The sequence below is a fragment of the Sceloporus occidentalis genome, unplaced genomic scaffold (genome assembly GCF_023333645.1).
Source record: "Sceloporus occidentalis isolate IW3139 unplaced genomic scaffold, rSceOcc1.0.p SCAF_26, whole genome shotgun sequence".
Classification (NCBI taxonomy): Eukaryota; Metazoa; Chordata; class Lepidosauria; order Squamata; family Phrynosomatidae; genus Sceloporus; species Sceloporus occidentalis.
In genome coordinates this window covers 1,976,459-2,553,174 of record NW_028317006.1, presented here as the reverse complement: position 1 = coordinate 2,553,174, position 576,716 = coordinate 1,976,459, and the positions used below count along the sequence as shown (strand labels likewise).

Below are 576,716 nucleotides of genomic sequence, written 5' to 3'. Positions count from 1 at the left end.
CAGATGCACAAATCTTTAAAAAGCATAATTGTGAAGTACTTTTGTAAAGTTCTTCATGATAAGATATTTTTTGTTATTATTAAAGGCCTGTCCCTTGCAGACATCAAAATGATTTATTACGGCACACAGTGGTGTGTTTCTTTTTTAATAATGTTAAACTGCTTTTAAAAAATGTCTTCCTCTTTCTTACAGTATTTATTTTATGTAGGGAAAAAACCCGATATTTAACTTAAGTATCATTCTAAAATGTTATTGCATGGGAAATTAATTTATCATAGTTTTTTTTTTAATTGGATATGATCAAATTCCCTGGAGTGTTTCTGTATACAGAATTCAGTGTAGCACATATCAAATATTGTGTTTGCTTATGTGGAAATAATTTTGGTTTTATGAACATTTTGTTGATCCGAACATGCTTTCTGTTGGCTCCAGGCGATACTTTCTTCTTTCCGCTGAAGTGCATTTGCACACAATACAAGCAGTATGGGCCTAAGATGTTCCAGTATACCATTATTTATACATTTTAAGAGCCAAGTGTATAATTTTTTAAAAAAAATAGTTTTTACTGAAAAATCATTTATTTTTTTCTGCAACGCACAGAAATCAAAAGTGGAAAGCTTATGCTTCAAATTCAATAAAACACAAAGATTGCAGAAATAAATAAAGCATGCTGCATTATTTGAAATAAATTAAATAGAAATGTCAGGCATGGGATAGATTTCAGTCTTCTCATATAAAGAGATGGGTCAGTGGTTAGGCCACTCATGCATAAACCACAAATCTCAATGTCAGTAAAAATGTAAAAAAATGTAAACATGTTTTCCTTTCCCTGGAATACAAGGATGTGTAGTGTAACTTGTCAACAAAGAACTCGGCCAATCAAAAAGAACAAGGTTCACCAAAGAAAGATCTAAAAATAGCTATCAGAGTCCTTTAACCTTAACAACTTCATTATTTTAACCTTTTTAATGTAAAACGAGTACCTAGCACTTTTAATGTGTTACATGTTAATTAAAATGATAATTTTAAATACCTTTCACAAAATTCTTACAACATAGACTTATTTTTTTCTTCCTTTTATAGTAATTTCCCACATAGGGCAGTACTTAAAATTGGGCATGGCACTTTAAGGCCAACATCCAATAAATTCCGTACATGTGGCTACCTGCAGGGTACATACAACTGCCTCATATGCCCTTACACGCTTGCAGTATGTAGCTATGTGTACCCAGCAGCCATACACCAGCTCTGCGACTCAAGCAACAGTAAAGGTAAGTGATCCATGCCATTTGGCAGACAATTGCTTTTGAGTATTTTTCAGAAAGGTAATTTAAAGTCTACTGTCTTTCCACGGTTGAGCCCAGGGTTAGTGGACCCTGGCTGCAGTATTTCTGGGTGCATACACACACTAAGCTCATCCCTGAAACTCTAGCAAAATACATTGACACTCGCTCATGCTAACACCATACAATAGCACACCATCACATATCTAGATACATTACAGATATTAATGCTAACACTAAAAACTGACACCTACACTTATACTAAAACCATACACTAACAGCGAATAGTAACGTGTACACACGCTATACTCACAAATACTAACACCATACAATCTCACACACATGCAAACACATACTTGCACCATATACTAACAAATGCGCTATGTCATCATACGGTAGCACACACTTGTTCTACTGCCCTATGCTTACTACAACACTATACCCTCAATTATGAATGGCTACATACAAAACTATCTCATAGAAAAGATAAGATAAGTTAAAATACCAAATAAGACTGTACATGCTTAAATACATTTAAATATTATTGTTAGCCAAAATATATTGATCCATATAAGCACAACCAAAATAATTATTATGTGCACTATCATCTTACATGCATAGCATAAATAGCTATGAGGAGAGAGAGAGGGTGTGATAAAAAATATTTAAATACTGAACAAAGTGCAGGAGGAAAGTGTTTTTTAATACGGGAAATGTTATAACAAGAGGTCATAATCTAAAACTAGAAGGGAGGAAGCATTACTGGAAATGTCTGTGCCAGTGGTTGCACAAATAACCACCTTCAAACAATGGTTATTGCTGACATGGCCCATAAAACAAATGGTGTGGGGCCCCTATGGTAAGCTTTGATCCAGGGCAGCTGTCCCCTTTGTCCCACATTAAAGATGTCCCAATATGCATGGGTTACTTGAGAATTACAGTATACAATTAATATCATGGAAACGTATAAGTAGATGCTGTACATTTGAAGAGTTATTATACACATCTTTCTTTGGTCTATTTGGAGTTCTGGTTTATCTTTGCCAAACGATTGTGTTGAAAGTCTTAGTCTTTGGAATACAACTATGACAGGACCTCCCTAGGCAACCCCTGCAACCCCTTGTCCCTGCCTCCTTCCATGAGTTAAACATTGTTGTTCTTCTCTCCTCAGGCCGGTCCAAGTAGGAAACTGCAATGAGTGGTAAGATGGTACGGGCGATTAGACTGGGTATGTTTGCTTGTATGTATGGGAGTATAAATGTCTATGTATAAGTGTATGTGAGCATGAATGTGAACATATAAGTATGCATGAGTATGAATGTATATGCAAAGGCACCTCTGAAAACCCACCTTTTTCAAGAAGCATACAACCATTCTTCCTGACACTCAGCCAGCATCCTATTCAAGACATCTGAATGACCAACATCCTAACTTTATCAACTCATCCCTGTCATCTTCCACTGTTTCACTTCCCCCTTAACCACTGACTAGATCATAAGCTCCCAAGAGCAGGATTTCCTTCTGCACCAATTTGTTAATGTATGTAATTCATTTTTTTTCTGACTCGGTTGTAACAGTACTATGGTCTCTGCTGGCTCTGTATAAATAAAGGTAATGTGTAAGTGTATTTGAGCATGAATGTGTATGTACAAGTGTATGTGTATGTGAAATTGAATGTACGAGCACGTATGTGTAGGTGGGGTAAGATGGAGTTTGATCATGGATGGGTATTTGTGGGTGAGCATCAATGTGTATATAAAAGTGGTGCGAGGGATTGTGTGTGCGTTAGAATGAATGTGTATGTGTGTTTTAGTGAGTATGAGTAAGTGTATGTGTAAGCATGTTAACATTTGTTTGTGTTTACATGTGTGTGCTATAGTGTATGTTGGAGGGGTGCCAGGGGGCAGTGATGGCACAAATAAGCGGTTTGTGGGCACTGACAAGCTCGGAGCAAAGATGTCTAGACAGGCTGTTTGAAGGTGAGAATGGCATTGATAAGCTGCTTGGATGCAAAAGTGGTGCTCGCAAGCTGATTATGGGCAGATGATGCACTGTGGGACATGTTGCTTGGTGAAGTTGAGAGACCCTGGGGCAATTTTCGCACATTAAGTTTCTAGCTATGCCCCTGATCTGTTGTATCACGTAACCACACACAAGGGTTTAGTTGAAAGTTAAGGCCATACACTGTCTTAGTTACATTTGTTTTCCGTCTTTTGTACCTACAAAATGACCATGTAACATATCATCTGGTAAGTTTAGTTTCTGGGAAGCAACACGTATTTTGTACATATGAAAAAAAAACATTTGAAGAAGGGATATGTTGGGCTTGCAGGTTTAAATTTATTAAAACATCCCGCTAGCTATGTGACATAAGATCAAATTGGAAGTAATTCTTCTGGATACTTTATACCCTAGGAACCTAAGCAATTAAGTTCTGGTGCTACCATATGTTTTCAGAATACAGTGCGCAGAATGAAGGATTGTAGCTAGACTTCCTCATGTACCGACATCTGTATAGGTAATCTCAGTGCCTGTGAGTTTACAACAGTACTTCTTGAGATTAACCTTTAACTCAATATATCCAAGCAAAATTTTCCATTATCTGACCTTTTTTCCAAGTCACCAATCGGTTGTGAGCTTGTACAATAGTGATAATGATAGTTAATTAGAAAATGGATAGTATATTCTGATATTTGTGTAAGAGCATACATGTCTTTTAACTCGTTTTATAGGTATTTATCTAAATGAGGACAACATATGTTTTGTGATGAATTAGATACATAAGCCTTGCCATCAGGGCCGGCCCAAGGCAAAATGCCGCCTGGGGCGAATTTTAAAATGCCGCCCCCCCCCCTTATTTACCCTTCCTCGCCGCCCCCCATTATCTACCCTTGCCCCCCCCCTTGTACTTACCTTTAAGCAGTCCTGCGGCGAGTCTCCCTGTTTGGTCTCGGTGCTGGCTTGTAATGCTGAGCGCCGGAAATCTTCCGGCACTCAGCATTACAAGCCGGCACCGAGACCGAACAGGAAGACTCGCGGCAGAGGAGAGAGAGAGAGGGGCGCCGAGCGGGTACTGACAGCTTGGTAAGCTCGGCGCCCCTTTCTCTCTCTTTCGCTTTAAAAAAAAAAAAAAAAAAAAAAAAAAAAAAAAAAGGAGCTTGGGGCGGCATAGTGCCGCCCCTTCAAAAGTGCCGCCTGGAGCGGTTGCCCCACTCAGCTCCATTGTCGGGCCGGCCCTGCTTGCCATCATATCACTGCTTAAAGCTTTCAAAATAATTTTAAGGTCCGTGATTTGAAGCACATGAATGTGGGAGCACTACTAAAGATAGTAAAGTAATTTAGGTTGAAAAAAGACCAAAGCCCATCAAGTTCAACCCTTCTACCTATCATTCCTTCTTTTAATCCAAAATAATAAACCTCCTAAGCAATTTTTCAAACTTTGTATTGGTAGAACTACCTTTCCTTAATCTCATACCTTTACTGCCCTTACTGTAAAGAATTCCTTCCCTTGCTGTCTATGAAATCTTCCCTCTTCCAGGCTCAGAGAATGACCTCTTGCTCTTTTTTTTTATACATTTTTGTTAATGAACAGGTCACTGGGGCGCTCTTTTTATATTGGCCCTGCACATATTTATGCAATGTTATAATATCCCCTTTAAGATGCTGTAATGCATTTACCTTCTGTGCTGCCCTGGGCCCCAACTGGGGCAGCACCCTCAACCACCCCCTCCTTGACAGAGTCTGCACCTGCATATGGCATCATGCAGACTATGGGGCTAAGGGCACAGCCTCCATAGTGTAAATGGGCCAGTTGAGGAGATCAAAGATCTCCCCTGGAACCGGCCCATTGAGGGGCCTGATCACCCATGAGGGGAATCTGCCCTTCTAAGGCCCCAGGCCTAGTGAGCTTAGGCCAGAATATGTAACTGCTAAGATTGGATTTTTCTAGTGTATAGAATAGCAACTTTTCTGTCTCTTTATAACTATAATCTTCCGATCCCCTTATTAATTTTGTAGCCCTCCTTAGCACTTTTGCAAAAAATGATATATTTTCCATTGTAGCTTATAAAATTATATACAAGATACATTATCTGAATATTAGAGGGACTTAAATTATATTGATTTTCTCTGTTTTGACAAGATACTATATAACAGATGATTGAAGTAAAATTACTTCAGGATAAAAATGCAGAGGGAACACTGATGCTTAAAAAACTCATGCATTTATGGAGTTGTCTGAAAATCATTTCAATGGAAATGTTTAGTAGGGACATGGTAGTTGGTACAACCTTACAGTTCGAAGGACTAAAAGGTGTGATATCTTCTTACTAAAGTCAATTATATAAAAGTATGATGTTTTCACATGGACAGAGGTGTCATTTAGTGAAGCAGGAGCAAAGTACTGTGGCTCAGAGACATTAAGAGAGTGCATAAAAGTAGACTTGAGTCAATGTATTTCACTGTTAACATAAAATGTGAATGGTCTGAAACATATTGATTCCTTGGGTGCCTACTCTGAAGCTAATAGATGTTGCTCCCTCTAAATTATCTCCCATGAGCTGCATATGATTTGCTATAGTATTTAACAACCGCTTAACCCCTATGCATGTACTATTATGCACACAAAAACAGTGACACGACTGTAGAATGCAGGTTTTGTAGAACCTGGCTTAGCTGGGTCTGGCAGGGATACGTTCGTGGATATTAAGGCTGGTCAGTCTTGGGCCAGCAGAGTACAGTTAGAGGGCTATTGGGGATATTTGTTGTGTTCACATAAATTAAATCAAAATATGTATTAAAATATATGATAGACAAACAGACTGATGCACATCATTTATCTAAATATCATTTCTTTATCGCAAATTCATAAGATCCATTTCTTTTCCCATAATCAAATCTGACACCATTTTTGGATATCACAGCCCCTAATTCTAAAGATGCATTATTTGTTACTACTTCTCTATTGTCAGTACCTGTCCCAAATTAGTTTGCCTTTCAGGTGTACCCATACAATGTGACAGCTTCCAGAGGGATGTCAGGCAAATGTTATGCAAGTCAAGTTGGCAGCCTCTTGCAAAACGATGTACATGGTCAGATAAAGGCATATTAGTTAGCTGTATGCGTATGAAAATTCTTAGCAACAGGCAAATGTGAATAATGCTGAATACAGGAACATATCTCTAAGTAAAATGGAGTTTTTTGGGGGACTACGTAGAACGACGGCACCAAGAATTTTCAATAGCAGGAAACTTTAAAAGATTGATAATAACTCAGTTCACAGAATATAATCGTTTTAAATTGTTTTCAGACTCTTCAGCATTAGTAAAAACCCACTTAGTACAACAGAGGTTTTCACACAAAAACTGAATATATTTACTGTTCGACAACATGTACATTTTAAGATTTTTATTTTTTTTGCATTTTTTCTGTTACATTATTTTTTTCTGCTTTTCTCCTTTGGCTAGAGGAAGAAACACACAAGGGATAAAGCCAGTGGCATATCTTGGCTAGCTGCCGTACACTTGACCCAGGGCAGCACCCCCAGCTGCTATTCACCACTTACCTCAGACGTGCTGTGTTTTAAAGACGCTCAAGGAATTATTTTCACTACGGCAGCTCATTTGGTTTTGTTTACCATGGGATTTGTGTTTTCCATAATTTATTATGAGATGTAAGATTTACTTTCAAAAGCAACTCACACACAACTTTGCTGCTAGGCTAAATAAATAGCAAGTAAATTAGAGTCTAGTGACTGAGGTCAGCGGACTATTGTCAATGTCAATTGGAACTATAAAGGCCACAGTATTGTAGAGAATTGTATCACATGTGCCTAGTGTTCTATGGTTATCCATCTGTAATTTTTGTTGTGATACAAATATACTGTGTTGCCCCAGGGACGCTGTGATCTGTATCAATATATATAGCAAAACGTATTACCTAAACAATATCCTGTCCTGTTGTCTCCCTTTTCCTTCAATCTATAGTTACAATGGCTGCCTGGACCGATCAAAAAAGTAACAAAAAGAAAGGTATAGTCATCAGGATAATGAGAATAAGAAGTTTAGTATATACAGTTGTGCTCAAAGGTTTGCATACCCTAGCAGAAATTGTGAAATGTTGGCATTGATTTTGAAAATATAACTGATCATGTAAAAAAAAACAAAAAAACCCTGTTTTTTATTTAAGGCCAGTGATCATATGAAGCCACATGGTTCCTTTTTAAATCATAATGATAACAGCTGTCCATGAGTGGTGGTCTGGCTATTGCACCTCTTCCCGAGTTTTGTCTAAAGGCTGTCCTGTACCCCCATAATGATAACAGATATCACCCAAATGGCCCAGATCAGAAGTCTACATACCCTTGAATGTTTGGCCTTGTTACAGACATATAAGGTAACACAGGTTAATGTCAATTAAAGGTAAATTTCCCACACCTGTGGCTTTTTAAATTGCAATTAGTGTCTGTGTAGAAATAGTCAATGAGTTTGTTAGCCCACACGTGGATGCACAGAGCAGGCTAAATACTGAGCCATGGGGAGCAGAAAAGAACTGTCTTTAGACCTGCGTAACAAGGTAATGGAACTTTTAATGAAGATGGAAAATTATATAAAAAGATCTCCAAAGCCATGAAAATGCCAGTCAGTACTGTTCAATCACTTATTAAGAAGTGGAAAATTCAGGGATGCATGGGATGCTCTTGGACTTTCCAGCATGACAGTGACCCTAAGAACCAGACCCAAGTTGACCCTCCGATGATTACAGCAGAAAAAACGTGAAGGTTCTGGAGTCGTCATCACAGTGGAGACACTCTAGGGAGATCTCAAACTTGCAGTACATGCAAGATGACCAAAGACTTAGTATGAAATGAAGAATGGGCAGACTGCTTGCTGTCATTGATGCTAAAGGGGCCAATGCACAATGTTGAACTAAGGGTATGCAGACTTTTGAACAGGGATTATTTCATTTTGTTTCGTTGGTGCCATGCTTTGTTTTATGATTGTGCCATTCTGTTATAACCTACAGTTGAACATGAATCCCATAAGAAAATTAAAGAAATGTGTTTTTCCTGCTCACTCATGTTTTCTTTAAAAATGCTACATATATTACCGATTCTCCAAGGGTATGCAAACTTTTAATCACAACTGTAAGCAAAGAGTATAATAGTACACTGTAAAATATGCTCCTTAACTGACAAATTTTCAACTCTGCTACATTATTTTTCCGACTATCCTAATGCATGAGGTTTGTTTCATTATTTCAAGAGCAAGTATTCATAGTGGCTCAAGGCTAAAAACATTGAGAAGATGAGATGATAGAAAAGAATTGATAGATAAAGACAGATCTGTAGGAAGAGGGAAAACGCATCCACACACTAAAAGAGCTAAAGTGCTGTGTATGTGAAAACTGTGTTTTATAATATCCAACCCTCTTGATAGTTACAGTCTAAATGTCCCATCTCTATGTAAGAGCCATGTCGTTACTCCTGTAACCCAAAAAACTTTCTCTTCTTCACCTTCTAAAATAATTATGTGAGATAAAACATATTAAACAAAGAACAAAAAAATACCAAACCTATAAACAGATAAATTAAATAAAGATGTAATCCATGTGGACCAACATCTCCTACAATAAAGAATCTCATTGTTTTTCCTCAGGTTATATGCCATAGTGAGTCACGCCAAAATACACTCCTAAAACCTCCGATGTTTTAAATGTATCTTTTGGTGGTTGTGGTAAAACAGGTTAATTATTCTTTAAATATTGACCATACTTATGCACAAATTTAAGCCAAAAATTTCTTTTTTTAACATTAGATTTCATTACAAGTATGACCACCTAAATATATGATTCTGCTAGCTGCAGTACTCCCACGTTTCTGACTTTATTTAACTGGTTGGTCTGAAATGTTGCTGTCATGAATCATAAAATCAGTAATTTTTTAATTTCATAAACCTCTGTTTTTCCTTAAAGTGACACGGCTGCCATTACATGCACTTTAATGCATCATTTTAGTGAACCCAATAAACAAGAGTAAGCTTTTCAAGCATAAAGGAGAGTTTGTATTTTTTACATTTTTTTTGTGATATAAGACAATGTTTTTCATCTCACTTTATAATTTCAATGAACATTGTACATCTGTTGAGATACCCTTTGATTGTGGATCTTCACTCTGACACTTTCCCAAGCAGACATATGCTTCCTAATTTTGCTGAAACAGCTTAATAATAATGTGGCACACATTAGCATCAGTAGATACATTTTATTTTCCCCTATTAAGAGAAATTTAAAGCACTTCCATAAGTAAATCCTAAATAACGATAACCGGTCTACCGGTCTACCTATTTTCTAAGGGCTCTGAGTCTGAACATGTCCAGAATGCTAACCGTTTTTTCGTTTCCCAAACAACCCCCCAATGAAAATAGAAATAATAATAATGTTAAAAATAATGGACATGCATGTGCATATTCAATAACTACCAAAAACAAAAGAATTTTTCACAGAAACCAAATTATCCTCGTTTTGTTGTTTGGTGGCAAATCCTAAATCATTTCAAAGACATAGCGCACCTTTAAGGGACTTTGTGCTGTATATTTCTATACAATTTAAGATCTCAGTGGTGTCGCAAAATTTGCTTTATTTGAAAACAATTTAAAAATGATTGGTGTGCACCTGACAAAGGGTATTTAAAACACTCTGGAGTATGATTTCTGTTGGATCTCAGCCTTGACTAGAAAAATGGATAATAAATTCTTGTGGCACAATTATAACTAAGCATTTGAAAAGCCCCCGAGAGCAACATACTCAGCAAAATATTAAACCAGATATAGGTAAACAATTAGAGCAAGGAATGGAGTTTGTAGATATTAATATTTTACTGCTTGGCTTTAATTTTTTTCTATACAATGTTAGAATAGTGCGGAAGGAACAGAAGGTCTGTGCTGGTGACTGTAATTTATGTATGTTGGTCAAAGTTTGTAAGTGTTTGAATTTGCAGTCACAAGAATATGAACATGTGTGTGAATGAATGTGTCATTGAAGTCTATTGAAGTTGAGTGGACAGTCAATTTAAGGCTTGACTGCCCTAACCCGAATTTCATCTGAATCAAAGGGCAGGAAACCAAATTTGTTGTCCAAAACTGGATGGACCAAAAACAAAACTAAAAACTAGTCCAAATCATTTTTAATCCATTTACACAAGTCTAGTTGGGAGTACATTTCAGTATGATTCAATATACTGTATATACTTCTTGGAACAGATATCATGTTCTCAATGAACCTAATGAATATAGTGGACACAGAGACCATGCATGCAACGGTTGGTCCTGTATTGCACCCAATTATGTTTATTATAATCAGGATGAGAAAAAGGTCAGGACCCAAGTAGCCGTGGCTCATAAAAGTTTACTGATCTACCTAATGTGCTATAATGCTTGCTATAAATCTCTGTCGACATATCCCATCCTGGAGCTTAAACAGTGAATCAGGTTACTAAATACCATATAAACATGTCTAACCCTGATTATGGTTAGTTTGGTCTAGTGTTAATCTTATTTTTATAATAAAAAAAACACTAAAGATTTTACAGTATGTGCATATACTATGATTGTCGGCACAGTAAGGATCAGGTTGTGAAGGTGCATGTGGCTTTTGTGGTCCTGTTAAAACCAAAACCAATGTCCTCAAATCAAAAAAGTAAAATATATCACCCTAATCTCCACTCTTGCAACTAGATATCTTTTTCATCACAGGGTGTAACATTTATGAAAATAGTGTATCTTGTTTTTTGATGTATTTGAAAACAAAATGGACAAAACAAATTAAGGACAAGGTACCTTGCCATTTTAACCAACAGTAGTTAATATATCGGATCAAATTATTTAAGTCTGTGCTGAGTATACTGGTGTGAGGATCTAACAGACGCCAATTATTCTGGCTGTACCTGTCTGTATGATCATTCACTGCCCTGTATGTAGGAAAAGAGGCCAAGCAAAATTATTATAATAATACGGCAAACAATGGCAATAGGAAAAAACTAACATTTTTTGCGAGGTTTTTGTAACTTCTCATAAACAGCGCTGAGACATTTCTGTGTAGAAGAGGTTTACAAAGTGAGTGTAATATAACATATATATATATATACATATATATATATATATATATAATAGTCATTATTATTATTTACGTAGCTCTTAAGTCTATGCTGAATAATTTAACTGGTGGCAATTTATTTCTTTTAGGGTACTTTATATCCTAAATGTCAATAAAGAGAAAAAAACAAAATATAGTTGACCACTAATAATATTTCACTGAATGTGACTGGGTTAGGGGGCCGCTCCAAGAATGATTTTGTAAGCAAGATGTACTTAGGTGGTACTTACTGCAACACACAGATGCAATGGTGCATGGTTAGGGAAATTAGTTACTCTGAGTTTTTGCCTGGAAGAGGTTTGAGAAACACTTCCCTGGGGCACCTGGAATCCAGGATTTAGCTCTAAAACTAAGTTAAGACCCCTTAAGTTCATGATGCATAGGGCCCAAAATCAGGGCCGGCCCGACAATGGAGCCGAGTAGGGCAACCGCTCCAGGCGGCACTTTTGAAGGGGCGGCACTTTGCCGCCCCAAGCCCTTTTTTTTTTTTTTAAAAGCGAAAGAGAGAGAAAGGGGCGCCGAGTGGTTTTCGCTTACCAAGCTGTTAGTACCCGCTCGGCGCCCCTCTCTCTCCTCTGCGGCGAGTCTTCCTGTTCGGTCTCGGTGCCGGCTTGTAATGCTGAGTGCCGGAAGATTTCCGGCGCTCAGCATTACAAGCCGGCACCGAGACCGAACAGGGAGACTCGCCGCAGGACTGCTGAAAGGTAAGTACAAGGGAGGGGGGGGAGGAAGAGTAGATAGGGGGGGCGGCATTTTAAAATTCGCCCCAGGCGGCATTTTGCCTTGGGCCAGCCCTGCCCAAAATACATATTGGTTAGTTTACATTGAAGGCAGCAGAAAGGGGATTTATAGCCCCCTAAACCAATGAAAAATTGTTTATTAGGCCAGTTTAATATATGTATATTGAACCAATGTATTTCAGACTTAGAGGGTGAATATTGTGTCGGTGTTTGTTCTAACATTAAAAATGTTCCATTATGATGTAAAAAGCGATTACCATGACTAGCTGTGGAAATTGAAGGTTTCAGGCAGTATTCGACTGTACATCTGTTTGCTACATTTGCCATGGGAAATTAGTCTGCAACAATCCAATGCAGTACATAGCTGTAATTGTAACATACGGCTGTGTAATTGAGCCAGCATGCTTCCTCAGAGCAGCCTCAATGGCCCCTCCTGCTTAGGAGGAAATCACAAATCATGTGGGCCCATAATCTCTTAATACTAAAATTGGGGTTGAGTCTGAATGAGTGATGGGTGAGTTCTAGTGTAATGAAAAGCATCAGTGGAATAAAAATCTTATCGCCCCAAACAGGGGCTTAAGGTGGGTGTTGGGGGGCCCTGAGGCCTTGTGGTTTATAGCATCTCCATAATATAACTGACTTCTGATCTCACACATGCAAAATTATATATTCAGAGACATAGGCTTTCAGATACATAATAGGATAGACACAAGGAGAGGGAAGACACTGAAAACAGCTTGTTGCCTCTGGCTATAGAAACTGGATAAAGATCCACCCTTTATAATGAAACAAGAATATTATTATTATTTTAAATCCATGGCACTCGCCGCACACACGTTACTATGCATTGAATAAGCCCCAGTGTAATGTCCTATACATTATAAATGCATCTGCTCATCTAACTAGCTATGCTATGATAGCTTTAGCTATGATGACTCGTTATTAAGCTTCTATTATATGTGCTTCAATGGTCTAGTTTTAACTTTTTGTTACATTTATTCATCTACTCTAGGGCCTTCAGAAAAGGGTCTTCTGCAGATTTACATCCTAAAGCATGGATATTATTAATATTATTTTACCTGTGGGTCATGTTATGTAATAAACTTTGCAGTGCAGCGAGCAAGCTAGCTTTTTATCTGTAAGAGGGTTAGAGCTTCTAGGCAGATTTATAGATACTAAATATTTAACATAGAAATACAGATAAGCAAAGTGTTACCATTGTAGCAAGGCATCTCTTCCCAACCTCTCTGATATTTTAGTCGAGATTAGGCTGAGGATACTTATGTCTTCTCCAGGGTTGCAGAGTTCCAAGTGTCATCAGATTTAGATACAGTAATTAGATCTTTCTATCAACCAGCTTTTTATTCCTCGGTAGTCAGGTTATTTTGGATTGTGTACATTTCATTTTAAGAATAACTAATAAACTTGTGAAGGTTTAACCGTTTCTTCCTGCCAAGTTTCATTATGATTGCTGGGCATTGTCAATCATCCACCAAATGTAGCAAAAATATTTCCATGCATAAAAAATAGCTTTCCAAGAAAAAAAAATAAAATAATTTCACTCCTGTAAGGCTGTCATTAGTAAGGGTGCGTGACATTTCTTGCCTCCTGAAAAGTCAAAAAATCCTGGAATCCATGAAATAAACTTCTTAAAAAATACTTGTTTTGCCTTTCTTTTTTTGTTTACAATAGTTAGGATGGTTAAAAATATGCTAAAAGAATTCCAACAGTAGCCACTTTCAGGGGTCATTTCCTTCCTCCATTTTTCCCAAAGAAGGACCAGTAAAGTGAAAATGTTCACGATGTAAAAATACCCAATCTCATCCTAAATATATATATATATATATATATATATATATATATATATATATATATTGCATGTAAAGGCTTCCAGACACTGTTGTATTTTGATTATTATTACATATGTAACCCAGTTTATAGCAACAACCGGGTCACACTTTCCAAGCGCCCAAAGACTGTAAACTCTCTATTAGCATTTTCCCTGGTATATTGAGGTTTCTTGACCAGAGAAGACTGGAACTTCTTTGGAGATTCTTAGGCTGTGCCATAAAGGACAAACCTCATGGCACAAAGAAGAGTCTTACACTACTCTCTTGTTTCAGGTAGGCCAAGCTGCTCCTGATTGAGCCCTTCAGACCCAATAAGTGACAGAGAAGTTGTAGGGAACACTACACTGAGTGTTTGTAGATATAAATGGTGAAAGAGAGGTTCCTGATTGCAAAGCAACCTTGAAAGCTACAATACTATTTCTTATTTTTAAGTTCATCTGACTATTAGCAAATCCACTTTCTTACAGTGGAATTGTAGTAATCTGCTGTGATTGTGATATTATTATGCTCTATATTGCATTGTGCATTCATATGTTTTTTTTCTAAATTGCTATTTCGCCTTAACTGTTATTATCCCCTGTCCTGGCTGCGTCCCGCAAGGGTAGGCCCCGGGTAGCCGGAGCTCAGAAGTTCCCATGTATGTCAGGGGTGTGTGGATCCATTAACTTGTTAAGCAGTGGATGCATTTAAATATGTAGATTTCTTCAATATCTCATTCCAGCAGAGGGTTAGGATCTGCCTGACAAGCACCAAATGGAGGTAACCACAGATCATACCACCCCCTAGTAGAGGCCAACAGAATAAGGTGTTTTATTAATATAGCTTTCATTTTTAAATTACAAATAAATAAGAATAAAACTGTTTGTGGAACATCTAACAGTCTATAATATATATATATATATATATATATATATATATATATATATATATATATATATATATATATATCCCTTTAAGCTAGTGTGGATTGTGTCAAAACATTCTGAGAATAAAATGGTACAAGACTCAGATGCTCTAGATTCATCATGTTCTAATTTGTAATAACCAGAGACAACTATATTATAGTTCCTCTAAATTTAATGGGAAGTAGACAGATCTTGTACACATTCATACTTTCTGTTCATTACTAAGAGCAGGGAAAAATACTGCTAGATCAAGAGGTCATGTTCTGAAGATTAAGGGTGGCAGGTGAAATGCAGAAATGACTGTATAACTAGAATAGTAGAACATCATCCACATGTTTGAAGTTAATAAAGCTTAAAGGAACTTATCACCTTTTTCCTGTTTAATTTAATATAACATAGCAAGTAATGTTTCACGACACATTCTAAGGAAGAACTCAAGGGTTCCTTGCAGGCACTTTATAAGTGTTTTATAAAAGCGCTCTGTTGCTAGCAGATGTAACCATGTATGCTAATTTGTGTTCAAATTCCAAATGCTGCTAGGTTTTACCGGTTTGTGTATGGGCTTCTTGGGCAACTATTTAACTACTAAAACCAATGGCATCTCTAGTGTGTACGAGATCTAAAGTTTAGACGTACCTGACTTCAGTAATTAAATGTTATTATCTAACAAAGTCGACTTTTGACTCATAGGGAAATTACATATAATTTGAATGCAAGTTTAATTAGAGCAGTCGCAGACAGTTTATGAAATACGAACCTAATATGGACCATTAAGATTATACCAGGCCTATTAACAGTTATAGGATATTTCATGCGTCATAAAATCTATTTTATGTCTTCATGTGTTATATTTAGTTTTCTGCACTTTATAATTCTTAAGTAATGGGATGTTTTATTAGACTGAGACTTTTATCAAATTGTGACAAACAAGAGAGACGTCTTGCTTATCACAGGTTCCTTTTTGCAAGAATAAATGTTAATTTAGGCCATTTTGTATAGATTGATTTAACACGTATCTTTATAACATATTTGTTGTATTTGTTTTACACTCAGTAAATAGATCCTGACATCCTTTTTAAGGTTTGTTTTTACCCATCCCATTCAAAATTAAACTAAATTGCGCACATAAAATGCAGATATTTTTAGGTAATCTTGAAAATATGCTTACTTTTCATTTTACTTGATGCAAAGTTTACATATTTTTATTTAAATTATACAAAATGCTGATATTTTACGGTAATCTTGTCAATATGCTTACTTTTCATTTTACTTGATGCAAAGTTTATATATTTTTATTTAAATTATACAAAATTGTATACAAGAATACATAGTTATCTGAAAAATGAATGAGGCTTCTGATTCCATAGATACACTTATTGCCTCCATTCTATTCTGAATTGCTAAAGCTGGGATTTGAAACTTGTGGGATTTTGACAGTCCCCTAAAGGTAAGTATTTTTCTGTAACAATGCTGTTTGGGACTGATTATACTATATTTGCTCTATTATAAGACAACCCTGATTATAAGAACCACCCCCAAAACGTCTTATAAGAGAGAAAGAGAAGCAGTTCTGCACCTCTCTTTCTCTGTGAATCTGTCTGCATTATTCTCGCTTCTTGGAGTACCTACGAAAAAGGCAGAGCGACGGCGGGCACCACAGGAACAGCCTCTCTCCCGTTCCTCCAGTTGGGGAGAAGGTGTTGGCGGAGGCTCCTCCCTTTTGCTTAAGTACCTGGAGAGTGGAACCGATATTAGGGAAAAGCAGACTAAGAAAGAAGACAGAAGAACAAGAAGAGGCAAGAGAAGAATCAGAGCTGCGGAAAAGGAGGTAGGACACAAAAGAGGTCCGAGGAGAAGGTTGTGAGACATTGAGGAAAAACATGAGAGAGGGAGTGTGAGAAGCCCCTAGGCTTATTTGGTGGTGCCACAGCTCTTAAAAGATGACCTTAGTTATAAGAAGAGGTCATTTTCTCAAATGATTTTTCCTGAACAAACGTGTGTCATAATATTCTATATTTTGTTTGCAATGCAAGTACTCAAATTGTAAAATAATCTTGTGTTTTTTTGGGTTTGTGTAGTAGAATCCAACATGTAGGATAAGATGTAATTTTATTGGGATATAGGATAAAATGTAATTTAATCATGGTCACAACTAAATAGATAGGCGCCCTTTCTCTATGCGTCCTTTCTTCATAACCAAGCTTAATATAAGTATATTAAAGTACAAATTATCTAAAACTAGGGATTAGCTCTGTGATTAAAATATCTGAAATTTAATTGAAAACATTTTGAATAACAATATTATAGAAAAAAATACTCCTACATTGAGTAGTCTGCCCATCTGTTGTTTGAAATTGAACTTGTCAATCATAATAATTAAGAGAACTAATTGTGTTTTTAGTTGTCAGTGTAATTAAAATCCTAACCACCAATAATAATTAACCAAGGCAAAACTATTTAAATCATGTGCAGAACATGTTCTTTCTACACACCTCTCCATTAAGTAAAAACGGATCCTTCCAAAGATGTTTGATTGAAGTCTGAATTCAAAGAATATTAAGATATGCAGTAAAAAAAAACTATTTAAACCTATAATTGATGAATTAAGCCAGCATGACATATCATTTTTAAATAACCATCAATTGGTAAGATTTGGAAGAAGATTTAACATGCTTTTTTTTAACGAATCAGCAAAATGTTGTTATATCTTGCAACAGTTAATGCCGTACTCTAGCTACTTCAAATGCTTTTAATAATGTACATCAGGAGTGTAATGGTATAAGAAGCAATTGTGTAACTTACTAAATTAATTTTAAGCTTGAATGCAAAGTTCAAAGGTGCAATGCTAGCTGGTAATGAGCATTTCACACACAGGAGTCTGAAGATACTATTACTACTAAAATTTAAGATCTAATTTTAACATGCGGGCATAGATCTCTCTACTGCATTTTCACTTAAATGATATAGGTTTTACATAGTCCACATAGGATTCAGAGATCTGTCCATTCAGAGATGTATAAGAGGCACATGGTATATTCACATGCAAGGTGATATTGCATATACCTGCTCATAAATGATCAGAAAAAATACACTAGCAGCAGATATTAGTACCAGCATCACTGGATCAACTTGTGCACCAAGAACACAGGTACCCCAGAACTTTAGCTGGGATCTTGAGTCTCTGGGTCAGTGCTGATTCCTGGGTCTATAGGCCATTTTTCTCTAGCTCTGCTCCCTCCTTTAACCAGTCCCCCAGATTACACAGCCTACTCTGGAAAGTTTCCAGGTATAAAGTATGCCCAGGATCTGCTACCCTCCCCATACCAGAGAAGCCCCAGGGGTTGGTTCCAGAATGGGAGCTTCCAGAGGTAGGCTACACAGAGTTCTCTGTTTTCTAGTGGCTTTGAGGATTGGAAAGAGAATGGGCATAGTTCATGGTTAGACCACCAAAAAACAGGTCCTTCTCTTGAAAGCAGCATGCAACCTGATTTTCACTAAGTGGGGTCATACTCTCTGAACCTATAAATGAAGTGCTACCTAAGCTTTTGTGTACTAGGCATCATAATATCAGGGTTCTAACGCTGTACTATTGGAAGAAATCCTTAAGAAGGCCGACAATGGGGGAAAAAAAACATTTTGGATATTTATTTTTTGTCTTACAGCATATTTGTCTTGTCCTCTTCTACTTTGATAAAACTATCATCTTGTCAAATCAAAGAATTGTAAGAGCTGTTGAGCAAAAACTTTTCAAGAACCCTTCTCAAAATAAAATTCTATGCATGCTTATTATATACTATAATTATTCCTCTCTTAGCCAATACAATGTTTTTTATCCTGTTGTAAGCACATTAGTATTTTTCTGGCTGACATTTAAATCCACTAATTAATGATTGCATCCAACTTATCAAGGCTTATTTATTCAAAACAGAATAGAACATTAACATTTTAAGAGGATGATGCCTACACTTTTGGAAATTACAATATCTTCTGTACTCATACAAGTCTTGTAGAAATTAGAATTCTGCATTTTTTATAAACAAAATGGTAATATAATAGCATTATATTGTCTCATTTCCATTTTTTTTATTTGTGACATCCTGTTTTCACAGATAATCCACTCAATCTAATTTATTTTTACTTTAATAAATGAAAGGTACTCTCCCACATCAAGTGCACTTTCTAGCATGTTAAACAAATTTAGGTTTCTCTGATGGTTCAATCCCATATAACAGTATACAGGAACTTTTAAGAAACTTTTTTCTAAATATATATATATATATAAAACCATCAGCGATCATGCCTATGAATAAACCCTAAGATTAGTGGAGAACGTGTTAGGGATTAACTTCATGTTTTCATTCTGGGCGATATACCCTTGTTTATGTATGCTATGCAGTGGATCATAAACCTGCAAATTATATTAAAAAAAATATTTTTGTATATTAGAGAGTTTGTACCTTCATATGCTGGCTCGTGCAGAGATCTCCTGCCTTCCTGTTGCTTGTGTTCCACGCAGTCCATCAGTGCCAGCTTTTGTGTCCCATGACAGTTAAATGATTTTATAAGATTTAAAATGTATTTCTGGGAAAGAACTTTGCCCTTCAATAGTATTAGAAAAGTTTCTAATACTATACAGCTGTGTAAACAAGAAAGTACACCCTCTTTAAATTATATGATTTCCGTGTCAGGACATAAGTCACCTGTTCCTTAGCAGGTGTAAAATCATTACCATATCATGATTAAAACAAAAAAGCCAAAATGTAAAAGCCATGTGTGTATAATCTTACTGCTTCCATAGGAATTAAGATGCTAAGTAGCAGACAGGTGCTGCTACTCTAATGCCCTTGATTAATTGATCATCAGCATGTGTGACCACCTCTATAAAAGCTGAGGTTTTAGCAGTTTGCTGGTTTGGAGCATTCAGATGTGTGTTAACATAATGCCAAAGAGGGAAGACATCAGCAATCGTCTTAGAGAAGCTATTGTTGCTGCCCATCAATCTGTGACAGGTTATAAAACCATTTTCATACAATGTAATGTCCATTATTCTACAGTGAGAAAGATTATTCAAAAGTGGAAAACATTCAAGACAGTTGCCAATCTTCCCAGGAGTGGATTTCTTAGCAAATTCACTTCAAGGTAAGACAGTGTAAAGCCCAGAAAAATTATATATAAAAAAACCTAAGAGTTATATCTCAGACTCTACAGGCCTCAGTTAGCATGTTAAATGTTCATGGCAGCATGGCTTAGGTTTGCAAAGTTGCATCTGAACCAAAAACAAGACCTCTGGAACAATGCCCTTTGGACAGACAAAGCCCATAATGCACACCACCATGTTTGTCGAAAACCAAACACAACATACCAGCTCAAACAACCCATACCGACTGTCAAGCACTATGGTGGAGGGGTGATTATTTGGGTTTGTTTTGCAGCCACAGGAGCCAATGAAATGACCATGATATTCTAAAGTCAAATGTGAGGCCATCTGTCCAACAGCTTAAGCTTGACCGAAATTGGGTCATGCAATAGGACAGCGATCCCAAGCACACCAGCAAATCTACAACAGAATGGCTGAAAAAGAAAAGAATCAAGGTGATGCAATGGCAAAGTACAAAGTCCAGACCTCAACCGATTAAAATGCTGTGGCGGGACCTTAAAAGGGCTGTGCATAAACAAATGCCAGCAAACCTTAATAAAGTAAAACAACGTTGTAAAGAAGAGTGGGCCAAATTTCCTCCACAACAACGTGAGAGACAAGTTAAAGGGGGTTCCACAAGCTATTGAATCACAAAGTGTAGTTAGTTTTTCACGCATGGTTTCTTCATTTTGGCTTTATTTTTGTTGAATAAATCATAGCTGTACTTGCCCATACCAAATATTCCCCTGTTACTTTCCTCATACGAAAATGTATCACACTACCCACTAACTTCAAGCATGCCTAATTGTGTTTAGGGTTCTTGCCGAAAGATCCTGGCAGAAAAATTTCTACTAAAGTATTCATAGTAATTCATGTTTACATAAAACTATCTTGGACAAACATTGTTATTGTAAATCTAAAATATGAAATCTGAAATGCTTTTGATAATATTTAAATGCTTCAAACAGTGTGAAAAATGAAAAACATAAAATTATTTAGTTACAAATGGAAACATGAAGTCATTATAAATAATTAGAAAAATGTTTGCAAGTGGTTTTCAAAATAAATGTCTTAAACTGTTATTCAATTGAAAAAGAATATGACATTAATAATATGCAGCTGCTTAGGCATTAAAAAAGCATCATGAAACTAAACAATATAGCAATTTCAAAATAGAAATACAAGGCATTGTATGCATTAGAGAGAGTTATTATGCATATTACAGAAAATAAAATTAATTGACACCAATTGTATCCCACTTGAGTGCTGTCTGAATAATTATGTAAATTAGGTACAGACACAGTTGATAACTGTATATTTAAATTGTGAATATGTACATATGAATTTCCTGTGAAAATAAAATAATCAAAGGCTCCATAGACATAATAATTTATGAGCGAAAGTTAATTTCACCAGATGGTTAAACCCTAGAAACTTTGATACATCAGATGCCTAAATGTCCAACACTATCTTTTTGTAAACTGAGATTGCCTAGGTTTTAGGAGACAAATGTTTTTATTTTATACTTTTGTTCACATCTCTAACAATCATCATTTTTATAAGAACACGCAGCTGCTTTATGCAAGAGAAACTTATTCTTATGTCTTTGTGAAATTAGTGTAATTTTTATCAGATCGCACGCGATTATAGGATGCACCCTTAAAGTTTGGTGCTATTTTAAAGAAGAATTTTTAACACTTTTGGTATCTATTATGCAGTTAGTCAGCATATGCTATACACATACAAAAACTTGGAAAACCAATAGCCATTTTAAAGTCCCTCTTAATTCATAATGCACCTTACTTATAGATATGCCACTCTGCCCCCCTGATATGCCACTCTGCCTCCCTGATATGCCACTCTGCCCCCCAGATATGCCACTCTGCCCCCCAGATATGCCACTCTGCTCCCTAGATATGCCTTTCTGCCCCCCCCAACTTACCAATGTATCCCCAGACTCCCTGGTGTCTAGCAGGGGCAGCCGGACATCTGAGCAATGCACGTAGACAACCTCTGCTGCCACTCACCCCTTTCCGCCGGGCTGTCTATGCTGGTCATAGAAGCCCCGGTGGAAGTCCTGGCAACAAAGGAGGTTGTCTACACGCATCGCACAGACGTTCACCAGCTGCCAGAGAGGAGGATACAGGTCCCCTGCAGCGCAGCGGGGGATCCTCATCGCTGGTGGCTGGTGGACTGTTCATGTCACAACATGATAAATTAATGAATCAATGTGTACTTCACAACAATGTAATATACAGATAAATGTGGCTGCTTTTGAATAAGCATGTATGGTACAAAACATCAAGCGCATAGCCTGGTCCTGCTAGGTTTCCTTTTGGTTTGAGATTGTATTGTCCAAGGACATGAATGAAAACCTGTTTACTTTTTATGGACATTGTATCATCTCTTTTTTCTGGAGTTTGAACTGGCATTTTTTAAATGTATTTTCAATGGCTAAACTATATCAAACAAGAAGACCCCTCACATGATATGATATCATATTATACTGGGCTGGTATGTAATATAAAAAAGTGTCCTAAACCCTTTGTTCTATCACATAATGTCTGCTTCGTACATTAACTCTATATTTTTGCTTGTATCAGAAAAGTTACTCACCTCTTAACTTTCAACACCAATATTAATAGTTGCAACAAGTCAATGCAAAAGGCATCATCCTGTTTCCTCCTGCTTACCGGCCATAGTGGTTGCTGGTAACCAGTAACCAATGATCAAAGGGTGTTCTGGCTTCTAGGGGATGTGTGGAGAGAAGTTCCCAGGCTTTTTGATAACATTTCTTTGCTGGGCAGACTTGATACTTTGCATTGCTGATGCTTGCACTGGTTCAGCTGCACAAAAAACGGTAAGTAGGAGGCACAGAGGGTAGTGGAAGCAAAAATTCACTAAAGATATTAAATATTAGGTTCTTTACTGTGACTTCTAATTAGAAACACTACTTAGATTGTGATCAATCTGTTTGTTTTTATTAATAAACTGAAAAAAATAAATTCCATTTGTCATTTCTACTTGTTTTATCCAACAATTTTCAATTCAATAATATCGTCCCAACCTACTCACCATAACAATTTAACATAATTTGCCTATTGTATTATTCCAGTTTCTAACCTTATCACCCTCCTACGATCAACTGTTTGCTATCATTCCATTTAAGACATGTTTCATCTAGCTCCACTTATGTTATTTCACTACTTTTTCTTTCTCAATATCATGTTTAATTCTTTGTCCATCTATTATCATAGTGTTTCCCTTACTTCTATTTTATCTTATCTTCTATTTTATCACCTTTTCTCCATTCAATCTTCTCCAATTTCATCTCTTTAATATTACCTAAATCTAATTTTTCCACTCCATATCTTTATATCATCTGCTAACTAAATTTTCTTTGTTAAGCATGTAGAAAAAAATGTAATTTCTTTGAGAAATTGTAGATTATTCAAAAAGCCATTCGAGATGTGCTAAAGCCAACTGGAGAAAGAATACATAAAAAAGTATTGTGTGTATTAAATGTATTAAATGTATTTAAAAATATATTATTTTGTCATTGTTATTTTAAAACAACTCTTTTATGTGAAAGCAGTTTAAATAAGTAAACAACTGGAACAAAAGTGTGATGTTTATTCTAGAGAAATGTTTTACTATGTCTCAGCAGAATCCATTATTCTTTCGAATTTATACTTATTGTGACTTTGCTTCGTGTTGAGTCAGTAAGCTATAAGGTACAAGAATATGCTACATCAGAAGACATGTTAGAACATAAAAGCATTTATTGTGGTTTTTAAGCATGATCATTCCCCCTAAATTTAAAATATTTCTCCACTGAATTTGTATTATTGAAAAAAAATATGCTTCACACTTATCATTCTAGACAATGTTTACCTACAAGTTCCTTCAAATGCAAATTAGGTTATTGTTCCTTTACTTCTATTCTCGGTTTACTGTGTTATTTTGAGCAGAACAAAAAGTGTGAACAAAAACATTTTATATGCTTCTTTTTAAAAATTGTTTGGTAGCAATGCATTTTTTATTTATTTTATCATACGTATGTTTTATAAATAATTGTTTTTCCTTTGCTAGAAAATTAAGCACCCTTAAAATTGTCCACAAAAACCAGTAATTTTCTGTTTTAAGTGAATGAAATGCACAAATGGAGATGGTGCTCCTAAAGCTACATGAACAGAAACAATTATTATTATTTATTTATTGATTTATATAATGCCATCATATTCTGCAGTGGTGTACAAATGTATTCAAGCTACAAATGTTCCTTGTAGCTTAATAACAGTACTAACAGCATTTGTTGTCATTATGCTGATTCAGGGTCACATGCATTGACTCTGCTTTTTCTTTCTTCTATAATTGAATTCACATACCATAGCTTTTGCTTTTCTGGTTTTAAATACAATTTTGCATTTAAATATAGAAATTTTGATTGTGGGGTTTAAAATATAGAAAAGGTATCTAGTCCATATCAGGGGAATATTAACATAACCCTTCCCCTACCCTCTATTTATTAATATAAACTTTTTGTATTGGTCAGTTGTTGTGGAATCAACTCTGAAAATGTATTTTGTTTGGTTTGTAGAGGACATTGTTCTGCACTGTATAAGTATGTTGTACCTATCAGCATGGGCATAGGAACCCATAAAAATCTGGGGGGGACAGCATTTTTTTCCCCCATCAGATCCCCACTTTCTCGCACTATCTACCCCCTATCCCCCCTCTCACACTTTCTTACTATCTACCCCCCTCCCCACCCTCCCTTCTCACACTATCTACCCTCTCCCTACCCCCCTTCTCACTAGCTACCCTCTCCCTACCCTCCCTTCTCACTAGCTACCCTCTCCCTACCACCCCCTTCACACTAGCTACCCTCTCCCTACCCCCCTTCTCACTAGCTACCCTCTCCCTACCCCCTCTTCTCACTAGCTACCCTCTCCCTACCCCCCTTCTCACTAGCTACCCTCTCCCTACCCCCCCTTCTCACTGTCTACCCCAGGGGTGTCCAAGTTTTTTCTGCAGTGGGCCACTTCATCAGAATTGTATACGTGCGCGGGCCGCACTCATTTTTCACTGTGAGAAAATATGGCCTTTAATAAAATATGCGGATTAAAATAAAGTAAATGACAAAAAACTTTTACTTTTCCTCTCACTGATTTCTGGTCCTAGAAAGTTTTGTGACTACAAATTCAGGACTCAGGATAATTAAAAATGAAATAGTTCTATTTATTCTAGGGATGCACCAAAATGAAAATTCTGGACCAAAACATTCACGGTTCTCTTAGCCAAAACCGAAAATGACCCCCCACCTTTAAAAATAATAATAAAAACTCACATTTTTAATAAAAGTAGGTAACACACCACAATTGGACAAAAAAAAATAGCAATATGACTTGGCATGATAGGAGTGTGATTGCTAACAGCAATCACACTCCTATCATACCCAGGCAGCCAGTACATGCTGGTACAGGGTGGCTGTAAGTGATGTGCAGACCCCATACTGCTGGCAGCATCAATACACAAGGGGGGCAGCTAGCTATGTTTCAGCATGTACTGGCTGACTTGGCATGATAGGAGTGTGATTGCTAACAGCAATCACAGTCCCATCATGCCTAGATTCCAGCACTTACACATCCAACCAGTAAATGCTGGAACAAGGCGGAGTCACGGGAAGTGACGTCACATCACGTAACTCCATTGGGCGGAGCAAGAGAGGAGACACTGTAAGGGAGCAGCGAGAAGGCAGCCCTGCGGGATTACCAGGACCCGCAGGTACAGTGCCTGACTGCCCGCTCCCACCCGCAACCCCAGCAAGACCGCCCGCGCCCGCAAGTTTTTTGGTACACAGAAGAAGCAGGACATTATTTTGGGTAACCCAGTATGTAGCATTCATCCCAAAATGTGCCTGACATGTGAAAAGGTAAAGAACCCCCTTCCAAATGCCGTGTTCCCATAGAGTGATGTGCTTTCAGTAGTTTGAGGTTATTGGGATGTTTAGTAGTTTATGTACTATCTTTTACACACTTGTGGTCAGTGTGTTGGGTCTGCAGCACCAAGGTATTATACCTGTTTAAGTTGTGTTATTATACGAGATATCTGGCATTTCAAGCACTGAATATCACTCTCTCTCTTTTCCGTTTAGTAGTTTTACCCCTTAAGGCATGAGGTGCACCTTCCTGGTTCAACTGTGGTTTGTGCTTATGTTATTACCCATGATGTAAGCTTTCAGGAAATATACTTTTGTTTATTTATTTTGACTTTTTATACATCTTTGTCCATGGAAATTATTACTTGTACCTTTAAAAAAAAGAGAAAGAAGAGGTGCTTCTTTTACCAAAAATATACTAAAATCTACACATATCGAATAACAATAAAAAAACATTTAATTGAACCAATCTCATGCATGTCGGTAGTTTTATAAGATAAAATAGTATGATAATGTGTAAAATGTTTTGAATTTTTTTTGCATTTAATACTTTTGTCCCACAATGTAAATATCATACCATGTCAGATACCAATGAAAAGCTTAACCTTCGCTGAAAACAAATAGTTTCTGAATTACAAACTTTACCAAGATATCGCAATTAATTAAAAGAATGAAGACATTTTCCAGGGGGAAAATTGGGCAACACACCCGGCACTCCAAAGGTTAAAAAACTATGTTACAGGGATGTAACTTTATGAGTAATGTATAACAAACTTTTATAGGTCTTTCTCTTTAGATAAATAGGGAAATTAAACAGCTGTAGTTATCAGCATGTTTCCTGGTACCCCAAGCAAGATAAGTTAAAAAAAAACCTGTCTATTAATGAGGTTCTATTTCAAACATTTTTATTTATCTGGAAAAAGACAGTTTCATTCAATAAACATTCAGAAACAAATAAAAAACTTTACAATCAGCAAAAAATTGAGGAACAAACATTTATAGTAATTTAAAGTGTGCAATAATGCCCCCCATAACATTAATATTATATATGATTGTATATCACAGTTTACATTACTTTTTCTAAAAATATAGTAAATGTGTACAGTTTACATAGCAGTATAGTTGTTATATTGTATTGACTAATCCCAATTGTTATACTGTTTTACAATGTATCCTTCTTGTTAAATGTGTTTGAGTGTGGGGATTTGAACATTACAATCAAAAAAACAGTCATTGCTCTACCAGTCTTGTTCTTTACGACATTTTCTTCTCCAGTTTCTTTCTTTGGTGTATTATTAATGAAAAGCTTAATGACAGATTTCAGCAAGTAAAAAAAAAATCACAAAAAAACATATGGCTGAAAAAGTAGTCACAATACAGGAAAGGTAAGCTTGGTGTAATGCTGCAGATGTAAATCAAATTAATTATCTTAAGGAACTCATAAATGACCTGTTTTTCTGCTCTTGTCTGCAGACTGCTAATGTGTTATAATGCTGGCAGGTAAATCACGTTGCTTCATAAAATTTTTTTTTTGCTAAATTGCACCTCCAGAAATAACTTCATTTATCAAACATCAAAACTTTGGCATGAAAATTGGTCTCTCATCTTTATAGCTAATCATATTGACATTAATATACCAGATCTCATGTACTCTAATTGTTATGCAGATTGTTTGGTGTTATCCTGCAAATATTACCAAAGATTTTCTTCATGGCATGTGATTTTTTATAGTCTTCCATCAATGGGTCTATTATATGAAATGTTGCTATTATTGATATGGTAACCCAAGTATGTATGGGCATCCAGGGTAATTTTTTCCAGGACAGATTAAAGCCAATTTTAAAGTAACACTTTATTTCAGAATTTACATCAAGAAAACATCACTGGCAAAAATAAATACATACATTAAGTGCATGACATTAGGAACAACGTGTGCATCTCCAAGGGAAATGCCAAAGAGTAGCAAGTTCAGTCTTCCACACATTAGCAGATGTTAGTGTTGTTAGGTCCATAGTGTATTTACCTTTGGTGCTGCCCAAGACATGACTTAGGGCAGTGCCCCCTCTGCAGCCACCATCTTCACTACCTTGTCATATCCCATTGCTCTATCTAAATGCATTCTATGGAAGCACAGCCTCAATAAAGTAAATGGGCCAGTTAGGGAGATTAGAAATCTCTCCTGTAACTGGGCCATTAAGTGGCGGCATGCAAGGACCCCCCCCCCCCCCCCCAGAACTGGTACCCTTGCTATAGGCCTAGGCCAGGATACATCACTGTGTTAGATAAGAGTTTAAATTCAGATAAGGAATGCTCAAAAAAACCTTTGGCTTCTTAAGACACTGGCTGCAGTAGGGACTCAGTTCATGAACTCAACTAATAAGATATTCACTTACCTCATCAGAATACCAGGATTATCATGTTCCTTCTAGGCTTTCCATGTCATTCTTGTATCCATTGTATTGTCTTCTTCATGTCCAGTCTCACCTTACAGCCAGATGGAATGTTAATTACTATAGGACCTGTACAAACTTTATATAGGCATTATGTCCTTTTAAAATTATTTCTGACACAACACACAACAAATCAGACATTGTGGGATATATTCATTATTCAAGAGGGAGTTTGAAGGGGTGTTGTACAAGTGGCACAGATTTACCTGCTTAGGTAGTTACAGTTGCCCCTGTATATAAACACTACTATTCAAAAATTTTAACTGTTTTTATGGAAACAGTGGCGTCGCTACAGGGGGGCAAGGGGGGGCAATTGCCCCCCCCCAGGTTAATCCTTGCCCCCCCTGTTGCCCCCCTGCCGAATTTGGAAAAAAGTCGCCAAGCGACTTTAAATCCCGTCTTTTTTTTTTTTTTTTAATGCGGAGGAGAGAGAGGGGCGCCTAGCAACTGCTCGGCGCCCCCAAATTCTCCTCCACGAGGCCTCTACCTCTGTCGCGGTGCCGGCATTTCATCCTGAGCGACGAAATATGACGTCATATTTCGGCGCTCAGCAGTGAAGCAGCGGCCACCGCAGCAGAGAACGAAGACAGAAGCCTTGTGCTCCCGTCGCTGGACTTAAAGGTGAGAGAACTACAAAGGGGGAGGGTAGATAGTGAGTAGGGAGAGGAGTTAGTAAGTGATAAGGGAGGGAGAGGGGGTTAGAAAGTGATAAGGGAGGGAGAGGGGGTTAGAAAGGGATAAGGGAGGGGGAGGGGGTTAGAAAGTAATAAGGGAGGGAGGGAGAGGGGGTTAGAAAGTGATAAGAGAGGGAGAGGGGGTTAGAAAGTGATAAGGGAGGGAGAGGGGGGTTAGAAAGTGATAAGGGAGGGAGGGAGAGGGGGTTAGAAAGTGATAAGGGAGGGAGAGGGGGTTAGAAAGTGATAAGGGAGGGAGAGGGGGTTAGAAAGTAATAAGGCAGGGGCGTCCAACATGCAGCCCGCGAAACCTCGAGGTGCGGCCCACGTAAGATCGCCAGCCAGTGCAACCGATCTTACGCGGGCCGCATCTCGAGCATGTACTGGCTGACTTGGCATGATAGGAGTGTGATTGCTAACAGCAATCAAAGTCCCATCATGCCTAGGTTCCAGCACTTACACATCCAACCAGTAAATGCTGGAACCTAGGCATGATGGGACTGTGATTGCTGTTAGCATGTACATGCTGAAACCTAGCTAGCTGCCCCCCTTGTGTATTGATGCTGCCAGCAGTATGGGGTCTGCACATCACTTACAGCCACCCTGTACCAGCATGTACTGGCTGACTTGGCATGAGTGCTATCAGCAATCACAGTCCCATCATGCCTAGGTTCCAGCATATTTACTGGTTGGATGTGTAAGTGTTGGAACCTAGGCATGATGGGACTTTGATTGCTGTTAGCAATCACACTCCTATCATGCCAAGTCAGCCAGTACATGCTGAAACCTAGCTAGCTGCCCCCCTGCAGCATGGGGTCTACACATCACTTACAGCCACCCTGTACCAGCATGTACTGGCTGACTTGGCATGATAGGAGTGTGATTGCTAACAGCAACCACAGCAAGCACAGTCCCATCATGCCTAGGTACCAGCATTTACTGGTTGCCTGGGTATGATAGGAGTGTGATTGCAGTGTGGACGCCAGGGCTGGCTTTGGGGTATGCAACCTGTGATCTATGCGTGTAATTTAGGGGGTTTTAAATATACCTTTTAATGACGTGTTTTTTTGTGAATTCCAATTGATCTATACCTGCAAAGCTGGGGTTGTGTGTTATTCTGTAGATCCATATCTGCTATGCTATGTTTCCATACATTATTCATGTATACCTGCAAATACAGGGTTAATATGTCTTATTCAGTTGATTAATACCTGCAATGCTGTTTCCATGTATTTATTTGATCTATACCTGCAATGCTACGTTTCATATACTATTGTATACCTGCAAATACAGGATTTGTATGTCTGATTCTGTTTATTTGAGATCACAAGTGAATTTCAGTTGATCTATACATGGAAAGCTTGGTTTGTGTGTTAATGTGTTGATCTATACCTGCTATCGGCAACTGGGGCTAATGTTAATATATATGGGCAGCAGGGGCATCAATACACAAGGGGCAAAAACACTAAGGGGGGTATAAACGACAATGCAGTGTGAAAAATCCATCCTGATGTAGACGTCTGTGACGTAGATTGTGTCCTGCTGTTTGTGTGTTTTTGGTTATCAGTGTAGCAGGGCCTGTCCTCAGTGTGTGTGTATAGGTGTTGGTGTGGCAGAGCCTGTCCTGGTGTGTGTTTGGGTGTTGGTGTGGCAGAGCCTGTCCTGGTGTGTGTGTTCGGTTGTCAGTGTGTCAGAGCCTGTCCTGGTGTGTGTGTGTTTGGATGTGGGTGTGGCAGAGCCTGTCCTGATGTGTGTGGGTGTCTGTGTGGCAGAGCCTGTCCTGGTGTGTGTGTGTGTCTGGGTGTCGGTGTGACAGAGCCTGTCCTGGTGTGTGTGTCTGGGTGTCGGTGTGACAGAGCCTGTCCTGGTGTGTGTGTCTGGGTGTCGGTGTGACAGAGCCTGTCCTGGTGTGTGTGTGTCTGTGTCACAGAGCCTGTCCTGGTGTGTGTGTAACCTATTCATTACCAATATATAATATATACCTTGTTATGCAGCATAATACTAGAAACTAGACTTGTGCATTAGGATTTGTACAAAGCTCCAAAAATGGGGCCAGACCCCCCATGAAGAAAAAAGCTCATTTGAAATTCATAAGTCCATATTCACTTACATTCTCTCACACTCACATTCTCGTTCACTTGACCACTTCAGCTTCTGCGGATCACTTCCGCTTTTGCCGACCACTTCTACATCGTCTTCCATATCTTTATTCTCCCTTCTCTTTTTTCCACTCAATCTTCAATCTGCTCTCTGCTTTGTTCATCTGCATCTCTGCGGACATAAATCAGTGGGAACTTCCACCAAAACTGTTAGCGGTGACAATTGGAGGTTCGGGGAAGAGGACATCACTGAAAGCGCCAACTGAGGGCAACATGGGGGCTCTTGCAGTGATGTCCTCTCCCCTGATTGGATGATTGGGGATAGCACGTCACCGCAAGCGCCGCCATATTGTTGGCGCTTTTGGTGACATCCTCTTCCCCAATTGGAAGATCAGTAAGAAGTGCCTCTATTTTGCCGTTAGTTGCCTCCAGGTTATGTCCCTGGAGATGCGGATGAAGAAAGAAGATTGAAGAGAAGGGAGAAGATAGAAGATGAAGATGCGGAAGAGGAAGTGGTCAGCAGAGATGGTAGGTAAACATTTAGAGAGTGTGAGAGAGAGTGAACGAGAATGAGAGTGTGAGGGAGTGAATACAATGCATTTTGTTTCCGAATCAAAAATTCCAATGGATTTTTGACCAAACTGAATGGACAGGGAACAAAATTTGTTGCTCGAAAACAAATAGGCCAAAAACGAACTAAAAGATTTAATCTGACTCGTTTTTGGGTCATTTGCACAAGTCTACTAGAAACTACTGATACACAGAAGTCCAAGATAGTCCACACTGTGTTTCTGATCCATTTCAAAAAACAAACATTTGAACAGTAGTGTATATCCTGCCACCTTACTGGCTATTTTAAAAATGACTAGTTATTTTAAAATAAGATATATAAGAGCATGTACAATTGCCACCCTTAAGTGCTCATTATCTATAAGTGAAAATGTGTTTACTCTTTCCCCTTATGGAATAAACCCCTTTCAAGCACTAATTTAAAAAAGCACATAAAAGCAAAATAATTATTTCAGTCTTTCTCTCAGAATAATGGGCACACTGCTTTACCATGTAATTTTTAGATTGATTGAAAATATAAAAGAGAGGAATCTTTTGATCTTACGCAAAACACTGACTGCTAGCACATGACACTGGGTTGCTGCCTGTTGGTGACAGGAGAAATTATTTATATTTAGCCTGTAAAGTGTCCAAATGAGACGTGGAATCAAACAGCCACCAGCGAGTGCTAAAGGGCTGAAGACTAGAATTGCAGCAATGGATGGCATTAATATTTTAAAGCTTGCTGGAAGCAGAATAGAATTAAAATCATTGTCTGTTAAAATTGTAATGATACCAATTAGACTTGTGCACAAGGTCCAAAATCATTTTAGACCAATTTTTTGTTTTGGTTTTACAAATTCATATTAAAATTTAGTTTCCATACCTTTCGTTGCGGATGGAATTGGGGAGGCTTTTTTTTAAATTCAGAAATGAAATTTGAGGGCCAAAAATATCTTTCTTGCTGTCCCCAGTCCTATCTGTGCCCCTGCACCCTCTGGCTGCCTTTAACTGCTCGCTAACCTTCTCCAGTGATTTCTTGGCAGATGCAGAGACCATGCTGACAGGGAGTAGGGAGGGCGTCAGTATGTGAGACAGTGTCCCACTGCATGGGAAAAGCACAGTTGAAGAGAAGCAACATGTAGTACACATACACAGTTCCTGCAATAGAAGCTGCTCTAAATTATATTATATATTATATTATTGTAGAGGTAAATTAATGCACAGCTTCCCTACATACATTGAAATGGTTACTTGTCATTTGGATATTATGTTCCTTCTGAGATTTTTACTTTTATTTAATGTCATAAAGTTTTCTTGTAAGGAAGACTTACTTTGCTGAGAGGGTGGTGCAAATTAGACTTGTGCATTCAGATTTAAAAAAATTGCAAATTTACCAAATTTGGTAAATTCTGCGATTCGTATAAAATCCCGAAAACGAGGCCTGACCCCCATTAATCGGACAAAAACAAAGCAAAAAGCTCATAATTTTCGTCCACACCTGAGGGCAAAATAATGGCGCTTGCAGTGACGTCATCTCCCAGATTGGAGGATCAGCGAGAGACATGCAGTGCCGCCATTTTGGCCGAAGTTGCCACTGGGTTATGTCCTTGTCTCTCCAAAGAAATATGATAGCAGATTAAGGATTGAAGATTGAAGATAGAATAGTGAAAGGGATGATAGGAGATGTGGAGGAAGGATGCGGAAGTGGTCCATAGAGAAGGTAGGAAGTGTGATTAAACAAGTGATCTAAAGTGAAAGAGAGGTAGAGAGCCAGTGGGTACCAAGTTATGTTCCAGATTCAAAAATTCCCCTGAATTTTTGTCCTAAATTAAAGAGAAGGGAATGAAATGTATTTTTGGCCTATTTGCACGTGTTTAATGCATATGTGGAACAACGTCCCAGCAGAAGAACCTTGAGATCCACAGGACCCCTGAGATCTTTATTTTTCTTTTCCTCATCTTTGCACATATCTTATATAAGTTGGTGTTTTGGTTCAGATTTTTAAAGATATTTTTAAAAGTTTAATTTTAAAGTAATTTTTTCAGTATAGATATCTCAGGCATTGCAATCGTTAACTGTAGATTGTTTGTGCTCTGAATCCTTTACACATGTACCCACTTCGGTCCTTAATCACATTTTCTGGGGATGCTGCCAACAATGCTAATCATAGCTTGTTTAAGCTTGTATGACCCCAAAGCAACATTTTGCAATTGTCCCAGAAAATATGTAAGAGGCAGAGATAACTCATCTATGGTAGTTAAACGAATTTAACAAAATTTTATCGTTTTTTTCAATTCGTTTTCATTAGTTTCGTCTGGGATCGCCCTCGGTTTTGGAGATATGCACGAAAGAATCAATTTTCGTTAAATAAATACGTTTGTATGAATTTGAATGCATACGTCTAATACCAAGTATCTTTTTGTAGGAGATGTAGCCTATGGTCCAAAAACACACACCGCTACATTCCATGCTTAAGATAAATTTTACCTAACAAAAAGCTATGTGGTTTCTTGTTTAAATGTTAAGCGTAGTTTATGCTGGCGCAAGAATCTTTCAATGCAAATAAACCAACAAAGATGAATTCATTATTAGTTTTATGAAAATAAAAATGTATTTACTCACACTCATGAACCATTACGGTATATTTAGTATTCATGATTTGATGTGTTGGTTCCTGGTATTTGTACTAGGTTTAAAGATGGCTTTTAAACACCAATGCCCTACATAGATAGCTCTCCTGTTTTAAAATTATGTGCAGGAAGAGTTAAGGGACATATTCCTTTATATTATTATGATTATTTAGATAGCGCCAGCAGCCAAATCTTCACTCATCACTGGAATTTTCTTTCACTAGGGTTTTTTTTAATCTTGGTTAAAAATATAATTTGATGAATAATTCCATCATATTTACCCGTCCTTTAAGAAATGTAAAAATAACTGCCCTGATTTATATTAGAAAAACACATTTATCAAGTTTAGAAATATGACAAAGCTCCTCACAAAATCATATGTAATTTATGGAAAGAGTTTAGAAATATTAATGTTCTTTCTAAATTTTGTTAAAATCAGGGCCTTTGAGAATGATTTGGTTTGGGGTATGGTCCATCCATTAAAGGCATCCATTAAAGGCATGTATGTTTTTACTTCCTGAAAATAAGCATTTTATAGCTTACTGGGGCACAATTTTTGCTCTTAATAAGCATTTGATCTCATGAAGTGGGCCAGTTATTTACAACTAGAATTCCCACATCAGTCCTGCTTATGATTGTTCATCTGGAACACAAAGGCAATGTCTATTCTATACAATAAAGCATAATACATTATCCACACTGTTTATGTTGGCACATACAAATTATTTTCACTTTTACATAGTCTCATGTTGCTAAGCCCTGAAAAATCAGCAGATACTTTGAAAATTTACCTGGTGTTAACAATCATTTTTTTTTCATTGTAACTTTTTTGAGGAAGCAGGCACTCAATTGTAAATATTTTATAAAATATCTTTACTGTCCCCAATTGTACCAGCAGTACAGGATCTGCTGGAGGTGTAGAAATAATAATTATAATAATATTATCATAATAACAGTATCTCAAGATATTTTAAGTTCACATCTGGTCATTTGGTGTTAGATGACCCATCATTACCTATGATTATTACAATTATCACATCCTTATTTATTCAATCAGTTGTCAAAACTTAGTAACTTCTATCTAGTTCTATGAATAGTTCTTATAGAATTATCTATAAGAAGTTACATAAAGCGTTAGGAGCCTGCTTAAACGTTAATTCCTACTGTACATGAGGTATGAATCAAAGGAACAACATCAATGGTTAAATATGGAAAAGAAACAATTTTATATATATATATATATATATATATATATTATATCATAATTTTTATTAGATTTAACAAATTACATCTACTACTTTGAAAAATGGACATGATTTTTTAATAAACTGCACACAATATAGTATGGCAGGTCCTCCCTCCCTGCACGCAATACCATATGGCAATTCTTGTCTATGCACATCACACAATCTGCCAGTTCCCTGCTTGTCTCCGGACCCTCTATTAACCAGGTGAGGAGACAATTGCACCTCCATGGCCTATTCAAGTTTATGGGGGCAAACCATATCAATGGATGATGCATTACAGCCTCCAACAACTGAGCCTCTTGTGCATGGTTGTATAAATATACTTTCCTGTGCAGACAGCGACCACTTGCTATTAGCATGTAATGGATTACTTTTTTATTTGTATTTGGTGTTGATTTTTTTCTTTTGCGCAAAGCATCATTTTTTCTTAAGTTATATTTTTCAGTGGGCTGAGGATGAGGAGGCAAGGATGTTGTTTGAAAAAAATGGATAGTAAAATACTTTTCCCCCACATGTTGTGACACGAATGTCAAAGGGTGTTTAGATCTGGCAGACAGAGAGATGGGAAGGGATAGGCAGGGCTTTAGATTTTTATTTATTACTTTTTTCAATCACTACCCCCTCTATTCCACAAGACAAGGATAGAAGGAGGGGGGAGGTGAGGTCTAATTTCCCCCCATTTTTTCACATATTTTATCTCCCCTCACCCCAATTGGCAGAGTTTTGTGGGTCAGGGGCAATAGATGCTTCCAAAGACCATTTAATTCATTAAAAAAAAGCAAACTTCAACTTTACTCTCTTTTTGCTCATTATAGCTAAAAGCACATTTCATCTTCCTGTGGATTTCCATTGCCCAATTTCTTTTTTTATTTTTTTTTAAAGTGTGATGTGATCTAAAATGTATCAGTTAAGAAGGCATCAATTACCTTTATGAAGTACCCCCAAACTGATGTGGCAACAGCTGCTTCATCAGTCATAACCACTGAAGAAGGTTATCAATAAATGACAAACAATGAAAAAGTCTAATAACAATAATAATGATTTGTGGTACTGAAACAGGGTAGTAGAAGTTGATGACAGATAAGTATGTGAAGAAATAATTAGTTTGTCTATTTCCTTTCAACTGTAATTAAAATGTCAAATATATTAACACCTTGGCATTACTAAATATGCTTAGTGAATGTTTTTTCCCTCATGTTCTTATTGCTGGGAACGAAAAAGGTAGTAAATAATAATGTGTATTTTAATAATGGTTAATAATGTTTTATTATTTTATTCTAACTAGTCACCAGACGTGGCTTCTAGAAGCAACACAACTCACTAAATTACCTCTCGGTAGCCTCCTGACATTCAGGAAAAGAACCAAGTCATCTAGGTGTGCAAGGTCAGTCCACAGACACACACTCCCCAAGTAAGTGAACCCAATTCACACTTATAAGAACGTCTGTTATCAAAAATCTAGGCTTGGGCCTAAATCATTTAGTCCTCTAATTTTAATGCATGGTATATTTTTTTACATTTGCTATTTTTTGTTGTTGTAAAACACCGGTTTTATAGAAACGCCAGCATAGTCTGCTACCCAGTAAAAACGGTGATTATTTATCATTAAGCATAGCACAATGTCATTAAAATATTCTATTTATTTGGCATCTCTAATATGACATTATGTGGCCCGTAAATGATCCCTAGTATTTTTAATCTGAGTTTAAAAGAAAAATATGGTTAAATTATTTGCTAATGCCATTTCTTTGCCTCATTTCTCTCACCTTACTAAAGCACTGCTATTTAAAGCTGTTTAAAGCTAATTATATCCTAATATGATTTAGAGCCAGTGCTTAGAAACATTTCATATCTTTTACGTTAAGATCACATATCCCAAATCTAATCCAATCTTCATATCTAATAGAAACCCTGCATTTTCAGGTGCTTAGTCATATAAATATATGCCCTATTGGGAAATATTAGAAAAACAGAAAGAGAAACGTAGGTGTATAAGATACCGTATTTGCTCGATTATAAGACGAGGTTTTTTTCAGAGCAAATGCTCTGAAAAATACCCCTCGTCTTCTAATCGGGGTCGTCTTCTAATCAGACCTCAAATAGAGTCTGATTAGGAGACTAAGATCCAGATCCCCCGCACCGCTGCAGGGGACCTGGATCCTCCTGTCTCACCCCCCCCCCCATCATACACACACTTACCGGTGCTTCCTGCTGTATTGCCGGGGCAGCGGGTTGACGTCTACGCGATCCGCGTAGACAACGTCCGCTGCAGCCGGAAGGAGGTGTGGCTAGCAGCGGGGGTTGTCTGCGTCCGTCGCGCAAACCTTCCCCGACTGTCAGAGATCAGAGTTCCCCGCACCGGTGCGGGGAACTCTGATCTCTGACAGCCGGGGAAAGTATACGCGACAGACGGATACAAACCCCCGCTGCCAACTCCACCTCCTTCCGGCTGCAGCAGAAGGCGACGTCAACCCGCTGCCCCGGCTGGAAGCACCGGTAAGAGAGGGCTGAGAGGGGAGGGGAGGGGAGAGTGTGTGTGTGTGTGTGTGTTAGTTAAATGGGGGTATAGTGTGTGTGTGTGTGTGTGTGTGTTAAATGGGGGCATAGGGCATTTCTGGAGTGGCGTTAAGGGGGCATTTAATAGAGCACTCTGCCTCCTGAAATGCCTTATACACCTATATGCCACTCTGCCCCATAATATGCCTTTTAACCCCCTAAATGCCAGAGTGGCATATAGGGGTATAAGGCATTTCTGGAGGCAGAGTGCTCTATACAATGCCTTTTAACTCCCTTAATGCCACTCTGCCTCCTGGAATGCCTTATACCTCCCTATATGCCACTCTGCCCCATAATATGCATTTTAACCCCCTAAATGCCAGAATGGGATATAGGGGTATAAGGCATTTCTGGAGGCAGAGTGGCATATAGGGGTATAAGGCATTTCTGGAGGCAGAGTGGCACATAGGGGGTCAAAAGGCATACCATGGGGCACAGTGGCATATAGAGGGTTAAAAGGCATATCATGGGCCACAGTGCCATATTGGAGTGGCAAGCCTGGGGGCAGATGTGCGTAACTGGGGGACAGGTTGGAAAATACAAGAAATAAAAACAAAAAAAATATTTTTCTCAATCATAGCTTTTATTAAAAAAAATAGTTTACATGAATTAACATTTACTGGTAAAACTTTTTTCCTTTAGGGTCGTCTTATATTCAGGCTTTTTCTTTTTTTCCTAAGTTAATATTCAGATTTTGGGGGGTCGTCTTATAATCAGGGTCGTCTTATAATCGAGCAAATACGGTATATATTTATAATACAGTGGCCTAGAGGGCAGCATAACAGGCTCATCAGGCCCTGTTGGCTGGTTAAAAGGGAAACCACTGATCTTCCCAACTGGCCTATTAACCTTGGAGATCTGTGCTGAGCTGGCACAGTCCTCCATGGTTTTCTTCAGTGCCCCACATCCTTTAACCCCTTCAGGACCGGCGTTCTCGTACTGCGTCTTCCCTAGAAGACTGATTCGCTTCAAAGAGATCACGGGCACTGAATTGAGGGGGAGTGGCTGCTACGAATCGTTGGGGACACCAATCGGTCAGTAGCACCCGCCCCTCACGATCCCAGCGTCCATAGCGACGCTGGATCGCGCAACATGACGTACCTGGTACATTCCGGTCTGTGGGTGACACCCAACCAGGAAGTACCAGGAACGTCACTGGTACGGAAGGGGTTAAAAGTGGAGCATCATAGCCTGAGGACCAGCAGTAAGGACGGGGCGGCAGGTGGCGATGAAAGATGAAATATGTTACGCCACTTGAGAGCTTTACAGAAATTATTGTGTGTTTGTTAGAGTTATGGGGAGTGTTATTTACCTATGTTTTTAAGGAATTAAGATTTACACACCCACCCCTGAAAAAATATATAAGTGAATTAAAATTTGGGATTTATTTATAGCCTACATATATTTAGGTGTAATTAAGTGAATTTAAATCTTGGGTTTAATTATAGCTTTTAAAGATTATGAACTTGAATTCTGCACACTGCAAAAAAGTAAGACATGCAGAAGCAGCACTTCTGGCTTGCCTTGAGAATTCCAGGAGTACGTTTTATCCTTTTCAAGCCATAGCTATTTCTTTTTCTATAGGGTTGTTATATCATTATGTTGCTTAAAAAATATTTTTCCCTCCCTGCTGTGAATTTTTTTTTACTAAGGTTAATTGTCCCTGAGTCATAAGATGATCTTTTTAGAGTGAGAGTGAAGTAGCTGTGTGCCAGAAGCTTCTACTCAACTAGAACAATGTTTTGCTACACTGTAGAAAAGTTAGTCATCAGAAATCTTATAAAAGTTACTCAGAAAAGATGCTTTTCCCAGCGTGGAACCCAATTTATATATTCATATGTATCTCCTCTGCAGAAAAAAGACCGTAGCTAATACCAGATGCTGGCACAACCAGAATATGTCAAAAGGCTGGTACATTGGGTCACCTCTTACAAAAAAAAAAACTACTAAGTTGTCTACTTTACTGCACGTTGGACGCCCCTGACCTAGGCATCAGGACAAAATTCTCAGTCGCCATGGCAACCTGGCGCCTGGGATTTGTCGAGTCCTGTCATAAGATATATTTACACCATGCCGGGTGTTTCTGGGTTGTGGGTTTGTATTACCGTAAGACCGCAAATGCTCTGGAAAAATACCCCTCATCTTCTAATCGGGGTCGTCTTCTAATCAGACCTCAAATAGAGGTCTGATTATGAGACTAAGATCCAGATCCCCCGCACCGCTGCAGGGGACCTGGATCCTCCTGTCTCCCCCCCACACACTTACCGGTGCTTCCTGCTGTATTGCCGGGGCAGCGGGTTGACGTCTTCGCGATCCGCGTAGACAACGTCCGCTGCAGCCGGAAGGAGGTGTGGCTAGCAGCGGGGGTTGTCTGCGTCCGATCTCTGACAGCCGGGGAAGGTATCCTCCTTCCAGCTGCAGCGGAAGGAGACGTCAACCCACTGCCCCGGCAATACAGCAGGAAATTGGAAGCACCGGTAAGTGTGTGTGTGCGTGTGTGTGTTAAATGGGGGCATAGGGCATTTCTGGAATGCCTTATACCCCTATATGCCACTCTGGCACTTAGGGGGTTAAAAGGCATATTATGGGGCAGAGTGGCATATAGGGAGGTATAAGGCATTTCAGGAGGCAGAGTGGCGTTAAGGGGGCATTTAATAGAGCACTCTGCCTCCTGAAATGCCTTATACCTCCCTATATGCCACTCTGCCCCATAATATGCCTTTTAACCCCCAAAATGCCAGAGTGGCATATAGGGGTATAAGGCATTTCTGGAGGCAGAGTGCTCTATACAATGCCTTTTAACTCCCTTAATGCCACTCTGCCTCCTGGAATGCCTTATACCTCCCTATATGCCACTCTGCCCCATAATATGCATTTTAACCCCCTAAATGCCAGAATGGGATATAGGGGTATAAGGCATTTCTGTAGGCAGAGTGGCACATAGGGGGTCAAAAGGCATACCATGGGGCACAGTGGCATATAGAGGGTTAAAAGGCATATCATGGGCCACAGTGCCATATTGGTGTGGCAAGCCTGGGGGCAGATGTGCGTAACTGGGGGACAGGTTGGAAAATACAAGGAAATAAAAAAAAAATATTTTTCTCAATCATAGCTTTTATTTCAAAAAATAGTTTACATGAATTAACATTTACTGGTAAAACTTTTTTCCTTTAGGGTCATCTTATATTCAGGCTTTTTCTTTTTTTCCTAAGTTAATATTCAGATTTTGGGGGGTCGTCTTATAGTCAGGGTCGTCTTATAATCGAGCAAATACGGTAATTATTATTAATATACTTTATAAAGCGCTGACAGATTACGCAGCGCTGTACAAAGATGAAAATGTTACAGATAACGACAAGTACAATACAGCAATTGGCATACAGATACAAGAGGAATGAAGGGCCCTGTTCCTGAAGGAATCCCTTACAATCTAGGTGATTGCAATGCATATAAAACTAGAATATAGCACCTAGCAATATAAAGATTATAATACACACATTTTGTAGCATGTGCCTTAAGGCCTCTCTCTGTTTACTTTTTCTGTTCACTAATTCAGGATTAGATGTTTTTTGAATGTGCAATTGATTCCAAAAATTTGTTAAATTAATTAGTTAAAGGCTCTATGATCTTCCAATAGAGCTTGTGTTGGGTTTTTAAAACGCCACTTCCTAGCCTTAACAGCCTACCAACTATGGAAAGCCAACATGAGTTGCTGCCGAGTACTGCCTGGACTAAGTGTATGAGCATTTGGGTATTGCCTCAATTTAAAAGTACTTTAGTTGCTGAGTATTGCTAAGGTAAAGATTTTCTAGCTTCTGAGTAAAGTCTAAGGTAATAGTGTGCTTTATTTGAGGAGTACTAGCTGAAGGGGTTCTAGCTGCTGAGTACTGCTTGAAGTAAAGGTATTTCTAGCTGCTGAGTAACCCCTGAAGTAAAGGTGTTCCTAGCTTCTAAATATTTTGCTGGAGAACACTGGAGAGATATATTGGGGAGAGTTCAGTGGAGGGCTAATAAACTGTTAAATGGTTTGCAGAATAATGATTATCAAGAAAGTCTAAGGGACCTTAATAGCGTGGAGTAAAGAAGAGAGGTGATATGTGATAGAAACATTTAAATACTTAACTGAGAGGAACAGCTTTCCATCAAAAGTTCTAGAGGCTAATAAAACATATATATGAGATAGACGTAAAGTTATCCTGAATCCAAGACTAGACCAAGGACTGGTCTTAGATTCAGGATAACTTTATGAAACCAAACCCCCACAGGTACCTCATTAATGGTGTCTAGAGAATGTTTTCAATTGATTGAGTGTCTCTTTTGGGTCAAGATGCAAAGTAGTCCACTGATTCAGCTTGGTAAGCAATATAGCTATGAAGAATTAGACAGGGCTCGCCAAACTTGGGGTACTTTGACATATGACTAGCTAAAAAATGTATGGCCATATAGTGTGACCAAATCCCCGATATTTATACCTTAGGTGTTTTTTTGAATGGTATTCGCTGGGTATGAGCTGCATTCTGGCATACCTGGGGAATCTCTGGGTTTGACCCGAGATTGCCGGGGGAGCACTGCTTCTCCGGTTCTCTGGGTCAAGACCCGAATCCTCCGGGTTAAGGGAGCGGAGTCTTGACACGCCCTGCTCCCCGCCTATTTTTTCTTTAAATGGGGGCGGTTCCCGCTGCTGTTGTCGGGAGCTCCCCTGATGTCAGAGGGAATTCCCATTAACGGCAGTGTGGCCGCGTCCCGCAAGGGAAGTTCCCAGGTATGCTTATCGGTCATTATTCTAGCACCAAACTGACAATCTGAATGCTGTATGCATTTTAAGCTTTTTAGGCTGTGCTCCCCCATATTTTGTATATATTTTTTTATGCTGTGCATATTTGCCGGTTCTGTGCATACTTTTGATTTGAGCAGCCCCCGTTGCCACACAGGTGCATTGTTAATGGTGTTCAGAGAAGCTTTAAGTTGCTTGAGAGTATCTTTTTAGTTAAAATGCAAAGCAGCCCCGCTGATTTAGCACCTTTAGTAAGCAATATAGCCATGAAAAATTAGATAGGACTCGCCAAACCTGAGGAAGTTTGACATAGTGGGACTAAGCAATCTATGGTCAAATACTGTGACGGAATCCCCAGTATTTATGCCTTAGCTATTTTTTTTTTATTGTATTCAATGTGTATGCGCTGAATTCTCGCTTTGTTATGTGTTAAACCGACAATAAGCCACCCAAGTGCAGTAATGTTATTTTATTATATCTTTGTTAAAGATTTGTTTTTGGATCTTTTATTTTGTGAAACTTTTTATCCATTGACAACACAGAAACTGGAGATAGGAAGTGAGAGAAAGGGGAAAGTCTTGATTTTTCATCCTTCTTCCTGTAATATATTGTTGAATAAAATCTCTCCTCCCTTTCGAGTCTGGTACAACCTTCTGAAACACAGTATTCCTTTCTTCTTTTACTTCAGAGTTAACATTTCAAACCTTTGATGTGGCCCTGAAGACCTGATTTTAGGTCATTGTTAATCTAGCTAAGGACATTTTATTGTATCATCACATGGGCTTTAATAAAACGTGTGCAAAAAGTTAGTTTACCATTATTACTGGAAAAATATTTAAAAAATATTAACACTGGTAAAAAATATAAATTCTTTTCTTGCAAATTGCAAATTTTGGAATAATTTCCCTCACAATTTCTCAATTATTTTTTTTTTTTTTACCACAGACAGTAAAGAGCAAGTTTGCATGAAAAATCTGTTAAACTATATATAAATTTTTACACTTAAGTTCATCAAATCTTTGAGGCTCTACAGAGAGAATTTGTAAAACATTAGAAATATTTTAACACAGAAGATCATGAAACTAATGAACTAGATATTAGGCAAACAAGTTAAAAACAGACAAGTTAATATTAGTATTAATAGTAGTATTATTTGTAATAACTTTTTTATATATTTATATTTTTTATATATTTATATTTTTTATATATTAATATATATATATATATATTCATATATTTTAAATGTCAGCTGAATAATCATGACATGCACAGTCATACTTCAACTGAATTCCTGTTGGCCAAACATGATTTCAAAGAAAATATGTGCGCAGCAAAATGGACTTTTTAATTCTGATTTCAGAAAGGATAATTAAGAAATTCAGGTTCCGGGCAGCTTAAAAATTCAGAATTAAAGGTAAATGATGTTTACTGCAGTTTAATACCTCCACAGTAGTGCATTCGCCAATTATAAAATGAAACTGTTTGAAATACAAGCTATTTCAGGTCATCTAGGTACCGATCTGTATTCTTTTCATTGCTCGGGGAGATAAAAAGTTTAAAATACAGTTTGATTTATATAATTTAATAAAATTTTATTAGCTCAGCATTATATACTCAGTCTGTGTATACACTTTATGGTTGGTGCATAGGCAATAATAATAAACACCTGTATAATGCTTAAAAAAGAAACTCAAGAACAATTGCTTGTCATTACGGAACATAGTTTTGGGACTGCTGCCAACTTCATAGACAATAGAAATTGTATCAAAGAATATTGTATTAGTAATGACTATAAAATTATAGATGCTAGTTTCAGTGAGATGTTGCCAATATATGTGAAAATCAATATACAGTATTTTACCACCTAAGAGATCCAGTCTATTTGAGGACTATGTCCCTCGTAGATTGTTCTTTCTTTTTAAACCATACCCCCCAAGGAGTTTGCAGTTTTACGCATCATATATTGTACACAGCCAAACCCCCCCCCCGACATATATTAATTGACTTGTCTTTGTTTGGCTGAGTATTTTGGTGTTTAAGGCAAAAACTAGAAGACCTGCATACTTCTTGCATGCTGTTTATTTTTTGAATGTGATTAACTGGGGTTGTAGTGTTAATAGAGTTCACAGATTTAAAAACAGACAGTCTAGGCTATTTCACCGGGGTAATTCTACCATTTTTATGCAACAATTTCTCTATTAACCTCTTCGAAAAGGTGAAAACATTTTTGCAAACCCTTTGTAATTTTGATTAGGAATCCTCATGCAGGACAGGTCCCAAAAAGAATCTAATATGTGTTCAGAAACATCCCCAAGTGCAGTACAGCTATGTATGGATAGTTTCACCAGAGATTAAACTGCCAAAACATTCTCTTGTACACTAAACTACACAATACAATATGTTTATGCAATAATGCTTCTTTGAATAGTGACATAAATTTCTTTTAGTGAGGGTTAAATACTTTGGATCCCTGCATCCTTGATCACAATAGGTGTGAAAGGGTCCATCAGGATCCCATGCTTCATGCAGTATCAACAGCTAACATTTCTTAGCTTGAAACCACTTTGTGCAGAGATTGCCCACATGTATTACAATACTGTTTGTATGGTTAAGTTTGCATATTCTTGCCTTGTGGGGAGAAGAGCATCTACTTAGAAGACACTCTACCCCTTAACTCTCAACTATCCTTCCATGTAAAACATTTATCTAAGATTATGAAGAAGAGTCTGCATGGTAGACATTCCGGTAAATCAGGGCTGGGTTAAGATCATCATGGGCCTGGTGCTGAGGATTTTGGTGGATACTGGAAAAAGATGACATAAGTGCTAGGCAGATAGTATAGGATAAAATCTTATACTCCAAATCCCTTACATATCAGTACACTGAAAGAAAAAAAAGTCATAATACATGAGTAAATAACACAAAACCTTGCAGCATGGCATCTACAGGCTGGCTGCTTTCACTATAGGTGGCCGTAGGAGATGGTTGTGTGGCTTCATCGAATCACGCAGCTTCGGCTCACGGCCCACTGGGAAATCGCCTGGTTTCTCGGTGTGCCAGTTTGGCCCTAACTGGGCCTATTTTCAAGTAGGGGCTTGGAGCTGGAGCACCATCAGCCCCTACATTAATCCTGCCCTGCGTTAAATGCTTCATATGCAACAACAGCACAAGCCTTGTTATGGACATCTGGGCCCATGTATGCACACTATGCTTAACCCTATTTAAGATGGGGTTGTGGGTTATCAGATTGAGAGTTGTCAAAGTAGTACCTTATATGTATCCAGTTTAATTAGCAAGTGCTTAGAGTGTAGTTATTTATGTTCCAAGCAAAGGAACAACTCAACTCTACTACATATATTAAATCTAATAAATTATATGTATTATATCATAAGTCTGTCCCTAAAAATGATTTGTTGGCGGAAGGTCTAGCCAGCTGTCAACAGCACTCCATACGACAGATACATTGTTGTTATGAACCCAAGTCATGAATGATAAAACGTAACAGGTTGGTTGGTATACATATCCATTTAATCATTTTAATACACTCTGATCATTAGCCCCCGTTCCTCCTAATGTCTCTCACTTGTTAACTGAAACATTAGCCTCTCTGGCATTCTGGCCAGAAGACAACTAATCTCGCTATCTATTGATCTTTATATAGAAAATGAGATATACTTGGTTGTCATGAAAGTAATGTGTTTACTGAAAACCAATGTTACAGAGCAATCAGAAAACTGCCTTGGTCAAGGATATTATGTAATGCTGTATTTTATAAAATATGAATCCTGTTTTAATTTGAAGAAAAGAAAAAAATGTGTGATGGCGCGGAGTTTGAAATAATTTCTACAGATTACATCTCGGTGTATTGTCTTTCAACTGTACCACTGTAAATAGGAAGGTTTTATCAACATTACTTATGTGTTATAAAGCATGCTTCCTTCTACATACTGTAACAGGGAGCATATGTATATCTCCTCAACTCTTGCAGGGATAGATAGATAAATGTAACCCACCAGAAATGGTAGAGGCAAATACAGCAAGGACATTCAAACATACATGGGATTGGCATTGACCTTGGAAACAAATAAAATTGGTCTTTATTAATACAACTCCTGTGTCAGAAGTGTCTTTACAACAAGGAAATGTGTGTGCAAGGCGTTACCAGGACAAAAGGTACGAGTACTTTTGCATACCTGCCAACTGCCCAGATTTTCCTGCGGCAGTCACAGGATTAGGGAGTGTGTCCTGGTACTTCTATGTCCTGTGAAATCAGCAGGGGCTGGGCTAATTGAGGAGATCACGGCTCTCCCGCTAACTGGCCCAAAATTAAAGGAACGTAAAGATCTATGTCTGCAGACCTCTGCTTGAGGGCTCTCTGTTGCTGTGGGCTAGTGCTTGTTGCTGAGCGCTGGGAAATGTCATATGCTGGCGCTCTGTGGGGAAGCCACGCACACAGTGTGGTAGTCTAAAGCAGAGGTCTTCAGAAACAGACCTTCTACCAGAGAAGAAGACAAAGAAGAAAGCAGAGGGAGAAAGGTAAGAGGAGGAGGAGCGAGAAAGGTAAGAAGAGGAGGAGGAGGGAGAAAGGTAAGAAGAGGAGGAGGAGGGAGAAAGGTAAGAAGAGGAGGAGGAGGGAGAAAGGTAAGAAGAAGAAGAGGAGGAGGAGGAGGAGGAGGAGGGAGAAATGTAAGAAGAGGAGGGGGGAGAAAGGTAAGCGGAGGGAGATATGTGTGTATATGTGTGTGCAGGCAGGCATGTGTATACGGTTAGTATATACAGTATGTGTGTAAGGGTAGGCGAGAGTTTATGAGCAGTGTAGGTGTGTGTGAGCGCAACAGTCTATTCATACTATTGTTGTTTGGGGTCTAAAAGAAAATAAACACATGTATAACCCAAGGGAACTATTTAGTTTTTTTTGTAATTTTGTTTGGAATGTATAATTTATTATTATTATTGTTTTAAATAGCACCATCAAATTCCATAGCGCTGTACAATGGGAGTACAGGTCATAACAAGTAGTATGTAACATAACAATTTGATTTACAGAAACAGGTGAGGAGGGCTACATACTGCATATGTTTGTTTTCTTGGTAATCAGAAATTATTGGGTGTCTACATATAATCTATTTGTGTATCTATTATGTGTATATTATATTAAGAGAGCTAACCCAGGATTTGATTGTTAAGCAACAATCAATTTATTTTAACACAGAGTCTTTCTTGGGCTGGGCCCTCCTTCTGTAATGGCACATTAGCCTACCGCGTATGGACAGATGCCTGCAGGGTTCAATCCCAGGGAACACAGAAACCTAGAACCTTACCCTTGCTACCTACTACCCTAAAACTAAAGTGTCCTGTGCATTGGCAAGTCCTAGGGACACAATGGTAACTAAGTTTGTGGATTTGGTGATATAATCTGTACCTTAATAAACAGGCGGAGCTAAATTATACTAATTAGGTGGGATGGGTAGAGTGGGCGGAGCTTTGGGGTAGTGGGTGTGGTAAATTTTCAAGTTAGTAATTGACAGCTGCTCTGTAAAGTGTCCCTGGATTTTTTTTCAAATGTTGGCAAACTTGCTTTTGTCACAATACATACCTACCAAGTTTGCTGTATCCTTCAGGACTGTTTTTATTAGTCAACAGCTTATTATGAAAAGAAAAAAGCAAGGCCTAGGGGATTGACCCAAACAAGAAAAAAATATTTCCTTAAAATGTCTTAAATGTCTTTCTACTCCTTGTTGTTTCTAGGAGGACTATGGCATTTTGCTATAATTTTCATGCCATGCCATTTCTTTTAGAAGAGCTAGGTTTATTTATATTTACTATAAACATATTAGTGGAAATCTAACAAATTAATTAACCTCAAATGGTTCAAAGGTATGATTTATTTGATATGTTTTTAATGGCAGTTTGATTGAAAATGGTCACTGGTTTTGCGTATCAAGAGAGAAAAATGCACCGCTTGGGTACCTTTTGTATGTCAGTCAATGACAGATAAATCATGCTTTGTTTATTAAGTATGACAGATGTCTCGCAGGAGCTAATTAGTCTGTATGAGTCGGGTCCCTTTGTGCAAGTACTTCCAGGTCGATTAAAGTTTTGCCCCTTTTAAATAAACAGAGACTTGGCATCACTCAAGAAAAGGTGAGCCCTCATAATAAAGTAATATTGATTGAGTGATAAATATTGAAAGTTAGTGTTTAGTCATTTGAGATAACCTTTGCTGTTTGTGTTAATATTTGTGATGTGTCAATATGAATCTGGTTCGGAACAAAATACAATAACTGTTATAAAATGCACATGCAAACGATTTACTAGACCTGTGCGCGTGGACCAAAAATGATTTGAACCAATTTTTGTTTAGTTTCTGGTCCATTCTCTGTGTGTCTCTCTCTGTCTGTGTCTCTTTCTCTGTCTCTCACTCTGTCTCTCTGTCTGTCTCTCTTTGTCTCTCTCTCTGTCTGTCTCTCTCTGTCTCTACCAACCTGTTCGCCAACCACTTTCTTGTCCCCATCTCCTTTTCTGCAGCTCTGTTTCTTGTGTTGCCTCATCATATTATTTGCTTTTTCTTTCTAAAAATCTAGTTATTATAAATGAGAATGCCCTGCTGCTGCCCCTCCCCGAGCTTCCCCTCTCGTCTCCTTATTGAAACACATAAGTTGGCAGAAAATAACCATTCAACCTCAGTAGGTTCAGTCTCCATGAATAGTATTTAAGGGGGGAGGGCATTATGCAAAGCAGGTTTTTGTTCCAACAAAGTAGCATTAACTTAATAAAAGCTAACTGAATAACCAATCATAGCCAAAAATCCATCAGGAAAACGGCATAAAATGAAAAGTTTATATATCTCATGGTCATAGGGCAGAGACACTGCTTTGTTTCTTGTATGAACCACTGTGACTGCAGGTGTCTAACTGTGGATAACTCTGAGACTTGTCCTTTCTTTACAAGTAGGGAGCCATGACAGCATGTGACAACAAATATTCTTATTGGAGGATCATATCACATGACAGGAAGTTAGAAGCTCCCTCTGCCACCACTGACCATAGTGTGCAAATGGTAGATCAGCCCCATACACGAAGTGGGCATTCTCTTGGCTCCAACAATGTGTTTGTGCTGTAAAGTGCAGGCAAATATATAAATTACCCAACAGCTGGTATTCAGCAAACAAAGCCCCCTTAAAGAGACAATTTTAAAAGAAGCACTATAAAATGCATTCTAACAAAAAGAAAGAAAGCATACCTTACATAGGAGCTTCAGCAAGAGGGGCTCCACAACAATGTAAATGGACTACGCAGCTATCATATGCATTAACGTGTATATCACAGGTGAAGTCTCCCTTTAACCCCTTCGTGACAAAGGCTGATTTTACTTTTTGTACCCTTCGTGACAATGGCCTTTTTAACATTTCTGCGCTGCTCGTGTTTAGCTGTAATTTTCTTCTTTCCCGTTTACTGAACCCACACACATTAGATATTGTTTTTTTCAGGACAAGAAGGGCTTTCTGTAGATGACATTGTTTTGATTGTATCATATTATTTACTACTAAAAAAAGTATAAAATATGGTGAATAATTTAGAAAAAAATGACTGTTTCTAACTTTTAGTTGAAAAATCTTTTACTCATCTATAAAAGGTAATGAAAAAACCTGCTAAATGGATTCTACTATTTGTCCTGAGTTTAGAAATACCCAATGTTTTTATGTTTTTTTGCTTTTTTCTACCCATTATGGGGCAATAAGTACAGGTAGCGTTTTGCTATTTCAAAGCCATTTTTTCCAAATCTGGTAATTCTTCCCCCCATGTGCCATTTCGGGTATCTTTGAACCTGGCCAATGCAATTTACCCCATCAAATCATATATTTTTGAAAACTAGACACCACAGGGTATTTTAAATGCTGGTATTTTAACTCTTTGCATGCACACATTTTACCACCAGCATGTTTTCAAAGTTTGCAGTAGTATTTTTGTGTGTGTATTTTTCCCACACACACCTACTTTATGTATGAATTTACAGCTCCTGGTATATGCCGCTGTCACACGACACCCCATAATGTGTTCAGCAACATCTCCTGAGTGCAGTGATATCCCACATGCATGGGTTTGTCATTTTTGTGGGAACTAAAAGGCCACATTTGGTACGTGTGCATTTTTCTAATTGGAAATTATATGTGTGGCCATCCTTCCCCCGGTGTTAATTGGGACGTTGTTGAACCTGGCCAATTAAATTTACCCCATCAAATCATACCTTTTTTAAAAGTAGACACCCCACGGGCATTTAATATGCCAGTATTTTAACTCTTTCCATGCGAGAATTGTTTTAAGCTAATATGCTAATTTTAGGACTTGCTCACAAAAATATATTTTTTATATATATATATATTTTTTTTGTCTTTTTAAAAAAAAAATTTTAATATTTTTTTTCAACTTGGAGGTTCCCCTGATAGTGACATCAGTGGGAAATGATTTTTACATTTTACTAGTTTTTTACTATTTTTTTTCTAATTATTATTAATTTTATTTTATTTTTTAATTTATTTTTACTAATCACACTGTGATTAGAAAGCTGGGTTCCATTGACTTGCATGGTGAATGCAGTACCTGTATTCAACCTGCAAGTGGAGCCAAAGTTCTCTAGATGGTCTGGACCATCTAGCGAACTTTTAAAATTTGTTGGTTCCTGTTACAGGGCAGCGGCCATCTTGCTTGATGGCGAAGATCATCGGCAGCTGCGGCTGTGACCGCTCTCCGGAGCGGTCACAGCCCATCGAAAGGTAAGTGTTTGGTGTCGCTGGATGCCTCCTGATCGAGGCATTCCAGCGACACCATTTAAGTTTAGGAGGCGATCGTCGATCGCCTCCTAAACGCTTTTAAAACGGGCGTCCGCCGCCATACAAAGTATGGCGGATGTTGACGCCCCTTCGTTCCGATCGCGGCGTTGCTGAATGCCTCGAGGTCGAGGCATTCAGCAACGTTTTTTGGGTGCAGAAAGCGAAAACAGATCGCTTTCTGCACCCGTTTAAAGACGTGCCGGTCCTGGCACGTCAATTGTCGTAAAGCACATGCTTTTCCGTGTCGTGCCAGAACCGGCAATTGTCGTTAAGGGGTTAATGAAAGTAGTTTGAATATTGTGTGTGTGTCTTCTGTTTAATATAAGCAAACAGGATTTGACTTCCCATTTCTCTTTGTTGGTCGGAAACTAGACTTCATCTTCTCATAGCAACAGTGGTATCTACGTAAAAAATCCTTGTTATTATTTCAGCCTGTTAAACACCATTATAGACTTGAAATATGTTAAAAAATAAAGTCTTACATTACCACTACCAAAGTGTTTTGTGTGCTTCCTTTCGCTGTTTATGACAACTGCAAATCCAAATTAAATGTAAAAGAATCCATATTTAAATAGATAGAAATACCAAGGGATTGGTGTGGGTAAGGTGCCAACAAAAAAGTATAGGCTTTCCTTGTCAGCACTTACGGATCTCTTATTAGTATTCAACCCTGGAGGTTTGCTCCCATATCAGGTCTTGTATTTAGAAGCTAACAAGGATGGATTGTCTGGCACGAATGAAAATGGATCAAGCACAACCATTACAGAATTACAATGATTCCATGTTATGATATCCTATTGAGGTGAGTACCCAAATGATATAGGATGAACCTAGACTACAAAATGAATTAATTCATTATGTGAATGATGACTGATTGATTGGTTGATTATTTAAATTTCATAATTATGCATATTCTATAACACTGGCAAATGTAGGGCTCTTAAAGACTGGTTTAAATGACCAGGCTAAAGAGGAATAATAATAAATATAATTATCTTTGATGACCTGTTTAATTAGGAATACTGCAGAGTGCAATTTTAACAAACGCTGCGAGCTGATGAATCCATGCAAGTAAATTTAAATGCTTGTCATAGTATCTACATTTTGGCTTGTCATAAAAACATAACTCCTATACCTCCTATGCTGATCAGAGAGGTTAAAGAAACAGTTGTGTCATTTTGGTTGACAGGACTGTCCCAGCAAATTAGGAACTGTTCCCAGTTATGAGTAAAAATTAAACAAACAGTGCTAATAAGCGCTACAAAAATCAGTAAAGTGGCCCCCTTCTCTACCTTCTTCATATGATTTCCTTTGAGACCATTCACAAGCCACCTATGTGACCCATCTTTTGGAAAAGCCAGAGGATATTTCCAAAACTGCAGGGTTGTTTTCTGTGCCTACAAACGTGAGCAGAGATTGTGCCTGAGATTGTAAGAGCCTCTCCTATTGCTTGTCACTGCATGTGCTATTTTATATTAACATACTGCTTAATAAGCAGTTATTTATGTCTTTTTGAGATACCACCATAACTGCTAAGAAGAATATTGATGGGAAGTACATATACTTTCACCCTATCTAGATGTGCACTACAACTTTTCTTTATATCTTTATATATGACCTATTATTTATCTCGATCCCATCCATAAAACTAGTAATAGTTGTAGATCTACAAAATTAACTTTTACATTAATTACACCTTTTTTTCATTCTAGGGGTGGGCTGGCACCTGCATTCGGGCAGCTGTAAAATCACAAAGCTTCATTACAACTCCACCTTGGCCAACTTTAGTAGGGTGACGTGATGGTCATGCCTCTGGTCACGCTCACATCTCCCAGCTCTTGTCACACTCCCTGAAACACGGGTGTCATCATTTTTTTTTTTGGAGGGGGGTGACCATAGGCAGCATTTCCACAACAATTGGATGCATTATTTTATAGGTTTTCTGTGTAGTCCCTTTTGGTAAATGCACAGTGGCCAGAATTGAATATAGTATACATCATGTGTGTTTCCTGTCCATAATGTTTGCTGCTATAGTACTGACGCATTTTGCTGGGCTTGCACACCGTGTAACACCCTTTTTCATTCCCCATGCAGACATAAACGAAAAAGCATAATCAATAGTTTTTTACGTATGTATGGCTTAGGGATTTAAAGTTATAGTTGCAAGGGTTATACTTTAATTAAAATCAATAATTAGCATTCTGGTTTATTATTCAGTTTATTTTTTCAGGTTGGAAAACAAGATTTTAAAGTGCTGTTTTAATGAAACCTAGCACTTAAATAAAAAGTCAAAACTGGCTATTTTCATTTATACCCTGTAGACAATCGGTTCTATATATTCCAGTTTTCGTAAATGTGAAATTCAGTGACACATAATGCATTTAATAGTTCAGATTGAAATTCCCCTATTTAGACAAATGGTGTAATGCGTTTCAATTTCAAACTCCTTATAACCTGTCTTTTAGTTTAAATGTTTGATTTTATAGATTGATGTGCTTTGAAAGGAGTCAACAAATTTGGTTTGGATCTAAGAGCCAGTCCCAAAAATTAGCAGCCAGCTTTTTTTTTTTATTCCCCAATCATGTTCTTATTTTCATATATTATCCAAACTGGTGTCCAGGGTTTGTCAAGCCTTGCCATACACTAACATGCAGTTACACACTCTAACACCATACAGCAGGGGTGTCCAAGTTTTTTCTGCAGTGGGCCACTTCATCAGAAATGTATGTGTGCGTGGGCCGCACTCATTTTTCACTGAGAGAAAATGTGGCCTTTTAGCTTTAGAATGCATACTAATACAGGGTTAATTTGGCAAAATGCCGAAACAAAAAAAAACCCCACCGAAAATAATCATCCGCAGGGGCCCTGCTATTTCCCTCTGTGTTGCTCAGCAGCATCTCTTGCTCCGTCGAGGGGAAGCAGGAACCCAGCAGAGTCATGTGAATGCGCGTCACCTCACGTAACTCCACTCCATACACTTATACACACACACTATATGCTGACATAAACATTCAAGCTAATGCCATACTGTAACATAAACAACACCATACAAATAACTAGCACCACACTCATACACATACACAAACACTGGCTAACACTATACATATAAAAAAATACACACTGTACTCACATACACACTGAATCTGGCACTACAGTACAATAGACATACTCATGCCACCCACTACACCAGATAAATTATGGCAGCCCTGCAAAACCCTTGGCACCAGGAAGAGGGGGTTTGTCGAGCCATGCATTATGATTTACAGTACGTTTGTTGAAAAATTAGAAGAAACCTGATAGTAAACACCAAATAATGTTTTAAAGTGATGATAAATGTAGTCTGTGATGCATACATATCTTCTGGTTTATAGAATTGAGCAAACACTATTCCAATAGTGCAAAAATGGAAGAAAATACAAATTTTACTCTCATAGAAAGGTATGTAAAAGAAACAAAAAAAAACAGCATTTCATCCCATGCTTGCCATCTAGTTTTAGACTATGACCTCTTATTCTAACATTTATAACGAGTATTTAAATATATTTAAAATGCACTTAAATGTATCTGTTTAAGTAGTTACATCTCCTCTAGCCCTTTCTCAAAGCTATATATTCCAAATGGGGTCTCCAGAACTGTATACAAAACTCTAGGGGAGGCCTAACCAGAGCTCTGTAAAGTGGCAGAGCACTCAGCTTGCTTTTTCTGGTGCTTTATTGCTTCCCATTGGAAATGATTACTTGTAAGTCTCTCTCTTCCCTTGTCAATGACAGAATAGTGTCCCCAATGTTATATTCTGCCTAAGTGCATTATTCTACATTTATCAATAATAAACTGCAACTGTCACACTCTCGACCATTATTCTTATTTAATTAAATAATTTGGCATTTCTTCTACTCCACCCGGAAGGTCTACCCTGTTGCAGACCTTTGTATCATCTGCAAAAATACATACTTTACCATTAAGACCTTCTTAAAAAGTATGAGTCTGAATACTGATCCCTGAGGTACCCCACCAGTAACAAGTTCTTCCTTCTTATTTACACCATTAACTACTATCTCCTGTTACTCATAGTACTGTGAGAGGCTTCACAAAAAGAAAAGTTGTGGAGTGTTCTTGGATACTTTCAAGGGAAAGACACATTTAATTTTCAGCTCTAGTTGTGGTCAAAGCCATATTTACACTGTAATATTTTGTAGGTATTAATAACACAGATTTCATTGACCTTTACAAAAATGTTAATTTAACATGGGCGGTCCCTAAACACATTGAAAACAATGCATTTTGAGCCCGTACATGTACGGGCTTTGTCATTAAGGGGTTAAGACAATATATCGTGGACATAACTGGAGAACTTCTAGCAGGGGTGCATTGAGTCACCAGACCAAGATGCTGCTACAGTTTAAAAAATCATTTTTCCAAAAAGCACCAGGGTATGTTTGGGGCAGGGTGCTGCTGTAGCCAGACCCATGCACCAGGGAGCAACCTCCAAAATGTCTTACCTTGCACATCGGGTGGCATGCAGAGAGGTAGTGCATGACTCGCTAGGAAGGGCTAGATGTGCATAAGTTATGGCTAGCCCCTAGTTTATTGAGGAGAGCACATACCAGGGCTTCTAGTGACATTATATGCATTCCTGGTTGAGATACTATATATTCTCTTAGCATCAGGCCCGGACTGGGACAAAAAATAGGCCCGGGCATTTAAGCCCAAGCAGCCCATTTTTATTTATTTATTGTTAAAGCCCACCCTTCATGTACCATCTTTGCATTTACTCATTCACACAAATCATTAACACATTCATTAATGCAGTCTCACAAATCATTCAAGCAATTCATCCACACATGAATTCATTAATTGTCATACGCATTCACACAATTCATCCACACATTTATTCATTCTCATACGCATTCACACTACCCCCTCTCCCCATCTTATCTGCCCCTTCTCACTATGTTCCCCCTTTCCACTATGTACCCCCTCTCACTATCTATCCCCTCTCCCCATTTCTCACTATCTAACCCCCCTCTGCCCCTTCTCACTGCACCCCCCGCCCTCACCCTACTTACCTTGTTGCCTATAATCGGGCCAATACGGTATAATTGTTAACATGGATGTCTGTGTGTGTGTGTTTGTGTGTGAGCATGGATGTCTTATTGTGTGTGTGAGCATGGATGTCTGTGAGTGTGTGAGAGCATGGATGTCTGTGAGTGTGTGAGAGCATAGATGTCTAATTTAATGTGAGTGTGTGAGAGCATGGATGTCTAATTGTGTGTGTGTTAGAGCATGGATGTGTAATTGTGTGTATGCATGTGAGTATGGATGTGTAATTGTGTGTGCAAGTGAGTATGGATATATAATTGTGTGTGTGTGTGCAAGTGGGTATGGATATCTAATTGTGTGTGTGTGTGCAAGTGAGTATGGATATCTAATTGTGTGTGTGAGCATGGATATCTAATTGTGTGTGTGTGTGTGTGTGTGAGCATGGATATCTAATTGTGTATGTGTGTGAGCATGGATGTCTAATTGTGTGTGTGTGTGAGCATGGATGTCTAATTGTGTGTGTGTGTGAGCATGGATGTCTAATTGTGTGTGTGTGTGAGCATGGATGTCTAATTGTGTGTGTGTGTGTGTGTGTGAGAGAGAGCATGGATGTCTAGTTGTGTGTATGTGTGTGTGAGATATTGGTTTTCAAGATCTATTTGTGTTTATGAATTTTGACTGTATTATTAAATCTCCAAACACACCAGATCACATAAATACTGTATATTATGTTTTATTGTTGCTATCTGGAATATCACATTGGGTACACTTACTGTCGGTCATTCATTTTTCAAGAAATAAACTAAACAGAGTATATGATACAACTTAACACCTGCATCAACTAAAAATCCTTACAGAAATAGTATATCCAAAAATGGCACTTTCATCATGTCACTGTTTGTATTTTAAATTAAAGTTGAAAATAGACTATTTTTGGATTCAGTAGAATTACTTTTATCAAACTTGCGTTTTAGTAGACAATATTGGAAAATATTTAAACGCGTTATGAAAAAGTTTCTCTAAGCATAAAATCATTAAGCTCCATGGAAGGGTGACGGAAAGGATAACATCAAAACAGATGGCAGTGTATTACAGGAGAAAGAAATTGATATCCCTTTTTTCCCCAACCAATTGTTCTAGATTTAGCAACTGACATTAAAAAAAGAGATAAGATCCTATTGCTTCACACTAGTTTCCATCCACCATAATTGGATAGAAGTGATACAGCTGGCACAGGAATATCTTGTTCTCTTTTTTGTGAATGTACAAACATTAACAGTATTTAAACTACATTCTCATTTGTACTTTGTCACTTGGCTTAATACAAAACTTTAACAGCTACATTTAGTATAAGGAATATAATCTAGATCACTTTTGAATGGCCAAAATCTCTCAAATATACATTTTAAGCACAGTATCAATAGCAGAGAACATGCTAGGGTAGGATACACAAGGTGTAATGGGTTTCTGAGATTTATATAGGGCTGAGGAGGAAATAATTCAAGGAGTGACATCACTTTGTTCTGGATGTACGTCCATGGTCATCTTGTGTGTGGTGCTGTAGTATGATGAGCAGCAGGAGAAGAGAGCAGGACCAGTGGGAGGAAGCAGCTAGAGAAGGATCCCTTGAGCGATATGGGACACTGGACGGTGAAGGTTCCCCATGGTAGGCTGGGAGCAGGGACCTCACGGTGCTGGCCTCCCGTCAGTGGACCAGAATTTAGGTGGCACTTTAAGATTAAACCAGTGTAATAAATATGTATTTTTACTTGAGTGCATGTTCCTTTCTGTAAATTGTTACCCTCAAAAAATCCCTAATAGTACACAAAAACTGTTGTCAGCGAGTTTGCTACTTTAATGTGATTAACCACCCTCCCCAATGTTGCTAAAGTTATGAAAATGCTTACATGGAGAAGCAGGGGTATTAAGTGTTTTAAGTGGTTTAAATCTTCTCTTAAGTGGAGATAACTACAATTGGAATATTTGCAGTTAGATATATAATCCAAACAATTGTATTGTTATTGAATAGGGAAATAGCAACATGGCTCTGATTTAATTAAGGCATTTTCTTAGCTTATTATTTTTTTCCCCAGTAGGGTGTCAAACCTACAGAACTTTTTTAAATTGCTGTGGGGGCTATTGATTAGTGCCATTGAACAGGGTCACCTGTGTTCTTTGGTGTTAAATTAAAGCATACCGTCTGTGTAGCACATATATAGATTTATGTAGCATTTAACTCAAGACTGCAATTAAACGCTAAAACTTTGTAAACAAAATTCATCCTAAACCCAATTTACCTTAAAAACACTGTCTTGTATTAAGGAAAACTGGGCTTATCTGGTGTATTGCTGTGAAATTGAATATCTCTCATCAATATACCTTTTTTGACTATGATATTTTGTCGATCCTTGTATTCTTTAAAACAGCCTCTGCAACTTTAGTTAATGTTTTTTCTTGTAAAAATAAACATAACATACCACATTTTTGAAAATATTTCAGATGCTTTCTTACAGAAGTAAGAAACCCCAATATATTTAATACCTATCAATTTGCCTGCTGCTAGCCAATAAGTAAAACTAAAAATACAATGCTGGTTGTTCATAGCTCAAGTAAAGTTAGAAAGCCTTCCAGCAGAAGTGGTAGATGTTAATACAGTAAAGGCATTTAAGCAAGCATGGGATAGACATAAGGCCAAGCTAGATATAGGATACGGGCAGGTACTAAAGGAAAGTACTCAGAGGCTGGGCAGACTGGATGGGCCTACTGGTTCTTATCTGCCATCACTTTCTATAAAACACAAAAAAGAAATATAAGCATTGGTAACATTTTACTGTGTACCATGGTATAATGACGTTCCATACAACACAAAATTCCAGTAGGTCTGTAATGCCTATAGCAGGCCTAGTCTCGAGGATTATCTTCTCCTGTCAATCATTTAGTGGTCTTTATGCTTCAGTATATATCAATCACTCTAGGATGATAAATCCACACTTATTATTCAAACAAACGCCTCTCTAAAATGCCTAAAGTTCTGAGGAAGGATCATAAAAGTATTAGCTTATCCTGACATTAAATCCTTGCAGAAATATTTGGTGTTTATTATAGAATTTCAGTTCTACACAGAAGAACCATACTATAAATGCTGACTTAAGATTCTAGGGTCCATTTTTTTTTATACGACTCATGAAATATGCTGTTCTATATGTAGCTGACAGAATGTATAGAGTGTATAGTACAGCCTCTCATGTCGATAGCAGCAAATAATAGCCTAGTCAGGTCTTGCTGACTAATTGAACTACCCAATATTGTTAAAAAAATATATATATGATGTATTAGCAATCATAGGCAGAAAAGAGGTGTACAATTGGCAAAATGAGATGAAACCAAATTGGCCATTCACAGACAAGAGTGCAGGTAAAATAGAGGAAGGGGCTACCATAATGCTCTGCCCTATGCCAAATCTGGCATGTGCCTGAGGCAAATGTTTGTATGAACCTCTGGAATATTACAGGTTCTTTTTTATTATTATTACAGTCCCCGAAGTTCATAGTTCCTGCTTTATTTCATAATATTGTACCTTTAAGTATAAATTTCATAAGGGGTTTGGAGGATGCCAGTGAAACTGAAGTAAGTTTGGTTTATTCATTACAGTGGAAATTTGCAAAAGAGATGTTTTTCACTATGCATTAGAACCCTTTAGTTGCCACCATCAGTTCATGTAGAAAGGTCCCAGACGGGGCTGTAGGGTTAATGATTTTACAACATATTCTGTACATTTAGTGTTCTCTGTGCTCATTGTAGATTTGTAGACCATGGAATGAAATCTCTACGAGCGCTACAAATCTGGCATATCAGCATATGGTGCATATTAATGCCAGATTGTTTTATCTTTTTATAGAATGCACATGGTGTTGTTCACTGTAATATTTGTACACATATTGATTCATAACGGCAGGTACAGATGTTATTTATTTACAGTAAGTATTATGTTACTTTTCCACTTCTTCTACCGAGTGTCAGGTAAAGTATGATTTTTTAACAATGTGTCTATTAACATTACAAAGCAATGTTTGGTGTCTATTTGTTGTGTCATAATTAAACACCACTTTTTAAAATGTTTACTATTTAATGTCGCAGTTTTTGATGAGAAAACTGCAAAAAAAATGTTGCTATTTGTGAAAAAATGTGTACTGCACTAGAAGTTAATGAAATCAACATGCTATTTATTATGCGTACATTTGCAGATATGCCCATAAATATTCAAACTGTTCATACTTCTCCCTGTTCAGTCAGTTCCATGCCCGGCACGTTTATTTAACATCCATTCAGTAATGCTAACCTTTTGTTTTTTATGAACTGTAACCACCTATTTTTAGTTATTATGTTTGATATCTTTAACTTTCTTGTATTGATTTTGATGAAGGTGAACAGGAGTCTACTGTGGCAAAAACATATGCATAGCCATTCTGTATACTAGATTGAAGTCTTGAAACCTAAAACTGATATCTCGTTGTTTGCAGGAGGGTTAACATCACAACTTGCCACTTTCACTATATATTATAAGGTTAAGTATCTGAGCATAACAATAATAATAATAATAATAAATAGGATTTATTCTCTAAAGCCAGTGTTTTCAGGTGAGGTTTGATTTTAAGCTTGCGAGCAGGGCTCTCTCCACCTAATGTATCGGTTTGTCACAGTGTCAATTCTAATGACTATTCTAGTCATACCCCTTGAATATATGTATTGTATGAAGCGCTACGTAAATTGTTTGCGCTATATAAATAAAAGATACTAATAATTTTGACTCACTGGGTTTATTATGAATGGCCAACCCCACTGACCTTTCCCTGTTAGAAGTGCTGAATTGACCCTGGATATTGCATAGTGCTATCTCCATCAGCCAATCTTAAGAACTTATAATCATGAACAGTACCAGGAAAGCGACAATTGATCAATGCATTTTTATACTCACAAGCATTAGTTCACCAGTTTTCACACACATGTGCAGCGGTCTCTTACTTTTCCCACTAGTGGTACTGCGGGTTTGCACTGTGAGATATGTGTCCAGTTCTTGGTTTTTCCTACCTTTACTACAGGTGCTGTGGCTAAGATGACTTGGAAAGGTCCTTTCCACCTGAGGTGGTTAAAGTCCTTCTATTGATTCTTGATGTAAACCCACAAACCTATGTTGATCCAACATTTTGCTCAATTTGGTCAAATAGCTTTCAAGCCTGTCACTTTCTTAAATAAATTCAGAGGGCATGCTACAAAGTATTTCAAAAGGTGAAAAGCCATGCTATGTTAAAGACATCATTCTAATAGCATCAAGTATCAAGGGTTATTCTACCCAGTTCTTACGTGCTCCATCTTCCACTGGCTTTGTGATAGCTGATTTTATGGTACTGTTCATTCTTTCGACCATACCAGATGCTTTGGGTTTGTATAAAGTATGCAACTGCTTTTCAATGTTTAAGATGTGGCAAACGGCTTTAAGCAAATCGTTATAAAAATGGCTGCCTCAGTCATTGGATCTTAGGTTTATGCATTCAGATTTGGCACCAAGGGCGATCCTGATAAAATAACCAAAATGAATGGCAAAATCACCAAAATATCATTTTTCCCCCCCCCACATGTTTGCCTGATATGCTATAGGTGAGCCATTCTCCCTCTCACATCTGTTCTGGGACTGTTGACAGTAATAACAAAATGTTACTTTTTCTTAAACAAGCTATGATTAGTATTCTTGGCAGCATTCCCAGAAAATGTGGCCAATGTTCAAAGTGGGTACACTTTAAGTATTCAAAGTCCAATAAATCTAACAGGTGTTGCTTATTAAGTATAAACAAATGCAAACTGACCAGGAAACAATCAAGGACAGGGTGCAAAATGTTACACACAGCAAAAAAAGAGGCTATAGTTAAATATTATAATGCCAGACATTTCTATACTGAAAAAATCCTATAACTCTAAAACTAAACTTATATTATAAGGTATTTTATAATATCTTTAAAAATCGTAACCAAAACACCAACTTGTAATAGAGAGGTGCAAAGATAAGGAAAGGGAAAGTCACTTCTGCTAGGAGGCTGTGCCAGATACCTACTACCCCCTCGAAGTAAATCTTTGATTAAATAAGACTTTGTTACATTAAATAAAATCTCTTCTTCTGCTGGGAGATTGTTCCACTTTTCCACCAAGCCCTCAATAAAGTAAATCTTCCTTACTTTAAGTAATTTACATTAAATAAAAGCTCAAATCTCAGGAGGAGCACAATTAATATTCAAAGGACAATTAACCATTCCAGTGCTTGTAAGTAGGCTGTTTATTCATTTACTTCTACAGACAAGCAAGAATATTATTATTTGGAGAAGCTTGTATCGCAGGCACTGTGTGCACTACACACTCCCTTCCTTTTCCTCCTGTCGTTTTTTCTATATGCAGCAGGACATTGCCCCCCCCCCCTTGCTCCCTGTCAGCATGGTCTCTGCATCTGTGGAGAGATAAGAAGTGCGGGGGAGCAGATACATGGTAGGCAGAGGGTCCAGGGGTCTGAAAGTTTTTTAGCAACATATTGCATTTCCAAATAAAAAAAAAGAAATCACCCCGAATTTTGTCCAAACTGAAAGAGCAGGAAATGAAATGCATTCTTCAAAAACAAAATGCATAATAAGAACTTTTCATTCTTCTGTAAATTAGTATGTCTTTGTTATTAGTCGGTTGTATTATTAAAGGGAAAAAAAAAAACAGAAAGCTTACAACAGACTAAAGAAATGTAAACATAAAAAAGTTAAGTTAAAGAAATGTTACTTTTCAAAATGTGTCATGATTGTTTTTTTGTTTCTGTATTTTTTTTTTACCAGTAATCAGACTCTTTTTGTTCTAGATTTCAAAGCAGCTCATTTTGTCTGGCCGTGATGCTTGAATCTGGAGTGTCTTAATCCTGCCTGGTAATGAGTGTTTGTCCTCTGCTCCTGTCAGGTGCTTAGCTCTGTGCAACAGCCTCAGTACAACTATGCCCAAGTGACCCCTGAAACTTGGTGGCACTCAAGCAACGGAAAGCCACTGGTTCTTAGCATCATACCAATTCAGCTTCTGTACACCAGCCTTAAAATTATCCATATTACACAAACAAAAGCAGGGATAAAAGTGCTATTTCTAACAAATAATGAAACCAAAGCTTGTACTAGCCTTGTCTCTACTTTTTAAAATAAGCACTTTTTTTCTGACATTAAAATCTGAGCAATGTATTACAGATGATATTGTTTATCTTGGTATTGTAGCACTATAGAGTGATTTGCTTATTCGTTGACTGAATCTACATGATATTGCTGTTTTCAGCTCCAGCTTGGGTATGATTATTACACTGATTTTTTTCCTGGATATACACTGTTCTAGAAAAAGCTAGTCCTAATGCATACATGTTGCTTAAGTGGTTACACTGAAAAACATTGGTTATTTACCAATGGAAAACTGCAGTTGCCCATGTAATAGTAATGGTTTGTAGTTGGCGGGCAGAAGGTTCAGAGGGCAGATCACCCTGTTGGGTGGTAAGGCCCCATGATGTGTTGCTGCTCATTAGGCAAGATGGCAGGTCAGAGATGCCCTTTGTAACTGGCTTTGCTACACTATGAAGATCTTTGCCTAGCCTTCACACCCTCCATAGTATCATTAACCTCAGTGCCTGTCCTGTCAAAGGTTGTTGGGTACTGCTCTGGGTCAGATCTGGGGCAGTGTTAACTCTCCAGAAAATGCATCATTGTAGCTGGTGCCTTCCCTTTACTGTTCAAACAATACTTCTTTCCTCTTTACATTCTAGTGTTTAGCTGAGCTCAAAAACAACAGGGTTTGTCAAAGTTTAGATAAAATCATCAGAACAACATGCACTTATAGACATATGGAGTAATATGGTCCTATATATGCGTTTTGTTTATTAGTCCTCATATGTCTGATGCTATTATAACATTAAAACCATTGGCATGCTTAACATTTTTATGGAAGTGTCAAAAGAAATGTAAAATATGAAATCCATTCACAGCTGTTGGCACAAGAATTAATGGTGACAATAGCAATAATATGTTTAGCAAAGTGTGTTGCCCTGGGCTGTGCACCACAAATGTATAGAAAGTATGCAAATTCATGCTAACACTGTGCAAACAAATTTGTAAATGTCAAGCCACCAGGGAGGGGAATCTATCACTTTTGGAATAGTAAATGTGGGCAGTGGATGGTTTTTCATTCAAATTGGTTTTTTTTATGGTTATGGTCTCTATGCCCTAGATAAGCAACTCAGCAGGACCCGTAGACTAATCTTGTAGTTCTGAGCTCCCTGCATTCCTGATAAAGAGCAGAAGAACAAGTAATAGAATAGTAATTTAAGCAACATTTGCCAGACAATCTCACCTAGCAATGGTGTATAGAAATATGCAACGCACTTTTTTCCCCAATGTGATAAATTATCAGAAAAGAAGTACAACTGGAACTTGCATCGCAAAGAAAGTAAACCTAGTCAAACCCAACTTCAGAATATATAAAACATGCATACAGCTCAACATTTAAGTTGCACATCTTGTTTTAGATACTATGGTTAGCAGTGGCGACTCTAGGAACAAAATATAGGGGGGGCACATAAGATACAACAGTCAAAACTGGGGGGGCACTAATATTTTCAATTCAAATGATGGCAGGAGATGATTCATCAGTAAAGCTCCCCTTCCCTGATATGTCTTTTGTGAAGTTTGTCGCCCTTGGAACAACTGCAATTTTCATTTTTCACCATTGAATATTCACCTACTTTAAATACGTCACTAATGAAGACCAATGAACAGACCCTGAGTCTTTGTGTGTGTTACTAATCTAATACTAAGTACTATGTACCAATTTTACACAGCCAGCCACTTCCTACTTCAAAATGAAAATGAGATATCTAGTAAGAGCCATATCCAATGAAGGGGGGTATTATGTACCCACTGGGACAGCGTTGCCTTCTTAGCAGTAACTGAGAGCATAAGAAGCAGAGCTTGCTTTTTTGCCATGGTGTACCTAGGTGCCTCCTGCGGAAAGCAGACAAATAAGGCCCAAAGACGTGTAAGATTAAATGTAAGTTTCAAAGTTTGAGTAGCATATTGATGTATCTGACACCAAAAGCGTTGTATCAGAGGGTAAGCTCATAGTAAAAAATACGCAGAGGCACAATAGCGCTTAGGGCAGGCACCTGGGAAGCTCAATTCAGTTTAACTAAGACATTTTTACAAAACTACACACTAGTAACCAAAATCTTTCACCAGGCCTGTTATATGCGTATCAAGCATTGCAATGTTTAAAACATGTTTATAAGTTGTATGTTATATTTCAAAGCTACGGAAATACCAGTATTAATGGACGTCCAGACCTAGCTTTGCATCTACCACATTATTTAGCATCAGTGACGCTAAAGTCAGTTGAATACAAATAGAAATGTGACATTTTAGACACCTTTGACCTGTGCTCATTGAAAGTGCCACTCCAGCCAAAAAAAAAATACTATGCCTTTTATGGAGCCTGCTGCATTACTCTACACAGGTTTGTTTTGAGAATGAAAAGCAGACCTGGAAATATTGGGACACCAACAAAAGTGTTAAAATACTGAGGAACAGACAGAATCTTAACTCAATGGCATCCATGTGTACTGGATAAAGATGAGATCAGTGCGAGGCAGATAGTATGAGGTGGGATTGGGAGTAATCAGTCCACTAAAAACAACTGTCAATCAACAAGGGAAGCCTGAAACAACAATTTAGTACGACTAATCCTTGAAATAAATATTATAGAGTAAATAACACAATACCGTAACTTTTCCTCTCACTGATTTCTGGGCCTAGAAAGTTTCGTCCTCTGAAGTGGTTTTGTCTCTGGATAAGTAAAAATGAAATAGTTCCTACTGTAAGTTAAGTGCCAGGAAACATGCGCAAATGCACATATCAGGACAGGCTCTGCCACACCGACACCCAAAAACACAAACCCGGACAGGCTGTGCCACACTGACACATACACACACATACACAACAGGACAGGCTCTGTCACACCAACACCCAAACACACACACCAGGACAGGCTCTACCACACAGACACCTACAACAGAATGGATTTTCCACATTTCTTTTTCATTGATCCCCACTTCTCTGTTTTTGCCCCTTTAGTATTGATTAATGTGGTGCCCCCACACCCTTGTATAAAGGCCAAAGGCCTCCAGCCAGTGCTATATGTATTTATGCCCCCAGCCTGCCCCTCCCTTTAGTATTGATTTATGTGATAGCCCCAGTTGCCTACTTGTGTATTGATGTCCCTGCCAGCCACCCTTTAGTATTGATTATGTGATGCCACCCCCTTGTATTTGTGCCATCCAGCCAGCCCCACATTGTTTATTTATGCCCCAATTATGTTTTGAATTATGTGATGCCCCTCCCAACCCCCCATTATGTTTTAATTCTCCCACACACTTGTATGTTGGCTCCATTGTATAGTTGTGCCCCCACACAATTGTGTTTATGCCCCTAGCTAGCCAGGAACCCCTTTAGTATTCCTTTATATATGATGCCCCACCCAGCCCTCTCTTGTTTACTGTTACCCCCACTGCCTTGCGCCCCTATGCCCCCCAGCCAGCCCCCTTTAGTATGTTATTTAGATTTAATATATGTCCACTCCACATTGATTAAAGTCCCACAGAGCAACAATTTTATTAATACCGTATAATCCGTATTTATTCTTCGTTTCCCGGCTAACTTCTTTGCTCAGCCTCCTGTCTGCTCTGCACTCAGAACTCACTGTACACGAGGAGCTCCGATGACCGCGCGAGCCGGCCCCCGCAAGCGTCACGTCTCGTCTTCAAGGGGGCGGGATGAAGAGCCTCAGCGTAGCAGCTGTCAGAGGCATCGCCGCGCCCGCACGGCATCATGATCCACCGGTCCCCAGATCAGCCGGTCCACCGGGAAATCTCCCAGCTTCCCGGTAGGCAGTCGGCAGTTAGAAATTCGGCGGGGGGGCAACAGGGGGGGCAAGGAATAACCTAGCGACGCCACTGATGGTTAGAGATACCTTTAGGGGAAGATGACACTTCGTTACTTACATATATTAGTAAAGCCCTTAGAAGTGTATATCCACAATTCAACTTATTAACACATTTTGTCTGTCTCTATACACATTACTGTGATGTTTAGGGATTTTGAGCCAGGTGACACTTATACCCAGCAAATGTTTTGAGCTCCTAGAAGAGAGGGACTGATGGACTTAAACATATATTTCAATGAGCTGATTCCCTGAAAGTTCTAAATGTACAAAACATACATTATTATAAAAGTTCTCCGGTGATACAGAGAGTGATTAAAGACAAGTGGAATTTGAAGGCATATTATATACAAAAAAAAACCATGAAAAGTATATAAATAATTTCTAAAATGTATTAGTATTACTATTATTACTATTATATTTAATATATTTATTCCTAAAATAATTTATAGAAAAGTATATAAGCATATTATTCTGAAGATGTTATATACAAACAATTCTAGAGCAAGGGTTGACTATTTTACTGTGTAATGTTACTACGTTTTACCCTTAAAAAAAAATAATCTATTGAGTTTTAAATTAAATATACACTACCGGTGTGTTTTCACACATTTTCTGTACTGTGATTGTAGCAACAGATTGTGTGGTCTACGAGAATATACAGTCTGAAAACAATACTTTTTGTTCATTTATACCCTTATGGCAGGAGTTTTTTTTATATATAAAATCATATATTTGCTTTACCATTATTTTTATTTTTATTTTTGAGTGGTGTTTTTTGAAAGACAAATTAGTTTATTTAGAAATCGTTTTTACATGCATAGTGCAGTGTTTAGTATATGGAATTAATCAAATAAAAAATAGAGTAGAATAAAAATATCTGGAAAAATATGTTTTACTTCTACGTACGGTTGTCTTCTACATTAGCTGAAAATACCTGCAATTTAGGTTCACAACATCTCCAAAAAACAATAAAACTTAACTTAACTTTTTTTTTAGTTATATTACTAGTAGGATGGGGTACATGGTACTTATGTACATTTTCCTTTTTTGTTTTTTACTTTCTAAATTTTTTGTGTCCTTTTTTTTCTTTCTAACTGGACCTGATGACTTCTGTAACCAGTAGGTATCACATATAATACCACGATGTCATCCCTGGAATTTATGTATTTATTTGAAATGTTATTGTATGTTTATTGCTTTTACTATTATTTTGTTTCTCTATTTTGAAAAAAAAACAACATTTTGTTACCCATTTGTTTGTAAGAGAAAAAAAACTCGATAGACTCTTAGTAGATACATTTGGTAATACAATTAATATTGATTAATTTAAAGAGATACACCAGTGCACAATGTTTTCCGAAGAACTAATGCATGTTAGAGTACTTTAATATAAACTAATTAAACCTGTAAAAAAAACTTTTTTTATTCGAGATTATATACAAACATGGGAAATATAAAAAATAAATGTGCAGGGAAACGCTTTGCTAATATAATAAGTAAATTGTGACATGTAGATTGGACATTAACATTTTCCAATTCATTGATTAACAGGCAGTAAACATGAGGTCCAGCAGGGATCGACCATCCTAGTCGGCTTCAAACCCGGTCCTCCAGCAGTTATTAAACATATAAAAAATAAAAATAAAGTTTTAAAATAAAATAACTCTCTGTCATCGTCCGGGGATGTGGGAAGGTCTGAATGGGGAGATTTATCCCATGGCTCCAGTCATGTAAGTAGCTTAGCCTAAGACAAAGTCATGTATCAGGCAAGCAAGAACTAGTAGATAGATACCCTTCCAAGGTTTGCCTCTAAATCAATAAAGGGGCTGTTGTGTATGAGTCTAGCAGAATAACACGAATAGTACTGGAATGTGGTTTTTATCATGAACTTAAGTCTGTTACCCAACTTGTCAATAAATGAAGAACTTTTGGGTTCTTGGCTCTCTATCTAAGTTCGCCTTCAACCAGTCAATCGCCAAAACATATAGTGATTTAGTCTTTAATTGAGCTATTGTCAGAGACAATGGCTGGATCCATTAATGCAAGTCTTGTTTGCCGCAGCTAGGAATATTTTGAGCTGCAGCTTATTACCTTTCAGGCAACAGTATAGATCCGCATTGGCACTATGGCATTCTTCTGTTTCATTGTAAAAAGTTGTGAGAGTAAAAAGAATGCATAATGTGTGATTGTACTGTACAGGGCAGTTTGGATCAACTTGCAGGATGCATATGTTACATCAAGGATGTCAAAGCTGGCAGATAATATGTATGCATCATTAATCAGTATATAGATGCCGTGGAGTGTGTCTTCCTTCTGGCATTACATATTAGTTTGTCAAGTGAGTAGTCCCAGTCCCCAGGAGTACAAATCCACATTTGGATTGTCAGGTAGCTTCTGACTTATATATGAACATAGGGATAGATAAGCTAAAGGTATTTGTTTCTAACCTCATCAAAAGTCTGTATCCTCTCATTTGCAAACTCCAGGAAGTATTTAATCTTTTTCCTGCGATCATCATTAATCTTACATATGAATTGCTTGCGTGTTATTGTAGGCGTAGGCCTTGACTTCTGACATATGAGTAGAACACACACAGAGTACTGCTTATTATGTCTGAGGACTTCCTAATCCTAATGTTGGCTATTGCAAGCTGTACATATGAATTAGGTAACTACACAAAACAAAGCAAATGCTAAATATGACAGTTTATAAGTGCAGAATGCAATTTAGATAAGTACACAATATGTAGTTCAATCTTTCTCTTAAGATTTGTGTTGCTGTCTGTTTCTTTTAATCATTATCTCTTCTCTCCCAAGCAGATATTCTGTTTTCCAAGCTTTAATATGCATCATGTCTGCAATTGCTGGCAGGGAGATGCTCTTGCTCATGGTGGAAGGAACTTAAGCAACTGCATGTCCTGTATGTGTGGGTTCTCTTTGAAATTGTAAAATGTTCTGAACACAGTTGAGCACTTATAAATTCAGTCTAAATAATTCATGGAAAAACACACAAATAAAAAGTAAAAACCACAAACAAAATAAGTAATATATGCAAGCCAGACACTATCAAAGAAATAGTAAGAAAGTAACACTTAGCCTGTGCTGGCTAACTATCAGCATATGACATAGGATAATATTAATAATAACAATGATACAAAAAATTGTATATATAATATTTTAGCTAAAATCCTTATTTTTATTTGCTATTTTATAAATGATATACGGACATTCTGGCCATCATATGTATTGTAATTCATGTAATATCTGAGTGTCACCTTTAAATCAACTGTTGCATTCATAGAGGGATTCCCTTTTCCTGGCAGCCAACTCCAGTCCACCCTCCCCACCCATGCATGTATACACAAAAAGTGCTCACTGAAGCAGTGGAGGTGGAATTTTTACCAAGTACGGTTTTTGCCTTTGTTAGCGGGCTATTTTCTATATTGTTGAAGATTATTTTTCCCACTATATAAAAGTTACACAAAGATTTTATTATAATGTGCAGTATTCTGGAATGACTGGTTTTAAATGCTGATATAATAGAATCTTGTGTAGTTTGCAAGCAGCCATAAGGAATATACATATTTTATTTCTGTGTGTTTGTTTTCCTTGTGCAATACACATTTTTTCACCTTTATTTCATATTTTAACTTGTTGGGAAGTACACTGATTGAGTTTGCTGCATTGTGTTAGGAAAGGGGCCTAACTACTAGTGTGTACAGGCATTAGTGATTGTATGTTAGTGTGTATTTGTGTGCGTAAGTCTCATGACTGTACATTAGTTTGAGTGTATATATGCTAGTGTAAGTGTGTGATTGCTTTAATATTCATATGTCGGGCCCCCTCAGTTTGTTCATCTGACAAAATCCAGCCCTTCATAGTGAATTTGGACAGCACTGTTTTACATCCATAAAAATATCTTGTCCATCTTAAGAAGAGGGATGCTGTAAAGGTTGTTACAGTATCCAGTTGGAGCAGTTATAAATAAAACTGGTTTTGTGTTCTGTTTCTCTATCTTGCTGTTGTAATCTCCCAATATTATTAGATTGCACTCTTGACCTTGGCAGGGCACGGCTGTATCCTGTAATTCATCACAGATGGACACTTTGTCCATATTTGTTATCCTAGAACTCTCAACTAACACTTTCAGAGTCTTTTTTTGTTGTTATTATCTTCCAGTCTGGTTATTTGTTTGAAACCAAAAGCCTTCAAAATTTCTTATATGTTTGTCCTTCGAGAGCACTTTGAAGCTTTTTGGCAAGAAAAAGAGAGTGAAGGAAATCACACTACGGCCTGTGGCTCTTTGATTTAATACCAGAGGAAAAATAAAAAGAATTGTTTACATCGCTAAAGGGAAGACATGCAGAGAACACAGAAAATGCAAAGCGATGTATTAATAAAGGATCAACAATACACCTTTTGCTAACATCAACGTCATTGAAACAACATTACAAGAGGTTATTGGCATTGTAAGCTAAGTATTCATACATATAATAGTGTGGAACCTTTTATTCTCCTCATTATGCCATTCAAAAATAGTATTTAAGTAATAGGATGAAAAACAGCTGCAGGTCGCAGTGGATTTTGGCTGGTGCACATGCATGATCAAGCATATTGAGTTGGTGGCATGCCTCATAGTCTCTCAGAGTACCTGTTCTTAATGGACAATGGAATGCCAGTGCCTATTCACGACTGGTGGGCTATGGGCAAAAAGTAGTGGGCTCACATATACATCCATGCTAACACACAAACACTTATACACTCTGACTCTAATGTACATACAGGCATACATGCATACTCCCTCCCGTACCTTCTTTTCCCTCACTCACCCCCTGACCTCCACCGTAGCTTTCCCTCCGGTGTTTCACCGTATGACAATGGTGATGTCTTTCATACTTTAAAATTGTATAAGTATTTGTTTGTTTGTTCTGAAATTACTTTAATATGAATCTTTATCCACATTCATGTTTCCACAAATATTGCATTGTAACATTTAACCACTTCACAACTACGGATTGTAGGGGGACACGTCCTTGAGGACCAAGAAGATATCCTTATGTATTTATTTTGCAATGGCGGGGCTAAATTCTGGTCAGATTGAATGTTACAGCAGTCTAAATGAGGGTCGTTACGTTAAACAGGGATTTAAATGCCTGAATGGAAGTTCATGGACTTTCTGCAGTGACTTCACTGGGGAATCCCCTTGATGTATCAGGGACTCTCAGGGTCTGTAGAGACTCCAATTGGGTTTCCTGCCACTGTATCTCAATGACAGCCCCATGGTGTGATAGCTGCATGACAGTGCTGTTAAATGGTACCTAATCAGAGGGCTCCATATAGGATTTCCTGATTACTGTACCGAGGACCACCACAGTGGAACCCTCTGCTGTACAGGTGAAACTTACAGGGTGTGATGCCTTCTCTTTAGATCTGATGCTGTGTCATGTGCTGCTCTCAGTATATATATATATATATATCATGGCTGTGATGTCAGGCACACTGAAAAGGTCTTGAGAGAGGTCACATGATGTGAGAATGTTGGGTAAGGGTGTGACGAAAGAGCAGAAACTGGTGATTTCATGACGGTTACTATGTTTCCTCTACAAAGCTTCTAAATTGTGAATAAAGAGTTACAAAGGATTTCCGGAATCATTTTTGCATGTTTATAGCACAGGGGAACTGCCTGATTTCTGTACCGGGGAACACTTTTGGTGATGTCACCAGAGGTTCTCCTGTGCTTATAGAAATCCCTGGGATCACAAACCCCTTAGTTGATCTCTATACATTGTGCACTACTCTGTGATAAGAAAGGAAAATAAATGTGAAAAAAATACAAATAATAAAAAAAGTCTGTGTGGGTATATATAATGTCTATTGAGTCCCACCATGCTAAATTTGAAAAAAGTGATGCACAACTTTAATATTGACTTATGTTAGAAAAAATAGATGATAAGCCTTGGCATATAGGGTGGTTTGCAGTTAATAAACATATGTTGGGTATTTTTCCCACTTGGTTCTAGCTATGTACAATTTATATACATGTAAAATTGTGAAAAAGGGCTTTTAAATGTTTTTACATTTTTTAAAATGTATTCATAGAAAATGTCTAACGTGTTAATATGGTTTCAAAAAATGGCCCTACTAGTGCTGAAAAAAAACAATATATACTGAGAAACTAACTGAGAAAGAAGCAAATAACAATTGAACAAAGTAGTAAAAACATGAAAATTGTTCTTGTCCTGTTGTGTTAAAACCCCTGTTCCTGAGAGCGTTAACGTTCTTTCCTGCTATTTTCTTATCAATATGATTCAATATGATTTTTCTGAACTTGGTTCACTTTAGCTCAAAATGGAGACTTTAGAGGTCTGAAAGATTCTGCAGATCAGGGCTAGGAGAATAAAAAGTGATGTCACTCAGTAAAATCGAGAAAGGAATATATTTAGATATGTACTTGTATTCTGTTTGCATTATTAAGTACAATAATGCAGAGCATCATGAAACAAAAACAAAGCCCAGGTGCCAGGTCACTATGGCGATAGAAATCACTTAATGATGCCTAGGATTTAGCAGGATAAGGGGTAGCACTGGCCAGACTGCCATCTCGAACCCCCTCTGCTTGGCTACAGGGGCGCAGTAAAGTGGGTGCACCCAGCTGGGTCATGTAAAAAGCATTATGTGACCCTGAGCTTGAAGACAGACAGTGGAGTGACATGTCTCTGAGAGGTGGGGGGGTGGAGTAGTCGATGTCTTTGTGTGTAACCTGTAGTGTCAGTCAATGTCTGTGTGTGTATACATATAGTGCAAGAGTGTGTGTGGGTGTGAATGGATATTGCCAGAATCTATTGTAATGCCAGGTTCAGTGTGTATGTGTATAGTGTGTGTGTATTTTAGATACTGTATGTATATATATATATATATATATATATATATCGTGTTAGTGTGTGTGTTGGATGCATGTGTATAAGAGAGTGGTGTTAATGTGTATAAGCTTATGGTATCTGTGTTATCGTATGACGTTAGCACAGGGCTCGACAAATCCCAGGCGCCTAGGTGTTTGTCAGCCTGTTACATCCACAAAAAATTGCCCCCGCGTCACCACACGGAGGCACTGCTGCTGCTTTCTGGCCAGGAGTCAAAATAATAAACATAGGTGCGTTAACCCCTTCATTCCCCTATAGACGTACCGGGACGTCCAAAAAACGCCTATTAAGAATCCCCTATGGACCTCCCGGTACGTCCAGCCCTTCGTGCAGCTTCACGGGAGACCAGGCTGTCATTTGACAGCCTGGACTCCCCACTGACAGCAGAAGCCGGCATTGCCGGCTTTCTGCTGTCCAATCTCCTGTAACAGCTTCCGGAAGGTCATCGGAGGACAGGATATCCCCTGTGAGGACCTGCATAGAGATCACAGTGTGATCGGTGCAGGGGGATCGCGGGGAGGGGAGTGAGAAACCATGTCTCTCACTCCCCCTCCCGTCCTGAAAAAGAAAAGCAGAAAAAAAAAAGTTAATTCATTAAAAAAATAATATTAAATAAATCATTAAAATAATAATATAAATAATACTAAAAAAAAATTATAATGTGAGCTGTGATGTCATTGTGACATCACTGGCATGTTCAGGAGGTCCCTAAGAGGACCTCTAACCATTTCTGTGTTAAAAAAATATATAAAAAAAAAAATATATATAAAAAAAGATAATAAAAAAAATACTAAAAAACCTTACTTCCCATAGCCCTAGCATAACATCTAGCCAGTATAACCCTCCTGCCCCCGTTCACAACCCCCAAACCCGTTAAGCCATAGGCATAAAAAGTATACAAAATTGTACACCTTATAGTATGCTCCCTGGTGCTGGGAAAGTCTGGAAAATCTATATAAATTAGGTATTTCTGAAATCAGGACACCTGAATTGATAGACTTGGAGGGTATTTTCCATCACTTTACCTAATTTTGTGAGGATTCAGAGGGAAAATGTAAAAAAAAATTAGTTTATTTTTCTAATCTTCGCTAGTTTTTACTAAATTTCTCATTCTAAATTTTCAGCTAATTATCCAACTATGGTATCAAACAAAAGCTCAATCTCTCCTTGAAAAAACAATATATAGTTTACATGGGTACACTATTCACAGGAAAGGAGAATAATCGCTAAACCAACATACCCCAAAAATGGCAAAATTGCTCCGGGCTTTGAGGTACCAAAAACCCCTGGGATTGAAGGGGTTAACAAGGACAATGACTCAAAACACCAACATGTAAATATATACAATAAACACACCAAGCTTGCCAAGTAATCCAGGTACCATAACCAAATACTACTTAAGGAAGGGACATACCCAGATGCCCCCACCCTGACCTGAGGTTCCCAGCACTGACAGCCAAGAACCTCCCACCAGATTTTACCAACCATTCACTTACCACCACATTAACCCCCTGGATACCTGGCAAGCTGCCGCCCCACTGCCTGTGACAAAACAACACAAACCAACAAACAAAAGAAAAGGGAGGGAGTGTGGGACACGCAACCAGGTAAGCTAACCACAAGAATGGTTCCTGAGTCCGGGAAAGCAGCCACTTATATAATCGTCTCCTAACTCCACCCCGAAATTCCCGCCAAAAAAGCCTACCCCTCCTCCGCACAACAGTCAGGGCCCACTATAGCCCATGCTGCCCCCCCCGTGGGCATCAATCTGTTAGCGCTTCAGCCCTAATGGTTCAATATCTGCATGTACTGTGGCCAAGCTTGTCATTTGATACGACTGATAAGACTGCCCTCCTGTCACTCAGCGAAATATATATTTAATGTATATAATATGTATAAAAACATTACTTAAAAAAGAAAATTGGCAAAACAAAACCTGGTACCTACATTTTTTTCCGCTGGCTTCTAGATCCAAACCAAATTTGTTGACCCCTGGATGTAACCTCTAAGCATCTCAGGTCATTTTGTAATAAATGCCCCATAAGCATTACTTCTGTGCACTATATAACAACACATTTTTTATACTTTTTGTCCTGGAGGGGCACATTGGATTACTAACTCTGCTGGCAGACCAAAGGTTAAGCCTTTATTTTCTCTGTCAATTATTTTGGTTCACGAACCAAAAACTAAATCTAGGCCTTGTTTTGGCACCCCTGCTAGTCAAGATTTCAATTTAAATTACAAGCCCCCGGTTCACTGCACATGCCTCCTTGACTGCACATCTCTAGTTAACAGCTTTTTCTGCTAGATCTCTGTCAATAAGTAAGATTTCAGCAGGGTTTTGAATCTTGAAACGAAATTTACAGTGGAATCATGCATGGCTAAGCAGGGATGGACGTGTAAAGACACGGAGTAGTAGAAATGCACTGTGTAGTATGATTTTTGGTTTTACATTTATATATATATTTTAAGTATAATTGCATAGGAAAAAAGTAATATTTGCAATATTATTTACCCAAAGTGTTAAATAGGCTCAGCTGCATTTGCCTCCCGAATAAAAAAAGAAAAGAAGCATTTTAAGAAGCCTTTGCTCTGGCTCGGTCTTTTCCTTGTGGCATGTTTTTATTTGCTCAAGACAACATTGGTTTGTCCAGTTCTAACACAATAGAAAGAATGTATGTGGTGTAAATAGTGAGGAGTCATATATGGGTTGTGTCTTGGCTAGAAAGTTTAGATGGACTAATCAAAAGCTTTACCAATGGCCACCAGAAAACTAGTAATTGACAAGACAGATAGCTGTTATAATTTAAATACAGTTTGTTTGTTACAGAATGTAAGATTGCAATGAGAAGGCCACTACATCCACTCACAAAAATTTCATAATTAAAAAAAAAACATTTACGTAAGTGGCAATAAAGAAACATTGTGTGTTCAGAAATGTAATGTTATATCATGCATACAGTTAATAAAAGTTTATGTAGACATCTGTACAACACTTACTGTCAGGAGGGGGGGTGCGGAGCGTGACGCAGGCACCACTACACAAAGTCCAGAAACACAGTACAAAAAGGGGCAAATCCAAGAGAATAGTCGGGGTCACGGTCCAAAGGTCAAGGCAGGCAGCAGACAGCATAAACAGGAGACGAAAGCCAAAAGTTCAGGATACCAGGGACTCAAGTAGTATGGAGGTAATAAGCAACACTAAGCTTAACAAAGAAGCACTGGTGTAGAGGTTTGTGGGGATTATATAGGGGCAGGTCATGAGAATGACGCCCCCTAGCACCTGATCCCCTCCCACACTAAGTGTCTGCTCCCCTCCCTCTGATACACCTGAGTGGAGGGAGACAGAGCAGGATCTACCTCCTCCCCTCCCTCTGGTGTCTGTTGGAGAGGGAGGTTACATCAACGGGGCTAAGCCCCGCCCCCTCCTCTTCGGGAACACGGCGCGTGCGAGGCACTGTGTGCACGCTGGCCGCGAGGTCGGGAGTGCGGCCTGCCACGAGGCAGTGCCGTGCCGTGATCGGGAGGTCCGCGGGCAGGAGTAGACCTCCTGCCCGATGGTTCACCGCAACGAGGGACCCGAGACTCTACGTGGCGCACGGTCCTGGGACCGTGCGGCCACGTCGCAAGGAGGCCGGCCGACGGGTCTGAAACTTACAGATGTCACAGCCAGCTAGTGAAGGTACTGGTTGTAATGAGTACATTATCCACATTATCAAAGAAGTAGATTCACAAGCATCATTTAATTGGATTATAGATGGGTTTTCCTATTTCCACAAAATTAAGTTTTCTAGCGAAAAGATATGTTGCAAAGGCTTTAATAATTAGGAATGTATATTTTTTGTAGTCTAGCATTAACATTTTTTGATTATATATAACGGGAATAGCAAACGGCTCTCCAGGCATGGGCATAGGAACCCCTAAAAATCTGGGGGGGACAGCATCCCCCATCAGATCCCCACTTTCTCCCCATCTCTCACACTATCTACCCCCTCTCCCCCCTCTCACACTTTCTTACTATCTACCCCCTCCCTACCTTCCCTTCTCACACTATCTACCCCCTCCCTACCCTCCTTTCTCACACTATCTACCCTCTCCCTTCCCCCCTTCTCACTAGCTACCCTCTCCCTATCACCCCCTTCTCACTAGCTACCCTCTCCCTTCCATCCCCTTCTCACTAGCTACCCTCTCCCTACCCCCTTCTCACTAGCACACATACCACAATTGGACAAAAAAAATTAGCAATATGACTTGGCATGATCCGTGAATGAATGAGTATATGAATGAATGAGTGTGTGTGTGATAGCATGGATGTGTAAGTGCTGGAACCTAGGCATGATGGGACTGTTAGCAATCACACTCCTATCATGCCAAGTCAGCCAGTACATGCCAGTACAGGGTGGCTGTAAGTGATGTGCAGACCCCATACTGCTGGCAGCATCAACAGACAAGGGGGGAATCTAGCTAGGATTCAGCATGTACTGGCTGACTTGGCATGATAGGAGTGTGATTGCTAACAGTCCCATCATGCCCAGGTTCCAGCACCTATACATCCATGCTATCACACACACACTCATTCATTCATATACTCATTCATTCACAGATGAATTCCCTAAATCACACATACTCATTCAAACACCCTCCCCAGCCCCTTACCTGCACTGCAGCTCCTCGATGCCGCTCACAGACTTCAGCAGGGGGCGCGGCCTCCCTCTGCGTTCTCTGGTACTGCACAGAGGAAGCAGGATGTGATGTCACGTGACCTCTGCTGGGTTCTGCTTCCTCTGTGCCGTACAGAAGACCCTCCCACAGGTAAGTAGCAGGGCTCTTGTTGTAGCAGGGCTCGAGGTACGCGGGCCGCACCTCAAGGTCTCACGGGCCGCATTTGGGGGGGGATTTCTTCATTCTCGGTCCCCTAGATGCTTTAATCTAAGTCCCGGGCAGGGGCAGGGGCGCCGAGCGGTTGCTCGTGAAGTTCTCAGCAACCGCTCGCCGCCCCTTACTCTGCGTGACTCCGTCGCAGTGCCGGCATCTCATGTTGAGCGCCGGACGATTCCGGCGCTCAACATGAAATGCCGGCACCGCGGCAGAGCGAGAAGACGGATGCCTCCCGCTCCCACCGCAGGACTCCGGCAACAAGGTAAGTGGGGGGGTGTAGTTTGAAGGGGCAGAGGGGGGGTGTAGTTTGAAGGGGCAGAGGGGGGTGTAGTTTGAAGGGGCAAAGGGGGGTGTAGTTTGAAGGGGCAGGGGTTATTTTTAAGGGGCAGGGGGGGTAGTTTGAAGGGGCAGAGGGGAGGGGTAGTTTGAGGGGGGGTAGTTTGAAGGGGCAGAGAGGGGGGTAGTGAGGGGGGGCACCAGAGGAGTAGTCCGCACAGGGCGCCACAACGCCTAAGGCCGACTCTGTCTGTCTCCCCCATTTCCTACACCCATGTCTCCAGGTGTGGTTGAACTGCAACTACCATGATCCTCAGGAAATCTGTGAGCAAGTGATATTAACCTTGTGGGAGTTGTAGTTACAAAATATAATCTGATATTAACAATATCCAATAATAAATACATTGCACAAAAAAGTGTTATGCATGTGAACATTGATGTCCATGTATAAGTGCGTGTGTTAGTGAGTTTGAGTGTGTTGGCATGTGACAAGCTGGAGCAAATATGGCACAGACAGGCTGTTTGGGGGCCCTGATAAGCTGTTTGGGGGCAAAGGTAGCACTCACAAGTTGCTTGGGGCAAAGGAGGTACTCACAAGCAGTTTCAGGGCAAAGGTGGCACTGTGGGACATGTTGCTTGGTGAAGTTGGGGGCCCTGGGGCAATTTACGTACTGGGGCCCTGCGGTTTCTAGTTACCCCCCCGTGTTTAACTGTACATTAACTTATTAATGAAATAATAGAACACCACCTACTTTCCTTCGAAAGTATTTTTAGACAATTAAATGGCAAAGTATCTCTTTTTGGTATGTTCGTACATAAGAAAATTATTTTTTTTATTACTAGAAAGAAACTTTGATTTGGCATTAGGTCCACAACACACACAAACATGAATTACTTCAAATAAGAAGTGTTCTACTCTGGAAGAAATGGAAACATTTAACAATAGTCTTTTTTAACTTTATTAGTCTCAGCATTGTTTTTTATATACAACCATAAAATATATATATATATGCCAGACACGGCAACTAGCAACTTTTTGTATTGCATCCCGTATCTGTTTTCTGTTGAAAAGTAGCATTGCTTCCTAAGGAATACAATGCAACAAGTAGAATTTGAATCAAATGGTGCGTCTGAAAGCAATACTGAGCTATGGCTGTCCCCGAAGTTGTGCTTTTGCTTGGCAGTGTTTGCACACTCTAAGAAATTGATGTAATTTAGTAAAGAAACAATGGTTCTAAAAAAACACCTATCTGTAAGCTCATTATTTCCTTCACAAAACTGCCATACAAACAAAACTATCCGGTATAAAACAGGAGCCTTTACAATAACTGAACAATTAAAATATGATCATACAAATGACTTTGTTTATATTTTTGCATGGGCTGTTTTCCCTTGGCTCTTTGCTACAATGGAGTTAATGGTTTCAAAATATACCTTTCACCACTATGTTCTTGTCAATTGAGGGACAGCAAACCACACCATTAGCCTAAAAGATGTATCCATTGCTTCAGATACGCCATTATCATTGCTGATGTGATTTCTGCAGTGCAATGTGCTTATCTCTTGTAGCCAATTGACTTGGCTAAGGGTCTGTATTATACAGCTGACAGAAACCTCATTGTACCTATGTGCCTTCAGGCAAAACATCTTTATACACTAGATACCACCAAAAAGCACACACCCAACTCATGTGTTAGTTGCAGCCCATTTGACGCATGATAACCAATGTTGTGCATATCAACAAACAGCCTTCAGGTTTTCTCTAACCTATTCTTCACAGAATAAAATATTTCTAGATGGTAGATTTATTTGCGGTGGTGTTAACATTTATTTCAAATAGTATGTAAATTATCTCTTTGGCTGTCCGTTTTTTTAATGTAATCAGTGAGGTGTATATATAATATATATTCTCACTGGCCACTTTATTAGGTACACCTTGCTAGTATCAGGTTGGACCCCCTTTTATCTTCAGAACTGCCTTCTTTCTTTGTGGCTACTTTCTACAAGGTGCTGGAAACATCAGAATATGGGTACATTTTGGTCATAAAGGGATGACATGGTCAGCAAGGTAGGCTGTCGTGTTTAAAGGATGCTCAATTGGTACTAAGGGGTCCAAAGTGTGCCAAAAAAAAATCCCCCACACCATTACACCACTACCACCAGCCTGAACCATTGATACAAGGCAGGATGGATCCATGTTTTCATGTTTTTTATGCCAAAGTCTAACCCTTTCATCTGAATGTCACAGCTGAAATTGAGACTCATCAGGCCAGGCAATGTTCTTCTAGTTTTCGATTGTCCAATTTTGGTGAGCCTGTGTGAATTGTAGCCTCAGCTTCCTGTTCTTAGCTGACAGGAGTGGCCCCCGGTGTGGTCTGCTGCTGCTGTAGGCCATCTGCTTTAAGGTTTGATTTGTTGTGCGTTCAGAGATGGTATTCTGCATACCTTGGTTGCAACAAGTGGCTATTTGAGTTACTGTTGCCTTTCTCTTATCTCAAACCAGTCTGCCCATTCTCCTCTGACATCAACAAGGCATTTTTTTCCAAACTGTTGCTCGCTGGACCATTCTCTATAAACCCTATAGATGGTTGTGCGTGAAAATCCCAGTAGATCAGTAGTTTCTGAAATACCCAGACCAGCCTGTCTGCACAAACAACCATGCCAAAGTCATTTAAATCCCATTTCTTCCCCATTCTGATGCTCGGTTTGAACAGCAATTTGTCTTGACCACGTCTACATGCCTAAATGCATTGAGTTGCTGCCATTGAACAGGTGTACATAATAAAGTGCCTAGTGAGTGTGTGTGTGTGTATATATATATATATATATATATATATATATATATATAGTGCTTAGGGCTAGCCTTGTAGTGGTATAAATGTAAAAAATTTGCATTGTAGTAGTAACAGTTAAGTAATACCTTTTTTATTGTAGTGCTATTAAATATATCAGTATTGGTCCAGGCATTGATAAAGGTTGGGTGATAATCCCAAAAGTTTATACTAAAAATTAAATATCAGTAAAAAAAAAGATATATTTTCACAGACTGCAATGCTTTTTTTGCATTCAATTATGGCACAGTTATTTAGAACAAATGACAAATAAACCTACTATTCACACATTTAGTCTCAACCATTTGCAACTACGACCAATTCTTGAGTTACGAGGGCTGAAACAAAATGTCCAGCAATGGTAGAAGATACCCTGATCTCAAAGCCCTCAGAAAAAAGTTGTAAAACATGCCTATTGTTCCAAAAGTTAAGGATTTTCTGATATTCATTGCAAGATCTCAGCTGACTTCATAAGACTCCAGACTCTCAAAATTGAAAAAAATATGATAAATCATTTTGATATGTTTCAGCATTATTTACACACATTACCTATATCATAAGGTCAGTGAGACAAAATCCCATAACGCAAGAAATCAGACACATAAAGGAAGATGTTTAATGTTCCCAGAATACATTCAAATTACACTAAACCCAGGCAAGTGCAGTCTGCACATTGGAAAACCATATTTCTGCTCTTAACTCTCAATATATAGGGAGGAAGGCTTTTCAAGGTCTGTTAGGGATAATGTTGCTCATTCCGGTAGTCATTTCTGAATAAGTCAGTAGGAAATACTGTAAGAGACCAGAACAGCATGCATTATTTCTAAGAGAATTGTTTCTAAGTACACCCTCTTTGAATTGTATGGTTTACGTACCAGAACATAACAACCATCTGTTGCTTTGAAGGTCAAAAAATAGGTAAATACAACCTCAGATCAACAACAAATGTATTCAACAAAAATAAAGCCAAAAATGGAGGAGCCATGTGTGAAAAACTAAGTACACCTTATGATTCAATAGCTTGTAGAATCACCTTTATCAGCAATAAATTGAAGTTCATAAATCACTCGCATTGTTGCAGAGGAATTTTGGCCCACTCTTCTTTACTATGTTGCTTCAGTTCATTAAGGTTTGCGGGCATTTGTTTATGCACAGCTATCTTAAGGCCCTGCCACAACATTTTAATCGGTTAAGTCTTTTCTTTTTTGGCCATTCTGTTGTAGTGTGCTTCGGATCATTGTCTTGTTGCATGACCCAATTTTCGACTCAATGACTCCAAGGTTCCCAGGTCTTATGGCGGCAAAACAAGCCCAAATAATAACCCCTCCACCACCGTGCTTGACAGTTGGTATGCTGTGTTTGATTTTTGACAAACGTGCCTCTGTGCATTATGGCCAAACATATCCACTTTGGTCTCATCTGTCCAAAGGATTGTGGTTTGTTCAGATACAACTTTGCAAACCTACACCATTCTGCCATCTTCTTTTTAGACAGCAAAGGCATTCTCCTGGCAACCCTTCCAAACAAACCATACTTGTTCAGTCTTTTTCTAATTGTACTGTCATGAACATTTAACATGTTAACTGAGGCCTATTAAGTCTGAGCTGTAACTTTTGTGTTTTTTTGGTTGTTTTTGCATATTTCTGTGGCATTTGCACGGTCTGATTTTGTGAGGGGTCCGCTCCTGGGAAGAATGGCAATGGTCTTGAATGGTTTGCTCTTTTGAATAATTGGAAATTATTCTAGTCTTGATGCCCGAATAATTATAATTTTAAGAAAGACAGGAGGCGAGTATTTTGCATTACTTCCTTTACTGTCACCAACAGCAGCAAAGAAAGAGTTAATAAATGAATACAAACAACCAATAGAAAACAGCATAAGGCAGGTATATAAACCCTGAGCGATCCCCCTTCTTCCTCTTTCATCAACTGCGAACCAGGAACCAAGAACAGCCGAAACCAGACATCAACGCAGAACCGCACCGGAACTTGAACCGAGACAGGGATCCGGAATCAGGGACCCTCCAAACAGGATAACACATCCCTCAACCGATCAGCCGAACAGAGACATCCAGAGACAGGATTCATGCTGAAAAGAGAAGAGAAACATAACAGCAAACCACATCGCAGCCCAAGGAGCAACAATCTGCACATTAAAAGGTGTACTAAATCACTGAAGGAAACTGAAAAGGCAAAGGACAGGACTGAACCTAAACTCGACCAATACTCACCCAAGGATAGAGCTACCAGGGGGGGCAGAGGAGGGAAAATACTCGCCTCCTGTCTTTATTAAAATTATAATTATTTGGGCATCAAGACTAGAATAATTTCCAATTTTAAGGCAAGACAGGAGGCTTCCTATTTTGAAGTTTTAACGCCTGATACCAGAGCAACCGCAGCTGAAGACACGGGACGAAAATAAAAGGCCCAAAAGGTAGATGCCCGAGACCAATCTGCCGCACGCAGAATGTCCCCTAAAGCACCCCCAGCCCGGAGAGCGCCGGAAGCTGCAGCCCCTCTAACTGAATGGACCCCAAAGGAGGGCTCAACTCCAGCCAAGGATAGAAGCCAGCGAACCCATCTGGCCAACGTTGGAGAAGAAACTGCTCGAAACGGTTTCACGTAGGAAATAAGAAGCTGGGAAACCGAAGGAGGGCGAACAGACGCAGTGCGGGAGAGGTAAGTGCGGACGCACCTGGCCACACAAAGTTAAGGATCCTCCAAGAGGTAAGGATAAGAAACAGAGGAGGATAAAGACTTAGTCCTCCAATGGACCCGAAAGAAGATACCCTCGGGAGAGAACGAAACGTGATGGGCGTGTAACGCCCGAACATCAGACACCCTGCGAAACGATAAGAGACACAAAAGAGTGGTGAGTTTAGCAGACAACTGCTGAAGAGAAAGGGAATCTGTGACAGGGCCAGGCTAGCTGGCTCATGTGTCATATGAAGTTTAGCCGGGTCACGGAGCGCTTTTGTGTCCGGTTCCGTATACCGTGACCCGGTAATATATTATATTGTGTGTTGATGTGGATTCAGCCCCAGCCTTCAAAGAGACGATCCTATAATCTGGCTGGGGCTCTTAATCAGCCAGCACAGCCCTGTCTGCCCAGACGGCACCCGCACTACAGGGGGGATAACACAGGTGGGGGAACCCATTGTATTCTGTAATCCCTTCACCTGATACATCCCCTGTATACTGATGGGATTTGTGATGGGATGTGAGTGATGGGATTGGGGGTTGGGTTCGGTACACATGGCATTGAGATTGTATATAACTTCTGTGTGTTTGTAATAAAGAGAGTTCTTCTTGGTTTACTACGAATGGTGGTCTGGATGATCCGTGGATAGCTGAGTGCTATCCGTATGAGGGACTGACTGGTGATTCCTCAGCCCTCAAACAGGGGTACCCAGCCTTGGGTACGGTGACCCTGTAACATTGGTTGGCAGCGGTGGGAAGAATCCCACGACTTGGGTGAAATCCAAACCACCAACTGGGATTGCAGACGAGAGACACCGAGAGAGCTCTTGGAGGTTTGTTGCAAAGGAAAGGCTACTCTGATTGCGGTCTGCAGAGAGATGGACCGGCACCAGGATGGCCCAGAGGAGAGCCTCGGACTGAGTGCTCTACAAAAGAACATTCTATGGCACCTATCCCTGTACCCAGGAGGGGCTACATCGGAGCAAGTGATGACGGTGATTGAAATGTGTCACCGGGAACTGAGCCAGAGTGGGTCTGTATCTCCCAGACTAGGGGAACAGACCCCCAAAATATCATACCAGGATATCCAACCCTTCCGAGAACCCGAGGATGAGACAGACCGGGTTACAGCCGAGGTGTGTGAGCTGGAACACCAGCAGAGGCAGTTAGAGTCTGCGCCCGCAGACTGGAGGGATGATTTCTCCCATCCCCACTTTGAAACGTACTGGGCACAGTACTGGACAATGTGGGATCTACGAGTTCCACTCCTGGGGGAGAACCCGTTGCTGGAGTGGGAAGACGAATTGAGGGGTCTCATATATGCAGAGCTCGACCTCCAGAGCCGCTACCAGGGATTCTCCCAGCAGTTAGCAGGTGAAGACCACAGCGACCCTCTGATGCTGTATAGCCCCGTCGACCCAGGACTGGTATATGATGCCTTCCAATTTGACTCGTCCTTCGGAAGCCCCTGCCAGTACCGCAGGGATACAATCTGGGACAACCGTGCAGAAGTCCTGGTTTATGCTATTCCCCCCGAGCTGGAGGCTGTTATGGATTGCCTGGTCCAAGAGGAATGGCAGCTCGAGAGGGACTATAAAGAATTGCTGCGGAGAGTGGAGCTCCAGGAGTTCCAAGGAGACTGGGAGCATGGTACTACAACTTGCGGGAGTGGGACCGAGGTCCTCTTCACCTACTCCTCGGCCCCTGCCCTGGCGAGAAGAACCGAGGTCCTTGCCAGCAAAAAGAAGCGGAGGAGGAAGCCAAAAGCTCCGACCCAAGTCCTCACCAACAACCCTGGCTGCTCTACCCCGGCAGAAGAGATGACTGTCCCCACCGCCCGAGTAAGTGGCACAATCCCCCTCACCAAACCCTTATCTATGCCCGTAGAAGCCAGGGCCCCAGATTGTCCCCCTGATTTCCTGCGTGTCCTGGAAGAAGCCCGGGTCACTGCCCCAGAGGTTCCCTATGAAGTCCCCGGTGACCCAGTAGAGGCACCGTTCCCTAACCTAGCGAGGACGCCAGAGGGGCTGCCGAGTTCCCTGGGTCCTCTCAGTAGCCTGGTGCAGGCCCTGGTTCCTATCCCTGTGTTCTCCGAAGTGATCCCTGGTTCCCGAAGTGTCCTCCTAGAAGCCCAGGTCACTGTCCCAGAGTGTTCCTCTGACTCTCCCCGTGCCCAGGCAGAGGCACCTGTCCCAGAGAGGAAGATCGAGGGTCTGCTTAACCCTCCCGGTGGTCCAGTATTGGCACCTGTCCCTGCCCCGGAGTATTCCCCTGGGTCCCCTGAGTACCCCGCAGAGCTGTTTAGCTCACCCAATAACCCTGTAAGGGCACCTGTTCCTGTCCCAGAGTGTCCCCTAGGTCACTCCAGTGTCCCGTAGAGGCCTCGCTTACTACCTCTACGTGTTTCCCTGGTTCCCCAAGTGCCCCCGGCCCGATCAGCAGGGTTTTCCTTCCATGCAACCACCCTGGCCTGGCAGCTGCCCCAGACTCAGTTCCCAAGACTAGGGAGCAAGAGTCTCCACGTGCCCCTGTTACCCCGGTGAGGGGGATAGCCATGTGCCCCCGGCTGAGCTGGGACCGTCCTCCAATTCACAGAGGACTACTGACTATCCTTTTGGGCAACCAGGGCCCTGGCCCACCTTCAATGGATGATTCTGACAAAGGGGGCCATGAACTAAGGCCTGCACCTTTGAACTTTGTCCACTCGGACAGCCTGCAGCAGACCCGTGTGGATCTGCCTGGTCTGCCGGACCGTTGGTCAAGGGGGAGATCTGTGACAGGGCCAGGCTAGCTGGCTCATGTGTCATATGAAGTTTAGCCGGGTCACGGAGCGCTTTTGTGTCCGGTTCCGTATACCGTGACCCGGTAATATATTATATTGTGTGTTGATGTGGATTCAGCCCCAGCCTTCAAAGAGACGATCCTATAATCTGGCTGGGGCTCTTAATCAGCCAGCACAGCCCTGTCTGCCCAGACGGCACCCGCACTACAGGGGGGATAACACAGGTGGGGGAACCCATTGTATTCTGTAATCCCTTCACCTGATACATCCCCTGTATACTGATGGGATGTGAGTGATGGGATTGGGGGTTGGGTTCGGTACACATGGCATTGAGATTGTATATAAGTTCTGTGTGTTTGTAATAAAGAGAGTTCTTCTTGGTTTACTACGAATGGTGGTCTGGATGATCCGTGGATAGCTGAGTGCTATCCGTATGAGGGACTGACTGGTGATTCCTCAGCCCTCAAACAGGGGTACCCAGCCTTGGGTACGGTGACCCTGTAACAGAATCATTATCCAGCCAGTTCCGGAAAAAATCCCGAACCACCGCCACATCCCATAAAGAGTCATAGTGAGGGGCCGGAGGCAGGGATAGACGAATACCACATAAAAGGTGGCCCTACCTACCGGCTCACCTGAGAAACCAATATGACCGAACGAGATGGCCGACCGAAAGACATTGATTGTGCGGTACGATTTACCTGCGGCGATTAATTCAGCCAAAAAGTTTAGAATGCAATCTAGAGAGGCCGAATGGGGATCCACACGCCGTCCCAGGCACCAAGAAGCCCAGCCTCGCCAAGCCGACCCGTAAGACTTTCGGGTACCTGGAGCCCTAGATTCGCGGAGCAGGGACTGAGCTGTCTCCGATAGACCTGAGCCTGAGCAGGGTCCCCCGAGATCGTCCAAGCCACGAGTATCAGACGACCCTCCAGAACAAGAGGGTGAAATTGACCCTCCGGGCCGACGAGGAGAGATGGAAGGGATGGGAGAGCCAAGGGGTCGTGGGTCGACATTTCCAGCAGGGCTGGGAACCACGGTTGCGAGTGCCAAAGGGGGGTCACTAGAACCAGAGAGCCCCCGGCTCGACGAAGATGGTGTACGACTCGCGGGGTGAGGGTGAAAGGCAGGAATGCGTAGGCGCCGGAACGCGGCCAAAGTTGCGTAATCGCGTCTGTCGCCTGGGCCTCCGGATCCGGGAGCCAGCTGAAGAAAGCCGCCGTCTGGCGGTTCATTCGGAATGCGAAAAGGTCCAGATGAAACGGGCCCCTCACTAGCTGGAGCTCCTGAAAGACCTGCCCGTGAAGCCGCCAATCGCTCGCGTCCCTCCAGTGTCTGGAGAACCAGTCTGCCAGAAGGTTTCCTCGATCCCGGAAGATACTCCGCCTGCAAGGTGATATTGCGAGCCAGACAGAAGTCGAAAATCTCCTTCGTCACCTCGGTAATTTGCTTGGAGCGCGCGCCCTTCAACCGGTTCATTTACCGGACCGCTGAGACATTGTCCATACGGAGAAAGAGGCAACAATTCGAACGATTCCTGGCCATGATTTTTATCGCAAAAGAGCCCGCAATCAGCTCCAGACAATTGATGTGGAGAGATCGCTCCTCTTGGGACCAGAGGCCTCCAGTCGCTTCCGAGTCAGAAGCCGCGACCCAGCTGAGCAGGCTGGCATCGGACTCGAGAATGAAATCCGGCTGGGAGCCGAATATCGCCCGACCGTTCCATGCTTCCATGTGACGAAGCCACCATTGAAGTTCCTGGCGAACCTCGAGGGTCAGCTGGACCGACTGATCGTAAGACGGGAGCATGCGAAGGTGACGAGCCTTGAGGCGTTGCAGGGCACGATAATGCAAGGGAGCCAGGAAAATCGCCTGGATAGACGCTGATAGGAGACCCACCACACGGACGAGGAGCCGAAGGGAACAGGAGTCTCTGCGGAAGAGAGAGCGGATCTCTTTCCGAATGGCCACAATTTTGGGTTTGGGGAGTCAAAGAACGGCCTCCCTGGAACAAAGCCTAGCTGGTGTAGGGTTTGGACTGCAAAGTCTGTGTGAATAAGAAGGGTCTCCCTGCGATTGGAGAAGAGGAGGATGTCGTCGAGGTAGACGATACACCTGATGCCCCTGGAGCGGAAAAGTGCCATCACTGGTTTGAGCAGCTTGGTAAAGCACCAAGGGGCCGAACTGAGGCTGAAAGGGAGAGCCTTGAACTGCCAAACGCTTCTGCCGCAGCAGAATTGAAGGAAACGTCTGTGATCTGGGTGAATCAGAAAAGCGTCCGTGAGGTCCAGCCTGGTGAACCAGTCGCCCTCTGCCATGAGATCCCGAAGGAGATGGATGCCCTCCATTTTGAAGTGACGGTAGACCATGAAAGCGTTGAGGGCCCGAAGATTAATTACCGGACGAAACTCTTCGGATCGCTTGCAAACCAGAAAGATCGAGCTGAGGAAACCGATTGGTCCCTGTGCCCGTTGGATAGCCCCCTTGTCGCACAAGGCACGAAGCTCCTTTTCCACCATGGCCTGATCGGCCGCGGACCTGCAGCACAGAGGCGGTCTGCGGGACTGCAGGGGGGACAAACAAAGTCGATCTGAAAACCCTGGACCGTCTGAAAACCCTGGACCGTCTGAGGTAATCCACACCCAATTGTGGAAAAAAAGGGATATCCTGCCCCCAACCCGAGGAGGGGAAGAAGGGTAAAAGGAAATTTGACTTACCGATCCCAGAGCATCCTCTGGAATAGCCGGAAGCGCCTTTGCCTCTAGGACCACCGCGTTGGATGAAGGGCCTCTGCTGGGAAGGGTTCCTGTAGGACGATTGGCCCTAGAAAAATGAACGGGAGCCTTGGAACGAAGAACGGCCCCGTGGTTGTCCAGCCCTGCCGGAAAAACGAGGTCTAGCTTGAAAAACCTTCCGCATGGACAACTTGGCCTTGTTCCAGGAAGTCATGAGGGACACATGCCGGTTCAACTCCTTAACAAAGGCGTCCCCGAAGAGCAAGCCGTTAGCGGCCGCGCCTAAATCCTTGGTGCCGAGCTCAGCTAGACGGGGGTCCATACGTAGCAAGGCTGCTTTGCGACTTTCCGTCGCGATGGCGACATTGGCATTTCCTAAGAGACACACCACACAAAGTGCCCAGTCTCTAATGGTCTTAGGGTCCAGGGGAGTGGCCTGGAGAAAAGCCCTGTCCGCCAAAGATAGGATCTGTGTAACTGGGCCGACCAGATCCAGAAGTTTGTCTTGGGCTGATTTTAAGCCCTGTTCCAGGCCCTTCCTAGGGTCTCCCTTATTTGCAGCCAGTAGGGCAACCACATTGGGGTCGAAGTCGGGGGTAACCGCAACCTTGTCAGGAATGCAAGGGCGGGGGCATTCGGCCCTGAGTTTGTTGCGAACTTCCCTAGGAAGGGGTTTAGGCAACCATTTATGGCTATATAGGGCAATATTCTCTGGCGGAGCCCATTCGGTTGCCCTGGGATGGCGCATGGTGGTGGGGTCAAAAAGGGAGGATCCGGTAGGATCCAGGACCGGCAGGTTTGTGGACGTGGACGCCATGTGTTGCGAGACGGATGCGCCTGAGGTGTGCTGGAGGTTGGTCAGGTGGGGCTCATCCACCAAGTACTCACTGATGAAACGTGAGTCTAAATCTCTGGACGAGGCCAGATTCAGTGAGGCATCAGATTCATTGGAAGAATCAGCCCACCACTCATCCACAATAGATAACGGCTCCTGCAGCGTACTGTCCTCGCCAGCGCTGGGCGCTTGGCGGGGGCCTTGCCTTTACCAGCGGACACGCTGCTGCCCTTCCACGGGCGTTTAACATTGGCATTATCCTCGTCTGATTTGTCAGATTCTGAGGGAACAGTAACCAGCTTAGGGGACGCAGGTGTTGGCCCTTGAGTTAAATTGGCTGCCATTTTTGACATAAATGCATCCATGGAACTAGAGAATTTAGTCTCCAACCAGGCCATAAAGTCATCCTGAGAAGGAAGGTTATCCTGAGACATTGTATGGCACAAAATATTAAATCCGACCAGCAAACAAGGGGCTCACCCAGGCCTATATACTTCACAGGGGCTCAGCCTGGAGATGGCAGTAATATATATAAATATAAATGTACACAGATAATTTCAAATTTGTAATATAGACCAGCAGGGCTCACCCTGACTCCTCCAAGGTAATGCAGAAGGCAAAATGGTAAATCTGAAACAACTGCACAGATCCGAGATGATATAAGCGCTGCACGCCGGCAGAAACACAGAAACAAAATAAGGCTGATACAGGGAAAACGAGATGGCGTCTAGATCTCGCGGTTAACAAAGAAAACGCGAGATCCGAGCGCCAAACCCAAGATGGCCTCGCCGAGACCTCGCTGCGAGGCCAAGATGGCCGCCGGAGGGATACAAGGACTCTGACCTCCCGCGAAACGCGGGAGTACTGGCGAGACGCAAGACGGCAGCCGGCAAAGATGAAAAACGGCGCTGCCACGACAGGTAGGGGTAGAGAAGCAAGTAACCCCCGAAGGGGAGGAGGAACGGACACCGGACACGAGCGGGGCAAGGGTCAGTCCTCTGAGCAAGAGGATAAGAACATAACGATAGACAGGAATAATAAAAAAGAAAAAACTAACCAATAATAATAATAACAATAAGAACCAAAGAGTTAATAAAGGGACAATACGGAAAAAATAAATAAATAGTGCAATAATAAGATCAGCAGCAAATATAATAATGCAGGTGAAACACCGCAAAGTAAATTAGGGAGAAGGAAAAACTCCCAATATATAATTGACTGACCTTGTTAGCCGTTGGTGAGCAGCAAAGAAAGAGGAAGAAGGGGGATCGCTCAAGGTTTATATACCTGCCTTATGCTGTTTTCTATTGGTTGTTTGTATTCGTTTATTAACTCTTTCTTTGCTGCTGTTGGTGACAGTAAAGGAAGTAATGAAAAATAGAAAGCCTCCTGTCTTGCCTTAAAATGTTTCTCACTGTAGAATGTAGTCATTTGGAAATGGCCTTATAAACCTTACCAGATTGATGGACAGTAACAATTGCTTCTCTAAGATCATTGCTGATGTCATACATACCTGAATACTCCAGACCAGCAAACTGCTACAACTTCGTCTTTTATTGAGATGGTCATGCTTGGTGATAATCAGTTAATCAAGGGCATTTAATTAGCAGCATCTGTCTGCTACTTAGCTTTTTAATTCCTATGGGAACAGTAAATGTATAGTTAGTTTATCACACATAGCTTCTCCATTTTGGCTTTATTTTTATTTTTTTTAAATCATGACACGGTGTAATATGTGGTTGTATTTACCTAATTTTTAGACCTGCTAAATGATTATTATGTTATTATGTTCTGATATGCAAAACCATATAAGAGAGGTGTACTTAGCACACAACTGTATGTAAAGATTAAGTTAAGTGTGTGGTCCTAATGACCATGAATTTTGTGCATTTGTTCCTCACTGTCATACAGTAACAAAGTTACAATGACACTTTGAAATGATGGTCCTAGAATTGCATGTATGTTACAAAAGTATTTTGCAAACAGTAACTAGCTATTGTATTTCCTGGAATATAAGATTAACACATGTTATAATCAGATAAATCTTATATTCTTAAAAATATGGCTGAATTATGTGGCAATATAAAGCTTGATTTGTGTTAATCTGTTTGTGTTTGTATAGTAAACAGTCAAACATACACACATATATATATATATATATATATATATATATATATATATACACAACAGACTGATTTAACACGTCATTAAGCTGATACCAACAAAACTAACACCGGTGCCTTTATCGCTTTTGCGTTTCTTTGACCAGTCACCTGTTTTTGTACTAGGATAATAGGCACACATGACCATGTAATTGGTCAAGTCCAATTAGTGTATCTGTCTTAAATTTTTGGAACTGTAAAAGACACAACCAAATAAATGCTAGTGATATGTAACTTCCTACTTGAATTACTACTGTTTGATGGCTTGAGCTCCGTAATCACTGTTTATGTTTATTTTATTTTCTTTTAAATCATTTTTAGTTTATTTTCATGCCTACCTTTTTTATTTTGCAAGAGGGAGGAAAAATGTTAGAACTAGAGGTCATAATAAGCTAGAGGGTCTTAGGTGTAATGTAAGGAAAGTTTACTTTACAGAGGGGCAGCCCCCAAGCAGAAGTGGTAGAGGCTAATACAGTGAGGTAATTTAAAAATACACGTGGCTATCCTGGGTCTAAGGTGAGACCAAGGTCTGATTAACGATTGAGTCTTGGCAGGGTCATATGGGCTACACAGTTCTTATTTGCCATCAGATTGTATGTTTCTGTTTAATAAAGCATACTTTTACTGCAGCAATTTTCTTATGATTGATTACTATTTCTCTTCTGCATGTTACATTAACACACACATATACATACAGTATCGAATATAAGCACCTGATGTACCACTTTTTATTCATATTTGAAGTAATGTCTTACTATAATTGTTCTTGAGATTTCTATGTTCTGTTTGGACTTTGCTAACCAGATTAACCTTTTCTTGCAAGGGGATCAATGTGTTTCCAAACCCTGTGGCAATGAATGAGCTAGGTCACAGCTTTAAATGTGTTTTCTTGTACAAGAGAAAGAACAGCCATTGCCAGAGGCCCCTTTGCAAATGATTTATTTACCTTTATTCTTTTTCTTAGTGGACTATGTATCTTGCTTTTTTTTGTTTACAACAAAATGTTTAGATATAATTAAGAATCTTTAATATATCTGACATGATTGTCATGATATTGATAGTATAGGTTTATCTTAGCACCTTGTTTCTGGTAAATCCCTCCGTATAAATTTTGCAATTAATTGTAGAAAACTCAATGATGTAGAGACATCATAGTTTGACCTCATGGGTCATTTAATAGTTGTAATAAGGGTGAAAATAGGATTTGAAGTGATACTTATAATAACTGTTCAATGTCTACACTGTAGCAGATTAATTGGTACCATCATTCCATGTGTGATCTAAGCGTATAGAAAAGAATCGTTCATTTGTCAGCAATTTTTTTTTTTATAATGTATAACTTCTACAAACACCCCTTTCTGTATAATGTATTACGGATGGAGCTTGTGGATAATAGAAGCACACAATTGTCTTAAATGGTTTTGTATGCTGTAGAATTAACATTACCCTTTACCGGAACTAAGGGGCCCAAACCTTGAAAAACAGTCCCAGACTATTATCCTTCCTCCACCAAAGTTTGCAGTAGGCACTATGCATTCCATTAGGTAGCCTTCTCCTGGCATCAAACCCAGGCGGTGAAGCTTGATTGATCACCATAGAGAACACATTTCCACTGCTCCAGAGTCCAGTGACTTTACACCACTACAAATGACGCTTGGCATTGCGCATAATAATCTTCGGCTTGTGTGCAGCTGCCCAGAACCTTTTCATGAAGCTTCCGACACACAGTGCTTGTGCTGATGTTACTTCCAGAGGCAATTTGGAACTCTGTAGTATTTTTACGCACTACACTCTTCAGCATCCCTGCTCTACGAGTGTGCTTGATCTAGTGCTTTGTGGCTGAGCTGTTGCTACTACTAGAAAGTTCCGCTTCCCAATAATCGGGACCAGGGCAGATATACCAGGGCAGAAAGTTCACGAACTGACTTGTGGCAAAAGTAGCATCTTATGACACGGAGCTCTTCTGTATGACCCATTCTTCTGCCATTGTGTTTATGGAGATGGCTGCCTATGTGCTTGATTTCATTAATTTGTTAGCAATGAGTGTGGCTGGAACACCTAAACTCAATAATGAGGGGTGTCCTCATATAGTGGTCATATAGTGTATCTATTAGAACAAGTAATTTACTATACTGTTAAATTAATAGAAAACACTACCATGCATTTGCATTTTTTCTAAATACTGCAAAAGCATTCCCATATATATAGAAATATAGAAAAACTTTAAACATAAATCCCCTAGATTTGTGTGAATCTTAAGGAATAAAGTGGGATTGTTTCACTGCGGGGGTGTTTTCCAAATGGTGCAATTAATAACAAGTATTACAAAGTTTGCATGTGGGTTGTGTTCAGCTTTGTGAGACAATAATCTAATATATGCTCTGCAACAACACATTTTATTTGTCTTAAAAGGAGGGAAAACAAAATAAATATCTTTGTCTGATGAATAGGTCATGCGTGAAGAAAGAAAAACAAATACGAGAAATGTAATTGATTAAACTGCACAATTCCAAATTGAGATCCACAAAAAAATCTCAGTTTGGTAGTTAACACAAATTTTTTAATTTTTTTATTCCTTGAATATATTAGTGAAATGTGTGCAAGGGGCAGAGAGTATTTGTCTGCTGGTGAAATTAAATTCACTATTACTTATGAAGAGTAGAAAATAGCTGAAGATTAACCAACCGTAAAAAAAAAAACCAGTAAGAACAAATGTGTAATTATATTTCAAAAAAGTTTCCTACAGAGGATGAAAATGAATGCTTTATGGGATTCTTGATGGTATTTTGTTAACAAATTTTTAACTAAATTGCTTGTATTAAAAATCAAACTTCAGGAGCACCTCATATTGGTGTCGCACATCAGATATGGAATAATACTAGTGTGTTTTGGCACGTCTATATAAAAAGCATCTTTAGTCTATGCATCTTTAATGTTATTTTGGCCATCCATATAAACGTCTTGGTTGGCTTACACGGTTTCTCACCATCTGTCCTCAAGTATCCCACTACAGATGAGCGCAGTTGGATCAATTAGTGGTTGGCCTTCAGACCTGTGCTAATTAAATAAATTTCTGTGCTTATGTGAGGAAAAGAAAGAAGATATGCACTGTTGGGGGTCTTGTGGATCAAAAATGGCAAACACGGGATGCAATGGTCTTAATCGACTGCTTAGATTAATTTTCAGCCGGTTAACACCTGCCAAATATAGCACTGTGAAAACACACAGCCACAGGGCATTTCTGTGAATACCCTCTCTTTGACCAGGTATCTATAGCTTGGACGAGAGAACAGAGAGAGGGGATGTGATAGAAGCATTTTAATACATAAAGGGATTTAACAAAGCAAAAGAGGTAAGTTTATTTCAAAGGAGGAGGAATGTTAATATAAGAGTTTATAATCTAAAACTAGAGGGTCATAGGCTCAGATGTTATATACATTTGTGCTACTTTATTAAGAGGTTGGCAGATAGAACAGATTCTAAGTAGATGTGGTAAAGGCTAATACAAGGAAAGAATTTAAACATGCATGGGAATAGGCATATGACTATATGGCAAGACCAAGGAATGATTTGAGGTTATGTCTTTACATGAAGAAAAATAGGCAGACTAGATGTGAAAGAATGGTTCTTGTCCGCATCAAATTCTATGTCCCTGTGTAATATATTATTATTATTTTTTTTTTAGTTATCTATAAGTTTATGAATTCATTTTTTTAGCTTAGTTTATTTTGGAGAATAGCCTTTCTTTTCATTGGTACCCCTGCATGATTTTCTTTCCTCTTTATTTTGTATTTCTTTGCCAGTGCCACCCAAGTAATCTTACCATTGCCTCTAAGAACCGTTAAAACGGATTCTGAGAATGAATTACTGTGCACAGTATCCCTGCAACAGTAGCGTTGATTACTTTGGTACCACACATTTTTAAGCTTTGTCACACATGGATAAATAGTGGACCTTAAGTGGCCGGTCACAGAGTGCTTGTTGACCCATTGCAGTGGAAATGCAGACTAACATGCCAGAAATAGCTCTACTAAACAATTAGTTTGAACATTTTAATGCAACATTTTAAATCAGGCTAAAACATTGCTGCCCCAAACTTACATTATAATAGTATTCTTAATGAAATACATTAATACCTACCATAGCCTAATTAAAAGTACACAGTGACCTTAAACAGAGTTACAAGTGTCCCGATATAGATGATAAGGAAGCCTCCAGGAAGATAAGGGGGTAAGGAGAAGGAATGAGAGAGTGAGAGGGTGAAGGAGTGAGAAAAATGGTAAGGGAGTTAGAGAGGAAGTGAATATGTATGCATGCATGTATGTTACAATGAATGTGCATGTATGTGTTAAAGGGAGTGGGAGCATGACTGTGTATGTGTAAGTGTTTGTTTGTTAGCATGAGTGTGTATGTGTAATTGTGTACTAGCATGAATGTGTCTATTAGCATGAGTGTATGTGTAAGTGTGAGCATGAGTGTGTATGTGTAAATGCGTGTGTGCGTTAGTATGAGTATATATGTGTAAGAATATGTGCGTTAACATGCGTTTCTGAATGGGTGTTCGAGTGTGTCTCTTAGTGTACGTATGTTTATAGCATGACCTGCTTCCCAGGCCAAAAGGTGCCTTCCCTCCCCTGATCATCAGAATAGCTATAAGAGAGTATTATCTGCCCATCATAAATGCTAAAAAAATTCAAAAACATTGAGCAGACTGTAAAATTAAAGTCAACATACAGACTTGGTTCAGATATGCTTTTTTCAGTGAGCTGCTCTGGTCCCTGTCCTTGTGGCTAAGTTTATTCTGAGCAGAAATTACTAAAATTGAAATCTAGATGGTACAGATGAAATTGAGAGGGTGTCTTAGTTTTGTTCTCTGCTGCAGGGAAGGAATAGCGCATCAAATCAACAAGGCAGAGAGAGAAATTAATCCTTTATTTAGGTAATGGTAATAAAGGGAGTGGTACATTCTATTGATGGTCCATACTGCATTATTAATGTAAGGCAATAGATGTGAACTTGAATAGGTTCTACATTGTAAACCTTCAAATTCTTTTTTCACTGCACAAAACTGCAATTTATTAGACACTTACAGCATGATATTTCAGAGGAAGGTGATGAAAGAAGCCTGCAGGAAGAAAATATTCTAAATAATTTTTTACTTGGATCGACTAGCAGAGGGTAATCTTTCTCTAAAGCAGGTCAGCGAATAGCACACAAATGATGCCACCCAACTCATATTGAAGTGTTGTGAACTGATTTATTGTGCCCAATGGCTATTTGTTTTTTGGTGAGATTCTATTCTATTAAACTGATCAAAGTTACAACTAGGTATAACTAAGTATGCCACTGTTCTGCCCTCTAAAGTACTAGAACCTCATTTTCATTCTTTCAGTGCTGCTAAAAACCATAAAGAACTTGATGCTTATATCAACTTATATTGAGTACACTGGTGGGAACTAGCCCCAAACTTGTTGTTTCGCTTATATTAGTTGGCTTTCCTAGCATTACATGGATTTATATGCACATGGTTTGTTGGACCTGCAAATTGGACCTTTAACTACAGCACTATTCATGGTGTAGGTTTTTTCATTTATTCTCCAGAGCGCAATATGTAAACTTTTCTTACAGTGAAAAGGATACATTGTTAAAAACCCATGCCATATTATTTAAATAACATTTTACATAATGTGGAAAATATCTAACCCATGCATTTTAGGTAATGTTTCCCATCACATTTTGCATGGAAAAAAGGATTTGCTTTAGAGAAACGAAAAATTGAAATTAAAATCTTCTTATACAACATTTGCAGAAACCACAGAGCATGTCATATAAGAAAATCTCCCCTAGCAGACCACTAAAGAAAAAGTGTATATTGCATACAATGTTTCTTGCAATGCTTATCAGGCATTTTGTTTTATATAAAGAGCAATTTAGGGGCTAAATGTTGAATGTACAACAGTCACCATATACAACCAATAGAATAATCCTAATATTTGTTCTATAACAATTGCTTTCCATGTATATCCCACTGTGTCTTATATACATACAGTAGACTGGGTGCTTGACATATCAAATATCCAATAATTCCTATATGATATAATTCGAGCAGTGCGTTTTAAATGCACTTATATGGACAAAAAGTATAGATTACATTTGTACAAGGATAACATGATCTACAACACAGTGTGCAACCGTTCTACTGATATGACATTCTTAACATTTGATAAGATGCCCACTAGTTATAGTGACCTATTTCATGGATTGGGATATTTAATGGTGGAATTAGAGTTTCACCAATCCACCACTCTCTAACACCTTACACACACATACACATACAATCTAACAATTTAACACTATGCTTACACACACACACACACACATACATACATACAACTCACTATGCTTACACACACACACACACACACATACATACAACTCACTATGCTTACACACACACACACATACAAAAAACTCACACTTTCTAACACCTTACACACACACACAATCTAACAAATTACACGTACATACGTGCACACACACCTATCTAGACCTATGGTAGGGCCGACCCTAGTTCTGGGCCATTTGCCGGGCTTGCCTACCAGACTCAAAGCAACCCTTCCTTGCCCTCCCTTACATGTACAAACATATCTGCATATTGTACGCCTTTTCATGTAATCTGGAGTGGTGTCTCCCAACCTGGATTACAAGAGCAGACCAGCATCCAACAAGGATGTCAGTACGACAACTTGTCAATCTGTTTGATCAATCAGGTGCAACTGGTCACTTATTTGCCTTTAATATTGAGTTTATGCCAGGTACCTGCCATGGCACTTGCTGATGAATGGAATCATTTTGGGTCTAGGAAGCCATCAGCCTACAAGCTCAGTGCATGAATAAACGTTCAAAACCTTAAATACATCTTGAACAGACTTACAAATTCCCTTTGCCAACCACATTTGGAGGCTTTTATGCTAATGTCAGTAGAGAAAGAAGCTATGATAGAACTAAACAATAACGCCATTATTGATGTTATGGCTTCCAAAAGCAGCTTGCTGCAAGGGATGTTACTGGATTAAAACTACTATATGGCAGTACAACACAATACTGGAACATCTCCAAAACTATTATGCTGTTTGTTTATGAGCCATTCTTAGTTTATGACGTGCCAAAGATATATGTTTTTGCACTGTTGCAATACAGCTTAGAAAAATATTTTGAACATTAAAGGGTTATAAATTAGTTATTGTTTCAGAAAATGTTTTGTAAATGTTTACCTCTAACGAATAATTTTGCATTGTTTTGCAGACTGTTTAGCAAATCACTTTGCACATTTTTAGCGCTAACTTTTTTTAGAAAAGCTACACGTTTATTTGTGTGTTTATTATCTACTATGAAAGTGATTTGTGTGTTTTAAATAACTTTCAGTTATTTATTTAAATATACTTGAAAATTGTTCATTTCATACATACAATATTATTTAGCATTATTCGGACTATACCAGTGTTGTCTCAGTTTGCCCAACCCATTGCATGACATGTCATGGGCCACATTTATATTACATAGTTACATAGGCTAAAAAAAAGACACGCCTCTGATTTACCCATGTTTTTCTCTGGAATTCCCTACCTCATTCTGTCAGACTCTTCTGTACATATTCTAACTTTAAACACTCACTAAAAACCTTTTCGTAGAAGCATACAATCCGTCCTCATACACACAACCTCCATTCTGAAGAAATCATTTGTTCTTCCCACCTTCAAGATCTCCAAGCCACTGACTTTTCACCTCATCTTCACCACAATCAAATCATCCTTGACTAAACAGACCTTCTGTCATTCCCACTCAAGTTCCTAATAGATTGTAAGCCCTTAAGGGCAGGGCCCCGTTCTCCATCCGTTTTGTGCAATGTCATTTTTAATTTTGTTGATAGTCTTCATTTCCTTTTTTTAACAGCTCTATGGAATCTGCTGGTTCTCCTGAACCTCAGTAGACTCAGTACTGGAATACAGAACAGTCTTACTGTGAGTTCTGCATTCTAAAGTAGTACATGTACTATTATCCATTTCTGTGCATTAATGTCAGAATTTTAATCCAGGGAAAATGGTATTTTAGAATACTACCGCTTAAAAATAGCATTTTTTTTTATCGTAATGTACATCTTTCTCCTTGAGGAAGAAAATGCTCCGACATGAGTTATGCTTTTAGTTTTTGTAGACAAACTTTCATATAAATCCTACTTCCATCCATAGCCACGGGTTGATCTCTCCCAGGATCTATATTTCTCACATGACCCAGATTTTTAGAGGAAGCAGAGAAATTGAGCTCAATGTCCAAACAGACCACAACAGTCTATAAATTTACATTGTCTCTACCAAATTTCACAAGGGCAGCTTGGTTTAATCTTATCTCTCTGGACAGTTATTGTGCTGTTGGCGTAATTACAGTAATAAAACAATGTGACACAACCGCTGGGTACTGTCACAGGATCATTGCTGTTGACTTAAGTAGCAAGGTGATAATTTTACAAACGCCTCTTCTCCATTAACCGCAATAGATATTCTAACCTCAAAGTATATAAACATTTTCTGAGTGTTAAGGCAGATTTTACTGAAGTTTTCTTTCTTTAGCTCTGATTTTCCTAAGCAGGAGAAAAAAAAATTCAAATGAAACCCAATTCCATTTTGTAAACCTTGGAAATATTACAGATACTTCACAACAGTCATTGCTGATTCGTCTTGTGCTATGTATGCTTATGTAACGTTGCCACTTGCCCACCTTTCCTGAAAAATGAGGAGGCAAAGTAGTGGCTGCAGTGGAGGTCTGCACAGATCTCCATTGCGTTTTCACCTTCCTAGGCCAGTCAGGGAAGACCAGAGGATCTCCCCAACCGCCCATTGCTCTCCACTGCCTGTAAAAGCAGGGTAACGGGGCATCTACCGGTACACAGCAAGACAGTGCCTGGGAATCAGGGCTTTCCTGCAAAAACTGGAAGCGTTGGGAGGTATGCATAGGAAATAGATTGTCAATAGTCGTTTGTACACAGGAGTGCCTGGAATGTACATAAAACCCTGAGTGGTACATTGTGTGTTGTTACTTAGATGAAACTGACATCTAAATAAAAATATCCGTTAATATTTTTATAAAATAAGAATAATTTTGAATGAAACATCTGTGCTCTGAATTAGATTAAAACAAGTGACCCTTAATCTTAGTTGAGCAAATTTTTTTCCCTTGCATCCTGTGTTATTGCTGGCATGTTACTCATGTTTCTTTTTTTGATCTGTGGTGAAGAATTTAAACATATATTATTTTTCTGTTGCACTTTTTTTCAATTGCATTTGGAATTAGTTAAATAAAGAGCCATCAAGTGCTTACAAAACACCAATGAATTTCAAATACCCTTTGATATGTCCTTCTTTATGTGCTTGAGAGACCTAATCACCCTTCATGGGTGAGATCACACCTCTAGCCTATTTGTCGGATGATCGAGTCATTCTTCTATTTGTCAGGACTTGCTTTTAGAAAAAAAAAAGGCAAAGTTTTACCCAAATGCTGAAACAAAGTTTGAGACTATAGCCGTGGTGGAGCACAATTGTTTTTAGGAGAGGTTCTTTGATGTATTCTGAATGCATTTTTTTGTTCTCTTAAACGGATTATGTATTTAATAATATAGTGTGGTTTTATCCAACTGTGGATTTTGATATCTCTTAATATACGAACTAAGTAAATTAAACTACATTGATATTTTCATACCGCATATTCTTGTTACCCGCACCAATCAACTAGAGCTGACTGAAATATTAAAAAAAAGCAGTTTCCCCCCACTAACATTGACACTGTAACCCCCTAAAAAGTTATGTTTGAGGAGATGTGGACAAAAAATAGAAGATAACAGATTAACAGATTAATGATTGAAGATGGAAGAGAAGAGAAAAAGATGCAGAAGTGGTTGACAGAGAGGGTAGGGGAACATTTAGAGAGCTTGAGAGAGTGAGTGACTGAATGTGGGCCCACACATTTCAGACGAAAATTTGGAGCTATTGATTTCGGCCGATTCATTGGGAGCGGAATCGACAAATTTACAAAAATTCCGTAAATTTGAAATCTGTACAAATCCAAATGTACAAGTCTAATAATAATGATGAATAAGTACACAAAACAGAGAGAGAGAATTCAGTGCATACCCAGCAAAAGGCAAAGGTATTGGAGATTTAGGCACACTATATGGTCATATAGTCTGTCAGTACCATATTTGTCCCCAAACAGCTTGTCACTGCCATATTTGCCCTTCAGCAACTTGTCAGTAACACTTTTGTCCCAAAACAGCTTGCTGTTGCCATATTTGTACACAAACAGCTGGTTAGTGCCATATGTGTGCACAAACAGCTGGTTAGTACCATATTTGTGCACAAACAGCTTGTTAGCACCATATTTGTGTACAAACAGCTTGACATCGTAATATTTGCCTCCAAACAGCTTGTCAGTACCATCTTTGTGCTCACACAGCTTGTTAGTGTCATTTTTGCACCCAAACAGTATTACACTGAATGTGTTAGTGACATCAGGAGCTCCAACCTGTCGAGGGCGAGCATGAAGTCAATGACGATTCAGTTAGTCCTCTCCCTGCCCAGTGCCCCTCCGCTATTCAGAGTGCACCTGCCTTGGTCCAGCTAAGTTTTTTCCTCAACCCTTGGAAGTTAAGAATATAGCTTTATTAACTGAGACAGGAAATAGTTATATATAGTTATGTGAAAACTTTTGTTTTTTCCTCATTTTCTCCGACAATGTAAGTTGCAAATTCCAAGACACCGAACTATTCACTTTTTTCTATTGTAGTTGTTTTAGATTGGTGAATTTTAAATGTCATATTTATTACACACATTTTTAAGACATTTAATTTTTTCTTTATTTTGAAATTTGATTTATGCATATATTTTGTGGTATGTGAAGAGCTCCCTTCTTCGGGCATAGTTAAACAAATGAAGCTGAAGCAAAAGACCTATACATGTGATAGGATATTAGTGGAGCAAGGAACTGTTAATTAACAGAGCTGTGAAATCATGCGAAACCACGATCAGAAAATACATTGGAAGTGAAATGTTCAAATAAAGAAAACTGAAATTTACATTATGAATGCTATTTGGATTGTACCCATCTGCTTTAAATGTTCTGTCGCACATAAACGTTCTGTGAATGTTCATAACATCCAATAAACGATCATACATTTTAATGACAATGTAAGCTACCTTCACAAATGTTTTTAGAAAAGAGACAAGCCAGAAATACACATGCAGCTCTAAGTATACTGACGCACTTGTTTGGAGATGTTCCTTATTTCCATTAAGTGATTAGATAACTACTTCATTAGAAGAACTATAATTGTGCTTGAAAGCAAGGACGTATATAAAAACGTCCATGGGTCAATTATGTATACTTTTGAACAAGTAACACATCATGTACTTTTAGTATTGCACTCGAACCAAAGTCATTAACCCTTAGCTTGCACAAATGCTGCCTGGAAAATCATCCAATCCCTAGATGCTTACCCAGTTTTTATAAATAGACCAGATGAGACAGTTGTTGATGTCCATTCTAAAACTATTGTCTGCTCATGAGAGTCTCAAACGTTTTCAATAAAATCTGGGCTTCTGAAGATTTGGACGCAGAGATTTTAGAGAAGCATATGAGATGAGAGACGTAAGAGAAGAGTTTAGAGCATAGTATGTTTCTCTATTTTCCTGTAACATCATTGTATCAAGTTTTGAAGAATGCTTTGAACCTCTCAAATGTTACCTTATAGTAGTTGAATAAAGGAAAATGATGCACGATTCACCGTAATGATTAACCCACAAAGTTAATGTTAATGTCTGCAATCCTCACCACCAAGTGTAATGTAGCAACTATATAATTTGGCCGAAAAAGCAGTAAACATGTACTGTTTTTCCAAGTAGTCATCTTGAAACACTAAGTAATAATCTTTAAACATGTTAATATTATATTCATTTTGTTCTACTCAGTGATGAATTACGATTGACTTAGAGCAACACCCAATTGAAGCTCCTTCCATTCAAGCCGCTCACAAACCTACCAGTAATTCTCAGATCTAATGGTGTGTGGTGTTTGCAGCAGAAGGAAACATATGAAGGAGGAGTACAGATCTTTGTTTCCTGAAGGCGAGATCTAGGGGCTGACTGCTTTCCCTCTGAAAGTGCCACCGTAAAACGAAGTCTAAGGTGCTTAAGCCTTAATATTCCTCTACCCCATTATTGTGATATTGGTTGTCCAGCTCATTCTAGGTCGTAACCCAGTATGGCAAAATATATACTGTAATTTGAGTAAATTAAATCATTGAACAATTTAGAAAAATATAACTTTATAAAGCCACAGTGGGTTGTAATTTTACTTCCGTTATTTTAACATAGAAAGTCATCTTTACTGTTTTAAGCAATAGCACTGATATAGTCTTACATTTAAAACACAGTAAACCACAATAACTATTACTGATTTGATTTTGTTTTTATTGTTTGTACATTGCATATTTACGTCTAAATTTTATTTATAAGTTTGCAGCTTTCCTTACCCGTAAAAGGCCATATCATATCAGTCTTTTACCATTGGGATTAGAAAAATGAAATTTTTTTTGCATCTTGACATCTTTCAACAGCTCTTGCAGATTATTTCACCCGGCAAGTTTTAATATTTGATGACACGCTGAATAATTAAACCAGATAGTGTTTTTTCTTACTTAGGCTTGAGCGTTTCATAAAAATTCAAGTGAATGACAGCAAATGCCACAGAGTATCAAAATATGAGCCCCTACACTAAAACAACCAGATTTTTAAAATGAAATCTGTGGGCATTTTATTGCTTTATCTTTCCAACAAGTTACAAGCAAAGGAGCAGGGGATACATACTAAAAAAATAAATGTATCCATATTAATACAATATGTCTGTGATCAGGGCCGGCCCGACAATGGAGCCGAGTGGGGCAACCGCTCCAGGCGGCACTTTTGAAGGGGCGGCACTTTGCCGCCCGAGCCCTTTTTTTTTTTTTTTAAAAAGCGAAAGAGAGAGAAAGGGGCGCCGAATGGTTTTGTTTACCAAGCTGTCAGTACCCGCTCGGCGCCCCTCTCTTCCTCCTCTGCGGCGAGTCTTCCTGTTCGGTCTCGGTGCCGGCTTGTAATGCTGAGTTCCGGCGCTCAGCATTACAAGCCGGCACCGAGACCGAACAGGGAGACTCGCCGCAGGACTGCTGAAAGGTAAGTACAAGGGGGGGGGGAGAGGAAGGGTAGATAATGGGGGGGGGGTGGCAGGGACGGAGGGAGAGGAAGGGTAGATAAGGGGGGGGGCGGCATTTTAAAATTCGCCCCAGGCGGCATTTTGCCTTGGGCCGGCCCTGTCTGTGATATAAACATAACTTTAAAGCAGGCACATCTGGTCACACTACACGATATATCTTGTTAAACAAAATAAAATTCATGGGTTAAATTAGCCTAATTATGAAAAACATATATAGTAAAGGTGCACTCTCGCACTGTTTTCATGTTAAATTCATATTGCACTCGGATTGGCTTCACTTCACAGCATGGTTTTTGGGCTAGAAAATAAGACTTCCAACTCATTTAACTCTTCCCCTGGCTACCTATTCTTCAGTACACTCAATAGCACCACTATTCTATTCAATGGGAGCTGTGTTAACATCAATAGGAGTAGTAACCTTACCTGGGAACTCTCCTGGTAAAGTACTGCTTCTCTGGGTCAACACCCGAATTCTCCGGGTCAACACCTGAATCCTCCGGGTCACGGGAGCAGGGTCTTGACAAGCCCTGCTACAAAGAAATGTATTGCTGATGGGAAATTCAAATTGACAAAATGCAACCCAAAAGTGATCTAACAATCATCTTTAAATAATAGAGAAGTTCTGTTCAGTCCAAAAAAATAGTTCATTGTCTAACTTACATGCATGACTGAGGTAACGTCAACTACGGCTCGCCCGCTTTCCCAAAAAAGACATGCCAGTCAAGCAAAATCTTTACTTTAGCTAAGGAAATACAATCGTGTCAAAAATAAAGTACACCCTCTTTGAATTCTATGGTTTAACATATGAGGACATAACCACTATCATCTGTTCCTTAGTAGGAGTAAAAATTAGGTAAATACAACCTCAGATGAACAACAACACATGACATATTTCACCGTGTCCTGGTTTATTCTACAAAATTAAGCCAAAATGGAGAAGCCATACTGTACACCCTTACTGCTTCCATAGGAGGTAGGTTGCTAAGTAGCAGACAAGTGCTGCTAATCAAATACCCTTGATTTAACTGATCATCAGCAAGTATATATGTATATGGCCGCAGTCTAAAATACAATTCCTCTAAACCCAAACAGGAATACATATTACATAACGAATTATTCCCATAAACCTAATTTTAAACAACATCACATACCTAGCTGGTGTAAGCATAACTGGTTGGTTTCTGTCTTACTTAAAATTTCTTTTACTGAGGGGTAACAGCCTCCCAGAAGTAACTTAAGGTCTACAGAACCATCCAAATTTTAGCTTGAACTGAGAGTATTTTTTTATGGATATGTTTAACATTGCGATGGTTAACGAAATTCTTTTTTCCTTTTTGCCATGTAATAAAAATAAGTAAATACAATTATTACATCAAAAATGTGCGAGGGCTGCAACAAGCCAGCATTTCATGTAATTATAGTCATCTGTACTATGGCAGCATGTATGAACAAATTTTTTTTGCATTTAGCTATACCACTCGTTTTAGATGCTCACAGGTTGTATTCAATCTCAAGTTGTAGAATTGCAATAAGCTGCTTTCCAGATGGGTTTAAATTGCATTGATTTCATGCTTTGAGTTGACAAACATATTCAGCCTTTTGCTTCCAGTTTTATGTTTTTTTTGGAATTGTGGTTTTTGAACAAAACTTTTGGAAAGCTGAACAGAACATTCTGACTACACATAAGGAACAAAAAGTGTCCCACAGCCAGAAACAGTTGCTGTTCTACAGAATGCTACATTGAAAAACCTAGAGGATTACCCTGACCCGTGAAATCCCTTAAAATAAATAATAATAAATTACTCATATTATACTAGATATTAGAGCAACAACTTACAAGATTAATGTCTTGTTAAAAATAAAATGCTGTGTTTGCTTGAGTAGAAATGGAAGGGTGAAACCTTTTTAATAAAAAAAAGATTTCTATAAGCTACTGTAGTCAAGATAGGTGTGCGGTTGCTATAACATTCAGACATTGTATTTGGAACAAAGTTGTGGTTTACTGACTTGTGTTTTAAAGGTAAACTGAGTTTGTGTGATTTTGAAAAGAATAGACGTTTACCCTTTCCTAAACAATGGCATTCCAAACAGCAGAATGTTAAAATTACAAATTGTCTGCTTTTAGTGCAAGCTGTTAATGGTGAAGTTCTAATGTAAAGCTGAACACCATTACACCATTGTATGAGTAAACACTTTTAGGGTAAAAATAAAGGAATGATGTACAAACTATCCTTATTCAGAAATGCAATATAAGGCCATATCTTTCAACAGCAGAAATAAAGGAAATATTGTTCCAAAATGTTTTTATTTCCAAAAGTGCTGCAACTAGCTTTGGCTTTTCATGTAATTATTATCTTATTTTTGCATTTATTTTGACTGGACAGATTAATTATTTAGATCTGTAACCATAGGGTGTGGACAGCTGGTTACAATTTTCCAGATGTAGAGGGTTATATTGGATATGCAGTGGCGTCGCTACAGGGGGGCAAGGGGGGGAAATTGGGTGGGAGATTTCCCGGTGGACCGGCTGATCTGGGGACCGGTGGATCGTGATGCCGTGCGGGCGCGGCGATGCCTCTGACAGCTGCTACGCTGAGGCTCTTCATCCCGCCCCCTTGAAGACGAGACGTGACGCTTGCGGGGGCCGGCTCGCGCGGTCATCGGAGCTCCTCGTGTACAGTGAGTTCTGAGTGCAGAGCAGACAGGAGGCTGAGCAAAGAAGTTAGCCGGGAAACGAAGAATAAATACGGATTATACGGTATTAATAAAATTGTTGCTCTGTGGGACTTTAATCAATGTGGAGTGGACATATATTAAATCTAAATAACATACTAAAGGGGGCTGGCTGGGGGGCATAGGGGCGCAAGGCAGTGGGGGTAACAGTAAACAAGAGAGGGCTGGGTGGGGCATCATATATAAAGGAATACTAAAGGGGTTCCTGGCTAGCTAGGGGCATAAACACAATTGTGTGGGGGCACAACTACACAGTGGAGCCAACATACAAGTGTGTGGGAGAATTAAAACATAATGGGGGGTTGGGAGGGGCATCACATAATTCAAAACATAATTGGGGCATAAATAAACAATGTGGGGCTGGCTGGATGGCACAAATACAAGGGGGTGGCATCACATAATCAATACTAAAGGGTGGCTGGCAGGGACATCAATACACAAGTAGGCAACTGGGGCTATCACATAAATCAATACTAAAGGGAGGGGCAGGCTGGGGGCATAAATACATATAGCACTGGCTGGAGGCCTTTGGCCTTTATACAAGGGTGTGGGGGCACCACATTAATCAATACTAAAGGGGCAAAAACAGAGAAGTGGGGATCAATGAAAAAGAAATGTGGAAAATCCATTCTGTTGTAGGTGTCTGTGTGGTAGAGCCTGTCCTGGTGTGTGTGTTTGGGTGTTGGTGTGACAGAGCCTGTCCTGTTGTGTATGTGTGTGTATGTGTCAGTGTGGCACAGCCTGTCCGGGTTTGTGTTTTTGGGTGTCGGTGTGGCAGAGCCTGTCCTGATATGTGCATTTGCGCATGTTTCCTGGCACTTAACTTACAGTAGGAACTATTTCATTTTTACTTATCCAGAGACAAAACCACTTCAGAGGACGAAACTTTCTAGGCCCAGAAATCAGTGAGAGGAAAAGTTACGGTATTGTGTTATTTACTCTATAATATTTATTTCAAGGATTAGTCGTACTAAATTGTTGTTTCAGGCTTCCCTTGTTGATTGACAGTTGTTTTTAGTGGACTGATTACTCCCAATCCCACCTCATACTATCTGCCTCATACTGATCTCATCTTTATCCAGTACACATGGATGCCATTGAGTTAAGATTCTGTCTGTTCCTCAGTATTTTAACACTTTTGTTGGTGTCCCAATATTTCCAGGTCTGCTTTTCATTCTCAAAACAAACCTGTGTAGAGTAATGCAGCAGGCTCCATAAAAGGCATAGTATTTTTTTTTTGGCTGGAGTGGCACTTTCAATGAGCACAGGTCAAAGGTGTCTAAAATGTCACATTTCTATTTGTATTCAACTGACTTTAGCGTCACTGATGCTAAATAATGTGGTAGATGCAAAGCTAGGTCTGGACGTCCATTAATACCGGTATTTCCGTAGCTTTGAAATATAAAATACAACTTATAAACATGTTTTAAACATTGCAATGCTTGATACGCATATAACAGGCCTGGTGAAAGATTTTGGTTACTAGTGTGTAGTTTTGTAAAAATGTCTTAGTTAAACTGAATTGAGCTTCCCAGGTGCCTGCCCTAAGCGCTATTGTGCCTCTGCGTGTTTTTTACTATGAGCTTACCCTCTGATACAACGCTTCTCAAACTTTGAAACTTACATTTAATCTTACACGTCTTTGGGCCTTATTTGTCTGCTTTCCGCAGGAGGCACCTAGGTACACCATGGCAAAAAAGCAAGCTCTGCTTCTTATGCTCTCAGTTACTGCTAAGAAGGCAACGCTGTCCCAGTGGGTACATAATACCCCCCTTCATTGGATATGGCTCTTACTAGATATCTCATTTTCATTTTGAAGTAGGAAGTGGCTGGCTGTGTAAAATTGGTACATAGTACTTAGATTAGATTAGTAACACACACAAAGACTCAGGGTCTGTTCATTGGTCTTCATTAGTGACGTATTTAAAGTAGGTGAATATTCAATGGTGAAAATTGTAGTTGTTCCAAGGGCGACAAACTTCACAAAAGACATATCAGGGAAGGGGAGCTTTACTGATGAATCATCTCCTGCCATCATTTGAATTATTAGGGTTTTGTACCAGATGCATGATTTAATGGTGGAAAATATTAGTGCCCCCCCAGTTTTGACTGTTGTATCTTATGTGCCCCCCCTATATTTTGTTCCTAGAGTTGCCACTGTGGATATGGGATGTGAGACATGCAGATTTTTTTTGCCAAGCAGTAATGACAGTACTTAAGAACTGCTCAAGAACCAGGGGAGAAAAGGGATGGAACATGTTAACACTGGAATGCTTAACTATAGTAAATACAGGGCTGAACCAATTGAAAATCAGCTAGACAATATGAATGGCGCAAGGAACATGAATGGAATATACAACACAACAAAGCAAATAATTTAACCATTAAAGGTTCATGAACAATGTCTCTTTAACACTGAAGTGCAACTCTATGCCAGCGACCTGAGTATTGTTCCTTCACAAGCTCCTTGTTCATAAACAACCTGGAATGATATAAAATTATTATACCACTGTAATTCTGCAACTTGTGAATTGGTAAGTAACTGAGGGTCTTTAGTTAATGAGGACTTCCCACTAGTGTTTTATATCTAATATCACATTAAACAAAAATGTTTTGTAATGTTTTGTAATGTATGTGTTTTAGTGTCACAGTTGCACCAGGGTTCAAACCAGTGATCTGGCTGTGAGAGCCAGTGCCTTGTTTCGTTATTCCGTCCTTGTTCCGTTATTGTTCTTGCACCTGCAGGGGCGTACCTAGAGTATTTGGCACCTGGGGAGGATCCTGTATGTGGCACCCTCCACACACACTTTAAAACAGCATAACTACTATCATTATATACTGAGGCAGACATCACAATTGAACAGCATAACCAGTATCACTATAGATTGAGCCAGATATTGATGGTGAGACACATATACTTTTTACATATTGCTAACCAAACCAGATAAAGTGATGCCCACATACTGCAGGGCAGAATTTCATCTGGGCTGGTCATCAATATGAAAAGCTTATACATGTCCTGGAAAACATGGCCGATGTGGTCACCCTGAGACAGACATTATATAGTGATAGTTATGCTGTTCCACCATCAACTAGATTGCAAGAACGTAACAGCGCTATATACATTCATATAATGCAATGTCTGGCTCAGTATAAAGTGATGGGAATTATAATCTACTTTAGAGGATAACTGCCATCACCCTCTACTGAGCCAGGCACTGATGGAGTACAGCATAACTCCCACCACTATACACTGAGCAAAACATTGACAATAGTGCAGTATAACTCCCATCACTCTCACACGCTTACTAACATGCTCTCTCCCTCTCTCTTAATGTCTTCCTACCTTTTCTCTGTCACTGTCACTTTTCCTCCTCCTCTTCGTTCTTCCTCTTGGCTCTTCTACTTTTGTGTCCTTCCAGTGCAGTGAGCTCGGAAAGGCGGTGGGAATGGCTTCAGTGTTCTGTGCTGGGATATGACATCAAATCCAGACTCACAGCATTAGTTGCCACGCGCATTGCAAGGGAGCAGGATCGGAGGTCTGCATTAACCTCAGTCAAGGGACCTCCCGCTCCCTTGACTGATTTTATGCCGGTTAGGAGATTTTTTTATCTCCCCAACCGAGCCTGCTCCTCTAGAGGTGGATATTTTAGTCCCTCTCTAGAGGGGTGCGCACCCGGTGATGGTCTGGTGGAACCCCCTTGATGAGTGGCCGCCCCCATGCCCCCCCTATATACACTACTACACACCTGTATAAGAGCATATGTATCCGGCGTTCCAGCTTTCAGACTCAAAGTTCTAGTTGCCTCCACACTTGCTTATGCACTCTATCACCAGGGCCCAGCTTCATATTATCAACATTATATGTAGCTCTGTTATCTCAGCCCCATCTACTAGACAAAAACCATGAGCCACCTTCCCTGGTAGCTTTACCAAGGGGCAAAGTTAGGCACATGTATGGGTAGGACTGACCATAAACAGCTTTTTGTGGGTGGAAGTGGGAGGCAGGGAGCGGATAAACTCTGCTTACCTATCTGGAAAAAGACTGTCCTAGAGACCTAGAGAAGCAGGACTTCACAGAGATATGCTTAGCGAAGTAATGAAGCTCAATAGTTATGGTATCCTCTTTGGGGCCTAGGTGATCTTAATCCAACACTGAGTAAAAGTTTATGGAGAAAAGGACTGCATTAGCATTACCATAAAGAGTCAGCCCAGTGTGGCTTTTAAGCAAGGAAAGTCATTCAAATTATCACATGTAAGTAGATAAAGGTAGTTTATACAAAATTAAATAAAATCCCTTTTTTCTTAAGAGCTAAACTACATTATGGTATACAGTACTGCATATAATGCTGAAAGAAAAATATTTATTTTCCACAAGACCTCTCCTTTAAGTACACAATTACTTATCATTTTGATGTTTTCATAGAAGGATATCTTCATTCATCCTCATTGTACAGTATTCTTTATTTGCAGCCATCATTCTAAATTACGAAACACATAACATTTCATTTCATGCACTTTATAACATTTATTTTTTTTATCCTTTTCTGTGAAAATGAATCATATCACTCAAAACAGGTTTGTTGCTCCAGCTGCAGTCAGACTAATTTAATTCATAAATGTCTTTGTTCCATTTAACACACAGTAAAAGCTGAACACATTTAATAAGTATTCATTCTTCAACATCAAGTGACTAATATTGGCTTAGGCTGGCATTAAAACCTTCCATGGACTTCTGTATAGACATCTACCAGAGGTGATGTCATTATTAGGGTGTATCATGATATGCCTACTTGGGCACATATGTGTATGATGAATGGGTAATTGCTAGTAGTTGCCCAAATCAAGCCATTAATTGGCAGTTGTGACATATGTTGAACTGTTTGGACTGTCCTGACCAAACTGTTAGCTGGTGCTAATATTACCATATTCAATTACGCATATGTATTACAGGTTTTTATATTAATGGTGTTGGGTAATCTCTATTAACCCCTTCAATCCCAGGGGTTTTTGTTACCTCAAAGCCCAGAGCAATTTTGCCATTTTTGGGGTATGTCGGTTTAGTGATGATTCTCTTTTCCTGTGAATAGTGTACCCATATAAACTATATATTGTTTTTTCAAGGAGAGATAGAGCTTTCGTTTGATACCATAGTTGGATGATTAGCTGAAAATTTAGAATGAGAAATTTAGTAAAAACTAGCGAAGATTAGAAAAATAAACTAATTGTTTTTAAAATTTTCCCTCTGAATCCTCACAAAATTAGGTAAAGTGATGGAAAATCCCCTCCAAGTTTATCAATTCAGGTGTCCTGATTTCAGAAATACCTAATATATATAGATTTTCCAGACTTTCCCAGCACCAGGGAGCATACTATAAGGTGTACAATTTTGTATAATTTTTATGCCTATGGCTTAACGGGTTTGGGGGTTGTGAACGGGGGCAGGAGGGTTATACTGGCTAGATGTTATGCTAGGGCAATGGAAAGTAAGGTTTTTTAATAATTTTTTTATTATCTTTTTTTTATATATTTTTTAAAAAAAATTTAAATTTTAATTTTTTTATTTTTATTTTTTATTTTTTATATATTATTTTTACACAGAAATGGTTAGAGGTCCTCCTATGGACCTCCTGAACATGCCAGTGATGTCACAATGACATCACAGCTCACATTATAAAAAAAAAATTTGTATTATATATATTATTATTTTAATGATTTATTTAATATTATTTTTTAAATGAATTAACTTTTTTTTCCCCAGCTTTTTCAGATGGTTTTCTCACTCCCCTCCCCGCGATCCCCCTGCACCGATCACACTGTGATCTCTATGCAGGTCCTCACAGACCTGCATAGAGATCGCAGCGTCTCTGTGCCTCATCGGAGGGCAGGATGACCGATGACCTTCCGGGTTACGTCAGCAGCGTTTGCAACTGCGCGATCGGGCACTTTCAACCGTAACAGCTTACCGGCTTTCATGCCGGAAGCTGTTACGGGAGATCGGGCAGCAGAAAGCCGCCGATGCCGGCTTCTGCTGCCAGGGGGGAGTGTCCCTGACGCTGCACGAAGGGCTAGACGTACCGGGACGTCCATAGGGGTTTCTTTGTGGGCGTTTTTTGGATGTCCCGGTACGTCTATAGGGGAATGAAGGGGTTAATATTGTAAGCATAGGAATATAGGCTTCTGTTGCTTTCATTTTATGTAGAGCAAGATCTCTCCTGCAGGTGATAGATAGCATCAAGCTATCGAGCTCAAAGTAGGACATTGAGAAGGGATATTAAGAATTTGATGTAAACCAATTCTGCATCTGTTGATTCAAAGTCCAGGTTTTAGAATAAGACTGCTTGGAGAAGTAACCGGGTGATATTAGTACCAATTAGAGCGTAATGCTGATGATTGCTTGCAGAGCATTTGTAATTATAAACAAAGTATATCATTTTCCAACAGAACATAAGAAAAGCAAACAGAATCGAAACTCATATGCCCGGAACAATGTATAGATGGAAGTAATTTACTAATTTCCCTACTTGAAATATACTTTTTCATCTATTTCAGTCCATATTAAATCAGAGTATCTTTAAGTATTATAAATTCTATAGCACTACTGGCCCTATGATTAAAAAAAAAAAAGATGGATGATGGGCAATCTGTACATTTTTATTTTTTTTTGTGTTTCCATTCACAGTAGCCACAGTAGTCATCAATCCCGGCAGACAGGCATTATGCTAGCCCTAGCAAAATTGCAGTCTAATGCTAGCATTGCCTTCATTACACACATTAGTGTATGTTTTGTCCCCAAAAATTGCTAGAACAATGAAAACTGTTATTATCTGACTATCTGCGGGATCCCTGGAATTGAAATTAGCATTATTTGACGAATGATAACTGCTGATCTAAACACTGCTAAGATCTATTGTAGATGCGATTGTTGTATTTAAGGGTACATAATTCTGTTTTGTTTTGTTCTCATCTGAATGCTTATTACCAATTATTTTTGTGAAAGGAGACAATTGTCATTGTAAAACCAAAAGAATGGCTTCCCAGAGTATAAAAGATCTGTTGAAAGCTTGCAGTAATATGAATAGAGAGAGAGAAAAAGAAGGGGAAAAAACTCTTATCTGCCAAACTTTTTGCTTGTGTTATTAGTATTAGGTCAGCAGTGGGCAAAGAGATAATAAGATCTGCCAACCAACATAGATATACCTCGGAAAAATTGCTGGCTTGTAAGTCACCAGCAATGTCATATCATAAGTGATGCTGAAGAAGAATAAAATACAGAATGAAGCTACTTGAAAGGTAATGCTCCCTGCTGCCATATACAGCTACTTACTTATGGAGAGATCTGACTACTCAGGTTTTACAGCCTGGAGGTTTTCTTAACTCAGCATCAATTTGTGAAACACCCAGCCAAGCTCAGCTTGAAATCTCGGTAAGAACCAAATCTACACTTCAGATCAGCAGCTACATAATGCAGATGTTGCATGCCTAGCCCACGCTACAGTATGATGATATGTTTTATGTTTAAACATAACTTATATATTTCCTCTCTATAAGGTCCCTAGAGCTCTGAGTATGTTTGACTTGGATCCTACCTAAATCAGACCTCACTATAATTTGGTTGAGCTAACTTTGTGCTGATTTTTTAAAAATATATACGGATGCATTGCATGAAGTGGGAGTTTGAAAGAGGCCTTTATTCACTTTTTCAAAAACAAAATTAGTATAATTAATTATATTTAAAAAAAATAAGAAGTAGACTATATAAAAAAATAGGGTTTATTCTGTTACTAATGGCCATGTCTACTATGCATTTATTTTTGATCCATAGGAAGGGTGAAGTCTGGCTTCATTTTTTTATTTAACTAATAAATGGAGCTTGAATTCCATATGTACAGATAAGCAGGTATGTTAAATTTTTTTGAGAATCAAGTTATAATTAATGGAACTTTTTAAATTCGAAAGTCCTTGATTTGATCTGATGAACACATTATTAATACTGATGTCGATCCCTTACGTGTTGATTCATTAAATTACAGGCTGACACATTTTCTCTTTTTTTATGCAGCTCGAACAAGTTGCATGAAAAGAAATATTTAGGGGAATTAAGACCTAAAACAGTGGACAGTTACCAGTTCAGTTCAGCTATAAGCCAAGTTAAGAGAAGTACATCCATATATATCATTATTATCATTGTTATTATTATTATTACCTTTTAAGCGTCAACAAATTGCTGTACAGTTTAACTGGGGCAGTTAAGACATATGACAAATATACATTAATACATACAGATATATCAGAGGTTGATAAGCCTGCCCGTGCGCTGCCATCTAGCCTTAATATACTTGTACACAAAGTTCCTGGCAGCAATGGTGGGCCTTGTCAGCCTCCGTTCATGAGGTTACAAACTAAAGATAACCAGGATAACTTGAGTTGCACCTGGGTAGTAAACCGAGCTACTGTCTCAATGCAGGGTCCTCTGATTAAGTTTTAGTGTTAGACGAAATTTAGATATTACTATCTAAAATCAACGGGAGGAAATGAGGTCTCGCATGGGGGGTGCCATTTGGTCCATGACCTGCTCCAGACAGTCAGAAAACACAAGCCTGTGTATGCGAAGGCTGGCATAAAAGGAATTTCTTAAGCAGATCCATGATAGGTTGCCCATTGAATATATCAGGTCCCGGGGACAGATTGTATCAGTTTCTTATTGTGTGTGACATTAAATTATCCCACTGATTCTAACAGCGTCACGGAATCTGCTGGTGCTTTATAAATAAATATAATTTAAAAAGTACTTATTTAAGCACAGGGTGTCTGGTATGTAGAGATAGCCTGTGCTTCCATGCTCCTTAAGCTCATGGAGCATCACAGAGCAACTGGAAGGAGAGGTGTCCTGCAAGTTACAGCTGGAGCTCAGGTGCAAAGAGTAGCTTTTTTTACTCACACAAAATTTGTCTGTTAATGAGTTACAAGAATACCTGGAGGCCAAATTCTGTTAAATTGCATTGTTTCAGCCTTATTTTTTTTAGAAAATAAACAAATTATTCTCTTGATTTCCAAGTATCTAATATACCACATGTAGACTTATTTCAGCAGGAAATACTTACCAGGCAACAATTTACCATGAAATCACTCAAAAACAAACAAAACATTAACATCAATTCATTGTTAGATAAATGACAACCCACCGGCGTGTTTGTCTGTGATTGCCAAGGCAGGATGCTTCAAAATCACAAAGATAAGAGGATGAGCAGCACTTAATTATTGCATCTTTACTGCAAATAACTTTGTGATTGGTATCTTTTAATGATCTCAAATTAATCTTGAGTTGTTTAAAAACATTCCACTCTTAATAACTAATTTGGAAAGCCGTTTTCCACAGTTGATGTCATGTTTTTAATATCTAGAGCTGGGATGTTCTCTGAGATGTTCTCTGAAGATAGCAAATATTAATTTATGAATGCGAATATTTCTTGATTTGTAAATTTACGCTCTGGGACATTGTGTACAGTACAAAATGAATATGTCCCTGTTTTTATTGACATCTTTTTCCCCCACATGTTTTTAATTAAATAATTAAACTCCTGGATGATCCAGCAGAGTGTAAGGGCCTAGGGATCTTGTGTAAAGGGGCTAACCAATTTTAAACAGTGGCTGCATTGGTTATCGAGCCTTGATTATCAAGGGGACCGGATGTTGTACAAACTCCATCCTCCATTAGCCGAGCACGAAGAAGCAAATGGGGTTTGACAGTGATGTCTCAGGCACTGATCCAGGACCAGTTCATAATAACAGAGAGAAAAAAAAGGTACTAGCTTTGCTATTGCCTCTGACTGCCACAATTAAGTGGAAATAGGGAATCATAGGGTAATATCATAGCCCTTCATTCTTGATCTTACTACTCATGACCAGCCAGCAGAAAGAGGGGTAGGTTATTGGAGATCCCAACCTACCCTAAAGTACTTAAAGTAATAATTTGTCTGGTCAGGGCCAGCCCTACCATGGAGCAGAGTGGGGCACTTTGCCGCCCCAAGCGCCTTTTTTTTGTTTTTTAAAGCAGAGGAGAGAGAGGGTCGCAGAGTGGTTTTCGCTTATCAAGTTGTCAGTTCCTGCTCGGCGCCCCTCTCTCTCCTCTGCGAGCCCTCTAGCTCGGTCTCGGTGCCGGCTTGTAGCGTCGGAATATGACATCATTTCCGGCGCTCAGCAGTAAATCAGCGTACACCGCGGCAGAACAGGGAGACTCGCCGCAGGACTGCTGGAAGGTAAGTGAAGTACAAAGGAGGGGAGATAGGGTAGATAATAGGGAGGCAAGGAGAGGAAGGGTAGATAATAAGGAGGGAGAGGAAGGGTAGATAATGACCCCTAGCGTCGGCAGGAGGGGGGATGCCATTTTAAACTTTTTCCCGGGCGGAATTATATCTTGGGCCCTGTGTCTGGTGTAATTTCGATGATCAATACAGAAAAAAAAGTTTTCTTATATAATACTTTTTGGCATACACTTTGTTCAACCACAGTGCTGACCAACATATACAATACATTGTAATCTACTCTCAGTCCTTTCACTAAGTGAGAAAAATTTTACATTTAAGAGAGAAGAAATAGAAAGTCATTCAGCATGGTACTGCTAACCTGTGATTGCAATTTTTGAAACCTAACCCCATTAACCTTTAATTATGAAGGTAAAATGCCTCAAGGCTGTAAACGCAATGTCTTTGTATTTCCCCCACATTAGAGAGTGATATTTACAAGGTCAATATGGCCAATACCTGATGGCTTACTTTAGAGCACCGCGTGTGATGCTGTACTTTTAATGAGTTACTTACTTTAACTTCTTGTCTTGTAAAAGCATCCTGAATGATAAATGATTCCGTGGAAATGCTCAGCGTGATTACTTATGCAGTAATGTACTTGTGCAGTACGTTAGTCATGACCTGTCCTTTTCATTTTATTTACAAAAAAAGAAGACAAGCCACTTTATTATGCAAAGAGAGAGCAACAAAAATTAATCTGATGTACAGATCTTGACAAATGTAGTGAAAGGTGCTCTTGGTTCATCTGAGAACTGATGTCAGGCATCGGAGTTTCTACCCAAAGTTCTAAAATATATGTAGTGATAGGATATGTTGAAAAAATGTATTTGTCTGAATTATAGGAAAGCATGTGTAACCAGAAGATATATCCCAGTAAAATAATACAGATTTGTCATAATTTATTTTATGTCATGTAATATAGAATATTTTATGGGTTCAGAAATGATCATTCTAATATATTTAAAGGGCCATAGTAACTATGTGGAAAAAATTATTTTGGTACATTACAAAAATGTTTTTTTTGTAACATTTTCTTCCCTGTTTATCTGTGTATGCGGTTTTATCCATCATCTATTAATTAAAAACCTCTTCCCTCGCTTATGAATTTATTTGTGTTGTTTGGTTAAATAAACCTCAATTCACAAACTGTCAGTACATTTTCACCCTCTTCCCCTGATACACAGCCGCTGCGCCCAACGATTGGTACATTCACCTCGCCATATGATACTGTGATGTGCTGATCCAGGCTAGCGGAAAAGATTATCTGAGAAAAAAGTCACTGGAACAGATGGAAAACTAACATTTTTTGGATGTACTCCAAAACACATTCACAAGTGCCTGCTGTGTCTTCCCTTTGGGCCAGTACAAGAGAACAACTTTACTCCAACTAGCCTATTATGGGATTCTGCAAGTGTTGCCCCTGAGATGTGCGATGATAAAACATATCACTAATTGCAGTAACATGTGTAAGAAGGAATAGGAGAAGGTAAATCATTTCCACTTCATTTAGCTTCGTTTTAATTATTTTCGGCCTATAGATCATTTGGTTTTCAACATATAATTAGAAGCGGAAATTGAATATTGAGTAATTATGGTGTTTTTTACCAGCTGTATAGTGTTAAACCAAGAGCTCAAGTGTATTGTATAATGTAAAGAAAGGATAATACAAATGTTTGAAATGGATACTATCCACCGTATATATTGTAAGAAGACACTTGGAAGCTTCAAGACTGGCAGTTATGTGCATGTGTCGCTTTTTGATATACATCTCATGGAACTATGTTCAGTTTTTACCCCTGAATATCCTTAGCACTCCAGTGTATTAATTCCAATATCAGTATGCTTTTCAGGATGTGTATATTTGCATGTTCTGACAGCGCAGTCCTACGGATTCAGCTAATTGGTAAGCAATATAGCCATGGAAAATTAGATGATAGTACTTACCAAAATTGGATATTTTGACACAGTGACGGGCTAAACAATATATGACCATATAGTGCGACGGAATCCCCAATATTTATGCCTCATATAGGTGCTTTTAAATATTGTTTGCTGGGCATGCCCTTTCTTCTAGCTTTGTTCTGTGAATCATTGCCTGAATGGTTAATTGTAGTCCTAGAGAACAGGCTGAAAGGATGATGCCCTGATAGGAAAAATACTATTTAGTATGAGTAACTTTATTATTTATTAACTTAATTGCCTTTATTTTTACCCAATAATTAATTGATTAGCACTGATAGGTAGGCCTGGCCTTGAGAGGAAGACTTAGGAGCAGTAGGATGGATAACCTACCCATCAGATTAATACAGCATTTCTCTCGTCGTTAAACTTACTCACAATGGCTGCACCTAGGTTCTGAAACAAAAAATTGCAAAGAACTTTCCTACCTCACTTTTGACATTGTCATACAGTGTAAGACATTGTATACATCCATTTGGGTTCTACGGTAATCAAGCTGGTTTCAAGATTTGTCTGCCTGGCTCCTAACCTTTCCATAAATATGTCCAACCTTGTCAAGTTGCATTGTTACTCGTAGCTACCCATGAACTGTGGGCAACAGTGGAAAGAATACAGACAACAAATCATGTTTTGTACTTTATTTTGAGAAGAGACCTACATAAACTATGTCAGGATACATATTTAATTACATTTTCATCAATCAGTAGATGGGTCAATAAACATAACACTGAAGAGTATGACAGCATGAATAAGAAGACAACAGAGACATATCATAAATGAATATTTACAGCAGTTATGTCAGATGTGTATGTGTTTTATATATATTTATATATATAGGTAAAAAAGTCTTTTTTTTTCTTTTAACAAAAGTCAAGGAAAGTGTACACCAATTAAATGCAGCAGTAAGCTATGTCCTTAAGGTGGAGAGAAAGAACCTTTGGGATGAATGACAAACACGCAGAAGTAATATTTTTCAGCAGTAGTTAAATGGGAAGGAGATGTCTACAATGATGGCTTTGGTGGTGTTATCAACCAGATGGTTTTCTTTTACATATTACGTACATTTTGTTCATTGTTGTTTAGCAGAACAGGGAGTTTTCTGACCTTTCTTTGAAGTAACAGCAATACCAGCTTTGCCAAATTTCAAAATACAAAGTTCACATCTTTTTCATTGCAACGTTCTATACAGATGAATCGTTTTTAGTGTCTAGTAAAGCTCTATGGTTAGAAACAAAACATAAGGCTTAAAATTATGTTAAAATGTAAGTTGTGAAAGTTGTGATATATACTAAGCAGATAGGAGGCAAAGTTAACATAAATTAGATCATGTGTGTGTAGAATTTGTCTACTTTAGCAGTAAGCAATGCAGAAACCAGTGGTACATTTTTGATTGAGAAACATCTTAATGATGAAGGGGATGTCCTGTGGAACATCTTATAGGAAAGAGCAGAAATTTAAGGCGATTTGAGAGAGGATCCATAAGTTTCCATAAGAACTGGATTTATTGCTCCAGATTCTTTTGCTTCATGCATAGTTACACTAGCATTAGCTTGTATTTTTAAACTGCCTTTTGTGAATATAACTTGAGCAGAGTGAGTAGATCGATTTAAAGTCAAAGTTTGGTCATTTTTCAACCAATCTTGGGCATAGTTCAATGACAGGCCCTAGAACAGACATTTCTTGGCATTTTGATCTTTGAGATCTCTCTGAGCATATTTAGGGCTAATCACAATAGGAAGTCAAGAAATTTAGTGTTGTCTATCATTTGCATCATTAGAAACTATAGGGGTTCTCTCGTTCTCAGCCAAGATTCTCAGCTGTAAGTCTCATATCAATGTCCCATTCTTTAAAATAATGTCATCATAATTCTAGCATTTAATGAAGATAATTAAGTGTTTAATCTAGATTAGTACAAACACAAGGAAATCAGACCACACTGGTTGCCATGATTAAAGTTGAAGTTAAAATTAATGACATGTAACAAGTAAAACAAACCACTGGTAAAAATCCAGGAACTACAGAGCTGTTTAACAGAATGGCCAATCTGTATAACACAGGAAAAAGGCAGTTTTCTTGATAAATATGTTTTGATTTTTACGCATGGTCTCTTTTCCATATGTTTTACAAAGCAGTATTATTTGCCAGTGTGTTTTTTTTTTTTTTTTTCAGAATGTCTTCTCTTCAGCTCTTTCTATTTCATTTGATTTCTGCCAGAATAGAAGGGTATAATAGTATCCTGGGGTGGGTTTGATTTTGAGGGATCAGTTCAACCCATAAAAGAGCCACAAACAAGAATGTGACCCTGCGTAGGTACAAAACCATTTAAAAACACATTGTAATGATCAATCGATGTATTCTGTAGGTTTGACAGAACACCTTGATATTAATTAGTGAAGGATGGCAACAGCTTATGTATTTGCAATAAAATTCTTAATAATCCTGCCTCTTGTGCTGATACAAAAGTGTATTCCTGCATGCTAGATACTATTTGTGATTTGTTCCTCATTGATCAGCTTTTTAAAACGTTCCAACTTTATTTTAACTGGCGCAGAAGCTAATAAAAGTAGCACTCAGCGCATAGACAGTTTTAAAGCTCTACTCAATATCAGGTTTACATTTGTTACAGTTCTACTTTAATTTAGAAACCTCTTTTAAATCTTTGGAGAAAGCAAAAGTAAAATGCTAACAATATGTTCACATAAAAGGAAACATTAAGCAATACTGATGCTTTGTGTGGTACAGTACAGTCTGGGGTCTCTCTGCTAGAATAAGCCACTTCTATCTGACATGGTCTGATAATCTGAAGGACATGGCGAGATGAGCAATAAACACATTTCAAAACAGTGGCACGACAATTCTCAACTACAATAATAAAAGAGTTTAAATTCAAATATCGACGTTTCAGACTTTTTAAGTGTGTTATTGATGGCTTTTGGGTATTACATTACACAGATTTATGGATGAAAAATGTCATGTAATAGTGTCTTAGAACATCACTACATGTCTACTTATTGCATAGCCAAGCCAACTATAGCTCACATCATCCAAATATCCTCTTCGTTGTAGTGACAAATTAATCCAGACTACGAGTTAGGATGATCTAACCTATCTCCTAGAACAAAGTGTATAATTCCTAAACCTAAGGTTAAAATGTTGTTTTATTGTAAGAAATTTGGACAAAGCTGCACCATTACAGGGTGTTTTGTTCACTACACATATTGTCGGTAAAGGTCAAAACCCAACAGATTAACGCAACCAACAACACAACAGAAGTTCCACTAACCTTTGTAGGTCACTATTAATATTGGGAGAGAAAAATGTCCACAAATCTAGGGCAATGTTGTAAATTTAGAGCATTCAACAGAAGGTGGCCATTTTGTTTACAGAGATCACTAAAGATTAGTGCCCTAAAAGTCTATCCTGGGTGAAAACTGAACAAAACATGGATGATTAAATGGGTTTCCTTGCTGGATTGTGGACCCATTCATCGGTGCCTTTTATCTGGGCAACAGAGATGAAGATAGAGCCACATGAGCTTTCATTTAAGCCTTCAGATCTCCCATCTCCTGTGAATCCCACCTTACAGAGTCACTGAGCCTGCGCCTTTCTAACAGCAACAAAAATCTGGAAAAGCAAAAGGTATTTCTAGATACTGTCAGGCTCAATAAATAGCTTAGTCTTTCGTGTGGGCTGTGATGACGCTGTAATTATGTCTTCAAAATAGCTTCAGTATGCATGCAAATTTAAGTAAACAGAGTGATCATAATTGGAGCCTTTGGAATCTATGTATGTTGTTATTTTTCATGATCTGTCACAGCTTTCTGGTTCCCAGCATGGTTTCAGGGACACACAGAAGAGCAGATTTATATTTAAGAACAAATGCATAAAAAATGGAAATGTGAAAACAAAATGCATGTTGCATGGAAGAAAACACCAATTATTTTCCTTTTTGGCTATGCATAATGGGATTAATAGTGCAATGCATCTGGAGAACCACCTAGTTCTGTCTGTTTATCCTTGTTCTATAATGATTATTGTTTCTCAGGAATCTTATGGAAAAAATGGAACTTATAATAACTAGATATTAAAATTAATGAACTGGGATAAACAGCTGATCTGCCAGGTTGGTATGAGAAAGACAGGGCTCATATTATGTGCTGCTTATTATATATCTGGTATGTTACATCTGGTATGGCCTTGTTTATAGGAAACCATTTCAGAATTATGAAATTGCAAATAGCATCATAACCTCAAAGCAATAACTTCTGCTGTCCATGGTACTGAAACTCAGTACTGCTAATATTAGCTGGGTATATTTACCTGCTATATGACCCTCTCCTGCAAACTGTTATAAAGAGAGGTGCAGAATGTTGGAATACTTTGGAATCCTATTTTATTATTTTTGCTGTTGCATGCATCTAATTGGGATTTATTCAGAAGAATGAAAGATTTAGCCAAGTTAGAAATGTAGAATTTAGTTGCAGATAAGAACCATATGATCCATCTAGTCTACCCATGTTTTACCTGATGTAAAAACTCAGATCTCTTAATCAGTTTAGATTCAGAACAGCCAAATGCTAAGTTTGGATTTAGAAAGTTGAAAGACCATGTATGCTATCACACAATAGTCTTAACTACATCTTCACAACCATAAGATTCACATAAGAGTTTGCATAAAGTCTATATTACTTATAATTCCGGTGATAAGTATATGTCAATTAAGCACTGTCATTATCTCAAATTAAATGCCTTATTGGAGGAGATAGGAAAGATACGGTATAAGCATGTCTAAAACAAATTCTGTTCACACTTATGAAATGTGCTTACTATATATTGCAAGAGACTTATTTCTTCTAACCGCACTATGCATTTTAACTAATATAGTAGAGATTTATATGAAATACATGTTCCTACATACAAAAAAAAACCATAAAAAAATTCCTCTGTATTAGCAATATTTACATTAAAGAACAAAACGTAAACAGAGATACTCAATTTTCACAACGTTATTTTTTATAACGTGTATATACATGTGTATCTGCCAAGTTTTTATAAGTGCTTTTCATTCTTTAGAAGCATGCTGTGCTTAAAAACAGGTAACAAACAATGTTTAGAAGTAAATATATGTTAAATATGTGTGCCATTAGTATCAGAATGCAATGGGTTGCTATTTTTGGTGGTGAATGGTGAGTGGGGGAAATGTACTTCTCTATACTTGACTGTGAAAGTAAAAAAACCCCCAAAAAACAAACATGCTTTTGCAGGTAGAAGAGATATTTTTTTTCGGTAAATCTACATGCAAAACCACCTATTCTGCAGCTCCCTCTAGGGAAACAAGTAAATGAAGATTTCATGAGACCATAGTTATATATTTATTTATTTTTTGAGTGGTCCTTATATGATTGTTTCACCTACCAATAAATATGACAAGGTATAAAATAAAATGAAATACACACACATCATAAAAAGCTTAGATATATCCAATTTTTATGGCATAAATAATGCAATGGAGAATTTTACTTGCTTAATATAACTGGTAATATCAATACAATACTGATTGCTTCTGAAATGAGATTTCCAAGTTTTATATCTTACAATTAATTGCCTGGAACCAGTTGACATGACTCCAAACAAATGTACCTTTGTCTTGAATGGGAGTATTGCTCTTATTTTATATAATCATTTATTGATACCTCCCAATTAACTAACTAACGTCTTAGAATAAATGAACAAATGGTATAATTAATAGGATGTTGGTTTCGGGGCTTGCAGTTTGGCAATGGATAAAAAAAGGCAATCTGACGACTGTTTAGCTCTAGTTTTATTACACTGCTGTTCAACTGACAGATGTTCACTTTAGTTTACAATCCAAGAAACAACACATTGTGGAAGCTGTCTCATAAGCTCGTTTCCAGCACTGTCAAAAAAAACAAACTATAAAGTCAGACTGTACAGTATTTCAGTTATCATGGGAAAGACTGATCTCATCACACTTTTTTAGTTAAAGATAATCACTAATGACATAAAGAGCAAGGCTAGCTGGCTGGGGTTGCGTTACTTGGAGCAGTGCAAGCACCAAAGAGTTGGAGAATTATAAGAAGAAGGTAAAGTCACCACTTCCCCACACAAAGACCAACATTGGAAGGCGAAAACCAGGAAGGACCAGCAGAACACAGGTGGAGGGCTAGACCTAAAGCTCAGAAAATAGGGTTGTGCTGCACTCCTTTATACAGCGTTGAAAGGTCTAACCAAGTTGGCTTAGTCTACAGGACAAATCCAGAAAGCTCTCATGTATACAGTATCTACACTCCCTGTAAATGTTAAAAGCAAGATGTTTATTTAATAAATATGCTTGCAATAAAGGCTACTCAATTATTAGAGGCTAAAACTAAGAGCTGTCTCTCTAATCTTTTTACAGGCATTTAGTTGCAAAGGCTTTGTGATGGTCATGTGAATAAATACCTCTTAGGCACCAATGCTTTCCACAAGTCTTGTCAAAGACACTTGGCATCCTTGCATGGATACTTGGCCTATCACTATTTGCAATACACTTTTAATTTCTCATGTTATATTTTCATTAGTTGTGTTGCACGATATATTCCAAAAAATAAGTTATGGTCAAATACTTAACAAAATCCTTAGACAAATGCATAGTTGTATATACTTTGGAATTAAAGTAAGAATCAATTCTCTATATTAATACCAATAGGGATGTCCCAGATGTTTACCCTCTATAAAACAGCACCCACTGTTTTAAAATAAAACATTTACAATTTACTGAGGCATGCTTGTGTCTCTACTAATGTACATGGAAACGTTAGAGAATCTCAACATTTCCAAAGTCAAGTCAAAAGAACTGTGTAATCCCCAAAATTTTATTTTTTCAAGATAAAGAATCAAATGCATTTAACTGCATGCAAACTGGACCATGTATTCTTTTAAGTATTGCTGTTAGAAAATGAGTCATCTCTCTCATTTAACTTCTGTCCTGGCTGCTTCAACTGAAAGAAAGAAACATTAGTACGTAAAATTCTTTCACATGCAGATAGTAGTCATTCAATCGCATGTATCCTAGGAAACATTAGTATTCAGATAGCTTAGAAGTGATTGGCTATTGCAACTCTCATTGGCTAGAATGGGCTTTCAGTAAGCATGGGCAAAAGGCATTCTGAGGTATGCTCCCTTCTCTCAGTAGAGGCAACTAGGGAGGAGTTAAATAAGACAGAAGTCTAATTTCATAACTCCAATAACTAAAGAATGGCTGAACCAATTTGCACCCAGTAAAATGCACTAGAGTCAATGTAAAATGGATCTTAAGATACATTACACATGAAAATAAGACTGAAGTGCTCATTTAAAGGGTCAAAACAATGTGTTTTAGAAATGTTTAAAGAACATAAACAGGGGAAATTATCAATATATGAAATATTACTTAAAATAGTGTGGTCTATGTGCCTTTCATTACATTTCTTTTCATGAGTGTGTGTTAGTCACTAAACTGTGAGTTGATGTACCAGAGGTGATGCAAACCCTTTCAGCTTACAGCATTGTATTAAGAAAGGCGAATGCCAGTGAATTTCTCGGGCAAGAAGGGCTGACATGCTCTCTTTACATTCAGTATGCTTTATACAGGGCCAGTTTAGCCTTCCTTGGTTAAGTTGGTTAATTGTATAAATAAGCCTTTTTGTGCCATGATTCAAACATTAAGACGGAATACTTAATGCCTGGGGGTGGGGGCTGTGATTACTGGTTTCCCGGGGGATAATAATAGCAATAATAATAATAAATAAGTCTGTCATTCTGTGATTTAAGACTGTAGGTTCACTGTACCTGAGAGAAACGGCAATTATAAAGTTAAAACCCTATTTACAACAGTCTGCCTTTTATTTATCCCTCATCCAGCTATACAGAACGGTGAAACAGCAGGGTACTATATATTACAATTATAACTGCTTAATGATAGAAGTAGGTACTATGGTACTACTGTTTACTATGCATTTTCATTTTCCAACTCAGCCAATTCACAAAGAGTTTGCCAGACTTTTTTTTTGTTTTCTTCCCTGGATTTTTTCACCACCCCTAGAGAAGTTGTCGGCCATAGCTACCGTCATCTTGGCACAGAGCCTATATCTGCAGCTGTTGAGGTCATAGAGAGCCCTGCTCACTACCTAGCCCTCTGTATATATATATATATATATATATATATATATACAGAAAACGAGAAGGGTGGAGATAAGCAGCTTTTGAACTAGGATTTACTGTGCCTGTAGACACAGAGTATCATATGCATTACAATCAGGCTCGTCGTGAGAGCCACGGCATAAAGGTTAAATCGGGTGTCAGTATTGTTTGACAGTGCAGAAATTACTTGGAGAGAGAATGCTCGTTCTGAGGTCTTATTACAAACAGCCGATTCCACCCAGCTTACAGGAAATGAATTTTTTTGGCTGCTTTGTGTAGAATGAATCTGTGCCAATCTCTTTTTTTTTTAAATCCATAACTGTTAGTGGTCTTTGGGATTCGGCTAACGTTAATGGTAGCACTGTTAGGATAAAAAGATTTGTCACTTCTGGGCAGGCCCGGACTGGCCATCGGGCACACCGGGCATTTGCCCAGTGGGCCGGGCCACGGCAGGGCCGGATAGATTTAGGGGCTGATGGAGCTGCAGCTCCAGGCCCCTACCTTAAAATAGGCCCAGTCAGGACCGGACTGACTGGGCCTATGCGGTCTCATTAACGCAGGGCATAAGGGGCACCTGCCCCATAAGCCCGCCGCAACTGCGAACGGGTCCACCACCCTAAAGGGGCCGGGAAGCCCCCACCAGGGCCAGCCTTATGGGTGTGCGGCCGCACAGGGTTTAAATTAAAATATCGGGGGGGTTTTTGTTGTTTTTTTTAAAACTTTATTTAACATCCTTCATGTTAAATAAAGTTTTTGTTAACTTTTTTTAACATGGAGGATGTTAAATAAAGTAAAAAACCCCCCGATGTTTTAATTTAAGCCCTGTGTGGCCGCACACCCCTAAGGCCGGCCCTGGTGGGGGCTTCCTGGCCCCTTAGAGTGGCGGACCCGGTCGCAGTTGCGGCGGGCTTAAGGGGCCCTGCGTTAATGCGGCCGTAGAGGGCCTACGGGCCTATTTTAAGGTAGGGGCCTGGAGCTGCAGCTTCATCAGCCCCTAAGTCAATCCGGCCCTGCTGCGGGCCCGGTCGCAGTTGCTGCTTGCTCCGGCAACAAGGTACGTAGGTGAGGGAGGGGGGTTCAGTGAGAAGGGGCAGAGGGGGGTTAGATAGTGAGAAATGGGGAGAGGGGGTACATATTGAGAAGTGGGGAAGGGGGTACATAGTGAAAAGGGGGTACATAGTGAGAAGGGGCAGATAAGATGGGGAAAGGGGGTTGTGTGAATGCGTATGAGAATGAATGAATAAATGTGTGGATGAATTGTGTGAATGCGTATGACAATTAATGAATTCATGTGTGGATGAATTGCTTGAATGATTTGTGAGACTGCATTAATGAATGTGTTAATGATTTGTGTGAATGAGTGAGTAAATGCAAAGATGGTACATGAAGGGTGGGCTTTAACAATAAATAAATAAATAAATAAATAAAAATGGGCTGTTCAGGCTTAAATGCCCGGGCCTATTTTTTGTCCCAGTCCGGGCCTGCTTCTGGGCAACTGTGTGTTAAACAGGAATGATGCCCTGCCCTACTGAGACAGCTATGCACTTTGCGTTTTCTGCTTTCAGAGTCAAACAGATGAGATTGTTGTGAGTTGGGATATATGTGTGCTCCTAAGAGAAAAGGGATTTTTTGCCCCCTGAAAGTAAAATTTCACTGGTTCGTTGCTAATATGTAAAAGTGACTAGCGAACCAAGTGAGAGATTTCCCCCTGTTGGTAAACTTAATCATCACTATTTCCCTGTAAATATTCAATGCAGTTAACTAATGCTTAAAGCTATCAGTAAACATTCAATGGCTTTTGATCATTTTCCCATACATCAGACAATAATCGCCTAGGTGGTTCACAAGCAAAAAATACATAGTGATAATACATGTAGTGGACTTTCTATTGATCATGTTGAATTACAAGCATTTAAAACAGCGTTGATAAAATCTAGAATACAGTAAATGGTTAGCGCCAAGGGTGGTTTTACTGAGACAGCCAGAATTAAATGTAAATAAAATGCCGAAATGTAGAACAGAAAAAGCCTGGCAAACAGGGACCAACTCTGCCCTGCTTGCTTTTCAAGGCAATTATTAACATGGGAGGCATACTGTTTTCCCATGTTCATTCCCATCACAGCATGTGAATGAGTCAACAAAAAACATCACACATTATTACCATCATTAACATAAATTACATAGAAAACAGACAGGAATTGAGAACTTTCAATTAAATAGTAATGATCAGGATGAACACACTTTGATAGCTGCAGCCCACCCAATATCTACTAGATATTACCACCACTTTGTATCAGATGATAATCAGGTTATTTGTCTTTAAAGGCTTTAGCTTTTATAACTGGATCCATGCTAAATGTGTACAATAGTTACAAAACTGAACTCATTTTTGGGAACTTCACTTAGGGGCAGTTGTCTCTTTTTCTGCATTACGTTTGTCATTGATGGTATCATCCATTTATTCCTATGACTGCTCGATTTTGCAGGAAGGATAACCGTGACCTTTTCTGACCTCTTCTTAATGGCTTTGTCATTGTTATGCCACAGAAACACAAGCTTATCACAGCATTTACACAAAGCATATGTTGAAGGTTTCAGGTCCATTTTTTTATCACCCTGACCTTTTTTCATCAGCTACTCTGTCTTTGTGACTAAGCTCCACATCTAGTATACTAGATATCATAAACAAAGGTTGTCTCATCTGGACAGCATAATATATGAAATAAAATCCGAAAACACTCTTTTTTTTTTATTCCCGCCATCACCTGTCCTTTTTGGCATGAATGGTGTCATTGAGAGTTTAAAAAAAAAAAGATGATGAAGAAGTGTACTAGTATGGGCTAAGAATATTGTAGAAATAAGCCAAAACGTTATCAACAAATACCTTTACCAATAGTTTTTTTTTCCTAGTCTTGCCATTCTTGGCAATTCCAAAGGTAAATTCCAACGCTCACTGCACCACGCATTAAGTTCTTCCCCTTGACTTAATGACTTTCATGCTCCACATCTTTCGTTATCCAGATCAAGATGCACACTTTCCACTTGGGAGCACTTTTCCTGCATATGTTTTGGGATGAGAAAACTCCAGCAAGGACCATATATCCAAATGTCTCTCTTAAAACCAGCCCCTACCAGACATGAAAGCGTTCTTTGCACAAAAGGCAGATGCATCGGTCCATTTTTCTGACATGGTAGTCGTCTTTCATAAGCTTAGTGGTGTGATCAGCCATTTCAAAACCCAAAGTCAATGGTTTAAATGAGACAAAATTGGACTAAATTAACAATATTATTACCAACAAAGCATGAAAACCTGGCTTAACATATACTATTTAATCATGTAGATGCAATGGTCCCAAAGCTCAATTAGATGTCTAGATATTGTAATGAGTTGCTTAGTATGGGGGATTTTTTATGACATGATTATATTCCTCATTAAAATGTCCTCTTGGATGCTTACATAAATAATAAGGACATTTACTTTTATTTTTATAGGTTGTTTCATTTATGAAAATAAATCTGTCCCTTAGATTATCAGGATACTCTGATAATTATTAATTTAACATGACTGGGAAATCACTGAAGTATGACATTCCCATTTATTTCAGACCTGAGACACACTACATTAAACCAAGACATCCCAATCTAAAACACTAAAAGTAGAAAGGACGTTAAAAAAATTGATCCATCTTCTATTAAATATTTGCCCTCACAATACTGATACATTTGCGTACTTGTGTTAAAGGTTGTTGACTTGTAATACTGCTTAAAGGTACTTGGTGCTCAAAAATATAACACTGAAGAAAAACATCACAGCGTCTACTGTGTTCCCTTGGACTGATCAAAAATAACAATATTTTTTCAAAAACGTTAAAAATAAAAACCAAAAAATTAGTTGCCCTAAGCAAAGATATTCTTACCCGTAGGTGCCAATTCAATTTCCAGAAATCATATATTCTCTAAATATAGGAGTTAACAAATTATAAAATTGTCTGTAAATTTAGAAGTACTGCAGTAGTTAAATGTATATCTTTCACAAAACCCCCCAAAAATGGCTGATTTGTTCTTCCTTCATCACTCCAGAATTCTATGCATTTTGCAGATTCTTCTCTGCGTGCACAAAGGGGTCACCATGCTACCAGTGTCACTGACAATGCATCTTGTTGCAGTAATCTGCCCTTGTTTATGTAACAAGGCTTTATGCTCCAATCTGTTTAAGCATCCTCTTAAGGCTTGATGCCGTCATGGAGTTTTAGATTGTCTTTATGCATTTAGTCGAGTAGTGATATTTGCACACTGTGAGAACAGGAGCAAACAATTGCCACGTTTGTAGTGGTATGTTTCCAAAAGTTCCCAAAACATATTCTTAAATCGGTGGCAGCTTCTTCCTCATTGGTTGTATTGGTGGAAGATAAAGTTAAAGAAAAAATGCTGCCTTTACAGGTTTATCTCCGTGTTGTTATATGTTGCAGGCACTTGAGTTTGTCTTTTTATTTCTTTTTTTTTTTTTTCCTTATGAAGACTTTTTTTTTGGGGGGGGGAAAGCAGGGAAGGAAAGAAGAGGGTAAATAGGGTTGGATATTTTGTAACTGGCCTTTGCTAGCCTAGGATGTCCAAGTAGATGGGTGAAGCCTTTCCCAAAGCTTGAAGAATCTTGTGGATCTCTTTTATATTTAGTCTCAGCTGTGGTTCTCTTTGCCAGCATCCCAACATCATGTCATAAACTTCCTTCGGAGCCACTCTGGGTCTTTCCAAGACACGGCCTTGTGTGATGCATTCAATTACCTGTGGAAGAGACAAAAAATAGTAAGGTAAAGATATGGTAAAGGCAACCTTAGTCACCTTATATTATTTAATAATCTAAAATAAAGCTGCCAAATATAATACAATTTAAAGCAATGAGAAATGTTGCCATGAAAGTAAAATTACACTTGAATCCTCAAGTGTACGCATGCAGATTTTGATGTAATACTTGCAATTGACCACAGTGATACACAATGTTCCAGTTTTGTTACATTTATAACAGAAATCCTAAAAGTCTGAATGTCATGCTCATTCTCTTTGCACAAAAACTATTTATAACTCATCGGACTTAGACAACTAAACTTCCCACTTTGTGCTCCCCACCAACCCCCCCCCCGGGTACTCAAGTCTGAGTTTCCTCTGAGGTAATACCGCCACTACCTACTAGCCAACAAAATGTCAACTAAAACAATCACTCCAGCTTAACTTTAGTTTGTAGCAATTTATATAAAGATTAAAAGTAATGTACTCTTTTCAGCGCACCATTTCCCTTATGTTTGAGCTTGTTATTGCTGTTGGTTGAGGTAGTTGGCAGGCCATATTTTCCAGTATTATACCCATGTCATGAGCAATGGAGCTGACTACTTTGGATGTCTGCAGTCTGTGTGCTTTCATTGCAGGCTTGTGTTTGTTTATGGCTCAAAGCTCTGTACCACTACATGTCTGCAGGTGATCCCGTTCACCGGTCAAGAAGCAGACAGTAGATTTAATCAAAACAGACATTGCGTTTTTTCAGCTCCTTGCACTGCAAAAGTAGGCTGTCAGTTTTATGCTCTAACGGCGACCATTTCATGTTGAGGTGGTTAAAACATCTTAATCTGCCACCATAGCAAAGGTCTTGTTAGATTTTTAACATTATGTATGAAATAACTTGAAATACTCCATCTCATAATATTTAATATTCTAAAAGACAAAATGTGACAAGTTTCTTATAAAAAAAAGTGGCCTAGTGGCTTCACTATACAGCTAATAAGCTTCAACTGAATGATCATTGGCAAAAATTGGAAGAATCTGTTTTTTACCAAATTAATTTCTTCTACGCTTCCCATACATAATGCTATTTCCAATAAATAGTGTATACAAAAACAACAATCCAAGTATTGTGCTTTACCTCGGTATTTGACAGTTGAAACCATGGTTGTTTTCCATATGTGAATATCTCCCACAGAATAACACCAAAACTCCATACGTCACTATCTGTTGTGAACTTTCTGTACATAATACTCTCAGGAGGCATCCATCGAATTGGCAACATCGTATGACCCCCAACCTGCAAATAAACAAAACCAAATAAGCTTCCATTTCTTGGTCTGTCATCAAACATAAACTAGTATAAGCTAACAAAAGGGAATTACTCAGTTATACATCCCACAGACTGCAGGACAGCACCTTACCTTTGTCGGACAGTAATATGTGACATGGCTGATGCAGTCATCTTGTGTCCCACTCCTACCACCGTGTTAAGCCAGAGATCCACCCCAAGCTTAGCAGATTCTACTCCATTATATTTATTGGCTAACATATTGCTATATAAATCTTAACACAAAATGTCTTTGTGAGCATTGTCTAACTTATTTGTTTTGTCTCCTAAGGCACCTTTATGACAAGAATCTTGTAGAAAAGTCTAGTGGGACTCTATTTTACTCCTTAATGACCATATGACAAACTATTACATCCTAAAATAAGTTGGCCAAACAACCACTAGGACATTATTGTATGTCCTAAAGATTTTGCACCATCAGGGACGTTTCCCCACTGATACCCCGAGGACTAGGCTAGATAACTGGGTGCAAGTGCAAGTTCTACTTCAAATTAGCTTGAAACGGCCCTGTATTCCTAATGTCAGTACCTGTGCTTTTCTGAATATTTTAAAAATAATTAACAAATTACTGTAGTATGTCAATGAGTATTTTGTTCATACTCTTCTTTACTTGCCAGTAAATCTTCTGGATCAACAGTAAGGTTGAACTTGATGAACCTTTCCATAGAATAGTCAGAGTTATAGACTGGAAAGCATACAGGATGGAATTATTAATGTAGTTTTACATCATCTATGAGTTTTTCAGACATGCTCAGGGTCATCCCCAGACCATATGGCAATCGGACAACAATACGCATTTTTCTACTTTCCAAACTAAAATGTGCTAAATTTCAATGGTTCAGAAAAAAAGATTATTCCCTATTTAGAACTCAAATGCTTCTAATGCTCACCTGGCACCAAAAGAGGTTTGGGGTTTGTTTTATTACAGTTATTTCTCCAGCCTGGTTTAAACTGTTCATACTTGATCCATGCTATTTTTAACTTCAGTTATTTGATATACTCAAAACCCATACTGCTTTCCCGAGTACGATTAGATTCAGGCTTATTGAAGTATAGCTCAGCCTCTATCCTGTAACCCAGCCTTGGAGCCTAGACTACATTAAATCTGTCATAAAACAACCCTGCAGCTTAAGCCATGACAATAAAAATAATAAAAAAAATAATAAATACATAGAGAAGCATTCTGAGTAAATTGTGTTACAAGCTTTTGCTGGCTGAAATAAAGGGAGACTACAAGAAGACATGGAAAATGTCAAAATCTGTGAAGGTTAACCTTTTTTTTTTAATTATGGTAAAATCTAATTATACAAGTTTACAGTAATTTCATGGAGCTGTAATTGTTATTCATGTATTTGTTTTGCATTAATAATATGGGTATTGTAAATGTAGGTTCTAAGTAGATTTTTATTAGAACGCTAGAACTGTAATTATGCTCCCTCCTATGGCTCTGATCTTAAGAGACGTTACATTAATTAAAAATGGAATGTTTTTTTTAGGGCTTGTAAATAAGTGCCATGTGTTTTCTGCAGTAATGTATGTGTGATTGTTTATAATTCTACTAATATTTGCATGAAGAGTAATAATAATAATAATAAAAAATATTATTATTATTATATAGTGTTATTATATTCTACAGCACTATACAGTATATATATATATATCACTTAAAATAATCCGATACATTGGCTTTGATTTTTATGTCACCATCATGCATTTATATTGTCCTGATATCCATGTTTTAACAGCTAAAGCATTTTAATAATCATTATATGTTGTCCCCTAAACACCAGTTCTTAAATATACCTGTATTTTTAAAAATATTCTACAGAAATGTGTCTTTTCTGGTCATTGACAACTTCACTGCACACTTCAAGAATCCATCAAATCAAAGAGCTTTTTAGTTCATGCAGTAGTAGTCATGTACTGCGTAATGTTAAATACTTTGAAATCCAGTCAGTAGATATTTCAGTTAATAGCCACACTTTCTAATGCTTAGTTTATCGACTGCATCCCTAGCAGAAAGGGCTAATTGGCTGTATTAATCTTACCTGTTTAATGTAAATGAACCCGGATCTCAAAAAAATTATAGCACAATCCAGAAGTAAATTGGAAAAACTAAGATAATTACAAATCCACGCACAAACCCAAAGAATATAACAATGTAGTGTAATTTTCCAGATTAATAAACTCTTATACTAAGCGTGCAAGTGGAAGTATGTGTTTTCCAGTGTATAATATTTTATATATATATATATATATATTACGTTTATTGAGTCATTAAAATCTCCCTTACCTACAATTCAAAACATACATCTTCAATGCATCAGATAATATATGCCAACAGCTATGCTGTGCACATATGGTAATTACATTTAAAATATTTTAATTTGTGCATTAGAAGTATATTAACTTTACACTTCAGCTGGCAATCACAATGCTAAAACCAGCTCAAAATAAAGTATGAAGAATAATTTCAGTGAAAACATTTGTAGAAAATATTGTATTAAATAATGAAATCATTTCAATAATTTGTGTTGTTTTTCATATAGTATATATATTGTGATTTTAAACATACCCTTTGCTGATTAATTCCAAATAGTGCTGCAGCAAAGGAGCCTGCAGTGTATTGGTGACCTGTCAGGGACCAAGGCATAAGGCTAGATATGCATGGGTCAGGGCTAGCCCTGGTTTTATTCCGTTAGGCAGATCAACACATGGATAGATATGAAGATAATTTGAAAATTGACAATATTTAAATTGTTCTATATATATATATAAAACTAAGTACTCAGTTGGTAAGGATAGCTTAAATTAATGACAAATTCTGTTTAAATTAATCTTAAATTGTGAAGTAATTAATGTATCTGATTTTAGCTATAGGTTAATCCCAAATTTGACCCAGAAGGTCTCCTTTGAATTAAGAAGATTATTCATTTCCTGTGTGGTGTATAACAAATTCCTACATTAAGAGTAGAGGGTTTTTTTTGCACTTTGTGCAAATTGAACAAAAAACCCCGCATTGTTTTGGGACTTTTGGTCATTTTACAGAAATACGGACATATGTAAAGCTAGATTTGGTACTTCTGCTGATTACTCCCTGTTGGCCTCATCGTTACATCTCCAACAATTCAAGACACAACAATTGGGCATCATACTGTAACACAATCTGAATAGATGAATCCATTTTTTATTTGTTTATTTTACTAGTCTCTGAGTTTAGCAGACACCCTTTACAACATTACACACCCTATATCACTCCTCTTATGGCCAAATACTATCGTAACCACCCACAACTTGGCTATTTAACTTGTATGACTCTGTTAATATGCACACCAACATATCAATGCATTTAAGTACGTGTGGCAGTAACATACTACTGCAGTGTTTCAGTTTCCCCCTTACGATCAGAATCCCTAATGAACATGGGTCGGTCTTTGCAGATCTTCATATGTCTGCTATGGCTCATTGGAGATAGTGGTGTCATCTGATCTGTCGACTAATGTGCTAATCTACGACATTTCCATTACTCTCATTGTAACGCTGCGTTATCAGTAATAAATAATACTTTCCCACTAATTCCATGCACATATTCTTTAGTAGTGAAGACTTAAGTTTACTAAACTCTAGAATATATTCAGATAAGGTTCATGTTGTAACAAAACTGGAACCTTCCAATAATACTTAAAAAGACTATAAGATTAGACTAATGGCAAGAAATCAGTGCCACAACATTGAAAACTAAAACTGAGCATGGGTGTGGGACCCTAATCAACGGTGATCATTGTTAAATAATGAAATCAGGACTGACATTAGCTCTTTGCTCGGTGACATACAATGTGATTGGACCACTGCGTCTGATGATACCCAATTCTCTCTGCAGTTCTGAAGGCGGTATTTTAGAGATCATTATTTCTACAGTTTCAATCTAGTGAAAATTGTTATGGCTCTTTTAATTATCATAAGGGTGCATTAATCAAACCCTCTCTTGCCTCTTCTCCAAAATGAATTTCATTTTCCAAAGGGCAAGCAAATCAATTTTACCAGTTGCAGTAGCAGACATGATGTGTGTGTCTAAGACTCTGTGGATAACACACAGATTGGGGTGAGAGCTAAATGTAAATGGGTAAAACATATAAAAGAATTAAGATCATGATAATGTGTCGTTCTCGTAATCAATATTCCTATTATTGCATGCACTCTGGATGTAGGGTGATATGGCATCTTCCAGAATATGCAGATATCCAAAATCTATAATAAAGCAAAACAAAAAATAAGATTCTAAAGACATTAGCTACTGTCCTCTTTATTTAATGTTTCCAACCTGCAACCTGTGAGTTACAGCTGAGACAAATGATAATGAGCTAAATTCAGACAACCAAGCATTTTCCCAGTAGATTAATCTCTATTACTTTAGAACAAGGGTAAAAACAGCATATAACTTTCCAGCCATTATTGAACATCAATTCTTAAAGGCTTGATACAAATCTGGAAGCTGTAGCCAATCCTTGGCGGACCACCAGACAAAGGAGGGCACAGGGGCATCGCAAGTAAATGCCAAGTGAGGTATTCTGTACTGTCACTATTGTGACAAGATGACTGGTTTATCTTATTGTAATTTGCTAAATTATTAACCTTACTAAAGAAAAACCTTAGTAGTTCTAACTCTAAAAGTAAAAATCTTTACTAACTTTCTCTTAGTTTTTCAAACCATTACATTGACAAATAATAATGACCTTCTGTTCCAAAAAATATAATCAGATAATGGTTGATCTTTTTAAGACAAACATTTGTTACTTTTGTAGGAGTTGACAAATATTGTTAATGATATCCCCTTTAAGAAGGTTATCTGAACGTCTGCATAATATACATTCTACTTTCAGAGTGAAAGGAACTAGAAAAAAATAATTTGGGCATCATCAAAAACCTACTGGAAACAATTAGCACTATTTAACCGAAAATACCTACAGAGGCACCCAGGAGACAGAAAGCCTTAAAAAACAAAGTTTTTAGTGTGGTCGCTGTTCTGCAGCGTAATACAGAGTTGACTGAGCAGAGAAAATGATAAAGGGGTCTCAAGGGGAAAATCTAAAGCAAGAATGAAACTCAATGTGAAATCATTTGGCTGAGTCAAGTTTCATTATCCCATTGGGACTATTGCAGCTACTTCAGCTTTGAAGCATTAACAATCCGGCACAAGCCACTTTTACTAATATCATTTTAGAATCACCCGGTGACAATGGTAATGGAGAGAACAGTCACTGCTGTAATTACTAATCACTTAAATATCCTGCAATACTGTATCAAACATATGGAGTCCTTTAAAACATATTCAAACATAAAGTATCATAAAGTATGAGATTATTCTTTACAGATGTCAGATCCTTCTGTATAGTGTATGTTGACATCTTTTACACAGAACATTAAAGGGGGACTTCCGCCACTTTTTATCACTAGTATCAGATTATAAAAAATTGGGTTTTAACTATATATATATATATATATATATATATATATATATATTATTTTTGTCAATTATAATTATATGATTTGAGTGCTACCTCCTGCTCAAAAATAACACTGGGTCGTTTCAAGATAAACTGTTCATAATATATTAAAAAATATTGTTGGCCGATCACTCAGTGTCACATTACTTACTTCCCTACACTAAACTTAAAACACATATGCACACATGAAAATTCAGCTGGACTGCGGAGGACTCCCTTCAACTCTTACCAGCCACTCATAAAAAGTCAACATAGGATGAATCTGGTGGGAACACCAATTATGAAGTATTTCCTAAATCCATTCCCCGTCTTTGCCATCATTAGTGGTCCCTTTCTCCTCCCACTGAACCTGTTTAGTCTTTGTAAAAGGAAACAAAAGTTGCTGGTACAATACATAACGTACACCTCTAAGCACACATTAGAATGATTTCCCAAAATTTGTGATGTGGGGGATAGTTTAAGTATAATTAACACTAGAAACTGATAAAGGAGCTCACAAAGACTATGTACAGTTGATGATCTGTTACAATCTTTGAATAGTATAATTTCCAGCAATGGTTTACTAATCAATTTTTATATTTGACCTTATGGACACTACATACTGTTGTTTGTTTTATGTCATTGTATTTGACATATAATATAGCCTTACTCTGTAGTAGTCTGTACTGTAGACATCACGTGACATGCCAAAGTCTCCAATCTTGACAAGCAGGTTCACCCCCACTAAGCAGTTTCTGGTAGCCAGGTCTCGATGAACAAAATGTTGAGATGCAAGATAAACCATTCCTGAAGCAATTTGTGTAGCAATGTGCAGCATCTGAGACAAGCCCAGGTCACCTTTAGTCTGACGTGGCTGGCCATCTACGAGGATCATGGCGTCAGGTCCATGTGCTCTGAAGAAAGAAAAATCATTTGTCTTGTTTATTGAAAAGCTTAGCAAAAGAAATAGACAACAAAGTCAACATTGTTTCATTCTCCATTATGGACATTATCACTACAAAGGATTGTGTTTGTTTATTTTTATTTGATTTTGCTTTCTTAACCAACAACATGCCATATAAAAAGTAAATTATTTTGTGTCTTCTGTTAATCTTTCATTCTGTCAGTCATGTATACACAGGCTGGTATAGCTTGTTTTTCTAATGTTAACCTATCTACAAAGTGTAGAATAAAGTTGTGGAACTCATGGAGAGGAGATTTTATAAAATAAGAGTTTTGACGATTAATAGGTACTTTTGCCTTGCCATGCAAAATAATATTTCATGGTAAAGACCTGGTAACCACCAAACTGCCTTAGTTGCTTTTTTGTTTGTTTGTTTGTTTGTTTTTACGGTAGAGTAAGCATTAGTCCTGCTCCGTTATTTTGCCATAAATGCAAAAAAAAATAGCAAAAGTAGTAGAAACTAAATTATTTTCTTAAAAGTCCCCACCCACTTTTGAAAATGTAGTTTTAGATATATGTAGATTGCAGACACAGCCAATGTAGATTGTGTCTCATCAGCAGCTCCTCTCCAAATGAAGCCTATGTATTTAAATATAAATGTGAAACACACAAGCATTCTGACAGGGAAGGCATAGTGGTTGGCTTAGCAGCTGATGGGCAGCCCAGCCAAGTCAATGAAAAAAAAGATATTTTAGTGATCGCTTGTAAAAATGATTTCACCCACAGAATGTAACTATATTTCGCGTATGCTTTAACCGCATAAAGGAAACAAACATATATATGCACACAGTAAATCACAGTTTAAACTTTTGACCCTGGGTGTTCGTTTTACCTTTCTAATATGTGTAAATTCACTTTAGACATTCATAAACCATTTTAGGCATTCTGAATATAGGTACAACTATTTGCACAAACATGTAATCGATTATTATTACATTACTTTACACTGATCAAAACGGGAGATTGAGTATTCCAGTGTTGTACAAAAATAAGGCCAAGAGCCAGAAATTCCCAATTTATTAAAATTCAGCCTTTGATATACTTTCTCTCTGTGCTCCTAAACTTTGATGAAACTCTTTGGAATTCAAACCACTGTCCCTCACTCCTCTCCTATGTCCCTTTTTCTAGCAGCTTAGACTGTTTGGGGGTATTAGTGTATCTCAGCGATTACAGCCCTAAGAGGTAATGTGTATTTAAACAGAATAAAGTGTGTTTAGAAACTAAATTCTGTAACACAAATAATGGCTTTATTATAAACATAGCTCACAAATTTTAATAAAGTCTTGCCCCAAGCAAACCAAAAGTGTCCATACAAATCTATGGAGGTATACATTTTATTTGTATTTATTTCCAGTGTTTGGTTGTGATCTTATCCTGTACAAAATTCCAATTGAGATTTGCTTATTTGTATTTGGTTTTATTATCTTTCTCCAATTTCATACACATTAGCCTTTCCCGCTTCTCATTTAATTAGTAAACAACTCAAAATGTTTGCTGCCCACATAACTTAATTACCGCTGATCCTTCAAAGGTTTCGGTAAGAGAAGGGAATGCAAAAAATCACGACGAAATGTAAACACAAAATGAGTTGCATGAATAGATTGGGTGAATTACAATATTCATCTGAAGTGCTTAGTAAATATAGTTGATTTCGGAAATGACTACATAAATATGTCTGCCCTTGAGACCAATGTGCAGTTTAGAGACAATGGCTTGTAGTACATCATTTGTTTGAAGAGAAAAAGTCAGTTGCTTTGTTTTTTGCATAATTATATTATGTATTACACGATATGTGTAAGAATGTGTGAGAATACAAACAAGTGCTTATTAAAGCTTTGTTTTTTCACTTTTAAGCATGCCTAGCAAATTTGGACCTGTACTGATCGTGTCATTGAAAAACGGTTGCAAATAAAGCTATGTAAGGTCTGTTAAACAAGAATTGTCACATCTATCACATGTCCAGCACATCTGCCTCCACCAACATTTTTTTACCTTTATTTATTAATACTTTTTATTTATTAAGCACCAACAAATTACTCAGCTCTGTACAATTTAAATTAGGTACTTTATACACATAACAATTATACATTAACACATACAGACACATCAGGTGTAAGCCTGTGAGCTTGCCATAAAGCCTTATGGTACTTTTATACAATGTTTCTGGCTCTGAGGGCCCTGCTTGTGAGCTGACACTCTAATGTGAATATGTCTATGATATCTCTCATAATCTGTCAAGACTATAAATGAATCCCATTATAAGCATATATAGAAAGTCCTGATTTACAAAACTTACAAACTTTATCAAACTCAGTAGACAATCAGAATTTCTTTTGGCGCTTGCATTCATGTAGTCAGCGTGTAATTACTGTAACATTGAAGGGTATTCTCTTCTAGTGTCTACTGTATAATCCACTTTTATCTATAATTATTAGCACAGTTTTGCATTTATTTTCCACACAAATTGGGAGACTAAGCCATGCCTTAGGCCTAAAGAATGATATATTGCAGTTAGCTATGATGCTGTAGACTAGAGGACTGCATTGTAGACTTGCGGGCGCGGGCGGTCTTGCTGGTGTTGCGGGCGGGAGCGGGCGGTCAGACACTGTACCTACGGGTCCCGGTAATCCTGCGCAGTCCCGCAAGGCTGCCTTCGAGTTGCTCCGTCACAGCGTCTCTTCTCTTCTCCTCCCATGAACACAGCGGAGTCACGTGATGTGACGTCACTTCCCGTGACTCCGCCTTGTTCCTGGGCGGAGCAAGAGAAGAGACGCTGTGAGGGAGCAACTCGAAGGCAGCCTTGTGGGACTGCGCGGGAAATCTGCAGTTCAGGTAAGGAGGTGGGCGTGATTGGGCACGCATGTTGCGGGAGTAGAACACCCACATTGCGGGAGCGGGCCGGATTGGACAAAAAATCAGCAGGAGCGGGCGGAAGCGTGTCCCGCGCAGGGCTCTACTGTAGACCATACAATCTTTTCAAGGCAATGAGAGGTTACTTTGCAATTATAAGGAAAAGGGTTATGTTAAATGTGGGGGCTGAAGGGATAGAAAACCAAGGTAAGAAACAGTAGATCATGTAATGGTTACAGGAACCTTGTATTCTTAAGACGTTCTGCATTAACTTCAGCCTTTGCTGGAGAGATACACTCTATGGTTTCCAGGATAACTGAAGTTATGAAAACTCTACAATCATGAAGCCCAAATTACTCCTTCCTTTAGGTAGTCTACAAAAAATGTTTGAATCTTATTAATAGCAGTAATTGTATTCTACTAGATAATGTAGAAACACAGTGTTTTTCCAGAAACCACACAAAATCTCACCAGCTTAATGCTATCACATTACCAATTTGCTTAAAGATATCCCAAGGGTTTTTTTTTTTAAATCTCCTAACAAGATGCAGAAAGAGTGTTTAAAAAAAAAATACAAATTCAGACATATTACAAAAGATATCCCTCATCATAAATCAAACAGCAATTCCTTTACGATACCCTGTCAGCACTTTTTTTATGCCTTTCACCCATCATAAACCCATTTCTCTGGGAATGAGCAGATTGAAATTGCACTGAATATACTGTACTGTACATTTACCACATGAAACAAACCACCGCTGTCAGCGATAACAAAAGATATTGGCTGGGACAATGTTCAGCAGATGTGGCACAGTAAAACAATCAGATGATTACTCAAAGGTAAAACAATGGTTGAAAAAAAAGTGTAAAACTAGAAAAAATAATAATTACTTTATTTTTCATTTCTAAATTTTATTTTATTTTTTAAAAAATGGGTTCATAATCTTAGTTTGCAGGAGGTTTAAATGTTGTGGTCTTTTGGAGACTTGATATTTTTGTCAAACCTTTTCAAATAGCATTTTAATACAAATAATATTGATGCCTTAAAATACATTTAAAAGTCACAAGCTACACAATGAGTGGCCTTCTGAAAGTTACTCTCTAGAATGGTTTTAAAGAATGGGCCAGTTAGGGTGGTAATGCCAGAGCGTCTCATGCCAGCAGATATGCTTGTGTAAAGTTAGATGTTACATACAATCATTCCCCATGTTTATCTTTGAAAGGTATGAAGAAAATATTTTTTTCTGAACAGTTAGATCAAAAACGGTGAGACCTACAACAAAGCTTTATTTTTTTTCATCTTTTACAGGAGGATTCTTTTGTATGCTGATTCAAATTTCATACATTAAAGATATTCGTAGAATACCTACATCGACATCCCATGGCGTGAAAAGGTGTGAAAATCCTTAAGAATCTTTATAAATATGGAGATTTAATCTGTCACATGGAAATCATAACTTTGAAGAAATTCAGAAATACATGTTTTATTTCAGGTGCTAGAATTTTTATATACTAGGACAGAAAATGATTGGCTCTAAATTATGTGGCTCTGTCTTGGGGTGATTCTTAACTGTAAAATCTCCTGCAGAGTGTGCTATTGGAATTGTCTGATTTCATCCAAGAGAGAAAGCTATTGAGGAGACAGGGTACAGTATTTGTCGATTTGCACATTTTACATAGTATTTTCTAGGAATTCATGGAAAAAATTACTTTACTATGACAACTACATTTGAGATAAAATTTTATCAACTCCTCGGTACTCGTTTTACTTTATGCAGCATGATGCCTGGAGCTTTACATGTCCCCTTGCTGGACACATAGTGTTTGTTATTTTCTCCAGTTAGTAGAGTTCTGTTGGGGTCTGTAAGCCATATGACTGTCCCTAGTTTTAGTGACACCTTTACTGGAGATGGAACATGGCAATGGAGTCCACATTTTTTTGGTCTTCTCTAGAAAAGATTCTTTCCCTGAACTAGAAACAATTCCTTAAAGGTTAATAAAAATTTATATCTCAGAGCAAAAAGTGAGTGCTGTGGCATACAGTATATAATATGGCATATACTGCTTCACAGCTGTTAGAGCAGAGAGAATTTAAAGCTAACTGGATCTCTGTGAATAAGATGCTGGGTGAAAAGTAACACCTGCAGTGGTTGTTAAAATAAATATTCCTGTGTTTGTAAATGTGGACCAGGAGAAGGCGTCTTCCAACAATACAAAGAAATTTGTTGGCAGAGGTAAAATCCTTTATTATAGGGAGTAGATACCCTGTAACCAATTATAACCTGGGTCACAGAGGAAGCCTTTCAATGTTGAAATTTATCTTTTGTTCATTGGTGTACCTGGGAACTCCCCCGGTTTGACCTGGAGTCTCCAGGTGCAGGCCTGCTTCCCTAGAACCCTGGGTCAATTTCTACAGGCAGGAGAGCAACGTTTAGCCATACCTGTTGCCTCAGGCACTTTCCTATCAATCCCCACCAACTAAAGGCTAGTCCTGCCCCTAAACACAATGGTCCCCGCCCCTTCATTAAGCCACTCCTCTAAATAGGAAGAGTTCTGGGTAGCCTGAGAGTAATTAGTAATTTAACGACATAAGAGTTTTCTTCATCTTTGAAGTACATGCCTAAGTCACCAAGCTTAGGCCATCTCCACAAACTCTTCATGCTGGGTTACTTAATTAATATCCCAATGTAAGTGCCTTACAAACCCTTAAATACCCCAATGCCCTAAATAAAATTAAAAAAAACCTGTTAATAAGATGTATGACTTCATAACATACAACAAGCAATGTGGACTTTATGAACAAACATATACAATTCTTTATGTGTAGGTGTTTGAGGCTAATAGGTATGATGGGTGTTCCCATGAATACAAAATCCGTAATTTTGTGTGTAAAATATTCTAAAAGTATATACTTCAATTCTGTGTAAATACACTTGCTCCTAAATGAAAAATCACTTTTAAGATTTGTAAAAACATAAACAGGTAACTTTAACACAAGTCCTCAAAACTTGCCATTTTAAAATTATATTGTTCACTAACCAAGTCAAAATTCAAAATGTTATTTTGAACTCTTAACTCCCTGTTGTGTATGGAAATCTACTCCCCACCTGTATTCTCACATGATGTCATGTATTGGTGTTTAGCTATCACAAAAAGTAATACTAGAACACGCTTTACATGTATACTCTTGGAAAAGGTGCCTTACGTCCCTGTTCCCAGGATTTGCAAGATTATTCCTACGGTTTCTCTCCTATTGTGAAGCTGATGATCGTCTTGTCTTTGTGAATGTGGAGCTGGGATAAAGGAAATATGCTACAAGGTATAATATTGTTCGACTTAACAGAAACAGACACTTCTGTGTTGGGTCCAAGCTAGCACTGAGTCAAACTGGGTCAAACTAAGTATTCTATCCCATTTAGCTTTGTTGCATTGCCCAAAACGATTCTCCCAGCATTTAGCAACACGGTATCTTTTCCAAGCTTGGAAACGGTCAGCTTTTAAAAGACCGTAAAATGAATTTGTCCGACTTTAATTGTGACTTTCAATAAAAATTGGAAAAGCAGTAAAATGGGAGAAGCTCACTTTATAACCAGCTTCTCTTGGAACAGCATCATAAATAACGTTCTTGAGGTTTTATTGCAGTTCATTGTGCCTTGTGGAAAAAACATTGAACAATAAAGGTGACCGATGAAGCAGGGAAGTCATTTTAATTTTAAACTGTCGACCATGTTGGTGATTAAATGCTTAGGAGGTCTCCAGGGACAATGCTTCATAAGGTCCTAGCCATTGTCCACGTTTCAAAACTAGATATTTTGGTCTGTGATGTCAAAATCTGGAATAGGTATTTTGTTTTAAACAAAGGACTGAATGTGTTACACACATCAAGGTAAAGCAATAATGTTCCTCCGTGAGACTGTTTGGAACAGATGTAAACAAGATGATCCTTCTCCATAGAGGGGCATGTCAGGTCTAAATCATACAACCAAACAACATGTAACAACAAAACAAAGTATTTAAATCCTGTGTACCTAGTGAAACTAAAAATAATTATATGAATACATAAAAACATGGCAAGTAAAATTAATAGGGTCATTGGAAATTGCTGTCATAAGTCCCATCAACCATTACAAATGCATTAATTCTCAAAGTGTGAATGAAATGAGTTGCAAAGGTGCAAGAATAGGGAACAAATTTGGTATTCAGTCTTGGCTATGAATCCTAGCTCTTGTTAAATGAGCACACACAGAATAACTGTAGTGTTCAGCCACATATAAATGTTTTTGTTCAGTAAAAAAAGAGCAAGCAGGCACAGTAATTATGCACAGGCCACAATTTAAATTGGCACAAACCCAATGACCCAACATATTCAATATTGAGGGTAAGACTTAAGCAATGCCAAACCAGGCTCTGTATGCCAACCATAACAAATGCGTAGGTTGATTTATTGTCATAGTCCAGTCCTGCATGGTACACCCAAAGTTGTACATTGTATAATTGTACTGCCTTATAGAGTCTCTAAAGACTAGGCTGTATTTTATGAAAAGGGCCAAGGACTAAAATCAATTATAGACATGTATATACAAATATAAGAAGCAGGATACAGATATAGGAATGAGACACCAACATTTCATAATCTGTTCCTTTTGATCTGGGACAGTGTGTGTCTATCTAGGTTGTATGTATCTGAGTAGTATGTATTATGTTGTTTTTTTTTTAAAAACCATTCCAAATATTTTATTAGGTTTGAGAGGTCTGTTGTTAGAATTCTGAGAGTTTAACATCCTGGATACTCCTGATTCAAATCCTATTTTACCTATTTTAATATGACATGTACTTATTATTTTTAAGAAATTTGTTTTACTAAAAAAGGAAATAAACAAAAAACTTAAATTACAAAGAACGCTGTGCACAGCGATGTTGGAATGTTTCAGCTCCTGCTGAAATTATGTATGTGTTTATCATCCAAAACAGGAAAATATCAAGGGTCCAATTTACTAAATACCAGCAAACATTACTTGTAATTATTTGAAGAGGTGAGTACCACTCCATTACAAATTTAAAAACATGATTTTTATGTAATCTGATCAAAGCAAGTGCTTGGAAACACTATTAATTAAATGTGTGCTGAAGATTTTAATAATTCTCTTGGGCTGAAAAATACATAGAAAGAATACATTAAACACATTAGTATTGTTGCTGCCATATCACAGTTTTGATTGCCATTTACACTTATAGTTCAGTACAACAAGATAACTAACTAGTATTTTTTTAACAATCATTTAACCAAAATATGTCTCATGGAACAAATAATGGTTTATTACAAGACAATAACAGATCATCGTACCCTTCCTTTTCTTTCTAGTTGCACATATCAAACCCTCCCTTAAACCTGACAATATCCTTTCTGTGCCCTTGCTTAGGCAGGACCAGATTGTGGGTTTTGAACATTGTTGCCCTAGATAGCCAAGTGTATACCAGACTTGTCTCCTGGGCTGAATAGTGCCAACCCTGTCCTAGTGATCTACTTAGTTCTCTGTTGCTGTCCAGCTGCACCCACTCATCCACTAGGTACAGTTACCTGCTTAAATCAAACCTAGAAAATGTGGGGTGGAAATAATGTTACAATTTGAAACTGAATGTTGCACAAATGAGTATTGCATTACACCAGACAGATCATCAGTAACTATTTCTAATACAAGGTGAATTTTGCTTAAAATTATAACTTACCTCAGAAACTTATTGAGATCCCCATGTTTCATGTACTCAAATACCATGATCAGTGGGTCACCATCACCACACACACCATAAAACTTGACAATGTGGTCATGTTGCAGGTTTGTAAGAAGTTCTGCCTCTCTTTGGAAGTCTTTACGAGCCGCCAATGTGGGATCTTTCAAGGCCTGCAAGAAAACCCAAATACCTTACTTACATAATTCACTTAAAAGAAAAAAAAGAGAAAAGGACGAGCTACCCGGTATGGTCTCCAATATTGACTATATACACCAGTGTTATAAACTGACTGAAACAAACTCACTACAGTGTTAATATATGCACCTATGTTACAGACTGGCTGCTAGCGAAAAAAGCAGACACTCAAGCTGCTATCAAGAACTGCAAAGTAAGTGGACTCCAGCACCTAATTTTACCATACTACTATTTACTTTATCTAAAAATGTGATTCCATTTCAACTGGTATCCATAATGTCATGAGAAAAATAATACAACAAGGCAACTGTCCCATCTCCCCAAGGGGAAGTAGGTGCAACCAAACGTGCCTCGCCAGGTTTTACTTACCAGCAAGCCAACAAGGTGCTGCTATATCATCTCAGTGTGTGATTGTAAGGGGGTCACATAATGTCACTTGCCATAATGTAGGCCTTATGTTGATTTTAGGAGTGTAAATGGTTATGTGGCTTACTGCAGGCTTTACTTCATGTCTAGTGCCTTATGCCATCATAATCCCACTCCGGTCAAAAGCCAGTTTATACATGTTTCAGGAGACTCGTCTTATGGTTTTGCAAAGAGAATTTATACAATAACCTATGCATCATCACAAAATGTGCAAACTGTAGAAAATAAACTCTTACTTGACAAACGAGTAAATAATAAAACCAAATGCTTACACAGATAATGTTTTTTTGTCTTTACTGTTACAAACTTATATTTGGTACATATATAGCTTTTTATTGCAGGTATAAATTTTAAATTGTTAGAATATATATATATATATATATATATATATATATATATATATAATAGAATATATTAAAAACATTATATTAGACTGCTCTTCAAAATCATTTATTCAAAGTTTGGGCCATTAGAAACATTTACATTTGTTTTAAAATAGTTTCCACAGATAAAAATAATGAAATCTAAAGAAAGTGTTCTTGGCCTGAAAAAAACAATATATTTAATGAGAACGAAAAAAATTAGAAGCCAAGAAGGGTACAAAAAATAAAACCCGCCATTGTCACGAAGGGGTTATTTTTTTGTTTTGTTTTTAAAAATAAAGCGTTTCAGGGCTAAGCACAGTACTATACATAGTATCTCAAGAGAAGGATGCATATTTATTGCTTTCATAATTGCAAAACCCATTGTGTCGTGGAGTCTTATTTGGCAGTATGTATCCTTTTTGGAACAGGTTTTCTATTTTCATAAAAGTACAAGATTTGCCAGAAACCCACACTTCGCTAAATGTCATATTTTCATGTAATTTTATTCTGATCATGATCATGATCTGTGAAAGTACATTTTTTAATCCCAGCCTTAAATCTGTCAAGAGTACATAAAAGGAGTTGATTTCTTTAGAAAAGTATTGCTTCAGGGAATATAAATTTATTGTTTTGCAACGGGGTAACAGGTCCTTCTACTGGTTAAAAGAGTTTTTACATGTAATGTCGAAAGATGGGGTAAAATTGTATATGTTTATAAAACAGAGGGGTTTATTCACTGAAGTATAGGTGTATAAGAGATTAAGATTTCAAATCGCAGACTTCACTGGACTTTTTAAATTATTAATAAATTGTTGTCCATTATGCCCTATGAGCTATTACTCATCGCGTCTGTAAAACGGCTTATAGAGAAAAGGAACAGTCTTTGACCCAAAAAATTAAAGGTACAGTCTATTGACCCAAAACATCCTGACAATACATGATTGCATATTATAGTCCTTACTTAGTATGTACTTTAGTTTGCATTGTTTAGTTGTAAAAAAAAACAACCCACTTACATGCTAAAGTTGCGACATGTCCACAACTGCAGCTTATCACCTCTTCTGCCGTGATTTGTGGCAGCTAAAAACAGCCAATCACCAGGGGAAAGTGCTCTCATTGAAAAATAGGGTGTCTCATTAGACTCCTAGAAATCTCACTTGAATCAGTGCTAGATATGGCAGCGCCCATGTTCATTGCTAAGCAGGAGATGGGTTTCATGTATCTTCTGCCAGGCACAGAGCTCGGGGGGTAACAGAGCAAATGCATAGAGAGAATTCTGATGAACCAATCAATGCATTTGCATAGAAAAATAAGGTAAAATATTAGCTGGCACTCGGCTATTATATGTGATGGCTGGAGTATCAGCAGGAAGCTCTAGCTACAGCTGTTTCAGGCTTTGGTGCCGTAATAATATATGTCAGTCCTAAAGTATGAATTGTGGTTTGAGTTTCAGCACTTTTACACTAATTAAGAGCTGGAGGACACATTTAAATTGTGATTGTGTGATTTACATTGTTTGTAAATCAAAACAAAAACTAATATTTACTAATTTTCCATAAAAAAATATTTTACAAGCATGCCCTGCCTATTATTATTTATATTATCTTTTATTTATATAAAACCGACAGATTAGGCAGCACTTCTTACAATACATATATTCAGGGTATATGATAAGACTAGAACTGAATCTAGAGGGCATGTGGGCAGGAGAAACATAAGGTAAGGAGAAAGGGTAGAAGCAGTGTGGGGTTATATTAATGGCAGGTAAATTCTAGCTACTGAGGCGGCATGGGTTTTAAGATTTTTCTTTAATATTGAAAGTGAGGGTGGGAGTCCGAGGTTAGGTGATGTGGGCCTTATATGTCAGTATATGGGAACAGGGAGGCAGAGGAAGGTCTCACATAATAGAGAAGAGGAAGAAGCGAGTCGTGCAAGGAAGATAAGCCTAGCAGCAGCATTTTGGATAGACTGTAGAGGAGAGCGTTGGCAGAGGAATGCCAACCAAAATTGTGTTGCAATAGTCAAGACTGTAATAATATTGTAGGCATGTGCCCAAGGCCTTATATTTAGGAATTTAAATTCATTTTCTAACTACATTTAAATAGAAGTGTACCGATCTATTCACTCTTGAACTACAACTAATACCTATTTGACATTTCAAATTTAAAATACCGTAATAAAATTGTTATTAAGAATGCCTTACTGGCCCTGGCAATGTTCTTGGGAAATGCATTGAACTGTGTGAATTAAAATCAATAGGGAGTATCAGATTATCGAGAATGCAAAACAGACAATGTCAGATTATGTGTTTCTTCCAGTAGAATGTGACACTGTCATTGTAATTACAGCATATTTCTGGCGCTTGTAATTTAATTAGCAGCCTTCAATAATTACAGAGGAAAATACATTTAATTCCAGGCCTTAGGCAAGTGTCAAGTGCTGCCCCTCACAAACATAGCGGACCAATCAATATCTGCTATTCAAATATTAAACTACCATTATTTCTCTCTTTGTTCACCCTTTGTATAAGATTAAAGAAATCGCTTTAGGCAGTGGCCTAAATCAGTGCTCAAATCATGGCCACATCGATCATCTATTTTACCGAATCCTGTTTTACCAGAAATTAAACTTTTTCTAATATAGTGTGATAGTTGACACAGACAGAAGTGTTCTTAAGACGGCTGGTTTATAATAAATCATTCTTCAAATCAATGTATAAAGTGTGAATATGTTTACGGATTTGTGGTCCTATACCTGATGTTCAATTCCAAAATAATGCCCCAGCGGGGGGACAAGGGTAAGTTACAACTGCAAATAAACCAATCCCATTCCCGGGATCAAAAAATACCCTTATTATAACCCCACCCTAAAACATGACTTTTATTAGTATGTTTATTATAAGGTATAACCAAAAAAAAAGATTTTTAAAAACACCAGTGTCACCAGTCCTACTATATAAGGTATACGTCACAGTAACATACTGTTGATGGCTGCTGTCCTAACAACAGAAATAATTCAATTATGACCAGTGACAGAGGCTAATTAAAAACTCAGACAAGTAGCCCCCCTGACATGTTTCGCTCCTCAGAGCTTCATCAGAGGTCTGGGCTAATGAGGCTACTTGTCTGAGTTTTTAATTAGCCTCTGTCACTGGTCATAATTGAATTATTTCTGTTGTTAGGACAGCAGCCATCAACAGTATGTTACTGTGACGTATACCTTATATAGTAGGACTGGTGACACTGGTGTTTTTAAAAATCTTTTTTTTTGGTTATACCTTTTAATAAACATACTAAGGCTAGGTTTCCACTTGGGTTTTTTTAGCTAAAAACGCCCATAAAAACGCCAATAGCGCCACCTGGCGTTTTTTTAGTGAAAAAACGCAGCAGCCAGATGTTAGCTGTTCTTCAATAGGAAATCGCAGAATGCCATATCCATTTGGCGTTTTTCTGTTTGGCGTTTTTTCAGTCCTCTTTGGCGTTTTTCTGCTTTTTTGGGCTCTGTGGCAGTTTTTCAGAATCGCAGCATGTTGACACTCTGGCGTTTTTTGCAAGGAAATCTTGGCGTTTTTCTCCAATAGAAGTCTATGGGAGAGAAAAAACGCCATGAAAAAGCCATGTGGGTTTATTGCCTTGGCGTTTTTTATGGCGTTTTTTCCACAGTTACAATGCAGAGGATGGACCCGGTATCTATGTGTCCTACGAGAAATAGGCTGGAAACAAACAGTTTCACACAAAACAAAGTTCATATTGAATTCTACACCATTTGGAACAAACATGCCATTACAAACAAACATACGCGACGCATACTGGATCCTGCGTGCCAAAAGCAACAGCAAACAATTTGCACCATCATTTGGGGCCAATCTTCCTAGAGGAGCAGACATTCGGAATAAAGCATGCCTTACAAACCACAGAAAAGTGACAAAAGGGTCCGCCGGGGGGTTTAAGTAGAACTCTACCAAGTAAATGACATCAGGGGGCAGATACTTGCCATTTATCCTAATCCCTTTTAGCTGGGTGAAACTTCTAACTTGTAAAGGCTGAAAAAACTGCCTAAGGTCAAAAAAAGCAATTTCCACAGAAAGGCTAAAACGCCAGAAAAAACTCCAGAAAAAAACGCCAAAACGCAGAAAAATGCAGTGGCAGTTTTCTTGGCGTTTTTCATCAAGAAAAAAAACGCAGGACAAAAACCCAAGTGGAAACCTAGCCTAATAAAAGTCATGTTTTAGGGTGGGGTTATAATAAGGGTATTTTTTGATCCCGGGAATGGGATTGGTTTATATACTTGAAGTTGTGGGTTAGTTTTTGTTTTGCTTTGGGGTTCATTCCCTAAAAGGAGAGTTGACAAGGGTGCTTGAAGGGGAGTTTCAGTTTCAATTACATGACTACATTATATATTATGAAGGTCCAACCCTGGTGAGTTACAGGTAGACCCTGGCTGGTCCTGTATAATATATAGTTACATCAGTGAGATTTCTTCAAAACCTCCTTACATGTCGAATTAGGCATTACACAGGGCCAGCTCTGCTCTTCTTGGCAGGGGACTTTTCCAGTGTTGTTCGTTCTTAATGCATAGTGAAATGAGGGAGTTGAAACCACCATTCTCCTTCAAACTTTCCTGACATGTCTTTCTTTAGTGAATAAATCCATTATGTTGTTTTTACATTTTTTTTGTGATGCTGTTTGAATTAGCTAATACTAATGGTACTAAACTGGTAAGAGTAAAAACATAGAAGCTGTGTATATTTCCCATTTTACTAGATCCCATCCTCGCTACAATGAAATCATTCTCACCCAAGTGGTCCCTCTCCTTCTGTCTCATTTCCCCTTAACCCTCTAATAGATTCTATGCTTGAAAGAGCAAAATTACCTCCATCTGTATCAATATGTCTTAACATGCATTAGTGTTATTGCCAATTCCATATGTATTGTCAATTTTAATGCCATTGTTAAATAGTTTCATTGTCCCGTTTTATAACAGCGCTATGGAATCTGCTGGTGCTATATAAATATATGTAATGTAACATTTACATGAGGAATAATCATGCTTCTACAGTTTCTGCCATATATATATACAGTGGCAAGCAAGAGTAAATTAACCCTTTGGAATTACCTGTTTTTCTGCATTAATTGTTCATAAAATGTGATGTGATGTACATCTAAGTCACAGGTATAGACAAACACAATATACAACGTTCAGGAGGAATTTTAGACCATTCTTCTTAACAGAACCACTTAAGCTCGCTCACATTGTTAGGATGTCTGGTGTGAATGGCTCTGTTGAGGTATCTCCACAGTATCTCTAATGGGTTAAGGTCTGGACTCTGATTGAGGCACTCCAAAAGGTGGATCTTCTTTTTTTATGCGTTTCTGTAGTAGATTTACTTTGATGTTTAGGGTCATTATCTTTCTGCATCACCCAAGTTCTACTGAGCTTTAGCTGGCAGACAACCATCCTTATATTATCCAATAAGATACCTTGGTAATCTTGGGAATTCATTGTCCCCTCAATGACGGCGAGCTGTCCAGGACCCAAAGCAGCAACAGCAGCCCCTTCATCTACCATACCTTACCGTTGGAATGATGTTTTTATATTGGAATGCGGTGCCCATTTTACACCATACTTAGTTCTACCTGTTCTTCCCGAACGATTCAACCTTGCTTTCAGCAGTCCACAGTATGTTTCCTAGTATGTTGTGGAGTGTCAATGTGCTCTATGACAAGCCTCAGATGAACAGCAATGTTAAATTGGAGAGCAGCGTCTTCCTCTGTGGTGTCCTGTCGTGGACTCCAAGTCTGTCCAATGATTTGTTAACCAGTTCCAATGATTCCTCTAGAGTTTTTTATTACATCATTGTGCATTCTGCGTTGTGCCCTAGGAGTCATCTTGACTGGGCACTTACTTCTAGGGAAAGTAGCCACAGTACTGAACTGTCTCCATTGTTAAACAATTTGGCTAACTGTGGACTGATGACAATGGGAACACTGAGATTATTCTGTAACCTTTTCCAGCTTTATGCAATCAGATTGTAGGTCTCTTGAAATTTATTTTCATGGTTCACATCAGCAGAAGCTTCTTGAGAATAGCAAACTGAAAATGTTTGAGTGTTTTTTGTGTCAGCTCTAAAACACACTTCCCAAGTTGTAGCTCTTAAAACACACTTCCCAAACGGTTTCATTGATTAGACATCATGTTTGCTAAACTCCTGACTCCAATTAGCTTTTGTTGAAGTGATTCGCCTAGGGGTTTCCATACATCCAACCCAGACTGTAAATGTTTTAATGATGAATTTAATATGGATAATGCAATCACTTAAGTGTTATTAGTTAAAACAGATTGTGTTTCTTCATTATTGTAACTTCGATGAAGATCATATTTATGCAAATATATACATAAATACAGGTCATTCCAATGGGTTTACTTTTTTGACACTGTAAGTAGTTAGTATATAAGTTACCTTAACTATAATTTGTCATTGGTTCTGCTGATGTCCTTTTTGGTGAGCGCAGCAATAATGTGATATTTATTAGGGAAATAAGCAAAATAATGCTGAAGTAAGCAGTCATTTGCCTTTTTTTAAAGCAGTCACAGACAAGCACTGTTTTCTCAAGTGAGAAATAACTCCTATAATCTTCATTGTCTGCCACAGCATCCTATGTGTGATTTTCTGCGTACAGAGATTTAATGAAACTTATTTCTGTACCAAAACACATGCATTGTTGACACAAATTGTATTCGAAGGGAGTAAGCATATTCGGCATCAAAAGCAAATGAGAGATAAAAATACACGCACTATTTTTGTATTTTAACAAATTAAATATTACTTTGTTGTCATGTGTTGTATAGGTAGTCTAAGAAGATTATTTTTCACAAAAATACTCTACAGTAAAGTGGTTTAACCTTTTGTGCTCCAGTGGCAGATGAAGCCCTGCAGTGTGTGGCTGCCAGCTATGTAAAAGGGTGTAAAAATGTAACATACAGAAGCACATATTCTGCTGGTATGTACATCATTGAGAGGGTTGCTAGCCTTAAGGTTCCAGGGCAGCCTAGTTATCCCCAGTCTAGCTGTTTACAACTACATACATTTATGCAGATGGTCACCTATATAACATTTAACAACACAAGGCTGTTGCTTTTAACATTTATCATTAAGATCATTGAATATGTTAGTGATAGGTGCTCAGAACAGCGCCGAAGGGAAAGAATGGGATGGAGGGGCCACATGAATGAAGTGCTGGACAGGTACCCAGCCTCCTTTTAATCTAACTGTCCTCGCTAGAGATAAAATTGTGTCAGGTAAGGGTTAATACCCCAATGGCACGCAAGGGCCAGATATGGGAGGGGGTTAATGAAAGCCCTTCTGAAGGAGTACAAAAGGGAAGCCTACAAGAGCATTTAGTAGCTTTTTATTATTTTAATTGTCCATCCATCCCTCCGTCCCCATGGTTTTTGGAGCCGAGTGCTCAGGTTTAAGGCTTGTACGGTGCAAGAGTTAACCATCTTGTTGGACAGACTGGATGGGCCGAATGGCTCTTATCTGCCGTAACTTTCTATGTTTCTATATATAGGTGTGGCTGCCCATGTTGCACAGAGGCGTAAGTGCAGGACATTTCATGGGCCCTTGCCTTTGTGATTCCAATAGTTATGTAGCTGCTGGAGACACCGGCAGTTTGACCAGGGATACAGGTGGATAGGCCCATACCAGCCAGTAGTTACATTGGTTATAATTTGGTATTGTTTGGTTGATGGTGTACAAGGAACAGGTAAAAGGTTAATGTTAACTTTTAAAAAGTGAAATCTTAATGCAAAAACTTTTGTTTTAGTGTCATATTTCATAGCTCATCATCTTGTCTTTGGAATATTGAAATATTTTCTTTCCTCGCTAAGGATCATGATTTGTTTAGATGCTTTTTCTGTTAGCAATGGTTCTTTGACAAATGTCATAGATATGTATTCTGGACTGTTAGAACATCCTATACTTTATTAGAAGCATATTGACTCAAGGCTTATTTCAATTAAAATAAGATGCTTTGTTGTCCTGCCTAGCAACACAGTTTATGTGCTTTGCTAAATATTTCACATTTCTTCTATTATTTATATTGCTGCAGTTTCACTTGGTTTTACGTTTCTGGTAAATTACATCAGCCTTTCGTAGAAAAATTGAATATTGTAATATATTAAGTATATATTAATAAGTGCAAAACAAAGATAGCATACTCTGAGTTCCTTTAACCCCTTGATGACAATTGCCGGTCTGGGCACGTCACCGAAAATCGTGACGATTATGACAATTGACGTGCCAGGACCGGCACGTCTTTAAACGGGTGAAAAAATCGATCCGTGATCGATTTTTTCACTCAAACGGTGTTGCTCTAATGCCTCGACATCGAGGCATTGAGCAACACCAAAAAAAACATTCCCGGCCCCCCCCGATCGCTCCTAGGAGCAAATAAAAAAACATGTTTGAAAGACTGCACGTCTTTCAAACATGGCGGCGCCCGCCGCCGAAAAACGGGTTTAGGAAGCGATCGCGAGTCGCTTCCTTTGCTTAGCTGGTGTTGCTAAGATGCCTCAGTATCGAGGCATCTTTGCAACACCTGTTTAGCAAAGGAAGCGACTCGCGATCGCTTCCTAAATGCTCAACTTACCTTCCCGGTGCCGGCGTCTTCGAAACACATGCGGTGTTTCAAGATGGCGGCGCCCATCAAGCCGGGGGCGGAGCCTGCTGTCATCATCGGGGGGGGGGTGTTGCTGGATGTCATGGACATCCAGTGAATAACACCCCTAGTGGTCAGATCACTCATAAGAGTGATCATGATTTGATAAATCAAAGGCAATGTTTTCTAAAATTTGCTTGCTTCTTGCTTCTAGTGAGGGAGAGAGACAGATCAGTGTGTTTTTAGGTATTCTCAATAATATATATATATATATATTGATCCAAAGGCTCTTATAAGAGCCACCCATTTAATATTAACCCCTTCATTGCCATTGATCACTGCATAAACAGTGATCTTGCATAGTGGCAATTGTTTTTGGGGTTCTTTTTTTTTACATTTTTTTTTACTTTTTTTTTTTTTTGTACTTTTTTTTAGGGTTTTTAAAAAATTTTTTATTAGAGCCATTAACCCTTTCCTTCCCCACTATTTTTGCTGCAATTGTTGCCATGCAGCGGTATACGGCTGAGGAGGCATGTTCCAAATTTGGCCCTTTTGCCCCCAAACAATCTGACAAACCCATGCATGTGGGGTATCAATGTACTCAGGAGATGTTGCTGAACACATATCGGGGTGTTGTGTGACAGCAACAACATACCAGGAGCTGTAATTTTACACCTGAAGTACAAAGTATGTTTAAAAAACAGCAAAAACAATTACTATCACAAACTTTGACAAGGGTTGGTGGTAGGATTAGTGCATGGAAAGGGTTAAACTATCAGCATCTAAAATACCCTGGGGTGTCTAGTTTTCAAAAATATATGGTTTGGTGGGGTAAATTTAATTTGCTGGCTTCAAAGATGCCCCAAATACCACATGGAGACAGAATTACCAGATTCAGAGAAAAATGGTTTTGAAATAGCAAAACGCTACTTGTACTTATTGCCCCATAACGTGTAGAAGAAAGCAAAAAAACATAAAAACATTGGGTATTTCTAAACTCGGGACAAATAGTAGAATCTATTTAGCAGGTTTTTTCAGTAGTTTTTTATGATGAATAAAAGATTTTTCAAATAAAAGTGATAATTTTTTTTTTTTTTTCAATTTTTTGTCATACTTTATTATTTTTATTATAGAAAATTACATCATATATAAAAAATTATGGTGTCTGAAGAAAGCCCTTCTTGTCCTGAAAAAAACAATATATAACTTGTGTGGGTTTAGTAAATGGGTTAAGAGAAAATTACAGCTAAACACAAACACCGCAGAAACGATAAAACAGCCATTGTCACGAAGGGTACAAAAAATAGAATCAGCCTTTGTCACGAAGGGGTTAAGGATGATTCTGATTTGCATCCAAATAACTATTTACTAGAACCTTTATAGTGCTAGTAAAAATAACAAAAATGCTATGTTGTCTAACATGCAGAAAACAGATACAACATTAGCAGCTGATGGAGAAATGGACCATGTTGAAATGTAGCCATGCCCTCATAAAATTTTGCTAAAGTGTATTTGGTCCACCATGTCTCTAAAGATCAGATCAGTAAATTAGTACTTGTTATACATTATACCGATTTCATATTTTTTATTGAATGACATGTTTTGGTTTATATTGGTAGGGGCCATATTACATGCAGTTTTGCATGTACAGTTTTCTTTGATATCCAAGGTTAGGCTTTAGACTGCTAAATCAATGCATTGTCCCTGGAAAATGGGATGTATACAGTATAATGGACACATTTGCCTTACAAAGTGACCATCTCTACTTTAATTTCTTTGCTTCTCTTGTAGTATGCAGCCCATTGCTTTGTCTTCCAGCCTGAATCATAGAATCATTTCACTTTAATTACCCATTGTCTGGGGATACACCATGACCAAGAATATTTAGATGGATGATAGCTACATTTTGCAGATGGGAAAGCATCCATCCTTATCTTGCACAGTCTATTACTTTTAGTTTATATCTTTATACTGATGATGTTACTCCTTTCAAGAAAATAGTTTTTCTTCCCTTAACCTCGATGTGATGTGTTAAGGCATAGTGAGTTTTATGTTTTTAACGTACTTTCTAAAAGGTAGCAGAAAAAAAATGGTGCGCTTGATGGATGGGATTGTGCCAAGAAAATGGTCTGTAATTTAAGAATCAATCCCAATTTATAAGCAATGTGAAATGTTCTTCTGTTTCAACAAAACATAATTGTGTAATAATTATGGTGTGTCTATAAATACATAATTTATACAAAACAAAGTCTAACATTTCTGTTGGAAGTAATCCATACACCTAAATTATTGGCAGCGATTACATATTACGTACATGTGGCATTTATCTGGAAACACCTATCTGACTTCCAGTTTCTGAAATATTGTGCTGTGCCCCAGTGTAATAGTATCCAACTAACATTATGGTCCAATGACTCTTACCCATTGCACATTTATTGTGATTGCATATTTCCTTATTGATTTAAGTAGTACGCACAGGTATTTTATTTTGACTTTATAAATATTGCTATCATCACTATTAAAAAAAATAAAAACATACCAGCCTTAGCCACAGGATATACCACTTATGACCTTTTTATTATCATTAATGATATGGACAGGTTGCCCAATGAATGTCTGTCATGAAGCAAGACATAATTACTTTGCCTAAAACAATGACTTACGAGGTTATGAAAGTATATTAAGAATTAAGTGACTAAGGAAATGGATGGTCACAGAAAATAATTTTGCTTGGACACGGCCCCTCTGTAAATATCAATATTCTAGATAAAAGTCAGCTAAGGTAGCAATATAGAGACATACAATTTCTGCTAGCTTTAATTTCTGCTAGCTTTAATATCCCTTCATCATTTCAAACACTGTTTGCTATATTTTTTAGGTTTTTTTTAAATCATAAGTACCAATGTCAATTGCTCCTCCAGGGGCCAGTGGTAATTACTCATTTTGTTCACAGCTAAATACAACTCACTCGTATCTGCCTTCGATCAGAATCCTATTAGTGAACAACTCTAGTTTCAATTACCAAAGGCTTAATTTTATGGTCACATTTTGTAATCTGGAACATTAAGAAATTATTATTAAATCATCTCATCATCTTCTATTGAGGTTTTCAAGGTAAAAGATTGGCTACTCATAGACTAAAGTCCATCAGGATATATTGTCACATGGTTCCTAATTCACTTCACCTATTTGCTTATTAACAAAACAGAAGTGTAAGATTGATTTTTGTCAATGATTTCTCGATCAATTTTAAAACCTAAAATGTTTTTGCTGTCACCCAAATGGTTATAATACTCTTTTTTTTTTTTTTTTGATTAAGAACTAAATTTACACAAGTTAATATCTCCCTGCAACACGTTTTTATGAATTGAAGATTATTGTTAAGATTTAGTAATCAAATGTTTAAGATTCCACTTAATTACAAATTATACAAAATATAACAATATAGCAAAAACAGAAATATATTATACTTACAGAAATTTAATTCTGTCGTGTTGTATTTTTTCAAATGTTTTATTAAGGTATTTACTATAAATAAATATGCATAAAAAAAATATGTTTCCTGATTGTTGTCTGATTAAATAAAAGTAAAGTATATTCTGCCATTATTACCTTGACAGCAACAAGCATCTTGTCTTTGGTGGGACTTAGGTTATAGCAGTCAGCCAAAAACACCTTCCCAAATGCTCCTTCACCAAGTTCTCTCTTCAGGACAATATCTCTCCTCTTGATATAATGAACATCTAAACAAAAAGAACAACAAATACACAAAACAGAAGTCATTGGAAACTGTTGAAGCATGATGCGGATGAAAGGCAATTAATATCTATCTATCTATCTATCTATCTATCTATCTATCTATCTATCTATCTATCTATCTATATTGAAGCAGACGTATCACCTATAGATTAATAATGCACCTGTGATACATTTGTTTTAAATGCTTTGTTTTAGTATAAAGGTTGCATCTCTTTCTTTTTGGTGTGTGTGTACTATTTTAGCCAACTGTCTCTGATGAGTAGTTATTGAACTTGGTCTGTGCTAGTACAGTTTCCAGTTCAAATGTTTCAGAACATTGTTATTCTGTAGCTGTATCACTGGTATATTTCCATGCCACTTTTGTGTTATTGATTTCTGAATGTCTTTAAAGATATCTGCATAATATTAACTTCGTGGCAGGAATACAATATCCCACTCACACAGCCAGCAGTATACAAAAAGCAGGTTATAGGACATTATTTTATTTCTCTCGTCCCCCGATTTAGTACATTTGTTATATAATAAGATTTCAATATATCGTTATGACTTAAATTATGCTATTTTGGCAAATATTCTATACACAGCCATTTTGTTCAGGAATTAAATATATTGTTATGACCTAAAGTATGCTATTTTGGCAAATATTGTAAAAACCTTTATTGGGAATTATTACAATAAATGTAAGTAAGGCTATATACACACCCTTTTTGTTTATAGATCTATAAACATATGGAAAAGGAGGCAGATGAGAACCTTTTCAGTCATCTAGTCTTCACGTTTTCCAATCTAACTGAAAGAATAATATGCGTTTGTTTTTCAGTAGAGCTTATGCTTTTATTCCTTAGCTGCGTGAGGTATGATTGAACACATAAATTAATCTTAGGACCTTGATGAACAACTTCATTGTGACTGGACCATTTATCTGGAATATAATACAATTCTCTTTCCTGTGAGTTTATCATAACCTATTGTATTATATTCCAGCGATAATATATCTGATTTTTTTCCAACAAAGTATTAACCAACCTTGAACGTTATAGCATGGCTTCGATGCAGAGCCTTTGTAAGTACTACACACTCTATGGGATAGGGGAATGAAACAGAACAGCCATCAGGACTATACTCAATACCCTAATAAATAAAGCTGCCTGTCAAGTTGCTAAGACTAAAACTTACCTTGCCATCTTTACCACTGCTACGTCCAATCTGCTAACCTTTTCGAAAAGTAGTACATTAGCGCCTCAGAAGTCCATCAAGTCTAAACTTAGAATTGACAGCCAAGTTGGTTAATTATATATATATATATATATATATATATATATATATATATATATATATATATATATATATATATATATATATTAATATTGGTTACATGATCAGGAAGTCTGCAGTGTGCCGGATGAAATCATTTAGTAAACTGGTACACACTGCATCAGCATTCCCCTGTTTTCTGCTAACTATACGCGAGCTGAAATAATGGAACGATACATCTGTGCAATTACAGGCCTGACATTTTCCTTATCTGCAGCAGCTGCGTGATGTCAACCAGCCTGTAAGTTTCCTATTATCCTGTATGTAATATATTTACACAGCACTTTTGTGTCTGGAATTTTCCTTATGTGGAATGTGCTCTTGTATCTAGATTCTAAGGCTCAGTCAATTTCCAATTTCACTATAAGCAGGATGACCAAATACTTCCTTCTACTTTGAGGGGCAATAAAAAGATGTGTTTTGTATGAATATTTGGAGTACTAGTCATTTACCAAGCTATCGTACGTGGCCTTATGAAAAAACGTAGATATTCAGTTGATAATCTACTCTGACAAATAGGTGGTCCAGCATGAGTGTCAGCATGAGTGTGGCATGAGTATGGCATGAATGTCAGTCGTGTACATTCTGGCACTGACCTGAGTGTCTCACATACATTGATTTTATAGCTCCCTTGGCTGGTAAAGGGAAATTAGAGGATCTTACCAACAGATCCACAGTGGGGCAGCTAAGTGGGATGATGCCCAAAAATGGGGATTGTCCACTGAAAAAACATGACGCTTGAGAATTATGCAATTACACACACCAACATTGCGAGTGTAATAACTTAAACAATTCTGTTTTAGAATGTCTATTCAGCATGCTTACAATTAGACATTCATTTGATCGTCCCTGGTGCATGCAGCCAGTCTGGATAAGGGACTTTGGGTTGGATATATTGTCATCAAGTAGATCTGACACTCAAATGTATGCACCCTTTATACAAAATGTTTTCACTACCTAATTTTTTTTTTTTACAAGTTGAATGCTTTCCTTTAGCATAGTCCTAGGACCCATGTAGATATCTTTGTGGCTGTTGTGTGGTCACAGTGTGTTTTAATCCTCTCAAGCTTTTGTGAGGTTAAGAGTAACGTTTAAATCACAAAAAAACCTTTTCAGGCATACTCAAAGTTTTAGTTAAAATCCATTAAAAAATATCAAAGAAACAATCTCGTGAAATTAATTACTTCAAAAAAGATTTTAGAAGAACCACCCATGGACTGATATTTTCTTTTTCACAGGGATTAAAAAGACGGCCTTACAAAGTTGTATGTGGGTGTATAAAGAAAGAAGTAAAATAGCACACTGAGGAATAATTTCAACCTTGCAGTGTTCATGTGCTAGAAATCAGCACAAAAGTTAGCAATGTGTGCTTCCAGTGATAAGGCTTGCGGTATGAGAAATCAAATCTTCACATGACTTAGTACTAAGTAAAAAAAAAAACACACAAAAAACTCTCTAAACATGAGGCATTCTGTATTTTTATGTTCACCAGAATATTGCATTTGGTAAAATGGACTCCCATAAGCGAGACTACCTTTTTGGCAGTGCATGAAGGGCTTCTTTCCAAGGCTCATGCATTCGTTTGGACAATGGGTCACCTATGTGTCCAACAACCATTGCATTTTGTGTCTACCCCATGTGGAGCACCTTACCATGGGGCACAAGGCGAATGGGGGATACAGCTGAGAGCAGGGGCATACCAGGGCACCAGGGGTCAATATTTGGCACCCCTCACTTTAAAAGGGGTGCCAAATATAAAACGCCCACACAATTAGCTACATGAAATTGATGCTAAATTTCTAGATCTATATATCATAGCAACTGTTTGACTGGAGTCATACGCAAACCTCGGTCTTTTCAAGAAATTGCAGTACAATGACTATCAATTTGATTGTGATGAGCTCTGTGTTCTAAAGGGAGAATGGAATTAATGTGTTTTATTATCTTGATATATGACTGCACACAGTTTCTAGTAGAAGCAATCCACTGAACTATGATATTGATGTCAAGCAACATAAAAGATGGTTGCCCATGAACATTGTACTTCCCATGAAAAATATTATTCACTAAATAACATGCCACACGTAGCTGATCACAAATCTGTTATCCATCAGTGAATGTAATTCTGTTGTATCACTGTTTTGATGTTTCTACTGAGGGTGGAAGTTCAAATATAATACATATTACCAGCTATTAGTAACAACACTGGTTGTTATAAAATAGGAAACATTTTTTTAGAAGCCAAACTTAATATTTCATCTGCTGGTGGAATTTTCAGAATATTATGTGCATCTCTGTAGCTGTTTGATTACAGTGTGCATCTCCTGCTTCCTATAAGGAGCACCAGAAGGAGAGTTCTAGGGACAAGCCTGGGGAGGTGCCCGGGTATGCCCTTTAACATTTTATGTTCCCATAATTAACCATTGAAGTATGTGACTGCGTAGCCCCATGCAGACTTTACCCTTAGAAGAAGGCACTGTTTTACATACCTTTCAGACTCTTAAACAGTGGACACTCTGTAGGTGTATTGTTTGTTTGCAACATGCGTCAATATAACGCTACAGAGCTTTCCATAACAACAATCAATGCTTTCCTTTAGAATATATACTAAAGTATGCATAGTGGGGGCAAAAATACAAAGCTATTTGTAGCTTTGGGATTTGACTCACATTGAGCTTGTCAGCCAAAGAATAACCTTTATTGTTTAGACCACTGGCACCATTAAGTTATTTGGGTCAATAGAAAACATAGCAATAGGTCACCTAGAACAGAATGTTGTCTCCCTTATTCTTGATGTTCAGAAAACAATAACTAAAGTTTTTGTCTGAAAAAATAGTTTCTCTGTGCTTTAAATGCATGTAATTTTAGCTGTGAGATTGTTCTCATCAAAAGGTCTTATATTAGCTATTTGATCCTCCTACTTCTATGTCACTATGAGCTCTGTTGACATTCATGTTTGGGACTTTTAAATTGCTCTTCTGTTGAATTTCTTTTGCTCTTGTTATTTTGGATTGCTCTTGTACTGGAGCCTGTGTATCCATGCTACGAATACTCTGCTGGCCAAATTGAATTATATACTCAAGACTGTATTTCAAGATATCCTTGCAAAATAAACCTTTTGTAAGTTTTTGTTTTCTACAACTGTAAAAAAATGAAAGAAAAACAAAATAAGTATTTTACAGGCATCCAAGTATATTTTGCCATGATATATTATACCATTGTCTATAAGTAGCTGGTCACAGATATGTAACAAAGGCTAAGATCTTAAAACTCGCCTTACCAACAGCCTGTTCAGTAACAGAGTTGGACATAAATACATCTTCCTCTCATTGTATATACCAAGGAGGTAAGCGCTCAATTAAAAACTCAAGAGCAGTATCCAAAGAGCCTATGATATGGTTCTACTTATATTCAGTATATATTACATTTCAAGGAAAATGTAAATGTAACTGCTTGGGTATTTATATTACTCAATTTTTAGACTGTAGACTGACATTTTTTTATTTTTGCCCACCTTTCTGGTCAGTGACCACTATCTCAATCCAGATGATGAACAGAAAAAGACCATCAGGATTCATTTTGCCCGTTTAAGGTGTTAAAAATGTGTTTGAACTATATGGAGGTTAACATTTCAGCTTAACTATGCATTATGGAGGGATTTCTAGGCCCTTCCTGCGATAGTGGAGCATAACCATTGGGGTTTTTAAGCTTCTCCTAATTAAAAAAAATGATTCAAGTCAATGCAGCTTTCTTCCAAATTCAGTGTTTTCTCATTACCTGCTTTCTCTATATCATAGGGTTTCTCACATGAATAAAAGGGAGACCTGTGAAGTCTCATATTTTGCACACCTGTTTGGTTATCTCTAAGTGACTTATAAATGAAGTCAACATACATTATCCTATCTGTAAAATTATTAACAATAATACACAGTGCAAAGGTGGATGGTCAGGTAAAATGGTCACAGAATATGCAGTAGGGTTTATTCACTAAAATGTTAGGTAAATTTACAGAAGAGTTTGAGTTATAACTTATCATCTTCACTATGCATTATGAAGAACCAACACCAATGTGCTTCTGCAAAAATGTCCGACGTGGCCACATCAGAAAATCAACTCCTCAAAAAGGACTATGCATTCTACAGTTCCAACTCAGATCTTCTGGTAGGAGAAATCCCACAAAGTTTGGTGCTTTATAATGCAAAATGTCAGTCACTCCCAGACCTTATGCGTTTCAAGCCTTTAACTATAATATACTGTAGTTGTTCTCAATAAAAAAAAAAAAATCAAGTAATGTACATATTGAGTGTATTTCTATATTAGGTTACATTTTTTTTTTAAATTAAATAAATTGCAAACAATTCAGTTATCTGCACATTTTCGTTTGATCTCCATATTGCAACTAGGTTTCTGCAAAAGCAGAGATTATTTTTATGACATTAATTAATAGACATGAGCTGTTACAACTGCTAGATAAATTATGAACCGCCTATTTATTCTATATCTATATCCCTTGTTATATCCCGTCAGGATTATTGCAATTCCCTAATAACTGGTCTCCCCCTCTCCCGTCTGTAACCACTACAGTCAGGGGAGGGCTGGCAGCCTAAGGCCTGGGGGGCAAGTCTAGTCAAGTGGCCGATTGCGCCACCAAAGCGGCTGCGAGCGACATTGATAGCAGTCACTCCACCGGCTCCTAATGAAATTAAAGCGGCCGGCGTGCACGCACCGCGCCGCCCAATAGCCGTGCCTCAGCTCTTTATCCCACCCCTTTCAAGACCTGGGATGAAGAACTGAGGAATGGCCATTGGGTCTGACTGCTGCATGATGCAGGGGCGTACCTAGAGTATTTGGCACCTGTGGGAGATCCTGTATGTGGCACCCCCCCCCCCACACACACACACACACTTTAAAACTGCATAGTTTCTATGGTTAGGCAAACATTGACAGGGGTACAGCATAACTGTTATCATAATATACTTAGGGATTACGCTGTACCACTGTCAATGTGTGCCTATACTTTGAGCCAGACACTGAAAATACTGCAGTACAACCCCTATCACTATATACTAAGCCAAACATTGATGTGGTGTAGGCCTACCACTTCAGTGACTGGCTTAGTATATAGTAGGGATGCACCGAAATTAAAATTCTGGACCTAAACTGAAAATTCAGCATTCATTTGGCCAAAACCGGAAAAAAAACTTTATTAAAAGTAACACACCAAAATTAGACAAAAAAAAAAAAAAGATATATATATATAATTAACAACAATCATAATCCTATCATGCCCAGGTTCTAGCATGTACTTAGCATGATAGGCGTGTGATTGCTGTTTGCAACCATATATATCTATTAATACTGTTATTGAATTACTGGACGAAAACAAATAAAAAATTGATAACAGCAATCACACTCCTATCATGCCTAGACAGCCTCCCTATGCCATGCTATCCCCCCACACTTCCATGCAATCTAAAACCCTCATTCACAAACATTCATCATAAACTACAGCATAACACCCTCTCACACACTTACTAATATTTTCCTACCTTTCCTCTGGCACTGTCACTTTTCCTACTCCTCTTCATTCTTCCTCTTCTTCTTCTTCTTCTGTGTCCTGTCCTTCCGGTGTGCGGAAAGACCGTGGGTGTGGCTTCAGTGTTGTGCGCCGGGATTTGACATCAAGTCCAGACGCACAGTCACAGTTGCCGCGCGCATCGTTTTCGGAGGCCAGTACCGGTGGCAGCCGCTTAGTTTTTAACTTTGCGGCTGCCATGAATGGTCGTCTGCCGGCCGGCCCGGATTCAGGACGGCCTGGGGGGCAATTGCCCCCCTGCCCCCCGGCCTAGCCCGCCCCTGACTACAGTCCATACTCATCACTGCAGCTAGACTAATCTTCCTTTCCCACCATTCATCATCTGCTGCTGTACTATCCCAATTGCTCTGTTGCCTACCCACATCCTCCAGAATGTAATCCAAACTTTTGTCTCTGACCTACACAGCCTTTAACAACTCAGGACCCCCATATATCTCTACTCTCTTATCCAAATACATCCCTTTTCCTTCCTATTTTCACTTGTGTCACTTTTCCACCATCGTTACCTCCTCCTACTCCCATATTCAGCATTTCACATGTGCTGTACCACTTCTCTTGAAGTCCCTTCCCCGTTCTGTCAGACTTTCTCCCTTGTACACAACTTTCAAAAGCTTTCTGAAAACCCAACTTTTTTCCTGAACCATACAAACCCTTCCTCCTAAGACTAAGCCAGGATTCTAATCAAGCCATCTGAATGACCAACAAACCCTTCAGATCATCCCGAGTCGATTAACTCATCCCCAGCCAAGCAGTCGTCTCCTACTGTTTCACTTCCCCCTCAACTACTGACTGCATTATAAGCATGCAAGAGCAGGCCCTCTTCTCGTTTTTGTATCAGTTTGTTATAGTGTGTGATTTTAAGTTATTTAACCTTTGTAACAGTGTTACAGAATTTGGTGGTACTTTAAAAGTATATGTAATTTAACATTCTACCACACAAACTGTTCTTAATATACTGTGTGGGTATATATATATCTACATACACATCTATATATATACACATCTGTTTTTAGAATATTACTATTTTTAGAACAGTAATTTACAACATAGCTTGACAGGGTAACAATGTTGTTATCTTTGTATATCAAGGTCTCTAAGATGTATAGATGTAGGTATCAGGTATCCTAAATTTTCACAGTGGAGAACTGGACTGTCACAGTCACTGGCCTTCTCCTGTAGATACCCACTGTGCATGTGCTAAATTTGGATCTCCGATGTACGTCAGACATGCTGTTTATTTGTTTCACGTCATCCTCTAGACTTTTCCTAGCTAAACACATGTCACCTGTCTCGTATGGATCTAACAATGTTCTTTTAAAAGAAATCCCAGCTTGCTGTCTATTCATTAAACAAACATTTTACAGGCTGAAAAAGAAACCGCTTGAATGGCAACTTGCTGATAGTAAGTCACCATGAATTCTACTCCCCATCAAACCTCATTAAGGGGGAATTGTTATGTTGCTCACCTGGTATAGTGCAAAATAAAGGACATTTGTCTAACAAAATGGGGATTTCAGAAAAAAAGCATTCCTGCTGTTGCAGGACATATATATATATATATATATATATATATATATATATATATGTTTGTACATTTGTGAAGAATAAAAATTCTGTCTGACATTGCAAAAAAGTGGCACTTGATTTATGTCGTCAATGAGTGAATTTAGCTCAACTGTTTCATTGTCAGCCTAAAGGAAACTTTAACAAATCATTTGCCCTTCTATTCAACATGATGGTCAGCAAGTAAATAAATAGATGTCTGTCATGAAAGATCTAATGCGACAGAAGCAAATAGCCAGCTGCTGTTATCCATTATGTATCAGGTGTAAAATTGTACCTGTGTAAAAAGACACCTGGAGCCTTGATGTACCTTTAAGAACTTCAGTATTAAAGACTGCGACATGGTAGAGTGTTACGATCTCCCTCATTAACACTTAATGAAAAAATACGGTATCACTCAGCAAAGTGTTGTGTATCATCCCTAAAAACTTGTGCTTGCAAGCTTCAACGGCAAGGATGGACACCCTTTTCTTTGAGGTGCTGCTTCATGTAGACTAAATATAAAATAAATGCTATAGCATTTTAAACCAAGAAAGTTAGATAGTTGTCATTTCCTGATATAGAACCAAAACAAAGAAACAAAATACTAGTATCCTCTTCCTTTTCAATGATCTCTGTTTAGATGACTTGACTACAGGGAAGCAATGAATGAAGTGATACCAAATTAATGAGACAAGATGTGACACAAATAAGAAATTGTTTCAGGCTGGGTACTGAGAATACAATAGTACTAGTATTGCTGTTTCTATTCTGTCTCATTTAGGTACACAGTGAGGGAATTTAAACAAATGTGGAATAGACATAAATCTACTTAAATCTTAGACAAGGATAAGGACTGAGTCTCTACACAATGGGCAGACTAAATGGGCTGAATGGTTCTCCTCTGCTGTCAAATACTATGTTTATATGTTTTAAAACTGTTCTATCCAGTAATATAAGAGAACCCATCAGGAAACCATGACTACTATCATCCGTACACTAATCATTTGACACCTTTCAAGGTAAATTAACCCTTTAATGTCCATCTTTGCTATAACGAGAACGGACCCTGATCATAGCTTTAAGATGCATAACATACATATCACAAACGTGTAAATAAGACATTAAATGTTATATACATTACAGCCGTCTGTACATTTTCCCATGAAATCTAAGCCCTTAAAAATTATTTTACCAACTTTCAGGCGTGGCAATTAAAGTACTTTAGACGCATGATGAATGGATGAACTGAATTGTACAAAGCTCTCTGGTAATATGTACATTCTGCTTTCTTGTGATGATGCATATCATTTGCTTCATCAAGGAATGAATATTGATGACCTATGAATATTCCTGGCAAACACAAATGCTCTATGCAGCTGGGTTTTTTATACCGTCTGCCAAGAGATTTTCCTTAGTGTCTTGCTTGACAGAGCTGCCTTTGATCACCTCTAATACTAAACCAAGACATTAAAAAGGAATCACATGGTCCAGTGGGCAGAGAAAGCCTGCTCGACTCAAAGCAGTATGGGGAAAAAAGCACTTTCCAGTGCTGCCCAGAATAATTTCTTTTGTTTTTCAGCTACAATATTTAAAATATTGTAAAAGAGATTTTCTGTTGCTTGCTCATGTAAAACATACATTTACAATGAGAAAAGAAAGTCCAGGAATAAATGTTATAATTATTGCATGGCCCATTAGTTTAAAAGCTGCTTGCTAGGACTAAATAGTAATGGAAAAGCATTGGAAAACAAACAAAAAGTGATTGCAAAATACAGAAGGCACTTAAGAGGGGTAAACGGTAAATTGAGGGTGGAAAACCAAAAGCTTAGGTACTAAGAACTACAATTTTTAGATAGGAAAATGGAAATCATATATTCGTGATTTTCAATAGTTATGATTATAATGGGAATAAAATAGTCCTTGCTGAATGATCTTATGAAGTAGTAATTGGTTGTTAGTGGGGCAGGAGGGATTATCTTTCCCATCTTAGGCTGTAGATTTCATATCTTCCTTGTCCTGAAGCAGATGGAAGCTATTGGGTTTTTGTTTGATAGGACACATAATGTAGTAAATAAGGAGTTAATTTACTAAAGTGGCAGTTGGCAAGCAGTGGCGTCTCCAGCTTTCATATTTAGGGGGGGCACATGGGGGGCCAGGGACCAAAGTAGGGGGCCCATTATAAAACGGTACATATACACTATATATATATATATATATATATATATATATATATATATATATTTATATATACACACACGTTAGACGAGCATTTTTAACTACATATGTACTTAGTTATTTTTCAATCTTTAATATTAGCCCGTGCTGACTATATATATATATATATATATATATATATATATATATATATATATATATTAGACCCTGCTGCCGATATATAGAAATATTACACCCTGCTTCCGATATATATTAATATTAACCCCTGCTGCGGATATATATTGATATTAGCCCCTGCTGCGGATATATACTTATATTATACCCTGCTGCTGATATACATAAAAATTATATCCTGCTTCCGATATATATTAATATTTGACCCTGCTGCCAATATATATTAATATTAGCTCCTACTGCCGATATATATTATTAGTCCCTGCAGCCAATATATTCAAATATTAGCCCCTGCAGCCAATATATATTAATATTAGCCCCTACTGCCTATATATATATATATATATATATATATATATATATATATAAAAATATTAGCCCCTGCTGCCAATATGAATATAAATACTAGACCCTGCTGCCAATAAATATTATTAGCCCCTGCTGCCAATATATGTTAATATTAGCCCCTGCTGCCGATATCTATTAATATTATCACCTGCTGATATATATTAATATTAGACTCTGCTGCCAATATATAAAATATTAGCCCCTGCTGCCAAAACTTATATAAATATTTGCCCCTGCTGCCAATATATATAAATATTAGACCCTGTTGCCAATATATTTTAGAGTGAAAAAATTGGACCCTACCCAAGCATTTCCTTGGGTCCCGCTCAATGCTCCCTTGCATGCAATCACTCCCTCCACTACCAAACCAAAAAAAAATATTTGCCACACTGACTGCAGATCAGGGGAAGACTGTGAGAGTCTGTCCTGCACCGAGAGGTCCTCTCCCCTGTAATCGTCCCCAGAGTCCCTTTGTCCCCTCATTCACTAAACCATACCGCTCTTTTACTTACACCCTGTAGTTCAGGTATAGATCAAATAAACAACACATGGAAACAGCTCATGCAACTGAATAAGATAAAAAAAAAACTTGTATTTGCAGGTATACATAAATAATGTATGGAAACATAGCATTGCAGGTATAAACCAACAGAACACACAAACCCAGCATTGCAGGTATAGATCAACTGGAAATCACATGTACACTCAGCAAACTTAAGAGGAATTGATATAATACAGACTTTCAAAGAGGAAATGTCACATTTCAAAGGCCTGCATTTTAATTATTCATTATTCCAATTTGTGTAAATTTTGTGAAACGCATCACACAATATAAGTTAAGTGACCATTTCAAATAATAAAATATTCTTCACTTATTCAGATGGGCTGCGCAAACTGTTCTGTATATTGGACTTTCCTCAAGGTTTCTTCAGGAGAACCTGGAAATTGAGTGAGGCTGCAAGGTAATTTTCTGTCACTGAAGTTTAATGTTCTCCCATCACCAAACTACGATTACTCACTAAATTCTGCATCACCCACCATTATTTAAAGGAAGACATTGATGAATAATGATGAAAAAACAAAGCTGGTTAAAAGCTACATTAGATATCATGTCAGTGATGGTGTCAATGAAGACATCTTATACTTTGGTCAGGATGATTTATGTCTCAAATGGACAAGGTACATATACAGTATATTTAGAAACCATAGTTGTTAATGAAAAACAAAAATGTGTTATCAATGAAAGAAAAAAAAAAAGAGAAAGCGTTTTTACACTATAGTCAGTTCAAGTATGTCATTGAATAGCAGGGTGATGATGTCGCAATGCCGCTTTTGGCTTGGGCTGCTAGTACAGTATATTAACATATCTAGGTCTGAATTGTAAGCTATTGGTATCAGAAAGAAGGCATAGTAAATTAGCTTCAACATTATCTCCTTAATACAATGGCCTATAAAAAAGGAAAGTGGATGCTACCAAGCCAATAGTTCAAAGAAGAAATAATGTAGAGAAATAAAGGTGGCCCCTCTTTTTGGTACTCGGGAACCCATGCCACTAGCCTCTTCTACTTATAACATATTTATTATCATTTGGTAAGAGTATGTCAAATAACATATGGGTTTCTTCAGCATAATGAATTGGTATCAGATATGTTAAAGAAGAACAATATGTTTTAACAGAGGCAAAGAAGTTGCTTTGTATCCTTTATTCCTGATGAGATATATGCCTCAATTTTTGCATTGTATTTATATATATCGTTGTTTCACACCGTATCTAGTTGGTTCTGGTGTAATGTACATTGTTTTAGTTTAATTTTTTTAAACCAAGTGATGTAGGAGAATTCTGATCCTTAAACATAATATAAAAATGAAATGCAAAATAGATAGCCAATGCCAATCGCTAGAAATAATCACTAACATACCGATGTATTATGTTCTTCATTGTTAGGTCCCTTGTGAACCTCCATTTTGCTGGCTTTTACTGCACTATTCTCACTGACTTATATATTCCGCAACATACATGATTTATAACCGTAAGGCACATTAGAGGTGCCATTAATGTATACTGTTTGGCAAGATTTATTAACACAGTGCAGTAAGCTGCAAAAGTCTGTCTCTGCCAGTAAGGTTAAGTTAAATGATCTGTGACACATTCAGCTAATAATAAAGCTTTTAAAAAGATGAAGATATTTTTTTCCGTATAAAGCAAATTCATCACTATTTCATTCAAACAGGACAGTTTGCTCATTAAAAGCCTTTTCTGTAAATCAGTGTCAGTGTTCCAATGTGCTTTCTTGCATATCCATACAGCATACACATGACTTAAATAGTATGGTGATGTCCTGAACTATCAAGGATATGAGAAAGGTTATATTTAAAATATAGCCCCTTTGCTAATATATATACATTTATATACAGCATGGAAATGCAATACTTCTTGTTGAAAAGAAACACTTTACTTAAAGGGCCCATATAAACATATATGTATAGCCCGTGGTACCTCAATACAGCTGAGATATATGACTAAAGGTGGTAGAACTACCATAGCCAATTCCCTGTCCTGAAGTTCTCTAACTTCTTCTACGTCACCAGCAACTTAACAACAGAAGTAGAAGAATGAGAAGGAATAATCATGTAGATCCTAATGACAGGGAGCCATGATAGCTGCTCCCATGGTATAAAAATAAAGTGTGTCTCTATTACAAAAATATCAAAAATTAATATAAGATTTATCTTACAGTCACAGTTTTGCGTTGACAATGAATTATAAAAAATCTGGGAAATGAAAGCAGCCCCTTATGGGAGAGAAATAAGGATTGGGGGAAAAAACAACCCATCTCTGAAAATGGGTGGAAAAATAGCACTTTCTGCAGCAGAAAAACTCCCATTGTGTCTCTGTGGTTGAGTTCCCACTGATATATATGTCATGAGTACCATGGAGTAAACATCGCTCAAATGTTCATGAAGTCTCAGGTGATGTTGTGTGTGGCGTGTGCCGTGTGGCTGTTACTATCCACTTTCACACTCATCAATGTTTCAGCGGAAGTTACCACGCAAGCAGATGAAAGACAAGGAGCATCTTGCCCAGGACTGCTAATGATGTATGCACAAGCATTTAAATGAATATTGACATACATTTCAATGTATACTTACTTTCTGTTATTTGCTATAGAACAAGTTTAACATTCATAAGCACACATAAAACTATACTTTTTATTCATAGATGGAACATAATTCCAGTAATGCTGGGTATTAAATTAGAAATTCCTCCATCAAACACAATCACCTATACATGCACTTGCCCATTTACGCGTTAATAGCTTGGTCTGCTTCGACCCCAGGCAAGTTTCTTCATGATCATAGGAGCCCTTTATTATAACCGGTTTGCCCTATGGGCAATCTCCTTTCCATCGTAGTTTTTAGAGGAAAACAAAGTTATGGCTTGCAGTAAAAATATTTACATACATATATTGAATCTAGACTTTAATTATAAAATCATATATATATATTTTTGTGGTGCTTTTTATATAGATTGTCTAAATTAATCTGCATCATGGTTTCATCTGCATTTTTTAATTATTTGTCTTATTGCTGTGCAGTCCACTCATTGTATAATCAGCATAGGAATTTTTGTAAAGTCATTGATTTTTTTTATTTTATATCAATGTAATAAAAAAATATGGCGGAGGAGTTCTCATTAAAATGAGGGGGAAAAAAATTAAACATATAACATTTCTAAAAGGACAAAGCTTAAAAAGAGACTTTAACCCAGCGGCACAAAATGTAAAAAGCCATTTGCTATTTACTGCAAGACACTGAGCTAATTATTCATCTCTGTAAGTCCGCTATAAAAAAAACCCATTAAACTCACACTTTAAATTGGATGCATTAAATACCAGGGATAACAAAAATGATGACATGATTTTTCATGGCAGCTCTGGAAATGGAAATAATATGTCTTGAACTTTGTTTGATCATCATCTATGTATGTGTTATATTACAGTCGACAGTATCTTCTTTTACCATCAAAAACTGTGAGAAAACTAGGCCAAAAGAGCAGTGTTTAAAATCAGAGTATGTGTAAAAAAGTTAGGTAGGGATAGACCCTGAAAAGTACAGTGGTCTACATGGCAACCTTAAAGGTTTGGTGCTCTACCTGGAAACCTTAAAATTCCAGTGTTCTATGTATGCATAAGACGTTTCGCAAGCAGGGAAAAAATCAGAAAACTCAATGAAATAGATGAAATTTAAAAAAGAAAGTGTTGAGTTGGAGCGATTATCATGATGAGGATAAATGACATAAAGAGAGAAATATAGGACTGAATAAATATATATACTGAATGGACACAATGGAGGAAGCTAATGTGAAAGAAAAAAAAATTAAAGACAAAAAAAGATAGAGAGGTGAGGATTAAATCACCTGAAAAATGGAGAGAATAAGGAGCACAGATACAAAATGAGTCACTAAGGATGGAGAACAATTTTAAAAGAGGAAGATAATGGGCAAATGGAAAGAGAGCCAGAAAGAGAGAAATGGAATTGAGACATTAAGGAAAACTGCACCAGATAAAGTTGACAATAATAAGTGACAAGATTGGGAAGCAGAGAAAGGAGAAAAAAATGGTCCGAAGCTACAAGGAGCAGAGAAGACTGAGGCAGAATACAGGGAAAATGAGCCCAGGACTCCATAGGCATGTAAGAGTGAACAAGACGATTGGAGAAAAGAGGGTTGTAGATGGTAAATGAAAGGAAAATGTGATTTCAAATAATTTTGAAATTATTACATGTTTCAGCCACTGATTACATGTTTCATCCATGACATCCATCCCTTTCCACATTTCTAAAGATCACTAATGTCATGGATAATTGTTTCTTTAATTTAATAAAACATTTCTCTAAATGTAGAGTGCATCATTGGATGATACATTGTAAAGCAACCAACACTTTCATCTGATAAAAATTAATTAATATTGGATGTATGACACAGAACTTTTAGAGTTAACATATTATATCTTATACACGACTCCCCCAGTGCAAAACTGGGACAAACACAACCTATGTATTTATGGGGCTAAATACAACAACACAGATACATTTCATAGAAAATAAACTGTTTATTAAGAAACTGTATATACTGAATATATATTTATATATATATACACAATATTTATGTAACCAGTTTCTATATTATGGCACAATGATTGGTACACTACACATCTGCAGTAGGCTGAACACGAGGTAACAATTTTAATTAAAAATTCAGCCTTAATTTATCTAGATTGTAACCCACAAACTGTTTCAAAATTCCAGCAAAAAATATCCTTAGTGATATGTGATATCCCTGCAGTCCATCAAAATTTTAAAAAAGTATCTTTAGTGATTACTAAAAACATGACAAAAAAATGAATTTTCAAAATAATGTATATTTGTGTGTCAATAAATTTGTCTCATTTATCCTTAGATAAAATACTTTGTTTTGAATATAACTTTGCCTGTGTGAATATAATTAATTTTTAAGAGATTTTTTTTCCTATGATATAATATATATCCAATTTATATGTAAATATTAGGTAATGATATTTATTCCTATCAAATAACTGCCTTGAAGGCTATATATATCACAGAACATGCCTGTAATCTTAATAATCCCCTATATATTTTAAGAGTTTGTATCAGTAAAAAATCCAATTTGCCTGCTTAAATTTATTTATTCTTTTTTTTATATTACGGTTGCATTGGTTAAATACTATTACTATGTGCAGTGCAAAAAAATAAAAAAAAACAATAGGCACAGTGGTTAACAATTGTTGTAATATTGTTTATCTAGTCTTTTTTTTTCTCCTCTGTAGGAAAGAAGTGTGATATGTTTTTGTATTTATATATTTATTTTCCCAAATGGCCATGTCTGTTAAGATTATAGAAAGTAAACGGTATATGTTGGATCAAATTTGCAAGTATTGCTCCTGGGAACAGAGACATCTGTTTTGTTTTGTTTTTCTTACCAATTATATAGTCCATCCCACAGCCTATGTACAAGCCATCGCCCCATTTAAACCATCTAAAAAAAAATAATAAAATATCTGACGCACAAAAGGTTTGTAAAACATTTCATTGAAAAATAAGTACAATTTGCTTCTTGTTAAAAAAGTATTTTTTTCATGTTCCATTTTGCAGTTATAGCTGCAGAATACTAGGATGCCTTTTTTCTTACCAGTCTTCACTCTGTGACTTAAAGTCTCTGCTTTATGACATCTTTTAATGTTGCCATGGTAAAGGGTGATGACATCGTTAATTAAGATGATGTGAAGTCACAGGTTCACAAAGAGAATTCAAACACAGATTCCAAACAGGGAAAACACGACTAAGATGTTTGTTTAACAAGTACAACTAGTGTTTATTTTTAAGATTGTTCCTTTGGGGTCTTTTTCCACTTTTTAAGTTGGTGCTTCTGCTGTTGCTGTGCCATGAGTGGACAAAATTGAAAGCAGTAGCTACTGTAGTTAGAACAACTCTTATCTTTCGACAGAAAATTGTTTCCGTCATATTACAAGTTTTACAACACATAGCTAGTGCACTCTTGTGAAAGAAACATTGGTCCATAAGAGTTTTGTGTCTCCCATCATATTTTGAGAGAAAAGCCTAAGCTTGACAAATAAAACAGGGAACCTTAGAGGTTTAAAAGACGTGGCGTCCTTTGCTGAAATAAACACCGACGTCGTGAACATAAATGCCTTGGTTAAGTGGTTTGGGGTGTCCAGGAAGGCTTATTGTGTTCAACATATATTCTCTGAAACCTAAAAAAAAGAAAAAACAAAGGCAAAATAAAGGAAAGAAAAACAAAAATAGAAAAATATCTTTAAAGAAAAATAAGCAAATAAATATTACACAACAAAAGTGTCTTTTTTGAAGGAATATTTCAAATAACTGAAACATAGATACAGGATAAAATAATGTATTCTTTTCTAGTGTAAACATGCAGAAACAAATGTAATTTAAAAAACTAAACAAAAATGTTGGGGGTATATTTTTAATTACTTGATTTTTGGCATGTTATCATCACTTGGATTTCTGCATTTTTTAATTGTACATTTGTAATAATTGTAAATTTCCAGGATGATCATTTAAAGGGGAAAAAAATGAAACACCAAAAATAAATGGTTGTTATAAAAAAAAGTATATAAAAAAAAAATATTTTTGCACCTAAAAAAGAAATGGTGTCATATTTCTTAAACGGTATCAATATTTGTATAAGAGAAAAGGAATTTTGAAAATAATTGTAATCGCACAAAAACAAAATGAGTGAATTTAATACTCAGTATTTTTCACTTAATCCCAGTGATTCCTAAAAAACATTGCATAGAATATTTAATGGTGACAATCACATTATGCTAAAAAAAATCTAAGCTTTTACTGTTAATATTTCATTGCTTTGTGGTGAAACTATATTATAATAATGATATTATGAAAAGATACAGCAACGCGGCAAGTGCACTAGGAAGATAGGAATACTTTTTGCTTTTGAAATGTGTTGCCCTGGAAAAGTACCTTCTGTTAAATCATTTTTTAAATATAAATTATGAAATCTAATGAATTTGAAGTAGCAATTTTTGTACCTTTCTTTCATTTCCTAGAGCGGTCAGAGAAATTATTATTAATTTGAGTCATCATAGTCACTGCTAACAGGTAAATTATAAACGAAGGAAGAAAGACAGAATATATGATACATATGTGTGTAATATATATGCATCATATGTGTATATTATATAATATATATTTATATATTATATATTATAATATATAATATATATTATCTTATATAATTAGGACAATACAGTATATATAAATATATATATATATACACACACATAAATATGTGCCCATGCAAGACAGAACATGCAGAAATTATAAATATAAATGCAAATAGGTTGAAAGTTAACAATTTTGCTCAAAAATGTTTTAATAGTCTCCCTTAAAAAAATGCAATAGGAATGGTTACAAAAGGTTGTCATTGTACATACAACTATTATACTAATATCTGGGGACTAAAAACAGACATTTCGCCTTAATATTAAACGTAAGCTCAATTATATAAACAATGTGTTATCCGATCTGAAAGTGGCTACTGTTATACCTTCAAAAAGCAATCTTCTGTCACGGGGTCAGGGAGAGAGGTAGGATCCTACTATGCAGATAGGCAAATAAGCACTGTAGAGAAGTCCAGTATACAGTCCGTAATCAAAAAGTGCAAAGGCAGGCAGCGAGGTCAAACGTATCCGAGGTCGAGGCAGGCAGAATAGGAGCAAAACGGGTAAACAGATCCGAGGTCGTAGGCAGGTAGCGAGAATCGTAGTCAAAATCAGGCAAAGGTCGGTACACAAGGAAATCGAGATAATATAAAGCAATCAGCACACCCAATAAGTATTACACTTTGAACGGGTGAAGACAGGAGAGAAAAGTGGCGTTTAAATAGGTGAGTGATTGCAAACGGCTGTGCAGCGTACGCTACGTACGTTGCGTACGCCGCGTACGCTGCATAGGCTGAGTACGCTGCGTAGATTGCGTACGCCGCGTAGATTGCGTACGCTGCGTACGCTGTGTACGCAGCGGTACGCCCGATGCGGACCTACGCCGCGTCATAACCGCGTCCTCTTCGGTACGCGTGGGGGACGTGCCGGCGCGTCCACGGCAAGTAGACGCGATCCCAGCCGAGGTGGAGGAGGCGGGACCGCGACACTGCCGTGTGCGTACGGCGGGAACCGCAGCGACGGAGGAGTCGGGACCAGGCGAGGCAGCCCTGGCGTCAGAGGTAGGTACCGCGGCGCGCGTGACATCTTCACTGAATGATATTGCGGAATATATGAAGTGCCATGGCTATGTCTTCGGTTTCCGTTCTCGAATTCACCGATTAGTCCAAATAATTTAAAGATCAAACTCTCATTGAAAACTACCTAAAGTCGTAGATAGTCATTACAGCTGTGTTAGTGCTTCTTGAAGGAAAAAAAAAGAACTGAGAAAAATGACTGCCCATCTTAATTATCGTCGTCTTTATGTTCAACATTAGATTTGTTAACAGTGTTCAATCCACTAACAAATATAAAATCATAATAAGGCATTTCTTGCTTTCATACCCTTGAGTTTTGAATGTGTACCCATTACAGTCCATATTTATCAAACTTCAGAAAAATATGTCCCCTGTCAGCATTTTTTTAAATGGATTTATAACAGGCATTTGGTGAACTGGAGAAATTTCACAAGTCAACAAAATACCTATTAAATCCTAACCTCTTTAAAACTTGGGCCACCCTTAAGGTAATATTTATTTTCACTTAAAATATACCTCAAATTTGCATTTAGGTAGCTTCCATTTGCAGTTTGATACATCAAGGAGTACATTACACTTGCACCATTTAATAAACAAAGTCCTACCACAAGGCAAAAAGCCTACAAATAACACTTAAATATTTAACAATGCTTAAGATCAGAAACCTCCAAAATATGTTTTTGATCTGGTTTATCAGAAGTAGTTCTTTTATCCCATCTATTTACATGTTTTGTTTGCTTATATCTTGAATTGTGTTTAATTGTGTTCTTATTCTTTTGTTTTGTTGTTTTTTTCCCCGTGTACGTGTTTCGACTGTAAAGAAGTATAAGGTGGATAACGCATTTGTTCTGTAAGGTTTCTGCAGGAAGCACCAGGAGCACCTTCTGTGAATAGATGGTAATTAGACTGTCTAAGTGTTCTATATATTATCAACATGATATCATACACTACAGGTCTACACAACAGATCTGTGAATTGGCCTGCTTTTGCCTTTTTTGCCCTTATTGCATTGCCCTGGTGAGGACCTGCAATTTATAGGGCTGAGAAATCTGTCTTCCCCTAAAATGGGCTGAATAAATTCGTATTTGTTTGCATCTAAAAAATGTTTATTCAAATTATTCTAATCCATTTTATGCATCTCATGCTGGTGAGTCAACAACAATAATTATGCGGTTAGAACAGTAAAGAACAATAAATAATTGTCCTTATAGTTAAGTAAAAGTGATACAAATGTGTCAAAAATCCATCAAATAAAAAGGTATCCAATTCAAAAGGTTTATGTATAATCCGACTGCTTCCCAATTCTGCAGATGATCGAGTGAGCGCTTAATACTCTTTATGGCAATGAGGTGCAGGCAACTGTGCAGGCAACAGGCAATACATCACCATCACTGAATGAAATAAATGGAGATCCTAATTAATTATGTAATTCTTTATTTCCATATATCTGACTGTTGCAAATGACATTATAAATGTCATTTTATAATAATAATTAATGCATGTTCAAATCAAAAGTATATTTTTTTCTGTGTTGTGCAGGGCGTTATCTTCGAGGAATGCCACATTAGTTATTTAGGCAAAGATGAAATGATTACCACTTAGAAGTAATTAAATACACTGCGCAGTTTAAATGGTCTAACAGGTTTTCAGTTATTTTTGCCACATAACCACAGACTTTTTATTTTAAATACGTATTTGCAGTCCTAAAAGACTGAACGAACATTTTTCATGAACAGGAACAAGACTCCGATCCGAGACCAAATAGGCAAGGCAACAAGAATTGTTGGCGCCAAACGTTTTCCTCCATTTTTACATAGCATAACATACGATTACACAAAACATTCTGATCGCCTAGAAATGACGTACATCAGGCGCTCCGAGGGGCACAGGGATTTGGGTCCGAATAGGGTGATCTCCTGCTGTACCAGGGGCTGTCGTCACTTTATACCTATCTTCCCACTGCCCGTAGCCCCATGTTTTAGGCACCCCAGACAGCTGCTTGGGATGCCTAGTGCTAAGGCCAGCTCTGCAGGAACATGTACAAAATCAGTTTATTTTGCACTATAATTACCTTAAAGCTGTCACATTCCAGATTATGCCTAATCCACACCCTGATAGAATAGAAGCAAAAATCTCAAGAATTTTGACATAGGGAATAGCTAATAAATAAAAAGCACATTTTCTTCTTATGTGTAGCTGCCTCCTTTTGTGTGGCAATTAAAGAATTAATAATTATATTACAAAATTCCTTATCAATGAAAGAAATAAGTAAGTTATTTTTTGACGTAGCTCAAGCTCAACTCTTGGCCTCAACAACAAAACTATTCATAATTTAAAGGTCAAACACGGTGTGTTTAATGATATTAGTATTATTATATTGCCCTATCTGGTATACTTTTTTCATTGGACCATGCTGCTGTTAACATGTTGCTCGTTGTTATATATGCACAAGTAACTAGATATTACAGTAGATACCTCAATTAATAATGTGCTCCAGTAATATCACATTTTACTAAGGCACTTTAGAGAAGGAAGCTGTTTAACTTTCTTTAATTTATATATATTTATATTGACATTCCTTTAGATTACTTGTATCTTGCCAAAGTTCCTAAGTATATCCTCTATGTAACTGCTGGTACTCAGTCTGTTTGAAATGCTTCTGTAGATGACACAAGTGGGACACCATTAGTGAACACAGTTACAAAGAAATATATGCGCTAGAATGAGTGAATGGGATTCAGAATTCCTTCTGACTTCATCAGGACTCAATGAAGATGGTATTTGAAAGCCTCGAAATGTAACATAATCTGATATCTTTATATAGGTTTCCTATTGGAGAAAAGCTATACTTTTAACTTGAAATGAATGAATTAGGGTTATGTATTAAAATGTGATTGTGGTGTAAAATCAGAATAATTATCTTACTATTTATACATTTTACTACCCATATTGTAGTAAAAGTTTCTACATAATGTAGCAATATCAATGGCCAATAATTCTTTTAAGTATAGCTGTGGTGATTGAGTAGACCTTTAGGTCATGGCATAGGAGATCATCATAGTCATCATCTTAATAATAGATAATGACATGGACCAAACCAATGAATATGCCCCTAGTTTTGATTTGAGTTGTCAGAAAATGAATCTGGATATTCCCATAGTAGCCAAAAGTATAGTCAAAGCTGATACCTATAATTGGGCTGCAATAGAGTATCAGGTGAGAACATCTGAAGAATATACCTCAGAGGTACCGAAAGCTTATGTTATTTTATTTGTTTATGCTGGCCAATCAACCTTGTCAAAAGACTCAATATATTATTTAAATATGCATATGTACATTGATATTTTTGCGAGCAGAGGAGTAACAAAAGATAAAAACAGAAGTTAAACAGTTTGATTCACAGAAAATATCCATTATCTTAATGAGCAAAGCAAAGTATAAATGCCTATTAACATTAACCTTTTACATCAAACCCCCCCCCTTGTATAATGGATTGATACTTAAGCCAAGGAATGATATGGTACATGATTATCAAATACACCACAGGGTATTATAATGTTACATTATTAGTCCTCCAGTGAAATATAAGCATTACTATTCAAAACTGATAATAGCCCTGTTTCTTGTTATAATTAATCCTCCAGTTTCTAGTATTATGTATCATTTTACTGCTTCCGTAACCAGAATGCTATAGAAATTGTAGTCTAGGAAGCAATGACTATGTAGAAAATTAAAGCTATGGGGTATACAAACAGTATGGGAAATTAAAAATAAAAACTAACAACATTAATATTCAACAGACAGTAATGCTGTCTGTAGTTTGGAAGTGAGCTTTGGAAGCATTTTTTCTAGTCCTCAACAAATGACGAACAGTAACAACGTTGTGCAAAATGCAATGTAGTCAATTTGGGACACAATGTCCTTGATGATCTCTCACCGAGGTGTAGAACTGTATGCTCTATACAGAGACGGCTTGAAGAACTTGGGAGCATGAATCCAGCGACGCTCTGTTTTTAAGTTGTAAGGTATCTCATGTAATAAATCCTGCTTACTTGTTCTCTGTTGCTCTATGCGAAAATGAAGTGGAGTGTGCCATCTCATATTTGATGTAGAAAGCTGGATATGGTGAGCAGTAAAATGCAACACATCTTTCATTCATACATGCCTATTTCGATACAGACTATACTGCACTAAGTACTTTATCCTGTTTTTTTCTTCGTGGGGTTCTGATCCTTTGTGAAGGAGAACTGATCTTGCTACATAAGCTCAGATAAGTTTTAAGTGCCTACTTTATATTTTGCACAGTGTGTTTTTACTGTTGGGCATTATTTATTGAGCATATTTTTTGGGGCACTAGGGAAGCTTGTGCTGCTTGTATATATGGCCGCAGTGTGTCAACGTCTGTTTTATTGTAGCTTTCCTAGTCCTACTGAATGCCCAACCCCTTCCTACAAATAATTAATTATGTAAATTATTGACTCATCTGTCTTTGCAAGCAATTCTTAATTGCCATGTGACACATAAGCAGGTTCTGATTGGTAGTTGCCATGGAAGGCTCTTCCTTCATCATATTCAGAAAAAAAAGAATTAAATGAGAGGCTAGAGGGCGCAATTAATGTTTTTGTCTATGTGGAACAGCACCTTTAATTTTGTAATACAGATGCTTCTACCTGCATACCCATATATTGCGTTTTTAGTAAATGATTTCACAATATGTGATCCATAAAATAATCTGTCCAATCACTGGTTTACACACTATAGCGTCTCCCATACACTTTTGATAAGGCATTTACTGCATTTCCGACATCGCAATGCCTATAGGCAAACTTAGCAATATTATTTTACACGAGTAATTAAATAGATTTTAGCAAGTGGATTTGTAAACAAATGACCAGAAAATTGTAACAACGCAAGCTCTAATGATAATCATTTGAACCACGGGAGCAACACAATGTATAATCCAAATCTCCCACTATATAATTACCCTCATTACTGACTTGCACATTCTGGAGGCCGATATAAAACGGGGCACACGCTTGGTTCTAAAACTGTGGACGTGTTGTCATTCTAAAAACCATAAACCCTTCTAACAAGGTCTTCCGATGCTGGAGAAACAATACCAAAGCTAATAGCAGTAAAACCAGCCATCCCCTCAATATACAAAATGTTACACCAGGCTAGAACTTGTTATAAGCATTGCGCAATGTTCCACAGAAGAATACTGAATCTGTTTAGTCCGTTTCTGTAAAAACAGTGGTTTTATAATTTTTTTCCTCTAATAGCCTACTGCACATGAAGCTTCATTAAATAGTATAGATGCCTATAGGAATAATATCCAGTTTCAAGGCTTTCAGAATAATAATAATAATAATAATAATAATAATAATTGGAAAACATAGAATATTTGGAAGCCATATGGAGACTGACAATAATTCTCCTAAATGGGAACTAAAGAAAATAATAAATATATTTCAGTTTAGTACATTATAACATTTCTGTTTTAAATCAGTGAAAAGAAAAATGTCGGTGTGCTAAGCTACTCCCAGGCTCAGCTTTTTGTTTTAAATCAGTGTCAGAGTTGAATAGATCTTTTTCCTAAATCCTCCTATATCCACCAAGGGAGGTGACACTACTATATAATCAGATGAAGCCATTGATTTAGCCCCCAATTGATTTATAAGGCCCCTTGAGAAAATGGAGATGGCAGACCTACATTGATATGGCCAGGTTTATTGCAAAGTTATTTCATTCATGCCTCATGTTTTGCATATAATGAACTATATAGCTTGTATTAAAAAAACTAAAATACTAGAGTGATATTTTTAGTAGCTATTCAACCTGTAATGGCATGATTTTTTGGGGAATACACATAGTGTCGGCTACTAGTGTGCGTACTATATATTTATATATTATAAAACACAGGATTTGGGAAACAATTCTCATTTATTGAATTCTTGACAAATCTGGAGCTTTATTAGCTTTATTAGTTCCTTTATTCTTAGGCATGGAAATAATAAATACATTACATGTGCCAGCATACTATCTAGATAACAGTGTTTGTCTTTAATTATACTGCTTCACTATAGAAATAACAGATCAATAAAAAACCATTTATAAGTGATCAACCTGTGGTAGAACACTGCATGGTCTTTAAATTGGAACATGCTAAACTTTTCCGCTGTTTGCAGCGCCACAGAAAGAATAATACGCTTCTTATCTCGGAGAAATGTTTCCTGCCTTAGAATGTAACCTTTATGTCCTTGTCTGACCTTTTCTTTGTTACCTTATGATATCATGTAGAAGATTTGAAGCCTAATCCCAGTGCAGCTCTGACAGATGGGGACTCAAGAAAAAAAAAAAGTTTTTTTTGAAATATATGAATGTGCTGCTGACATTAAGGCGGTTAACCTTATGTTGAGAAAGGTCTGATTGTACAGTTATTTTCGCAGTGATTTCTGTTTGTACAGGTACAATACAGAAACAGACCAAAAACTATGGATGGCCGAAGAGTTGAGTAAGGGTATCATAGCTGGTGTTCAATACCTCAAATTTTATTGTGTACAATGCGTTTCAATGAATAGCAGTTAAAAATACATATTTGTGACAGCGGATAGTCTCCTTTTTACCATAAAATATTTTTTCTTCCCCAGCATTCCCTTATTTTCCTCTTAATTAATTAGTATCACACAAACATTGTTTACTTTATTCTTGTAACTGAATAGCACCGATGAACCTTGTAGTCAGTTCATTTTTCTTTGGAATGTAATTAAGCCTCATGTGACCCTTCTAAGTAACAGGAGAAGCATTTCTGAAAATGCTACCTAATATATTCACTAATTAAGCTTGTTGGTAAGATCATGCAAATATTTTACTGTCTTGAAATCAGAGCATCCCTCCTCTTCCCCAACAGAGACCTCTAACATCAAAGTTGAGCTGGACCTTTTGAATTCCATCAGAATGCTAAGGAATTGTTCACTAATTTCTCAATATGTTCACTTAATAAATACAATCATAAGAATAAAGGCATAATGAATTGGACATCGCATACTAGATAGCTCTTTTATCATGGATTCCTGATCATTTTATACCAAATAATCCATGGCTTTTATGTAGATAATACTTGCAGATCAGGAGTGGGACACTATGGCCTCCACTAGAAATAAAATACATAAACAATGACTGATTGTATTGTGATATTTCTGCGAGAAGCTTTTCTTGATCATCTAGACTAGGTACCAAAGATAAAAATTCTAGTGGTTATTTTTGCAGCTCTTTAGCAATGTCATCCATTGAAGAGCCATAACTAAGGTTGCGGTTATGTTACTAAATGTTTAGTGCATCAACATTACCGGAATCTTGAACACACAGACATTGAACGCTAACCAACACACTGAAAATCTTTAGAACCACAACATAACCATGACAATCTGACAGAAATTGTTCTTCGAACTATGTAAAAGCTTTCTGACATTAATGATTCAACATTCCTAGCCCAACCACCAAACCATTAAAAAGACAAAACGTCGGTTCCTTGCTCAGGAATATCTTGGTTAGCTCAATTAGTTGCAAACATCAGTTTACCACAGCTTAAACCAACATCACTTAAACAGGATTATAATTGATTTATTTTTACTTAAGGCAGGAAATGGCATTTTCTACAACCCAAATTTCAATCCGCATGGGGAAATGGCTCTTGAAACAGCCAGGCTTAACAGCTGTTTTCTCACGTGAAGTAAAAGGCAGATCGGGCTTCTTAGCATGAAAATCTATCGAGGGTAGACATAAACTCACAATAACAGTTGCTCAACTCTCAGGGGCAATTTAGATATTTATTTAGACAGAATGCAAATAGCTGATTCACTGAAGCCGTATTTATGAGATTAAACGGCAAAAATACATTTATATTTCTTGTATGCTATAAATAAAAGTACCAATCAGATCAATGAGAGTTAAAAAGAGCAACAACTTATGTGCGATAAACATTTCACATACTGTTATGTTATGTTTTCCATCAAGTTTTTCTTTGTCATAATGAAGTCAATTTTAATTATATTGGAGTTAATGATGTCATTCAAAAATTCCTGGTAAAATAACTGGTTTATATTTTTAAAAAGTCACCTGCCTAACTTTTGTGGTTGATTTTTTTTGTTTACATCTTTGAGAATAAACAAAAAAGTTTTGGGTGGCTGGTTTCAGTGGCTTTATGATTAGAATATAGTTTAAGGCTCGTGTTTGCATGAAAAGATGCAGGTTTAACTTATTGACATCCCAATTCTGGTCTTAAAGTGCCAGTACTGATTTTCATTTCCAGTCCTTTTCAGCTAGGGTCTTCTGTTTGAAGCCCCAAGACCTCGATGGTGGTTTATGTTTCTTCTGTCACTTACCTTTCAGCAGTCCTGCGGCGAGTCTCCCTGCTCTGCCACGGTGCGCGCTGCTTTACTGCTGAGCACCGGAAATTACGTCATATTCCGGCGCTCAGCATTACAAGCCAGCACCGAGAGCGAGCTAGAGGGCTCGCAGAGGAGAGAGAGGGGCGCCAAGCGGGTACTGACAACTATAAGCGAAAACCAAAAAAAGGCGCTTGGGGTGGCATAGAGCAGCCTCTTCAAAAGTGCCGCCTGGGGCAATTGCCCCACTCTGCTCCATGGTAGGGCCGGCCCTGATTACAATTGTAAAGTATACATGTATGTATCATACTTTAGTACACATGGGACATCTGTTGTGTGTTTTACAAAAGCAGCCCTACAGTACAGGGGTAAAATGGGGTATAGGAACATGATTACGGGAAAAAGCAGACAGACGTTTTGCAGTCATAAAGGGATTCCCATAATTTTAAACTGCTTCAATTTGGGCTTTTATTTTTTGTCTTTTTTTAGATCAACAGCAGGGTTGAGCTTGATGGACTTTTTAAGATCTAAATTTCTTTGTTACTATGTTTCGGCGTAAGGTTGCCATAAAGAGCGCATGCTTAATTAACTTTCATGTAATTCTTCTTATAGCAGAGTAGCTCTTCTTTAGATTTTTGGTGTTAGGCTCTTTTATAGCAGAGTGCTTAAAATTTCAGCTAAATATGTCTCTTAATCTGCCTACTACTACATACAGAATAAAACCCAATATGCGATGTGAAAGACAAGGTTGATGAGCTAATGTTATTAAATTCCCTGTATTAACAATGGTATTTGAATAATTAATTTGCAGCTTATGAATAATGCATTTAGTTGATCTAAGTAATTGCAGATTTTTTTTAATATAACAGACCTCTAGTGTGTGATATTTGTAGTTAATTATCAACATTAAAAAGGTAATTCTTTTATTCTGGCCTAAATTTCTGATTCAATTCTAGCAAATCACAGTAATTACATTTATTTGTGCTTTATATCAAATATTAGTAATACTGCTGACATTTTCAATATGTAGAACACATTCTAATAATGTTGTGTGGCTGTAGAATTTATGGTTTAACTCATTGATAACCAAAGCTAGTTTATGATTTATACTATATATTCTTCTTTTCTAAAACATTACCTGCCAGATATTTAAAGGTATCAATTACATTTAATGGCACAACCCCTGTAGGTAGTGGATTCCACATCCTAATTTTTTGTTACTATAAAGAACCCTTTTCTTTGCTGTAGGTGAAAATTATGTTCTTCAATTCAAAATGGATGACCTCTTGTTCTTTGGACAGTCCTATTGATGAAGAGGTCATCAGAGACTAGTTTGTATTGCCCCTGTATTTACTAGGTCATGAATAACTATGTACAATCTTGGAGTGATGTAGAGGTTTTGGAGGCCACTTTGACACTTTTTAGAAGTCAAGAAATGATACATTGGTAGGGGTTAATATAAATTAGCACAAAGCACCAGGTGCTAGCAATGAAGCTATGGCTGCCAGCCTTCCAGGCTTTGCCCAGATGGATTAAATAAATTGCTAAATGTGGAACAATCTCTGTGGAAATCAGTGTAATATTCCTGCTGAATGCACTGCTTTAACTACATCCCCCAGAATTGCTCCAGTTTCATCTAGACAAATTCCTCAGAGTTGGCCATGGTTGGAAATCTCCAGTTTACCTATACATTATGCATAGCTGGGGTGGGACCGTCATGATGCATGGTTTCCAAAGGTTTTCACCCCAACCAAAGCTCACTTACAACTCAGTGTTTAGAGAATAAACCTCATAAATCATATTAGACACTAGTGACTACAATTATTCCCAATTGCTTCCATTTGGCGTTACTGGGTAAACTACCCTAACTCTACATGCTTGTCAGTGATTTATAAGCAAAACAAACTAGCACTCCGAAGCTGAACAGGGGTGTTGAGGATTTGTAAAGGTTTTACCATATTTTAGTTCCCATAGTAACAAGCAACATTTATTTACCTCCTTAGCATAAACCCATAGCCCCTTACAGCTGGCATAACTCATCATGGTTCAAAGAGAAATTTGTGAATTATTTAAGTGTAATAATTTTTTTTGCCAAGGTAAGCAACATATCACTTACTACATGTGAACACTGGCACCTTTAATTATTTATGAATATATTATTATATTATATTCGCACATTCATATCTTGTCAAAGTCAGCAATTTTACATCCTGAATAGGGTAAAATCATGTGAAATGGGCTGCCTTAAATGTTGTAGTTCCCCTCACTATGTACATTGGTTTAAACTACTGCTTTGGCACTCACTGAGTTAAGACATCAAAGACATGTTACTGGTAAAGTGGCATTGCCGTCTCAAGAGAAATTCTGTGTAATCAACCTTGGGAAGGACGTACTTTATCCTCCTGCTGGAACTGAACGTATTGCTTCTGATGTTCATTGATCCAGGAAGTCTTACACCTGATATTTACAGAGCTTGTCATGTACTGAAACATGATTAACATTAATAACATTGTGTCCCTTCAACCTGAAAAATAATTCCTTATTTTGTCCGATGTGATACGCCCGCATCTAAAACGTTCAAAAGTTATTTTAAGCATAAGTCAAATTGACTCTAGTTTTGATATATTACAACTGCAGACCCTGTTGAAGATCACGTAGATTATACAATATACGATTGTATATGCAGCAGTGGAATTTCAAAGAAGAATTTGACTTGTTTTCCAATTCAAAATTGTTTTTTTGTTTTTCTAGTTTAAGGGTTTTGACTTACAAGCTAGTAACAAGATTTCGCTTGTAGGCAGGAAAACCCTTTCAGATCCCAGACTGACAGCAAAAGCTGTTGATATTTCTAAAGTCAAGAAAGATAACATTAAAACCTTGGATTTAGCGGCTCTAATTGCTTAATTTCCATGTAGAAAGCCCTTGTGTGTGCTTTATTTTAACTGTCATTCATCTTATTTCATCTAAGCTACAACAGCCAAGACCTCATGAAAGCTGCATACCAAATGCAGCTTTGTACAGTCAAAGTGGGGCTTGTCTTGCTAACACTACATAATACAGTCTGTGAAATCATATACAAAATGTCCTTTAAATGCATTAAGGGACGGCCATAAGCCCAACAGCACCCCAAGCAAGAAGCCCCATGCATGCACGCATCACGTCTTGTAATACATTTAGAACACCATTGCAGACATAGAACTCTTATACACACACTCCATCCATTACAGGAGCTTTACATCCAAGGTAAGCACCAGACTAAATTCTACATGTTGTAGTACTGGCACCCGGTACTAAGGTATTGTCCACATTGTGCTAACATATATAATAACTAATTAGAATCAAATGGGAATGTCTCCACTACACGTACAAGGGCAAAGGAAAACTTAGGTTGATCATATAAAGCAGCTATCATAGCAATAGCTGTTCTATATTGTAAATGACAATATGAATTGACAGTTCTAAACATTGTGTTTTAGGGAGGGGGTTGGCTGGGGCATCACAAATCAATATACAAGGGTTTGGGGGCATAAATGCACAAAGGGGGCAATACACAAGGTTGTGGGGGGGCATTAATCAATACTAAAGGGGACCTGGATGGGCATCAGTACACAAGGGGCACAAATACATAAGGGGCAGTTAATGACAAAGCAGTGTAGAAAATAAATTTTTTATGCTTCAGTATGGCAGAGCATGTCCAGGTGTGTGTGTGTTTGGGTATCAGTGTGGCAGAGCCTGTACTGGTGTGTGTGTGTCTGGGTGTCGGTGTGGCAGAGCCTGTCCTGGTGTGTGTATCTGGGTGTCGGTGTGGTAGAGCCTGTCCTGGTGTAAGTGTGTGTTTGGGTATCGGTGTGGCAGAGCCTGTCCTGGTATGTGTGTTTGTGTGTCGGTGTGGCAGAGCCTGTCCTGGTGTGTGTGTGTGGGTGTCAATGGAGCAGAGCCGGTCCTGGTGTGTGTTTGGGTGTCGGTGTGGCGGAGCCTGTACTGTGTGTGTGTTTGGGTGTCAGTGTGGCAGAGCTTGTACTGGTGTGTGTGTGTTTGGGTGTTGGTGTGGCAGAGCCTGATGTGGGGTGTGTGTTTGGGTGTCAGTGTGGCATAGCCTGTCCTGGTGTGTGTGTTTGGGTGCCGGTGTGGTAAAGCCTGTCCTGGTGTGTGTATTTTGTCATCTGTTTCTTGGCACTTCACTTTCTGTAGGAATACATTTTAACTATTTAATTTTTACTTATCTAGAGATAAAACACCCTCCCTCCACTTCAGAGGCCAAAGCATTCCAGGCCCAGAAATCAGTGAGAGGAAAAATAAAGGTATTGTGTTATTTACTCTATTTCAATCTGCGTTTTTTATTTATTAAAAAGGATTAGTGGCCCTAAATTTTGGCTTCAAGTGTACTGATGTACTCTCAATCCCATCACATAAGATTCTATCTCATACATCAGCCGATCTCTGATGCCATCTTTATCCAGTATACATGGATGGTGAGGAGTTAAGATTCTGTACATTCCCAGGTACTTATTTAGGCTTTAACACTTTTGGTTCCTGGGATTTTAATAATAATGTGGTATTCTGTTATTGCAAAGGCACAATGTAATATAGTTTTAAAAAGAATGACTTATAGCTATTTGGATGGTAAATAGTTTGGCTCAGATAATAATAATAAAGTGTAAGGGGTGTGGCGTGTGGGGACAAGAGCTCGACCACACGATACAATGCATGGGGCTGGTGTCCAAATATTTCCAGGGCTGCTTTTCATTCCAGGTCCGGCCCTGACTTAAAGGATGTGCTGCTAACGTCCTCGTGCCAGATAACACAGAGCACCTTCAGAGGTCTAGTGGAGTCCATGCCTCGACTGGCCAGGGCTGTTTTGGTGGCAAAAGGGGGATCTACACAATATTAGGCAGATGGTCATAATGTTATGGCTGATTGGTATATATCTATGAAATACTCAAATCCTCAGAAGAAAGCACAAGAAAAAGCACATGCAGCTGCAGAGACACAAAACCCATATTCAATACTCATGAGATATCATGTACGTATAGTGATTTTTGTAGCATGTATATCACTTTGTATGAATTATCTATGCTCTGTTTGCTTGCACAGTGTTTTAATGTATTTACAAAGAGCCTAGGTAAGTACATCTGCTACCACTCAACAAATCCTGTGTACAATTGTTTGAAATATAGGTCCCAATTGATTATTTGTTTTTTTTTCCCCTGTGCCTTTTTTTTTAATCAAGTCTGCTCTTTTACGAGTATGCTCTTCATTACTAATTTGCATTCTACTGTATTAAGTTTTCTTCTTGATATATTGCCTTGAAATGTGGTTCATCAGGACACATTAATTTACAGTACTACTTGCCAATCACATCAAGGTATATCAGACACTGTGTAATGGTTTTTAAATGGAAAAATTTATATGATCGCAGACATGGCTCCATAGCTCCCTGTGTGAAGCAAGCTTTCCTTTGGAATCCAAGCTTCGTAATATGATTAAGAACAGTAACTGAGGAATACCTTTCAGGATTTGATGATAAAAGGTTGGAAGTAAGAATGAGATGTAGTGTAAGCAAAAGAACATTGCTCTAAATATCATTAATCAAGCTGATTGCTTTACCCCCCGGGCATTAAGGAAAGACATTTATATGCCGCCAGTAAAGAATAAAGGTTGTGTGTTCTTTCTGATAATTTGCTGTCTGCTGTTAACCCTGAAGCTGCTCCAGAAACTCCATTGATTTTACTGCTCCTTGGTGCCAGTCATGGTAGGTCATCGCCAGTAGCCGCAAAAGTGGTACTGTGGCTCGGCCTGGTGGCAAAGCGATAAAGTGCCCCAAAACTGGAACTGTCTCGAGTAAAAATAGGATGGTTGGGAGGTATGCTGTTAAGCATTCCACATAAACCCATCCCTAGGCTGATGGAAACTTTATCACAAGATGTACATACAATAGGAAATCTCTGTACTTCGGTTTTTAAGATTACATAATTTAAATTCTGGCAAATTCTGAATAAGACTTTTAATACAAGGTCCAAGTCATTTATTTATTATGTGTGCTTCACCATCAGATGTATTGCATTATAAATCAGATGTATGCCAGGATGCTGAAAATGCAACTGAGTAATAATGTATTATGCCAGGAACATATTTATAAGTTCTGAAGGTTTCTTTTTCCTTCTCTTCTCATTGTGATTCATAGATTGCTAGCTTTATGTAACACGACACCGCCATAACGCATGCATTATATGGTTTTAACTGGGTTAACAAGGGTTTCTATAGAATAAATTTGTGATATTTGGCTGGACCTACAGGGCCATTTAGAAGCAAAGTGGGGCACAGCACACCTGGTGGTGTAGTATAATTATGGTGGAGGTCTACAGACCACAAAGTGGGGGCTGCTTGTGGAATTTGGTCAGCAGCTGCGCAGACCTCTAACATGCCTTGCAGACCCCAATGGTTTGATCTAACGCCTTATATAAGCACAGTATATACTCGCTGGAAAATCAGGTTTGCCTCCAGGAAATCAGCTGCGCACCCTTCATCTTAATCACCCGCACTCCCCGACCATCCGCAGGCCACTCACAAATCTAATTCCTTTCTTCTATAAACCTAGCATGTACAGTTTAAATGACCTGGCACGAAATAGTGCAAGTACCCTTCAAGTGCTGCGGGAAATACATTATGTGCAGTTCTGAGGTCACTGATTTGTTTATCACAGAGATGTGAGACATTTTGACAGATGCACCAATATGTATTCTATAAGAACTGATGAATAATCCATACAGCTGAAAACAAGGGTAATATATGGACATTTCTCAGTGACTTAGTTATTAAAAGCACACACAAGAGCGCCCACTGCCTGAATGAAGTGATTTAAAATAATCCAATGTTAACACACACAGATCTGGGAAGGTTGTAGCACACTGAGAACTTCAACCCCTAACATCCTCAGGAAGCTCTATGATTATTTAAATGTTGATGCGTTATTGTTCAACAGAAAAGGTGCTCTCAGAATAGATTACCTATCATCCTCCAGGCACTGTACACAAGGCAGAGGTTTGCACTAAAGAGGACCTACTATACCTTGGCTCACACATCAAGGTAAACATAATGTATTATCATAGTACTAGAGATTTACATAATGTAGCGCTAAAGGTTTACTTAACTTACTGGTTTTGCAATAGGCTGGAATAGTGCTGTGATGGTGCAACCAAAACATAATGGTGAACGCCACCAATCATATGCATTTTAAAAGTACATATGTCAACTTTGTGTCTGCAATTCATTTTGCATGCAAATCCAGTGAGAACCCTCAATATACATATGCATTGTTTCCCCAACCCCAAGCTCCCTGGCTTTCAGAAGATGCCTTCAGACAACTCCAGCACCGGCTGGCGTGAGATTGCCTGGAGGTTTAATGAGACCCCTCTCTGAACGCGGGCAGAAAGGGCTCTCTCTCACTGATTCCAATGATTTGATGCTTCAAGCAAAAAAAAAAAAGGTAAAAATTTTCCAATATTCATGCTTTGTTTTTGCGAAATAAGACTTTGTTCTTTTTGTTCTAACCTGCCTGGTTCCTCTGAATGGTATATTTAAGTACACTGTGCATGCAGCATAACATATATCAGTTTAACATAGTAACATAGTAACATAGTTCATAAGGTTGAAAAAAGACCAAAGTCCATCAAGTTCAACCTATATACATATTGGCAAGTAAAATGCCTATTGAAATGAATGAGACTTCGACTCCCAGCCTTGTGCTTAGCCACAACAATTTGCAAGGTTGCGAGTTAAAATCCTGTTCACTTTTATGGGAGCTCAACTCTTGTACTTGCAAGTTGATATAACATGTGAATGCACTCACAGCATATTTCTTTTATCCATTTCTCTAGTTCTTTTTCCTGCTTTCTGTTTGATTCATAAATGATGTCGAACTTGTCATTTCAACATCCCAATGCATATCTCAGCCAGCATGAAACCCGGTTATTGATACAAACTGAGTTTCAGTTTTGTTGCTTTTTTGTCTGGACACTACCAAACCAATATAACGGCTGGTCTAGCTATTACTTAGCATGTGCCGCATATTAAACCAGTGTGCTATACAATATTCAGAGGGTGAATTGCTTTATGGACAAGGTCACTAGGTTTACAGAAACATTACCTTCCTCCCTTGTGATTCCTAAATACCTTTTTTTAGGCACCAGAGTGTCTACCAAAGTCAATATCATCACTGATTGGTGAAGCTGAAGCTGAAATATACGTCAGCCCCAAGTGACTGGAACTGATGCCGGTCTCCTTCTTCTGCTGGTAATGCAGTATCTGGAAGGTGGCCGTCAACAAAGTCACATAATGAAGTGTCACATGACTCCACTCTTCTCGTAGGGCATCTCGCACAGCCAGAAAGTAAGCAGACCCAGGTGCCTGCCAGTGGTTGGCTGGTGTGTGTATTACACACTCTACTCACAGCTGGAAACTCCGGCATGCCCCACTGGAGTCCGGCATCCCCCAATCCCCACCCACTTCCCCTTTAAAAGTAGTCAGTTCCCCCGGTTGACGGCGGGAACACCTACTGATGTCAGCGGGACCGCCCACAACCCTTCATCAGCTGGACGGCCCACCGACGTCAGCAAGACTTCCTACCTACATCCTGCAAGGGGGGCTTCGGGTAGCTTCCCAGGTATGACTCTGCTGTATGATAACTTTTTATTCTCAAAAGACAAATTCTTGCTAAAATGCCCCTCAAAAACAGGACTTTGCCTGCTCCGGAGAGGTGAATTCAAACCATGGCAAACGGGGCAGAGGACATACAGTAAGTTCACTGTTTGCTCAAGGGGAAAAGCGTCCTAGGGTTTGCACTTCTCAGACTGCTCTTCTCACATTAGGTAGTTTAATTCCTTATTTTGGAGCTTGTAGAGTACTAAAACTAAAAGCTATCTTGAGATTCTTAGTTTCAGGTATTAAGGAAACATAGGAACAAAGATGAACAAACAACCACAATCATTTATAGAGCCTTGAATACATGGAATGCTCCTGCGGTTTGGAAAAGTCCATTGGTTGCTATGGTAATTAGACCACTGTTCAGACCACACGCCAGGACCACCTTAATACAAAAGCCCCATAGAATATGAAACTCGCTCAATCATTGTCTGGATAACTAAGGACTTGTATCAATATCAATTTAAGAAGCCCTGGAAAAAAATTTGTTGGTTACCCTTAATTTGATTTCTAAAAAAAGGTTTAAACTTCTGAACCCCCATTTGTCTGTAATTTTCTGTATGTAAATATTCTATAAAATCTTACATGCTACTCTCAATTTGTCTCATTTAAAGAGAACTAAACAATTAACTATGGAAAATCAAGCACTTTGCGCATGCAATTAATGTAAGGTGCACAGCTGTAGAATCCTTTGTGTTTCTGATGTAGAAAATAAAGCAATTATTCACATTTGACAAGAAAAATATACAAAACACCGATCAACAGCGATTGCCTAAGAACTCTCTAAATATTTTTTTTCCACATAGATTTTGTAGAAAATAGCTCTGGAAATACTAAGTGTATTTATAAATGCATTATGTCCCAAATTGCAAACTGCTTACCCTTAGTATATATTATTCACATTTCATTTTTCTATTTTTTTCCTCCATCTAAAATTAGAGGTAAACATATTGAAATGTGGCGCTGTGCTTTTAGTCGTTGACCGATTACCGGTCTCGATTTTCCTCTGCCACAACTAAGATTATGACAAATCTTTATCTTACATTCACTAAATGTCCCATTACAGTAAAAAAAAATACCAGTAACCCAAAGGCCATATAGAGTTAGAGGTTATAACTTTGCTACCCCATGGGGTTGATATACCTCACAGCTGGATACTTTATACCGATGCCATCAAATAACTAATGATTTGGAGAAGTTATCACTAGATTGCCTATTTTTTAACCTCTTGATCTAAAATTGAATTGAAAAAGCAGAAAATGAGATGGCCCATCTTACATTTATTTAGATAGAACTTGGTGCAGTTAAACAGAAAACAAAAATTATGATTAGATAATTCTATAATTATGAAATAATGAAATGTATTACTAGTTGTCTAATCTGGCTTATTTTACCTCCCTTGAATAAGCATCTCTTTGTCAGCATAGATGAATATAGCAAGATAGTTTTGCTTTTTAAGAATGAGATTTAAGATTAAGATCGTTCCTAAGATTGAGCCTTTTTTCCTCAGACAACTAATACCAAAACTGCTTAGGTGACTGGTACTGCAGAACACACTCGGTCGTGCAATCAGGATCTTGGTATATTATAACATCAACCTAGTGACCCTAGCAATTGTGGTGAAAGTGCTACATTTTTTGGGGAAAAACATCAGGGTGATTCCACCTTTTTTGTACTTTAACCATAGAATCGCAGGGAAAATGGATGGTAAATATATAAGGTTTAATAAAGAAGTGTAAGTAGCTTTAAATGTGAATCTTCCACTCGTGCTTGCTTTACATTCAGAAGTTATCCATAAGCAACCCCAGTGTTGCCCGACTGTTTTTTTTTACTAGTTATTAAGGAAATTGGAACCAAGACTGATTTGGGGGACTTTGATAAGAAACAAATTTAATTTCTCTGTTTGCCCATAACTTGGCTGTCAAAATTCTACGTTGTCCCCCTGACCCCTGAATATAAATAAAAATAACAAAATACAGCATACAAATGATCAACACAGTATGTTTCTGTTGGCACAAAAAATATTACAATATGAAAAACCAAGAGGCTCTGAGCGGTTTCTTTCTCAGTATTAGGACAACCATTAGTATCTGTGATTTCAATATGTCATCTGCTATTAATATGCTGAACGAAGTGGAAAGAAATAAACATCCGTCATCGTAAGCCATAAGCAATTTTAGTTATGTTAGTATAGTGGAGGCAAAAATCTATATTGTGCCGATGTTCCATTAATAGAACATTATAGAAGTGTTACTTTTCACAGGCTGTAATTTAGTAGCGCGTATTGACATCGTGTCCTTTTATGAGAAACTAGCAGGTAAGCAGACTGGAAGATAGACAAAGGACAGGAGCTCGGATACGTCTGTGCTTTAATAAAAAGTCTGCAATTGTTATAACACACAGTACATTAAGTAGAAATTGCAATGGAAAAGACTGTGTGCTCTATTGCATTCAGGATGATCCAGGTGGCAATGAGGCGCAAGAGTCAATCATTCTAGGTCACTAAGTAAATGATACATAGATCTGTAAAATAAGCAATAGGGGTAGAGGTGCTGGCTGCCCTTTTTCTGTAGTTAACCCCAAAATACCCAAGAATGCAAGTCATTTAACCATTTGGATGATCAAACGGTGTGTGAAAAGCCTGATCCCACTGGACATCTCAACTGCTTCATCACACCATCTACAAGTAGCCTTCATGTACACTATTAATGGACAGTGTTAACATTTGTTTTCACTTGTTAATAAAATGTTTACATAGTGGTATTTCGTGTGTTAAAAATATTTGTGCCAACCAATCAGATTATTCATTTATATATAGGTGTTTTGTGGATTGTAATACTTACATGTGTCTGGCTTGTGACAGTTGTGACCTTGTCGGAAATACTGAGGGTTTTCAATAACCGGGATCCGCGTCATTCCAATCACAACGGTATCTGGTCCGGCGTCTAGCGATGATGGGGTGGTTATACCATGGTTTATATGATGCAGAGGACTGGCGGAATCTTCTTCCCCGCTAATAACGGCCACGGGTCCTAAAATAACCATAATTCAGTTAAAAAAACTATTCATAATGAAGACTTAGTCTGAAAAATGCTTTGGTGGCTGTGACTGTTTTAGGAACATCAACAGTCATCATTCTAAAATTCATGCAATACCTCAACACCACAAAAACAAAAAGTTAGATATCTATGAATTTATATAGCACCATGATATGCTGCGGTGTTTAAAAAGTTATAACAGGATATAACAAGTAGCGCTTCACATAATGATTTGGATTTACTGAACCAAGGTAAATAAGGCCCTGCCTAAATGAGTTTACAAATCTAGAAGATATATTGGTCACATTGCTAAAAATTAAATAACGCACATATACTTAAACTGTTCTTTAATAATAAGCATCCTTTATAACTGACTGTTAGCATACCCATTGCCTAGGGACCTCACATAGAATAAAAGTATTAGTTATGTAACATATTTTTAGTGAATATGTTTTTTTGGGGTTTTTTTTGTAACTGCAGCAGTTACAAATAACTTTTAACTTCAGCTTAGGTTTCTCTCCAAGACTTTGAGTGTCCGTGAGCAAAGTATCTCACTCCTCCGGCTCTGAAAGGGTTAATCCTGTGACTATTCTAGAAGCGGCTGATACGTTCTTATTAACCAACATGGCCAACACCCCTTTGACACAATACATGTGAAATGGTGTGTCTTATTTATTGTAGCATTTTAATTTAATACATACACAGTCAACTGGGTCAGGGAATACTACCGGGAAATACAGAACTAATTTTATTGTACGCGGTCTTTGTCTTTTTGCTAAGCCATTTCTGCAGAACACGACACAAATGCATTCCCTGGTTATTGACTATGCTACGCTTTAATCTGCTTCCTCCTGCTGATACTCATGTGCACTGGAGAGAAGATATATCAGCAAACCGATAGGCTAATTAGAATATTGGATTCCTGGCCTAGTTTACAAGTCATTCAATTGAAGCAGTGTGTATTAAGAGATCATTTCACACTAAATGTATAAAATTTTTTTTTTTTGCTTGCATTTTTACAGACGATTGCAAATAAGCATTAAGAATTTATTTAAACTAGATGCTTAGGGAAATCATAGAGGAATAGTCTAAAATGCAACAACATAACAGGTATTTAAAGTTTAGTAAAACAATGTATAATGTTATCTGGGATGTTCTTGTTTTTGCAATACATAATTACGTAATACCCCAAGGTAGGCAAGTCATATGAATCTAATATATGTTAGTACATACTGTATTTAATTCATTATAAGAATTATGGGAGATCCAATTTAGGGGTGTTTGTACCTTATACATATATGGTACGTAATATGTTATGGATGGTTGCAGCATAATAAACAGCTTTCATAATCAGCAGACACTTTATACGCTGAAAAATCTGCCCATGCATCACAAAATCCCCAAATGTTTCCTCCCACTGAGTGCATAAGCGATATCTGTTTTACCCCTAGACTGGCACTGTGCACACACGTGCAGAAACCCTGTGGGACAAAGGTTGGGCCAGCCATAATTTGATAGGAACAGTTGGCAGGAGAGTTTAGGTTTCACCCCAACATTGTCAGATTCCTTCAGATAAAAAAAAGGCTGAGCTGGCCCTGTTTAACGTATATTTTAAAGGGTAAGAAGATTTTGGAGAAATCTCACTGATTTAACTATGCATTATACAGGCCCAGCCAAGCTCGTTTACAGCAGAGGCTTATTCAGTCTAGTATAGTAACGTTAAGGAGTTCAAACCACCACTCTCCTGAAAATTGTCCTACCAACTCTACCTTTAGTGAATAAACCCCAAAGTCTCTGGAATAAACCCTGAGGCGGATCTACACTAAGACACTGACAGTTTCTTTATTAGGGCCAACCTAGCCATATGGTACATAAGGCAAAGCTTGGTGTTAGACCAATCCATGACATATAAATTTAGCCAGCAGAAAGAAAAAAAACCCAGCAATATAAACAAGTTAAAAAGAACTTTAGCACAGAAGAGTAAGTTAAATTCAGATAAATATACACTAAACTCTGTTAATGTATAAAAACACTAAGCAAACAATAAGCATACGATTCCATTGTTCCCATTGGTGCAAAACCTTGCATTGACTTATTTTCACGTTATAAATAAGATTCTGTGATTTCCAATGTTTAAACACATTCATCACCCCAATAATGTCTCGAAAAGTTACATCAAAGCAGCAGCAGCAGCAGCATATAATCTATGCATCAGAAAATTGTTCTCCAAAGTGAAATTTCAATGCAGGAGCTTATTGTATATTTTGCATACATATTAAACTCTGTGTCTGACGCAATCACTAAAGCATGGTGTCGTTTTCACAGATCTATGCCACAGCGCTGGATGTTAGATCCAATATCCGACTGATTTTGGCAGTTTAAAATGTGGCATTTTCTGTTGACAGAGAAAAGAGGATAAAAGTTGCAGTGAGTCATATGCTGATAAATCCCAGGCTCACGTGCGCTTCAAGTGACTCACTGCAATAGTCTTTAGATCACAGCAAATAAACGTTCTGTTGCTCACTGATGCAAGAAAAATGGACCTGAAGCCAAACAGGCAATTCTCAGAGAAAGAAGTCACAAATAGCAATTGTATTATTGACGCAACCCTGTGCCTTATGGTGCTTATGGGTGTATTTTAACATAAATAGCATCACGGTTTGACAGTAGAGCGGATTTTATATATGTGCATCATCATCTATAAGCAACAGTTTATCAGTCAGTGCTTTGTTTACCCTTTAATGTGCTTCTTTCTTACAGGGGCAGAAAGTATCTAAAATAATTTAATGGTATTTTATAGGAGACAGTTGTTTGAGAAAGGTAAGGCTGCTGCAACTTAAGAGGTAGCTATTTGTAGCATTATTTGACTATTGTCTATTGGTCTACTGGTTTACGTGGTTTACTTGAAACTGAAAACGTCAAAATAATAGAGAGGAGGGAGATCATAGTTTTAAAGTAATCCTGCCATACTAGTCAGCCATATCCCAACATTTCAGGTGTCCAAATCGGGAGGGTGGTCTATGGTTGGGACCACTAACTTGCAGAAGTGTTGTGAGGAGGCCACATGGGAGCTGCAAAGTAGGGTTGTGCTGCAACACAACCTCCATTGGTTGAGCTCCCTGGCTTGGTTAGGGGCGATCCGAGATTTTTTTTTAACCAGCCATGATCCATCCGCCTGCAAAATCAGGAACAGTAGGGCAGCTACACAGGACAATGTCAGAAAATCGGGACAGCCCTGAGAACACTAGGACCCCTTAGGAGGTACGGTACACATCCAGGGGACAGCATAGTGTTAAAACATTTACACTGCATATTCCTTAATGGGCCTGTGGGGGTCTTTTGGGGACTAGAAACTGGCACAATACTATTGATAACAGATGCTTCTTGATCTGGAAAGAAAGCATTTTTCCATAAAAGTGGGCTTTATTTTCTACCTATTTTTATTGTTAAAAAGAATGAAAAAGTAAATTGAAATGCTGCACTTCTTTTTATCGATGTGAAATAAAACAATATCCTTTGAGAGTACACCATGATGTTATTGTTTTTAATAACAGAACACATACTGTGCTGTTCACTACTAGAAGACCATCAATAAGGGGGAAAAACGTCTATTAATATTGAAAGCTCAAGGGGTTAAAACAGAGTAGGATTTTTAGCCGTGCGAATAGAAATATGGGGTGCCCAAGGAAATAAGACATTATGTTTAATGTAGTGACAGAATCAATAAACCATCTGAGTTTGGAGATGAAGCACAGCACATTAAAAATAAAACATAAAAGTACATTTTGAAAAGAGAAAAAGGTAACTATGAAACACAGCATCTTATTATTTGTGTACATTCAGTATCTGCTCCGGGGGACACGTGTGGAAGAAGATTATTTAACACTTTAAGGTTCAGCTCATACCACAATCAGGACGGTATCTTAAAGTCAGTTTCATTCACTTATAAGGTTGTCAACCAACCAGAGCCATGTGTTTTTCTTTATTTTTTCTGTCTTTTGAATCAATAGTGAAGGAAAGAATGAAAATGGTTAGGGGTGGTCGCAGTAGATGAGTGTCAATAGCAGGAACGTGAAAAGAAAGTAGTAGTCACAGAGCAGTGGGAAAAGTTAGCATTTCTAGTGTGTAATGTGGTTTCCTACAAGGTAGAACAAGAGTAGATTATATCTTTATTGGCTAACAGTGCATTGCACTGCTAGCTTTCAAGAACACTTAGGCTGATAACATGCGTTAAGATAAAAAGAGACTTAAGTGGTCATGAAACACCTTGTCCATGCCAAAGATATTTTATCTGTTATACCACCGTGTTCATGTTATCTCCTGCCAGCTATTCTATCCTCTGTTTAAATTATGGAATGCCTTTATAGACAAGAGTGTTTGCGAGTATGATATAAAAATATTAAAGGTTAAAGTATCAAAGATGGAAAAGTAAACAGCAGAGGTAATGGAATTATGCTTTGAAACTGAACTAACTGGGGTCACGTACCATTTTGCACCAGAATGACACTTTATACATTCTCCTGTAAGTGCGGTCACCTTAGCAACTAATGTTCATGCCAATTCCCAGCTTATTACACATGTTAATAAATGTATTGGCACTTATCCAGCTTTTAGCAGATCTGGTGATTAACCATTTTAGAACTGTGCTTTACACATGGCCATCTGTGCCTCAATGGGAACCATTATGCTCATCCAAACTATGGTTGACCATAATGTTGGATAACGTTCATAAGTTGAATTTCAAAGATAGTGTGTTTCTCCCACTCAAGCTAGAGGAGGCCAACACTCTCATCAATCTCACCAACAGCTGAATGTGATAGCAAATGTAGTCAGCATCATCTGTGGAATACAATTCCCATAATAATAAAATGACCAATGTATGCGTAGTTCTACCCAATAACAGCAGTTATCCAACATTGTTTGACTTTTGTAAAACCTCTACACATTTAACACACTGGATGAATTAAGCATGGTTCCATCAGCCTTAGTGAATTGAGAATTCTGTACTTGTTAGTGGGCACCATAGTAATAAGTTACATTTTTAGCAATTTTTCTGTAGAACACAGCTATAAATATTTAGAAAGCAGTATGCCTCAGTTTTGTCTGTCCATCATCACAACAAAATAGGCTATTTGCACTGTTGGCGGTTTCCCTGTGGGTGGTTGTAGTTGACCTTTAGGTCAGACAGGAACAATCTAAGGAAATATTTGTTGACTTGTCCACTGCTGTTCAATCAATGTTTAGCTACACATTGTCCGTGAAAGGGCTCAGTAGGAAACGTAGCACATTAATCTATCATGCCAGCCTGACATCGTTGACCATTGGACATATGCATAATAAAGGTTGGGGGACTTGAGAATAAGCTAATGACATATTGGTGGTTTTCACAATTTCATATTTTTTTCTACCCTTTATTGCTGCAATTTAATGAGAAGCCAAAAAAAAGCGTATTATACATACGTACATCATCTTTCGGTATTAAGCTATTGCTATTTTTTTTAATCATTAAAGATGTAAAGTATAATTGCTTAAAAGGAATAATATTAATGACCAAAGGTGACAGGGTTCTATTAGAAAGTTCAGCGATCGTCATTGAGCTTCTTGGCTAAGGTTGTCACTAATTTTACATTACCTGGACACATTTTAACCCAGGCCTCTTAAGGTTACATGTTTTGCTCGTAAATTAGAAAAAACTGTCAGTTTTATTCCCTATTGCTCATGCTATTACACAGCTGGTCAATATATGACAACCCAACAGCCTCTACTTCCTTGAAATGTCTAATGAGTTGGCATTTGAATCTGTATAAACAGATGGCTAATAATCAGTGGTTAGCAGTCCTAATGGATTTGGCTTTAATTTTTAAACACTAAAGGACCCCTAGGAATCTTTGGATGTCACTGAGGTTGTTCATGTTCAAGACTTAACAATGTCTGTATACTGATTAATACTAATTGTTAGACATTGATTCCAGGGTCCTATATGCTGGGATCCTTGATATACAAATCTCAAATATTAATTCGCCATATCTCAAAACTCAATCACTAAAAGCTATGTTGCTTGGGCCTTAAAATCCTCCCGTGAATTATAGTTAAATATAGTTAGACTGTGGTTGAAGGTGAACATTGACAGCAGGGGCACATAACGAAAGCAAAGATGGAATTGACTAAATCAGTTTTCTTAATACTGTAAATTGGTTGTTTCAGGCAGAATTCAATGAAACAACATATGAAGAGCATTCATTTATTTTATTTTTTTTGGTCAGGAACATTGTATGCCAATCAGGAATGGCATTTTCCCTTGGGTCCAATAGGAATTATCAGGTGACAGCTTTGCCAACAAGTCCATGGGCTCTTTGGCACAACCTTAAGCTTAGTCAGTTTCATGGCCCATTGTGTGTTGTACTCCGCAAAATCCGCAAAGATCATTGCTGCAGCCTCTGCCAAGGGCAGACAGCGAGAAAGGGGGCAAGCAATTCACCGTGCCAACTTCTTTAAGCCTTTATGAAAGGTAAGAAGGAAACAAAAACACGTTATTTTGTACGAAAATAGCAAAAGGAAACCAGTGTTGTCATTAAGTGACATGGAAACTTTAGATATAGTGTGTGGATGAATAACACATATCTACCGTGGTTTTCAGTGCATGGCCTACACACAGGTAGCTTCAAAAAGCTATTCTTCCAGCAGTGGGAGAGTTTTAGGTAGTCTCACTAGGGACATTCTCGGGTATTGTGGTGATATAATTTTCTCTCCATCAAAAATTATCGTGAAGATGGATGGCAGAATTACATTTTTGCGGTTAAGGTTTGGGCATTGTTCATAGCAGAGCAGTTTTTCAATGTTTTCGTTTTAGGGCAGGACTAACTAATGTCCACTGCAGCAGGTCTATTCCATCAGATAATAGTTGTTTTCAATATACTGGAGTCCCTGAATTAAATATTAAAGGTTCCTATTCTAGGAAACAAAAGTCTCTATCTGCAGTGGTGTGTTGCCTTCTAAATTATAAGCAATGTCAACAGCGTCAGATTACTGTGTCAGTAGGTACAGTGCTGATTTACCACATTGATTAACGCTGCAGAGCATATAGGTAAGTGCTGTATATGAATTAGGAACATAATAATGTGTTTGGCAGGGGTGAGGATGTGATCATTGATGTTCCTACACAATAAATATTACATATTTCTTTATTTCTTTGCAGCTCTGAAAAAGGATTCACAGTTTCAAGACACGAACAAGCAACACGTGGAGCCGGTTCTTTAGCTTACAGGACTACAACTAGGTAACAATATATTATAATATAAAATGAACCTGCTGTTACAAAAAAGGGGAAACGGAGGGTAAAATATTAGCTTTGGAAAATATTTGGGGATATTTCTTTATTGATATTATCATTTCAAGACTTAGAGTCTACCTATAGTCCCTGCGTAAAATTGGACTGTCCAAATGTAGCCCTCAAGATTCTGATGAACTATGATTTGTGCACTGCTTTTCTAGACTTTGGAGGGGTAAGGCTAGCTGTGCATAGGACAGGATAAGTACCAATTAGACTGGAAATGTGCAGTGGGCAGTAAGAGACAAAGAACACTCCATCCCAACCAGATATCAAAGGCAGGCCTGGAGCCACGGTAATTGGCTATGAGAGATCCTCGGTATGGCAAGGATCCCTCAAGAATAGTATACAAGGCATATTGTTGTTCAGACAGCTAAATGACACAAATAAAGCATTATTTGTAAAGCCTGAATTCATAGAATGCATGTAGAACTATTCTGTAACAAGGACAGATTTCGTTAAATCCATGGGAACAGATCATCTCCTTTAAAAAACATGACCGATGATGTAATAAAAACAAATCTTAAATTATTTTTTTCAGAAACGATCAGGATGCATTGTTAGTTAAGATACATTGCTCAACATTTACACACAGCTGGCAAAGATTGTAATAAAATGAGAGTTTATAGCTTTGTATCATGACTGGCTTAACATAATTCATTTCTTTATTTACAGTTGTAGTCATGGAACAACAATTTTCCCGGTAAACAAATCTTTGAGATAACCCATCGACTATGAAAATGTTAGTACGTGAACACTTCTTTGAAGATCTTCAAAGACTTGCTAAGCCCAGTATCAATTCCACTTTACTCCAGATAACCATTACTTGAGTCTCGATTCAACAAGTCAGTTCTATTGTATGTTTTCTACTGTACATGTCATAGAGAGTATGTATTTGGAAGTCAGGAGTCTATTTACTGAGATGTAGCACTTCTCCAGTAAGAACCTGAGAATGATCACACAAGATTATCTGAGCAATACAATAGTCTTGTGCATCCTGATTCGGATTCCAAGAAGCCAGAATAAAGAAAGTGCAGAAATGCTTTTTTTTTTCTATGAATCTGTCTGCAAAATACCGGCACCTTGATGTACTACTACAAAAGGGAGCCCAGGCACGTACCACAGGGACAGCCTCTCCCCTGTTCCTCCATTAGGAGGGAGGGGGAGTGCAGGGAGGCTATACGCTTTTGAGGAAGCGCTCCAGGAGGCCTATATAATAGAGCTGATCCTGGAGAGAAGTGGGCAAAGAAAGACAACATAAGAACAAGGAGAGGCAAGAGAAAAGCTGCTGAAAAGAGGACAGGGACATGGAAGCAGTCCACAAAGAACACACAGAGATGTTGAAAGAGAGTGAATATAAATGTGAGATAGAGTGAATGAGAGTGTGAAAGTGTGAATGAGGGAGTGTAAAAGAGCATGAGTGATTAAATAAGGGGATAGTGTCTGCTTCAGAGGAATTAGGGTGAGTTTTTTATCGCATGTGCATGTATTGTGCCCCAGAATGCATAAGATAAATATGTGTGAGGCCCAACAATAAGGGCCCCATTATCCCTGGATGGTCTTGGGAACAAGTGGGATTGGTTGGAGCCACATTTATCCCTACCATAGGCGGTACAGATAACCTGTATGCATCACAGAAAACCGGACAAAGTGTTAATAGCTGGAAACATTGCATGTAAAACCTTGGGAATTATAAAACTTGTTTTATTACCATAACATTTTTTTTGCTTTGTTTCAATTATTGAAGTATCATCAGTCCAGAAATGTGCTAAACACTCATTTTATTTTCACGGTGACACCATTAGCCAACTGTATTCTTTTCAGTAAATTCCTCACTTAGTTTTTCACATCATCAATGTTTTAAAAGTAGATTAAATGGATGTTGAATGCTTTTAAGAAATATGTTAATTCCTCCCAGGTTGTTGGGTAATCGCATTAACTATGACATCATCCTCACAAAACGAAATCTGAAACTTTTTTTTTTAAAGTGTCATGTATGATATTTTTCAATGGTTTTGTTTAAGCTGCAGCTATGAGTCATTTGTTTTTATTATAAAAAAAAATTGAAATGTTAATTACTTGGATCTGATTGAAATTTAAATAACATTTTGCCTTACAATCGTCATGGCAACAACAAAAATATAAGAACAACAGTTTTGGAACATTAGAGTCTAGTTTAGGAAACATAAAATTTGTCAGGTCAAACTTGAGACTTGTTATGCTGATCAATGATTCAGGATTATTTATGCACATATATGTGAATCCTGAGAGTTCTTTGCAAGCCAAAATAATGATGGATATGCATGTGAGAAGCCAAATATGTACTTGTAAAATGTTTTAGTTCACGTGCTATGCATGGTTTTTTTCTTATTTTTAATGTATTTTCCTGATGCTTGAAAATGATTGCTTATTTTGTGCATTTTTATTACACAGGAATAAAATAATAAATAATAAATAAAATGCAATTTTCATCTTCATTTTTCTAAAATGTTATTTATTTATTTATTTATTTATTAATTTTATGTATTTTTACCCCACAGTAGTAATCAGTTGTTTGTGTGTAGTGGATACAAACCAGAAAATATGTATTTTTGAAGAAAAAAATATTATATTAAATATACAGCTGGACTGGACGTCACCTGGTGACCGTTATATGAGAAACATATGACTTTTGAAAGAGATTAGTATTCAAAGTCCCAACATTGTATGACAGATCACCTATTTGCAGGACAGAGCAAAATCATAACTCTTCAGTGTAAATCGGGGCAGTTGTGGGGTATGTTTTGCTCGTGTAACTCTCTTCAGAACTACGTGTGTATATGAGGGTGGTGTGCAAGTGTTAGCACAGCTTCTGTCATAGAATGAGATGCTGTCATGCCCTGTTATCATGAATAGCTGAGAAAGGTGAATGAGAAGAGGGAACAGAAGGTGTTATATATTCCAACCTTATAACCACTGCTGAAAATGTTTTGCTACTGTCTCTGCACAGGTCCATAGCACTGAACATATATTGAAGCTTCCTTCTTTTAATGCCCATTTTTGGGGGCTTTTGTTCTCCACTCTTCCCTAGGAGCTCAGAAAGTAATCTCTGTTACATATTATAGCTTATTAGAGTTACTGAAACTAAAACAAGGATCAATGATTTTTGCATTTGGTCATGTGTTTGGAGAAGACCATTTTAGAATTGTGAACTACAGTGGACCCTCTGGTGGTCTTGATTTGAATAAGCTATTGCCTTTCCTTTATTGTTGTCTTCTGGGTACCAGATCATTGACCCCCACGTCTAAGGACCCTGGGACAGCCTGCCATAATGAATCCACCACAGCACACATGGTACCGATTAAAACGTGGCTATTTGGTTTCAAGAGGTTAAGGGTTTGCAAATATTTCATTTTGTAATGTTCAGTGCTTCATCCCTAGAACGTCAGGACCTACCAGTTATTTAGTAAACACTTTCACCCTCTTTTGTATACTCTTACACGAGTCATTTTACTTTTAAAGCTTTTCCTATTCCAATGTTAAATACAGCACTGGAGAAAATGGACCTTGATTATGAACATCCCACAAAAAATGTGATAGACATATTTTCTGGCTAAAGTATTACTTACAGTATATTGCTATAATTATTCTCTTTTTAGTTGCTCATGTAGCAGAAACAGTCAGCATGCAGCAATGCTTAAATATACCAGTAGAAACGCATGTTAAGCTCTACAGATATAACAATTCTAACAATGACAGTTGTTTTGTTCTTATTCTTATTGACACAAAGTATTGCATCATACACTTCTCTCTTAACGGTTCTACTGACATCCTACACATATAAAATGAGGACATCTAAGGGGAAATACCTTATTACACTGTTATAAAAATGAAATCTCAGTGGGCGTATGTGTCAAGCATCAGAAGAAGGTTTTTTTTATTTTTTACATGTTATTCAACAGTTGAACACTCAGAGCAATTCCACTTTTCTCCTTACAAATCATAGTGCAGTCATTAAAACAAAGAATATATTATAAACCACACAAAAAGAGCCTGGTTGTTAACTTGGCAATGATTGTTACTACAAACTTGGTTCAAGCAGATTATAAATAACAGCCTTTCTCATGGCTTCAATCATCTTATATCACTCATCAAGAGAGGCCATTTTTACTCAACAGCTACGGTCAGATTGCTACACTGAAGCTCCTTAAATTGCAAGTAGCTGTGACTATAGCGTATAGTCATTTATTTGGATACCGCTCTTTCTCAATGAATCTTGAGATGCAATCCTTGAGATATTCTATCCTATCCACAGGAAATTGTTTTTCGTTATGGATATTCAGAAGACCCTTGAGTCCAATGATACATACAGGTCCACTCCCTACAATCCATTAAGTGCCTTATAAATCTAGTTATATTTCCTTCATGCTTGGGAAAATAGTCGAGTCAACTGAAGAATGAAATCATCAAAGATTGAACCAATCGTTCTTCAAAATTCAAAGGAAGTTGGCAGGCTAGCCAGAAGCAGATAGTCTTAGATGACTGGTGAAGAGAATCCCAAACTCAAATACACATAGAATATACTTGTTTCCCTATACCTGGCCTTACCCAACGTGTAATCAGTGCTAAAGAAAGAGTACAAGTTTCTGAAACATTCATGAAAGTTGATAACATATGCATTTATGGGGAGAAAGAAAGCAAATTATTCTTAACTCTTTTTATCCCAACAAGATGATCACATGACTTCTGGAACTTAAAAAAGGTAGGTTTACCAAGTGGTTGCACTGCGTAATTAACCTCCAGTAAAGTATTTTAATAGAGCTATGTCTTTGCTGCCTAAGTCTAGACAATTACTTAGTTTAGTAAATGCCAAACAATGCAAGCATTTTAAAGAAATAATAACATCATGACATCCTATTTTTATCATTTCTCTTTAAGACTTTTATATGTTTCCCAGTGACACATAATTACATATTATAATTAATGATATACAAATTGAGCTTATCTAATGCTGACTTGGGGAAAAATCTGATCGCCTTGTATTTTGTCTAAGAGCAAATTGATAGACTTTTGTGGCCTTTATTTTTACAACCACAGTAACTATATAACTCTATAGGGTATATTCAGTAGAGTTTGAATTAGTTAATTGACATGGGAATTTGCCAATTATCTCATCAGGCATACAATAAATGGGTAGAGAAACGGAACATGATAATTTAACTGCAGCTGAACCCCTTGGTAGATCATACAGAGGGAAAAAAAGGATTTTGGACACAGTATATATCAACTTTCAGTTTATCTTGTGTCACCTTTGGGAGAGAACAAGATTGAAAACTGAGATGTTTGCACTTATCACATCTTGTTGGATTATTCAGAAAAAAGCTAAAAAAAACCCATCAAATGCATTGCATAGCTAAGTTTTACATAGCACCCAAGAGACACTAGCATCGGCAAAATAAGAAAAACTCATTTAACAATAAAATGTAAAAGTTTTGATTCTGTTTTTTTTTTTTAAATCTAGTTTGTGTGATTCCACGGAGACTACATGATACAGCACTTTGCACAACAATCTATTGGTACACAAGATGAGCTACAGATCTGACGGCTGCTTCCTATTAGTGACAACAATAACTGTTGCTGCTCAGTTTTCACTGTAAATCATTTTTTTAAGTGGCTAGAAAAATGGCCAGAAGATTGGTTCCTCTTGGTTCAATTTCTAAAATGTAGAGGGTAACATGTTTCAGGTCGCGTGATTTGATGAGGTAGCAAGTAAGGAAACCTAGAACTTTTCTGCAAGGTGGACTGGCAAGGGGTAATACCTCTCCTGCTGATTTCTGGATTACCAGCCCTTCTGTGTATTGCCACACATGTCTACAATGAGTTTGAATGATAACGACTAAAAAATATATAGCTAATGCACTGGAAATTCATGGGATATCCTTCATGTCATTCTTAGTGAAATGTTTCATGCTTGTATTTTTAACAAAGATCATCTAAAACCTATAAATATAAGGGAGTTTTACTTAACTGAAAGCGAGAGGGAGAAAGGCCAGTGTTTACGTAAACTTAATTTGTTATGTGACTTTTGTAAACCAGCTAGTGTTAGTATGCACAGGTGTATGCAGCAATGTTTAGTGTTGGGGAGTCCATCCAGGATCATTGCTTTCATGATGTCATTTAACGTTCAAATGTCTGCATGGGTTAAAGATCCGGGTGATGGACAGTGGCCCAGTTAAGTACAGAGCAGTTGCTTAATTTCCTGACTCACTCGGCATGGCCACCGACATGTCATAAAAATGATATAAGCTTTTCATTCTAAGGCACACTGTAGAAGAAGCAGGAAGAAGGACAGCGTACAATTGATTTCAGCACGTCTGCTCTTTACCGTCCGGTAGAAATACAACAGCAAATCAATAGGAATAACACTACCTGAGACATCTAATCTCTAGTGTTCGCCAGAGGAATTTTTATAAACTGCTCTCATTGCTACAGTTCCATTGGAATAAAGCAGCATTGGAGAATGTTCCATTTAAGAAGATAAAGGATCAGTATCACAGGGAGGTTAATTAACTACTGAACATCTTAATTCACTTTTTCTGTAGTAGAAGCCTGTGACTAATTGTTTGATTGACTTATAGTTTTTTTCCCCACTAGAAGCAAGTTAAGACTATTTTAACCTAATTCTGTTTTATCTTCTTATTAATGGATGCTGATTCCAGCGTATGTCACTGGGCTGTCCTGGTGCGACAAGATTCTTTATTAGCAACCAAACTTTGTTGGTGGCCCTATCTCCTAATGACGTTGACTGATGTTCACTTTTCTCCATCCACCAATATGTGTTCACAAAGACATATATGGCAGCATCAATATGTTTACCTTACTATCTACAGAAATATGTTTGCTACTTTTTAGTAGTAAAGTGAGAAGGGACTGTATACAATGGTATGATGGAGATTTATGTACAATACACAGATATATAGAGGGAACATAGAAGGAAGAACAGTTTCTCATAATGTTCTGTTTTACTGACAACTGACACAAAATGTTCAATTCTGTTATCTCCCCTCTGAAGGCCAATAGCACTTCAAAAGCTTGGCTGGTGGAGCCTCTAACAAACTTCATGACATCAAATGTCATTTCATATAAAAACTGCATTCCAGGGCACATACAAGGTCAAGCCTGAGCTGGGAATTTGACCACTGCTCATCTACTGCAATTACTTTGATTTTCACATTCAATAAAAGCAATCAAATGATACTAAACTCGAAGATATTACTTTGTCACTTAAAGCCTTTACTTGACTTTTTTCCAGTGCTCAGAAATGATAGAAAATGGGAGTTTGTAATTTGCATAGTTGATTCGCACTCTCTAGTAACTTATCCTCAGTTTTATCGGTTTCAAGCAGTCTTTGAGACTTTTTATATGCATACATAAAATATACAAGTTAAAAAGTAGATATGTATGGTCAGAGGATTAGGTGCAATATAAGGATGTTTTTCTTCATTGACAGGGTGGTAGATAAGTGGAAAAGCCTTCCAGCAGAGGCGAACACAGCACGGGAATTGAAATATTCATGCTTGTTTGGCAGACATCACTTACAAGCAGTAAAATGTAAAGCAATCATTTTAGTGGCATCTGCACTTAATTTGGTGGTGGTTGTGACTTCATAACTAATAAAGCAATAAGTGACGATGTTCTGCATGGCTATGCAATTTAGTGACACAGTAAAACAATACATGAAATAAAAGATAGTGAAAGTCTTGTATGATAGCTCATCAGTGTGATTAGGCTTTAATTGCAGGTATCTACTAAACTGGCAAACCTGCACCCCAAAACAAAGGTTGTGAACCCCCCCAAAGTTGTAAAACATATTGCGACAGGTCTATCTTCTTTTTACATTTCATCAAAAAGCTAATATGTTTTAAACATAAAACAATACTACTACTACTACTACTACTACTACTACTACTACTACTACTACTACTACTACTAAGAATAATAATAATACAAATATAAAAAGTAATATCCAGAGAAACATTGTATAGTATTATGGTTAACATTCCTGCAATAAAGTTACCAAAATTGTAATTACCATCTTAGTAATTCATAAATTCTAATTCTTAAACTATAATTCGGATAGTATGCTAAACTATAACTTGCATTATATGCCGGCTGAGGGTGATGTGAGTTGCAATCTCATAATAGACACAAAATTGATATGCCTTATTTTAAAGAGCTAGTTTCATAGGACGTTAAAGAATAATGTAACACTTGTTTAGCCAATACTCTTTTAATGGTTCAATTAAATAGCAGGACTCGGACTTGGAAAGTAATATTTTCTCATCTACAAGATACTTGGCAGGGTTTTCTTTTTGATCTGTTTCAAAACTACAGCCGTTACCAAACCAAAACACTTGGCCTCTGGCAGCAATCGCTTATGGAAATTAGTGCCAATGGAAGTGTCAGTTTCAATTTCATAATGTTATTGGATGTAAGCAAAAAAAAAAAAAGAAGAAAAAATAAAAAATGGATGAGATCCCGTATCCCAGACTATCTTAGTTGTAGGGATTGTGGGTAAGTAGACAGACAGTTTTGACTAGAGAAGGCACAGACTCAAGATCAATTATACTGAGAAGGCTATCTCAGAGCTAGATCATTTATTGCTGACACAGTTATATTCTCTACGGAGATGGGGATTTCAGAAAGATGTATTTATATCATCTCAAATGGTAATCAGAAACCATTGAAATTCTCTGCGTGATAACTGGCCCCATCTAAAGCATAACACTTCTTAAGTATCATATTTACGTGATGGAGTGATAAGGATTGCGTAATATGTCAATACGCTATTAAGACATTTAACATCTTTCCATATCCTTGAGACATTCACCTCTTGGCCTGGCCTTGCTTGATAGTAAATATATATATTTCTCAGTGCTACCAGACAATCACTAATGTAAATATAACACAGCATGTCCACCGCAGGCTCGCTTGGTGAATATATTTCCATACCTCATTAAACATTATTCATATTCTGCTGGGGCTTGTTGGCTTATTGAACTTATCCTTCTGGACAAGGTCATGACTGACGTGTGGAAGATGCAACTCATTGTTTGTTTTGCTGTTTACATGGAATTGAGGTGCCTTCTAGTAAAAGAATAAAAATGTTAACTTTTTTTTTTTTTCTATTGGGTCTTTTGTACTGATAAATACCGCTGTGCAAATAAAGGGTCAAAAAAATTACCAGTAATTAGCTGGTAGCTTGCTTTTGTAATAATATATACAGCGATGAAGGAAAGGTTAAGTACACTCATTTATTTGTATTTGTAATCTGTCAAATCATATGCTCTTTTTGTATATATGAAGTAGAAATGGTTAGTATCCATATCGATTGTATGAATATTACACACAATTTCCATGTTAGTCTATTTCTAAATTATATGCCAAAAAAACACAAATCAGACATTTAAGTTTATGTAATAGCACATGGAAAGTAGAAATTCATAATTTACTACTCTTAATTTTTTTTTGGGGGGGTGGTTCCAAAAAAGTGTTTGTTCCTGTAAATTGTTCGGTTACCTACACGTGCAAAACGTGCAACAACAAATTTTGAAACCACAAATGCATGGCTTACTATTACACACAGTGTTATCCCTTCTCAAGGGGTGAAGGTACATTAAAATAGACCTATTTCACTCTGACTTAAGGAGTGTTGAACACTCCTCCACCTCCATGGCTCCTTTCTACATCACGAAGGACTAGCCTCAGTAAACTTCTTCTGCAAGTCACCTCCATAATGGGTTATACAGGGTCAGCTCAGCCCCTTCTAGCAGGAGCAGCTCACCTGCGGTGGGCCCTGCATAATGCAGAGTAGAGTTAGGGAATGTTCAAGAAATCCACCCAGCTGCCATGTGCTGCAACACAATTTCGTGGTAGCAAAGTTTTCGTACTACAACTACTTTTTGGGAAAAAGTATTGTTTGTTTATAGTTGTAAAATTAAATTTCTATTTTCTTCTGTCCCGAAGCTCACCACTTATTGACCCCATGTAGTACTTAACCACATCAGGCTGATGATCCAGTTCTTTTCAAAACCACTTGTCAAGGGTCTATTACACTGTAACCTAATCAGAAATGAATATGTACTACTTAGCACACATCAGACCTTACTGTGCACAGGACATAGGGTTGGGGCCATGAGCGGTAATCCAAAATTTAGTGACCTGAAAGCTTATTTTAGGAAATCAGTTCGGACTTGTATTATAGAAGTTTATAAGACAAAGTATCCCCCTATAATTCACATCTAGATGCTGTGATATGGATCTGTGAGGTTTACTTTACATTTAGAAACAAGAAGACTATAAGACAAGTCACACTTGCTCTATTGTTTCCTGAGTACACTATTATGGACAGCTTAGAGTTCCAGTGAAATGATGGAATATTGCCTGGAAAAAAGAAAATTGATCCTCAGCCACGCTTACCAACTTTGCAATGACCAACTTCGAGACGTCCAAGCATGTGTCATGTCATAAGAGGTTCTACCCAGGCAAAGCCCCATCTCCTTCCCTCATCATGCATGTACAATGTCCAGTTCAAACTCTGGAAATGCTAAGGGATCGGCTGTTCCAATGCACTACATTTTTGGTGGAACACCCAACAATGGAAACATAAGTCTGGTTGTTGGGACTCCTTCTAAAAATTGAGAACTGTAAGCAACTTTAGCCTGAACCTCTGAAATAAGAATATTCTGGTTCTGATCAAAACCCAGCTTTCACAACCAATGTTCTGTTGGCTTCATTAATGAGACACGGGGTGAAACAAAAGGCAGGTACTGTCTTGTTAATGCAACTATCTCTCTTAGTCTTCAGTACCCTCTTTAAAGTTCAATTTAATTCTTCAGTTAGTAATGTGTCAGTCTGTACTGCTTTGTTGTGTACTGGTAAGTCAGTTTCAGCCCGGTAATTAACAGAGGAGGTGGCAATTAAACAAAATGTCTTTTTGATTTAAGTGCTAATAGAGATTTGATGGCAGAGACTATTAAACTATCATTCACTATCTTATCTCATTCTTTTACCGGTGATTTTTCTCGTGTGGCAACACACATCTGAATACTGATAGATTTGGCAATGTTGCCAACAGGTTTCATTTAATGATGATAAGGTAAGCGATGATGATGATAAGCAACCATCATGAATTTTATTCTGTGAAATTATATTTTTTGTCCTGCTGTCTAAATATTTAATCTGATAAAAGATATATTTGCTGTTCCAATTTAAACAGTGATACGTAACCTTCAAAATATGCTATTTTCAGGCAATTCTGATTCTGGTGCTTGTTATTTATCAAAGGGTTGGGGAGATTTGCATCATTCCACATTTGCAACTGTTTAAATGGTGTTTTTGACCTTTAAAGAATTCCCTTCACTGTCTGCCTTCAAAAATGCATAAACGCAAAAAATACAAACCCGGAACTCTCATACACACACACACAGAGAGAAATACAATTGCTGCATTAAAAATGGACTAAGCTAATCAGTATGAGAAAAAAAGAAAAAACGTAAAGAAACATCAGACACTATATTCAAGGACCAAAAAAAAATCACTGGAGGACATATAATGTAAATTACAAAGTTCTCATTACTGCTTCCTAAAATATACACTTTTTAGAGAACGTGTTCTGATTAAAGCAAAAATAATAGGTCAATTAGGCATTATGTTGCAAATAGGGATATCATGTTTTTTTTCCCCTTATTTTAATCACATACTTTGCATGGTATAAAGAATAGAGGCTTTACATTCTGGATTAAAAATGCATCCGATACACATTAAGCCATATTTTGTGGTCCACGCCACATGTGTTCAGTGGCACTCATAAGGCTCAGGTATGCAATACAACCTTTTTGCCATATATTTACTTTGGAGATTGTATCCCTCCTGTGATTTTCAAGCTGTGTCTTTGTAAACAAGCCAACATGAAGCAGAGGCCATATGGCTTCACATAAGTATTGGATACATCAAAGCCACGAAATGTCAATTTTCAAATTAGAATCAAACCGCTAACAAAATGAAGGTTGCAATTAACGCACAGCCACAAATGTGCATAATAATGCACTTAGGATTGGATCGATATGGATCAATTTCTTTCCTAATTGCATCTCAGATGCAAATGCGCTGACTCTCAAATCATATTATTAATATATCCATAATTGATCAAATATTGCTGATTTTTATCGGTGCCCCAAAAAACCAAAAATGGGTTAAAATTTCAAAAACAAATGTATTAGCTAGTTAGATTATAATTCTTTATAGAGATATATGCAGATATTACATTTGTAGTCGGTGCGCTTCAGTTTTGTCTTGCAAGTGACTTGCAACGTTCTAAAAAACTGCACCTAATGGCCCATATGAGTGGAGCAAGGGGCAGAGCCAAGGTAGAATGGTGTACCCCAAATGGGCATTGCCAAACACCTCTCCCCTACACCAGGCCTGTCAATCAGCTATGATTCCTGGAACGTCCAAACCAAACCCCCCAAAAAATCCCAGGTATGACCCTTTGATCTTCTACACTTAGCTCATGCCATTTAGTGCCTTTGATTTATTGCAATAGTAAAGAACCTAGGTTAGGTAGGCAGAAAGGTAGATACAAAAACTGTGGTTATTATATCAATCTTCAGTTTACAATGTTATCTAGAGTAAAAGATGCCTTATATTTTTATCAGCTGACATTCTCTCAACCTAAGTAGTGTTCTCCCTGAACCTAAAATGAGGCCAAGGACTGAATAAGGTTTGAGTGTTTATATCAGAAAAATGGTTCTTATCTACCATCAAATTCTATGTTTCTTTGTGTGAAGAAGTTGGAGCTGTAGCAGAGCCCACTCAAGCTCTTTGACTTTCTTGAACATCTCTGTAGTTTCACACAAAGACTACGTAGAGGGCAGGTCCAGCTCTATTACCTCCACTGCTGTTAAGTAAAGAAAAAAATCAAGCCACTTCTATCTTTTTTAGACTTGTAGATCAAATGTGTATCTAAACACAGTCATTGCGAATCAGTTGCCATATGACTTGTGATGACATTGGTTGTGAAATTCCGCAAAATGCATTTATTACGGGTTACTGAAATTCACAAAAGGGCCTGGTAGATGCTTACTAAATGTAACAGCTTCCACTTGCCAAAGGGCTGTGCCAAATCAGGTAGCAGTGAGATCCGTCTCTGTTTGTTAAATCTCAGTGACCTATAATCATAAGAATTTGGCTTGAAGTTGCTGCCCATAATTTATCACATAAAACGCTCCTGGCATTAGCTTGCTCTTGTGCATGAGAAAGAAGGCAGTAAAAATACGGTTTAACCAAGGATCATTTCTGCTTTATGGGTCTTTGAAACATTGTGCCTTAACAAGAGACTTGCTGATAAAAGACAGGTTTGTCAGGAGCTATCAGTTTTGTATGTGTGGAGAATAGACCCCTTTCCGGTGCATCCTTGGCATAGATTTTTCCTCCCGGGTACAAGGTTACGTGACCTTGAAACGTCTGATTGATCAAGGCTGTAAATCTAGGGGGCTGCTAGTTGAAATAATCTGCCGTTTGCCTCCAGGTGCATTTTATTTAATTTGCACCGCTGTACAGTGATGAATTAAGGTTGAAGTGGTCTCCTAACCAAACGAGAGTCTCAGGTTACACTGTATGTGTTCACAGATACCCCAGGTGCCTGCAAGATTCTGTTATATGTGGGGGGTTTTTCAGTTGTATTTGGCTTTTTCTGTCTCAGCCTGAGGTTATTTCCTGCAATGCAGATATTGGGATAATGGGTTTCTGAGACACAGAGGCATAGGAAGACAGGATGGCAAAATGAAATAATTGGCCACTTGAATTGCAAAAAAAATGACCCAGCTTGGGGGAGACTGAGTTGGAGGCAAAGAAGGACAAAGTGCTAAAGAGATAGCTCGGAGGCAGCGAGACATTATATTTGCAAGATAGTAAAATTCTTAACAAGCAGCTAGCAACAAATAGAGATGACATGAATATTTCTATTTTATTTGGAGTAATGTTGTTTTGCAGCCACTGCGTATTAAATTAATCCATTTTATGCGTTACAACAGACATGGAATCGCTTGGATTAGTGCATATGTGACTTAATAAAATTGCCCTGCACATAACAATAAACATTTTATTTTTTGGCCATGCCAAGAACACGTCATTGAAGAAGAATATCAAATCATGGAGGAGTTCAATAAGTCTTATTCCAGTTATATTTTTGGAATATCCTGATAAAAGTTAAAGATCACATGTGTGTGTGTGTGTGTGTGTGTGTGTGTGTGTGTGTGTGTGTGTGTGTGTGTGTGTGTGTAAAACATATTAACCAATAGTATTTAACGCTAGAAACGTAAAGAAGGATGGCCTGCTGCGATAAATAAGTTTATTAATGATAATTAAAAAAAAACTGTTATATAACATGGGGGGGCAAACAGCAGTACATAGTTCAAAGCTTGATGTGGATTCTGATTATGTCATTCCTGAATAAATAAAGATCGCCCTTTGTTTGTTTATTTTATATCCTTTATTTATGAAAAGATCATCAGTTTATGGCACCCACGGTGCCAGCGCATCAAAAATAAAAATGTTTTACCTTACTACATAACTAGGTCCGGATTCAGAAGATGAAGTAAACTGGCAGGGAAAAGTGATTGTAAATGACCAATTCCATGTCTTTTTCAGTGAATTGACAGGAGTAGAAATAAATGACTGTGAAATCTAAGCCAGCATCGAGTGCGTGTTCTCAAGGAAGCCATTTTAGATCCTCAACAGCACCATCAGCAGATGGTACGATTGTCATCAGTCTCATGCAGCTTTTGTGCGTATGTATGCACGTTTCTATACAACGGAGGAATGGGGAGGTGCATGTATAAAAAGTATTCTCATACAACGCTAGAAACATCATCCAATGTGACTAAATACAAGGCCTTAATGGAAAACACATTACAAAATGGGCTATATTTATAAAAACCTGTCAAGAACTTAATATGGAGCAACTGACTGTGACTTTTCATTGGTATAAATACGTCCCTATACCATAGGATCACAAAATATACTTCTTATGAAGTATGGAGGATAGTTCTCATGCTGATAAAAGAGAACATGTGGTTAATACATTGTGAAAAATTCCATCATCCTTTATTTTAAAAAAATATATATAATAAATATTCTTTACAGACTAAGTGCTGGCCTACTTGGTTGAGATTTGGACCCATGCTGAGCTTATCCGGTTTATGCATCCAATATTTTTAGGTGCTGAAGGAGTAATATTTTTTACATTTACCAATGCTCTGGCCCGGTGTGCCGGTGCTAGTTGGCACAGGTCATGCACCTTTGCTGTTGCTGTAATGTCTGGCCCTTGGCTACATGCACACGGCTGCATGCTGTGCTAGAGTAAGAGTGTAGAGCGTGGCGTCCATGTCGATACACGCGGCTGAACACTATGCTCACAAATGCCATTAAGCATTCAATGGTCTTGAAATGGCGGAAGCACGTTTTTTCCCTAGTCCGGCCCTGTCCATTCCACTTTTTTTTTTTTTTTTTTAAAAGAATAAACCTTAGCAGATCTGTCATTTATTGTTCCTCTGATTTCAGTCAAAAATAATTATGTGACACCAGGCATGTTTCTAATGCTTGAATGTTTTTAATTTCTGTATTTACTGTAGTTTACGAACATGTTAATATTCAGCAGAGTGGGTAGAACAGCACCTTTTCTAACACATACTACATTCACCAAAGTATGTGATAAATCTTATCCTTTATACCGAAAACGCAGTATAATTATCTTCACTCTTTCCCTTGGTTTATTTTCTTTATCTGGAGCAGAGCAATAAATCACATTTTATACTCCAATGTAATCACAATCCCTTATTAATATATTATTATAACTAAAACGTTAAATCTAAAACTTTCACACCAAAGGCTCTTTTGTCCTTAACTCTTTTTTAATACTGTAATATATCCAAGGTCTCAGGCAAAAAAGGGCTAAATTACTCAGTACTATAGACTAACCCAGGCCCAGAGGAAAGTAGCAGAACAGCTAAAATTACTGAAAAAATGATTTGATTTGCTTTTTTGTGTCGGTTTTGTAAATATTACTATATTACCATATCCTTTAAAACAAAAGGCCTTATCTGTAGAAATAGGACAGAAATTGAATCTGTAGACCTCAAAATTACAGTTTTTTTAGCAACCTCTGATAAAGATGAACAACTTTATTTTTGTTTATTTGATTCTTTTTGAACCGATAGGTTTCTTCCTTTAATCTTGTTCTAGTACAGAAATAACCCAGGGGTGAGGAGACACTTTTTTAGAAGAATACGTTCAAAGAACACCTGTAAACGATGCTTGATACAGAGGCCAGGTTATCAGATATTACATGTTTTACGCCGATGGGAGCAAGACAGTGAAGTGCGCATCAGAATAATAATAACAATTAAACATTAAAAAAGAAAATCTGCTTGTGAATTACTAAACTAAATTATGGCCAGAAGACATAATTTTATTTAAAACATATTATTTAGACGACATATCACGGTAGATATGTACAGTATGTTGCATAAAGTATCAATAGTACTATGCTGTCCATAACATGTCCCGGTTTGTAGCTAAAATGGCAAGAAGGATTAGTGACTTGGCAAATAAGGATGTGCAAATGCTGCTTTTTTTCAGTAGGGATTCTGAGCTTGCATTTTTTCTGCAATACAGTCAAAATATTGATTCGAAGGTCAAACGTTATCTCTGTGTCCACACAGTAAGGCTAAGTCTTTAAGATACATATCCCATCGATTGTGTCTAAAATAGCACCACAAGCACACGCAATGGGATTAAGAAAATGTTGATGCTGCTCACTGATGTATTGATGGGAATGCTATTTTTAAAGTTTAATGATTCTTATCTGTCATTAAACACCATGTTGTTTAGTTGTTGATGCATCAAAAATAAACATACAGTATATATAGCATACACTTGGCCATGTGTAATAAATGAACTCAGCAGTTTGTTCTCTCAGGGCTGTGTTCAACATTAATATCGTTCTGGGAAGACATGTCTTGTGTGCTCCCCATTTACATGTACATTCCAGCTCTCATACGCACTTTAATGGATATGATGACTGAGTATATTTCCATAATTACATTCCTGTTCAAATGCATAGGGGTATTCATCGACCCTCCCCATTTACCTTGTAGGAGGTGTGTTGGCCAAAGCATGGCCTGGTAAGTGATGTGCATGTGTGGGATACTCTTCCACACTTTTAAAGGGGTTTTCCTGGTCCTTGATACATAGAGAAGAACATGGAGAAAGTAATGAATATATATTAAAGTACATACTAAGTACTTTAATATGCATTCATGTATATTGAGGCTTGTTGGAATAGTATACTGTCCATATGATAACTTGCCAGGTCTTTAGAGCACACAATGGGATTGAGACAATATAAAAATTCTGATATGATCCTTCAGACTTTTGTTATGAAGACTGTATTTTTTGGGGGCTAAAAGACAATATTCCCTCTTTATCATACCTGGGAACTTTTCAGGGTAGGCTACCTGGAGTACTCCCTCTTCTGGTGAAGTGGCTTTACAATAGACTGGGGCTGGCCATGTGTGCCATGGGGCTAGTCCTAGAAAGCCTTAAGTGGGCAGGAAGTACTAAGGGAAGTAGATGACCAAATGTGATCCCCCTCTGAAGGCTGAGGAAACTGTCCTGGGAAGCACCACTTCACCTCAAAAGGTAATTATACTTCCAAAAAGGTATCCACCATAGTCAAGGGAACAGTTGTCATAACATATTATCATCATTTATTTTATTTAACACTGAACTGATTGGTAACCTAAGACAATACAAATGGCAGCCACTAAATTAAATAAATATAGGGACAAATACGACAGGCTGCAAACATCTCCAAATAACTTTTATTAGGATAAATAAATAGTGGAACATTAGAGATGAATTTGAAAAAAGAGCTCCGAGAAATGTTAAAACCAAGTAGCCAAGTGTGAAATTTAATCCTTCTAAGGATGGTTCTATATATGTAGCAAAGCCATCAAAGTGTCTTAATCTTGCATGAAATAAATTAGAATTCACCAGGACAAATTTGTAACTTAAATATGGAGTGTATGTATTGCCAGTGGCTTTAATTATTTAGATTTAATACAGGCACTAATAGCAAAGGGTCACATGCCAGTAATTAAAGAAATGTCCCTTCAAGGGATGATGAAAAAAATGCAAAGCTTTTATGCTCACTTGGTAGAGTACTGCAATGAAAGAGAGAATTTGTCTATAGGCTATAGTGGTGCATAAAGAAAGCTTGTTTTTATGATTTACATTTTAAGAAAATAATATTTTAAAATTGGGTGCAAAAGTAGAGGTCTGAAGGAAGTGCTCATAACTGCTACATAAATTATGCTAAGACAACTGTACTGTTGATATGGAAATAATACGTGGTCTGTATTGTTACTAAGCTAGTAGTGAGTCATTGCGAGTGGGTGGCCTAATTTAGAAGATGAATCACTCTGGCGGAAGAGCCGAAGCAAATCTCTCCCGGCTTTGGGTTGCAACAGTGACTTCTAGCCAGATCAGTGACTATTGAAAAAGATACATAAATTAAACTCTTTAAGGCAGTTTATCAGCAATTGTAGTTACTTCAATTTGAATTTTATATGGTTTACTACATTAAATCTGTTTTAAATGGAATATACAGTATGTTCAATATTAATTATGATATACTAAAAGTAAAAACTTCAATAAGCATGCCAAAATCTGTAAACCTCCAAGCATAGTATCTTAGATGAATATGGGTTTCATTTGAGTTAATTACTAGAAATCATATATTGGGGTATATTCACTAAGGGATGTCGTAATGTGAATTTAAGAAGTTGAAAACTCAACTCTCCTGCAAACTTTCCTGGCAGTTCTCACTTTAGTGAATAGACTCCAGAGTGATTATGCCAATACACTGCCTTGTAGAATGTTGTTATGATCATCATCATCATGCAGTGATTCTTTATTATAGAGAACTTGATCAGATGGTGAAATACTGGTCCAGAAAGGGCCACATTAAGAAACTTTGGGCCCTGATGCAATTATACAAAAAGGCCCCCTTCTCTGGATTTCCTACCTTTAGCAAACTTCCTACCCCCCTTTTTCTCAGATTTCTTTTCTCCTACAGTCTCTTTTCCTTGCGGTTCTATTCTTTCCTTTTGCATCATCACTTGTTGCACCTCACTTGCAGACATCGTTTCCTCTGCTTTTTCTATATTACTTCCTTTATTTTATCTCACTTGTCTGCATTTTAAATTTTTTCAACCCCTTTCTAACTTCTATTCTGTCCTCCCACAAATACACATATACAGATTCACACATATACAAATACATATACGGACGGATGCACACACATACATACATACACACACATATATAATACATATATATATATATATATACATATATATATACACATATGCACACACATACATATAAATGTATATAAAGCAGCTGCATCCTCCATTCCCCTTCTGTATGTTTCTTGTTGCCTGTAGCTCCCTCAATAAGTGGCGATCCGATTGGGCCCCACAACGTGCAGAGATCATCCTCCCTCACTGACACTCGAGTTGTGATGTCATTGCTGAGTGTGCAGTGTTAGTGTGGGAGGATGATTGCCATGTGTCGCGGGACCCAATCAGATAGCCCATTTCTGGGACAGGTGAGTACCTCTTACTTCTTCTGACCAGTCAGAACCCTGGTTCATGGAGTAATTGCTGCAGGGCCCCTTAGAACCATGGGGCCCTAGATCAATTGCTCTGTGTGCTCAGATGTTAATCTGGCCCTGGTGAAATATTTTTATATAATATATAATCTGCTGTGGCATAAACATTCAACATCTGAGCAACTATATATATTCAATAGTATTGCCCTAAAACACAGCCTTGTGTTGGATGTCATCAAAGGTGCACAGAGGTGCACACAGTTCATTGTTTGGATATCCACCTTCATTGCATACTATAGATTATATCATGTATTATAAAATGCTAGCATATATGTCATTATATGATATTTTTCATTATACAACTACATATGGGGACAATACCAGCCAATCTCCAATGACCTGTTCATCAAAAGCACTGTTAAAAGAACAAGAGGTAACCCATTCATATATATAAAGGATTTTTCACTTAAAGCAGAAAAATGGTTCCTTGCAGTAAAAACAATAAAGATATGCAATCAACCAATGACTAACTGTGTGTAACGGTGCTCGACACAAGTGCCCATACACTGTTATGTAAAGAATGCCCGACCACGAGATCAGGCATTCCCCTTAGGTAGGTGTCAATGCCCTCTAAACCCTGCACGGATCACTTGTGGCTGATCGCATGCATTAAGAGACTCTTTAGGAAAGAACATGGTTAGAGCTTTAGTGTGTTGTACTTGCGGGTATGTATTAATGAGCTTTTGCTGCACTTACTGTACACTGGCATTTTCAACACTTTAATCGTTCACTGCCAACACGTAGCTTCAGTCATACAAACTCTCAGATAGCTCTGGATTTACAGACACTCAACAGACAGCCAGAGCTCTCCATTTAACCACTTGACAGAACAGTGGGACTCTCTCTCTCTATATATAATTAACTGGTGCAGAGACAGAACTCTCCGCAGTGACAGAATTCACCTTAAATCACTTGGCAGACAAAAGCATCTATACCTTTTCTATTATTTTCCTACTATTCTCGCTAGAATGTAAGAATTTTTTCTCAATGTCTTCGTCTATATATGCTTATAAAATAGTTCTGAAGAATTCTAATGAATTTGTATCTGCTTACTGGACTAAGTGGTTTATTTATTAATGTGGGAGTTTGCACGTGAGTTGTGGTTTCCCCTCTGAATTATGAACCTCTAGCACTGAAAAGTGTCTCCTACAAGAGCTAAGATGACCTTCCCTTACAATAGTACAATCAGTGAGGTGAACAAAGTCTCAATGGTTTAACTACATATTATCATCATCATCTTGGCCCTTCTTCACTAGAAGCTCACTGGGGTCAGCTCTTCATAATGCATTCTGAAGACAGGGAGTTGAAATCACAACTCTCTTGCAAACACCCTCTCAAAACATTAAAATTGGGCTACCTGTCTTTGGCATTTTATTTTCATATGCTTCTGGTTACTTAAATGTCTCTTTGGATGTTTTTATAATAACTATTTGCCAAAAGACAAGCCAACATTGCGTTTCAATGTCAAAAACTTGAAAACTGACAACTAAATTATCCCAAATCTGTCACCCAAGTTAAAGAAGCCTTGTATGAACAAATATAATGTAAGCTGACAGGAACAGGGGCCTTCATACCAATGGATACTTGGAAAAACATGATATTCAGGGATATAATCTTTAATTACGGGAAAACAGCTTATTGATCCAAAGAGAAATCTGACTGCCATTTTGGGGTCAAGAAGGGATTTTTTTAGCCTTCTTTTGGATCAACAGCAACAAATTAACAGATATAGGAAAGGCTGAACTTGATGGACGCATGTCTTTTTTCAGCCTATATAACTACGTAACTATGTAATGTCCTAATGTGTGTTGAAGTTACTGTTAACTTTAAATTGTCTTTGTTAGACATTTTCAATGGCCGCGCTATAAAAATAAATATAATGTAAGAAATTCTGCTCTCAGTGATGCTTTAAGGTCTGTATATAGAGGGTTAATGGATGATCTGCAGGTGTCCACAATATCCATTTATGTTTTAACAGCTTATAGGAGCACAATATGGACATGGATACCGTGTTGCTTAGCGCAGGCACACACTACAGTATATTTCCTTTTTTACTCTTTCAGATTCAACACTTCATTGGGGAGAGGAAAATAAATCCCAGTTGGATGCAAAGTAAAACTGTATTATTTCCGAACTTGAAGTTAAAGAAAATATTGAAGGGAAGGTGAGGAGATGAGAACCTATGGGCTTCCATGAAATAACCCATTCCCACAGCTGGTTTATCACTGCATAATCTACCAAAAAAAAGGCTTCCAGACTTTGTTACCAAAGAGAAACACAATCCTTTGTTGCCACTATGCGTCTTTTTAGCAGCTAATAAACACATATGGTAAAGACACGGAATAGAGAAATTACATAATGTACATGTCATTTCTAGCAGAGGGACTATATTATTTCAAGAAACTTTAACTCTCTCTTTTTCGATTACAGTATTTTCAGAAACAGAAAATGTGAGTCATTTTACTCAGTGGTAATCAAATCCTTTCTCTGGATATAGTGCTTAAAGGTAAATCACAATAATTGATGTTTTCCTTAATAATACCGACTAAATGAGTTCTGCGAATATTGTAAGGAGGTCAAATAAAACTGCTTAAAGTGTTAAAATAAAAGCAAAAATGAATTGAGTACTGAGAGCAGTCCTATTGCAGTCTTGTAGTCCGCACATCTAAAATTCAGGACTTAATAGTCTATATGGAAAACTATACTAAATTCTTCTGGAAATTGAAAATGAGTGCTTCTTGTAACCCAATTACTATAAATTTACATTAGTGTAATACTTTAATTATTCTGCATAAATGTATTCAGCAGCATGTATGTTTCAATTTACATACAGTAATACATTGAAGTCCATGCAAATGTACTCCAAAAAGCATTTACATGAAAATAGGACTGGATTCTTATTACTTTTATTAAGTAATAAAAAAAATAAATAATTATGCTTAAAATAAGAAATGCAACATTTCTGATTTTAAATAAGTTTAAAAGATACATACATTACAGGGATATGATTTGGGAGGGACCTCTATAAATCACTGTAGCTGGATGTGTTTCATTAAAATATATAATATTATGGGCTTGTGTTCTAATGTTTTCATATATGCGAAAACTACTAGTATGATTGCCAGGCACTGGTCTACATAATAGCATTTAACCTATTGACAGTTTTAGGAGCTCAACTTGTAACCTCTTTATGAAGGCAGAACACTTTTCCCACTGGTAATATAACCTGATTGTATATATCTGTATAGGCTAATCCCAAAATCGCATACATCTGTGGTCAATAAACTTGTCCAAGGTAAGCTTTTTACTTAAACACTGCATCATTCTGATGGCTCTGTCATGGAGAATATGACCCACTATGGAGAACACCCCATTAAATCATTTTCCCAGAATCAGTGCGTCACAGTTTAGGTACATAAATGGCAATTCTGACCTAATCAGTTATGAATGTATTGCCCCAGGTACTCCTGCTTTCATAAAAGCATTGGAATGGCTCTGTAAGTTTCCAAAAGTATTGCATTGCTTGGAGTATTCATCATCACCTTTTGGGTTAACTGTTATGTCCTGGCATCTGGGTAGATGAGTGTATAAGCATATAGATCGGCACAGAAGGCAGAACAAGGCACAGTAAAATAGTGTACCAGATAAATGTGAAATATCTACAACTATTCTCCAATTATAGAAAAAAGGGGAAACCCAAATCTCAATGCTAGCAGGTTCATTGTATATCTGCATTCTTTACATGGATGACCTGATAAAAACTAATCTACTAGAGATTTGTCTAAATTTGGAACATTTTGCTCTCTTTTAAAATACTACGAATGACCAGTAAATATGATTCAATAGTCCTCTTTTCCTGGCTATTAAAACCAGAACTGTTCTACCCTATGATATAATACATCCCTTACTTGCTTTCTCCAAGTGGGACAATATTTATACTAGATCCTTACATTCAGGTTATTAATGGTGCTTTCTGTGTGTTACTTCATGGCTGACTTCCAGTTATCCCATAGTTACTTTGGTTTCTTCATACTTTAAATACAGGAAATTAGTAGGAAATATTAGCAGAATTTACAAATTAACCTTTCAATACAATTTTTACCACCAGAGGTGGATGCAGTATCCAGTGATAATATTTGTGTGCTCAAATAGAACCGTGTTAATTTCAATGTAGTGATCTTGGTATATTTAAAGGTGTTCAGATATGTGCATACTTAGCTCCAAATAGTTTCCATGTTTTTGTCTCATTATTACAAGTAATAATTTGCTACATTATTCTGTTTTTTTTTATTTTTTAATTAAGGGTAGCTCTTGGCTTTTGTAGGCTCTAAACAAAAAATGTAAAGAGGTCCAACTCGAGCACAACCAGATATTTACGTAGAACAACACTTATGTTTGCAATACATATGCGTACCTGTTAGTCTTCTTAGTTTCTTGTTTCTCCAAACAGGTGAGCGCTGTTTAGACATGCCTGCTCCCGACCCACATTGTGCCTGCTCTCCACACACTTTTCCCTGCCCCTGCCCAGTTTCCTGGAGCTAGACCCACCGCTACGGGCAGTCACAAAGCCTCTCCAACAGACGGGAGCTCCAGGCAGCCTCCGGGTATTGTGCATATGCATACATCTATAGATATGCATCAGTATTTCCCAGGTGTTGTGAAACTACAACACTAATGATAGTCAGCTAGGGAAGGAGATGGATTATGCAGATGGCTGGCTGGGTGTGCAAATGCCTCAACAGCTGAAGATGTGTCTTTTGGCTAGCCCTGGTCTATTGGCAGAGAAAAAATTAAATCTAAAAAAGTACTAATTGTTATGTATGCTGTACTGATATAGAAATGGAAACCAGAAACACAAGCTAAATGTTTAAACTCGTGTTCGATTAGAAACATTCAATAGTTATTATATAAAAGCACAACGTAAAAGCAAACAACTTCACATCAAGGTGAAAGGAATGTCCTAATTTCCTGTACTAACTGGTCAAATTAGGTCACCTCATCTTCTCATCTGATATAGCGACAATAATTGCACAGTATAACCACTACTCGGGCAGCATTAATTCTGACAACGGTTCAGTAGTAATTGCTCAAAAAGGAAATAAAGACCGATGGTGCCAAGTGTTGGCCTCCTCTAGGAGCCATTATGTTGTCCGTAATCTGTGGGTTAAATAAACAAAACTACCTCCAGACAGCACAGGTGCTAAATAGCTGACAAGGGGCTCCTAACGAGAGACAGACGGGTCTGCTCATTAAATGCTGCAGGTGTCACAGGATACATGTTGTTACAACATATTTTCAGATGTACAGTACAAATTACGCATGCATAAACAATGGCAGAAGATTAATTGTTAGAGTCTTCACACTTAAGGAGCAGCCGAAGCACAATGGTGTGTACTTTTCCAGAGTTTTATATAAAATGTATTTATTGCAATAAGATGTTCTTTCGGTATACAGTGGCAGACAGATGTTACTTGGCCTATAGGGTACTAGATACGGAACAACTATGTTAAAGACCTTGGAAAAGTCAATCGCAAAGTCTTTATATGGCAAACTTTTGAGAGCCCAGTGCGAGCTAAATTTTTTTTTTAGGCATAGTAAAAGGTGTAAAAGTATTTGTGCCTTACTTTTGCTTATTTGCCAGACTTCAGATCATCAAATTAATTTTAATATTAAACAAAGATAACATGAGTAAGCACTTTTTTAAATTAAGCTATCCAACCCTACCTGGTGGCAAGTGTAAAAAGTAATTGCCCCCTTAGTTACTAAATCAACCAGTTATAATTCAGAATTGGGTTCATTTTCACTAGACACACCCAGGCATGATCACTGCCAGCCCTGTTGAATCTAAGCATCAATTAAATAGAAATCTTGCAAAGTGAAGTAGGTTAAAGGGTATCAAAAAGCAGCACATGATGCTGCAATCTAAATAAATTCAAGAACGGAAGAGAAACAAAGTAACCAACATATGTCAGTCTGAAAGGGTTACAAAGCCATTTCTAAGGCGAACCATGGTGAGAACACTTGGAACATTGGTGAACCTTCCCAGACATGGTCGGTCTACCAAAATTCCTCCAAGAGCACATGAATGTCTCATCCAGGAGGTCACAAAATAACACAGACTAACATGTAATGAACTGCAAGCCTCACATGCCTCAGTTAAGGTCAGTGTTCACAATTCCACAATAAGAAAACAAAAATAATCAAAAAAGTTAAATATTTAAGCCGTTGTATTAAATGTATGTATCAGACAATTGTGAGCCTCATCCACTTTTGTTAGTAGTTAATAGATATTTCACTGAGCCATATTCACAAAGTCATATTCTACTGGCAAATTATTTGTACTAAAGGTTTATTATCCTATATTTTTAGTGGCATACATAAGTAAAGGATTGTGATAAAATGATACTGAACGAGAGGTAAAGCACTATCAATCACAAGCATACATTATTTAAGAGCCTATTTAAGCTCATTTTCATTTCCTACCACTCCATTGACTATCTGTACCCTCCAGGATCAAATTCAAACTCTGGAACCTAGCCTATAGAGCCTTTGACAGCTGTGCTCCCCTCTATATCTCTACTCTCATACACTTTTCTGGAATGTCCTACCCTGTTCTCTCAGACTTTCTCCCTTAACCAGCATGCTGAAGAAGCCATCTCCCATGTCCATCTGCAAGACCAACATAGTTTTCTCTGTATAACATCACCCAAGTGGTCCTCTCCTACTGTTTCACTTTCTCTTCCATATAAATAAATGTAATGTCATGTAATTGAAGCTAAAGTGAAATTTTAGGTTTCATTTTCAGACGATATAAGCTACCTAAGGGTCAGTGTCAGATATAATGCCTATGTTTAATGGTGTAAGTTTGGGGGATCCTAAATTTATAACTTGCCTTGAGCCTGGTAGCATCTTAGTAAAGTTGTAAGATATATGCCAGATGTCATTACACCCAGGGTCGAAAGACTAAAGGGGATAGTCTAATCTACTGGACAGACTAAGCAGACCAATCAGTTCTTATCAGCTATCAACTATGTGTGTCCATTCATGAGTGATCATGCTCTTTAGATATGGCACACAGCTGTTCAAGGTGATAGAATATCCTGGCAGGAACACAATTTGGAAAGAGCTGCTCTAAGCTAATAAAGCCAAGTTCCTGAGTTATATGAAAAAACTGGAGATGTTTTCATTGGATTACATTAGAGACCATTAGCCTCATGCTGCTGGATGATGCTGTCATGCACTTTATGGCGGTGCTGTAAAAGGATTATGACAAGTTTTGGAATCCAGTAGAAACACAATAAATTATTAGGTCTAAAATTCATAAATCATAAAGATATTTTATAAACAGCCCTGTTTGGTTGCAGGTGCAATGGTATCTTCATTCAACTTCTTAACCCCTAAACATGTACGGGCTTGCAGTGCAATGTGATAACGACAAAGACCGTACATGTACGGGCTGCTGTTAAACAGCTGCATCGCCGCATTTTCGCCGCAATCGGCGGCTTTGCAGCATCCACGGATGCCTCACAAGTAAGGCTGACCATGGATCCGGGGAGAAAAGCCCTCCCCACAAGAAAAATGGCCGCCGCTGCACCGATCATCAAAGATCGTGGCGTTGGAATCGCTTCCTAAGCATAAACGGCGTTGCTGACATGCCTCGATATCGAGGCATGTAGCAACACAACCCCCCTACCCCGATAGCCTTGTGATTGCTCCGAAGAGCAACCACAAGTGCCATCATGTAAATGACGTTGCCGCCATTCACAAGATGTCGTCAACAATAGACAAATTAATGAGTTCACAGAGCGTCTATCCAGACCCTCTGAGAACTCTTGAGCTTCTCCTGCAGGTACTGCATTCAACCATGCAAGGTCAATGGAGCCCAGCTCACTAATCATTAAAATAATAAAAAAAAAAAAGAAAAAATTTAAATTACAAATTATGTTAGCAAAGCTAGAAATTGCCATGTTTTCCATGAAAGTGACACAAAACTTTTGGCGGTAGTATATAAATACATGCAGTGTAAGATAAGCAAAAAAAAACTTATTTAGCTATTGTAGTTTAGCAACAGCTAGATTTCTAGTCTAACTCTACACTACACTTAATAAAAAGTTACAGACTAGAACCTCAGGGACTTACCTCTCTGGCAAAGACTAATATGAATTCCAGGAACAAATAATGCTGCAATATGTATGCTTGTTATCAAAACCGCACTTCGAAATGGAAATATGACCTAGCTAAGAATTGTATACATTAACCTGTAAGTGCTCTATATCTTCTGCTTGGATACAGTATATGTTTTAGTACTGTCCTGTGGAATATGATGGTGCTAAATAAATCAATAAATAATAATAAGAGTGCTGGTATATGGTGTCACTCTGTCCTCGTTACAGATTTCATTTTCACTTTGTACTTCAGGGTGATGCTCTGAATCAGGTGTTTGTGATTCTGTAAACAGCTGGTTCCAACTTCAGTTGGAGAGCCCTCCGGTTGTGCCTCGGCGGATTTGCAATTAATCAAGCATATCTCTGCTGGAGGCTTGTTCTATTCCAAATACAGTGCCCGGGGGGAACTCCTGGCACATCTGTCCAGGTCAGATTTTACACATATGTAATGCGAAAATTTTTTTTAAATCTCATTACTATTATACATTGCAGACAGACCACCAAGGAAGCATCAGTAAATATTCGACTGATGGGTAAAGCGACAATAAGATTTCAAAGGACAATTCTTTACATTAATAAAAATAAGCATTCAGATCTATCGCCAGTGACGTAGTCTAGGCTGTTGCCTAATGGGCTGGTGACAAGAGAGATATCCTCCATAGCATGCCGAACCAGGTGCCACCCATCCCTAGAGAGACACTCCAGCCATGCTGTGCACTTTCGGTGAGAGATCCCATTAAATTCATATGCTGTCCCCTTTGCCTATGCAGCGTGTGGCTTTGTGTATCTAGCCGCTAGCCGCACATTGCGGGACTCAATCCATTGCAGATCAATAAAAGTATGGGGCGCTATCAGCCAGCGGCCCATCTGGCGTTTGCCTCGTGTGCCAGGTGGTCAGGGCTGGTCTGGTTACATGCACATGCATTCACACACTATTCATTAAATACTGACTTGCTCTATTTTCAGTGATGTATTTTAATCACTCTGTAATACTTCACAATTATAGGTGTTTTTTGGGACAAACTAAAGTACTTTAGCAAGTTGCCAACAAGCAAAATGATGACAATAGTATCTATAATCATCATAAAACCAGAGGACCGTCTTTTTTTTCCCCTTTAAATTGTCAAACACATCCTACCTTCTGCAGTGTTTAGAAAAAGGCACAATGGCTTACTTTTTAAAAATGACATATAAAGAAAAAAGAATAACATCATTGTACTAAGCCTTTTGACTAATATGCATATGTGATGTGTTGAACGTACTTAAAATATAAGAACAGGAAAAAAGTGAAGTATAGATCAATGGTGATTATTTTTTTCTCCCCAGCGTGAGTATAGAATGCACTGTTCTCCGAATGTACAGTTAAAATGTTTACTGGAAACTAATGAGCGAGCAGACCAGTGATGAGGCACCATATGTTCGTGGTTAAAGCGATATTTTTTAAACATTTTTTGTAATTTCTTCTTAAAGGGAATCGGCTACCTATTTTATTTATTATTTTTTTGGAAATTCGACTACGTCGATCATGTTTATTTTTTAAAGCTCTAGGTACTAGCAATGGACACCGATTTGCTCATCAAAAACACAGATTAGAGACTCATTTTAAAGGGTCTTGGGGGCTGATCTGTAGCTGTCTTAATGTGTTGTTTTTCTTTAATGTCTGCATTTGAATTTATAAGCTCTTTTTTTCCCAAATATTAATAACACATTTTCAACAAAAGGTATATGAAGAATAATAAATAGTAACATCTTTCAAATCTGTGGAATATCTTCCAGATAAACCCTTTGTTGAAGATTATCATTGTTATATTAGTTCCTCGTTCACAGTAAATATGGGAAAAAATATTTCCAAAGTGGGACAAGCCAAAAGTGATGACTTTCTACTCTTTGCCATATCTTTTTTTCCGATCCTCCTTGCTCATAGTTGGTCCTGGTTTCTTTCTCAACATGTCAGTAGGGCCACTGCTACCATAGAGCAAAATTCCTACCCCCCTTTTAGCCTCGATGTAAAGATGTTTAAGAGACTACCTTGATTTCCAACAATTATAAATACAAATACAGATTTTTGTTCTATAGCAAGATCATTAAACACATCAGATTCAAACCCCCTTATTTAAAGTCCTCATAATATCATGAAAATGTAAAGGTTCTTGTGTATCATATTGATATTTTAACGTGGCCATACACGTCTATGTCCCAAGTTCTAAATGATAAACAGCCTTTTCCAAAAGACATTGTTCTGGAAAAATAAAAAAACTGAAAACCAGCAGAAAATGTGGCTATAGCTTGCCCCTAAAGAGCCCAGCCTGTCCCATGCTCTGCTGCACTGATAGTTCCCCGTTGCTTAGGAGAAAATGAAGACAGAACAGACATTTTTCATAAACATACAATTTGCAATTATGCCTTCAGTCATTTACTGGGCTATTAACATTCCTCAAGGTCAATAAGGACAAACTGGCTTTCGTCCTATTGCCTGATGATTCTTCCTCTTTATTATTCTCCTGCACTCGCCCTTTGTGTTAAATTCTCTTGGCGCTTTGACTACATTGTGTTTGAATTTGGTAATTAGCTATGACTCCAGCCTGTGAACTAAAGGAATGCAAATACATGTTAGAATTATTGAACTGATAAACAATAATTAAGAAAGAACCAGATTACAGAAGTGGATACTGGATAGCGAATCACGCATTTACAGTGGCAGTTTAAGATAGAGGAAATGTTTCTAAGTCTCTGCTTTTACAAGCTCATGAGAAGTTGTGATAAATTAAACACATAATGATATAAAACATTAGAATTTCAAATGTCGTGTTGAGGGCAATTGTCTTCTAGCATAACTAAATTCAAGTAGCTTGTGCTTTTTTTGTTCTTCCATCAGTGCATTTTGTTTTTGTTTTAAAAATATATTGTAGTATATCAATTAGCTCATTTTCTGATGTCCCCCCTTAGCCTTAGCGCAGCTTTATAGGCACTTATGAAACCAGGTAAATGTTTGCACCTATTAATGAAAGTATTGCCTACGTTAAGAACAGTAAACATATGGAATCCACTACCCACACTTCCAAATACAATAGATATTTTCAAGCAATGATCCGATGCTTATTTAGCAAAATTAACTATACAACGTTATACAACAAAATATAAATACAGATACATAGATGAGCCAAGGGGACTTACAACCTTCATTACTATGTAACTCCATGTAATAACCCCTCAAGAACAAGAGTTACCATCATTTATTAGCGATTCAGTATTAGCCCAGCGAGATAAATACCACTGCAGTTTATATTAAGGAGATTCATACTTATAAAATTGATCAATGGCCATCTAGGACTTTCTGAGCAACACATTACAAGCCGTGTTACAAGATGCATTAGCAGTAAATGTCTAACAGATGATGCTTGTTGTGACAAGCACATTATAAAGCACATTATGAAATGCGGGCATTGCTACGTACAAGTCCTGCTCGTATTTTATATATGAGCTTGGCTGGGCAACTATAGCTCTTCCCATAGGCCCTGCAGGCAAAAGCGGAACATATCTCATCATGCCGCAGTGTACAAGCTTGTCTCTTTTGATGCCTGGCTTTCCAAATATGTAAGAAGCACAGAACCTTCCTCTTAGATGTTCATAAACAATGACAAATATAAAGAAAATACAAAATCTTAATGTGAGATCCATGTCATAGTCGTCAGGCATTTATCTTTTAATTAGCTTTTTTTATATCTGAAATGAATAAAACCAAAAAATCTTAATTAATAAAAACCAAGCTTCTAGTCGCTTCTGTTTATAAAGCTCCTTTGATGCATTTAAATGCCAGTCTACTTGCTTGACAAGCTCTTGAAATCTGAAGAACAGATTAACACAAAAGGCCGCATGAAGACTTAATCAGAATTAACCATTCCGTATCATATCGGGTGTTGGCCAGAGAATTACTACATTTTACCCCATTCCGATCCCCCCCCCCAACAAAAAAAGGTAACGCAAGTTACCAGATATAACAGTCTAGACTATAAAATGTTTCATGGGTTATCCAAATGATTAATGGCATCATGCGCTGCTTTTTAATTGTAATAAGATTTTGCCATGATTGCAGATTTAAAGCAGTAATAGAATCCAATGGTTAGAAACGGGATGACTGATGCATTTAATATGTGGTGTATAAAAGAAGCTGGATACGATGTATATAGCTGATGTATTAAAACCCATTTAATGTTCTTTCCTCTCAGTAACTCATACACAGTTTCATTAAACTGGCGGTGGATCAGCTGGCGTGGCTGAGACACTGTGTAATGTCTGCTTTTGTTGACGGCAATATTTAACCATTATGTAAGAGGAAACGGTTAAACGTTATTGCGCACGTACGCAACACTTTGTTTGGAATATTCACTTTGAATGGGAGCAGCTACTTAAAAATATACTGCCTAATACCCGACTTGCCAACTTGCGTTCGAAACCATCCCTGTACACAAAATATAAGTCTAGTTTGCGGAGTACAGTAAATCCGAGCCCTGGAACGTACTGGAGTTTGAGTAAGTATATAAACACACCAAGAGAGACCCATCAAAGGCAGCAGAGTATTGAATTCCACTTAGACTCAGTCTGGGAGCAAGCGGCTTACAGAAACATCTTTTTAACAGCCCGATGAGATTTTTACAGTGGAAGTAATTACTGATATGAGAACATTCCTGTGTATTAACAAACATGCATAGCTTTTCTTTTTCCCCATTAATATGTTTCGGGGTTTTTTTTTTTTACATTTAAAGACTGAATGTGTCCTTTCAATTAAATATATACAGCTGAAGAAAGCGGTGAATTCCTTGGCAACTAGTTGCCGATCGTTAATTGACAATACACAATGGGTAAGAAAAGATTGAATGATCCAAAATCCTGACTTTGTCTTCTAAAATCGAGACATATTGAGCAGTTTGTTATTTGTAATATCTTGTATGGTGAGATTTTTTCCATGTGTCATTTTTATTATCGTTATCTTTTACTTGTATAGCGGCAATAATTTATGCAGGGCTTCTTGTAATACATATATACAAGGGCACTGCACACAAGCTTACAAAGAACATATACTGCACCTTAATCTTAAATTAGAAGCCAAATAGTTAGTGATATATGATCAAAATGCCTGTAAGCCTAATGGAAATGTCATTATGTTTCATAATACCCATATTTGTGAATTTATGTTAAATGTTAAATGCACCAGAGAAAAAGTTACACCATTATTCCTGTAATGATGGAACAAGAGAGAGGAAGGGTTATCACCCAAGACGCTACACACTGACCTATAAGTATTTATTGAATACCAACCAAACAGATACAGCAGCAACACATGGTGTTGGGGTCGTGCCGGAGCTCAGTCATATGTTCATATGTAATAAGGGGAATATATAAACCATAGAGGCACTATGTGTGTTTGTGGTACATGTAATACATGTATGAAGTACAAAAGTGATTTCCGCACTCTTGGGCATCCAAAGTAATAGTCCAATTAGCAGACACATTTCATTGGTTGCTACAGTGATATGGCCATTTTTAAATTGGTCGCTTGTTTCTATAACCCCCCCCTTATTTTGTTTGCAAGAGTTGTATATTTAGCATAGGCATTATATATATTATATATATATATATATATCAGCTCTGCCTCTTATGTGGAGTGGCTTGATGAAGGAGTCGGACTAGTTACACATAGAGGCAGGACTAGCCTCAGCCAGCCTTTAGTGGTTGGGGAGTTGTTGGAGGTTAGGCAAAAAGTGGTCAGAGTGGACGTGTCCAAACAAGGTTGTCCTGTCAGGAGGGTGAAGAAACTGACCTGAAGACCCAGGGAAGCTAGGCTTCACCCGGAGACCCCAAGCCAGACCTGAAGAGTTCCCAGGCTTAATATTGCCCATTGAGTGCACCTAGATCATATTAACTAAAAAAAACACTTCAGAAAATTGTTGGCACTGGCTTAGAGAATTAAGTTATTTTGATCATATATGCTAATTTTATAAAGTTACTCTAAGTTATCAAGTGTAGGTAAAGTTTGAAAGAAGAAATGGATAATCCTTTTAACGCATTAATCTTTGTACTAAGCGTGTTTTGACATCGACAGAATTAAAGCAATTTTCCAAATCATTCAGCTGCTGTAGTCAGTTGACAGAAAAAGATTTATTTTTGTCATTTGGATATTAAAAAAGTCTTGTAAATGATTCTACCCATACACATATTAGATGATTATTTTATTTTCAAATTGTCTTTTAAAGGTAGCATTTATATACAGTAAATGCAAGTGAGGACTCTTTATTCCAGGGTGCATATATTGAGATTCCACAAATGTATAGCATTTTTTTGTCTGCGTTTAGACGAATCTGAAACAATTTATATTCAATTTTTAAGATTAAGGTTCTCCGGTAAACCACAAAACTTGCAGGTGTGTCGAGGTGATATGAAATATTTAATGTACTAAGGGTCCTGGGAAAAGCCAACTCTCTCCAGTTTGTTGGCTATTGTAAAGTTGGAAATGGGGTTCTTGAATGCCATTTTATGTATTCTTGCAGGTGACAATTTCTACGGTGGTTCATTTATATTATGCAGAGATGTTGATGAGTTGCAGAGGTTTGCATGGGTGCTAAATGGCATGACAAATTAATAAATTGGTGCATAGTATTTAAGCCTGAACAAATTCCATATTTTTACAATGAAATCGGATTCTAATCTTGCAAGAGCACAATCATTTTCCTCTGTACCACTATGTTTTCAATTGTGTTCATTTTAATGTCAAATTGTATCTTGTCAATGTTACTGTTAATTTTCAATGTTCCCCTATTGTAATAGTAAAATGAACTCCATTGGCACATTATAAGTAAATGTAATGTAATCTGTGCACAGTTTACTGTTTATCAGAAAAATGTTAATATCCCCGAATGATAATCCACCACTTTAATTTTAAGCACCTATTAACTAATGCTAAATTATAACGGAGAAGCTTTGGAAGTACATTTGACATCCACATGAATATCAAATAAATGCGCTTTGATCAGGTTTATTATAATGAATACCAAATGAATTGATAGTGATGGCTCTCTTAAAAGGTTTCCTGATCGCGTGTGCGGAATATATTTTCTTTTGCTTTTATGTTCTGCGAAGGAAATAAAAACTTATCTTCTTCTATTCTACCGTGCAGCTAAAATTATAATGTCTTCCAAAAAACACTCTACCTCTGACATTTTAATTGATATATTTGCTCCACAATAGAATAGCCGACAGACTAACGGTTTAATAATTTATCGCACAGTTACCGATCCTTCCGTATACATTTGTTTTTCGTGGTGCATGCTCTGTTGCTACACCATGGGTCTAAAAATGTGAGGTAGGGATTTTCGATATTCTGGGGTTGGTGGGGTAAAGGGGGTCACTGGTGGTGACAAGGGGGTTGTCTATAAGGTGCTAACAGCTTGAGTGTAATAGCAGTCTCCGAGGGGAAGTAAAGCGTTTCTGTCATAGGGTCTTGGGTTTCCTTGATGGAACAAGAGGGCCCCATGGGAAGACACATGCTGGGGTTCTAGGAGTGGCTTTTTTAATGCAAGGCTAAGTGGTGGTGGATTCCTAAACATGTGGGGGCTCACTGATGGGGCTTTTCTTATTTTGTTTTGTATGGGGAGAGACTTTAGGGTACCTGGGGACTCAACGCATGGAAATGGGAGGGACAGAACATGAGGTACTAGGGGACAAAAATAATCTGAGGTTAACTGTTGATGGCCCACAAGAGCAAGCGTACCAAAAGCTGTTTATGGATATAATTTATCACAGAAAGGAAATGCTACTGATCTCATATCTAGAAGCCCAAATTTGATGTTTACACTCAATCCCATAGGGTATAATACATAAGGAAAGGACAGAAAGAGGGCAAGAGTGATAATTATGTGAATTGAAATTAATATGTACACTTTAATAGAAACTGTAGTTTGTATAATCTTATATACCAGCAACCCCCAACTCGATCAAACAACAACTTATAACACAAATGTAGTTGTATGAGTCATTCCCTATGACAGCCACCTGTGCACATTAATAGGAAGAAAACCTTACACTATTCTTTAAGGTAAAGAGAAGAACAAAGTAAGGGTCTCCCCTAATAATCCCGCTATTATTATAACATGTCACTGTATAATGGTTTTCACCCAATGTCACCATAACATTATCCAACGGTGACAATACTAGGAAAGGTTAGACAATCTAGTCAGTTTGATTGAGGGTTGGAAAAAGGAGAGGGGAGGGGAGTATTTTTTCTACTATTTCTATACCCAATTGCCAGAAATATGCCCCGAAAATAGATTCTCAACAAATTTTAATATTAATTCTCATTTAACATTATATATTACACAGCTCCAAAGATGTTCTTTTCCTAGGCCAACAGGTCAATGTAACATCCTTGGACAGTTGTCTTGTTATTAACATGATTAATTAGACGAGCTGACTATTTTTTTATACTGTGAAAAAAATACCCTCAAAAAACAAACATCCCATTGTCTCTTATCTTTATATATAGACATATATCTCATTAACAAGAAATGCAAAATGTTCGTTTCTATCTGGGGTATCATTTCTTTCTTACCTTTCATTCCAAACTTGGATCGCCTTCCGTATTTGTTGATGACAATAAAGAGAACCACTAACAAGACACAGGCGAAGGCTGCAAGCCCGACTGCTATCGATACCTGTAGGTAATCAATACAAAAATCTGTTAATGTAGTGAATTAGGAATATATATCTATTTAAAGTGAACAAGATAACTCAACCCCAAATTGCCCACTCCCAATGCCTAATCATCTTTTCTCCGATATAATAGCTTCTCTTTCCATTATATAGTATAAACTAGAGCAACCCAATAACCATAAGCTAACTACAAGTTTGACACTAGATCAAAATATGCTATGAAGAAAAACTAAACAGGTTTTCATGTGTGTGTAGGTATCAGCCCATTTAAATATACTCTAATATGGCAATGGATTATAACCTATGATTTGCGTCTACACCCATTTCACACGCATTGAATTATTGCATATGAAAAGATGTGTTTTTGTATCATTAATGCATAATATATTTTATCAGGGATGCCTATTAGGAGAGCATTTCCAAAGGGGGAGCCAATAATAATCTATGTCAACAACTACTTGACACAAATTTTACAATGAGCAGTCAAGAGAGACTTTTATCAATTGTTTGCAAATAGATCAAGCTATATAATATACACAATGTAAAGAAAACCCAAAGGTACCTTGTAATTAATTGAAGGCTTAATATGCAAGATTAATTTCCACAACATTAAATTCAACTCTATTTTACTGGCCCCTGAAGTCCAACCTGAAATAGATGTGAAAATCCCCTAAAGGTAATTGATGAATGAATAGTGAACGCTGGAATGTTATTCTACTTGACTCCGAGAAGCAGGGAGGACAGGCTACAGACAGAAGTGGATGGGAGGGCATGCCGTTAAGGACTCTACAACATAAAGTTTTCAGAAATAGTTATTTATAACTATTGTTTATACATTATGTGGACGTTGCATAGCTTGTGCCAATGCAATGGTTAGGGGATGTCAGTGTTGGACGAGTTGTAGGTTTAAACTCTGTAGTTGTATATCCCCAGCTATACTTAATGAAGTATTCTAGAAAAATATCAAGTGTGAAAATTCACACTTGCAAACAATCACCTGGCAATGAGATAACAACTACCTATCATCAGGACCATTATCACCATCTTAGGTGTTACCAGATATGTAACTGAATTAGCTTAGTTCTGAAGAGGTGAAGATAACATGTCAAAATCTGAGAATGAACAGGGTTAATCTTCATTGAATGCACACAAAATTAAAGAACAGCAGTTTATCTGTGCCTTGTATGCATAAAAGCATGTATTTAACTATAATTAAGTTGTGGAGGATAGGTCAGAATCGTATGTGGGGACTTTTTACACACCCTGAATGATAACACCATCTCATGGTCTTGGTGTGAATGGACACCATAGTTGATTATAAGGATATCTGTGTTTTAGTTGGGGTTAGCACACATTAATTAATTTCATAATATTGTCACTTCCTAGCAAGTATTTGTTTTGGGTTTTTTATGTAAGGCAAAAAAACCCACCATAGGTTCGTCACTACCACAGAACCACTGAAGAAGACCATTTCATTTTGGAAGTCCCAGATATGGCAATAATAATGCAAAATGCTAATAATTTATTTACCTTAATAATGTAAGGACCTCAAAAATACGGAAATCACAAAGTTATTATCATTGGCATCATGGAAGGGAGTGGTAACTTTTACAATCATACTATTTAGGTTTAAAACTATAAATTCTATAATCTCATCCACAGTTTAAAGACTGTGATCAAATAAATAAGGGGGGGGGTTCGGTTGGATTTTATTTTTAACATTTTCTAGTGTTTTGTAGTAGTAGACATCATACTGGAATGACCTGCTAAAACAGTCCTTCTTCTAATTTGAGGTCTGAATAATACCATGGTTACAACGCGAACCAAGATTTTATGTCACAATGTTTTGTTCACCTGCGGTTCATTATCTGCTTTAAAAAGATTTGATGAATAAATTAAAAAGCAAAGGCTACATGTTCTTAAGGCATCAGAAAAGGTAACTCACGCCAAAAGTGTCCTCCTCTGGTTTATGAGTCACGCTGATTGGAGGTGTGGGACTAACTCCAGTATCTGCTACTGAAACAAAATGAGTCGAATAATTTTATGAACAATATATTATTATGTATCTTGCACGGTGCCTGCTTAAAAGGGCACTTACTATTTTTATCTCCAGGTTCAGATAATTGGATACCAGCCGACACAGTGAACTTTTCTACCTTGGGAAGAGGCTTGTTTGAATATAAATGTATATCTGACCCAGGAGATTCAAACATAGTATAATGGAATTCAAGAATAATCAAATATAGACATTTTTAAAACTTATTAAGGAAATAGTATTTCCTTTATTATTTTGCTACCATGGCTAGGACTTGCTTTCTGTAGCCCGCGAGACTTATCTTCCATCAACAAGCAATATAATGTTACCTATAAATATTGCAATTCTTAACCATATGTATATTGGCCAGATGAGGGATTCCATTGTCAAGTCCCCTGTGCCTTTACTGTCAACATGATCTATTAGACTTAGTGGCAAAGAGATTACAAGTCCTTCAGACATTCTTTGTAACGTATGTTTAATGCAGTAAGCCTTTGTGTAATCGGTAAAAAAAAAAGAGAGAGAGTTGATACTTACCTGAAAAGAAATAGTCAGTATTCTCTGTAAAAAGGACAGACAATAAATGGCAGATTTAGTAAAGACAGAAATAGGTATATGGCAATTAGGGTTCTATAATCTTTATTTTATTTCATTCTGATTCTTGGATAAAGTAGCAATATTTAATTGAAATAGAGTAATATTATAGTAAACACAACAGGTTTACATTTACGAAAATAAATGTATAAATATATATATATATATACATATATATATATATATATATATATATATATATATATATACACACCATATATATATATATATATATATACACACACATATTTATACACATTGTGGTGTTTTTGTTAACGTAAACCTTTATTTTAAGGTATCAAAAGAACAAGAATCACTGGTATATAGTTAATGTATTTAATTTTACCCAAACTTTAAGATCGATTTTATACACAACATTATTATATTGTTGTTGCTGTGAATATAGCAGTTAGGGAGCATCAGTGTTATCTTGAATTTTACTACAATCCGCAACGCTTATGTTGTGAACAAAAAAAAAAAAACCTCTTCTATTTACACAAATGTAGAGATGGGGTTGAGGGTGTAAACAACAACGTAATGCATCGGAAGCGACATCAGAAGGGACTACAAGGGTTCCGGAGGAGAGAAAAGGGATCCAATGGGCGTACGCTGGGTGAATAGGCCAGATCAGAGGGAGCACAGGGGTTTTGGGAGAAGGTTAATCTTCCATGAAATGTTTCAGGTGCAAGAAGCACATCAATAAATGGGTGCCTAAGTAGAATGGGGAGCCTCTCCTTACCATGAACTATTTACAGCCTCTATAAGTACTGCAAATCGTGTTCCTTGGCATTTCCATATATATCCCTTTCCTCACCACCGATATTGTATTGTATATTGTATACATTTTATAGTTATAATATACTACTGTACAGCAGCATGTGTACCTAATACCTGCAACCTATGAAATACTGAGTATAAGAGAGTGCTTCAAAGGCACCCTTGCCTTGGATTATTATTACCAGGACTGATTTGTTGGCTGTTGATCCATTATTTTGAAAGCCTGTGTCTGTATGCTCAAGACAGAGGACATACTTCATGTGTAATGTAATGTGAACAGAGCCCTAGTCTGAATGGGATGGCCACCGAAAATCTCGAATAAGAATGGATTGTTTACTGTTCAAAATTGATATTTGATAGGATGGAACATCTAAAAATGCATTTGTTTTGTGGGTTGTGGGAGAATTGAAATGCATTTGACATAACAATCACTCTTTCAATGTCAGATAAGTGTAATGCTTTGTCTGCGAGAGTGCAAATGGCTGTTTTAATGCTCAGTTGCCAGAGAGACTCCAAAAAAAAAAAACCTGTATATGAAGGCACAGCAGGTTTCGTCTGCAGATACAGGGTAATGTGTAGGAATCAGACACAGAATATGCAGGCACAGAATGTACTTACCTGGGAATGGCTGTTCCAGAAAATGAGCATAAACTGTTTGCCTAGCAACTCCTAGCTTATTAGTAGCAACAAGAGTGTAATTTCCATTGTAGTAATGAGTAGGTTTATTAAAGAGGAGACAGCCTTCTGAGACATTGTCATGCCCATAGAACTCTGTACGGATGAAATCCACTTCTCTGAGGGCTTGGTTGTTATGGAACCACGTAAGAACTGGCTGAGGATTCCCACGTACCACAAATTCGATACAGTGTTCAAGTCGAGACACTGGTTCTTTCAAACTCAATATCCGGGGTGGGTCTAAAAATGAAGAAACCAAAGTGAAAGGGAAACTCGCATTAATACATCCTTCATTTCCAATGTAGGCAAGGTATTTTATAACTTGCCAAATATATCATGGGTGTTGAAACAAGTACCGGTCATTACTAGTTAAAAAAGTGAAAGAACAATCAGATCTTTACTGTGAATGTGCTTTACAGACACAGCTAGCTCCTGTACTGTCTGAGCAGTGGCGTCTCCAGGTTTCATATTTAGGGGGGGCACATGGGGGGCCAGGGACCAAAGTAGGGGGGCCAATTATAAAACGGTACATATACACTATATATATATATATATATATATATATACATTTACTCACAGAGTCCATTGCACACCATTCCAAATGTTCCAAGCCCGGTGCTAGTAACCAGCAGTTTCCATATAAAACACTTTCAAAAAGATGGTCAGCACTCCAGGTCTTTAAATTGACAATTTCATTTTATTCAAAGTCAAGTCGACGTTTCAGTCATTACTGACTTTCATCAGGACATATCATATGTCCTGATGAAAGTCAGTAATGACTGAAACGTCGACTTGACTTTGAATAAAATGAAATTGTCAATTTAAAGACCTGGAGTGCTGACCATCTTTTTGAAAGTGTTTTATATATATATATATATATACATATATACATATATATATATATATATATATATATATATACACACACACACACACGTTAGACGTGCATTTTTAACTACATAATATGCACTTATCTCTTTGAAGTAAAGACTGTGATTAAAATATGATTTCAAAATAACAGCTAAAGTGACAGTTATTTTTCATTCTTTAATATTAGCCCCTGCTGACAATATATATAAATATTAGACCCTGCTGCAGATATATAGAAATATTACACCCTGCTTCCGATATATATTAATATTAACCCCTGCTGCGGATATATATTAATATTAGCCCCTGCTGCGGATACATACTTATATTATACCCTGCTGCCGATATACATAGAAATTATACCCTGCTGCCAACATATATTAATATTAGCCCCTACTGCCGATATATAGTATTAGTCCCTGCAGCCAATATATATAAATATTAGCCCCTGCAGCCAATATTTATTGATAATAGGCCCTGCAGCCGATATATATAAACATTAGTCCCAGCTTCCGATATATATTAATATTAGCCCCTGCAGCCAATATATATTAATATTAGACCCTGCTGCCAATATATTTGCCACACTGACTGCAGATCAGGGGAAGACAGTGAGAGTCAGTGCAGTGTTCCCTCCTTCTGACTGCACTGTGACATTGAGAGGTCCTCTCCCCTGTAATCATCCCAAGTCCCTTTGTCCCCTCATTCACTAAACCATAGCGCTCTTTTACTTACACCCTGTAGTTCAGGTATAGATCAAATAAACAACACATGGAAACAGCACATGCAACTGAATGAGATTAAAAAAAAACTTGTATTTGCAGGTATACATAAATAATGTATGGAAACATAGCATTGCAGGTATAAACCAACAGAACACACAAACCCAGCATTGCAGGTATATATCAACGGGAAATCACATGTACACTCAGCACTGAAGGTTTAGATCAAATAATCAACACATGGAAACAGCACTCCAGGTATTGATCAACTGAATAAGACATGCAAATCCTATATTTGCAGGTAAACATTAATAATGTATGGAAATATAGCCGATACAGATGAACAGAATGACACAAAACCCAGCTTTGCAGATATAAATCAATTGGAAATTACATATAAACTCTGCATTAAAGGTATAGATAAAACCCCCTAAATTACAGGCATAGATCACTGGTCACACACCCCAAAGCCAACCCTGGTGTCCACACTGCCCACATAGAACCTGACCAGCACCTAAGTTACACATTATGTCAACTTTGTCCCCAAACAGCTGAACGTACGCCGTTTTTGTCCCATAAAGACCTCTCCCTCCTAATCTATCTTATCTACCCCCTCTCCCTCCCAATCTATCCTATCTACCCCTTCTCCCTCCCAATCTATCCTATCTACCCCCTCTCCCTCCCAATCTATCCTATCTACCCCCTCTCCCTCCCTATCTACCACATCTGCCTCTCTATCTACCACATCTGCCTCCCAATCTATCCTATGTACCCCCTCTCCCTCCCAATCTATCCTATCTACCCCCCCTCCCAATCAATCCTAACTATCCCCTCTCCCTCCCAATGTATCCCATCCACCCCCATCTCCCTCCCAATCTACCCCCATCTCCCTCCCAATCTATCCTATCTACCCCCTCTCCCTCCCAATCTATCCTTATCTACCCCTTCTCACTTCCTATCTACCTCTTCTGACTCTCTAACCCCCTCCTAACTTTCTAACCCCCCCTTTGAAGTTCACTTACCTTGGGCTTGTCCAGCGGTGAAATCGCGAGGTCTCTGTATCCCTGGTTCTGCCGGCTTCACTGCTGGGCGCCGGATATGACGACATATACCGGCGCTCGGCTTGAAATGCCGGCACTGCGAACCAGGAAGAGGCCTCGCGGTCGCGGAGAAGAGTGAGAGGCGCCGAACGGTTGCTGAGAACTTATTCCTCAGCAACCGCTCGGCGCCTCTCACTCTCTCCTCCGGGTCTATTAAAAAAAAAAAAAAAGACGCCGTTTCAATTGGGGGGGCACATCGGGGGGCACAGCATGATGTAGGGGGGGCCATGGCCCCCTCTGCCCCCCCCCTGCCGACGCCACTGTGTCTGAGACCGACCAAAATAACCCAAAACAATAAAGTTTAGTTGCACTTTAAGTCTTTACATGAACATAAGCATGACAACTCCTGACCCAAGCACCAATAACTTTCTAAAGCGGCGAATGAAATAACTGAAATGGGCAAACGTTAGACATACCCAGCCCGGCTCACAGCACACGATTTATGAAATGAAAGAGTAACATAGCAGCAGCACTAGAAATGGGAAAGGACAAGTAGAAGGGATAATTGAGGACAGTCTGGGTGGGCTCTTAGTTCATCACAGGTAATAAGGAAAAAAACACTGGGTCAGCCACGTCCAAATGGATAATGCTTAATTGTTACAAATGAATCAACTTACAGTAGACAGTGAGTGGAACACTAGCATTGGTCATGCCCACAACATTCTCTGCAATACAGGTCAAAGTGAATCCATTGTCCTCCCCTGAAACATTGACTAGGGTCAGGTTAACGGAATGCACGCTGTTCCAGTTGACATTGGTCTGAAAACACAGAGATCATTTTAGGAAAGAATTAGCAGAAATATGCAAGACAACTGTTAAAAATTGAACAAAGCAAATGGGAAAAGAATTCTGTGAAGCTATCAGTGTGAAGGAACAAAAGAGGCTTTCATTACAACATCAAAGGAGTTTTCAACAGAGAGAAAAGAATTCAATTCTACAAATGTCTTTTTTGTACCTTGTTATTTCCTTTACAATGTTAACTATATTTTTATCTTCATAATTGTCAGAATAAAGTCCATTATAATACAATTCCTAGCTAAACAATAGCACAGAATTCATACAATTAGTGCAAAATATAGTTTTTTGCATAATGGTTTGGAAACTTTATAATTGTTGAATGTATTCTGAAATCATTAAAAACGGTAATTTCTTTAAAACAATGAAAATATGGATCATTAAAGCAAATTGTTTAGATCTGTGCTAAATGTATAACAAACAGTGATGGGGGTTCAGAGGTTTAGAAACAAAAAATATTATCTTTGTTAATGGGTAGGAAGAAGACATACAAAACTAGAATTTTAAGAGCATATAAAAGGCATTTGCCATTTCATTTGCATATTAATGTTCCACAAACCTTTCTTTGCCCATGGCCTGGCCTTAGGATAGCCCTGTGTCTGTCCAGCTCAAGAGTTCCCCAACTGAAGACGTTAGGTGAAGCTTATTACCCCATTAAATACCAATAAATTACAAAGTCAGCTCACAGCACTGTATCCACTTTTCACATAAAAAGAGACAACTTGGCTTTATATTACAAACAAAATTGTGGATTTTTTTAAGGAAAAAACATAATGTTTTCTTAATCTACTTGCTCCACATCTGAGGATTCCAAATATGTTTTATTTGTAAATTACGATGTTCTAAAGCCCCAGAACTCTGGAAGTTTGTTCCAAGACTTCAACAACAAGGAAAGGGAATGATGAAGAAAAGAAAGAAGATCACATTCGCTCCTAGGACAAGGAGAGGTCCTGTAAGCATCTCTCTGAACGGCATTACCTGTCTGGAGTTTGCTTTCCACAACCAGACTTAGCTGGACTGAGGCTGACGCTGAAACCAGGACTTCATGCTCGTCAGCCAGGACTAACATAGTTCAACCCCATCGGCTTTTATTTAACTGTGGGGATTCACTATGTAAACAAGCATATTTTACCCATAGGCAGGTTTGCCCTACCTATCAATCTATATATTTTAATATGTACATATTTGACTTTTATTGTACTTTCTATAATGTTAACATAATATCATATTTATTTTCATTGTATTATTTTCATTGCATATATATAATCTTCTAAATAGGCTACATGTGAAAGTGTAGTTGGCCTGTAAACTGTGGCTATTATATTCACAGAGAATAGTTATGAGATAACTGTGAGAAATTAGTTGAGCTTGTCACCTCTCCTGCTACCATTGATTAAGCAGGATCATTTTGTTCCTGACACATATTAAAAATGCAATTACACAATTCCTTGCATGTCTCACACTATGCAAAACTGAAGTAAAATAACTGCTCAAGATTAATCAAGTATAATCTCTTCTGTTTTTTGGTCCTATTTTTATTCTACATTTATAATATTTATCATTATATAAAGCGGAGTGACAGAATCAAAATAGTGTCAAACTATATAAGCATCATATTTTATTCTGATAAAGAAGTACAAAGAAAATATTGCTCGATTAATATAGCAACTCTTAGGATGTCATGTAATGTTTATATCCAAGATATAGTTGCCAACCAGCTACCTGAACATTCAAAGCCAACACAAGTCTACTTCTTTGCTGTAGCGGTGTCATTAAACCCACCTACTTCTAAGTTGCAGGTGACACTGGGTCACATAAGGGGATAAGACCTGAGCGTAGGGTTTATAACACCTAAGATAACAGAGAATCCACTGGTGGCACCCTAAAGTACAGTGATAAATGATGATGCTGATGAACCTCCTTCTTCTTGCCCTGAATCTTAGGATTTCATATAAGTTTCTAGCCAGAACCTGGAAAACTTTGGTGGTTTTTCATGCAATCAAATAACTTGTTATATATGTCTAAACTGCATAATGTCCATGTTCTTGTTTGGGATCCCCATCCCTTATTTTCTAACATTACGTCCCTCTTTTCAAGTGTTTAGAACATTTGCTATGTATGAGTGTATTGCAATGTTCTCCAAACACTAAAAGTCACCAACGTGTACAAAAACGATATAAAAAGTCACACCCCTAACCACACTCCCTAAAACATGTCCCTCTTCAGTCATTTAAAATGCTTTAAGGTATAAAATAACCTACCTACTGTATTGGCATCAACATACTCTAAGATTTCTAACGCTGCAAAACTCCTTAAACACACAGGGTAGATATTGGCTCAACAAGCAATTTTCATCAACAGTTTCTACTTTTTACCTGATGTGTGTTTATTGAATGGAGATTTGTAACAATCCAGTCGACGTCTGGAAGCGGTGAGCCAGATCCATTACAGGTTAGCACTGCGTTATCGCCTTCTTTTACTATTAGACTGCTGTGGCTGACGCTGATCCCAGGAGGATCTACAAAAGAGAATGCGATGTCTTAAAGAAAACGGAAAATCAACACCATATTAGTCTACATGATCTCTGGCAAAAATATGATCTGCTTGGGAGTTCAGTAGTTCATTATGATAAAATAGCCCTCTGAAAATCTGATTACTTCGAGATAAGGCTTCACTCTGCCCTTCAAAATGTTTCTTAAGTGCCAAATCTGAACGCATCTTAATTCTCAAGAGACAATTTAGTGATAATACTGCATTCCCTTAATAGATACTATTTTTAATCTTGAAACATTTTCCTGCTAGAAGATGGAGAAAATAAAAGGCAGCGATAGCAACAATGTGGTCGGACTAGGTTTTTAATCCGGAATTTGTTACAAGGAATATATTAAAGCATAGGATTTATATCCAGCACTCACAAAGCAAAAGAAGTACTTGAGAATCAAGAATCTTCTTGAGGGTTTACATTTGTTGCAAATAAAGCAATAAATAGTTTTACTAAACTGATTTTATTTATCATACATTCTCAAAACCTGTTGGCAGAAAAAGAATAAAACCTGATTGACAATGAGAATAGTTAATCCTGATAACAGAAACTAATCCTTTAGCAAGACAAGAAAGCAGCAATATATTAAGATCCTCAGTGCCACACGGAATTGTTGTAACATAATTCACATCATTATTGTTAAAATGGACCTTTTTCTTGTCTTTTCACACCCAATTTTTTTTAAAGTAGGGATTTGATTAACACATCTTGACATGTGTCAAACACCTTGAAGCCATATTTTTTTTTTTTAATGTGAATGTGAATTTAGCCTTGAGTATAATATAGGTATAGCTACTATGGGTAAATTATACTTAGTAGCTACAGCTATATAATACTCAAAAAGGCGGGTTAAACTATATAATGTATGCCTGTCTGAAGGGTTCAGGCGTGAAAGATGTTTAAAGAAGGGGAGAGGAGGGAGGCTCTAACGTAGAAGCATAGAATTTGACAACAAATAAGAACCAATTGGCCCATCTAATCTGCCCATGTTTTACTGATATAAACTCAATCAATCCATGAACTTAGATTTTCTTATATGTAGGACATTGAAATGTCCCTCTGACACATTACTATTTACATATTTTATACCCCGGTCCATTGAGCAGCAGTGCACTGGGGAGATATTGAGGGGGCATACTGTACCCCAGGCATCATTAAGGGGGAGCACATATGATGTCAGCAGTAAGGACGGTGTATGAGGTGGCTGGGGGGTGTTGTCTTAGGTAAGATCTAGGATAGCACCCAAGATAAATCCATTAAAAAGGGTAACCCACTAATGTAAGGTTATTGCATTTAATTTAATTCTCTGTATAGCTGGAGGTAAGTCCTACTCCTTACCACACTGTGATATGTTCATTTCTTGCAGAGGAATGACTATGCCCTCCACATTCATACAGTACAGCTGCTGGCTTCTCAGGTTCGCCTCATTTTTCCTCTGGCCAAGTTGAATCCAGCGAATGTCACAACTGCAGTTAAAATGGTTTCTTTCTATTCTCCTACGGATTAAGGAAAGGTGAAAAAAAAACATTTTTAGAAGAGAATCACCAAGGATGTTCTCAAATACTGAGTGTACAAAGGCTAAAAAGGCTTCACAACCACAGATATGGTGTATCATTTTGTTTATTTGGTTTTCACATGTAATATTTTACTATGAGCTGGGATTTGACTGTTATACCAGAACCAGTGACATTTGTTCCAGTCCAGGCATCCGTGTTTGAAAAGGACAGTCTCTCCTGGAGACATCTCTCAACATCTCTCTCTCACTCCTCCATGTACTTGCTTCCTAACATAGAAGAGTACAGGTTGGCACCTGCTGGAGGCAGCTACCGAAGTCACCTATATAGTAGGGTTGTTGCAGGATGAAGCAATCCCCCTGAATCCCTAGACTGGCCACAATGGTGCTTTTCTTAATAGCACATGTTGAAGTCTGTAAATATTTTGTTATAAAACAAATGGTGTGTTCACTGTTTATTAATATGTAAATAATGTAATAAATAATAATCTGAGGTTTTAATATTTTCATGCAGCAAATATATTCTGGCAAATGGTACACTGTGACCTTGATTATATTTCATTTCTTAGATACGAGGAAAAGGCATGATGGGTCATTAAGTGACATTTAAATGAGATCAGTCCTTCCATTACTTTTAATATAATTTGTGCTATTAACTTTCAGTATTAACTAAAAATACTTACTGTATTACAACATTCCAATAAGTTATATATTTTCAAGAGTTTATGTGACTTGATACCTATTCTGTGGGTAACAGGGCCGGACAGGAACATTATGTCCCAATGGCCTACTAGGCATTGGCTCTGCAAATGGTTAGTCTATGCCTGATGGGTAGCATACAGGTTATATGGACCACACCACTAGGCATCTTTGGACATGCCATACAGAATACATAAGACTACCTGGCAAAAAGATTACACATTTTGCTATTGGCATTATAAATAAGAAATATAACCAATATATGCTTCAACAGTACATGTCTAAAGAAAAGAATGAATGGTTTTAACACTACTGAGCTCAAAAATCTCTAAGCAGCTATATTTAACCTTGATTAATCTACTGCAATTTTCTCTGCACTTTGTAAAATAACTTGGGCAATAGTTACTGGAATTTTACAAAATGTAGTAATGAGGCTCATTAATCGAATGTTGTGTGGTTCTGCTATTATTGAAGCCAGTTACTAAATTATTCTACATAGGCATGATCTTTCTGTGATGATGCTTTGCCCCAGGGGCCAGGCAAATGGCTTCTATTTCTGTGTCTTATCAGTGATAGCGCTACATAGCAAGAGCTTTAACTCCGAACCTCTGTAAGCAATAAAGAGTATAAAATACTATCTTACTTCTGTTGATAATTAATGAAGACCGCATTAATAATGAAAGACCAGTGTGCTCCAGGGCTAAATTTACTAACAACCTACATTAGTGCCAGTGATGTAGCTTGTCTTAATCGAAAGGCACTTGGGACAGCTGTGCACAAATTAACTTCTGCCATTTACTAAATCCATTTAACACCACAAACCTGCTGCACTTTTTGTAGTATAGATTATTTATACATTTGTGTGATTATTTATTAATGCATCCTCCCACTCTCCTATTTAGGATGATGTTTATGGGAAGAGATGTAGCTATTTGTGAATCTTTATTTCTGCCTATATTATAATTGGAGTGTTTATATATATTTATTTTAAACTATCCGGTGCTGATCTCTAAAGCATTTCTTGTTATCATATTGCTTAACCCGTAGTGATTAAAGTTTTAGCAGGAGCCATAAGGTGTAAAAACAACAACAAAAAGTTTTCCGGTTGCACCCTCTTTATCCTTTACATTAAATACAATGGCCACTAACATGTACGAAAGTCTATAATTTGCACATCATATTTAGACCTGGATTAAATTCCACTTGGAATGCGGAAGACAGAGGTGTGTGTGTGTGTGTGTGTGGGGGGGGATAAAATGTTTCTTAAGCGAGAGGTGGATTCCACACTAGGTAATAGAGGCAGTCAGCTAAGATATCACCGGTTGCCATTAACCAGAATCATCATTCAGATGATTCAGAAATCATTACCACTGGTTCAGAAGCAGACACAAAGCATGGTCTGTACAGAGAGCCCACGGAATTTAGGGGAATCACTGTTAACGATATGGTTGCCCTTCTGGAAATCTGTATCTCTAAAACACAGTCCATGGCGCAGTCCACTGAGAGCTAACAGAGAAAAAGTTTCTGAAAATCTGCAAAAAGAGAACAGATGTGGTGACACCAGTAGTTCCTGCATTTGCAGGGTGGTTTTAATGCAGTTGTGGTATATATAGAGATTTACATCTATTTCTAGTTCCTACAGATAACCAACAGATAAGCAAAACATGTTTGTCTGCTTAGTTATTATTACATAGCAACTCGTCAATGGATTCACAATTTATTTTCCGATTGCTACTGTGCCTTTAATTTATCCTTTTATGTCACTACATCTTTATGAGTATGTGAATTTGTATATTAATGAAGATTGTGGAATATTGAATGCAGTGATAATAAAAAATAATAATAACAATAAGCAACATGCATAGCCCATAGCTACTGGGGTTGAAATACAAAATAAATCTGTCAAGTTCAACCTTTTCGAGATATGCCTTATTGCATAGTCATTTGTATTCAGTATTCTACCCTCGCTTCTGGTATTAGTCATTTCTTGGCTGTTGTTGCTGTTGCAATAATCTAGAATCTGTGCCAAACTTAATGTTGTTAGGGTTTTTTGCTATAGCATTAGTCTGGGCATTGTGCCAAGTTTAGCTAGCAATGTAACTGTTCCTCCTTTATATATGTAACATGCCCAAGACAGTGTGTCCTTCCTTCAGTGGTCTTATATATATTTTTTTATTTTTCTACTCAAAATTTTTCCAGCCGGTGTAATTCTGTATTGCTTTCTCTCTAGCAATTAGGAACCACTTCTCAGAAGATAGGAATTTTGTACAGTTTCCTTTTTGAAATAATCTTGGATCAACCTGTTCAGGGGCTCTTCAGGCTTTTTTTTAATCCAGTAATAGAGTTCTGGAACCTCCACTGGCTAAAACACATTGGACATTCCAGTAAAAACTTCCTAAGCTAATCGGCATTTTCTAGGAATGTTCATCAGAGAGGAAATTCGATCCTGAATCATCTGTATCCCCGCTTGGTAGAGCATCCAGAGGTGGGTAATCCTAAAATAACATAATCAACTCCATTCTGATTTTTCTGAATATAGAGCCCAATTAACAAATGACTGTCCTTTTAAACATGTTAACACACAGTTCTCTTTTGCTATTCAGTTTCTGAAAAGGATATTAAATGTTGAAAATGTTTAGTGATTCAATCGAATTGTGATCAATATTATGGAAGACAATGGGGGAAATGTACAAATGGGGAAAACAACCTTCATAATGCATACATTTAATACATATCCTGAGCTCTGATCTCCCCAACTGACCCATTTACGCTATAAAGAGCAGTGCAGACGTGTCACAGGGTAATTGGGACAGCTTGTTGTCTTAAAGAGCGCACTGGGATAGGATGTTGTATGCTTAGCTTATTGAACCAGGTGAGAAATAGGTCCAGGCTCAGAAATCCGCTCACCAATTGCCCCGCGTGCCATATGGCAAGTCATGGCCTGTTCAGCTCTATATAATACAGGAAGCAGAAACACAAAAGTTGTTTAATCTGCTATGACATCAAAATAATAGCGAAGGTACATGCATTTAAAGGACAAGGCCATTTATTAGTGGAGAAAAGTATACCGTACTTTATTCATTCCGATTTCTTCTAAACTAGAATTAAACCCTGTCACCTTTTCCTTTGTTTTGATTCATCTCTCTCAATTAACATGCCAAAGAAAAGAAATGTGTCTACAATGCAGTTAATTTATATTTTAATGTTTTTTTTAAAGGAATGTTCAAACTAACCCCCCACTATTTCTTGATGTGTAACATGCTCTGCTAGTGGATAAAGGATCAGCATAATATTAGACTACAAGGAGCTTTGCATAATGTGCACTTCATTACCCTGTCAGCTCTACGTGCCTTTCTGCATAGGACAAAAATAATAAACTAAATCAGACACGTTTCACGTTTGTGATGATGCACATGAAAGGATCAGGATACACAAGAGATGGCAGGTGACTAGAGCGGATCAGGCAGGAAAAGATTGAAGTAAACAACATGTTCCATATGCTTGGTGACATCGGGGTAAAACATATACATCATGGCCAATTTTGTAGTTGAAACTCATTTATCTAACTAGTAGATTACTAATGATTACAACAAACAAACTCTTGAGTAAGAAAAATAAATGTCTCTGAAACACGAAATTACCAACACAATAATTTCATACAGATACCTATGTATCTACATATATGGTTCTCAGATACCCCCATCATAGATCACCAAGACATTACCGCTGCTTTGTCCTGGATTCCTAATATTTGCCCAATTACCTGGTCATAAATAAGTTAACTAAAGCAGTATTCATTATTCATACCAAATATTGTATATTTTTTAGATTACATAAAACATTAATAAAGGAAATACAGACGTTACCCAAAAGACAAGTATTGTTAATGCAGTGCAAACAAGCTAGCTGAAGAACTCACCCAAAAACACCTTAGGTAACTGAGATCCGGACCACATTTTAATATATACGTCAGTGATTCACATGTACTTGTTATCTGCTTGTATAAATAGCATTTGTGAAACCTTGTTTTGTGCTGTTTAAAACTTTGTCGATTATAATTAAGTATGTCATAGTCTTACAGGGGAAAAAAAGCACATTTTTAACTTTATCTAAACCTTATATCTCTAGATTTATTGTGATTATGGTGGGCCAAAATAATTGTTTATCGTCAAGAACTTTGTCTAATCATATCGCATAGTACTTATAAACGCCTAGAGCAATTACATGAAATACAAGTAATAATTAGCCAAAAGTTTAGATAAAAAATAACAGTTTTGTTTATTTAGTTAGCATGTACAAACAATGTATTGTAATGTTATACAGCATATTCTATCTGATGTAAATGTCCTCAGACAATGGTGACTTTAGTTCCAGAAGGAATGCCCCTGGGCTTTCTATGGTATCTTCACTGAGCTGGAATGAAGTCATTTTAACCAGATGTACACATAACCAAAATGTCTGGGAGTATATAGTATAACACATACAGAAGACTGACAAGTAATTTCAGGGTGTCACTTGTACTTCTCTATCCAGATTTATTTAAAAGTCCTACACAATAAAACTGTGCTTGTGGACCATGATATGAGATGACAACCCTTGAGAAATGAGAAGCATCATCTGAATGCTTCTTTTGTCACCGATGAAACAATGAATTATCATTATGCTTCCTACAAAAGCCAATCTCTGTGGTTCTGCTGGACGTTTTGCCATGGTGACAATCGTACTGGGCAAATAATAAGAAAAAAATAATGCAAAAAGATAAATATCCCTTCAGACAGCGGAACAATAAAAACTACGCCAAACAAGAAAAATGTTCCATGAATAAAACGTTTACATACTTGTTTTTACGCTTAAAAAGCCTTGGTTTTATTTTATTTTTTTAAATCAAGGATATCTATTCTTTCAATGCTAATGTGTAATATATAAAACTTTCCTTTGTGTTAATAGTGGTCTAATGTTGAGAGTTTTGTGTCCCCAAGATATTTTTCCCTGACTTATATATTCTAATCATATCCAAATATATGAATTCATTTCCTAATAAATGCTAATGGAACAAATGTAATTTTGCAACAGCTTTGGAAGGTAAAGAACCTTCAACAGATATAAAATAAACCTTGGATTTTATTTACATAAATGACAAAAAACTACCTCCACCTTTCTAATATAATATACAAAATGTCACACAAATGACTAATTAATAATAAATTAAAAGTAAGAAAATGTAACCGTAGGAACACTACATCAAGAGGACCCCATTAATAAGTGAATGATAAATTCTATATATACTGTATATATTATTTTTAATTAAGTAACACTTAAGCAACCATAAAATAGCAAATTTCCCTAACTCTCAAGTGTGTTGAGGCAGAGCCGGCCTTAAGTGTTCTGGCGCCCTGTGCGGACTACTCCTCTGGCGCCCCCCCATCCCCTTCTCACTGCTCCCCCCCTCTGCCCCCCACTCTGCCCCTTCTCACTGCCCCCCCACCCCTTCTCACTGCCCCCCCGCCCCTTCTCACTGCCCCCATCCTCTGCCCCTTCTCACTGTCCCCTCTCCCTATCCTTACTTACCTCGTTGCCGGAGTCCTGCGGTGCGAGCGGGAGGCGTCCGTCTTCCCGATCTGCCGCGGTGCTCGCTTCACAGCTGAGCACCGGAAAAATTGCGCTCAGCATGAAACGCCAACACTGCGACGGAGTCACGGAGAGTGAGGGGCGCTGAGCGGTTGCTGCAAAACTTCACGAGCAAGCACTCGGCGCCCCTACCCGGGACTTAAATTTAAACATCGTATTTTTTGGGGTTTTTTTAACTTTATTTAACATCCTCCATGTTGGGGGGTTACAGTGCCCCTATTAACGGTCACAACATAGGGTTTCTTTAACGATTATTTTTGGTTCTTCTAAAAGTGTTCTGTCATATTGTCTGGGTCTGTCATCAAGAATGGAAAAAGTAGGGGATGACCCAAAGTTTTATCTGATGTGCTGTAATAAACCTAAAAGAAGATCACATAGTAAAAACTTTAAAAAAGTGCCATTCACACTTAGGTACTTTTTCCTTTCCAATTATACAAACATATGATGTGAGCTGACAGTGTAAATCACAATACCAAATAAAGCACATTGCTTGTGCGTCTGTATAAAGGCTTTCTGTTCCTACTTAGACACAGAGCTTCAATGCGATGACACTTGATTTAAGAAAACAAATCCCCATTTCCATCATGTCTCCTCTGAGCACATCAGCTTCAATCTCCCTAGTTACTTTGTGGTGAAACTTGAAAATTAACAGCAAATAAGAATGGAGTCTGGAGATAGATATTAACACTGGGGAAAATGTGCTAAATGGAAAAACAAAAACAAGGAGAAATAAGGGTATAAGCGATTAACTTGTTCACAGATTGGAATGGTTGTTAGCATATACTGTCTCCTTCACTCTCTAATGAAATAGACAATACATATTGCTTCAGTGTTTGCCATATGGTTAATGGCTGTTTCAGTCTGCTAATAAAATTGCAAGAGAATAATTGGCATTTCAAAAAGCTACTTTAGAATCCCTAATTCCAAAAGAGAGGGTCTTTATGGTTTCCTGTTTATATATGACCATTATACCAACCGGGACTTTTATGACATTGCATTCTAAATACATAGACATTAATATGTAGTTGATCCATTCAGCTTCCACTCTTCTGGAAAGGCTTTCCACACGATTTTGGGGTGTTTCTGTGGGAATTTTTGTCCATTTATCCAGTAGAGTATTTGTGAATCAGGCACTGATGATGGACGAGAAGGTCTGGCTCGCAGTCTCCGCTCCTGTTCATCCCAAACAGTTGAGTTGAGGGATCTGTGTGTTGGCCAGTCAAGTTCTTCCACACCAAACTCACCCAACCATGTCTTTATGGACCTTGATTTGTCGTAAATGTCTTGAAAGGGACATACCAAGACATTGTGTACAATATTATGCTTCCAACTTTGTTTAACATTTTGTAGAAGGCCTTTTTCTATTCCAGCATGACTGTGCATGAGCTTTGGGAAGTTACAGGCATAGGGGACATGATTTTCAAAGGGCAGGTGAACATCTTGGATCTTCAGGATTTCAGAGGTATCTTTTGCAGGAGGGTATGCCCTTACTACAAAGCAACTGCTATGACCTCTTCTTAAAAACAAAATAAACTATCATATATTGGCAAATACATAGCTGCAACATAATTTATCTGACATTTAATTATGTTTCAGATGCTTCATTGTGTTACTTTTGTCCACTGCAATAACACTGATTATTATATAACTGAATGAGATGCTAAAATAGACCTAAGGGTGCCAGCTTGTTTCCTTCCTCCGAGAACCCACGAAGTGTTGGTAAATATTTGTTGTTTTCATTACACAGTCCCAGGAAGGGGTTCTAATAATCTGGAAACCCCTTCCGACACTACTAAAGCATAATGACAAATAGAATGTATGCCAGGTTGCACAAAACCAGTGCTCTCAATTCAAACAATGGCATACTAAACAAAATATGGAATTGTTTGTAAAGATAGCAGATGTCCACATTTCTCTTGATATTCCTAATTTGCATAGCTCACTTTAAAGGCAGCAATATAAAAAGTATGGATGGATTGAGTTGCTAAAGGTAACCACATGACGAACTAAGCATCCCAACCAGATAACAGACTCAACTAAACAATTGCTTTAAAAATTCCTCTTTGCTTTGATAAGAAGATCATTAAATTAAGAGATATTAACGGTTATATTGTTTACAGATAATGGTTTATCTTGATAAAAAAGAGCAGTATAACTCCTATGAGACCTACTTTAAGGGAATCTCCTATGGGGATTCACTGCAATAGATGGGTCCCGTATCGGATGTCAGATGCCTTATGCAGTCTCCATACTTACGCTATGACTCATGCTATGACTTACAATTACAGGTAGCTTAATTATGTATGATATAGCAAGCTTTGTTTAAGGTTTCCCTTTAAAATTTCTTAATAAAGGATAATTCAGCATTACAAGAAGGATTAGCCATGCACTCGTAAGGAATTCCTGTTCTTCCTCACTGATAGATTAACAGGCTTTAAGTGCCCTAGGCATTCTAGATGATACCTAGGATGACCTATGTGTCACTAATGCTGCATTTGTGATGTGAACGCTGCCATGTATGCATGTATGCAGGGTTATTGGATACATTGTCCACTAAGGACCCATCGGGGTAGGTATAGACATACTTCCCACTTGTAATGCAAGATCACACAAAGTGACCCATATGAGCGGTCATCTCTCTGCACAGTGCAGCTGTTGCTATCTGGCAAGTGGCGGTGGCAGTGGGCCACCCAGAGGTAACCTTTCTGCATGGATGATTGTGTATATGATTGGTATACCTGATGGCTATTTCAGGCTTGGTAACAAAGGCATGGAGTGGGCAGAGTTAGCTAAATTACACAAATTCTTAAGACTATTCGCATTCCACCATTTTTCCTGCCCATTAGGTATGACACTGCCCAGTGCTCAATGCTCCTGAGCCAGCAGAGCAAATCCTGGGGTAATTCTCGATAGCCACAGGTTACATCAGACAGACTCATTAGAAATGCCTGTTACTGCAATACGCTGCCAAAACCATTCAAAAGGTTAAAAACCATCATAGGGAACAAAATCTACCTGGGCTTGAGTCTAAATTAAAATCATTACAGTCTCATATGACCTTATTGCTTCTTTTCCCTATTTCTGCTAAGTGATGCGTGCACAGTATGGAATATACACGTACATTTCACGGTAAACTATAACTCAGGAATTCTACTGAAAACTGCGTACCACAAATCACACAACCCAGACAATAGCTCCTTCATTTATGGTAATTGAAATGGCTTACTGATGTCTCTCCATCTCATTAACTTTCTCTCATGTAATTTCGATACCAATGTTAATAATTATTGTCTCAGGCAGAAGACAATAGGGCATCTCGTAACGTAGATGGAAAGCAATGAAAGATAGGATTTTATTATTTAAGACGGTGCCGAATATATAAAATAAGGTTATAGGCGACAATCTAATCCATTAGTTTGCACAGACGTACACATCGTAACCCAATTTGCCTCTCTTTAATGTTTTTTTTTTTATTATTCAGAGATCACTTTTATATTCTGCCCTAGCTTATGATACAATTTGTCCTCCAGTCCTTCCAGTGGATGCATCACCTGCCAGTCTAAATGTGATTACCCTTTTACTGAACTTTACTGCATTGAACCTGCCTCCTGAAAACTCATAGTAATGCATCTACACATTTAGGACTGTCAGGGAGAAATACAAATATAAACTAATAGATTATTCATTCAGAATTTACAGTGGTCATTCTGGAAGCTTCAGGGTCTCATAAGCAGAAGACCCAGTAAGCATTGTGATTTTAAAAAAAGGAATTGTGAGCCTGTCACTAATCTGTTAAAGTTTAAGTCATTTATCACTATGAAAACTGCAACTGCCACTGGCTTTTGCCTATGAACCCGTGTGGTATGTATCAAGCTGGGTTTTAGGCATAAGAACAAAAAAGATGTAACTTTTTATTATGAAAGTGCAAACAAGGGAGAGAGAGACAGAGATTTTTGGCACAATAAAGTGCCAATAAATTGGTGCAAATCTGTGAATTTTTGTTAATACTTAGTTTGTAAAAATTAGATACATTTTTTGGTAAAGGGAAAACCAAAATATTTAGGGTTTAGAAAAAAATGTACCACTTAGGCTTAAGTGTAATTTAAACTCTGTCTCCCACCAAAGTATATATATATATATATATATATATATATATACACACACACACATTACATACAGTATATACATATTACCCTTCATGGTTGTTCACAAACCATCAAGGGTTATTTTAAAATACGGAACCGGTGCCAGCATTTTCTCAGCGTTGTTTCATTTAGATTTTCAGCAACATGGTTTTGCTTCAGAGAACAAAATTGACTACAAGCAATGAATCCCCCTGAGTCCTGTTCATGAAGGTCAGTTAGGTCATCTAATCTGAGATGCTTTGCCATGATAGACTTTGTTCGGTCTGGGAGCCTTCTTGGCATTCACGTGAAATAGGTTTGTCAGTTCCGGTACTTCTGGGCTTACCTTGTCTCTTCTTGTGTGTACTGCAATAATGCCTCTTCCTCAGGTGTTTTACCATTGTCATAATACGTTCAGTTTATTTTCACTCTGAAGATACCAGGAGATTCTATGCCTTGTTTACACGACTTGCAATGAGGAACCAGTGGTGGTTGAAATGAGAATCACATCTTCTTGTTCTTCTACTTCTCACTCTATAGGTCATATTGTATTTGGCCCAGGGGGCTCTCCAAGATGTGTTATTCTTGAGTAACACTTAGAACTGATTTTATGTGACAAAGGGATGCTCTGTTTATGTATGTTTTCTGTCGGATTACGGTTCCATTTGTAAGTAACTGTATATCAGGTTTAGGTTAAAATGTAGATAAAATGTCGGAAACAGTATTTAAACTCCCTTTTCAAGTCACCCTTCATAATGTTTATTCGTAGACCCACTCTAACAATAATATCACATCTCTATAATAAAACAGACTTGGGTAATGTCAACAATTGTTATCTAACGGAAAAGGTACACTGTTGAATATAATTGATTGATAACTAGAGGCAATTTTAATGGCCTTTTGCCCTTACGTCCTTGAGCCAATTTTACTGGCATTAGCCCTTTAGCTTAAAAGATTTTGGTTATATATCCATTGTTGCAAATGTCAAGTAATCTGACACAGAACCCGTGGCCAGCTACACTGTTGCTTATAGTAGGATGGATACCATGTCGATTTGGCACCCTTAGACTGAAACAAAGCCAATTTCCAGTGTGTTTAAGTTTTGCAATGAGCGCAAACAAAAGTCAGGGTCAGACTTTAAGTAAGGTTGGAATATATTTGTCAGGATAATTGTTTTTCTAGAGCTACAGCTGGAAAGTCAGCCAAGGTGAAAATTCTTCATACTCTCACTCAGGTTCACTTGGTACCCACAAGTAAAACAGTTTATGCCCCGCATGCTGTTTACAAAGAGATTTTTTGATATGCAAGAATTATCATCCCATTCACTGTGTCGGGGGTACCGCAAGCTTTATTATCTAGTTTCTAGTAACGTGAAAATGCTAGTCAAATCCCGGGAGTAAGGTAGCCTGGCCTCAAAATAAATCAATGATGGGTTCATGTTTTTTGTTATTTTACCATTTCAATTGTTGGATTACTATTATGCATTTTACTTAACACACATAAAATGTTGATAAATCTAAATAAATGTTCATTTTACCACAAATCCATCCCTTAAACTGTTTTCCTTAATTTTCCAAAGCTACGCCTGGGTATATGGATTGAGAGGTTTATTTAAGCCTAGGTGCTGCCGAAAGGCAAGAGGCTGCCGATGGGGTAGGAGAGCGCTAACAATATTTGCTGCCCATGAGAGGGAGCAACTCATACAGGTCTGCTCTGTTCCCAATAGGACAGAGGGACGTGATCTATGTAAGTGTAGAGTAGAGCATCAGTACAGGGGATTTCGGAGGGTTTATTTCTCAGCAGGAGGCTGCCCTTGGCAATATTTAGCTTCATTAATACAGGGGAGTGAGTTATCGGTGCATTTCTGGCTGCGTTGCTTCCTGCTATGTATTGTATGGCAACTTTTCAGAAGTAGTTCAATGGCTGTTTGTGAAATATGGAATCGATTTAACATCCAATTATTCTTTGAAATAAGTGTTCAACACTTTATCAATAATTCAAGTCCCTGCATTCAGCAGCCCTTATTTTCCTGTCAAAGAGGTCTGTGTATTTTGAAGAGGTTATAAGATGCATCTCGGGGGATCTTTAAAATTTCAGATAGTTAACTGGCTCCATGACAAATGCATTCAACAGTCATCTGGAGAGTAAGCGGCTGCTGGCGTTGGGTTTTAATGTGTTAGAACAGACTTAGGACAGATAACTATGGCTGCGGGTAAAAGGAAAATCGGTACGAAAATAAAAATAAATAAAGACAGGCCCCCTAACATGTCCCTGGACCATCCAGTTTTCATATGTCTATTAAACAGATTTGCAGAATATATTAGCAAATAATAATGCAAATGCTATTATTAAGCACCTTATCGTTAACATTAAACCATTTTTAAAATAATTTAATACTAGAGGTCATGCTGTTGCTCTGCACATCATGAAAAATACCTTAAGAACCAAGGAATATAAAATAAATGTTAACCTCACGCATGCCTGAACTGGAAATTATGTGATTCCATATTTGTCCCTGTGACATTGGCCTCCTAAAAAGTTATTGCAACCATGGTGAATTTTACATTAGGACATATATTATAACATATACATATCATAAAAATCTTTGTAGTAACACTTACAACTCGGTAAGTTCCAGGTTCTGAAACAGCTGCCACGATAAGGTTGTCAAACGGTTCCCAGAGAGGTTTCTGCAAAACAGATGAAAAAGTATCGTTACATACCACTGTTGGGCTTGCTCTCGACTAGTTTGATTTATCCAAATATACATAAAGAACATATGCGTAAAATTCTGCTTATCTCCAAAATGTATTACCTATATCTCACTGATTTTTCCTTTGAAAATTGTGGAATGAAGCGTTATAGAGTCCATAGATATTTAGAGTAAAAATTTTACATAGTTACATAGTTCATAAGGTTGAAAAAAGACCTAAGTCCATCAAGTTCAAACCTTCTACCTAACCTTTCTATTCTTGATCCAAAAGAAGGCAAAAAATCCCTAATTAAGCTACTTCGAATTCTGCCATCAGGGGAAAAAATTCCTTCTTGACTCCAAGAGGCAATCGGATTTCTCCTTGGATCAAGAAGCTCTAAAATATTAATGATATTCTATTTATATCCCTGTATATCGTGCCTTTCTAAGAAAATATCGAGGCCCCTTTTGAAGATATCTAATGTATTGGATAACACTACCTCCCTTGGAAGTGACCTTAATTGTCCTCACTGTGAAGAATCCCTTCCTTTGTCGTCTATGAAACCTGCGCTCTTCCAGTCTCAGAGGACGACCTCTTGTTCTTTGTATATTTCTGTTAATGAACAGGTCACTGAAGAGCTCTTTATATTGGCCCTGCATATATTTATATAATGTTATCATATCCCCTCTGAGACGCCGTTTTTCCAGTGTATATAATTTTAACTTATTTAGTCTCTCTTCATAACTAGTATCTCCCAATCCCCTTATTAATTTCGTAGCCCTCCTTTGCACTTTTTCTAATTCCATAATGTCCTTTTTAAGGACTGGTGCCCAGAATTGTACCGCATACTCAAGGTGAGGTCTTACCAATGACCTGTAAAGAGGCAAGATGATATCCTCCTCCCTTGAATCAACACCTCTTTTTATGCATGCCAAAACCTTATTGGCGCTCGCAGCTGCTTGCTGGCATTGCGCACTGTTGTCAAGTCTGTTGTCAACCGTTATTCCTAAATCCTTCTCATTGGTAGTTTCCCCCAAGGATATTCCATTTAAAGAATAGGTTGCATTTTTATTATTTTTACCATAATGCATAACTTTGCATTTCTCTATATTGAACCTCATCTGCCACTTGCACGCCCAGTCCCCAACTCTGTCTAGATCTTCCTGCAATGAAGAAACATCAAGATTAGTCTGAATTACCCGGCCTAATTTTGTGTCATCAGCAAAAACTGTGACATGGCTCTTAATGCAGCTTGGGAGATCATTTATAAATAAATTAAAGAGAAGAGGACCGAGGACAGACCCCTGAGGCACTCCACTTAATACCTGCTGTAGGGGACAGCTCACGCATGGGGCGGCAATGACAGTTTCACACAGGTTTCCAACATAAAAGCGTGTTTATTTAGATGTTGTGATCACAGAGCACCTTGTAAACAAAACAAACTATAAGCCTGTCCGGCTCTAACTAAACAGCAGGATACCTCTCTAGCAGCCTAAGGTCTGACGCAAAGCAAAGTAACCAGTTTTGTATGGGGTAAAGCTTCATACCTGGTGGGCTGCAGCGCTGGCTGTAGCTGCTCCTTCATTCAGTGTCTCCCTCCCTCTGAAAACCTAACAGCCCTTTCTTTTAAGGCCTCCTCCCCAGTAACGAGCTTAGGAAGCCTCACCTGAGAGCACCTGGGTTTGCTACCATGCCTGGCTGAGGTAACCAGGTGAGATATATATCCCATCAACCACTCTCCCATACACTTTACCACACTGCGTACAGGCTGAGAAACACCCATTCACAACAACCCTCTGCATTCTATCTTTTAGCCAATTTCTGATCCACATACAGACATTTGCCCCTAAGCCTATTTCTGTTAATTTATAGAGTAGCCTTTTATGCGGAACCGTATCAAACGCCATGGCAAAGTCCAGATAAATCACATCTTACACCAGGTAAAAAAAAAAAACTATTGCCCTGTCCACTATGAATGTTCCTTACCTAAAAATGGTTGCGTTAATTCCCCCCCACACACGCAATTGTCATATGTAACGTGACTGCAATTTTAATGATTAAGTAGCTTATCTATAATACAATCTTTAGCCAGGATGAATAAACAGAAACAAATATAATTTTACATATGCTTTTTATACTGGGTCAAATGTCTTCCGGGAAAAAATATAAAAAGTATTAAATGGCGATGGACTCTTAGGAATGTAAAGCACAACCTTTGTTATCAGGAGAACCAATTTCCACTCAAAAAATCCATTTCTGTTATCACCCTTTCATTGCAGTGTATTGTTTATAATAGAGAGGTCTTTGACTCGCCGATGAATGCACAAAGTAGTCATTCATAATCCTGTCTGTGAATAAGAGATCAACAAAATCTTTCTCACAGAGATTTTACCTACAGAATGAAGTCCACTGTCCAGTGCTATTGTTTCCCATAGGCAAGGATACATTGCAATTACTTAGCTCCTGGTTACCATCAACAAGTTCTGACTACAGTCTATGGAACCATAGAACCATTATCTTTTATTTTGCATGCTATGTAAATAGGAGTGGAAGCTTGAGCAAAATCCTCAACCAATATGTGCAAGAATTTCTGTTTCAGCTTCCGCTTCATGTATTTTTGGGGCCTAATATTCCACATGTGTAAACGGTGCAAAGCTATATGCAATACATTTACAACGACTACCTTGGGGCACGTCTCAACGATAAAGACAGAACTGCCATCTCAAGAGAATACTAGCAGGTAAGAAGAAGTGCTAGCACTAGTAGAGCGAAGGACTCATGCATAGACAATATTGAGATTGCTGTTTAACTGTGGAGAAAGCTTGGAGGGATGTGGAGAAAGCTTGGAATGTACTCATAATCTAGGTTCCAGGTGTCTTGAGAAGTAACAGGTTATGCTTCCTGGGCACCTCGGATTTAGCACAAACCTTGCCAACATGCAATATTCCTAAAAGTGCTGGCCCGTAGTATGTGGAAAGTATAACAGAGTAGCTGATTCCCTTGTTTGCATTTATATATTCCACTTCCTGCAGGTCTCTCACAATATCACCATTTTAAGGCTGGGGAATACGATGTATGTGGGCAAACTTTCATGAAATACCATACTCCCTGAGTGTCCTAATGCTGAAGGAAGAAAAGTTAGTAAGTATATTATAGTGCCAACCAGTTCACATAACAATAGGTAATTCAACAGTACAATTTATTATAACTGTCTCATATGTTATAAAAATTCAGATGAGAAAGACTTACAACAAACAATATTGTGTTCATGTTTTTTGTATCTTCCACGTTCAGGACCATTTTGTCTATTTAGGAACCACCCCTTTTTGTCACTGTAATGGAAGAGCTAGATGCTAGTCGCAGCTGCTTGGCGTTTGACCTATTTGACCTATATACACTGCAATTTGCATATATATATATATATATATATATATATATATATATATATATATATATATATATATATATGTGCTGAGTCTCTGGAGAGAAAGTCACTTGGAGAAACCTGACAATTTTGTCCACTCTATGATAGCACCCAGGGATGGCCCTAAAGGGGGGCATTACTGCAAAAATCATGAGACCACCTTTAGCAAAATATTGATATTCTTTTAAAGAACACTTGTATGTTGGAACCTTTGTATAAAAAAGTTACTCACTAGAATAAAGTTATAGTGACATAAAGTAATATTACTGCCATATTCCATTACATACTTTGATGCAACCACATTTATTCTATGCCAGACTCAACAACTATATGTAGACTACGGTATATAGCAAGTTTCACATGCCTTGTCACCATCTCTAAAATTTGACAACCTCATTAGTTACTAGTGATGATAAATATATATTCCAAGCATAAAATAAGAAAAAGGTCAGATTTTCTCCCAAATTTGAATTTATGAGTAATTAGAAGATCCTTTCCCCCATAATTATTTATATTTTATCCTTGAAAAATATATCTATCCTATTAGGTGAGGGGTACACATGCATATCGCTTGGCTTTCATTTTCAAACATGGTGGCTGGCAGAAATTACATTATGAGACTCGGCCATGCACCAAACTATTTGCAGTAGAAGTATATGTTGCTGATTTCGAAAAACTCACTGCCCAATTCTATTCAACGTACAAAAATACCTTAAGTTATGTACATTAAGAACGTAATAAGATTTTGTTATCTAAAAAAATATAAGATTCATTTTTTTTTCACAGGCAGCAGCTCATAAATCAACAGCTTTAAAAGCATTACATTCGGTATGGAATATTTTCTGTTTGCATTGTTTTATTAAAGACTGGCAGCCAAAGTATAATCTCCAGCCAAACAAAAAGGATAAAGCTATAAACAATGCCAAAAAAGCAGATGCCACTTAAAAATGTCAGGAAATATGACGGGCCATTGGTTATAGGCATCTTAATACACAGTGAAAAGCCAGAGAGAGATAAAGAGATTATGAAAGAGAATATAGCATTAAAACAAATACCAACTATTTATCAACAAACTTGATGTGGATACCGTATATGCCTTCTAAACAAACATATGTCAACCATAGCTAAAATATACACATCTCTCTGGTATCACCATACCTGGAAACTCTCCAAGTTTAACCTCTGCCTCCATGGGTCAGTTTCTTTTTTCTGTGGGCAGTGGAGTGGATTTTGGCTATGCTCACTCTCTTCCCACATTCCATCTGCTCCCTTCCCACTTTCACGCTCTTTGCCTAAAGGCTTTCTGGGTAAAGTAGTGCCCATAGGTGGAGATAGCACCATACCTGATTGAAGGCACTACCTCAGAAGGACAAGAGCTCCAGGTAGCCTATCCTGGGAAGGTTCTCACCTATTATCCCTCACTCCATTCTTACCTTAGCGTGTGTGTGCTGTTATCATGTGTGTGTCACTGTATGGTGTTAAACTGTCTGCTTATGTATGGTATCAGCATGTGTGTATATGGCGTAAGCATGTGCGTGTGTGCACATGTTATTGTATGGTGTTAGTGTATGTTTGTGAGTGGTGTTAGCTTGAGTGTGTGTTTTCATTTGGCATTAGAATTTGTGTATGTGTGTCAGTGTATTATGTTAGCATGATTTTGTGCCAGCATATGGTGTTACAGTGTATGTATTTTAGTCTATAGTGTTAGTATCATTGGTGCTTATGTGTGTGTTGGTATTAGCTTGAGTGTGCTTCAGCATATGGTGTTAGAGAGTTCGGGGTAAGCATATGGCAGGCATCAGCTGTATACAGGTTAATACATTATTACACAGGTAATGCAGGGTCTTTGTTCAGAGTATGCAGGTAACAAGGAATTGATTACTGATGCACAAGAGCTGGTGCTGGGGGCCCAATTTTTTAAATATAGGCCCCTACACCCAGGGACGGCCCAAGACAAAATGCCACCTGGGGCGAAGTTTAAAATGCCGCCTCGCCCATTATCTACCCTTCCTCTCCCTGCCGCCCCCCCCATTATCTACCCTTCCTCTCCCTGCCGCCCCCCCATTATCTACCCTTCCTCTCCCCCCGTACTTACCTTTCAGCAGTCCTGCGGTGAGTCTCCCTGCTCGGTCTCGGTGCCGGCTTGTAATGCTGAGCACCAGAAATGACGTCATCTTCCGGCGCTCAGCATTACAAGCCGGCACCGAGACCGAGCTAGAGGGCTCGTAAATGAGAGAGAGGGGCGCCGAGCGGGTACTGACAACTTGGTAAGATAAAACCACTCGGCGCCCCTCGCTCTCTCTCTTCTCGGTTTAAAAAAAAAAAAAAAAAAGGGCTTGGGGCGGCAAAGTGCCGCCCGTCAAAAGTGCCGCCTGGAGTGGTTGCCCCACTCGGCTCCATTGTCGGGCCGGCCCTGCCTACACCACAATGGTATACACATGGGTGAACCTTCTAAAAGCCAGTGCAACAGTGTTTAATTACTATAGATAAATAGGGTGGTAGGTTGCCAGAAAGATCAAGTCACAATTCTTAAGAATTAAAAAATGCAGGAACATTTAACAGGTTGTGTCAATACACCTTCCAAAAAAAAATGAATTTCTTGTAAACACTGTAGAACTTTTACCAGAAATGAATAATCTTCATATGTACAGCTTGAACATATGATGAAGTCATAACTACTCGTAACGGTAAATGAGAAACAGCTCGTTCTTCTATAGCTTTCCAAAAATATTTCAGTGTTCAGTGATAAGTTCTGAACACTGCCTGTTAAACAATACTTGGATTCAATGTATGACTTCAATATGGGCAACTCACATTATAAACTTTCTAAAAAAATGCAGTAAGCATATAAAAATGATTGGTCATTATTAGAGCAGCAGAAAAAAGAAAGTTAAAATGTATGGCCTAATGGTGTTTTTTGTGGTCATTCTAGAGTATAATTCTTACTTTTATTGCTCTATGTAACAGGTCAGTTTGTATTCTCTAGGATGGAGTCAAGGGGAGAGATAACCAGGTTATCATTATAATGAGAGGGAGAACTCACTGAGCCATGAAAACCTTGTATCACCTTCCATTACATCCACAATTCACTCTTATGTGTCCCTTTAATGATATGTATGTAGCATATTTAATAATGTAATAACAATACTAAGGAAATGATACCTTCCATTCTATGTGTTATATTTTGTTTCTTGTTGTTTATGCTACCACTGTATAGTAATTTAGTTTGAAAAAAACATACATTCATCAAGTTCAACCCATCTACCTACTCTTTTGATCCAAAAGAAGGCAAAGGGCAATCAGATTTCTATTAGGATCAAGAAGCTCTAAATTATTAATATTGATTCTATTATTTATAGCCCTGTATGTTATGCTTTTCAATAAAAATATCCAGACCTTTTTTTGAAGGCATTTATTGTATTCAATACACTAGGCAGGGAATTCCATACCTTTATTGCCCTTACTGTAAAAAAATCCCTTCCTTTGTTTTCTATGAAATCTCCGCTCTTCCAGTCTCAGATGATGACCTCTTGTTCTTTGTACATTTCTGATAGTGAACAGGTCACTGGATAGCTCTTTATTTTGGCCTTGCGCATATTTACACAAGTCTGTTGTCTACAATTATTCCTAATTCCTTCTCGTTAGTAGTTTTTCCCAGGGAGATATCATGCTGCAGTGTTATTATTTTTACCACAATATATAACTTTATATTTGTCTGTATAGAACTTAATTTGTTACTTGCCTGCCCCAGCTATTGCAGTGAATCATAGTGAATCAGTTTGTGTTACATCAGACAGCCTGGTAGCGCATATCTAAAAATATAGGTAAAATACATATAGTAAAGTATATGAGACTGGCAGCTTTTTGGTAGGGCTGATAATTGCCAGATAATAGAAGCTACTACTTACCTATTGCTTTGCTAGTCATCCCCTGACTAATATAGATAAAATGTACAAAACTTTAATAATGTAGATTTGTACGTATTTTCATGTTATCCAAGAGCAGCTACAAACCATTTTCTATGACCTTGTCCATCCAAGTCCCTCTTTGTGCCCCAATAAAACTAGGCCATGGGTAGTCAATAAGTAGCTCTCTCATGTTATTCGAAGTTGTAAAGTTGCTAGTCCACAACTGGTGAAGGGCTACCCTTGGCCCATATGTGGGGGTAATGTATCAACAGTAGTTCTAGTACATGTCCTAGTACATGGTATGTCATGTGGTCATATCACAATATCAACATTGCTAACAATGCTGTTTGGTCGCTTTATACATTACACAATGTAGCATTTTACATGTACTGGTCAACAACATGTAAAAATTAGATACGTCCTTGCGCGGGGGGGTTCTCTAGGGACTAAACATTTTTGCTCTGGCAATCAATCTGCATCCGATTTTTACTAGTGAGACTATAGGATATTATTTTAACCTGTTTATAGTGAATAATTGCAACGCTCAAGCTAGTTACATAAAAAAATTACCAGGCTTAAAAAGAAGCAAACTTTGTGGAATAAGTTAAAGAAAGTTATACCTTTTTTTTTTTTACATTAAACCAGGAGTTTGAGGGGAAAATTGAATTTCCACTGAGCCAAGAAAATTTCAGTCATTCAATATCACTAAGGAAACAAAACAGACTTATCTGTGTTCCGATCTATAAGTAAGCAAGAAAAAGTTCAGTTCACAAACAACATTCTGTTTTATTCTCAGGATTTTTATGCTAAGGCATATTTCGCTTACTTCCTCCCCCCACTCCCGATAACAAATAAAGTGTTGCTCTCTGATTTTAATATTGTTATTTTTATTTATATTTGGCAAAGGGATGCTTTTTTAAAAGGTCGGTAACTCTGCCAAATTCTGTAGACATCATAAAAATGTCTAAACAAAGGAAATCTATAGAGAGAAGGGAAAAAGAAGGCCATACATGCACAAGTCAACAAATTACACAAGCACAGCTTGAACAAATACTAACCACTGCACAAATTACAACTCAACTCAGTCTTGAACAAACAACCCTGACTCTCTTTCCAAATACTCCCCTTGGTGATACACCCACCAGTGACCCACCACCAGAAGTCTAGCAGGACTTAAGATAGCTTTGGCTCTTGCTTCTCCCCCCACCACTAGACCTTCCAACAGTCCCTATTGTCAAGCACCCTCTTGCTGTCTTGGGTAGCTGCCCCACTTTGGCAGGCAGTGATTATGGCCCAGTTGGGGAAAGCCAACTCCCCTCACCTCCATTACAGCTCCCAAGTGGTCACCTTGCGATGCTTTTAAGCTGATCAGTTCACGGTGGATCTTCTTGAATCTCAAGTGGGTGATGATGCCCATGACCACATTCATGGAGCTGGCCCTGCCTTTTACACCTTAAATGTTGGAGGAATGCTTTATGTATGCAGGTCTTGTCTTTATCATGCTCCCATGTGCTACCTTTACTGAGAAATCTATGGGAAAGGCTCTAAGAAGTCTGTAAACTGCATTGCTTTTCTGCACACAGGTTTTGTAAATTACCATTTGACATCATCATTTAAATGCTAATTTACATTTAGAAGTACAGGGATTTTTTTGTACACCTAAATGGGGCACAAAAGCTTTTTTTGAACCTCATGAACATGAGAGGAATACAATATAAATTCATTACCACAAGATAACCACAAGATGCAATCATTACCTGTATTGCTGCAATTTAAGTTAATTTGACACAAAAGATCACAAAGAAATATATTTAAATGTTATGTGGGTTGGGTGATTTTAGTTTTAGTGCTCCAATTTATAACAGATAAAGGGGTGCAATTATACTCTCTTTTGTGCGTTTTATGGTTGGTGGCCATAGCTTGACTTCTGCTTGCTTTCTGACTGGCGGAACACACCAAAAAGAAAGCACTGAAGCTGTATGCTCTAGGGTAGCATGACTAGGGATCCAAACAACCTGTAGCAAGACCGTTCAGACTATACTTATATAAACAATGTAAGCTGCTGTAACAATTTATAGAAAAGGAAAGCCTAGGGTTAAGAAACGATGAACAGTTTAGGAGAAGCTGTGGGAAATAAATGATATAAAAGGTAATGTAACAGTTTAGAGTTTCTAACCAGACCACATTGTAACATCTGCCAACCCTACCGTATTTTAATAATGTATCTTCTTTTATAGATAGGCATTATCTAAAGTATTTTATAGTGCTCAGGAATGCATTTGTTACACCTGCTGTTCCTGGACTTGCATATTTTAAACATCAATAAATAGGTTTTCAATAGATTTTTTTACGGTTTGGCGAGGTTGATTATAAAGTAATTTCTTATACTTTAATATTTGGGGCGTAATTGGCTATGGTGGGGAAAAAGGTGTGTGGAGGGGGTTGCCTTCATATGGGTCAATCCTAAGTAATTTCTGGGACTAGTTAAATTTCTCTTGACTTTATATTATTTTCCAAACTTGTTTAACTACAGTATGTAGCATTTCAAGTACCTATGAATTTTGGATGTTTTGGCAATAACTTTTATATTTTATGTTACAGCAGAGGTAGGCTTCCTTCTGGCGATAGGACCTTACCAGAAAATGGAAAGAAAATAATTTTAGCAGTTGGAGAAAAGAGGTCTTTCCACTATTTCTACATGGTGGATTGATTGAGAGAATTGAAAAAAGGTTCTGCTTCACTGGGCCTCAAAGTCACTTTCTTCTTTCTTACCATGCCCATTCCCTGCCTACTGAATGCCCATTCCACAAAAAGCTTTCTAAGCTAGCCCCTATGTGCAGCTAGCCCTGTCCCTGAAGAGAAAGAGGTCTGGGTAACCTATGAAGTTCCCAGTTTAAGATGAGGTTAGGAGTCCCCATGTTTCATATGTACACACTATTCTCCAGTGTCAAGAATCATGTATTTTTTAGATTTTAAAAGTGCCAGATAATTTTTTTTTAAAAATCATAATAATGGCATATTAACAATTATTATTTGCCTACAACACATAAGAGAAGTCATCGTCGTAAAAGAGAAATATAATAACGTACAAGAGTACAGAAAAACATTGCACTGTGGGAAAGTGCTTTTAGGTTTCTTCTATCAAGAACTATTTATGGTACTAAAATTAGAAGGCAAATGCTTTTATGTGCAGAGGCAACTGTTTCCAGCTCTTATTAAATCAGCAACACTTAAATCTGTTCTAATTTCTTATTAAATGTCCATATTATTGCTTTCAACAGAAAACATAATTCGCTATTCTTTATTTCCATGAGAATATTAAGTACGTTGTAATCATAAAGTGAAGTCTTCTAATTAGACAAAAAAGGCCACTGTTGTCACTTTTAATCATAAAGTAAAGGTGTGCAAAGCTAATCAAATTAATGTACAGCTTTTCAAAACACAATAAATTTCTAATTATGTTCTGACGTACCATGTTCTGCACAATGTAGCCAAACTGAAGTATTATGATATGTGCAAGAAATATAAGAATTTCGACATACGTACAGGCATGTTTTCATACGAATGGCAAATTTACTGAATTTTGTTAGGTTTGACAAACTCTCATTCTCTCAAATTCTCATTCTCGTTCACTTCTTCTACATCTTCTTCCCTCTCTTCATTCTTCACCTGCATCTCCGTGGACATCATGTGGCGGGAGCTTCCAGGCGGTGCTTGCGGGGGAGAGGACCTCACTTGAACGTAGGGCAATATGGTGGCACTTGCGTGACATTCTCTCCCCGATCCTTTAATCAGGGGAGAGGATGTCACCACAAACACCATCATCTTGCTATTACTTGGGCCAAAAAAAGAATCTGGATATCTGCAATAAAATATGGAGTATTTCTTTGTTTTATTGTATATCTCATCAAAACCAATTATTATTTTAGAAAATATAAAGACATATAAAGATTGGAAAAAATTGCTTGTTTCAATGAGTTTTTAAGAAGATGATACTTAGTAGATAATACCTGTTTATACTATTACCAAGTGTTTGCTTTATCATATTTACATAAAAAAGTTTAAAGGTGACATTATTATGAATACGTACTATTAAAATAAAACAAACTAATCCAACATTAAAATATTGTAAAATATTTTAAACTACATAATGATTTCTCACTGTAATACATACATTAAATGCTATTTTTTCTCTGCCTTTCTTTTTGATTCTATTCTAAATCCTATGAAGCAGAAATCAATTTTTCATATTATTAATAATTTAGATTTTAATTTTCAAACAATGTATATAGAGAAATAAAAAATACAGTAGCTTAAAACAAATCAGGGCTACCATTGTATCTTCAATTGGCTAGATATGTGTACAGGATGTTACTAAACCACTCTGTCTACAGATCAATGTGAAAATGACTTTGCTACCCTTGCCAGCCCTTCAACGAAAAATATATTTTCTAATAACTCACTTTCATGTGAACAGTTTGTGCCAATATGGCCACCTGTTCTTTATGAAGCCCTGGTCGGCAAAATACCCAGTGTGCAACCTGATGCTTTTTAAACATGTGGCTCTTAACGCTAGTATTTTTCTCATATGTGCCAAGCAATCTCACCATTTATAAAGAGGCTAAATTGCTGGCATCCAAAACTGGTCTATTTCAGATGAATTTCTATAAACAACAATAAAGACTACATCGCACTTTAGATTAATTTGTAAAAATGAAACCTGCTTATGTTCCATCCACATGAAACACATTATTTACACATGAAATAGACATTAACACAAAATGTGTTTTCCAAATGGATTCCATTATACTTCATTATAATCACGAAGATACTACTAATATTAGGTGTTATAAAGGGAAATGACAACTCAAGGGTCTCCCAAAGGGCAAAATATTAACAGGAGAGTAATGTCTATTTATGGGATATGTTTCTTCAGTGTTTAAAACACAACATACAACGGCATACTCTAAAACAAATAATACGGACTGGAGAAATATTGATTAATGTCAAGAAGCACAGTGAATTAGAAATCCTATAAGAAACAGAATTCATTTGATATTTGTCTCTTTGTTCAGCCAAAGAGATAAGTATTTAACTATGGTTCATCTAGCTTTTGAGATCTTGTGACTTGGGTTACAGCCCATGTACTAAAAGTATAAGCTCTCTTATATATTTTTTACTGTCATTTATTTATTAACTTATTTTGTAGCTGGTACGTGTCTAGTATTTACTTTCATAAGACTTGAATTTACATCTCATTGACCTCAATGTACATGTGACATCTCTCAATGAAATCATTTCTACTTTTTTTTTTGCATTATTTATATCATTGTCCCTCTTCGGTGGAGCAATAACAGCTTTCTCACAAAAACCTGCAAGCTATACAATCAATGTGCTATACACAGTATACTTATGTTATATTTTTTGCATTCACTGAATGTATATTTATAAGGACAAATATATACATTTCTTTTATGTGGGGTAATATCAGACATTTTAAATGGAACTCTTTAGTCTTACGGGGCCAAGCATTTGTAGAAGTTCACCCTCTGGTGATGTCGTTCTGTTACTCGCCATCTGTGTACCAATCTGGGACAAGTTGTAATAGAGCCTGTTAGTTTCAGCTGGTAATTTTATGGTTCCCAGTTTTCTACCTACCTGCTGGAGATTTAACGTATGTTTCATTTCTTGTATGCAAAAGGTGCGAGCATCATGTCACAAGAGAAAACATCTTTATTTCTAAAAATTAGAACAAATTAAGGAATGCAAGGCAACAGTAACCCATTAAATGCGACTAAGATTTTGTTCAATGCTGCTGGCATCATAAAGGTTCAAGATGATGTCCCACTTAGACAAAACATTAATTGATTTCTCTTGCTTATTAAAGCTGTTAATTAAATAATTCTCAACCTGTCACTTTATTCCTTTATTTATTCTTTCTCTGAAGGATTTTTTCCAGTTTCTATGGCAACAACCTACCAATGTCTGCTTTAGTGTCATATGACAAGCATTCCCTGGAAAATTATGAATGAGGCATATTTTTAATGCGACTTAAAGACTTTTTTTCTTGGAAGATATTCTCCATTCAACCGTAGGAGGACTAATGTTTCTAATGCTGCACCGTTAAATGGAACAGCCCATTTAAAGTGCATCTCTCAAGAAAATATGGCTAGGTGCCATTTTCTTGAGAAGAACTACATTTTGTCTAAACAATGTTCTATCCAGTTTTTGAAAAGTATACTTGAGGTGTTATTTAGGTTTAAAAAAATGTATATTACATTAAAATTCTACTGAAATAGACCATCCTGTGTATCTTACACTATAAATTACCAGCACTGCCTTTTTGTGATGAGTTCAGCAGACCACTTGCAAGGACAAGTTATTTTAGGTAAGTGCCCTACCAGATTCAGACCCTGCCACTCAAGCCTGGACTGGAAATTTGGCACACCGGGCAAATGGCCAGTGAGCCACTAGCTGATGGTGCCCCATATGTACCCGATCTGCCCTTGACATTATGATATGCGTGCTGCATTCTATGTGACTATAAAAATTTAGCAACTCCTTAAAATGCCACAGCTGCTTAGTGATCCCCACAATGGCCCCGATGCCATTCATATAGAAGTGCCTTAAAAGCCAATTTTAAGTATAAAATTTTACTATTAAATGCCTGTAAGTGCCTGAAGTTAATTTTGGTGTTAAAACATTATCATAGTATGAGATGAGCAATACTAACCCTGGGACTCTGGTTAAGGGAAGTTCTGGTTACCATCAGACGCCAAATACAGCTAAATTGTCAAATCCATGATAATGTAATTTGTTTTCTTTTGTTTTTGTTTCATATGTTTGTTTCTGAAATACCTCCCAAGTGTCCCAATGATTTAGTAGGGACAGTGCCTCTCTGGGACCCAAACCCTGCTGTACGTGTTTCCTGCTCTGGTATCCCAATGGATGCCAGAATATTTGCTGAGTATCACTGTCTTCAACAGTCCTATCACAATAATGTGAATATAAACAGTGGAACATGTGTTTGGGATTAAAATTATGTCAACAGATTTCACTGTGCTATAAATACCTATGAATCACTAAAAAGTCACTTAAATCACCTCGGTAAAGCCCTATTTGGCCATTTGAACAGTTGGGTGGTGTGCGCCTGGGTAACGAGCTTTAACATGCACTATGCTGTTTATTTTTTGGAAGAATATAAGTGCCTTGATCATTCTGTAGAGTAACACAATAAGTTGAACGTTTTCTCATTCAATACGTCTTGATATGACTGCTCTAAACGGTGCATTAGTTAGATTACTAATTAGATGCACTCCTCATCTTGATGTTCTTTTTGCATTAAATAAGTTAGTATAAGTCTCTCTCTCTTTTCTCGTTCTTTCAAAAAAGATATCCACCAGATACTTTAATCAGCCATGAATGACAAGAATCATGAAAATATTGTGGAAGGAGAAAATTATTTCTACTACTTCCAATTCTCCATATGCCCTCATTGGTTATAAGAAAACCCCTAATTTCCAGTCCCTAGCTGTATCAAATATTCCTAAATGCTCACATTGTATCATGTTCAGTAAATATTGCCTCAAATTGAAATGTCAGAAAGCTAAGCACATTTTTGATTAGCCAAAATGCTGTGAATTGGTGAATATAGATCATTGCCGATTGCGTACATGGCTTGCTTATGCATACAAACGACTGCCGCATGTGGAATTGCACAGAAGCAATGTCTGAACTTGATAATGTGGTGCCAGACATTACATTGATTGCCAAGCTGTTAATGACCAAGGATGTTCTTTCTGTTGTATTCTAGATCTTCCACGTCTTGGTGCCTTCGCGGGTTACATGCTGTCTGTTAAATAGATCAGAGAGGCGCCAGTGGCAGTAGTAATAATTCTCATATATTAATGCAGAAATATCTTAATCAGTTGTAAATATCACATCCAGGCATGGGCGTAGGAACCGGGGGGGCAGATCCCCCCCAGTAACTCATGCGGGGGGGGGCAGATAATGAAGAAATCCCCCCCAGGGCCGTAGGAACCCCCCCAATAGAAACGCTGCAAATGCGGCCCGCGAGACCTCGAGGTGCGGCCCACGTAAGATCGGCAGCCAGGGCAACCGATCTTACGCAGTCCGCACCTCGAGCCCTGCTATAACAAGAGCCCTGCTACTTACCTGTGGGAGGGTCTTCTGTACTGCACAGAGGAAGCGGAACCCAGCAGAGTTCATGTGACATCACATCCTGCTTCCTCTGTGCAGTACCAGAGACCGCAGAGGGAGGCCGTGCCCCCTGCTGAAGTGTGTGAGCGGCATCGAGGAGCTGCAGTGCAGGTAAGGGGGTGGGAGGGTGTTTGAATGAGTATGCATGATTGAGGGAATGAATCTGTGAATGAATGAGTATATGAATAAATGAGTATGTGTGTGATAGCATGGATGTGTAAGTGCTGGAACCTAGGCATGATGGGACTGTGATTGCTGTTAGCAATCACACTACTATCATGCCAAGTCAGCCAGTACATGCTGAAACCTAGCTAGCTGCCCCCCTTGTGTATTGATGCTGCCAGCAATATGGGATCTGCACATCACTTACAGCCACCCTGTACCAGCATGTACTGGCTGACTTGGCATGATAGGAGTGTGATTGCTAACAGCAATCACAGTCCCATCATGCCTAGGTTCCAGCATTTACTGGTTGGATGTGTAAGTGCTGGAACCTAGGCATAATGGGACTGTGATTGCTGTTGGCATGATAGGAGTGTGATTGCTAAGTCAGCCAGTACATGCTGAAACCTAGCTAGCTGCCCCCCTTGTGTATTGATGCTGCCAGCAATATGGGGTCTGCACATCACTTACAGCCACCCTGTACCAGCATGTACTGGCTGACTGGGTATGATAGGAGTGTGATTGCCAAGTCATATTGCTAATTTTTTTTGTGTTTTTAATTCCAATTGTGGTGTGTTTTTAATTCCAATTGTGGTGTGTTACCTACTTTTATTAAAAATGTGAGTTTTTATTATTATTTTTAAAAGGTGGGGGGTCATTTTCGGTTTTGGCTAAGTGAACCGTAAATGTTTTGGTCCCGAATTTTCATTTTGGTGCATCCCTAGAATAACTATTTAACTTTACTTTACTTACTTTATTTTAATCTGCATATTTTATTAAAGGCCATATTTTCTCACATTGAAAAAATGAGTGCGGCCCGCGCACGTATACAGTTCTGATGAAGTGGCCCACTGCAGAAAAAACTTGGACACCCCTGGGTAGACAGTGAGAAGGGGGGGTAGGGAGAGGGTAGCTGGTGAGAAGGGGGGTAGGGAGAGTATAGCTAGTGTGAAGGGGGTGGTAGGGAGGGGGTAGCTAGTGAGAAGGGGGGATAGGGAGAGGGTAGCTAGTGAGAGGGAGGGGAGGGAGAGGGTGGCTAGTGAGAAGGGGGTAGGGAGAGGGTAGATAGTGTGAGAAGGGAGAGTAGGGAGGGGGTAGATAGTAAGAAAGTGGGAGAGGGGGGAGAGGGGGGAGATAGTGTGAGAGATGGGGAGAAAGTGGGGATCTGATAGGGGAAAATGCTGTCCCCCCAAGATTTTTAGGGGTTCCTACGCCCATGCATCCAAGTTGGGAGCACAAAATCAGTGAATTAGTATATACAATACCACCGAACGGGGTCAACTGCTGCAAAGCCCTTCTTTAAATGTACGTTACATCAAACATTAAATCATGCATGGACACATTGTAATGTATTAGTTGAAGCACAGATGATCATTGGTAACCATGAACAATAAAAAGAAATTTGCCATTGGGAACAATAAGGTATGGTAGTTTAAAATTACAGTATATAAGCAATATAACTGTCCCAAATATGCCATAGGTGATAGATGACACATGGCATGTGCATTATATTAAAACATTAAATAAAAATGAAACCAAAGAGTTTGTTTTTTGTTTTGTCTGTTGTTGTGTCCATGGTCTTTTCTGAAAAATGCGACCATACAGGAGCTGGCTGTATGTATAAAGTGCAATTGGATCCTCACTTAATCTCCAGGTCATTTTTCACATTATGGACACAGCCGGCTCCTTAACGATTGTCGACCTTCTTCTAACAGGAAAACCAGGACTAAGACGACAAATGGGAATAAGCATCGGCAAGTAAGTAAAAAGTTTTTTCTACCAAACTCTTAACAAGACATTTCTGCAAACCTTACTTTGAATAATAAATAATAAAGGTTTTCTTTTTAAAAATATTATATTGCACTGGACAAAACATTATTTTCCAAACTGCCGCTAATAAAACAATTTTTTTTTTCATGTGTTTCTTTTTGTATTTTTTGGAAATGGGATATTTCTCCTGATCTCCCTTGAAATCTCCTTGATGTATGTCTTTTGTGTCCCCAGCTAAATAAACCTTGCCCTTGATTTCAATGCATATGTAGTGTTTCCTAGCAACCACATCTCATACATTTGGCCTTTTCAATAGTCACATATAAGAAGGGCAGAGATACTTAGAATGTCCAGCCGCTGCGGCAAGGACTTGTTGCAGAGATGCACAAAGACAGAGCACAGGAAGGGATTGAAAATTCTAAACGGGACGGAAATCAATTAAGATACGTCATACAGCCAATTCTATTGTAGCATCTTTTTTTCACAATAATGAAAAAAATAAGTCATGTTGTTTAATCTTTTAATACTTCTTCTAGCACATTATCACAATAGCAACAATGATTTATTCTCTTGTTATATTTAAAAACATGCTCTAAATGACAGGCTAGGTCAAAATGACATCTGTCTACCAAGCTTCCGCCACAGTATTTGCTACCAAAACTTTAATGGATGCCAAAAGGCTTGTGTTCTTGGTTGCCTGAAAATGTCAACCTACTAATGCCTAAAGGAACAGCCACCTTCTGCAACTAAAAGAGAAGTGAACTGTATTGAAGTACATACCCAAGTAAATCCACTACTGGAAAACCATAGATTCAAATGAACCTATAAGGCTGATGGAGCACCAGCCCACCCTGCTCTTCTGGTTACTCCACCCCAGGGACCCATAACACAATATATATATATATATATATATATAAAATTAGTTTTGTCTAAAGGCTGTCTTCTACAGCGGGCAATTACTTTCAAGGGATCCATGTATAAAGTGGATATAAAGGCAAAGGTGATAATTGTTAACCTTATTTGCATGCGCCTACCCAGAATGTGGTTTTGGCAGCACCATAAGATTTCTGAGGGAAAAACAAGCCTTCTGGCTTGTCTGGTGTCTGTAGATGAGTGTTTAATAATACTTCTACTACCCCTTATACAGAAAGGCTGGTACAGTAGTGGATGGGCAAAATACAGCCTACTTTGGCTAATTTTGTTTGCCCTAGATTGAAGCCCCAGGGGAAGATAAGCACAATAAATAAAATCTACGTGTGCCCTCTCAAAATGAGGAAAATGGGAGCAAATATAAAGCTAACTTTAGAGAGACAAAAGTGCATTATTAGATGTGCCAAAGCACACACTGAGGAGAAAATTGCCAGTTTAACAAAAAGGTGATAAAACCTTTTTAGATAAGTGAGAGAAAAAAACATAAACCAGGAATAGATAAACTAAAGATAAATTATATAAATGAGGATAAAGATCTAGCCAATGTAAAACAGGGATGTTTACAGAGGAAAACCAAACAAACCCAATGGGATACACCCAAATGTATTAAAAGAGCTTCGAAGTGTCCTGGCAAAATTGATGACAGACTTATTTAACCAATCAATATTGGCAGGAGTAATTCCAGAAAACCGGAAGTTGGAAACGTACACTTCACAAAAAAGGTAGCAGGGAAGTAACGGAATTTAAACAGGCATGGGATAGACAAAAAGTTACCCTCACTATGGGACCAGACCAGGAAAAATTGTCTGATTAGATTGGCCAAATAGTTCGTATCTGTCGTCAAACTCTATGCATCTATGGTACGTATTTCTGAACCTAACTGTAAATGTTGACATTTTTGCTGATAATCAGTAGAATGAATATGGCTCTCTCTGTACAGGGATTATTTTTAACTAAACAGACGATCTGCTGAAGATAGCAAGCTAAATATACAATGCATATGTGTATATATATATATATATATATACACATACACTGTATATGTGTAAGTGGTTCATGGGCCTTGTATTAGTAAATTGTCCTATTTAACATTGAGTAAGAACTTTACAATATTTGCAACACGTGCTTGTTCTTACATCTATTTTTTCAAATCTTTGATGCCAGGATTTAAAGTTGTTTGGAAAAAAAAAAGAGAGTAAACCAAGCTGGTGTCTTCCAAAGAACTCTCTGTCAGCTACTAAACGACTTGCAATTAATTTTTATATAACATAGTTGAACAGAAGGATGTTTTAATGAATGCAGTTGACCTTTAAGAATAATTAATACCAGACTAAACTGAGAAAATGGTTTAGAGTATTTCAATATACCCACAACCAAAGCAGTTTCTTACACCTTTCAGAAGAATAATTTCTCCCTTATCTCGTATTCATTTTGATCTTTCTTGCAATTAGTGTACCGAGATCTGCAGAAGTGACAAATAGTCCTCATTCTTAGGTAAATAAAACCATCAGGTTTCTGCATCTGTCCAGTCGCCTGTTGCTTAGCAACAAAAGAAAAAGCAATTCAAGTAGTTATTTGATTTAAGGCTGGCACAAATAGTGTTGAAGGATTAACAAGTAGAAACATGTCTTACTAAGAAATAGAGTGATCTATCAGTAATTTCTCCTTTCTTCAGGGGGTCAAACACTGCAGTGCAGATGCTGCACAGAGACCTGTTTACTGATGGTTATTGATAGGTACCTAAAACTCAGGGAAAAAAAGGACCAGTTCAATTATTTTCTCAAGAAATCCGTAAAAATCAGTAGCTGATGGTTCCAAAACACTTTCGCTGTTCCTGTCCCTGTCTCCTTTCCAGACAGCTCCGCTTCTTGTCTTCTTACTCTTCTGTCTTCTTTTTTCTGTCTTCTTTTTTGTCTGCTGCCCATTGTGTCCTCCAATTGGGCGAAGGTTGTACCCGGAAGCTCCGCCATTTTGCAAAGTCCAGAAGTCCAGAGGCCAGAAAAATGAAGACAGATTCACTGAGAAAGAGAAGCGTTTCTGCGGTTCTCATTCTGTATCAGACACCAGCAAGTGTCTGTATCAGCAGGGTAGAAGGAGCCCAGAATGCAGGACTACTGGAGGTAACCGGAATAGTCCAGAGTAGTAGAGATGGGACACAGTAGAAAAACACAGGTAGAGGCAGTACTCCAAATAGCATAGACCGGTAACAGGCCAGGGTCAGGTCCAGGCAGCAAAGTAGCGAAAACAGGTCACAGGCAAGGGTCAGGTCCAGGCGGCGAAGTAGCGTAAACAGGTCACAGGCAAGGGTCAGGTAACAGATCAAATCAGGAATCAAATAGGTAAAGGAGCACAGTACAGGAGACGCTGTGTAGGGCACAAAGCGTCTCAGAATATCTGAGCGCCGACATAAGGGAGCTTGAGGGTTTTATTGAGATCCCAGACGTGGCGTCTGACGTCACGTCTGGATCTCCGCCCTCGGTTCCGCCCCCAACCATCTCTCTCCTGTGAGACGGCACCAGAGGTGCCGCCCCTCCAGAGGAAGCCTCTCTCCCCACTCCTCCCCCTCCCTCCTGCATACTGTTAGCAGGAGGAGAGGAACTTAGGGCGGCATGCTGGAGCGCCGCCCCCTCCGTGGGGACCAGAGCCGCGTCGCCGGCGTGTTCCCCAGCTCCCCGCGTGGACGCGGGGAGTGAAGAACAGACTGCCTGAGCCGGCGACAGGGACCGAGAGCCTGCCACGAGCAGACGCGGTCTGCCACGGGAGGTAAGTCCCGGACCTTGAATGGCACGTACCGTACGCCGGGCGGTACGTGCCTTACAGAACCCCCCCCCTAGACGACCCCTCCGGGGGCGTTCAAGTTTGGGGCGATCAGGGTGGTTACGGTGAAATGCACGAAGTTTAACAGGCGCATGAATATTACTAATGGGTTCCCAGGAACGATCCGTCACCCCACAACCCTTCCAATGTATGAAATATTCTAACCGGCCGTTCTTTATGCGGGAATCAAGAATGTGCTGAACCTCGTATTCATTTTCTCCTGCAATCTGCACAGGAGGTGGAGGAGGAGGATCTGATGAGGGTCTCCAGGGTTTCACAAGGGAAATGTGAAAAACAGGGTGGATACGATATTTGTTGGGTAACTGGAGACGGACTGCAGCGACACCAACCATCTCAATGACGGAAAAAGGACCAATAAAGCGAGGGCCAAGTTTCTTCGAGGGACAGGACAGACGGAGATGTGTAGTGGAGAGCCATACTTTGTCTCCTTTTTGGTAACACGGGGTTGGAGAACGAAGGCGATCGGCATACTTCTTGTAGGACTCTTGGGCTTTAAGGATGTTGGTTCGTACGGTATTAAAGGACTGGATGAGATGCTGAAGTCTCGTTGCAGCTTCAGGCACAGAATCGGATATAGGCACAGCTGGCAGGGATGCCGGGTGATACCCAAAGTTGGCGAAAAAAGGGGAACAGCCAATAGTCCTTTGTGTTTGGTTATTATAGGCATATTCGGCTGTTGGCAATAATTGGATCCAGTCATCTTGAAGGTAAGTTATGTAGCAACGTAGGTATTGTTCGAGTATCTGATTAACTCGTTCAGTCTGCCCGTTGCTCTGAGGATGAAAAGAAGAGGAATAGTTGGGCTGTATCTGTAGTCCCTTGCAGAAGGCACGCCAGAAACGAGAGGTGAACTGTGTTCCACGGTCAGTGGTGATTGAGCGGGGTAAGCCATGAAGACGGAAGATCTCTTTGAGGAATAAAGTGGCTGTTTCAGAGGAATTGGGTAGACCTTTGGCTGGTAAGAAGTGGGCCATCTTTGTGAACCGATCCACCACTACCAAGATAGTTGTGTAACCATGTGAATTAGGTAAGTCTACAATAAAATCCATAGAAATATCAGTCCATGGTTGTTCAGGTACTGGTAGTGGTTGAAGAAATCCGGCAGGTCGTTGGCGTGAGGTCTTAGACGTAGCACACACCTGGCAAGCTGAAACGTAGGCGAGGATCTCTTTGCGCATAGCCGGCCACCAAAAGAGACGTTGGATTAACTCCATCGTTTTACGTGAACCTCCGTGTCCTGCAGCCAATGTAGCGTGGTGAAGACGGATTACCTCCTGTCGTACAGGAGGTGGAACGAAAATCTTGTCGCGGAAGTACAGCAACCCCTCCTTACGAGTACAGAAACGAGGGGCAGTAAATCTCTTAGAGGTGCTATGGTAACGAAGTCTATCCCACATAGACGGGAAGGATGCTAGAAAATGGCCCTTGTGTAAGATGGTCTCATCAATGTCTGGTGTACTCTTGAATCTTTCCGTCATACGTGACAGGGCATCTGCTTTGCCATTCTTGGATCCCGGACGGTATGTAATGTTAAGATCAAATCGACTAAAAAACAAGGCCCAACGAGCCTGGCGAGGTTTTAGCCTTTTAGCTGTGCGGAGATACTCCAGGTTACGATGGTCAGTGTACACCAGTACAGGATGAGTAGGACCTTCTAAATGATGTCTCCATTCGTCAAGGGCAGATTTTAGGGCAAGTAATTCGCGGTCACCGACATCATAATTCCTCTCGGGAGGAGTCAGTCTCTTAGAGAAAAAAGCAACTGGGTGTACCATGTTCTGAGGGCCATCTCTTTGAGACAGTATAGCCCCTATCGCAGAGTCAGAAGCGTCTACTTCCAGAATATAAGGTTTGGATGGATCAGGGAAAGCAAGGATAGGGGCTGAGGTAAAGAGATACTTGAGACGATCAAAGGCCACTTGAGCGGGAGGAGTCCAGGCGAACCTACCCTCCTTCTTGGTCAAAAGTGTAAGAGGCTGTATTACTTTAGAGAAATCGCGAATGAATCTTCGATAGAAGTTAGCGAAGCCTATAAAACGTTGGACCTCTCTTTTATTGGTAGGGCAAGACCAGGAGGTGATGGCTTGAATTTTCTTGTTATCCATCTGAATCCCTTGGGGGGTTACAAGGTACCCGAGGAACTCCACTGTGTCAGTCTCAAATGCACATTTCTCCAATTTAGCATAAAGATTATTTTCACGTAGACGGACGAGAACCTTGCGTACATGTTCTCGATGCTCTTTCAGGGTTACTGAATATATCAATATGTCATCCAAATAAATTACAACGAAGACATCCAAATAGTCCCGGAATATATTATTCAAGAAATGTTGAAAGGTTGCTGGGGCGTTGCATAAACCAAACGGCATCACGGTGTACTCAAAATGTCCGTACCGTGTCCGAAAGGCCGTCTTCCACTCGTCTCCTTTTCTTATTCGTACCAGATTGTATGCCCCACGTAGATCAAGCTTGGTATAAATATGGGCCGAGCTAAGACGATCTAAAAGTTCAGGTATCAAGGGCAGCGGATAACGGTTTTTAATGGTAATGTCATTAAGAGCACGATAGTCTATACAAGGACGCAGTCCCCCATCTTTCTTTCCCACGAAGAACATGCCTGCACCGGCCGGAGAAGTAGAAGGTCTTATAAACCCTTTATTAAGAGCATCATCAATATAGTCTTTTAAAATCTTGAGTTCAGGGCCCGAGAGAGGATAAATACGTCCGTACGGAATGGGAGCACCAGGAAGCAAGTCAATAGGACAGTCATAACTGCGATGAGGCGGGAGTTTGTCTGCACCCTTCTTTTCAAAAACATCGGCAAAGGTATAGTAGTTGGAAGGGATACCCGGCGTAATCTTGTTGACAGGTTGTGACTCCAGAGAAAGCAACTGTCCATGTGGAGGAGTGCGTTGACATAAACAAGTAGTTTTGCAATGTATGGAGGAGAAGGAGAGTGTTCCCTTCTCCCAATTTATGCAGGGGTTATGCCGTCTTAACCAAGGTAAACCGAGGATGACAGGAAACAAGGGGGACTGGACTAAATCAAATTGAAGAAGTTCATGATGACGGGTTCCCAGGCAAAGAGTAAGGTGAGTGGTCTCTTGAGTAACAGGACCAGAGGCTAGAGGATTACCATCGACCAGGTGAATATGCAGAGCTTTGGACTTGGTGAGACGAGGTATACGATGCACGGAAGCAAATGTTGAATCCATGAAGTTCCCGCTGGCACCGGAGTCCACCATGGCCGACGTGGTGACGGAACCCTCAGTCCACTGTAGAATGAGAGAGACGGATAAGTGAGGAGCAGGACGAAACACAGTGGGTCTCTCTGTGGACTGCATCGTAAACAGCTTACCTCCCAACTTAGAGGGTCTTACAGGGCACTCGCGGAGCATATGGCCAGCCTTGCCGCAGTAAAGGCAGAGATTCAATGTCCTTCTTCTGGAATGCTCCACGGCTGAAAGTGGTCCCCGAAAGAGGCCTATCTGCATTGGTTCCTCCTTGGGGAGAGAGGCAACCGCAGGAGTAGGGGCTGGAGCAGGAGCAGGAGCCTGATAGAGCCGACGCCTAGGAGGGCTGGATTCCAAGGTACGCTCCTGTCTACGTTCACGTAATCGGCGATCAATCTGAATCACCAAGTCTATAAGTACTTCCAGGGAGGTAGGTATCCCAACGCGTGCCAGTTCATCTTTCAAAGGGTCCGAAAGACCTAAACGGAATTGATCAAGGAGGGCTGCCTCATTCCACATAGATTCAACCGCAGCTTGACGGAAGTCTGTAACATACTCTTCCACTGGTCGCCTACCTTGCCTGAGGTGGCGCAGTGTTTTCTGGGCAGTAGCTGCTCTTAGTGGATCATCATAGACCTTGATTAAAGCTGACTGGAATGTGGACCAGGAGTCAATGACCGAGTCATTAGTGCGGAGGAGGTGATGGGCCCACTGCTGTGGTTCGCCTGCTAGTAATGATATTACTGTGTGCACCCTCGCACGGTCTGAGGCAAAGGTGCGGGGTTTCAGTGTAAACATCACCTGGCAAGCTGAAAGAAAAGTCCGGAATTGGGGCCTCTCTCCGGAAAATTTATCAGGCATAGCTATCTGAGGTTCCGGGTCAAAAACCCCTCCAGGAGCTAGGCGTCCGGATCGAAGTTCCTGTAGCTGATACCGGAGATCAGCTACTTCCGCTTGAAGTTCCCCCACAGTGCGGTTAAGGGAGGTTATCTGGTGAGACATAGACGTCATGGCCTCAGCTAGCCCTGCGGACTCCATGCTTGGGCTCAGATATTATATCAGACACCAGCAAGTGTCTGTATCAGCAGGGTAGAAGGAGCCCAGAATGCAGGACTACTGGAGGTAACCGGAATAGTCCAGAGTAGTAGAGATGGGACACAGTAGAAAAACACAGGTAGAGGCAGTACTCCAAATAGCATAGACCGGTAACAGGCCAGGGTCAGGTCCAGGCAGCAAAGTAGCGAAAACAGGTCACAGGCAAGGGTCAGGTCCAGGCGGCGAAGTAGCGTAAACAGGTCACAGGCAAGGGTCAGGTAACAGATCAAATCAGGAATCAAATAGGTAAAGGAGCACAGTACAGGAGACGCTGTGTAGGGCACAAAGCGTCTCAGAATATCTGAGCGCCGACATAAGGGAGCTTGAGGGTTTTATTGAGATCCCAGACGTGGCGTCTGACGTCACGTCTGGATCTCCGCCCTCGGTTCCGCCCCCAACCATCTCTCTCCTGTGAGACGGCACCAGAGGTGCCGCCCCTCCAGAGGAAGCCTCTCTCCCCACTCCTCCCCCTCCCTCCTGCATACTGTTAGCAGGAGGAGAGGAACTTAGGGCGGCGTGCTGGAGCGCCGCCCCCTCCGTGGGGACCAGAGCCGCGTCGCCGGCGTGTTCCCCAGCTCCCCGCGTGGACGCGGGGAGTGAAGAACAGACTGCCCGAGCCGGCGACAGGGACCGAGAGCCTGCCACGAGCAGACGCGGTCTGCCACGGGAGGTAAGTCCCGGACCTTGAATGGCACGTACCGTACGCCGGGCGGTACGTGCCTTACATTCTGTGAATCTATCTGCATTCTTCTGGCCTCTTGGTGCACCTCCGGAAGAGCCCAGAACCTCAGAGACATTCTCTCCCCTGTTCCGCCAATTGGAGAGAGGGTATGCCTGAAAGCTCCGCCCATTCGCGAAAATTCACTAAGAGGAGAAATGCACATAGAAAGAAGACAGAAAAACAAGAAGATGCAAGAGAAGAAGTGAAGAATGTCAGAGAGTGTTAGTGACATTAAAATGTAAATGAAAATTCACAGCTCTGTGCTCAATTTTGTGTTGTTTCCTTTGGGGTCTCTCTTTTGCAGAGATTTGTACAAACTAACAAAATTGGCAAAGTAGTAGGAATCCATAGGAGTCTACTCATCACAACCATGTTGCCACAAGTTAAGGGAAAGAAACAGTTTTTAAAACCTCATTGTCCTCCAACTTGTCAGCCCTCAAAAAGGCTAGTGCATTTCCCGAGGGGATAAACCTCAAGGAATGACAGGTGGGCGAGGGTCTACTTGGCTCAAGTAGACCCTCCTAATATTTTGGTTACTCAGCACACATTTTGTGCACTGGATAAATGACTGTTAATGTAGGTGATGAATCAGGTTGCAAGATCCATGTAAAACAATAGTAAAACTTATTGAATAGTCTATAGTCTATTCACCAAACAGGTAATTTAAGCCCACCAAATTCATGATAGCTGGTTGATGACTTTATGCAGTGCCTGCCAAATAACAACGTGGGTGAGAGAATGTGTGAGAAACCTTCCTCTGCTGTTGCAAACAAGATGCACAAATTATACAAATCATCCAGGGTGTTTTCATATATCCCATACTTAATGTATGTAGTTAAAGGTGCTATTCCACTTAGATACCATATTAGTTTGTTGAACAAACAGACCGTTTCCTTTCTTCTTAAGACCACAACACATAAAACAACACAGCAACATTTACATAAGTATATGCTATGGCCACAACATATCAGTGCCATGTTTGTGTCACAGGACGATTAAGTGTTTTCAGGCAGAAATTCTGAATAAGGCAATATTATACATTTAAAGAATTACTTCTGGAAGGGGTTTGGACATCTAACAGTATAGGAATACTTATAGAGCTACATTTATTTAGTACGGTGTGAAATTGAGCATAGGATGTAGAATAGCACCTTTAATACGATTTCCTGAATTATGTCTACATGCAGTTTGCTATCATAATCATCTATGATCATTATTCATATCATTCCTAAACATTAATGTTCATTACATATATTTGTAGGCAACATCATTTCTAACATTGATGCCTATCTCCATATAACAACTGAAAGAGTCTGCCGTAAACATCCATGTATAGTTCATACATTTCTATTGTTAATTAAGGCAGTGATTAGAGGACATATATCTGTAAAGTGTATAAAGTCGGTTTGTATCTGCGTACCTTTAGTTTCTTTATATTATTTTTAATTTTGTATGTTAAGTTTAACATTATTGTTAATTTAGTACTTTTCTCTTCTTTTAATAGTAAAGAATTTGCTGGCGTGCTGTGATATATCAATAATAATAATTTACTGTAAAATGTTGGTGCAGACGCATATTTCAATAGAAGGTTTATTTCTCATGAGGTTGTCTCCTTAAGATTAACCACAAGGAGAACACAGAGGGACTAATAATACTTCAGAACAAGTCCAATGTCTTTATGTGTGCTACATTATTCATTAGACAAAGAAAAAAATTGGTGGTTTACATATTGAATTCTCTAGGAGACAAGAACACTTAAGAGACCGCATTTTGATCCAAAGACAAGTGTTACCATAATTCTAAAGCAATGAACATTAATAGCTATGTAATGTGTCCTGTAATTAGCTAGTGTGGCGTATAAATGAACCCTTATGTTTATACCAATGCAAATACAATTGCTTTTACGCATCTTACCACTGGTGACAATATGTCTGACCACGCGGAAGTCTTTGGGCAATTAATTAAACGATTGCTAAATAAAATGAATCATCTATTCCTCAAGGAACGTCTAATGGATATAATGTACTTGAATTGGCTCCTCTGGATAAAACACCTTGAGAATCATAAGGTAGGTTAAAACAACTCATGTTTTCTTTGAATGACACTGGCAAAGTCACCATACAAGAAACTTAAAACATTGTTCAGGATCCCCAGTGAATTCCATATCGGGATGAAAAGGCAGAAAACAGGTGTAAGTATAATATAACTTTAATATAAACCATAATATGTACAGTTTATATACAATTAAATCCAGTACTTTGAAAGGTGCCTGTATATATTTTGATTGGCCCTTGAAATCCTAGAATGACTGCTATCACATTATAACCAAAACTCAATAAGAAATAAGAGTTGTTAAGAGTTTAGCATGCATGCAGTACTTTGCTGTACTTTAGTAGAGTACCCTAAGACAATATAAAAACAAAGTTCTTAAAGCATGTAATACTTTTCTGAAGGAAATCAGATTTTCTGAGGGGGGAATGTTAAGCCAAAACAAAAGGACATGATTTGAAGATGGAAAGTGGAAGACAAAAGGGGCATAATGGACACACGTTTGCATTTCATTACGAATGCATCTGGTCTCAATGACTGGACTCCACTTTTCTCTAAGTAAAACATAAATTCAGTCATAATTGTCAGTCAGTGATATATACCGCATACAAATTCAAGCCACCCATAGACTGTTCTTCCTAAATGCTGGACTTAAACGTAACATTTTATCATAGTGTGAAAATTAAAAACCCTCCCTGGAGTCATTATTTTCTCTTATAACAACAGTTTGTGCAATTAGTATGGAACAGGAAGTATTCATCTTATAATTGTGATTACACAGCTGGGGTCCAGAGGCTTGGAAAGGAAGAGGAGCTTTACAACCGTACCGAAATAGAAACATCTTCAAATGCGACATTAGCCCGGCGTTCCATGAGTTTGACTGCAGCTTGAGTAAAACATACCCCCTTTACGTCTAGGCTAGTTTTAGAATCAATTGACTGTGCCACAAAATGCAACAAAATAAAACTCGGTAAAATGAGGTGAGGTTGGTCAATTTTACATTAGTTTGCATTTCTTGCTCCGTTTCATCATTTTCTGTTGGGGAATTCACGCTTCCAAAACCGGTGATTGAAGAAATTAAGAGAAGAGAGATAAGTGGCACAAATTAGGTTCTACTGGCCCTTCAAGTGGTTCCGCGCCAGCAGTTACTAAGTGCAGCAGTATATGAGATCACGCCCTGGGGTCCGCTATTATTGCAACTAAATAAAAGAAAGTATAAGGTGAGCGACATATCTGTGACAGCAGAAATATCATTCAACTAGGTTCGGGCAGAAGATAGATTTCTTGAGGCCACTACTGTCACAGTGGAAAATATATAAAAATAGATGTGTTTTATTATGCATACATCCACAAAGTCTCACCCATTGGCATTAGCCAGTTAGACATTAAGCTGGCACTGTGTTATGCAGAGCCAGCTCAGCCGTTTTTGCTGGACAATATTTGCAAGTGTTGGCCCTTCATAATGTATAGTGAAGTAGGGGGAGATGGAACCACAACTCTCTCTCATGGGGAAAGTGGTTAAGGAACATGTAGAACATGGATATGTAATGGGTATGGCCAAGTGCCACTTCGGAGAAAGAAGAAATTGAAACCTAGGTGTCAGGACTCGGGTGATCAGGTCGGGTAGGAGCCCATGCGCAGGGGATACTTGGGGTTCAGTATGTAACCCACGGTGCATGATTATGCAAACAAAGACACCACAAACAGAAATCCAGGTAATGCAGTGTATTTCATGTATATAACAGGGCCAGCAAATAAGGGTAATATAGTCTAAGCAAGTAACCGGACGTATGGCAAAATAAAATACAGGTAATAAGTCTTTTGGCAGGGAGCCCGCTTGGAAGGGCGCAACAGACAGAGAGCCCGCTTGGAAGGGCGCAACAGACAGAGAGCCCGCTTGGAAGGGCACGAAAGGCACACAGCCCGCTTGGAAGGGCACGACAGACAGAGAGCCCGCTTGGAAGGGCGCAACAGACAGAGAGCCCGCTTGGAAGGGCACGAAAGGCACACAGCCCGCTTGGAAGGGCACGAAAGGCACACAGCCCGCTTGGAAGGGTACGAAAGGCACACAGCCCGCTTGGAAGGGTACGAAAGGCACACAGCCCGCTTGGAAGGACACAAAGCAGGGAGTCCACTTGGAAGGACACAATAGCAGGGAGTCCACTTGGAAGGACACAATAGCAGGGAGTCCACTTGGAAGGACACAATAGCAGGGAGTCCACTTGGAAGGACACAATAGCAGGGAGTCCACTTGGAAGGACACAATAGCAGGGAGTCCACTTGGAAGGACACAATAGCAGGGAGTCCACTTGGAAGGACACAATAGCAGGGAACCAGGAACAGTACAGGTGCAGAGCCACAGCAGGAAGGTCCATAGACTTCAATACAAAGGCCCTGACTAAAGGGCAGGGCAGGTTCATAAAGGCAGGGTAATCCAGGTAATAAGGCCCAGCTGGATGTAGACTAGTGTTTAACCCAGGTAACAAGGCACACCTGAGTTCTGAGTGCTCCAGAGGGCGGAGGGTGGCCACTAGTGGTAGCAGATGTAAATGGCACAGGTATGAAAAAGCCATGGTTCAGGCAGCAAAAAAGTGGTTCCTGACACTAGGTATGGTTATCAGTAAGACCTCCATACTAATGTTATCAGCAACTGCTTCTACTGTGTGGAGAAGGATTTCTGGATTTGCTATAATCAGTGAAGGGGTGCTAGAATTTAAAATGTGACCCAATAATGTAACCAATATTTCTGTCACAGATAATAGGAATTCTACACATAAAAGGACAATCATTTTAATTTTAAATAATTCATACTTGTTAAAAGGTTAACAGACGAATTGACGGAAAAAAATAAAAAATCAGAGGAATTGACAGGTTTTGCAAATAATGTCTTTCCAGATTTTTCCAACATTTCCTATTTTAACAATGCATGCATCTTATGAATTAATAGTCTTTTGAAATAAGCCCCCAACCCCTCTATTACCCAAATGATAAGTCAATTGTATATGACATACAAAGGTAACTTCGGATTTTTTTTAGTATTTCAAGTGTGTTTTCATGGTAAGCTGTTTTAAACAGATAACTGACAGCACCTCCTATACTATATAGAATATTACAGGATATTTTGTCTCCAGAGATAGTATCTAATTATCAGGCACAATAAGACCTTAAGCCTTGAGGATCTGAAATGCTAAGATGGTTTATGTAAGATAATGCAGACAGTACTTTTCTTTTACTGTCAAAAAGTCTCCTAAAACAATACATTTCACCAGCAGTGTATACCGGCCTAGGCCCTTTTCGCATATCGGCTATTGGGTGTACTGGTTACAAGCTAGTTGGGAAGAAAATAGGTTTTGCACAGCCCCCTCTTAAAGATGTGTGTTGTAGGAAAAGATTCCTAGAGGTGTTGTAGAGTGAGGTAGGGTCTGGTAGGGGGAAGGCGACAGAGAGAGCTCTCCAGATACACTGCATTCTACTCACCCATTTAATGCAAAAAACTGCATGAAGTAAATCTCCTTATGATTAACAGCACACAGTTTGTTCATATTGTGCACCATGAATTAATTTCATTTGAGACATTTGCACAACTCAGAAAATTCCTTTCTTTAAAAAAATAACATGGTTAATAAATTCTTATATACTCAAACATATGTATTGGTCATACATATATCTGGAAACTTGTAGTTTCAGGCTACCTGGAGCCTCCCCTTGCGGGACGTGGCCAGGACTGATGTCAGGTGGGCATTCCACCAGGGGCGTACCTAGAGTAGTAGGACACAAAGGATCACTGGCTTGGTAGATCTGTAAGTGAAAACATTGACTGATATTAAAATGTTTAGCATTAAAAAAGGTTTGGGCCTGCTTCACATAATACCGATCCTAGCGTGATAATGAGAGGTGCACTGCAAATTACTTTTGGGCAACTGCCCACTAGTAAAGCTGTCGAGAGGATGCTGCCTCCTACAGGTCTAGTTGACATAGGCAAGAATACAACACTGACACTCAGACAAGTCCTGCATTACGAATTTATTCACGGATTTAACCTTAGGATACCGCCTTGTGAAATAACTTGTAAATATATTAGAATATGGGGATTTATTGCTTTTAAGCATCCAGAGGTTTACAAATTGCTCATTTGTCAGCAAGATTTATTCTTAGCTCTTTTCATTTTGCGTACCATCTTGAGATTGCCCAAATTAATGCCTGTGACAGCTATGACATTAATGCAACCTCCTTGCCTCTTCTCCGGAGACAGCTGATAGGTGGGTATTTAGCCAAGGCACAGGAGAAAGAAATGGGGAAAAAAGACATGCAGAAACCAAACGAATACCTAGATGCTGCTTCCAAGTGCCACTGGACAATAATTGAAAGTGTCAGTTTCTATCTCTCCTCTGTTTGGCGTGTTTGATAGATAATAGCATCTGACATATTATCCACTGTTCGTGACTGAGCTCCATTGATGCATGTAGAAAGTTGTGAGGAACTCCAGCGATAAATGGAAAAATATCAGATATATTTCTCTTCCTGCTTTCAAATCTTTGTTTGTTTGCTTAAGCGATTAAAACTAAACCTTTCAACATTTTTGTTTGCCTTTCTGAAATGATTGATAAATCATTTGGAAATATGAAAATGTCACAGCCATGTCATCTGCACTATACATAACTTGTTCATTTATTAACATACAGTGTTACATTTGCTGTTTCTGAGATGTGCGTCATCAACCAGTGTGACAGAGAAGGTGTTATATGCTATGTAACATCTGCTTTTGCGGAGCGAATCCTGGATTAACAATTTGCAATCTAGAAGAGTATGCACTCAACAGGTAAACTATTTTGTTATGCACAATAATAATAAAAAAGGGCAAGCAACTACCCAATCACTAAGCAATGTATACAAAACAGAGACAAAACAAAAATCATGGCTGTTGGATAAATAGGGCATATCACTGAACACAGTCTATCTGGTAATGGTGGGTGGCTACTCTATTTACCACCACAGATTGACTGCCCCAACTATAATCTGCCCCTTCACATCTTCGTATTAAGTGGAAGGGGGACGGGTTCTAGTCTACATATGTTCTTGGGTGTGTTGACCAAAATACTATTTTGATACTAAGCAGAGTAAAAGGACAGCTATAAAGACCATGGGTATAATAAATAACATTTTACTACAAAAATATCTCTAGTTCATAAACCCAATGGGGGGGGCTTGTAAATGGAGACACAAAACACTTTTCACCACCCCTGCTATGAGCTGATGTGAGGAATGAAAAATTAGCTTTCTTGGTTTAGATTTTATGCTAAAGCACTATTTAGTTTCTCCGGTATTCTTTTGTCAACAAAGCATACTTTATACATGGATGGCTACAGAAATTGGTATGGGGGGAGGGGCAGAGCCAACAACAAATTGATAAGTCCATCAGTTTCTCATTTTTCACATGCTCCTTCATTTAATCCTTATTTATATTCTTTGTCGATCGCTCTTGTCAGACAACCTCATTTCTAAAACTAACATACTCATTACTGCTACTGATTTCCTCCCTTCTTCTTGCTGCCAGTGCCTATGGATACCTATAGTGATGTTATAGAATAGATAGATATGGAAGATTACATTTTTCCACCCACAACTGCTCTAGCGTGTTCAGCATACAGCCATGCTATGGACCGGCCCGCTCCTTTTATTGCTTACTGTTGTGAGTCCCTGCTTATAGGAACTCTTGAGTGGAATGAAAAAGAACTGACTGCATAGTTATAACTGACTTAATCAAAATGACTTATTATTCTCATATTTTTTTTTCACTTCTGACTGTCATATATTAGATTAATAGGATGAACCTTTATGGTCAGTAGAACTGAATTGTTCTCCTGGAGAGACACTTGTAGTATGCTAACAAGGTGTCTCTTCTTAATGGCTCCCTGTGCGATAGTACGTCTTATTAGCAAGGGTAGGTTTGCGTGCCAAATTTAAATATCATTTTTGGTAGGAGAGAGAAGGTTGGGTAGCATTGGAAGGGAAATATATTCACATAGCTAATCCATTTTACAGCTGGCCCACTAGTTTATAAATCTTGGCTAAGGTTTTATTTCAATTTCCTGAGTTTTCAGCACAATTTATTTTATAGCACATGGATCAGAAACCGTTGGATAGCTTCTTTTATTTTGTTTCCCATTGTAAAAAAGCAGAATGCCACTGATGGTTAATTTGTCTTCAATAATTCTAATTCCCACCCTTTCATTATGATTAATATACATAATGATGAATGCCCCAATTTAATGCCTCATAGATTATCATAAGCAGGTAATATAATTCAGTTCCGGAAGGAGACATAACAAGGGCCAAAGGTTTAAATGAATGAGGAAAGAGTTCCCTATTTCATCAAATTTAAGATGGAAATTTAAAAAACCCACAAAGCCAGGTTATAATTAGAATTGACTAGTTACTTAAATGTAATGTAAATTCTGCATTCTGTAAACAAGTTTTTGAGGGTATGAATTAAACTATTCATACCAGTCTGCTCTCCAACATGCATGTATAATTCATTCGTGTCCAGTCTGAAGTAGACAGCCTGGCATTTCTAGTTATACTCCGGCAACAGATTTTTTTTCTATAACTTTTAATACTTCAATGCATTGAAAATCAGTGCGAAAGAACTTATTTTCTGTTTGTTAGAGGACCAAATCCCCTTGAGGGTTATTCACCAAGGTAGGAGGAAAGCTGTACTTTGAACTTTGCCAAGTACACTATGCATTATAAAGGGACAAAGACAACCCTGGTGGTTTCTCTTGCATGATAATCTTGTATTAAGCATTAATTAAAAAAAAAACCACAGAAATGATCCAATAAGAATGGACTGTCTACCCTATCTATATACGTCCTGTTGGTTGTACAAGGAATTGTACAAACATAAATGTAACAATCACAAGCAAGTTGAGTATACAGGTTGCCTAGAAGCAATAGAGAAAAACATTGTAATTATATTGGATAACCAGTGTTACTAGTGTATCGTGAAGCTTTACATTATTTACTTAAAGTGTTAAGTATATTCCTCAGACACATCTACTATATATATGTATATAAGGAATCCAGAGCTGAGATCTCCTCTCTCGCCTTTTGATATGAAGTTGTGTTTTTTGACAGCTGTCAGGGGAACCTGACAGCTCCACATTCAAAGACCCAGAACATGGCTTAAAATGATGACATTTCAAGGACTGTGGACGCCTCCATTAAAAAAATAAGGACGCCTCACACCTGAAAAATGAATTTTGTGGCATGAAGATTTAATGGTGCATAAAAGAAATACACTTAAATACACTGAAAAAAACCTGAATGTTTAATGAGGAGGGAAATGCTGGGCCAAGATGTCATGGTCTACAATTAGTGTCAGAGGATTAGATGTAATGTAAGAAAGAAGTTCTTCACTGATAGGGTGGTATATAAGTGGTTGAGCCCCCTAGCTCCCTAGGTTTGTGGTTCTACAACAGGTAGAACAATTAATTGTCACCAGCTACATTTCTTGTTATACACAATGTGTAATATGTCATTTGTAAACTGAATGTTTGCCAGAATAGCATTAACACAACCTTGGTTGCATTCAGTAAATTATTTTATGAAAAAATAGTAGTAAAAAAGCTTCATGTATTGCACTATTAAATAATGACTAGAGTTGGTAACATTATTGACACCGAAAAGAATAACAGTAGCAGAAATCATTGAATCAGTCTAAAATCCAAAATATGGTCAGAGTAATTTTATTTCTGCTATTAAACCCAGAAAAATCATCTCCTAGGGTCAAAAATACCTCCATACTGGCTCCAAACATGATTTAATGATGCTCAAGCACTTATTCAATACATTGTTCATTATCTATATGATTCTTAATCCACTGGACCCTCCTAGTAAGACAGAATGTCTGTCTATATTTGACCTGCTAGTACAAGGATCAATATGACCTTCTGGAATAGCCAGGTGACTTATTACACAGACCTTACTGTACTATAGCAAGGGCTATTACAGTGATGGAGGCCTTGGCACCAAACATCACTTCCTCACTGTTGTGATATGTTCTTTTACCAATCGAGGAGCCAAAAGAATAGTTAAACATCTGTTTTTTTTAAGTTGCTTGAGTGGGAGTATGTTACAGATAAAGCAGGAGACCGTCACACCTTTTTAGCACAGCTTAATTTATCAGCATGCCTGGGAACGCTCTAGGTTTTACCTGGAGTCTCCAGGTACGTTTCTTCTTTCTCTGTGTTTGATCACGCCCACTCCCTGCTCACTCTCCACCCGCTAAGGGCTGTATGGGGTAGCCCTGCCCCTGCAGGCAACTAGCCCCACCTCTTCATAAAGCCAATCCCCCAGAAGAGGGAGAGCTCTCGGGTGCCTACCCTGGGAAGTTTTAGTAATGGAAAAGGTAAGGTCACACTACCTAAAGCTTGTGAAAGAGACATAGAAGGCAGTCTAAGGCAGATCAACTACCTGTTTTGAGGTTTTCTTTCTCTCTCCTCCTGCCTCAACTGTTACTAATGCCACTTTAACCAATCAACTACCATCGTATACACACAACAACAACAGGGAAGAGGTAACTGAATGGGAAGGAATAATTATGCAAATTGTGAGAAGATATTTTTATAATCCGTAAAGATCATTATACCGTATATATTACCCATACTACTGCCTTAGATTGTATGCTCATGAGCGGGGCCCTCAAAGCCAACCATTCCTGCCAGGAACTTTGTATAAAAATACCTTAAGGCTAGAGGGCAGCTCATGGGCAGGGTTCTCAACTCCTGATGTATCTGTATGTATTCATGTATATTTTATGTGTTAACTGCCCCATTTAAATTGTACAGCGCTGCATAACTGTTGGTGCTTAATAAATAAAAGGTAATATATATATATATATATATATATATATATATATATAAAACGTATAGAACTGTAACATTTGAAATTTGGGAAAAATTACAGATCTGTCTAAATCATAATCAACTGATAAGAAAATAAGTATAACACAGACAGAATCTGCCTCTCGTCATTCTCATGTCAGAACTTTCCGCCTCTCTTCATATTTTGACATTATACCACCCACTGCATTCTAGCTTTTCCCAGCAAGAGTACTGTCTTACCAAAAGCATAAATATCATATAACTGCCTCAATGATTTGATAGATGTGGTCAATAAGGAGTATTATTATGCTGGGTTATTGCATAATACTTTATAGCAGGAAACGGCGCGGTTACAGTGACAAGTTAAATTGAATATAATCTTCATACATTTGCAAAATAATCATCCTAATTAGGTAATGTAATGGACAGCATATACAAAGACCTTGAGCGATTGGAATAAATATTCTAATAGTGACAGAACTGATCCAGAATGACATTTACATATTAAACAACAGTTCAAAATACAGGAACACACTTGTCATGGAAATAATGTAATTGCAAATTTGTTTTTCAAGTTTCAAAGCAAAGGCCATATTTGCAGCAAATAGAAGAAAGTATCAGTTATTCAAATGATCTGGCATCTCCAAGACTCCCGCTATGGTGGAATATAACCCCCAGTATCCTCAACCATCAACATGCATAATACCATCGTCAATTACTGGGGTGTATTATCCTACTGTGCATGTCACACACACCATGGAACCTCAGAGTACATTTTTTTTTGTTCCCAGTTGCAAGTAGGTCTTTGTCTACACAGTCCTCTGTGGGGTCTTCAGAGGAAGAATGCTGGAATATGATATCCAGTGGCATAACAAAAAATGTTGAGGACCCCATGCAAGACGTACAGTGGGGGACCCCAAGCTCCTCCTAAACACACACAGACACACACTAACACACAGTAAAATACTTACACACACACACTACCATACTGTACCTATTTACATACACATACAGTAACATACTTACACACATACTAAGAAAAATGCTTGCATAGTTACACACACACTAACATACTAATACATTTACACACACAGCGACATACTTTGTTGGCTCAGGAGCCTGTAGGTCGGTGTCAGTTGTTCCTCAGTCGCTGCCTATGTCTGAGCACTGGGAAATGACATCAAAAGTCACTGAGGGAGCATGGCCTATTGGCCCAGCAGTATATCTAGCCTTGGGGCATGGAGTTGGAGGAGCTGGTGTTGAGGGTTCCCATCATAAACCCCCAATGGGTCTCTGTTACAGCATTGAAGACGTCTTGGTGCTCTGCCTAATTAGGCCACTGTGCATATTTCATGGTATTTGTAGTAACTGGTGTAAGGAAAATTGATCTAGCTGTATCAGCTAGAGAAAACATTGGTTACAGCTGACATCTTTTATTGGGCATAGATGTAACATTATACAAACCTCCAGGACCCCAGAAGTCAATTGTTCATCTGAAAAAGGGACTTCTGACATTCCGAAAGCATATGTAACCTTAAATCTTTTTTATGTTGGCCCAATAAAAGGCATCAGCAGCTAAAGGCTCCATTTCCCATAGGCTAATGTGGCTACATTCGTTTTTTTTTTTAAAAAACATTGTTTTCAACTTTGAGAGATGAGATTTTTTGTAAACTAATCACAGATTCGATGCAAGCGCTGTTTGCATTCATAAGGACGTGTTTACAATACTTAGCTTGTAATGCTGCATATTTAGCAAGGCTTAGGAAATCAATATGTGGTTGTACAAAATACTACATTATTTAAAACTAAAGAATGGAAGAAAATTGCACATTTGTCATCAAACGTAGAAGGTGCTGTTATTAATAATATTCCAAAGAGACACGGAAAAAAGTCGCCTGTACTCCAATAACATTTCTAAAGTACCTTTTGCAATAAATAATAAAGACGGGCTGCTTATAGACCATTCAAATAGAGTAACCAAAGAAAAAAAATCCCAGCTGCAACTTACCCCTCATCATCTTTAGGTTATTAACTCATTCAGTACCGGTGTGCTGAGAAGGCTTACTGCAAAACAGGGCCTTGTTCTTCTAAATCCTGAGTCTTACATTTGGGGAAATGGGCAGACTAGATGGGCCCAACTGCTGTCAACTTCTACGTTTCTACTGAAAGGGTTAACGTAATTTTGTTTCATCCACACCATAGTTGTTACAGTAATTTCCTTTCACCACCTGTAAATCCATAATCCCATTCACCTGACATAGTGCAAGGGACTCACATTCATCACGAGCGAGCACATGTTCTTAAGAATCGGCAAGCAACTTGTACTCTCGTGACCTTGACTAAACTGATCTCCGTTTTCTCCTGTGTGTTAGTCGGAATTGGCTTTGCTCAAATCCCGTCAAGTTCTAGCTCATCCATATACTCCCAAAATCCCACATACTTCCAAAATCCTTCTACTTCTTATTAAATCCTCTATAACCTGGAATGTGCATATTTCCATCCTTCCAATATCTTTATTACTCTGTTTCTCCACACACACCAAGATGCAATCTCCTTATATTCATCACAATGATGGATGTCTTCTTCACTTCTCATTTTGGTTATATGGCTGTAATCATTTTTAACAAGCCATTTCATCAATGGGTCAAATGTTCACATCCTTTTAAAGACACTACAATATTTATCTCATGCTACAAAACTTTGCACATGGGAAAGGACCTATGTTTTCAACTTTGAGAGATTCTTAATGAAAAAAAAAGAAAATTAATGTGCCCTGGGATAGATAAAATTGGCTAATTGGTACCTTTGAGATGATGAGACAATATTTGGAACTTTGATCACATATTCATGTGAATAAACTGGCCAACTTCAAGTGTATAAATTAATTTAGAAAAAAAAACACGTTTACTGGAAAACAAAAATGTGGGTTTTTTTTAATGTCCAGGCAATGGACATTCACGCTGATTAACCCAGATAAAAATGTGCAATTTTTATAAGTGATAAATCCTGTCCCTTATAAACAGAAAAGTGAATTGTTAAACCTATAAGATTATTATGTAGACAAAAGGTGTATTTACTAAAATGGGAGATGGCAGTAGAGCTATGGTTTCAACTCCCTGGATTCACTATGCTTTATAAAAGGACTATCCTCTGAGAAGTTGGGGTCCCGCTGCAATCAGGGGAAGCATTTATTATCCGCTATCCCAAGCTGTCCAAAATAATAGAAAGCTGTCAAATGATTTGGCATCTTTGACAACTTAACCGCTTTTACTTCATCCCCAGCTTAGGTCAGTTAAATAAGACATAAAAGTGGTTAACTGGTTAAATTAAGTTAGACAGTAATGTTTCTGGAGGTGTTGGGCTGGAGGTTACTTTATGTACATGTGAACATATGGGTTTTTACATTGTATGTGGGAGTTTAAGCATTTCTGCCAACACATTTGAGAAAATAATTAATTCTAAAGCTTAGTATTTTAGTAACTTAATTGCACCTTATGGAGACATTTAGGAGTCATTGACATAAACCATATTTAATTAATTTTGTTTTACCTTAAACCATTACAGTTCAAAATAAATCTAGGTATTTTCATGTTACCTCGTATACATGTAATTATGTATAATTATGTGTATACACATCCATAATCTCATGTGAGGGTTGATGTATTACAGATCGAATGTTTCATTACAAATACTTTACTGCTTCTATCAAAAGTACAAAATGTGATAATAATAATAATAATAATAATAATAATAATAATAATAATAATAATAGAAATCAAATTTTAGGTAGAAACTGAGTAAGATTATTACTATCAGTGATTTTGTTTTTTCCCAGTAACAGTTGTTTTGGAAATTGTTATTTTGTTTTAATCCCCAAAATTTTTTTTTTCAATATAAAACACAGATATGGGTCACAATGAGAAATGTCAGATCTAAAAGGCATCTGAACTCAAACAAGTTACCTCTTAGGTCTTGAAAGCTTATGAAACTCAATTTTACTGTATCGATACTGGTCTGGGAGCTTGCAAGCTGATACCTGGGAGCTTGCAAGGGCAGGCTACCCAGAGAGCTCCCTCTTCTGGGGGAGGGGCTTTGTGAGGGGGCAGGGCTAGCCATGCACAGCCATATAAGGGGAGTGGTTAGCCTTGTGATGGGCAGGGCTAGCCACAGACACGGGCAGGGCTAGTCCCAAAAAGCATGACATTTATTAGGAGTGGGAGGAGAATTGAACGGAGTGGACATGGCTAAATGTTTCCCTTCTCCAGAGAATGAGGAGAGTGACCCAGAGACCCGGGGAAGCAGTACTTTAACTAGAGACTCCAAGTCAAACGGGGAGAGTTCCTACGTATGATTTTAAGATGCTGCAAACTACATTGGATTAAGAAATAAAATAACTTACATGTAGTGCAGTTGTGGGTTCTTGGCAAATGCTCTTAGCTGTATGCTTCGTAGTCCGGAGTCCTTGATCGTTCTGTAACAAGATTTGCAAGGAAACGATCAGTTATTCATATCATTTCAGTTTTAGTAAATTTAATAGTTATGTATTTAGTAGAACCTATATAGTAGTAAGAAGGGTCAAATGATAATACTTTGGCTCTCTTCCATACACTGGTAGATTTTTTTTTTTTTTTCTCGTGGATGTTCTATTTTTATTTTTTTAAACATTCTGACATGTTGGCCCATAAGCAAGGGCATAAGTTTGGGAGCTAACCCACTTTACCTGGAACATTGACAAAGTATCACTGTATTATGGTTTTAACAGCAATAAATCATAAGCATTCCATAGAGACTAGTGTATCTGCCTGTTCCTATGTGTGATATACTGATTTAAAAAAAATCTTACGCCCCATTGCTTTTTCTTTTACTGTTTTAGAGCAGCTACACTTTACAGAATAAAACAATATATATATATATAATGTGGAACCAGACTGTACCCTTAATCTTTGATTCTCATTTTGAAAACACACTCATATATAGTCATTTATACACACGTACACTTAATATATATATACATACATATATATATATATCAATGTCATTTATACACACGTACACATTATATATTATGTGTACGTGTGTAAAAATGACACACCACTAAATGGGGTCCCTTGACATCAGGGATCCCAGGGAAAACACATAATTTTAAATGATTATCAATCCAACCTTACTTGTATAAGGACTAGAACTTTTCTCATAAAAGTGTACAGTTTTAAGTGACACTAACCACTGTATTTTCAATACCAATATTAGCACACTCCATGCGATTCATTACATTGAAAGCTGAGTTTGGTCTTTAACATCTATATTTTTATTATAGAGAATTAGTATGATTAGGCCTCTTGTCGCACTGTAGGAGGCTGAATGAATTAGATGAGATATGTGGCTGGGTACTTTCGTTTTACTGTTAAACATGTATCGTTCACCCTTTCGTTTACTGTATAAGATTTCAGAGACATTTTTGTCCCCAGACTCTACATTGTTTTTAATACAGCAGTTTCTGCTTTGACTTTTATGCCTGAAGGTTTCTACATCTCATGTCTTACAGTATATGTTCTCAGCATCGCATCTCATTATGTCTCGTTATTGCCCCCACTGATGCCCATAATTTCATCCTTTTCTCTGCCAACTGATACCTTCCCCATTTGTCACACCTGTTATGAAATAATGAAAACTGTCCCTTTTTCTTTCAAAAAACAAGTTTTATTATTACAATTGAATTTTACAAAAATCAATCTAGTTACAGTGCCAAGTGTGAAAATTCTCTATTCTCATTCACGCTTCCGATTCTATATCGTAAAACCATTTTTACAAGGCCACTGCTACAAAATATATTTTGATCATCCCTGATTTCACCTCTCTCTGTGTTCATCATGTGTTGTTACACTGTCAAATTACTAATGCAGTGATTTTTTTTTATTATTTATTTATTTATTATAAAAAGGTCATAGAGGTTGGCAATATTATTGAGGGGGTTATTATGCACCTGTTACCCTGGCAAGAATTATACTTGAAGTAGAGCTTTAGACCTTAAAGTAAATGAGAGCTCCTTTTCCTATTCAAATCAATAGAGTGGTCGCAGCCAATTGTAGTGTTCAGCTAACACGCAAGTGATTGGCTGCCATTATTGCTGTTGACTGCAATTGGAGATTAGAGCCCGCTGACTGCAACGGCAATGCTACATTCAGGGCCGGCCCAAGGCAAAATGCCGCCTGGGGCGAATTTTAAAATGCCGCCCCCCACCTTATCTACCCTTCCTCTCCCTCCGTCCCCCCCCCCCTTGTACTTACCCTTCAGCAGTCCTGCGGCGAGTCTCCCTGTTCGGTCTCGGTGCCGGCTTGTAATGCTGAGTGCCGGAAATCTTCAGGGAGACTCGCCGCAGAGGAGAGAGAGAGGGTCGCTGAGCGGGTACTGACAGCTTGGTAAGCGAAAACCACTCGGCGCCCCTTTCTCTCTTTCGCTTTAAAAAAAAAAAAAAAAAAAGGGCTTGGGGCGGCAAAGTGCCGCCCCTTCAAAAGTGCCGCCTGGAGCAGTTGCCCCACTTGGCTCCATTGTCGGGCCGGCCCTGGCTACATTGTATGAGCGGGAAGTATATTTAAGTATGCTTCCTGCTCCAGCAGAGTCGTCCAAGGGAGGAGGAAAATGAGATATAAAATTCATTTTGTAAGTCCAGTGAAACGCATTGTAGTCCATACAAAAGAGCTCAAATGTGCATTAAAAGATTTACAAAAAACTGTTTGGGGATAAGACAGTCCCTCGCAGAGTCCTGCATTTATGCAGTTTTGTGATATTTTGTAAATATTCAGTGCTACTACATTCATTATGTAAGGAAAGCAAATATTGATACAAAAAAGTCAAAATATTAAATCAAAGACTCACAGCTCCTGAAGTCCAGTGTAGAGTTCCATATCCACCGCATTCAACGTATGTAAGCCCTTCCAGTTTTCAATGTGTCTGTAAAGAAAATCAAGGTTGATGTGAATGAGCTGACATTATTATAATCAAAGGGGATTTATAATATTCATGTGTTGATGCTACAATACATAGAGAAAAAAATCCCAAATCAACTGGTCATTTACAAGAGTAAATGCCGCATCGCAGATGCTAGAACCATAGAAAATGTTCAATTACTACTGCAGATTACATCTGGGCCTCATTGAAAGCGTTTTGCACTTATTATACAATTCAATACAGTAGCATCATAAAAATGACCTGTCTTATGTAAATATGACGCAAGCGAACTATGTAAATGCATGGATTTCAGAACTTTTGTTCCGGTCAGGTCACCAAAACATCTGCCTCCTGTGTTATTCTCATAAATGGTTCCTGATGTGCCTGTATCTTAGAAATTAACCCACTAGAGGGATTGTGCAAGCATAAGAGAAACAGAAGAGCCAGTGTTAGGATGAAAGGGTTGAGGGTCAAGGGAGTAAGTGCCTCCAGAGATACTACAATTCTAAGAATACTTAAAGTACTTAAAAGAAAATAAGTTTTCATTGATTTTTTTTTTCTTTATTACATGGGGCTATTGGAAGAATGTAAAATATTTGGAAACATGTATGAAATTCCTCCAAGACATTTTTGTTCCCTGACAGCCAATTTTCGGTGAGTCTCAAACTGTGTTGAACAGGGCTGGTTTGTGCTTCATAATTTGGTTAATTACTAGGCTTATCAACTGACTTAAATTTGGCAGCATTTCAAAGAGGTGGCATTTCTCTTAGTTCCTGTTTGTTTTATTCTAACCTGGGAGAAACAGTACATTCTAAGAAATATTTATCTGTAAAGACATACATCGCCTAAAGAAATGTTGCTATAGTGGTGTAAGATCTGCGTGATACAACATCAATAATACATATATAAGGTATAAATATATGTAGCGGAAAGAATCTCTCAAAATATCCTGGGATTAACATGGACCAAAAGAGCGTGCTTTACATCAGGACCTACAACACAAGAATATGTGTTTAAGTTGGAGTAAGAAGGTGGTGGCAATCAGAAATCACACTTTTGGAAGAACAGACGTGAAGACATGGAACAGGCTTTCAGGAGGGCTGATTTTTTGTCTGTGCCAGGCATCGCTAAAATTGTTTTCCGTTTGGACAGAAAGAGACTGTTTATTTGACTTTATTTGCCATACATTATTCGTACATCAAATGTTTTTTTGGTGTTAGATTTATAGGTTATACAATTATTTGTTATGTATCACTATTAGTTATTTTAAGGTGATTACCTTTGAGGTTTCTGGCAGCTACTTTCAATTTTCTAACTCAGTTACAACCTTCTTTTTTCATGAATTGCTAAAATCATCTGCTTTATTTAGCAGATTTAAGCAATGCCTGGCACAGACAAAAAATGTGTAAGCAATCTGCTGTTTTATAGGAACGGGCAGATATAAGTTACAAAATGTAAGTTATGATTTCATCAGAATCAAGTTTTTATAAAGAAAATGTATCTATATATATATATATATATATATATATATATATATATATATATATATATAGATATATAGATATATACATATATTTATCGTATTGGTCCAAGAGAGAATGGAGTCCTTAGTCAAAAAGAGAAAACCTTACAGGAACACATGGGTCTTTTTTACATATGGAAGGTCAGAAGTGGGAATTTCAAATACACACAACATGAACAGAAAGAGACATTGGTATAGGGGTTTAACAAATATCGATAATGCAAAGTTTGGACCTATGGGTGCTTTTGAAGCTAGAATGAGGGCATATTAATTATATACAAGTTTATGTGACTCTACCTTTTTTATTTTTTGACCTCATTAAAATGTATAAAAAAGACTCCAACCAGGTTCAATAAAAGCACATAGGCTCTATACAATAACGTTCTACTACAGAGAAATAGTTCTGCAATGTATAACCTCTGAACAAATTTACCTATTGCAATTTATATTCATATTTATTTTAAAAGGTTTGCTTAAGTTATATCACCTTTTTCTAACACAAGCAGAAAAAAAGAAATTTTGCTCCTATTTGCCATGTTGCAGGTTTTGTTTTCACTTAACCACCCACACATTAACAGCAATTCCCAATTGTGAATAAAAGTATGTTCTGTTGTCTTGGAACAATTGATTTGCTTCTATATATATATAATAAAATAGAAATACATTTTTCCAATACAATTTTGGTGGTACTGTGAGTTTTGATCATGCTTAACCCCTTAAGGACAACAGGGTTGTCCTTAAACCCATTAAGGACAATGCATTGTTTTCCCATACGGATTTGGTCGTGAAGGGGTTAATATATTACAATACTATTTTATTATCTATTGCAATGTACAGAAATACATTATTTTTAAAGTTTGATGTTGCCCACCCTGATTTCCATTCTCTGTGTATCACCAATGACCTAGATTCATAGAGTCGAGCCATTACCCTCTGCTCTAACAAACAGCTTTTCTTTCATACTGATCTCAGTGTGCTCTGCTGGCCATGCTAATTATAATATCTGACATAAACCGTTAGAAAGATGTGATATATATTGCTGTATATTGCAAACCTATAAATCCGGTAGAACACAAGATGAGAATCATGGGTAAAATCTAAATTTCACATACTTGGCTGAAATATATTAGAGCTGTTTCATCCATTCATATGTTAAATACTGCAGTATCAAGCTTAGTGTCTATGCTGTATTGTAATTTATACTTGTAAATTACAGGATGTAATATATATGCCTGAATATGTAAACTATATGTATTTAATGTCGGCACCTGTGACTGCATTCTAACAGGTGCTGTGAATATTCATGTTTTTCTAGGGAAAAAAATAAACAATCCTTGTATATAGGATCAATTTGTATTAACCCATTGGGTTCCAGTGCAGTTTTCTGTATGTTTCTCCATAGAAGGACCCAGAAAGTTCAAACAATATGGTACATAATACTGAATATATTTTCCATAACAATGTTTAACATAGTAATTTGTTATTATTATCTTTTATTTATATAGCGCCAACAATTTACACAGCGCTTACTCTTAAGAATGTGCTCCATTGGTAAAATGTTAAACTTCTACATATATTATATCGCAAGTAGCAAAGCTGAAAGCTACTTGGCTGATGTGCTCATACACTTTGGACTCAAAAACATAGAATTAGTAGTTGTAAGACTGCAAATAAGAAACATTCAGAACATCTAGTCCACTCGTTCCTTCTAGGTTCTTCCTGAAGTACAGAAATAGCTATTTTATTGTTGTCTTGTACATAGCCCCTATGTAACCCTGTGTAGCAAGACTATTGATGAGCTTGTGGAGATGTAGAATCACAAGAAACTTTTGAGGTCCGTTCCACTGTTAAAAAATGTCTAGCAAATTGTTTCTGTAGCCAATAACACTTGAATCCAAGAACTAGTTAAAGCAACTGTGTTGAGTAAATCTGAATAGAAAGGATTCCAGTGTATCCAGTAAATCTGAATAGAAAGGATTCCAGTGTAACTGGTGCTCTGAACATTCTGAGTCTTACTAGCCACACTATATCAGTCTTTAGTTGTCTAAGGCACCTTTTTATCAGACCAAAATTCCTAAAATAACATGTACAGTCAAATATATTTTGCAGACCTCAGACGGTTCCTTCTCGAGATACAAAAGCAAATCATGCTATCTTCCACGGAATGCTGAAATCTTTATTTTCCTATAAGTTATGGCGATGTCACAGAGGGGAACACATGTTCTAACCGTAAATGATTTGCTGTCATAATTGTAAATAATTAAAGGGAGCTGTGATCAGGAAGTTGTTGTCACCAATCATTTGTTAAATAATAACAAATCAATTGAATTCTAGCAGGGGAGTAGACCTGAAAGCTAAATTAACTGTCAGTGTTTGTGATTTTCTGTTTATAAATGTTTATACAAAGTCTCTCACCGTTTATTGATCACGATTAGGACTCAACACGGAGAAACAATTTATAACTCTAAAATTGAGAGGAAGAGTCAAAATCCTACCCAATTCAGATTGTCAAGGTGACCTGTTTCTAGATAACACACAAGAGTTATCTGGTAATCTAAGATTCTTTGTATGTCTGTGAGAACATAGATTAAGAACATTATGTATAAACTCTAATGGATGTTTGTTATGTGACATATGGTACCATCAATCCCACATGTAAACAGCAGAGTCTTTCACAACAGATGGCAGTTTGCTAAGTAGAGGGTAGGGGGGCATCAATGGCTTATTTTTTAAAGCCAATAAGGTTAATTATTGGGTATGTAAGAAATCCATGCATATGCACATATGGTATTGTATTCCACCTTTTATAGGAGAATTTTCACACCATTGAAACACAAAAAATAGAGCAATCAATGTAACATTTTATCAAACTGGCTTTTGAACTTCAGAAATCACAGCATAAATTTTCACATTCATCTAGCAGGCCAAATAAAGGTGTAAAAAGTATGTTATAAACATTTGTTAGAAATAGACATCCTAAAGATATATCATGTTGCCATGACTTCAGTGACACCCGGTTAAACCATATGTTATCAACTAAGACTTAGAGAGGTGAGCTTGGTAGAACCCAAGGATTCAGACTTTAAAAGCATTGAGCTTAAGGGACCTTAACAGATATGCAAAACGCACCTAAGCACTTTTGCTGTTCTTGTTGACCTAGACGACGGGTAAAAAGCTAAACGCTATGATGTGGGGCGTAAACCGAAAGAAGAATCAGTAATTTTAGCAGGAAAAGCTATTAAATGAGGAACACTGCCAGTTTGTATTTTCATTAGGACAAAATGGCATGGGGCCAAACAACCAATCAGGGCCCTACTGTCCACTGACATTCTTTAGGAAGAAAAGGAAAGACAGACGATAAGAAATAGCATCTTAGTCTATTTCCTCCTATACACACTGAAACAAGATTGCCAGGCTATTTAATGGGCTGTCACATCTTGGCTCAAACTCAAATTGAATACAGCACTGAAAGACATCTGCAGTGCCACTTGTGTTGGGGTCCTGCACAATTCTTCTCACCAGAGATATAGACAAGTAATTGAATGCAAGTTTTACATCATTTCCTGTGCTTTCATAGTAAATATTGCACCCAATGGCAGCCTGAGCAGTGAGTTGTAACATTTTTTTGGCAGACGGAGCATGACTAAGCCTCTAATGCTTAAAGTTCCTCTTTACAGGTGTTATCACAAATATCTAAGGTCAGGGCAACAATTTATAACATGTAATGTGGGTGCAAGTTGGCAGTTGGCAAGTTGGCAAGAAAAAAATACCAGAGTATTTTCATATAGAAATACTTTAAAGAAAGAATAATGATAATAAAAAAATGCTGCCCTGCAGTATGTGGTATATATATACTTATGGAAGGATAGTCAGTTATAGATCCTCCATACTGCAGAGCAGCATTTTATCTGGGCTGGTCTGCTATATGTAAGAATTATATGTGTCCTGGAAAACATGGCCAATGATGTCACCCTAGATTATGATTATCAACATGTTGTCTATAGATTAAAAAATCAGTGGGGATAATCAATCTCTATTCTCTTAAAAAAGCTTGCAGTCTATTTTCTCAGATCATAAAGAACCCCAAATTTGGAGGCCACGTTAGCTTCCAAAACCACCCTGCACCCTATAAAAACCAGACATTTTGTTGAATCTCTATGTTGGTAAATGTTGTAGAAAACAATTCATTAAAGGCATCATTTTTCGCTTTAGCTATAGTTTTTATTATTGTTCTGTCTTTGTCAACAAGACCCAATAATAACTGTAAGTGGCTATTGAAACACAGAGACATAATTGCCTTGGAGGCATCTGTCACTACTACTGTTCGTAATAAAAGTGTCTTATTAACAAAACCATATAAAATTCTAAATCTTTGACGAATAACATATTGTTCATTACAATAAACAGCCTGAATTAATTACTTGCTACATTCATGCATAAAATCTACGCTTATTTGCAAGTGAGAAAATGAACAAAATTGCCCTTTAAAAGCCAATAGATTGGGTCTGTAGCTCATTCCCATGTGGTTCTGTTTTCCAGTACAAGATTAAAGTCATTTCATAGTGTTGATACGCTGATAGCTATAATGTTAAAGGGGTTGGTAAATAAAAATGGTTTGTAAATATTCCAAGAAAGCCTCACATTTTCCCAAGTGTATCTGGCTCAATCAGCAATGTTATTTATCAAAGCCTCGAGGTCATGTGATACCTAGATTAAGTTCGTTTTATATTCAACCATATACGGTTATACCCCTGAATAGTTTATATTCTTAGCTTTCAAAAAATAAAGCAAATATATTTCACAGGACTTCAAAAATAGTTGGGCACCTCACCAAAATGGCAGGCCAAGAGCAGTACGGCAGACATTTGACATCAGCAAATCATAAATATGCCTAATAGCATTTTGGTTTATACTGTTAACTGCTTAGGTGACGAACGGCCTGAAAAGTCATTGGGATTTATTAAAAAATTTTATCAAAATTATGTTGTTAGCAACTGTGTCCCATATAAACCAGTTATTTAATAAACTAATTAATTTCATTAATTCTTTAATTTATTTCCAACATATGAGTATTTTTTTTTTAAATGCGTATGTTAATACTTATATTCCTAAATGTCTGAATTTACAGAAAAATGAAGCTCCAGGGAATAAATCTCTGGCATATTTGAGGACGTTATAGTTGTCCACCTGTGTCCACCAAGTGGTTCTTGTTTCTGCACCCTTCCCTAGTGTTATTGCCCTACTACCCCTTTAGCCCTGGCTCACTGATCGATCTCACATTTGGAGATGGAAGGGTCAATGGAAGGCTAACATACGATCTTTATCAATTATATTTATGAGAATATTTTTTAGGAACACTGACAGACATAAATTTAAGCATATCACAATGTGCTACAATGTACCAAACACTAGTATTCAGTATGTTTTATATAAAACAAATGCTTCTAAAAATGGGAACATTGTGAAACCAGTTCTCTTGATTTATGCTACCAGTAAAGTAGTTACAGCATCAAATCCAATTGTTCTGCAAGCTTTTTTTCCCCCCTTTCAATTTAAAATAGAAGGAACAGTTGCATCTTATCTCAAACACATATATAAAAATGAGCAGATGGAGGTCTCCAGTGGGAATGCCGCAAGTCTGAACTATGCATCATAAAAAATGTAAAACAACAGTGCCTTAGTGTTCTGCGCATCAATGTATATTTAATACTTGTACGTAGATGTGTGCCTACAGGTATATATTTTCTGAAGAGAGAAAGTACATAGACCTGTGTATAAAAAAAATCATTTTAAAAAAAAAAATATCCCTGTATTTCATTTGAATGACATTCAAATTATTATGCAGCTATCTAGATTTGTATAGTTTAAAAAATCATTCTCCTAGGAGATTTGTAAACATAAATGTATTATTTTTATAATTACTATGTGTTGTCATGACATATGAAAAGACTCTTATCTATAATTTCACTATGGCTTGACCTTTCCAATGTGACCTTGGTCATATCGGGTTAAAAATAGATTTTCTGAAAAATAATGTCCCATTTGCCACCTTCTACTCTGCTTTTAAGTAAAAAAACCTAACCAAAAAAAAAACCATGACATCACCAAATTTCTCTCCACAGAAAGAAATACTTCACTTTGTGGGTCAACATCTTTAGGCCTAAAGCAACTAGGTTTAGACTGTGCAGTCTCTCGTAGAAGCTACCCGTACCTCAACTTAGGAACAATCAGGACTTGACCCTTAAGCTTTCAGTATGAATAGTGAAAATTCTGAAATCCACACAGCCTACAGCAGGCTCCTTAATAATTCTATAGGACTTTGGGGTATCAAAATCCCAGCTTCACAGATGAAATGCCTGAATGGTTGAGTACAGATCACAATCCAGAATATATACAATTGATGGTTTTCACAAGGTACGGTATTGGCTGCCAACATTAGAGGGTCACCACAATATAATCCTTGTGATGGACTTAATATTTGGAGAGTCTTAGGCATGGTCAACGGAGGAAGTGTTGAGAACTTGACTATCGCCATTAGACCACCATGGAGGAGCCCAATATGACGTAGAAGAGGAGGCGTCTGAGCTGCTGTCTTTGGTCTAAGGCACCCTATTAAATACACCACTGGTTTAGTGCACATTGTATATGATTTCTAAGTCCTTAGCTGGGTTTAATTTAAAAGAATTACTGCACAAACTTTATTTCCAACTGAACTGGAGAAATGAAAATGTGTTATTATTTAAACAGGTATACAACCAATAACCTTACAATATATAATCTTATTAAACGAAATACGTTTATTGTTATGTCCGTAGCGGAGTTCATTTTACACTTAACTTCTTAAAAAGTATACATGAAATTAAATTTAAACATAGAACTAAAGTAAGATTCTAAACTTTTCTGCTGTTCCCAGAATTTAATTTTAAAAAAATCAAGAAAAATAAACATTATAATTTCCCAGGAGAGCTTTAATAGCCATTTTCAATGGTCCAAGTTCATCATAAAATCCAACCCTTTCCCGCAAAATGATTTGCTGGTGCCAATAACAGATTAATTATCCTATCCTGTTTAATTTATACAGAATGTTCTAGGGTTCCAATTGTAAAACACTGTTCAAAGTCATTAGCAATGATTAAATACTGTTATAAAATTTCCCTGAAACTGCATGCTCATATGATTTTTCAGAGTACATATTAGTACATAAAACTGGGAACTGTTACAAGAAAAGTTTGAACCAGGAGTTCACTTTTAAGATATTAAGGTCACATGGAATGCACATTTGAAATGGTAATGCCAATCTATTTTCCTTTTTCTTTTCTTTTATTTTCTGTGATATTATAATAAATAATTCCAAAAATAATCCCAAAAATGGTGGCTAAACTGTGAATTTAGTCTTGCAGTTTGTTAGCACTCTTAAATACATTGAATCTGGTCAACATAAGAAGACACACATATGTGAGCACCATGAACTTTACACAGCAAAACTACCTATGACATCATAGTTTTCTTTTTCAATCAGTATAATTAGTTTACAAAAAAGGGTCTAATTTACTACAGAGAAGCAGAAATATGTGACAAAACTAGTGTAATAATTGATTTCCTGCTCTGACACCATCTCCCTTCCTCTTAATCCACCCTTACAGAGGCTCCCACCAAAGGGTAAGCATAACTTAATGGGGAGGAACAATAAAGTAAACTCTGAGATCACTGTTTCCATGGCATACAAAGGGATTTCTTAGACTTTTTTCTTTTTTAATTTGTAAGCACTATTAACATCAGTTAATGGTTTAAGTGTACTGAACTGTAAAATGTGGGATCTGGGAAAGCGACAGATATATTATACAACCCAGATCATGCCTTCTCTCATTGGAAACTCACCAAGGTTGGGCTTGCATAATACAGAGTTAAAACTGTTAGATGAAAGGTTTCCATCTCATCCGAAACTCAAAGTTTAGTTAATAAGGCACCAACTGTCACATTTAGTTATAAGTCGCATATGTTGTCAAAATTGAACATAGTTGTTATTATTCTGGAACTTTCATGTTGACTGAGAGAACATATGTCAATGAGAAAATTCTGCAGGTGCTCTGGAACATAGTACAATATACTGAACATAATTATGTTTTACTACTTTATGGTTTTAGGGTTTTCATTATGGTCTGAGCCCCTACAGGTTTCTCATCCTGTGCAATGAAGGGGATGTGAGTGAGGGGGCAAACAGATGCCCTGAAAGCTACCCCTGCCTCACTGAGCACAGGTCTTAGTCTGGCTTTGTTAATAGAGGGCCGTAGGGACGTTTATCATCGTTTATATCGTTTTATCAATGTTCTCATTTACATTTGCTACTTACAAGCCACATGTTGGTTAAGAAACCTGCTAGTTCCCTGTTTTGTTTTTAAACTATTCTGTAGTTGCATGTATACATGTTGCCAGCCCTTGTGCATGAACAGTTTAGAGAATAGATCTCTTTGATAGTATTTCTGAAATGTCTCCATTATTAATAAAACTTCGCATTAGTGGATTAAAAATGTCTGACCTATTCTTATATTTGCTATTGTGCCCTCTTATAAACGGAACATAATGTTCTGTTTAATTCTGTAAGTATTAAAATATGCCTCGGGGAAAGATCAACACAAACCTATGTTAAAATATTTCCATATGATAATACATAAGAATGCACTGCATGGGATAATCTGCCCAAATTTTTGTAATCCTTTGATCATCAAATGGTTACTGAATAATTATTCAACTAAGAGGTAGAAGATTAGAAACAATTCCATTTCATAAAACCTTATCAGGCGTGTATTGCAAGTACAGCTCTACGGAGTGCCACGTGGTTTTTCTTCCTCAGTATTGTATCAGCATTCAAGGTAGTGACTGCTAACATGGGGGCCGGGATGGAGGCCTCTGTGCATGTAACATGGTAGGTGAAGAAAGTGCTGAGAGTGCAAATACTCAACGCTCCTCAAAAAAGGGCTGTTGGAGGCGGCCATCTTGAAAGTATACAAACAGCATTTTCTTCACTGAAATCAGTTCTGATGAAGCAAGAAATGGCATACAACTGCCTGTTCAAAGTATACTTCCCTTGATCGTGATCCCCTGCCCACTAGCCTAACTCCAACCATAGCCCCAAACATGCCTTTTAAAAAGGCTACCTGAGATATTTTGGGAGGTATGTAAAAGGGACAGTGTTCATGAACTGCATTTTTGCTACATTGTCTTCAGGTAAAATCACGGGAAGACAGGACAGACAGAATATATGGTAGATCTTGCAAAATAAAATATAGGCTGTTCAAACTAAACCAAATGTCACCAAGTTTGCATTCCAATCATGTTATGACATTTATATAGGTAGTAAAGAAACAATGTAAGTGAAAAATATGCATCCGCAAAGCGCATTATTAATGCATAAACCTTTCAATGTGACAGAAGTGTGACATTTGTTTCTGTGTATTTCATCTAGCTTCCAAAGAATTCTGCATATGTATCATTTATGAAGACAATAGGCTCTTAAAATAGTCTCGCACAAGCAATATCTGATCTGATTTTCTGCAGGATGTGGTAACTTTATGTAGAACCAATATGAAATTATGCAGCCACTTAGGAGAACAATTTCGACTTTATATACCCCAGGTTGAAAACATTGAAATGTCTCATGCAATAAAATGTATTATTTCTTCATTACAATAGTGCAGATGTGGCTCAGAGCCCATTTTCCTAGACTACCTGATACAATGAGCCAACAAGGGAAGGGACATGTTCATACATATAATGAAACATTGGTTTGGTGCACCCCAATACATATAAGTAAGACCAAGCTATTACAGTAACAAATTGCTGAGTAATACGTAGGCCCCAAGCACATTACACTGCAAGGCATGCTGAGAGCATATATTGAAGTTTAATTGGATGCAGGCCCGGACTGGGACAAAAATAGGCCCGGGCATTTAAGCCAGAGCAGCCCATTTTTATTTATTTATTTATTATTAAAGCCCACCCTTCATGTACCATCTTTGCATTTACTCACTCATTCACACAAATCATTAACACATTCATTAATGCAGTCTCACAAATCATTCAAGCAATTCATCCACACATGAATTCATTAATTGTCATACGCATTCACACAATTCATCCACACATTTATTCATTCTCATACGCATTCACACTACCCCTTCTCCCCATCTTATCTGCCCCTTCTATGTTCCCCCTTTTCACTATGTACCCCCTTCCCCACTTCTCAATATGTATCCCCTCTCCCCATTTCTCACTAACTAACCCCCCCTCTGCCCCTTCTCACTGCACCCCCCTCCCTCACCCTACTTACCTTGTTGCTGGAGCAAGCAGCAACTGCGACCGGGCCCGTGGCAGGGCCGGATTGACTTAGGGGCTGATGGAGCTGCAGCCGCATTAACGCAGGGCCCCTTAAGCCCGCCGCAACTGCGACCGGGTCCGCCACTCTAAGGGGCCGGGAAGCCCCCACCAGGGCCGGCCTTAGGGGTCTGCGGCCGCATAGGGCTTAAATTAAAACATCGGGGTGTTTTTTTTTACTTTATTTAACATCCTCCATGTTAAATAAAGTTAACAAAAACTTTATTTACCATGGAGGATGTTAAATAAAGTTAAAAAAAAACCCCCGATGTTTTAATTTAAACCCTGTGTGGCCGCACACCCGTAAGGCCGGCCCTGGTGGGGGCTTCCCGGCCCCTTAGAGTGGCAGACCCGGTCGCAATTGCGGCGGGCTTAAGGGGCAGGTGCCCCTTATGCCCTGCGTTAATGTGGCCGTAGAGGCCAGATAGGCCCAGTCAGTCCGGTCCTGACTGGGCCTATTTTAAGGTAGGAGCCTGGAGCTGCAGCTCCATCAGCCCCTAAGTCAATCCGGCCCTGCCGCGGCCCGGCCCACCGGGCAAATGCCCGGTGTGCCCGATGGCCAGTCCGGGCCTGATTGGATGCATTAACCCCTTAACGACCTTTGCCGGTTCAGGACCGTCATGGAAAAACGGTCGCTTAATGACCCTTGACGGTCCTGAACCGTCAAAAAATTAAATAAGCTTAGAAAGTGATAAACGGCGTTACTGTAATGCCTCGATGTCGAGACATTCAGCAAGGCCAAGATCGGCATCGGGGGCCATGTCTGGCCCCTCCCCGGGGCGTCAAGAGCCGCCATACATTGTATGGCGGCGGACGCCCGTTTTAAAAGCATTTAGGAGGCGATCGTTGAATGGTGTCGCTGGAATGCCTCGATCAGGAGGCATCCAGCGACACCAAACACTTACCTCTGGATGGGCTGTGACCGCTCCAGAGAGCGGTCACAGCCGCAGCTGCCAGTGATCTTCGCCATCAGCAAGATGGCGGCGGCCCGGGAAAAAAAACAATAAAGATGAAAGAGTTCGCTAGATGGTCTCCAGACCCTCTAGAGAACTCTGGCTCCACTTGCAGGTTGAATACAGGTACTGCATTCAACCATGCAAGTCAATGGAGCCCAGCTTTCTAATCACAGTGTGATTAGTAAAATATTCAAAAAATAATAAAAAAAAAAAAAATGTGCTAACATTTAAAAATAATTATGCAGTGATGTCACTAGATGAACCATCCAGTACCAGCAAAATGTGTAAAAAAAATATAAAAAAAGTATTAAAAAAATAAAATAAAATAAAAAAATAAAGTTTATTATTTTGAGCAAGTGCTAAAATTTCTCAAAAATCTCAACAAAGAGTTAAAATAAAAGCACTTCAAATACCCAAGGGGTGTCTAATATAAAAAAAAATGGCTGATGGGGTAAATTGGAGTGGCAGAGCTCAAAGATAGGGTATAGGTACAGACTGACCAAAATGGAGAAAAAAAGCGCACTTCCCAAATGTGGCATTTTAAATCTCAAACAACACGACAAACCCATGCATGTCGGGTATCACTGCACTCAGGAGATGTTCCTGAACACACATTGGGGTGTTGTTTGACAGTGACATATACCAGAACCTGTATATCTATAACTAAAGTACAATTTGTGTGAAAAAAAAATAAAAAAAAATTACTATTACAAAGTTTGACAAAGTGTAGTTGTATAACTGTTGCATGGAAAGGGTTAAAATAACAGCATTTGAAATACCCTGGGGTGTCTAGTTTTTAAAAATATATGGTTTGAATGGGTTAAATTGAGTTAACCGGCTTCAAAGATGTTCCAAAGAGGAGATGGAGGCAGACTGACCAGATTTTTAAAAAAAGGTTTGGAAATCATAAAACGCTGCTTGTACTTATTGCCCTATAACTTACAAAAAACAGCAAAAAAACATAAAAACATTGGGTATTTCTAAACTCAGGACAAGTAGTAGAGTCTATTTAGCTAGATTTTTTACTTGCTTTTTTAGGTGAGTAAAAGATTTTTCAAATAAGTCATAAAATGTGTTTTTTTTAAATTTTCCACCATGTTTTTTTTTAATTTTTTTTATAGTAAATAAGATGATACGATCAAAATAATGGTATCTGAAGAAAGCCCATCTTGTCCTGAAAAAAACAATATATAACTTATGTGGGTACACTAAATGGGTGTGGAGAAAATTACAGCTGAACACAAGCACCACAAAAGTATTAAAACAGCCTCGGTCCCACAGGGTACAAAAAGAAAAAACGAGCCCGGTCCTTAAGGGGTTAAAGGCTCCTGATATCCCTCAACAGCTAACACAACCAGATTGTCCCTGGTAAGCTTTGAGTTGTTAACCTGGAGTGACCTTGCTGAAAATTACCATTGCCTCTATGTGAATAACCTACAACTGAGTTCACAGCTTTAATTAAACCAGCCATTTCAGCATATAAACAATAGTGTGCAGCAATCACATAAATTAAAGTTAAAATTGTTTCTACAAACAGAGGTCCATACTTCAGTTCAGAAGATAAGGCATAAAATTATTTTTTTGGATACAATTTTGAAAAATGTGCCTAAGGGTATCTAGAAATATATAGTGTTAGTAAAATATTCCTCTGGCATACATGTGCAACCCGTGGTAGGGCAATATTTGGTTTCTCATTGTGTGTCTTTTCTAAGATCAGTGCAGAGGGAGTAGGAGATCTATTCTGCTGCTATGTATGATGGTTCATGGTAAGATGGCCAGTCGGGGTATAAGGGTGTGTGAGTCAGTGTATCCATACATCTTAATAAAAATATCACGGTGTGATCAAATGAGCATGTCAGTGTGTATGTCTTAATTTGTGCACACATTTCTAAGTGTCTATATTTTATTGAAATTGGTGCTTTTCTTTATTTTCTTTATGATATCAAGATGTTACATTTTGATTTTATATATATATATATATATATATATATATATATATATATATATATATATATATATATACATACATACATACATACATACATACATATATTACATTTGTTGTAAGACTGGTGACATATAAAACAAAAAACAGTCTTACTTTATGGGTAGGCTCCATCAGAATTTTCTTTATAACTTTACTTACTATACAACATATAATGGTAGATTTGAAAATACAAGTTGAAGAGCAGCACAATTCTATATTGCCTTACTACTTTAGGAATAAAATAATAAATCATCAATAGTTGTGTCAATTTCTAGAGAGAAACCATACAATATAAACAAGCAATACACCGTAATTTATGTGAACGTATCCAGATTATGTTTGTAAGCAGATAAACTACATTTGTCATTCAGGACCATTATGCTTCTAGATGAAGGCAAATACATTGGCTTTCAATTATGTGATATGTTACATATAATAAGAAACAAACTGCCTACCACCCTGTTACAAGTCATGAAAAAAAGACAGCTTGGAGAGTTATTAAAACTACAGAAGCAAAACATATTTATCATTAGCCCAAAAGACATTACAGTCAGGATCTGCTCTAGTGAATAGTAGTTAATAAAGTTAATAAATGGGATTCACGCCGGTAAAGTTCGAACAGCAGCTAATATATATCTGCAAGAATTTGCACATTCCCTTCTTTAGAAAAGGGAGATCACAACATAATAGCAATTTTTTTTTTTGAGGTTGCAGATCTTGTTGTCAATAACATGCATTCACTGGAATACAGCTTTCATAATGCACAGCAAGTATGTATGAGGGCAACCCAAAATTGGGCATCCATTATTTGAAGAATTTGTGCTAAATACATCTAGAATAAGATTAGTTTGTCATTCTTTTTATTTATCAGTGAATTGCCCCTGGGTTGCTATGAATTGACGAATTTGTGATTGATACATCTAGAATAAGATATATATCTATCTATCTAGACAGTAGGACCTGAAGCACAAAGACTGTGAGATTTTCCATTCAGAGACAAATCGCTGCTCCAGTTAGCAAGCACATGGCTGTGTGCTCTCAATGCACTTTAAATGCAAAAAAAAAGAAAGAAAGAAAACACAATATAATTACATCTAGTGTTTGAAAAAGTGATTAAAAATCTAATTGTATGCTCTTTAATCCACACGCCAGGAGACTGCTATAATATTTGTCATCCATCAGGCATAAATCAATGCACATATCTGCTTTATCTTCATAGCAGATGCATTTGTATGCACAGAGATGGCATTCTCTATTGCATCTGTACTGGTAATCCATCTGTATGTTTATAAATTCATTACAACCCGTAAATCTACATAAAACATAAAAATTCAGAATTAAACACCAGTAATTAATATGATTTATATAACAGACACAACGGATAGATTTTTTTTCAAAATAAAGAAATAACTGTGGTAGCTGAATCATGGGACTACTTGATTTGCTTAATTGTTATTATTCATTCCTCTAGAGCTTAAAGGGTTAGTAATATGTAATTAACAACATTTACCTAAACTAAATAAGCTACAATAACTAATATTAAGCTGGAGTACTCTCAGAGAAACACAAATGTTTCTCTGGACCCTCTTCCTCCTACAGCTAGAGGAGATATAAATTAGTCTATTTGATAAAATAAATCTTAGAGGAACCTACGTAGCTCTGAATTGTGAGGCACAGGCCCAAGCCTAGGGTCACTTACCCTTGGGTGCAAGATTTTTTTATTTCTATTTCTATTGCAACCACTCCACCTCTTTGGGTCCCCCAACTGCACAAAGTAACATGTCATGCATGTCCCACAGTGCCAGCTTTGCCCCTAAAATGCCTGTCAGTGCCATCTCTGTGTTTAAACAAATCACCAGTGCCATATTTGTCCCCAAACAGCTTGTCAGTGTTATCTTTCTCCCCAAACAGCTTGCCAGTGCCATATGTGCCCCCAAACAGCAAGTTGGTGCCATATTTGCCCCTTACAGCACATCAGTGCCATTTGCCTCTAAAAAGCCAAGGGCAAGGGGCAGAGCCATAGCTAACCCATTTTGCTCTCGAGGCAGGAACAGAAAATTGTGCTCGCCACTATATTCTTTAGAGAGAGCATTTGGAGGAAAGTAGATATAAATAACAAGGAAATTAATGATATTAGAACTGCAGAGAAGTTTCCCGAAACCCAGTGATTTATTTACATTTCGTGCTGGTCTGGGCCTGAGCAAATGTTTTGCACAAGCTTAATGGGATATATGTTACAGTACAAATCCAATTACCAGACACTGGTGGTTGTACTGCATAACTCCTATCATTATATATATGTAGCCAGACAATGATAGCGGTACAGCATAACTCCCATCATTTTATAGTAAGGCAGACACTGACAATGGTACAGCAAAACGTCCATAAATATATAATAAACCTTACAGTGGTACACTAAAACTCCCAACATTATATAGGGATCCAGACACTAAGGGTGGTTCATTATGACTCCTATCATTATATAGCAAGCCAGAAACATGGGTCCTTTTATTATATAGTAATCCAGACACAGGCGGCTTTACAGCATAATTCCCATCACTATATACTGATCCAGGCATTGATAGTGGTGTAGCATGACTCCTTTTATTATATAGTAATATATAGTATAAAGTATTTTGACTCTCTTACTCAGACTCTCTTACACGCTCTTACTTTCAATGTCCCTGTACCTTCTCCTCCAATAATTCTGCTTCTTCTCTTGCCTCTTCTTGTTCTTCTGTCTTCTTTCTTCATCTGCTTCTGCGTGAACCAGGCCTCTCAGAGAATTTACGCAAAATGGCAGAGCTTCGGGGCACACCCTGTTCCACAGATTGTACATGTGGCTCTGCCTTGTTTTTTGCGCCAAAGGATCAGAATAATGTACATTCATGGAGAAAGAGAGGTGGAGAAATACTTTACTATTGCGCTGGGCTTCCTGCCCGATGAGCCCATGCTATTCATGTTTCATGTGTACATTTGGGATTTTCGATCTAGAAGCTACAGAAAGATGTTTTCCAATTTGAAAATAACCACTCTCTTATATACAGCTGTTGACCACATTTACATCATTGGTGGTCACCAAAATTAAAGTGGCAGGACTGCATTGTAACCCCTACTCCAACTCAGGTATTTAGCTATTTTCAACATACCTTTTTCCAAACTTATTTGTCATAACTATTAAATGCAAAATGGTGGTATACAAAACTAAATTTTCTGATCATAATGCAATAACATTATATACTTAATCTTCAATTACACATAAGACTCTATGATAAGACCCAAATACCATTTTTAGTAACTTGATAGTTTTTACTGGGTATGAGTTAGGGATATTTTTTTGTGTTTGGTAGATAATTATAAAATGTAGTGTTATAAAGCCCATAAATAAATAATAAAGCCCTTGTCTTTTATGTTTTAGAAGCCACGTACGATTGTTAGAGAAGATAAGGAACTACAAAGGCGGCAATGAGATTTTAGATGTTAGAGCAATCCATATTCCCATTAACGAGATGCTTAATCTCTCATCTTGATTATCTTGTTTGCATTAGTTAGAATTAAACTCTCGAATCCCCACTGGAGGTATTTTGGTTTAATCAGTCAGGCAAATTCTCCTTCACCTCATTTATATTAACAAAGAAATTTTTTGTACTGTTGTTAAATTCCTTTAATTGTGGAATGAAAATAAAATGCTAAAAAAGAGCTGGAGTGATTTAAAAATCTTCATGAGACATTCAATGTTTAACCTTCTGTAATACACAAAACCCTTATATTAATTTTGTACCTCAAATGGCTCTATCAGCTTTTCATTATTTAGGACAGATGTTGGCCAGCCTTGGCACCCGTTCAGTGGAACCAATATGGCCTTCAACATCACCTATGATGGAAGGTTTGTGGGTACTTAATTTTTTCACCTTGAATAATGTTGGGCTAAATTTGTGGAACACAACAAGGGTTTCTTTCTGTTTTGGATCTGCCCAGCCAGGATATGGTGTCATGTAGCTCTGCGAATAGAAGCATACCTGGGAACTTTCTAAATGAGCTAGCCATGAGACTCTGGAAATATTAACCCTTTAATACCCCAATATTGAGTATTCTATGTAGTATTTTGCCAAATGTGTTAACCAAATAACTCTGCCAGTCCTCATGGAAACCTTGACTTGACATTTTTTAAAGATTCACTTAATTCAGTTACTTACAATCAAACAGGGTCTTTTGATACCATAGTCTTAGATACAGTGGGGCAAAAAAGTATTTAGTCAGCCACCAATTGTGCAAGTTCTCCCACTTAAAAATATGAGAGAGGCCTGTAATTTTCTCCATAGGTAAACTTCAACTATGAGAGACAGAATGGGGGGAAAGAATACAGGAAATCACATTGTAGGATTTCTAGTGAATTCATTGGTAAATTCCTCGGTAAAATAAGTATTTGGTCACCTACAAACAAGCAAGATATCTGGCTCTCACAGACCTGTAACATCTTCTTCAAGAGTCTCCTCTGTCCTCCACTCGTTACCTGTATTAATGGCACCTGTTTGAACTTGTTATCAGTATAAAAGACACCTGTCCACAACCTCAAACAGTCACACTCCAAACCCCACTATGGCCAAGACCAAAGAGCTGTCAAAGGACACAAGAAACAAAATTGTAGACCTGCACCAGGCTGGGAAGACTGAATCTGCAACAGGCAAGCAGCTTGGTGTGAAGAAATCAACTGTGGGAGCAATTATTCGAAAATGGAAGACATACAGGACCACTGATAATCTCCCTCGATCTGGGGCTCCACGCAAGATCTCCCCACCTGGTTTCAAAATGATCACAAGAACCACACGGGGGGACCTAGTGAATGACCTGCCCCCCTGCTTAAGCCAGTACATGTCCGGGCCTGTCTGAAGTTTGCTAGAGAGCATTTGGATGATCCAGAAGAGGACTGGGCGAATGTCATATGGTCAGAACTTTTTGGTAGAAACTCAACTCGTGGTGTTTGGAGGAGAAAGAATGTTGAGTTGCATCCAAAGAACACCATACCTACGGTGAAGCTTTGGGGCTGTTTTTCTGCAAAGGGACCAGGACGACTGATCCGTGTAAAGGATAGAATGAATAGGGCCATGTATCGTGAGATTTTGAGTGAAAACCTCCTTCCATCAGCAAGGGCATTGAAGATGAAACGTGGCTGGGTCTTTCAGCATGACAATGATCCCAAACACACTTCGTAAGAAGCATTTCAAGGGCCTGGAGTGGCCTAGCCAGTCTCCAGATCTTAACCCCATAGAAAACCTTTGGAGGGAGTTGAAAGTCCGTGTTGCCCAGCGACAGACCCAAAACATCACTGCTCTAGAGGAGATCTGCATGGAGGAATGGTCCAAAATACCAGCAACAGTGTGTGAAAACCTTGTGAAGACTTACAGAAAACGTTTGACCTATGTCATTGCCAACAAAGGGTATATAACAAAGTATTGATATGAACTTTTGTTATTGACCAAATACTTATTTTCCACCATAATTTGCAAATAAATTCTTTAAAAATCAGACAATGTGATTTATGGACTTTGTTGTCTCATTCTGTCTCTCATAGTTGAAGTGTACTTATGGTGAAAATTATAGGCCTCTCTCATCTTTGTAAGTGGGAGAACTTGCACAATTGGTGGCTGACTAAATACTTTTTTGCCCCACTGTATGCTCACAACAGGAAGGAATCAGCTTCAGACTGTGGAACATTCTCATAGCAGAAGTGTTAACAGTGAGGAAATTTACACACATGGCATATGGCCATCCTGCATCTCAAGACGAGATCAAGGACTGATTAAGGTTTTAGTGTTTATAGCAGGAAAACAGGCAGACTAGATGGACTGAACATTTTTTACCTGCTGTCAAATGATATGTTACTATGTTTTTATCCCTACAATGCATTGTCCCGGATTGAGAATTCCAAGTGAAGGAGGTCTCAGCCCATCAGAAGAGACTTATCAACTCTTCTGATAAAATGCATTTTGTGTGTATGTGACACTGTGTATATGTGAATCAGTGTGTATGTGATATATTTTATACGCCTGTGTGTGTCATCTCATCCGCTTCATAGTGTGCCGAAATGTGGTCATCCTAATTGTACTTTCTGTAATAAAAACCTTATACATAGCACATTGGATCAATATATATATATATATACATACATACATTGTGTAGCACTGTTTCATGGTTCACATTTTAAACCTTATACATAGCACATTGGATCAATAATATATATATATATATATATACATACATTGTGTAGCACTGTTTCATGGTTCACATTTTGCTCTCTAATTAGGATAAATTATGTGAATCATTTTATTGTTTAAAAAAAGTATAAAGAACATGAAGTGACAAACTGACAGATTGTGGGGGCATTCTGTGTTATTCTGTGGAAGATGCAATTTGTTAAAAGATGAGTGAGTGGGTAGAATTCTCATTTCAAATGTTAAACTGTAACTCTTTCAATGCTTAGTTGGTGTAAAAAGCCAAACAGGTTTATATGCATTACCCACCTCTCAGGCCCTTTAATACTCATAATTGGCACAATAGCTCATGCGTACTCTCCCTGCTTTTCATGTATAAAGTCCTAAGCAGTCCCTAAAAGCCCTGTAGTACTGCAGCCATCCAGGGATGGCTCTTGTTCATTTAAAAACATTTATTATAAAGTGATACATTTACATAAAATGAGGGCAGTAGAAGTGAAAAGCACAGTTGTGAAACTAAAGCTGGATTTTCATTTAGTTTTTATCTCCCAATTTTTCTAAAGCACCAGAACTCATTCAGCACAATATGCCCAATCGTTCCTTTGACAGTTTGGCTGCTCAATAGGTTAAAAGTATGGCCTGTTTGATGGCAGCGTCCTGAGTGATCTTAATAATCACAGTCGCTGGACCTTGACAGTCATACACTCCCCACATTCATACCTTTAGTGTAATTGCTCCCCAGGCACAATTCACAGATACCTCTCTGTGAAGAATTTTCTTCTCTTTAACTCTACTTATGAAATCAGTATCTTCTCCAAAGCTTATTTTAAATTCCCTGGGCAATTTAATTTCAATAAACGGTTTTAGACTATTACGCTATCAGATGTAGTCTTTTTATATTTAGAAATGGATGAGATTTACAATAAAGAAATAAAACAGGTTTTCAACTGTGGTCAGCTTTTAAGGCAAAGCTTTGTTCCAAACAAATTGATTTTTTTGCAGCAGCAGCAGGTGCTTCTTATTATATACTCTTATAGTTGTATTCTGCTATTTGCAACAAGGTATATACTGTGGTTTAGCAATCATCTGAGGTGGTGAAGGGTCACACAGTAATAATCCCATCACAGACCTTTATACCAGCACATGGGCTCAAGGGGCCAATCCCATATGTCTAGTGTGAGGGAGCAGTGTATTTGTGCCACAAAAGGCAAGAAGAAAGACTAATTAAGGTCTGAGTCTACATCAAAAGAAATGGGCAGACTATATGGCCCGAATGGTACTTATCAAATTCTATGGTCCCTACTCTATTACAGTAAAACTCAGGAGATCAGTGAATAGACATGCCAAGTGGTGCAGATTCTTTTGGTGTTTGCAGTGCTGAAAAGGTATATTAAGCTGGACAGCCTTTCTTTTAGAGAAATATCTCCCTTTTCTTTATTTTTGCCAAAATAACACCATAACAGTCGTCTGGACAGTTTGGCTAAAATGCACCATGAGCTAAACCAAACTTTTATGTTGTGGAACCAGGGCATGAATCAACTTGACCCTCATCCTAGATACAGGTCTCAGCAAGCATCTAGATCAATGAAGAAAGGCAATTTTTGAAGGCTGATGACAAGTTATGAGGGGCAATACTACTTGAGATGTGAACATACCATCTCTTCTAACTTTTATGATTATTAAACAGTACAATAAAGTTCTACAGTTCTTCAAAAATATAATTTATTTTGGTCTATGACTATGACATAACTCCTCATAGATCTTCCCTGCTTTCTTTGGCACCCCAAAACCTCAGGTTTACTCAGTATGTACTTTCCATCCTGGTACCACTACACTGATTATATGCTGGTCCACCTTTGCTCCCAGACACCAAATTCATCAAAGACGAAGGGAATTATGTTCACGACATCTTCTCTTTTCTCTGCAAATTGTATTTTCTATTAAGCAATTTTATATTTTCTTTCCCTAACATTAATTAGGTTATACTGGTATGTGCAACTTAAATCTTGCTCATACATTAATATTTTGTTTCAGCAACATTTCCTTTACAATATTTGTTCCATAATTTATAATATGTTTGAAAGGATGCTTTTCATTTGGGCCATGTGGTTTGCATTAGGATTTGCAATCATAAATTCCATTTAGATTTCTTTATTGTTTGTGTGTAGGAGAGATTTTCAATTACATTTTTTTATCTTTGGATTAACAGCATGTATACTTGTGCATGTGGGAATTTATGATTCATTTTGCCTGATTCACGTAGAATCTTCAAATCAACAGTTCTTATAAAAGTTAGGAATCTTACAAACTTTGTATCCACCCACAAAGAACAATCAGGCAGAATTAAAAACACAAATTATACGAGCATACTTTAGAGGCTAATTAGCTTGATTGTCTTTCATCTTATTGAATTGTGTAGATCAGAAACCATTTTCTAGGTCTAGAAAATATAACAACAAGATGGCCACCAATAAAGGATATAGTTATACAGCTGGTAGTAGAGGTCCCCTTAAGAATCCTACATAAAGTAGGGAACTAATTTCTCTTTAGAAATGAGTTCCCTACTAATTTCTCTTTAGAAACTGTTTCTATTTATTTGGAAATTTTATTTTGTGCTCCATACAGAGAAACTATTCGTAAAAAGTGAGTTTGAAAACTTGGAAAAATATCCATAAAAAAGGTTGTGAAATAATATGATTGTGAATAATTATTGAAGTGTGTCCTGCAAGTTCACAGATAGTAGTATTATATGATTCATTTATAACTGAATAACACTAGGAGGAAAAATAGTCTTTACAAACAGCATAGTGCTACTGATGTTTTAACAACTGGGAATGGGTAAGTGCAAGTGTGCAGCCAACTTCTGTACTTTCAGTAAACTTCTCCAATGAATTATTTGCTTTGTGAAGTGTGCCCTAGGAAATTTGAACTGTGGCTCCTTGGATGTTTTCACAGCTACATCAGTGTTGGCAAAAACTACCAAGTTAAAACACTGCCAAAAAGAAGTGTTGTTTTTTTTTGTGAACTACGTTTGACCATCTTGACCATACTAGAGCAATACATTGAACGTATGAAGTATGAAAGACATCAATTCCAAAGCAATATTATATATTACATTAAAATGATAAAGAAAAACAGTGAAAAGATAATCATACAGAAATGTAAAGCAGTGTAAAGGGGATTTATTATAACTACATAAGATTATTCTGAGTCAAAGTGTCACATTTACAGCTTTTAGTGTGTTCTGTCACTATGGTAATTGTGCTATTTTGAGAAAACAGGAGTATGGAGTTTGATCGAAAAATCAATTAAAAAATGTACAAACAACTCTTATGGTATGTATCAACAGTAATAAAAATACAGGGTTCTCATGTAGCATATTGTTTTTTTTCAAGCAAGACAGAGGAAATATGGCAGACTGGATGACTGTTCTTACCTGCCATCAAATGTAATGCTTCTATTTTTAATATAGCCATCTATATCAGAAATATTTATATGTTACTTAAAAGGTTACATCATATAAAAAATGTAAAACGTGCTATAAACTACAATTTGTGAGAAACTAAAATAACGTTTCATTATTTAGCTTTAAAGGATAGGTCAGGACACTGGTTGTCTAGGCTTCCCATCCTACCACTACTGACATTTTAAAGACAGTATAGTTCAACTTTAATAAAATTGGCTATATATCATTCAGAACCATAAGTGAGAGCGGTGAAATAGGCTAGAGTCTTTAAGTTTTCCACACTGGCTGTGGCCCACCTGAAAACGGCATTTTAAGGGCATCCATTTGGACAATTCTACCACTCATGAGCAAAAACAATGCAAAAGATGTGAAAAGTAATTTGGTAAAATGATGTGTGGGCTTCTTTTTTATTATATGCCATTGAGTTACTATAAAATAGAACAAAAATGAAATAAAAAACAAAAGTAAAAATGTCGATCAAGAGAAATACAAAAAACGTGTCCAGAATCCAAATTTTGAACACCAATTTTGTATCTCGAGGACAGAGATGCATATAAATTGCAGCATCAAGACATCTTAGCCTAAGAATATAAATGCGCATTACCTTTCAGGAGAAAGGTAACACAGCAGGTATAGACTGACAAAAAACCTGAGAAAAGAAATCTTTCATATTAGTTGTTAGAGACGGTCTTAGAAGGCACGACGGGTGCCTTTCTGAGGGTCCCAGATAGTATCTAGTAACTCTGTCCAATTGGTCTGACACTTGAATAGCGCTAACAAATAATTTCAGTGCTTATAAAAAAAAATCAAGGTAAATTAAAAAGTTTGGGAACTTGAAATGTCAATATTACCCAAAGAAGTATAAAACATGCACTATCCCTAGAGTTTACTGGCAAATAAATGATGAACAGCTGCAAATCAATACAGGGTTCTATGTTCCAGGTAGCAATATCTTCAATAATTTTTATTAGTATCTCTTGCTGATGTGAGCTGACATTTTGTACCTCAGTCTCTTTGGATTTTTGGACGTGTCTGCCAACATTGCAATCACAAAACAACAGATGGTAGAGATAGGCATTCATCTGAGCGTTCCTCTGTTTTGTTCTAAACTAATCTGCTGAAATTGTGACTTCTGAGACATAGAACAGATATGAAAAAGCAGCAATTGGATGAAATGATGAAAATGCAAACCACATCTGTTCAAAATGAATGTTGCTGCTATTAATATTTAATTGGGCATATCTTTTGTATGCCGCACCATTTCTCATTTGTATGATACTGGTTTAAAATGAACACCATGGTGAAGGATGGACTATTGTGTATCCCTGGGCACACAAGCAGGACCGTAGCAGCTATTAATATTTACTGATTACTCAATGACAACAATAACAATGATGTCTATAAATTACCTTGCATATACAAATGTAGCTTATGATCAACACAGATGACCTATCTCTAAAATGTGTCATCATCTGGGAACCAAAGTCTAGAATTCAAGTATATCAAGGATTAACCATCTTATATTTAATATTCATGATGCTTTTTAAAATATTTGTGGTACCAGACTCAGAAGGACATGTAAGGCAACAAGAAGTGAGCTCAGGGCAGTGAGAGAAATACGTTTGCAGGTTTTGCTTGGTTTAAAAAAAAAAAAAAATAAGAGGAGAAAAGGAGCATACACAGCATGTAAAAAATGATAACAAATAATGCATTGTGCAACCCCACAGTGCGGTACAATGGGTAAACAGGACATAACAAGCATTGCATAACAAGTAGGATTTACCAAAACCAAAAATAATTACCTGAAATCTTTAATGTGTTTCTTATTTATGTAAATAATATTTGAAAGAAAAAAACACAAACTCTGTTAATAAAATATAATTTATTCAGGATGACCTATCAAGTGGTGTATCTAAGCCTTGCACACTGATGTCAAGTTAATAAGCCAAGGCTGAGCAATGATGTGTTTTTATGTGTTTGAGCAACGGTGCTGCACCTCCAGCAAACTCTGCTCACTTGATAGTTATTACTAATGCCATAGCTTGAGGTGTTTAAAACACTGGCATGGAATCTACACATTGCTCACCTAGTGGCCATCTTAGGTATAGCAAGGACCCAAAATGGAGTAACAATTGACAGAGTGTTGATAGAAGAGCACACACAGAAGTATTATAATAGGACAAAACTGTATATCATTGACTGTAGAGCTGTGAAATCTGAATGGGAAATGGTTTCCAGTCTTATGGTTACTATGGAGTTTTCGCACATTCTAATTTCACACTCGGTTCTCTAATTGGAATCACAACCGAAAAAAAATGTAAAAATAGCCAAATAATATCTGGATTAACTACGCCTTGCTCCCACATTTGTGAAATATGAAGCGAAGCACACTATGAATCCATCTTGTTAAATGTAAAATTGGCTCGGTGGGTGAAGATGAGAAACAAAATACAATGAAAGCTAATGATTATGCTCAATGCTCATGAGTTCAAAAGTTTAACTTTTATTAAAATCAACACTGACTCATCCCCTCAGATGCAGTGTTTGCACAGAATAGAACTATATGCAAGTAATGATAATTGGGATTCATATGTGTTCAGGGTTTCATATTAACAGCGGATTCCCAAAGAAATTTAAAAGTACAGTATGATGCATAATGGGTGTAGACAGCATTCAGTGCCCTTGCTTCCTTTGTCTCAGTATAAACCCTAGGAGGTAGCGTGAGTTGCCTCCATTTATGTATTTTGTAAAATTACAGAATCTAGCAGTAAAAAAATAGAAAGAGATGTTTATATATGTAAAAAATAAAAACAAACATATGCAGCTTTAACCTTCATTTAATTTAAAATATCTACAGCTTGAACTTTTTGTTACTCAATTGGTGTCATCATTTTGAGGATATTTATTAAAGTGGTGGGTAAAACGGCTGTTTACGTGGCAAACTGTGTGTAGACCTATACATTTTTTATTTGTTAAGATCTGCACCCAGTATATTTTAAACGTATACAATGAGTTTTACATTTTAAGTTAAGCAGTATATTCCACCCCTGCTTCCAGATGCACTGTTATTCTTCTCACCTTTGGTGAAATCTAATTCTGGCTGATTCTTGTTCTTGGTGACCTAGAATATACTGTATATTGCTTATTTTGAAATGTAGGACGCATTACATTAGTTTAAAGTATACCGAATTGTTAAATGTAGAATTTGAAACAGTATACTCATATAACCTACGAAAAGCTACAAGATCCGTTTAGTGCAAAGAATAAGAAATTAAGATCTTTGTAATGAACACTAACAAGGGAAATTTCCCACCAATGAATAGTATTGACTAGCAAGACACAATGCCAATGACCTCATTTAAGAATACAACCTTCTCAACTAATTGGTTAAAGTGTGTCAACCTATGACTTCCAATGAGGAGAAATTCAATATTCAATATTCCTTACTGCGGTTCACCATATGTACTAGTTCTCCAGTACAACAAAATAATCTACTATTTAATCGAGCATTTTTAAGTGAAAACACAAGTTCAATAGGTAGTTATCATCTGATGAAACTTTGCAATTACCTGTAAAGCCATTAACCTACCATCACCTCCATATTACAAGCTTCGTGGGGTGTCCCTAATTACATTAAATAACAGTAATTCCCAACCACAGAGTAAGGTTATTTGTACCGAAACCCTTTGGTTTGGGGTAAAAATGTTGCTCAAAGAGAGCACTTGGCTATTCAGTCACAAAGCTGAATTAATAGCTGTTTCACTTTCCCTACAACGGGTTTCACTGCGGAATGACAGTTTAGCTATATCCTGAAAAAAGACTTTTACACAAAGTACAAAATACAAATGGGCTAATAAATGAAAGTAAACAACTAGGGTGTTCTTTGTCGAGGCACATTTGGGCAATTCTAGTACAATGTGCTAAATCAGTTTTTCAACAGAAACATCCCATTGGTTCAAAACATACACTTCTGTTACTTGCTTTTAATTTACCATGTCCTACCCTGATTGCAATTTTCATTTAATAAATACAAGCATTAGCCTTATAACAGTAGTAGGAGACTCAGTTTATAACATTTAACATTTAATAAATATTAAGAGCAATAAATATCACATAGGGTCCCCTGAGCTAGGGAGAGGTAAGTTAAATTCTATGGGTGTATGTCTACTACTATGTGAGGCAAAGGGGTAATTACCAAATAGTGCCTATATATATATATATATATATATATATATATATATATATATATATATATATATATATATATATATAGTGGCTTAATTATTGTGGTTAATTACATAAAACACAGCACAGTTCACAATATAAAATAGTTTTTAGGATTTGGAATATGGTTAATGATTGTACCATAAATCAATAATACATTAATTATGAAGCGCCACTGTGATGTCATAGTTCAACTATTGAATATGAACATTTCTGCATCTGTTCTAATTAACAGTATGTTTCTGTTGATGATTGAAAGTGTCGTGTCATAAACATCATATCTAGTTTTTGTATTGCAGGGACTAATACACATCGGTCTTCTAAACAAACTGAACGTGGATTAATTTAACCCTCTGATGACAGCAGATATACATTAACGTACATACTGCTGGTCATTTTACTGATTGTTTATTATAACACTTAGCTGAAGATGCTGTGAATATGGTGAATACGGTGAGGATGACACAGATGAGCATTACTTATGTTGCAAACGGTAGTACAGCAGTGTATCCAGCTGAGTATGGTGCAACTAGATGACATCTAGGCGTTACATGGCTATATGAGCATGGTGCTTGAAGCTAGCTTAGAAAGGCTTTTACTCTTACTCTTTACATATGGCAGACATGCTAGCTGTGATGTCTATTTCTTACTGGAAGACCAATCCAAATCAACATACAACAATGTATCATGATAAAATAATGTACCAATTCCATGATGGTAACATTCAACATTTGATAATAGCGTCAGTACATAGTACTGGAATGAAATTAGGCTGAATGATTGTTACAAGCTTTACAGAATACATAAGGGAATAATAATATACAGTATCCTTTTTTCATATGTAAATACTGTGGAAACACCAATAGGTTGAAAATATATATGATAAAAAGTAGAGGAATTATTATCATTATCTAATTAGTAATATTATCACATAATAACTTAAAATTATGGACAGGTTCATAGGTTTCTGAAGGGCCAAGCCAGCCGCCAGGTAACAAGCTATGGTCTTGGCAGAAGCAATTGTACTAGTGTCTGGAAGCATCCATCACTGAATTACAATTTCTAATGTCTTGCGAAACGAAAGGCTTATCATCATTTTGATCACAATAATAATGGAAACTATCTCCCAGGATTTCATTTGGATAGCAGCTCATTCTTCCTTCTGCCTCACAGGCATTTATGCATTTCAATAAAGCCAGGCTGATGACCTTTTCACTTCTTGTGTGGCTTAATAGCGACTTACGACATTCTCTCCCTGCTTACAAGAGGGGAATTTTAAAGTCTTTTTTTCTCCATAAGATGACGTTGGTGTCAGGCCAAATACAGATCTCAGCACACAAAAAAGTTCATAACTCATTCTCCATTTCTTTGCTGCAATTTCCAATGTCATTTTATATAACACAATCATACTTTTCTTTTTTTAATAAGAATGTCTGAATGCCTTTTTATGCTAAAGAGAGATCGAGCAGCTCTCCCATGTTAAATAGATTTTGCAGCAATGACAAATAGAAGGAGCAAATAAAAAGAGGAATCTGCCTAGATTCACCTACCCTCACTGTATATAATTACAGTACAGGTTTTCAAAATGTCTTCACATCTACAGGTGAGGTATTTATAAGCAAAGGTCTTCCAGAGTTTGAGTTGTCCATTTTTATGTTATCATGCCTGCAATGAAAGGTGTCGATAGAATGAAATATCCATACTAGCCAGACCCAAACTGGCCTTCGGGCAAATACCCAGTGGGGCAGCACCCAATGCCTTCTCTCACAGATCTTTATTACTGCTTGTCCAGCAGATGTCATGTTTTTGCGATTTGTAAGCTGCAGAAGTGTAAGAGCCTAGGACAACATCACCTGTACACAGCAGAAAGTGGCACATACATCTACATACAGGTACATTTTACCATATGTGTACAACATTAAATGACATGCAACTTGACTCCTTTGCCTGACCCTCACTTTATAAGGCATAGGTGCGGAGATGGTTCATGGCGGACATTTTAACACTTGCTGCGCTGAATTTTTATTTTTATTTTAAACAATACAAAATATCCCCCTTGGTTAAAATGTGTTAGAGTGAATCATTCTATATCCTTTAGGCCCCTAACAGTAATAGTAATGGATAGACTGCTAAAATACACACATGAACACTGCCCTTACAAATACCTGCCCGCACACACACACCTGCTCATACATTCACACGCACATTCACGCTTGCTTTTACACACAAAAACATCCTAGCTTTCACTTGCCTTTAGACATCCTCTTTCTAATTCTTTCTCATAATTTCTCCCCATCGTGCTCTTTCTTTCTTATTATCTTTTCCCTCTTGCATGTCTACCCTTTATCTCTCCATTTTTTCATGATCTCTCATCTTTCTTCCTATATCTCCCTTTTCTCCTCTTTATTCTCCATTTCTGTTTTTTTCTTCACGCCACTCTCTCATTCTCTTTCTTTTTATCTCTCACTTTTCTCCCCACGACTCCCCGTCTCCTTGATCCCTCTTATTATCATTATCTCTCCTCTTTGTCTTTATTTCACCTCTCCCCTTTCTCTCCCTCCCCTCTCCTCTTTGTCTCTCCCTTTTTTCTTTACCTCCTCCCTTTCTCTTTGAGACCGCTCATTCTCTCCATCTCTCTTCTTTCCTATTATGTCTCCCCTTTTTTTGTCTTTACCTCTCTCCTTTCTCACTGTAATAAATATCTTTATTTCACTCCCTTTCTATATCCCTCCTATTTCTTCTCATCTCTCTTCCTTCTCCCTATGGTCCCCCTTTCTCTTTATGTCCCCCCTTTCCCATTATCTTCTCTCTTTCTCATTATCTCTCCTCTTTCTCTTTATGTCTTCCTGTTCTCGCTATCTATATCTCCCCATCTCTTACCTTTCTCCTTCTCTTTTTCTGTCTTAATTCCTGTGGTGGAAGAGTAATGTCTGTTCCTGTTTCAGTCCTCCCTTGCAGTATTAAGTACTGGGATATGACATCATATCCTGGCACTTAACATCAATCACCAGGACTGAGCAGTGAAACATAGGTGGCAAGCAGTCCATTCCACCATATTGTGGTGTCGGAAACCTTACTGACCCTTGCACTTTACCCCATGGTGTAGCCCACACATCAAAAGAAGAATATTTAGATTTTCTCATTGTTTTTAATGAACACCAAGACTGTTATCTTATTTAAACATAATTTTTAGACTTTCCCTGAGTAGCAACAGAGAAAGTTATCTATATGAATTTTATAATCTGTTATTCTGTTTAGGTATTTTAATTAATTCCATAAAATTTCAAATAGAAATGTAGTTCTTCTTTACCCAGATTTTCTCCCAAAGACTTTGCAATCTTAGCTTTGTGAGTAAAACACCTGGAGATTAAGAGACTCATCCATAATCATGGAGAAACCTTCCAGAGTTAATTTAATTAGGTTCTGCTAGAACAACCCTGGAAATCTAAGAACTTCTCCACAAGAGCCTCTGCTAAAATCAATACAGAGCCCATATTACATGCGTATTAAACATGAAAGAACATTAAAAAAAACTAAAGATATATAATCAAAGAAGAATAATCATTACTGCATTACAAGTCATTTTTCAGAAATGTTACATAGTATAAGCCGGTATTCCAAGAAAAAACTAGAAGGCGCAAATATTGGATTCCTATCAACGGTTTCATTTTATCTAATCCATGGCTAAAGTTTTAGTAAGTGTCCAGGTACAACATTTCACTCACTTATACAAAATCTAACACTTTTAGATGGATGTTTGGATGTTATGATCATTAATGGAAATTTATATATACATATGTTGTTTACCACTAGCAATTAACATATATTTTCATTAGGTTTATTCAGTTAATAAAGAACAATGTACCATAGGCCAGTTCGAGTAGACATAAAAAAGGTCATGTCAGAGTTACAATCTAGTCTTACAGGAGCCTGACATGAATAAAATAATCATCATTTACATTGAGCAAGCTAAATTATTATGACACCCTTATAGATTACCAATTATGCTGGAAAAAAGGGCTTGCATTTCTTGTTATGCAGGATTTAGAATGGGGGTGCTAAGCACGGTCGTGTTGTAATGTAGCACAGTAGCTACAGGCAAAGTAGACTAAAGACAGAGACATGACAGGTAACCTGATCACATGCCACCCCTTACCATTGTTTCGCATGTACACCCAACAACCTGTCCCCTTGACCCCATCCCTTCACACCTTACAAAGTCTCTATATCCATCCCTTGGTCCATCACTTACCCACCTATTTAATCTTTCTCTATCATCTGGAACTGTACCATCTGCCTTCAAGCATGCGCTAATCACACCAATTCTAAAGAATCCTTCCTCAGATCCCGTCTGTTTGTCTAACTACCGCCCTCTCTGCTTCCTTTTACCTCTAAGCTGCTTGAACGGATTGTGTACAACCGCCTCATTAACTTCCTCTCCTCTAATTCCCTCCTTGACCCTCTACAGTCTGGTTTCAAACCCCTTCACTCTACTGAAACAGCTCTAACAAAAGTCTCCAATGACTTGCTCTCTGCCAAAGCAAAAGGTCACTACTCTATTCTAATTCTACTGGATCTCTCTGCTGCTTTCGATACTGTTGATCACCACCTTCTTCTAGACTCACTTGCTTCTATAGGCATTCGAGATACAGCTCTCTCCTGGATCTCCTCATATCTGTCTAACCGTTCCTTCTCTGTCAACTTCTCTGGCAAGACATCATCGCCCCTTCCACTTTCGGTTGGTGTCCCCCAAGGTTCAGTCCTTGGCCCTCTGCTGTTCTCTCTTTATACTTCATCTCTTGGCAAACTAATCAACTCATTTGGCCTCCAGTATCACCTATATGCAGATGATACCCAAATCTACCTGTCTTCTCCTGATCTCTCTCCATCTCTCCTGTCCCGTATTACCAATTGCTTGTCTGTTATTTCTTCATGGATGTCACAACACTACCTGAAACTTAATCTTTCTAAAACTGAACTCATTATCTTCCCTCCCTCCATCTCCACTACCTGAATTCTCTATCACCATTAACAACACGACTATCTCTCCTACTAACCAGGCCCGATGCCTTGGGGTCATCCTTGACTCAAACCTCTCCTTCATCCCTCACATTCAGTCCCTCGCCAGATCCTGCCGCTTGCACCTAAAAAACATCTCTCGTATCCGCCCATTCCTCACCCAAGAATCCACAAAAACCCTGGTTCATTCCCTTATCATTTCCCGTCTTGACTACTGCAACACTCTTCTGGTTGGCACTCCACTGTCTCGACTCTCTCCTCTACAGTCTATCCTTAATGCGGCTGCTAGGCTCATCTTCCTTGCACGTCGCTCCTCTTCTGCTTCCCTTCTCTGTGAAACCCTCCACTGGCTCCCAATTACCTTTAGAATTAAATTTAAGATCCTGGTACTGACATATAAGGCCATCCATAATACTGCTCCTCCGTACATTTCTGACCTCATTAGCAAATACTCTCCTACTCGATCCCTACGTTCCTCCCATGGGCTAAGGCTCTCCTCCTCACTCATCACCTCTTCCTTTTCCCGTCTACAAGATTTCACTCGAGCTGCCCCATATCTCTGGAATCTTCTCCCAAGGAACCTTCAGCATTCTCCCTCCCTCCCAACATTCAAGAAACATCTAAAAACCCACTTCTTCAGAGAAGCATACCATCTTAGCTGCTAGAACTTCCTTGTCATCGATACAACCCCCACAATACCTCTCACCCTTTCTCTATGCCTTATGTTTGTCACCCCATTTCCCTCTAGATTGTAAGCTTGCGAGCAGGGCTCTCTCCACCAAATGTATCGGTTTGTCTTAGTCTGTCAATTCTTGTCTTGTCATATCCCTTGAATTTATGTATTGTATTAAGCGCTGCGTAAACTGTTGGCGCTATATAAATAAAGGATAATAATAATAATGTACAAAGCACACTTTTGTTGGGGTGTGTGGCTAGAAGCAGGGGGGAGATTCCGGCTGGAGACAGGAGGGTCAGGAGAAAACAGCATGACTATCTTATACCTTGCCCACAGAACTAGGTCAGTGAGACAGTGGCCAAAAAATCAGGACAGTTGGGAGCTATGTGACAATGATGGCAAGCATGTGTGTTTGTCTGGAAAGCTCATACAGAGTGTGAAACAAGAGTATGCTTGGCTATATTTGCCATTGCCAGAGCACAAAGTGCCAGTTCAGCTGCATAGCACAGAAAGGTTAAACCCCCCCACCCCCAAACACACACACAATAATTTACAGGATAACTTCAATCTATATTTGGCATGATGTATAGAAAAAGTCAAGAGTTAAAAAAAATGCTATTTGAGAACACATTTTTAAAATGCACGCTAACATTCACCTCTGTCATTTTCTAAATATGGCTTATCATTTAAGAATCTAAGTCTAAGGCTAAAATCCCTTTGGATCCTTGATAATGGCTAATAATAGGACACGTCTTATTGTTCTATAGCTTACAGGTAGATGGTTAGGGAAATTTACTAAGCCGATGACACAGCAGGTCTCATATGAAAACTCAGAACATAAACGTGTCAAGTCCAGACTCCCAGATCAACTGCACCACATTTTATATGGCTGCAAGACTCTTTCTTTACTCTTAACTCCCAATTTCAGAAACATTATATATCGCTTTGCCTAACTGCCACCTGTTCTAGTCTATAACCACCAGTAAAAACCATAAAGAGTGTGTTTATTGCACATCCTGCTTGCAATGTTTCATTATGTACAGCTGGGATCTGCAAGTACATATCCGATGCTTTATATAATGAGGCTCCTTAGCTAACCAGAAAGAGCTCAGCAACATAAAATATACTAAGTATTACCGGATACTATGCTACTGGAGCAAATTCTGTAGTGCTACTAGAAAAGGGAAGAATACAAAATTAGCAATAACATGAAGCTTGACAATATAAAAAAATAACAATAAAATGAATACACATTCAGACATACTGGTACGAAAGGAGAAGACATTCCCGCTCTTGCAAGATTAAAATACAATAGATAGTTGAGAAAGAATAAGGCAAAACAGTGCAAATATGTGGTGAGGGTCATATGGCTCAGACATCTTGTAGATGTGTGGAGATGGATGCTTTCTTTCAGAATGCAGGTTGTATGTTTTTAGGGTATAGGCTATTTGATTCTCAAAACAAGTGGAATTAACTGAGTATTTAAGTTAGAATGAATGTGGATTCCAGAAAATAGGTATAGTGCTGGTGTCTTACAGACCTGGGAAGAAGTGAACTAATCATTTGTAGACCAAAAAGAGTGTTTAGTAGAGTATTTGGAGATAAGATCAGAAATCTAGAGGGTGTGGTGTTTAAGGCTTAGTAGGTAAGGGTCATGGTTTTATTCTGCATGGTATAAGGAGATGTGGAAGGATTGGCACAATGGGGGAGCAGATGAAAACCAAAGGTGTTTAAATGGATTGGGGTAATGAAAGACGTAAGACTGGTGGCCGATTAGTAGAGTTGCAATGATCTAGATGAGATAACACAATGGAATTCTTCGATGTTTTAGTAGTGTCATGTGTGAGGAAATGCCGAATTCCAGATGAAGGTGTCAGGATTTGGTTAGTGACTGGATGTGAAGGGTGAAGTAGGGAATAGATTCAAGTCTAACACTAAGGCTTTGGTTGTTGGGTAGATTATGGAATTCTCAACTATGATTACATGTATCGGGAGCTTTGAAATATAGGACTGGGGGAGTAACCAGTAGCTTAGTCTTTGAGATATTGAGCTTTAGGAATTGGGCCACCCAGGCTGTAATCTTAGAGACAATTAGTGAGGTGAGTCAAAAGAGAGGTCAAAGGCAAATTAGTGTGCCATTAGCAGAGAGGTGGTACTGGAATACAAAACAATCCATTACCAAGAGATCATGTATAGTTAGAGAAGAGCAGAAGCCCAAGTACTGAGGCACCCCAAGCAGAAGGGGAGAAACATATGTTCAGAGAGGATATGACTTCACCCAAAATAGAGCTGTGATTTAAATACCATAAGAATCATTTAATTTTTCTAAGCAATCTAAACTACTTGAGAAGGTATAAAAACCATAACTATGAATAAATGCATAAACAAAAAGAAAAAAAGAGCAGAAAAATATTAGCCCAAGAAAGAGTAAGCTACTGGTTATTACCTCCAAGCCCAAGCCATAAAGGAATAATATTTGTCTGACATTCTTAAAGGTCCTAGAAGCTGGCATTTTCCACTCATTCAGATTATACTTACGTTATAGAAAAATGCAATTGTATTATGAGACAAAATTGTACATTTTAAACTTCTTACAAAGAACTTGATTTGTTTTCTTTAATTACTAATATTAATAAGATAATATGTTAGTTGCTTCAAAATGTAATGTGTATTTTGTATTATCCCAGTGGACTGTGCTTTAGTAAAATACCTCTCGTTAAAGTCTCTCACCTCCTATTAAAGCTACACAATCAAAAAGTAAAGGCCTTGAAACTAGTGTATTAGAATTCTGCCGATAATCTGAGACACAGGATTGCATTGTTAGGGAACTCAACTGGAATAATTGAAACGATCTTGTAGTCGTTCCCGTATTCTGTTCCAGTGGCTGAATGGATTGATCCTAAAAAGATAACATGAATGACAGCAACTGCCTGGTTTAGAGTATCTTTTTTTTGTGCTCAAAGATTGACCGAAAGGCTCTCTCATTGCATGTTTTCCCCATGCTATGCTCTTGGAGAGTCAATAGATCACAACCTTTGACCTTGCAAACCAAGTGACTCCCATGGATGTTGCATTGAAGTTTCCTGCTCTACTTTTTCTATTGAAAATGTTACTATAGTTATCATCTTAGTGGAAAGTATGGACCATCCTTATTGCAAAATCATTTCATTTAAACATCTGAAAGAGATGATTTTTGTTTGCACCTGGCTACTGTTTGCATAATAATTCCCCTTAGGATTCCCTTTTCCCTCTGTTTATTTACAACAGTCATATGTGCCAGTAATAGGATTTGGCATTCAATCACATGGGAAGACATTTTTGTTTGTTGATTTCTGATGCTGTCCCTGCCCGAAAGAGCAGATAACTGGAAAAATAATAGGTGTAGAATGCAGCTATTACAAGTTTTCTAGAATTTATATCCCCATGGTAATGTGCATCCAAGAAAAGATGGCAAACATGGGAATAATTGCCCCCGGGCTGCTCTGGTTTAATTATTTTGGGCCCATACTTTTTTCATATGTTTTTCATGGCATCTAAAATTAAAGCGGGCTTTAGGTAGCAGTCACATGCTGGTAGACTTATGTGCTGCAGATGATAGTGATAAAAACCATAGTTAACAGTATTTGTGAATAGGTCTCTTCAATGAGGCACTACATAAATAAGAGATAACAATAATAATTATAATAAGCATATTTAATGTTTATGTGTTTGGTGCTGAATATTTAGTTGAGAAAACTGCGGTCCACATCATACATTTTTCTTACTAATTAAAGATGCTGTCATTTTATTACATCATTTAAATGCTTACAGTTTTACATGATTAAGGAATTATTCATCGTAAAGGATTTGCCAGTATAAGAAGTAATGTTTCTAATGCAGCATTTAGGTAAAAGAGTGTTAAAATTTTCACTAGCCATATGCAGACGATCATTGGGGTAATAGCCCATGCCTTTACTTGTTCCTTTAAACTGTTTTAGTACGGGAGGAGCAAGCTTGGCAATGCTCTGAAGTTACTTCTGCACCCCTCTGGGTTCCGAAGTAAATAACCAAGGGTTAAGTAGCAAGCAGTAAAAATTACGCATTACAATTTATGACCCATGTGAAATGCAGTTCAGCAGTTTCTGTTACAAGTGGATGATTTCAGCACATCTTAGCAGTTAAGCACTCTTTTTTTGTGATATCTTATTATTAAGTTCTTGGACAAGTATCAGCTATTTACGGCGGATTTAAAGATCTGAAAAAAAAATGTAGATACATAAATTGAAACATCAATCTAAAATTAAATTTTCATGACTTCTGCCATCAGTGCAGACTTTAACAAATCACTTTCAAAGTGTGGAGTAATATTTAACATATGCAAAGTTATACCATATTGAATATGTTAGCTGATGAAAGCACCAACGGTTCTTGTGAGAGTTAAATGTTTCTAGCTAATCCAGAAATTCAGGAAAAAACTGCAACCCACAATTGGCACAATTGCAGGCAAAGTGCCAGTACATCGACACAGGTGTCCATAAAAATGTTTGGGAAATTCATTGGAGCCTATAGGCATTTAATGATGGCGCTATATAAAACAATAAATAATAATAATAATAATAATAATTTAGAAAAATGTCCATTACAAAAAAGCCCAAAGATGCCTATGCCTATCAAACTGTAGAGGAAGGTCTAAAACAACAATACTCAACTGTACTCAACAAGCTCATGTTGCAGTCATAAAAGATGAATTGCTGCTGAGATGTGAATAAAACAGCTGCTTTGAAAATATGTAGTTGAGTTCATCTGAGTTGGCAAGTATGTCTTAACTTCTGTTTGTGTTATTGTCAATTTTTTGTATTGTTAATTTTAAATTTCATTGTTAATTTTCACTCTACTCTACTGTAATAGCAATATAGAATCTGCTGGTGCTCTATAAATAAAACGTAATGTAAAGTTGGCATCTCGAGTTGGATGTAATCTTTTTTCGTTGTTTTCCAGGCAGACAGCTAATTTATTTTTCGACAGTCCATTTGCATATGCTGAAAATAAGGACTCAAATATTGAAAGCTTTAGCGCTGTCAAGCTGGTCGAGCTGTTTTTGGACAGGACCTCACCAGCAACTGGGTTTATAAATATGTGAATTTTTTTGCAGCTCGAAGTGGCTTGACTGTCAAACCAACGTGTCAAGTAGAATAAAAGGTAAAAGCTGTCGAGTTGACTTGCATGTTGACTTTACCCAATTGGAGAGATGTTACGTTTCATGTTACTTGTGTGAGTTTGCATTAAACAGACAACTCGTTTCAACTCAACCTTCATTTAAGACCCATTGAAAGAAATATTCAATCTTTATACAGTTTTGCTCTGAACTAAAGATCATAAAGTAGCCTACATAAGTATCTCTAGAACACTGCCCAGTATATCCTGCAGGCTCGAGAGACTTCTGCCAGATACCACAATAGGCATAATGATCCAAACCCATAAAACAATTACATTTAATGTGTATATTGCAAGATATTGTAACCTGATTTAGCTTGTATTCCTTCCACGGCTAACTCTTGCCTTCCTTTCTTATGCTTGGCTACCATTCCCAACATTACATTTCCCCTTGTGTCTATTTATTGTTACTGGCTCCATGCAAAATCTGAACAGTCTGCATCCATAATGAAGATTAGTGTTAGGTAAAACAGAGAGCTATTATCTTCATTACACACTTCATATATATCCTCATGAATGAAGGGGCATTCGGTTTAACAATGCAGACACCTCTAATACAATACTGGTCTCAATGTAAAATGGGTGGTGTTTACTCTAAGACTATGGTACAATTTTTTTAATATTATTATTATTTTATATTCCAGCTGGTTAGATTTCCAAATCATTTAAGAACTGGCATATGATCAGCATGCTGAATAACAAGAGGAAAAGGAATTGGACACTTTCACATAGGATGTATGAAAAGTTAACTGTCAAGTAATGCACTTAGGGACTATTAAGAAGCCAACATCTGGAACAGTTGATGAATATGTTGCACAAGACAAAGGGACGGAAAATGAGTAAGATCCAAACGAAATGATAAGATCTACATAAATATACTTAGTGAACCTACAGCTACTTTAGAGTACAAGTGTTCTGAATGTGTAAGTGACATGATTGTAAAGCTTGTTTTTCCTGTAATGAAGACCATTAAGGCATCCACTGCATTTCTTTAAAACATACTTTTGTATCTGCACAAATGTTTCAAGGCTCCTTAAAGAAAAGTTAAGACTAATATTGTGTCCATCATTAGAGTGATAACAAATAACCTTCCATGAGTGTTGTGGCACCCAAAATGGGATGGTGCTTTCCCAGTGTGGTAAGAGTGTTATTGTTTGTTAAGTCATTTATCATGTTCAACGTTCAGAAGCTGTGCATTTCCTTCATCAAGTTATTTACTATTGACAGGAGTTGAACACTTTGTATCTCTAGATATGTTCAAAGGGCTTCTGTGGGCCAACTCGGCCAAACACTGGGATTCTTTTCAACCTTGAAGATCAACACCTAAGCCAAGTTAAATGTAGACTCAAAATAATTTTAGGAAAGGTTGGTTTTCCTTCAATTTCACTAAGTGTTAAAATAGTTAGTTTTGCACTATAGTTCAACAAATGAAACTGAATCAGAACACAGAGATGGTTCTTGGTAAAACGACAAAAAAAAAACAGATTGAAAAAAGCTACTTTAAGCAACTTTTCTAAAAAGCATTTTGCTTAGGAGTCATATTGCTTTTTGCATAAATTATACCATAAAGGCTCATTTAACGCAGCCTAACATTGCAGCTCAAATAATAAGACCTTCATTAGAAATGTGTTTTTGACAATATCGTTTTTCTGCCTTCTTACATTTACTAGCTGAACCTCATTTTCATATTGTGCCATTGCAAAACTCGCTGTTTTAATCATTTGTACAGGAACCTTTTCTTTTTTTGTTTTTCAACAAGTCAAAAGTGACTTTAGAAAATTTCTATTTCTAACATAATATTGATAATATCTAACATCAGAAAAAAATGCCTTGTTTAAAATGAGTTTTAGGGATTGTTGGCTTCCACACCATCTCTTTACTCGGCTCACAAAGCTTTACAATGCACTTAATTATTGTTTTAGTTTGAAGTGAATAAGTTATTCCTGCTCACATCCTGGTCCTGGACATAGTCTTGTGACAGTCAAGTCTGATTGTACTGACAACGTATCTGCATGTGTTTCATGTGCCTCCAGCAAAATCTTCCATTCCCGACCGGCAGACTTCTTCAATCTAATCGTACCTGAACCCATCTAACAATGGATTTTATTCTGGATCTTCCACTCTCCAAGGGTAATACCGTCATATTGGGGATGGTGGATCATTTTTCTAAGTTGGCTAAATCTTTTGCATATACTGCCCTCAGCTCCTAAATGTAGTTCCTATGCTATGATCAAGGCGTATAAGTTCCCGCTCTGTTTTAGAAAACATTCTGTTTGCAGATGGGAATCTCCCTGACATTATCTTCGGCTTACCGCCCCTAAACTAATGGCATCACTGAGAAGACGGGTTCTCCAGCTGCTTTGTGGGTCATCACTAGTCTGGCTGGACCCAACTCCTTTCCTGGGGTGAATTTGCTAGTAATAACGTCTCTCAAGTTTGTAAATATCTCCTTTTTTACATTTCCCAATTGCCAGCTCTCTGGCATACTGTTCAGCAGGCATTGCCCAAAGCTTTAGTGCGCTATGAACGACAGGCTAATCGTGGTTACCTAGCCCTATCTTACAACAGGTGTGGCAGTGTATGTTAAAAATATAGAAATCAAATCAGCTGGCTTCACATTACATAGGGCCGTTCTGGGTTCTTTGTCGTATTAATTATGTGGCCTATTAACTACTGCTCCTATCCCTAGAGTCTTTCAGTTTTCATTACTCAAGCCCCTTACCTGCAACAAATTTACTAAGGGTTCTTGCCTCTATAAACCTGTGATGGTAGATTTGTATTTGGAATATGAAGTGCAGGAAGGTTTCTGGATTCTATAAAAGTTCAGATCCGGTGCACTGGAAGGGTTATGGCACCAAAGAGAGGTTGTGGGACTCAGTGGGGGGATACTGATGCCCTGGTCCTGATTTGAAAATTTCATACAAAGTTTCCTGATACATCGGTGAAGTCTTTGGACGGGGTAATGGCACACACTGGAGGGTCATGCGGCAGCATTATGACAACACCTTTCTAGTTTATAGCCCATTAAAGGAACTGTGAATATGCTTTGCTCCATGTTGCATGCTTCCCTATAGTGTAAGAAGCCCCAAGCAGCAATTTATAATGCCTTGTTGTAAACCTTTGCATATTCATACAGAAATTCATGAGGGTAGATGAGATGGCTGATGCCCTCCACCCTCATACTATAGCCAGTACCAGCTCATGGTGTTGGTATGCAAAAAAGTGTTGGTGTCCCTCTACTAAGGCAGTACCATATGTCTATCTGGAGAGATGCTTTGATGATCAATTGGTGGTGGGGTAGGAACTTGTTTCTGTTCTATCAAAGCTTTGTTACTCTCTACTACCCCTGCCACCACTCTACTAAGATTTTTTTAAGCCACTGTGACATTGCATTTGCTAGATATTAATGTAACCAACAGGACATTTCTTTACACATTTGTGCAATTTATATACACATTAGTGAGCTTTTTAGGGCTGTAGAACCCTGTGATACACTCATACCCAGGAAACAGTCTGAGCTTCTGAAAAAATGGAGAAATGAGGCAAGGACAGATGGATTTTGTTTAACAAGAGGGACTATTGTTTAATTTAGTTTAGAAAGACGGTGAAAATTCAGAGTTTCCTAGAATTTCTAATTGCTTAATGTTACATTTTTATATTGCCTTGCCTTGACGGAAATGCTATTTTATTTTTGTGGTTAGCACACTGACTTTTTAAAAGCAAAACTAAGTACTGGCTCCTGTTTGAAGTCGGTTTTGTTATTTTCTAAACCGTTTCCACCTGATTTGAGGATCTCCATAATGTACATTCCCGGCCAGTATGTATCTTAATAATACTGTCCAACTGGACAGATTTGTTTCAGCCTTTGCTTCATTCTTTGTTGCATGGAAGAAAAGGCCAATATATATATTTGGAGCTCCCAGAGATTTGTTTTGTCATAAAAAATGCAATGGTTTTTTGCTGATCAAAGATGTAGAACATCTGTATGTTTTTTTAATGATACCAACACATTTAAATATGTATGATTAAATATATATGATTGGGTTGCTATAGACTCTGGCTCGAATGCTTCATAAGACATTGTTTTGGCTTTACAAAGCATGATTTCATTCTTTTGTTTCTGTATTCAATTGATTACCGTTTCCCATGCCGGACATTTACAAAAGTTATTTGTCTGCATACACCTGCAAACAATAATTTATATATATATATATGTTGCAGGGATTTTTTCTATTTCTTTTAAAAGCCCAATGATTTACTGTAGCATTTTGTAAACCAACTCCATCTTAACATACGTTCCTTTTATTTTATTCCTAAAAATATTTTACTCTTTAATTATATTCTTGAACCTGTGTTTTTATTGCTATGTATCTTAAAAGATTAAAGCCCACTGGCAAGGAATGTAGCTGTCATTGAAAAGTTGACGGACCCAAAAACTCTAGATGTAAGTATTATGTCTTGTCGTGTATAGGTAAACATAACATCTTGTCATGTAAAGGTAAACATCTGTGTTTAGTAGTTTAGTATTCTGAGAGCCCTCTCCTGTTAGTATTTAAAATGTAATGGCCTTATGTTTTGGTATTGTAACTTCCCAGTCAACATAGTTCCAGGTTTAATAGTTTGTTCGGTTTCAATAGCTGGTACATGTGCATTGCAGCTTAAAGGGTCACACCAGCCATCATGTGGCATATTATAGCTAAGAAGTCCTTTTCAATGTATGTGGTACTCCCTTTGCAAATGCCTAATGAGTTCTGCACGTATATGCACGTGCCCCTTTCTCCATACCTCAACTATTTTCATTGTAATAGGCCAAAAACAGCTCACAATATGTGATTTATTTACCATCAGTCAGCCCCGCTAGCTCTGCCGCATGCGGTAAGCGCTTCCATTGGTTTCTTCAGACCACCGAGGAGGCAGGGAGCTTATCTTAGCTTTGCCCTAAAGCAAGTGCTTTTTCTTATTTCAGTGATGTAAATGTAAGTCTAGGACAGTAAACTGTCCCTTTAAAAGTGCATAGTGAATATAACATGACGTGAATAGTCTGCATTTGTGTTTTCCGCAAAAGTTGCTGAGTATGTATGTACAGAACAGCTCATTTTATAGGAAGATAAATCCAAGTGTCTATCTTCGGTACATTCAATTGTTAATTAATCCTTATAGCTGCTTGTTATTTAAAACATCAACAGAAGAAGCCAACAGATTTATCCACTCGTTACACAAAAAGGAACTTAATGTTCAGGTGAGGCTACAGAAAGCTTTTGTAAATCCCAGAAATAACCAGAAATAGAAACAAATTACTATGTTTCATTCTTTTGCTTTCCTATAGTCTATAAAACATTGTATATCCAACGGCAAATGAAGTAGACGGAGGATTAACCTCGCTATCTCAGTTGTGGGTGATCTGTAATGAAAGCACTTATTTAGAAATAACAGATAATTAGAACAGTCTCTTGATTATTATTGGCTGGTGTACAACACCAGGAATTACAGCTGATTGTGATGACATTTCTGGCCATATTTTTTGTTGTTGGGTCACAAAGGTATAATTAAAAGAAGAAACATATGTTCACATTAATGTTATTAATCTGAGATACAATAACATATGTTTGGTCTAATTTTTTAAAGCTACGTGCTCTGTATCACACTATTTAGAAACACAAAACTCAAGTGCTGCCCCATTCTCTATAATGCCCTTCCGGTTTATGTCTTTTCCCCTGCCTTTGGTCCTTGGAGACACCAATGAGCTTACAAGTTAACTCTCTTCCTTCCACCTGCCTTTAGCTCACCTTCCCTACTCCCTCTGCTGCTTTTGGACAATACTTATGTCCAGCACTATTATCCAATACTTAGGTTCAACAATATTATTATTATTTTAATTTATTTATTACATTAATTTAATTGATCCTATCCCAATGATGCACATTTCTGTTTAAATCAGCATCAATAACAAATGCACATAGTTTGACAATTAACTGAGGATAGAATGGTTTACTTAATATGGTTTTTTTTTCACATAATAATGAGATCATTTCTGTGGTTATCTTAGTAAAATATTTAGATATACATTTTACTAAGATAACCACAGAAATGATCTCATTATTATGTGAAAAAAAAACATAGTAAGTAAACCATTGTATCTTCAGTTAATTGTCAAACAAGGCTGAGCTCAACAAATTTCATTTGTTACCTCAACAGTGCTAGCCCCAAGCTCAATAGAAAAAAAAACGTTCTGGTGATATATTGGTGGGAACAGCTCACAATTCCGTGATTTCAAATTACCAATCGTTGTACAAATTGCCTGAAAGCAAAGCAGCACAGAAGTTTTGTACAATGTTTTATTAAGATTGACTAAAACTCAGGAATCACTCTGTCGTTATAAATCTTTGTCCCCCTAATAATAGCTTGAAGCTTGAGAAAAAAAAGCACATTAAATTCACTGAATAAGTTAATGGGCCGTGGTAAATCCATTTCAAACCCACTGTAGGCTATCTTCCTTAGGAAGCTAAAGTCTGAATAAGCAAAAAATAAAATAAAATATACAACCACGCAAGGCCACTGACAATAAATATCCTCTAGCAGAAAAAAAAGATAACGTTTAATTTGCAGAGATATTGCCTTGCAAAACAGTTAATATCCTTCTGGTTCAGGAATCCTCTCAAATTTTATTAGTATTTGCATTTTGATTTTGTAATTCAAGAGTTTTTCGTTATCTTTTTCACATGTAATTTTATTTCTATGTTCTTACAGCTACTGTTCTTATACAGTTAACATCCAACCTTTGCAATATATATCCACAAATCACTTTTCCACATAGCTTACTGTTGACAAAATAGATTTTTCCTTTTTTTATAAAAAAAAGAAAGAAATTAAATATTTACATTACATTGTTGAGGTTATAGAATTTGTAAAATTGCGTTTTATTGACATTACTGTTTTTTCTTTGGGTTGGCCAGAGTTGGCAGGATTGAACATTTAAATCTGGTGGGATCATTCCTTTTAAAACTCCACCAGGATCAATTAAAGTTTGTTTTCTATTAGTAACTGAGCTCATATGTCAGAGTCGTCACATGTTTTTACCTAACTCTATAGATTAGAAAATATCACAGTGCTGGTGAAGAGTCTAGTCAGCTCTGAGCATTGAGTATTTGCTGAGCATCAACTATTAACAATCTCATTCAAAACCATCATTAAAAACCATCATGATAGTGGAACATCTAAAAACAATTCCATGTAAGAATGCTATATTCCGACAGCCTTAGCTAAACCATATTAATTAGAGTAGGCACAGCATATGCATTTTATATTCTTGGGAACTTGCCAGGTTTGAGTTGAGTCTGGGTAAAGAGCTGCTTTCTTGGAATCCATGTTGGTTTCCTCAATCTCCAAGCAAGGGAGCGTTGCTCGGTCATGCCCAGTACCCATTGAACCCATTCTTCCTTCCCAGGTTCTGCCTAGTTTCCACCTAGCCTCCCCAGGTTGAGCTCCAGGTAGCCAAGTTTATGTAATAAAGTGTAGCTAAATACACAGAGATGCTGATTACAAATACCAGTCATGAAAAAAATACATGTTGCATGCATCAATCACTGAAGTCTAATTTCACTATTCTATTTTTATACAAGGGAGGGTATAAATGTCTCATTTTGAAAGACCCACTCCTGCCATTTAAAGGGACACTAATGCCCTAATTGACATTGCTTTTGAAAGACTACAGTAATGCACTTTGATTGTAAAGAACCTTTCATCCACGTCAAAATTAGAAACCAATTATTTGTCTGCTAACTGTACACATCACCATCATCTAGCTTCACATTGAGTTTTCACCTACCCAATCAATAACCCTTATTGTTGCTACTTATTGTTATAGGGTTTCATGACTTAATGTGGAACTGGTCCTTGTACACCTTCTAACAGAACTTATTGAAAATATCTATAGCTTGTGATTTTTGTTTACCAACCCGTGATTTTGTTTTGGGGATGCTTAATTTAAAATCTTACTTAATGGAGGATACAATTTGTGGCTCATCGTAGAACTAGAATAATACAATCAATTTCCTGCCCTGAAGTTCTCCCCCTTCTCACCAATCCTTACAAAGGCCGCCTGCACCAGTCATTAGGGGAGAGCTAAATTAATCGGGAAGAATAATCATGCAGAACCCGAGAAAGGGAAACATGATACATTCCTCATGGTATACACATAAGGCAGATTTTTAATACACATATATTGCTTATATTTGTAAAAGCCGTTACATAGGGCTGTTTCATCATAAAATGTTGGGTGTGTAAAACCGTCCTTTTTTAAGACATAACATCAAAGTTCCAATGCCCGTGTCTTTTTTGGCTATGCTGAAACAGATTATATCTAATGCAGTAACAAAAGGTAAAAAAATACATAATTTCCAATATCTGTCTTTAACATACCTACATACACAAACACATGTATACACTATTACACTCATAAATAAAAATACAAATGTGTTAATTTTGCTTGCATTTTTATTTTAATTAAACAAAATCTTGTTTAAACCTATGTTTAAAAGTTTTATTCTGGTTAAAATAAATAACGTATAATATACATAAAAAGCGATTAAAAGACCACACAACTGGGATATGGTCAAGTAAAAGTAGGTTTGCCAAACAATGTAGAACATATTACAAGCGGATACTTAATAAACATAAAATACCACAGACAATGCCTGACTTTACAGGGAACTCTTAAAATGTATGAATAGCACATGGCAAGCAGAGTATTGAATCTTAAAATACCTTTATTAACAGTAGAGGTCAATTTATTTAAAGTTCAATTGAAGCAATTCAGTTTACATGAAAAATATGTTTTTATTTAACCTAAGAGCATGCTTTAAATTTGAATTAAGTTTGTTAATATAGAAAAGTGACATTTAAACTGCTAGCCACTTTTATATGGTATTCAGAAAACAATTCAAGACTCTAACTACAGGATTAATGTTTTTAAACTGTATGTGTTTCTATGGTTTAAAAAAAAATGTGACCATACCATGTACTTCAGGAGAATGCAAACCTGGCAACTTGGCAGATATTATTATAACTCCCAATAATATCAGCCTGTTCTGGCTATTTAGAAGGTTGATACAGATGGATAACATTTTACGTAGTTGGTACAAAGCAGAAGCAAAACCAAACATGAGACCAATTGAACCATTCGGCAAGGGAGCACTTTCCGCCCTCAGTCCTAGGAAAAGCCCGCTTAAGTGTGCCAGTGGCCCAAATACATTAAGTAGACAACTATCCAGTTCTAATGAATACATGATCATTATAAGGAAAACATTGAAAATGCGTAATTTAGCATTGAAGTGGTAAATTGAGGTTATAAAGCAGCTTAAAGTCTTCATTCTTTAAGGACTCCCTGTGCATCCACTGGAGCTTTGAAAGGCTGGTTCCTCATACTGCTACTCCTTGTATGAAGCAGGAAGGGTGTGTGTGGCTATAAGGGGCCAGGGCTAGCCCTGGTTTGACTACAAAGAACTGGGAAGTGGGCAAACATCCAAGGTTCCCCTCTTTGGAAGGGACAGTCTATATTTTGGCATCAAATCCCCCATTCCTCTTTTCCCAACTGATGTCCATCTTTCGTATTAACTCAAAATGTTTGCTGGATATTAGTGTATCACAGTGTTCTACAGCCCTAAAACTCACAATAATGTGTATAGAAACAGCAGAACTTGTTTATAATTAAGTTGGGTAAATTAATTACATTATTCTTCTTCTAAATGCCTTACTTGGTTCTAGAGTCACATAAAAAGTCTTAGTCAAGCCCCACCCCTTAGGCACACCCCCTTAAACAAAGATGTCCCTTTTTGGCCATTTGAAATGTTGGGAGGTATGACATGGTCACAGAGTGCATGTGTCCAAACACTGCACTCCTGCACAGTAGACCAAAGACCAGAGAAGCATTGCGAAACCTGTAGTTCCGGCTCTGTCTTTTGACTTCTAATCTGGCATTGCGCATAGAACACAAAAAAGGAGGAAGAAACACATTCTTCTGCTCAAATTAAAGAAGCCTGGGGGATAACCCCCCCCCCCATCCCAGCTCACCAATACTCAGAGTTATTATGGGTCTATTATGCTGTTCTAATTATTTAGCAATATTTGATTCCCATCACGTATTTGCATTTGTATGTAATATAATGCTGGCTATGGTAGTGGTCCTGTTGTTTTAATGACTTAATTCCACCTGTCAGCCATGTTTATCCACAGGTGGCTGAACAAAAGAGGAAACAATACTATTTTTATCTTGTTGTTAATAGAGTGCATGGCAGGTTAAAATGTTAAGAGCTATGCACTTCCATCCACGGGAGAAAGAGAAGTGTTGCTGAAGAAATAACTATCAACAAGTAACAAGACAAAACACCTTGACAGAAAATTGAAATAACTTATTTAAACCTCAGAGCTTCTAGTACACAGAGAGGCGTTAGACACACGTTTATATAAATCGTTCAGGTTTCTCATCATATTAGAATGACATTTAAAATTCTATTGTTACCAAAGAAACAACAGTTTAACCTGTATTTCGGACACTGGAAAAGGGGAAACAGACCGACAACGGCAACACCATTAACATCTGCAATTCCAGCAATAGTCACAAGGAAAGCGGGGAATATGAAACAGATACTTAATTTGCCATTCAATCTTGTATTTGCTCCCAATATGTGCCAGGCTTGGGGATTCTTCTTTCAGGGCCTCTCCTTGCCCTGGGAGCACAGGGAAACCTCCTCTCCCCTGATTACAAAGCTTCAGGGAGGTTAAATATTCACTTTCTGCACCTGTTGCAGCCTTCATGAAAATTCCAAAATTGATCATGTACACCAGGCTTGGGTGTCCAGTCTTTTGCAAAAGTGGAGTCTGAGCATTGGCCCATCCTGCTCTCCATACATGAGATGTCCTCAGGGCCGGCCCAAGGCAAAATGCCGCCTGGGGCGAATCTTAAAATGCCGCCCCCCCCCTTATCTACCCTTCCTCTCCCTCCGTCCCAGCTGCCCCCCCCCCCTTGTACTTACCTTTCAGCAGTCCTGCGGCGAGTCTCCCTGTTCGGTCTCGGTGCCGGTTTGTAATGCTGAGCGCCAGAAATCTTCCGGCACTCAGCATTACAAGCCGGCACCGAGACCGAACAGGAAGACTCGCCGCAGAGGAGAGAGAGAGGGGCGCCGAGCGGGTACTGACAGCTTGGTAAGCGAATACCACTCTGCGGTTGCCCCACTCGGCTCCATTGTCGGGCCGGCCCTGGATGTCCTCATCATCATGCACAGAATCCCCATCCCCTGGGGTACAGTGTCACACCTGATCTATTATGGGGACCTTTGGCATACTTGTCACAAAAACAAAAAAAATCTTAAATATATAACTTAAAATGTTTTAAGGAGTATTCAGTTTTTCAACACTAAAAACTGATGATCAACATTCTATAGCTGAAATGGGAACCATTTAATTCATAATACGCATATAAATATTTTTCCGTAGGAAAAAAGTAAATTCAAAGAAAATAATTAGAAAATTACAAAAACAGCTAAAAAGATGAGTGAAAGGTCAATGACACTGCATGGTATGGCTTCGCGCTTATTACTCCATTTGAGCCAATACGGCTGCTAATCTCTTCAGCTTTCATTATATGCTGTTAAATACAAAACACCACTTTGCTTTTAAAATCCAGCTATCGCCTGTTAAAGTTATAATGTCATATCAGGGGTGATTAGCAGAAGCTTTTAATAGGATCAACGTGTATTTATTTTGCTCTCTCCTTTGGTTAATTTTGCATCTTTTTCAAAAGATGAAAATGGTTCTAGTCTCGATTTAGATCTCTTCTTCAAACACACTGACGAAGACTGCCTCCGCTTTAAAGCGGCGGAAGTATAAATCATGCAGCGCAAATGTTAAATCCATAATTCCTGAAAACAAAGGAATGATTAACAGTCTTTCAAACTAAAACTAAACCTTAAATGTTAACAGTGTGATTATCTACTTAAATGTGACATTTTTATAATTTTCCGATGTGGGAGGATAATTGTTTTGTTGACTAAGGAAGTTAAAAGAACACAATCCATACTCAATGTGATAGTCTAATGCGGTATTTATTTTACATCTTTACCCAAGAGGGTAACTATTTTACGTAAAAGATATGTCATCAGTTGTCATGGTTGCTCCTTTGTCCAGCTTAAGCACATTAGTAGATGACAGAACATCAACATCCTTGTAACTTGCTTTGGTTTAAACCTTGAAGTGCAAGAGGGGCCATTATGATATGTTGGGATATGAGATAATTAGTAAGAGAATTTAAACAGGTATGGGGGATGCATATGGCTATCGGAAATCTTAGACAAGACCAAAGACTTATCATGGTCTGAGTCTTTACTCTAGGAAAAACAGGCCAACTAGATGGGCCGAATGGTTGTTATCTGGCCAGAGATGAGGCAAAGGCCAGGGTTATGCTTGCTATTTAATAGAAGAGATATTTTTAAAACTTCTTTTATTTTGTGCCTGGGGATCGACTACAGCAGATGTTCAATATTGTGCAAGATATTTCTTAACTAGATTTTAGTATGGGCAATTGACACTGTACAGCAAACACAGTCATCGGGCATTGCATAGTGGCCAAACCAAAAACATGGCTAGGTATATAAAAAGGTATTTGAATTAATTTATATTTTTCAGGGATAATTCTGGTTGCTGTTATAGTTTATTATTAATAGGATTATTAGACATGTTTAGACATTCTGATGGGAAACAATTTCTGGAATAAATCCTGTGAGGTTTCTAGTGGCTAAACAATGAGCAAAACAGTCCAGTGTTCTTAAACACTTTTATTTGGGGTACATACAAAAATGGTTCTTGTGGACTTTAAAAAATGGTTTTCATAGCAACCAACAGAATGCTCTACTGTTTGGACTATTCCGTTGGTTATTATGATGATACGACCATCTTCTGCCGAAAGACCATTAAACATATCTACCACACTCCCTGTGAAATAAAACATCCTTACATCTGAGCCTCTGGCCCTCCCCTTACGAAAAAATTACTGCAGTTTTTCTGAAGTAATACTGCTGTTTTTTGGACATGAAAAAACTGCAATACTGCACTTTTACTGCAGTATTACTGCACATTTACTGCAGTATTACTGCATTTGTACTTCACTGTACTGCAGTTTTACTGCAGTTATTTTTGTACGGAAGTACAAATGCAATAAAGCTGCAGTACATTGAAGTGCAACTGTAGGTTTGCAGTATAAAAAAAAAGTGCACTAAATGTGCAGTAATACTGCAGTACAACTGCAGTACAGTGAAGTACAAATGCAGTAAAACTGCAGTAAATGTGCAGTAATACTGCAGTAAAAGTGCAGTATTGCAGTTTTTTCATGTCCAAAAAACTGCAGTATTACTTCAGAAAAACTGCAGTAATTTTTTGTAAGGGTCTGGTTTTAGACTTTGAAATACACTACCCATCTGTGCTTTGTTGAATCCCTTCATGTATTTAAATGCTTCTATCACATTTCATCTCCACTCCAAAAACCTACAAATTACCTGTGCACACTTCTCAACTCTCCACTGGTGTTTATGTAACATGAACTGCTTGCCTGCAAGCGAGTGTTCATTTCCCAACAGTTCCTATAAATTGGGAATTAAACAAAATTGGCGCAAAATGGTTTGGGGCAAAATGTGTTAGTTCCTTGTACCTGAAAGCACCATAAAAAACAGCTTAGTAAACATTAGCCATAGAGTACATCAGTGGTACCTACTGTTCTATTCCGACATAATGAGATCGTTCCTGAGCAACGGAGCACATGTTTTAATATAAATAAAACCTGACAGGTCAATGAAAACCTAGTACAAAGACATGAATATTTCCCAGCATGGTAGTGAGGATCATGCACAGCTAAGAAGCTCTTAAGGTTTTGATTTATCCAGATATGCTCAAGGTTTTGACAGAACCACAAGTCACTGTTCCAGATATGATCATTATCCAGGACAGATTTCTCATTCAGAAGGAAAGTATTTGGGCACCTTACAGAAAGAGGGCGCAGACTACCGGGAGTCTGTATTGTAAAATGTAAGAAAATGTTGGAAACACTTATAACTACCAGCTATGTACAAATCTAAAAAATGTAAATTTTTTATTTATATAGAGTCATCGCCACATAAACTGCTGGGGCTATATAAGTAACGATACAGAACATTTAGCAATATTGAATATCTATAAGGTTTTTATAACCAACTATTTTCAATGGTGTCTTAAAAAAAAACAGTAATAAATCTACAAACACAGTGCAGTAATATGTCTATAAATACTGTGCCATATATAAATAATAATGAATACATAGAATAAATAATAACAATAATAATAATAAAACACCAGTGAAGGACCTAGGGGTGTACCTAGAGTATTTGGCACCTGGGATGGATCCTATATTTGGCACTCCCCCAACTTTAAAATGTAAAAACACACACTCTCTCACAAGCTCATTCACTCTCTTACACTGTCTGTCTACGTACCTTCTCCGCCGACCACATCCATGTCCCTGTCTCCTTTCCCGTAGCTCTGCTTCTTCTCTTGCCTCTTCTTCTTTTATATTCTTTCTTTATCCACTTCTCTTGCGGTACCAGCTCAGCTGACCAGGCCTCACGGATCTCTTCTTCAAAAGGGAGGAGCCTCTGTGCACACACTCTTCCCCGATTGGAGGAATGAGGGAGAGGCTGTCCACGTTGTGTGGGCCGTGGCTCTGCCCTTTTGGAGAAGTACTCCGGGAGGCCTGGTCAGCAGAGATGATACCGGGGAGAGGTGGGCAAAGAATGAAAAGGCAAGAGAAAGAGCAGAGCTGCAGAAAAAGAGACAGGGTAGCGGTAGGAAGACATTGAGATAGAGGGAATTTAAGGGGGACTTGGGACCTTTATTTGCCGGGGTGGCAATCCCTCTGCCCCCCCTATGTATACCACTGGAACCACCCACCAATAGTGTCAAATAACGGCCAGCCAGGAGGAGGGTTAACCAGAATCCCAGAGGTTTTATATCTGTATCTATCTTCCATTGCATTTCATTCCATTGTACCTATCTTCTAAATATATATTTCTGTTTGTGTTTATATTTTCAGGTATTCTTATTTTTTCTGTATACTTAATTTTGTTCTTTTAATATATATACTTTTGTCTTATTTGTGAATTTGTATATTTGATTATTATTATTAATATTATTAGTAGCAGTAGTATTATTATTTTATAGTTATTCTTTTTGTTAAGTTATTTATCACAACAGTGTAGCATACCTTTTTGAAGACTATTTACATCTAAAATAGTGGGAACTTATGAGAATAGAATATTGAAATTTAAGGTAATCGTAAGTAAAAGTAACTATTTTACCTATTTTAATTCTTAATTAAGCAGAAGGTAGATAAACAATACCTGATTTACCCAGATGGGTTGACAGATGGAGGGATAGACTTCTATGAAAAATACTATATAATATAATATTCAAACCTGATACACATAGGAGTCTAGCCTATAACAGCAAGAAATAAGTAGCCAGAACGCAAATAGTTTACAATAACATTTACAATAATTATATAATTTTAATAATTAATTACAAATTTGCATAGTTCATCAGAACCAGAAAAAGCATAGAAGTATTTCTAGTTAGAATCTGTTTAATATAATCATTAGCAAAATAAAATACACGCATGCCAATAGTGGTATCCTGCTTTCAATTCACAAATGTGCAAAGCACCGAATTCTAAGAGGACACAACACTAAAATAGTTTTCAGTACATTGTAATAATTGTGTTGTAAATATCAATTATTGTAGGTGGTCTTATGGGTTCTAAGCAGCAGGTAATAGCATCTGCTTATTGTAGAAATCCCACATTGTTATTTTCATTAGAGATAGTTATTAAAAATGGTTACTTCACAGCTGTTTCAGTTAATCATGGACACACATGCATGCTTTCTGGTTTTACTGGTTTAGTTGCCATTTTAATTCTCCTGAGATATTTCTTCAATAACATAAAATAAACGTATCAACTTCCCTATTTATTGTGTGGTTAATTAATTAAAGGTTAATTAAATTTCAATTACCTAACTATGGATTATACAGGGTCATCCCAGGTCTTCATAATGCAGAGAAGTTGATGGGTTGACTCTAAAACTCTTCTGCAAACTCATCAATAAATTCTGCTTTGGTGAGTAAAGGCACAGAATCGAGTGGAATTGAAGGCATAGAAAACTATTAATATATTAGCTGCATATTTGAAATAATTAACATTTTATTGTCACTGAGATTCCTTTTTACTAAGGTGACCATTGGTCTCTATGATCACTGTTCTACTCTTGTCCAATGCAACTTAATGGAGATGAATGAAAATTGTCCATAGATTAGCGTCACCCTAGATGTTCTAGACTGGGTTCTCTTTAATGTGGGGCAAAAGGGACAGCAGGCATCACAGTCAGGAGGTAGAAGTTTATGCAACCAGTGAACCGGGCTTTTCCAATAATGCCTCCTGCCTTATTGCCTGCTGGTACAGAGCACAGGGACAGGCGTTGTATCCCGACTCTCAGCAGCAGGCACACACAAACTGTGAAAGAGGAAACATGCCTGATTAGGATGGTGGAGAAGGAACCTGGTTCTAGTACATGTTGGTGTATATCTACATAAAGCTGGGATCTTTATTATTACTGCTTCTGAGCCCCCCAAACACCACCCCCTCAATTTCTATACTGTACCATTTCAACATCTCAGCTGCCCCCTCTATGCTTTGAATCATTGTATATGAAAATATGCTTTCTAAATGGAAAAACAATGATTTGCTATAAGCATTATCTTAGGTATGTTCATAATGCCTTTCTTAACCAACACCTCTAATTTTATGTCATTTCAATATTTTGTTTAATTTAAAACAAAGGAACGCTTGCATGTGAACTTGGAGCTAGAAGAAAAAATCCAAACCCCAAGGATAGTTTTGTTCATTTCTAATTTTATGTTAGGATATACAAAATAGGTCTTAAAAATATCACTGAAGTTTCACATGCACATGCACATTACCCACAATCTCCGGAGTGGAATTACTTGTCTTTACATATATTACCTGAGTTCCTCTGCAGTTACACTAGCAGTTCCATGTGCAAATTATTGCAGTTTTAATATATCTTTACTAGTCTCTTGGGAGGGAAAATAATGAGAAGTGGATTAAGATTCAAAGATGATTGTTTTTAGTCAACAAAATAACCAGAGCCAGGTGGGGAGATATACATGACACCAGAGACCTTTCCTCTTGGACTTCTCTAATGCTGGGGGACCTTGATTCCATAAATTAACTAACCTCTCCATTAAGTTCTTGATCTCATATCCCAGCTAGTGTTTCTCTTCCTCTGAAAGAGTTTTTCTTCCTGTGTTTTGCTGAATCGCTTTATGTGCTTGGAAATGCCAATCATACTTCTGAGTTGTCTCGTTGTCTCAAAGAATGGAGAGAAAAGCCTGCTGGAGCCATCAGTAAGTTTATTCCTCAGTTTATCGGGCCAGTAGTGTTAGGCATCTTTCTGAAATGTTTTCTTATTGAAAGAACCCAAAGTCCTTAACTCATCATGTTGCAGTGCGTTTTTTGTCTGAGTTGCTACAGCGACCATTTTATATATAACAATATCGGTGGGGGTAGCGGCATCCTTTTATGCTCCTGCTTGGAATAGCTGCTTGGGCTCACAGAGATATTCTTCTGAAGAACCAAAACATAATGATAAAAGGATTTTGAAGAATCTGTACCATGACAAACACATATAAGAATCATTTTTCAAGGGGGGCAACCCAAATGTAAGCAATAAGTCTTGCCATTCCTCTGATTGTATCCCATTTGACTGACCCATCTGAGGAGGGAAAAGTAGCTATGATTTTCTTATAAATCTCCTGTTAAAAATTCTGTTTTACTAATATTTTAATGGGTTAAAAAATTCCCAATAGCCCTTATTTACAATGTATCACATGTTAAAACTCTTTAGCCTTCCAACACTCACAAGATTAAAATATGCACAAGATTATGGTTACATTCCTCTTAGAAATTGCCTTGGAAATGTTGACTCAAGGAACCATGGTGCTGCAGTACAACAAACCAAATAAATAAATTATAAATAATTAGATTAGACTCTAGCCAACATAAAATGTACCCCTGGGTATCAAAGTTCCACTTGAGGTAGATATGGAAATGCACAAGTTCCTCTTGTCACAACACACAATATTATCAGAACTCTCCAGCAGAAAAAAACCTCCTCTCTACCTTTTCCAAAGTAAGCAAGACTACATCCAAACAAACAGACGGCTGGAACATGTCCTAGCTGCCGGAGCCAAAATAGCCAAACAGAGCATGCACGTTGAGCAAACCCTGGATTATCATCTATTCGAGCAGCCAAGAAACTTAAGACCCAAAGCTTCAGCTAAAAATCATGTGAATGTGCCATATGTATTGTGTCTGAGTAATGCTAATAGCAAACAGAGGAAAGCTTTCGTTTCATCAATGGTACATTAACTAAATGCATTTAGTCAGCAAAAAAAAAAGACTTGACTTCTTATTACTTACTGTCACTGTTTTCAAACAGATCCCAGTGTCTGTAATATATAAATATGACTCCAGTGACTAACGAGTAAAAAAAAGCAGATGATGACAAATGCAAGTGGTGCATTTAGTAATATGTCACTCATTAGTTAGATACACAGGCTCCTATATGCCAGCTACTGAAGATTTGAATTCCTGCTTGCTTAACCAGTTGGTTGGTTGAGTGTCATGAATATTTACAGTTACAACCTTGTAGGACCTTGCATTGGGTGAATATGCCCCAAGCTATATATTTTTTAAATTCATATTCATGTTTATTAGGATCCAGGGATGTTAACCTATTATCCCACTAATTGGGCTCACAGAGGATAAAAGTATGAGCCCTTCTGTTATAAAATCCCTGCTGCCTGTAGCAGTAGCAGCAGGAAATTCTATTCTGGGTTAAATAATTAACTAAAGTACAAATTAATAAAGAGGTGATGATAAGAGGACTTTTGAAACACTAACATACTTGAAAGATTTGGCAGTATGCAATGGATGAATGGAACCCACACATAGTCCCTTACGCACAAGCATAGCATAAGTAAAATTCAGTTTTGTGAGCGTTACCATTCTAGAAATAATAATTTATTCCTACTCCCATTTTACAGTGACACTAAACTGGTATCCACACGTTTCAGAGCCAATGCCATATGCAATAAAATGCATTGTCTGTAGGCTTTTATAATCCAATATAGTATTCTGCCACATTTATGCATTACACAGCTACACCAATTCATGTTTTTATTTGCACAGTATTGATTTGATTGTTGTATGACAACCATTTCTTTTTATTGATCCTATTGCACAATTCTGTACACAAACAGAAAAAAAAATAACCCGTGGAAATAAAGCCAGAAAAAAAGCAGAAAAAAAACAAAACAGTGACCTGATGATCAGGGCACTTGGTCCCTTTTAGCTACTAACTGAGTAATGATTTATCCTCTGAGCTGCTATCCAAGGAGGCAGCTGACATTTAAGATCCTAACTGAAAGAGCTCAGGGCCAAGCCTTTGATGTGAAACAGTATGCTAGAGGTTGCAATGTGCCTGCTTCTCTTCTGTACAGACAGGGTCTCCTTATCTAACAGTCGACACATTTCCCAGTATGGTCACAAAATACGGATGTGTCCAGGTCGCTAAATGTTCGTGGTGTCATGGAAAACTAATGCAGAAAATGTTAGGTAACTACATGTGTCAGGATAAATGTGTGAGAAAATAAAAAGTCTCAGATAGAAGATGAAGGGTGAAACTTGTCTTCTCTGTAGAAAAGCAATGTGTGAGGGTCATAAAAACCGAAAGATAGCTTTCTTCAGTCAGGTGGAAAAGAAGGCACATGGTTAAACCAGCATTTGTGAGCATCCACAATAACATGGGAAATTGTGTACTATCACAAATAACATTCTAGATGATAAGAAGTAAAGCTTGACAAGCCCTTATGAATTATTTCCAAGGTTTTCAAACGCATATGGGTTTATTCACTAAAGGAAGAGTTGGCAGTTCCTTATAAAGGGCCAGCACTGGTATGTTTCTCCAGCATAAATTGCTGAGCTGGCCCTAATTCAACGAGGAGACCTTGAACAAATCTCACTGTAGTAACTATACATTATACATGGCATTCAAGCTCCTTGTGCAGAGGAGGTTCACTTGGGGTTGGACCTTCATAATGTATAGGGAACCCAAGAATTTAAAACCAAAAGCCTACTCTGAAAATGTCTTTAATGAAAAGAACCCTTAATGTTAGCAAATTTGCAGGAAGAGAAACGCATTGTTTGGCAAGACAATGACATCTATACATAAAACAAAATAGAAATAACTCAAATGAAAATACATCCAAGAAATCAGGAGAATGATAGGATGAGAGACGTAAACAAGTCATTGATTTCCTAGTCAAGGAATTGTCTTGACAGATAAGTAAAGCACAATTTGAAGGAAGAAAGGCAAGTGACAGGTGTTTAAAACAAAGATTTGCTACACTCTATTGTGCGGTCCAGTAATCTATGTTTTTCAGTAGCTATAAAAAAAAGGACAAGTTAATGAAACAAACATTAAAACGGATGGGGTATGAGAGAGCATAAGAACACATTAATATACTGAAACACAAAAATGATTTATTGAAGAAAAGTTAAGAATTTATTATAACAACCATATTACTTAATTATTTTAATATCATAGCACTTATATATGTGATCAGTGGGATTTCTCTCAATAAAACATAAGGGACTTGGTATTTTCCAAAGGCTAAATGGGTATAACTTGAGTGCATGAAACTTCATTTTTTTGACTATGTCTTATCTAAAATGCCATTATATATTTTTTTTTTGGTGGGGGTGTTGAGTAACAAGATATTTAGTGCCCATGAGTGGCTGATCTCACCAGATTACCTGTTATGATGATGCATTATGCTGGCCATGCCAGGTAAGTTTCTCCTGCAATAAGGGGTGAGGTTTCTTTATCATGCATATTTAGGGTTTGGCCCTACATTATGCATACCGATATCAGTTTCTCATATAAGCCTCCACTTTAGTAACTAAACGCAGTAGCATTTATGTTTACTACTACTAACCCTACTACACCGATATCCATTTTTTGCCGAACTGTGAATCCATTTAAGAATGTTCACAGGTCTTTGAGTGAGTTGATCCCACTGTTTCTGCTCTCTTCTTTTTAAATCTACTACTGTCATCGCTTCTCAGAAGACACAATACATAACAGAAACAGATTTTGTGTTCCAAGGAGAACACTAATAAATCATCCCAGCAAAATTTTAGGGATCAAATCTAAACTACATAAAACAAAGGAACAAATGCAGCCAGAGGATGTGTGAAAAGCACAACAGAGGCCAAGCTATGAACGATTCAGTCATTTTTAGAAGCCAAGTAAAACAAGACACAATTAAACTTAACCTAGCTCCTCGCAGACTTTTAAAGTACTCCACTAGAGACACTGGGTTAATGAGAATGTTTGTGTGTGGTGCGATTAGGGAAAAAGAAAAGACAATTCTCAACTATGCTAAGCTTATTCTAAGTGATGCTTGTCCCTTCATTAAATTCACTCATTTATACCATTGGACTTGAGCAAAGCATTAAATACAGGAATGCTTGCTGTTCTTCTAGAATTATACTCAAGGGATACAACCTTGCCAGTACTTTCAATGTCTCTAAAAAAAATTGGATTAATGAATTAAAACAATTGATAACGAAGGAAGAGGAATCCAGAAAACCTGTAGGATCCTCTGTCGTGACAACTGAATAGGATACTCTTGTAAAAAATAAGTGTTTTTATCATTTGTTCTATTAAGTACAAAGTAAGTGGTTAAGACAGATACTGAAGTTGCCTTTAACAGCACATGTAAAGTAATTAAAAGGGGAAAAAAAAAGTAAATAGGCCAATCAGTTTTCGATCACTATCTATGTATCAATGTTATGGGTTCACACAAAGAAAATATTAAGGAACAAGGAATTAAAGAAAAATACTAGTTGCAAAACAGAAAAATGGCACATCAACCTTTGAGATTGTGTCAGTTTACCCACTTTTTAAAGTTCTATGTTCTAACTACATAAACCATGTAATTGTGTTTGTATATGAAATAATGTATACCCACTAAAACCCAAGGAACCATGTATACCATGGAGAAAAGTAGCTTCCGTTTCCCTGGGTTTGCATGATTATTCTTCCTTGTTAAAGTATCTTTTGCCGTATTGTTAAGTTGCTGATGGTTGTTGATTGGTTCAGGCAGCTGGGAGAGGACAACGTAGAGAACTTGAGGACAGGAAACACATTCGATAATACTGGCTCTATCACAGGCTGCAGTCGATAGGTTTGTGATATATTCTTAACCCTAACCCCAAACGTCTCCAAAACATGTATGTCCTTGAAAACTAAATATCTCCAAAACAATTAGACCGACTGCCAAACTAGAAACAGAAGCCATATGTAGTTTCAATAATTTAATCAGTCGATAAAAGTGAAAGAAGTGACAGGAAAGTTTCCTTTTAATACTGATAAATTGCTGTGATTCTGTATATACATGATAAGCCCCTGCCAACCAAAATGGAGATGTGCCTAACATTGAAGAACTGCTTAAAATTATACCCTGTATATATCTTTCTACATGACACGTTGGTATCTTTCTTGCGTATACTTGCTTCTATCATATGCTTTCATAGCCAACGATAAAATCACCACCAATTTCATCGTTGATTGGGAAGCTTTCATCTGCCATAGACACTTAACTATTTCCAAGCCTTGAGCGGTAGAATTTTCAGCTGCTGCAGAGCTTCTTCAAAAATATTTTTTTGATAGCTAGTAATTACCCCTTCATTATTAGAAATGGTGATATGTGAGGGCTACATATACCAGGGATATTTAGAATTTTTTAAATATTACTAAAAAAAAGCCAAATATTACTTAGTATTAGTGCTAGTCTTACATCACCGCTTTACAATTTTGAGGACCCGAGAGTCTGCATTTAGGTAGCATTTAACCTGTTGCACCATAGAGAAGATGTATTCTGACATCAGGATCAAAATGTCTGATCTGTAATTCATTTGCTGAGCTCTAAAGATAAAACGCTTTCAATTTAACAATATCATTAATGCTGAATTCCTTATTAAAATCCCATGTTTTCTTCAATCCTTTATTTAGGAGGAAAGGAGACGCGTCCTTTTTCTCTGTGTCTTGAGCACATGCCATGATATCTGGTGGCTTGTCAGAGAGTACAATGTTTTGTCATTATGATGACATGCTGGATGTCCCATGTTCCAGTGGCTGGGTTTAATCATGAGGCAATCAATTATACGCATCAGCTTAGAAGTAGGTCATATTGTCCATCATCTAAGTTACCTGAGCCTTCCCAGTCCAGCTGGCTTCTCATTTCTGTATAGCTGTCAAATTATCTCCAAATTGGTTCTGCATGTGTAATACAGTTAGGGCACCAGGGTAGTCCTATTAAAAGTATATCCCATGGGCAGTGGCCTGTTGCACAGAAACATTCACACTTAGTTTAGCACAACACAAACCATTGCCCAAATGATCAATTAACTTCCAGTGGCTAATTGAAGCATGTACTTGTAAATTAATTTACTTAACCAGTCCTCTTGCTTTCTCTCTGTTTGCCGAGTAATTGGAACTAGAGAAGTTTAGTAAATCTTTTTGATCCTTGTTGTTCAAAATGCCCGTGCAACAGTTTATGGTGAGATGAAGAGGTCATTTCAGTTTAGTGTGGGTTATATACACAGATCGTCTGCACTAAAGTGTTCACTCATTCAGTAGCAAAAGGGTTAAATAAGGGACAGTCATCCCTCTCAGGGGCACAAACCATCACTGATACTACGGAAAGAAGCACCACTGGGATCTCTGCACTGGAACAACAGACTCTCTTGCAAACTTTCCACAATTCTTATACATTAGGGTTACTTGTTTTACTGTCTTGGTGATGGACTGCTTACAGTAGAGGTAACACTGCTTGCAAGTGCGTTGGATTGCGTTGGTTCTGTACTATTTTTGTTCGATTACTTATATTCTGTAAAACTCTCTCAAGATCAGTAACATCAAGTAACAACAAGTATGACAAATCCAAGTTAAGTATTAATTCACTAAAGTGTGAGCTTCTGCAAGGAGGGCTTGGCTGGTCCTCTGTAGTGCTCTGAATCCTTTGAAAAAAAAATAAGAATTATCGTGGCTCGCAATAGTGTTTTATTTTAATCTGACTGTGGAGGAATTGTCGATTTACTAAAAGGCCACAGTTGAAACTAGCTTTTAATGTTGTTCCAGGTTGACAAGTTGCTATTGGCGGCTATTCTCCCCATGCAATAAAAACCAAATTCACAGCGCATCAGTGCCAAATGAAGTCCATTTCAGCAGGCAAGTTCACCACTGAATTACCGACTGTCATTGGATCACTACAGGAATAAGTAGGATTTGGCAGCTCTAGCGAGATTTGTAGGTAAACCAGCTGCCAAATTAAGGTTCATATTTACCACCAAAGTTATTCTCTGAAATGTGCTCTCCGTACGACGAACACTGCTTATTCTGTAAACAGTGGGATAACACTGCTAATCTAAGTGGCTAGAAAAGGGATAATGGCTAAATCAGCATTTACTTAATTAACCCAACTGTATATACTAAAGCACGCTCACTGTAAATAACCTAACATCGCATGCAAATACTCAAAGACATTATCAAATTAGCAAACTGTACACTATAGATATGATGTCTGTCTTTTAGTATGGGCATTAAAAAACACAGAATATCACTGCATCGGTGGTATAATGTAAATTAAAAGACTATAGACTTTACATATAAGAAGAAGAATACTGAGGAATCGGCTGTTTTGACCAAATAGACTGTACTCTTGGGCAACCTGCTACGAGGTGACTCTCTTGCTCCTACTCCATTGGTTGTGCCTTGACAGACCAATGTATAATACATACCAATTAGCCCAGATATTATTGTCAAGGGGTAATCAACACTGCAGACTGAAATAGACCAGCAATTTGTTCAAACTATGGCTAGATGCACGGAAAGGCAACAACAAAACCTAGGTGGGCATTTCATTAAATGTCCCAAAGGAATCAATGACACACACGCACACACACACACATTTTCACCAGCACTGGTCTGCATATCCAGCCACCGTTGCCTACTCCTAGCTGGATAATTACCTTCAAACACTGAACTGGGTATCCCTGCTGGACATGATAAAAAAAACTTTGATTATATCCTCTGCAGCAAGATGATCCAATTAAGTCCTTTATGGCTATGATCCAGAAACAGTTTTAGGATAGTGATATGAAACTCCAGTGCTTGTTGGCTGCATACATATCAGGATTTCATGACAACACTGAGTAAATTGCTTAATGCTTATAACATGTTAAAGGGACACTCCAGCCATTATATACACTTTAATGTATATGATAGTTAACTGCTCCCTTGCAAAATGCATTAGCCTTCTTTTCATGCCCTGAGCTTGGCACATCTCCTGCTTGCCCTTGTGCACATATGCTATAGTAACCACCTACCAGTACCCGCGCAAGTTCTCAAAAGACTTCCAGGGGGGTCTGATCACAGTGCACATGCTCATAAAGCGTTTTTTAACTGATGTTGAGGCATGTTAAAAGCATATGTATTTAACCAAGACGTATACTTAATAGGACATCACTATTGCACTAAAGACATAATATCTGACATATATGCCTTCCAGGCTACATGTTAATGAAACCATCTATTCATTTTCATCAGCAGTATCTTGTAAAAGATCGAATACCACGTTTTCTGTGCTGTTTAAATTTAGATGCAAATCCGAACAAAAATATAAACAGCTCTGTCTAAAGGCTAATTATGGAGTTTGCGTTATTAATAATTATATGTTTTTCTGTAGACCCAGGGGTTATATGTTGGTCTGGGCATAATTAATCCAACAGCATTTCAGTGGTATTGGCTAGAATATTAAACACTAACTATTACAACGTTTTTAAACCAGAATCATTAAAACAGTTTTGTTTTTTAAAATATTTTTATACAGAATCTTGTATATTCAGTTCAGTTCGGTAGTTCTGAGTTGAGATTCTATCGATATCTTATTTGTATTTTACTATGCAATGCACTGCCCTCTAGTGGACATTGGCAGACATAATCATTTTTAAAAAAAAATCTTTTATAAAAAGCAAAAACTCAATTAACCATATTACAGGACAGTCTAATTCAATAAAGAGGCACATTCTCAAAGACCTAGCTACATACATGGGTGACCTAATGTACTCCTTTTTTTAATTAGGCCTATAAATAGTTTCTCCAATCATAAAGACTTCAACAACACTAACACACACTAAATATTTTCTCACATTACAAAGATTAAGATCTGCCTGGAACAAAATAAAACCATGACTTCACAACAAGTTTATCCAAATTTTCCACATCATGGTACACAATTAGACCAATAAAATACTAGTGAAAACATACTTTTTCGTCCAACAAGGACAATTTCTAAGAAACTGTTGCCTTACTTGGGTTATTTGTATAGGATCTTTGTGATAATAGTGCATTTAACTCAGCATCACTGTGATCCAGGACCGTTTTACTCTAGGACACAAAGGAGATATAGTGCAAACTCAGTAAAGCAGAGATGCATTAGGCTGAAGAATGTTGTAAGAACATTGTTCTATTCAACATTCTGATTCTCCTATTATCGAACATTAACTGTTTTCATCTAAAATATGCAGCCAATACAGAATTGGCCAGTGGCTTCTTAAGCTAGCTTAAGATAATTAAGGTAATATGTTTTATTTGCCAGGTTAAAATATTTGAGAAGAATTTATAAAACCGTGTTAAGGTTTGTATCTTATCGGGGATACTTGGTGGTTTTATTTTGTTTTTTGTTAATGGCTGCCTATTGCAGTTTTTGATTGGTCAGCAGAGCATTGTTAGTTCTTGGAGGAAACAAATAGACTGGTATACAGCTAGTATCATGTATTCTGAAGTGTCTGTAAGACTCACATTTTTATGTTTAAGTTTTTTGGAACTATGGCTAGACTCTGCCTTTTTGCAAAACATTAATAATACGTCCCCTTCTTTATAAATTGCCATCTGCTGAATTCTTTAGATCTGTCCCGTTAATGTAGTCTTGTGCGCTCACCCATGACAAACCCTTCAGATGCTATTGTGCCTCCGTTCAAGATGTAATTAGGAAATACCTACATAAATTAAATCCATTGTTAATTGCATTGTTGTGCACAAACATAGCAGCAAGCTCTATGTAGAACACTTCTAGAGGTTTGAAGGAAACGACATGGGGTGGGAGGTAGAGCCTTTCAGATTTTTTTTTCTAATTATCTTGAAATGTTTGTCTGCTCTTTATATAATTTCTCCCTTCCCCCTTTGCTCCGATTCCCTCTGCTTCTCTTAACTCTTTTCTCTCTCTCAAGACAATAAGACTTCTTAGTGCTGCTGAAATGCCACGGATCCTTTGGCTAACGTAGAGACACACAATGTACTTTGGAGACAGAAGGATTGAAGAGTGACAGATTAGGAGGATGCCTAAAGGGCAATGAAGATATAGAAGGAAGGCAGAAAAGAACAGAAGAAAGGAAGGAAAATGAATCTGAGGGACAACAGCAAAGAGAAAGGTCATTGGTTAAAAAAACTGTTTTCAAACAGGACTTTAAAACCAAGGGTGACATATGAAACATGAAACATGCAGCAACCTAACTGTTTCTTATTTCCAAGAAAGGCTTAGCTTTAATGTGGTAAGATCTTTGACCTTCATCTACAAAACTCGCCAAGCCTTTTATGCAGATGCCTCATATTTAATAAGTGCTCACAAAAATATGAAGCACAGAAGAGCAATTAAACTCCTTTGTAGGTAAATAGAATAGAAAGTGAGGCTTTTCATTAACAATCACTAGAGACACCAAGCACTAGTTTATTTACATCATCAAGAGACTCAGAACATCATTAATGGTGTTAGATGGCTAATATTAAGCTAGACCTTGAAATAAATATTTTGTGTAGTAAAAGTGATGCAGCCTTATAAGCCTAGTTCTTTGCAGTATGTTTCCGGAGTTTTACCATTGTTGTTAACCCAGATTGAGATTTATCGTCCTCATTATGCCTATTCATATTAAACATGGTCCTCCTTTCATTACACCCTTCCCCCCACTTTGAATAAAAACAGCTCTTTTCTCACATTTGTGTCCTTTGCTATGTATAAGATCTTTGAAATCTAAGCCATAGTGTAGTTTTTCATTATTTCCCTTCCCCAGCACAGGTGGCCCATACGTTATGACAGCTCGATCTGTCAGAATGACTGAGTTATCAGTTATCATGTGAAGGGAATGTGAAAACCTGCACTGTTGAGGGAACTCCGGGGCTGATTTGGAGAACGTGGCGGTCAGCAAATTGGATGAAAAATGCTTACCACAAAGATACTGGGGTTTCCAGTAATCCTTCACATATTGTTTGGTTAATTAGGGAAATTGTAAATCTCAGACAGAATCATGGTCCTCAGTGGCTGAGCTTGACAACCCTTAACAGTAATATCTAGAAAATGCCAATCTATCACTGTGTCCTTTGATATATGATGCAAATGATTCTTTTATGTTTTCCCCCCTTTGAAGATGGGATATGTACTATGGGATGATATGGTGGAGAATTCACCAAGACAGACAACCCTCTTCAACCTTGATGTTTAAATTCTCAACTATGGGAGGCTTGTTGTTTTTTTCCCCATTGGAATGCAACTCTTCCCATCTTAGAATAGCATGTCCTCTTTCAGGAAATACATAGCATTGACATTTTTATTGCTTTTTTCCTAGATGATTGTATCATGTGATTAAAAAAAAACATTGAATATATCAGAGAGAGAGAGAGTCAGAGAGCTGTTGCCCAGTGGCTAGGCGATCAATGTGTTTTAGCCGTTGGGTTTTAAGAACATGGCTTGGATTCTTTTGCTGTACACTTTTAAAATCTTAGTCCTCGTCTCTAATCCAACTACTTGCTTTGCCCTTTACAATGAATTTCAAACTCTACAGAGAGCATCATTTCACTCTAGCTTGCAGAAAATATCATTTTGATTTCATGCCAGGCCCTAGTTTTTCTCTGCGGTTGTAGTATCCCTTGTTGTTTCTTAAAAAAAAAAAAAAAAAGGCAAAAAAACTAGGAAAATATTTGTATGAAACCAAGAAATAAAAAGTTTGTCTAAGTTCACTGAATGCCTCAACCCTGAGTTAGCAGAGAAAGCTCTGGTAACTACAAAATACTTTTTAGGAGTTTGGGGTACCCTGGCTGCCAAGAGGACCAATATATTTGAGGGCCTTGACAATTCTGAAAGTCCCTATATTCTCAGACTGATATAAGCTTTAAAATGTCAGTGATATTTTGTTCCAAAACTACCTCAGCACATGTGCAAAGAGCTCAGACCGGGTGTTATGTAGGCATGATGTGACATTTTAATGCCACCTACATAAACAGGAAACAGAAGAAGTGTAGTGATAGTTTGGCTATTACACCAGGCACGATATATCATGGCTGGATGTAATGTACTGGCAATCGTGTGATACTAGAAAAACATCCCTAAACTACTTCATTAAGACAGTAAATAAGGTATTCTATCAAATACGTAACTAGTAATTACTGTTTTTGGTGTTTTGACATTGTTACAGAACAGTCTATATTTATGACATTACAATATATGTTAACCTCTATCACATGTCAGATGGCCAACCCACCAAAATGTTTTTATGAGATCACTTTAAACATGTGTGTGCTAATGGGGGCAAATGGTAAGAGGCTTAATACGGGAGGCAAAATTAAAACAATATAAGCAATAATACATACAGTGGAATCTCAAATAAACATCCATCTGTCTTGATTTCCTATTGAAGTCAAAGACTTATTGAAGACAAAATGGCAGCCACAGAAAGGAAAAAGAATGTAATTTGTACATTTTTTTCATGCAGGGTTATGACAAACAAAATTTAATTATATTTGCATAAAAAATACAATTCTTCCATTCTCTTTACATGGCTTTCTGAGACATAAATAAAAGCTTTGCTGACAAATCATCAAATTGTAGGACAGAAAAAAATTTCAAAAGAAAGCATAATTGCTTGGTTTTGAATTAGGCCCAAATAGTGTACAAAACTAAACCGCAAGCATAACCATTAATTATATTAAAATATGAAAATGTGTTCTTCAGTCGTAAATCTCTAGCTCGTGTGTTTAGTCAAGTTCACTTTAGTAAATGCTTTTACTACTGGAAGAGTCTATGACATGTAGCAATGCAGAGTTTTACAGACACTCATATTACATTACATGTATTGAGATTCTGCAGCTCTCCTACAATAGGGGTTAGAGAAAATGAACTAAAACTTAAAATGAACAACAGCATTAAAACGCGTACTGGTACGGACGGAGAAGAAGACCCTACTCTTGAGCTTGCCTCCAAAAGAAACGTGAGAAGAATAAGTACAGTTATCATGGAGATACCAGAGTAATTACCACTATTTCTATGTTTAGACAGAGAAAAAAATAGACCTTTGGTTTTTTGGAAGCTTCTTCCGTTACTTTACAGATTAACAGAATAGGCTCCTGGGAAGGTTTTATGCATCATTAGCTATGCGCAGCTATATTATGTCACTTACAGATGTAGCTGCCTTCCCCAGGCACCTTAAGAAAATGTAGTTGACGTTAGCCAAATAAATATATGAATAACATGACATTCCAGCAAAGTACAAAAATAACAGAATGTAACCAAAAGATTTCCATTACAAAATAGGATATTGTACCTCATTGATATAGGGAGACATCATTGTTATCTGAAGATAAAGATTAAAGGAAAAATTTAAAAAGAAGAGAATTATGGGACATGTTTTAGATTTCAAAAGATGTTGTTTGATTTGTAACTGAGTACACTTTGATTCTATGGGTCCTTTTTCCTCAAATGTCTCTTCATAAACTGACTGATCTCCTGTGAGAGGTCATTCATTGTGAGCAGAGGTGACCTGAAAACACCCATGTTATGATAAGACATGAGATTTGCGGTCAGCTTGGTAGATAATGTCAGTAGGGTCCCTCAAAAATTCTGCTTGGTAGGATAAGAAATCTATGGCATATGCAACATGTAATGGGTTCATTATGTTCTCAGATCTTATTGCATACAGCGGTCTAAGATTTCTTAGTTCCTTGTAGAGGTAGGCGGCAACAGGCTTTGTGGTGAATGAAGAAGTGAAGGAAGACACTTCCCAATGTAACTACGCAACAGACAACATGGCTGTCAACCTATCCTTGTCTCTTTAGCTGTAAATTGCAGGAGCCTGACTATGATGGAAGCTGCATATTTGCCAGAATTCTGTCCCACGTGGAATGGGTCCGTCATGTCCCTAGCGGACATGCTTTGTCTACATTACATGTTGGCAGCATGATGTTATATTACAACCCATGTACATTATTACTCCTTAGTCCTACCCACACTGAACACAGCAAACTTGCCATTGTGGATTTCTATCAACTGGAATGTCACATATGGGACCTCTGACAAGGATGGAGTATGTAATGTTAAAGTGGAGATGGAGTGAAACAATGACACCAAAACACACACAGGCACCGACAATAATACATTTGCAGATAAAGCACCATATATACATTGGATACAGGATAACCCAAGCCTTATATCATAATAATTATGACCCTTAATGGAACAAACACATACTTTTAGGGCGAGTCCAAGGACATGCATATTTCTTTAAAACACAACCAATACCTAATTATTAGCAGTGCCATTGGTGTTACAAACCATTAATTAAAAAAAAACGTCTCAATATCAGAACCAGAACTGTATTATTCATCTGAAGACTTGCCTTGGACTAAAGTTATATTAACATGCTAGTAAAGGCACCGATCAAAATATTGTTTATCATTCCTAAATCTTATAGCAGTTGAGATAAGGTTTTCTTACCTGCAAAGTCTGACTTGTAATATAAATCTTTTTTTATGAAATGAGTTTGCCATTATTATGGTTACTACATTATCCAGTAACAAACCCAAACTTAACAAGTTTGCATGGAGCCACAGGTCCCATCTTACTCACACACTTGTATATTATCATAGCAAATGTAGTGCCTTTTTTTACACCCTGCATATAAATATATAGCATATATATATATATATATATATACACCTAGAAATGTCCAACAATTTAATATATTCCCTATGTAGAACTAATGTTATAAACGACCACATCTCCAGTGGCCTTATCCATCTCCATATATGACAAGAAGCTAAATTATTCATCCTTATTATTATTATTGTATTTTATTTATATAGCACCAACAATTTGTGCAGCACTTCTTACAATACATATATTCAAGGGTATGACACAACTAGAATTGACAGACTTAAACAAACTGATACATGGGTGGAGAGAGCCCTGCTCGCAAGCTTGCAATCTTGAGGGATCCTTATACATAAAGGTTTTATGATGCTTCATGAAGAAGGAGGCTCACATGTATAACGTGGTAGATGGCAGCAGTGGTGGTAAGCGGCCAGCTAAGATATGTCCTTGCAGATAAGCATACATAGGGGTTATAAGATACTGTGGCTGCAAGAGTCTCTGACTAATGAAATAACCCATTATCGTTAAAATCTGCAAGTATTTTCTTATACTCGCAACTAAGATTTGAGTGAGCTGTCCAAAACGCATATAATGGTCTTGGAAACCTTGGCTGATACTGTATATTAATATAATTATAGGATCACAGTGTATGGTTTGGCTTTATCCCAAGGTTGTTGACACTGAAAGACTAAGTTGAATCCTACAACCGACCTGAAAGACATATGAAGGGAGCACAGCAAGAAAAAATAAAAGTTATACAAATTCAAATATCCCAAGAAGATTTAACCTACATTATCACTCTACCTGCTTTCCCAAAATAATATGATTTTTAAAAAAGTAGAAAAGTTACTGTCGTATATACAGCTGGCGGGTAAAATCCAGTTTTACCTGATCCACTGGGAAAAGCGTTGTACTGGGAAGTCAGAGCTACTGTAAATTGAGGCTTGGCTATTAGGTACGTGTATATTGCCACTGACTACGTATTTAACATCTATTGGAATATTACACAGAACTGTGTCAAATGTATTAAGATATATATGCTTAGAAGGTGAAGTTGTCTTTTTTACTAATCAGTTGCATATTTTCCCTTTCCAAATATTATATTAGACAAGATTGCTTTAAAGAGATCAACCTAATAAAAAAAAAATAATGAAATAATTCCAAAATGTCTCACATGGAAACCCAACACATTTATTTCAACACGCGGATGCCTTTTTTCTTTGAGACAGGGTGTTGGCAATGTCCTCATCTGTTTGTTGATGGTCAGACATCAGCAGAGGACATCCTACTGCACTCTGATTGGTTGGCAAGCTTAACTGGAAGCGGATTGGTGGTTAAGGTGCCTACGTCCCACAACAGAGCACAGCGGATTGGTGGTTACAACAATAAAGCCATCTTTGCGGTACTCACTCCTCACTCTGTAATATCCGGCAAGGGAAAGGTGAGTTATTAATACAAGTGTTGGAATAAGAAATATTTGGCCTATGGCTTGTCATTTGATTATGACCTTGCTGGTATTAACATTGTCACTCTGACAATACAGTTTCTAGATTGTATTTCAAAATGCACACATAATCCTTACCTATAAATACGTCCAAAATCCTCTACAGCAAGCTATTGGCATCAAGCCGAAGTAAATTATGGGCTATCAATAGTAATTACAAAACACTCAATAAACTTAAATCTAGACCAAACGGCTTTCCTACTTTGAAATGTAAGGGACTATTTAGTAAAACGTATGTTCTAGTTTCTCTCTGTTCTTCTGAATAACGGCCATTTTGGTTTGTCGCACACGCCTCAACTTCATAGTCTAATAAAAACTGACTCAAAACAGATATGTAGTTACCGTTTCCTAAAACACAAACTTACAATAACTTAGCTACAGTAACAAACAGAAGCGCTATAATAACAGTAATGTTTAAATAAACGCAGTTTTAATGGTTATGTTGTACAGAACACCGTCCCAAAGCTTTAGCCATACTGACATTATTTACTATTTACAAAGAGCCATGCCCATAGCCACTAGGTAGTTGTAAACCTGAGAACTTGTAAGTGGAATACCCCTATATGCAATTAATAATTGAAACATTAATGTATGTCATTTTGCGTCTCCACTGTAAAAAAACAGAAGGGCCACTTTAGAGAACCAATGTAATGGAAGGAAGCTTCACTTTACTGAAAGGGTGGTAGATAAATGGAATAGCCTCCCTCCAGAAGTGGTAGAGACTAATACACTGAGGGAATTTAAACATGCAGGGGATAGGTATATCCTATAAGATATCCTGAATCTAAAACAAGATCAAGGACTTGATTCTTTACATGGATAAATGGGCAGGCTAGATGGGATAAATGGTTCTTTTCTGCCATCAAATTCTCTGTCCATATTCACTATAAAGCTGCGTAACCTTTAACTTTTAAAGTTGAAACAAAATAGTTCTTTACAATAATTTCTCATGTAAACCCAAAGCCATCTAGAAATTGCTACTCCAGATATATTTGATTATCAACGAACCATAGAGATGTTACATTGTAACATGCAAATTGTTGGGGGTTTAGCAGCCCCCAGCTGGTACAACACCCTGATATACTATTTTACAGTTTTCAAGCCCTTAACTTTTTTTTTTTCCTTTAGCACAAATCTGGAAAGAACTGCGCAATTGTCATCACAGAAATACATCACGCTCAGGATTTGCCCTTGGTAACTTGGTAACAGTCTCAACATAATCTTCACAACCTGGTATTTTAACACATTTTTGGGATTTTGCCTGCATCTCTCGCTGTTTATACATTCCCAGGAAATATGTAATCTCTTTGGCAAAACAGCCTTAATGATGGGAGAATATCGAGAGAAGAATATTAAAGGCCACTTGATGTACTTGAACATATGTCGCGCTTTGAAATGAAGTTGGTATACAGAGAATTGAAGCAATATGGTAGCTATTCCAGTGATCGGAAAAGAATAGCATCAAACAATACTTAAAATCGCAAATCTTAAAAAAATTTAAATCTTTGGGCATTCTTAATGCATGTATAGGATTAATCATTTCGGGATTATTTCTTTGTTTTATATTGAAAGGATAATCTGGGCTCCACCCTGACCCTTATTCTCCTGTGCCAAGTGAATAGTCTTGACTTCACACATTTCATAAAAAAATATTTGTTATTCTTCCTTCATTTATAAAAAGAAAAATGAATGTGCCAGGCACTAGAGCACTAATTAACTGAGGACTTTGTTAAATTGAATTTATAAACACACATTGTACGCACAAGATTGGTAGCATGTGTTCGGCGTTCAGAAAATGATACATCTGCTAAGAAAGTAAAAAAACAAGCCAAATTGACCAAAAATAAATGTTATAAGTAGGTAGGGTGGTATCAACGTATTTCAGGATATGATATATTTTACCATTTTAGTCTTTTTGGGGTTTTTTGGACTCCTCCTTAGTTTGCTGCATGGCACAATTTCCATTTGCCTGTGCGTTCAAAAGACCAGCTTACACATTACAAAATTTAGACAAAAACACACTAAAATGATGATGTAGATCATAGAAACATCGCATTAAAAGGCTGACAAGAACCATTTGGCCCATCTAGGCTGCCTATTATTGCTAATGTAAAGACCCAGACCCTGGTGTTGCCTTAATTCAGGATAGCTTTATGCCTATCCTACATCTGTTGTAAGCCCTTCACTGTATTAACCTCTACCACTTTTGCTGGGAGGGTGTTCCACTTATCTACCACACTCTCAGTAAAACATAATGAGGATGAATTTGGAAATTGTTTTATACTATACATATTTGACCTTTCAGTAGTATCGAGGTGTTAGAATGTAGTTGCCACAACACCTTGGCCTACATCTATCAGTTTGTGGAAGTGTACCTCTACTGAAATAAGCATCATATATCCTACATTCCTTTATTGAGCTGATTAATCAGAGTGTCCAAAAACACAAGTGCTAAATAAATCAACTCTGTACACTGACAAAATAACTGTACATATGTATTCAATAATAGATACATTCAGAACATTGTTTGTTCATGACTGTGTTTAACATAAAAAAGGATACATTTGCCTTTATAAAACAGACAAAATATGTATAGGTATATATATATATATATATATATATATATATATATATATATATATATATATATATATACAGATTTAGGAGATAAAAAGACTGGTCTAGTAACAAGATCCAGGAGCTCAGTTCCATTAAAACAAAAAACGTAACATTCTCTCTTCTGCATTTCTACCTATTACTTGATATTACCATTAAATCCCTAGATAATACCTAAAATAAAGTTGGTATCAGCAAGGCTACAGGATCCACTATTAGCATGACTTTGCTAATCAAACTCTAGAAATGGTGTCATAGTAAAGCATATCAGTTCAGTTGATGTGGACTACAAATTGGTCCATCCCAGCATATATGTGGTGGCATGGGATGACCAAGTCTAGTTGATAACACAACACTACAAGCCTTTCTAAACAATATATTAAAAATATAATAGACCGATGATGTTTTGGAGCCCAGCTTACATTACATTTTTTTTTTTTAGAAAATCAACCTACACTTAATACTCAAACCAAAACCTTTGTGTAGTAGACATAAGAAGGACTAATGGACTTCAGAGGATTAAAGTTTTGATAGCATCTCCAAGTCTTATTTTTGGCTTTATGTCAAGTGAACCTGTCTCTTTTCTCTGCTCCCATGCATCCTTCCTGGCAAGTCCACACTCCTTGAATTCAGATTTCAACCAAAACCGAAACAGAATCGCTTTCTGCAAAGCCCAAACACAAAGGAACACGCAATGCATTGCACCCTTACAAGATGTTCTTCTATAAACAAGTCACATTTAACATTTAACTCCTTTCAATGTTAAAGGAAGAGAAGACACAATGTAGGTTGGCCAGCAAATTAGATTTTCACATTAAAACTGATACAGAGAAAAGGTACATTCAGTTCTAGGAGTTATTAAATAGCAGATATGGGCCAAAGGTGGGATTCTAGTTTCTATAATATCAGTGCCGTTACATTTTCATCATTAGGTGTTAAAGTCCACGTATGGCTCTGGACATGTTTCCTATGGATTATATGATAATTAATTATGTTTTAAACGCCTAGTTACCACCTATACGATGATTCAGTATTCAGAGACACATTTGCAAAAGGGTTAGAACCAGATACTTAATAAATATTTGGTATTACAAAAAAAAACCAACCACACAATTATAAACTTTTCGCAAACAAGGAAATTCAGCCTCCGGAATACAAATGTATATATATTAGATTCTGCACATATAATCTTCCATGTGAAAATCAAGTAAGATCTCATACACATAAATCTGAGCTCCAAGAAAAGGGAGAGGATATTAAACACTGTGCTGGATAGTGAAAAATTATCTGATAAACCCAAAACATCAGTCCATGCGCATGTTTATGTCTTATATTCCCAATCTTTTTTAAAAAATTTGTACTGATTTTATGAATTAACACAGAACTATATATAACAGCAAATCATGGTCTCAAGATACACGCAGAGCAAAAAAAAAATCCACTGAAAATGTACACGTATTGTGATTTAAAAAAATCGTGTTTAACCCCTGATATGCCATTCACCTTCCTTACATGTTCTGCTGCACAAACAGAGTTAACCCAATACATGCTGTGATACAAGATAACTGCAACCCACAGAAGAGAAATCAGGCTACTGCTTCAGAACCACAAGCCTTTTAACCCTTTAGATTGTAGTGCTATATGTAGTATTATGTTATTTGCCTGTTGGGTTATAAAGAATTGCTGGTCATTTTTTTCCAGATATAGCCATTTTACTATCTTGTCTGATCCATCACACTTGTTACTAGGTTAGGATCTGCATTGCATTCATCATAATCTGTGCCCTGTATTCACAGTGTAACATTTAAACTGGGGACTGCAGTTGTTCAAAAGGGTATTGCATCCAATTCACTGTGACAAAAATTCCCCCTGGCATGTAGATAGGGTGGATCTGGAGAGAGGCACGTCCTGTCTATGCCATGATATGGATGGGCTACAATAAAATTCATGAGCACACTTCCAATTTTGACTCCTAAACTGAAGGCTACATAAGCATAGGCTGCCTGTGTGTAATTTGGAAGGGACAGAGGTGATCCATTTAGGAAAGTCCCGAATTTTGTTGGATCCTCTACACACAAGCAGATTATTGATGCATAAGAGCAGTTTAACCCCCTTCAGTCCAAGAAGAACATTTGGCATTTACACAGTTAAATCAACTGCTGAATTGTGAACAGTGTTTTCTGATAATCAGAACAGAGATCCAATGGATCAATGTTGTTAACATGAAAAAAACAACCATAATGTACATTTCAGGGGGAAGTCAAGATATATGTTAGTGTGAGAAATCAGAATATATTTCATCAAGTGGGAAATCAGAATCCCTGTTGATACAGTAGGGGGCAAAAAAACAACTGGCATAATCACAGAGGTTAATTAATGTGATACATGCACCCTACATTCACTGGGCAGTGAGACTTAGTTTATTGTATCTAGCTATGGACCAGATTGCTGTATTTGCAGTAGTAGGGTGACCTTATAGCTTCTAAACAATAAGCATGACCATGGAAATTCAAGTTACAGCATTGATGTGACAGGCAGGGCACACACTGGTGCACCTGGCACTGGGTGCAGAATACAACATAACCAGTGACATCTTCATTGAAACAACACTTATATTGTTCAAGGGAAGGAGATGTAAAATGATGGACTTACATTGAAATAATGTTCTTGGAGATGTCAGTGATGTTGAGACTGGTGCTACCATTAGTGGATCCGGATTCCAGCCCTTCCAAGAGGGGGAATATATTCCCATCATCCGGCTTCTTGCAGTTGATTTCAGTTTTGCTGCACACACAATTAGCAGGACAAGCCAGTACTGAACCCAAATAGTCTATCCAAATGCTCCACAATACGAAAATCCTCCAGAAACTGCACTTGGTAGGGCACAGAGACACATCCATCTCAGGCAGCTGCTTTTTTGCAACCCCCCAAAAAAATGGGGGGACAAGAATTGGGAGGGGAAGGAAACCAAGAGGATGGGGAGGAAAAAAAAACAGCCTTTGCCCCTGTGAACAATCAGATGTGATATCCTCCAGCAGTAAAACTCATCCTTGAAGGTTTCAGAAATGCAGTCCAAGGAGATGCATAGTGACTGGTGTCTGCTTTGTTGATTCCAGATTGTTGTTTTTTTGTTATTATTATTTTTTTTTCCAGGAGGTCCACAAGACTTCTGAGGAATGCAAGAGAAGATGAGGGAGACAGAAAAACGGGTGCTAAAGTCACCAAGTCCCACCTACTGGGCAGAATTCAAACTGTCACACCTGCAAAAAAAAAAAAATACAGGAGGGGAGGGGGCAGGGGTAGAGAGGGATCAGGCAAAAAGGGAGTGATAGACATATAAGAAAGATCAGAGATCAAACAGCACCATTTAAACCTGATATATGCAAAAATGAACAAATATCCTACATCTACATTATAAAACACCAGCATCCTCTGCAAGGGAGACATTCACTCAAGATGTTGCTGATCATGAGACTGCACTGATTCTGCAGAGGGCACCATGCAAGAAAAGTTCAGTCTGCCCCCCATGCCCATCCCTGGATATGATTACATCTCTTACAATATCTAATGGAACATGGACTGCTATAGAAATACAGAAGGTGTGTGTGTGTGGGGGGGGGGATAACCAGGACGAAATAATCACGCGTGGGTTTGCTGCAATTGCAAAAAGAAAAGTGTTAAGATCTAGGAAAATGAAATAAATTTAGTGATTTTTTTTCACCCCCTTAATACGTTAGAGGATCTCACTGCAAGGATTAAGGATGCTGGAGGGGGTGCTGGTGCTTTAGAATTAATCGTAAGTACTGAGATCTGCATCAAATGTGCATGAAGAAGAGGAGAAAAAGGATTCGAGGATCAAGGAATGAAAGAGAGGAGAAGGGAATCAACAGGGACTGTGGGAGCCTACAGCACGTTGCACGAACTGGAGAGAGCAAATTAAGATGCATGATGCATTTTTGGCAAGCACAACAACCCAACTAGATCCTAGCAATGCTTAATGTGCTCTGCCCTGCTTCAGGGCTCTCTGGATGCAGATGCTTATGGGTGTATTGCTTTTCCACACGCAGATGCAGGCATATAATATAGATACATATACATATAAAAAGACATACAAAGACAGACAATGATAACACAAGATGGACCTGCTGAAGAGGGGGGGATACAGGTGCATGTCACTCTCACACCCCGTAGACTGTGGATCCTAAAACGAACTGCTGTCTCTTGTCCATGGGAAGGGAAAAGGTGGGAGTCTCAGCTGTTTACTGAGAGCCAGAGATTCAAAGCAGTGTGATGTTGATGAGGAGAGAGAGAGAGGAGAAAAAGGGGGAGAGGGATAGAGAGAGGGAGGAGAGTGGCAAGCAGACACACACACAAACTAATTTTCTATGCAGTATGGTGAAAGGAGAGGGCAGGGTGAGATGCAAACGAGAACTGAACACCATTTTTTTTTTTTTTTTTTTTTAAAACATGGTTTTATTTCTTTTAATCCTAGCCATTCAGTCCATGCACACTTGTGGAGTTCCCTTTACAGAAGGCATATTTTGCCCAACACCAAAAAAAAGATTGTTTTTTATATTAACAAGAGACATTTTTTTGTTGCATGTTAAATAATATTATATAATAAATAATAATAATCAAATTTATATTTTTAATACTTTAAAAATATTATTTGTATATCAGTGAATGTCAGTGAACTTTTTAAAGGGTTAAGCATTTTTATTAACATATCAGACAAAATATAATAATAATTAGTATTGTTGTTATCATTGCTATTATTATTATTATTAAAGTTTTCATGTATGTAACACATGAAAAGACTGTCTGGGAAATATGTACAGAAGAAAATGATTCTATGACTGTGAAAGTTCATTTTTTTATTATTTACATGTACCCCAAGTTTTCTGACTGCTTTATTCAACACATTATTTATACTTCTTATGTGTCCCATGCCAAAAAAAACCCATTAGGAACATGTTTTGTTAGCCTTGCAGCCAATAAATTAGAATACTGGATGTTATGTATATATAAAAAAATAATCTGATGCTAAACCTGGAAGTGGTTCTATTGTCATAGCAACCAATGGAATGGTCCAATCAGCAGGAACATATTTTTATTATTTACCATAAAGGTAAGACCACTTTTTCAAACTTTGCACCTAAAATTGGTTTACACAAACCTTGTATCTATTCTATCTATTCTATCTCTCTATCTAACCTAGCTATCTATATAGCATTAAATAAATTACAGGATACAGGAATAAATCACCATGTAGTACTAGTCTGATCACTGGAGAAATGGCCTATTTTTTTCTTTGTATCGTAAAAAGCTTGGTAATTTTCTGAATCATCGCTCAAAAGTTGGGAGAAATAGATAGAAACTTCTATATCATTTCATGTTTTATTTTTATATTGACTTTGAAATTATTATATTGATTTGTTATTATAGTCAACGTTTTGTGCTCAAAATAGACAAGAAATAGACAATGATTTGAGTCATAGTGTGTTGTTTCTGCATTTCATGTGATCTATTTGTCTAAGCTGGCTCTGAAACCATGTTTTATATATATATATATATATATATATATATATATATATATATATATATATTTACTTTTTAAGCTGTCCGCTCCAGAAAGTCTGCCATTATAAAAGAGGGAATTCCAGCCATTTTCTTTCATCCCTGAGGTGATCCTGGTGTGCTATATCGCAACAAGAAATAGCTTGTTAAATAGTGTTCTTGACAAATAATGTATTGTTTTCACAGTGTAAATGCACATTTACAAATATTGCTGTTGGTTCAGGGGAAAGAATATTATTATGAATAGAATACAAGATAAATGAATAGTTCATAGTCCCGTCAAAGGAAAAGCAGCAAGAAAAGGCAAGTTCTTGCTAGCTTAAAGTCATCGGTCACTAGCTTTTTTCTTTCCGTTGCGCTGCAAATTACTATAATAATTTTCAGTATTAAGATCAATTGACTCTATTGAATGTTATAGATATGCCATATGTTTATGTCACACTGGATTATCTCTTCTTTTCTGCTACTATCTTGCACTTTGTTTTCCAATATTAGAGTGCCACTATATTATATATATTTGACATCCATTTATCATGGGAATTAAATACTGTGAGTCTCAGTGTACATCAGGGAATACCTAAAAATTGATTCTTTTTTTGGAAATTGATTCTTTTCTGGAAATTAAGGGATCACCAACTGGCGCATCTTGGGCTAAATTCAAAATCTGAGATAAATCACAAGCAGTGGTTTAGACGTAAGCGTCTGGCAACTGTTCTGAGGCGGGACAGCATACTCAGTGCCGCATATCTGGCTGAGGCTCCCTGGTATGTCTCAAAGGGCCAAGAACCAACCAAGGGTTGGGAAGATCCAACATCTACTTAGTAGTATATAACATAAACTCATCACTTAACTGGAAGTGAGGAAATTAAAGCAAATGTGTACACTGTATTACATTTGCCATGGGTGCATTGTGCAAAAAAACAGTCCAATAGACTTGACACAAATACACAGTACACTTTGCAAGCAATGCTTTAAAGCAAGACAGAAATGAATAAACATATGCAAAATGAATGTTTAACTTCAAATATCAGAACACGACAGCATCCTTAATAATACTTCAAGTGGGTCTACAGAACCCACTAATACAAAGTCAAAACCCAGAAGTAGATATATCATTAATTTACTTACGCTATTAAATTACTGGTTTCCTTTTTCATTGGAATCTTTGTACTTTTATTCTTTCAAGTATTGGTATTGGTAGTATTAATTGAATTCATCACATATCACATTCTAGTTACCTTTAGCAAGAGCACATGGATCAGTATGCTCAGGAAGCAATACAAAGTTAGTCAACCTTATACCTTTAAACTTTTGAGGTTTTTTTTTATCCTTAATTAACTTTCCCGGGGTACTTAAAATATCTAAAATGCTAATTTGATCTTCAAGATCACATTGACATTTGTAAATTGGGTGGAGTAAATTGTTGCCAGTCTAAATAAATGTCTTCCTGATGAATGTATATGGATAATACCCAGTAATATTTTATAAAAGACAAAATGAAAGGCTTTCTAACTACATGTAATCACTTCATGTTCCAAGTTTTTTTTTTTTTTTAGTCAGAGGATCTCTTTGATCTCTTCAGACAACTGCACACTATCCCCCCTTCGTCGGAAGAGGAAAAGTAAAAAACAAACGTGCAGTAAAGGCTCGCCGTAGAAAACTGACTAAAGACTGGCTGGCTCGCCAATTTGTTAGAATATTCTTTGTCTTGAATATCTAAGCTTCTCCAGTGATCAAACAGCAATCAAGACCACAGCTTCTATGTCTTATTAATAAGGTTTATTCGATAACAAATTATCAATTCATACAATACCAATGCTGGAACAAATGTTGATAAAAGGTACTGTAGGCTAAGTATCTTGGTGAGATGAAGATGAGAGCGTGGAAAGAGCGTGGAAAGAGACCTTGTCCTTGTAGTCATGCCAATTTATACCCCTTTACATTTGGTTAGGGTATACGTAAAGGAATCCTATTGGAACAGTAATAGGATACACCGGCATTCCACAGAAGACCCTCTAAACTACGTCACTTAATTGATACCATATGTTCCTAGCACTCAAGTTGCATTCAGGCCTAAAATGTGCAGAACAAAATAAAAGTATAAAAATGATTTCTTACAAAAAGACAAAATGAAAGGCTTTCTAACTACATGTAATCACTTCATGTTCCATCAAACTATCCTAAAAGAAGAAATCTTTCCTAAACTGAAAGGTAATCCATATTTCCAATGAATCCACCTCCTCTACTAGTGTTTGATCTCAGTTTATAACTCTGCTTTCTTATCATTGCTTGTAATGTAATTCTACTCACTTTCTTAATTTATCCTGCTTCCTTCTAAAGCCCAACCTCTTTCACTGAATTCACCTTTTACAGGTTCTCTGGCACGAATCCATTGTTGAAAATAGTAATATAGTTTGGGTTAAAATATCCAAGTTTAGTCCAAAACAAAAGGAATATAAGAAACATAGAATCATAGCATTTGGCAGCAGATCAGAACCATTTGGTCCATCGAGTCTGCCCATTTTTCCTTATTTAGGATGATTTAAGGATTTAGACCAATTAGTCCTTGGTCCTGTCCCATAGGCTTTCTTGACTTTTATCCTGCAAACCACTCACTATTTTTGTAGCCCTCCTCTGAACTCTCTCCAATGTGTGCAGAATATACAAAATACCCTATTTTAACTAAATACAGCATTAGGAACACCATTCCAAGTACTACTGAATGTTTCCCATCATTTTGTCTCATCCATAATATTTGCCATGAACACTTAATTACCATGTGACACAAAAGGGTGTACGGATAGGTCATCACCATAGACACCACAAGGCATCTTAAAAGTTTCTGTGTTTTAGCATGATTAAGCCATCAAAAGAATGTACAAAATGGCAGATCTGCTAAGGTTGTCTAAAGAGTGTAATTCATATTTTGAGAAATAGCACCTTTAAAATACCTTCTTTACTCCAGAATAGTTCATAAGCATTATCGTGGTGGCTTTAACCCTGGACTGCGCACGCCTGTGTTCAAGGATACAGACATGAGACTTTCACTCAATGTATCAAATCCTGCATATAGTTTATTAACCAAATCAAAGTACATGCATAGTATTCAGCTAAAAGAAGAATGGAATAGATTATGCTTATGTCCCTTCCTGCATTGGAGACCCTCAAAGCTACACGCTGCTTCGAGACAGGCTGCATAAACCAATCTGTTGCTGGAAAGGTCCCACTTTTATATCTTTCAGTAATACATTAAATTCTATGTAGATATCTGTCTAGGTGATCATGCTCATAAACTATGGTTTAGAAATGTTGTGGTTAGTTGAAAACAGGTTTCTCGTGCTGTACATGCTATCCTGTCAGTCAGTGTTCTCAAGCGCCCGACATCCCAGGTTCAAGGAAATGTTCAACTGTGTTTAGCCACACTAGAACATTCTACATGACATCATTTTGATTTAAAGTTCCTGCTATGCTGTTTTCAGTTATTCTCTGCACAAAAGTATGTTAACCCCTTCCTTAACAATTAACTCTTGTGAAAACATGCCTTTATCACACTAGTAACCCTTTCGTGTCACAATATTCTTCCAGGCACTACAGAGATCTAATTAATTACATCACAACTTAACTTTCAAGAGCATTATCTATTAAACAAATGTCTTACATTGCAATTGCAACAGGTTTTGTTCTGGTGTAATAATAGTAATAATAGTAACTTTAGCTTTTATTAAATTAGCGTGCAGTCTGATTTTCCCCAGGGTCATGCCAGGTCAATGCACAGTATGCTTTCAAGGATGGGTCTGCAGGATCAGCAGTTGATGCATATCACTGTCTTTCCATGACCATTGTGCTTGACCGCGGCACAACTGGATCACCAGTGATATCACACGCAACTTGAATTTTAACACAGCAAGATGGAAGGGAGGTCCCCACAATGCTGAATGACGATTCAGGCTGAAGGTGCTTGCTTTATTTTTCATTAAAACATTACATATTATCGTATCCAGGACAATTTGTTTTTCAACCGCTCGGTTTCTGACAAAATTCAGAAACAACATTTGAGGGGAGGCCTCTGACACCTCCTGGAACAGCACAATCTCACGGTTCAGTAAGTATACCCGGCGTATAAGACGACCCCCGACTTTTGAGAAGATTTTCTCGGGTTAAAAAGTCGTTTTATAAGCCGGAATATACGGTATATATATATATTATATAATCTTATATAAAAGTATATAATTAAATAATTAACATTTATAAACATGAAGTTGTCCTTCAACATGTCCAAAACAAATTTAGCTGGTTCTGTATTTCCAATCGCTTTCCAGATTATTAAAATCTCCAATGATTACAACTTTGCCTAGCGGTACACCCTTACCATTTGCATTAGCACCTTCATATGATTTATTATAGCTGGTGCCTGTGAATTGTGAGATCTCCTGCTGGAATTTCTGGATGCTGTAGCTGGTGTTTAGGGAAATATCTTTGATTCACATTTTAACACTATAATAAACACAATGTTTAGAACCTCATCACAGACAGACTAAAGGAAAACAACATATCTTGTGCATTAGCCTCTAAATGGCAAGATATTGTGGGAATTCAAATGTTTTTTACATAACTCCCAGGAGTCCTATTTCTCTAGGAAGAGAGAGACGCCATTAGCAATTTAACACATATAGGTAGGCAGATAGTGTAAAATTGATTTTTTTGTGGTGATATCATTGCATAGCCAGTTGATAGATTTATTGTGACCCAATATTCCTTCTGCCATGGGCTTTAATAAAAGCCAAAAACATATGTCTTTATTCCATCAGGGAACATATATGTTGCTACGGTCATTTACTTATTCTGTTCCAAAAGCATAGCTGTGTTCAGTATTTCTTTAGATTCACTCCAGCTTCTAGGTTATAGATTCTAAATCAATTACATTATAAATAGCATTATATATATATATATATATATATATATATATATATATATATATAATGTTTCAGCTATACCAGGCAACATTATTAAAAAATCCAATCCAACCATGGCACCATATCTTTAGGTACAATGTTAAAACTTAATATATTCAAGCATCACAGACAAAAGGACCAGTAAAAGAACCACCCTACTCTTCAAACTTTTCCATACCCAAAATCTACTTAAAATAGACACTTATATTAATAAGGAAGCCCAAACACGATTTCCATCCTTAGGCATGGATAAAACTCAGGTTAATAAACCCAAGACACCAAGTATGTTTATTATTATTAATTATGATTTTGATCATTATTATTACTTAAGCACAAACATACTCCAGTGCAATTTAATGACTTAATAGGTTTGTCAAACAAATCAACATACAATGAAAAATTATAATCCATACAGTGGTTTAAGTGTTGTAAATTGTGCCACGTAGAAAATTAATTAGGGAAAAAAGAGGTCCAACAAAAAGTTTATTTTTTTCTTGTTTGTTACCTCCAATGGCCTGTTTTTTCTAATGTTTTTGCTGGAAACATGTATCCTGGAAGTCTTTTCGCATTAAGCATTTGCAGAAAACTGTCTTTATTCTCTACACATCAATGCTTCCTCTGCACCTGTGCCCTCCAAAGTCTTGCCTCTTGACTGTACTGTGTTCGATTAAATAATTAGTGTTAGTACTAAATCTGTGTATATTTTAAAAATAATTAAAAAATAATAACTTACTTCGGACTGAAAATTTTGCTTTTAAAGCACAATAATTCCATTAAAATAACAGAAGAACAGCTTGTCTGCCAAGGTTACCATCTGAGCAGTGAATGTCGGTCTTTTTCACGTTCTGTAGGTCTTACACACCTAAATATTAAGCAAATAAAGTCTAAGATTTTTCTGATACTAATAGCATGCCAAATACCTCAAATTTATCACCTATCACCTTTATATTTAAAAACATATAACACCTTTCCCCAGTGGCGTCGCTACAGGGGGGCAAGGGGGGGCAATTGCCCCCCCTAGGTTATTCCTTGCCCCCCCTGTTGACCCCCCCGCCGAATTTGGAACCAGTGCACCTCACTGAATGGGGCTGTCATCACCCACGAAGGTTATTGAGCCGTGCTGGCCAGCTGACTCAAATCTATTTCGGATCGAAATTCTTAAAATGCTGCCCCTGTCGATTTGAAATTGAATTGAGTCAGCCGGCGCCGCTCAATAACATTCGTGGGCGGCGTCAGCACGGCTCAATTACCTTTGTGGGGAGGTGCCAGCCCCGTTCAGTGAAGTGGGTGGAGAAAGTTGGCAGCGTGTCTTCAGTCAGGTAAGTTGACAAACTGGGGGTATGGTTGGCAGTGGGAGGCTGGGACAAAGATGGCTATGGGAAACTGGTGGTGTCCCCGGTTTCCCATAGGCATCTTTGTCACTAAATAGCTCCCCATGGTCCCATGTTCAGTGACAAAGATGCCTATGGGAAACTGGGGACAGAGTTTGCCTTTGCCCCCAGTTTCCCACAGGCATCTTTGTCACTAAATAGCTCCCCATGGTCCCATGTTTAGTGACAGAGATGCCCATGGGAAACTGGGGGCAAAGGCAAACTCTGTCCCCAGTTTCCCATAGGCATCATTGTCACTAAATAGCTCCCCATGGTCCCATGTTTAGTGACAAAGATGCCTATAGGAAACTGGGGGCAAAGGCAAACTCTGTCCCCAGTTTCCCATAGGCATCTTTGTCAGTAAATAGCTTACCATGGTCCCATGTTTAGTGACAAAGATGCCTATGGGAAACTGGGGGCAAAGGAAAACACTGTCCCCAGTTTCCCATAGGCATCTTTGATCCCATGTTTAGTGACAAAGATGCCTATGGGAAACTGGGGGCAAAGGCAAACTCTGTCCCCAGTTTCCCATAGGCATCTTTGTCAGTAAATAACTTACCATGGTCCCATGTTTAGTGACAAAGATGCCTATGGGAAACTGGGGGCAAAGGCAAACTCTGTCCCCAGTTTCCCATAGGCATCTTTGTCAGTAAATAGCTTACCATGGTCCCATGTTTAGTGACAAAGATGCCTATGGGAAACTGGGGGCAAAGGAAAACACTGTCCCCAGTTTCCCATAGGCATCTTTGGTCCCATGTTTAGTGACAAAGATGCCTATGTGAAACTGGGGGCAAAGGCAAACTCTGTCCCCAGTTTCCCATAGGCATCTTTGTCAGTAAATAACTTACCATGGTCCCATGTTTAGTGACAAAGATGCCTATGGGAAACTGGGGACAGAGTTTGCCTTTGCCCCCAGTTTCCCTTATGCATTCCAGGTATGTTGGAAAAATGCAATAACTCAATTATGCAACCATTGTGAATAATATGATATTGTAGAATGAAGCTATTTACACAAAACCATGACGAATCCATTGCCTTATGTCCAGCTGAGCTTTCTGTGTGTAATTGTTTTGTTGTGTTTTATTGTGTGAGCTCTAAATACCAAGTGGGGGTTTATCTATACCTTTAATGCTGTGTTTTTATGTGAATTACAATTGATCTATACCCACAAAGCTGTGCTTTTGTGTTATTCTATAGATTCATATCTGCTATGCTATGTTTCCATACATTATTTATGTATACCTGCAAATACAGGGTTTGTATGTCATATTTAGTTGATCATTACCTGCAGTGCTGTTTCCATGTATTTATTTGATCTATACCCTCAGTGCTGAGTTTACATGTGATTTGCAGTTGATCTATACCTGCAATGCTATGTTTCCATACATTATAATTGTATACCTGCAGGATTTGTATGTCTGATTCTGTTTATTTGATTTATACCCTCAATGCTGAGTTCACAAGTGAATTTCAATTGATCTATACATGCAAAGCTGGGCTTGTATGTTAATGTGTGGATCTATACCTGCTATAGGCAGCAGGGTCTAATATATATATCTATCTATATATATATCTATATATATATCGGCGGCAGGGCCTAATATTAATATATATAATAAATAATATATTAAAGAAACTGCCAGTTCAGCTGTTATTTTGAAATCATATTTCAATTTCAAGTGATAAGTACTTATTATGATAGTTAAAAATGCATGTCTAACGCATATATGTGATGGGGCCATCACATAAATCAATAATAAAGGGACGTGCTCGCTGGGGGCATTAATATAAATAGTGCTGGCTGGAGGAGATCATACAAGGGTGTGGGGGCACTGCATTAATCTATACTTAAAAGGGTTCTGGCTGAGGCATCAATAGACAAGGGGCAAAAACACTAAGAGGGGTATCAACAGCATGTGTCTGGATGTTGGTGTGGCCGAGCCTGTCCTGGTGTGTGTGTTTGGTAGTTGGTGTGGCAGAGACTGTCCTGGTGTGTTTGTCTAGGTGGCGGTATGGCAGAGCTATATCCAGAGATAAAACGCCCTCCTGAATTTGTAGTGACTTCAGGGGACAAAACTTTCAAGGCCCAGAAATCATTTAGTGGAAAAGTTAAGGTATTGTGTTATTTATTTGTGGCTTCAGGCTTCCCATGTTGAAGTATTATGTTAGTCCAATAACAAAAGTATCATTACTTTTGGGAATATTATATATATATATATATATATATATATATATATATATATATATATATATGATTTTTTCAGTGGTATGATTTAATGGTGGAAATTATTAATGCCCCCCCAGTTTTGACTGTGGTATCTTTTGTGCCCCCCCTATATATTGTTTCTAGAGTCGCCACTGCCTTTCCAAAAAGAAGCCCTTAACATCATGAAACTTGTGGTTTACATGGTATTTTCTCTTCAAAGTATCAAACTAAAATGCTGCAAATATCCATACAAAGCAAAATTATCCAACTGTTTCTTCAAGCAACCAATCAGTGGCAAGAATAATCTGACCACAGAGGAAAGGGGGAACTCAAGCTTCTACCTAAGCAAGTCATTTATTTATTTGTTTTTACATTTTAAAAGAACGTGTATTGAAGTGTTCATGGAGCACTTTAGTATGCATTCTTTCTTGGTGAGGCTGTCAGGGCCAGTTACCTTTCCTTTTAAACCATTGTCAGAACCTCACTGAAAATAGGAACAAGCAATTGTCATGTATAGCCATTTCCCAAATATCATAGGGGTGCAAATGTAATGTCTTTTGATTGTGTTTCTCTCTTCACATAACCCATTATTCTTTCTCCATCACATCTCTAATAAACATTTAAAAAGAGGAGAACTATTCACAACAAAATCGATCAGAAGTTCTGCTGGTTGCTGCATCCAAAAACATGCACTGCTGAACTGAGGTTAAATCAGTTATATACAAGACATATTAAATAAGGAGTGTGCACACCAAAGCACGGAGCTAAGTCTGCTTCTATCACCTTAGAGAAAGGTCCTTCCAGTGCTGGCCACTTCTGTAAGTAGGTGTTAGTAGGTGCTGAGGTCCTTCTTCACGAGACACTTCCTCTGCAGTAGTCCATAAGGAATGTCACACTTTAAAGGTAATTGAATATTCTTATCCTTCCATCATCCTGGGGTTGCTGTCATTTAAGACTTACCTGCTATAGGTCATATGTTTACCCCATTGCCCAATCGACTTCATCACATCATGAATGAGAATAATTACTTTACCGCTTATTTCTGAACTCTACGGCTAGCTTCTTTGCACCACCATATTTACTTTCAGAGTAACGTGATCTGTGCAAAATGAATGGAAGACCACCTTGAACACGTTATTGGTATATCATCATGCCCATTGGATTATGCAATGCCCCACATTTTTCATGCTTTTAGGAATTATGTCTTCAGAGACATGCTCCCATTCCATGTCATTGTCTTTCTTAATGATATCATCATACATTTGTAAACGGTTTCTGAACACTGTATCCATGTAAAGGTTGTGCTTCAGAGCCAAAAATGAAAATTGTATTCCCTTCTTGGGTTACATTGACTCAGCCTTCAGTGAAATGACCCAAAGAAAGCTTCAGCAGTTAGTGGTTGACCCCAATATTTGAAAGCTGTGCATCTTTTCTTGAGTTCATTGTAATTTAGAATAACTACCATTCTCCAAATATGTTTGTCCCTCTTAACACCTATTAAACATGGCTATTTCTACATGGTGCATAGAGAAAGGTAGCATGAATAGCTTTCACTAAGGCTGCATTAGTTAAAAACTCAGCCTTCTCTAGAATTTCAAATTTTTTCATCTTTCTCATAGATTTACGCTTGTCTCACTTTATACACTTTTGATTTAAGAGCACGGTGATTCTTGAGGAGGATTTACACCATTATAGATTTTTCCATTTGAATTTGATATTGAACTAAATATTTACATGCAATGCTTCACCTTGACACAGAAAGTATTATTTATCAGGGCTTTGGGACTATCTCAGGTTTTAAACTTATGATTTTTGTCAGCAGGCCTTGTATCAATTTATGTATGAAACTTTGGACTGAGATTAAAGGGATTTTCATGTAAAAATGAGATACGCAGTGTCTTCCTTTATCAGAGCTACATGAATTGTATCCTTAAATCTAACCTATGCTGTTTGTTTAGGCGAACATAAGGAAAAATAAAAATGTGTCACTTTTTTATCTCTTGATAAATGATTCCATGTTGCTCTTATTGTACTAAATCCTTTTAAAGTTAAAAGACTGACAATTATTCCTACATACTAAAATTTATTTTGTTATTTGCTTTCTGGTGTTCATTTTATTTTAGGTATTGCAGCAAGCAGATCACGCTCACGGTTAAGATGTGCTAAGCTAAAAGACGTTACTCTAGGCACACCAACATTAACAGGCATATTTACCTTGGGGGTAACTGTAGGCCTGACCCAGGGCAGCACCCCCGAGCCATCCTCACTGTAAAGAATCAGAATATGACATCATATCCCAGTGCTTAACACTGAGTATGGCTGGGGGGGAGTTGGCCTGGGTTAGACCTACGGTAGCCCCATCTCTTAAAAACGTGCAGTCCAACGCTGCACAGTCTGCCATAGTATAAATAATTAATTTTTTAAGCATTTTTTAAATATGTCTGATTTTAAACTTTTTGGGGGGCAGAGGTAATGTTCTATGTAAACAGGGTGTCCTGTTAATATACCGTATTTGCTCGATTATAAGACGACCCCCCAAATCTGAATATTAATTTAGGGAAAAAAAAAGAAAAAGCCTGAATATAAGACGACCCTATAGGAAAAAAGTTTTACCAGTAAATGTTAATTCATCTAAACTGTTGTTTTTTTTTAATAAAAGCTATGACTGAGAAAAATATTTTGGTTTTATTTCCTTCTATTTTCCAACCTGCCCCCCAGTTATGCACATCTGCCCCAGAAATGCCTTATACCCCCTATATGCCACTGTGCCCCATGATATGCCTTTTAACCCTATATGCCACTGTGCCCCATGATATGCCTTTTGACCCCCTATGTGCCACTCTGCCTCCAGAAATGCCTTATACCCCTATATGCCACTCTGGCATTTAGAGGGTTAAAAAGAGTGGCATATAGGGAGGTTTAAGGCATTCAGGAGGCAGAGTGGCGTATAGAGGGTTAAAAAGGCATTTCTGGAGGCAGAGTGGCATTAAGCGGGTTAAAAGGCATTTCACAGAGCACTCTGCCTCCAGAAATGCCTTATGCCCCCCATTTAACACTCCCCCGCCCCCCCCAAACTTACAAGTGCTTCTGACTTCCCTGTCATGTAGCCGGGCCAGCGTGTAGATCCCACGCGCTTACGCTGCACCCGGAAGGAGGCGTGGTTAGCAGCGGGGATTGTCTGCGTCCATCACGCAGTCCTTCCCTGACTGTCAGAGATCAGAGTTCCCCGCACCTGTGCGGCACCGGTGCGGGAACTCTGATCTCTGACAGCTGGGGAAGGTCTGCGCGATGGACGCAGACAACCCCCGCTGCTAGCCACGCCTCCTTCCTGCTGCAGCAGAAGTTGTCTACGCGAATCGCGTAGACATCTACACGCTGCCCCAGCTACACACCGGGGACTCAGAAGTACTGGTAAGTGGGGCGGGGGACAGGAGGATCCAGGTCCCCTGCAGCTGCGGGGGATCTGGATCTTAGTCGTCTCATAGTCAGACCTATTTGAGGTCTGATTATAAGACGACCCCGATTATAAGACGGGGGGTATTTTTCAGAGCATTTGCTCTGAAAAAACCTCGTCTTATAATCGAGCAAATACGGTAGTTTGTTTGCTGATATATTCTGCGATTAACCTGGTTGTATTTTCTTTTTTAATTTATGTATCTTTTTTATCATTATTGTTTATGTGTAATTGTAATTGTGGTGTGTATTTTACTGCATTTTTTTTTATCTTCATTGAGAGATAGTATTCTACTTCTTCACTGAATCCTCTCCAAATATAAAAAAAAGCTTCATGTAACAGGATTTAATGGGACTTTTCTTACATTAATGCATCTGAGCCAATATCTTTGAAATGTTACAAGTGGAGCTAGAATTGTCTTTTTATTTCTACATAAGGTCCACCGGTAATATAGTATCTGTGTTGATTGTGTGGTCAGAAGCTGTTTGCACATTACTAGATTTTCAAGGCTAACCCAGTGATATAATTTTGCTAATTCCCAGTCCTGTTTTCTGTGCATGGTATGAACAGAGCTAAGGTGATATGCAAGGCATACAGCCAACTCCAATAAACCCTCCAAAGTACCCCAACAGCATATGGGTATATAAACCCTTTCATTATCACAGCTGTAAAACAGGGATTGCATGAGCATTGAGTCACCCTTTGGCAATAGCCAGCAGGCAGTAGGTTAAGCTAATAATCCTTGCTGCTTTCACTTGGCCTTTTATTATGTTAATCTTGCCTGGCTTCAAGTTTATGACTTTTAGCCAATCACACTTTCAACTGTTATTAGGTCTTGTATAACAATTTGATTTCTGTGTCTTTTTATTAATTACATTACTATAACCTTTAAACTGGATTTAGCAAATAGTGTCTGTTACTATCAGTATCAATATATATATATATATATATATATATATATATATATATATATATATATATATATATATATATATAGACACTACTGTTTAAAAGTTTGGGGTCACTTAGAAATATCCTTGTTTATGAAAGGAAAGCACATTTTGTCCATTAAAATAACATCAACTGGATCAAGTGACATGTTGTGTTTGCTAATGCAAGTTATTTAATAAATTGTTAGAAAATGTTTTTTCCCATTATGTTACATAGCTAGAAATGTCCTCTTTTTCCATGAAATAAGATAAGTGACTGCAAACTTTTGAATGGAACTATATATATATATATATAAACACACATATATGTTTAAATATATATATATATGTATGTACTTATATTTAATAATTTTTACGCAAAGTATTATCACCTTAGCAACAAGTGGAATGATCTAGCCATGCGCATGCAAATTTAGTAATTAACATAAATTACATATTTTATCACATAGCAAAAACTTAATTGAGAAAACATGTTTTATCATTGGATTTAAAGAACAAGTGCTTGACACTCTGACTCAAGGTTGCAAACATTATTAAATGCAGCCATAATGTCTCTTTTTTATGTAAAATAAAACAGTCTTGGTTCTTGGCAGCCCCAATGAATTGGTGGGGCAGCAAAGCAATAACGATTCCTGACAAGTGGGCCTTTATAGGCGAGATGGTGCCTGCAATATGTCTGTTCATTAAATGTGACGCTGCGTGCCATGTTCTGCACAATGCTCATCCATCATTCATCATCTATCATTTGGTCTAACATACTTTCTCATGTTTCTTGTCATTTCGTGCATTTCATTGCTGCATTTAAAATGTTTTATATTTGTTAAATCTCACTCTCTTCTTCTACTCCCTCTTTTTGTTTAGTATGTTAGCCCAAAACACTGAGGTGGCACCATATGTACATATAAATGCACTTAGATTAAAGCTTTTTCACTCCAGTAATCGTTAACTCAAAACAAATATTTTCTTTTTTTGACAAACACTGCCTGCAGCTGATTCCTTTACAGGGGCATACCTAGAGTATTTGGCAACTGAGGCGGACCCTGTATGTGAAGTCTCCCCACAAAAAAAATAATTATGGCAAGAATAGTTATTTCACAAATTTTTAAACTGTATGTCAACTGGAAAAAAAACAGGCATCTGAAAGCATTAGTGATTAACTCATAAATAAGTTAAATAAGTTTAAATAAATTTACTGAACATATATTGTACAGCATCACTTCTATCACTATATACTGAGCCAGACATTGATGGTGGTACAGTGTAACTTCCATCACTATACACTGAGCCAGACATTGACGGTAGTGCAGCATAACCCCCATTACTATACACAAAGCCAGACTTTGACGTGGTAGGCCTACCTGTGCCATCGCGGCCCATAAAAAAGCCTGCCTGTGCCACCGATGCCCCTTTATTAGCCTGCCTATGTCTTACCATATTATCTGTTTCTACATGCCATGGTAAATGTCCCACTGTGTGAATTTTTGTTCTATTCTACACTTAAGCTATCTATGTACTTAAATGTCTCTAGAGACTTTCTAGAGCAGTATGTGCAAACAATACATTAATAACATGCAATATAATTCTGTATTATATCTAGATGTAATTCTGTATTAATTTAAACAAACAGCATTCTAGGGGACAACATGTAGTGCTGTATGCCTGAATGTTGAAAGACTAATGACTACAAATTTAAGATATTTGAATAATTTATTAAGTATCCAAATATATTTTTGAGATTAGATATACATAGGTAAAGTAGTATGGGCTTGATTCTATGCCCTATCTAATCCTTAATTAGTGTTAATGGTGAAAAAACACTTGGATTGAGAGATGTGGAAACTTTGCAGAGGAGTCGCTGTCCTGTAAATACCCACAAAGGAGGTAGTATGTCGAGAGAAGCAGGAATGGCCTCTGTAGGGAGGTGTAAGTCCCAATGAACCTGGAAGCTGTGCTAGAGACAGATGGTAATGGTTCAGAAACATGCTTTGGTCAACTGCAGGGGATTAGTAAGTGATGTTGGGCCAGAAAACAATGTTGCTGAGGTCAGCGACGGGTAAACTAGTTCGAGATGGAGGGTCAGAAGACAAACAGATGATAGCAACAGGTACATCAGTCCATGATGTGGAATCAGAAGACAAGCGGAGGTCAGCAATAGGTAAATCAGTTGGGCAAAGACAACTGAGCACCAAACTGAAGGTGTCAGGGTCTTACGTTATGTCCCAGAAACCTCAGGGATTGCTCCCACCAAAACTTGGACTTGGACCCTGCAAGAGCGAGGCATTGCCGGCATATGTGCATGCATGTGTAGTGCCAGTTTGAATAGCATAGGAGGGCTCATAATCATCGTACTCATCGCGGCACCTCATAAGGATGTTGAGGTACCCTTGCAGAACTTCTCAGGGACCAGAGGATAACCTGGACCGTCGTAGGAGTTTTGCAGCCACCACAGGCAGACAGGTGCTCATGACAGAGATAAGTGCTGATCTTAACAGGGTTGCATAGAGTATTTGCAAGACTTAAATTAATACATTTTTGCCTGTAGATTCCAGACCATCAAAATCTTTGGAATTCTCAAGACATGTATAAAGGTCTATCTTCTATAGATTAGATATACACACACACACACACACATTGCATCTAAACAAACAAAAAAGTATATGATTTCCAGTATAGCCCTGTTATTGCCACCCTGTTTTATCGCCACCCTGTTGACCCCAAAAACAGTTGTCATGTCTAGACAAATGATGGAGGCCACAGAAGTCGATTAGCATTAAAACGTAGGTAGGTGTGGTGCTTGCTGTTGTAAATGTGGTTGTTGTTTCTGTGGTGGTGGTTGTTGCAGCAGAATATGTATCTCTAGCACTGACCTAGAAAGTGCCCCTAGCCTCTTTCCTTTTTAGGTGGCGCCAACATACATTGATGAGCTGTTCCCTACAGCTGGAGACATGTGTGAATAACATTGAAATATATGAAAATCTCTGAGGGCCTTCCTACACTAGTGGCCTCCTGTGTATATGGAGGCATCTTATGATCTTAATGGACCAGAGAACATTTTTAATCAGAACTGTTGTGGCTAGTCCATTGTCCATGTGTGCCATAGGCTACCTTGCTTCAAAGTTGGTCCCATACATACATTAGTGCAGGGGTCCTCAAACTACGGCCCGTGGGCCACATGCGGCCCGCGGAGCGCATTTACCCGGCCCGCCGAGTGTTTTTGCCTCAGGACATCCATGTGTTCCGAAAGATGCTTTCGGAACACAAGGATGCCTCTGTGAAGTCCCTGCTGCACGCGTTTACTTTAAAAACGCGGGGACCGCCGGGAGCAGGCGCACGCAGCGACGTCACTGACGTCCCATGCGTGCACCCATGGCAACCGAGCGCCGCAATATGTCGGCATATTGCGGCGCTCAGCAGTGAAACAGCCGGCACCAGCAAGCGGCTTTTAAACACTGATGCGGAGGAGAGAGAGGGGGGCCTAGCAACCGCTCGGCGCCCCTCATTCTCCCCCGCATCAAAAAAAAGAAGACAGCATTTAAAAGCCGCTCGCTGGTGCCCGCTGCTTCACTGCTGGGCGCCAAAATATGACGTCATATTACGGTGCTCAGCAGTGAAGCAGCGGGCACCAGCGAGCGGTGCAGGAAGAAAGAAGCATCGTGCTCCCGTCGCTGGACTTCAAGGTGAGGGGGGGAGAGGGTATATAATGGCTAGGGGGGAGAGGGTATATAGTGGGTAGGGGGAGAGGATATATAATGGGTAAGGGGGAGAGGATATATAATGGGTAAGGGGGGAGAGTATATATAGTGGGTAAGGGGGGAGAGTATATATAGTGGATAAGGGGGGAGAGTATATATAGTGGATAAGGGGGGAGAGTATATATAGTGGGTAAGGGGGGAGAGGATATATAGTGGGTAGGGGGAGAGGATATATAGTGGGTAGGGGGGAGAGGATATATAGTGGGTAGGGGGAGAGGATATATAGTGGGTAGGGGGGAGAGGATATATAGTGGCTAGAGGGGAGAGGGTATATAGTGGGTGGGGGGATATATAGTGGGTAGGGGGGAGGGTATATTTGTTGATTTAACTTTACTTGTTCTTAATTTTAAATATTGTATTTATTCCCGTTTTGTTTCTTCACTTCAAAATAAGATATATGCAGTGTGCATAGGTATTTGTTCATAGTTTTTTTTTTTTAACTATAGTCCGGCCCTCCAACGGTCTGAGGGACCGTGAACTGGCCCCCTGTTTAAAAAGTTTGAGGACCCCTGCATTAGTGTGTCCAGGTGTTGTGTGTTATGTATCCATATGGCCTTATCCATAAGTGCCAGGGCCAATTTTCAGACCATTTTGTTCTTGATGGGTTCATTCCTGCAATGAGAATGTCTAGCCTAGATTCTATAAGTAATACTTATTTCTCACAGCCATTGAATATGAGAAGAAGATTTTGTGGAAGAGAAGATAAGTCAAATACTCCAAGAGCACCAGTGACACTTGGTGACACTGAGTCTCTGAAAGAACAGCACCTTCCTCCTCCCAGGTATTAAATGTGCACTTCATGTACCTTGTAATGTATATCATTAAATAGTTTAGAAGAAGCAGTTTATTTAATTGCAAATTTTAAGGTCTAGAATATATGGGCTGATTCAAGTACACCATATGGCATGTAAGCTTTTTCAGAAAAAAGAGCACAAAAAATGTATACTTACCGGGTCACAATAAAAAAAACAAACGTTTGCTAACTGGTCAAAGCCAAGTATACATTTACTGAATGTATCTCGTAACAGCAGAACATCGGCTGAATCCAAGTCTAAACCATAGCAAGTCTAAAAAGATCACAGAAAACCTTTATGCATCCAGTGAGATCAAGGGAACAAATTAACTCCAATTCACTTAAATAAGCTGTAAAAATATGTAGAGATCATTGTTAATTTAACCAAAGTGTGTAATCAGTAATTAAGCAAAGATTTAAATTGAAGTATAATTATAGTGATTAGTGAGGTGTATATAGTGAGGTAGCCTTGATTCAATTTACGGTATTTTAATGATTACATGTGTACCAAAAGGTTAGATTTAAACCATTTTACAGAGTATCAACAATGTTATCTGTAGATATGACTAACTGATAAAGTGTCGATATATTTTTGTGTTTACTATCCCTATATTACGAATCACTGTTCGAAATACCGTATTTGCTCGATTATAAGACGAGGTTTTTTCCAGAGCAAATGCTCTGAAAAATACCCCTCGTCTTATAATCAAGGTCGTCTTCTAATCAGACCTCATTCTGCTGGGGCCAGGCTGCTTACTGGGCTTTGGTCACGAGCAGCGTCGCTCCTACTAGCTGCAGGAGAACAGGAAGCTAGCACAGTCCTCACATAACTCTGCCTCCCCCTCCTTCCTCTGGGGGCGGGGCCAGAGAAGTTGCTCGCACAGCCGGGCCCCTGCAGAAGTCTGCGAATGGGAGATCTGCAGTTCAGGTAAGTGGGTGGGGGAGGGTTTTTGTGATTAATGTGTGAAGTATGTGTGATTAATGGAATGAATGAGTATTTAAATGTTTGTGAATGAGTGTGTGTGTGTGTGATAGCATGGATGTGTAAGGGGGGTGGTGGTGGTAGCATGGCATAGGGAGTGTTACGTCGGATCAGGCACCACAGGTGATGGACCCACGATGCAGGAATGGCGAGAATATCCGATAAACAAGCCGGGGTCGGGGCAGGCAGCACAGGAACGAAGTCAAAGAACAATAGCCGAGGTCGGGACGGGCAGCGCAGGATCAAGGTCAGAAGAACGAAAGCCGAGGTCTGGTACACGTGGATATCAATCAGAAAGCAAGAGCAACACAAACACCCTGAGAACAATAACATGGACTCGTTGAACGGGCAAGGAAACATAGGACCAGGAAGTTTAAATAGAGCCAATGGCGGGAGAGCAGGTAGGATGACGTCATCGCGACCGGCGCAAAAATAGCGTCGTCGCGATGGCAACCTAACAAAACCAGAGTGGCATATAGGGGTATAAGGCATATCATGGGGCAGAGGGGCATATAGGGGGTTAAAAGGTATATCATGGGGCACAGTGGCATATAGGAGGGTAGAAGACATTTCTGGAGGCAGAGTGGCATATAGAGGGTTAAAAAGCACATCAAGGGGCAGAGTGACAAATAGGGGGGTATAAGGCATTTCTGGGGGCAGAGTGGCGAGCCTGGGGGCAGATGTGCATAACTGGGGGGGCAGGTTGGCAAATAAAAGGAAATAAAAAATATATATTTTTCTCAATCATAGCTTTTATTAAATATGAAAAAATAGTTTACATCAGGGCTTGACAAATTTCTTGTGAATCTAGGCGCCAGCTAAAAAGTTAGGAGCCAGGATTTTTTCTTAAACTAACAGTTGGTTAGGAGTGATCTGATCATTATCAGCCCACTTACTAAACTCACATTTGACCTGGAAGCACCCTGGACTTTCAGGTCAGTGCTGGTTTTTGTTGTTTTTTTTTAACTCTTTCAATGCTGATGTTCCATTGGAGCACAGCATTGACTGATATTTAGTCCCCACAAGCTTGTGGGGACAAATGTTAACCCCCGCAATGCCACAAATGTGTTATACACAATTGTGGCATTGAAGGGGTTAACGCTGCACTGTCGCTCTCAGGGAGCGATCAGGCAGCAGTGGAGGGTTGGGGCTGCTCTCCACTCATGTGGAGACCAAAGAACCCTCTCCCCTGTCCCTGAAGCTACCTCTGGTAGCTGGGACGCAACTGCTGGTCTATAGACCAGCCATTGCAGGGGGAGTCTCTGATGACTGCTGTAGGCTTCCATGCTTACAGGAATCATCAAAGGGCTTGTGGGGGGCTCATTTTTGCTGTTGCTGGTCTGCTTGGGCTTCCAGGCAGACCACCAGCAGCAGAGCCCCTTACAAAACAGGAATTAACCCCTAAATCCCGCGGTCGCGGCATTGAAGGGGTTAACGCTGCACTGTCGCTTTCGTGGAGCGATCAGGCAGCAGGGGGGTGTTGGGTCAGGTCCCCACACTTGTGTGGGGACCCAATCAACACTCAACCCCCTTTCCTGAAGCTGCCTGTGGTAGCTGAAAACGCGATTTCAGGTTTTCCTGTAATCGCGGTTTCAGCCTACAGGATCACTCCGTGAGAGTGACCTCAGGCTCAGGGGCGGGCTCGGAGTGGCTGAGCTGTCTGCCCAGACTCCTGGGCAGACAGCAGCAGCAGCAGCGCCCCCTGCGATCACAGGCTGACAAACACCTAGGCGCCAGGACAAAATTCTGAGTCGCCATGGCGACCTGGCGCCCGGGATTTGTCGAGCCCTGGTTTACATTAATTAATATTTACTAGTAAAACTTTTTTCCTATAGGGTAGTCTTATATTCAGGCTTTTGTTTTTTTCCTAAATTAATATTTTGATTTTGGGGGGTCGTCTTATAATCAGGGTCGTCTTATAATCGAGCAAATACGGTAACTACATCAAAGTTAGCTGCTTAATAAAATGTATACATTTGTAGCAAGCATTAATAAATAAGCTTCATGTGGACATTTTAATTGAGTAGTGATACATTGCTGGCAGAAAGCCCAATATAGTATTAGGTAACTATATCAAGATACAAAACTACTGACAACAGAGTAAAACATGGTTTGCAATGCTAGTATATATTTAATGAGATTCATATGGATTTGAAAGGGCTAAATTATCTACTGTCTTTGGGTTCATCTAGGCATGTGCTAGGTGATTGCTTTAGATTTGGCTAAAGAACTCTAGACTTTTTTTTATATAGTCTAGAAATATGTGTAACAGGTATCCATTTAAGATGTGCTTTCCTGTTGTTTTCTATGTAGCTTTTTTAGGCATGTAATGGAATCGCAAAGCCTGCATTTTCACCATTAACACTGATTATTATTTAGATGGCTCATTAAAATGAGCCCCATGATAACCCCTTTGGGGCTAGTGAGTTGAACTGCAAAGCATGCATTTTCAACCATTGTAATCACTAATTAAGTTTTGGACGGTTCATTGAACCGAGCCCCATATATCTGCATATGTTGAATTAAGTAGGGATGGGTTTTGTCATGACTGGACATATGCTTGGACAGGAGAGGATAAATGGGATTCTGCTTATATACCATTCATTTTGATCATGCTGTGCATTTTTACTGTTTCTGTTTTTATTGCAATGCCTATTGTATGGATGTATTTCTTTTTGAGTGGGGGCAAAAGCAGTCTTTTGGAAAAACACTTTAACCCATCCTCAGGGCTTGGCTAGGACAACATATGGCCCTCTACTGATACTGAACTACAATGGAAATGTTGTTCTTGGCTGGCTTAGCGTTATGGGATTTCTCATTGTAGGAGTCTAGGAGAGTCACAATATCCCCATCTTGGCTTTATTGATAATATCTAAGTCCTCTAAGTACTTGTTACACTTCCCAAGCTATTTGCATAGTTACACAATTAACTAAACAATTGTTTTCAAAAGGACTTGGTAGAGTAAGAACATTTTATGTTAAGATCTGTCTACCTCAAATGTTTCTGTTTTGTATGCTTTCAAAATTGAATTAGCTTCCAAACAGCTTGTGGATTTGAGGCTCAGATATTGGTTACAACTATTCCCACAACAGACAGAGAAATAAGTTAATGAAAATGTTCATCAATATTTGTTCTAGTTTGTTCTGTACTTTAAAATAATGTAGAGTTAAATACAACATTAAAACAACAAATGTGTATTTTTTTCTGCAGTGAATTAGTTTAACTGTTCAGTATGGTACCTGCTGGTTTCTTGCAGGCTCAGTAGGTCAGAGTAAGAAGAGTCTTGCAGACAGTTGGCTTGGGGAGAGTTAGCTGGGTGAGTCGAGGAAAGTTGGGAATTATGGATAAGGAGAGGAAGATGAGACGTGATCTGTCTGCTGACAAGGGTGCCTTGATGTCTATGACTGAGGCCCTGCTTGAGCAGCTCCACCATGGGGGTACCAGGCTTCCAGAAGCTACTGGGTTTAGCTTGTGCTCCAACAGCACAGCATTTTGGGTGGTGAGTGATGCAGGTCTTTTTCCCAGACCTCACTCTTAGGTAGTGGGTGCCTGCCCAGTCCCACTGATTATCACCCAATTCACCTATTTCACCTATTTCATCTCAACGCAGGCAGGGTAAGGAACCTAGTTGGTAAGCCATTCAAGGCAGACACAGACACTCTACAATGCAGTGTTCAGTTTTGAGTATTAAAATTGATACAGTGTTGATAATATGTCGACTGCCTCAAGAATGTTGATTGTGTGGTTGGAGGTTTGTCTCTTAACTGGGCTAGGTCGTTTTGTGACCTGTAATGTGTATGTATGGTAGTGCAGCATCCCTTGTTGGAGAGGATCTGGCAAGGAGGGTATTGAGAAGGAGACTGTGTGGCGGGGGCTGAAAGTTTTCAAACTTGCCTTCTGTGGCAGAGGGGTATAGAAGGGCTTGCAAGGTTTTATGCAGCTATTATTATTATTATTATTATTATTATTATCCTTTATTTATATAGTGCCAACAGTTTACGCAGCGCTTAATACAATACATAAATTCAAGGGATATGACAAGACAAGAATTGACAGACTAAGACAAACCGATACATTTGGTGGAGAGAGCCCTGCTCGCAAGCTTACAATATAGAGGGAAATGGGGTGACAAACATAAGCCATAGAGAAAGGGTGAGAGGTATTGTGGGGGTTGTATCGATGACAAGGAAGTTCTAGCAGCTAAGATGGTATGCTTCTCTGAAGAAGTGGGTTTTTAGATGTTTCTTGAAAGTTGGGAGGGAGGGAGAATGCTGAAGGTTCCTTGGGAGTAGATTCCAGAGATATGGGGCAGCTCGAGTGAAATCTTGTAGAAGGGAAAAGGAAGAGGTGATGAGTGAGGAGGAGAGCCTTAGCCCATGGCAGAAGTCTCCTGAGCTACCCAGGAGAAGTATTCTTTGTGTTGGTTATTTTTTTTAGGACTGGTCCATTGGTGGGCATGTGGCTTATTGGAGAGGTCTAACTTGGATCACAATGTTAGGTGAACCTGTGGTAAAAGCGTAACCACTTGCATAGTAAAAAACAGTTCTAGATAAGCTGAGGGTGATGTGTGAGAGGTGTGATACAGTAAGGATCTATAAGTGTGTCTTAGAGACCAGCCCCATATATTTTATTGCGTAGGTGTGTAATTAGAAACAACAAAGTAAAAATTTCACAGGCAACATATGCCACCTTTGCCCCCCAACAGCTTGCCTGCGCCACCTTTGCCCCAAAACAACTTAGTTACCTTTTAGGAAGACAAATGGTTGGTGAAACCTAGTGTCTTTACCTGACCCTCCCCCCCCCCAGGCCAGAAAGGACAAGCTCTTCCCTGAATCAGCAACAGGAGAAGATACAATGGTCCCACTTAGCTAGTATAGGTTGCATCTGGTGGTTTGGGTAAAAGTGTTTCAGATTAGAGTCAGTGATGTATCTACTCAAACTTTGTTTCTATGCGTGTTGGGAGGTATGGTGTAGTGGTGTACAGGCTAATTGTATTTGTTTTATTAGGTGACATTAAAACTAGGAAGAAGAACTTGCAGTGCTGGCATCTTATATGATTTATGTAATTCAAAATCATTTAAGTTGGCACCTGTGTGTTATTAAGAAAGCTGCTGCTCCACCTACTATGCAGCATTAAAAACTAGTATTGTTGATCGCCCAAATCTTTGTGAGATATAACCAGAGAAAAAAATAGGTAAAATTATAATTTACATATCTTATCCGGGAACACTTAATTGTCATATGACACAAAAGCAGACACTGTGGCGAACAATAAAGTTCAGATTCATAATAATTTAACTAAGTACCAGAAGTCCATTGCAGGGAAATTGTGTTATAAATGTTCTTGCATTGAAATGGTTAAGCCATGCAGTAAAAACACTTATTACTGCTGTAACATTAAAAGATTCTGAAGCTTAAAAAATAGCTAACACCTCTTGGTTTGATTTCTGAGGATTTGTCAGCTCAAGAACATCTTTGAAGCAAGTACAAAAAGAACTCGCTACTAGCAGTCCAGATTAAATCTTATATTAAAGAATGACTGAAGTACCAACATGGCAGGAGATAATGTTAAACAGTATTACCAAGAATTCACATTTACATTACAAGAAGATCTATTTTTTAATAGAAGCAAATAGAAGATATTACATAATACACTTACAGCTACTCTGCATCACAAGTCATTGGAAAAATAATGACTCCTGACAATATGGCATAATCCCAGATTTCCTGGGCTCAACATAATGACACACCTAAAAAATAGACTTTACATGAAAAAGCTGGTTGTATGGTAAAATCAGAAGCACTGGTAAGGAATTGGAGCACTCATCCTGTAGAAGCGGAACCATTTAGCAGAGATCAATGTATACCAAAAGAATAGAAGCACCTTTAAAACCAAAATGTAGTTTATTAACTTCAGACCAGTTCCCCTTGAGGTTGAACCCTTTGATTCGAGCTGTCGTGGGACTTCCTGATGATCCACCTCAGGACCAGATCGGACCAGAGCCTTGTGATCAATTTTGGACCTGTCCGGGGAGACAGGAACGCAGTGGGCAGTGGCGGAACTACCGGGGTCGCAGGGGTCGCGACTGCGACCGGGCTCCGGTGGCAGGGGGGCCCAAGCCAAGGGGCCGCCCGAAATCTTTTTTCCGTTTTTTTTTTTTAAAATAAGGCAGGGGCATCCAACATGCAGCCCGCGGGCCAAATGCGGCCCGCGAGACCTCGAGATGCGGCCCGCGTAAGATCGGCAGCCAGGGCAACCGATCTTACGCGAGCCGCACCTCAAGCCCTGCTACTTACTTGTGGGAGGGTCTTCTGGACTGCACAGAGGAAGCGGAGTTCACGTGACATCCTACTTCCTCCGTGCTTTAGCAGAGAAGGCAGAGGGAGGCCGCGCCCCCTGCTGAAGTCTGTGAGCGGCATCGAGGAGCTGCAGTGCAGGTAAGGGGGTGGGGAGGGTGTTTGAATGAGTGTGTGTGATTGAAGGAATGAATCTGTGAATGAATGATTATATGAATAAATGTGTGTGTGTGTGTGTGTGTGTGATAGCATGGATGTGTAAGTGCTGGAACCTAGGCATAATGGGACTGTGATTGCTGTTAGCAATCACACTCCTATCATGCCAAGTCAGCCAGTACATGCTGAAACCTGGCTAGCTGCCCCCTTGTGTATTGATGCTGCCAGCAGTATGGGGTCTGCACATCACTTACAGCCACCCTGTACCAGCGTGTATTGGCTGACTTGGCATGATAGGAGTGTGATTGCTAACAGCAATCACAGTCCCATCATGCCTAGGTTCCAGCATTTACTGGATGGATATGTAAGTGCTGGAACCTAGGCATGATGGGACTGTGACTACTGTTAGCAATCACACTCCTATCATACCAAGTCAGCCAGTACATGCTGAAACCTAGCTAGCTGCCCCCCTTGTGTAGTGATGCTGCCAGCAGTATGGGGTCTGCACATCACTTACAGCCACCCTGTACCAGCATGTACTGGCTGACTTGGCATGATAGGAGTGTGATTGCTAACAGCAGTCACAGCGAGCACAGTCCCATCATGCCTAGGTACCAGCATTTACTGGTTGCCTGGGTATGATAGAAGTGTGATTGCTGTTAGCAATCACACTCCTATCATGCCAAGTCATATTGCTAATTTTGTCCAATTGTGTGTTACCTACTTTTATTAAACATGTGAGTTTTTATTATTATTTTTAAAGGTGGGGTCATTTTCGGTTTTGGCTAAGTGAACCCTGAATGTTTTGGTCCAGAATTTTCATTTTAGTTCATCCCTAGAATAAATCTAGGGAATCCTGAATTTGTAGTCGCAAAACTTTCAAGGCCCAGAAATCAGTGAGAGGAAGAGTAAAGGTTTTGTGTCATTTTACTTTATTTTAATCTGCATATTTTATTAAAGGCCATATTTTTTGTCACAGTGAAAAATGAGTGCGGCCCGCGCACGTATACAATTCTGAAGAAGTGGCCCACTGCAGAAAAAACTTGGACACCCCTGGATTATGCCCTTTGTACATGCGCCCCTTTTTCTTTGATTTTTTTACAGATATGATTCAATATGTAAATTGAATTTGTTGAATTTGTTGAAAAAAAATTGTTGGGTAAAAATCATGTTTTTTTGGGGGGGGTGAGGGGGTGGGGGGGCCCTTAACAGATTCTCGCACCCAGGCCCTGAGGCGTCTAGTTACGCCCCTGGCAGTGGGGTCCCATAGTATTAAAACGAGTTTTCAAGAGAGAAAGCCGCTGATGAGTTAAGTGAGGGAGGGAAGGAGAGAGTGAACGAGTGAGAGACAGGGTAAGCGAGGGAGTATGTATGTATGCCTGTATGTATGTGAAAGTGAGAGTGGATATAAGAGTATTTAAGTGTGTGCATGAATGTGTGTATGTAAGCGTGTCTTAGAATGAAAATGTATGCGTGTTTGTGTGTGAACATAAATGTGTAAGCTTTTGAGTGTAAACATGAATGTGCATTTATATAAGTGTGTGAGAGCATGAATGTATATGTGTGTTTGTGTGTGAGCATGGATGTGTATATGTAAGTTTGTGTTAGAATAATATATGTGTAAATGTGTCTGTGAAAGTATGGATGTGTATGCATTTGTGTGTGAGGATGGATGTGTATGTGTGCGTATGAATGTATATGTGTAAGTGTGTATATGTGTGTGAGCATGAATGTGTATGTGTTAGCATGAAGGCGCAAGTGTGTGTAAACATAAATGTGTATGTGTCAGTGTTAATGTGTAAGTTTGTACAAATTTGGGCCAGAAGGTGCCAGCCCTCATCTGATCCACCTGGATCCTCAAGTGCCTCCCTCAATCAGCCAGTTGCTAACTGCTCAAAACTACATACACATATAGTTAGCATATCTTTTAATTACAGCATGGATTATAAAAATTAATTATAGTTAGGCATTGCACTGTGTGAATACTAGACTTAGGTGCCGGCCAACTCTTCATGTTCGTCTTCATGTTCGTCTTCGTGGGGAAGAAAATCTTCGTATTCCACGAATATTTGCCCGTTCCTGTGTTCGGTCCGGGCGAATATTTGTGTACATTTTTAGTGTTCATTTTTTTCTTTGTTTTTTTTTTATTTTTATAGAAGGGATTAATACAGGGTTAACCACATTGGTTGATGCCAGAGGTCCAAAGAGGGAAGGTCTGGTAACTTAGAAGTCTGGTAGATGAACAAGGGAGCAAGAGCGGGAGCAGGAACCGGAACGCTGGGATGTCTTCTTCATAAAGGCTCAGAATAACCTAGCACTGAAGGTTGTGTGGGTTTTTATGCTTCCTGATGTCCCAGTCATGCCTCCGTTGCCAGGGAAGCGAAGGGCGGAGCAGCACCAAATGGAATATCATTGGAGAAATAGACACCAGACACTGGTGATGTCAAAGGGAGCATGTCTTCTTCGGGTGTCTCTTCTTTATTTAATGGTGTACTTGTGTCCGCCATATTGGATAGTGGAAAGCAAGTTTTCGCCTGTGGAATGCATGTGCCCGCCATTTCGTGTGGTGGAACCCATGGTGAAACGCTGCATGGGAGGCGGATCGCATGTATCTGTTGCTTCAGGGGACCCAGGGCTGTTGGAGACCATTCAGCTTGGATGAGAGGGCTCTCATGTGGGACCTGGATGTGTCAGGTAAGATCTGACCTTGAGTTTTGTGGGCCCGAGGTCTGTGACAATATGAGAATTAGTGATTCTTGTTTTAGCAGGTCAGGCAGAGCTGGCGGCAGGTGTGTACAAAAAGTAGTCAGATGACCCCTGGTATACCAGTCCCAAGTAGACTGAAGCATTCTTGTTCGGGGTCAGAACTACCATGGAATATAAACAGGGTCAAGAACACAATGCTGTAGCCCTGAGCTAAGAGCATACCCAAGTATTTGTAGGCCCTTGACTATCATCACAAGCAACAGGTGTGTCAGCATCAGTCAGGTGTCTATTGTCCATGGGGAGGCAGCAATCCAAAAGCCACCTGGTGGCATTATAGTTAGGTGAACTACCTACCATAAGCAGGGTCATAGCTCCTGACAGAGTCAGAGGAAGAGTTAAGGCACGCATCTTCTAGTAATTTCTTTGTTAGATGTAGTATAGTATTTCATGCTGGAAAAATACCATTGAGACATTGATCAGAAGGCTGATAGGGGAGCTGACAGGTTGCATGCAAGCCATCATAGATAACAAAGAGAACAAACACCAAAAAGATAATTACCTGCGCACTATCCCAAAGCCCTATGCTTATTTAGACAAATGAGCTAGATCCTAGAGAACATGCCAGCCATTCTCTATGAACCAACAGTTGGCCCCTAAAAATAATTTTAAAACATGGAAGAACATGCTTGTTCATATGGTGTGTGAGAGGCAGCACAAAAGTGGCATAATGAGCAGAGAGATGCAAGAGATAGAAATGGAAATAGAGCCACCCACATACCCAATTCCTAATCCCTTTCACCCATGCAGAGCAGCACCACTAGCAGCACAGATATTTGGGCAGAGGCCCTTGATACCTTGGTGGGTACCACCCAAGCTCCCCAAAGTCACACTAGCTTCTCTGAAATGGTCAAAGCCTACCTTGAATAACTGCCACTATGTCCTACTAATGACCCTCTCCCTTATTAGGATTAGATAGGCCTTTCCTTAGTGACCCAGAGGCTGCTTTCATGTCCACCCACCAGTGTCCAAAGAGAGAGAGTTTCCTCTGTTACAAACAGCATACTTAACCCCCAGAGAACACAGCACTCCCACCTGATGGAGCAGTTGGCTTTATTGACCATATTAGGTTACCATCACTCAATACTCAAAGTGAGTGAGGTTCGCTATACTCTTCATTATTCTGAGGGATACGTTCCTTTGATTTTTCAAATACTGGGGAAATTCAGTCCTGCACCAAGGGGCTGCATGTACCTATCATTTGCCAATGCCTCCCAGGCCACATTCCTTACTACTGCTAATTCTCTATCCCTGTACTTATTTGTTTTATTTTTCAAATATTGGGGAAACTGCTGTTGCTGTTACTGCTGTTGCTGTTCTTCTGTCTCCTTCCTTACTTTGTGGGATATAGATTCAGCCCTCCTGAAGTGGCTGGATGTAGCTGTCTGCCTGTGCCTGCCCATGCTTAGTGCCCTACTGCTCCTTATCTGTCTCCTTTACTTTGGTTGTCGCTCTTATGGACCTTTAGCTCCTGATGCCTGGGGTGATCATTGGTCTTCTAGCTCCAGAAGTTAATGGTCTATAAGAGCAACTCTTTTGGTTGCCGGCAGGTGGCTCCTCTGGCATCAGATCTGGAAATCCCCGTTCCTCCGACACCTTTTGTCCACTCTTATGGACCTTTAACCCCTGACACTGAAACTTGACCTGGGGAGACCATTGGCTTCAGCTCAAGGAGTTGAAGGTCCATAAGAGCGAGTCTATTGGTCGTCGGCAGGGAGCTCCACTGGCATCAGCCAATGAAGGACAGCTGCTCTTCATTAGTTGATGCCAGAGGAGCCCCCTGCTGGCGACCTCTTACGGACCTTTAACCCCTGACGCCGAAACTTGGCCTGGGGAGACCATTGGCTCCAGATGGATTTTCACTTCAATTAACCCCCATGTCTAAGACTAATGTTGTCTTAACCCATTTACAGTTTGCCTTTGGTTATACTGTTTATCTTTTCTAATTCTTACACTAATCACAAATAAAAAATGTGTGCTTAATGGCTGATCAAGTAGCACAAACAAAATATTTTTTACTTAAAATACTATTTGTTATACAACACTAATGGCTAGATTAATTCTGTGAAACACTAAAGAAAGAACAGAAATTTAAGGAACCTTTGAACAAAAATAAAATCACAAACGAGTGAAAGCTAAACAAACAAATGATGTCAGGATAACTGTATGGCATCACAGAAATAAATAGTTTGTGACCTTTAGCCCAAAGGATGAATGAGATAAGGTTCATTATCGATCAAAGCAAAAATAGTACGATCAAACTAATGAAGCTAACACATTGTTGGGAAACCAAATCTGCATGAAACATTCTGTTAATCGCTCCAAGCTACATAAACATCACAAGGTCATTGCACATTCAGCTCTGCAGATATATAATATTTCAAATGTACTATGTGTTGTTTTTTTAAGAGTCCTTTAGTATAAAACACTTGAAGGCAACAATCCTAAAACTAATTATACTGTATTATTCATAAATACACTGATTGCTTTAAAAGCATTTAACAATAAGAATTCGAGCAATAACTCATAAGTAATAACACGTAACACAATTCCAACATGCCCACATAGTTATCCCATATATTTAGTAGCATAATTGAAGATTAGTGCATACTACATTACATCATTAGTGTAAATGTTTTACAAACAGCCAGATACCTGACCCATTGCATGTGCTATGACCCCAATTTTATTTTAATTAAGTCTGCACATACCAGAAAATAGGCTAGTATAAAAATGAGATGACTTGTATTACATCAATAAGGGACAATAGCACTTAAAGTGACAATAAAAGGAACAAACTTTAAATTAAGGCCCATGGATCAGCTACTGTAACTTGCAAAAGTATTAATTTCTCTTGGGATATTTCCTATTTTGTTTCATTACAACCTGGAATTAATATGGATTTTTATTTGGATTTCATGTAATATACATATACAAAATAGTCCACATTGCTGAAGTGAAATGAAGAAAATAACTTTAAAAAAATCAAATTTTTAAAAAAAACAAAAAACGAAAAGTGGTGTATGCATATGTATTCACCACCTTTGCTATGAAGCCCCTAAATAAGATCTGGTGCCATGAATCACCTTCATTAGTTAAATAACTAACATCACATTAAATACCCCCATTTAAATGGGAAATGGGCCCGGAGGATTTGGGTATGGACCTGATCTGTCACATGTGTATATATATATATATATATATATATATATATATATATATATATATATACACACACACACACACATCTTCTGAAAGGTCCCAGAGTTTTGCAACACCACTGAGAAAGCGGCACCATGAAGACCAATGAGATTTCCAAACAGGTCAGGGACAAAGTTGTGGAGAAGTACAGATCACGGTTGGGTTATAAAAATACATCTGAAACATTGAACATCCCACAGAGCACCATTAAATCCACTATCAAGAAATGGAAAAGCTATGGCACCACAACAAACCTGCCAAGAGAGGGCCGCCTACCAAAACTCACAGAGATTGGAGTATCTGTCCATAGGACCACTTTAAGTCATAAGCTCCACAGAGCTGGGCTTTACAGAACAGTGGCCAGAAAAAAAAAACATTGCTTAAAGAACAAAATAAGCAAACATGTGTCCTGTTCTCCAACAGGCATGTGGGAGACTCCCCAAACATATGGAAGAAGGTACTCTGGTCAGATAAAAAAGTGTGAGCGTTTGAAATCAGGTTTGCTTTCTATCTCATTACTCTGTTAGTTAGATAACCTGTTTGGATCTTGGATCTGTGCATACTTCTCGTTTTAAAAATTTACCATTCTTGTTCTCTGCTCATCTATCTTAGAGATGTTGTAATTGACAATCATTTATTCACATGGAAAATTAAAGGTTGATGAAAATCTGAAAAGAAACACCAAATATTGACCATACACTTTCTGGTTCTACTGAAAATACAAAATGTTAGCATCGCATTGAGACAATAGAATTGCTTTTATGCTAAATCTATTGGAGACAAGTGAATGATTTCTTTGCAACTCATTTGACCTCTGCCCGTTCTCGTGGGAATCTTTATGGATCACGCCAACAGACAGAAACAGAATACAACTAATATCTCAATCTACAATTTAACACAAAATAAAAAAAATACAAGGATATTAGACTACAAATTTGTTTTATTTACTTTCTCTAGTTTTTCTTATTAACAAAGTTATCACCAGTTTCCCATGTTTCATGCCACAACAAGGATAATCTGTTTTTTTTGGAATGAGTTATGAAAATATTGTTTCTTTTAAGACATGAAGCAATAAACATATTATTATTATTATTGTTATTATTATTATTTTCTTTAAAAGTTAGAATAAGCACGGAGTGTTTTTTCATAGTAAGTTCAATGAATAAAAAATAATATTTTTTATTAGCAGTTGCATACGAGTGGGCTTGTAAAAGAGTCATCATTAATGGTAGCTGCTTTACAATGGACAATTCATGTTCATTTCCATGTCAATGGTCTGAAATCATTGTACATGCAATGTGTTTTTTATAGGCTCAAAACAGAGTTAATAGTATGTTTCAAACAAGCACAATCAGCTATATTTACTTCTCTCGTAGTGTTTGTGAAAGATAAATACCTTATTTGTTTTTCTGGTTTATCTAAATCTAGATATACAAAATCATTGTAAAATAAATATAAAATATAATATGTCTTTCAAACTGTTATCATTATCCTAGGGGAACCTAGACTTATTTTTTTTTCCAGGAAACTCACTGATGTCACTATAAGTTAGTAGTGTATAATGATATAAAGGACTTCATATGTTCATTTCTTTTTAAAATATCTTTAGTAAATTCACTCCAAGGTAGATGATGGCTGGAGAAGAGCATTATTGACCATAAAGATAACCTTAGTGTTTTATGTGACACAGATTGAGATGTGTGTCAGATTTTAAGTTATACAAATTTAGATCTACCAGCCCTGTAATCGCATCTGTCTCCAACAAAGTCATATAGTATTTAAAGCATCCCTTATTTACTATAATTTCTCAGTGAGGTTTGCTTTGGAATAGTACCGTCAGTCCGTGTAGGAATATGTAACACACTTCTTTGAGTCTATTTTCATTTAAGGAGCTAAGAGATTGTTCATTAACCAGCAGCACCTCTGTAAAGTTATAATCACAAATATCTTAACATAACCATCAGTTTAAAACATCAGATGTGGCAGCAAGATACTGGGTCTGACATAAAGCCAGGCCTGGTGGGCCACTGGCCCCATAATCACTATGCAGCCACCAGTTGGGTATGTCCGGCCACACGCCATGAGGGCATAATATCATAAGTTGCGGTCACGCAACATCAGCTGCTGGCCTTAAAGTGCCAGGCCCCCCTCGTCATCACAAGTCCAGCCCTACATACAATGCATACAACTGAAAATAAGAAGTCATTTTAATATACTTAAGTAAAATTTCAGGTTTTTTTGTCTTCCATAGTATAGAAAAGCAGCATTGATTTCAATTTGAAAGGCTTACACCCATATTATTATCTGCTAGGTAATGCACAGTAGACTACACCGAACACACTCATGGCTTATGACTAATCAGTAGAGAGGTTAACCAACTAATTCATAAGAGTAGCTGCTATTATCACAGAAACTATTGTAAAATGTGCAGATAAAAACTGGAGAATAGAATAAAAGCAACAAAACCCTATCCCATATATTTTAATAATCATCATTCAATAATTTATGATACAATGAAACAGTTTTTTTTAAGAAACAAGCTTATTCATAGTAACAGCATGTGAATGTGAAGTAGCTATGTCAGAAAGGACAATTATTACCTCACCCTCTTTCCTCTTCAAGCAATCACAGAAATAATGCACCTAAAGCAAATCATGGCTAGAGAAGGTTCGGTACTTCTGTTTTGTATGCAGGAACTTTTGCAACTGTACAACAAATTTTTTTTTCTTTTTCTGGCTGATTGACTGTTGGGAAAGTGAGATGAGAAGCTACCTTTTCATGTTTCTACAATCAATGGCATGAAGAGAGCAGATTTTCTGAAGATCAAAATGCAGGAAAAAATCTGCAAAATGTAGTCTTCTACTTGTTTTTAGATTGCTTTACTGATTTTTAGGGTGTTTCTTTGAAAGAAGGGAAGTGCGTTTATTTGCCCTTTTAATTACATTACATTTTTCTTATAAAGGGCCAACAGATTCCATGGCATTATTGTCACGGACCGGGCCCATACAGACGACTGTAAAGACCCAGAGCGCCCAAAGATTGTGTGCAGGAGTTAGGGTGCAGTAGCGGAGTTGGACAGGGCCTGGTGCAGGGCGATAGCCCTCTCCCGGTGGGCATCTAGGGTTGTGCAGCCACACCAGCGCCCTGACATAGCAGCGGATGATGGCAGAGCAGAACTTGGAGATATCCTGCAGGCCTGTCCCTTGTGGCATCCTGTAACATGTATGCATGTCTTGCTATGTATATAATTAATGTGCTGTGTATTTATGTTCAGCTGTGTTTTGTTATACCATTACCCTGCCTCCCTCACCTGAAGCCTAGACGACTCACACCTGATCTGATGAACAGGCCTTCCAGTAACAGAGGTGTAAGTTCTTTGGAGCCATAGTTCATGCCAGATGCTGGATCTGCCTATTGGATTTACCCCTTTTGCCAGCCTGTTACCTGTTTACCTGGACTGCTTACTGGATTTCCCCTTTTTGCTTGCTACCTGTCCCAGACCCTTTTGAAGAGGATCGGCACAATTGCTACACGCAAGCACGGAGTACTAAGAAATACGCGATGACGCTACATCATAGAATAGAAACAGACGCACGGAACGAAAAAGACGTGGACAATACGTCCGAGGGAACATAAAAGGAAGAACACAATAGAACCGGAAATATACCTCCTGAGGAAGCCACACACTGGCGAAACGCGTAGAGAATCACTTGCTTTGGACTATACTTTGTTTTTATTGCTTTTTTATTCTCCAGTACGGACATTTTTTAACATTTTTTTAACCCATTATCGGATCATTTTGTCAACACATGTAAAGTGTGATTTCCGATTTGTTTGTGAGGGCCGAGTCCCGGAATAAATTATTTATTTATTTTTTGTATTAGATCATATAGTAGTTTCTTTATGAATTTGGACACATACCATTTATTGCATCTTCTCATCAATACACACTCTACAATTAATTGATACTTGATTCACACAAGCATTTGCACTGACATTGGAACATAGAGGAACCATCCATCCAGGACTCAGAGGCACTTGGGATCTACTGGATTCACATCAGGAACTTCACCAGAGACCACTACAACTCCAAGAAAATACATCAGATATGCTTGATATATCCAAAACAAAGAAATAAAGTGCTGCGCAAAGTTTACAAACGACACCACAATATGTGCGGAAATTAAATAATACTTAAATTCATTAAAATGGATTCTTCAATAGGTTCCTCTTACATATAAGAACACTTAAGATACTATATTTTTTTATTTATATTAAAGTTACTACTTTTTTAACTCCTTCTCCTCCGGTCTTTTCTGGTACACCGGTACAAAGAAGAAACTCCATTCCCCAGAAGGGGCTCTATGGGCTTCTCAACAGAGGAACCTATTGAAGAATCCATTTTAATGAATTTAAGTATTATTTAATTTCCGCACATATTGTGGTGTCGTTTGTAAACTTTGCGCAGCACTTTATTTCTTTGTTTTGTGTATTATCCTTTACACACTTGTGGTCAGAGTGTTGGTTCTGCAGCACCAAGGTATTATACTTGTTTAAGTTGTGTCATTACACCAGATATCTGGCATTTTCATTTTAAGCGCTGAGTATCACTTTTTCCTTTTCACCATGCTTGATATATCCATCCAAATGTGAGTGCACCCAATTACTGCGCATATACTAGTTTTGAAAGATATCATCCTATGGTGGATATATTTCTTTTCTTCTATGTCCGTGGGGTTGAGGAATTGACACACACACCAAGGAGTTGGCTTTTGGAGGCTTAAAAGGCTCATACATATTGTGAGTGCAATTATTGAAGTTTTGTCCTGAAGTTCCAGAGTGTCTTACCTTATTACACTATCTTTTCGTATCTGTTATTTGTTTTATCCGAGTGATTGAGATCGCGAGTTACAAGCGCCCCTAGACAGAAGTCGTGTTTGTACCTTTTGAATACTTACCTGGACTTTTCTACTCTCATACTCCCCAGCAGTCTGTATGCATGATATGCCTCCTACTCTGCTGCTTCTGGTGAGATGTCTTGCTTTCCTTTGCTTTGTGTAATATAACCTATAACCAAACATTCCTCTTGTGTCATTTGTGAAGTTTGTTTCAATCACTGTGTTCTTACACTCCTGCGCTCTGGACTCCAACATCCAGTTAAGGGCTGCAATATGTTGAGCCTGACAGACATGAACAGGACAGGACACCCCTCTACGGGGGTTACAAGACAAGACACCCCACAGGTTACATCACAGACTGACACACATAAATACAGGAACTAGCCTAGGACTATATGTTAACTATTGGAGATTCTGTCACATCTTATGGCCATAGTATGCTTAGCCCACCACTACACCAAAGTACACCAAACTGAACATTTGAAGACTGCAGACTGAGACAAATAAAACACACGGATGGGGCACACCTTATAAAGGAAACAGAGCTGAAGCAAAGAGCAAGACTGGAATCAAGGAATCAGAGGTTCAGGACAGAACATACAGAAATCCAGAAATGGACCACAGCAAGACAGGGACACAAAAGACATGCAGCTCCACAGCCTGGGTAGAGCGTGACAATTATTACAATAAGGATACAGATTTAATAACCATATTAAACTATCATGAACAAGCGTAAGACCTACTGATAAAGAATGAGAGGCTTTGATCTTGTGAGCCTACAATCTATGAGACAGAAAGTTAAGAGACTGCTTGGGAGTGGAAGATTTTATTGCAGAAAACATCACAGGCAGAAATCAGTGGCCTGCAGATCATTTTGAAGGAGGAGCAAGCAGAGATATGGTAACAATAAAAAATAAAAAGGAGAGAAACATGATAGAGAGTGGAAAATGTATAGCTAAATTAAACAAGATAGGGAGATTGTGTTTCAGTTCTCTGTATTTTTGTATCCAGTTGAATTCCACCTGCCAATTTCGATAAGTGAACTGCATTGTTGTACTTACCATTGTTTGTACCATGCAAGTTGTTTGTGGATAAATATAGCACTGGGAAGCTGTTTGAGGACAGCGATAGAACTGTTAAGCTGTTTGTAGACAAAGCTGGTGCTGGGAAGCTGTTTGGATGTAAATATGGCACTGATAAGCTGTTTACAATTTACTGCCACCTTACACATTGCTATGCGCAAGATGGATTGAGTTTAAACTATGTATATTTACATACACTGTCTAAACGGGCAAGAATGTAGTTCCAGACACTTGTTACCTGTAGTGTGGAGGCTGCAGCTCAATCTTGAGGGGGAACTTAATGTCTAGTGATTCTTCACTTTTCATTATTTTTAACCCCTTCGCGACCTTTGCCGGTTCAGGACCGTCATGACATGAAGGTCACTAAATGACCTTTGACGGTCCTGAACCGTCAAAAAGTAAAATAAGCTTAGAAAGTGATCAACGATCACTTTCTTCGCTTAAACGGCGTTACTGTAATGCCTCGATGTCGAGGCATTCAGCAAGGCCGAGATCGGCATCGGGGGCCATGTCTGGCCCCTCCCGGAGGCGTCAACAGCCGCCATACAGTGTATGGCGGCGGACGCCCGTTTTAAAAGCGTTTAGGAGGCGATCAACGATCGCCTCCTAAACTTAAATGGTGTCGCTGGAATGCCTCGATCAGGAGGCATCCAGCGACACCAAACACTTACCTCTGGGTGGGCTGTGACCGCTCCGGAGAGCGGTCACAGCCGCCGCTGCCGGTGATCTTCGCCATCAAGCAAGATGGCGGCGGCCCGGGAAATAAAACAATAAAGACGAAAAAGTTCGCTAGAGGGTCTCCAGACCCTCTAGAGAACTGGCTCCACTTGCTGGTTGAATACAGGTACTGCATTCAACCATGCAAGTCAATGGAGCCCAGCTTTCTAATCACTATGTGATTAGTAAAATATTCAAAAAAAATAAAAATAAATAAAAAATGGGAAAAAAAATTAAAAAAAAATGTGCTAACATTTAAAAATTATTATGCAGTGATGTCACTATATGAACCATCCAGTACCAGAAAAATGTGTAAAAAAAATAAAATAAAATTAAAAAATAAAGTTTATTATTTTGAGCAAGTGCTAAAATTTCTCAAAAATCTCAACAAAGAGTTAAAAAAAAAGCACTTCAAATACCCAAGGGGTGTCTAATATATAAAAAAAAATGGCTGATGGGGTAAATTGGAGTGGCCTAGCTCAAAGATAGGGCATAGGTACAGACTGACCAAAATGGAGAAAAAAAGCGCACTTCCCAAATGTGGCATTTTAAATCTGAAACAACCCGACAAACCCATGCATGTCGGGTATCACTGCACTCAGGAGATGTTCCTGAACACACATTGGGGTGTTGTTTGACAGTGGCATATACCAGGACCTGTATATCTATAACTAAAGTACAATTTGTGTGGAAAAAAAATAAAAAAAATTACTATTACAAAGTTTGACAAAGTGTAGTTCTATAATTGGTGCATGGAAAGGGTTAAAATAACAGCATTTGGAATACCCTGGGGTGTCTAGTTTTCAAAAATATATGGTTTGAATGGGTTAAATTGAGTTAACCGGCTTCAAAGATATTCCAAAGAGGAGAGGGAGGCACAATGACCAAATGACCACCTGAATTACGCATGCCCCAAAAGTAGCCTTTTACCAGCCAAACAATCTGACAAACCCATGCATGTGGGGTATCGCTGTACTCAGGAGATGTTGCTGAACACACATTGGGGTGTTGTTTGACAGTGACATATACCAGCACCTGTATATATATAACTAAAGTACAATTTGTGTGGAAAAAAAAAAAAAAAAATTACTATTACAAAGTTTGACAAAGTGTAGTTGTATAATTGGTGCATGGAAAGGGTTAAAATAACAGCATTTGGAATACCCTGGGGTGTCTAGTTTTCAAAAATATATGGTTTGAATGGGTTAAATTGCGTTAACCGGCTTCAAAGATGTTCCAAAGAGGAGATGGAGGCAGACTGACCAGATTTGTTAAAAAAGATTTGGAAATCATAAAACGCTGCTTGTACTTATTGCCCTATAACTTACAAAAAACAGCAAAAAAAACATAAAAACATTGGGTATTTCTAAACTCAGGACAAGTAGTAGAATCTATTTAGCTAGTTTTTTTACTTGCTTTTTTAGGTGAGTAAAAGATTTTTCAAATAAAAGTCATAAAATGTGTTTTTTTTTCAATTTTTCACCATGTTTTTTACATTTTTTTATAGTAAATAAGATGATACGATCAAAATAATGGTATCTGAAGAAAGCCCATCTTGTCCTGAAAAAAACAATATATAACTTATGTGGGTACACTAAATGGGTGAGGAGAAAATTACAGCTGAACACAAGCACCACAAAAGTGTCAAAACAGCCTCGGTCCCACAGGGTACAAAACGAAAAATGAGCCCGGTCCTTAAGGGGTTAAATGTATATTTTTTACATGTATATTTATTTTTCCATGTATCAAAGGAAAAAAGGTCTCTTAACTATCTTGACCTATGTCAAAACAATAATTTCCCCTTTAGTTACTAAATAGAAGGACTAAAAATTCAGATTCTCAGGTTGCCGCTACAATAATAATGAATAATATCTTGACTTCTTTCTTTGTATAATTTTTGTGCTAAAGCTTAGGGTTGAGCAGCCCCTCCGGACACAGGTGCCTCATAATAATAATGGTGTCTAGAGAAGGCTTTAAATTACTTGAGTGTCTAATCTTTTTAAAAATGTAGTGCAGTCCCATTGATTCAGCTCCTTGGTAAGCAATATAACCATGAAAAATTAGACAGGACTCGCCAAATGTGGGGTACTTTGACCTTATGGCGGCCATATACTGTGACAGGATCCCAATATGTATCCCTTAGGTGTTTTTTGAATCGTATTCAATGGGCATACACAGAATAAGTTCTTTCTTAGTTTTGTGTACTAATTGGTCATTATTATAATTTTAGGCCATTTATGCTTTTTTTAGGTTGTGCACTCCTCTATATATGTATAATTTTTGTGCATGAGAGTCTCTTTTATGTTCAAATGCAGCGTAGTCATATTGATTTCTCACCATGGTAAATATAGCTATGAAAAATTAAATGGGACTGGCAATTACGCAATATATAGCCATAAAGTGTGACAGAATCCCCAATAGTTATGCCTTAGATGGAGAAACCTTTTGATGTCCTGCTTTCCTGACCAGACCCTACAGGGTTTCTGTTACACTAAAGGGGCAGAAGAGAGTGCCCAAACTGGGGTTAGTTTATTAAAATACCTGTAGATGTAAGAGCACTTGATATGAGTTTATTTTTATAATTTATAATTTCCAAGTCACTGGATTTTGAACTATCACTCCACTCACGAACAGCTTAGGTTACTTCACTTACATGCTGATGAGCTATGTATGTTAGAATCTGATGTGTTTCGAAGACCAGGTCTTAATGTCTTGTGTTGTCCTTATAGGCGCCACTGTTTCATTGTGTTTAATTTAAAGAATTAAGCACTGTGCAAATAAATAGCATGGTCTATCATTACACAATTGATAACCATATGTATAGATTTATATAACTGTTGTGACAATGTTTTATGTTGATCATACTTGGTACTAAAAGTGTCATTAGCCTGTGTAATATGTATTAATGCCTGATACTGCTCTGAGTCAGCTTAATAAAGTCTGTCTCCAAGGGGAAATGGACAGTTTTCTGATTTTTTTTTTCAAGTTACAATGACTCATACTGTTATTACTTATTTTATATATAAAGCTGAATTTGACATTTCACCTTATTATTTGGGTTAAGGGAAACTATGCCTCAAATTCAAGCTGATCCTATAGAAAAATGTATTACAAACATTCAAAAACATTTTTTAGCCATAGGAGTTCCAGTTTCTCTTTTAAAGATTATTCATCTGGCACCACAGGGTGTAAACTATGCAACCTTAATCTTAAAAAAAGCTGAAAGGATCCCTGATGATCTATGGGACAGATCTGAGTCAGGAAAGAAAAAACAAAAAATGTGGCATTCACAAACTTAGTGGAAAACTAACTGAAAACCATCAAGTAGTCAATACCATAGAATTCTCATTCTAAAGTCACCTTCCCCTTTAGGGCCAAGCAGCTTCACAGAGCCAGGTGGACTCTATACATATATATTGTTCTTATTACTGTTGAGTGTTACATAATGCAAAATGCTTTTTGTTTTTCTAACTTAAATGTAATTCATGATCAATAATGCTTTTTAAGTTATCCATGAAATGCTTGTGCACTACCAAGTGCTGGTAGGTTTAGTTTAAAGCACACATTGCCACTGGGCTCTGGAGCAGCGGAAACCTGTTCTCTGGCATGATGAATAACACTTCATTATCTGGAAATCTGATGAACAAATCTGGGTTTGGTGAATGTCAGGAGAACACTACCTACTGGAATGCATAGTGTCACACCCCATTCAGGCTGCAAGCTACTTGTCTCTAGGTTCCCCTGTCTCGCTACTGTTCCCCTGTCTTGCTACTGTTCCCCTGTCTCGCTACTGTTACCCCTTTGCTGTAATGCATTCCTGGATTTTCTTATGCTCTGTCCTGTACTTCTGATTCTTTGATTCCAGCCCTGCTCTTAGCTTCAGCTCCTGTTTCCTTTACAAGGTGTGCCCCACCCTTTTGTTATGTTTGCCTCAGTCTGCAGTTTAAAAAGTTTTATCCTTCTCTGTTCTGTGTATAGATTTAATGTTTAGTTTCAGCTTATTAGTAATTCGGTAGGCAGGGTTTAGTGCTAGGACCTACTGTATATTGGAGTACTTTGGCATAGTGGTGTGCTAAGCATACTATGGCCATAAGATGCGACTAAATCTCCAGTTGTTATCATCTGGTCCTAGGCTAGTCCTGTATTTATGTGTGTTAGTCTTTTACGTGCCTTTGCCCTCTTTTCCCTGAATCATCTGAGAATTTCGTTCCTCTTTCCATTCCCATGTCCCAGTTAAGATATCCTATCCTTGCTTAAAGGAGAAGCGTCTGAGGATCCTGGCTCCTCACTCCATCCCTTGTTTCCCTGTCCTCTGTTGTGTCCTTTACCATGTATGTCTTGTCTGGCTATGTTTCTTTCTAGTCTCCCTGTTCCTTGTTCTGTCTATTATCCTTTATTTATATATAGCGCCAACAGTTTACGCAGTGCTTAATACAATACATAAATTCAAGGGATATGACAAGACAAGAATTGACAGACTAAGACAAACCGATACATTTGGTGGAGAGAGCCCTGCTCGCAAGCTTACAATCTAGAGGGAAATGGGGTGACAAACATAAGGCATAGAGAAAGGGTGAGAGGTATTGTGGGGGTTGTATCGATGACAAGGAAGTTCTAGCAGCTAAGATGGTATGCTTCTCTGAAGAAGTGGGTTTTTAGATGTTTCTTGAATGTTGGGAGGGAGGGAGAATGCTGAAGGTTCCTTGGGAGAAGATTCCAGAGATATGGGGCAGCTCGAGTGAAATCTTGTAGACGGGAAAAGGAAGAGGTGATGAGTGAGGAGGAGAGCCTTAGCCCATGGGAGGAACGTAAGGATCGAGTAGGAGAGTATTTGCTAATGAGGTCAGAAATGTACGGAGGAGCAGTATTATGGATGGCCTTATATGTCAGTACCAGGATCTTAAATTTAATTCTAAAGGTAATTGGGAGCCAGTGGAGGGTTTCACAGAGGGGGGAAGCAGAAGAGGAGCGACGTGCAAGGAAGATGAGCCTAGCAGCCGCATTAAGGATAGACTGTAGAGGAGAGAGTCGAGACAGTGGAGTGCAAACCAGAAGAGTGTTGCAGTAGTCAAGACGGGAAATGATAAGGGAATGAACCAGGGTTTTTGTGGATTCTTGGGTGAGGAATGGGCGGATACGAGAGATGTTTTTTAGGTGCAAGCGGCAGGATCTGGCGAGGGACTGAATGTGAGGGATGAAGGAGAGGTTTGAGTCAAGGATGACCCCAAGGCATCGGGCCTGGTTAGTAGGAGAGATAGTCGTGTTGTTAATGGTGATAGAGAATTCAGGTAGTGGAGTGGAGATGGAGGGAGGGAAGATAATGAGTTCAGTTTTAGAAAGATTAAGTTTCAGGTAGTGTTGTGACATCCATGAAGAAATAACAGACAAGCAATTGGTAATACGGGACAGGAGAGATGGAGAGAGATCAGGAGAAGACAGGTAGATTTGGGTATCATCTGCATATAGGTGATACTGGAGGCCAAATGAGTTGATTAGTTTGCCAAGAGATGAAGTATAAAGAGAGAACAGCAGAGGGCCAAGGACTGAACCTTGGGGGACACCAACCGAAAGTGGAAGGGGCGATGATGTGTTGACAGAGAAGTTGACAGAGAAGGAACGGTTAGACAGATATGAGGAGATCCAGGAGAGAGCTGTATCTCGAATGCCTATAGAAGCAAGTGAGTCTAGAAGAAGGTGGTGATCAACAGTATCGAAAGCAGCAGAGAGATCCAGTAGAATTAGAATAGAGTAGTGACCTTTTGCTTTGGCAGAGAGCAAGTCATTGGAGACTTTTGTTAGAGCTGTTTCAGTAGAGTGAAGGGGTTTGAAACCAGACTGTAGAGGGTCAAGGAGGGAATTAGAGGAGAGGAAGTTAATGAGGCGGTTGTACACAATCCGTTCAAGCAGCTTAGAGGTAAAAGGAAGCAGAGAGATAGGGCGGTAGTAAGACAAACAGACGGGATCTGAGGAAGGATTCTTTAGAATTGGTGTGATTAGCGCATGCTTGAAGGCAGATGGTACAGTTCCAGATGATAGAGAAAGATTAAATAGGTGGGTAAGTGAAGGACCAAGGGATGGATATAGAGACTTTGTAAGGTGTGAAGGGATGGGGTCAAGGGGACAGGTTGTTGGGTGAGAGGAAGAAAGAAGAGTGGCTATCTCTTCTTCGGTTGTAGGGGAAAAGGCAGTTAGTATAGTAGGAGTGGAGAGAGTGATGTTGAGTGGTGTAGGAGGGAGTTGTAAGGAAGAGAGGTCTTGCTATGTTCTCCTGTACTCTGCTTAGCCTCCCTACTCCCAGCACATTTGTCTATAGAGCTATGTCTCATGCCTGCTCCAGGGTGCCTGCAGGATATCACTTTGTTTTGTTATGGATAACATCCAATGCTATGTCAGGGCCCTGGTGTGTGGCTGCACAACCCTAGGTGCTCAACACCCTGGAGAGTGCAGTCGCCCTGAACCAGGTCCTGTCCAACTCCGCTTTTGCACAGTGACTCCTGAAATTCCATCATTGGGAGCTGTGGGTCATTACAGTTGTCTGTATAGACCCCGCTTGTGACACATAGTGCCTACTGTAAAGTTTAGTGGCAGATACAAAGACATTTTAGACAATTGTATGCTTCCAACTGTGTGGCACCAGTTTAGGGAAGGCCCTTTCCTTTTCTAGAATGACTGTGCCAGAGTGCAGAAAACAAGGTCCATAAATAATTGCTATAATTAGTTAAAATAGACAGTAGTTATTGACATTTTATACCATATATACACAACACCTTCTCCATATTCTCCATATCAACTATTTATAATATAAGTACATATATACATGGGAGATGCAAGTTTTCCTAAGTGAGGAACTTGAATTTTAGCCACATATTTTGCCAATTGTGAGAGCCCAACACATCCGTCATTCAATAAGCTGACATGGAGGAAGTATACATTGAGCTGCATCTTCCTCTGTTTTCTTAACAATCATTCTCATAAAGTGGCCTTGAATTCTAGTGTTCGTATATCTTAGTTTTCTTATAAACTTTGAAATATAAAATGGGAAATACTATCCTTTGGACTGCAATATAACTTTTCCACCAGTTCAAGCTACTTGCATCTGGATTTTCATGTGTCCATTTAGTTATTGGATTGTAACTAGTGTTATACAATCTGAGGTTAAAAAGAGGACACCCAAAGTACAAAAAAATGTTCCAATCACTAGTACAGAATAGCAAGACATTAAAAAAAAGCAAGACATTGTGACTAATCCATTCCGCATGCAATTAACAATAGCTACCTTGGAATCCTAAGAAGTTTAGCAGCCCATAGCCAATGGGCTATGAGAACATATGACTACTATATATATATATATATATATATATATATATATATATATATATATATATATATATATATATATATATCCATATGTGGACTGTTCTATCAAAGCATTCTGGACTTCCTTTTGTGTTTTTTTTCTTCCTGGACAAGTGACCATAAAATAATTTTAATAAGCAAATAGGAGTAATTAGGCATTCAGGCTAAGTAGGTGTATAGGCATTTTCATCTAACTTTACCATTCCTAAACATATTACCATTTACATATTTGTAACAGTGTTCTAATTCTTATCAAATCACATATTATTTTGCCAGTAGTCTTTGTAGCCTACTGGCTAAATTAATTTAGTGTCGTCTGGTGTAGTCTAAGTACTTGCTGAAACCTGAAGTACTAGTATTGGAACTTCATTATGCAATCTTGTTCCAATGTTTTTGGCTGTTTTATATGCTTCTTTGAGACAGGTATGTTAAATATCAGCCAGACCTTGTCTTGGCAATAATGACATGGAATGTTAGACGGCTCTACAACTGATCTGTATTATATGACAGCGAGGAAGTCTGTAAATATTTAAAGGCCAAAGAAGATAGGACTTCTGTCATCTCTTAGAAATATTTCTAGGAGATGGTGCAAGGTAGACAAAATATATTGAAAAAATATGTGTAGTTTAAATTATATGCATCCAAGGAAATAGTTCTGGCAATAAAACACCTTCAATGCAACTGTTCATGTTATCATGTAATGTAGATATTGCCATATTTACACATCAACTTAAAAAAAACAAAAAACCTTGCTGGAACAGTAATCACCAGCTAAAGTGTCTTCTGGGTTTTCTGTAACTGGAGTCAGAAATACTTAGTTCAATGTGTCTAGGTCTGAGAACTCTGCAACATGACTTCTGGGATGATGCAAAAATGTTTTAAGGGTTTTGTGGCTTGGCAAAGGCTTCCTGCATCAATCATTCCAAACGTACTCACAAGCATTAGAAGCCTTTTTTGTGATTAGCAATACACTAACATCTGAACATGTCACAGCGTCCTGTGGCATAAGCCATTTTTAACTCAACTAGGTCACCACTTTCTTTTCTGACAATCATTTTCTGTCCCGAAGACATGATCCCCGATCTTCAAACGGTTCTGCTCCCTAAATCCAATACAGTGTAAATCCCATGGATTTTGTTATTTTGAGCTTAAAATCCATTTTACCCTTTTTATGTACAAGAGAGGCATTGCGGGCTGATCTTTGCAATGCATTATCAAGCCCACTGGTACTGAAATAATCAAATATTAATCCCCCCTCTTTTAAAGAGAACGTCAGTTATTATAATCAAACATTTCTTAGGTTTATATATTGAAAAGTATATTGAAAAACATGCTATATTTAGTTAAAATAGACTATATAGTTATTTTATACTATATATACAAAAACTTGGTCATATTATCATATATTTATAATATAACATCTGCATTACGCATGCATTTTAACTATAAATCCCAAACCGATATTGCATAGGCAGTTAAAAGTAAAATTTTTAAAATTTTGTACAGTATTTTTTTTTTTTACTAAACCAAATATTTTTATAAGGTTGCCAGATTTCAATTTTAATGCAGGCTGTATATAGAAGATGAAGACATGCACCATGCAGGTCTCCTTTATGCGTTCCAGATGATTGGGGGATTTGGGTAACAACGTACAAATTAGTCTGCTACATTAGTAAATTAATCCCTTCTAGATACAGAGAAAAACAAAGTAACGGGATATAATTTTTTATTTTTTTCTCACATTTTTGCTGTCAACTGTTGCTGTAAGACCCATTTCAGCTAGAAGTGGAAATAGACATGCAACCAGATATTTCCCTAGAGAGTACACGTGCTGTGTTGTGCCTGAGGTCATGTTCTGTGTAAGCAATACCAGCCTATTGGCAAGAACGCACTGTGCAGATGTACTCTAGAAATGAAGAATAAACAGCAACTTAAAGGGGTATATTTATAAAAAGGCAAATCTGCAATTTCAGTAGTCTTAAATAGATAATTTGCCTATTCAACTATAAGAAATGTTACCATAGTTTTATATACTATTAAATATATGCTAGGTAAACAGAAATGGAAGCATGAATAATGATCAGAAACAAAGTCTAAATCTTGTCTGGAATTCTCAGTTGAGTCAATATAAATGACAAATCCATTGGCCAATAACTTTTTGTTTGTTGATAAGCATAATTATTTATAAGAAATTCAGTTAATCTTCTACAAGATTAGATTTGGAATCCTCACTATGTCAAGACCCAAAGAACATAGTACATTGTTTTGTTGAGCCAATGTCAAACCATGACTATTTGGGTTTCTAGTTCTGTTTGTTATAGTCATAGAACAACATCGTTGTTTAAAGTGCCTGAAGAGAACTATGGTGCAAAATGTAAAGAGTAATCATATTGCACTAACAATGAATGTTGAAAGTTGTCACTAGTTTCTATGACAATAAAACATTTAAAAAAGTGCACCAAAATTATGAATGACCTTTGATTTCTGACATCATAAAACGTAAAAAAGCAAAGGAAACATATTTGATTTAAGTCTCAGAATACTTTTTTTGTTATAATATTCCACATCCCACCATATAGATTGTTGTAAGTATAGTAGTATTTCCTGATTTGAACTACAAAAAACATGAATGTTCTTCTTTTAAAATAGCTTCCAATTTTTTTAAATTATGGAATGGATGGAGCATTTTACACATGATGCATATTACAAGACACAGCTGTGAAATGCATTGAAGCAGAAAGGTTCTGATTCATTGTAGAGGAAAGTGGAATGCATTTCCAGTGTAGTAGCAAGAGTAGCCATAATAATTGCATCCAATGAATCCAAAGAGATGTTAAATCTTACAACAGAAATAGGCAACTTGGATAGATTAGTGATCCTTGGATTGGTAGCCAACTGGTAAATTCCGAAGATTGTACTGAGTTCATGAAAAAGGTGAGACTATAAAACAGGAAAACAGAAACGTTTTAAGATAGAAACAAAGATATTGTACATAAAGTAATTCTTACAAGAATTTGGGCAGGTGTCTGATAACCTCTGTTTAATAAGATTGGCCACATTCACTCTCACCCTCTCACTCTCGCACCCTCTCTAAATGTTTCCCTACCTTCTTTGCTTACTACTTCTGCTTATGTATCTCCTTCTTCTACTTCATCATCTTCTGTCTTCTGTCTTCTCCCTTCTCTCTCTTAATATTAAATAAAAATAGAAGATTGAAGATAGAAGAGAGAGAATAGAAGGTGATGATGTGGAAGTGGTCAGTAGAGAAGGTAGGGAAACATTTAGAGAGCATGTGAGAGTGAATGAGAATGTGGGCGAATCTAAGCCCATTTTTGGATAAAAATGTAGAGCTTTTTGCTTAATTTTTTCTCTGATTTGAGGGGGGGGGGGTCTGGCCTCATTTTCAGTGCTTAGTAGAAATTGTTGACTTTACCAAAATTCTGCAAATTTGAATTTTGCACAAATCTGAATGCACATGTTTATTCATTATTAAGGGTGAAAACTGGTAGGTTCCTCCAGAGTATAGCACGGAGTAGCTGCTGTACAATGCAGAAATTAAACAAATGTAACCAAACATAGTACAAGGGCATATATATATATATATATATATTATACAGGGCATTTCTACCGTCAGCAGAAGCTTATTTGAAATAGGCATTCATAATGTATAGCGATGTAAAGGAGTTGAAACCTACGAATCTTGAAACTCTCCCTTTACTGAATAAACCTTAAGAAAGACTACAGCCTGGCACTGATATGTCAAGAACTGTACTTTTACATTATTATTTTCATATATGACACTTTATAACACAAAATGCTCCTGCAGCCTTACCAAAGCAACTAATAAGGTGCCTACCCATCCATGAATGTATGAGTTTTTTGTATTCTGTATGAGAAGAAACCACTCTAACAATCAAATTACTAATCAAAACTGGTTATGGTATGTTAAATAGATACTCATTTTTTGGTTCCTACTATTATCCTATCTTAGTCAATTTCTGCATTTAATGTTTCGATGGAATCATACAGACGAATAAGACCTCTAGGTATCATATTCATGATCTAGGGATTGAAAGTCCTAAACATACCCTTTGAAATAAAAAAAACAGCTTTAAGCAAATACAGAATATGTTTTTCCAAAACGTCATTACAATTGAAAGATCTATTTTATGTTCTTCATGCACAGTTTTAGCCTCCAGTAAACCTGTTGTTCAAAATCAAGTTTGAACTCTTTTATTTCTATATTTGATATTATGCAATAATTTATTTTTTTCAGTTGTTCCAATGCAGTAAGGTGCTAAAATTATGGCAAAAGTTGGCACTTAAAAATAATTACGTTGATATTAGTTTCTTCCATAATACAGAGCAGATAATTATCTTTGCATTCTTTAGAGATCGTATAGATATACTAGTTTTCACAGTATGATACAATATAAATAGAACAAGAATATTTAAAAGGAAAATTTTAAGTTGCAGCAAGGATCACAAAATCTACTCTAATTTCCAATGACACAACCCATTACAGAAAACCAAGTGATTGCAAAGTCTTGTATTATGGGGAATTAAAATGTATTCTTTCATAGAATTACAGAGGCATGTTAAATGTTAAATTTAACTTAGTACAAAGTAATTGGCGCGGCAGTGGGGATTCCAGTTTTTAGCAAGTTAGCTATACTAAAATATGCGTTTTTAGTATTTCTAACGAAAGTTCATACGGAATATCATTAGATGTTAAGGGCAAGTTTTGCAGATATCCTAAAAAACTATCTCTATGTTGTGGAAGTAAATGAAGTCACCAAGTACACTGTGATGTCAGCAAGCAGGTATTTGTGGAATCCACAAACACAGGTGTTTGAGGAATCAAATGAATTACTGAGCAAAGGGATGAAATTGTCCGAAATTCACAGAAATATGCGGGAACAAATTTTTTTTTGGTTTGTCTTCCACTTCTACTTGTTATAAGTAGACAGATAAGACATCTTAGGTATTAAAAGCGTACGTGACATCTTTTCTATGGTATAGCATGGCATGGACTTTAGACCGTATGTTGGTTTTTAGAACTTTCCAGCAAATGTTGGGCAGGTTAAAAAAACGTTCATCAAATGAAAGACTCATAGGTGTAATAGAACTGATGCTATTGACACGTATGTGAAGATACTGTCCACATTCAAGCATGGCAAACAATCATGTAAAATCATGGTTATGTTCAAACAAGGTGAAGAGTCCATGAAATAAACTTGTTTTGGATTTAATTTATTTTAATGGTTATGCTATGGCAAAAGGCTAGTTTTGTGAAAAGTTTGCACTTATACATGCAAATAAATTGTGTTATTATAATGAAGGAAATACATTAAATGGTCTGACCTTCCCAAATTACAAGTTAATTGGAAAGGAAACACTTGAGATTAGATGTCAAAAGGTATAAATCAAGGCATTATTTGGCATGGCGACTTATTATCTCATTGTGAGGTTTGATACTTTTACTTCTCTCAGAAGGGCCAATATTATCTACTTCATCATGGAGATTGCTAGCCAAATACCGATTAGCAATACTGGAAATCTTTGTTTACAGCAAGATAAAGAGTGAGAGATCAGATTAAAAACATACAGCGATGAGCAGCCATGGGTTCAACTATTTAGTTTGCTGTTTAAATCACCCATTTTTATTAGTTTTGAAGCAGCCACATTAATATATTTGGAATAGTACAGTTGGATAATTGATACTGATACAATATATAATATATATATATATATATTGTGATCCTGCACCCACACAGGGTACCAAACAGCACGGTCCTCTAGGGTATTAACGCCACATCTCAGTTAGGTAATCACCCACGATTTATTTGTAGTCCACGTATGAAGATATTTACAGGATTACATAGAACACAAATTCCCTACAAACAAAAGCCTAGCTCGTCTGAGCGCTTACTAACATATAACTCCCTCACTACTAAGGGTCTAAACTAAAACAAAACATAATCCCACCAACCTCTTTGATGGTCTCTTTTGTGCATAGCAAGCTCTGCTGCTTCCAAACAAACTCTCTTCTCTCCCTCTGTCCAACAGGTCAGGTTATATTGCTGTCAGTGCAGCTAATTACCTGCAGCTGACCAGTGCATTGGAGTCAGCTTAAACTCCCGGCCTGGAACCCGTGTCAGTCCAGGTGCATGTAAACTGTGGGGTGGAGAACCAGCCTGCCCTATATGTTGTATAAAACCCTGCAAAATCGAGGGGGAATGTATACCCCTTCCACGACAACACCCCGCACCTTGTTACAATATATATATATATATATATATATATATATATATATATACGCACACATACTGTATAGATTAAATTTTTATCAGAAAGGGAATTGTCAGTCAAGCAGGGAGAGACGTAAAGTCTCTCATTTTACGTTTTGCTGTAGCAAAATGTCCAATGGCAGAGAGTTCTTAGTAACTAGGTTGTGAAGGTGGCTACCAGATAGTGCTGTGCACTAGTACGCTAGTACTAATATATGTTGTTTCAGTACATTCTAGACTTATTATCTCGTTATCACTACTTAATTAGTGACTCGTAGTCACCCATGAGGTTGTGATCTTTGTTATAAAGACAGACTATAAAATGTCAATAAAAATACAACCGAGTAAAACCCAGCAGCCAGTCAATTAAAGGCATCGGTATTGATCTTATTTAGGAGTTTATAGTCCTTGTATGGTCCTTTTTTTTCACTTTGTAAAAACAAGGGGTTCTTAATATATGTGGGTGCGAGTTACAGTCCAATGCTGGAAACGAGATAGAAAGTGTAGGATATGGGGGGTTAGCTGCTGCTCATGTCCTATATTACTTATTAACCACCCAAATTATTCTACAAATCCTGTGTACCAGATATATTCTCCACAATGTAACTGATGTTACCAATAAAGTGGTGCAAAGAGGTAAAAGGGAAGTAGATGCCATAGCAATCAACAGAACGTTGCTACCGACTGCCCTACCTTTAATACTTTGCATCAAAAATGCTAATTTGTGTTGTTGCATTTCCATTCCACCATTTATAAAATTGTTATACTTTTCTGCTATGTAAAAGTTTGTGGATAAGTGTTTTCTTATAATTTTCTTATAGTTGTGTATGTACCAGAAGTAAGTAACAAATACTGCTAATAACCTGGCACTTTAATACTTGAAACAGGACTTTATATACCGAAAACAATGAGGCCGCACTGTAACAGTGCATTGCAAATTCAGCCCTGCATAATTCATTCGCCATATGCATTCCTGCATCGGAACAGTGCATAGCAAATACAACCCCGCGGAATTCATATACCATACATATTCTTGTCTGATCTGCTTGAGTGATGTGTGAAACAGCAGACATCTGAGCTGCCCATGTCAGCTGGGACACAAGCTACCAAATGGAAAGTATTAGGAAGTGCTCAGACATGAAATTAAAGAATAATTTGTACTTGTAAATACACACATTCAGTAATATTTCAAATTTACAATATATTACTAACAGACAAGTACTTTGTGGTTACCGCTTATTGGTTCATACATGTGACATTCAAAGGATTGGTGTGGAAATAACAATCATATGTGTTTCCAACATGTACAAGGATGCATCCGCATGAGACAAAATCGGTATTAGAATAAGCAGATGCACATTTATTTATGACATTGTACAAAACATTGAAAAAAGCAACCGGCCTTTTTACTTTCTTTTTGGCCTGATGAAGACCCAATTAAATATCATACCTAGATGTGTGTCGGCTTATTCTAATACAGAGTAAGCTGGGGTTTATTTTCTATTAGTCTCATACAGATGCATCCTCGCATATGTTGGAAACACATCTGTTATTTCCACACCAATCCACACCAAAATGTTCTATTTTGTGATGTTTTGGGGGGCATTTTTGCAGGTAAACCTCCATCCCAAAGCACCTCAATAGTAAAATAATTCCTTTAGGGCATTTTTCTTGATTGTTATTAGGTGTCCACCTCTTATTCATTATTTCTGTATAAGACTAATAACATGGGTTGTATTCATTAACCCCTAAGTATAGGAAATAGTATTTTTGTTATGTGATTCCATTTTATGAAGCTATATGAAAACGGTGTAGTCACTTTTTAAAAACAAAAAGTTTACACCTTGAAAAAAAGAACAAGTACATCACAAGGTACCTACCCCTGCTTTAAAGTTATCTATATAAGAGAATAATAAATCATCAATTGTATTATGTATGGTGCATTGAAATAATATGGTGAGAACAGAAATTAAGCACAGCTCTTGTCTAGTGACTAGAGTTGAGTGAAAAGTCCAATTTCTTTGTCTGTCACATCCATGTACCCAGGCCAAACTGAATGGTAACCTAATTAACCTTTTGGTCTCTATTGTATATTCTGTTAGTTGCTATATTAATGGGACCTTTTTAAAAAAAATCCACAAAATTGTTATCATTAAATTATCATCATATTAAGAACTGCATGGTTTTAGCACAAAGAATGCCTGGTGACCATACTTTTAACCTTTTTAAGTAATTCATTTGGAATGAAGATTAGATTAGCTGTCTTTCTATATAGGGCATAAATTGATACAGCATTCAAAGTAAAAGCACATCATAATAACTACTACAAATGTAGGAAATGTTATGTTATAAAATCTTATGTAAGGCAACCAAGTTTTAATCAAGTCATATTTACTTAGCAGAATTATGGTTTATTAAACATCTGGATAACAATTGTATTATATATATATATATATATATATATATATATATATACACACACATAATACAGTCAACTAAGGTAAAGTCACTTTCATGATCTGAACGCAAATTGCATTATTTTTGAAACCATATATTCTAATTACAGATGTGTTTTGGGTTTATACATTGTGCATTGCCCATTATTTCTCAGTAGGAAGGATAAGACAGCACTGATTTCTCTAATGCTGCGCAAGGTGCCAAAGGCCCTACTTGATTAGAGAACCCAATAGACTATTCTGCACATCACACAGTATTCTTGAATGAAGACACATACATCTACTTGTTATAATGTGACTTAAGCTGCTTGTATTCTTGCCCGCAGCCAGGTAGTCTTCTGGGTGCATCTAGAATTCATATTGACCACGGAATTATTATACTTTTTACATTTCTTGGTTTAACAAATAAGACTTCCATGGATATTTACCACTTCAGGAAATGTTGCATGCTGTCCCCTTTCACAAGTGTCTTTGTTCTCGTGGGAGTTGTTGTGGAAGAGGACATTTGTTGAGATTTCCACTGTAGAAAAATTTTCTTAGTTTTCTATTTGCCCAACTTGCTATATTGAATAAAGGTAGCAAACAGTGCCTCGGTGCTGCCCCACTGGCAAATTAAACATAAATTTAAGAATTCAGGTATTGAAAGTGGCACCAGTTACTATATATATATATATATATATATATATATATATATATATAGATAGATATATATATATATACACATATATAAATATTATATATAAATATTATATATGTGTGTATATATATATATATATATATATATATATATATTTACAAATTTCTCAATTATTGTCCCACATAAAAAGTCTGACACAAAACTAATATAACTGTATATCAGTTTGTGAAGGATTTGACAAGTCTTCTTAGTACAATTACATTATTATAATATCAATTTGAACAAAGAAGACACTTTGTTATGGAGCAAGAAAAGGTCCTCTGATTTTACTGTTCCAGTTTCTGTAAGTTGTAAAAAAGCTTGGTGACAGTATAATAATAGTGAGTTTCTTTTACAAGGCACAATGCATAAAAAGGTATTTTTATGTCAAGTTCATTATCAGATCTGCTGCCTGGGCCATTTCATATTTTTGCATACAAAGTGTCAAAATTGTGTCAAGTCACCAATGTTGTTTCTTTACTTCATCTTGACTGCCAAATACATTTTATCTAGCAAAGAATTCCTACAAGAGGTCACCTTTAGAAACCGATCTGCACTAGAATCATTTAATGAAAGGGCTCGGAAAACGAAACATACCAATGTTAACATGTCACTGATTGATGTCTATTAGCCCTATTTTGGGGTCAGATATTACACTAGTGAAACCTATAATTTTCTAAACAGTAGTATCAAGAGAAAGTTATTGGTACATTGTATGTTTTATTATAATGCAAATTAAAAGCTGCACTATCCACAGCACTGTGCATTTTATTAATAATATTTCTATTTATTTTTGTAATGTATTATTAATTAATTCAAACTAAATTCTTATACTTCATTTGAAATTCTGGGTAAATGCGGAAATATTGAAGTCCAAAGAAGTCTGTGATGACTTTTAGTGGACCAATAATGGAAATCACAAAAGATCCTTAGGCTAACAATTTATGTAAATCTACAGGCAGTGGCATATCTATCTTCTACACAGCCCTAAGCCTAACGCAGAGCAGCGCCACCAACTGCCCCCACCTTGCTGGCTTCTTTGCTGCTGAGAGACGGGATATAAGATTTTATCCCAGTGCTTACCCCTTTTAAGGGAGTGGGAGCCAGGCAGAAATCAACTATGGAAGACTTTGCCAGCTCAACAGAGTCCTTCATAGTGTTAGTAGTTGGTCTCTCTTTTAACCAGCTGGTCAGTGGTGCTACACTAAAGCCTGATCACCCAGAATGGTGATAGGCTCCCTGTTCTGTGGCAGAGGGGCTGCCATCCCTGAACCTACCACTCTAGGCCTAGTGAGCTTAGGCCAGAGTACACCATTGCTAAAAGGTACCACAAACCTCAGTAGGTAGTTTCCTATAACTGTATTTTGTGAAGGCTTAGTTGGCGTAACTGGCTTGTTTAGTAATCAATCCACTAGATCATGGCATATCCACAAAACTCTGTTAATAATAAATTCATTTTTACTATACTCTGATCAAGCTTATATACCTAAGAAACATTTCAAAACTCCCATGTATTTTGAAAACTGGCCTGATCTACCAATTTATATACACATCCTTTGTTGTATTACATATAGGTGTATATGTTTCTAACAATTAATACACTTAAAACATCAGAGGCCCTCTGGCACTGAAACATAAATGGATTTTATTTTACCCCTTTTTACATCATTAAGATAGTCCATGGTTACCAATTATAACACACAAAACAAACACCCACGGACACTCTTAAAAGATGTACCTTGAGTATTTTTTTCAAACTGCTATACACCAGTTTTCATGCTCTGTCTTTATAAATTGCTGTATTAGAGTAAGTGGGTTTGTTGATGAATTTGCAGTGAAGCCTAAATACATCAAGTATCTTAATACTGCCATGAAAATGTCCCAAAAGAAAGGTTCAATACACTTATTTTGTAACGACAAGCATGATGGAAAAGCCTCATTCAGTTAATTGTATTGATTATGATAATCAATAAAATTCAGTAATTGTTTGTCCCTGGAACTCTTTGCCCATAATAACCAGTTATAATTCTTGCTCAAAGTCTATTGTATAAAGGTAGAAGAAAACAGGGTAGACATGTATATGTTCAGTAGGCTGTAGGGAAAGCTATTATTGCTGTAGGTTTGTGTAGGAAACATGATGGAAGCCTAGACGTGAATAATTAGTATTTCATCATTCTTCCTCCCTCTCTCTCCTCCATCATTATCCGATAAACAGGCATGTCATCCATAGGCACTATAGTCATATAAGCTCTGCTCTAAGCATAAATGAAACCAATGCAAGGCTTGGCGAAACATGCATCAGGTGCATATCTCATAGGAGGCTTTATCATATTAGTGTATAGGTGATTGAGCCCTACCAACCACGTCTATGCCTTTTTTTCTTGTTTTTGTGCGCACATAGCTTTAAGAGGGAGCGCACACGAACAAAAATTGTGCGCACAACCAGTAGCGTACCGAACGGGGGGGGCGGTCCGCTACTGGTTGTGTGCATGGCACCCCTCCAGAGACGGACAGTAATGTCCGCCGCTAGAGGTGCAGGCTCGGTTAGAGGGAGATCAAGGATCTCCCTCTAACCGTCTTTAAAAAAAAATCAAGGGAGCGGGAGGTCTGTTAATGCAGACCTCCGATCCTGCTCCCTTGCGATGCGCGCGGCAACTGATGCCGTGCGTTGGGATTTGATGCACAGCACTGAAGCCACGCCCACCGCCTCCACTGCACTGGAAGATGGGACACAGAAGAGGAAGAACGAACAGGAGGAAAAGTGACAGGTAGGAAAACATTCTGTGAGAGTGAATTAGTAAGTGTGTGAGAGTGATGGGTGTTATGCTGTAGTTTAAACTGAATGTTTGTGAATGTGTGTGTGTGTGTGTGTGTGATAGCATGGATGTGTAAGTGTGTGGGGGGATAGCATGGCATAGGGAGGCTGTAATCATATTCCTATCATGCTCAGGTTCTGTAATAAAATGTATAAGGCCAAAACAAACTTCAAATAATTGGATCACATATAAATGTATGTGCGTCAAAAATAGGCAGAGTCACTTAGATGCAAACAAAGGTAAAACATTTAATACGAACAAAAATAGAAGAAGAATATAAAAAGTAGATAACAAAAATAATATAAAACAAGTCTTACAAAACCTTGGAGAGGAATTTAGTTCATGACATCTGTCCTATGCATTCCTGAGGATGGAGGGAGGGAGTGTTGGGACGAGAAGAGTCCGTGGATGGCAAGTACATCTCCCCTCTACCTCTCCTCCTATGCTTCTCCAAGGCCTTAACTTATATACACGGTTTGAATAATGATGCCAGTCTTGTCAGTCTATTGGTCTTCACCTAATTGGGTAAACATGCTCACTAAGATCTTTACACGTCGAAACCCTATTTTAGGTGGTGGCTGTACGCATACTGTAATGCCCTTTTAGAGTTACAACTATACCATGCATTAGCAAGCTTCTATCCTATCTATAGAATGCCTGTTCAGCAAATCCTTCATTCCATATTTTAAGGTCAAGGAAACCTTGAAGCCTATCATTGAAACATATTAATATATCTTAATAATCATTTATTTATGAACAATGATTACATATCTTAGACTATTGCCTATACCAATAATTATATATGGTCCATTTCTTAATTGAGGTTAAAAAATGTATTAGAATCTTTTACAGGTTCCAGCATGTACTGGCTGCCTAAGCATGATAGGAGTGAGATTGCTGTTAGCAATTATATTTTTTTGTTCAATTTTGTTCACATTTATTAAAAAAGTAAGTAACACACCAAAATTGGACAGAAGAATTCGATAACAATATTAATATATATATATGATTGCTAACAGCAATCCCACTCCTATCATGCCCAAGCAACCAGTACAAGCTAGAACCTGGACATGATAGGAGTGTGATTGCTGTTTATCATATATATATATATATATATATATAGTTATTGATTTTTTTGTCTAATTTTGATGTGTTACTTTTAATAAAAGTGTTTTGTTTTTTTTTAAAGGTGTGTGGGGGGGTCATTTTCGGTTTCAGTCAAGTGAATGCTAAATTTTTAGGTCCAGAATTTACATTTCGGTGCATATATATATATATATATATATATATATATATATATATATATATATATAGATACTAGGCCAGACACTAAAGTGGTAGGCCTACACCACATCAATGTTTGGCTTAGTATATAGTGATTGAGGTTATGCTGCATTGTCAATGTCTGGCTCAATGTATAGTGATAGGTGTTGTGTTGTACCAGGGTCAATGTGTGCCTCTGTATATAGTGATAGGTGTTATGCTGTACCACCGTCAGTGCGTGCCTCAGTATATAGTGATAGATGTTCTGCTTTACCACTGTCAGTGTTTGCCTCAGTATATAATGATAGCAGTTATGCTGTATCACCCTCAATGTTTGCCTCAGTATATAGTGATAGCAATTATGCTGTACCACCGTCAATGTTTGCCTTAGTATATAATGATAGCAGTTATGCTGTACCACCGTCAATGTTTGACTCAGTATATAATGATAGCAGTTATGCTGTAACACGGTCAATGTCTGCTTCAGTATATAGTGATAGGTGTTATGTTGTACCACCCTCAATGTCTGCCTTAGTAAATAATGATAAGTTATGCTGTACCCCTGTCAATGTTTGCCTAACGATAGAAGCTATGCAGTTTTAAAGAGTGTGTGTGTGGGGGTCCCACGTACAGGATCCGCCCCAGGTGCCAAATACTCTAGGTACGCCCCTGCGCACAACAGTTTTTCCAAATTTTTTTTTAGCCTTTATGCGGCCTGGAGCCTCTGCTCGTGATTCGCTCATAATTTACTTATGCAGTGAGAATTTCACCTTTAAAAACATTACAGTAAGTAATACTGTTGTGTAACTAATACTACATTATCACACTATAATGTAGTGTTAGTAACCATGAGGGAGCTGTACCAAAAATATAGAATAACAATTAAAATTTAACATTTGCAGAAGCATATTGTGTGCACAAAATTTTGGCTCTGGAAAAATTTTTGCACAAGAGAAATTTTCTGCGCACACCACCTAAGAAAAATTAGAGGGAACATTGGAGGAGGGTAGGTTTGTTAGCTTAAAAATTCAGAACTGCTATGCAGAGGCACATTAAGTTTTTTTTTGACTCCTGGCTTGTCTGACTACCTTCTGCCATGCCTACCTGCAAACTACCTGTTCTGCATATCTGACCTAGCATCCAGTGGTAACTGTTCTAGCATCTACCTGCAGTATTACCTACCCAGGTATCCGGTAACTCCTGCCTATACTCAGTGCCTATTTATATCTACCTATTCTCTCACTATTGGGATCATCAATGTCCCTGTCCACCTATCTTGGTGCTCAATCCTTTGCTAGGTGTTTCAGGGCAAAAACACTCCTGTGTTATGAACTTCGGGGTCATGGCAGTTGTGACAGTGTCTGTGTGTATGCATGCTTGCTTGATATAAATGTGTGTGTGTATATGTATATGCATATATGTATGTGTTGGAAATGCAGAATAAAAGTTAGAAAGAAGATGAAAAATGTAAAAGGCAGAGAAGCAAGATAAAAGAAAAAAGGGAAAGAAGATACAAAAAGGTGAAGAAAAGATGTCAGCAAGTGAGGGGGAAAAAAGATATAGAACAGAATGAAAAAAGACCACAAGAGGCAGAAAAACAGGTTGCTAGGAGATACTGAGAAAGGGCCCCTTCCTGTATCATTGCTCCAGGGCCGAAAGCGCCTTTCTCCAGCCTTGACAATACAGTGTATATTGGGGTTGTCAGCATTCTTGTTGACAACTTTCATCTATTATGTTTTAAACAAAAAATAAAAATGTCTTTTGCTCATTGGTTAATTGTCTCAGTGAGAACCCCTGCTGAAGCGTTACCTGGTGTTTATTGTCATACTTTGCCACAATCCTCTTCATCTGTGACAATGATTTCATTTTTCTCTTGACATACTACAGTTTATATTTTTAGGTTATCCAAATATTGGAACCAAGTGGTGAGATATATTATCGCTATCTATAGCACAGATTAGTCTTTTTTAATACTACCTTTGAAACAAGGTTTATTTATAATGAGGATTGCTGTCCTTTTAAAGAAATTCCACTTTAATCTTTTTTGACAGTTCAAGTTTGCTATAAGGATATATCATTTAAAATGTTTAGCATGGCTGGGCAACCTGAAGGCCTCCAAGCAAAATAGGCAAAGATTATAGAGTGATGACAAGCAATTTGTTTCTAATACAAAGGATACGTTTGTGTGTGCTATGATGCTTATCGAATGAACATCTGCAGGTGGCAGGAAGCACAATAGGTTTGATTGGATGAATGTGCTTTGAAGAAATACAGTAGTGACAGGCAGTGGTGAGATCGGGGGTCATACACACTGTATAGGTGTTCAGACTTATTAGTATTAACTGCAGGTGTCTCGAGGCATAAGGATTATCTCAAGCTTTTTGGTTCTTTGTGATACCTACACCTGCTAATAATAATCACAAGGTCCTATTGTTGCACTTGAGAGATAATAAGGCCGCATGCTTCAAAGTAGTATTATCCCTCTCCTAGGTGCATGTGACTGGGATTGAATCATTTCACATAATATTTTAGCATTCAGCTGGTTTTTTGTTTTTTTTTTAGTTCTGTTTGTTACATTTTGCACATAAGAAATCTGCCTCGAATTACCATTCTGCAACATATTACAATATTAACGGATAACAGGATTTCCCGGTTTTGCTGGAGCTGTTTCATAGCTATTTGCTTGTAATTCTCTGTGTAAGCTGCTAAAGTAATTAAGAGTCGGCACATGCCATTAATACAGTATTTCCTCCTGACAATGACAGATGCACTTGACTATTGTCATTTTCTAGAGCGCGCAGAATAATATATTCAGGAGCAAAATACAGTTGAGGTAAAACTGCCTAAATATTTTATACCGGTTTTCTTAAAATTTCTATGAACGTAAAATGCTAAGGAGAATTGGCTAGGGATATAACAAAGGCCCTGTAGCCCCTGTGACCATGGGCATAGCTAGGTTTAAAAAGATTGTGACATGCACAATGTGGCGCAACAACATTTTTACCTACCTCTTATGCCATTCTTTTTTGTATGTATGCATGTAATAGTTCATATTAGTTAATAAATATTATAGTAATATTTTGCCTGTAAAACTGAAGCAATCTAAAATAAAATCAAAGAAAATATTCTATAGGCCATATATACCTTTACCTAGCTGCTTTTCGACTTATCTGTGTGCTTGTGGCTTTCTTCCTCTGAAAAGCAGTGTCAGTTGTATCATGGGCAGTCTGCAGGAGTACCCACATGTCCCTGTCTCTGTATTGTCCTGTGCAGCTGGAAGGGGACAGTAAAATGTGGCCCACTACACACAAATTGGTATCCTTAGTTCCCATATATGGTAGAGTATGGCTGGGTTCAGTCTACACGCTCACCCTATCAACAAACACTAACACTCACTCAATTTAACACCATACACTTACATATACAGAAATTCTCTCCCCGTCTCCCAGGCACAACTAACCCTAGGCTCACCCCTTAATATCTAACACCTTATGCTAACACACATACTTGTGTTAACACCATACACTAACACACATGCTTATACCATTTAGTAACACACACTTATGCTAATACCATATACGCTTTAATACCATATGTGGTCACACACACTCACCCTAACACTGGGCTGAGCCTAGGGTTAGTGGCGCCTGGGTGCAGTATTTCTTCAGTGTCCCCTTCTCCTTCATAACTAACACACACACACTCACTTAAACATACACTCACTCTAACACCATATACTTACACATACGTTCACACAGGATATCACTCTGGGTACAGCTGCTATGCAGATCATACATATTGGTCCCTGGGGTGGAGCAGTTGGAGAGCAGGGTGGGCCAATGCTTCTCCCATTCTGTGGAAATTCCATGCCGGCTTTTCCTAGAGGCTAGAAGTCTGCAGGATCCAGTCCGGGATTCCTATGGGGCTGGCATCAGGCACAGGTGCTGGGCATTAAAAACCCCTGGAGCCTGAAAATCAGAGAGACTGTTGGGGGAAGAGGAAGTTTCCCTGCGCTCCCAGGGCAAGGAGAGGCCCTGAAGAAGAAGAAGACCATCCCTGAGCCAAGTGAGGCAATACCTGCCTGGACATTTTGTGTGCTGTCTGTGGGAGGTTTTCCAGAGCCTGGCTTAGCTGGGTCTGACTGGGAGGTCGAGTTAGTGGATAATTAGGCAGGTCAGTGTGGACCAGCATAGTTTAGTTAGAGAGGACTCCAATTGGGAGCTAGGTTTTCTTTTTATGATTTTGTTTTGGGGTGTTGCATTTAAACAGTTAAAATAAAGCACTGTTTTGCTACAAGCTGGTGTTCCTGACTCTGATTGCCCTAGAGGCCTTTTATGGCCCTCGTGCTACAGGGCTTGTCACAATATATATATATATATATATATATATATATACTCTCACTCTCCACACTCTAATATCTCAAGGTTCCCTAACATGTTCCAAGACAAAGCCATTTAGTTCCTGAGGAGTAGCCTGCAGTCATTATTATGTAGATTTCATATTTGATGGAATGATTATGTGACAAAACTGTAAACAAGTAAACATATTATTTTACAACTTAAAAAAACATACTTCATATGTTCTCCTTCTTGTGTTTTGTTGTTTTTTTGTGCCTGATTTGAAGAGGTTTTCATTGTTATTTAGAAAATAGTTATTGTTGCTTTAAAGTTAATCTGTCACCTTTACCAACTCCTACATTTTGCAGTTCTGTAGGCTAAATAAACCTAACTATGTAAATATGTTTACAGATTGGAAATTGGTTGAGGAGAAGGGAGAAAACTCGGGATTTACAAAATTTACTAGCTGATACTACCCTTTTTCAGGGCCGGCCCAAGACAAAATGCCGCCTGGGGCGAAGTTTAAAATGCCGCCCCTCCGTCCCTGCCGCCCCCCCATTATCTACCCTTCCTCTCCCTCCCTCCCTATTATCTACCATACCCCCCCTTGTACTTACCTTTCAGCACTCCTGCGGCGAGTCTCCCTGTTCGGTCTCTGATGTCATCTTCCGGCGCTCAGCATTATAAGCCGGCACCAAGACCGAACAGGGAGACTCGCCGCAGAGGGGAGAGAGAGGGGCGCTGAGCGGGTACTGACAACTTGGTAAGCGAAAACCACTCGGCGCCCCTCTCTATCTCTTCCGCTTTAAAAAAAAAAAAAAAGGGCTTGGGGCAAAGTGCCGCCCCTTCAAAAGTGCCGCCTGGAGCAGTTGCCCCACTCGGCTCCATTGTCGGGCCGGCCCTGCCCTTTTTGTGTGTTTACCAGGGAAATACTTCTGCTATCTATCTGAGACCTCTGGCTCTCCCTGCTACTTTGCTGCAAATCTCTTTTCTTGGAAGGCAGCCTGTTGTCTCCTTGCTTAGGTTAGGACTGGATCCTGCCTCTTCCCCTATGTACGGATGATACTGGATCGCTGTCTCAAACAGAGACAATCTCTGCTTCTTTTGTTTTCTCTCTGCTCTCTTCAAATCTTTCTCTAAGAGGGGACTCTGTCAGGTTCTCCTGCAGACTTTAATGGCTGGTTTCATCAAAACAAAACTGCATGGGATCTCCTCAATCTCCATAGCTCTCTATCCCAGTCCCTCCCTTCTCTTCCAGATCATAAACAAAACAGATTCTCCCATGAAGCTAAATAAGGCTTTCTCACTAACATTCTTTTATAGTCTCTGGGGGATACATATTTCTGGAGAAGTTATTTTACTAGTCCAAGCAGGGAGAAGACTTACAGCAGCCCTTTTAAAAAGTGGGGGCAGGCACTAGACTTTATTTGTAAAGATAGCAAGTTTGTTTATCACAAAGAGACACTCAACACATTTTGAGATGGTACTTGACTCCACAATCAGAAATGTTTCCCTCACTATCATCAGACAGACAGGGTGCTGAGAACTTGGGTTGATATATGGCATTTGGTGGCAATGCCCCAAAGTAAGATAGCTCTGGAATGAGACTTCTCAGTTAAGTTTTGGGGGTAAGACTATACTGGGTGCCATAATTGCCACACTTTACATTATGCCAGTTGAGATTCCTACTCCACAAAAAAATGCTGCTTTTTCTTTACTAGCAACTATCAGGAAGTGGAAAAAAACCACAGTCCCCTCTATTCTACAAGAAGACTTAGATGTTTTTTTAGTTAATTTGCTCCATGAAGCAAAAATATCACATGGTCTCTAAGACTTCCCACCCATGTATCAAAATAGAGGGTAACTTATTAATTAACTTATGTAGCTACTTATTGTAATGCTTATTTCTTTTCTTCTCCGTTTTTACCTCTTTATTTTTCTTTTTACTTCCCCCCATGATTTCAGTCTTATATAATATAATCCAATGGCCATACCAACCAATTTCCTTTGGTTTCTTAATCTTACATTATGAAGCTTATTGTTCATATGCAGTTATTTTAGGCTTTGCTTAGATGTACCATTGTGTGAGCCACATTCTCTATGTCCACATGTGTATGTATGATCCTTCTCAAAAGAATTGCACACGGCCATAATTGCTTTTTCAAAATATATTAAAAAACAAACATTTTAAGCTCAGCAGAAACTTTCGCCCATTTTGGAAAACCAGTGAAAAGTTGCAAATTCCACATTGGAAGAAAAGTATCTGCAAAAATGGGAGATTAGGATGACAAGGTGGACAAGGAACCCAGACAAGGAGAGACAGGCTTCAAGATAGGGTATTATTTGTTGTCAGAGTTACATCTCATCACAACCGGCCAGAGTGTACTAGACAGCCACCACCAGTATTCTATGAAAGAGGGAGGCAATAACATGGTCAAGCAAAGTGGTGGTGTATGTGTGCATATATTATTATTATTAATAACTTGAGGGTCTGGCTACCCACAGCCCTCCCTCTTCGGCGGGACTTATGAAGTGGGCCAGTCCCAAACTCTTAAAATGTGTATGGGCATGGGATGGGAAATGGGCAGGGAGTGGGGTGTGCCTAAACACGCTCCTGTGACCCAGAGATTTCAAGCTGTGAAGCTGAGAACTAGCACTTCACCTGGAGTCTACAAAACTTGGAGAGTTCCCAAGGATGTCCATAATCAGTCATAAACACTTTCTCAGGAAATAGATATCTAGAAAGTATGTTGTAGCCTAAGTAACCCTTAGATACGTTCAAGCAACTTGCATAGTATGACTATTAGCTCTGTAGGTAGGAAATGTCCATCAAACGACCGCTACTAGCATAGGTTCCTATGCTACTCTACTGATAGCACCAGACACACACAAGTTACGGACAATCTAAAAGATCATCACTATTGTGGACCCTTCACCTTCTGTCAGTTAATATATATATGTTGATGTAAATGTATAAAACAACAACAGTACAGCACCAGTTCAACCAGCAAGACCAGTGTATGCTGCTTTTATGCCAATGAGAACCTTTGCAGTTCCAGTTTCCAAGTTCTGATGGTAATATACACCTGATCAGACTCTTCATCAGTAGTATAGCAGAGCAAACAACATGGAAGTATTTTATTATTGATGCACCAACGTGTATTAAAGGGGCATATTATGTATGAATAATAAGGTAAACTAGTAGAAGCTCATATCTGAGTTGTGCAGCTCTTCTTGGATGCCACAATTGTGAGGAGCAGTGCTGATGTACAGCTTAGTGAGATACTACTCCTGGTGCTAGAAAAAAAACAAGAACTGATGAAATGGAAAATGACAACAAGTATATGTGTGTGCTTGCAAACAATCTGCTGTGTTGTTTACGGGTTGATCCACACATAATCTCCATGAAATGCATTCTGGCGTGGCACATTAAGCAGCAGGTGCAGCAAGAGTAAGCACAGGACAAGAGTGCTCAGGGCACGGAAAACAACACTGTGATTTTTAAGATCACTCTGCAGGCATTGCAATACATTTACATTTATTTGGGCACCAGATTCAATAGCACTATTACAATAAGAGGACAGTGAACATTAGTAGTAGCATTAACATTAGCAACATACAATTACAACAATAACGTGTTAAAACATGGTACAGAAGTTGAAGACTGCTTTTGCTAGCTTACAACCCATCGGGTGATTGTGGGGTAATGAAATGTAAGGCACATCAGCCATCATTCAAAACTAACTTAACATCATTGCAGGTGTCATAGAGCTATTGAAAGGGGTGAAAGGGGACCTACTTACTGGTTTTGTACCCATAATACAGCTACCTTAGTCATTAAATCAGAGGTGGTCCAAAAGCAGCTGAAAGCACCATGTAGGAATTATCCAAAGCCACTTATGGCAGGATAAAACCATCTTATTGGCATGTCCATCTCTAGTGTTTTCCTTGGTAACCCACTACCAAGTGTCTTTTTCAGTTTTTTCTCCAATGCATTGTTTTCATTGTCAACTTCCAAAATATTATAGGCTCAGGGTAAGGTAGTACAATAGCCTAGGAAATAATCTGTATCTGTAGTGTCTGACTGGCAGCCAGTGGAAATTAGTCTGAATTGTCAAGCTGCCGGGCAGACTTTCAACAAATGCCATTGGTCCTTTTATCAACTATTCTAAGAGTTGCCTTGGATAATGTTGTTTTTATTATTTAAAGTTTCTGAAAAGTCACCTAGCCAGTATATTTCCTTTAATCCTAGTTCAATGATTTTTCAGTGTCTTAGAGTTATTCCAACATGTTCTTGTAATTATTTAAAATTTCTGGAATAATGCAGATGCTGGGCGGCAATAGTAATGTCCAAGTAGGCAACTGTGGGACTTGGCTAGCTATCCATGGACCACTTGAATCCATGAACTAAGCTGCATGTTGCCAGTGAGTGTCTTTAATCTATTCCTCATTTTCCAATAATACTTCAAAGGATGGGAAAAGTCCCATGTACGCCTACTGTCTGTTTGACCAGACTTGCTAACTACAGATCTCTTAGGCTGCCAGCAAAACAAAATCAACTTTGTATGCTAATAAGGTAGAGGTTTACTATGTGAATGTTAAACCTTAACTAGCGTATTCAAAAATAAAATAGGAATACAGATAACTTCAAAGATATCATAGTCATATTAGGTTTTGCAGGGCCATCTGTTTTCTTCTTAACATGTGTATTTGACAGTGTAACACTCATTTAGCCATACAAATATGTATCAAGCACCTTAGGGTCCATTTTTCTCATTGCATTTTGAGATGTGTTTCACTGAAAGGTGTTTGTTACTACCCAACTGATTTCACAGCTTCAGTAAAGTAGGCTGCAGTAGAGTGTCCATGTAGGTACTTAAAGTATGGGTTCATATACTCACTGGGCTGTATTTACTAGACTTGTGCATTTGTCTTCGGGCGAACATGAAAACGAACACGAAGAGTGCGTTTTCGTGTTCGTTCCGAAGACACGCCGAAGAGAAGACGGCGGCGGTAAAACGTAGGCGAAGACGAAGACACACACCACAAAGATCTTCGTGATCGTCTTCGTCTACCATTCTCCCCCCCTCCTAACTTACCTTGTCTTCGCGGCATCGCGGCAGTTCCCCGAAGTGGAAATCCGCAGGTTCGCCGTCACGGGTTACAGGGCAGTGCGAATGAGCCTATTGGTCGCCTACAGGGACCTGCTCTGGCATCAACCAATTGGTTGATGCAAGAGGAAGACCCTGCAGGTGACCAATAGGCTCACTCGCACGGTCTTTGTAAGTTAACCCCTGACAGCGAACCTATGGATTTCCAGTGGCATCTGCAGGGTAAGTTGCAGCATTGGGGTTTTAAAACCCCCAATGCTGCAACTTACCCGGCACATCCCACTGGTCTCCCTCCCTGTTCAATTAGTTAAAGACCAGTGGCATCTGCAGGGTAAGTTGCAGCATTGGGGTTTTAAAATCCCAATGCTGCAACTTACCCGGCACATCCCACTGGTCTCCCTCCCTGTTCAATTAGTTAAATGTCCATACGAGCGACTTTATTGGTCACTCGTACGGACATTTAACTAATTGAACAGGGAGGGAGACCAGTGGGATGTGCCGGGTAAGTTACGGCACCAGGAGTTTAGCAGTCTGTACGAGCGACCCTATTGGTCAACCAATGGCAGACGAGCCCCCTGCTGACGACCAATAGAGTTGCTCATACGTACATTTAAACTCCTGGCACCAGAGCTGCGTTAACCCCGTATTAACCCCTTAACCGGGAAAACAAAGAAAAACCGAACACGAAGAATGTCCACGAATATTCGCCCGAAGAGAAGACAGGAACAGGCGAATATTCGCGGAATACGAAGATTTTTTTCCCCCCGAAGACGAGCACGAAGACGAACACGAAGAGCCCCCTGGTGCCCAAGTCTAATGTTTACTAATAAGTGTAGTGGTCAATCAAGTTAAGGGTGAGCATGACTGACCAGACTTAACTGAGGTGGCAAAACAACTTGTGGATTCACTAAAATGTAAGTTGTTTGTGAAGGTATGCAACTTAAAATGTTGTGCGTTTCAGGCGAGGGAATGTGAGGAGATACAAATTATATGAGAACTTACATGACCTCACCTAAAGTTTTCAAAATACCTCCCTCCTACAATACATATCTGTGATTGGATCACTGGTTTTGACCCTTGGCTACTCTCTGGATTACTCGTTTTTGCCTGTGCCCCTGATTTTGGACTGTGACCTCGCTATTGAACCTTTGCTACTGGCCTTGGCCCTTGGATTGTTTTTCATTACTCTTTGGATTCTCCCCTTGCTTTTGTTTGTTTTGTTTTTTTTGCTTATTAAAGCATTGATCACAACCCTGTGCTTCGCTCCATCTTTAGTTCTGACAATCTTATTTTGTACGTTATTATTTTCCTTTTGTTTCATGTTATTTACAGCTGTAACTCTTGGAGATCAACAGATTTATTAACATGGGCATAGTTTGTATGTATCTTACAAATAACTTTATATTAACTGTTAAAGTTATGGTAAAAAATGTTGAGTTTCTGCATATCACAAAATATCCAACTCATAAATATCCTTAGGATATGAGACTTGTTATAAATTTGTAATTACTTTGTGTCACATAACCTGACAGGTTGTTTTATAATAAGCTCATACCCTTAATATTTTCTCCTACAGATCCCTCACCTTTTCTATAATTTTGCAAACAGCTTGTCTGTGTCTCCAACCAGCTTGTCAGTACCCCAAACAGCTTGTATGTGCCATCCTTTCCCCCAAACAGCATGCCTGTTCCCTCTTTGCTGAACAGGTTGTCAGTCTTCTCAAACAGCCTGCCTATGCTATCAGTCTAACTGTGACAGCTTTGCCCATCAGTGTGTGTAAATGCTTGTAAATTGAGATGTCTGAGTATACTAAGGGGTGTCGGAAGGGACACAGAGAGATGGACCAAGAATCTCCGGAAAAGCTGAAGAGGCAACAAAATCATTCCAACAAAACCATCTCCTGTTGTGTTGGAACTCCATCCCCTTTGCGGACCGTACCAAATTTTCAATTTGAGCGATCAAGGAAACCTTCTTTAGCCATGTTTGCAGAGGGGGAGCCATGGGGGTACGCCAGAATCTGGGAATGACCACCTTGGTGGCATTAAGGAGATGAATAGCTAAGGATTTTTTGTATACAGTTTGAGGAAGGGAATTTAAATGCAAGAGTGCTGCCTCAGGGGAGGAAATTAAATCAAGGTCACATACATGTTTAACGATCCCCAAAACTTTCCGACAAAAAGGAGTAATCACAGAGCATGTCCACCAGATGTGGAACAAGGTTCCCCTCTCTACATACATACGTGACCCTTACTACATTTTAAACATGCCGAGGACATAAAAACACAAATTCAGTCACACGAATAACGGATACATGAGAGTGACACCTCACATTTGAATGAGGTTTCCTTAAAGTAATAATCTGCTATTTGTCTCTAGCAGATTTGCCACTTCCACAACTAGATTGTAGCGCTCTGTAGCTGTGGCCAGTATAAGTCAAATTTTATCCAACAGTAAAATAGTTAAGAGGACAAAAGTTCAGGACACTTAGCTCATCTCTTACCCATGTGCTTCTAAACTTGTATATTTACCAATCGAGGATTATACATGGCAAACCTTTTAAAAAAAAACCTTACATTTAAATTCCGGATAATCAAACATATTGTTCATAATCCCTGGTTCAGAATGGTTGCCTCTACTGCTCTCTTCACAGAAGGTTTAGCAGCAGGGATTTCAGCTGTTAATCTTCTGTCAAACACACAGTGTACACCCAAGACTGTCTACCCTTATAAAAAGCATTGCTGCTCTCTGCCATCTGCATGCTCGGTGCATGATAATATAATGAAACCAAATGATGAGCAAGTGCGGACAAATATTGTATATTACAATAAAACTATTAAATTACTGACTATGTAGCATAGCTGCATAGCAATTACTGTCAAGACACACGGGAAGAAGTTTTAGAAAACATATCCCTAAAATGAAGAAATTATTGTTATTCACTTGTTAGTGGCTTTTGTGATCGGTTCAGGGGTGATACAGTTATGAGATTTTAATCCAAACCAACTGTTTAATCTATTTTTGCCATAACGACAAAGAGCCAATATTAACTGAACTGTAATGGCTGCAAATAACTTGGGGATATAAAATGTCAGATAAGGACAAAAAAGTGCACGTTAAAAATAAGGGGTAAAAATAGCAAGCAGTAGAACAGAACAGTAGAAAAGGAGAAAATAATTGGCACTAGACTGGCAGTCCCTGGCATTCCACAGAATGCTTTTTAACTGGTTTATTTGTAACATGTCATATGCCATGGGAAAAAAAGGTTTAATGCAAATATTAGTATGTTTATGGAACCGTGGAATTAATGCATTTAAGAAAAAGAGCCAACATCACTCTATCCAGCACTAACAACCATATTGTTATTTTTATTATTCTTTATTTATTAAACACCAACATATATTACGCCATGCTGTACAATTTAAATATGGGGTGGTTAACACATACATAATAAATATACATTTACAGACACGACAGGAGTTGAGGACCCTGCCTGTAAGTTTGGGTACTTCCATAAAAAGTTCCTGGTGAGGATGGTGTGTTTACAAGGGCCCTGCTTGTGCATCTCTGTACATATTAAAATTATTACTATTTTACTAACCCAAGCAGTGCTGTTTATGAGCTCTGAGTGCATGATTTTTTGCCAAACGCGCATACGCTCATCCTACTAGATATTGTTAATGTGATTGTTTATTGATAAATCTATTATCATATATCTAAATGCAGGGCAGACATTAAAAACATCTGATGTTGGATCAAGATGGCACCTCTCGCATTCTTTATATCACAACAGTAAAATATTTAAAGCAACTAATACCGAAGTAAATAGATATATTATTATTATTATAATAATTAGTATTTATATACCGCCAACAATCTATGCAGCGCTTAATACAATACATATATTCAAGGGGTATGACAAGACGAGAATTGACAGACTAAGATAAACCGATACATTAGGTGGAGAGAGCCATGCTTACCAGCTTACAATCTTGAGGGAATGGGGTGACAAACAAAAAGCACAGAGAGAGGGTGAGAGGTAGTAAGGTGGTTGTATCAATGACAAGGAAGTTCTAGCAGCTAAGATGGTATGCTTCTCTGAAGAAGTGAGTCTTGAAATGTTTCTTGAATGTTGGGAGGGAGGATGAATGCTGAAGGTTCGATTCCAGAGATATGGGCAGCCCGAGTGAAATCTTGTAGACGGGAAAAGGAAGAGGTGATAAGTGAGGAGGAGAGCCTTAGCCCATGGGAAGAACTTAAGGATCGAGTAGGAGAGTATTTGCTTATGAGGGCAGAATGTATGGATGAGCAGTGTTATGGAGGGCCTTATTTGTTAGCACCAGGATTTTAAATTTAATTCTAAAGATAATGGGGAGCCAGTGGAGGGTTTCACAGAGTGGGGAAACAGAAGAAGAGTGGCGTGCAAGAAATATAAGCCTAGCCGCAGCATTTATGACTGTAGAGGAGAGAGTCGAGACAGTGGGATGCCAACCAGAAGAGTGTTGCAGTAGTCAAGACGGGAAATGACAAGTGAATGAACCAGCGTTTTTTGTGGATTATTGAAGAATGGGCGGATGCGAGAGATATTTTTTAGGTGCAAGCGGCAGGATCTGATGAGGGACTGAATGTGAGGGATTAAGGAAAGGTTAGAGTCAAGGATGACCCCAAGGCATCAAGCCAGGTTAGTAGGAGAGATAGTTGTGTTGTTAATGGTGACAGATAATTCAGATAGTGGAGTGGAAATGGAAGGAGGGAAGATAATGAGTTCAGTTTAAGAAATATTAAGTTTCAGGTAGCGTTGTGACATCCATGAAGAAATAGCAGACAAGCAATTAGTAATACGGGACATGAGAGATGGAGAGAGATCCGGAGAAGACAGGTAGATTTGGGTATCATCTGCATATAGATGATACTGGAGGCCAAAGTAGTTGATTAGTTTGCCAAGAGATGAAGTATAAAGAGAGAACAACAGAGGGCCATGGACTGAACCTTGGGGGGCACAAACCGAAAGTGGAAGGGGTGATGATGTCTTGCCAAAGAAGCTGACAGAGAAGGAACAGTTAGACAGATATGAGGAGATGCCTATAGAAGCAAGTGAATCAAGAAGAAGGTGGTGATCAACAGTATCAAATGCCGCAGAGAAGTCCAATGGTATTAGAATGGAGAAGTGACCTATTGCATTGGCAGAGAGCAAGTCATTGGAGACTTTAGTTAGAGCAGTTTCAGTAGAGTGCAGGGGTTTGACTGTAGTTGGTTAAGGAGGGAGAGGAAGGTCAAGAGGAGAGGAAGTAAGGCGATCAGGGCCGGACTGGGACTGAAAAGCAGCCCTGGAAAAATTTGGAGACCAGCCCCATATAGTTTATCTCACGGTGAAGCTCTTATACCCACACGCACCCCTTATACATACCCGCGTCACACTATGTGCAATTCTTTTTATCTCATTATTTGTATTAAAATGCCAGAAAGCAAAAGTGTTAAAAGGCCCTAATAAATTAAATACATTACACATAATAGGATCAAAACATTTACTACTGCGAACATTGTTAGATGAAAGAGTTCCATTTTATTTAGTGGAACAAAACACTGATCACATTATTCTTCACGATATTCTGGTAAGAAACTTTTATTTCTTTATTAATTCATGTAGACTATTTTTTTCCATATTTAATAAAAGCTATGATTGAGACATATTTGGTTTTTATTTCCTTTCATTTGACAACCTACCCCCGAGTTATGCACCTCTGCCCCCAGGCTTGCCACTTTGCCCCCCTGATATGCCTTCTAACCCCCTATATGCCACTCTGCCTCCAGAAATGCCTTATACCCCCTATATGCCACTCTGTCCCATGATATGCCTTCTAACCCCCTATATGCCACTCTGCCATATAGGGGGTTAAAAGGCATATCATGGGGCACTCTGCCTCCAGAAAAGCCTTATGCCCCACTATATGCCACTCTGCCTCCCTGATATGCTTTATACCCTCTCTTTATACCCTCACTCTGCATCCAGAAATGCCTTATACCCCTATATGCCACTCTGTCCCATGATATGCCTTCTAACCCCCTATATGCCACTCTGCCATATAGGGGGTTAAAAGGCATATCATGGGACAGAGTGGCATATAGGGGGGTATAAGGCATTTCTGGAGGCAGAGTTGCATAAAGGGGGTTAAAAGGCATATCATGGGGCACTCTGCCTCCAGAAAAGCCTTATACCCCCCTATATGCCACTCTGCCTCCCTGATATGCCTCAACCCTCCTATATGCCACTCTGTCCCATGATATGCCTTCTAACCCCCTATATGCCACTCTGCCATATAGGAGGTTAAAAGGCATATCATGGGACATTTTTGTTTACTTTATATGGCAAGCCGATCCAGCTTGCCATATTAAATAAAAAATAATATATGCCACTCTGCCATATAGGGGGTTAAAAGGCATATCATGGGACAGAGTGGCATATAGGGGGTATAAGGCCTTTCTGGAGGCAGAGTGGCATGAAGGGGGTTAAAATGCATATCATGGGGCACTCTGCCTCCAGAAAAGCCTTATGCCCCCTATATGCCACTCTGCCTCCCCGATATGCTTTATACCCTCCTATATGCTCCTCTGCCCCATGATATACCTTTTAACCCCCTTTATCCCACTCTGCCTCCAGATATGCCTTTTGACCCCCTATATGTCACTCCGCATCCAGAAATGCCTTATACCCCTATATGCAACTCTGGCATATAGGGGGTTAAAAGGCATATCATGGGACAGAGTGGCATATAGGGGGTATAAGGCCTTTCTGGAGGCAGAGCGGCATGAAGGGGGTTAAAATGCATATCATGGGGCACTCTGCCTCCAGAAAAGCCTTATGCCCCCTATATGCCACTCTGCCTCCCCGATATGCTTTATACCCTCCTATATGCTCCTCTGCCCCATGATATACCTTTTAACCCCCTTTATCCCACTCTGCCTCCAGATATGCCTTTTGACCCCCTATATGTCACTCCGCATCCAGAAATGCCTTATACCCCTATATGCAACTCTGGCATATAGGGGGTTAAAAGGCATATCATGGGACAGAGTGGCATATAGGGGGTATAAGGCCTTTCTGGAGGCAGAGCGGCATGAAGGGGGTTAAAATGCATATCATGGGGCACTCTGCCTCCAGAAAAGCCTTATGCCCCCTATATGCCACTCTGCCTCCCCGATATGCTTTATACCCTCCTATATGCTCCTCTGCCCCATGATATACCTTTTAACCCCCTTTATCCCACTCTGCCTCCAGATATGCCTTTTGACCCCCTATATGTCACTCTGCATCCAGAAATGCCTTATACCCCTATATGCAACTCTGGCATATAGGGGGTTAAAAGGCATATCATGGGACAGAGTGGCATATAGGGGGGTATAAGGCATTTCTGGAGGCAGAGTGGCATATAGGGGGACACACTTACATACACACACATGCCGATTTTTTTTGTTTTTAACAAATACAAAAAACATTATACAGTACAAAAAATACATTATTTTACTCACCTTCTACTTGTCTTGACTTCCTGGTAGCTGCACACTGTTCTCCTCTATGCTGACAGGATGCCACTGACCTGACATCCGGTGCTGCAGCAGTCTGAGTGCGAGGGGGCGGAGCTTCCACCTCACGCTGCTCCCATCACTATGCAGCCATCAGACTGCTGGGAATGTAATCTAACCGGCCGGTGCGTGCTGATGCCGCCGGCCGGAGCTACTTTAACACTTTTTTTTTAATTTATATGGTAAGCTGGATCGGCTTGCCATATAAAGTAAAAAAAAAGTATTAAAGCAGAGCCGGCCGGCGGCATCAGCACGCACCGGCCGTTCAGATTACATTCCCAGCAATCTGATGGCCGCATAGTGATGGGAGCAGCGTGAGGGGTGAAAGGTCAGTGCGAGGGGGCGGAGCTTTCACCCCTCACACTGCTCCCATCACTAGACGGCCATCGCACACGGCTGCTGGGTGCTGATGCCGGCCGGCCGCATCAGCACCCAGCGGCCGCTTTGGTTAGATTTCGGGAAGCCTGGGCAATTGCCCCCCTGCCCAGCCCGCCCCTGGCACCGAGGGAGGCGTTCATTGCCATTTGCAGCCGCTCAGCGGCTGTCTTCATGGTAAGTCTGCCGGCCGCCCAGCCCACGGACCTTCCGGCCCACCGGGAAATTTCCCGGTATCCCGGTGGGCCAGTCCGGCCCTGAAGGCGATTGTACAAAATCCGTTCAAGCAGCTTAGAGGTAAAAGGAACTAGAGAGATAGGGCGGTAGTTTGTCAGACAGATGGGATCTGAGGAAGGATTTTTTAGAATTGGTGTGATTAGCGCATGCTTGAAGGCTGTTGATACAGTTCCAGATGATAGAGAAAGATTAAATAGGTGGGTAAGTGATGGACCAAGGGATGGACACCAGGGGACAGGTTGTAGGGTGAGAGGAAGAAAAAAGAGCGGCTATCTCTTCTTCGGTTGTAGGGGAAAAGGCAGTTAGTATGGGATGAGTGGAGAGAGTGGTGGTGGGTGGTGTAGGAGGAGGTTTGTGGTGTTGGTATGGAGGGACAGAGAAGGGAGTTGAAGGTAGAAAAAAAGGCGTCGCAGGTTGGAAGAAAGGGAGGATATGAGAGTGGAGAAGTAGAGCTGTTTGGCGAGAGAGTGGGCAGAGTTGTAGATGCGAAGCATTAATTTATAGTGAATATATATATATATATATATATATATATATATGGTATCACCCATGCACACTAGCATGTGAGTTGATCGAGGTTTGTCACATACCAGTGCTTTTATTTTAATAAAACCCTAATTTATCTTGTAGGATTTTTAACGTAAACATTTTTGATTTATTTTCACAGAATAAATCAGATCAACTGCAAGAGCACAACGGAACGGCAGTTCTGAAGAATAGATTTGAGTGAGCTGATTGGCACCAGGATAGAGTCTTTCACATCCAGGCCGTGATTCAAGTCAGACTTAGCTTTGTAGTGACTCACTCATTACCATATGAATGGAGTTTAGAAGCTTGTTTATAATGAATTGATATCCTGGGTTCACTTCTCGGGGGACATGTGGTCACATTACAAAACTAAATCAAAACTGGCATTCCAACTGGCAGTGGGTTGGCCTGGCCATGTGGAAGCTGCATACAGGATATGATTTTGGCCATTTAGTCTTTGGAATTCTACAATATTATATACAGACTTGATTACAACATTCATCATAGGGAGGTCGTGATTATATTCCACTGCTTACATACATTAAAACTTGGAATAAAGTCTCCAGTGCAAGTTCACAAGTGCAGCTTAATCTTAGTCAGTTGAACCTAAACTCATGGAAGGCAAGGGAGACATTAGCACAATGTTCTAATATGGCACACAAGCCTCTGATGTACATTTTTCACTTAATCATTGAACTAGTTTGCTGACATTTGTATCAATTTAAAGGAGCACTCAATTTCCTAAAATTCCATGATGGTATGTGTTTTGCATACATCTTTTATTATCATTTTCTACATCCCTTTGATTTTCTTCCACTTATGTGAATGTACATGCCATGTTTATTACTGAATTTAAAAATATTAAAAAAAAATACTTATGTATTTAAGGGAAAGCAGATATAGTCTTTGCAAGAAGAATTTGAAGGCATCCATAAATATTGCTATAAGATCCAACAATGTGAATGCCATAAGATATAATAATGCAAAGTAGTAACTTCAGATATTTATGGTCTATATTTCAACGAGGAATGTGGTAGTGTTGACCATTACTGAAATGTATTCATTAAAAAGAAGATACTGGAAAAAATACCACAAGTGTAAGTGTAAGATATTTATTATTTTGAATTCCCAAACAAATTTCTTTCTCCATTCTACACCATTCACTGTACGCGACTTGAAATTGTATCAGTCTGCGTCATTACATTTGTTCTTGCGCAGCTATACGCTTGGGGAACAGTGCCTGGATACATCTAAGATGACTGGATACATGTACTTGATGAACCTGTGGAATACCGCAGGTAGGTGACCTAGATTCTTGATACATCACTTTTTAAGTGCCCGCTACCATTATGAAATGACTGTAATTGTTTTCTGAATTGCAAAATGTCGTTTGTTGGTCTGCATGAGTTTAGGTATTATTATATTTTATATACAGGGCCAATATTCTCTACATGGCTGGACAATGACAATTAACAGATACAGAACTTGCTATAGTATTTTTAAGCACTTAAAACTACAAACAACATATTAGACAGAACAAAGGACTGTTTCTAGGATAGATTTCTTTCATATTACCTAAAACGTTTCCCATCTAACCCAGTTAAAAAAACATGCCCCCAAAAAGTGTATGTAAAGGCTGGTATGGAACACTGGTGCAAGTCTGGAGCAGAATGCTAAATTTGGAGTGATTAGCGGAAACATTCCACAGAACTAATGTAATATGTCAACTGATTGCTCTATATTTAACAGTTGGCACCAGAATTGCTTTCTGGTTTTGCTTTGATATGGCTAATTTTTCCTTGTTTTACTCACTCTATTTTGACTTTATACCTCTATCTATCCTATACTGTACTGTATTAAATAATGTTGCTGCCACCTTTTTCTTGGAAAGTCTCAATTTTGCGGCCAATACATAACACTTTATATAGAACATATAAAACAAACTGAATATAATATTATAAATGACTATTCTCAAAAGCTTACAATCTATCGGGTTGTGTGCCACTTGAAAATCCACATGGCTAGATGGAATAAAATGTCAACTAGACAATTCACATCGATGGGAAATTAGCTAGTAATTAAAGTACGTCCATGTACTTACACCTGTTTGAAACGATTCATCCACATAATTCTAGATTGTAAGCTCATTTGAGTAGGGCCCTCCTTACCTGTTGGTTCTGTAAGTCTAATTATTACTCTATATGCTACTTGTTATGTCCTGTCTACCCATTGTACAGCACTGTGGGAAATGGTGGTGCTATATAAAACAATAAATAATAATAGCAACATAGTTCCTGGGATGGGAAATATGATTTACTATAGTAATGCCCATATTTTTTCACAGATCAGTAAATTATGTGTATATATATATATCGCTGTCTCAGAAACTCTGAGACAGCCAAACCTTCTGAGCTCAAAATAGGGACACCAGGGTAGAAAAGGGGAACAGAGGGATTTGGCTCCCAAGATGAGCCATCCTTCCAAAAGAACATTTTTATGCTATAAAAATATATAATTATGAGGAAGTGGCAGAAGATAGTACTTTTCACAGGAAAACATTTTTTATATCAACATGTGTCAGGGTGACACAATCCACACAACCTTGTGCGCAGCAGGATACCTGTTAGGTTTTCAATATTTATCTAATAAAACACCCCTTTCACTTATATAGAAGGTTGAGTAAGTTCACGGCGCTTTAAATTATTTTACATAAACATTTATATTGTTGTTTTTCTACCGTTTACTGGGGCAGTATGTTCTTCTTACTCTATTAATATCCTGCTGTGTTAAAAAGTGCTTTGTAAAAAAAAAGGCTCCAAAGGACAAGTGCAAGCAAAAATATTACCTTATTGAGCCATACTTTTCATACAGTGAACATTTTGTGAAGTTCTTCAAACTTATATATAATATATATGTAGATTTTTAAACATTTGTAAAATGATTTTTCACAGTGGAACAGTACGTACTTTAGCTGGTCAAAGCATTTCTCACTCCCTTGACGCTAAAATACAGAGCAGATAAATCCTAGCACAACCGCGATGAACCGTTAGTTCCAGCAAAATTCAGTGCTAGTAATTTTACAGTCAGGGCTGACTATGGCAGTAGCACCAATGAAAAATTATTTAAAAGCCAACTGGCCTTTTTTATTGTTCAGGTAGTTCTTTGATCAGTTGGGTATGAGGACTGGTGGAACAGTGCCGGATAGTGGGTTCCTCCTAATTACTCCACTTGGGTAGTCAAAGAAATCTTTAGCATTTGACTGCTGCATATATATACGTAGCTGTGCGCTGTAAAAGTATAGCATGCGGCCACATATCTCCAGCAGATGGCTGCACCTGTTATTTATCGGCCATGGGTGTTAAAGTGGCAGAACTAATTTTTAACACCGACCTGGTCCTGAAAGGCATCATAAGAGTGTGACACTATTCATTACTACATTACAAAGTAACTGTAAATTGCTTATATCATAGAACAATAGATCAGTTTTTAAAATAAGTACGGACAACTGCTAGGTGTTCTTAAACTGCCGGTGATCCTCTGTCCTGTTCTTGTCCTCTTTCTTATAACCTCAACATTTTGGGTGTGTTAATTAAACATATTTATCCATGACAATAAATTGTCTTTAAGCTGCATTAAATGATCATATAATAGTTTGCATAAGTAATATACTTTGATCTTAGTCTAAATGAGTTACTAAATTATACACATTTTTCTCAATGCAATATGAAGTCACCTAATAATTATTTGTAATTTCCTGGCCTGCAACCACACCCTTTAAAGAAATAATGTACTATCTTTGACCCCCATTATGGATTATGTGTGACTAATGTTTATTATTTGGTAGGAACCATTTTATACATAAGAAAATGTATAGCTTACATCATAAAATATATCGACAACCTATATAAAAAAAACAGTGGCTAATAACACTAATTATTATACTTGCCAGTTTCCAACCAGAGTCTCCAAGGTTAGAATCCTCAATCTCCTGGCAATGGAGCGGCATTAAGCTCCCCAATGCACATTGACAGGCTAACAGGGGACTCCTCATTTCATTTATTTATCTATCGTGAGGGGGCACTGTTTTGTGAGTTTCCAGCTAAGCCAATACTATAAACAAATATAAAAAAAATATTTTAAAATACCATCAATACAGTAAGTTGTTGAAGGAACAAACAAAGATAAAAAAAAATCTTTATATATCCGACAAATGGGGAAAAACAAACATGGCATGATATTTTTTGCTATTGCCATGCTTACAGGTTTGTTAAGTAACAACAATTCCATTGTCCTTTTTGCCCATTATCAGAATTCCTCAAGAAGCTACTCGATTATGAAGAGTAACTTAGCACTTGTTCATTCTAACTACATAATATAGTCCATTCCTACACTTCCTATATCAGTCTAAAAATAACTTGATGTATCTTACAGAAATAACATCTTCACATATTAAGCTATTTACTATAATTTATATACTCTATATGAAGTAGAGAGAGAGATGCTTGTTTTCTTTACATCGAAATAATGTTTTCAATGCCTTCTTATTTTCCTCATCATAAGACATACTATTGAGACACCTGACCAATACACCAACAAATACATTTATGACTTCGCAATTTAAATACATAGACATTAATATGTAGTTGGACCCCCCTTTGCAGCTATAACAGCTTTGACTCTTCTGTGAAGGTTTTCTACACAATTTTGGATTGTTTCTGTAGGAATTTTTGCCCATTTATCCAATGAACCTTTTGTGAGGTCAGGCACTGATGTTGGATGAGAAGGCCTGCCTCGCAATCTCTCTTCCAGGTCCTCCCAAAGGTGTTTGATGGGGTTGAGGTCAGGGCTCTATGTGGGGCGGTCAAGTTATTCCACACCAAACTCATCCAACCATGTCTTTGAGGAGCTTGCTTTGTGCACTTTTTGTACTGCATCTGTACTGGAAATGTTTATTTTCATGAAAAATGCCTATAGACCATACATTGAATAACAAATTAAATAACAAAATTAACTAAATTGACCATGTGATAAAACCATAAAAAGTAATGAGTATTAAATGTGCAAAAGCTGTGAAATGCAACATAATGTCTGTACATGTTCATGTGTTTATTGTTAACAAAGGATCCTAATTTAACATGACAGGGAACTGACATTACCTTACAAAATACAGAGGAGGCATTGGTGAGATTAAAAAAGGCGAACGTGTTTATTAACACAATTAGATAAAGTTTAAAAACACAGAACCATTAATGGTCAGGTAGTTGACACTGAAGCAAAATCATAATCTGTGACTGAAGGCCTGAGGGAATTGCTTTAGATGTATGTGTTCTATTGCTTGCTGGTTTAAAATACTGGTGCCACCTTACACAGTAGTACTCAAAAAGGTGCCCCAGGGATACCAGGCAGGCTGATGAAAACAACCTGCCCTTGTTCCAGAGAAGGCCCCAGGCTCACCATCATATTGAGATGGACCCCATGAACAAGTCTGGGCCATCCAGGTACAACTCTGCATGATGAACAACAATGCCCTCATTATACCACATGAAGTAAGCAATCAAATTATTAACTTTTCTCCTAGTGCCCTGTTGACCCTGAGGTTGGATATCTCTCCAATACAGGAAGGCTGTAAAGCAGGGCCACACTGCAATACTGTTAGGTTAGAGAAGTCACCTCAAAAAATCCATCTTTTTAGCCAAACTGATTTGTTATAAGAAACTTGGTTCCTGCATGAATTATTGATATGTAGGGCACTCTGTCCAAACTGTATAGGGTACTGATCTGGCCACTGCAGCCCACCCAACAGGGTGCCTTCTTTCCTTGGGCCATTGACCCCAATAGCAGCTCTCATCTAAACTTCCCCTAATACCAGCAAACTAGCCACCTATGACTGATTATCCTTCCCTACGCTGTGTGAATTTCTGGCACTTGACCTAATGCCAGCACCTAAAAGTGGATTTAATTTAGGACTAAATCTTGAAGTGGGATTAGCTGTTTTAATTGATTAATACAGCTAGCACAATCTGGGAGAACAGCATGAACCGTGTACAGAGCCACCATCTTGCACTGCTATGTCCCACAGCATGTGAAAGGGGTTTTCACACCACGATGACCTGACCTAGACAGGAATTTCCTATGTACAGTGTCTGGAGTATCTGAGGTCAAACCTGCGATTACTGTGGGCTTAAGAAAAAAGGATTTTATTCCTTTGTGTAATGTTTTACTTGGTTTACAATTCTAAGAGACAGTTTGGTAAAACAAAATATACATACATGGAAAAAAATAAATCCTGTGATGGCAGCCATGCTTTGCTCAAATAGCAGGGAATGCTGCGCTGACAGCTCCACGATGTGTAGTTTAAAACTGTGGCAGGAATAACAAGGGGACATAAAAAGCTAAAGCAGTTCCACAGAGGGACCCAGCAGGTGCCTTGCCCCGGGTCTGTAAATCACCAGGCAGGGGAGATGTCTAAACAATGCGGGGATCATGTAATTAAGCCTTTGTGTTAAATGAGGGAATGCCAATGTATTGTCAGAGGTGCAGCAAGCCCCATTAGCAGCACCCAGGCAATGTCACCAAATGAAAGATTACAGCACATATGAACCAGCTTCAATAGACACATCATGTATTTTATTGTTTACATATGTGTTATTAACTATTTAAGGCACTTAACCTTTTTGGGACACCCTAATGTATGATCAGTATGTAAAAGCTATGTACTACATCATGTGTCCAGATTCCAATGCGAATTGCTACTACATACTGAATGTTACAATTCCATAAGTAAAATATTGCCATAAATATTGTCAGCTTTCTGTTTACTCATGCCTAGTGTTTATCCATACCATTTTGGAGTATAAGCTGTACAAGAAAAATACAGTTCTCCTAAAATTTGTTGGAGGAAAGTTTTCATGATCAGGCCTGGAACAAAACTGGAGCCTCTATGATGGGGTTTTCAACAAGTGGCCCACTAGACATCAGGTTGCAGCCCACGTGAGATCTGCAGCAGTAACCGCACCTCCAACCAGATTCACGCCTAAGCCCCTGAGTCTCCCTACATCTCTGCTGACAAGCTAAGCCACTTACCACTTCCCACTATGTTAGCTACAGCCGAGAGTGAGGCTCCAAATGAGCATAAAGTTTATTTTTTTATCATTGTATGTGTTGTTAATTTACATTACCTTTTTATGGATATAAAACATACATCCAAATATCTCTTGTCGAAGGTGGAGAAATGTTAGAATTAAAAGACCATATTATAAACCTAGCGGGACCTAAGTTTAGGTGTGCTGATAGGGTGGTAGGTACAGTAAGTAGAACAACCACCCAGAAGAAGTGGTTGAGGCTAATACAGAAGGAATGAATAATGAAGGAATTTAAACATGCACAGGATAGACATTTGGCTATTTTGAATCTAAGACAGCACCAAGGATTGTTTATATCCAGGAAACAATGGGATGAACATTTTAGCTTTCCTGTACAAATTCAATTTAAATAGCTTCATCTCTGGCAAATGGAAGATGGGATCAACTATGACCCAGGTTGCTTTCATTCAAAGGATTTAGTCCTGATCGCTCTATTTTTAATTGTGCTTGCCTATATACAGTATCATGGCATATATTATACAGCATGGGGACTGATGCCCCCCTAGACCTGGATAAGTCACTGAGCGTAGGTCAGCCTATGTGCATTGATATGGGCATCAGCCTGTTCCAGAGCCAACAATTTCCCAAAGTTCTTCACTTCTCCATACCCATCCTTACTGCTTGCACAAATGAACAAATAATAATAATGCAGATTGAGAAAATGAATCTAATATACCTTTCCCCCTTGGCATACACATTTTTGCATTGCTTATTTTAACATGTACACAGTATTACTTAGGTTTAAGTACAGTGTTAGATTATTGAGAAGTAATGGATCTGCTTTAATGAACAAAGTACATTATTGAAATAAATACAAATGCTTTCAAAAACTATGTACTATTTTCTGTATTTTTAAAGTATTATATAAAGAATATTTGAAGTATCCTTAGTATCTAGAATTGCCCTTTACCTGGACATACCTGGCGAGGCCAATATTTACAGAACTACACTATATCATATGCAAGTACTAGACAATGTATATAATGGGGAAAACATTTCAAGGACTCTTTTAACACGAAATATTATTTGTAACTAAGAAATTCCACAGTTTATCCAATAAAACTTTTTTGTTTCCATAATCTAAGGGATGTTACCTATAGAGGACGACTTCCATTCTGGCTAGTTGTTCTTAACTAAAGCTAAATATAAAAATTGTGTCCTCAATCTGTATGTCAATAATGTGTTATTAGAACCCACAAAGCACAGCAATACCTTCCTTGGTCACATATCCTATTACTGTATAAGAACAAAAATAAAAATGAGACATCCTCAAAATTCCAATTACAATGGAAACTTGAGTCACAAAGTCATCATTAGCTTTTACATTCAAGTACCAACTTAATAGGTTGAAGATTTACAAATCCCTTCTGCAATAGGTTATTCAAGGGACCTTCTATTGAATGGCAACATGCTTTTTGGGGACTTTAGGTCGAAACACACAGTTTTTAGCCTGCCCTCTACAGAGGTTTCACTTATTGCATGTTCACTATACAATCTTGTACTAATAATGAAACAAAATTTCTGAACACTTAAAGACAGTACCTTATCCCAAACATACATTAAGCTTCTAGAAATGAAAACCTGATCAGGGGTAACCTGTCGAGGATTAAGTATGCTAAACCGTGTATCAGATTTTAATCATTATTATTAACATTATAGCTCCAAAACATTCCTTGCAAGATGAATTGAAAAACATTGGGAAAATTACGCATAACACAGTTTGTGGTATATTACTAACTATTGTAAAATAGGTGATATTTTATGTTTAACCTGCATCAAATGCAAATGCTGGTCTCTAGGAGGGACAGTGGCTCTAAAAAATAATTCTGAAATATTTACATATTAATGACAATAGAACATTTTATAAGCAAAAATATGCTAAATGCATATAATGTTTAATTACCTTTTATGTAGTATAAGTGTCGACCAAATTAACAATAAAGCACTATAATGCACATTCTAGTATAACAATTTCACAAGGTTACCTTGAAAACCCATAGGATACTCACCCTCAAAGATTGTTAATAGAAAGACTAATTCTTATGTTTTATTTGGCTCTATCATTACTGGGTAAACAATTTTATGCACTCAGATAATGGGGCCACTTTTGTCCACTTGTTAAATGTGTGCTAAATTCTCTCTATTATGCTCTCTTACATTTTGCTGAGGGATGCTCCTTTAATTACAGGAAAGAAAGCAATACATGACTACAGGGTGGCCACATGGGGACGTTCAGGGGTGTGGGATGTCAGCCACTGAATAACTAATTTCACATGTTCATAATATTGATTCATTATGATCCATAATTAGCTGTTGTCCATCTTAAGGGTCAAAAACACAACAGGTCTTTGACATGATACATAGAAAAAAGTGATGGCTTTGCTTTTATCAAAGAAATGACAAAACTGGCAGCTATAAGGGGCAGGGTTGGACATCATTTAGTTGTCACTTAGAAGCAGAAAAATAAATCAGGAAGGCAGCGGCTAGTGTAATTATACTAGTGATATCATAATGAACATTCGTCTTGTGCATAAAGCATTAAGTTCATAGTTGGACATTAAATAACAAATAGTCAAGGTAGGTGTGTATATGGAAAAATGAGTAGGATGGTAAGAGTTTGGCTGATGGCAATGGTTATGTGGATGCATACCAAGCAGTACATCAATCTCACTAAGACTATTTTTGGTGCTTAAGATTTTTATTATTCAAGAATATTAATTTCAAAGCCCACTATTAGTACTGTGGACTATTTGGCATTGTACAATAACATGACAGAAATAAGAGAACAAAAATAACAAATAGTTCATCAGATTAAATAGAAATATGAAGTCCATCAAGTCTATCCCTTCCAAGTACCCAGCACCACCCCAAAGAGTTAAAGCATCCTTTTTGACTCCAATGGCAATCCTATGTGTCCTTGAAAAATGTTACCTAAGTTAAAGTTAAATTGTTATAACCCTGAAAGTCTGTCTTTCCTAGAGAGGCATTTTTTTAAAGAATGAGTGGAATCATAGCAGTGCATTCCACATCCTCCCAATTGGTTGATGCTAGACGAGGCCCCTGCCGGCGACCAATAGAGTCGCTCGCACAGCCATTTAACTCCTGACCTACGGATTTCTGCTCCTGTTAAACCCTACGATGCTGCGTAGATCCGTAGGTTCGCCGTCAGGAGTTAAGGACCTTTAACATCTGACAGCGGAACTTGGCCTGGGGAGACCAAGAGTTAAAGGTCCTTACGAGCAACTCTATTGGTCGTTTGTACGGACATTGAACTCTTGGAGAGGGGAGACCAGTGGTCTCCCCCGGCCGAGTTTTGGCACCAGGATGTTAAAAGTCTGTAGAAGCGACTCTGTTGGTCACCAGCAGGGGTCTCGTCTGCCATCAACCAATAGAGTCGCTCCTATGGACAGTTAACTCCTGATGGCGAACCTACGGATTTCTGCTCCCGTTAACCCCTGTGATGTTGCGTAGATAACGGCAGCGGAAATCCGTAGGTTCGCCGTCAGGAGTTAAGGTCCATAAGAGCGACTCTATTGGTCGCTGTCAGGGGCGGGGAGACCATGGTCACCGTCAGAGGCCCCTGCAGGCGACCATGGTCTCCCCACTCCAGGAGTTAATGGTCCATACAAGCGACTCTAATTGTCGCTCGTACGCAGGGCCGGCCTTATGTGTTCAGGCGCCCTGTGCGGACTACTTCTCTGGTGCCCCCCTCGTCAAAAAAGAAAGGGAAGAAATTTTTTAACAAACAACTAGTTTTAATTAGAGATTATTTATGCGCAACTGCAAACAAGTACAATAATATATAACTGGAAAAATTGGTAACAATAATGTACCTTAAATACATTAAATATAGGGAGAAAAAAAACAGCTAACAGTGCAATCTTTGTAACAAAAACATTTTTCCTTTAAATATTGAAAAAATTGGACCCTAGGCAATTATTTCCTTTGCATGCCCTCCTCACACCCTAGCACGCAATCACTTCCTCCACGCCCACATCAAAAAAAAAATATTTGCCACGCTGACTGCAGATTAGGGGAAGACTGAAATAGTCAGTGCAGTCTTCCCTCCTTCTGACCCTACCGTGATTTTGAAAGGTCCTCTCCCCTGTAATCATGCCCAGAGTCCCTTTGTCCCCTCATTCACTAAGCCACACCTCTCTTTCCCTTCCTCCCTGTAATTCAGGTATAGATAAAATAAACAACACATGTAAACAACACTTGCATGTATAGGATTACAGGTATAGTCCAATAGCATAACACACAAACCCAGTTTTGCAGGTATAGATTAACTGGGGATCACATGTAAACTCAGCACTAAAGGTATAGATCAAATAAACAACACATGAAAGAGCAGTGCAGGTATAGATCAACTAAATACGATATACAAACCAAGGTATACATAAATAATGTATGGAAACATAGCATATCAGATATAGATCAACAGAATAACACACAAATCCGGCTTTGCAGGCATAGATCAACTGGAAATCACATATAAAATCCACTTTAAAGGAATAGATTTTAAAAAAAAACTAAATTACAGGTATAGATCACAGGTTGCACACCCCAAAGCCAGCCCTGGCGTCCACATAGAATTTGACCAGCACCCAGATTACACACACAAATTACAGCCCAGCCTGAGCCATCTTTGTCCCCAAACAGCCCAGCGTGAAACATCTTCACACAAATAATTTACACATATTCATTAATGCATTCACACAATTCATCCACACATTACTTCATTCATTATCTTTCTTTCCCCCTACTCACTGTCTACCACCTCTACTACCCTTCTTACTATCTACCCTCTCCTCACTATCTACCCTCTCTCTCCTCCCTTTCTCACAATCTCCTCCCGTTTCTCACTATCTACCCACTTTTCCCCCTACTCACTGTCTACCTCTTCTACTGCCCTTCTCACTATTTACCCCCTTTCCTCCCCCTACTCACTATCTACCCCCTCCCTCTTCTTACTATCTAACCCTCTCCCCCTTCTTACTATCTACTCCCTTCTTACTATCTACCCCCCTCCTTACTATCTACCCCCTCTCCCCGTTTCTTACTATCTACCTCCCTTTGGACTTACCGCGGCACGCGCATCTTAATGCTTGAGCGTCGGGATATGATGTCATATTCCGGGGCTCATCATGAAGCGCTGCACCGCGACCAAGGACTCTAGCTCCCTCCACCGCAGTCAGGGCAGCAGTAGGGATCAGAGGAGACAAAGGGGGCCGAGCGATTGCTAAAAACGTTTTCATGTGCATCGGAGCCCCTTTCTCTCCTCCTTTCCCTGCCGCCTGCTGGCGCGACCCTGGCCTTGGTGATGGAATGGACGCATGGCGTCCCTGCTGCCATGGCGCCCTGTGCGGCCGCACAGCTCGCACACCCCTAAGGCCGGCCCTGCTCGTACTCGTACGACCTTTAACTTCTGGAGCGGGGAGACCAGTGTTAAAGGAAGCCCCTGCCAAGGACAAGCCTGCATTTGGAACACAGCTTGGGTGCAGCTTTAACATCCATCAATATACTTTCTACCTTCCTACCTACTCTGTTTCCTGTATATTTTTAATTAGGGCTGGCTCTTCACTATGGTCCTTTTTCCATTTGGTGAATGCAAGTTGCATAGGACTTCTCAATGTCCATTACTCGTGTTGCCTGCAAAATGTGCTTTTGGCAGCTGCACCATTTTCATGAGCTGGCACCCTGACCTAGAAAGTACAAACACATGATGTTTTGCCTTGCAGAGCATGGGTTTCCCTGTATAGGTGTTAAGATGAAAAGTTGAGAAGAGACATCAAACATTTGATCCATGATAGTTTGAACTATTGTTTTTGTTTTTGCTCCAATGATTTCATCATATTTCACACAAGGCTGGACCTACAGTTACAACAACATACCCCTGGGAGCTAAGAGGTTAGGGATGCTAAAGGCCTGTATGCCTGTCACACATTTCAAGCTACAACACAAGTGTCTGCTTAGTTTAATTTACTTTGAGAGAAATAGCTTCTATTTGCACTTTTATAAAAAGAGACATCAGTGAAATGCCTAAACCACTGACTGCCATCCTGTGCACTATTAAGCAGTTTTACAGAATTCTCTGTACCCTAATCATTCCACATGGAAAGGGAAATTGGGCAACTTAGAAACCTTGTTGGGGATATATCAAGGATACTTTTAACCCCAAACACTATTTGGCTCAGGGTCAGCTGCCAGAGGGTCTGGCTATGTCTAAAGCATCAGTGTCCCTGTGTTTGCAGAACTTAAGACATAATGTCATCCAAATGAATAATATAATTTCTATGAGCTGTAGCTAGGATCATCTACAAAGATCTATAAACTATAAACAGTAAGGCTACATTAGTTGTTCCCAAAAACAATTAGGGGCAAAGTACAATTAGAGTCCGAATAACAAGTAGAGGTCCAACACTAGAAAGGAATTAAGCAAACTGGGTCAACAATTTTACATGGGAAAGGGAATGAGTCAGTATAAGGGCTTGTAATGCTAGAAAACAAAGAGCTGTGTCTGTTCTGCTACAAAACACGCATTGAACCAGGCAAATAACCTTTGATGAAGGAGTAGGACATGAAAGCCAACGTGCCTGTGGGAAGGTGACATAGGAGCCTCCCAGAAACAGGAGGGGGTTGTATATAATACTGACACCATATTGTATACTGTATTGCATACATGCACCATATTGGCAGCTCTTCTATGAACCCACAAACAGTATCCTTAATGTTTACCAATACATCACACATTAATGCTACCTATGCGCATGGCCATGCTCCTTGTGTTATTTACAGCTGCAAATAATAGGGATGAGTTGAACATATCCAAACACAAGCTGCCACATTAGCCTGTGAAGCCAATGTTTAGTTGTCCTGAAACATCAGAGGTGTTAAAACACTTTTGTGGCTCTTACATGTTTTCTTGTACAAGTGCACCTTGTGCTCCGATAGCTGCCCTGTCAGCGCCAGCAAATAAATAAATCAGCAAAACATAATCAAAATAAAATCATGTATTTTCCTCCCACTTCCTTGGAAGAAGTGCCAAGTGATTCCCCCGGAGACCCCTCTCACTTTCTGCACTGCTGATTTACATTGACACAGACTAGCACTGTGAGCACAGAGGAGGGAGATCCGTTGACAGATCTATTTTTGGAGCGGTTTTGTTGGTTGGTTTTATTTGGGGGATTTGGGAATGCGTCCTCAAATAAGTGGCTTTGCTAGATGCAGATTTTATACTGTCTACATCTCAATCTGTAAAGGACACCTTTCAAATTTCTATCGTTTGAGCTTTAGCTATTAAAAAATGTGATAGGTATTAGGTATGCTTTTACATTACTGTTCAGTAATAAACTCATTCATATGTTTGGGGCACAGGTGGAGTCAATCATCCTAGGAAGATACTTCAGTTACATGGTTACTAGCCGCCTAGACTACATATGGCAGACAAGTGAAAACACACTTACCAAAGAGACTGCAATACAAAATTCTTATAGGAAACACAGAAATGATCTAGGCAGGCTTCTTGAGGTCATGTCACTGCTTACTATGACCATACGTCCAGGAAAGTCCTTAATGCTCCAACCAGACTTTAGGTGGATTTAAAATGAGTTAGTGATGTTTAAAAGGTATTGATAATATAATGTAACATCCATGCAACTAGTCTTTAAAATTAAAAGTTATAAAGCTTACAAAAAAGTGACATCAGATAATATATGAATTATTGATGCCATGAAATTATAGTGAACAACCATAAAATAAATCATACCAAACACTATATCAGAATCCTCTAACTTTTGTGTTTAAATCTCTCAATTTCTACAAGTACCAAAATTTTAATGCTACTCAAGTGAGAAATACATAATATAAAACTACTTTTCTGGTGTTATCAAGCTAGAAATATTGGGCACAGTGTCCCAAATAAATCAAAACTATATCTATCTCGCTGTTAGCTAAGTTTTTAAATTCAAATGAAACAGAGTTAGTGTCACCCTCAGTATAAATTGATGAAAAACGGCCTTGAAAACCATTCTTTTGAAAGCAATACCTTTGTGGCGAGGCAGTGTAACATTAATATATGAATGATCTCAATCTTTGCCGTTATGCGATATGAGGGAACCCACAGAGAAGGTTCCATTGGGATTATGATTTCTGTAGAATAAAATCATTTCCTTCTATGGTATCCATATAAACAGTGTCTTCAAACCTGTTGGAATTGCAGTAGAACGGTTCATAACAGTGGTAATCAAACATGATTTTTTATTCATGAACCACATTGCAGTTTGAAAATGGCATGAATTTTCCATCCATCTGCTCTCTGTAATTCTCTTTTCTTTCTATGTGCTGGGTTGATATTTATCCTGCTTACCGCTGGAAAAGCTAACAGGAAAAATGTGACCATTTTAAAGTACAAAGCAAGTTTGTACAATGATTCAGCCTAATGCCTAAAGAAATCAAATATTTTTTCCTTCCAGAAGGATTTGAGTGTGTGATAGTGCTACATATTTTCTTATAGTTATTTATTATTGATCCTATTTTCTTTATAAATATGTATTTATGGAAAGTTGGATTAAGATGCAAAGGGAAAATCCAAGATTTATTGCATGTTATGAGTTCAATAATTTTTAATGTGACGTCACAAAATAGATTTATTGAGCGTATTCAGATTCTGAAGAGAGCTTCAAAAAACTACCATTTTCTGCCATCATTGTCCACCATTTAGCACTGGTGGCTGCACATGAACAGCAAAGCACAATTCTACAACGCCGATGATTTAGGGTATTAGGTCACCTATATCACAATGAGACCAGTGATTATGTGTTCTCATTTCTCTAGATGCAGAAAATTAATCTATCATGAAATAAAACCTCATGTATGTTTCAAGGTTCATGGATATTCTTAGTCAAGCCTTAATGAATGTACTTTGTTCCGGTGAAGTCTGTTCTATCTATTCTATTTTACTCCAACACAGATCATTAAAAAAAGTCTATTAAAATGTGAGCAGGCTAAACTCAACGATAAAGCAATTGCAGATGCCAAGCTGGCTCTATGGTAAATATTTCAGGAATATTTGTAATGGTCCATATGGCTTTAAAAGTCCACATTGACTCACTATAATAAAATCACAATACTGAAGTTTTGTAATAAGTATGCGTTAAACCCTACTTCTTATTTTGGCTCACATATCTTTTTTGCTCTCACTTGTGTTAACTCCATCTCTCATATAACTTTTAGCCTCACTCTTTTGTTGATCAATTTGAAACCTCATTGTGCTCTCTTTTCCATTCCATCCTATCTTATCCTGTACAAACTCAAATTGAGACACCTTCCTTTGTGCTTACATTTAGAGGAAGCCTCATCACTGGTGGTGTAGTGAAGGACTACTTTAGAATTTAAGGACCATAAGATGGACCAGGAATTTTGTATATCCTTGACTGAGGGGAACTAGTTTAGTTACTTTTTTTTTTTTAAATTGAGAAACCTTTGGAAAATTTTGGCCTGTTTTTCCCTTGAAGACTGGAGTTGTGCAATTTTGGGGTAGTGACTGAAGCTCAGTGTCAGTGTCTCTTGGGTAGATTAAGACATGTATTGTCTCTCTAACTGGATCTGATGGGTCTCCCCATCAGGAGATTACTCAGTACTCTCCTTGGGGCTCCCAAAGCTGCCTACCTAGGTGACCACTCAGAATGTATGTGGTGGTGCCAGTCCTTTTGAGTTATCATTTTGAAAGGCAGTTTTTTGCTATGCCTATATTTAGGTCACCAACGAAAATAAGGAAATACTAGGGGACAAGATAAAGAAAAAAGGCTGGTGGAGTTCGATAATCAACAAATATGTAATGACTCAACAGACAAGATTTACTAACAATGGATGTCATATTGCATAACCTTATACAGCCAGGGCACTCAGCCGGTTACAGCCATGTATATTAACTCTTAAAGCACCAGATGCTCACACTACTGATGTTACTAGCAATAGACTAAAAGCATCATACAAAAACTGTATATTTCACAATATCATTATGATCCTTCACTAAATGAATGTTAAGGTAGCCAATATCTCAAAGCAAAGGGGTGGGGGTAATTAAATTTGTTTCTGATGGTGAATAATTAAATGGGTTTATGTTTTATTGACTAAAATACATAACCATGCCTACTTACCTCACTATGCACAATATGCTCATTATGTTTAATTTCCTCTTTTGACAGGATTGTGTCTAAAGCTCTGTTCTGCAAACCACTGGCTTGACCGCTCTGTAATCTGCTCATACTATAATCTGCTGTAAAAGCAGCGGTTACAGAGACATCCAGTATCTGTAGCATTATAGGAAGCAGTTGGCATTCTTTTTTTTTTTTTTATTACTCAGCAGCATGTGGTGTTCTTATGAAGGAACCTGCAAATTATGGGCACAGAATTTTAGAGCGATCCTAAAGTCGGCTGCCAAAAACAAATTCTTTACAGGATAAAAAATGATGCTTGAACACTGAGCTTTATTATGGCGAAGAACATTTGCTCAATGTTTTTGCATGGTAGTTGAAACTTGAAACAGTCTAGCCACACAACACTCAGCAGCGCCATCTACTGGCCATTCTAAATAGCATATACAATCAGAATGTAAAAGTGTTCCATAGGTTCAAACACATCAGTGATTATTGGTTCAAATGACTTCAAAGTGGCAAAATATTTAGAATATTACAATTGAATAAAATATTTCCAAACTACCATTAAAGCGTTCACATCCTTGCTTTATGACCTCGAATAAAGCAGTAATGGCAAATTTCAGCAATGTACGTAGCATTCTGCTTAGTGATGCACTAAACTAACTGGATTATCAAGGGAAATTTAAAAAGCATACCTTAGAACTGAATAACTCTGGGTACAATGAAAAATGTCCTTGCATTATTAGATTAATACTACATGCTAGTACATCAATGTCAGAATCAAGAATATTACTTTTCTGATAGCACCTCATCATAATTGAGAGAAAGTGCGTATTAATGTTTATGTGAAGGGATAGTTTTTTGTACATGTATCTGTATGTGTTTATGTTATATTTATAGGCTTGTATGTTTATGTGAGGGTGATTATGTACATTTAAGTATCTTAATCCACTAAAACGTGGCTGCGGCCATCAAAATCTCTCTCTGAGCTCAGCATTAACTACAACTAGATGGTGTATAGTTTATTTTCTTAATTTTTAGATATCATTAACTGTGTGTGTATATTTGTATGTTTTAGTCTCTCCAACAAATAAACCATAGACATACAGGGATCCCTCTAAGTATTTCTTAAATCTTCTTTATATCAATTATTTTTATTTACTCTTTTCTGAAGAGTGGGTGACTTTGTTTTCCTAATTTCTTACTTTCCCTTGCCTGCTGGTCACACTGTTATCAGGAAACAGGGCTTTAGGCGCTTTGGGAGCCTTGGGTAAGCCCCTGCTGTTCTTGATACTTCTTTGTAGTCCCACACAATGTTTTGGAATGTTTTTTTAAATCAGTGTTTATTGATTTTTAATAAAGTTAAATATTCATGAAAGAAATGAGAGAGGGAACAGAAAAGAACAATAAAAAATTGAAATCTTTGTTTCTCTTTAACATATGCCATTACAGGGTATGTGGTGGCGCCATGCGCCTGAAATCAAAGGTCCATCAAGCCGTTCGAGCACATGAGCACCACACAACCCCAACACTCACAAGCTCTTTGGGCTCCCCACACATGAAACAAAGTGGGAGAGCTAAAGCATGGAGGGAGGCAGGATAATTAAAGGTGGGAGCCGTCAGAGAGGAATAAGGGTGATAAGGTACACTCCTCTAGCTCCTGGACATGGGGGAATACCAGCTACCTAGACACTTAAGGGGTTCAGGTAGGTCCGAGGGCAACAGCCACCTCCAAAAGTGATCTGACCTCTGCAGCTGAGTTAAAATCCAACCAACCATGATGCCACATACATTTTAATTTGATTAGAAGCAGATCTCATCAGTTCTTTTATAATTTTAAACTCCATTACCTCAAGGATCCATCCTGAATACAAGGGGGCAGTTGTGGTCGTTCAGTTAAAATTGATGATACATTTGGCTGCTTTCATCACTTGTATGTGTTTTGTTCCTTTATTCGATTACATGGGACTTCACATTTCTTATGTCTTTGAGAATTATGACCTGAATTGCCTAAACCTTTTGCTAGTGTTTTTTTTTTTTTTGCCTTAGCCTCTATAGTAGATTCATGTCACAGTCACATAAAGTACCTATCAAGTCAAGATAGTATGTGATTGAGCAACACAGACCACTACTACTAAATCCACTCCACGGCTCTTGTCCCAAAGTGGCATAACATATTCTTACAGTAGACAAGGCAATTCCTTGTCATATTTGCCAGATGGTTTGATAAAATCTTCTTATATAAACAGTTTTTTGTCAAATCAAATTAGTTAACAAAATCAATACACCAAGTGCATGGTAAATATAAGACAGGGAGCATTGTACACAAGAGGATTGTTCCAGCACTTCAAGGAAATTGTTTCTTAATTCTATTGTAAGTTTCTGTCAGCTACATCAGCTATTCTTATGGAAGCATAATCAACACAAAGCTTGTTTATATGTTGAAACAGCTGTACTACATGCTAGTCAGTTTCAAGTTGATTTAGCAACTTGGGGATTGTCTTAAAGGGTACATGTCTGTTTTGGTAATTGTGTTTTGAAAATTGGAGACAATTCTGTATGTACCTTATTATTGTTTCTGAGATAGTTTATTAAAATTTAGCATTTAATTATTTTTCACTGAGCTATTATGTTTGGGAACCTGACTGATGTGCATCCTCTACTGTAGGGGTGTGTGATAATGCAAGTTGTGATGAGCTAGCCTTTACTTAGAACATGACCATGTGGGTCCTCACCTCATTTGTTTTGAGCAAACCATAGGCTGTAGATTTGCCAAGGACCTGGAAAGGAACAAGGAAGATATTGCAGCTCCATAATGTGACAATTAAATTGCACACTACAATGGCAATCACTTAATGTATAGAAACATCACAAATGCAATGGACAGGCAAAGCTTGACAATATGACTACTAACATTTTTTCTAACACTTCTCATGGCTTTCCTTACTTCCTATCATCTGGTGTCCCTACTGTCATCCTTGGAGACTTCAACAATCCAGTAGATACCCCTTTGAGTCTTTCTTTCCATTACCTCCTCTTTTGACCTCACACAGCATTTTAACTACCGTATTTGCTCGATTATAAGACGAGGTTTTTTTCAGAGCAAATGCTCTGAAAAATACCCCTCGTCTTATAATCAGGGTCGTCTTATAATCAGACCTCAAATAGGTCTGACTATGAGACGACTAAGATCCAGATCCTCCTGTCCCCCCCCCCACTTACCGGTACTTCTGAGTCCCCAGTGTGTAGCTAGGGCAGCGTGTAGATGTCTACGCGATTCGCGTAGACAACTTCCGCTGCAGCAGGAAGGAGGTGTGGCTAGCAGCGGGGGTTGTCTGCGTCCATCGCGCAGACCTTCCCCGGCTGTCAGAGATCAGAGTCGCCGTGCCGGTGCCGCACCGGTGCGGGGAACTCTGATCTCTGACAGTCGGGGAAGGTCTGCGCGATGGACGCAGACAACCCCCGTTGCTAGCCACACCTCCTTCCGGCTGCAGCGTAAGTGCGTGGAATCTACACGGTGCCCTGGCTACATGACAGGGAAGTCAGAAGCACCGGTAAGTTTGGGGGGGGAGCCGGGGGGGAGTGTTAAATGGGGGGCATAGGGCATTTCTGGAGGCAGAGTGCTCTGTGAAATGCCTTTTAACCCCCTTAATGCCACTCTGCCTCCAGAAATGCCTTTTTAACCCTCTATACGCCACTCTGCCTCCTGAATGCCTTAAACCTCCCTATATGCCACTCTTCCCCATAATATGCCTTTTAACCCTCTAAATGCCAGAGTGGCATATAGGGGTATAAGGCATTTTTGGAGGCAGAGTGGCACATAGGGGTCAAAAGGCATATCATGGGGCACAGTGGCATATAGGGTTAAAAGGCATATCATGGGGCACAATGACATTTAGAGGGTTAAAAGGCATATCATGGGGCACAGTGGCATATAGGGGGTATAAGGCATTTCTGGGGCAGATGTGCATAACTGGGGGGCAGGTTGGAAAATAGAAGGAAATAAAACCAAAATATTTTTCTCAATCATAGCTTTTATTAAAAAAAAATAGTTTAGATGAATTAACATTTTTTCCTATAGGGTCGTCTTATATTCAGGCTTTTTCTTTTTTTCCTAAATTAATATTCAGATTTGGGGGGTCGTCTTATAATCAGGGTCGTCTTATAATCGAGCAAATACGGTATATGCTATGACTTGCTTGCCAGCGTGATACACCATGTGAGGTTGTTTTGTGTCCTTACACGTTACACTGCACACTGTGTTACCCTTCATGCTGCTTATTATACTGTGTTATGCTGCTTCTAATGTGTTTTATGGGGCATCATGTGTGTTTCATTGCAGGCCGGATTTGTGCATTAAATGTGTAGTGGGTATATTCTTTTTTGTGTGTTATATGTTTTCCATGTTACACTTTGCATGTTCCGTGATACACGTTTCTGCTTTTTAATACACAAAAAGTTTAAAGCCAGGCAAGGTATATATTTTTATGTGTATGTGACATGCACCATGTACATTGTCTCTCCTTATTTTTGTGTAACTGTGTGCATCTTTCTCTTGTTGTATATTAGCTGTTCAATGTGCTCCCTCTTAGTACACATATTCTCAGCATGCAGAATCTGCTTCTGTCCTTCTGGCTTTTGTGGGAACTTTTCTCCTGTACATACGATGTTCAAGTTCAATCTCTTTCAAGGATTAGTAGCCACAGGTACCTGTTTAATCTTGTCTTGCATAGACAGTCACCAAAGTCTTACATGTTTTTTGTATCAGAAAAAAGTTTCGATAGGGGGCGCTCGTGTATTCCGCGCAATAAAAAAGAAAAAAAGAAAAAGAAAAAAACGAAAAAGAAAAAAACTATAGTGCAGGTGTACTATAGGAAAACTTTTTTGACATTGATATTGAGTGACTTTTTTGGACTTCTTTTACCATTTTTACCTGTACTAGTGCTTTTCATTTATTTATTTTATTTATTTTATTTGTCTAGTTTTTAGCTGCATCTGTCATAGATCCAGTTTATTGCAATTTTTGAAATAAATATAAGTTTTACCATATCGCTTATGTGGACAGTGGTTGTTTGACACACCACACATCCACTAATATTGATCATTGGATCCATCAAACAGAGGAGGACACGGATGCAACCAGAACATCACCAGCGACTACGGGCATCTTTACCCTTGTGTTAGTGTAAGTACAACTCTATTTGTTGCGCATTTAGCGACATATGCAATACACACTATTGGTTCCTCTCTTGTTCCTTTCTTTGACATATATCCCATACGTGGACCCTAAGGGTACCCCTGCGACGCATTGAACTACACAAAAACACTGTGAGTGCATAATCTGCAATACGCAGGGCACACCAATTTCCTATACACCTGCACTATTGTTTTTCTCTTTTTCTTTTTTATTGCACGGAATACACGAGCGCCCCCTATCGAAACTTTTTGCTGAAATTCCTCAACACCCGGAGAGTGTTGTATAAGGGCTGCAGCTGTGATTCCAGACAAAAAAAGGAAAGTCATTAAGGTTAATTACTCTGTTTGTTCACTACTCTATTCCTCTTACTGGTTTTCTCACTTTTTACACATATGTTTTTTGTATCACCTGATACTATGTCCAGTTGTATGTTCAATTTTGACTATATTCATCTCAATAATCTTGTCATGGATTTGTGTAGCTTAGGGGAATTCGTGTGGGTCCTGTTGTATCGCAGAGTGCCTTTATTGATGTTTTAAGTCTGCTTTTATGTTGTGTGGTATTATGTTGTATGTAGAATATATATTCTTTAGGTCTTGGAACATTTTCCCTTGTCACCTGAGGCTCGATGTTCCCCTCCTTGTTGGAGGCTACACCTATTTATTTAGTGGTTCATGCCACTTTGCTCTGCTAGTCTGTTCCTGTGTTGCACTTCTGCGCTATCGGAGAGCTTGTTTTTGAGGTTTTAGGATGGACCCTTGGGCATAGGATGCAGCTAGGTGGACTAGGGGCATGTGTGAGTGTGGGGAAAGTATAGAGAGTGGAGGGAGGTGACTAGGGCTGTGATAGTGAAGAAGGGAGTAGTCCTATCTAGCAGGACATATAAGGGGTGCCACCTCCATCCACCCTTCCCTTTGAAATCAATGGCTTGTTAACAGCTTCCTGCCTACCCTCCCTCTTATTACTTAGTTTGTTTTTTTATGCTACTGCTATTTTATTGTCACAGCTGGCAGGGGTGTCCTTGGCAATCAGGGTGGTTCAGGAGTTGATGAGGCTATCCCTCTCCTAGCCTCTGGTAATGGTACTGGATAATGGCCGTGCCCACTGGGCTAAAAGCGGGTTAGCAGGGCCTACCTGGTATGCTGGCACAACTTAGAATTACTTTCTCCCAATACCTCTTTGTCCTGCTCCTCTCTATTCTTACTCTTTAGCCCCTACCGCAACTTTTTTATTGGACTAACATAGAGCAAGGTGTTAAGTAACAACAGAGGTCTCTTCTTCAGATGTTTCCATCGGACTTTACATCTTTTTCTATGCTGGCTCATGACTCAATTTTCTCTTGAGTTAATATGACTATATGATTTGTAATTTTCTTGTTCCATATAGTTCGAGCTCTTGTTCCCCCTGCTGATTGGCTGTGGAATTTTGAGTGTGATACTGAGGGGTGCAAAACTGCATTTTGTTAAAATTTTGTCTGTTTTAATACCCATTTTCTGTAGAATAAAGTTTTAAAAAATAACGCAGATCAAGAATAGTGATCAAATACCTTATGTGGGTCTAAGACTCATAGCAAGAGTGCTGAAGACTAGATGAGCATTAATGTATCACCACTATAGTTGGAGAGTATGATTTTGTTAAAAAATAAGATCAAAACTGATTTTTCATAAGCTATAAAAACTATTTCACATCAAAGTCAAGATTACTTATGGCTCACACATCAGGAAATGCTGAAAGTAATAGTATTTCAGTGCCGCATATATTACTAAAACTATTAAAAGTGTAGACAAATGTGCATTTAGAGCATCATCTACAGTCTAATTTTCTTAGTGCTTTTTTGTATCTTCTCATCCTACATGCTTCTCAAAAATTTACCAATTTGCTTGTTTTCTTGACAAAGCCAGAAGAGTCTGTTTTCTAATTGCCGAGCTTGCCTTCTCTGTAGGAACCCTATAATTAGAGGTAATCGGTCTAATGCTCCAGCTTCTATAATCATTACTGTAAATGAAAACTTTGTGTTCCACTTAAAACAAGCTAATCCTTAAAAAAAAGTATGCTGTCATATTAAGGAGCGATGTGGGAGGAGGCATGACACCATCCTGCCTACACAGGAGAATTTTAAGCAAGTGCATACAGTACATCACCCATCTCTGTCTGCTTCTACACCAATCTCTGTCACTCCCTTATGGAAGGCTTCAATGAAAGGTTTGCTTTGTTTAACTTAAAAAAAGAAAAGAACAGAAAGAGATTTATTGCAATTCTGTGTAAAGTTCATCAATTAAATTCAAGGTCAGGAAGCCACTAAAAACCCTTTAAAACCTGCAACACAAAGTCAATGGGGAATAAGAGAATTACATTAAATAGCAATTAAATAGTCACTTGCCAGTTGAATTGTCAGTTGGGTTAATTGTCAGCTAGATGTTGCTTAAAAGAAAACTATGGAACATCACAATGTTTGATCTAAAATAAGAGGAGGTGTTTTAAAAACAGTTAATACTGGTACCTAAGTCTTGTCGTCCAGTGAATTGTGGTGTCAGCCAGGATAGATGATCAGATATCAATACCCTGATTAAGACTCAGCAACTGCCCCCTTTAAAACCCTTAAGTTAAAATATTTCAAAAGTTATCCAATATTTGTCTTTATAAGACATAAAAAGAGGGTTTACCAATCAAAATCATAGCAATCCTCAAGATGCAATTTTTTTACTAAATTGTCATGAAATTAATGTGAGAGAAAAAACATTTAATCATAGTTGCTAAATGTAGCTAATTAGGTTAGGCATTGTTGGCAAAGTTTGACACTAAACTGCCAAACACATGCATTCACATTCATATCCACACATTCTAAAATGTAAAAAGTTTATAAAATAACTCTTACTATTGTTGCTCCTATCCAATGATTTTTGTCTTAATGGCTCCCTTTTTAGCGACTCTCTATGCAGTTATAATAATTAATATTTATATGATTGTTACATTATATAATTTAAAATACCACTCACATATGTATGCAAAGTAGTAGTAACTTTAATATTGTTGTAAGGCGTAGGAATTTAAAGTTTATATTTCAGTTTTAGTTTGTATCGAGGAGATATGGACACATTCTTACAGCTTTTTTAGCTTAATTGAACCTAAGGTTTGGCTTTGAGCTGCTGTGACAAGTGATGATTTTAAATTGAAAACAGCATTAGCTCTTGTTACATGGCAGTGTGCCCTAGTGTGTATGGTTTTAGCATTTACTTTTTTGTTTCAATGTTAAACGTCTTAGTCAATCAAGCTCATTATGCATTAAAAATAAAGTTTTAAAGTGTTGTAGTCAGCGGGATGGTCCTTTAAAATGCGTTAAGGCATCCTCTTGAGTTACATGCCTGTTCATGAGTTATATCACGTCACACACAAGCTTACATCTTCTTGCCTTCAGTATTATAACTTGGAACTCCTGGGGTTTTTGAAACATCACGAAAATATACAATCTTGTTATGTTAACTGTTTGTTTTGTGAAGCTGTAGACTTTAGCTACGTGTATGCAATACTGTTTAAAGTGTTATATATGCTTCATATCAATAAAAGCATTTACTAAATGTTTACAGACACTGTTTGTCTTTTTCGAGGATTTTTGTTTTGTGCATTTATCAGTATTGTTTTCATGTAAATCTAGATTTTGATTTCCGTTAATGTAGTAACCAGGTCCACATCATATTGTTTAAAATGTAGTGGGGACTACACTATATTCAAAAAAGCAGATAGTATTTCAAAGAGATGCAGGTGCAGAAGGTCCACCACACCCTTGTGCTCCTTTAACCGAGTTTTACCCAGTTCAGATTTTTTCAATAAGTCAGTCCACTTGCAGAGTTCTGGCTTCAGTGGGGTAGCATAAAACCACAATGTGACCCAGCTGTAATAGTGCAACAGCTCGCAGTGTTAGAGTGCGTTGGTGGGTGTTAGGTGTTAGAATGCAGGGCCGGACTGGGACTAAAAAGCAGCCCTGGAAACATTTGGAGACCAGCCCCATATAGTTTATCTCACGGTCAGGCTCTTATACCCACACGCACCCCTTATACACACCCACGTCACACTATTCGCCATTCTTTTTATCTCATTATTTGTATTAAAATGCCAGAAAGCAAAAGTGTTAAAAGGCCCTAATAAATTAAATACATTACACATAATGGGATCAAAACATTTGCTACTGCGAACATTTTTAGATGAAAAAGTTCCATTTTATTCAGTGGAACAAAACACTGATCACATGACCCTTGCACTGCCCATACCCAGGAGGTTCCCCATTTCTCAAACCCGAAATAAGAGACAGACACCAGCAGGATTGGATTTAGAAAAGGCCGAGACATTTATTTAACAAATGTCTCGACATAACTTTATTTAACATCTTATAAATTATTATAAAACACTTTAATAATAACTTCTGTATAAATACTATACAGTCTTCTGTACACCTGTGTACAAACAGCTGAGGGTTCCCAACCTAAACACCAAACAATGGCTTCACACTACCCCTTCCGCCGGATACCACAATCACCCAAGCGACCGCGGGTCGGATAGGGGAGCTCCACCTTAACGCTTTGTTTAATCCTGTACAGGGAGGGCATTAACTCTAACCTCTAACCAAAACCATCAACTTGCCACTCCCATTATCATTCAAACTTCTCCAGGGAACTCCTCCGCCACAGCAAAGAAAACGGATCCTGCAAAAAGAAAGAGGGAAAGGGGGAAAGAAAAAACACACAAAGCCAACACAAAAACACAAAGCAAAAGACAAAAAGAGGGAGGGCGGGCGGGAAACTGCTCCTGTGGTGTTCAGTAATTGCCCCTTGCACGTGTGCTTAGAGGGGCTTTATAGCCCTGTCCCCTTCCCCCTACAGTCACGTTCCTTGTGACTTCCCCCACGTTCCCTGTGCATTCTCACCTCGTGCTAACCCTTGCTGAGTTAACCCTTTCCTGCCCTAATACCATGTGCACCGTCCTGTAGTGCTGGCAGGGTCATGTTCCCCTTACGCCTATGACTCCAGGGTTTCTTTATTCTTCACGATATTCTGGTAAGAAACTTTTATTTCTTTATTAATTCATGTAGACTATTTTTTTCCATATTTAATAAAAGCTATGATTGAGACATGTTTGGTTTTTATTTCCTTTCATTTGACAACCTACCCCTGAGTTATGCACCTCTGCCCCCAGGCTTGCCACTCTGCCCCCCTGATATGCCTTCTAACCCCCTATATGCCACTCTGCCTCCAGAAATGCCTTATACCCCCTATATGCCACTCTGTCCCATGATATGCCTTCTAACCCCCTATATGCCACTCTGCCATATAGCGGGTTAAAAGGCATATCATGGGACAGAGTGGCATATAGGGGTATAAGGCATTCTGGAGGCAGAGTGGCATAAAGGGGGTTAAAAGGCATATCATGGGGCACTCTGCCTCCAGAAAAGCCTTATACCCCCCTATATGCCACTCTGCCTCCCTGATATGCCTCAACCCTCCTATATGCCCTCCTGCCCCGTGATATGCCTTTTAACCCCCTTTTTGCCACTCTACCTCCAGATATGCCTTTTGACCCCCTATATGTCACTGCATCCAGAAATGCCTTATACCCCCCCTATATGCCACTCTGTCCCATGATATGCCTTCTAACCCCCTATATGCCACTCTGCCATATAGGGGGTTAAAAGGCATATCATGGGACAGAGTGGCATATAGGGGGGGTATAAGGCATTTCTGGAGGCAGAGTGGCATGAAGGGGGTTAAAAGGCATATCATGGGGCACTCTGCCTCCAGAAAAGCCTTATGCCCCCTATATGCCACTCTGCCTCCTCGATATGTATTATACCCTCCTATATGCTCCTTTGCCCCATAAAATGTCTTTTAACCCCCTTTATGCCAGTCTGCCTCCAGATATGCCTTATACCCCCTATATGCCACTCTGTCCCATGATATGCCTTCTAACCCCCTATATGCCACTCTGCCATATAGCGGGTTAAAAGGCATATCATGGGACAGAGTGGCATATAGGGGGTATAAGGCATTCTGGAGGCAGAGTGGCATAAAGGGGGTTAAAAGGCATATCATGGGGCACTCTGCCTCCAGAAAAGCCTTATACCCCCCTATATGCCACTCTGCCTCCCTGATATGCCTCAACCCTCCTATATGCCCTCCTGCCCCGTGATATGCCTTTTAACCCCCTTTTTGCCACTCTACCTCCAGATATGCCTTTTGACCCCCTATATGTCACTGCATCCAGAAATGCCTTATACCCCCCCTATATGCCACTCTGTCCCATGATATGCCTTCTAACCCCCTATATGCCACTCTGCCATATAGGGGGTTAAAAGGCATATCATGGGACAGAGTGGCATATAGGGGGGGTATAAGGCATTTCTGGAGGCAGAGTGGCATGAAGGGGGTTAAAAGGCATATCATGGGGCACTCTGCCTCCAGAAAAGCCTTATGCCCCCTATATGCCACTCTGCCTCCCCGATATGTTTTATACCCTCCTATATGCTCCTTTGCCCCATAAAATGTCTTTTAACCCCCTTTATGCCAGTCTGCCTCCAGATATGCCTTTTGACCCCCTATATGTCACTCTGCATCCAGAAATGCCTTATACTCTGGCATATAGGGGGATTAAAGGCATATATCATGGGACAGAGTGGCATATAGGGGGGTATAAGGCATTTATGGAGGCAGAGTGGCATATAGGGGGACACACATAACGATAATATAATACAGTAAAAAAAAATACATTGGTTTACTCACCTTCTACTTCTCTTGACTTCCGTCCTCTGGTAGCTGCACACTGTTCTCCTCTATGCTGACAGGATGCCACTGACCTGACATCCGGTGCTGCAGCAGTCTGAGTGCGAGGGGGCGGAGCTTCCACCTCACGCTGCTCCCATCACTATGCAGCCATCAGACTGCTGGGAATGTAATCTAAACGGCCGATGCGTGCTGATGCCACCGGCCGGAGCTACTTTAACACTTTTTTTTTATTTATATGGTAAGCTGGGTCGGCTTGCCATATAAAGTAAAAAAAAAAGTATTAAAGTAGCGCCGGCCGGCAGCATCAGCACGCATCGGCCGTTTAGATTACATTCCCAGCAGTCTGATGGCCGCATAGTGATGGGAGCAGCGTGAGGGGTGAAAGGTCAGTGCGAGGGGGCGGAGCTTTCACCCCTCACGCTGCTCCCATCACTAGACAGCCATCGCACACGGCTGCTGGGTGCTGATGCCGGCCGGCCGCATCAGCACCCAGCGACCGCTTTGATTAGATTTCGGCTGTCTTTGGGGTTAGTCTGTCGGCCGCCCAGCCCACGGACCTGCCGGCCCACCGGGAATTTTCCCGGTATCCCGGTGGGCCAGTCCGGCCCTGTTAGAATGTGTGGGTTGGTGAGCATGTGTGTTAGAATGAGTTTGTGTATGTGTTAGTTACAGAGGGTAGGGGCCTGAGGGAGCAATTAGCTTTACTAAGCCCCTGGGCCAGAAGGTACAGACAGTATATCACCTTTATTTAAAAAGATGTACAGGAAGAGTTTAGGTGAAGTCATGAGGCCAGGTTCATTCTTATAGGCTTGGTCCCTGCTGTTCCTAAGAAATCATGCATCCAAGTAGCTCACCCCTGCCTTCAAATAGACATGACATAGACTACTATAGGTAAATTAGCAATGTCTTAAATCTTATATGACTGTCCACTTAATTGAATGAAGTCAAGAATGCATTCTTTATATTTTACATAGGATATGAACAAAGCAGTTAGGTAAACACTCTTATATTGTTCATCAAATCATAAAGAACGCTCTTTTTATCATTAAATTGACGTACATTAAACAAAGTTCACTTGGCCACTCAGCAGGTAGATTTATAATTGAACTTAGCCTGACACTTTGAAATGCAAAATTGGCAGAACTGCTAAGCATAATAATAGCCAATTTCTGTCCATTATGTCAATGGAAAATCCAAAGGAAAGACCATTATTATTTGCAAATCTCATAACTATACTATACAATACTCGGCTATGAGAATTACATGATGCACTATACACCTTAAACTGACACGCATTGATTTTATGTACAATTTACAGAAATTAGGTGCACCAAAAAGCCTGTCATACTGAGTTAAACTTATAAAGAATCAGGCTTGAGATACCTTAAGTTATTGCTCAGTGCAGCACATTGAATAACCACAAGGCTTTTTCTATCCTTCTAAAGGGATCATTAACCCATAAGGAAGGTAACATTCTGATCAATTGCACACAGAACATTTGTAGCAGACTGTATTAGAATGTGTCCCAAAGGTGTGCACCATTCTCACTGTGGTCTTATTGTTTTAAAGCACAAAGGCAACACAGTCCATGAGGTAGGAGGCATTTTGCAGCCAATATCTTTGAAAACATATTCCTCCCAATAACAGTAGCAATGATAGCGCAGTAAGATGAAAATGAATTTGCTACATGAAGCAGAAGCTGAGGCTTATGTATGAAGAGCATCTCAGTTAAGACTTTGGAGGTTACCATTCCCTCTGCTGCTGCTGGTGCTTGAGTCTCTGTTAATTATTTTTCACAGCCAAAACAACAGTCTAAAACATTCAGGTCCTCTGTGTGTTTCTAACCCCCTACCCTCATGATATTACTAAATCATGCAGAGAAGCCTATGGTTTACTCACCAGCAAGGCTTTCTGGCGCCAGATTGCTGCACTCCGATGCCTGGCTTCTCAAAGAAAACATTAACAATTCCCCTTTTAGAATATACTTTGTGGAATTGTAATGGGCACCACATGCATGTTTTTTATTATTATCATGGAACAGAGATAATAATAACTCCAAGCTCTCATATTATGGAGCAAAACACACTGTAGTAGCCTATCCAGTTAAAACAGCAGGCAAATTAACATCTGTGCTCTCAGTGAACAATTGTTTGAGACGGAGACTAAATTAGCAGATCTTTATGCTGCCATATTAGCGATCATCAATGGTCATTAATCTAGTGGATGTATCTCTTATGCGACTTAATGCTTTATTATGGTAGAAAAAAAGAGACTTTAACCATTTGATTGTTTTGAGATTTTGAAACAATTTGTGTTTCATTAGATTAGATTTGTCATTAAATGTTTATTGTTATTTTTTTTTTTAATTATTTTTCATCGGATACTAAGGACTGGGACAGATCAGGATGTTCTTTTGACATTTCATCAATCGCACTGGGTTTAAAACATTATATTGTGTGTATTCCTTGTAGCATTATAAACATAAGTAGACTTTTGCCTATATTTCTAGAAGTACCATGATTAGTTATATGCAGATTGTGATCAGAAGAGAAGCCAAACCCAACTGAACAATGTCTGGTTCTACCCTGTGAATTCATAGGTAGTTTCAACGTGTATGAAAATGAGTAGTTAAGAGAGAGTGGGGATTTTATAAAAGGCACAATTCCAGTGCAAAGACGTAAACAATGTGCAGTTACCATATCAGGCAATGACATTTTACTCAATATCCACCAGAATTGAACTCTATTGAGAATTCGCATGGACTTGATGGATGTCTTTATGCAATTGAACATACCCTCAACAATCAATCTTCTCCAGAAAGCAAGTAGTGTTTTTGTTAGGACCATTATTAGAACCACTTGGCTGCCTCTTATCCTGCAAGCATGCACACAAGGGGTAAGTATTAGATTTGTGCATTTGGTTTCAAGTTTGCCAATTTTGGCCATTCATATGAATCTCTGAATGAGGAGAGACCCCCAACGAAACAAACAAAGACAAAGCAGAGAGCTTTGAATTTTCATTTGAATTTCATTTGTTCTTTTACTTTCACTCATGCTCACACCAACTCTCTCTCACACCCTCATTCACATTCTTTCATACACTCATTCACTCTCTCTAACACTCTCTTATGAATCTCTCACTACATTCTCCGCTAACAGCTTCTGTGTCTCTCTCCTTATCGTGCAGCTTCTCTTGCATTTCTTGTTCTTCTGTCTTGTTTCTTCATCCGCTGCTGCTTGTGCGAGCAGGGCTCTCTCCACCTAATGTATCGGTTTGTCTTAGTCTGTCAATTCTCGTCTTGTCATATATGTATTGTATTAAGCGCTGCGTAAATTGTTGGCATTATATAAATAAAAGATAATAATAATTGTGTCTTCTTGCTTTGTTCACTTCTCCATGGACATGGCCTCCCTGTGAACTTCCGCAATATGGCAGTGCTTCCAGGCACATCCTTTCCCCCATTTGCTGAAGTCTAGTAAGTGTTATGTGGATGAACAAAACTTTTTCAAGCAAAATAACAAAATCCTTCCATGCATGGATATATAGAAATTAAAAGGGGGCACTCAGCTATCACATTTATTAAAATGCATATGATGGCTGAAGTACCAGATTGCTATTAAGATATTAAAAAATATATTAGTAAAGCTGTAAAAAGTAGTGGGTTGTCCCTAATTAAATAGTTTAACAATTAACATTTAAAATTGTATTGTCTTTTTTAGTACAACAATAAATATGTTTCAGGCATTACAGGAGATAATTTGCAGTTATTCACACAGGATTTAAGGTACCCTTTGTCCTATTGGAAAATAATTTACTCTTCTATTTCCTTAACCATTCAGCAATATTTATTTCCTTGTTTCTTTCTTTGAAAGAATGTTGTAAGAGAAGTCAAAGCAAATTTGTCAGTCGTAATTTCTGGCTGTAGAAAAAAATGCATTTGCTTTATAAATACAAACCTGATGGTGTTTGAATGTAGGCACCATGCATGAGTTGGACCTCCAAACACAACACAATTACAGTGGTGACCTCTGTGCTAGATTTATAGGTCTTTCGAGAGACAAACAACTCTTATGTCAAAGTATGAATATACAAAGTAAAAGCATGTCCTTACATCAGACTCACTGATCAATGGCTATATGGAAGGGAGGTTATGATACAAACCATGTCAGGAAGCAGAGGGAAAAGAAAACATATTGAGCTAAAAGATTTATGCTGCTTACCTATGAGGTGCCTATTTGAGAAAAAGAAAAGTAAGAGATAGGAAAAAATTGAGCCAATACAATTTTAAATGATAAACTGTTAAACCATTTCATTAGGCACAATCCACAACTTTTTACAGCTTTACTTATTCTTTTGTAGTATCTTAATATCAATTTGTTTAAAAGGGACACTTCAGCCACCATATGCATTTGAATGCACATGATAGCTGAGTGCTTCACTTTATATTTCTGCGTATCTATGCACGGAACCCACCACCCCACCGTGCTATGTTGCTTTAAAAAGTTTTGTTCATCCACATGATATACTTGCTTGCAGAGTGAGAGACAGTCTATTGGTTCTAATAACGGTCCTTCTAAAAAAACACCACTTGTCAGGAAGTAAAGTCACCTATATTCAAGAAGTGCTTATTTTATAGTAAACAAGTAAGAAAAACACCAACTATAATACATAAATACATACATAAATTCTCATCTTGCCTTTTTTACTGCTCCTTTACTTATTCAGTATTTACTAAATGGCATGAATAATATTCATGAACTGTTCATATGGACCAAAAAAACCAAAATGATTTGGACAAATTTTTTGCTTTGTTTTTGGTCCATTTGGACAACAAATCTTGTTTTCTGTCCTTAAGGTTAGACCAAAGTTTGGGGGGCTTTTTTTTTATTTTTGTCAATACTACCCCAGAGCAATCCAGTTACTCACACAGGGCAAGACTGGGAATTACTAAATGTCCCTGGCATTTTAAGGTCAGCAGCGGCCAGAGGCACTATTTATTTTTTTAGTCATGCGGCATATGCCTGCGTATATCCAGCCAACAGCTGGATACTGCAGAAGCTGCAGCAAGGATGAGCCAGCGATGGCCACTTTGAGGTGACGACTGCCTGATGACATCAGTGCGTCTGACAGTTTCTGCTCCCGTAGCACTGGGCGGCTGCACCCAATCTGTGTGTGGTCATATTGGCAACCAGCCCAGTGGGCATTTGGCTGTTGTGGGAGATAGACTGTGCAGGCCAGGACGGACTATCTCAAAGCGTGAGCTGGCTTGGTCGAACTGACCCTGTTTTAAGAACTTGGCCCGGCTCGGCTTTGTAAAATTACAGCCTTTTATTTTGAAGAACTGCAGAGGAACACCTCAAAAAGGAGAAACATTTCTTCTGCAGCCACCTTATATAAATCTAATCTTATACAATATAATCATCCTACTGTCCTATAAAATCCTTTACAGTACACTGTATTCATTTTTGAACTTTTCACTTCCATCTGCAGCAATGAGTGAGTTTGTTAGTAATTATATGGAGCAACAGGGGACCCGTCTTAAAACAAAAGTGTTATTGCCAAGTGCAAAGACATTTACAAAATTCTTCTGTGCACAGAGGTGGCTTCCTATGCATAATCAAATTTACTTCCGAACATAGGTATAAAGCCTTTAGCTAATCATACGCCTATTCTTTCTCAATCAATGGGAAGTTTAAACAGCATCTCATTTGCTGGCGTTTTCCTCGCATGTCTTCTCAGCATGCCTGTTAATGTAGAATTTATGTGCTGTAAATGAGTGATTCCTTATGCAATGGAGGACTTTGGGTCCTAAAATAGAATCACGTCACGATTCATCCACAAGCATTAATTTTGAAAATGGGTAAATTAACATTCTATATGTATGGCTAGAAAGAAATTACATACTAATAGTCTTGTGAATGTTATATGAAATCTGGTGAAAATACAATGATGTTTGGTGTAATTGTGATTTTTTGCTAAAACTTAACAATTCACCACTATAAAAGTGTTCTGTATTACATTCCATTGGTGCAGGCGTAATAAATATGGAAAATCAACATAAATATTTAAATTATAATAAAAATATATATTTTTTAAATCACATTTATGTGCAAATAACAATATTATCCATCCAAAGTATATAAATTACCCTATACTAAGAGTTACATCAGATTTTTTTTGTATATGTTAACAGGATAAATATATCTCAAGAAGGTTATTGCATACCTCCCAACATTTCAAAATATGATAGAGGGGCACTTTTTTTTTTAAATTGCTTTCACGCAACTCACTAATAAAACAATTGCACTTTACAATGTCGCGCTTGCATCGCCACTTAAAACACCCCTTCATTTTTGTCAGCACACTTTGAAATCCCGTAAGGCTCATCCAGACATACTACTTCCATGATGCTGGCTGAGCATCATGGAAAGTGCAGTTTACAGTAGATAAAGCTGCAGATGTTAGCTGTGAACTACAATTCCCATGATTTCCAGCGAGCCAGGTGTCCACCATGATGCTGGCTGAGCATCATTGGAAGAGTAGTCCACAGGCTAATGTTAGCCTCCCTCCCAGGACCTATACACACAGCCTTTACACACACACACATGCCCATAAACAGACATATACAAATACACTGCACTTACACACACTGTCTTTAGACACACCTGCCCATAAACACACATATACACATACACTGCCCTTATCCTGGCGCTCTGCATCATTTGCCAGTGCGTAGTGATAGGGAGCATGGAAGACGATTTCTGAAGTGACAGACCTCGTTTTCCCTAATGTTGGGCCAGTGACAAGGGGATTAGGATCTCCCCAACCAGTCCTGCAGACTGCAGCTGCTGATCGGGCGGCTGTCTGCCCTCTTGCAGCTGCACCTGAGGCCAGTGCCTCTCTCTCTCTCGCCTCACCCTTCCTACGGCCCTGGCAAAGCAGGACTGAGGTAGTTATAGGCGGGAAAGAGTCCCAAAAATGGGGCTGTCCCGCCCAAATCGGGACAGTTGGCGGCATAATATTGAGATTTTGAAGAGAGTGCAGAGGGCTACTAAAATAGCGAATGGCTTTTCAGGATAAAAATGATCAGGAAAGACAAAATGATCTCAATGTATATATCTTGGAGGAAAGAAGAGAGGAGAGATAAGATAAAAACATTTAAATACTTAAATGGCTTTAACAAATTACAGGAAGGGAGAGAGATGATAAAACAAGAGACCATAGTCTAAAACATGAGGGCAATGACAATTAGATGTAAGGAGGTTTTGAGAGGCTGTTAGATAAATGGAACAGCCTGCCATAAGGCGTGGTAGAGGCTAATACAGTGAATTTAAACATGAATGGAATAGGAATTAAGACTAATTAAGATCTAGGCCTTACACAATATAAGGTTGCATTGCAAAGTGTGGGGGCCACATGTATTCTGCAAGCAGGGTTCATTTTAGTGGGGGCCACATGTATTCTGCAAGCAGGGTTCATTTTAATTCCCAGTTGAGCTCTGGATATGAAAGCATTAGAATGCCACATGGGAAATTATGACATATTAAAACTTGATCACTTGTTCTTACTTTTTTGTAGTGATATAACTTGATTTCTGTTAAGAAGGAAAAAAAGAGTAGTAATAATTTTGCACTTGTAATTAAACACTGTTGATTTTTTATCCATTTTTTAATCAGTGAGTTGGTTAATTATACCATTGTTAGATTATAGTTCTCTCATTTCAGAAAGGATGATCGTAGCCTTTTAAATAATATTTATGTGATAGCCTTTATGCGAACAAAACTGAGTTTTGAATATAGTATTACATTTATATTTATTTCTTTTTTACATAGAGCTGTTTATGGAATTTTAACTTTACGGCATTCTGATGTCAAAGTTAGGATTTGCCATTAAAAATAGAACGATGGACTACTTATACTTAAAATTATACAATGATTTGTTAACAACAGACATTTGTACGCATATAACACAAAAGCCACTGGAACCTGCAGAAAATAATTTAATTTAAGAACACAATAGTTGCTTATTTCATATCACCTTCCTGACATTATAAATAATTCTTTGGAGTCTGTATCATCAGCATTGTTATAATTGAGTAACTATCTAGTCATGTACAGAATTACCCAAGATGCTTTGTAATTGACTTTTTAAAACTCCCAAGGCCCAGTCCCTTGCCACAAAGAGAAATGTTTTCTACCAGCTATAAGAGATAACAGCTCCTCTCACATATCTCTGAAAAACCACAGGTCCATCCACAGCATTTAAAGCTAATAAAGACACTGGCTTTGTTTTAACAGAGGGGAGGTTAATGCATTGCAGAAAGGAATTGTGGTGAATTCAGACATAATGACTATTTACTCTTTCATCTGATTAACCATTTGTTTACATAAAAACTTCAGGGTAGAGCAGGAGAACTATACAACTGGTAACAGATGTACCACAGGAAGACCCTTAAGAAATTTCGTTTTCAATGCATTTAACCCAAAATGGGCAGGGTAATATATCATGAATAATAAAGCTGTCTAAGGCAGAAAATTGTTTATTCATCAATACCTTTAGCAGAGATTGTAATTCCCTAGTAATTTTATTACTTTAGACCACATCCTGAACATTTTGTGCTTTCATCAAGAAGTCTAATGCATTGCCGTAGTCTGTTTCTCATGCAAAATGTTGTAAAGACTTGTAGATCATTTACATGGAAATCATTAAAATAGATTTTTAGCAACCTTGTTATGTATTGTTGCTATACTGGAATAGGTAGGTCTTTTCAAGTGATCCTGAAATAAATATAAATTTGTGTGTTTGGCATTTATTTCATCCATTGGAAATTACCCCTATGTCCAAAAGTTTTTTCATTAATGATGAACATTTGATTTATTAAAAAAAAATAATAACTTCTTAATATGATCTGTTGGCATATATATATATATATATATATATATATATATAAAGTCAAAAATTAACAATTGCACTCCAAATGCCAAGTTTATACCCAGTGCCAAATAGCTGCAGCAGTAAACAATATAAAGTCATCATGTCCTGATGAAAGTCTGAAATAAACAAGACTGAAACGTTGACTTGAAAACCGAAGTTGTTTGTGTGGTTATTTGGAAAGTCCCTGGAGTGCCGGTAACTATTTTTGGACTTTATATATATATATATATATATATATATATATATATTGTGACATTCATGTAGGATTGGTGATGGAAGGGAGGTATGTTTCTCCTAGATTCCTTTCCTATGTGAAGTAACACCCGAGTCTTCCACCTGCTAGGTGATTAATGTAGGTGAATGAGATATAAAAGGGAAGCCAGGAGAGCAGGAAGCTCTCTGGCTGAGGACACAGAAAGCCTGTCTGTGGGAGAGACGTGTGAGTAAAGGTTGCTGGACATATTATGTTAAGTTGGCAGAGAGAAGCTCTCCAGCTGGTAGTGAGGGACATCTCTTGTATAGTAAGTGCCGGACAGGCAAGTTATTTCTTTTGTTGCTGTGTTATATTTCTTTTGTCTTTGCTACCTTTCCAATAAACCTGACCCTGTGTCAGATTGCACGAACTTACTGCTGTTTGCCTGGTTTGAATGAAGACGGGCACTTGTCCCTTGACCTCAGCGAGGAGCGATCCGAGACCTATCTCACAATATATATATATTATATGTATATGTCTCTTAAACATTTCTGCCTCTGTTTTCAAACAGAACAAGAAAATGATCAGCAACATCCTTAAGAACTAGTATTTCTTTTTCCACACTACGTGGAACACCAACCTTATTCAATTATACACATTTCCTAAAGTTATTCAGCAAATAAGATATATAATTACCAATACATATTCATTGTAACTGTGCATTGCATAGCAGGTAGGACAAGACATTGTTGTCAATTTATTAGAAGTATATGGAAAGTGTTATCATTGTATGTTCTATTATATATGCATAAATAACCAGTGCTTGTGTAGCATACATACACCCTAACGCATGTATGCAATGCATCATAACACAGTTCAAATTGAATTGCTCTACTATTAGTGGCAACGTAATTACTCTCAGCAGCGAGCACTATTTATTCTCTGAAGGAATATATATTTCTACTATAGTTGTATATAATTAATCTGGATATTTATTTTTTTATACCTGGGGAACACATGGCACCAGGCTACACCATGGGAAGAAGGCAACCAAGAGGAGGCAGTGTGATGCTTTGGGCTGGGAAACCTTGAGTCCTTCAATTCATGTGGATGTCTTACCAATAAGATTTGTGAAAAGAGGGGCTTTAAGCACCTAAAACATTCCAAGTTGCTCATGAGACAAATGATGAGCCAATGCAACGCTTCAAGCTGTTTTTATGACATTGCTGTTCCAATTCTACATCTCTAAAAAACAGAATTCCTATTGAATGCAAGCTAATATGTAAACAAGATTATCAGTACAAAACAATAAGTGTGTGGTTAAATTATATTTTCCCAATGTTTTGGCATGCAAGCATTTTAAATATCATGTTCACCAATGCCAATGTAAGATTGGAACTAAAGAAAGTCCTGGGCTTTTGAAGCATGCTAGCACAAAGGTTAAGTGATTTCCTGCTCTCTGCAATTCAAAAATGGAGATATGGCCTCTGTAACCTATAGAAAGCGGAGATCTGCATAATGCACTGTACTTCTCAGATAATTTGTGTTATTTTTTCTGCATGGTGTATTTATTTTTAATATACTGCAGACCGACTCATATACAGATCTTACACAAAGTATAATAGCTAAGAAATGGGGCATTACTGTTACATGTGTGCAATGTCTACGCTAAAAAGTCGTATAATTTTCACTTTTACGAGTAACAGCACATGGCGATAAATAATGTTTAGAATCTCTATTAGCTGCATAGTGCAGACCTATATACTGGGTGGAAAAACAGAACAGCAATTCCCATTAGCAGAACAATACAGAAAAAAGTGGATGATGTTCACTTTGTTGTGTTCTACCTGAAGAAAAGACCCCTGAGGTGCCAAAAGATTTTTTAAAAGCCCATCTTTGTTTATATTGCCCTAATAAAAGGTACTAACTTCAATTACAGCATCCATTATCCACAGCCATAAATCGTGCTCTTGGAATCTGGGGCAGGGTCGAAGGTCTCACACCAAGCTGACATCACATACACCTCTGGAAGCAGAAGATGCAAGGGCATTGCTACCAGATGGCTCAGGCATGTCCTTCACATTGAGACGACTGGGTGAAGCCAAAAATGAGAATTGGCTGACATTTCCTGGGTAGCCAATGTTTTAATTGTTACTCTTTGGTTTTACCAAAATCATCATCTTAAAAGTCTCAATATGCAATAACACGTTTCTCTTACACAGGCAAACATGTCGCTGCTCAGTGGAATCACCACTGCCTGAAAGATTGTGTGAGCCTCATTAAAGAAATATAGCTTCATTTAGTACAGCTAATAAAACCAAGAAGCCATGCATAAAATGTTAACAAATAATCAATGACACTACAGGCAATTCAAAGGTGATATTCTATTTTTATGGAAATGTATTAAATCTTATTCATATCACAGTCGAACCAGTGGCAAAAGCTAAATGTTTTTTTACAATATACAACAATTTCACGAATAAAGTGAGTTAATCAAATAGACATTGTCAATGCACTGTTACTAAACCTGACTGTTTTTTCCCCATTGAATATAGACCTTCTTTATTAAATAAAGGAAACCTACACACTATCAACGTTAAAAAAAAAAAAAAAAAAAAAAAATCAAGCTGTTCTAGTTCCTTTGAAATGATGTTGAAATCCATTGTATTTGGATTTATCCTTGATCTTTATCTCTGTAGGTTTAAAGATTCATTTAACATACAGAATCAACATTGAAGCTGGAAATCACCCCCTCCTGCTTGAATATTTCTATGGAATGGTTTCAAAGTGTCATACCTTAAATGAACCTTTGCTACAGGGCTGTGACTGAGGTGGGCAACCAGGATATGCACAATAATGGTATGTAGTATGTTTTATAATGCTATACATACAGGTGAGCACTGCTTACCCACCAAATGTTAATGTGGTGTACCAGAATATATATATATATATATATATATATACAGTACATGCTACATTTTCTTTCTGAAGATATATTTTAAACTACTTATTGCATATACCCTGTTGTGTGCCATTGTGTTTTAAACGTGTAGCCATTTACAAGGCAGCTTGGAAGATACCAAGGCCCATTAGATACCATTTCCTATTAAATTAACAAAAAAAAAGTTTATTTGTGAATTTGGATGGGTTGAGATGGTGTTGGGGAGGATAAATGGGATAAGATAACAATACATGAGCTGGAATAGATGATATGTAAGAAAGGCGAGTACATGGAAGTAGTGAGATCTTATTATTGACTATAATAAGTTTATTCACTCAAGCAACTTACCAACATCACTTTGTATTAGGAAGTGCCTGGCAAGTTTATCTAAGCTGGCCTTGCCTAATGCAGGGGTGGAAACGTTCTTGAAAGGCATCTTTCCATTACGCTGGACCAGCCCTATGGACCCTTTTACATTCAATCTGAGTCCTAGATCCACACTGCCAACACCAAAAAATTATTGTGTTCCTATATATGTAATATTCATTTTCATTGTCATCCTGAAGCTAAACCCCCTTTCCTCTAGCATGCCCTTCTTTGATTTATTTTAGGCTCTTTCTTCTCATTTTTAATTTTACTGTTCTCCTCTATAACTGTAACAAAATCACAAATCTTTGTCACACAAAATAGATTTCTCTCCTAACGATTTCATCCTTTTTATTTTTTTAAATACACTTTGACTTTCGAAGATGTAATCTTACAGGAATTATCTTTATAATCAATAGTAACAATAGTTATCTTTTTCTTTGCTGTGTAATGCTTAGGCTTTTCTACAGAGTAGAGTTTGCATAGAAAAATAACTTGAGCGTCTTAAGACAATTTTGCCTACTAAATTTACATTTTTTATTACCAGTGATATCCTCAGGCAAGAGGTGCGGTAGTGCAGTTATACCCAGTATCAATATAAAGATTATGCAAAAGGAGAATATTATTATATATTATGAATATCTGTGCAAAGTAAGAATGGAGCAATAGCAATACAACTTAGTACAGCGGGCATTATATAGGTCAACATTTTGGCTAACTTTACTTTACTTACTAAGACTTTTTTTTATTCATATTTGTAGGTTTTTGAAAAACTAGAATTTATTCCACATTAAGATTAGGATTGGTTGAAGGCAGAAATATAGCATTTTGAAGGTGGCTCCATGTGTCCTTAAGTATAATTTATGTTGTAGTTGAAGTTGAAAAAAAAAAACTTGGGTGTTTGGGAGGTATGTGTCAACCCAGAAACTAATCTTAGCAGATGAATAAGCACCATGTTTATAAATGGCTACTTGGGTCATATGGCTCAGAGTGTGCTGATTGTCTGTCTGTCTCAGTGATTGTAGAACAAGAACAATCCAGATTGTTTTTGCCCAGTGGGTCATTCACCAGATGTGGTCTCAGAGATGTCAGAGGTTAGCTACACACACACATATAGAGTTTTTGGGTTGTGTGTGTGTGTGTGTGTGTGTGTGTGTGTATATATATATATGTGTGTGTGAGTGTCCCAGCAGTTTCAGTTGTTTTAAGGTTGTATACACGGTTTATTGTTGATGTTAACTGTATACACACTCTTTATTTAAAGGTACCGTTCCACCTATTCTGCTGAATTTGTATTTTCTGCAAAGAAATGCAGCATTAAAAACTTTTTTAATTGTTTAAAAACAATTGTTTATTTTTTGCCTGGAATACTTATTTGTCATATGACGCAAAAGCAAGGATCTAGTAAACAACAAAACTTCTGAAAAGTGTCCGTGCTGTGTTTGTGTGATTAAACATTCAGAAAAAAGAATAAAATTGAATATCAGCTTAAGTTTTATTGACCTGGCACAATGAGTACAATTAATATTTTGTCAAAGTGCAACAGGACATTCAGTCTTTCCTATTGAATCACAAAAAAGGTATTATGGTATCACAATTAGTTTTGCTTTAAGAAACACAGGATTACTTTGTAAAGCCTCTGCACTTCATAATGCATTTGTACAGTTCCACAGGAAGCAAGCAGAAGCTTGGGAATGGCATTTGTTATCTATTAATTAGTCTAGATTAGTGTTTAGTACACCTAAATTAACAAGACAGAGAAATGAAACTAGCCAAATATAATTATTATAATGCACTGTTTTTTTACCTGACTCTAAATAGATTTGCATTACTTGTAATTATATAGCGAAGCCTTTCAACAGATATATTTAGCACGCTGCCGATTAGCTATAAAAGCAGCAAAGCAGAGGCTTGTACTCATTTCTCACGTCATTTAATAACACCAAACAGCGTCTCCGGTAGTAAGAAATCCGAAGAACCAATGTATCTTTGCTACTAGTGGGTTCACTAGCATGGGAGGTTTTCACATTAATAACAAATGATCATAACGCCTTTGCCACAGATGACACCTAAATCATCGAAAATCCCCGTGAATCGATTCTGCTACAGTGCTGCGCAATATTGAAGTTGCCATGGTAACATACAATGCGGTCTGTTGGATATCCCCCAAACTGACACAGCTGTAGGGGTTCCACTTTCTTAGAGCACATTAGCACCTGCCAAATCTCAAATCACTGTAGACAGAACTGAATGGTACCAACTGTGACGTCTCCAACCAATGTATTATTTACTAGAGGATAGGCTTGGAATTGGGGTGGGGGTGGACTAACGTATTCACCTTATTGTGTGTACTGCCAGTTAACATTCATTATTGCTTTAATATATAAAAATTTTTATATTTTACAGCTCTCTGGAATATGATGGCACTAAATAAATCAATAATTAATTACATAGAATGAACCTTATCAAGGAGGTATATTGCAGCAATGAAAATGTTTTTTTTTTTTAGTATGTTTAATGTAATAATCCTGCTTTATTTAACCCTTATTATGGATTGCAGAATTATTTCTGATGATGCACTCTGAGGTGAGAAATGTTGATTTTTAAACATAAGTCAATGTATAGCCTAAAGCAATGCATTAGTATGCAAGAGCTAAACCCACTCAAAACGTATAATTAACTATTTGAGCGGTAAAATTGTAATTAATGACTCCACGTATGGCGTAACTACAGGGGTTGCAGAGGTCGCAGCTGCAACCAGGCCCCGGCCTCTTGGGGGCCCGGTGCGACCCCCTTCTTATCATCTCCCTGAGCCTGTTTAAAAATGGTTTGGAAAGGGCCCTTCCGACCTGGACCGCACCAGTCTAGGTTGAAAGGGCCCTTTCTATACAGGAGCGTACCAGGGTGACGTGAAGTCACTTAACCCCGCGGTGAAACTGTGGCTGCCTGTACAGTGTTTGAGCAGCCAGAGGGGAAGCTGCAGGAGCCATGAGAGGTAAGCGGGGGCGAGCGGGTGGTGGGATGTATATATGTTTGTATGTATGTATGTATGTATATGAGCATGGATGTGTACGTGTGTGTGTGTGTGACAGCATGCATGTGTATTTGTGTGTGTCTAAGCATGCATGTGTACGTGTGTGTGAGCATGCATGTATACTTGTGTGTGTGTGTGAGCATACATGTGTGCTTCTAGTTACTACCCAGCATATATCTATGCAAAAAAAGTACTTGTATCCAACAATATTTAAGGATTCTCTATAACCCCCATATACAATTGCCCCTTTCCTCAACTCCCAGCTTTTTGCCTTGCAGTAGATGTGTTCGGGCGAACATATCTCTCTGCACGTGATATACGTATTGCCAGTCACCTCCACTGGTTTGCTCCGGATGGGGGTCTAATGAGAACATTTGGCATGTGATACAAATGCAGGCCCTGATCATTTGTTGCTATAGAAACTGAAACATTTGCTTAGAAATCTGTTTTTTTATGTGAATAAATCTGAGGAAATTACAGATTTTATATAGTTAAGTGTGTGGAATAAGGACCTTTTAAAAATGGTAGCAACAGGATGGTAGAATGCAAAGTATATTTTGAACAGGCTGTAAGGATTATACAACAGTAAATAAATGTAAACTGATGATGATGATCAGGGCCAGATTGGGGATAATGAGGCAGGCCTGGCACCTAGCAACACTTACTCATGACGTACGACACTGCAACACCCGATGCGACACACAACGAAGAGGCAAATTGGTTTAGTATGGGGTGCTATCGGCCAGATGGCCCACCAGACATTTGGCCGGTGTGCCAGCTGGCCAGTTCGGGCCTGGTGATGATAATATGATGATATAAGAGTTCAGCAGGGAAGATGTCGGCTGTGGAGACAAGTTGTGAAGGGGGCAAGGATTCCTGCACTGGGTCTTAAATGCATAAATAAAACCCCAAGACTTAATAAGCACATTGAAACATATGCTTTAATACAGATTTGGCACTTAATGGATTAATGAAGAACGTTACATTTGTATTGTGACATATACAGTAAAGTAAAATATAGAAATCTGCATAAAATGTATATTTTCCACATGCAGGGCTGCTCTTAAGATCTGTGGTGATCTCTCTGCAGGTCTGAGGACTGCGCAGCATCAATACGCAAGGGGGCATGAATACGCAAGGGAAGGGGGCCGGCTGGGGAAATCACATAAATCAATACACAAGGGTTTTGGGGCATAAATGCACAAAGGGGGGTGGGTGGGGGCACAAATGCACATAGGGCAATACACAAGGATGTGGGGGGAATACATTATAACCAAAGGGGGGGGCCTGGCTGGGGCATCAGTACACAAGGGGTGAAACACACTAAAAACAAACCAGTGTGGAAAGCATGTTTTATGCTTTGTGTAGATTAACCCGTACTGATGCGGGTGTCGGTGTAGCAGAGCCTGTCCTGGTGTGTGTGTTTGGATGTCGGTATGGCAGAGCCTGTCCTGGTGTGTGGTTTTGGTGTGTCGGTGTTGCAGAGCCTGTCCTGGTATGTGTGTGTTTGGTGTGTTGGTGTGGCAGTGCCTGTACTGGCGTGTTTGGGTGTTAGTGTGGCAGAATCTGTCCTGGTTTGTGTGTTTGGTGTGTCAGTGTTGCAGAGCCTACCCTGGTGTGTGTTTGGCTGTCGGTGTGGCAGAGCCTGCCCTGGTGTGTGTGTGTGTTTGGTGTGGCAGTGCCTGTACTGGTGTGTGTGTTTGGCTGTCGGTGTGGCAGAGCCTGTCCTGGGGTGTGTTTGGCTGTCGGTGTGGCAGAGCCTGTCCTGGTATGTGTGTTAGGGTATCCGTGGGGCAGAGCCTGTCCTGGTATGTGGGTTTGGTGTGTCGATGTTGCAGAGCCTGTACTGGTGTGTGTTTGGGTGTCCATGTGGCAGAGCCTCTCCTGGTGTTTGTGTTTGGGTGCTGGCGTGGCAGAGCTTGTCCTGGTGTATGTGTGTTGTGGTGTTGGTCTGGCAGAGCCTGTCCTGCTGTGTGTGTGTTTGGGGGTCGGTGTGGCAGAGCCTGTCCTGGTGTGTGTGTCGGTGTGGCAGAGCCTGTCCTGGTGTGTATTTGGTCATCTGTTTCCTGGCACTTTACTTTCTGTAGGAATAAATTGAACAAATTTAATTTTTACCCAGAGATAAAACGCCCTTCTGAATTTGTAGTCACTTCAGAGGACAAAACTTTCATGGCCCAGAAATCAGTGGGAGGAAAAGTAAATGTTTTGTGTTATTTACTCTATTTCGACCTGCATATTTTATTAAAAAGGATTAGTGGCAGTAAATTGTGGCTTCCGTGTATGATTACTTTTTTTTTTTAAGTGTACTGATTACTCCCAGTCCCTTCACATAACATCAATATGCATAAGAATATCAGGAAAAGATGGGCATAGATGGTGGGCTGATTCGGTGGCGCAATGGGCCACTTGACTAGACTTGCCCCCCAGGCTTCAGGCTGCCAGCCCTCCCCTGTGCGCAGTACTAGAATATGAGCACCATGGGGCTCCTGTTCAAGGACCCAACAGGGAGTAAGAGATGAGGAGAAGCAGAAAAAAGGGGCAATAGTCACACAGTAGAGGGCTAGGGACTCTGCTTATTGACAGTAGGCAGATCCCACAAAGCACTCCTAAATGTGGGAGCCTAGGTGGGGACCCTGCTGGCCCCTGCCTATGGACGGTTATATTCCCTATTTTCTTAAATACGTAATATGGTATATGACTTTAGACAGTTATAAAAATATAAGTTAACCAACATTTTACCTAACCCAAAATCCCAAAGTGTTAAACATTTTCTGATGTAAGTATTAAGACAGGAACATGTACAAAGTACTGCAAAACAGATTTCATTTTCAAGTTTTATAAGGAATCATGAGACAGGCACTCATAAATCCAACGTTGATTCATTTGATTTGCTTTAAGATTCATTTTACAAAAAGACTGATGTAGTTGTGGATATCTTACACTGTCATTTAGTTTTACTCAAATTTACTCAATTTTGCCCTGTTAGTACATGGTGCATTGTTCTGTTTTTGTTTTGATACATTTGTAAATGACTAAATAAAACTTTTTGGATTATCAAGTCTTGCTAGCTAAATTAAATATCATAATACACAATAATTTATTAAAAATACACTGTTGTACTGACATAGTATGTAGAAAGCCAGACCAATATGCATGTGTCCTGCAAGCATGTATATTCACATCTGCAGTAAAAGATAGTTTCTCCAAAGTAAACCTGTTTTAAATTGTGTTGTTTATTTTAACCTACATGCTGGATAGTGATGTCCGGATCATGAACGAATCGTTCATTTGATCCGGTTCTTTTTAGTGATCCGGATGAATCGGTTCAGTAGACTGAACGATTCATTTGTAGCGGTTCAGTCTGTGAATCATTCAGCTGTAACCTGATCCTAGAGCTGTGAGTCATCTGCAGAGCACTCAGACACAGACTCTGGGGTCAGGTTACAGCTCATTAATTCACAGAGGAACGATGACTCAGAGTCAGAGACTCGTTCAATGACTCGAATGATCCGAAGACTCGAATGATCCGAAGACTCGAATGATCCGAAGACTCGAATGATCCGAAGACTCGAATGATTCAATGATTCAAATGATTTGAATCTTACAGGGATCCGGATCTTACAAGGATCCAAATCTTACAGAGAATATTACTGAGACCATACTTTTATAAATAAATACATTAATAATGTTCACACTGCCCCCAGGATTTAGATTCCCCTAAGTTTGCCCCCTACCTATAACTGCACCTACAGTTAACTTTATTAAATTAATTAAATTAACCCTCCGTCATCAGCATAAAATTAACCCTTATACCCCATCAACCATAACTGCCCCTGAAATTAACCGTAAAGATCCCATTAACCATAACAGCCCCTGAAATTAACCCTAAAGACCCCATTAACCATAACGGCCCCTGAAATTAACCCTAAATACTCCATTAACCATAACTGCCCCTAAATTAATTTCATGTACTCCAGATAAATTACCTAATAAATTGGTATGGTTGATGGGGTCTTTAGTGTTAATTTAGGGGCAGTTATGCTTAATTGGGTGTTTAGGGTTAATTTAGGGGCAGTTATGCTTAATGGGGTCTTTAGTGTTAATTTAGGGGCAGTTATGCTTAATGAGGTGTTTAGGGTTAATTGGGGCAGTTATGCTTAATGGGGTCTTTAGTGTTAATTTAGGGGCAGTTATGCTTAATGAGGTGTTTAGGGTTAATTTGGGGGCAGTTATGATTAATGGGGTGTTTAGGGTTAATTTGGGGGCAGTTATGCTTAATGGGGTGTTAAGGGTAAATTTTAGGGGCAGTCTTGGTTGATGGGGTGTTAAGGGTTAATTTTAGGGGCAGACATGGTTGATGGGGTGTTTAGGGTTAATTTAATGGTGAGGGTTAATTTAATTAATTTAATAAAGTTAGCTTAAGGTGCAGTTGCAGGTAAAGGGGAATGTAAATCCTGGGGGTAGTGATTATTAACGTATTTATTTATAACAGTATGGTGATATTATCTGACTGATTCGAATCCCAATGAAGGCAGAGAGTCGTTCAAAGATCCGGATCTTACAATGATCCGGATCTTACAGTGATCCGGATCTTACAGTGATCCGGATCACTGTAAGATTCGGATCCCTGTAAGATCCGAATCTTTGAACGACTCTCTGCCTTCATTGACATCACTGGAGGCAGGGGGGAGGATTCATAATGAAAGAGGCGGGGCCAATCGTTAGTGTGGCTGCACGGAGTTACTGGAAAACAGTAACTCCTGTGAGTCACACTGAGTGATCCGAAGATTCGGATCATGAATCGGATCATTTCAGTGAACGAATCAAAATGATCCGATTCACTTTAATGATCCGAACTTCCCATCACTAATGCTGGAAAAAAATATTATGGTATATATGTCCAGTGATATGTGACAGGCCCAAGGGGGCAGTAGTAATACATACCAAGGGCCAGATAGCTCTCTTGATATTTATGCTTTGGATTACCGTATTGGCTCGAATATAGGCCGCAACTGAATATAGGCTGCACCCTAGTTTGGTGCTATTTTAAAGAAAAAAATATTTTTCAAGAAAAAATACACATTAGTGGAATGGTAAAACAGTATTTTGTCTAATGACAAAACATTTTTGGTATCTATCAGCATATGTTATATACAGACCAATAGCCATTTTAAGGTCCCTTAATTCATAATGCACCTTACTTATAGATATGCCCCTCTGCTCCCAGATATGCCCCTCTGCCCCAGATGTGCCACTCTGCCCTCCATAAATGCAACTCTGACACCCCAGATATGCTTTATGCCCCCTAGAAATGGCTACCTACCCCCCCAGATATGCTTTATGCCCACTAGAAATGGCCACCTACCCCCTAGATATGCTTTATGCCCCCTAGAAGTGCCACTCTGCCCCCTCATATCCCACTCTGTTTCCTAGAAGTACCCCCCGACTTACCAATGCACCCCCAGACTCCCTTCACTCATACCTCTGGAACCTACTTCCACCAAACCTTCAGCTTTCACCTTCCCTCCAAATAAAAAGAAAAATCTCAAAACCCACTTCTTCAGAGAAGCTGCACCATCTTAGCTGCTAGAACTTCCCGTCACTGATACAACCACCTCACTACCTCTAATCTTTCCCTGTTCCTTATGTTAGTCCTTACCCTATTCATTTAAGATTGTAAGCTTGCGAGCAGGGCTCCCTCCACCACCTAAGTTATCAGTTTGTCTTAGTCTGTCAATTCTAGTCTTGTCATACCCCTTGAACGTATGTATTGTAAGAAGCGCTGCTTAAATTGTTTGACTCTACATAAATAAAATATAATAATAATAAATACATCACTGTATTTGTCACATCAAATTTACTCAACAGATCTCTTGGAATGATGGATTGTACTGCACCTAGATTTCCCAAAGCAGCAATTTTTCCAGTAAGCTTAATTTTTACAATCAAACTCAACCAAGTGTTGGTGACCAACTAAAGGGAAGTCCTTTCTAGATTGTGGTCAGCTATATGTAAATTTTGATTTTTCATGTTAAATATGGTTGATTGATTTAGCAACCCTACCTCCACCAGTTATACACCAATTTGGAAGCAAAAAACATGAAAGGTGCAGGATGGTAAATGTTAATATTATGGGAGCTTAGCAGCCACATTAAGTAGAATGGAAATTATTAACCTTCATTTCGGGCTTTGTTTGGTATGTTCTGTTCATTAATGGAAAAGCTTTGTTTGGCTTTTTTAGGTCACAGTTGCATTATGAGAAACTAATGTTTCCTAACAAAAGACCACATGTGTTTTTAGAGCAGAATGCTCCGCTCCAGTATCTTGTATTAGCCACTTTTGCAAATGAGAACAAAAAGTAAGAAAGAGGATTACGATGAAAAGTTTTAAAAGTAGCAGAGACAGAGAAAATGTTAACAATTACAATGGAGACTGACCACTTTTTCTCCAAAATGGCTCTTTATACAATCCCCAAAGTATCTGTTTTGTGAATTTTCAGGGATTGCTTAAAATGCTTTGCTCTTGGTAAACAGAAATAAGATCTATATGTCTATATCTATAAAAGCGATTGCATTCTTTTTTAGTGGTGCTGTCAGGGACAGTAAACTGTTCCATTAAAACTAGTATAGATGTAAAGATATTAAACACTGGCAATACATTTTTCTTTTCCTTTGTTCTACATCTTTTAACCCCTTGAAGACCGGGACGTACCTGGTACTTCCGGGTCAAAGGTCACCGGCAGACCGGGACGTACCAGGTACGTCATCGATGATGTGCGATCCCAGCGTCGCTATGGACGCTGGGATCGCGAGGGGCGGCTGCTAATGACCGCTGGGTGTCCCCAGCGATCTGTAGCAGCCACCCCCACTCAATTTTTTTAATTTTTAAAATTTAAATATTTAAAAAAAACCTGCAGTTTTCAAGGGAAGATTTTCATGTGGGTCGCTTGCAAAGATCAGCTACACTTTGACCAAAGAGAATTATCGCATTATTCTGCAGAGGCAAGCCAATTCATTCTGGCTTAAAGTTGCGTGGAAAAGGATTCATTTTCTAAAAGGTCAGCAATCCTAAACACACATCAAAGATGTGCCAGCCGCGTTTGAGGTCCGAAGAAGAGCAGAGAGTCCTAACCTGCATGGCTTTCCCATCGCAGCCTCATGGCTTCAACTCCATTGAACATGTTTGGGAACTTTTGAAAAGGAAAAAGGTGAGGCATACAGTGACATCTTTAGATACTCTCTGGGATGCTCTTAAATGCTGGAATAGTGTGGACTTTAAATTGGTATTATTTACAATAATATTTTTTAGTATGATTATATATATATATATATATATTGTGACAAACCCTGTAGCATTAAGGCCATTAATGTCACAGTTAGAGGTCTTAAGCACAGGCAATCAGAGTCAGGGTTCCCCCAACAGTCTCTCCAATCATCAGGCTCCAGGGGTTTTTAATGCCCGGCACCTGTGCCTGATACAGGCCCCATAGTAATCCCGGACCGGATGCTGCAGACTTCTAGCCTTTTGGAAAAGCTGGCATCGATTTTCCACAGAACGGGGGAACGGAGCATTGGCCCACCCTGCTCTCCAATTGCTCCACCCCAGGGACCCATATGTATGATCTGTATAGCACCTGTACCCAAATGCTAAACTAATCATCTCTATACCTGGGAACTTCTCGGCTCCGGCTTCTCGGCTCCGGCTACCCGGAGCCTTCCCTTGCGGGACATAGCCAGGACTGCAATATGCTCACTATCCGTGTATAAAAGAAATAAGTGTTCTACAAATATTATGCTTATGTATTTGAATATTTACAGCTAAAATTCTTGTGCATTGCATCATTCATTCATTTGAGAGCATTTTAGCCAGAAAAACATGATGCATGTTGCTCACCCATCTGGCAGTCGAATGGTTAAAAAGTAGCAACACTTTACCTGATCTGGTTGTTCTAAAAATACCGAGCTTGGTTATACCCATTTACACTCTGTTATAGAGATGGTTTACCATTGGTTTGTAAGTCACACAATAGTTCTTGTTAAAGCACTTTAATACATTTTAATGCCCTGAGGTTTTATTTTCTGTGACATTTAGTGGTTAGTCTAATGGTCTCATCTCACCTCAGGGTTACTAATGAGGTCAGAAAATTCTCAATCTCTAAACTGAATAATTTAGTGATCAGTACAGCAGACTCTCACAACTGAATTTATTTCTGACACCAACTCAGCTTATTGTGAGAGCATACTGTACTTTGAAGTCACATCAATTACTCCAAACTGATGGTAGTACTGTTTGCCTAAAGAAATTGCAACTATATATGCAAGACCAAATAGGACAATTTATTTTTCGATAAAGAATTCCGAGCATTGTTTCCAAAAATGAGCTTTCAAACTCTAACACAACGTGAATAGCTAACTATAGTTCATAATGCATAAGCCCTGACACTCATAGATTTTTATGTCTTTCATATTTCCTTTTGAACTATAGTCACTGCCGTTTTGTCATGTAATGCAGAGCATTTTGTCTCTGAGTAGGTTTTCAGAGATATTTGTAATCCATGCATATGTCTGTAAATGTATTCAACAAGCTTTTTATTGCCCTAGTTATAGCCGGGTTGAAAAATGTGTCCATCTCTGAAATGTAATTCCTGTTCCTTTGATTTTTCAGCCCACAAACACATCATGTAACAGATTAAACTTTCAGTAGCCTTAGCGATTTGGTGGGTAGGGCCTGTTGTGGGCCATAGTAAGCCACAAAGGACCATATTTACTCACTGTGCCTATAAATACAATGTTTCATTCTTAGGTTAGTATAGACTCTTAATCCAAATATGTTGTAAGAGTGGCAAATCCAGGCATATATCAGGGTACCCATCCTTCCCATTGGATAGAGAGGGGCTTACTAAAGCAAGTCAGGGTTTATGAAGTACATTGGATCTGGGTTGACTTAACTGATTTATCTTGCTTCCTAAAACTCATCCTCTTGGTTATTCACTCATTAGTCATGTACCTTTCTATGTTATGGACACTTTTTTATTTACAAACCATGAAGAAAGAGCAACTCTTGTGCAATCACCATAACAACCAATGCATCATTCATTGTGATTCATTCACTATTTTGCACAAGAGTTGCTATAGCTAGGAACATTCCATTGGCTACCATGGTGAATGGCTCATCCTACTTTACTGTAGAATTGCTCTTTATATATATAATAGCAGGCGTCAAACTGGAATCTTGTGTCGTTTTTGACGTAGTACCTTGGTAACACATTTATTAAGCAGCCAAACACCGTAGGCTACCTGCTAGCTCCATTTTGTTCTTGCATTCGGACTCCATCCATGCACACTGTAGTGAGCCAGCGTTCACTGCTGCCTTTCCTTGCCTGCCTTATGTTCAGTTTTTGATTTCAAAATTAAATTCACATTTGCTGGTGTGACAGCTGCTAGTTTAATGTTAGCACAAATTAAATCATTGATTAATACACTCCAATGCCCACATCTAATTTGAAAGAAGAAAAAAAAAAACAGATCTGATTTTCAGCTTTTTTATTTTATGGCCGTGTCATGCAACCTTTTTCTGTTAAATGAGCTAGAACACAAAAAATAAACATGCGTGTCACACTGTGGTTGGAAAATAAACAGAGCCACTGCACAAGAATAAAATGTTTGTGAGAACATACCCCACCTAATTTCCTCATTCTTGTCCTAGGGCTTCACTAAAACCCAGTGGGTAGTTCGGTAGGCTGCATCCCTAAAGGAAGGCACGGATAAGTACCGTGAAGGTTACGTGTAAAATCAATTTGATGGTAAAAGTGCTGTAACGAATAAAATTTTCCTGTTGATTACTCCTCTTTTACCGTACTGGATCAAAACTGATCCCTACACATAACATCTTAAATCCTCCAGATGATTTTTTTAACACTGTAAGCATAAACAAGATACAAAAAAGGCACTGGTAAGTATGCAGATCTCCTCCTACAATTGGGCTTGGGGTAGCCCATGGACGAGCTTTCCCAAGGCCCCTTAAGGACAACTACTGTAACTGATATTTGCCACAAGCTGATGTCTTGCTGCATGTTTTTCAGAGGCAATTACTAATACTGTGAGGCAAAGTTTTGCATCCATCATGGAGAGCCAAACCTAACAATAAACTTGATTGAAAAGACAGTTGTGGGATTACCGTATTTGCTCAGTTATAAGACAAGGTTTTTTTCAGAGCAAATGCTCTGGAAAAATACCGCTCGTCTTATATTCGAGTGGTCTTCTAATCAGGCCTCAAATAGAGATCGGATTACAAGACTAAGATCCAGATCCCCCACAGCACTGCAGGGGACCTGGATCCTTCTCTCCAGCAGCTGGTGGGCGTCTGCAACCTCCTCTGCTGGTGGGACATCTATGATGTCATATCACCTTCGGGTACTCATTCATTTTAAGTGCCAGCAGCAGCAGTGCACATCATGCGGAACCTCCACCGGCTGCCCCCACTACACACCAAGGAATCTGAAGAATGGGAGAGAAGTCTATGGAAGCACTGGTAAGTCGGGGGAGGGTAAGAGTGGCATATAGGGGGGAGTATAGGGGCTTTCTAGAGGCAAAGTGGCATATAGGGGTTAAAAAGAACACCAGGGAGACAGAGTGGCATATAGGGGGTTAAAGGGAATATCAGGGAGGCAGAGTGGCATATAGGGGGTTAAAAGGAATACCAGGGAGACAGAGTGGCATATAGCAGGTGAAAAGGAATATCAGGGAGGCAGAGTAGCATATAGGGGGTTAAAATGAATATCAGGGAGGCAGAGTGGCATTTTAAGGGGTTAAAAGGAAGGGAGGCAGAGAAGCATATAGGGGTGTATAAAGCATATCTGGGGAAGAGTGGCATATATGGGGGTTAAAAGGCATATCTGGGAGGCAGAGTGGCATATAGGGGGTAAAAGGCATATATGGGGGGCAGATGTGCATAACTGGGTGGGCAGGTTGGCAAACAAAGGGAAATATAAACAAAAAAACAATTTTTCTCAATCATAGTTTTTATTATATAAGAAAAAATAGTTTGCATGTGAATTAATATTTTCTGGTAAAACCTTTTTCTTATAGGGTCATCTTATATTCAGGCTTTTAATTTTTTTCCTAAATTAATATTCAAATTTTGGGTGGTCGTCTTATAATCGAGCAAATGCGGTATATAGCATTTCTTAATTGTAGATTTATTTGGTAGTAACAAACAAACTCATTCTAGTAGTATGTAACTAGTTATATACCAACAAAGAGGAGCACACAGCCAGAGTACACAATAGCATACTAAATTCTCAATTTTTTCTCTTTCACTAGTCCAAAGTCCTAAATTAAAAGTTGGTTTTATTGCTGATAACTGAAGCAGATTGCTAGAAAATAATGAAATGATTCATGTTAGTTTAAAATTCATAGCAATTTAATTTTAGATTTATGTTTTTTTGATTGATAGATGTTCAACCCACATTTTCATTTTGTCTTCATTTATCTAGAAAATAACAAATGGTTATGTAAATGACAAAATTGTCCATGTATTGATAACATACAATGTGCTGGAAACGTTCTTCAGAGATTTTTGGTCCAGTTGCTGCAGATTTGTCTGCTGCACATCAACGATGTGAATCTCCTGTTCCACCACATCCCAAAGATACTCTATTGGATTGAGATCTGGTGACTGTGGAGGCCATGAGAGTACAGTGAACTCATTGTCATGTTCAAGAAACCAGTTGGAGATGATGTGAGCTTTGTGACCCTATCCTTTTCTCTAATGGGAGGAGATTGTGTGCCTGGAAGCTCTGCCATTTTGCAGAAGTTCACCAGGAGGTCAGAATATTGGAGACAGACACTTTAACCATACTGCTTTAAGTAATGAAAGTGTTAGCGTTTGTATAGCTAATGACAGAAATGTAAGACTTTTACAAGCCGTGGTAACAAAAGATTGAAAGAAATGTTCTCACACCCATTAAGCTGACTGCACTCAGACCTCCTCCTCCTTGGTCCTCCATGTACAAATTATTTAATCAGTCTACAAGCCATGCTGTTTACACAAAATATTGGCAGACTCTCCATTCGTAAGAACCTTTCAACCATCTAGATGGCTGGCTGTTGCAACTCACTCAGCCTGTCTCACACGCCAAGTTTCTCATTCTTTAAGTGTGAACAGTACGTTTTTTCTATAATGCCTTTTTTTATATGTTAAAATAATTCTATTAATTCATTCCTCAGGCCTGTCTTTCACGAATAAGTTATAAAATCATTTTTTTGTAGAAGGGTTTAAGAATGGGTTAACGCGGTACGCACTACGCAGCAGCTTTGGCGCCAGGATTGTAAATGTCCGTACGAGCAACTCTATTGGTCGCCGGCAGGGGGCTCCTCTGCCATCAACCAATGTTAAAGGTCCAAGAGTTACAGGTCTGTACGAGTGACTCTATTGGTCGCCAGCAGAGAGCTCCTCTGCCATTGGTTGCTCGTACAGACTTTTAAAATCCTGGTGCCGCAACTTGACTGGGGGAGACCACTGGTCTCCTCGCTCCAAGAGTTAAAGCTCTGTACGAATGACCAATAGAATCACTCGCACGGACCTTTAACTCTTGGAGCGGGCCCCAGGCCAAGTTCCGCTGTCAGGAGTTAAAGGGTCGTGCGAATGAGTCTTTTGGTCGCCTGCAGGGGGGTCCTCTGGCATCAACCAATTGGTTAACCCCTGGGATGCTGCATAGCTGAAGTAGGCTAGATGGGGAAGGGACCAGGGAGATTAGTAAACGAAGACGAACATGAAGATTCTTCGTGTTGTGTGTTTTCGTCTTCGTATATGTTTTGCCGCCGCCATGTTCGTATGTTCGGTATTCGGGCTTAACAATGAAAACGCACCCTTTGGGTTTGTTTTCATGTTCGCCCGAATACAAATGCACAAGTCTAGTAAAAAGTGCAATGACCAATACGATCTAAGCCAACTAGAGCCAACATCTCCTGAAACTACATGATCTTAGGGTGCTTTTCTCCATAGGTGCCTTGATTTTGGCAATATACTAATTACTTTCTCAATTGTGGTTTGCTAGAATTGTGACTCGTATTATGCTTGCCAGTTGCTCCTATTGTCTCAATAAGCTTGTCCTCTATGAGCAGTGAGATGAGCAATAAGCATTTTTGGAAAACTCAATTTACCCTTTTCTCTACCCAGCTTTTTATTCCTTACTCAGTTTGTTTGACATTTTTCTCATACTTTACCCCCTTTCCTCCAACAACTCCCCATTATCTTCTATATCTCTTGAATAATTTTTTCTGTATGTCATACCCCAGTTCCTTGCACAAGGAAGCAGGTAAAGACTCAGATCTCCATGTCCCTCACAATGGGTTAATGTAGTAAACAAGCAGAAAATGGAGCTTGGCAGCCTCAGCACTGACTAAGAAACATCTGAAGAAGAAAACTTAAAATATATCGGATGGGAAGAAATTTTCTGTATAGGGAAAGCCAAGCAGTTTTTTTTATTTCATACTACTAATGGGTTTATTATGAACCATGAACCATATTTTGAATACCACTTTCTGATACCGTTTGAATTACTTAGCTCTGTTAAATAAACTAGTGTTTGACTTATCAGAATTAGGGTTATTTAGTTTGGAAAAAAGACGGCTTAGGGGGGATTTAATAACTATGTATAAATATATAAGGGGACAGTACAGAGATCACTCCCAGGACCTATTTATACCCAGGACTGTATCTATAACAAGGGGACATCCTCTACGGTTGGAGGAAAGAAGGTTTCTACACCAGCACAGACGGGGGTTCTTTACAGTAAGAGCGGTGAGATTATGGAACTCTCTGCCAGAGGAAGTGGTTATGGCAAACTCAATAAAAGAGTTCAAAAGGAGCCTGGACGTGTTTCTTGAAAGCAATAATATTACAAGTTATGGATATTAGATTAATAGGGACAGAACGTTGATCCAGGGATTTATTCTGATTGCCATATTTGGAGTCGGGAAGGAATTTTCCCCCTGGTATGGGGCAATTGGCATCTGCTTCATAAGGGTTTTTTTGCCTTCCTCTGGATCAACACAGTAGGGACACAATATGTATATAGGTTGAACTTGATGGACTTTGGTCTTTTTTCAACCTTATGAACTATGTTATGAACTATGTTACTCTGCTATATTTTACCAAATATGCTACAATATTTCTGCACTCGATTATGTGATGATGAGATGCTTATTGTGCACAACTCCTCTGCCCAAAGTCATAGCTTTGTCTACTAGAATCTACCTCACAATACAAGGGATTTCCGCTAAGCAATTTAAACAATAAGCATATATTGAACTTTTTCAGGAATCTAAATGTGGTCAGCATTTATCAAGCAGAGACCTCATGAATCATGCCATTTGGGCAACTGACATTAATTAATGACTTTGCACAACCTCTGCGTGATGCAGATGACTTAGCGACACTAGGGCTAGCTACGTTTTGTGTATTTTCAAAAGCTGTTTCTTAAAGTAGAGCTTGTGTGTGTGATTGATATAATAACACTAAAACAGCTATCTTAGAAGAAGCCATTCATTTGGTTATGCAAATATTCAATGAAGTTAATATTACACTCCAATAAGGAATTGTGTGTCTGTGTTTTGGCCATGGTGGGGCAATAGTAATTTAGAATAAGAAGAGAGTTCAGTGGCGGAGTCCGGGATACTATAAAAAGGAGTGTATTAAAGAAACAAGATGAGGGTGCTGTACACATAAGGGGTTTAGGTTTCCCTAGATGCTGTATGCAAATTATGATTTTTGTTTTCTTTTACATTATAGCTGCAAGTTGGAGCTGGAGCTTAAGTCCCAAATAGCAGATTTTCTGTTAAGTGGGACCACTGGCAGCTAACAGCAAAGTATTAAATGTTTTTTTTCATGCAACAGAGGCGGAGCGCAATGTGAAGCCAATGTCCTGGCCTGCGATGTTGATCATTTGTTTTTATGAAGCCAATAATTAAAACTTCTTGTTTTTAGCATTACTGGACTGAAACAGTGTATATCCCAGGTAGAAAGGGCTGGAAGTGTGCACTTTTTAGGGAAAAAGGTAAACACATAGGGCAGAAGTAAAGACTGTACAAAAAACTATTTATTAAAACTAAATTTATATTTTTATTCCAAGCTGGTTGAATAATTAACATTATAAAAGCAGTACATATTATAATATTAACGCATTAATATTATAATATTTTATTGCTGGTTCCCATCTCAAGTCCAGATGTCTTAGCGGTACTCTATTAGGATTTTTGGATGTTATCAGCTATACAATACTTAAAATCTGAATTTTCAGTCAAAAAAATACTGCACCTGATCAGCATGGTGACAAAAGGTCTTGATTAGGAACACACAAGTATCGCAATCACTTAAATTTCACATGAGTGAATAAAACTATATTTTTACAAATTAATAGTATAAGGGGAGTAAGTGTATCCTATTTGTAATTCTGGGCTGTTTCAAAGTCTTACAAGAGTTCTTTTGCTCACCCATAGAAGGTACCATCAATACCATGACACTGCCCCCACCCCCATGGACATTTAAAGAGGTCCAGTGGAGCAGCAGCAAGGGAGGAAGAAACAAAAGGCTGTTTAGAGTGAGTTAACAGGACACAGAGAGCAGAAAAACACCTAGTAGTCAGGGTTTAATTCTTTACACCCCTTGCTGTCAGTTTGGTTTGGTTTGACCTCTTTCTCTCCCTCTAGCTGGTCTCCTCCCCTTCACTCTGGCAGCTACTCCTTTACAGGCACAGAGACCCTGTTTGGGTAGAGACACAGTTTGTATGCTGCAGACACAAGGTACATTACTGGCTGAACACCATAGTAATTGTAGACAGGGGTAGTGTGGCTAATCTTTACCACCCCAGCTATTGTAAACTGAAGTTCCTATGTTGTGCAGGTACATGCTGGTCTGTTAGCTACTACTACATGGTCATATAATTTTTCCTATTAATGGGTAACCTTATGCCTCCCACCAGGAAACCCGGCCCCTTATCCAACAAAGGTAGGCAATGGGGAGGAGGTAAGGAGGTATTGAGATGAAAGAGGGTAAGTGTGAGAAAAATATTTTGCCACTGGAAACAATCCTACAGACGCCCATGATCAACTCATGCCTTCTCTGTTCCCTTGCTAACACAGACACCAGGTGAAATAATGGTTATGATGGGCCTTGAATGAACAGTGGGCATAGCATAGATTTCGATAAAATTATTTTTATGTCTCTCATGCAGCTGTGTGCCGGTATCGGGTCTGAAACTCTCATAGAAAGGTCTCTATGAGACACAATCTCACATCAAGCTTTCAGATACCATTATACCACAGTCTATTGCATTTGCTAGTGCTGGAAATTGAAATCCAAGCTTCTAAAGAGAGACCTGTAGTGTGTGTGCTTCATTCTATACAAGAGTTTTCTCCATGAAACCTATCCTGTTGTATTTTGTCCACTGAAAATTAATCTGCATAGGAAGATTAATAGGGAGCTTTCTCCAGAGTAAAGGAGAAAAAAAACTGCAATGTGAAGAGCCAGTCTAATATAACTATTTTGCTTTGCTCGTCAGAATAACAGTAATGTAAATTGAGAGGTTGTCATAGTAACCCATACGTAGAAGCAAGCCTACCCTCTTCACAATACTCTTTTATAGTAATTCCAAGGACATCATAACTGATAATCCTGAAAAATACACCCTTTGTTCAGAGGATTTTTTTTTTAATGATTGAGCTATTTCTAAAATGGACACATTTTACTAATTTACAGTTCTTTTTGGTAATTTACAGTTTTACATGTGTTAAACCCCCCCACTGGGTTGTATGACCTTAATTAACAAGCTGGAATGTTTGCATCAGAGAATTGATCAATGCCTCATTACAGCTTTGTTACCTTCCAATCAATGACCTGCCTGGATCAGAAAAGAGACATTTTGGAAGTAAAGGAGTTAGTTCAGGTAAAGTTTAAAAAAATATATATATATTTACAACTGTAAGCTTAAATTACTTTTACAAAACTGCAATAGAACTTTTGTAGTATCCGGCTGGAGGGACAATCCTGGAAAATATATACAGTGGGGCAAAAAAAAGTATTTAGTCAGCCACCAATTGTGCAAGTTCTCCCACTTAAAAAGATGAGAGAGGCCTGTAATTGTCACTATAGGTACACTTCAACTATGAGAAACAGAACGGGGGGAAAGAATACAGGAAATCATGAATTCATTGGTAAATTCCTCGGTAAAATAAGTATTTGGTCACCTACAAACAAGCAAGATATCTGGCTCTCACAGACCTGTAACATCTTCTTTAAGAGTCTCCTCTGTCCTCCACTCGTTACCTGTATTAATGGCACCTGTTTGAACTTGTTATCAGTATAAAAGACACCTGTCCACAACCTCAAACAGTCACTCTCCAAAAGATTTTGAGTGAAAACCTCCTTCCATCAGCAAGGGCATTGAAGATGAAACATGGCTGGGTCTTTCAGCATGACAATGATCCCAAACACATCGCCCGGGCAACGAAGGAGTGGCTTCCTAAAAAGCATTTCAAGGTCCTGGAGTGGCCTAGCCAGTCTCCAGATCTCAACCCCATAGAAAACCTTTGGAGGGAGTTGAAAGTCTGTGTTGCCCAGCGACAGCCCCAAAACATCACTGCTCTAGAAGAGATCTGCATGGAGGAATGGTCCAAAATACCAGCAACAGTGTGTGAAAACCTTGTGAAGACTTACAGAAAACATTTGACCTCTGTCATTGCCAACAAAGGGTATATAACAAAGTATTGATATGAACTTTTGTTATTGACCAAATACTTATTTTCCACCATAATTTGCAAATAAATTCTTTAAAAATCAGACAATGTGATTTCTGGACTTTGTTGTCTCATTCTGTCTCTCATAGTTGAAGTGTACCCATGGTGAAAATTACAGGCCTCTCTCATCTTTGTAAGTGGGAGAACTTGCACAATTGGTGGCTGACTAAATACTTTTTTGCCCCACTGTATCCCTATGAAATAAGAAACAAATATTTATTTCAGGCACTGAAGAGAGTCGTGTTTAGAAGTTAAAGGGTAACTCCTAACATTGGAACAGTTTTTTACATACTATAATATTTTGAGGCAGCCGCATGTTAGCATTTCTATGTGTTTTGGTGGGGAGTAGGTGGGAGAGAAGGCAGGAATGGGGAGGACCACCTTCCTATCTTACCATACCACATTCTCATCTTACCTCAAGGGACCTCCATTGATTTTACAGCTGCCTGGAAATAGTTAGTGGTAATCATATTTCCTCAACTGGCCAATGATCCCCTCTGCCCAAAAAACCAGGACAGTGTAGCAGCTACACAGGACAATGCTTTCATGTAGTCATGTAAAGTCAAGAATTTATTATAGACAGGAGTAGAAACAAGTCAGGAACCACCAACACATATAAGTAGAATCCGCCACAGAAAATGTCCTGTTTCTTTGCAGCCAGAACAAAACAGCAGCCAAGATCAGAGGAAAATGAAAACTGGAGATGCAGATCGGAAAGAAGAAACACCAGCATAACTGGAAATGGACCGTTAAGCAAATAGAGAAAAACAAAGAGACAAAAAACTAAACATGGGAGGGTTAGTAAATTAATTATCAGGGTGACATAACATTTGTCTCCTGTTTTTAATAAAATCTTGAATTTACATCACCCTGTTAGCAAAATCATCACATTTTATTGTAGACAGGAGGCTCGTATTATGCAAGTTTAAAGCTACAAGAACAAATTTATGACATGATTCATTTAGACACATGAGGAATAGGCTTAAAGTAGAAATTATGAAATGTTGATTCAGAAGACCAGTCTGCAGCCTTAAGAATATTGTGTAATCGACACCCAGAAAGAAAAGCTTTAGAGGCCATAGCAAAAGAGAGATTGAGGTTTATAGAGAGAAATGTCTATTCTTGTTACTTACATAATCTAATGCAACGATTTAGCTAAACTAAAGGATGCCACACGTAAATGAAAATGAAAAAGATATTAGCAGTTGATGAGAGTCGTTAGAACGCAAGGTTCTCGTACATAGAATATAAGACTGTAAACAATTAACAACCCAAAGTTAGAGTTGTAAAGAAAAGAGGGATAAAAAGTAAAAATGGTGAGATTTGTCACAAGTTACTTAAGAGACAAAAAATCATTGTGGGGCCATTATGTTTGGTTAGTTTGACAGTGTCAGTCTGGCAGAGGCTGTCCTGATGTGTGTGTGTGTTTGGGTGTCGGTGTGGCACAGCCTCAATTGTTAACATTCTTAATTATGCCACAACTCCAGGACTGTAATAGGTATTTTCCCCTTTACAATTTTCCAATTATTGACATTATATTTTGATATTATTATTAGAGGTAAAAATATAAACCCCCCATTTCTTAAAATTAAATTATTGATATCAAATATTTAGTAAGGATGACCCCTCTTTGAGGTCGTGACAGATCAGCAGTAAATTCCATGTCACTGCTAAATGTTATTGCAAACACCTCCAGTCTCCAAGTTTAGCTAATTTTACAAGAAGAGTAGCTAACCTCTCCTAATTATATGGCAGAAAAGAAATATTTACCCAATATTGTCCCAAAAAACAAATAAAACACCTTATTAATGTTGAGATGGTACCCTGGGTTTCTCCTTTTAACAAAGATAAAATGTTACAATCCTAAATACCTGTGTTCACTAGGAAGGCATTCAACCATTTTTGAAAGAATTTCTCAATTCACCAGAACCACTTCAATGCATTACACATCTTAACTGTCCTGACTGTATCACAAAAATAAATACTCAATTTTGCATAGCAAGAAATAATCTTTCCTCTAAAGGGAAAAGTGATGAAAAGATGACCAAACAGGTCTTTATATTGCCCTTGATTAGAGTTTACTTATATGGTAATCTTGTCCCCATTTTTCAACACCTTTCCCCACAATTCTGTGTATTCTCCTATAATGCTTGATGAGGTTTGAGTCCCGCCCCTAGCCAGGTTCTTCTCATCAGTGGAAGCGCAGGCCACGCCTCCCCGCCATCACTCCACGTGTGGCGTTTCTTCTGTGCGGCATTGGAGTCCGGGGATGCAGCCCACCATAGGCCGCAGTGGGCCGCGGGCGAAGTCCCGGATGTCCCACGACTTCACCATCGGACAGAGACCTCTGCTGCCACCGGGGGATTGAGGTAGGACCCTGACAGCATGACAAGGGATCTGAGACCATTGCTCCATACAGAATCACTCTAGATTCTTAAATTTTTGAGGTCGACGTTGATGTACACTCCTCTTCAGTTCACCCTACATGTTTTCTATTGGGTTCAAGTCAGGAGGCTGGGATGGTCAGTAAACCCTTTTTGTGTTGATTGCAATGCATGTTTTAAATCATTGTCCTGTTGGAAGATCCAACCATGGTCATTTAAAATCCGTTGATGGCCATGTATCCTAACAAAATGTCCAGGTCCTCTGGCAGAAAAACAACCCCAAAACATTAAAGAGCCACCACCATATTTAACCGTAGGCATGAGGAACCTTTTCTCTGTGTGCACCAAACCTACTTTGCCAAAAAACTCTATTTTGGTTTGATCTGACCATACAACCTGATCCCATTTGAAGTTCCAGTAGTGTCTGACTGTAACGTTCACCCTTCGCTGTATGGACTTGTTTAAACTTGGTGCTACTCATTTCATGTTTCCAGCCACTAGTGGCCGCCCTTGCCACTCAGAACCACTCAGACTGATTATCAGGTCAAGCTGCAGTTGATTACCTGATCAAGACAGCCTTTATAAACCTGCCCAGCCCTGCAGTCTTGGCCTTGACATTGACGTTATAGGACTACCTGTTTGGTTCCTACTTTGGTTCCTACTTTGGTTCCTACTTTGGTTCCTACTTTGGTTCCTGATTTGTTCCTGATCTGTTCCTGCTTTGTTTCCTGATTTGTTCCTGAGTTGCGGCCAGCGCCCCACTAAGTGGACTCCCAAGTCGAGTGCCCTGCAAGTGGGCAACCTGCCATGTGCCCTGCAAGTGGGCAACCTGCCGTGTGCCCCGTAAGTGGGCTTCTAGCCATGTTCCCTGCAAGTGGGCTTCTAGCCGTGTGCCCTGCAAGAGGGCTTCTAGCCGTGTGCCCTGCAAGAGGGCTTCCTGCCGTGTGTGCCCCATCCCGAGGGCTTCCTGCCGTGTGTGCCCCATCCCGAGGGCTTCCTGCCGTGTGTGCCCCATCCCGAGGGCTTCCTGCCGTGTGTGCCCCATCCCGAGGGGTTCCTGCCGTGTGTGCCCCAACCAGAGGGCTTCCTGCCAAGTGACTTTCCTTGTTGATATATTGTTGTACCATCATATACAATACAACTCTTAATCGGCATCTTCTGTCTTTGATTTACTTCCTGCGCCTGTCTGTACCAACCCCAAGCCATCATGCATCGTGGGGTACAGACAGAGCCCCTCGTATCCCCTACACCTGGGCTCCTATCAGACCTGCTCACCCGGTTCGTGACACTGACAAACTGAAGATGGTTGATTTTTTCTTGGATAAGAGTAGAGGATTTTCCTTGAAACCCTTTCAAGCAACTTGTGGTGGTTTAGGTGATGTCAGATTATAGTTTTGGGGATTTTCTTACTCCCAAAATACAACTTCTGCATCTCCAACTGTGATCCTTTGAGATTTGGCCACTACTTTAGAACCATTCTCTTCACAGTACACTGAGACAATATAGACACACGTCCTCCTTCTGGTTGATTGATAACACTTCCAGTTGACTGGAACTTCTTAATTATCGCATAATGGTGTAAATTGGCATTTTTTTATGCTTTTGCTATTTTCCTATAGCCTCTTCCCATTTTGTGAAGCTCCACAACCTTTTGCTACACATAACAGGTATATTCCTTGGTCTTACCCATTGTGATGTATGACTAAGGGAATTTGGCCTAAGTGTTACCTACCAATTCCCTGTACCTAGTCACCCAGGTGTACTAAAAATATAAAATATCAATATATTCTTCTAATATGAGGTCATAGGGGTGTCAATAATTGTGCCACACATATATATTTAAGTTTTTTTTTTATAAACCTGTGTCATGTTTGCTATTGTTTGACATCCATGAGAACATAGTGTTTTTGTGTATTGTTTTAAAGAAAAGATCAAAAGGTTAAGATAATTTTCCACAGCCTTCTTTGCTCATATTTAGCAAGGATGCCAATATTAGTGGAGGTCACTGTAAATGTTTGGAACCAAAACAGGACTCTTGGTAGTTTTGCAGCAGTTGTGGCTAACATTTGGCAGATGAAGGGCTGTTAGCACTTTTCTCACGTTCAGCCATCCAAATGGCAACAGGTGCGGTACCAATCCATAATGATATAAAAGCTAACTTTTGGTACTCAAGTTGTTACTCATTTTCCCATGATGCTTAACACACCATACTGGCTGAGAGTCATGGAAAATGTAGTCACAACATCTAGAGTACTAACTAACCCTAGCTGCAATACATGTTTGAAATAAAGTACCTTGTGTCTGCAGCATACAAACTGTGTCTCTGTCCAGAAGAGGACTTCTATGATGTCTATGAAGGAGCAGCTGCCAAAGTTAAGGGGAGGTGACCAGGTATAGGGAGAGAAAGAAAGCAGACCAATCCACTCTGGTAGAAAGGGTGTACAGAATTAAATAAAAGCTTTCTTTGCCACACTCTCCTGACTACCAACTGTTTTTTTTTCTGCTCTTTTTGTCTAGTTAGCCTACTCTAAACAACCTATTGTTTCTTCCTCCCATGCTGCTGCTTCAGTGGGCCACTTTGAATTTATATGGGGGAGAAGTGCCCCCACATTAATATAGAATAACAACATTTTTTATTTTAGCATTATCCTTCAAATGTTTTTTCTTTGTGCAGTGTTTTTTATTCTTTGCATTGATTCAAATGTTTTATAATCTGCACACAATTATATGACAAGTAATAACACCCCTGCATGTGTGATGACAAACCTGGAATTGGAAATCCTGTCAACCAGTCTAGTAATAGGGATGTCAAAAATAGTTGTGAAAAATCTACCAGAGTAACCAATTGATATCTACATATAGAAACAAAGAATTTGATGGCAGATAAGAACCATTCAGCCCATCCAGTCTGCCGATTATAACTGATGTAAACACTCAGTCCTGAATCAGTCCTTGATCTTGTCTTAGATTGAGGATAGCTTTATGCCTGTCCCATGTATGTTTAAATTCCCTCACTGTCTTAGCTACTACTGCTTCTACTGGAGGTTGCTCTCAGTACAGTAGAAATCCCTTACATTACGCATATTGGTCTTAAAAAGGACAACTGCAAATCATCCCATATGATCCATATAACTAAAGTAAAAATAAAAGCTGTATGGTAAAACTTTATACGCTTCAATTACCTATTCACCCTAAGGAAAATATTTTAATGAACAGGTGTGGCTCATTAAGCCGTTTAGCAGAACATCCTGGAAGGAATTTGCCAAGTTCTTTATGTCAATAGAATCCTTTCAGTGTGTTACATAAAAAACACGTTTTCATCAATTCCTGCGTATGTCAGTGCATCAACTTTACCACAGGGTAGTCATGGGCCACATTAGTCTGCAATCAAGTTCTATAATGCTAATGGTTTCCATTTAGAACCTGTGGTTTGTTGCTATCATCAAAGCTGTATGAAGATTTTTGAAAAAAAAAATATTTTGCAGAAAAGATGCTCTTTGCAGCATTTTTTTCTGTAGAGCAAGGGGGCTTCTTTTTTAAATTATGTCTTTACTGTCCTGATTGCCCTTTATAAGCAGTACTATTTATATTTTTCTTCTTATGTATATGCATTTTTGTATATTAATATTAATATTATAATGGTTATTAATAATGCTTTATTAAACACTAATTAATTTAAAAGTGTTTTTTTCTCAATATTTTAAATACCCCATAATATTCTTAAAAGTGTATATATAAGAAAGAATGCTTAATGCAGTATTTTAATGTATTTGTGTCTTAGATAAATGTGTTAAATAATTTAATTGAAGTGATCCTGCATGCAATGGGATCTCTAATGCAATTGCTTAAGAAATTAAAGGTTGCTTTGTGTAAAGGGAACAGAAAGTCTTTTGTTAATATCCTCTTAGGATCTATTTTGGATGCTAAGAAGAAACATTAGTTAACAAGTAACTTTCAGCTTGTTGAAGAATGGCATATATACAGCAAAGTAAATCTCAAAGGTAAATTATTTGAGTTTGTTATGTGATATATATATATATATTCTATCTCAAAACTGAGAATTCATATATTTACAGGAAAATTCTTCTCCATTAGGAGAGAGAGGGAAAGAGGTACAATCGACATTGAGGAACAGAAAATCAATGGGACAGTCATTTAGACAATTTAATTGAAAAAGGCCAATTGGTAAAAAACAAAGATGTAAAAAAAAATTATACAGCATTGAAATTTTAAAACAAGACATATTCCTTATATATATTCTTCATGGCATACGTTCTACAAGGTGCAGGAAACATTACTCAGAGATTTTGGTCCATATGGACATCACGCAGCTGCTGCAGATTTGTCAGCTGCACATCCATGATGCGAATCTCCAGTTCCACCACATCCCAAAAGTGCTGATTGATTGAGATCTGGTAACTGTGGAGGCCATTGGAGTACAATGAACCAATTGTCATGTCCAAGAAAACAGTTTGAGAAGATGTGAGCTTTTGTGACATGGTGCATTATCCTGCCATCAGAAGATGGGTACACTGTGATCATAAAGGTATGGACGTGGTCAGCAACAATACTTAGGTAGCTGTCGCGTTTAAACGATGCTCAATTGGTACTAAGGGGCCAAAAGTGTGCCAAGAAAATGTCCCCCATGCCATTGCACCACCACCAACAGCCTGAACTGTTGATACATGGCAGGATGGATCCATGCTTTCATGTTGTTAACGCCAAAGTCTGACCCTGCCATCTGAATGTCACAGATGGAATCGAGGCTCATCAGGCCAGGCAATGTTTTACAGTCTTCCATTGTCCAATTTTGGTGAGCCTGTGCGAATTGTAGCCTCATTTTCCTGTTCATAGCTGACAGGAGTGGCACCCGGTGTGGTCTTCTGCTGCTGTAGCCCATCCGCTTCAAGGTTCGACGTGTTGTGCATTCAGAGATGTATCCTGCATACCTTGGTTGTATTGAGTGGTTATTTGAGTTATTGTTGCCTTTCTGTCATCTCAAACCAGTCTGCCCATTCTCCACTGACCTCTGACATCAACAAGGCATTTTCATCTACACAACTGCCGCTCACTGAATATTTTCTCTTTCTCGGACCATTCTCTGTAAACCCTAAAGATGGTTGTGCGTGAAAATCCCAGTAGATTAGCAGTTTCTGAATTAGTCAGACCAGCCTGTCTGGCACCAACAACCATGCCACGTTCAAATTCACTGAAATCCCCTTTCTTTCCCATTCTGATCTTCTGTTTGTACTTCAGCAAGTTGTTTTGACCACCTAAATGCATTGAGTTGCTGCCATGTGATTGACTGATTATCAATTTGTTAACAAGCAATTAAACAGGTGTATATAATAAAGTGCCCAGTGAGTGTATATACACACACACACACACACACACATATACATATTTATCTACTGTATATATATCAAAGCCATATAACAGCCTATAACAGCAGAGAAAAATACCAAGTACTCAGCAAGGCCAAGAAAAGGATTGTGTGATAAATGATTGCATTAGCCAGGACGTCTTCTCATTTTCTCCAATCTGGCTTGTCTGCCCTTTAAAACGGTGCCCTGATAACATTTCCTCCTTTCACTAGCTGAATTTCTCTCTCTTGTTTGTCAATCTGCCATAAGAAAATAGATGAAACCGAGACGTATGTCTGCCATTTTTATCAACGTCCTAAATTTAAGTGAATTAAAAAATAATTTGAAATAGTCCTTGTGTTAGCATATATGTCATGTTTCTGTGGACAAGTATAATAAATGAAAGATTTGGTGTTCCAGGGCCCTGCTAACAAAATTCCACTTGCCCCTTCCCTTACGAAAAAATTACTGCAGTTTTTCTGAAGTAATACTGCAGTTTTTTGGACATGAAAAAACTGCAATACTGCACTTTTACTGCAGTATTACTGCACATTTACTGCACTTTTACTGCATTTGTACTTCACTGTACTGCAGTTTTACTGCAGTTGTTTTTGTACAGAAGTACAAATGCAATAAAGCTGCGGTACATTGAAGCACAACTGTAGGTTTGCAATATAAAAAAAAAAGTGCAGTAAAACTGCAGTACAGTGAACTACAAATGCAGTAAAACTGCAGTAAATGTGCAGTAATACTGCAGTAAAAGTGCAGTATTGCAGTTTTTTCATGTCCAAAAAACTGCAGTAATTTTTCGTAAGGGTTTTCCTGTGCTGTATCCACTATATACCGTATTGGCCCGAATATAGGTCGCACCCGATTATAGGCTGCACCCTAAAAGTTTGGTGCTATTTTAAATGAAAAAATTATTTTTAAAGAAAAAAAACATGAATGGAATGGTAAAACAGTATCTAATGAACAGGAATACAAGTATTTTAAAATTTCTGGTATCTATTATGCAGTAAATCAGCATATCTTATATACAAACAGAAATATGGAAAACCAATAGCCATTACTTATGCACCTTACTTATAGATATTCCCCTCTGCTCCCCTGATATGCCACTCTGCCTCCCAGATATGCCACTCTACTCCCCAGATATGCTTTATGCCCCCTAGAAATGCCAATCTGCCCCCTAAATATGCCACCCCTTCCCGACTTACCAATGCAACCTCTGCTGCCAGCACTTCCACCGGGGCTTATGGTGGAGCACCGTAAGGTTAACCAGCAGAGCTTGCCAGAGAGTGCGGGGGATCTGGATCCTAACCCTGCTGATTGCCCACAGCAGGGCTAAATGGAAAAAAAAAACACCCGCCCGGAGCCCAGAACTGCATGTCCCGGGCGTTGGGCGATATGAATTGCGCATCCCAGCGCTAAACCCCGATTATAGGCCGCACCCCCACTTTAAAGACTTAAAGTGTGTGTGGGGGTACGGCCTATATTCTGGAAAATACGGTATATATGGGTGAGCAGAGCTCAGGTCTAATGGCTGGCTTCATTATACAGTACCTAATAAACAGGGGAGAAATACGAGTCGAGACAAATTGTGTGAAATGCCTCCTCTGGTCATGATTTGTCACTCATGAGTCTCAATATGGATGACAATATGGACTTTAATGTTTTATCCACTAAAACATTCCCTTAAATCATTATGGCCTGTAGGCGTACGTTTTAGTTTGTGTTCTCTTTACCTCTTGCCATTTCTCTTTATCTCTCCTCCTCTTTACCTCAGCCTTTTTCTCAACCTTTCACCTTTCTGTTTATCTATCCTCCCTTTTCATTTGATCTCTTCTCCTCTTTCTCTTTTCTTCCTACCTCTCCTCTGTCTCTTTTATTTCTCCTCATTGTCTTTTAACCCCTCTTTCTCATTATCTCTCCTTTTTCTTTATCAGATCTCTCCCATTTCACATTATCTCTCCTTGCATTTCACTTTATCTCACTCATTATCTCATCTCTTTCATTTCTCTTTATATCATCTCTCCCTTTCTCTCTCTGCTCCTATTTATCACCTGACTCTTCTTTCTCTTTAAATCTCCTCTTTCTCCCCTCCTCTCCCCTTATTCATTATTTCTCCTTTGTTTCAATATTGTTCCCCCCTTTCCCGATCTCTCTATATTTTTATCTCCCTCTTCTCACTATCTCTCCCTTTTCTCCCAATTCTCATTATCTTCCTCCTCTCTCTATCTTCTCTATCCTTTTTTTCTCTCCAACTCATTATCACTCTCTCTCTCATATCTTTTTCTTTATCTCTCCATTTCTTTACTATCTTTTCTGTACTAGCTATCTCTCCCCTTTCTCTCCATCACTTACCTTTCTGAAGTTCTGTGGTGGGGGAGCATCTGTTTCTTATAGGCCCCTGTTCAGGGCTTCATCATGGTGTGTCCAACCTCACTTAGCATTGGGATATGACGCCTGAGAGGCCTTTCACTTCACTGATTCCCTCAAGATGCTGCCGGCAATTAATTCTAAACGGCAGGATACTACGTCATATCTCGGCACTAGGTAGTAAGGGTGGGCGCACCGCTAGTTTGGGGAGATCATGGATCTTTCTCTATCTGTCTTGCTTTTCCAGCGGCAGGCAGTCCAGTCCAGAGGAGTCGCCCTCCCCGGGTAGTGCTGGCCCTGATGGCTACTTTATGGAGAACCTGCTTGACATACTTGATTACCAATGACATTCAGTAAAAATGTCCATAAATATTTCTAATATATATATATATATATATAATCATCATGTAAAGCTGATAAGACTGTTCCATGAATCCACTGTTTGTTATAAAAGCTAGAACTATGGCTGGCATACTCTGTAAAGTGTGACACATATCCCTAGATTTTAAATATAATTTTTTCCTCTTTTGATATACACTTGTTGTTCACTTATATAGATATGGGCAAATGTGGACATATTGTAGAAGTGTTGGAAGACACTGCAACAAAAATAATTTCCACCTTGAGTTTTTCCTGTCAATTGCATTATGTCCATTAATACACAGAGCTGGCCTTAGGTGTTCTGGCGCCCTGTGCGGACTACTTCTCTGGCGCCCCCCCATCCCCAAAAAAGACACGAAAAAAATTCTTGTAACAAAACTCCTCTTTCTCACTATCTATCCCCTCTCCCCCTTTATCACTATCTACCACCTCTGCCCCTTCTCACTGCCTTCCCCCCTCTGCCCATTCTCACTATCTACCCCCCTCCCTACTTCTCATTATCCTTACTTACCTTGTTGAGTCCTGTGGTGGGAGCGGGAGGTGTCCGTGTTCCCGCGGTGCGTGCTTCACAGCTGAGCGCTGGAATATTCCGAGTGAGGGGCGCCGAACGGTTGCTGAAAACTTCACGAGCGACCGCTCGGCGCCCCTGCCCTGGACTTAAATTAAAACATCGGGTTTTTTTGTTTTGTTTTATAAATGTTAATACGTTTTTTTTTAACTTTATTTAACATGGAGGATGTTAAATAAAGTAAAAAAAACCAAAAAACTAGATGTTTTCATTTAAGTCCCGGGCAGGCGCCCCTGTTGCCATGGTGCCCTGTGCGGCCGCACAGGTCGCACACCCCTAAGGCCGGCCCTGTTAAAACATATTCATCATTGTGTACGCATTGCTTCACAAAGGACACAGAGCCTTGACAAAAGGTGATGTTGGGTAGCAGTGTTGTCTTTTCGCAAATGTGTTGTTTGTTTTTTTTTAAATGAATTACCAAATTCTCCTTGGAAAGAACATTTGATTTGTGAAACTTTACTCCTACCTATTTATTTGTATGTGTTTTGATATTTGTAATAATTGGTCAGTCTGCAGTTCTGCAAATGTAATATTCAAGCTTATAGAGTTCGCAGTTTCTAACTCCTGTGCAGCAGATTTACAATAATATGGTACAGCAAGAACTGTTCTGAAAATGATGTCCTTTTAAAGGTTTAATTTCATGCTATGGCATGCGTGATGTGTCCTGTCAGCCAAGTTTATAGCAAACAAGCTCCATTAGTCCTTACATTCACATTTGATCTAAATGACTATATATCTTTCCCCACTAGCAGCTTCTCACATGGCATGTTATGCCTACAATTACAGATCCCAAATGATATCATTTTCAAAGGGAGAATGAGAATACAAAGCATGTAGGAGAATACAGAAATGTAAAACATATTACAACTTAGCTCATACCCATTATCCATATATCATTTTAGCATTTTTATTAGTTTTCACTTCCTGGCATTTCTTTAGCTCCCTCTCAAGGTTTTAAGATTGTATCTACATTCCTGTGTTAAAAATAACAGATAAATGATAGAACTTAATTTTGCTCATACGCTTAATTTTAAATTTTTAAATTTCATTTTTCAAACCAATTTAACTTTTAAGGGGTTATCAGGGCTACACCAATTGTGCATTCTTGTCCTATCATCCATAAGAAAGAAAAATATTTCATATATACGATAGGAACAGAATTTAAAATGGTCAAAAATAGATGCCTTTTTTGGGGGTGGGGGTGCAGCTGGATGTGTAGCTAGGGTAGAGTTTTTGGCAAGACTTATGTGAATTTTTGACCTGTTGATATTTATCTAACTTAACAGCTTGTAGAAACAAATATTAAAAAAACACAGCATGTGAAATGTCAGTATGGCTATTAAACTATATTAAAATAAAGAAACATACAGAGCTACTGAGCTAAATTTGTTTTAGGATTACCAAATAAAACATATGCAGCAATTTATCAAACTTGTTATCTTAAATTTGGTAACTGAGATTAGCCGCCACTCTGCATGGTGGACATACTGCTCACTGCTGTTCCCAGCCCACTGTGATTCTTATACTTAAAGGTAAGTTCTGCACTGATGACAGCCCCCAAGTGTCCCATGCTAACAATGCCCATCCTAATGTGAAACGGATTAAGAAAAAAGGGAGAAGTGAAAAATCCTTAATCTTCCTTAATGCATATTACTGGTCTGTTCTAAACTCAGCACCCCACATCTAATAACATGATTGATTCAGCCCTTTAATGACCAGTTCATGCAGCCCTTAGATTAATGCTTAATTCCATGGTTATTCTTTTTATATTGTTTTTTTAATAACAATATTGTTACTTGTACTCTTTGAACTCCTAGAAAAAAATACATCGGGGGAGGAAAGTGACACAGGTGGGTTGGTCCTGTTCAGAGCCGGCCTTAGGCGTTGTGGTGCCCTGTGCGGACTACTCCTCTGGCGCCCCCCCTCACTACCCCCCATCTCTGCCCCTTCAAACTACCCGCCCTCTCTGCCCCTTCAAACTACCCCCCCATGCCCCTTCAAACTACCGCCCCTCAAACTACCGCCCCTCAAACTACCCCTTCAAACTACCCCTCCCCTCTGCCCCTTCAAACTACCCCCCCGCCCCTTCAAACTACACCCCCCCTCTGCCCCTTCAAACTACACCCCCCCTCTGCCCCTTCAAACTACACCCCCCCCTCTGCCCCTTCAAACTACACCCCCCCTCTGCCCCTTCAAACTACACTCCCCCCTCTGCCCCTTCAAACTACACCCCCCCACTTACCTTGTTGCCGGAGTCCTGCGGTGAGAGCGGGAGGCATCCGTCTTCTCGCTCTGCCGCGGTGCCGGCATTTCATGTTGAGAGCCGGAATAGTCCGGCGCTCAACATGAGATGCCGGCACAGCGACGGAGTCACGGAGAGTAAGGGGCGCCGAGCGGTTGCCGAGAACTTCACGAGCAACCGCTCCGCGCCCCTGAGATTTAAGCATCGTTTTTTTTTTTAAACTTTATTTAACATGAATGATGTTAAATAAAGTTTTAAAAAAAAACACAAAAAAAAAACCGATGCTTTAATCTAAGTCCCGGTCAGGCGCCCCTGCAACCATGGCGCCCTGTGCGGTCGCACAGATCGCACACCCCTAAGGCCGGCCCTGGTCCTGTTCTTCTAAAGTATAACAATATATGATTTTGGGAATCCAGCACACCACCCAAGTGTCTCTCTGTTACATAAATAACTATTGATAGGTCATAAAGTCGCATAAAAAGTGTTGATGAAGCCCTTTGCCCTGATTATATCTTTAACTCCACCCCAAAACACTAAGTGTACCTCTTTTGCCGTTCCAAATGAGGAGGTATCATGTGTTACACGACTGTGTCTCATTTACAGGTAAAAAGAAACTGACTGAAGGTGATTATTAACAACAACAAAAAAAGTGGCAGTTGCACATTGTGAGGGCTAATGTTTTGGCTATGCATCATTAGATCGTCTTTCCAGCCTAGATTACCCTAGCATTGTATTAAGTAGTAACAACGTTTAGTTCATTCCCTGAATCAAGATCCAATCTTATCACAAATGATTTGGGCAGTTATACCTTTATTAAACCTGGATCCGCTACATATCTTCTCCTGAATCTCAAATTTCTTTCTTTAACATTGGTTGTTTTCACTGTATCTAGTGATCTTTGAATACAAGGAATTCACTTTGAACCAAAAGTGGAACTTTACTAATCAGTTACATTTTTGCTTACACTGAGTGAAGGCCACAGCTGTTCAAGGGCATATACTATATGTCTTCTCCTAATGAAAGTTGAGAAGTGCATCTAGTGCTGTCCCAGAAGCCTTTACTGACAGTGTCAGCTTTGATCCTAAAAGGTGTTGTTGCTTAGGCAGACATGTCTATGTATTCTGCTGGAAGCCTAAGCAACAAAACAACCGTTTTGTACAGCTTGTCCACATGCTTTAAGTAAAAAAAAAAAAAATTAAAAAAAACAGGGCAAAATGTGAATTTATACTAGCAAAAGTTTCCCTGGAAACACGAGGATTTCATCCGCAAAGACTACCCACTAAAGAGGGCAAAAACAGCTAGTTTCAGTGCATGTGCCATTTTTTTTAATGGTAATGTTTTCAGGACACAATGTTTCCATAGTACAGAATGTGCTACTTTTCGCCTAGTTTTCATATATTGGTGAAACACTGCATCTATCTCAAATATTAACCAATTCCATTCTATGACCTTCATGTGTTTTGTGCGATCACCCTATTTGTTATACTGATTTCTTTGCAAAAAATGATGTTGATAGTCAGTGGGACTTTTCACATTTATGTGCTATAGCATATGTTTTTTTCTTTCTTAGGTCTGGATTCATTAAGTGGCTACTTATATTTAATTATGTCTCAATTCTCATGCAAATTCCAAAAAAGGGATTCATATTTAGGAGCCTTTAGAGAAATTAAGCCTTAGCAATTAAAAAAATCTAAATATTTAAAGCAGCAATTACAAGATTATCTGTTTGTGGGTGTATGTATATTCATTTAAATGTGTTTCTTTAGCCATCCCTTTTTTTAGATGTCTGTTCTATAGGGTCAGAAACACAGGGGAACAAGTCAAACAAATGTGCCATAATCTTAAATTACTGTAATACTTACAAAAATCCTCGCCAAAGATTAAGCATAAGGCTTGCCATTTTTCATTGCTTAAAAAAACATTTAGATATGGAATTGATAAACATCATTGAATGTCAACATTACTAAACATGCTGGGTGTACAATACAAATATTCAGAAGTAAAAAATCTGTGCATATCAAAAGTTTTCTGCATGTAAATACTATGTTCTCATGTCTCCCTACCAGGACATCTTAGAAAACAATCACTTTTGCTTTGTGGCTTTCATTATTTTTTTTTTTATTTGTAATACTATTAGACTATTGACCAAAGACTTTACTGGATTGCAGTAGGTATGGAGCTTGATGAGAATTTCAGACAAAAAGCATGGAGGTCCGCAGACCAACAGTGAAACTCCCACGGGCCACCCCCTCTTTCCTTCCACAAATCCCATGAACTCCCAAGGTATACATCTATTTTCCTTTTTTGTAAGGTTTTCAAATGTGTTCAGGGCTGTATTTTGTTAAGTCCCCTGTATCATCACACAAGAGGATACACTTGCAGAATGGCCCAGTACATGTGGTCATGCCTTTAGGAGAAGATTATAATGCTTTTAAGCAGTGAATGGATATTGTGTAATACTGTTACAAATAAACAGTTTCCCAACTTATTCTTCACCCTTTGACCAAGTTCTTTTCAATAAAAGAAGGTAATTAGCTCTCTGCTTTCTATAGACCTCTAACATTAAGTGTACTTTCTGCATTTACTTGCATAGTAATGCCATACAGTGCTGTACGTGCATTAATTTGTGCTTTAAAGTAATCAGATTTAATGGGACCAAATGTTGAAATGACCTGGAGCAAATACCATAATGACAATGTGACATATCAGAAGGAACTGCATAGATTATTCATGTTACGCTGATACCGACAATTATACTCTTAATGGGAGATCATTTCACATCTGCACAGGAGAGGTCCAGTCCTCAGCAATGAAAGATACTGCAGTTTTATCTGTGGCATTTACACATGTTAATGTAACAGTTTAGGGGAAAAAATACATCTGTCTACCCTATAAAGAATAATAGATCCATCACATCAGTCTATAACGAGCTACTAAAACATGCATGCAGTTTATTCAGATGCTAGTCTCATCATGTGGTTTTCATAAAGCAGATAGATGTGGATCTGACCAGATGGGGAAGTTATACTGAGCTTCCCAATACAGTTGTGCTCAAAAGTTTGCATACCCTGGCAGAAATTTTGAAATGTTGGCATTGATTTTGAAAATATGACTGCTCGTGTGAAAAAACTGTCTTTTATTTAAGGCCAGTGATCATATGAAGCCATTTATTATCACATAGTTGTTTGGCTAATTTTTAAATCATAATAACAGATATCACCCAAATGGCCCTGAATGTTTGGCCTTGCTACAGACACACAAGGTGACACACACATGTTAAAATTATAAATAAAGGGTAATTTCCCATACCTGTGGCTTCTTAAATTGCAATAAGTTTCTGTGTATAAATAGTCAATGAGTTTGTTAGCTATCACGTGAATGCACTGAGCAGGCTTGATACTGAACTGGAAGCAGAAAAGATTTGTCAAAAGTCCTGCGTAACAAGCCAATGGAACTTTATAAAGATGGAAAAGGATATACAAATAAAAAGACTTGAAAATGACAGTCAGTACTGGTCAATCACTTATTAAGAAATAAGAAGTGGAAAATTTGGGATCAGAAGAATTTTTTCTGGATACAAAGAAAAACCCACAGGTAACCTCAGGAGAAATGCAGGCTGCTCTGGAAAAAGATGGTGTAGTTGTTTCAAGGAGCACAATACGAAGATACGTGAACAAACATGAGCTGCATGGTCAAGTTGCCAGAAAGAAGCCTTTACTGTGCCAATTACAATATGCCCGACAAAACCTTGACATGCCTCGCAGCTTCTGGCACACTGTAATTTGGCGTGATGAGACCAAAATAGGGCTTTATGGTCACAACCATGAGCATTATGTTAAGAGAGGGGCCAACAAGGCCTAAACACAAGGCCAAGTTGACCCTCCAGGGGTTATAGCAGAAAAAGAGAGTGGCCTTAATATCATCAAGACACTTTGGGGAGATCTTAAATGTGCGATTAAAGCAAGATTACCAAACACGTTGCATGACCTGGAGGCATTTTGCCATTGCGAATGGACAGCAATACCACCCGCAAGAATTTGGGGCCTCATAGACAACTATTGTAAAAGACTGCACGCTGTCATTGATGCTAAAGTGGCAATACACAGTATTAGGAACTAAGGGTATGCAGACTTTTAAACAGTGGTAATTTTATTTTTTTCTTTGTTGCCATGCTTTGTTTTGTGATTGCGCCATTCTGTTATAACCTACAGTTAAATATAAATCCCATAAGAAATAAAAGAAATGCGTTTTGCCTGCTCACTCATGTTTATTCTAAAATTAGTATGTATATTACCAATTCTCCAAGTGTATGCAAACCTTTGAGCCGTTTTTGTGGAAAGGACTACATCTGGAGCAATGAGCAGGAACATTCCATTCATTGTTCTCATTCACATTTTTGCAAGAAACACTTAACTATCATGTGACATGCAAGCAGGGACTGATTTCTGGTTTTAGAAACTGAAAAAAATAACTTTCTTTAAAGTGTTGGAATACTTGAAAAATATGAACAAACATTCAGAAAACTAAAATTACATTTTATAAAGTGTGTGTTAGATTTTATTTTTATACTGTCTTTGTTTTCATATTTTTCATTCTTGCTACAGCGAAAAAAGCTCTTTCCCAATAGGAATGCTGGTTGCAGTGAGCTTTCTGCCCAGCTCACCCACAAGCTTCCACAAGCTGTTGGTTTAAGATGTTTAGAAAAATATGCTATTTCATTGGAAAAAAAAACCTTTTCTGCTGCCTATATCCACATTATTGTGACTGTTAGGGTAGTTCTACACTACTACTTACCAAATACGCTCCTACAAAAGAGGTAGATTGTAAGAGTAAAGGGGCCCCCTTGACCAATAGAGAAGTGTGTCATGACAGCTGGCCTATGCAGAAAGTGACCAATATACCCAATTGCTATTGGAGGATTATTGCATGGTGCAGCATTTAGTGCTAAAGGTGAGGTAAGACCCATATTTCTTTCGCCATGGACAAGAGCTCAGCAGCAGTCAGTTCCTTCTGCCTACTCAATAGGGATATAAATATATCACTATTAAGGTCAGTAGATGTAGTAATATGTTGTTACTCGTTTATCAGTGTTGCCTCTCTTGTGTATGTTGTGTTTACTATGTTCTCTTGTTACAGCTGTGGAAAAGGTCCCAGTTCAAACTGCTGCAGAGCCAATGAGGAGTGGGTTGGTGATGATAGATAACATATGTGGTATCTATGTGCTCAGAAGAATTTGGATATAAATAGACATACCTTTCCATCAAGAAGATATGTATTTCCCTTCTTGTTCTAGGTAACCCAGTGTGTAGCATTCACCCTACAATGTGTCTGGTGTTAAAAAAGTTTGACATTCTGTGTTTGTGTTTGGCCCTATAGAAAGGTTACTTACTTTTAACACACCAAAATTGGACAAAAAAAATCAACAACAATATTATATATATATATATATATATATATATAATTGCTAACAGCAATCACACTCCTGTCATGACCAGGCAGCCAGTACATGCTGGAACCTGGGCATGATAGAAGTGAGATTAAGGCCTCCCTATGCCATGCTATCCCCCCCACACTTACACATCCATGCTATCACACACACACTCATTCACAAACATTCATTCACAAAATTCACCATAAACTACAGCATAACACCCATCACTCTCACACAATTACTATTCCACTCTCACTGAATGTTTTCCTACCTTTTCTCTGTCGCTTTTCCTCCTCCTCTTCATTCTTCCTCTTGGCTCTTTTTCTGTGTCCTTCCGGTGCAGTGAGTGCAGAAGGCGGTGGACGCGGCTTTGGTGTTGTGTGCTGGGATATGACAGAAAATCCCGATGCACAGCAGCAGTTGCCGCTCGCATCACATGGTTAGTAATATCATACTCTCATGAACATGTAGCTACTAAAAGGAGGAAAGTTTTTTTATGTTTGGGACAACGCGTTGTATGTTTTATGCATCCATCTTAAGAAGGTAAATAATATAAGATTTGTTGGCTTTAACCATTGTCTAAGGTTGTTGAGTGCTTTTATGACATGGTCTGGAAGTGTGGTACATGGTTTAATTTGTTTGGAATGGTTTATAAGCATGGCCTGAAAGCTAGGTACAGTTTTGACGCTTGATTTTAAGGCATGGGATGGTTTCCCTTCATGGTCACATTACTTGCATTCATCGTTTATACCCATGATTACATGTATACACTATAATTTTATTAGTGAACAGTGATTAGTTATATGACATAATAATAATAAACACACTTATAAAGGCAAGTGTAAAAACACAATAAAAACACAATGTTAAATGGCTGTCTGGGATTAGAACTTGAAGCTTAAATGCTGAAGGAGCATCAATTCGCGGGATAGTCTTGAATATGCTGTGCCATTTTGGGCACCTATTCTAAAGAAGGATATTATAGCGTTGGAAAAGGTGTAGAGGCGGTCTACAAAATTAATAAAAGGAATGGAACACTTTAGTTATGAAGAAAGGTTAATTAATTTAAATCTGTTTAGTTTAGAAAAATGGCGCCTCAGAGGGGATATGTGTGGAAATCTATTCATAAACAGGACTATGCATAGGACATGTGGTCATGCCTTTAGACTGGAAGAAAGGAGATTTAGTCTAAGGCAGTGGTGTCCAACCTGCGGCCTTCCAGCTGCTGCAGGACTACATTTCCCATAGTGCTCTTTCAGCTAAGGACCAGGGGCTGGTCTAAGGCAAAGGAAAGGGTTTTTTACAGTTAGGACAATAAGGATGTGGAATTCTCTGCCTGCTGAGGTAGTTTTATCAGAGTCTGTAGATACATTTAAACAACAATTGGATGTATACTTGCAAAAACATAATATTCAGGGATATCATTTTTAAATTATGGGGAAACAGCTTCTTGATCCAAGGAGAGATCTGACTGCCATTCTGGGGTCAAGAAGGAATGTTTTCCCTAGTTTGTGCAAAATTGGAAAGAGCCACAACTGGCGTTTTTTTGCCTTCTTTTGGATCAACAGCAAGAAAGGAACAGATATGGGAAAGGCTAAACTTGATGGACACATGTCTTTTTTCAGCCTATATAACTATGTAACTATGTAAATATGACAGGTGGTATAGTCTCAGTGAAAAAAAAAAAATCCAAAATAATGCAGTGGCTAAATACCTTTAAGGCTATAAGTTCTGTCTGTAAGTATTGTAAGTATGTAAGTTAATTAATATGTCACATTATGAAGTGGTAATAGTATACATAATCATGATTTTAAGTCAAGACACGGAGGCTCATATTGTGCATTAACCCTTTCTTTACTCCCACACAGCAGCAAAGAAAAAATACAACAGTAAATAAGAAAAACCAGTAGGAGTGTACACATAATAACCCCTCCCACATAACATGTATCCCATAAAAGGTGACACACATCCCAAAATCCTCCTCTTTCTTTGCTGCTCCCAGACAGCAGATAAGTATTCCTGATCCATATTACTTTATTTGTATATTGTTGTGTTTGAGGACTGTGGGCTTCTCCCTTGTGGGGTTTCCTGTGGTCCGGACCTTTATATATATATATATTTATATATTTATTTATTCTGTATTTTCATTTAGTTTTTTATTGTGTTGCCCTCCTGGTTTTTCCTTACCTGGTCTTTGTTTTCCCGTGCTCCCTGTCGGGCTGGGCGATCGGAGGACCTCTATTCTTTTGCCTGTCCTTCCCCATACCCCCCCCTTGTTTCTTGCAGGCTTCTGCCTGTTAGTTCTAGTCTGCGTTTTACTGCGGCGGTCAGTCTGCGTTTTTTGCTCTGCGGTCCGCCGGGGTTGTTTCTTCGGCGGTCCGCCGGCATTGTTTCTTCGGCGGTCCTCTCGTGTTTTTGTTTCGGCGGTCCGCCGGCTCTGGCGTTGTCCGTTTCCTCGGCGTTTGCCGGCTTGTCGCTGCGTGCAGATCCCTTTCGGCGGTCGTGTGTGCTTCCGTCGGTAGGGTTCTGCCGTACATTTTGTCGTGCGTCTTTGACATTCCTGCGCTCCTACCCCTGGCTCCTCCCACGTTGTTCGCGGGCTTTTCTCACTTTAGTCCTGCGACGTGCGGTGAATAGAGCCTCGGGTCGAGCGTTTGTGGCTTTCTGGCATCTCCTGTTCCTGCCTTGGCCGCTTTTTCGCTGCAGGTGGTTTTTTCTTTCTGCTCTATTCTGCCATTTTTCTTAAAGGGGCATATCCCTGTTACTTTATCTTCCATAGTGATTATATACCTTTCTATATATTAATATGGCTGGTCACCAATCCCCTTCTAGGGATATATCTGATGTTGAATCCTCTCCCAGAGAGGATCTTCCTGCTCATTTGCCTTCTATTGACCCTTTGCAGGAATTAAATAACTCGGTTTCAATGGCTATTGCTTCTGCAATGTCATCTATGACTACGGCCTTGTCAGATTCTCTGACTCAGGCCATTAAGAAATCCCTACCTGGGCCTGTGCTAAGCACAGATCCCCCCTCTGATTCTTCCCATAAACCCTCTGGGGGAAAGAAGGTGTCCTTTAAGTCTCACCATACTAATATGTCTGCCTCCAGAACCTCTAAGAATGATGATGATGCCATCCAAGATAGCGTTCCACCAAAACGCAAAAGAGCCCTTACCCGCCGGGCAGAACAGGCGAGGAAGTGGAGGAGTGCCAGAACACTTTCCTCTAGCTCTTCTGATTCTGATCCAGAATCCGTTGAGGAGGCTTGGAATTCATCTGACTCCAGTTCACTGGGGGATCAGTTCACTAATGAATCGGCACCACCTTCTGAGGTTGCTGCGCAGGCTAGTTCCTCACAGACTGGTCACCGTTCTAAGTCCCCGGACGCTGCTGTCCTTGATCAATTTGGTGAGCCATATTTTGATCCTGAGGATCTTCACCATCCCCGTTCAGCTGAGTGGGTTCCCTCTGACCATGTGGCCCGCTATTTACAGGCCAGGGTGCGTAAACCCTTAAGCAAAAGCTCGCGCAGCAAGCTTCGCGCGGAATGCCCCCGGCCTATTGTCCCAGGCAAGGTCTGTGAAACTCCCATTGTTGACCCTAAGATGGTCCAATATTTGGCAAAGTCTGGTTGGAACCCCCGTAAAGGCCTGGAATCAGCCCTCAGGGCCACGCAGGATAAGCTCCTGGATATCTTTGGTCCCTTGACCAAGATGTTCCAAATGATTGAGGAATGGGTGGCTTCCGGTTCCCCTCCAGACCCTGTAGTTCTCCGTGGCTGGATGCAACGGGCCATATGCATTGCCGGCAACACACATACCTCCCTCTCTATAGAGCGGCGTAAGGCCATTTTGTTTAAAATCGAGCCGAAATTGTCAAACCTGGCTCTCACGGAGATGGGCAGCGAGGCACAGGGCCTCTTGTTTGGGGATTCCTTTATTAAGGATCTCGGGCGCTATGTGGGGGCCTTCACGGCTCTGGATAAGGCTCAGTCCTCTATGAGGAGAGTCTTTAACCCTCGGGTTTCTCCCAGGGCCGGCAGAGGTAGGAGCCGTCTGTCCGGCAGTTCCTTCACGGGCTCAGTTCGCTCGAGCCGAGGCTCCTATTCTCCTTTCCAAGCTCAACGACCTCAGTTCCAGGGCACCTATTCCGGCAGGCAGCCATTCTTCCCGCAACGCGGACGCCCATGGCGGGCCAGAGGTCATCTCGGATCCCAGTTCACCCGCCATCCCTCCGGTAAGTCTCTCTCTGTCTCACCCTTTTTCCGGTTATCCTGTTGGGGGCAGACTCATCCATTTTTTACAGGTTTGGCAAGCTGTCACTTCCGACGCTTGGGTGCTGCAGACGGTCAGGGGTTATGTCATCGAACTGGTTGGTTGTCCCCAGATGTTTTCTCTCCCGAGACCGTTCCACTTCTCCCAACAGGACGCAGAGCTGGTGGATGCCGAGATATGCTCCCTGGCCGAGAAGAACGCCATAGAACGGGTTCCCCCGGGCACCCCAGGTTTCCTCAGCAATATCTTCCTAGTCCACAAAAAAGGAGGTGGCCTTCGTCCGGTGATCAACCTGCGGCACCTCAACGGTTATGTCCGCTACCGCCACTTCAAGATGGAGGGCATCCATCTTCTTCGAGATCTCCTGCTGTCAAACGATTGGATGGTCAAAATAGATCTCAAGGACGCTTACCTCACGGTTCCGGTGGCGGAGGAGTCCAGGAATCTCCTTCATTTTCATTGGCGCAGCGTCTCCTGGTGCTTCACTTGTCTCCCTTTTGGACTTTCGTCAGCTCCTTGGTGTTTCACCAAGCTTCTCAAACCTGTGGTGGCGCTTCTGCGGTCTCGGGGTGTTCGGCTGATTATTTATCTGGACGATATGCTCCTCATGGCTCAGGACAAGGAGGTCTTACGCATGTACACCCAGTGGACACTGGAGTTGGTCCAACAGTTGGGTTTCCTTGTAAACGAAGACAAGTCTCACCTCATCCCGTCCAGAAGACTGGAGTTCCTGGGTTTCGTCGTGGACTCCGTGGACAGTGTTCTTCGCCTTCCGACCTCCAAGATCCACTCCATCAAAAAGGAAATCCGGAGGGTTCTACGTTTACGGGCAGTCTCGCTACGCCACTTGGCCCGCATCATCGGCCTCCTAGCGGCCTCCATTCAGGCGATTTTTCCGGCTCCTCTACATTACAGGGCTCTTCAATGCCTCAAGATTCACCACCTCTGCTCGGGGGCGTCCTATGCGGATCTTATCACCTTGGATGCTCCCATAGCGGAGTTACGTTGGTGGTTGGCCAACATGTCCGCTTGGAACGGCAAGGCAATTTTCGGCACTGCACCGGATCTCTCAATAGATTCTGACGCCAGCCTTCACGGCTGGGGTGCGAGATGTGGCGAGATTTCCACGGGCGGCCCTTGGTCCCAGGCGGAGACGGGTCTGCACATCAATTGCCTGGAACTCCTGGCGGGCTCGTTTGCCATACGGAGTTTCTCCAAGGATCGCATCAACTCTTGCATCCGTCTGCGCATGGACAATTTCTCTGCAGTGCGCTATATCAATTGCCTGGGGGGCACCCAGTCAGCTGTTCTGGCGGACTTGGCCAAGGATCTGTGGTCTTTCTGCTTGGGGCGCAACATCACGGTGCAAGCGGAATATATTCCTGGGCTTTCCAACGTGGTGGCGGATTGGAATTAACGCTACCTCACGGACGCCAGCAACTGGACCCTGGAGTGGGGTGTGTTTTCATCTATTATGGAGCTCTGGGGTCCGCTCCGCATCGATCTCTTCGCTTCCCAGTTGAATTCCCGTCTCTTTTACAGCTGGAGGCCGGACCCGGACGTGTTGGCGGTGGACGCCTTCCTGCAAGAGTGGCCCGGAGGCCGTCACTACGCTTTCCCTCCGTTCGCTATGATCCCCAGGACGCTCCTTCAAGTCCGCCGGCAGCAAGTCACAGTGGTGCTAGTGGTTCCGTTCTGGCCCTCCCAGGCGTGGTTCCCCAGTCTTCTGGACCTTCTGGTGGAGGTTCCTCGGTTGCTCCGTTCTCACGACCCTCTACTTCTGGATTCTGCAGGGGCTCCTCACCCTTTGATTCAGGACGGCAGTCTTTCTCTCCTGGCTTGTTTGGTCTCCGGGAGTCCGGGCAATCCGCCGGCCTTTCGGTCTCGGCTCAGCAGCTCTTGGCCGGAGCTTGGGCTCCAGGTACCCACAAGTCTTATGGTGCAGCCTGGCAAGCTTGGTCTTCTTGGTGCTTGGAACGGGGTTTGGATCCCTTTTCAGCTCCTCTGACCTCTGTCATCCTTTTCCTTACCTCTTTATTTGATTTGGGGCGTGCTTACAGAACCGTGAATCTGTATCGTTCTGCGATCTCTGCTCATGTTGGTTTTGACGGGGTCCCTCTGGGCAAACACCCGCTAATTTGCCGTCTTCTTAAGGGTATCCGGCTCGCTCGGCCACCTCGACCCAGGTATTCCTCTACTTGGGATGTGTCTCTGGTTTTGCGCTTTTTTCTCTCTTGGCCCCCTAATTCTGAATTGTCCTTGCGGCAGCTATCGGCTAAGTTGGTTATGTTGTTCTGCCTCATTTCATGTAAACGCGTCTCTGACGTTCGGGCTCTTGACTGGGACGCTCGGTCTTTTATTCCTGAGGGGGTGCGTTTCGACATCTCGCGTCGCACTAAAACCGCTATCAGGTCGGTCACTTACCCGGCTTTCCCGGCTAATGTCGCTCTGTGCCCCGTGGCTTGCCTCCAGGAATATGAGGCTCGCACTTTGGGTTTCCGTTCTGCTCTTTCGCCTCAGTTGTTTCTCTCTTTTCTCTCTCCTTATTCTCCTGTGTCGTCGGCGACTTTATCTCGTTGGATCAAGTGGGTTATGTCCCTTGCTGGCGTGGATATCTCCAAGTTTGGGGCGCATTCTACTAGGAGCGCTGCGGCGTCCAAATCCCTGGCATTGGGTGGACGTCTGGAGGATATTCTGCGCGCGGCGGATTGGTCCAGGGAATCCACCTTTTGGAACTTCTATGTTAAACCTATTGATCATGTTTTTTCATCGGTGGTATCCTAGCTTTGAACTTGCACAATATGAGCCTCCGTGTCTTGACTTAAAATTGGTGGATTTTACTAAAATATGACGTCATGATTTTTTCATGATTTTATGAAAGACACGGAGGCGAATATTGTTCCCTGCCCATTTTTTTTTCTAGCCCCCCCTTGTTCATGGCTTATGGTGGTTTTTCTTGGCAGGTTGGTGGTTCCCGTGGTCTGGTAGGTTCTTGTACCTGGTGCTGTATATTTGTTATGACTCTAATGGGTTTTTATGCGTGCTATTCCTGGCTGTTATATGTGTTTTGTCTGCCTCTTTCGATGTTTTGGGGACTGACTCACTAATTTGTGCCCACGCTTTCTTCTCATCTTCTGTTTTATCAGGTTCCTCCTTTTAGTCCTCGCCTACATGGTGGAGGTTGAAGTGTGATGCGGTCATCTCCTTGCCTTCGGTGTTCCGTTGGTCGTTTGTACGGTGGTGGCGGTTCCTGTTTGGCTCAAGTTGCCGGTTGTTCCTGTTTGGAGAGTTTCGTCTTCGTCGCAGCCTGGAAAGAGGAGGATTTTGGGATGTGTGTCACCTTTTATGGGATACATGTTATGTGGGAGGGGTTATTATGTGTACACTCCTACTGTTTTTTCTTATTTACTGTTGTATTTTTTCTTTGCTGCTGTGTGGGAGTAAAGAAAGGGTTAATGCACAATATTCGCCTCCGTGTCTTTCATAAAATCATGACTTTACGTCATATTTTAGTAAAATCCACCAATTGTCAGTCATCCTGGCAATGAATAGGTAGTAACCGGGAGGCAAGTAGCAGACAGTAAAATTAACATAATGATTTTATTTTTTTGCCTCGGTGAAAGAAACACTAGCTAAGCTGTGCCTTTTGACACCTTACAATTACATGAGTTCTCCCAAAAAGTGCATAAAAAAAAAATATATAATTTGGTTATTATAATGGCATCCTCTAGACTTTGGGTTTCACACTGGGATATGACTAGGCTGCGTGATAAAAGCTCCTTTTTATTGCCTCTACAATGTTCCACATTAATACTCAAGTTTTCTTTTAAAGCCGAAATGACAGAGCTAGGTCATGTTTAACATTTAACATTTTCTAGATTTATCCCATTTCTGCAGGAGTTTTATCTTATTAATTTCATATTTGTGGCACACTGGCTTTTTTGCTTCTGCCCAAACCATCATCGCCAGTCAAACACAGTCTCGTTAGCTCCAGATAATGATGCTCTAAAGCTCGCAGTCTTTAAAGTTGGAGTGCTACTATGTGTATGGTAAAATGTTCTGGCCTATCAGAAATATATATTTATATATATACTTTACACAAGGAATCCTGTTTGTGGATAGTTTTCTGCTTGACATTTGTGTGACATTATGCTTTAATGCCTTATGTTTTGCTTTATTGGATAGAATCTTATTATAATACTTTATATGTTCAATAACAAAGGCAGGTTAGATAATGCCATTCACACTGGATTCTATTTTCAAAACATAGCAAACATTATAAGGTTTTGCTTCTTAAGAGGAATGTATTGTTTAAATGCTAGCTTTAGTTTGTTTTCTACTTTATGAAAATATATTTGTTGTCTTGCTAGTAAACAATTATATTAATATAGGTTATAAATGAAAAGTCATGCTTCCCGTATGGCATATTGGCCCCTGTTATTTTCATCTTCTTCGAGCTCACAGGATTTTTAGATAAGCCACATCCCACTACCTTGGGTATTTATGGTTTTTGTTTTGTTTTTTTGCATTACCCCTTTATCCCACAGGACAAGGATGGAGGGAGAGGTGCAGGATGGGTTCCATACCTCTCTATATGAATTTTACTTTAGGAATAACCATCCTTACCCCAATAGGCAAGGGATAAGGTACAACAACATTAAATAATAAAGGTTTGGTCTTAAATGGCCTTAACAATACATCTTCCACAGAAATATATGATTTAACTAGTCTAAATATTCCCTTTAAACATATTGTCTATGGTCTTTGATCTGAACGTACTGTCTCTGAGCTTATTATTGGCTCTGAAATCCATGAGCTAAATCCACCATGTCTTTCATTGTTTTCAGAGGCATTCAGTCATTTGTATAATTTGATCAATCACAAACATCTGTAGAATGTAGAACTACTGAAATATTCTAAACGTGTGACAATTGCTGGTGATTAGCTCATAACACAACTATTTATACAATTTCAGATGAAAACACATTCTTTTTTATTCATATACTTTTAGTGCCATGTATTCCTGCACTTAAACACTACATTACACAAGATGTACTAGGGCTTAGGCTCCGATGGACCTTCAGAAAAGGGAGGATATACTAGATAATCACTATGTTGGCCAACTGAGTGTTGTATTTAAAGCCTGCACCAACTGGGTATCCAGTCATTATGTGTGCTCAGTAAAACTACTTTTTATCATGTTATACTGGGTGTTCTGTTGTATGATTGTGTATTTTTTGGCCAAAATGCAGCATTAATATCTTCGCCATAGTGTGTTTTTTCCTTTGTCTGTTAAATATGGAGGACGTAAAGCCCATGCACTCACACACAAACAATGAAAATAAGCACAATCATAATCCATCTTTATCTGTGATTTTATAAAGCTGTTACATATCTCATGTGGATCATACATTGCTGATTGTGATAAACACGTTCCCAACTTATTGCTGTGCTCTGGTCCAAAAAATGATATCACAGTCTCTAAAGTTTTCTACAAGTTAACTTTCATAATGTTATTCCATTCAATCTCTATGATTAGGTATTTTCTCTAATATGAAAAAAATCTTCTCCTAATCTTACATATGTACACAAGGTCAAAACCGTGAGATTGAGGTTAATGCCTTCGAGAATGCTGATTGTATACACATTCTGTTCTTTCTATGCTGGGCCCTGTATTATAGATTTATTGGCTTAGGAAACAACAGACCTTTGAGCCAAACATTTGCACACGTGTATATAGGAGGAAACACTGGATGTCTTTCAGAAGCTGAGGTCAGTCATTGCCTGAAGGAACAGAATCAGTCCCATCTTAAGCACCTTCCCAGATAAAAACCCAAGGTACCTTTTTATTGCCATCTGGATACTTTTACTTTGCTAATAAAACTACTACGCACAATTATATACTGACTGCCCATTCTGGAAAATTAATACTTATATACATCTCTGTCCTATCTAGTCTCTCTATATAAATGCAGATGAGGTATTTCCAGCAAATAGCCAAAACGCATTTCAATAATCCAAACTATAAAACAAACAGACAGTAAAACTTTAAAATCAATATTTTAAAAATCCCTTTGGTAATTTTCTGTTATTCCTCTTCTGGGTTTTATGGTTCTTCTGGGGAACAATGAGAAACAAAGCAGAGATCATCAAATGTCTGTCTGTTTCATGAATCTTGACCTTGGCTTTAATCTCATTCGATAAATGTGCAGAAAATAATCATTACGTGTGATTCCCAGCGGCATAACGTAAAATAGCCCAAGACAAGGTTCTCCCCATGCTACACCCTTGTTTCATATGAAAAATATATGCAAATGGAGTAACTCAGACAATGTCGCCAAAGAAAGAGATGCACTCATCGTAACATGAAAAAATGCAAATAGAACTTGCAAATGAATATATTTTGGGGTTTTCATCAGACTAGTTTTGCAGAAAACTAAATTTACTACATTTATTTTTCAGTTTTCTCCCCTTTTTTTAATCAAACATACATAGAATGATAGGTTGTAGAATAAATAACTTCATTACACTTATGGGTACTTAAAAATAGTGTATAACTTATTTGACTTAACTGGAGAAGAAACAATTAGGTTGAATAAACATATACCAAACAAGTGAAGAAATACTTGAAAAATAGTACTTTTCCCCCCATCTGTTAACCAATAATATGACCAATGGCTGTTTCTTCTCTGCTATAAAATTGTACTAAATGTTTTTAAATTGAAGAAAGGCTAGGGTGTTCTGTCCATAGGCAAGCCACGCCACATTGTCCATGGTTATTACATCCCTCAGAAGGGCCAAGTTCTTCAGCCTGGTCTTGCCCAACACGCAGTAGCATTCACAGGCTACAAAGACCAGAGAAGGGATATAAGAAGGATTGAATTAATTTGAGGCCCACACCAATCCAGGCTACATATTATTTAAATGCATACTGAAAAATAGGAAATTGCAAAAAAATGGGAAGAGCCCTGGTCAAATATTTCTCTTGGTCCATTTGCCAGTCAACAATGCAAACGGTTAAGTTTTCAGTTAGTATTATGAATTTGAATACAATTCAAACTGTTCCTTAATCAAAATAAGTTAACACACCTTGTCTTAATTGTAATTACGATAGACAAGAGGGCAGCAGAATTAACCCTGTGAAATCAGCAGGGTATGGAAGCAGGCAGGACAGAGACATACCAGGTGAAAATAAGGGGTTTCAGCAGGAAATGAGGGGTTCAGGGATGAAGGGTTCAGATGCAATATGTGATAATCATTTCCTCCAACATACATCTAGTAAAAAAAACAAAAAACATTAATGCAGCTTGTGTGTATTATATGTGTTATGCTCTTAAAATAGAACTTTAATAGAACTATCTATTATAATAAATGACATGAGCCATCTCTAATTAATGCCCTCAGTGGGTATCAGTAACACAGTATCAGCGTAGATAGACCTGCAGAATCCATGATCTTAGATTCATGTTAAATAAAATAATATAGCTGTTTTTAGTATTTTCCGGCCATAATGTGAAACATTTAATAAAACACTTTAACGTTTCATAGTGTACATAAACAGCAGCCGTGTGTTATAGCAATGTAGCTGGAGCTCTCCGGTCTTTGAGTTCATCCAGCTGCTGCCATTACATTTCACTTTCTATTACCAATGGGATACTAAAATATCTTTTACTACAAAATGAAATGATAAATGCAGCATAAATCAGGTATCTCTTGGGAGGACTGGAACTTCACTGCCATAGCTGGGTTTCAATCTACTCTAACAGAATCTTTTTATCAGAGTGTAGTCAATTAGACATTCATTGAGAATCAATTTCAAAGTCTCAACTGAAATGTAACTATAGAACAGGACTGAGTCAAGATGATTATCGCTATAATGGAATATTTGATTGATTAATCACAAATATTTAATTTTGGACTAAATAGTGTGATGTACAGTGAGACCTACATTTAGTTTCAACAGTTGCTTGCTATCAACACCCAAAATTCCATTCTAATTAAAAATATTAACCAAAGTGAACACTTAAAGAGAATATATCTGCTAATTAGTAAATGGGTGATAAGAAGGCCAAATTATGGTCCTTTTTGCTTGTACTTTCACGCTTTAATATCAAAGTTAAACAATTATCCTATAGAGCCTTAAGGCTATTAGCCCTGGGCCTACAAAGCAATGTTTTCTTCCCAGGGTGGGACCAATGGCATTAAGCTTTGCCCACTCTCCTGATATAAAAAAGCTGTAAGCTTGCAAGCAGGGTAAATCTTATAATAAAATCTAAAAAAAAGATTCACTTTATTCATTAGAAACATTGCTATAAAATGTAAATAAGACACAAAGTAGTTATACTGGATCAGCAACATCACTCCCAGACAGAAATTTTAAGGCAGTCACAGGTTTCCAGATGTTGTGCCCAAGCTCTTGGATTGCCATTGCCATTGCCTGAGATGGAGTGATCTACCAAGGGAACTTAATATAGCAGATAAAGACACATCATGCTTACTTCCCTTCACAATAGAAAGATGTCCAACAGTGCCACCTATCTCACGTCCAGAGAAATCTTGTCAGAAGTGGCCTTCATGGACGACTTGCTGCCAAAAAGTCATACCTCCGATGTGGAAACATGGTCAAGTGACTTAATTATTCACAAAACCATAGGAACTAGGGTGCAGACAAATGTCAGCAGGTGCTCTGGACTGGTGAGTCAAAATGTCAAATATTCGCTTGTAGTCGGAGGCAGTCTGTTGGTATAAGGGCTGGAGAGCAGTACAAGAATGAGTGATTGCAGGCAACAGTGAAGCATGGTGGAGGTACTTTACAAGTATGGAGCTGCATTTTTGCAAATGGAGTTGGGGATTTGGTCAGAATGAATGGTCTGCTCAGTGCTGAAAAGTACAGACAGATACTTAACCATCTTCCAATACCATCAGGGAGGCAAAGTCATTAAGAACTATCTTCAGCAAAAAGAAGGGGTGATGGAATAGCCCACACAGAGGCCTGGTCTCCACAACATCTAGTCATTCAGGGATTACATGAAGAGAGAGACAGAACTGAGGCTGCCTTAATCCACAGAAGAACCAGCATGCCTACAACAACCTACCTGCAGAGTTCCTTAAAAAACTGTATACAAACGTACCTAGAAGACTTGATACTGTTTTGAAGACAAAGGGTGGTCTTTACTATTTACTCACTTTTATTAAAGGATAAAAATAAACTATTAACAAGGCTATTTTTGAAACAGCATTTTTTCACACCTTCCTAAAACTTTCACACAGTACTGTATTTTGCTTCTATCATTTTATTTATCAAAATGTATTTCTTCACTGTGGGCAAATGATTCATGCAGTAAGCAACTGCTATTCTTGCCTGCTGTTTATCCCAAAAATGGTCTTGTTATCCCAAAGTAACCAAGCTACAATAATTGTGTGCGTGTGTGAAAGTTTTAATACTCACAATAAAACCAAATAGAAGGCCTTGCTGTCTTGTACAGGCAAAATAATAATGAAATCAAACAGCCACATTTGATTACATTACTTCTATTGATCCTGGTTCTTTCTGGTCTTTTGACCCAATGACTATGTAGCTTGCCCAGTTTTATCATTCTTTTTATGCTGACTTTTTGTAATTGAAGTCTTTATAATTTTTTAAGTCACCGCAAACATGCATTTGCTTTCCCCATATTCACCCCTGACTGCCAACAAATTGCACACACTCTGTATTTTCCTTCCCTAAACAACACAAACACTATTGATTTTAAATAAAATGCCGGGCTAATCTGATGATTCATTTCGGCAGGGTTACAAATGATGATGTAACTTATTTTTCCTTCTGTTGTGAACATTTACTGTTAATCATTTGGAAAAAAATCTATAGCAAGAGTGCCACATTACGACTTTTTTAAAAATAAATTCTAAAGTATATAATATTTTACTGTGTTTATTTATACTCTTATCAAATGCAAATCTTTCATTGTTCTAATAAAAAAAATGTATTAGAAACTCATCCTAATATCTGGGGACTTCCCAGGGTAGACAACCCGGAGCTTCTTTTGAGGAAGTGTTGCAATGGAGAGGAGGAACTAGTCCTAGATACCCTTTAGTAAATGGGGAATAGGAAGGAAGTGGACAGACAGTATGTGTTGCAAAATGTTGCTCCCCTGCTCAGAGGAAGAAGACACTGACCTGGGTTATGTGTTAATTATGTTAACCCTTTCCTGTTTCCTATGTATATCAATTGGACTACAAATTGTGAATGTACAGAATTTTTGCGAATTCAGCAATTTGTACCCAGCCACGAAAATGAGCCCAGACTCTCAGCATAGTAGATGAAAACAAAGCAAAAGATAAAGAGAGAACATAGAAGATGAAGATGCACAGATGCGGCAGATGCAGAAGTGGTTGGCAGAGTAGGTAGGGAAGAATTTAGAGAATTTAGAGAGAGTGAATGAGAGTGCGAGAGAGAGTGTGAGAGAGAGAGTGAATGAGGCAACAAATGAGGCAAAAAACGCCCCCTTCCCCCTGATCTTCATCAGAACCAAATAGGCAGGGAAAGTAATTTGTTGTCTGAAAACGGATGGGCCAAACACAAACCGTGTTTGCACATTTCTAATATCAATTTCCCCTCCCCTGTTAAAGCGGCTATATAAACTATGTCCAGTCCCAATAAAGTGTTCTCTTGCACCTTGACTGGTGTGTCATGACTGGTGGTACATTTCAATCTGTTGGAGGTTACAGAAGTGAATTGTGCTGCATAAAGCGGCTATATTCCAGGAGGTAGATTTGGAGTACATCTATTGAAACAGCATCAAAGTGTTTGGGGAAAAAGAGAGAATGTATGCCCGTTCTAAATGATATGATATACTATTATACAGCAAGCTACAAATTTATACAAAGAAGGTCCTGCCTTTCATGTAGTGATTCAGCATGTTTTCTATACTTATATGAGCTGGAGAATGCAGTTCATTTCCACCCATTCCTCTATAATGATCAAGGAACAAGGAGCTAGGTACTACAGAGGCTGAATATACTTTAGAAAACACCATTCTATTGAGATTATATTAAACTGTATTTAATGCATTTTTCTCTTTTATTTGCAAAGCATATGATTAAAGCCAGTAAAATTAAGTAGAGCTCTACACTAAACCTAAATGAACAACATTAAAAAGTGTCATATATTTTCTTTTTGTAAACACTCCCAAAATCCATTTTTAATAAGTAGCTGATTCATCTCTTGTCCAAACACCAGTCATGACTTCTGTAAGATCTAAAACACAACTCCAACTGCTTGGTTAATGGGTTTTAAGCTTAAATTACGTAAATAGTTTTGCAAAGTCTGACCAAAGATGGCTGCACCCATGGCATATACAGTACATTAACTAGGAATGACTGGCAACGGCTGAAGTAACTGTTTCCTGGCCTGCTTTGTTTGGCAATTTTGGGTCACTGTTTTATTTGCAACATGGCTTTTATTTGCAACGTAACAAGGACTCTAGGAAGAATTCACACCCTAACTAGTACTTTTCTGTGCTATTTTATTGTATGTATTACGTTTCAATAAATTTGTGTCATACAGGACAGGATAGTACACACAGTGTTTGCCAAATATGTTTGGGCAGCTTTATTATTGGCCACTTGGGTAGATATTACTTACCCTTGAACTCACAGAAAGATGGAGGGTTTGAAAAAAGTGACAGTTCAAGTTTAATAAAATCATACAATTTACTAAAAAGCTTCAAATAATATATCATCAAATTATTCATATATGAATCTGGGAGCAGTGAGTATGAAACACATCCATCTTAAGTGAAGTCTATTTAGCCTCTGTGTAAATTAAATCTCTCAAGTATTTATATGCAGGTATAAATAGAGTTTTTAGTAAATTATTGCTTTGAATATAATTTAATCAGTTCCAACCATTTTGATTGATTTGCCTATGTCAGAGATCTAAAAATAAACTCTGGCCTGCTTGTAGCCCTTAAGGGATGGAGTGTTATACCCCTGCTCCAGAGGCTCCACCATTGGGACAAATCTACGCTGTCACCATGAGTCCTATACTATGATCTAAACGTGAGCGTAACATAGAGATTATGTCCTTTACCGTACAGCATAGATTTTTGGTACAATAGTAAAAGCATATTTAGCACAGCCTCCAAATGTGAAATATTTCTGCCTGAATACATAAACCAGTCCGGACATCCATCACAAGAATAGAGCCAAGACATAAGTGTTCTCTTGGAAGCTAAATATTAAAATCCTGACTTGGAAATAAACCCTGTACTTTGTACATGGGAAATGACTAGATGAAAGAATTATCTTGAATGTTAAATGATGTTTAAATTGTCTTTCATTGCAGCTTAATATTTCTAACATGTATTTACTATTAAACAAGCTAATAACTAAAACATTTTTAAAGCAATTATGCCAATACTATACAATTAATTAGAACAATAGAGCCTTACAAATAATCAACAGAATAATAATTTATCTTTATAGAAATGTTGTTTTCAGTGTGAATTAAGTTAACAAAACCTGGGTGTAGAGGGGTATGTAGCCAGGGCCGGACTGGCCCACAGGCAAACCAGGAAATTTCCGTGGGCCGGCAGACCAACATTCAAAGCAGCCACTCGGCTGCAAAGTTCAAAGCAGCCGTCGGCACACACGGTGCCGCCCATTGGTAGTGCCTCAGCTCTTCGTCCCGCCCCTTTTAAGACATGACGATCAAGGGGGCAGGGTCACAGAAGAGTCCCTCCTGACAGGGAGAAGATCGTCACGTCAAAGGACAGCAGGGGGAAAAAAAATAAAAAAATTATGTATTACCAAAAAATAGGGATTATAGGAAAGCAGAGCCATATTCAAGGGGGGGGGGGATTGCCTTGGGACATCATTACAAATTAAATAATACAAAAGGGGGGTGGCTGGGTTTTGGCATTACAAAGTCAATATAAATAAGGGGGTGTGGCTGGGCGTAGTAAACATGGCAGCCACACCCCCTTATTTATATGACAAGAGGATGGTTGGGCATCACATTAACCAATACAAACAGGGTGGGGGCATCAATACACAAGGGAGGGGGGTGGCTTGGGCATCATATAAATCAATATACAAGGATGTGAGGGCATTAATGCACAAAGGGGGGCAATACACAAGGTTGTGGAGGGGGGCACATTAATCAATACTAAAGGGTGCCTGGCTGGGGCATCAATACACAAGGGGGGCTAAAATACAAAATGGTCAGTTAATGACAAAGCAGTGTAGAAAATAAATGTGTTATGCTTCAGTGTGGCAGAGCCTATCTTGATGTGTGTGTGTGTTTGGGGGTCGGTGTGGCAGAGGCTGTCCTGGTGTGTGTGTGTGTGTGTGTTTGGGTGTCAGTGTGGCAGAGCCTGTCCTGGTGTGGATTTGGTTATCTGTTTCCTGGCACTTTACTTTCTGTAGGAATAAATAGAACTATTTAATGTTTATTTATCCAGATAAAATGCCCTCCTGAATTTGTAGTCACTTCAGAGGACAATACTTTCTGGGCCCAGAAATCAGTGAGAGGAAAAGTAAAGATTTTGTGTAATTTACTCTATTTCAATCTGCATATTTTATTGAAAAGGATTAGTGGCCTCAGGTGTATGATTACTTTTTTTAGTGTACTAATGTACTCCCAATCCCATCACATAACATTCTATTTCATACATCTGCCAAGCTCTGATGTCATCTTTATCCAGCACATATGGATGGTGGGGAGTTAAGATTCTGTCAATTCCCAGGTAGTCATTTGGGCATAACACTTTTGGTTCCTGGGAATTTAATGTGGTTTTCTGTTATCGTAAAGGAACAATTTAATATAGGTTTAAAAATAATGATTTATAGATATTTAAATGGTAAGTAGTGTGGCTCAGACCGGGATGTATAAGGGGTGTGGAATGTGGGCACAAAGAGCTCGACCACGCGATACAATACATGGGGCTGGTATTCAAATATTTCCAGGGCTGCTTTTCATTCCCAGTCCGGCCCTGTATGTAGCTAAAACACCACAATATTGTAGTTATCCAATATTCCTCTGTGTATATTTCCTTTTTTTATTTTCACTTTTTCCTTGTTGCAGGAAGCTTAATCTTTGTGTACAATGTGTATTGTAAGATAAAATTATCACGCATTTAAATAATATATATATGGCTTTAAAATATTTAACTTGTAACACTTGGATATATTTTGGATGTATTCCAATATCATACGAGAAAACAGTTTGTGTAGGAGATGTTTCACATAGAAATAATGTCATTTTTTTTCTTTGATTTTCAGTCCATGAATTAACTTCGTGACACACTAAATTAGTTCTGATCAATATCCCAGTTTGTTAATAGATGTTGCTATCTTTTAGATAGCTGGTAAGTCATGGAGAAATGACCACAAAGAAAATGTTAAGGAAGGACTCTGTGTGCCAAATGGAGACAGGAATGGATAGGGTTTCACGGAAATGGCTCTTTAATTGAAATTATTGGTTAGGATGAATTGCACATCTCATAGAATCTTTGTTCTGATTCCTCCTAGACACCTCAGTAAGGACTCCATTAACTCTAATAACATGGCACTTTTGTTGGGCAAACAAACAGTAGTAAAGTACAAGAAAAAGGAGAGATTAAGTCTGGAGCAGCAGGCAATGAATCCATAGGGATATGGCTAAGAAAACAAATGTGTTAGGTGGTGGAAGGAAAGAAAGAAAAAGGGGGAAAGAGTTTTGGGACTGTAAATAGTTTCCTTTTAAATGAATGACAACTGATTTTAGTTTATGATAAGACAATAAAATTTGTGATGATGTAACAGAGCCAGGTGTGGGGTTATTCTCTTTTTTGTGATGTTATTTCCTTAAACATCTGTTCTACAAAGATTGTGCTGCCAGGACTTTTATCAAGATCTGTATACATATATACAGATAAATATTGATGTCATTTCTTAGTGTTCACCAAATAAATATTCTTATGTTTCAACATCTCAACATATCA

The 576,716-nt window shown here is 38.3% G+C and overlaps 1 protein-coding gene across 7 annotated transcripts; it reads right to left on the bottom strand.

The window, feature by feature from the left end:
* Positions 1 to 135,095: 135,095 nt before the first annotated feature.
* LOC149300014 (NT-3 growth factor receptor-like) lies at positions 135,096 to 396,902 on the bottom strand. 7 transcript variants are annotated; one of them, XM_089485793.1, is made up of 17 exons: positions 396,655 to 396,902; positions 317,992 to 318,066; positions 315,515 to 315,586; positions 273,812 to 273,880; positions 260,565 to 260,722; positions 259,060 to 259,202; positions 256,507 to 256,648; positions 253,141 to 253,437; positions 251,689 to 251,712; positions 251,062 to 251,132; positions 249,016 to 249,118; positions 204,953 to 205,141; positions 164,906 to 165,036; positions 151,645 to 151,817; positions 142,774 to 143,017; positions 136,411 to 136,569; positions 135,096 to 135,281 (listed from the first exon to the last, which is right to left on the bottom strand). In XM_089485793.1, exons 1-17 carry the CDS (start codon positions 396,900 to 396,902, stop codon positions 135,096 to 135,098), a joined length of 2,484 nt encoding a protein of 827 aa, XP_089341919.1. The 7 variants fall into 7 exon arrangements, with proteins under 7 accessions (XP_089341919.1, XP_089341918.1, XP_089341920.1 ...); XM_089485792.1 differs by having other exon boundaries at positions 136,411 to 136,603; positions 142,769 to 143,017; positions 251,062 to 251,126; XM_089485794.1 differs by having other exon boundaries at positions 251,062 to 251,126.
* Between the last annotated feature and the right edge of the window lie 179,814 nt (positions 396,903 to 576,716).

What these genes read in the sequence shown, in the direction of transcription:
- LOC149300014 (XM_089485792.1), bottom strand. Translation starts at nt 396,902, where the DNA reads ATGGATGTGTCTCTGTGCCCTACCAAGTGCAGTTTCTGGAGGATTTTC. An exon ending in AACCTGGAACTTACCGAGTT is followed by an intron (nt 260,723 to 273,811) that starts GTAAGTGTTACT and finishes CTTAATCCGTAG; the next exon opens with GAGAATAGAAAGAAACCATT. An exon ending in ACAGACTACTACAGAGTAAG is followed by an intron (nt 136,604 to 142,768) that starts GCTATATTATAT and finishes TGACAGACCAAG; the next exon opens with AAATGGAAGCTTATTTGGTT.